The sequence below is a fragment of the Mauremys reevesii genome, linkage group 4 (assembly GCF_016161935.1).
Source record: "Mauremys reevesii isolate NIE-2019 linkage group 4, ASM1616193v1, whole genome shotgun sequence".
NCBI classification, from domain to species: Eukaryota; Metazoa; Chordata; order Testudines; family Geoemydidae; genus Mauremys; species Mauremys reevesii.
This window is the reverse complement of record NC_052626.1, coordinates 42,940,362-43,444,932: the sequence shown is the minus strand read 5'-3', so window position 1 is coordinate 43,444,932 and position 504,571 is coordinate 42,940,362. Positions and strand designations below refer to the sequence as shown.

The following is a 504,571-nucleotide window of genomic DNA, read 5'->3' as shown; positions in this document are numbered from 1 at the left end:
AATTAATAATTTAAATTCCCAGGCTTGCCTGTTGAAGGTGTGGTGTGGATTTCCATGAGTCCTATAACGGCATATCACAATGTGGTATACTTCATCCACTGCATCGTATGCCCTAAGTGTCTCATTTCACCTACGTAATACTATGCATCAAACTCGCACTGAAAAATAAGACAAACACCTATGGGTGAACACTTTTCACAAAGCATTCACTTCATATCTGACCTCTCAGTCCTCACCCTCAAAAGAAACTGGTACATCATCTTCAAAAGACAAGCCTGAGAACTTAAATTCATAACTCTACAAAACACTAAAAAACATTGACTTAACAGATACTATGGCTTTATGGCCATCACAACAATTTATAAAATATCTGGCTGCCTACTATATAAATGCAGTAAGCTCACATTGCTGCACTGTTCATAGCCAGCCTTACTAAAATTGTCCAGTCTATTCAGACCCAGACATTTATGTATGATATGGTCAGAAAAATTAAATTTCCCAAAAGCAAGATGCTTGCAAACCAAACTAAAACAGCCATGTATGTCAGTAGCAGTAAGTTGTTTTGTAGTCCTTTCAGTAACTTCTCTAAAAGCTGAAGTCCCTTCCTCCCTGCAAAACATATTCTGGACCTTGTAGCTGTGAGATGACTATTCATGATTGCTTTTCCCTATCTTTAAAAAAAAAAAAAAAAATTTACTTTAGACAGTATTGAAAATAGCATCTTAAACTGACTATTTCTATAATGGTTGCTGGGTCTCCAGAAGTAGAGTGCATGGCGTCATTACACAACTGCTCTCAGCAGGCATAGGAAGAGTCCAATTTCCTGTCTGGAGATGAGGATTAGAGACAGGGAAAGGTCCAGTTCTCTTTCCAGTCTCAACAGCTGTTTGGATAATTTGGCAATGAAACTCAAAGACATTATCTTTTTAGTACTGATCACCATACTAATATATAGTTTGTGTTTTCCAGGTGATCAGACTAGATTATTATGATGGTCTATTCTGGCCTTAAAATTATGACTAGAAAAATCTTCCTTTAGGGAAATCTGAGGTACATGACATTCATGATCAGTCTGTGAAAGACTGCTGCCAAGATATACAAACAATCTGACAAATGTTTTATTTAAACAAAAAATGGTATTTACATGGTGTGGGCATTCATAGATTTTAAAGTTAGAAGAGAGCATTGTGATCAGCTAGTCTGATCTGCATAACATAGGCCATAAGACTTCCCTGAAGTAATTCCTGTTTGAAAGAGAGCATATCTTCTAAAGGGAAAAAAATCCAATTTTGATTTAAAAATTTTATGTGAAGAATCTACCATGACCCTCTGTAAACTGTACCAATAGAGAATTACTCTGTTCAAAAGTTGTGCCTTATTGGGTCTGGTAAATCAAAGCAAGGCTTGGCAGACAGGAAAGTTGAAAACAAGTCTCTTGGACCTGACCTCTCTAAACTTTGCCAAGTTTTAATTCAGCAATTAGAGGAATGAAGTTGAGTCTTTCTTCATTGCCATGTCAGATGTATAGGCTCAGGGGTACATTTTCTATTTCCATCAAAGTAGATCTAGCTGCTACTTGCTTACATTCCTGTTCTCTAAAAAGTAAACAATGCTTACCATGCGGTTTACTCCATACATAGTGTCATCGTGTTGGATATTTCACCAGGGCAATAATGCTGTGACTAAGGCCATGTCTACACTAGGGAGCTTACCGCAGCACTTCTGTGCCAATGCAACTCTGCCACTGTAAGATGTCTCATGTAGCCGCTCTATGCCAACAGGAGAAAGCTCTCCTGTCAACATAATTGAACTACTTCCAATGACCCGTGGTAGCTATGTTGGTAGGAGAGCTACTGGCCATAGTGCTGTGCAGACTACCACTTATGCTGGCAAAACTTACATCACCCAGGGGGGTGTTTTTTCACATCCCTGAGCAATAACAGTTTTGCTGACATAATTGCTAGTGTAGACATGGCCTAAGATTAATAGACTAGGTGACAAGAAGGGTTGTTTTTTCTGTATTTTAACATAAAGTGAAGCCCCACAACCACCTCAATATACAATTTTCCACTGGCCCTTCATATTGATGAGCACCCGTTAATCAAATAACAGGAAATATAAACTTAAGTAAACTTTTTTTAAATCTGGGGTCTAACGCCCTTTGTCTTCTAATCTGATGTTCCACAGTAGCTGAGTCCTGGTGCTAAAACCAAAAGTCTGCAGGAAGATTGTTCATGAATGATGTATAGAGCTGCATAGATGAAATGTAGCAAATGTGCACTAATGCCACATCACTCAGAAAAAATCCCTGTTATTTACATAGGCTCATCCTTGCCATTAACTCTTAAAACTGCTTATCTTTAAAGGAGATTGGAAGTAAATGTTTACAAAATAAAAACCATTGAACTGTAGAAAACCGTGCAGAGCAAAATTCCATTCTCAGACTAACAGATTTTCAACTGGCCATCAAGTGATTTCTACACATGTACAAGAGGAAAAAGGATGGTGTTGGGTTTAAGGCATTGGGTTAGAATTCAGGGATCTGGGCTCAATGCTTGGTTCTACCACAACTGTAATATGTGACTGTGGGCAAATTACTTAGGGCATGTTTACACTGCAGCGTAAGCCTGGGCTCATACGCAGGCTTGAGTCCAAACCTCCCTTCTGTCTACACACATATTTCTCAGGCTCAGAGCTAGGCTCCTAGTACCCTGCAGGGGTGGAGGGTTCAAACTTGAATCTAGCCAGGACCCAGGGTTAGAGCCCTATTGTTTTGCAGTGTAGACGCAGTCCCCCAGACTTGGATCCTGGGAGTCCACCGAAAGTATTCCACAATCCCATGGGTCAACTTCCTTTGTCCTCTCTATCCCAAGAATCACCAGTTGACTCAAGGGACACAGAACCAATCTTGGTGGAGTGCAGCAGTTCGGTGAGTCAGTGTTTAACCTTTCCATTGTCTTCTGACCACCAAGCTGCAAGCACGCTATCGCAAAGCTTTCTGTGTTTCCAATGGAGACTGAGCAGAAGAAGTCCTTCGCAGAGCATGCTGCTTCATGGTCACGGGAGCACAGCCAGATTTTGGTAAGCTCTCTGGTGCAAGCCAGCAAAACAGTGGGCTTTAGTAAGAGTACCAGGAATGATCATGCATGCCAACAAATAATGAAGAAACTGGCAGTGTTGCAAATTTACCGGACTAGTGACCAGTGCAGGGACCAGATTACATTTCTCAAGAATGAGTACCAGAAAACCAGGGACCAGAGCCACATTTTGGGCAACTTGTTGACTTCATGCCTGTTTTATGAAGAGTTTGACTGGGTGCTGAATACTACGCCAAACACAGAGCTAGCTGTGGTACATGATGATCCCTGGTCAATCAGGATGGTGACCAGCTGTCCCCAGAGTCTGGTATGGGAACTGATTGGAGCCAGAAGGTGCCAAGTGAAGACAGTGCAGGGGCTCTATTTCTGAAACCGGTCCCAGAGGAGGCTTCACTGTAGGAGCTGCAGAAGCACATTCTGGGGCCTTTCTTGGAGGAGCCTTTTGATGCCCCCCCCTTGAGGAACAGCCCACTACAGAGCCTGCAAGAGACCCAGAAAGGACAGAAACTGCCCCAGAGCCTGGTAAGTTTCTGGCTCCATTTTAATGTTTATTAACATAGGCGTGGAAGAGATTTCCATTCTATGAACCAATGCAAAAGTTATTAAAAGCCCCCATCTAGTTGTGTGTAGCCACTAATGGTGAGTTGTATGCCAGCAGCTTAGCTCCCTCCCTCTTTCCTCCCCAATACATGCAGGGGTGGCTCTAGCAATTTCGCCGCCCCAAGCAGGGTGGCATGCCGCGGGGGGCGCTCTGCCGGTCGCCAGTCCCGCGGCTCCGGTGGACCTCCTGCAGACGTGCCTGCGGAGGGTCCGCTGGTCCCGTGGCTTCGGTGGCGCATCCACAGGCACGCCTGTGGGAGGTCCACCGGAGCCGCCTGCCACCCTCCCGGCGACAGACAGAGCGCCCCCCGCAGCATGCCGCCCCAAGCACGCGCTTGGTGCGCTGGGATCTGGAGCCGGCGTGAATACATGGAGTTCAAAATGGCAACCTAGAAATGCAAACAGTAAAAACTCTTAGAAAGTGAATTTTTACTAGAAAGGCGCAGATTTTTGCTCGTGCATTCCTGTTTCTTACAAATAATAACTTTGCATCGCCATGCCTGTAAGTACACTGCTATGTAACCGCTCAATAGTGTAATGAACCTCCTGGAAACAGTGAACTGTGGCGGAGAGGGGAAAATGTGTTCCATTTACAAATCTAGTACATTTCAGTTAAATGTCCATATGTGACAAAATAATTTGTCCCAAATTTGACTAGGGTTTGAAATTTTGTCCAAATGAGTGCTATGGGGTGGGGGAGGTTAGGAGAATGGCTGTGATGTGTTTGCATGCAGTCATAATAGTCTAATCCACGTGGAAGCTCATGCAGCATCTTGTTAATTCCCTCATGAATTTTGATCCAATCCCATGTGCTGCTAGCTGCAAACTTTTCCTGAAGCAGGAACTCCAGAGAGGTAGTCACATGTCGGGGAAGGTCGTAATTTCCAGGGCTACCTGGGTAGCTGACCAGTCCACTGCACTCCTAGATGTGTTTGTCAGTCACTGTACATTAGAATACTTTGGTTGCATAAACCGCAGGTTACCCACCGGCAGCTTGGAATAACACCTCCCTTTCCCAATCAGGGACCAAAAGAAGTGTTATGTCCTCCAAAATATGGAAGGCCTGCAATGATAGAAAAAGCTTTTTGTAGCATGGCCACTGACATTCAACAACCATTCTGCACCTGCTGAGAGTGTAATTAAACCATCTTTTGCCAGAGACTCTAAAATGAGGGTATGGATTCATAAGGCAAGACAAAGAGGGTACATGGTGTTTCCCAGAATAATGGTGGGGACAGAAATTCCATGTATGACAATGTCATTTGGTGGGAACAGTGACCTAGCCTGTCCATGAATGTAGATTTCCAATTGGCAAAAAAATCCAGACATCATGAACTTTTCCTGTGCAACTTTTCTCACACTGACATTCATAAATCGACCTCTATGTCTGCGAGCCTGCATAACAATGGAGTAGTAGCCTTTGTGGTTTATGAACTCATGCTCCTTGAGGAGGGCAAATCACAGGGGCCATGGGTCCGATCAATGTCTGTGGTGCAGTTTGGAAACCCCATTCTCTCAAAGCCAGCAATTACTTCAGCAATATTGTTTATGCTCACCACCTTGGGATAAACCACATGCCTGATTGGCTCAGAAACTTCACCACCACTTTATCCATAGTCAACTTTACAACACCAGACTGGTTGGCAACGGATCTGTAGCAGTCTGGGGTATAGCAACCCACTTCTGTACTGGTGAGGCTGTCCTCATGCAAATGTCTTTATGATGGAGGGTTGGGGCAAGTGCTCACAAAGCTCCTGCAATGCAGCTTTCCTCGTGCAAAAGTTCTGAACCCACTGCTGGTCATCTCAGGTCTGCATGATGATGTGGTCCCACCCGTCTGTGCTTGGGCCCTGCTCCAAAAGCACTAGTCCACAAGAGAGCATCAGAGGGTATACCAAGTGTCATGAGGACCATCAGCCAGTTCGAGGCTGCCCTGTCTGCCTTGTCCTCCTGCTCCATCATAAGCTCTGTCAGGTGCCTTTGGTGGGTGAGAAAATGCTGCCGAAATATCCACCAGCATCTCACAGAAGCTCTGCCTCTCTCAACACAGGAGTGAAAACACAAGCAAGAGAAGTTCTTCAAAAGGTGCCTCTTCCATATTGCTGGCTCTGGTAGCTGGGGGTGCATAGACCAAAATGACTGCTCGTCAGGATGTGTTGGTGGGCTGTTCAAACTTCCTGTGACATGTGGGGTGGACAGTCCAGTTTTCCCCACAGGGCACTACAGTCAAAGGGTTAGAATGGACATATTTTGGGAGGTTGCTTGGGAGTCTGGGATATGGTTCTTTTGACTTGGGTCTGCAGTATGGTTACCAGAGCCCTAGGTTCAAGCCTGGGTAAGAAAAGCCTTAACCTAGGGTTAACAATCAATGTAGATGCTCAAGCCCTGGGTTCTCTAACCCAGAGGCAGCTGACTCAAGTGTCACTAACCCTGGGCTTACACTGCAGTGTAGACGTACCATTAATTTCTATTCCCCATCTATAAAATTAGGATAAAACTTCTCTACCTCACAGAATTGTTTAAGGATAAATTAATTAGTGTTACGAGGTGTTCAAAGATTATAGTAATAAGCTGTATAACTACCTAAATACAATACTGGACCACAGGTCTACTATGTGAATCTGAAAGCACAATTTTGCTCAAAATTTACAGAGACTGGAGAGGTTTTTTCCCCCTAATTTTACATTAAACCCTTATTTTCCCATAGGCTTTCTTCAAGCAATGTCACAATTTTATGTCAGGCTTCAGAGGCTTGTGATATGCATTTGCAGCTAAATCATGTAATCTCAGGATTTCAAGATAATTTTTAATTCAGAAATCCTAGAATTTACTATAGCTAATTCCAGAATTTCAGGAAACATGCTGTTGACTATCTTATTTCCATTATGGCTATTAATGGGGAATCAGTAGTCTACAGTTGGCACCCTGCCTGAGAAGGTGCACTTTAAACTGAATGATGAATCATTGTACTATCTGTTTGCTTTATGCATTTTACTGGGATTATCACCTTCTATAACTGTGATTGATGACTCCGTGTACTATGTAAAGCAAAAATAATTGAAGTAAAATGAGTGAAAGTTAATAACCAGCAATTTCTTGTCCATTGTCAGGTTGTATTGGTAGTTTGGCAAATAATTATGCTTAATTAAAATTCTTTTTCTCTAATTTTATTTCTGATCTTATATTTAAATATTAGTTGTTTTATACCTGATAATCTTTAAATTCTTCAACATAAATGCTTAATGCCACTAGCATAACCCAGGAGTTTGAGGAAGAAGAGCTCTGTGTGGCTTGAAAGCTTGTCTCTCTCACCAACAGAAGTTATTCCAATAAGGCCTGGTCTACACTTGGGGGCGGGGGGTTCGAACTAAGGTACGCAAGTTCAGCTACGTGAATAGCGTAGCTGAACTCGAAGTACCTTAGTTCGAAGTACTTACCCGTCCTCACGGCGCGGGATCGAAGTCCGCGGCTCCCCCGTCGACTCCGCCACCGCCGTTCGCGGTGGTGGAGTTCCGGAGTTGACGGGAGCGCGTTCGGAGTTCGATATATCGCATCTAGATGAGACACGATATATCGAACACCGAGAAGTCGATCGCTACCCGCCGACCCGGGCAGGTAGTATGGACATACCCTAAGAGATATTACCTCACCCACCCTATCTCGCTTATATTCTGGGACTGATACAGATACAACAACATTGTCCACCACATAATGGGCAGTTACAAAAAATAACAAAATTCAGTAACTTTTTTGTTTTTCTATATAATGTATTTAATATTATGTGCAGCTAATAGCACTCAAAATGTCAACCTCTGTACAATAAATCTTTATTGTCTAGCATCTTGTTAAAAATAAGCCCTAAGTATATATATTTCTGTATGTCATATGTAAGAAAGATGCACAAATCTTATAAATAAATCTTGAGATTTGTGAGCATGCGTCTCAGGTTTGCATATTGAGCATTCTTATAAATAGGTCAATCAATCTACATTGTCTATGTTTTCATTAATATTCCTGTATCTTTGCATGTACACTAACACAGTCCATGCTTAATTACTGCAAGAATGTGTCTGGTTTTTAACTTGCAAAGTGGAAGTAAAATATATAGCACATTTTATATCTGCTAAAAGTTTTCAACTTTGTCCTTTGGAAGCCTGTTATGATAAACTCCATTAACTATTACCTTTGAGCTCAGTTCAAAGATAACTGAGAATTATGTCTTAATAAAGACTACAGGTCTGGGACTTAAAGTTATAAACAGGAAAAGAGAATAATTAATCTACATTTGATTCATTATTGAAATCATACAGCAAAAAATAATCCATACAGAAGGGGTATCAGGGTGCTTCCAAACAGCCTTTAACAGCTTCAAATCTAAAAAGTGGATAATAGGATCATAAACTGTACAAGAAGAATAGTCTTGCCATGGATGTCTGTGGTCAGGACATTCTTGTTCCACACAGAAGGCTTGAAAATTATGCACCTGGTCTTTTTTTTAAACAATAGTTACTGTAAGATCCCATATATATCACCTAGACTCACAAAAAAAGTCCATGTCTTATCTCTGGAGACTCACTAGATATTTTTGCAGTCTATCAAAGTCCACAGTAAACGCCAAACAGAAAACTTTGGAAAACTGTAGACAGCATAATTTGAATAGCCGTGTTTAGTTAAACCCTTTTAACCCATCCATTAGAAGAGTCACATGCTGACTCTGGAACTGGTTTAGACATGCTTTGGACACAATAGCTCCCTATTGGTATGAAGCATAAATCAACCATTTTCAGATAAAGTTTAACAAATTTTTAAAGTAACATGGTCTAGAGATCTAAGCTTGGATCTCACTATTTGGCTTCTTGAGCTAACTTTAGGCTAAGGTGCTTGATTTTACCATTTTTAAGCATTGCATGTTGTACTTGGGAATAAAACTCCAATTTTCCCAGGCCAGTCATTAGTTTCTACCCTCTGGTCCATGCTAGGACTTAGGCATACCACAGAATAGAGGAAGGGAAAGTGGATAGTTCAAGAGTCTCACTGTTATCCAGATTTAGAGCTCTTTGAGACAGATATTCTGTCTTCTTTTGCACTTGGACCTAGGCATTTTGATCCACAAGACAAATAATAATAATTAAAGTCAGGAATATTATCTTCCTGATTTTTTTTAAATTGAAATGCTTTATATGCCATTCCCCATCTCCTAAATGGCAGAGAGAAACTGTTACAGTAGGGAGCCGAGAGAGTTTAGTGAAGGGGAGGGGATCAGCTGAGAATAAAGCCTCAGTTTTTGAGTTTCCTGTTGTAAACTGATATGTTCTGAGGTCTCTTCCTTTGACCTGTTGTGTTGCCTTTGGGGAGTGAGAACAAAAACGCTGCAGTTTTCTCCTCCTGTCACTAGAGTCTTCATCTGCCTGTTGTAGATCTAGGCCTGGTCTACACTACGAGGTTAGATTGAATTTAGCTGCGTTAGGTCAATTTTATAATGAATGTGTCTACACAATCAACCCGTTCTGCCGACCTAAAGAGCTCTTAAAATCGACTGCTGTACTCCTCCCCGATGAGGGGAGTAGCGCTAAAATTGACCTTCCTGGGTTGAATTTGGGGTAGTATAGATGCAGCACTGTGCAATTTGATGGTATTAGCCTCTGGGAGCTATCCCAGAGTGCTCCAATGTGACCGCTCCGAACAGCACTTTCAACTCCGATGCACTAGCCAGCTACACAAGAAAAGCACTGGGAACTTTTGAATTTCATTTCCTGTTTGGTCAGCGTGGCGAGCTCATCAGAACAGGTGACCATGCTGTCCCAGAATCGCAAATGAGCTCCAGCATGGAGTGAATGGGAGACACTGGATCTGATTGCTGTATGGGGAGAAGAATCTGTGCAGGCAGAACTCCGATCCAGCAGAAGAAATGCTGATATATATGCCAAAATCGCACAGGGCATGGTGGAGAGAGGCTACACCAGGGATGCACAGCAGTGCTGCGTGAAAGTCAAGGCGCTCAGGCAAACCTACCAAAAGACAAAGGAGGCAAATAGTCACTCCGGGTCAGAGCCCCAGACATGCCGCTTCTATGATCAGCTGCATGGCATTCTAGGGGGGAACCCTACCAATACCCCAACACTTTCCATGGACACCTGCAAGGTGGCAGCCTCACGCAACACGGATGAGGATTTTGTGGATAAGGAAGAGGAGGAGGAGAATGCACAGTAGGCAAGTGGAGAATCTATTCTCCCCGGCAGCCAGGACCTTTTCCTTACCCTGGAGCCAATACCCTCCCAGGACCTATTGTTCCCGGACCCTGAAGGCGGAGAAGGCACCTCTGGTGAGTGCACATTTGTAACGATACTATAGGGGTTAAAAGCAATTGTGTTTAATGTTTGATTTGTCCTGAAGACTTGGGATGCATTCGCGGCCAGTACAGCTAATGGAAAAGTCTGTTAACGTATCTGGGGATGGAGCGGGAATCCTCCAGGGACATCTCCATGAAGCTCTCCTGGAGGTACTCAGAAAGCCTTTGCAGAAGGTTTCTGGGGAGGGCTACCTTATTTCGTCCTCCACGGTAGGACACTTTACCACACCAAGCCAGTAGCAAGTGGTCTGGAATCATTGCAGCACAAACCATGGCAGCGAATGGTCCTGGGTTTTGGTAGCATTCATGCAACATTCGGTCTTTATCTTTCTGGGTCAGCCTCAGAAGAGTGATATCATTCATGGTGACCTGGTTGAAATAGGGGAAGTTTTGTAAGGGAACAGTAATCCCCTCTGTTTGGAGATCCCTGACACATTAGACCTCAGGCATGCTGGGCTGTTTGCGCTTGGCTAAAAGGGATCATCCCAGAGAATAGCCACACTGGGAGGGGAGGGGTGTGCTGCACATCCACCCCAAAACCACAGCCCCTCCTTCTAAACGGCAAACACAACCAGCATGTGGACACTGTCAGGCTAGAGAGGAACACTATGGGCTGGGAACAGTATGGAGAGGGGAGGGAGACTGGGGTTACCAAACAAGGTGCAGGTGGAAAGGAAGGATGACACCACAGAAGGGAGACTGGGGCAGACCTTGACATCAGGGAGGTTGAAAAATGTTAGAAGAGAGGCCTTACAAAGATGCTCCAGGACACAGTAGAGGGGAAGCACACCTGCTAACTGCCCTGGCTCCCAGACCCACAACACACTGGGATAGCAGCATCCTAAAAAGATAACAAACAGATTGTGGGGATAGAGGATTTGTTTAGGGGATGCATGAAGAAGGGTCTGAAACCTGTTGGGGGCCTCAATAGTTGCTGAGTGGCAACCATAGAAGGCTTATCAGAACCTGTCCTAAGTCCTGAATCCTTGGAGTTTTCCTGTCACTGGTTTTATGTCTGTTTTTCCAGTGCTGATGATTGTGTTTTGCATACTGTTAGATACTTTTGCCATGTGGTGTCATTGTGATGGAATATGTACCAATGGCCAAGGAAATACAGGAAAGCTATATAAAAAATGTGAGACATAGTTTGTAACCCAGGGTTTGAACCTTTATACCATTATTTCTTGAAAGCATGTTCTGGCTTGCTGGATTTGGGTTGTTAGGCACCAAACAAGGGATTCCCCTTAAAACACAGGACAGAAGGTCACTTTAATATTGATATATCAGTATGTAACATGTGAGCCAGAGAATGTAGGTTTTTAGTCATGTGGGTTTATGTTTTACCCTCTCAGGATATGTCTACACTATATTGTAAACCCAGCTCTGTGGGACTTATACATTTGGAATTAGTGTTTCTAAGACTGCATTTGAGCATCCAAATTGCATTGTAAACTTGGGCTCACAATTGCTGGACCTGGGTCTTGCGGACATGCTAAACTTCTATACTGACAACACAGACCCTCTGACTCAGGTCTATGTCTTGAGCTGCATCCACACTGCAAAATGGCAGGGCTTGGACCTGAATCTCAGTGGGATTCAGGCTAGGACCTGGGTCCTGAGTGCTTGCTGACCTGAGTCAGACTGATTTGTGTGTGGATGGAGGGCAGGCTTGGACTCAAACCTGAGTCAGAGCGTCGGCTTAGTGTGCATTTGTGACAATGTGGGAATTTTCTGTAATATTTGTATGAAGCCTATGAGTGCCTCAGTTTCCCCTACATGATGCATTGTTACCTAGTGTCTCAGCCTTAGTTTCACATATCAGCAGAGTAGCTGAGAAGACAATGGCAAATACAATCACCAAGACATTGACACCTAGTAACCAACGACCCAGAAGGATATGGATTTCCCTGCTTCTCCTCAAGGTCCTGGGAAGTGGAGCAACAATCCCCAGCCCAAGAACAAAGGACTGGAGTGGTGTGAGGTCTGGGATAAGAGTTGGTTGGGGAAAGGAGTCCAGGCTCTCAACTGGAGTCTGACCAAGGACTGGAGGTCAGATTGAGAGACAGAGCTTGAACAATGGGGTTCACTGCAGCTTGACTGGCCTCTGGGCTTATCAGAATGATCTATTCTTTAACCTTCATTTCTCCCTGATAACCTAAGGACTTCCTATGCTGTGTCCCAGTTGACTAATAAACCCTACTGTTTTGACAATGTGGTTTGAGTGTCACTGCAAATGCTTGCCAAGGTGCATTAATCCCTGAAGACTGTACAAGTCTCTGCCAAAAGCTTATCTTGGGCTCAGCTGAGATGTGAAGGAAAAGTCCTAAAGGCCCAGAGGTCCAGTCCAAGGAGGTGGTGAAGCCACATGGCTTACCGTGAAGGCAGAGTGAGATCCCTAGGAGGTCAGGCACTCTGAAAGGGTTCCTCCTAGAGACTGTTCCAAAGCTGGAGGTATAGCACCGATCCTGTGGTGACAGCAGTGTAAACATATCCTCGAGGCCTTGATCCTGTGAGGTGTTGAGCACCACCACTCCCATTAAAGTCAATGGAAGTTGAGAGGCTTAGCCTCCCTTGGGAGGCACTCAGCACCTTGCAGGATCAGGTGCAGCACTTGAGAAGAGCACACTGAAAAAAATGCATTCGCTTTGAGGCCCTGATAATCAATATATTAATGTAAAAATAACCTAACGTACACCAGAACACGCAGAACATTCTGGTGGCTGGGGACAATAAGCCTCTCAACCTTTGAGGATTTTTTTCTGAAAAAAAAAAAAAAAAGTTGGCAGCTATAAAGGCAATTGCGCAAATCAATTTACACAAGAAATTGAGCCAATACATGAGAGACTGAGCTCACAATGTGTTGAAGAGATGTATTTTAAAAATATTCCTTCAACAATCAGGAAAGTAAACCATAATTTTCACTAAAGTATTCTACAAATGTTGAATTTTTGCCCCACAATTTCACATAAGCCACATATAGTACAGTATAACCCACTTGCTTATTAGCTTCTAGGAGGTCTAAAATCTTCAGCCTGGATAGAGTTCATTGCTTAGTATTCAAAATACTAGTCCAACTATCAAAACTTAGTTAATTATTAAGCCTATGTGTTTAATCAGGATACCTGACTCTGCAAATTGTGGAAATCTAATGCTCTTCTGCTTAAGCAGTTCTTCAGCCGGAAGGAAAATGGGATCTTATTTTCAACATTTGGTTAGGTTAAGTACAATAATATTGGAGATTTCTGCTGACTGAATACCAATCCTACTTGCGCAGTTTTGCCAAATTCTAGATTTACGTTTTGCTTTTCTAGTATGGCGAAGTTTTTGGACCACAGAATTTTGCTGTTAGTAATTTCATTTTTAACAAGTCTGCAGAGTACAAAGCTACTGTCAGAGTGGAAAAAGTGTGCCGATCAGGAATGTGAAAGTAAGTTAAACTTTTTTTGTTTTTAATGAGTCTGGTAAATCCATATGCAGTCATTTCAAATCACAATGTAGAAGCCCACAATAAAAATGTGAAAGAAAATTTGGGAAGTGTAAATGCTTTAATGTACTGTTGTCACAGCGTTAGGCTTATGAAAGATACCCTTATATATTTTCAATAAAGGAAAAATATTACTGGAAAACCCTCCTGTGGGATTGTGTTGTGGAAATATGCAAAAGGACAAAGTTCAGTAGAAATGCTTCTTGTTACCAGTACATTAGAAACTTGGAGCTAACACCTTATAGTTTTCCATGAGTTTCCTCAAAATAGTCTATGTTAAGAAGCATCTAATTTATTTTTTTTATTATTCTTCTCTGTATACTGAAATACTTTTAAAAAATTCTAAACTGATATATCTCTAAATGTAAAATGAATATAAAAATGTTTACAGAACACATTCTGGTTTAGCAAAATGTTATTTTTTTCCATTATAAGTTCTTCTTGTGAAAGATACTGCTAATTTTCCCTGTATTTATTTTTCCTGCTATGGTGTGAATTAAGGGCAGAAACTAGTTAAGGAATAGGACAGAAAAGCCCTATATAATTTGGGTGAATTGTCTGCATAAATAGCTGTCCAGGCTTGCTGCAGAATCAGAAATGGCAGTGATACAAGATGGATACTTTGTAGAAAACCCACCTCTCTGATTACCACTGTGAAACCTGCTTGTCAGGTATACTTGGAGACAATTTTTCAGCTGCCTCCTTTGATTTTGCACTTACAAATTTTTGCACTTTCAAAATTGAGAGCCTATCCACCTTGCAAGCTGACATTTGCACACAAGAGTTCCCAATCCTGCAAGTTGCTCTGTGCAGATGGATCCTTGCACCCATTTGGAGACCCATTTACTTCAGAGGGCTCCATGCAGGCTCAGGTGTCTGCTTCTGTGGAGCAGCTTATGGGAGGGATTGGGACTCAAATTGAGTATAGTATTTATAAAGTTAATGAAAAGGAAATTGAAATGAAAGCCAGCCACCTAGACTTTAATTTTCCTGCTTTTGGCAACATGTCTATTCTTTCATGCTTATATTGTTTAAACTTAGCTTTTTTGTCTTTAATATTATGGTAAAAGACATGACTAAAATAGCTGAAAAATAAGTCAATGAAAATGTGCAATATTTAGAAATCAAACAATCAAAATACTTGTTGTGTTTGGATCAGCAGCTCCACATGTATAACTCCTGTTGAAGGCACTGGAAGTTTTGTGTGTGCCAATACTGAAAATGGTCTGAACATCTAGGACTGGAATTTGTTCTCACTGATGTCAATAGGATTTTTGCCATTGACTTAAATGAGAGCAGGATAGGGTCTCCAATGTATATTCCAGTTTTTAGTAGCTTTCTACTTTAGAATTTAAACAGTGATATTATCATAAAACATATTTTATTCATATATAAACAATTTTTAGTGTTTCTTTATATACATCACATCTACTTTTTCAGAGTGATGAATGATTTAAGAAAAGTAGTTATTATAGTTGCTTTTTGCTCCCTTTTTACATATATTCAGCTGCAATGATCAGAGTCCAAGGCACTAAAGACTACGTAGGGCCTGACTGCCGATATCTGAAATTCAAAAGGGGGGAAGAGATAATCGTATACTCCAAACTTTCAAGAAAAAGGGAAGATTTGTGGGCAGGAAGTGTAAGTATTTCAGTCTGCAATAATTTCACTATGAGCAAACCAAGTAAAATAATAATACAGGGGTGGTCAAGCATACAACAATCTTCAGAAATTTGAGAGCCACGCCTGGACAGGCACGCCTTGGAGGTCTGAAGCTCCGAGACTCTCCTCCCTGCTGGAGAAGAAACCAGAGACAACACATGGGGAGGGGGAGGACGCGATGTCATGTGCCCCCCAAAGCTTTTTGCCAGGGTTTGCTGGCCCTGCTTGATCACATGGTGTCACTGGACCCCCCCCTCCCTGCACAGCAGCTGCTGGAGCCAGCAAGTTGGGAGCTGCAACTGTGGGGCAAGGCAACTTCAAACAGCTAGGAGCTGTAGGGAGAGCCGCTGCTTTTGCTGCTGCCTCTCTCCGCACAAAGCTAACACATGGGAGCTGCAGGGAGCGGCTGGTGAGGGTAAGAGGGGAGGCATGCTGGGGAGCGGGGCGTGACTCAAGCTGTTGGGGGGGATGAACCTTTAAATTGTGCTCCCCACTCTCTGCAGGCACCAGTCGTCTTTGGCAGAAGCCTCTAGCCCCACCACCCCGCTGCAGGGCAGAAGCCCTGAACTCCCCACTCAGTCTGGTAGGCAGAAAATGGGGGGGTATAAGAGGCTTCGTGAGCCGCATGTTAACTGTAAAAGAGGCACATGTGGCTCACAAGCCATGGTTTGGCTACCCCTGTAATAATACATTTGCACATCTATAATACCTGTAATCTGGGGATTTTACAACACTTGATGAACATTAGCCAATTAAGGCTCACAGCCTCTTTGTGAGGTAGGTAGTTATGATTTCCATTTTCCCCAGATAGGGAAAGTTAACCACAGATTTGGCCAAGGTCTCACTGGGAGTGATAGAGCTGAGACTGCAATCCTGGTCTTCAGTCTCACAGTAATTATGCTATACTCACTACCATATCATCTGTCTTTTAACTACATGGCTTACTTAGAACAGTTCAGGACTATTGGGTCAAGCATCCACAGACTGATTAGAATGTAGGTAAGGAGTTGTTAAAACTATCTAATCAAAAATCCAATTTTGGTGTCTGATCCTGCAATCTTTGTTAAAACAAAACTCCCAAAGAAGTAATTGGGAATTTTTCTTGAGCACCTTCAATAGAATGGTCAAATGGTTAAGACAGTGGTGGACTTAAGATACAGTGGACATGTTCAAACCCTGTAGGTGCTCAAATACCAGGTGATGGTTACAACAGAAGAACCGGATAGCTCTACAAAAAATAAAGTTAACCAATGCAGTCTATCAGTGAAATTTTATGCATTTTGAAAATTTGAACATGTCATAAAATATAGATTTACCCAGTAGAGTGGAATAATTTCAAAAGCAGCATAGGTGATCATTGATCATTGATAATATACAAATGTAATGCTTTTCTTTCAGTTAGGAGTTTGGTAGCTCAGATTACTAGATAACCCGGTACCTCCTGTTGACGTGGATCATAACAATTTCTCATCTAGTTCCCTAGCACATCCTACACAGAGAAATAATTTAGGGCTGGTAGTAGGTACCTGATATATACATTACATTTGTGAACATAAGATACATGGAGGAGTATGGTTCTCATTTGCTATGAGGGAATGAATTTGGTCTGACTTAAGTCACTGGGAGCTTTGCCACTGATTTCAGTGGGAGTGGGATCAAATCATTAGTGCATATAACAACACATGAATTAAAGCTGTGTCCAGGTTACTGTTTTGATACTGAACCAACACATGTTCACAATAGTAATGTGCAAGTGTATACTGTAAAACATAGCATGGGGTATATAATGTCATACGCGTCAAGAAGTGATGGAGAAAAAATGTATTTGTGAAGGAGAAGGGGTTCCATTGACCAAAATGGGTCTGAATATCAACTTTAGAGGGCTCTTCTAATCTAAGTATTTGTTTGATCATAAGTTCTTAACATGCAAAGATACACACATCATCTGTATATATAACAAAACACTAAATACTCTCCTTCCGTTTTTATTTTTATAGAAAGGGAAGGATTTTGGATATTTCCCAAAGAATGCTGTTCAAATTGAAGATGTTTTTATTACACAAGAAGTAGAAGTGCCAGCTAAGGTAAACTAATATCACCAATCTTCCCTGTATACTGATGAACAGCTGAAATCTGTTCTCCAGGTGATACATGGATAGAAACTAAGGTGTCATTACCAGTCTTCTTTGGGGTAATTCAGTATGTGTTTTTCTTGTTATTTTACCATTTGTCTGTGTATAGTGCCCAGACACAGATCTCTATTAATAAGTTTAGATTCAAATATTATAGCAACTAAGCCAAATAGAGCCATGAGGAATATCCAGATTACCTACATTTCCTCATACAAGGCTATACACACATACTATTGTACATAAGCAAAAAAGTAGATAAAATTGGTATATTATTTTATTACAAAATACTTTAAAACATTCATGCACATAATAAAAAGGTGAATATTATTCTTTTAGGAAACTGATTTCCTTTGTCTTGATGGAGGTGAATACCCTTTGGAAAATAGTGTATTGCATGGGCATAATGAAGAAAGTGAATATCCATTACCTTACACAGAGCCAGAATCAAAGATGCCCGAAGGTGAGCTCCCGAAACAGACAAGTATTTCCTTCCAGCGGGAACATGGAATTGAGTCAGTTCCTGAAAGTGATGAATTAGACAGAAAATTCAAAGACCCTCACACTCAAAAGGAGACAGAGAGCAATAAATTGTTCAGAAAGAACAAAAATGGAAAAGCTGATGCTGTCCCGCAAGAAGCTGAAAGCAGTCACCCATTGAAACCAGTTCCAATACAATCTACATGGACTGTTTCTGGTGTTGTAGGATGGCTTGGACTAGAAAGTAAACAAGTCGAGGAAGTTTTTGAAACAGTTACCGAGTCGCTAGAAGAAAATACATTCAGAAGCAGAAAAATAGCAATAACTGATGAAAGTGACATGAAAGAACTAAATGATGAGGATAAACCAGAGCCTTCTGGCTGGTTTCAGAGTAGACTGACAGATTTACTACGTTTTGGCAGAGAGAATTCAGGCCTTGGTTTACTGTCCAAAGAACATAATCCACAAATCTATGATAGTTCTAGTAATGCTGAACATTCTGAGTTTGAACAAAGAAATTCAGCTGCAGAAACATCAACAGAAGAAAAGCAAAAGAGTGACAGTGAGGTATCCAAATCAAGCTGGTTTAATTTGGGTTTAAGTGATGTTTTAACATTTGGGCATGCTAAGAAAGAGAACACTATAACAAAAGAGGAGCAAAGCAGAGAAATGAAGGTTGCAACAGATAAGAATGAAGAAATTCAGACTTTGAGCCCACAAGAGACTGAATCTCAGATGGACAGAGAACTGAAAAAGGAAAGAGCCGAAGTAATGATAAGTGAAGAACAAAATAACAAGAAAAATAATGTACAAGAAATACTAGATTCCGACAATAGAACACCAACTTCTGGGGAACTGCCAGTAAATGAAGATAATCCTCTCAATTTAAAGAGCACCAAAAATGCAGAAGAGTCATCTTTTACTACAGATGTTGCTGACAAAGACAAACTAATTGAACCTTACAGTTCAGAACAAGACCCAGTATCAGAAACTCAAGTTATGGAAAACACTGAAGTTAAAGAGATAACTCAGGAGTCAGAAAGCATAAATGGCCAGTCAGGTTGGTATGAAAATATATATAGTAACTTCATTACTTTTAATAGGGACACATCAGATCATCAACAGGGGCAGGAATCTTTGGTTGCTCATAGCACACAGGAATCAGTTACATCCCAGCTTCATTCTTTTCCCAGCTCACCTCAGAGCTTAGACTCCACTATTGCTAAAAATTCAGAAGAAGACAAGCATGACACGTTTGAAAAATCTCAATCTCTCCTCTCACTTAGTCATTTTACAAACATACTGGGCTTTCACAGTTTAACAACCAAAGTAAAGGAATCTGTGCAAAGTGCACAGGAGGATTTGAACTTTAGTGAAGAACTCTCCCAATTTGAAAATAATGATGAAATATTACAAGGAAGTAAAGAAACTGCAGTGAAATTACAAGCAAATCAGAGGGTTAGTGAGAATGTGCAAGGGAAGGGAGATGTGGCAATGTCCCAAGAAAGTGTTCTGTTGTCCCCATTAGCAGTGCAAAGTAATGAACAAAGTAGTGAAAAAAATATACAAGATGCCAGATTAGTAAAAGATAACAATATTTCACCCCTTTTATCTGTAGAATCCCAATTAGAACCTAAAATCTCCCCAGGTCAACATTCACAAATATCTAGGTATTCAAACCCTGAGGAACCCATTTCTGATGGTAGTGAAAGACAGGAATTTTCTAATATAAAAGATAACAGTGATGTCCCTATCTCCAAAGACCAGCAGCACGTATCTTTAGATTTAAAGTTAGAAAATACTATAGATTCACCAGTACAACATGAATATATAAGTGAAGATTTTTATTCTAGTGAACAGCATGTGTTATCAAAAGAGGAACCAATTGAACATAAAGAGGACAGAACAGATAAGAATGAAGAAATGAGTAGTTTAAACCTACAGGAAACTGAAACTTACACAGAGAGGAAATCAAAAAGAGAAATAGCTGAAATGATGCAAGATGAAGGACAAAATAATCTGAAAACAAATAAACAAGAATCAGTAGATTCAGAATATGACACACCAAGTTCTGGGGAGTTGCCAGCAAATTTAGATAGTCTTCTGAACTTCAAGAAAATCCCAAATGAAGCTGAGTCACCTCTTACTCAAGGAATATCAGACAAAAACAAACTAACTGAGCTTTACAGTACAGAACAAAATTCAGCAGCAGAATGTCAAGTAATAGAAAATACTGAAGTAAAAGAGATAACAGAGGAATCAGAGAGCAAAAATCACCAGGCAGGTTGGTATGAAAATATCTCTGGCAACATAGATTTTAATATGGACAGATCAGATGATCAAAAGGAGCAGGAATCTATAGTTTCTCAAGACACACAGGAATCAGTTGTAGCCCAGCTTTTATCATCTTCAAGTTTATCTCATGACTTAGACATAGCTGATAATTCTGAGAAAGACAAGCAAAACCAGTTTGAAGAACCACAGTCTGTCTTTTCTGTTAGACATTATAAAAACATACTGAGCTTCCAGTGTTTTGCAACCAAAGATGAGCATTCTCTGCAAAGGCTACCAGAGACTCTGAGCTTTGATGATGAAAATGGCCAGATTACAAATGGCAAAGAAATTGAACTGAAAGGCCAAACAAATCAGAAGAGCAATGAACAAGTACTAGAGAAGAGTAGTGTAGACATTTCCAAAGAAAGTGTTCTATTTTCTCCGTTGACAATGCAAAATATTGAACAAGATAGTGAAAACACAATTAAAGATACTAAACTAGTAAAAGATAGCTCACTTCTTTCATTTACAGAATCCCAGTTAGAACACAGAGTAGACCCTTTATTTACATATCCAAAATGCAAGGAACACAATTCTAAAAGTAATGAAAGAGAGGAATTTTCTAATATAAAAGAGAAAAGTGAAGGTTCTAGTTTAGAAGATGAACAGCAGGTATCTTTAGAATCAAAATTAAATATAAAAGATTTACCAGAACAACATGGATACTTCTGTGAAGATTCTTATTCTAGTCAACAAAATATTAATAAAAAGGGAGGAAGGCAGGGTTGCTTAGCTGAAATTTTTTCAGGGGATAATGGTCATGAATTTGGCATTGATCACATTGCTGACACAAAGAAAGTTCAAATTTCAGAGCAGTTATCTTCTCTGGAATTTGATGAATCACTATCAAAACACCATGTAAAGAATGAAGTACAGGGACAACATATTACTTTGGATTCTGAAGAAGAAAGAGAACTCACCGATGTGGAATATACTAAAAATTCTTCTGACAAAGGTTTGCATGATGTCTCACAAGATTCCATAAAAGATAATTTTTCCAACTCAAATGTTGATGATGTTGTGTTAGACAAAATTGTAGTGAATAGCAAAGACATAAGTTATTTTCCCCAAGACAGAATAAAACAGCTAGAGAATTTTTCACAACATATTTCAAAGTGTGGTGAAGATAACCTAGAACACAGTGAGCAAATGATAAAAAATTATGAGCCAAATAAACCCCAAAATGAAAAGAGAGCAAATATTTTGGCTAACCAAGAAACATCTTCAGTAGATACGTCAGAGGAAATAATACAAAGTGAGAATATAATTCTTGAGCAAGACAGTCACACATTAAATTATTTACTGTATGGTTTGCAAAACAAAGGCAATGAAGTTCTACAATCTTCTGTGCCATTTCCACAAGAGCAAATAGATGAAGACTACAATAAAAGAGAACATATTTCAAATCCATCTGAACAGCATTCTGATAATACTAGAATTAGTGATGATTCATTAACAGTAAATGTTCTTGGGGAACAAGTCCTACAAGAACAGATTATAGCACCTGATGCTAGTGCTGATACTTTTTCTGAAGAGGAGCTGCAATCTCAACAAATTTCCATGACTATACCACACCGTAAGAAAGAGCCAATAGATATAGAACTGGATGATTCATCTTCCCAACATGAGCCTTTGATATCTTCCATATCATCAGATTTAGAAGTACCTGAGCCCAGCAGTTCAAGTCATTATGAAGATACGGAAAGCATAAATACAGAAAATGAATGTGAATACCAGAAAATATCATCATATCCTCATTCAAATGACAATGTAACACCAAAGTTACAGGATATAGCAGAATCACAGAAAATGTCTGAAGAAAGTTTAGTTACAACAAAAACAACTGCAGAATCCAATCATATCCTAATTGCTGAACACGAACATTTATTCCAAGAGCAATCTAGTGTAGTTGAAAACTCTGAAAAAAGAAACCTAGCATTACATTTAGAATATTTTGAGTCTACTGAATTGCAAACCCAGGCACCTCTTAAAAATCACGGTGGCTCTAATCCTAATAAGCCTTTGTCACATAGTCCCCATAATCATGATTCAGCACACAACAACATAGAAAGTGTACCTTCACAAAGTGAGCAGGGCTTGGATACACTCAATTTAAATGCTGTGAAACAGAGAGATCTGAATGGTATAAGACACATTGACAGGGAAGATGCTCTTCCAACTGAAAACATGAATCATATAGAAAAATTAACTACATCTGAAAAAGCAAGAGATAGTAAGGAAAAAAGCAAAAAAGATACTGATGATCAGAAAAAAACAGACTCCCAAAATATAAATGATAAAAATGGTGTCATGACAGAGGAAGTGGTGACTAGTATTTTTACAAAAACTTCACAGTTTCTTGGAAGTTTGTTTAGTAAAAATAATAATGGAGACTTTAGAAGAAATTCTGAACACACAATTCCTGTCCTAGACCCAAATGAAAACAGGGAAGATATTAGGATAAACCAGATAAAGGTAGAATTTAATAACGGGCAAAGGAGAGAGGCTGAGTTAAAGGAAAATGAATCTGAACAAGAGAAAGACACAGTTCAGGCAGCAAAAGCTACAAGGAAAACAAGGAAAGAAATCCAAAGATTAATTGAAGGGGACACAGATATATCCAACCCATTCATTGCATACCAACAGCTTTATTCAAAATTGTCTCAGGAAGTGAAGCAACCTTTAAAGAGTCTATGTGAAAAAAACAAACTCTTGGTGCTAGAACAACAGTTTAAAAAAGTTCAGCATGATATCACTACTCTTACATGTGAAGACAATTTCATGCAGAAGAAACAAGTGACTGCCTCTGTGGAAGAGGAACATAATCTGGACATTGGCTATGAGAAATGTATAAAGGAGAAAATGAATTTTCTTCCAGAGCTACAAGATCTTCTATCAGCCATCAGAACAAAGTGTGAAGCCCAAAATGCAGAATCAGGTACTGGACTACTGCTTTACTAATTAAAGGTGATAAAACAAGAACAATACTTGCTTTGTATGATAAAAATGTAAGACAGGTGTGACACTGTCCACTTTTAGTGGTTTAAAATCAACACTAGTGAATTTAGCTACTAGCTGTTAATAGGTGATTATAGTGTAGCTATTTAACACTTTATTTGAGAAATATATAACTCCCTTATGCCACACTACTTATAGGTTATGGACACCCTGATGTAATATAAAATATATGGACATGGGTAAAATACTTGTAAAAATCAATGGTAAAGCCAGTAGAAAACCACCTAAAATTGTTAAGAGAGAAAGAGTTCACAATTATTCCAGAGATAGTTCCTCTTCCATAGGTTCTCTGGCCTGATCCAAAGCTCATTGAAGTTAATGAGAGGCTTTCCATTTACTTCAGTGGACATTAGACCGGGCTCTCTGTTGTTATACTTCACACCATAGCCTGTTATTTTACTCTGGTGAGTAAACCCATTTATTTCAAAAGTCAGACTTAAGACTACCTTACCATGATTCTTTTTTATAATCAATCCCATTGTAATCAAACTCTTGATGCCACTGCATATTTTGGTTCCAGTATTCATTGATGGCATCATAAAGTACCAAAATGTATCATATTTGTGTGACTAGTGTCACCATCATTTAAATTATCATTCTCACAATGTAAGTAAAATAGGAATGTAGTTGGTAATGTAGTTTTTCTAATGGGAAAAATTTATCCCTGATATAAATCTACTGAAGCCAGTGAAGTTATACCAGAAATGAATTTGGCACAAAGGATTAAGTATTCTAAATCCTCTAAAATTATGCCCACAGTTTAACACCTACAATATTTCTCAGTCAACAGTACATACAAACTGGGTAGTTAAAGATATATAACTACATATATACATACAAATCTAAAGATTTGGGTTGCATAAAAACCTAGGCATAACATGGACGTAGGCATGTGCAGTTTCAGTAGCCAAACTGAGACTTTGAAAATATGTCCCAGTTAGGGTATTTATGAATAAATAAAATTTTTGCATTAACAGACTTAATTTTAATTAATTGTAACCCATTTTCTCTATCACATTGCTAATTCTTCTTAGCTCACTAAATGTAACTAATTGTGACTTTATTGTATCTTTATATAGTAGCTGTACTTCTAGAACTGCCATGAAAAATTAATTAATGCTTATTTCCTTTTTGTGGCTGGAAACATTTTGTTTTCTGAAACCTTCTGCTTGTTTAGTCTAAATCACTGAACTAATTGAAGAAATCAAAACTTAGGATGGCACAGATAACTCCAGTCGATTTTGCTCTGTCATCCTATATATGTATATATGCAGAGTGGTGACATACAATAATTTCACAGCTGCTGCACAAGATTATGAAATTTTCCACAACATTGAGTTCATCTCATATAGTAGCGTTTTTTGTTAATTATATGAGCTCTTGTAATACTCTTCTATATATGCAGCTGCTGTGTGCTTCCATTCATTACTAACAGACAAACGTGTATATTTGTTCTTTGTGCATATAACATTTGCAAGGAAATTTGTTTAGTTTATGGAAAGCTGATCATCTTTAGTCTTGTATGAATTATTTTTTTCCTGGCTATTACAGCTCTCTTACTTGAGTTTTCCTCTCACATATCTGAACATGATTTCATAAAGAGACCTGGCAACTCTGGAAGGGTACTCCAATCAGTACTGATCAAAGAACAAACATATTTTTTTCTAAATAATGAACTATATTCTGGCCTTAATTACATCTGGGCAACACAAATTCTTCTTCGAGTGCTTGCTCATGTCGAATCCATTCTAGATGTGTGCGCGCCCACATGCATGGTTGTTGGAGATTTTTGCCTTAGGGTCGGAAGTGGCACCCCCATGAGTGCCGCCCTCATGCACCGGTATATCAGATGCCACCAACCCTATGCCCTCTCAATTCCTTCTTTACTGCCCATGGTGGTTAGTTGGAGCAGCTTCCCAGTTTTTTGTCTACTGACTTTGGGCCTTAGTTTTGTTTATAGTAGTTAGTGTTAAGTAGTTGTTAAGTGTAGTTAATACACCTCTACCTCAATATAACACTGTCCTGGGGAGCCAAAAAATCTTACCGCGTTATAGGTGAAACCGCGTTATATCGAACTCGATTTGATCCGCCGGAGCGTGTAGCCCTGCCCCCCCCCCCCCCGGAGCACTGCTTTACCGCATTATATCCAAATTCATGTTGTATCGGGTGACGTTATATCAGGGTAGAGGTGTAGTTAGCAGTTAGGGTCCCAACAGGGACTTTGCCCTGGGCGGGGCCTGCCTTGGTCTTCCAGGGTTTAAGCCCTGTGCAGACTGCAACAGGCCTATACCTGTAAGTGACCCCTATAGCAGCTGCCTCAAGTACTTAGAGGAGTCACATGTTAGAGCAGGAGTGGGCAAACTTTTTGGCCTGAGGGCCATATCTGGGTATGGAAATTGTATGGCGGGCCATGAATGCTCACAAAATTAATAATTCAGAGGTATTCAAATAAACTCTATTTAATAAAGATACATTTTAGTGGAAATAAACATAAAACCTCGAGGGTGGGGTCATAGGAGACCAGGAGGGTCTGGGCTATGGTGACTGGCTGATGAGGAATGAGGCGAGTCTCTTGGAGGAGTGGTGCCTCAGGGACTGGTCGATGAAGGAGCTCCTAATTGGACTCAATTAGGGGCGGTATCCTGCAAAGCTGCTGGCCTTGATCATTGGCTAATTTGGGCAGACGCTGGTGCAAGGAGGCTGTCGCTTTGGGGACTGGGTGAGCTGCCATGTAGGGGCGGGGTTCCGATCCCAGAAACAGCGCAGTTAAGTCTGGGTAAGCAGTGCCAATCGTGCCTGTGCAGTGTGGCTCTGCTTGCAGGAAGATGGTGCTCATCAAGGAATTGTGAGTCGGGGGCTAGGGAGCACCACCCTGCTCCCCAGCAGGAGCTTAAGGGCTAGATTAAAATGTCTGATGGTCTGGACATGGCTTGCGGGCCATAGTTTGCCCACCCCTACGTTAGATACGAGTGCCGAATTTGTAAGAACTTCCGACCCTTCATGCAAAAGGAACGGGATATTCAGCTACGGGCTCTCCTCATGGAGTCCACCCTGCATCTGGCCTCCATGCAACCCCGCTAGGACTCGCCAAGTACCTCGGCCTTGGTGCACGGTGCGGCTCCGGCACCGGGATCTGCCCAGCACCATTCCCTGTCACTGGTGCCCAAAAAGAAGACTAAAAAGCATGGCTCCCCGGCACCAAGCAAAAAGGGGCATAGGCCATTGGGCAAAAGACCCACTTCAGGCTGCCCGGCCACTCGGGAGCCGCATGCTCGCACCTCTCCAGGCAGGCCCTTAGCCCTGTGAAAGGTCCACCACTGATTCCCGGGAGCAGCATGGGACCAAAAACCCTGGCAGCACCGATGCCTTCACAGGCTCCCCCAGCACCGAGAGAATACAGGCCTCTGCCCACACCGCCGATGCAGCATGTGCCCAGGAACCAGCAAAGGCTGCCCATGAGGGCAACCCAGCCGCTAAGACCCCTCAGGGGGCAGTGGAGTGCCGCTGATCCCCCAAGACAAAGCAGCACTCTCCACCTCCGCGCTGCAGGTCTCTGGAGTTGCAGCCCAGACACTCTGGGGCTCATCCTTGGTCACTGGTGCCATGTTCACAGTTGCCGCCATCTTGACGCGGATCGCCTAGAGTAAGAAGCCAGTCTCCATTCTACTGACACCACTTGCCCTCCTGCCAATCATCCTGTAGGCTCAGGTCCTGGTCGCCTGGCATCATAGGAGCACTCCCCGTCGCATCTCCGGTCTCCCTGGCACCAGCACCAGTCCCCTCATTACCAGCACTGATCACCTCGCTTTGGGCATTGGTCTTCAATGGCAACAGTCAGAAAGGAGATCCAGGCATCGACGGCCCCATTGTGCTCACTGGAAGGGGATTCCTCCAGCATGGAAGCCCAGTTCAGCCCCACACCTAGACTGCACCAGCATGACTGGGCACCTGAGGCTGTGTTGACATTGACAGTGCCAACTTGGCAGCATGGCCAGTGGCTGGTGCAGTGGCCTTATTGAGGTGCGTGGGGAATGCCGGTTGTGGTGATGCCCCCTTCTCAGTGCTCATCAGTCACTGCCTCAGAGCAACAGCTGGCGGCACTGATGGCACCAGGCTTGATGCAAGAGGCACACTCGGTGGTCGAGGCAGAGGGAACAGCGCCCACCCCTAAGCCTTCCTCCCCTGTGGGGGAAGAGGCTCTGGAACATCCCCTGGTGGTGCAATCATCATCCTCATCCCCGGATGAGTCAGTTGCGGGACCCTTGAGGGCCAGCCCGATGGACGATTTAAAGGAACACCAGGCCCTGTTGCATCGGGTGGCCAAGAGCTTGGGCCTGGAAGTGGAGGAAATGGCTGAGCAGGTGGACACCTTGTTTAATGTCCTGTCAGCCTCTACCCCAACCCGTGTTAGACTACCCATGCATGACGGTGTTCTTAAGATTGCCAAGGGTCTCTGGCAAACTCCTTTCTCCATTCCTCCCATCTCAAAGAGGGACAAAAAGAAGTATTTTGTCCTGGCCAAGGAGTTTGAGTCTGATATACCAGTGTATGAATGTGGCACTCAAGAGGGCGCCACTGCTGACCCTACAGTTACCACTAAGGCAAAAATTTATGACAATTGTGCATGTGGGTGTGTGCACACCTAGAATGGAATGGACATGAGCAACACATCTCGAAGAACAACAGTTACGAAAGGTAGATAACCATTTTTTTTTGCCTGCAGTTACATCCATGCAACCCCATTCTGAGACCAGAATTTGGCCCAATATATTTTAGAATATAGATTTACGGTGATATAATACAAATTATGTAAATAGAACTCTGTCCTGAAAGTGTTCTTGTATTCCTGCCAGGTCACTTATTATATTATCTTGTCACATGGTGACATCAGAAGAGTAACCCTTTAAATCAGTTGTCCATTTGTTTAGGGGTTTGGGTTTGGTTTTTTTGGGTGGGAGGGGGATTCTGTTTTTTGGCAGTTGCCAATGAGAGTCTGACTTTGAAAATGACTTTGAAAATAAGGAGGAATTCAGAAACCAAATTAGTGACATAGTGGGAAATAATCTTACAAAATTTCACATGTAGAAAATATTCTTGATGAGAAGGCTGAAAATAAACATGATTCCACTTCACAATTGTTTGCAGATATATCTGATGAGAGAAAATTATCAGACAAAGCTCCAAAAGAAGATCATCACAGGCATACAGCTTTGTATAAAGAACGTAACAGTGGCCAACATTCAAAAGCAGTAACAATTGCTCCAGCGAACGCTCAGAAGAAAATGTACAATTCAGCGAAAAATGTTCAGTTAGATGCTAAAAAACCTTTATCACAGATCTTTTTCCTGATTCAAAACTACATTCCCAATAATGGTAAGTGTGAAGTTGTTTGATCTGAAAAAAAGATTGCAGTCTTAAAAAAATAAAAATAAAAATGGAGCTATTAACAAGATAACTTGAAATGCAAAACATTTTATTTCCTTATAAATCAACAGAAGAAGACTGGATATATCAGATTCTCCTGCATTTTGATGGTCTTGATGTTGGTGACGTTGTAAAATCTGTATTTTCAGCAATGGCAACTGTTAGCAAAAAGGTAAGATTTTGTTTCTTTAATGTTTTAACACCATCAGAGGGAAATTGAGCCCGATTCTGCTGTTGGTTACATTCTGCAACTCATCTGGAGTTGGAGCTGGAACTGATAGCAAAATTGGGGTAGGTATCTTCAGTGTGGCCTCTGTTTTTATGTTGAGGAAGCATATAAGGAGACCAGAATTTTCAAACTTGGCCACATGGAGACCTGATGCCCAATTGGTGAGGGAAGGGGGCAGGAAATGCTACATTAGCTGCTGTTTTCTTTGGTCCCTTGCTGCTCCCATTGCCTCTGCAGAATCGTCCCTTGTGCATTTAGTACATTCAAATGTGCGTTTATAGAACAGCCAAGAAAACACACTTGTCAAACACATCAGCATCTTTTATCTATTTTTTTAAAGGAAACCCATGGCCTGCTTCTGCTCCCTTTGAAGTAATTGGCAGAATTCCCTTTGATTTAAATGAAAGCTGGGTTGGGCCTGGAATAAAAAAATAAAATAAAATAAAAAGGTACGGCAAACTTTTAGTAGTGATTTTACACATACAGTGCCAGAATCAAGAAATTTAAACTTTTGGTTCCCACAGTAACATAACATGGTCCTCTTGTGAACATATTCAATTTACAAAAGTTAGTACAATATACAAAAGAATATAAAATGTGAGGCACAGTGGGTGTAGGAACTCTTATTTTGTATTTGCTGCAAAATCTACAAATGTAAAATCTCCATCAGCAAGTTGTGTTACCATACATTTTGTTTTCTTCTTTCAATATATAGATTAAGTCAACTGTTTTCAAACTGTGGTAAAAGTACAACTGAAGGTACACTGGCCACAGTTAGATGCTGTACAAGATGATTTAAAAAAATTAGTCTTTATAACCCCTCAGTAAAACGTGCAGTCAGACAGAAAAAACAAGCTGGGAAGAGGCAGCTGCAGTGCAGCTTCCTGACACTGGGGCCACTATGTCCCCATGCAGCTAGACTTGGGAGCTGGCTCAGTCTCCTCCCTGCATGGACACCCTCCTCATCCCCTGTCAGTTGGCGTAGGGGACAGGCAGGGAGGCACCTATCACCCACCAGCAGCAGCAGCAGCAGCTTGTACTGCTTCTCCTCTGGGGAGGGAAGGGGAAAGAGAGGCCAGGGGTGGTTGGGGGGGGGCACAAAGGGGACATTAGTTGGGGGAACATGGAAACCTTGAACAGGGGAGGCATCTTGGAGGGGGACTTGGGGAGCTTGGGAGAGCTGGGGAAAGGGGTGGGACAGGGAGGAGTTTGGAGCGGGGTACCATGGAGTCAAGGGGGCAGCAGGTACAGGGAGAGACATGGAGATGTTGGGTCTGATCTTTGGAGAGGGAGGGAATGAGGAATTGGGGGACAGGTTAAGGGGGGCTGGGGAGTGGTGACAGGTCCACGGCGTCCTTGGAGAGAGAGAGAATGGGGGAACAGTGAGGAAGAGGTGATCTGGGGGCTACAGATACAAGAGGGAATTTGCTTGGGGGTTGGTACAAGGTAGACTTTGTAGAGCTGATGAAGGAGGCCCTGGGAACAGAGGGATCTTGTGGAGCGAGGGAAGGGCACTGATACAGAGAGGAGTGTTGGGGAGGGGAGATGTGAGGAGCCATTACAGGTTGTGCCTTGAGGTGGGGGGACTGGTACTGGAGGGAACAAATACAAGTGAGAGCCCTTGGGGAGATGGAACATGGGAGAAGCAAAGGGGATTGGGGGAAGGGAAGAAAGAAAATATGGGAGAAACTTGCTGTGGTGGAGATAGAGAGAGAAGAGAAGGCGGGAGAGTAGAGGGGAGACTTGGGGGAAGGAAGGTCTGAGAGTAAGGGAAGGCTGTGAGCTTGGTAAGGGAGCTGTAGTGCAAGAATCTAAAGATAGCAGGGAAGGTGGGGCAGAAACTGGGTGGGAAAGGCTTGAAAAGGGAAGGTGAGAAGGGGTAGGCAGAGACATGGGGCAATTGGAGAGGGATATTTGGGAGAAACAAAGCAAAGGGGGTGAAGACAGGGATAACTGAAGGAATGGAAAGGGTATTTGGAGGTTCAGAGGAAGACAGAGGATGTGGGAATTTGACAAGTAAAGGGAGAATATTATGGATTGAAAGATAAATGGGATGGGGTGGGGCAAAGTAAGGAGGACATCATGGATGTAAATTTCTAAGAAACCCCTTGGTGGCAAAGGGGTGTTGAGGAAGGCAGAGACATTGGAACTCTTGAGGCACAAATACGAGAATCATATCTGAAGAGGTCATATGCCAAGAAATTTTGAGGTTCAGATGGGGTATAATCAAGGTCTTAAAGTTTGAGACACACTGGGATTATTTACATGCTTATAATTTATCCCTGTATGTTCTGGCAAATACATGAACCATGAGAGAGAAACATGAATAATTTGTTCTCTTTAGAAATTAAGACTTCAGTGGCTAATTGGGATACATAGAGTATTCACGCTTTACAGGCTACGTTAAAAATCAAATTTTTATTGTTCACTACAAATAAAATGGCTACTTTAAAATTCCCATGTATATCATTAGGTACCAACAGCTACCTTGTATTGCCTTTTTCCTTCCTCTTAGATTTTCACAGTAAAAGATGCAAATTGCATATGTTGCTGCATACAAAGGATGACTGAGTCAAACTTTATAAAAGCTGGGATTTACAAACATAATTATAATGAAAAGAATTCCAATAGAATATAGAAATCAAGTTACAGAAATAATGAAATAAATACAAGTACAATGCCACGTAGCTAGGATATGGCTTATCAATGTTTTCTGCAGCCTCTGTGTTTCAGTGTGTAATACCTACATGTGGTATTACAGGCCCACAATATGGTCAGATTTTTAAAAGGTGTACTTTACCTTTTATAAAAAAATAAGTAATGTATATATTAGACTTCCTCATATAACATTTCTTTTTATTGGAATTTAAAAAAACACATAGTGTCAATTAATTTATATTTACAAAAGAAAGGAGACATGATGTGCCATGAAATGAGAAACTTTGTTGTTAGTCGTTAATCCACCTCTGGCCCCCCCTCCTTTGACTGCAGAAATGTCAAAACAGGATCTCTCCATTTGGAAACATACCAGTGCAGGATGTCTCTCTGACTGGATCAGGAACTTTCCTTAAGAAACTAGGGATCTTGTTATGCTCATAGTTTTTATAGAAATGTTTGCTATGTGATTACAATATTTGATTCACAAATGGAAACATTCAAAACAAAGGAAGGGGTAAGTTTCTGTACAAGTAGTTAAAGTCCAGCTAAGAAGAGATTGGTTCTATATCCACTGAGTACTACATGGTACATGTCAAAATGGAATGATTGTGAGATTGCCATGGAAATACTTCTAAACCTGTACGGTTGTGGGATAATCTCTCCTTTGTTTCTTTAATTACTTTCTATCTTGTTTTTATTCTGAATTGTATCTCTTTAAATGTTTGAAAGGTAAGTGGGCTATATTAGTTTGTGAGGAAAGGATTCTGTTTACATTGTAAGTTATAAATACCAAGCCAACTGTGTTCAGACATTTCCACCTGAAACAGCAGTTTCCAACAACCTCTGGAGTTAAGTGTAGAATTTCTAACATCTGCCTATGAAGGGCTCTTTGCACTAGCTTGAGATTTTAACAGTCCAGAGTCAGCATTTGGTAGAGTTTAGCTACATTAGGGTATGGGTATGATAAGTGTTTGAAGATGTGCAGTAACTCTGTTGGAAAGGAAATATTTTCAGAATGGGGTGTTCAAATTGGGTCCTTCCATTTCTCCTTTACTTTTTTCTTAATCCTCACACCATATTTGCTTAGTTTAATTGTTGTTTCCCCACACACACCCCTGATTTTTTCCCTTTCTTTTTTGCTTCCTGTATATAAAGTTGCACTAGGCATTGGGGAGAATATTCTCCCCAAACTCTCATTGGCTGACACAGGGGTTCATTTCCTGAAGTTCAGCAGGCAAGATGGGTAACAACAGCTTGGATAAAGCAGGGTCTAGGCCTTGTTTTGCTTGTGAGGGAATACATTTGTGTGTGAAATATTTAAACAACCAAATTTTAGGTTAGGCTAGCAGTCTAGTTAACAGCACATTGTGCCTCTAAACTGAGGATTTGAGCTCAAGTTCCTACCTTCTCAGGCTAGGAACACTGTGGGGGGTAAAGTGCCTTTCAGTGCTCTCCAGTGATTTATTTTAGAAGCTAAATATTAGTTTGATAGGCTCTAAAGAGAACTGCATGTAGCCTTTCTAAGTTGGCCACTGAGATGTGGGGTTATTGATATTAGTGGGGAGAAAAAAAGACAGAGGTTAAGACCCGAAAAGCCCAATAAATATATAAATCTAACCCCCTTGGTCCCTGGAAGGAATTTGTTATAGAACAAACTGCAAGTAACTGACACGGGCATCTTGTGAATGACTTAGTGAGTCACGAGGCATGGTGGCAATGGCCCCCCGTGACTTGGAGTGAAGACTTGTTACAGGTTGCTTGTGTTTCCCTGGCCCTGCCCAGTACAATCCTGCTAACATGACTTGTGCTACTCCAGGGCTGCCAGTGTCTTGCCCGGCCCCAAACGGGGGCACACGTTGGCATTTCCTCAGGAGCCTACCCCCAGTGTTCCTAAAATGGAGGATAAAGCGACACCTCTCGTCTGACGTTCGGCGGGACGTGGGGCGGGGTGGCCCCTGGAATCTGCAGGTCCCGACGTGCGGGGTGTCCTTGTGGCCGTGCCCCCCCGCCCCGGTGCGCACAATGGGCGGGGGGGGGGCGCCGGCCGGCCGGCTAATGCGGAGAACGCGGTACCCAGCACGCGGGGCTCAGTGGCAACCTCTGCCCCCCCCCCCGGTGTCACACAGTGGTGCCACCGTCCCCTTCTTTCCCGTGCGTTCTTCTGGTCTAGCCGTGCATCCCCGCTGTCCCCCCGGAATGGTGCCGCCTGGCTCCGCCTGTGCTTTTGGGACAGTGGTGCAGTCCCACTTGCTGAGCTGTGGTCTCGCCCCGCTCCCCTCTCCGGGGCGGTGGTACGGCCCGCTTGGTTGTCAGGCTGGCGCCGGCAGGAAACTGCGTGGACGCTGCTGGGGTTGTTGCGCCTGTTGCCGGCGATGGGCCATGAGCGCCGGTTGCCCCCTCGCCTCTACCTGCTGCCGCCGCCCAGAGCGTGAGCAGCCGCTGCCGCTGTAAGATGGCCGCCGGGGAGAGCCGGCAGGAGGCTCCGGAGGCTGCAGCCGCGGGCCTGTGGCCCGGCTTCCAAGAGACAGCGCAGCGCTTCTGCGGGCTGGCCCTGGAGCGAGCGCGGAGCGTGAGTGCGGGGCGGCGGCGGCAGCAGCGAGCTCCCCGGCCCGGGGGACTGGGGCTCTGCTCCCGTGGGGGTGTCCGGGGCTGCCTGTCTTGTGGGGCTGGGGCCCCGGGGAGTCAGGGGACGGGGCTGCTTTGCGGCCTTGTTCTCCTGGACCCTTCAGTTGTGAAACTTCCCCAGGTTGCGCTAAAAGCCGCCCAGGCAAGTCGGCCTTGGGGTTTTTGCTCTCAACAGGCACTGAGGTGCGGGGTGGGGTGGGTGTGATTTGTGACTCGCTGGAGATCTCTGAGGGTGGGAGGATTTTCGTAACACGAAAGCTGCTGCACTGCGATAAACAACGTTACTATGTGCTTCAGTGACCCACTCACCAGAGCCTGCGTTTACACGGAGCTAATCTGCTGCGAAACTGGTCGTCTGATAGTTTACATTTTGCTAGAAAAGTCAGGTGTCTGGGTTGGGCCCAAGTCGGTAAGATTGCAGGACCCGGGATCATGACAGTGTGTAGGGAGAATCAAGATGAGACGGGCACAATAATGGAATGGAAATATAGTGAGATTTGGTTGAGAGGAGGCATAGGGCTTGTTAAATTCAAAGCATTTTTAATGTCTGTGAAATTAGGAAATATAGTCTCAAATATGGAAGGAAAACATGCTTATATTGTCCTTTTAATAATATCAAAGGAAGCCTAATGATGCTCTTTCCAAGTGCAGACTGAGCACCTTTGCTTGAAAGTCTCAAAGCTTAAGATTTTTCTGCTTAGTGAATATAATATTATACACTAATAGTTGAATATGGAAAGGTGAGCTGCATTAAGCAGGTTGTTTTTTTGTTTTGTTTAGAAAATAATGTGTATATATATATCTATTTACAAATAATGTAGACCTCAGATCATGCAAATCACGATCCTTTACATGGTAAACTACATTGAACCACTACTTTTATTTTATAAAACATACTTATGCTGTGTTTTAGTCAATCAGATAAATTATTTGCATCTCTTTAGCTGTCACTATAAATTGTCCATCAACTATGTGGTAAATGTTTTTTATTTTAGTGCTGACACTTACTTTTACATATAAACTATCTCAAGAAGGACCCTTTCCCTAAACAACAAGTTCAGAATGAAAACTTGAAAAGCTGTGTCTGTTTTAGTTCAACACACCACATGTGTCTTCGGTTATATTATACACTGATTGCTAAATAAACAAAAGATTTTAAAACCAAATAAAAGTCTTCTGACAACATTTGCTACTTCTCAGGGTTTTGAAAAAGTAAATATACAAAGAGTCTTATAGTCTCACAGTTGACTTAGTTTTTCCGACGAAGTGGGCATTCACCCACGAAAGCTCATGCTCCAAAACGTCTGTTAGTCTATAAGGTGCCACAGGATTCTTTACTGCTTTTACAGTTGACTCAGTAAACAATAAGTAATATCTGCATTTGTCAAAAATAACAGGTAATCTGTCCCTTTTTTTAACCACTCAGACTTTGCTGCTTGATTTTTTTTTTTTTTTTTTTTTTAAGGTTGTGGCAGCGTTGCCTGAAGATATGAGACCTGGTCCTGATCTTTATGGTTTCCCATGGGAAATAGTGATTTGTGCTGCAGTTGTTGGAGTTTTTACAGTCTTACTGTTTCTGTGTAGGAGTTATCAATCAGTAAGTATCCAAAATGACGTACAGAGTTATGTAGATGGTTTGCATTTAAAAAAAATGGTTAAAATTGTCATTTAATCAGTTTGAACTTTTTAAGTGAAATAGGTGTGTCACTGTCTGGAGTGGTTCACATCTGTGAATGCCTCACTCTCAGGGCAGACACCCCAAACTGGTGGTCTGTTCTATAATTAGATTTCACTAAACCAGTAACAAATGTGAACTCCTGGATCACTCTACCTCTCTAGCCATTGAGTACAGACAGTCCCCTAGACTCTCCAGTTTGTCTTACCACCCAGACAAACTGAACTTGTGATAAAAGATTATTTAAACCTAAAATCCCCCCACATCAAGTTTCTCCCAGTCCCAAGAGGCCAGTCACTCACCCCAGGTACTCCAGACCTTAAACCAAAGATAACGCTGGCAGCCAATTCTGTAGTAAACTAATTATTGGTTTATTAGGTAAGAAAAAAGCATGAGAGTTATTGAGAGGTTAAAGCAGATAAAATATGAGTAAATCACAGTTTGTCACTCCAAATGGTGTCAGTGTTGTAATAAACTGCCAATTTCCCAAAAGTCCTTCAAGGCTACCCAGAATAACTCTGGGATTCTCCGTCTTGCAATCATAATTTCTTCTTGTTCAGTTATTCTGCCTTGTTAGAATCCAAACAGTCCAGAGATGAAGGATCTTTCCTTGAATCCATCTTTTATATCTCCTTTACTAGCTAGCTGACAGTGTCTGGACCCACGTTGTTGGGTTGTTTTTTTTTTTTATTTTTCTATTTTTTTTTATTTGTTTTTTTCCCCTTTGACAGATAGTGAGGAATGCACTTGGAGTCCTTGACTTGCTTTGAAATTAGCATATTCTATTAAAGTCCTTAAGTCCTTCATTAGCATTTCATAAGATTTCTTTGATAGGTAATTTAGTTACAGGGTCATACATACATGTAAATGTTTGTTGTTACATTATAACAGGAATAGATAAGTGAGAACTATATAAGTAATAACCTATTAATTTCCATGAAGTTTAAATATCTGAATACACACTTACATATTAATAATTGCTTTGATGTACACTAACGTACAAGTGAATTGGCCTGTGGCCCTGATCTGATCTGGTTTGCCAGTGTTACAATAGAGTTTTAAGTCAACTGGTCATACAGTTGATGATATTTTCTTTCAAACTGTAGGAAAATTGGGTAGTTGCTTTCTTGTCAAGGTCCTTAGTGGTTTGCTGTTTGCTCAAAGAATGTTGCTTTTAATGTGAAATGCATATTCACCTTATAAAAGCAAATTAAATTAAAGTGATAAAATTTCCCCTTTTCTACTTTCTCATTTTATGGGACAAATTTTCAAAGCCAGCTTCCAAAATAACATCTGCATGTTTTAGTTTCCCATTTATTCCTTAAGCATTTTGTGGGTATTTTTACTCCCATATGTCATAGAATACTATACTAGGGTTGGAAGGGACCTCAGGAGGTCATCTAGTCCAACTCCCTGCTCAAAGCAGGACCAATCCCCAGATTTTTACCCTAGTTCCCTAAATGGCCACCTCAAGGATTGAATTCACAACCCTGGGTTTAGCAGGCCAATGCTCAAACCACTGAGCTATCCCTCCCCCTTGGTACTTCACTATATTTGGTTATAGCTATACCAGCTAGGATTGTGATCTTGTCATATCTTGCAGGATAAGTAGGAGCAGGCCCAACTTGCATGGGAGACTGCCTAGAAAAGTTCAGGATGCTTCAGGAAGTGTTATTGGTGATTTAGTATGTTGCACTACTGAACCAATGTCTCAACGTGTTGCTGGGGAGCACTGTTCGTTTAGAGGAACATAATATGGAGATTCTTGGCCACACAAACTTATTGAAAATCTAATGACGCTTGTGCAACCTTTGTCCTTTGTGCTGGTTAAATTCCAATCAGAGTAGTAATATCCTAAATTATCCCTACAGTTCAAAATGGATTAAATTTTCTTAACTTGCTGACCTAAACTACAGTGTAGTGTCTGTTTGATTTTAAGTAGCTACAGTACTGTGCATAAGAAGTAGCTGCATTTCAGTGGTAAATGTAGTGATTCCTGTATTTGAAGATGTGGTACAAAGTGTTAATAACTTAACTGAGCACTGTTAATAACTGAGCACTGTTGGCAGAAACTGCTGCCTATAGATTTGGGAAGTCCTCCTACAAAATGGGAAGCCTTCCATTAGGAATACTTGCTCCTCAAAATGGCAAAGATTTTTCATATGGACAGCCCAACATGATCTAGACCCGGTAGAGGCCTTGATATTGAAGCTCCCTGACTATCTGCTGCACCTGAAACATGCTGGACTAGCATTTATCTCTCTCACTTAAGTCCACCTTGCAGCAATATTGGTGTGTCACGCTCTGGTACTGATCTGGATCTGACATTTGACAATATCAAAATTTCCTCAAGGGCCTCCTTCATATTTACTCTCTGGTTAGACTGACTCCCACGTGGGCCCTCAGCATTGTCCTCCTAAAACTCCTAGAGACTCATAAGAACATAGATGTGATCCTATATGGCCAGTCTTATGGTCCATGTAGCCCAGTATCCTGACATCAAACAGTGGCCAGTGGCAGATGCTTCAAAGGGAATGAACAGAACAGGGCAATTATTGAGTGATCCATCCTCTGTGAACCAGTCCTAGCTTCTGGCAGTCAAAGGTTTAGGGACACACAGAGCATGGGGTTTCATCCCTGACCATCTTAGCTAATGATAAACTATCCTCCATGAACTTGGTTAATTTTTTTTTAAACCCAGTTATACTGTTGGCCTTCACTGCATCCCCTGGCAACGAGTTCCAAAGGTTGACTCCTTTAGAACCACTGTCAGATTACTCAGTACATTTCTTTACCATCAAAACTGTCTTTCTGGTTGCCATCACCTCATCATGGGGAGTCACTGAGCTCCAAGCCCTCATGGCCAGACCACCTTACTAGGGTTGCCACCTCTGAGGTATAAAAATACAGGACATCTGAGATGATCCTTAGCCCATCCAAATGGACAGTTGGTAGTGTATACTGAGCACTCTTCCAGATTTCCCAGGACAGCTACCTGAGAAGGGGGAGGGGTCGGGGAGAGGAGAAATGATCCTGGGGAAATCTGGACAGGTGTCAACTCTACACTTTGCACATCCTTCCATATAGACAAGGTGGTACTGAGACCACACCCCAGTTCATCCCTTAGCCAGTCTCACAATTCCACCTGAAGAATCAGTTACCTTGCCATTCTTTTTTCTGAAACCTCCCTCAACACCTGGAGAAAAAGTTACATGCTCTCCCTCCAAACTCAAGGCATACTCGACCAGAGAACTGGCAGCATCTTCTGCCTGTCAAGTCTTTGAGATCTGCAATATGGAGCAACCCACTGACTTTTGTTAAACATGCTGTAGGCATGCCAGCTGGGTCAGATACCAAGTTCAGGAGCAGTACTTCAATCACTGTTTGATACAACTGAAAAGTCTCACTTCTGTTATCTAGGGATCATATTGCTCGTGAGTCACCTACAGTGGGATCCACACTAATGAATACTCAAAAAAGAGAGAACATTACTTATCCTGTAGTAACTCTTGTTCTTCAAGATGAACATAGCATGGATCCCACAACCCACCTGCTTTTCAGATTCCTCAGCTATCACTGCTTTAAATGGCAAGGGAATTGGTGGTGGGTGGAGGAGGGTTGTGGTGGTCCCACCCTTTATGGACTCGTATGGGAGCATGAGGAGGCACAGAACTTGTGCGCAGCCGCAACAGACACTGCTATTCAAACACCTTTAGTTTCATATATGTGAGATGGATGCGCACCTATGGTGGGATCCACACTGACTACAACATCACAAAGAACTACAGTTACTGTAGATTAAGTAAACGTAATATTAAGTAAAGAACGCAGAGAAGATGAGGCTAAAAAGTGAATAGTGTATCCTTGCATGCTGTGTAACATAATAGGACAAATTTCAGTGCTTGTTCTTTTTGTTTCAGGTTAGAAGCAGACTTTATATAGGTAAGTTAACTTTCCTTATTGTTTCTGTGGAGTATGTTTCTAGCTACACTGTTAATTTTTAATTATTTTTATGATAGTGTTTAATAACTTGAATGTTTCAAAATGAAGCTACTGTTCTTCGTAGGAAGGGAAAAACAACTTGCCAGTAAAGTTGCTGAACTACTTGAAGAGAAATGCGAAGTTCTTGAAAAACTTAGTCTCCACAAGAAAGAGGTAACTCTTATTTTTATTCTCCTCTTCCTCCAATGTATGTTTTTAGCATATTGAGCCATTGTTGTTCTTTTGATCAACAGAAGCTTTATTTAAACTTAAATATTAAAAGCTTATATTTATTATGATCTTGCAATTCTTGTTCCCCCCCCCTTGGTTCAAATTCTTTTAAATGTGATACAGATTTTAATGCATTCTGCTCTTAAATCATAGTACAGTATGCAGCATTGGAAATGTACTCCTAGATGTCTTGCTTTTATGCTCTATGTGCTAACCTTCCTAGGGCCAAATTTTTAAAGATACTTCGGCACCTAAAGATGCATGTAGGCCCTTCTGAAAATCCCACGAACACCCATTGGGAATTAATGTCTAGTGTGCCTAAATACTTTTAAAAATCCATCCCTTAATGTTTTAAACTTAATAATAAATTAATTTCATTTTTTAAAACAATTTTTGATCTTACATACATTTTGATATCAAGTATCCCTTTCAGTATGAAGACTTAGAATCATCTCTAAAGGATGCCAGTCTTCTGAAAGAGTCAACAAATACATCACATATTGAGGTAAAAACAGACTAAAAGTGGTTTTTCAGGAAAAACTGAAGGTGTCAGAAGTGTACTTTTTTTTTTTTTAATCTGTGCAATTGTTTTGCTAATCCAGGGTTTCTCAAACCAGCACCAAGTGAGGCAGTGAATTAATTATGGAGTGGATCAGTTATGCGGGCAATTAATTTTGGAGCAAATAATTATGCAGATAACTTTCTCAACCTGCTTCCCATAGGTGACATCCTGTTAAATAGTTATGCAAACCCCTCAAATGACTGATGCAGAATCAAATGTGTACCACAGTATTTTGAAAAAAAAAAATACTTGCAGCATAAATTTTCAAAATTGACTAATAGTTCTAATTAAAAAATGCACATTAATAACTTAAAATAGCATGTGTCTTGCATGTTGCTGTAATCTAGAAATGAATCAATTTTTAGATCTCAAAAATCGAATTTATTTGATAGATTATTCCAAAAAAGCCTGGTCTCCCCATTCTTCTCATGGGGCTATTAAAATATAACTAATAAACTGATAAATTTACTTAAATTCATTCTGTACTTGGACTAAATGCTGTAAGGTTGGGAATAAGATTATTCATATGTACATGATTTAATCCCTACTTTAAACAAGGCTGTATGGAGATCTAACTTCTGAGGCCTTATTGCACCTCTGTAGATTATTAAAGTGTTCCATAAAAATACACTATACACACCTGTATTTAATTACTTTATAACTGTACATTTCTATAGGTTAACTATCAAAATTACTTGTTTTAGGCAACCTGTGAAAAACTGAACAGGTCAAACACTGCACTCAAGGATGAAATAGAGAATTTAGAAAAAGAGCTGGAAGAAGAGAAGTCAAAGCGATCAGAACAGGATGACTTGGTAAGGTTCAGCAAAAACATTTTTTCATCATATTCAAATAACTTAGTTTTAAAAATCTGAACATGTTATGTTTGTGTATAATCAGAGTTATTTCTCTGAAAAGACATCTACTGAAAAGGCAGTTTTTTCATTCCTTTTTAAATTTGTTTTTAAAATCATTCAAGAGATAATCCCAGGTAGTTAAGGTTCAGGAACTAACATGCAAGTATTTAGGAGCTAAAGATACAGCTTTATGTTGAATATCCTAGATAGCAAGGGTAAGAAAAGACTTAACAATTAAGTGATTTTTTTTTTTTTTTACTTTCTTTGCAGTTTATTTAATGCTTCCAAATAAACTTTAGAATGTATGATGTGGAGAAAGTTCTCTGAATTTTAACTTCCTTTTTATTTAGAAAACAAAACGTTCTGTGCTGGACTGGGGGGAATCGTTTTTGCAGAACCTTAAAAAATGCAGTGTTTTTTGACTCATTTATCAACAGCTAATCTTGTTTTTCCCCCTTCTTCGCTTTCCCCTACAATATTGTGCTGTTTACCATTGATGATGCTTATTGTCAGCCAAAGTAACTTGCTTCCATCTTGGGGATATTCAGGAAGTGGGGGACAGTCTTGTTTGGGTAGATAATGCTGAAACCAGCATTTTGTGGTTCCTATCAAGGGAGAAGTACTTCTCAGAATAACTTCTCTAGCTATATCATTAGGGAAGCCCACAGAACTGCTGTTTATTGGGCTTATAAAAGCAACCATAGAGCCCTTATGAATTATGGTCTCTTCCTTGTCTGTGATGTCAGCGATGTTACTTTATGAACTAATTGACAAAGGGATTTGTAAGAGTGCTAAATTCAGTGAACACTTACACTTTTTTTAAAAGCTTTAAAATATAATAGTTGGAAGCCCACTCAGCAGAAATACCCTGCATATGGAAATCTTTTCCTAAAATACTTTTAGGAAAATGGATTAATTAATGGTTCTCCAGTATCTCAGACAGTGCATGTAATATACATATTATAAGCATTGTAAAAAGAAACAGTATGTTACAAGAAAGGTAAAAAGAAGATATTAGTATGTAATCATATGTCACTATTGTACAGTCAAATCTTCCTTAAGGAAAATCTTTGAAAAGAAAACCGGTATTGTCAGGCCTGCAAAGACAATCCTTACAATTTAAAAATAAATATTTTTACAGGAATACATTTTAGTAGCATTTACTGAACATTTTATCTCATAAAATAATTTGGTTGAAACTTTTTAGCCAAACTTCTGGAAGAACTTGTATGAAAATAAATATTATGGCTTTGCAGATGGTGGAAATACAGAGAAGAATGGAGTCTTTAGAAAATGAAGCAAAATCTATCCAGTCACAAGTGGCAGAAGTAAGTCCAATATCTGAGGTTTTTGTTCAAATTAGGAAAATAAATTACTAAAATTGTTTCATCACAAATAAATACTCACAGGAATGACTTGACATGAGTATCAATACTCGTCTTCTAGGGCTCGGTCCTACTTTTTGGTATGTGGTAGCTGATTAATTTTGCAAAAGAGTGTGGCAGTTACCAATAATTGAAAAGGACAATTACTCTTTATTTTGTTAGTACACAATTATAAAACATACACTGCCAAAAAATTTATTGTAAACAGCAACAAGCTTTTGGATCTTCAAACATACTGTTGAAGCAGTTTGCTTTCTTCTATTTCATTTAGGCCAAGACCACATTAAAAGTATTTCACATTAATAAAGAGAGACTTGAAACCTCTGTCCAAGATGCAATACAGGAAAACTGTCATCTTCAGGAAAGCGAGAAACAGGTACGTTCTTCCTAGTTATGTAGTATTGTAGGTATGCATGGCACTTTCCACATAACTGAAGATATAATCCCTGCTCTGAGGAGCCCAACATCAAATTGAACATAACGAAATGATCCAGGAGAGTGTGTGTACATACACTGTTTTCCCCCTTCCAGGAATACTATGTTCTTTTATTTTTATTTATATATAAAAAGTGTGTGTGTGTGTGTGTGTGTGTGTGTGTGTATATATATATATATATATATATATATATATATATATATATATATATATCTATCTATAGATATATATATATATATATATATATATCTATATATATATATATGTCTTATGTTGGAATAACTTATTTTAAATAATTTCCTTGGATCGATCTCTTGCTCAAAAGGCTATATGGAATGTGTATATGAGAGAAAAGAAAGCTTAATAAGTAAGGTGTGAAATACTTGTTCCACCCATAAAGGGCAGCATGGAAAAAAAGCAACACGCTGATATTGAGAGAAGAATACAAAGGGGATGGAAAAAGGTTTTGCTGAGAAAAAAGAGGTTTTGGAAGAAATGAGAATAAAGATTTAGGCAAGTACATAGTTGAGGTACTCCCACAAAAGTGGCCATCAGAAGCTTGAACTTGATACAGATGACAAAGACAGGGTTTAAATAGAAGAATAACTTAGCAGAGTGGCAGGTGAGGAAAATACTGTTACTGTAGTAGCATTTGGGACAGAATGGAGGAGAGCAGTGTAAGAAGTGGGGAGGCCAGATAGGAGGGTACTGGAGTAGTTAGGCAAGAGAGAATCCAGGCAGTGAACAAGGATTTTTAGTTGCTGTAAACCAGAAGAGGAATGGTTCAGCTTTATGGTGGAAAAGAAGAGAATAGAGTTTAGAATGACACACAAGTTGCAGGCCTGGGTGATGGTAAGATGTTGGAATGAGCAACTAGAGCTGGTCAGAAATGTTCCAACAAAACATTTTTTATCCGAAAATGCCAATTAGTCAAAACTGAAATGTTCTGCTGAAATATGTAGACTTTGACAGAAACCAGTTTGCCAGAAACTTACCTGGTTTCCTGCTCAGCTGCCCAGCTCCTTGGCAGCTTGCCTGGAGGGGAGCTTGAGAGCCAGGGCTTCTTGGCAGCCAGCCTGGTTAGCTGCTGGGGAACATGGGCCTCCAGGACTTCCTGGCTTCACCACAGCACACCAGGTGGGCTTCTGCAGAGCTGGTGTTCTCGGATTGCCGGGACCATTTAAAAAAATTCCATCCTGGGTCTTCTGAAATAGAATCTTTTGAGAATTGTTCCACAGAAAACTTTTCATATCGGATTTTCTGTTTTAATTCAGAACAGTATTTTTGGAAATGTGAAATTTTCCAAGGGAGGGAAATTCTAATTCTCACAAAGCTCTGTTATCAACAGTGAGAGTGGAAGTGTGATGGTGATAGAAGATGAGATTCATTTTTTGATATAAGTTGTTGGTAAAGCAGACAAACATGTCGTATGCAAGAGTGAACAGAGTAGTAGTTGATTGGAAGAAGAGAGGATAGTGGATCAGGTAACTTGGTTATAAGGAGAAGAGGAGACCATTGGAAGAAAATTATTCTCATATACTTTATTTGCTTTAAGTCCATTCCTTTGGTCTTTATTTCTAATTGTACCCTTTACAGTACTTGAAAAAATGTACTAAGGTCAGAGAAGCCGTGCCTAATTTAAAAAAGTGAACAGACCAGTGTCTCTTATCTTTGTGACATGTATACCTTGTTGCTGGTTCACTTTTTTGAACCCAAGAGGACTTTGAATGAGGATGTTCTTTTGCTGCTTCTCCTCTGTAAAAAGGGACCTTTAAGCAAGACAATAGTAAATGCTGAAAATCACGTAACTTTATATTTAATCATTTTACACACATCAAAATCTGTTTTTAGCAGAGTTTTTATAAGGTCATAATTGACTCCTTTACAGTAATCATTTTGTAATTCCTTCTAGGTAAAATAAACTTGCATGACACATTCAAGACCAGGACATCTGGTGGTATTAGGGTTTTGTGTTTGAAATTTTTAATGAATAGTGCATGCTGCAACTTCTTTCACTCTTGTATCATATTTGGTATACTCCTTGTTGGGGGGGGGGGGAAAAGACCTTACTAATAGACCAATCAGAAAAGAAAATGAAATTGTCTGCCTTGCTTTTTTTTTTCCTCAATGAAAACATTGTAAGCAAATTTGGTTTTCTTTAGTAGAACATACACGTCCCTTTTTAGTTCTTTTTATTTTATTTTATTTTTTTATTTGTGTCTTTTTTTCTTACCTTTTTTAAAGACAGAATTTCATTTTCACCAACAGGTAACAAAAGTGTGTTTTGTTAATGGAAATCGGCGTACTTTGTTCTTTGGTCCTTTTACACAGATGGGTCATAATCCTCTGGCACATCATCGCCATAACGATAACAGATCTGCTACCCTCTGAATAGATTAATGATATGCCAAAGACAGGATTAAACATCTTAGTTTGAACCAAGACAACTGATTATAAACATTTATTACAATTTTTTTTTCTAATTAGAACGCTAGGAAAGCATACTGCCTTACCTCACTGCAGGATCCTTGTCCTTTCCGTCTGCTGTAATCCTTATGGTGTACAAGAATCTGCTTTGGTTCACTGTTTCTTTGACTTGTGTAGAATGTATTTTTAAAGTTTAGTTGCTTATCAGTGAAGGGGATTTAGTAATAACAGCTGTGTTGGAATAATGAAAACTTTCTCTTTATTTTTCACTTCTCTAGTTTGACTAGCGTATGACTTATTACTTGAAAGGGCACATACTGTGTTAGGTGACTTATCAGTCACTTTATTTTATGATATAAATAGGTATAGCAGAATTAATTTTTTTTTTTAATAATTTTGGTGGACAATATCAATGGTTATTTTAAGCATTTTTTTCTATTTTCACATGGGTGTGATAATTTAAATGGGGGGAATCAGACAATATCTCATGAAAGCAGATGTTAAGATTAAAAAAGTTTAAAAGCTTTAACTGTTAAAATATAAATTGTCAACATCACGTGTCAAGATATACAAAGTAAATAACCTTAAATCAAACTCTCTTCTTAAGCAACTGTTTTCTTTCTTTGGCTTTCTGTAAATTTCTGTTATCTATGGGAATATCTTCTTTGCTTTGTGTGGTGAAATGGACATTTTACTGATTTCTGATTAAAAAAAAATCTAATCCTTCCAAGTTTACACATCACCTCTGTTTTATTATGTCTTTGAATTGCTTATCTTTGGCAAGCTGAAATTTAGACTTGCTAGTATTCTTGCGTCAGGGTTCCCCTGTTTAACTGCTAGCTACATAGAATCGAGTGTTCTTGGTCTGATTAAAATTGATTAGTCACTCCACTCTGTAAACCTGGTATGTTTAAAGATTCCAGCTGGAGGATGAACAATAGGCAAATTAATCTTTTGAAAGATTCTGAGAAATAGTTTCTTGAGGTTTTTATATTAAATAATGCTGTTCTTATAATAACTGAAGCAAATTTGTTCTTATAATATATGCAGGTGTGGTTTAATTAGCTGACATAGTGCAATCATAGTTTGTTAAAATAAATGTAAAGTCTAATTATTCCTTGTTTTTTGTAGGACACTTCTGAAAATGAAATATTCCTGTAAAATTGTTAATGTAGTCCCAAAACCTTCACAACCTGGCTGCCCTTCTAATTAACAAAAGGCTAGTTACAGTATTTTTAGTATTCAGTGTCTGCTTACATAGAGTACTGATGACTTTGATTAGCAGCAACATGTCCCTTAAAATATATTTTCACCATATGGTATTAAGTGGAAAAAATAATTGTTAGGAAAAAATCTGTGGGTTATGTGGTGAATTAAATAGCTACCCTATTTATTTTATTCAATAGAGAACTTCCAAGATATAAATAAAAACATTAATTAATCGTACACTTCCCTCTCACAGCTTCGTTAGGGTGAAAGGGGAACAAGTGCTGTAGCTTAAGGAGAGTGTGTGGGAAATTAATGTCTTTTCTCTTCGACCTGTTCCCAGGAATCTGGATGATTATTAGCCAAAAATTCAATATTTTATTTTAATTGGCTTCTTTACATTCTGTATGTTTTATCTAAAATATTTATTGAAGTATTCAGCTAAACTTGTTTTTAGATATCCTAGTAACTAATTTCACTAGACAGCTAGTGTAGCTGTCTAATAAATTAGAGAACAGTACAGTAATATAAAATGTTTCACTGTTAAGCTCTTCAACATTACACAATCTTTAGTTTTGTTTAGTTCTCATGGACATGTGGTGGTGGTGGGGTTTCAAGACACTCACCCTAGATATGCTGTCTATGAGTACAGTGTACATATGGCTAATTATTGTTGAAATGTGAAAAACACTGGGTGATTACTCTTGATTTTCAACTTGTGATAGATTTTCTTATTGATCTGGTACACCTTTTTTTAGCTTTTACAAGAAGCTGAAGGATGGGGTGAACGATTTAGTGAACTAAATGAACAAACAAAAATGTTTGAATCGTCTAAAGCAGATATGGAGGAAGCTCTGAAAAACAAGGAAAGTCAAGTCAAGGTAAACTGCTGTATTTAACACTGACTGTGTTTATAGGAGATGCTGAATATTAGGATGAGAAGATGCTAAGCTGTCTCAATTTGCTTCTTGCATTAACTTATTTTTTCTTAGCTGCTTAGATTGAGGTTTGAATTCATCTAGTCCATTGGGACACTGTCCAAAGGCTACAGACTCCTAGAATCTAAAATTTGAAATAAATAGGAATACTTGTCTAAAAGATTCTTCACTTTGCAGACACTTTATATGTATAAAAATACAGAACTCTTCAGATATCCCAGTGAGCATCATTAAGAGCCTTTAGTGGTGCCCCACTGTTGTCCTGCTTCTTGCCTGTGTTTTAATGGGTAAGTAGTGGAACATGTAGAATCCTAGATAGCTAGCAGGCTAATTTGATACATTAATGAGAAAGTAATAAAGTACATCAAAAGGTTGAAAATGTGACTTAGTGTGGTAGTCAAAGTTTCACTGCCTATATTTCATTTTGGATTTTAATTTTATTTATTTTTGGTAATATCTAGTCATTGACAGAATGTTTATTGAAGATGAAAGACTGGAGCATAGCAATAGGAGAAGACCACACTGAAGACAACCACTGGGATGTTGATATAACAGAAAATGGTGAGCTTTTAGGTACAATCAGGACAACTTCTTATCTAAGCCCTCCTCCTCCTCCCCCCCCCCCCCCAAAAAAAAAAAAAGAGGATAGGTTAATTGGGAAAAGAAATAACTAGACCTCACACAAAGCTTATAATTAAATTAATTTGTTAAAGGTAGAAGCTGGATTTCTTAACCCTGCATGCTAATATGGTTTGCAAATGTGCTCCTCCAGAATACTAAACGCATCCTGCATTGCCATTTTTTCCTTAATCAGCTCAGTTGATGCTTAGTCATCTGGGAAAGAAGTCAGCCTGTGTGTTAAAGTATCAGAAAAGAGTCAACTTTAATTTTTCCTTTCCACACTGAGAGTGTCACATTGTACTTAGTGTGGTGGAAGCCAAAGCTAATTTTTATGAAAAATATATTCAGTAATTAGGAGTAGTAAGTGTACATTCCAGTCAAAACATATCACAGTGCTGTTTGTGATTTCACTGTTCTTCTTTCTATTTATGCTCTTAATTAGATGATCAGCAAAAACGAACTATAAAGAAATTGATCTATGCTGCTAAGGTATGTAGTAACACTTTATGATGTACTGATTTTAAAAGTTTGGAGGGAAGAGGTCAGAGAAAAAGTGAGGAATAAAGAAAAATGCTATTTAAAGTACATGCCATGTTATGTCTAGTAATGGACATAAATAATTGTATCAATGTAAACAAAGTTTAGGGTATCTGTTTTTTTTTTCTAATTTCTTTTACCATACTTTAAAAATCTTAATTGACACTTTTTTCTTCTTTGCCAGGGTCTAGAATGAATGCAACCTGCCCTGTCCTCCTGAAATAGGGTATTAGCTGATTGCATTTCCAAGCATTAGTCAATTAATGTTACAGCCATAACATAACATTCTTACTTTAGTATTGTATTATCTGAGAAATGCAGTCAAGTGGAATTGAGTCTTTTTCCTCCAGTAATGTTCACACTTAATTCCCCTTTTATTTTATTTTAATATAGTTAAATGCTTGTTTAAAAACCCTGGAAGCAGAAAGAAATCAAGTATATTTAAAACTGGCAGATGAAGATAAAGCTAAAGAAGAACTTAAGGGTAATTACATTATTTTGTTTAAAAAATAACTGATTTTTAAATAAGAGAAGCTATTCATGTCCTTAAATAACCCTGGATTATTCATTCAATTTTTGTGGAAAAAATATAAAGTTTACATTAATAGCTTTATTTAGTTAGCTAAAAATCCATTAAATTTGAATTGAAGTGACTTAACCAGTTCTAAAAATTTTGTCTTAAAAGGTTAAGTGGCTAAAACTACAGCAATAATATAGACTGCTGAGATGCCATTTTTAATTTGTTACCCCACTTCAATTGGAAGTGCAACAGTTGTCACTCAAAATAAATATACTGAAAATCTTTTTTCAATATTGCTATTGAAAATATGTCTAATGGCTTTCATTATAAGATATTTAGATATAAATAATAGGATGTTTAATTGTGAAATATGTTTCTAATCAAGTAGCGATTAGTTCATTATATTTAGTTGGAAAACATTACTTTCTTCTGGAAAGTACATAGTCACTGCTTTTCCTTTGGACAAATTCTACAAAGGCTTCATTCTAAGGAAACATATTTAAAAAATAAAATTAGTGCAGCTTTATTCAACTTGTATCTAATTAGCCAATACCTTTAACCTAAATAACACTATCAGCAGAAAATTGGACTCAGTTTTAAATGCCATATGCCTGGTGGCCTTTTGGATGATTCTATCCTCTAATGCAGCAATTTTTCCCCTATAACTTTTAAGGATCTCCTATGCTGACCCATCAGATAGATGTCCTTCTAGACTGACTGACTAGCCTTTTTCCCCATTCGGGCCTTTGAACCTCAAAGGCTTAAATATATTGAAAGGAAGCACGGTTTGCAACTGAATAAATAAGGAGATTGATATTTAAATTATCTCCTTGCTCCATGTTATTAACTATCATTATGCTTCAGGGTTAACCCCAACTGGGATGAATGGGGCATTTCTACACTTCTGTGAACTATTGTTCATGCTGCTTGTCATCTTGAACACACTTAAACAAATAATAATAATAGAAAATCTGAAAGTTTAGACTATGGATTTCAAAATGGCATCCTCTAGAGAAAAGTACGGGCTTTCTGAGCCATTCCAACCACAGATGGGGAAACAGAGCTTAAGTATGTGTTAAATCTGGAAGAAGTATTCAGAACTCCTGACTCCCTGTCCTGTACCAAGTCAGTAAGCAATACTACTTCTCAAGTGTGCAGTCTGTGGAAATCTATCACAATGCAAAAAACCAAACAGTATTCTATGGACTGTAGGTAGGAAGATGTCTCTCTGTGTTACTTTCCAAACGTCAAACAGGCCTTCATTAATAAAACTGTAAGGTCCTTGACTGGCAATGTTTGTACTTTCTAAGATATTATGATTTTGTTTTAACTTCATAAACTATGTGCATTATTCACCTGTCTCTAAATTTGACAGAACGCATTGAAAACCTCCAAAGTGAGCAAGTCTCCTTACAGTCTGAAAATGCACATTTTGAAAGTGAACTTCAGAAGCTTCAGCAAAAGCTTAAAGTAATGACTGAGCTATATCAAGAAAATGAAATGAAACTACACAGGTACTGATACCATTATGTTTTTACATTAAGCATTTAATGAATGATTAAGGGAAGATTGGGAAATCATTTGACTTTTCAGTTTAAACATATCAACAAATTTGTGACAATTTGTTGAAAGATAATTGTCATATCAACTGTAGTTTATATCAGCCAGATTCCTTATAATTTGGCTGAAAGTACAGTATACATATGAAAACCTGAGCGTTTGTGATAAACTGATATGTAGCTGAATTAACAATTTTTTACATGCTTGTTTTAGATATGAATGTGATTATTACTAATTTTTGAAGTGATGGATGAAATATATTGGGAAAGTCCATCATACTAATCTTGAAATGCTTGGATAAGAAGGGACTGTATACCTCTTGTGTATTTATCGCCGTAACTGTTTTATGGGAACAGTTAAGGGGGGGTATTTTTAAATGTGCTTGTGTGCAAAAGTGTGCTGTACCAATTATAGCCTATTTCAGCCAGTTAGAGCTGAAACTGGCTTTACAGTTTAGAACCTCAGAGTTACAAACTGACCAGTCAACCACACACCTCATTTGGAACTGGAAGTACACAATCGGGCAGCAGCAGAGATGGAAGGGGAAGGCAATTTCAGTATAGTACTGTTAAATTACTAGAAAATAAAGGAAAAGCAGCATTTTTCTTCTGCGTAGTAAAGTTTCAAAGCTGTATTAAATCAATGTTCTGTTGTAAACTTTTGAAAGAACAACCATACGTTTTGTTCAGTTTTATGAACATTTCAGAGTTATGAAAAACCTCCATTCCTGAGGTGGTTGTAACTCTGAGGTTTTCCTGTATTTATTTATAACAGCTGAAGCAACTTTTTGGGCAGGCAAAAATCAGCATACTGAGAAGTACAATACATTTCAAAAGTTGTAATTATGGATAAACTGGCCTTTGATTTAGAAAAGAGGGAATGGTAAAATTTTCAAAGGCACTTAAGTGCCTTTTGAAACTTCAGTAGACCTCATCTATTAACCCTATTAATTGGCTAGGACAGTCATTCAATAGTGAAATAGTTTGCAACTGTCACCATGTTATACTGACGTTTCTCAGAAAAAAATATTAAATATGCATCAGTCATTTTTTTATATAACAAAGGATGTTGTCACAGTATCAGTGGTTGCTGATTTGAACATATGCAATATTACAGCAAAGCAAATAAGTTTAAGTACCGTGGTATTAAGCTATGATTATCCACTGACAGTCTATTTATCTCATGCTATATACACCTGTACTCTGATATAACGCGGTCGTGGGGAACCAAAAATCCCTACCACGTTATAGGTGAAACACCGTTATATCGGGGTAGCGGTGGCAGGACTGCAGTGGTGATTTAAAGGGCCCTGGGCTCCCCGCAGCAGCTGGAGCCCCGGACCCTTTAAAGTGCTGCCGGACCCCCGCTGCTACCATGCTGTATGCAAACCTGTATTCTATCGGGCCGTGTTATAGTGGGGTAGAGGTGTAAAAGGTGAAATTCTCTCTCACATAGTTGGAGTAAATGGGTTTTGTTCTAGATACTTAGAAATAAAAATATTTTAAATAACTAAAGTAAAGAATTAGGAAAGAGACAACAGCAACCCTCCAATCCATAGCCTCTTAAGAAGAACCAGCAAATAAAACTGTTGGTTGTATTCACAACAGCAGTATACGTTGATGTGGACTCAGTGGTGAAAAGAGGACAGACAGATGCATGGAATTAAGAGGCAGGCCGCAACTTTTATTAAACTTTAGCACAGAGGAAGGGAGCTACCTACCCCTCACCCAGGGTTGCCCATACTAAGCAATTAATTGGTTCCAGTGCAGGGGTACAGGACTCCTTACAATATAACTCCTAACTCGGTATAGACTCTCCTCAGGCTACCGCCCAGAATTTAGCTCTGAGCGCTAGCACCTGCCTGCTGCTGCCCCCCCTTGGGGACAGAGCATGCAGAAGGGTGGGGACCTTGGCCTTATCCTGTGAGTTCAAGGCCTATCACCAAATTCCAGGTCGTTTACTTCCTGGGAACAGTTCATTTTATCCTTTTAACTAACTGCAAGTTGCAAATAATTAATAACGCAAGCCAATTACTTCAGTTAGATTCTAAACACATTCCTATTTAATCTGCTGTGATTTTGACGGTGCTGTGAGGAAGATCGAAAAACTCCCTGATCCCTTGCAGGCTGTTCCACGGGGGAAAAAATTACTTCTGATATCCAGACAGGTGGTTGGCTAGACCCACAGCATCTGTCATGCCGCTTCTCATTCCTACTTCAGGGTGGGTAGGATGGGGCTGCTGGAATGGAGCTGAAAGAGGTTCCACATGGTCCCTATTCCAGTTTAAATCCTGGGAGCTGGGGAATGCTGGCTAATTAACATTCCTCCCCCCAGCTGGCCAGTGGATGCCAGAGACTCCCAAGTGGGGAGGAGCTACCTGGTGTTCCTAAGCAAGGGTCTCCTCTCTTGCTGCTGAGACTATCCCCCTTCACCACTGGCTCCATCAAGTTCCCCACCCTGGTTGAGGAAGGTGGGTGGCATTTCTTGCTTTTCTACCCCACTGGACAATTGACTATGCATTAAGGGTGAAGTTCACTGCTTCTAGCAGGGACTGGGGAAACCCCAGTGCACTACAGAGGGGGTGGCTGAAAACAGATACAGAGGGGAATGGAAAACTCAGGGTGTGCACACTAGGAAAAGTGTCTTTTTGTTTAACCATGTGGCAACTAACTCCTGATAAAATCCTAGTGTGGATGAGAACATTTGCAGTTGTCACACATGGTAGCTAGTTAACATAAATGCATGCAGAGAGCGTGGGGTCGCCTTAGTGATGACAAGTCTGTTGGAGGAGAAGAGAGAGGGCTGGGCTCTGCATTGGTTTGAATAGCCCACTATATGAGTGGATTTGGGGAGAGGCTAGGGCATGACTAGTAGGTCCACATTTATGCAGCCTAGTGGCCAAGAACCCATGTGCAGGGGAGAATGATTAATGGTTCCTATTCTAGCCTATGGGCTGGACTAATAGTTACGGATGTTCTGCAGAGCTGCCTTGTGTGCATCGGTATTGAGTGCAGTGATAGTCCTGGTATTATCTTACTGTTCCAGATTGTAATAATTAACTGCTAATGAGCTATGTAAACAAATATAAAAATACTATAGTTACACACCACAACCTCTTTCTGCTACTGTGGGTGAATATCACACTAAATAATCTCTTTGCTGAGAGAATAACTGCGAAATTATTATTTGAGGTACAGTTAACCATACTGTCTGTGTGTTAAAGGAAACTAACAGTAGAAGAGAGAGAACGGTTACAGAAGGAAGAAAAACTCTCTAAAGTAGACGAGAAAATTAATCATGTTGCTGAAGAACTAAACATTTACAGGTATTTACAAATTTTTATTTACTGTTAGCGTTTGCTCTAAAGTTTACAAAATCCACAAGAGAATTAGTAAATTTACTACTTATAATGCATTTTTATGGAATATATTCTGTCCCCCTCCACCTCATTTTGATGCTTTCTATAGTCATGCTAGTTTATACAAATGAATTTGTGTGTGTGTGTGTGATGATAAATACACATGACGCTCAAGTGCCTAGTGGCAGGCTCTCTTCTTCCATCAGTGTGTAGAATCTAAAATTGTGTTACAATTAAAGCAGGGTGGGTAGGACAGTTTGTCTTCGAGGTTACCAAAGAATGGCATGATTCTTGAACCTTTACTCCCCTTGGAAGTTGGTGACTTTTTTTGAGCACAATTTGATGACTGATTCTTTAGAACAGCGGTTTCTCAACCTTTTTCTTTTTGAGTCCTCCCCCCCCCCCCAACATGCTATAAAAACTCCAAGGCCCAGCTGTACCACAATAACTGCATATAAAAGCCAGGGCCAGTGTTAAGGGGTAGCAAAACACAATCTGTCCTTTCGTATTTAGGCAAAATATGAAGTAGTAGGGAAATTTAATTTTAAAGTTTCTAAGAGGATATTGCAAATAGTGGAACATAATTAAAATCTGTGCTTACCTTGGGCCTAATCTTTGGGTGTGGCTGAGCTGTGTTTAACACAGGGGCTGAAGGAGGATGTAGGTGTGGGTGGGGGGGATTTGAAAAAAGATGTCCTTATATCTCCTTTTATGTTCCCTTTTCCTGGGTCACTTTGGTCCCTAATGCAATTTGCAGCAGTCCTCAAGTCTTTAATGACCTTCAAGGGGCAACTCTGGCAGCTGGTAACTGCAGGTATGCAAAAATGCACTGCTAAAGTAGATGCTGCAAAGAGTGGGGCTGACTCTGCTGGCTCTACATCACTGGAGAATTTCCCTTATGCCAGAGCAATCTTCAACTTGCCACTTAGACCACCTTTGCCAGTCTTCAGCAGGGCCTAGGATCTCTCTCTCCTCCCCACTCCCCTCTTTTTATTAATCCTTTTTTAAGTAGGCCTTGGTCATAGGTAACAATAGTGTTGTTTGTGTGTAAACTCCGAGTTATTTATTTGCAGTGTCACTATCTGTGGTGGTATTCATATTTAAAATTGTATTCTGTAACATTTTTATTACAGACAACGAGCAAAAGATCTAGAAGAAGAGCTAGACAGAACCATTCATTCTTATCAGAGTCAGGTATGTACTTTGATTTAACTTGGCATTTTGCCATACTCAGGAATGTAACAGTTGACTTTCAGCTTGAAACTACCACTTTAAAGCTGCTTGCAATATTGCATTTGGCTTTATTTGGGTAATGTTATCAGACATACCTTGATATAAATTACAATTAGCAAAGTGGGTGGTATTTTTGAGTAAGAGTATAACTTCTCAATTTAAACTCTGGGGGCCTGTTCATGTATCAGAAAACATGAAGTCTTAATTTATTTATTTTTTTGTGTGTCAGATGAATAACTTATTTTAAAGGTACAGGAACTCCTCACTTAATGTTGTAACTATGTTCCTGAAAAACGCAACTTTAAGCGAAACAATGTTAAGCGAATCCAATGTCCCCATAAGAATTAATGTAAATGAGGCGGTTAGGTTCCAGGGAAATTTTTACACACACACACACTCACTTTTAAACAAACAATTTAATACTGGTACACCGGGGTGGTGATGATTGTGAAGTTTGGTTGAGGTGGAGGAGTCAGTGGGTGGGATATTTCCCAGGGAATGCCTTACTGCTAAATGAACTAGCAATTAACTGAGCCCTCAAGGGTTAACTCTCACAACACTCTACAAGGCAGCAGGAAAGGAGGGAGGGCAGACAGAGACACACACCTTGTGTGTGAGAGAGAAAATGCACACTTCCCCTTTAAGTAGCTGACCCCAGGTTAAGTACACTGCCGTGTTAATTAAATCAGCTTGCTGAGACCTGAGAGGGCAGCTACTACCTAGAAGCTCCCTCGTCAGTAGTGTGTCCCCCCTGCTCTGTGGAAGATGGGGGTAAGTGGGGTGCAGGAGCAGGGGGGAGGGGGAGACACCCTGACATTAGCCCCTTTCCCCCCCTCCCCCTTCCTCCAGACAGCAAGCAGGAGTCTCTGGGAGCAGCTCCAAGGCAGAGGGCAGGAGCAGCACATGGCAATGCTGGGAGGGACAGCTGCTGCACAGGGAATTTAGGGGAGTGGGGAGCTGATAGGGGTGCTGCTGGTCCACCTTGGTTCCAACCACCCACCAGCTAGCTGCAACTGGCTGCTCTTCCTGCAAGCAGTGGACAAAACAGGCAGCTGCCAAACGACTTAGAAGGGAGCATTTCACAGCTTCAAATGACCATGTTCCCTAATTGATCAGCAACTTAACATTGAAACAGTGTTAACCCGGAGTTCCTGTACTTTATGCATATCTCTCTTTAATAGATTACTTCACATGAGAAAAAAGCTCACGATAACTGGGTAAGTTCCAAATATTAAAATTTCTCAGGTCTGTCATTGAAGAGCACTGTAATTTTTCTGTCTGCTGAACAGACTGCATTATACCTTGACTTTAGTGGGGTGTTTACAGACAAAAAACTTAAAGACTTGTCTGTCATTCAGAAACCTACTAACAAAAATATTTAATGAATAGTTTTATCAGATAAAATAGCTGTAGTAATTAAACCAAGTCTGTAACATTCTGGCAGAATTAAAGAAAATCACTTGCTATATATATTTAAATCCACTGGAACAAGATGATGATTAATAATTGTTTGATGTTTTGTAAATAAACTTTTTGGCCTTGTTTCAATGGCATTTTAATAAATTCCCTGGCTGCACTGTTCTGCCTTTATCTAATAGTACAAGACATTTTGTCCTGTGATAACATTCTGTTCCACTGCTTTTTTTGGTAAGAATATATTGCAAAATCCATTTATCTCTTCTCTTAAACTAGAAAATGAAAAACTCTCACTACTAATAAATACTTCAATCTTGCAAAGGGGTCTACATAGGAGAGAATCCTATTAATGTTTTAATGGGACTCCATGCTAGGGGACTCCCCATACTGCCCTAGCCAGGGTACTTTTTTGCAGGTTTTCAAATAGATCTTATTTAGGTCTTAAAACTTGCTTATAATTTTGAATGGTGTGGGTTTGGTTTTTTCCCTCTGTGTTTCCCCATGGCCAATTTTAATGTGTGCCTCAAAGAATCTATAAGTCAGGATAGGTAAGGTTAGATTCTGCCATCAGATATTCACAAGCAGCTTCCATTGAAGTAAGAGTTGTGTGCATGTAACTGTGGGAATAGTTTGGCCCTTAAGTAAGTGTGTTTTATTCAAGAAGAGAACAAAAGACCGTATTTCATCCCCTCTTCCCTTCACTGTTAGATACAAACTTTGATTTTTTTTTCATTTGCCTGCTCTTTATTTGAAATTCATCCACTATCACTTTTGAAACAAAGAATCTTTTCAGGATTTTTTCATTAATTGTTGTTGTACCGTTCTTATGAAGACATTAAAAAAAATTAATATCTAACATTATTTGATCTTGTTTTAACTTGAGATCTTACTTAAGTTTACACATTTGCTGTCAAGATTACAATCAGTTTATAATGCTTGTTTTGGATTCTATAAGGTCAATACTATTAGTAACTTTACTTCTTGGCTTCCTTTGATTTTCACTATTTTCAAATGCAGCAAAAATCTGATGTGGGGTGTAGCCTCTTAAAATTCCAAATAAGACTGATTCTGATCATGTGATGTTTTAACTATTGACTTCAGTGGAACTGCTAATAATTTACACTGATTGTGAAAAATATCTAGGATTTTCAACCTCCTCTAAGTCAGAATTTCCTAGTGTGTGTTTTCGATGTGGATGGTTATTAAAAATATTATGCTGGTTTTTGTTGCTGAAATCCAATATATGTACCTTTTGCACTTTCCTAAAAAGTACATGTGATAATTTCCCGTACAGTTTATAGACCTGTTTTGTGTTACAAGCAACAGGCCTACAAATTATCAGTTAGAAATACTTACTGGAAATACAGGACATGTACTAGTTATGAAATATTTAATTGAATAGGTTTTTCCCCCCCCCTAAAGCTGACAGCCCGGGCAGCGGAAAGACATCTCAATGATCTGAGAAAAGAAAATGCACACAACAGACAAAAGTAAGTGTACTGGATAGATTCTGAACAATATAATTTAGCTGTAATTTTGCTCTTTTCTGAAAGAGCTGGTGGAAAAGCATAAAACCAGAACTGACACAGCTACAAATGGGTGTGGGTAAATTATTTTTCAGATTGTGCATGACTTAATGTGTCATGGTCATTCATGTATTTTCAGTATAAAACCCTTAACTAATGAGTCCACAGGTTTGTAGGGCAAAGGGCTGCATTCCTGTTTTTCTTCTGTGTGTTAGTAATGTTCTTTGATAATGGAAAACCTTGGATGGATGGTGGAAACATTTCTGAGTGACTGATACTTGTAGAAATGGAGAACTGTTGAGAGTCTAGACTGAGCAGGAGTGATTTCTTAGCCACCCTACAGTACAAATTGCGCCAGCAACAATCAGGTTACACAACGTTAGTAGCATGGTACATCTTCAGTCTCCTCTCCATACTTGAAATGGTAGAAGGAACATTAGTCCATCTTGGCATAGATACTGATGGAGAGAATGTTATTCTGTTTCGGTAATGAAAGAAGGGGACAAATGAAATGTAACCAGGGTTATAGTATGTGAATGTAAGATCTGGTTAAAAATATTGAAATTAAATATCCATTTTGAGAAAGATAGCACCAGGAATTTGTTAAATGATCTCCTATATTAACCAGGAACATTGATTACTGAATGTTTGTACTCTTAAAATTGAGTACTGTTTACTTATTTAATAGACCATTTAAAAATACTTGAAAGGAGGTTTACAGTAACTGAGGATCATGTGATATTGGGGCTTGTAACATTTGTTCCATTTTTAATGTGTGAATTAAAATTTTTACCTATCAGTATAAAGGTGGATGAGTATTTTGAGGAATACTTAAATTGATAACTTGTTCTATGTTTGACAATTATTCTTTGTAATTTATTTCACTAGCTAATGTAATATCTTTGATACCACCTAGGAAATGGAATTCTAGATTAATTTTGTATTTCAATAGAAATGTTGGTGGAGAATGATGGATTTCCAGGAAACTGGTATGATAGTTTTTTATAAAGTTAGAAACTTTTTTTTTTTGTTCTTCCCATATTTACAGATTAACTGAAATGGAATTTAGATTTGACCTTTTAGAAAAAGATCCTCATGCTCTTGATGTCCCAGTTAGACCATTTGGCAGAGGTACAGTGGAGTTTTTTAAACTTTTTTTTGATTGTAAAATACTACAGGTGTGGTGGTGGTGATGTTTTGGCTTCCCCCCACTCCAAAACAGCATTTTCATAACTGTTGTAAGCACAGCAAGCATTTGTGCATGCAAATATCACCTTTAAAAAAAAAAAATGCTGACCCTGCATGAATAAATTATTCTAGATCACTTAAACATTTTTCTACTGGGTATTTAGTCTAAAATAAGAATTTTGAAATGCCTTTGAAATTAGACTGAAAACATGACACATGGTGGTTTCATTCTAGAACACATAACAAAACCACCAGATTCATTTCACTTGTGACCCAAGTTTTGAAGTTAAATTGTGAAAAGTAAACTACTTATGTAGTTTTTAACACTGAATTTTAATATTTTGTTTTAACTGTTCCAGAGCATTCCCCATATGGACCCTCACCCATGGGCCGGCCTTCATCTGAAACAAGAGCTTTTCTTTCCCCGCCAACCTTATTGGAGGGCCCTTTAAGACTTTCACCTATGCTTCCAGGTGGAGGAAGAGGTACAATTCTTAAATTTCAAATCATCTCTATTTTGAATTTCATTCTCCTCTAGTAATCTCTCACCTTTTTCTCTTGATGGTGACCAGCAAAAGTATTTAAAAACAGCCAATTCAGTATAAAATGAAATCCCCAGATAAACATGAAAATAATTTTTCTACTCATTTTTAAAGCAGGCCATTATGTAATACTGGACCACTAAACTATGGTTTTATTCATTGTGGCATCACTTTCTACAGAAGTGTAGGGAAACAGGCAAATTTGGTCTCTCTTGGACAGACAGGGATGCTGCCTAAGCCTTTCCTCCTTTACAAAGGTAAAATTCCTGCTCAATCTCATTCCACGATCAGCAACAAGAGTTGGTCAGTGACATCATTAGTTTCCTGAAGAGATTGCTGCTGCTCCCAGCTCAAAGAATAGTGGTCTGAAGATGACCAAGGGAGGGGAGTGCAACCAAACAGTGTTTGACAATCCTAATGGGGCTGGCAAGAAATATGTTTCTCTGGGAAGTGAGGTAGGGCTTGAAGGAAGGAGTACTTTCCTCTTCTCCCCCCACCCCACCCCCCAAAAATAAAATAAAAATAAAATCTGTGGCAGCCTTTGTTCAGGAGAACACCACTGTCCCACAGATGTAAGAGAGAGGAGGAGAATTTGTGACTCCCTTCACCTCTATCTCCCACAGATTCTGTGGTACTCTTTGTGAACATAAGAGAACTGGAGGAATGGGGATAAGATGAAGTGTTGCCAGGGAGCTTAGCAGTTTGTTACAATGCAGTGGGAGTGGAAGTCTCTGGCTCATTCTTTGCAGAAGCTGCTTCTCCAATTACTATTATTGTTGTCTGCCCCCTAATGACCTATTCAGACCCAACTTGCTTGGAGATGAGATCCTTCCACTTGTGAAGAGGAGGAGGAGCAGCAGATCAGCGTAGGACCCTAAATAATCAAAATTAAATTAAAAATAGCATTTTAAAATTAAAAATTGAGGCCAGTTGCACTTCAAGGTTAACAATTTAAGTTCTTAGAACTTTGAAAATGCAGACTGAAGATGGAAAGTTTGGACTTAGCTATGCCACATTTAAAAAATGGTCTCTCTTAATTAATAATTTATTATCTAAATAATAGGAGAAACTGGAATTTTGTATACACCTTTACATTACAAATACCTTCAAATTTGAAGAGGAAACAGTACAGTAGTTATTAACAGTTGAATGGTGTCAAGGTGTTACCCCCACTCTGAACTTTTTATGGTACAGATGTGGGGACCTGCATGAGGTAACCCCTAAGCTTATTTATCAGTTTAGATCTGGTAGCTGCCGCAACCAAATAGTTTAAACAAACATTTATGGGAGAGTCATTTGGAAACTGTCTCTTCCCCAAAAAAATATTTCCCCAGTTTTTATCCCCCTTTTCCTGGCAGGATTGAGACCGATTCACCTCCCACCAATTCCTGGTGAGCCCAGATCCAAAAAACCCTTGGATCTTAAAACAAGGAAAAATCATTCAGGTTCTAAAAAGAAGACTTTTAATTAAAGAAAAAGGGTGAAAGGAATACCTCTGTGAGATTAGCCTGCAAGCTACTCTTACAGATAAGATTCAAAACACAGAGGATGTCCCTCTGGGCAAAACCTTAGTTATGCAAAGAAACCCAATTTGATTCTCCCTCTATGCAAAAAGAAGTCACAAAAGAAAATAAACATAATCTAATACATTCCTTCTCTAAACACTTACTACTTTTAAGAAATGTTAGATGGCTGATTCCTGGATACTTCACTCCGGCACAAACTTTTCTGAACAGACCAAAGACTGATTTCCCTCCTCCCTCTTTGAAAACATCTTGTCCCCCCATTGGTTCCTCTGTTCAGGTGTCAGCTAGGCTATGTGAACTTCTTAACCCTTTACAGGTAAAAGAGGAATTAACCCTTAAACTGTCTGTTTATGACAAATGGTCTCCAGGATGATTTGGTTCTCTGTGGGGGGCAGGAGGAAGGAATGAAAGTTTCAACTTGTTCACTTTAAAGTGCAATTCTGCTGTGAAAAGAGACCATGTACGCATAGTCCTGCCTATTTATTTTAGTGACAGAAATAAGTATCTACCATTCATTTCATGCTGCAGAGCGAGCAAGATATTTTTAAAAAATTGGTAACTAAGTTCTGTTTTGTATAATCTTTTTGTAATTTTGTGTAAGACATAAAATAGTTTGATTTTCAGATTCCAGGCTGTTTGAGGTGCTGACAGTTAAGAAAAGTAATTGAAACTCAAAATGACATCATGGAGTTTCATATCTGTCATTTTTTTCAGAGCAAATCATGCTTCTTTTTTTTTTAAAGGGGAAACTGACAACTTAAGAGTATTTTATAAAAGAATAAAGTAGTTTCACCTACTACATAGCTCCTGAGTTTTCCTTCCCATTTTTAGTGGTCTTACCACACTTTCCCTATTTCTTCTGAACTGTGAAACCAACTTTAAATACTCTCTCATTTGATTCTCTTCTCTTCCTACTTTTGAAAGTGTTGCTCACTAGAATGGTAGGTTAAAAAATTTAGTAAGTTCTTTTTTCTTTTAATTTGACCATGTCCCTTTAAACTGCAGGGGACTGACTGAAGAACTTTTAACAAGAAGGTACCAGCTTCACTAATTGGAATGATGGGAGGATTTATAATATACTTTTTAAAAAAGAAGAGGAATCTGAATATATATTCTAGATTAATCTTTTAAGGAATTAAGCTTTTATTTCTTCTTTAAGCAAACCTTTTAAACACTTTCAGTAAACATGACAACTAAGCTGATGCAGCAATTATGGTGACTCAGGATAATTTACCAGGTAAATTGTCCTGCTTTAGCTATGCTTCTACCACATATTTAAAGCACTGGCACTCTTGAGTTTTTTTTCTTACTGTTGACAGACAGTGAAGATGCTGCAAAACATTATTACAATGTTTGAATAAACTGATAGCTTATTTCTTTAATAAGGATCAAGAGGAGCAGGGAACCCTGCCATGTATGAAGCGGCTAATGAAAGAGGAGAATTGAGCTCTGGTAGGTTATCTGATCCCCACAGAGCACCTTCAGACACTGGGTCCCTATCTCCTCCATGGGATAGAGATCATAGGATAATGCTCCCATCATCAGGTAAATATCCTGGGCCATCAGATATTTGTAAAAATGTAATTATAAGAATATTGGAAACTGATGTGTGTTCAGATACTAGCTACATTTTAAAAAGAAATTTTATAGTCATTGCTTTCTACCTAACTTTGACATGTAACCCTACTTTCTGTGCACAAGGGAGAATATGCTGCAACACGTGAAGGGTATAATAGGAGGTTCATTTCCCCTTGTGCACTGGTGAGTCCCAGGAGGAGTTTAGATTTCTCCTGGAGCTCCTCTCCGGAGATGCATGGCTCTGTGGTGCACCAAGCATAGGACTGTATATATAATGTATAACTGAGCATTTGAGGGTTAAATTAAATGCAAATATTTTATTAGAGGCTTGTTCTAGGCATTAGAAATTCAAGCCTGGAAGATTCTGTGATCACTCGAGAAATGCTGAGATCTCTCGAGCTAAGAGAGAGCAGAAGCTGACCCATGGAGGGTATGTCTGCACTAGGAAATGGTGTTTTTTACAAAGAGATAGTTTAACACTTTGTAAAATCCTGTATCTTTGTGAAAACACAGCTTTTTTCCTAGTGTAGATATACAGACGGTTTAAAACATATGTGCTAAGTCACTGAAGTTAAACAGGTTTTACTTTTTAATTAAAGGAAGGCTCTGTTAGAGGTTGATTTCACCCTTGCCCCTTCAGTTAAATTATTAATGCTCGATCTCCCATGTGTTCGTCAGCAAAACCAGGGACAACCAAACTTGACATTCCTGATACATCTAAGTTACAATGTAAGCATGGGAGAACTGAGGGGGACACAACCTTTCAGGCCATCTATATACATCATAAAACAGTAAAGGGCACAAGCTCAATTTAAAAAGAGATCCAGTTTCAGGTCACCTTTTAGAACATGAGATGAATATGCCTTGAATGTAGGTATTCCAGATTCAATGAAGTAGGACAGCCTCTATAGCATGGCCTGCTACAGTACAGGTTAATGTAGTCTTAAAAAAAATCAAACTTCATTTATATTGAACATATGGAAATTATTCCAGACTTAGGCCCTGATCCAGCATGTAGGTCACCTGCGGCATCGGTCATGTTGGGTTCAATTTGCATAGTAGGATTTTTCTGGTATTGTATTCGTAAGCAGCAGTTGAGATCTTATTTTAAATTTGTGGTAGAATTTGATGTTTTATTTACCAGAAGTGCAAGTAGTAAGGATGCCCTGCTGGAGACTTATCTTAATTTCCTAGTGTATAATATAGGACATTTGTCTTAACATCTAAAATTAGATATTTTATTTTTTGTGAGATTTTAAGAAATCCAAAGAGAAATGGGTAGACCTATAACTTAATTAACAAAAAACCTGAGAGACTCTGCTAAATAGACTGCCTCTTGTGATTAATTGAATGGTAGGTCAGCCATATAATGATCCGACTCTTCCCCCTCGAAGACAAGAAAGATTTTATTCTAATCCTCCAAACTCAGGAAGACTTTCTGGACCAGCAGAACTACAAAGTTATAACATGCAGTCTTTTGATAAAGCAGGTAGGAATTGCTTTAATTTGCTGCCATTATGTGACTGATGAAAGATCTTTTGATTATATAATTATGTAATAAGGTACGGTAGTAGATGAACTTTTTAGTTACCACGGCCCAAACCTGTAACATGACATTCTTCTGTTCAGAAACGTATTTCAGCATTTGCTAGCCCAGATACTACTTTCCTGATTATCAGCATAGCAATCTATTCCACAGGATGGATTGTGCTCACTGAATGGTAGCTATTCAATATTTTCTTTGTAACCTCCTTATTCAGTGTGTGGTCCTGTGCCTATTCACAGCATTCAAACTCTGCACTGAATGCAACATTAATCATTTCCTCATGGGCTTTCCTGTGGGACTCATCACTGTAGCATCAAAGTGCTTCACAAATGTTACCACAACACCCTTGTGCGCTAAGATGTTGTTATCCCCTCTGGAAAATGGGGAACTGAGGCACAGAGAGATTAAGGCTAAAACTATCAAGTGTCCACTAACTTTGGGTGCCCAAATTGAGACCTATAGGGCCTGATTTTTTTTCAGAGTACTTATTATTTTTATAGCCCCATTTTATGTTCAAAGCACAGGACCCACTGACTCAGTTACAGCTGTGAGTGCTCCGCACTCCTGCAAATCAGGACTTGGATGTTTCAGGTTGAACATCCAGAAAATGAGGAACACACAGGGTATGCTTACACTGCATCTCGGGATGAGCCTCTCAGCCCAGGTCCAGACTAGTGCAAACCCCATTACCACAAGCATTCTAAAAATAATTGTACAGACCTTGCTTTGGGGTAGTGACTTGAGCTGGAGCTTGGGCTGTCAACCCCGCCCTAGCTCCTAGGTTTGACAGCTAGAGCGCCATCCTGCTGGTGCTCAGTAAAGATTCCCTTGGGTGTTTTAATGTAGTACTGTTTCAAATGGTGCTGTGTTGAAGTACGCTATGTCTACACAGAGCAGTTAATGCACTCTAGAAATCACACCTCAGTAGAGTGTACCCCACTGAGTAGATGATCCACAAAAGGACCTTGATAAGGACCTTGATAATCTATTTGTTGGTTGAGAAAAACTTCTCTGTGCTATGGAAGAAGCAAACCAAATATAAAGTGCAAATAGAGGTCCAGCGTTACTTGCCTGGTGGCATAAGTAGCTGTCCTAGCTCACTATTTCTTTTCATTTCAGTGCTTTTTGCTCATATAAAAGGAGATGCTAAAGCAGGATTGTTCAAAAATCAATTCCCCAGTGTGTGGTTTTCATTTTGTATTGTCACTGTTTTTTATTTTAGGGAGAGCCACACTCAGTCTTTCAGATTCCTTTCTGGCATCCACTCCTCTCCAACTCTTTTCATTTTGTTTTTGGGAACGTTTTAATTCTTATGAAAGGTGCCAGATTAATACACTGGAGATTAAATTTATTTTTGTTTACAAAACAGATCTAACACAAATAGCAACAAGGCATTGTGGGGAAACTTTCATTATGATTCTTTCTCAACCCTGATCCAGGTTTGATATATGGGGTGAGAGAATATTGCAGACTCCTTGGAGACTTTGCTAAGATTGCTGCCATGTGTCTGTTGTGATGGTGGCCATCTTTGTAGGCCTTCAGACTGAAGGATAGACCACAGAAATTTAGTTGGACCAAAAGTAGCAAACCTTAGTGGTGTGGTATATACTAAGATGTATGTTCCCAGGCAAGGAAGATCATTCATGTTATAACTGAGAAATATAATATCGAGGACAAAAAAGTTTATTTGGCCAGCACCTTAGAAAAACTGCAGCTAGGTTGTGGTGCTAACATGGGATGTTTATCCTCATCCTAAATGGATATGATAATGTCCAGGCCCAGATACATGATCCTTAATTGCCTCTTAGCACATATCCAACTGATAAGCAAGATGTCATATCTGACAGTATCCATCACCCCCCCTTTTTTTGTGGGGGGCAAATTGTTATTTTGCAGTAAGTTATCTTGTTTGGGGAAGAAGTGGTGGGAAAACATATCAATGCTACTTTACTTCGTTACTTTTCAACACAGATGGGCAAGCATCTCCAGAAAATAGTTTGAGGACAGAGCCAAGTGGAAATGGAACTAAAGACCATCCCAATTTTAGTGTAAGTAATGATGAACAAAACTTAGAAAATTGTGCAAGGATTTTTTAACCTAGTTTGTTCTAACATTAAGGTAAGGGTTTTGTTTTGTTTTTGTATATACTAGATCAGTTATGTTCCAGTTTGTTCCTCTTTTATCACTTTAAAAAGACACAAATCTGTGTATAGCTTGTGATTGCACCCACAATGTACTAGGCATGTATCCAAGCACATATATAAGACAACATAGTCCCTGTCCCTAATTAATTGACCATCTGAAAAACTAAAAAGACAAAAGAATGTGGGGAAGGGGATGCAACATATAGTGATCAGGGTGATGGCTTGTGCACACTCGTTTCCCCACCTTTTTTTTCCTTTGACGGTTCCCAGCTGCATTCTTTGAGATTAACTAGCAGGAGATCTGGCAGAGCCAGCAATAGAACCCAGGCTTCCTAGCTCAGTCCTCCATCTCCCTTCTTGAAAATGCAGGCCTCAGGGAACAGGAGAGCTCTCTTTCAGAAAGCTAATTTACCAGTTTCTGATTTTTTGCTACAGAATTTCCTAAATGTGTCTGATCACTCACTTGCCTCTGAAAGTGAAGCAATTGGATCAGGGTTTGCCCCCCCACCTCTCCCTCCAGTGAGAGCTCCTCTGCTGCCAGTGGATCCTAGAGGAGCTTTTATTAGAAGAGGACCTCCTTTCCCACCTCCTCCTCCTATTGGCATGTATGGACCTCGTGAATATTTTCCGAGGGATTTTGCTGGTCTACCACATCCTTCAGTGGCAAGTATGTAATTTCTCTTTGCATTTGTTTTCTTAATTAGTTTAAATGCCCTAAAACTACCATCCTCAGGGTGTATATGTAAATGATATTCCTGAGTTTACTCTTTTGGTGTTGGTACAGTCTTTCTTCTGCACACCCTCTTTTCCTCTCCTCCAAATCAAGCTAATGTGATGGGCATGACAAAGTAGCTAATTTTTCATAAAGTTACAGTTAAATCTTAAGTTTTATCCCAAATCTATCCATCCCGTTGCTCTTGTATAATGTACTACAGAACAGATGTACAAATAGTGATTTTATAGTTAAGGAAACTAGGCCAGATTCTCTAACCCCTCCCTGTTTCCCAGCAGGTGTAGAGCTGGCATAACCAGTTCCTATGCCAGCACCCCCTCAGCATAGACAGGATGTTTGGTGGGAGGAGTGGGGGGCACTGGCAGAGTGCACTGCACTCTAACTAACTGTTGAGGCTCATAGCCTGCTGTGGTAGGTTAGAGCAGTCCCCAGGAGCTCTAATTGATGCTAGGGATAGAGAAGATTGGCCAACAATTTCTTTAGAACTAAATTTTACTGTACCCAAGTATGCACTTTGACACTTAGTTGGTATTGTACAGTTGTCAGGAGATGTCTACAATGTATCTAGGAGTGAGTCTTCCAGCTCAGGTCCACTTACTTAGCATACTAAAAATAGCTGTGTAGTCATTCTGACTCAAGCTCTCAAGCCCACCCCCAGGCTTGAGCACCCAAGCACTAATGTCCAGGCACTGTCTACACAGCTATTTTTAGTGCACTAGCCAGAGCTCTGCTATGCAGATACAGGTTGGGAGACTCCCTCCTATGTGCAATGTAAACAGTATTAGTCTCTATAGCAGGGGTGGCCAACCTGAGCCTGAGAAGGAGCCAGAATTTACCAATGTACATTGCCAAAGAGCCACAGTAATACGTCAGCAGCCCCCACCACTTCCTGCCCACCGGCAGTCCCACTGGTCAGCGCCTCCCCCTGCATTCCAGATCAGCTGTTTTGTGGTGTGCAGGAAGCTCTGGGGAAGGAGGGGGAGGAACGATGGCATAGCAGGCTCAGGGGAAGGGGCAGGAAGGGGTGGAGGGTGGGGGAAGGGCCTGTGGCAGAGCCAGGGGTTGAGCAGTGAGCACCCTCCAGCACACTGGAAAGTTGGCGCCTGTAGCTCCACCCCTGGAGCCTATACAAGGAGCCACATATGGCTCTGCACCCACAGGTTGGCCACCCCTGCACTATAGCTCTTCACTTTTTAAAAATATCTTCTGCCCTTTGCTGTCTAATGGCTTGTTATCAATGTGAACTAAATCACACGCTAGCTTTAGTTTTGAACTGGAAGCTATGTAAATGAAAAGTTAAATCTTCCACAACTGGATCACTTTTATTTTAGTTAAAGGAAGTAAACTGAGATCCTGTCAAGTTCTAGCTTTCTACAATACATGTGACACAAGTGCTTAGAATCTGCCAAATTAAGTACAGACCAAGAACAGTAGAGAAGATCTGAAGAGATATGGGTGCTTAGTAATTCAGTAAGTGTAGTAGGAAAATGCCTCACCACAACAGGAAGGCTGAGTGCTGGTATAATGCTACGGTTTCTGTTCCTCTATTTCCACTGCTCAGAAGATTCTGTAATGGGCAAACCACTAACTGCCCCCCAGACAGGTATAAAGACAAGCCCTGATTTCAATCTCAGAGAACTGGAAGGTCATCAAGTCCAGCCTCCTGCCTTCACTAGCAGGACCAAGTACTGATTTTGCCCCAGATCCCTAAGTGGCCCCCTCAAGGATTGAACTCACAACCTTGGGTTTAGCAGGCCAGTGCTCAAACCACTGAGCTGTCCCTTTGCCTCTATTAAGACTCAACCTATTTCATTGGCCTACCTAGGAAGTAGAATTGAGTATTGCTTGCTCTAACTAATTCTACTTCATAGAATCATTCTGATGTGGTAGCCTCTTTGGTGACAGATCTGTGGCAGGAGAGAAGCATTGTGTTGGAATTTTGACAAGTTCTAGAATCTGAAGGCTGGTCTACACTACACAGTAAGGTTGACATAAGTCGTCTTATGTCTGCCCAATTAAGTCAGTGTCTATACTACAGCCTTCCTCCACTGACAAAACTTCACCTCAACAAAAGGCATAGGGCTTACGTTACAGTAGTTAAGGTGATGCAGTGCCTGGGTAGACAGCCAACAGGCAACGTAAATTTCACAGAAGAAAGCTGGGTATCTAGAGCCCAGCTGTCCCCTGCTCTGGTGGCTTCCCTCCCTCTAAGCCATGAAATTGACAGGCCAGCCTGGCTCCTGGCAGGGAGGAGGAAGGGGGTGAAAAGCTGGACCCTGTTCTCCTAGGGTGAGAGGCCCCAGGAAGCAGGGGAGGGAACCCCACCACGAGCCTATGGAGCAGCCAGGCTCCCAGCAGGGAGCTGAGAGACCAGCCTCTCAGCTTCCCAGACTGCCAGTCTTAGGTTGGTGGAAGCACTCCTGGTGAGGGGACACACCACCAACCCCAGGTTGGTGGAAGCACTCCGGGTGAGGGGACACACCACCAACCCCAGGAGGACACACTGCCGTGGCTGTAAGCAGGGGTTTGGAATACAGCGTGGAGCAGCAGAACTGCAGGTTTTTGCCTGGAGCTGGAGCACAGCTCCAAAGCCCTGGCTGCAAGTCATAATATAGGTTGGCTTACATTTCTAGTGTAGACATTCTCATAGCACATGTGTGTACTGAGAGTAAGTGGAACAGAGTTTGACCAATGCCTCTGAACTGGCAAAATCAAATTGGGAAGCATCAGACTTCATGTTTGAGGTCACTTAAGATGTGCTAAGAGGAGGATGGAGATCAATTTCCCTCAAACAAGTAACTGTTAAGCTTCCATGCTCAAGCCACCATCTCACTCAAATGATCCCATATTCCCCAAGTAGGCTCTGCAAAAGGCAACAAAACCTCATGATCAAATGTATTGGTGCAATTTAAAATATGTGCCCAGGGACAGTTGTTAGACACATTTTATAAATTCATATACTAGCTCTGTAGGAGGGACAAGATAGTGCCAGAGCTGAGTACAGCACAATTTTTATAGTGAGATGAGTTTGATCTTCACTTTTGTCAAAACCAGTTAGGGATATTTTTAAAAGGCTTTAAGGGACTATTTACTGAGGTTATTTTTTTTTCATTTTCTGACAACAAAAGTTTAACTATCCTCCTCAAACTTTTAAAAAGGGCTGCTGTGGGGCTTTACAAACAAAATGCTTTAATATACTGTAAAGCCTCTGCTAACAGCCATCACAGTTGTTCATACTCCATAGGTAGACTTGGATTGTATCCACTGTCTGTCTCCTTCAGGAACACAGGCCTTTACAAATTGAGCAAAAGGAGAACCTTGCAGAATGCCATACCTCAAGTACATATGACTATTTGAGATGGCAGTGGCATACACATTAGCCCTCATTACATTGCAGTATCCTGTAATTGGATACCATTGAGAGGTGTAATAACATGGTTTGGTGCATCTTCCACCTCTCTTCCTATCCTAGACTGTAGCACTGGGAATTTCTTAACACCTAGTATAAGTCTTGGGTTTTCTGGCATCATGTCCTTTTGGTTGTTTACAGACACAGGCCACTGTTAAGTTGTAAATTATTAAACTGCTAGAAGATTGATTGGCACAGTGAGAAAAGAGCACCTAGTCTGTATTTTTTTTATAATGAAGTTTTAAAAATGTAACTAGCTAAATACTTTATAAAATCTTTAAACAGTGAGAAATCCATTTCCACTGAGGCCTTTTTCTCAATATCCACCACAAAGAGCTGGATCTTTTCCACCTCCTCCGCCTTCACTTGAAAATAGGAGTGAGCCTCCTGGGTTAATTCATCAATCAAATACTCCAGCTACAGGACATCCAGAGCCACAGCAAGACACCTGATGCTGTTGTCTGACATCTTGGGAATTAACCTGATGTACTGTTTCTATACCTGTGAGATCTTCAGTTAAGTAACTTTTGTTACTTAAGGGATTCTATATAAATACTTTGCTCAAATTGAAGCTTAATAGAATAATTCTCAAGATAGTGTTTTGTAAATAAGGATAAATTAAATGGTTTTCATTGTACAGTAGTCATTGTAAATTAAGTATTTTTAATTTGAGTCACCTGTTCTGAAGGTGTACTAAACTAGAGTAACATTAAGAACTGTCCAGCTATTGTCTCAGCTGCATAGGAAAACTCTGCATGCAAAGAGTGGTGCTTGCTGTAGGAATAAGACAAAATGTGAAAATAACATGTTTGAATAAATAAAATGCAGTCACTAAACTTGTGTGGTGGTAATGTTAAACTGTTCAATTTCTGTGTAAACTATTTGACACTCTCTCTTCTCCAATCAACTCTTAACATGTGAACCTACTGCACTGCTTGTAGTCTCTAAAGTTTAACAAATTGCCCAAAGCCATTCAGCTCAAATGATTTTAGTTTATAATACTATACTAGACAAGTATAAATTTCACTTAAATGCAATTATATTATTTAGCTTACCCATTGAGAGAAGAAATAAATAGACTGAAAGGGAAGAGGGACTTAAGCCATTCTCCATGCTTGACACTGAGTGGAGGAAAGGCAAGTGATATGTCAGTGACCTATTACAAACATGTTTGTTAAAAGCAAGACCTGGTGCACCAAGGCAAGCTGAACTTACCATGATTGCTTTGCTTGTTTTGAAAAAATGTGGGAGTTTTACTTATGAAATCAGTACACTCTAGTGTAAATTCCATTTACACTTAGTTTGAGAAATAAAGCTGTAGGGAGAGGGGGGTGGAACCCATGAGGCTAATTAGGCACCTAACTTGTTTTTAGGTACTATTGTGATCCACAAAAATCCCACTCAGCTGCTGCCTAATGCTGTAGGAAGCTATGCTCATTCAGTGCTTAAGTTTCTTCTCCCCCTCCCCTGGCATGCACACTGCAGCTTCACTCTAGGCACCTGGGTGTCTGTCTCCTGCCTGAGCATGCACACTACTGACTCAGGTAAGCAGCCAGCTACCTTAGTTCTACTTACTGCTGCCAAGAGGGACTCACAAATTAGAGAGATAGGTGTTCAGCTACCCAAGTCATAACTCCACCAGAGAGGTCCTTTGGGGCCATCTGCCTGTCCCAAGTCAGGGTAAAGGAGGAGGGTTGGGCGTGGGGCTAGCAACTCCACCCTGTAAAAATCAGCTTGCTACAGAAACGCCAACAATAGAGTTAACAGACTTTTAGCCTGGAAAAAGAAGGGTCTTCAACTCGAAGATGCATGACGCTGGGTGGTGAAAGCCGCGAGGAAGCCACTAAGCCAATCACCCTTCTTGCAGCCAGGAGGATTACCATCGGCACATGGAACGTGAGGACCATGTACGAGTCAGGAAAGACGGCGCAGGTTGCAGCAGAGATGAGGAGCAACAACCTGACCCTACTAGGCATTAGCGAGACAAGATGGACGCAAGCTGGACAGAGACGACTGTTGACAGGAGAGCTGTTGCTGTATTCAGGACATGAAGAGAGCGACGCACACCACACACAGGGAGTAGGCTTCATGTTATCCAAGCAGGCACAGAGAGCACTGATTGGTTGGGAGGCACATGGTCCCAGGATCATCACAGCATCCTTCAGAACTAAAATGAAGAGGATTAAGATGAATGTTGTTCAGTGCTACGCGCCAACCAATGACAGTGAAGAGGAGGACAAAGACTACTTTTACAACAGACTCCAGAAAATATTAGAGACTCTCCCAGACAAAGACATTACCATCCTTATGGGAGACTTTAATGCCAAAATTGGACCTGATAACACAGGATACGAACAAGTCATGGGGACCCACGCTCTGGGAGAGATGAGTGAGAATGGAGAGAGATTTGTGGATCTGTGTGCACTTAACAACCTGGTCATAGGAGGCAGCATCTTTCCTCACAAGCGGATCCACAAGAGTACCTGGGTATCGCCAGCAGGCATGACAGAAAACCAGATCGACCATGTCTGCATTAGCAAGAAGTTCAGAAGATCCTTGCAGGACGTTAGAGTTAGAAGAGGAGCAGACGTGGCGTCCGACCATCACTTAGTGGTGGCCAGATTGAAGCTGAAGCTGAAGAAGAACTGGATAGACGCGTCAGACAGAAGAGCGAAGTACAAAGTCAACCTTCTGAAGGACCATAAGACCAAGGAAGATTTTGGATTGACGCTGAAGAATAAGTTTTCAGTACTACAGGATCAGTCTGAAGAAGAGGAAGACAGTGTACTCAACAGATGGCAGAAAGTGAGAGACACACTTAGGTCAGCATGCCAGGAAGTGCTTGGAATTAAGAAATACCAGCAGAAAGAGTGGATCACAGCAGAGTCCTTGACAAAGATAGAAGACAGAAAGAAGAAGAAGGCAGCAGTCAACAACAGCAGGACTAGAGCAGCAAAGGCCAAAGCTCAAAAAGAGTATGCTGAAGCCCACAGAGCAGTGAAGAGGAATATTAGGAAGGATAAGAGAGATTATGTGGATGGACTGGCAGCAGAAGCAGAGCAGGCAGCATACAGCGGTAACATGAAACAGCTGTACGATACTACCAAGCGACTGTCTGGAAAGTTCAGCAAGCCAGAACGTCCCGTTAAAGACAAGCAGGGAAAGTCTATAACAGGAATAGAACTACAGATGAACAGATGGGCGGAGCACTTTGAGGAACTCCTGAACAGACCAGCACCACCAAATCCACCAGACATCGACCCAGCCAATGAGGACCTCCCAATCAATTGCGATAAACCAACCAGAGACGAGATCAGAAAAGCCATCACCATGATGAAGAACAGGAAGGCGGCTGGACCTGACGATATCCCAGCAGAGGCCCTGAAAGCAGACCTGGATGCTTCAGTGGAAATGCTGTACCCCCTCTTTGAGAAAATATGGGAAGAAGTGATTCCGGCCGACTGGAAAGAGGGATATCTCATCAAAATCCCCAAGAAAGGAGACCTCAGCAACTGTGCCAACTATAGAGGAATCACACTCCTGTCGGTGCCAGGGAAGGTCTTCAACAGAGTCCTCTTAGAGAGAATGAAGGATGCCGTCGATCCACAGCTACGAGATGAACAGGCAGGTTTCCGGCAGAACAGATCATGCACGGACCAGATAGCAACGCTCCGCATCATAGTCGAGCAGTCTATGGAGTGGAACTCCTCGTTGTACATCAACTTTGTTGACTATGAGAAAGCATTCGATAGCGTGGATCGAGAGACCCTCTGGAAGCTCCTTCGGCACTATGGCATCCCAGCAAAGGTGGTCAACCTGATCAAGAATTCATACGACGGCATACACTGTAGAGTGATCCATGGAGGGCAGCTCACAAACAGCTTCCAGGTGCGAACCGAGTCAGACAAGGATGCTTGTTGTCACCACTTCTCTTTCTTCGTCATCGATTGGATTATGAAGACATCCACTTACAAGCGTAGGAATGGAATCCAATGGTCATTGTGGACCCAGCTTGATGACCTGGACTTTGCCGACGACCTTGCACTCCTTTCGCACAGTAAACAGCAGATGCAAGAGAAGACCAACGTAGTGGCAGCCACGTCATCACAGGTTGGCCTCAACATCCACAAGGACAAGACCAAGATCCTTAGGATCAATTCCATCAGCAACGACCCAGTCACACTGAATGGAAGCCCCCTGGAAGAAGTGCAGTCCTTCACCTACCTAGGTAGCATCATCGACCATCAGGGTGGCACAGACGCAGACATCAAAGTAAGGATTGGTAAGGCAAGAGCAGCCTTCTTACAGCTCAAGAACATCTGGAGCTCCAGAGAGCTGTCTTTGGCAATAAAGATTCGACTGTTCAACTCCAACGTGAAATCAGTCTTACTGTATGGAGCTGAAACCTGGAGGACAACCAAAACAACCACCAGGAAGATCCAGACCTTCATTAATAGCTGCCTCAGAAGGATTCTCCAGATTCGCTGGCCAGACACCATCAGTAACATCCACCTCTTGGAGAGGACCCGTCAACTCCCAGCAGAGGAAGAAATTAGAAGGAGAAGGTGGGGCTGGATAGGACATACACTACGCAAGCAGCCAACCAACATCACCAGACAGGCACTGCAGTGGAACCCCCAAGTCAAGCGGAAAAGAGGCCGCCCAAGAAATACCTGGCGACGCGACCTTCAGGTTGATAGCAAAAAAATGGGCTATACCTGGAACCAGCTAGAGCGAATGGCCCAGGATAGAAGACTATGGAGATCTGTGGTTGGCGGCCCATACCCCGGTTGGGGTGACGGGCATGAATGAATGAATGAATACCCAAGTCATGCAGGGCTGGTGGGGGGAAGAAAGGGGCAGAGGACTACCTACCATACAATCTTTACCTTACCTGATAGGGTTAGCACACATACCTCTCATAGGTATCTCCCATTGGTTCACATGCTGATTTTGTGGATCACAGTGTTGTTCCTGTGATTTTCTAGGTGCCATGGTATTCACTGTTGCAACAGCACTTCATGGTTTACACCCAAAATACTTTTGTAGTGACAGCTTAAGTGTACTACAGAACTGTCAGTAGTGAAGGCAGGTTCATGGGGAGGCTGGGATACATGCATTAGCAGAAACATGAACTAGTTAATACTGAAATTTTAAATTGTCATTTCCCCCACTGCAGTAAGTGTGGCAATTCTTCCCTCTCATGCCTATGGTTTCAGGCTCAGGAAGACAGGCTCAGTTCATGTTTCCACTGTTTTTTGCATTCAAAGGCTGGAATTGTTTTTAAATTAAAATATTAGGACAGCTTTGCATCGCTGGGTGGATTCAACTCTTAATACAGAAGGCCTAGGTTACAAACAAACTGATTGTATTGGGATGATAAATTCTGAGCAATCTTCCTCCATTTAATTTACCAGAAAGCCAGACAGCTCTGGCTGGATGCTTCATGAAACAACCATGTGCGAAAAATAGATTCACTAGCGCTGTATGTATTCTAGGGCAGTGGGCCAGTTTGAAAAGAGCAACTCCTCTAGACCTTGTAAAGATGATGTCAAATATGCTGGCTCCTGTGGATCTCCAGGGGCAAAGGAGACAGCAGCAATAGTAAGGAAAAAGTGATCAAGGATCATCTAATCAGAATGGACAAAGTGGGCCTAGGACCCCTTGAACATGGACTGAGATAAATTAAAAAAATTTGGTGGAGTTAGACACTAGTAAATGGCAAGAGGTTTCTTTAAAACATTGCTACTATACAAAAAAAGCACAGGCTGACACAATAAAAATAAAAAAGTGGGTAGGGTAATTGTCTGAATCAAGTGCTAGCTGGGGCAGGATCACTTGAAATTAATTCCGTATGTTACTAGGAAGCCTCTGAAGTCTTAAATGTGCCCACCCTTTGTGGAACCTCTACTCATGTTTACAGAGGCCTATGGCCTGGGAAAGTGGTCCTGGCTGTTGACAGTTGATAAATGAGTAATGCAGCTCACTGATGCACATAGTGGCCCTCTCTTAAGACTAGCTCTCACGTTCTATGCTGTACTGATCACTACTGTAGGATAAACTGCCATTCTTGAACCAATCCTAACATTCCACAGTCACCATGAGCTACTCCTTTTTTGCATATGTTTAAATTAGAAGACTGGACCTTAGGCTGTTCATCTATTCAATCACCTCTGTGAGGTGGAAGATGTATTTCGTAGGAAGTCAGTGCTGTACCATGTAATTACATCATATGCAGTTGCTGCCACTATGATTAGGACTAATAATCCCTTTGGCTAGTAGTTTGTCACAGTGGGTATTTAGGAAACTCTGTATTTGAATCAAACAATATCATCATGGGAATCACTCTTGGAGCTAAAGGTTGCCCCATCTTACATGCTTTTGAAGTGTCCCAAAGTCTTCCATGGTTTAGATTGAGGAAGATGCATAGTTAGTATAGCAACACCCATTTTTTTCATGTCCTCTGTGTATGTATATATATCTTCCTACTGTATTTTCCACTGAATGCATTCAATTAAGTGGGTTTTAGCCCACGAAAGCTTATGCTCAAATTTGTTAGTCTCTAAGGTGCCCCAAGTACTCCTCATTCTCTTGGACAATGCAAACCTCGCTTCTAGAGCAGGGTATGGGAAACTTAGTTAGCCCAAGGCAATTTGTTAACTCAGCCTCTGGTATACTTTAAACTTTAGAAATGTATAAGCTCACACAGATGCAGTTATCCCCTTCTTGCTCACCTTTGGTTAGTTAAGCAACAACAAATAATCAGCCAAGTGTCTATTTAAAAATGGAGTAGACCATTGTCCTTTAAAAACCTTTAACTGAAAAAATCTTCAACCTTAACATACATATAAAAATTAGTGAGTAACACTGAAGCCTGATATAGAGCTGTTACCACAACCCCTCCTTAAAAAAAACCCAAACAACCCAAACACACCCATCCAAAGACCAAAAGAGCACTTAGAAAAGTCTTCTCTAATTACCAAGATCTCCCATTATTCCTTCCCACCCTCTCCACCCAGAACTTGATACTGGCTGCAAACCCTTTACAACTCAACTCTGCTACTTCCCCCAAAAGCCACATTCTTTTATATTCTGCCTTCCACCCCAAGCATCCAATCCTGACTTCAATGCATTTAAGTTGCTAAACACTATTAATCTGGAAGTTACCACAGGGAGGGTTTATGCAGTAATCATTCAGAAAATCAGTTTCTTGCAGTATACATTAGAAAAGGGACATGCCATTTTGGAATTTTTCTCGCAGTGTACATTAGAAAAGGGACATGCCATTTTGGAATTTTTTAAACTGTTTTGTTAATTCTGAGAATGTCTGGTGTCCTACAGAAGTGTCTTTTGGGCATACTCAAGAATACCTCCACCAAAACTTCACAGGCCCCCATTTTGTCTATCCTTTATTACCTGATCAGTTTCAGAGTTCTAGCTGTGGTTACTGGCTATCACTATGGTAGAACCTCAGAATTATGAGCACCCAGTTACTACAAAGAATTCTTTCCTGGGTGCTGGCTGGTGAGTCTTGCGCCCACATGCTCAGGGTTTAACTGATCACCATATTTGGGGTCAGGAAGTTTTTTGCCTTCCTCTGCAGCATGGGGCATGGGTCACTTGAAGGATTCTCTGCAGCTTGAGGTCTTCAAACCACCATTTGAGGACTTCAGTAACTCAGACATAGGTTAGGGGTTTGTTACAGGAGCAGGTAGGTGAGATTCTGCGGCCTGCACTGTGCAGGAGGTCAGACTAGATGATCATAATGGTCCCTTCTGACCTTAAAGTCTATGAGTCTAACTGAACTTGACCAGTCAACCGTACACCTCATTTGGAACTGGAAGTACACAATCAGGCAGCAGCAGCAACAAAAAAAGGCAAATACAGTACAGTGTTGTGTTAAACTAATAAAAAAAGGAAATTGTTTCTGTGCTTGTTTCATTTAAATTGAGACTGTTAAAAAGCAGCATTTTTCCTCTGCACAGTCAAGTTTCAAAGCTGCATTAAGTCAATGTTCAGTTGTAAACTTTTGAAAGAACCATATGAATAACTCCATTCCTGAAGGGTTCATAACTCAGATTCTACTGTACTATAAAACCGAAGGCAGGGGGTGGGGGTGTGGAGAAAGAGGCACACTATACCAAAGCCAGTGAATCTGATTTTATACCCATTGTTAAATACAAAGCCACGTATTTTGCCTTTTACTCTGATTCAGTTATAAGAGTAGGTGCACATTTTTACACTGAAAGATTTTTTTTGAAGTTGACATTGTCCCTTTATGTAATGGCAACTTTTACACACCTGCTCTAGCCCATAAATGTAAATGCCTCTTTTCACACAAAAGCATTTACTGTACTGCCTCTGAAAAGGCAGTAGAGGCTATAGCTTCTGCTAACCTAATTGGTCCTAGCTTGCTAGATCGAGTCTGCTTTGGACTATTCCATAAAGATGAACAAAGGGGAAAAATTAAAAATATATTTTTCCACTTAAGATATTTTTCCCAAAGTTTTGCTTGCACAACACCAGCAACTTTTTAGAAACAAATTTAAAATCACCTCAGATTTGTATAAGGGAAGACCATACACATTAATGCCACATGGCTAATTTTAGATATTCCTGAGAAGTGAGAATTGTCCATATCCAAATTATCTGGACATTTCTGTTACAGCAAACTTGGTATCAATATCTGCTAACTAGTGACCACCACACTTTGCACCGTAGAAGAATGCAAAATCATTTTAACTCTGTTGGAGAACTTTAGAGCCCAATCTAACCCCACTGAGCTGAAGTTCCTAAAGCTTTGAGACCTAAACAGAGCACAGATGTTGGGTAAACCTCACTCCTTTGCAAAATTCTTAGTGGGACTTTCTGCCATCATGAAACAATCATCTTACAATACCATTCCTAGCAACCTCTGTGACTGTAGAAATATATTATTTTCTACAAGGGAGGTAGAGGGGGAGGGAAGTCATGATTTTTTAAAAATCAGATAACATTTCCAAGTTCTAGTTCTTCACTTTCTTCCCATTTGATTGGAAGAAAGTGGGAAAGGATAACTTTGCACTTGTTTAGTTTCCTCATTATTTAAAATTTGTTTCTACTGAACAGATTTTCTGAGAAGTGACTTAAAACACTCACCTATGCCAAGGCAGACAAGTCCAGAGCTCCATTAATAGCCTTACTATGAGAATACAAAACAAAACTGATGAGCAAAGAGCCTGTGGTACATTTGCAACCACCACCACATTTCAATACAATGAACTGCCATGAGTTAAGAAAGATGAAATGTTTACACTAACCTATTTGCTCCTCCGTCAGGGTTTGAAGTCAATCCTCCCTAGGTGCTTTTGAAAATCCTACCCTTAACAACTCAGTAGCACAACTTTAGGCTCCTGTATACACCTGCCAATTTTTTCTTGGAAAGAGTTCTAACTTACTGTACTGGATGTCTGTCTAAACTTTTCATGGTTAACAATGAAGCAATTTTATTTTGCAGGGACAGCTTTTATGATACTAAAAAGTTTAATACACAATTGCAGTATCAGTTCAGACTAATCATGTTTCCCTTAGGGTGCAACATTCCACACACGTTCAGAGTTTAAATAAAGATGGTTACTGATCAAATATAAAGGAAGATTTGTAAAATTCAAATACAATTGTGTAAGTAGATGTACATTTTGATAATGGATTTCAACTGTACATATGATTATTTTAAGTTTAAATATTCTAGCTATTTATGTACAAACCTTTAACAAACAGAATTGGTAGGTAAGGTCCCCTGAGAAGAAAATCTAAGGGAAAAAGGAATTCAGGAGAGCTAGCAGTTCTTAAGGAGACAATATTAAAAGGCAAAACTGAACTATTCTCATGCAAAGGAAAGATAGGAAGAATAGTAAGAGGCCAACATGGCTCCACCAGGAGCTCTTTAATAACCTGAAAATCAAAAAGGAAACATTCAAAAATGGAAACATGGTCAAACTGATATGGAGTACAAAAAGAACAGCACAAATACGTAGGGACAAAATCAGAAAGGCTAAGGCACAAAGTGAGTTACATTGGGAAAGGGACATAAAAGGCAATGAGACGACGTTCTTTAAATATATGAAGAGCAAGAGAAAGATGAAGGAAAGTGCAGGTCCTCTATGTAGGTGGGAAGGAGAGCTAATAACTGATGACATCAAGAAAGCTTAGGTGCTTAATTCCTATTTTGCTTTAGTCTTCACTAAAAAGGTTGTTAATGCCCCGATGACAAGATACTCAACACAATTACTATTGACAACCAGGGGGAAAGAATACAAGCCAAAATAGGGGAAGAACAGGTTAAAGACTATTTAGATAAATTAGATGTATTTAAATCAGCAGGGCAAGATAAAATTCATCTTAGGGTACCTAAGGAACTAGCAATCTCTGAGCCATTAGCAATTATGTTTGAGAACTCCTAGAGGACAGGAGATCCAAGGAGACTGGAGAAGGGCAAACATATTACCCATCTTTAAAAATGGGAACAGATCTACAGACCAGTCAGCCTAACTTCAGTATCTGAAAAAATACTGGAGCAAATTATTAAGCAATTTGTAAGCACCTGGAGGATAGCAGGGTTATAAGGAATAGTTAGCATGGATTTGTCAAGAACTAATCATGCCAAACCAACTTAATTTCCTTTTTTAATAGAATTATTGACCTAGTGGATAGGGTTGGGGGAAGCAGTAGATGTAATATACCTTGATTTTAGTAAGGCCTTTGACATAGATGTGCATTACAGTCTCAAACAAATGAGGGAAATGTGGTCTAGACGAATTTACTATAAGGTGGGTAATACCTGACTGAAAGACTGTACTCAAAGAGTAGTTATCCATGGTTTGCTGTCAAATTCGGAGGGCATATCTAGTGGGGTCCCACAAGGGTCAATCCTGGGTCCAGTATTATTCAATACATGTATTAACTTGGATGATGGGGTGGACAGTGTGCTTATAAAATTTGCAGATGACATGAAGCTGAGAGGGGTTGCAGGCACTTTGGAGGACAGGTTTAAAATTCAAAATGACTGGCAAATTGGAGAATTGGTCTGAATTCAGCAAGATGAAATTCAATAAAGACAAGTGCAAAGTACTTCACTGAGGAAGGAAAAATCAAATGCACAACAACAAAATGGGGAATAAACTGGCTAGCTGGTAGTACTGCTGAAAAGGACCTGGTGGTTATAACAGACCACAAACTGAATGAGAGTCACCAATGTGCTGCAGCTGAAAAAAAGGCTAATATGATTCTGGGATGTATTAGCAGGAGTGTTATATCATCCTGCTCCACTCAGAACTGGTGAGGCCCCAGCTGGAGTAGTGTCCCCAATTTTGGGCACCACAATTTAAGAAGGATGTGGATAAATTGGAAAGAGTCCAAAGGAGAGTGAGAAAAAAAGTATAGAAAACCTGCTCTTTGAGGAAAGGTTGGGGAAAAAAAACCCCACAAAACTGGGCATGTTTAGTCTTGAGAACTGATGGGCAACCTGATAGTCTTCCAATATGTTAAGAATTGTTAAAAAGAGGATGGTCATCAATTGTTTTCCATGTCTACAGAAGATAGGACAAGTAGTAACTGGCTTAATTTGCAGCAAGGGAGATTTAGGTTCTATATTAGGGAAAACTTTCTAACTATAAGGGTAGTTAAGTTCTGGAATAGACTTCCAAGGGGGGGGGGGCTTGGAGTTCCCATCACTGGAAGCTTTAAAAAACAAGTTGGACAAACACCTGTTGGGGATGGTTAGTTGGTCCTGCCACAGCACAAGAGGCTGGACTTGACTTCAAGGTCTCTTCCAGTCCTACATCTCTATGATTCTAATAGCTAAGAGAAAGAACATGCATTCCTTTGCATTAGTCAAGAAAATGAACCATTTGTTCTGCTGTTCTAGGTCATTCTTACCCTTAAGTCTGGGAAATTAGTTGAAAGCAAACAAAAGGAATGGTTTAGAAAGAGGAACAATATTTGCCACTGGTTTTAAGAATGAACAAATTTGATGCAGAATAGCACCTCTCTCTAGGGCTTACAATCTAGTCACACAAAACACTGGATATTAACATAGTTGGGGATTTTTGTTTGTTTTAAGCAAAGGAAGACTTATCCTCTTCATTAAGTTCTACTTGATCTTAGCTTCCTCCTGGACATCTGGAGACTTTAACCTTAAATTTTAGTTGTATAATGGTAGCACCTCTTCTACTGCAAGCTGCTTTATAGGCAGTACTGGGCTTACACCCTGAGTCCTGGATCTGAACCCACAATCCTAGTGCTCAAAGGCAACAGAGTCATAATGACACTTGTGCATTTCTGCCTTTCGTCTGATGTTACTGTAATAAGAAACAGGCTATAGTTCTGTTTCCCCTCTCACCACTACTACCCACACCCTAAAGCTACTTTCCTTTTCTAAAGAGGATGGATTAAATGATTGTTTTGTAGACTTAATAAAAGAAATTAAGGAGACCCTGTAACACATCTTAGTAAGCAGCATGGTTTATATGATTAGTAGTAGTTTGTTATCCTAAAAGTTCATCTTCAATAATCAGGATTAAACTAATATTTGGCACACAAGCACACTGTAAACAGCCACTTGACAGTTCTCATGGCACAGCTAATCACTGCTATGGTGTGGCAGTTCTTTATACCAGTTTACCAAACATCTGCAATTTTCATCCACAATATGTAATAGATAAAATGTCAAACTGAAGCATTGTAGGTATTCATAATCTATTTAATAGTGGGACACTGACATAAATACTACAGTTTTCTAGAGCACATTAGATTTTGAGTTAAGCAGTTGCAACTGGTGCAGGAATTTCTCAGTCAGTCAGTCTTCTATATTCTACAATCTACGATTTACTGTATCAGACTAATAAGCCATATCAAATGTGCAAGATTCGGTCTGTGCTAGCTGGTCTAATTTTTAAGTACTTTATCAACATTTTTGCAAAATATCAGCCAACTAAGAATAATTTACTTTAGACTAAGCTTTGCTGCACTTCAACACAATGGGAACTAACAATTATACACAATTTATGAATGATTGCTGCAGCTTAATGCTAAAAATCCTCATGCTGATACAATAAAATATTTTACAATGATCAGTTTTGAATGCTTTATTCATTGATTAAAAGAATATACATTTAACATAAACCATACAACATCAGTCATCAGTTCAAACATTCAGCTGGTTTCCTTACATTTTCTGTCAGGAGTTTTTTTAATCTGATCACATTTATAAGATAAAATCTCACCACATCTGGCATATACACACACACTGTGCCAGTGGATTCACTCTACTGATGTACATATAAAATCCGCATGGTATGTGCTCACTGGAGACAAAACAGCGCACACCTGTCAAAAGGTCATTTTAATATAAGATGGTAAAACCATTTGTAAAACACATATAAACTTTTTCCATAAATAGAATCATATCTGGACATCTGTTGCATAAATTGTGTTTTCCAAAGCTTACAATATAGCAGCCAGGTCTCAGCACTGCTGGGCACCCACGTTGGCCACTTACTTTAATTATTGCAGACTGTCCTTTAACATTAAATGCACAACATTCGTACCACTTAAAACTGGGGTCAGGTGGAAGTCTCACAGAGACCACGTCTGTACCGCGGTTGCCCTGAAACAGTTAAATCGGCTTTTAAAGCCTCTCAGATATAACAAGATTTTAAAACATACTTCATGGAATGTTCTTCATGCATCATAGCAGCTCATACCTGTGATAGAACAAGCTTTGTATTTATTTCCTTTCCTTCCTTTACATTCACTATTCACAGTGAAACAGGTGCATGTTTGTTTAAGAGTTCTGAGGTTGCTGACTGAGCCACAGCACAGCTGTGTACCACAGGTCGAAATTCGACCTTATATATTACAATCTAGCAGTATCTGGCAGACCAACAGTTGGCCTGCCCCTGCCAGCATGTGGGCACTTCTTCATTTTTAATCTATTCTTTGGCAGCTGACACAGGCGCTGACAGAGAAAGTCCAGTGACTTGGTTGCTAGGGATTTCACGACTAATGTTTGTTTGCAAGAATGTACATTTAAATTTATATCTTCATTGTTATGGTTTTACCCCATCGGAATGTGTAAACTTATATTTCCTTTTAAATCTGGGCCCAAAGCTAACTCGTATGGAGAAACTGACAGATCATGAGAATAAGAAGCTATGACGAATTTACAAAGGAACAGAAATCCTACAATTTATAGTCTTAAAAGCTCGCAAATTCAGGTGAGTAACTGAAAAAACTACACAGTGCTACAGACGACTGCTTAATAAATGAGAAAAAATTTAGAGAGTAGTAGTAATTCATGCTTCAGAAACTGCATGTGAAATTAAAGTGAAAGTTTACAGTGAACTGGCATTGGGTAGTTTTCTCTTCTATTTTTTAAAGCCTAATAAGTAGCATACTACCAGATTATATGACAATGATTGCATACAAATCCACTGGGCTATGGATAGTTAAAAATTGGCTCCTGAGCACTAAATTCCGACATAATAGTAAAATAATAGAAGATGCAGTTACTCAGTAAAACATATAGTTAGCCGGCAACCTCAGACAACCTTCGGCTGTATCTCTATAAGATTTGGTAGACAAGTCCATTAACCGTGAAAGCCCTAAACGTTGCCACTTTCAGCTTCTAAACCAATACCCGACTACGTTCTTTGATCAAGAAGTAGAATACACATATATAATTCTATATATCTAATACTGATTAAACACAGCACAAAAGGGGTTAATTCACACTACTGAAAAACATAATAGGATCCTACTTGCATATGTAACCACAGGAATTGTAAATAAAAAAAGAGCTAAATGCCTTCACTGAAGCTTTGCATCTCTCTATAAAAATGACGAGTTGGCTCGGTGAAGACACTGAGTAATTCTATGTCCATGACTGCATGCCAAGGTCGACCCAATCCAAGGGATACCTGCTCAATAAGGTTATGTACTGGATCCACATCCTGATCAGCCAGTTCACCTTGGTCGAAATCAATGCTTTCTTCTGTGACTTCAAGCACTTTCAAGTCAGAGCCACGAAGACGAGCGATTGCAATGAGGTTATGGGCCCACACTGTGTAACCTGGGAGAGTGGGGGAAAAAAAGCTGTCACTTCATTGCAGAACTGCTTTATTAAAGTGTTTAAAACCTGAGAACCCTGACTAGAATGCCTTTTCCCCAACTGATTTTGCTCCTTTTCCATTTCGCAACCTTTTTTCTGCATTTCTTAAAAGTTACAAGCCACAAGGCTCAAATTTATTCTTATCAAGAGAGGAAAAAAATGTCAAAACATTGTAAGTAGTTCTCCCTCCCGTCGAACTTTGTTGGATCTGCCCCCTCCCCTTACAAAGAATAAATAAATCTACTATTCCTACATATTTTTATTTAGACTCTGGGACAAACCAAATATTTTAGACCTAAGCTACTTGACAGTTTATAGGTGTCGTGCAAGGAAGAGTGCATGATTAATCATCTTAAGTGAAAGTATAGGTGTAAGAACTGCATTAAAACTGTGTTTGTAGTACAGAGGAATTCTGAAGAGGTTTAATTTTGCTGTGTTACAGTTAGACCTATTTTCTATGACCAGATTCCATTTTCGCAGTCATTGTGATCTTTCCTCACAGATCGTGGCACTTTTCATGAAAACCAAGTCCCTTTAATGCTGAAAACTTTTTCACTCAATTGCAGAATTATCTTAGCTGAAATTAAATATGACAATTATAAAATTGTCTTTGCTACCTACTCGAAGTTCATATTGTATTTCCCCCAGAAAGTGAAGAAAAAGGCAAATTATATTCTCAATTACTTACGAACTTGCTTTCTGTAGGTTGGCTGAGAAAACATGCTGGGTTCCTCCTACCTCACTGATACCACTACAATCCAGGATTTTCTTCCTCTTTAGGGTGCCCTCCCCTTTGCTTCTCCAGTTTATTCCTTCTAGTATGAAGTAGCTATAAGCTTACTCTTCTTCCCACCTGAGATGCAAATTCTCTTGTCGAAGTCTGGACTTAGAAAGCCCAGTAAAGCAGATGAAACTACAGTCTCATCCAAGCCACAGAAAGTTATTTGGTAAATACAAACAAGGTTTGACTCTCTCGGGAATGGTCTTCAACAATGTAGATAGTGGATTCTGTATAGCAGGCAACCTATGAGAAAACATCTCAGTGGGGAAGGGGAGAAGACAGTGGAGGCTGAATTAAATGAGCGAGTATGATGAAGAAAGGGGAATGAGAATCTTTCATCTATTGCCCCTGAAGCTTCCCACAGACACACTGCTCAAAGCACTCTGCAGTCCAGGGCATCTGCAGATGCTGATATGATCAGTGGTAATGCCTAATTAAAGAGAAAGGAACTCTAAGATGCAACTTTGTAATGTTCACTCATTGACGCTTCCCTTGTCTAGTGCAGTGGGCTGGAAGTCTCAATGTACAAGGAACATCAGGAGGCCCAGAAGGCTGTAGGATACCAAACCCAATCAAGAACTCCACTTTTGGATACTACTTTTCAAAATAATCTTTGCCAGTCCACTATATAATTCAGAATTAATAGGTCCTTACTGAGAGAAAGAACAAGAACACTCACAAGAACGAAGGGGGCAGCCAAACAAGGATTATTCAGGTACATGATTTGGAGGAATGCTATTCCTTGGATTAGCCTTCTGAATACTAAGGCGGCTATCATGACCCCTATAGCTTTTCATGTTAACTTCTGGAAGCAATGCCTATGCTTCTGGTAAGATTTTAGAAGCCAGAAAGGACCCTAATCTAACCAAACACTTCACAGCGGGGGGTGGAGAGGGGGAGGCGGCTTTGTAGAGATCCCTTACATCCTGAAATCTTGAAGCACCTCTTCCCCAAAGTCTAAGACTGCCTCAGGGAGTGCCTTTGCCCCACGGGGAAGATTCTCCCCCCTTTCATGCAAGCTAGGTGGGCTGCTTTTCAGCCCCCGAGATTGCCTCGGTACTTCCTCACTCTGATTGCTTCAGAAAGATTCACTCTAAGGTAGGCAGCAGATGTTTCTCTGTGAAAGCAGAAAAAATTCTTAAGAGGCACTAGTGAGGTAGATTTCTTTTAGCCTTACCTGATCAAGTGACAAACAGTAGCCAGACAGATGCAGATCAAGTAAATCCTAGTTACTGACTAGTCACCATTCTCTGAGCTGTCACAGCTAAGCTACAGAATAGTTCATTCTGGCTTGAAGGCCATTTACAGCCTTTTTTTGGGGGAAGGATATCAGATAGAAGGGGATTAAATTGTTAGTGGGTGGCACTAAAACCCAGTGTTTGGTTTTTGTTTTAAAAAAGAACAAACTGCTGTGTTGAGCTTAAAAGGGTTTATTTTATCATGACATGTTCCTGAGAGGGTTTTTGTTTTGTAATTGTTATATATAAGTACTTAGACAAATTGCAAGAGGAGAGGACAGGTATAAATAGATTTCATTAACTTCTTTTGAGAGTACAGGGAATGGACGCAAGAGAAGATTCTCTTCCCCTGCCTCTCCTCTAGCTGCTACGACATTAGATGTAGTTATCAACAAGTCAGACTCCCTTTAAAAAAAAAGAAAGCACTTCTAAAGTTAACATTGAGACTTTTTTTTACTGCTAATCGGGACCTAACAGGATAGAACTTGTGATTTCTGAATTGTAAGAAAGTTTAGAAGCTGTCCTGTTTATAAGAACAATAAAAACAATGCTTCCTTAAAAAGCAGTAGAAATTATGGAGAACAGAGCATCCAATATGAATATTTTAGCCTTTTCTGAAAAACCGAAAATTGATTCTTAAGATAAACTGCTGCATTTGGAACCTCTTACAGCAAAAATGTAGTGTTCACTTCCAAGTTCTTAAATATTTTAAGTTAACACAGAACTTAGATGTTATTTTTATTCCAGCTGACAAAATAACTTCCAGGCAGTCTGGTAGCATAAAGAAAAAGAGCATATTTTCCCAATTTAGGCAAGTTACAAGAAGCACAACTGGAAGTATTGCATCTCGAGATCTGATTTTACCTATTTGGGCATCTGTCTTTTCTCCCACTTAATAGACAATAAGAAGTTACACTAAGTTACTATCTTTTAAACAGTCTAAAAAGATCTGACAATTATGTAATTTCCAATTCTCTGCTTACTAAAAACTATTAAAATTTTGCTTTTCTATGCTTTACCTGAATGTTTGCTGGATAGACATGTGACATTATATATTCTGATGCTGGATTTGTTAGCTTGTAAATTTACACAGCTATTTGTTTATATTTTATATTAGATATGTCTTGGAGGATGTCTGAATTCCCCTCCCCCCCCCCCGTATTGTGAGCAAAGTTTTTGGGATAAGAACTGCATCAAATCAATAACAATTTGGTTAAATTTTAAAATTTGGGTGGCTAAAGCAAGGCACCTAAAATCAGTCAGTCAGTCACTTAGGGCACAGCTATACTAGAGAGTTTACAGCGGCGCAGCTGCACTGCTGTAAACTCTAAACCAAAGGAAGAGAGCTCTCCCATTGGCTTAACTACTCAAGCCCCTGCAAGCAGCAGTAGCTATGTTGGCAGGAGAAGCTCACCCACCCACACAGCGCTACACCGGCGCTTATGTTGGTGTAACTTAAGTCGCTCCTGGGGGTGATTTATTCACACCCCTCAGCGACCTAAGTTACGATGATATAAGCTGTGGAGTAGACATAGCCTCAGACATGCTGGCTGCATAAAGTGAGAACTGACATTTGACTCTAGGAAACTTATAGTGATTATAAAAAAAAAAATCATAGAATTTAATCTTCCCTATCTGATTTCCAATGGAAAAGAATTAAAGTTTGTCATCTGAAGACTCTTTCTTGCAAGTATCTGACTCTCCCCACTTTGGGGCCAACAGTGGCGTTTGAACCCATGCCCTTTGGTGCTAAAAACATGGCCCTCTGCCACTTGAGCTAAAGGATTAAACACCCCCATCCTGCAAGATGTTTGAAGAAGGAGCAGGGGTCCTCGCACATAGAGCGGATCACGGGATTATCTATAAGCACTAGCAGATTCAAACCTCTTGTAGCTGGTCCACATAAGATATGAAGAGCCACACTAGTGTTACATTAGTATTTCATTTCCCTATATTTGTTAAATGAATATTACCTACTTTTGTCTGCTGTAGGTCACTAGTTGAAGACAGATAATACATAAGAGTAAGTTCCTCTCTCTCTGAGCTTAAGTTCAGAATGGATTAGAGGTTTACAGTAATAAAATAGTTAGTACAGACAATTTATGACTAGTGTATGGTGGCATTTGGCCAGGCACTCACCTAAAACTATTTCAGGGGATGTGAAATGCAGTTTATGCTACTCTCCCTCCTGCAAGTAGATCAAACTGAGAGAATATATTCCAAACTTTGTCAGCCTGTTAGCTGCTGCTAGATCCTCACTAGATTGGTAATACACATCTACTCTCACCCTAGCTTCATTGTGGGCCATATATATTTACAACCAGGAAGTAAGATCACCTAACCCTCACTGCAAAATGAACTAATGCTAAGCAGCAAACATTTCCAATTCTCATATCCACAAGCATAGATACTCTCTGGATAATACATAGTTTAATGTAATAAAGATCCTCCACACACTCAAAATAAGCTTTCCAGAGCACAGAATATTATATACCACCGTTTTTTTGGACCCTTACAAGAAAAATTCTCACTCATCCTCATTTACACAAGCAACCTAGTAAACTCCAAGTGAGAGCAGAGTTGCATAGAAAAATTTGTTTACAGTCAGTAACTTACTAGTTAGGTGATTTGTTATGGAATAACTAACTACAGTATGTGGAATGACTTTACACTTTCAAGTTTGATGGTATGAGAATGTGTTTTTTCAGTATCTTTATAAAACAGCTTCTACAACTAACATCTCCTGCAGGATTTTTTAGGGCAGTAACATGTTATTAATACAAAGTGTATGATTGTGATTTTTAGAAAAAAGACTGAAGCATAAAAAAATTCAAAGTCACTTACTATGTTTGGGCATAGAATTACCTACCATGAACTGCTAGGAGAGAGAGCCTTGTGCACCTCCACGCTAACAAAACCAGTGGATCTTCATTACGGTTGTCACTAAGATCTGGGAAACCAGACATATCTATCACATCATTCATTAATATAAAATGAGTGAGAAACTTGTCATACTGCCTGGATATGAGGTCAACAACAGCCCCTGAAACACAAGTGATGTAGCTGTCAAAGTGAATCCTCTCTAGTGGGATACTGGGCTTAAGAATTCTTAGCATGTCATCACTCTTGATATCAAAAGCCATAATATAGACCCGAAGATTAGTGCTGTTGCGTGTCAGTGCCTTCCAATTCTCATCTTCTGGCATGTTTTCCAAGGACTTGTGCATTATGGAAATTTTGTGGACCAGAAGAGAGAGTCGATGCAAAGGCACATGGTTGCTATCAGCCAGGACTCTTGCCATTTCAGCTGTAAAATCACAGAAATCCAAGGCGAGTGAGCGCAGATTCACAAAGCGCTCCAATTCAACTGCAGTGATAAGAGTGGTATTACCAGGGATGTGGTTGTCCAGCAAACTCAGGTGTTCCATGGTGTTGGCAATGGGGTTTGATAAAGATGACAATGATGTGGGAGTGACTATTTGCAGCATAAACCCACAAGACAGCCACTTCAATTGCCTGCTATTGCCCAATATTTCTTCAAATAGCTGTTGTATTCTGCAAGAAAAACAAAAGCAACAATGACCCCATTAAATATGACTTAATGTGGTAATACAACTGCATAGCATTCTATATTATTTATTCAAGAAAGACTCTTCTCTTTCAGTTAAGGTGCAATTCTGTAGCTGTGCTACGTGAAGAACTCCTTGAGTAGTCAGTGAAAGTTCTGTATGTATGGCACCTGCAAAATCAGGCTCTAAACTACTTTAACTCCTACCAAACTCAAATGATGCTGCAATTGTGATTTATCTTGGGAAGGGAATACATGTATTGATTGCTCTTGTGAAAAATGTTGCCCTTTGAAGAGAAGTATCCCATATGTCTCAGCGCCAAACTTTTTTAAAACAAAAGTTTAAGGGAATCCATTCAGCCATTTTGGGGTTATACAGATATGAGTAACTACTACTTTAAAAAGCCTCTGATGCTTCATGCTCTGATACCTCTAATGCAGTCCTTGCTCCACTCAGCCCAACAGCAAGCTTACTATGTACAGTATATAGCCCTAAAAACGCATTAATGCTTTTTGCCAGATTTGGAGAAATTTGGTTTTGAAATATTTGAAACTGGTTAGCTGACCACATTCATTACACCTCTCTCAAGTGCATACAATAGTGTGGTTCTTAAAATATTTTCATGTGCGCATACTGGATCATTCCTACAATGACCAGCAATTATAAGAGTTTAAGTTGGGATGAGCATGATTTGGGCCTGGCAATATTTTAAAATTAGATAACCAAGTATCAGATTTATGTGCCTTTTTGGAGAAAAAAAGTGGCCCACACTCACCACACAGGAGGGGTATCCTGCATCTATCCTGACCACCTGTCCCATCCCTGTAACATTTTATGAACAGATCTTTAAGTTATATATTCAGTTCACATACCATACCTAAGAGAGGAAGGAATTTGATTTGAATGTACAATTGTGAATCACACAACTTCAGCAGTGTAGCTAAATGCTCTGGACTGGCTCTAAATAAATTCTTTGATCACGTCCCCCACAGCTGCTAAAACCCAGCTGGATTTTTCTCTTCCTCACCATTGACAAATGCTCTTCTGAGCACATAGTCACAGTATGTGTTCTAATATACTTGCATGCATATACACCTTCATGTGCAATCTATAGTACTTGTCACTTAAGAAGGAAAAATATAGTATTTGCAACAGGGGAGTTGGGTCAGGTTAAATATATTCCTGTTTAAAGGCATCAAGGAATGCAATGCAAAGATCTGTAACACAAAATTAAAAAGATAACCATGCCAAAAATCAAGCGGTTCTGAGCTAAATTGCTACATAGTATACACTGTGTATACAAAACACACACACACAGGCAGTAAAGAACATTATGTAAAGGGCATCTAATCTCATAAGAAAATTAAAAATGAAAAAAATTGCCTATGTGCATGTATATCTTTACTAAGGTGCTATGATGAGCTTACCATTCTTGCACATTTTATCTTGCAATATTGTATATAGTCATTCAAAACACATCTAATATTTTAAATTAATTTTATGTCTTCCTTCTGCAATATTTATGAACAGTAAATTTGAAATGCATGCATGTTCAATGTGATATTACTGCATATGCCTAAAAGTTTTCTTGTACAGTTCTCTCAATTTGATGCCTAATAATTTAAGTTGTGCTTCTCTAATGACTAGATGCATGTTTAATCTTAAAACAACGTAGTTTAAAATAGTATTTGAGCATTTTGCTTTTGATTACTGTAAACTGTATTGGATTAACCACAATTGCACAGTTGTAGCTTCTAATACTGTTCTGTACTAGAAGTAAGCTTCCAATCAAAGCAGGGATGCTGAACATTTAGAAACTCAAGTGAACAGCAGTTTTCAGTGGTAATAGTACACAAATCCCTGAATTTAAACCTAATTAGATTCTGGTGGCAAAACTAGCCATCCCTATGTCCACCAAAAAACTATACAGCCACTTCATCTAAATTTTTCTAGCTATCTAATGCTGAGCCAACCCTTCTAGTCCCACCCACCCCATTTTAACCCAACTACATCTCAAATATTTAAGCAACTCAACTGAAGGTATTGAGCCATATTATTAGCTCAATAACCATATATTGAGCTAATAAAAATGAGGCCCAATAAGGAGCACAATGAAGTTATCATCCAACTACACTGCCATTCATTTTAACAATGCACTTCCAGTAAGTCCTTTAACTGAATATGGCACCTTTAATCTTGGCGAGCACAAATTTAACAGTTCAAGCTATGGTCTACAAGTTTAACCACATAGGTACCAATTTCTATTAAATTTCCTCATCTTATTTTCAGACTGGATGTTTTAATTTCAATTGTCTACACTTTTCTGATGAATAAGCCCTACTTCTAATTTAATACGTAGTCCAGAACAATAGTAACTAAATGTTTCTGAAAGTTGTTCAATAATCTACACAAGATAGTGAGTTGGCGGTCTCAGTCCAGTTTTCTATGGCTACCAGTCCATTGAAAAGCCACCCACAATTAGCACTACGGGGCATTCTTGTTGACAGTGTCAGAAGAAAAGCCAAACACTGAATAGACAGAGACTGAACTAGTATTTTCACCTTGCTGAAAGTGGTCTTGAGTCAGGATTGAGGCACGTTGGTAGGACTATGCAGGATGCAAGCACACTACTGCTGTCCATACTGTTTCTGTTCATTGGATAATGCAGTGTCAATCCAGCATCATTCATAAGCACTAAATTCACTTATTTAAAATGGCTCAATTGGTATTTTTAGAACAATTAAGATTAATTAACAACTGTTAGATGACGAAGTAACATCTCAGGCATAAGAGTTTTAAAATAGTTACATTTAATTCAATGGTGGAACATATTTTCTGTAACTGCACAATGTACTGCATTTACATGATGTATTGAACTTCCCCATAGCAATGGTTAAATAAAATGAATTTGTAAAGAGAAAAGTAGTATAAAGTTATATTTAAAACAGTGAACTGCAAATAGAGCATAAAAAAACCTATGCACTATAAAACTGTGCTACATGCAACAAATCATCATAGTAGGAAGAGCACTACACATATTATTAAAAAACAACCACCACCACAGTAAAAGCTTTTACTTGGATATCTATAAAATTGTGCCTTGGCACCACAATCCAGTATGAATGTTACATAATATCTCCCATTGATCTCAATTTCTGCATTACATAAGCACAACAGGGTGACAGACACAGTAGGAGATGCATGTCTGAATTTCCACCATGTTGTAAATTAAAGTCAGGACCTACGCATTAGAGAGTTCAATGTTCATGTACACAGGGGTCCGCAACCTTTCAGAAGTGGTGTGCTGAGTTTTCATTTATTCACTCTGATTTAAGGTTTTGCATGCCAGTCATACATTTTAACATTTTTAGAGGGTCTCTTTTCATAAGTCTGTAATATATAACTAATCTATTGTTGTAAGTAAAGTAAAACATTTTAAAAACCTTATTAAGAAGCTTCATTTAAAATTAAATTAAAATGCAGAGCCCCCCGGACCGGTGGCCAGGACCTGGGCGGTGTGAGTGCCACTGAAAATCAGCTCGCGTGCTGCCTTTGGCACGCGTGCCATAGGTTGCCTACCTCTGTACTAATCCATCTGTAGATATCTATGATAGTTCCAGAGCTACTTCAGCTGTAGGCACACGGATGAGGAAAGGGTACCCATTCCCTTCCTAGAATATTGGGATAAGCAGATTTCCCCCCTACCCTCCCCCCCCCCCCGGCAATGTAGATTAAAACTATGGCACTCAGGGCTTGTCTACATTGGCAAGTTTTACAGTTATACCAGCATAACCCACTGTGTGGACATTAGTTCCAGAATAAGAATGGCTTTTTCAATTTAGCTTACACACTTCCAAAAGGGCATAAGCAGACTTGGGAGGATTAGAATTTCTGTGGACTGACATTGATTTTAGTATACACACAAAAACTGACAAAAATATATTTCCATCGATCATAAAAATGTACAGATAGGCAAAGAAAGAAAAATGCTACTTGAGAACACAGGGGTTTATTTAAGCATATTTACTTTGTAGATTTTGACATCAATGTTGACAATTTGTATTTTAACGGTTATCGAGTTTTAATTTTTTGAATCTCAATATCTACTGTCATTAAACAATTATTGTCTGAACCCCATCCCCCATAATTTCCCGCAATTGTGAAAATTTAAATAGATTAAGATAAAAACAGCTTAAAAAAAGTAAACCTTGATGTTATCTGGCAACATTGTAAAATAAAAACATAAATGAGTTCTGTCAAGCCTAGATATAAGCTTAAAAAACAATCAAACAAAAAGCCACTCTGATTCTGCAAAAAGAGTGTCCACATTGGAGAGGGGGAGGGGAAGAAGAGGGTTACACTGACATAATTAGTAGTTTAAGTTCACACCTCAGCTTATACCAATCTAGCTTTCCTATATGGACATGCCCTTAGGAATTATTCTGCAAATAAGTAGTTCTCATTTTAAACAGGCATGGAGTCTTATGATAAATCCTTAATTGGAGTTCACTCACGACCTTATTCAAAGTCACTTGTTCCCTAAAATTCATTTTTCTTGTATGTGTGTGTTTAATTTGTCAGGTGACTTCAATTCCTAGTGCAGTTTTCCACTCAGCCTCAGAACAGCAACAGTATATACAGTGCCAATGAAACCCTGCTCCTCTCTCCCTGGCCCCAATACCACTGCATTCTGTTTTAGAGTCATCACTTGGCAAGAGTGAAAGTATTAGGTCTTCATGCACTGTCTGCAGAGACTACCAAAAATGTGACAACTGAAGGTGGTTTGTGACACGTAGACACTAGGAGCTTAACCAAAATCAACTCTTCTCATATACATCACCCAAAGACCATCAGATAACACAAAAACGGAAACCAGATGAAATCTCACTACCAAGCTGGAGCTTTTTCAACCTAATATCCTGCAGTCTCATTATCAGTTCTTTGAACCAGCATGATATTTTTGCTAGTGTGTACAGAAGAACTTACTGCTTAATCTTTTTGCCATCTGGGTCCACCTTGCCGAGGTATGTATTCGATATACTTCCATGTTGCTGCAGAATGCTTATATCCCCAAAAAGACTTAACTTCTGGAGGTTCCTATAAAAATAGGTTTTGTTAGTTTGCACATGAAGGTAGGGCAACAGTGGGGAAATGTTAAGGACAATTCTTGAACACACGTAGCCAGGGCACACTTATGCACAGGAGGTATCGTCCAGGCTGGAAAGAGTTGCACTGTCTATAAGTTTGGGACAACACACAACTTCCAAATAAACTAAAAGCTTAGATGGAGCTTTTCAGGGGGAGCATCTTAAAACGCCAAAATCAAGAGCAGAAGCAAGAAGTCTGATCAGTTTTGAGTCACCCTACTGTAAGTCTGAATATGCACCTAGTTGTCTAGCAGAAGGTTATCAGCAATACTCCTTGTGACATCAAAGTGCATGTTATCCATTTTTGTCCTTATAAATTTATTTAAAATCCCATCAACAACGCTGTATACATATCTGCTTTTCATTATACGAAAGCTGCACTTAATGCTGAACACCTAGAACTATAAGGCTATGTCTAAACTACAGCAGCACCGACAGTGCCGCAGCATTGTAGTATAGACATTTACTTCAGCAATGGAAGGAGGTTGTCTGTCACCGTAGTTAATCCACCCCTCTGAGGCAATAGGTAGGTCAAAGGAAGAATTCTGGAGCTGAACTGCATCTCTTGGATATGAATCCACCTCCCACACTCCTTCCCCCCGACACAACATAGCTAGGTCCACCTAGGTTTTAGGCATAGACCAGGCCAAAGATAGTCATGAAGAAAGTCTGAAGAAAATCAGCATTTAATTTACATTGTATCAGACAGCAGATTGTTTTTATAACATGCTTCATCCAGTGGCCCATCATTCACAATATGCTTTTTTAAAGAGACATCCAAGATTATGATGTCTAACTATATTTAGGGCTATCAATAAATCAAAGTTAACTCAATTAACGCAAAACAAACTAGATTTAAAAAGGTCACAATTACACAGTTTTAATCCAACAGCTGAACAATAGAATACCAATGTAAATTTATTATATGGTAGAACCTCAAGAGTTACGAACACCTCAGGAATGGAGGTTGTTCATAACTAAGGCTATGATTTAATCATGGGTATTTTTAGTGAAAGTCATGGACAGATCAGAGGCAAGAAACAAAAAGTCACGGCCCGTGAGCTATCCATGACTTATACCATAAACCCTACTTACGGTAGGGCGGGGAGGGGAAGGGAGCTCCGGGCTCCAGAGAAGCGGACGATGCGGCTGGCGCCGGGGCCATTCCTGCAGCAGCTGGCTGAGGGGCTGTCCAGGTGGCTGCTGTGGCTGTCCCCAGGGTCTCCTGAGCAACTCATTGCAGGGTCAGCTGCTTGGGCGGCTCTGGGGTCAGCCACACTGACCACTGCAGAAGTCACAGAAAGTCACTAATCATAACTCTGAAGTGTTTGTAACTTTGAACAGCACGTCATGTTTGTTCTTTCAAAAGTTCACAACTGAACATTGACTTAATACAGCTTTGAAACTTTACTAGACAGAAGAAAAATGCTGTTTTTAAACTATCTTAATTTAAATGAAAGAAGCACAGAAACAGTTTCCTTACTTTACTAAAAAAGGGAAAGTTTTAAAAGTTTAACAGTTTATGATCTGTACTGTATTTGCTTTTCTGGGGGGAGGAAGGTCTCTGTTGCTGCTTTATTGCATACTTCCAGTTCCAAAGGAGGTATGTTTGTAACACTGAGGTTCTACTGTAAATATTTTTGGATTTTTTTTTTTTTACATTTTCAAATATATTGACTTAATTACAACACAATACAAAATGTGTACAATGCTCACTTTATAATATTTTTTATTACAAATATTTGCACTGTTGTGGCCTGCATTGCAAGGTATTTACATGCCAGTATGTTAAACATTCATATGCCTCTTCATGATTTGACCACCATACAAGAGGAAATGCTTCCATGCTGATGATGCTCTTTAAAAAAAATAAATGCATTAATTAAATTTGTGACTGATCTCCAGAGGGGAAAATTGTATGCCTCCTGCTCCATGGTTTTGCCTGCTTTCTGCCACAGATTTCATGTTATAGCAGTCTCGGATGATGACCCAGCATATATTGTTAGATTTAAGAACATTTTCACTGCAGATTTGACAAAACGCAAAGAAGGTACCAATATGAGATTTCTGAAAATAGGTGTGGAACATGATGTCAAAAGTCTTTAAAGAGCAACACTCCGATGCAGGAACTACAGAATCCAAAACACCAAAAAAGAAAATCAACCTTCTTTTGGTGCCATCTGACTCAGATGATGAAAATGAAGGTCCTTCAGTCCACACTGCTTTGGATCATTATCAAGCAGAACCCACCTGTTCTCACTTTCAGTTGTAAATAAGAAGCAGGCAGAATTATCTATAAAGTAAACTTGTTTGTCTTGGCGATTGGCTGAACAAGAAGTAGGACTAAGTGGACTTGTAGGCTCTAAAGCTTTACATTGTTTTGTTTCTGAGAGCAGTTATGTAAAAAGTAATTCTACATTTGTAAGTCACACTTTCATGATAGAGATTGCACTAATACTTGTATGAGGAGAATTGAAAAAAAATACTATTTCTTTCATCTTTTTACCATGCAAATATTTGTAATAAAAATATAAAGTAAGCACTGTACACTTTGTATTCTGTGTAACTGAAATCAATGCATTTCAAAATGTAGAAACATCCAAAAATATTTATAATAAATTTAAATTGGTATTCTATTATTTAACAGTGCGATTAAAACTGAATAATCACAACTTTTTTTAATCTTGCAATTGCGATATTTAAAAAAAACAGCCCTAAAAATATACTCAAATATATAAATTCATTCATCCTATGCATGTGTGAGCACATTGATCAGTTTCCACCTTCCCCTATACAGACAATTTTTCCCATTTGTGTGCCCCCTGCCTTCTAACAATCAGTGAGGGAAATACATTAAAAAACCATTATGGTAAAACCACAAAAGAAGGTATAGGAGGCTCCAATGCAGGTGTGCCACCTGACATACTTTTAACTTTTGAAAAATGACATGCCTGTTAACAGGATTCCTTTAAATATTTACATATTCTATAGGTATAATTTATTCCTAGGACACTAAAAACATGTTATTTTGGTAGTGTAACCTTCCAGGAATCCTAGTGAAAAGCTGGAGGATTGCAAGAGTTCGAACAATCTGTTTATTTTGGTCACTATAATTTAATCTATAGTTTACATAGAAGAATGTATGAAATTAACTCTTATTCCAGCTGTTTTACAGGTAACATGTTTCTATTTCATCACCACAGCAATTCCTAGAGGCAGCACGATCAGTGCCAGTGTAGACACGAAGAACCATGAGGCTTTAGTACTGCGCTGGTGCATCATCTCCCACATGTATTCTGATATATGTATAAAAATTAGAACAATTGCATTGGTCTAATGTGTGGCGTGAGGAAGAAAGGGTTGACTGCAGAAAAACAAATAATATGGCCATGAACAATCCTAGACAAAGGCACATTCTTAGACCCTTTTTTCAATCATTTAATGCTCCTACTGACACCACCAGAAATGTGATGAGGAACAGCACAATTCCCTTATGCATGCTTCAACAAAAAGTCACCACATTTCCAGGACTTAAAACTTTAAAGGTGCTACATCCAAAAATCTGTTCCCAAGTTTACTATGTGAATATCAGCAACACTAAAGCCCATGCTGCAGCGCCAGGGAACCTTCCCTGGGCTCTTCACTGCACTTTACTAGATGACTAAATCTTCATAAGATATTTCACTTGCAGTGGAAACAAGGATACGTAGAGGGGATGTCTCACTCTCCTAATTTTTAGATCCAATCTATCACCCTTTATAATCACTGTGCACTAGCACTACTAGAAATCTCTTGTTTAGTTTGCGATCTGTCATCACTTCCTACTCTGATTTCCTAACAGCTGTCTCCTATAGTTGTATCTGCTGTCTATTTCCTCTCCTAAGTGAGAGACTTACTAGCAAGGCCTCAAATACTTCGAAGCATTTAGGTGTAGCTTGCTGTAACAATGTTCCTGTATACAGCTTTGGAAGTTTTAATTAAAATATAAAAATAAGTATGATCAGTAGAGTAGCCCAAGTTATTTGATATTCTATTTTACACTGACTATTCTCATTTTCAATATAAAAATCTGAAGCATACTGAAGATGCCTAACTACCTCAAATAAAACTGTTGGGTGAGGGGAAAAAAAAAAAATCAAGATTTTGGCAGCAGAGAAGGGGGATAGTTGGGGCTTTTTGCCCCTAGGAAGTGGAGAGTCAGTTTAGTATGATGAAGGAAGTAGGATGGCTGGATGTTTCTGCTAAAATGATTGGCAGCATCATATGTAATGCTGAGAATGAAACTGTCATCTTTAGATTTCAGAACAAGTCATTGAGATGAATGAGGCAGTTCCTGAGTCTGCAGATGCTCTGAAAGATGGGAAGACATTACATTATTACATATAAGGGCTAGAAACTATCTTTTTAAAAGCTTTGATCTGGAAAACAGTGCTGTACAAGGGATTAATTATGCAGCCACAGAACTGCAGGGCACATAGGGCCTGTTTAAGAGTCAGTATCATCTCACTTCTTATAGCCCACTGTTTTGTTTCAAGATTACATTAGTAGTAACAAATGGCTACAACACTTCGTGCTAGACACTGTACAAAAACTAGAAAGTCTCTGCCTCAAAGAGTTTACTATTTAAGTAAATAATGACAACTATAGTGCAATTTAGTTCTGTTCTTTTTGCATTTGCTAGCCACATGATCATTATCACCACCTGTAAGTTTGAGCAATACTGAACTCATATCCCCTATAGATCATTAATGAAAATGAAAAGAACAATACTGATCCCTATGGTGTACCATTTGTTTTTTCTGATCCCTGCTTCAGTTTTGCTATTATGATTTATTGAGACAGGAAAAGAACAATTACTACTGAATAATGTTATTAAAGCAGCAACCAGAGGTCCCAGTTAGGATCAGTGGTGCTGTTCTATGTATTACAAACACATACAGAGACAGTCCCTGTCCCAAAGCATTTACCATTTATGATTTCTCATCCATGAGATTCTACTTTTAAACTCTTATATTTCTCCAGCTACTTTATAATTTTATCCTAACATGCCACTGCATTCTCTAATTTAGTAATTGTACTAGATTAGATTTGCTTGCTGTGTCCTATTTTTAATAAACTCGTATTTTTTTGCCTATTACACATTTTTCAACCAAATTTCACATAGGCCTTGTTTACACATAGCAGGATTACAGAATGGTAAAGTTGCTCATTAATGGTCTATGGTAGCAATTCCACCATTGCTTGCTAAATGAAGTTGCCTGTACCAGACCAGTAGTGGGGGAGTTGCTGAAGAGTCTCAGTAAAGATGTGGTCATTCTGACCTCCTTAATATGCTGAATATTTGGCTTATTTAATAATCCTGGAGCCTTATTTAATTTAATTCCTGAAATTCTTTAAGACATTTTGCTGACATATTGGAGTTTTACTAAAATCTAGATTCTTGCTCTCCACACCGATACAGATCAGGCAGGTCACTGGATGTGCTAGGTGGTCACAGGGGAGAGAAACAAGCAACAGACATGAACCCCTTCCTACTTTTTCTCAGAAGGGCTCTGACAGGGTAAGATTACACTTATGGATTTCAACACGGCAGAGTGAAAAAAGCAAATATTTCTCCCTCCACGTCCCCCCCCCCCCCCAAGAATCTTCCTGAAAAACAACCATCTTAATAAGAGCATAGATCTTCTGATGACTCATGGGAAGTTTCCCCATACCTGCTACTTACTTAGAATCGTTGTTTTAAGAGATGATCTGTTCCTGTTGCTCATTCCCCCATTAGAAGTCATAATCCTCTGTGACCCTCACAATTTGTTGCGATAGATATTGTTACAAAACAGGATTTTGACTTCTGGTCAAAAATAATCAGCAGGAGTAGAACTGTTATCAGAACACCAAGATCCTTTTTAATGCCCAAGTACTCAGTAATAAAGAATGAAGAAACATTTCTTCTAAATACAGTACAAGTTTTGTATTAGGAGATTGTCATTCATAATATTAAATTTGCAGTAATTCTGGATCTGTATGCCTGTAATATCAAACATAAGATTTATAAGATGGCCCTCTGGAATGTAAGTGATTTCCAGCAGCAAGACTGTCAATATATTTTATGTCATTTGTTAGCAACTGTTAGTAATAGCAATTCATTAAATCCTTCCAGTCTGTGAGAATTAGCAAAGTTCTACATAGAATTTTTTCCAAAGGTTCCCATAATCATCTGCTTTAACATCAGATTTGTTGAAGTCTTCAGCTTTGTTTTGTACAGTGTATGGATAATTTAGCTAGTGGAAGAAGTGTACATCATCATCCAGTACCTAACAGAGCATCAAAATTCTTCACTATTTTTAGTTTTACAGGCTGACATTTGTCTTGCCTCAGGTCCTTTGGTATATATCCTCAAAGAACCACACAGTCATCTAAAAGATTTTTTTGCACTTGAAAGTTTTTTGAAAGTTATATTGAACAGTACAGTAATGCAAAGAGTAAGTTTGATTTATAAGACCACAATAAGGCATGATAGTTTACTTACCAAAGTTGAGGTAGTTAGCACTGTATTTTACAAAAACCACTTACCCCACAATGGTAAGAAATCAGAGCTGCAGATTCTCTGGTTTCATTGCCAGAATGACATCCAAGAGGCATGAAAGAACCATCTGATTCTCAATCTTCACTCATTCCCTTTGGTGCCTTTGATATGACTGACACAGAAACTAGAACCTCTGCAACTTATTAGATGTACTTGTGGTATAGCAATGAGTACAACTGTTTGGAAAGCAGCTCACTTGGGTTCAGTTACCCCACCAATGGAGAAATGTGGCTTTTGCCTGAAGGTATACTGGACGGAATGCACCCAATCTCATCTGATCTCAGAAGCTGGTACTTGGATGGAAGACCAAATGGGCAGGACCAAGCATACATAGATCATCCTTGACTGGTGTCTGTCCAACCTGATCTTAAAAGTCTCCAATGACAGGAATACCATAACCTCCTTTGGAAGCCTATTCTAGTACTTCGAAAGTTTTTCCTTAATATCTAACAAATCTCCTTGCTGCAGATTAAGCTGATTACTTCTTGTCCTACCTTCAGTAGACATGGAAAACAACTGATCGCCATTCTCTTTATTACAGCACTTAACATATTTGAGGGCCTTTATCAGTTTTCTTTTCTCAAGACTAAACACACCCAGTTTTTTTTTTTAAACCTTTCCTCATACATCAGGTTTTCTAAACCTTTTAACTTTTTGTTGCTCTCCTCTTGACTCTCTCCCATCTGTCCACATATTTCTTAAAGTATAGCACCAAAAACTGGACACAGTACTCAAGCTGAGGTCTCACCAGTGTCAAATAGAGCAGAACAGTTAACTCTTATTAATACACTCTGGAATTATATTAGCTTTTTTTGCAACTACATCACACTGTTGACTCACACTCAATTTGTGAGACACTATAACCTGCAGATGCATTTCCAGCAGTACTACCAAATAGACAGTTATTCTCCATTTTGTAGCTGTGCATTTGATTTCTCTCCTTCCTAACTGCAATACTTAGCACTTGTATTTAATAAATTCATCTTGCTGATTTCAGACCAATTCTCCAATTAGTCAGGGTTGTTTTGAATTCTAATCCTGTCCTCCAAAGTGCTAGCAACTCCTCTCAGCTTGCTGTTATCTTCAAATTTTATAAGCATACTCTCTCTTTCATTATCCAAATAATTAATATATTAACTATTGCTGGACAAAGGACAGACCCCTGAGAGACTCTACTAGATACATCCCCCCGGTATGACAGTAAGCCATTGGTAAGTATTCCGAGTCCAGTTTTTCAACCAGTCTGCACCCACCTTATAGTAATTTCATTTGGACCACATTTCCCTAGCTTGTTTATGAGAATGTCACCTGGTGCTATGTCAAAAGACTTACTAAAAATCAAGATACATCATATCTACAGCTTTCCCCATCCACTAGGCCAGTAACCCTGTCAAAGAATGATGTTAGACTGGTTTGGCATGATCATGGGTAAAAGCTAGTGATTTTCTATAGTAAAGTACGAGAAGCAGAGTTCATTTCCTTAGCAACTCACAACAAGAACTTGTTTGAGATTAGCGGTCTGCAGCAAATACAGATACTCTTAGGTATTTGGGGTTCTCAATTTGAATTTTTAGTGTCCAAATCACTTAAGACAACACTTTTGTGCACACAATTTGAGAACTCAAGCATTTTAGCATGAAACTCAAACATGGTCATGGGGATGGAATAAAGGAGGAACATGTATTATGCTCTGGGTATTTATGGTGGGAAGTATCTATGCGTTAGTGAAACTATAGTATAACTGGCTCTACCAGAATAAGCACAATGTTTTTCATCTCCAAATATTTACATTCATTTAAGACCCAAGTAGCTTAAAATATGCAATTTGTCTAACAGTAAAATTTGCACGTCCATACACCATGAATTACAATTTACTGCAGCACCTCTTATTTGTGATAGGACATTTCAGATGGAATTCTGTTCTAGTTGAATGTTACCAAAGGAAAACTTGCCAATGCTGTGACATAGTTATGACCTGAATCTGAAGTTAGTCATTCGCTATACCACTTCTACTGCATGTTTTTATATGCTGTGATTTGTTTGTGTATCTTGTATTTTGAATAGTGCATGACACTGCACGCTTCAGAGGCTGAACTAAATTGCTGGAGTTAAATGTGAAAAGGATTCACAGGAGATTCTCCACAACAGGATACCTGATTCCAACTTAGCAACAAGACAATGATTATTTTGTCAAGGGACCCTGAAGTGCCAAGGCATTTCTCCACCACAACTCATTTTAATTAAAAAGGAGCTACATAAAATAGGGGGGTTATTTTAGCTATACCAACATGTAGCACAGAGAAGCAAACATTTTACTGAAGAAATGTCTAAAGCATCCACCAATTTGAAAAGGATGCATGTAAAAAGTAGCTTGGCAAAGTAGTAGGGCAGATTTAGAATAGCAAAAGCTCCCTCCTAATATAAAAGCACTTGTTATAAAGTGTTTGGGGAATAGGGAATAGCTGCAGAGAGGCAGTGAATTTCAGTAATGATACACTGTAGTATGAGAGTACTTTTCACTGGGAGACAGTACACTAGAAATCCACTCACATTTACATTGTTGCCAAGTCAGTCACACTCTGTGTTTAAAAATTAGTCAACAAAATGTTAGTATTGTAGTGATGCAGAAATAAAGACTGTCTGGCCTTTTAAAAGAACTCCTGCACTATGGATTATAAATAGGGCCCTACCAAATTCAGAGCCATGAAAAACACGTCACGGACCGTGAAATCTGGCATTTTACCCTTTACTATACAGATTTCATAGGGGAGACCAGTGTTTCTCAAATTGGGGGTCCTGATGCAAAAGGGAGTTGCAGGGGATCACAAGGTTATTTTGGAGGGGTGGGGGGGAAGCAGGAGGGTTCACGGTATTACCACACTTATTTCGGTGCTGCCTTCAGAGCTGGCTGGCCAGAGAGCAGCGGCTGTTGGCCAGGCACCCAGCTCTGAAGGCAATGCCTCACCAGCAGCAGCGTAGAAATAAGGGTGGTAATACCATACCATGCCATCCTTACTTCTGCACTGCTGCTGGCAGTGGCTCTGCACTTCAGAGCTGGGCTCCTGGCCAGCAGCTGCCACTCTCCAATTGTTCAGCTCTGAAGGCAACACTGCTGCCACCAGCAGTGCAAAAGTAAGAGTAGCAGTACCACAACCTTCCCTACAATAACCTTGCGATGCCTCGCCTCCCTTCCCCCCCCCCGCCGCCCTCAACCCCCTCTCCTTTTTGGGTGACGACCCTTACAATTACAACATCACGAAACTTCAGATTTAAATATCTGAAATCATTAAATTTATTATTTTTAAAATCCTATGACAGTGAAATTGACCAAAATGGACTGTGAATTTGGTAGGGCCCTAATTATAAATACTGACCTTACAAAAAACATCAAGTTCAGACAGTAGTGTCTGCTGTACTCTCACACCTCAGTGTGACAGATCAATATTGATACAGATGTTTTCACTTATTGGCTGATGTATTTTCAAGTTGGCCAACAAGAAAGAACTAGTGAATAGTAACAAAGCTTGACAACAAAGAGTTATAGCAGCAGACACAGATGATTAAGACAGACAGCCATAAACTATTGACAAGTGGAAGAATAGAGTAAAACATGTCCTAAAATATAAAGGCTAGGGTCCTCAGTTCAGAGCTGGAGCAGAACTGAGGTTTTCAGAAAGTAAGCTTTGCCAGTGAGGTGGCTGAGTGTTATAACATAGGAAGTGTCTCAGAGCTAACTACAGCAAAGTAGAGGAATTGAAAGGAAGATGAAAAATATGTACTCATCTAAAACCAAGGAGGGATTATATTCATTGTTCTCTAGCTACAACTCAGGAAAAAAAAGCATGAAAAAACCCAAACAAAAAAGATTTCTCCCCAAAGCCATAGAAGCCCTAACATGTTTTGATTTTGTACATCATTGTATTCACTTTTCTGATAAGCTGATTTACCGTTTGTGGAAGACTAAGATACCCAAGTTAACATTTACAGCTTTTTTATTGTGTAATGGTGGGGATCCCTTTCCGGCCATACCCTTGCCTAATATTGATGGGGAACCCTGAAGCACCTTAATGGGCCTTTGCTTTTCTGTCTTAGTTGTTTATATGGCTACCATTATCCTAGCAAGGTAAGGAAGTACTATTATCACCATTTTACAACGAGAACTGAGCAACAAGTAGATTAAGAATCCAACACTGTTCAGGAAGACTGTGGCAAAGCACAGAATTGAACCAAGGCCTCCCAAATTCCAAGCTAGCATATTAACCATTGACCATCCTCCTCTTTATCATCTCCTCCCAAGATCAAAGACAATTAAAGGTCATTCATCTTTAATAGTTTCTCTCTGACTAAATACAAGATTCCTTCTATTAGAGATTAAATTGTTTCAGAAATTACTATCAGGCAACCGAGCTATTATGATAGTTAATATATTTTTCAATACCAAGATCACATCACAGCTCAGTGGTGGGAGGAACAGCTTAAATTACAAAAAGTGTAACGCGTACATTAGTGTTTTCACCACAACTTATCTGTTGGGTCTGTTCATGCATGAATAAAATATGAAGACACATCTGAAGAATTTTGAAAGAATGGAGTCTAGATATGCACCAGAATTCAAACTTATAGCTCTGATCCTCCCTACATTTGATTTCAATTTCTTTTTTCTTGACAAAAATAATTCTTGTACAGCTCCAATTGTCCTTGTGTCTATCACAGTCCAGTGTAAATTGTCAGCTAATTGATTCTGTACCTTGTGTTATATTTATATTTCACAGCTAACATAATACAATGCAAAATATGTTTAAGTTACTTTACATATTGTAACCCTAACACTGTTTGATAAAGAACTCCAAAGACATTAATTTAACAAGTTATTACTATATGTTTTACATACTGTTTATGAAATACTCCAGAGTTTGCACTACAAGAAGTGATGGAAATTACATTTCATAGATACCAAATAAAGCTTTGTTTGAAACAGTTTCTTACATGCTGAATTGGTACATCTCCTCAAAGCACACTTCCTAGGAATATGGAACGTGATGTGTGCATCGGCTATCAGTTTGCAGGTACTTCACAATTTATCTTCATGAAGCATCAGCACATACAGTACGTGACCTACTCCTCATTGCGGCCTCCATTATGCCCTTTATTTTAAAATATGCACAGGTGAAATTTAATTGGTTTCCAGGATTTGCTTGAATACACTTTCGGGTAAGCAGTTTTACTAAACTTTTTTCCCCAACCTTCCTTTTCTCTTTACAGAGCCAGAGGTTTCTACAAACACATCGCAGGAAGGAGCCCGTGGCCGGGTGGGTGGGCTGGAGAAAGGGGCCCGCCCGGAGGGGTCCCCAAGAAAGGAGCCGGGTAGGAGGGAATCCCCCCAGCGGAGGGTCAGGGGGCCGGGCCGGAGATCCCCCCCAGGGAATGGGTCTGGGTCCAGGCGCGCTGGAAGGAGCTGGGCCTGAGAGGTCTCCCCCCACCCCCGGCTGGCTAACGCCAGGGAGCGGGCCAGGCTGGGCCGGAGAGCCCCGCAGTACCTGTTATTGCGGACGCTGCTCAGCACGCACAGCACCAACTCCAGGTAGGTCCTCAGCAGGTCCAGCCAGCGGGGGCAGAGCGGCGTCTCCCCCTCGGCCGCGGCCGCCGCCCCCTCGCAGACCCCGCCGCCGCCGCCGGGGTAGTTGTCGGCGGCGAACTGGACGCGCAACTCCCGCACGAACCAGCCGCACTTGCGCATGAGGAAGTCGAGGCGCGGGCGCTCGGCGGGGGAGACGCGGAGGCTGAGGCGCAGCCGGGGCCACAGGGCCGGGTAGAAGAGACACTCCCGCCAGTGCGAGCAGGCGGCCGAGGCCCGCAGCCGGTCCGGGCCCGCCAGGAACGAGAAGATGTGAACCACCAGCTCGCTGGGCAGGGAGCCGGCGCCCACCGCCTCCCCGCACACCGCCATGCCTGGCGCCGGCCCGAGCCCCGCCGCCGCTGCTGCAGCCCCAGGCCGCGGCCTCGCCTCCGCCTCCTGCGACAAAAACAACAACATCAATGACTAGGCGGAGGGGGCGGGGGCCGGCCGAGACTCGACTGCTGCCGGGGCAAACCACCGCACCCGGCCGCGGGGGAGGATGGTGCTTACCACCGAGCTCGAGGGGGTGGGGAAGAATGGATCCTACCAATTAACTCGAAGAGGGGGTTGGCACCTCGTCTAGACCGAGCTCTGCGGATTGCGGATGCTACCACTGACCTAGGAATGGGGAGGAATAAACCTACCACCTCTCTCAGAAGGGGAAATGGAACCTACCTCTAGACTGAGCTGAGGGGGAAGATGGAACATACCACCAAGCCCACCTGTGGGGAGGGGGACAGGCTAACTCCCTCCAGAATCAGGTCTTGAAGGGGAGAGATCATCAGACTTGCGCAGTCCAGTGTGGACCTGCACGCCAGACAGAACAACCAGGGCTGATGGCATCACAGCAGGCATTGCAGTGACATTCCCAGATCTGGCTCGCTCAATCCTGCAAATCCATGAATCTCTGGGGTAGCCCCACAAGCAATGCCAGGTAGGGTTAAGGTGTGAACCCCTTTGCACATCAAAGGAGAGCATGGTGTGCTTGGGTGTCTTTTGTTCATCTGGGAGACATGGTGGAAGAGCATGCAATAGTGGAAGAGCATGATTTTGAATGTAGTGAGTGATTGAAGGAAGGTGGGTGGAATGTCATCAGGTCTAGCAGAGGGAGAAAGGGGATTATAAAGTCATAGAGTTCAGGGAGGTGAGTTGGTAAAGAACCTACCCTCACACCCATATTGGATGGATGTGAACTACAATAGAACTCATAAAGGAGAATGGAATCTGTCTTCTGCATGAGGAACCTTACCTCTGCTAGACTTTGCAGACTTACCATTCTTTTAACATAGCTTTTTATATAATTTACATATTTATATTGACCAATCACACTCAAAACTGAGTGTATCAAGTACTACTAGCTCCTCACTGATCCCAGAAACAGAACTTAAAATGTATCTCCTAACCATCTTTTTAATTCACACAATTGTCAATGGCATACCAGGAAGGGAGAAGGAACTGTCAGTAGTTGGCTGTTTGTCCTGAAATGTAGGTTGTGGAGGAGATGTGGCTGAGTCTCTTATTTTATCTGGATTGTAGGGGGACCCACCAAAGGGACAGATTTTCCTGTAGAAGAAAGATGTCTGATATGGGACTCCCAATATGAATAATTAATGTCTCATTGGGTATTGGAGGTATTCCATGTATTCACAGGAAAGACTTGGAGCCCCATAAACTCTTCCTACTGCTCTTCCTGCTGCTCACAATGCAGATTCTCCTACCAGATGAATCCTCCGTTCCCTAGCCAGTGAAGTGGTAGGTGGATAGACAGCTCTGGAGCAGGATAAGAATGGATTCTCCCTCTGCTTTTACCAGAAGGGAAACTGTGCTCCCACACACTCCCGCTTATTTTAATATCTGCTCAACAACTCTAGATTGCTGGGTTGATGTTAAGCCACTGATCTTTGTAAAGTTACTAATTAATTGACCAAAATGTCAGTCTTGGTGTAATAGTATCAAAGCAGAAAGCTTGTTGGCTCCTTTAGACTGCTGGGCTGATGTGAAGGCAAAGGTGTGTATGAGGTTCCTGAGTGGGATGCTGGTTACTACTGTGTTGGCATGATGTCAAAGGGTAGGCTATTGCATGGCCACTTACTCAGCAACTCTAGTTTTCTAAGATGATAAGTCTCAGGCTATTTAACTGAACACCTCCAGCTTGCTGGTCTGATGTAAAGGGGCAGGTCTCTGGGAGATAAGGTCACTGGCTCAAAAGCTACTGTTTGATGGGCTAATACCAAGGCTAGGACCAATGTGATATGACAGGGCAGCATTTCTAGCTTTCTCCATGTTTGTCGAGGCACATTCTTTGGTGAGCTAACTGTCCCAGTCCCTCTAGCTGTCTAGTATATCAAGGCAGATACAAAACAAACCACTCAACCCTGAGCCTCTGGCCAGGGGCGGCTCTACAAAGTAGGCTGCCCCAAGCAGCGCGGAGCGCTGCGCCGCCCTTCCCCAGTCCCGCGGCTCCCTCTTCCCGCGGCTCCGGCATCCTGGGGAGGGCGTCATTTGGCTCCGGTTGAGCTCCCGCCGGCATGCCTGCGGCAGGTCCACCGGAGCCCGGGACGAGCGGACCTGCCGATGTAATTCCTGGGGTCGCTAAACCGGAGCCGCGGGAAGACGGGACCCGCCGCAGTCATGCCTGCGGCAGGTCCGCTCGTCCCGGGCTCCGGTGGACCTGCCGCAGGCATACCGGCGGGAGCTCAACCGGAGCCAAATGACGCCCTCCCCAGGATGCCGCCCCAAGCGGGCGCTTGGCCCGCTGGTGCCTAGAGCCGCCCCTGCCTCTGGCCCTCCAGGTTACAGAGAAAAACTGGAAGATGGGAGCGCTAAAGAACAATGTAAATAAAAGAACCCATCTTGTATTATTTGTTAACAGCTCATGATTTTGAGGGCTGGGACTCATGATTGTTGTACACTGGAGCTGGCTGGGACACTGTCTGACAGGCTGGTGAAAGAGTGCCGGGGGAGGTTTGGCAGCAGAGCTCCCGCAGAGTAGGCTGGGTGCAGAGAGCCCATTTCCCAGGCCATGCGGAGCAGAAGGGATCTCGGCTGGGCTGCCCGAACCAGGCTGAGAAGGTGGCCACAGAACCCAGGCTGGCCCCAGGTAGGGTTGCCAGGTGTCCATTTTTCAACCAGAATGCCCAGTCGAACAGGGACTCTGGCAGCTCCCATCAGCACTGCTGACTGGGCTGTTAAAAATCTGGTCGGCAGCACAGCGGAGCTAAGGCAGACTCCCTGACAGTCCTGGCTTTGCACGGCTCCCAGAAGCGGCCAGCATATTCAGCTCCTAGGCACAGGGGCAGCCACGGGGGCACCACACACTGCTCCCACCCTGAGCGCCGGCTCTGTAGTTTCCCGGCTAATGGGAGCTGTGGGGGCAAAGCCCGTGGGCACGGGCAGTGTGCAGAGCCCCCTATAGCCCCTCTGGCTCCAATGCCAGCCACTTCTGGGAGTGCCACCTGGAGCCCAAACCCCCTACCCCAGCCCTGAGCCCTCTCCCAGAACTTGCCCCCAAACTTCCTCCCAGAGCCCACACTCCCTCCCAAACTCCAACCCCAGCCCGGAGCCCCCTCCTGCACCTCAAACCCCTCATCCCTGGCTTCACCCCAAAGCCTGCACCCCCAGCCAGAGTCCTCACCCCCTTTTGCACCCCAATCTGCTGCCCCCCCCCAGCCCAGTGAAAATGAGCGAGCCACAGAGGAATGGAAGGAGCAGGAGCAGGGCTTGGGGTGTTCGGTTTTCTGCAATCAGAAAACTGGCAACCCTAGAGCGGAGGGTCAGGGAGAGCACGGCGGGAGCAGGGTTAACGGCCCCACAGACAGCGGCATTCTTGGTATGGGCAGCGCCACAGCCTGGTGCGTTCCGGGTCGCGGGGGCGCTGTGATCCCCCTGTAGGACAGGGGCTGGCGCAGCGCCAGAGCTCTAGAGCCCCATCCTCGGCTCCCCTTCTCCCGCCCGGCCGGAAACCGGAACCGGATGTGGTGCCCCCGGGTCATGGAATTGAGGCCTTAGCCAGCCTGGAAAATCGCCCAGACCATAGAGCTGCGGAACGCTTCAGCATTTCCGGCTTGGGCCCGCGTCACATCCGTGCGGTTCTGAGATGCCGGTAAGAATTGCGGGGGGGTGTCCCGAATTAGAGGGGGGGTGTCAGTCCCGGGGCTCAATCCCTTCCCCGGGGCTCTGCTGTTCCCCTGACCCCGGGGGCTCGCGCGGGGCGGTGCTGGTCCCTCCCCTTTCTCGGGGGCTGGAGCCCTGCCCCGCGGGGCCGAAGCTGTGGGGGGAGGGGGGCTCAGAGGGGAACACACCCGGCAGGCAACCGCGCTGAGGGGGAGCCTGCCCCGATGGGGGCGGGGTGGGAGCGCGTGTGTGCCGCGCCCCTCCCCCCCATTCCCGCCCACACAGCTGTGCCTTTGGGTCGTGGGGCCTCCCTCGGTTCCGTCCGGCTCGGTCCCCGGCCTGGCCTCGGGCTCTCCCGGCCTGTCGCTGCCCAGCAGGCTGTCTTCACGGCGTTGGCTCATTTCGCCCGCCAGCTGCTCTGGGCTGTGCGGCTGGCTGTGGTGCTGGTGTGTGTAACACTGATGCCAGGAAGGGTCATAATGAAATCTCAGACAGCTTTGGAAGGGCTGCAGAGCGGCACTAGGGACCCGGGCTTCTTCGCTCCTGTAACTTAACCAGGGCAACTTGGTTGGTACCTGCATCCCTTAGGTAGTAGCTTATTTCACTGGGTGTGATTGCCACTGACCAATGAATGACCCAGCCAAGTCTGCAGTTTGAAAGGCAAAGGGGATCTTAGAACATGAACAAAGTACCAGGAGTCCCCGTGAAACTTTAATTCCTGTTTTTATTTATTATGATTATTTACTTATTAAGTTCAGAGTGGGCTTGTCACTGTACAGTTAGTACAAGACATGGCATCTGCCTAGAGCATCTTACATCTGGACGGACAATCCATGGGGAGTCCTACAGGAGGGCTCTATCATAATTTCTGTACTGATCCAACCTGGAATGAGAACTTGTGTTTTTTCAGACCATTATGTTTTTTAGGACTTGCAGGAAGCTGTAATATTGATGGAGCAGGAGAACTGGAGATAATATTTCCTTGCTGATTCCTATCACTAGTATCAGCACTTTACAGAAATGGGAACAAAAATGTATCTAGCTTCCTTCCTAATCTGTAGAAAAAATAGCATGGTTAATTTATAGGTGCAGTGTGTATGAAAACTGAGGTGGAATTAAATCAAAACATCTGTGAACATCAGGGACTTTTTGACAATCAGAAAACAGATGACTTTTTGCGAACAGGTGGGCAGAGTTTCTTGATTATGGATCCTTGGCTATGGAATTTCAATCCACCAACAATCTGAATAAGCCCAGATGTTCTCAACAGCCCCTGAAGAATGGCCCGGCAATGCTTCTCTGTATATGAGCAACAGAAAGTACTGCTTTTTAAATTCTGTGTAGTCTTAAATTAGATAATAAAAGGAAGGCATAGAGACTAGTTTTTTAAAATAAAATTAGGCTTTAGACTCTTTTGTTAGCATTCCGATACCATTGTGATAGTACTATAAACACCAAGATGGGTAAAAGATAGAACTGCGAGAGACCATCCATATTGCCAGGGATTTTGTACTCCTTAACAATACTATACTTTTTTTTTTACTTTGATTCATTAGTGATAGGTCTCAGCTGTTTACACTTCCATTCTCTTATTTGTTTTAGGTTAAATTGAATATCTGCCTAGCACAACTTCTTGCAGGAAGACTGCACTGCTTTAAGGCTAGGAGACTATGAGAATAATCAGACGGGACTGTTCACTCTGAATTCTAAACTTGTGCCTTGCCCAGAACAGCTGCGGGAATCGGAAACTTGAATCAATGTTATCGGATGAGTTAGAATCCAAACCAGAGGTAAGTGGGTCAGAACTGAGTTTGTTCCTGACTTGGTTTCTGTTTCATGGTCCAACTCTTAAGTTCAGCAGAAGATTTAGTTTGCCATTTAGATAGTAATTCCTCAAAACTACCTAAACATAGCAGATAATGATAGCACCCCATATATTTAAGATTGCAGAATATTTTCTCTTGTAATCCGACATTATTTTTAGTGGTTTATAATGTACAATACTGACTTTTTGGATATATATATATATTTTTAATTTGAGCAAAGTCTCATTAGCTATTTTTTAATAAAATAACGGTGGGCGAGAAAATATATTCCCTACCCCTTTTTATAAAAAAAAATCTTTGTACCACCTTCTTTTCCTCCTACCAGAGTGACGCTACTAGATTCTGGGGGTTTGGGTTATTCCTGAAGTTCCCAAATCTTTGTTCACAGTCAGCTGGCTGTTCATGGTGCTTGTGGCTGCCCTTTCATTCCAGCTGCAAAATTGCATTAAAAGAAACTAAAAAGGCGTTACATATCTTCTTAATGTGACTTTTCCATGCGATCAATCGCTGTCATTGTGTCAGGGATATTATGTGATTGTAAATGGGAAGGGAGGTGTCCCTGAGACTATTTCTCTATTGAGACGTGACAACTTTACAAAAATGTTTGCCTATCCTTGGATTGTTTTGTGGTGGAGGTGGAAGGGGGTCAATTTAATAATGTTTGGGAGAAAGGATTTAAATAAAAAAGCCATTGTGTTGTTTAAGATCATCTCTTTGAGAACGTTTGTAATAAGAGAGATTTGTTATTCTTACCCTTTGCCTGCTGCTTTTATCCTATTGGTTTTGCATACTGGTTTGATATCATTATGCTGGGGAAAACTAAGAGACTCCCTGTTCTAGGAGAGACTTTCTGCTGTTGCTTTTGGTCATGTTTAATGGCCTAACGTTAGTATATGTGGACGGATGGATTGAGCCAAAGCCACCTTGTTGTAGGAGGAAATCCTTTTTTTTTTTTCTTTTTTTTTTTAAGTATCTCTATATAATAAGCCAGGCCACATTTCATTATGTTAATATATATATTTCATAGCAAGGCAGTTTGCAGTAGGGACTGTGGAGATCATTTAATATTTCATATTTAATCTTTAAACAACCACCCCAATAACTCTGAATGACTAAGCTATCTAGCAATGTAAGTCTGTTAACCACACCCCGTAGTTGCATTTTGTCTTAATCTAAAAAGTAAAATCTCAGGAGAGGGAATATTTTAATATGTGTTTATAGAGCACTTGGCAAAATGGTCCCCAATTTTGACTGAGGCTTCTGGATGTTACTTGTATTATAACTAATAAGAATTGGTGATCTATTAAAATTGGGTTATGGATTCTGGCTCAGTTCATCTTGCATATGGCCACCTGAATGCTACACCAACTTAAATTATCTTCATAATATTGTAGGGAGGTAGGGGAACTGAGCACAGATAAATTAGGGCCTGAAATTTCAAGGGTCCACTAATTTTGGGTATAATATAATGCTCAACTTAAGATGCCTAGGACCTAATTTTTCAGAGGTTTAAAACACTGGCAGCTCCCATTGATTTCATTTGGATTTGTGAGTGCCCATCACTTCTGAAAGTCAAGCCCAGAGTGTGTAATTTTGGGTACACAGGAAATGAGGCACACACAATAGTGACTACTGTCACAGTTTCAGGGTAACTGCACCTGTATTTTCCCTTGTCCCCACTCCAGGAGCGGCCAGACTGGTCTTCATCCATCACCTGCCTCTGGATAGGGATTCCCTCTGACCAACGATTTTAAGGCTGCACACCTACCTTCCTGCCCTTACACTGTGATATCCCCAACAAGCCAGTCTGCCTAAAGGCCAGAACCTTGCTTTGCTTTCTCTCTGAGGGCTATGAATATATGTATTGCCAGCAGTTACAAGTTACCACACAGCTCTTTTAAGCAATTTTATTCTTAAGATAAAAGCATTACAAAGAAAACGTAATAAAAACGATAAGCAGATTTAAACACGCTAACCATATCAGGAGTCATCCATCAGTCTCCTGGGGCTCAAATAGGCCAAAGACATTCCAACCCTTCCGCATGGGTTGGGGCCCCATTGGACAGAAGGTCCTGTCCATTTGCTGGATCCAAAAGAATTCCACAAGTCAGATCAAGCTCATTCTTTTATATAAAAAACCCTTTCTTTGCTTCATAATGTCTGGAAAACCCACCCTGAACCAGTGTATACAAACCGTCTAGGGCAGGGGTGGGCAAACTACGGCCTGTGGGCCGGATCCGGCCCCTCAGTGCTTTGGATCCGGCCCATGGGATTGCCTCCTGTGGTGCTGCGGGCCCCGTGCCGCTCTCAGAAGCGGCCGGCACCACTTCCCTGCAACCCCTGGGCTGCGGGGCAGAGGGCTCTGTGCATTGCCCTTGCCTCCAGGCACTGCCCTCCGTAGCTCCCATTGGCCGGGAACAGGGAACCGCGGCCAATGGGAGCTTTGTGGGAGGTACCTGGAGACACAGCAAGGGCAGTGCACGCGGAGCCCTCCGCCCCCGCTCCCGCAGGGGCCGCAGCACTTCCTGGAGCGGCGCGGCGTGGAGCAGGGAAGGCATGCAGGGAGCCTGCCCTGGCCCCAGTGTGCACCACTGCCACCCCAGAGCTGCTTTAGGTAAGTGGTGCTGGGCTGGAGCCCGATCCCCTCCTACACCCTGCCCCCAACTCCCTGCCCTAAGTCTCCTGTCTGCACCGCACACCCCTCCTGCACCCCAACTCCCTGCCCTGAGCCCCCTCGTACACTCTGCACACCGCACCCTCCCTCCTACACCCCAACCCCCTGCCCTGGCCCTGCATACAATTTCCCCACCCAGATGTGGCCCTTGGCCCAAAAAGTTGCCCACCCCTGGCCTAGGAGGTGGAACTTCTCTAGAGTTGTTTAGTCTCAGTTACTCGCCTTAATTACCCTTCACTGTTTTTAGGTCCTGTAGGAGCTATGGTAATGTTCCCTCATGGAGCAAAACACAATCATACATAAACTATTTATAAGCTTGCTACAGTATGTTCCCCAAAGATATTGCATGGGGTTGCTATATCTGTCACAATTACCTCCTTTAATTCGTCTATATAGTGACATACTCATCATATCATAGTAAGTCTGAGTTAGAGGCAGTGATGGAACCCAGCTCTATTGGTCCCAGACCAGTCCCCTTATCATGCAACCATTATCTGTCTGCAGCCCTCTGTCTCATTCATTAGCTGCAGAAGTTGGAAAATGTGTAATGAGGGAGAACTCCTACAGATAGTCAGCTTTAGTTACTGAGCCGTATGTGAACATATAATTAAAGGCTATATCACAATAAGGGTAAAGTTCTCATAAGTTTTCTTATGGAATTTTATCTTTTTAAGTTAAAAAGACAGAAATTCCATCATATATATTTATTTACTAGACAGCAGTAGAATGCGGGGTCTGGATTCCTGGATTCTAGTCCTGGCTCTGTGGTCTAAGGGACAGAGCACGGAACTGAAGGATAAGACTCCTGAGTGGTATATTTTTAATGATTCTCATTCATATGTGGGTTTCAAAGTATTTTGTGAATGCAAGCAGGAGTAGCTCCATTTTACAGACCCCTAGGGCCAAACACATAGATTTGGTATATTATTTTTGAGGCAGAGTGTCTTAATTGGATGAGATCTGAGTTCTCTTTGTAGATCTGCCAGAAATGACCTTGTGCACCCTCTCTGGTCCCCAGGAATTTATCCTCATGTTTTCTTCTGTGTAAGGTTTTGAGGCCTCGCTTGATAATAAGGGTTGGGTAGTGCTCACAATTATTGTGAGTCATTGGAAAAGGTCGGCCTAGAATTCATGATCTCCTGGCTCCTAGCCCACTATTTCTTCTGTAGGTCAAAGGGTGTTTTGATTTGTGAGCGGAGTGTGACAATGGTGGGACGATCAATTTTTTTCTGTCTGTGTCCTGGAAGTAAAACTCTGCTTTCGCTTTGGAATGACAGAGGCTTAGAGGGGCCCAGGAGCATGCCTAGTGTAGTGTGGCAAGAGTTTGAATTTTGAGATTTTGTGGTGAAGAGAGAATGAGTAAACAATGTACGAATTCTACAGCTCAGAATTTGGCCAAATCTGGGCAGACTTTCAGAGGGACAATGCACTTCTCTGACTTCGATTAGTTTCTTGTCAAATTTTTGGTTCCTGCTCCAAACCATTGATACGCTAGGGTTATCCAATAATATTTTTTATATTGACAGAGCTCCCTACTGTTTTACTCCCTACATTCTTGAAAAGGGCTGATCCATTTTCAATTTAAAACAAAATTGTTGTTAAATCAACTTGAGCCAGAGATTAAACATGAAAAATTTTGGATTGAAAGGTTAGAGCTTGACAGTGATAAGGGACAGAAAAGGAGGGTTATAATGGCAAGTAATATGCAGCCTTAATAATAGACAGCACTGCTACCTATAGTGAGCTAGGCTATCTTATTGAATTTCTATAGAAAAATCAAGATTATCAATCTCATGAAATAATTGGGGATGTCATCCATAAATGCTAATATTTTCAATTATGGGCTCAATCCAGCTCCCATTGAAGTAAGTGGGAAGACTTCCATTGACTTCAAGGAATGTTGGATTGGGCTCTGTGTGTATTACAAGGTAGAGGAAGCCTAACTAAATGTCTTTTGTTATCTCATTGGAACCTTGTGCTATAAACGGGTTTGCTCACTGCTGAATCCTATTTTCAAGATCCTCTCTTTTTCAGCTGCTGGTTCAGTTTGTTCAGAACACATCTATTCCACTGGGGCGGGGGCTGGTGGAATCAGAACCTAAAGGCATCACCTGTCTCTCCCTCCTTCCTGTTACTGAGACCTCAGAATGCAACAGACTGATGTTGCCAGGTAAAATCTATGGTACAGGTTTGTGTGGGAGTGCTATTTATATAGCTGTCTCTACTGTGCCACTACAGCATGTTCTCCCTACTTCTTGCTGAAAAGGGATCTTGGTGGTGGAGGGATAGGTTCAGAAGAGATATTAGGACTTTTTCATTAATGATGGAGCTTTGCTGCTTAGAGGTCTGTGATCTCATTCTCTCCACTAGATGATTCTCCAAGTCACACTAACTCCTCCAAAGATGTTCCTTCATCTGCTGTCTTGAGAAGCCTTCAGGTAAATGTAGGCCCTGACGGCGAGGAGACAAGGGCGCAAACGGTACAGAAACCACCTGAGCTCCTGTCAAGTCCAGAACCTTCCAGTTTATTGCAAGACCTCCAGCCCAGTGACAGCACTTCCTTTATTCTCCTCAACCTAACAAGAGCAGGTAATTCCCCTTCTTGTTGTCATCTGGCTGGATCTGTTTCAGACAGTAGAATGCAGGAGATACAAATGCATCTTTCTCCCAGCTGCTTATGATGGAGAAATATGAAATTTTCTGGGTGTTGATGGATATTATTCAGGAGCATGTAACCATCAGCAGCTTCCCACAATACAGAGGTCTGTGGAGACTTAGTGCAGATATTATATCTGTACCATGGATATTAGACTCTGAGAAGCAAGCGAGTCCCCTCTCATTGACTATCTTTCTGTCTCATGGAACTCTTCCAGGCCTGGGCTGTCCAGCAGAGCACCTTGTGTTCGTTCAGGATGAAGCAGAGGATTCTGGGAATGACTTTCTCTCCCATGACAGCACAGACAGCAGTACTCCATGGTTTCTACGAGTGCAGGAATTGGCCCATGACAGTTTGATTGCTGCCACTCGAGCACAGCTCGCAAAGAACGCCAAAGCAAGCAATAATGGTAGGCGATGTGCTCTTACTATCTTAAAGATTCTGTGAAAGGCAACTGGCTGTAGCTTTAGTTGTTTATCCTATCTGACTGCAGGATAGTTTCTAAATAGGCAAAATCATTATAGAGCAGGAGTTGGCAACCTTTCAGAAGTGGTGTGCCGAGTCTTCATTTATTCACTCTAATTTAAGGTTTCACATGCCGGCAATACATTTTAACATTTTTAGAAGGTCTCTTTCTATAAGCCTATAATATATAACTAAACTATTGTTGTATGTAAAGTAAATAAGGTTTTTAAAATGTTTAAGAAGCTTCATTTAAAATTTAAAATGCAGAGCTCCCCGGAGCGGTGACCAGGACCCAGGCAGTGTGAGTGCCACTGAAAACCAGCTCACGTGCGGCCTTTGGCACGCGTGCCATAGGTTGCCTACCCCTGTTATAGAGGCATTGTTAGCATCTCTATAGTTAAGGCTGTATTGAGGTTTTCGGTTAAAGCAAGGTTTCGGTATCTCTTAGGGCTGAAAACGTACAGATTTAATTTTCTAAGAAAATATGTTCAGTAGTTTGAGTTCAAAGGAGTTCTTCAACTGTAATATCTACCCTCCGAAGGTATCTTCCCAAAATCTTCTGTGGTGAAGACTGATGCAAGACAATCATTTAATTTCTTTGCAACGTCCTTACCTCCTTAATTGCTTCCTTTGTTCCCTGGTAATCCAGTTGACCCACCAATTCTCTTGCAGGCTTCCTGCTTCTGATATGCTTAAAGAATCTTTTGTTGTTTCTTTTTGTCTACAGCTGTTTGCTCTTCAAATTACCTTTTTAATCCTCATAATGTCCATTTTTCATATTGCCTGCTTTATTTTATGTGCCTTTCTAGTGGCTTAACTAGGTTTGATATTCAGTTTTCTGAGGGATACCTGTTTGAACTATTAATTATATTGTGATCACTTAACAGCTCAACTACAATTATATCTTGAAATAATTAAGTCAATTAAGTCCTCTTCTGGGCTCTAGAATTAGCTGTTCCAAGACGTCATCATTTAAGGTGTTGAGAAATTGCTTATCCTGACTGAATCCAGAGGTGACATTTGACTATTTAATATTTGGATCGTTGAAGTAACCTAATATTACTATGTAGTTGATATTTATGGCCTCTGATCTCTCAGCATTACACATTCCCTAACATTATTCTGATCTGGAGGCAGCGGATATGATGTGGTACTTTGCTGGGAATAGTTTATAGACCTGGAAGATAGGTAGATATGTATGTGTTCCCTGCAATGGGCTGGGTAGCAATATCTAGTTTGTAGGACTAGGTAAATACATGATAACCAGGAACACATCTGGTTTATAGGCTTAGATTATACTAGGGGTTATCTTGTCTCTTTCTTACAGTAATTCATCTCCTCTGTGGACTTTGACAGTGTGTTCTGTTCTAGGTGAAAGTGTTCATCTTTGCTCAGGAGATGGGCAGCCAAAAGATTCCAGCCCCATCCCTCACCTGTCCCGCGTAGAGAAGAAGTTGAAGTGTACAGTTGAGGGCTGTGATCGGACATTTGTGTGGCCAGCCCACTTCAAATATCATTTAAAAACTCACAGGTGAGTAGAACAGAGATCTCTGCTATTGTGCCCTTGCAGAAATTTCTGGTCTTTATACAAAACATCCGTTAATTCCCATTGTGTAAAATCTTTCTTCAAAGCTGAATGGCAACAGGAAACTCAAAATTGAGTAAAATCCAGATTTAGCTGCTGAATGGTCTCACTAACAAAGGCTATGGTCAGCGCACTTCCTGCACACTCTCAGCCTGGCTGGGAGGGAATACAGTGTAGAAAAATTTTTATTCTGAAAATTCCCTTTGTCCTTCATGAAATCCACTGTGTCTTAGGGAAAGTTGACATCTTTACAAAAAAGCTCCTAGTTCATAGAAAACACTGTTATTAATGTGAACTTGAAAATAAAAAGTGCTGCTGAATAGGCTGGAACTGGCCCAAGTATTTCTGGAAAAATATTGAATTTTTTTTTGGTAGAAGGGAACACACAAAGAAAGTGGATTTAAATACATACTGCAGCCCAATCTCAAAGTCAGGAAAACAGGATTGTTGGATTTTAAGCCTCCTCACCATGGCACTGTTTCTCTTATATTCACGTCTATCCCAAGAAAGAAAAGACTCAGGAATTCATATTAATGTAATAAAATAGAGAAATTGAAAGGAGTGGTAACTGTTGAGCCTATCTCTAAATTTGGCTCTCCCCTCAGAAACTAGAACAGTGTGAATGTATGTGTTAGATTAATCTATATGCCACATAAATTGAAAAAAGTAAGCCAGATTTAGGCTCTTCCTTCTGGTCGTTAATAATATTTTAAAGTGGAGCTATCCTTTAATCTAAAATATCCTGTGTGATGGACAATGTTAACTCAGCTTTCCCATCTCATGTACAGTAAGGGTGTTGCTATATGGGGGAATGTTATCACATCTCTGCATTATGTTGCCTTGCACAAGGTCATCTGTCCCGAATAAAGTTGAGGTTGCAAAAAACCTGTGATATAAGCCAAAGAGGCTTGGATTTATTTTCTGTTTTCTTTTTCCAATAGATTTTACAACTTTTGGCCATGTGGTAGAAGCTCCTTGATGAGTAATCTAGTTAAATACAGATTTAAGCCACTTACCTGGTTAGGTCACTTAATTTCCTTGTACCGCCATTCATTTCAGTTGAAAAGTGAGTAAAAGGTAGAAACCGTATTTAAAAAAAAGATGTGGCAGCAGAATTGAATGTCCCTGAGGAAAATATATTGTTTCGCAACCCGTTGCTGTAGTTCTTTTGTTGCCTCTCAGGAATGATCGTTCCTTCACCTGCCCAGCAGAAGGCTGTGGGAAAAGCTTCTATGTCCTGCAAAGGCTGAAGGTGCACATGCGAACTCACAATGGTGAGAAACCATTTGTCTGCACTGAGGTGGGCTGTGGGAAGCAGTTCACAACGGCTGGGAATCTGAAGAACCACCTGCGGATTCACACTGGTGCGTTTAAATCCCAGATCTTCTTTATTCAGGAAACAGTCCCCAAGAAATGGTCCAGGGAGGGCAGTGTCCATATGTACCTTCACTGGTGTCCTTATCTTCCAACTTACAATTATTTATCAATGTGATTAACCAGCTGTTTACCCGTGCAGTACCCTACATAATTCCTCTCTCTTCTTGGAGTTTACACTCTTCAGATGCTGTATACTTTTATCATGTTCCTCTTTTAGTTGTCACTTAGCCAAACTATGTAAATTTCTGTTTTCCCTCCTAAATCAGTCCCAGGACCTTTTTTACATTCTCAGAAGATTGGCTTTTAAGGGTTTTTGGAGAAGTCATTCTAAATTCTTATGAGTGAAGAGGCAAAGTAGATTGAGATACTTGTCCAAAGTGAATCCTGACCTAGCTGCATGTCCTTGCTGCTGGGAATGTAGATATACAGTCCTAACTGGACTAGTGCCTGATTCAAGCGGTGGCATATATTTGCTTTGATATAAATTAAATGAGATCTAAAAATGAACTAGTTGATAGAATCTATATTAATTTGAATTTAGCTCCCTCATTATCTGTGCTACTTGTAAAATTAAAAGATAAATGTTGAGAAATGTTTACTGAGGCAATGTTTAGAGAGAGGAAAGGATCAAAAACCATAGCTGAAAGGTCCGTCCAAGAAACACCTGGCGACGTGACCTTCAGGCTGATTGCACAAAAGTGGGCTATACCTGGAACCAGCTAGAGCAAATGGCCCAGGATAAAGGACTCTGGAGATCTGTGGTTGGCGGCCCATACCCCAACTGGGGTGACAGGCATGAGTGAGTGAAAGGTCTAATAGGAAGAAGCAATGATAATGCTTAGTACAGCATTCTGATGATGTAAAGTGCTCCACAAATGCTAATGCTAACCAAGGTGTACTGCTACATGGTTGGCCTTCAGCATCCAGCTGGACCTGAATTCTATGACAGTTAAATTTAAAATAAAAAATGAAGGTTTCTGATCAATATAAAAATGAATAATTCAATCGTACCGTAGCCCCTGTTTGTTGTAATATACATTAAACTTACGTTTAAGTGTCCACACGTTTTCAGTTCTTAATATGCTGCAGATTTTTACATTGACAATACAGAGCTGCATCATAGAAATTGGGGGACTAGCTGAAGATCTTGACAGCTAAGTAGTGGGAATTTGGGGCTTTATATTCCTAGAAAGGTGTGGAGAGGCAGTGTATAATTGAGATAATGTGTTTATCTGGATGTGTCTGCTAAAATGTTTAATAGTCCCCAACATTGACATTTAAACTAAAATGTTTAGGTTTCAGTGTTAACAATCGACTGAAATGTATGGGGTAGTCTGTGTGTCTGAGAATATTGTTTGAGATTGGAGACTCAGGAAGACAACACTGCATCAGTTCTTATTTAGTTAATGTTTTAAAATTATTTTCACAACTGCAAAGGCTGAAAACAACTTTATTAAAATGAAAGCTTAGATTTTTTTTGAGTAGTTCCACAAACACTTCTGCAGCACAGAACATACATGCTCCACTCTCATGTTTTGTTTTATATCACACCAGTGTGCTATGTGCTTTGTAGATGTCTGTGAAGACAAGATCCTTGCTTTGAAGAGTTTACAGTCTGTCTAGAGAATGTACAGTTGAAGGATGGGAGCTGGGATGTAATGGAAAGTGATATACCTGAATAGTGAAGTTTTGCATATGTAGTGATAGTGTGTTTGTGGTTGTCTTTGGATTCAGTTTTCTACTTTGTTAATCTTTCTCTGCAGGGAGGGCTAAGCTTTGTTGGCCCTGGTGTCGCGTATACTGTGGTTTCAGAACCCAGCAGAAAGTAGCGTATCTAAACTAAAAAATGTCTCAGACCAGTTGTTCCCAAAGACGAGTGGCCAGCAATAAGTGGCAAATATTTGCTTTGGTATAAATTAAATGAGACTTAAGGAAGTTGGGGGAACCATCCTCATGTACCAAACATGAAGACAGTTCCAAGTTGTGGTTGTGTTCAAACAAACCCACCATCTATTTCTATAGATGAAGTTATATGCTGAGCCCCTGATTGGGTGTCATCAGTAATAATTTTTCTTCCCAGTATTTCTATCTTGAGCAAGATTGCAAAAGTTACATAAGTGCCTGATGAGAATCTTATGCACACTCTCACTACCACAGCACCAGTCAGAACATGTTACCTGAATCCCTTTCATTCAGATATATCAAATACTCCAATAGCTATGAAGCCAAGCAATACATTGCATGGGAGAAGTTAGACAGAGGAAGTCACATTAAATACATGAGCACTCTTTTCACTGGTTTACAAAATTACTGGATGAAGGGTATGTGGTAGATATAATATACATGGATTTTTCTATATTATCTGACACAATGTCTCATTAGTCTTGTGTGGAGTATTTCAAATTGCCTTGGCAGTGACTGACGCATAGCATGAAATCTGACAGTAAGAACATAAGAGAGGCCGTACCGGGTCAGACCAAAGGTCCATCTAGCCCAGTATCTGTCTACCGACAGTGGCCAATGCCAGGTGCCCCTGAGGGAGTGAACTTAACAGGCAATGATCAAGTGATCTCTCTCCTGCCATCCATCTCCATCCTCTGACGAACAGAGGCTAGGGACACCATTCTTACCCATCCTGGCTAATAGCCATTTATGGACTTAGCCACCATGAATTTATCCAGTCCCCTTTTAAACATTGTTATAGTCCTAGCCTTCACAACCTCCTCAGGTAAGGAGTTCCACAAGTTGACTGTGCGCTGCGTGAAGAAGAACTTCCTTTTATTTGTTTTAAACCTGCTGCCTATTAATTTCATTTGGTGACCCCTAGTTCTTGTATTATGGGAATAAGTAAATAACTTTTCCTTATCCACTTTCTCAACATCACTCATGATTTTATATACCTCTATCATGTCCCCCCTTAGTCTTCTTTTCCAAACGGAAGAGTCCTAGCCTCTTTAATCTTTCCTCATATGGGACCCTCTCTAAACCCCTAATCATTTTAGTTGCTCTTTTCTGAACCTTTTCTAGTGCTAGAATATCTTTTTTGAGGTGAGGAGACCACATCTGTACATAGTATTCGAGATGTGGGCGTACCATGGATTTATATAAGGGCAATAATATATTCTCAGTCTTATTCTCTATCCCCTTTATAATGATTCCTAACATCCTGTTTGCTTTTTTGACCGCCTCTGCACACTGCGTGGACATCTTCAGAGAACTATCCACGATAACTCCAAGATCTTTTTCCTGATTCGTTGTAGCTAAATTAGCCCCCATCATGTTGTATGTATAGTTGGGGTTATTTTTTCCAATGTGCATTACTTTACATTTATCCACATTAAATTTCATTTGCCATTTTGTTGCCCAATCACTTAGTTTTGTGAGATCTTTTTGAAGTTCTTCACAATCTGCTTTGGTCTTAACTATCTTGAGTAGTTTAGTATCATCTGAAAACTTTGCCACCTCACTGTTTACCCCTTTCTCCAGATCATTTATGAATAAATTGAATAGGATTGGTCCTAGGACTGACCCTTGGGGAACACCACTAGTTACCCCTCTCCATTCTGAGAATTTACCATTAATTCCTACCCTTTGTTCCCTCTCCTTTAACCAGTTCTCAATCCATGAAAGGACCTTTCCTTTTATCCCATGACAGCTTAATTTACGTAAGAGCCTTTGGTGAGGGACCTTGTCAAAGGCTTTCTGGAAATCTAAGTACACTATGTCCACCGGATCCCCCTTGTCCACATGTTTGTTGACCCCTTCAAAGAACTCTAATAGATTAGTAAGACACGATTTCCCTTTACAGAAACCATGTTGACTATTGCTCAAGAGTTTGTTTTTCTGTGTGTCTGACAATTTTATTCTTTACTATTGTTTCATCTAATTTGCCCGGTACCGACGTTAGACTTACCGGTCTGTAATTGCCGGGATCACCCCTAGAGCCCTTTTTAAATATTGGCGTTACATTAGCTAACTTCCAGTCATTGGGTACCGAAGCCGATTTAAAGGACAGGTTACAAACCTTAGTTAATAGTTCCGCAACTTCACATTTGAGTTCTTTCAGAACTCTTGGGTGAATGCCATCTGGTCCCGGTGACTTGTTAATGTTGAGTTTATCAATTAATTCCAAAACCTCCTCTAGTGATACTTCAATCTGTGACAGTTCCTCAGATTTGTCACCTACAAAAGCCAGCTCAGGTTTGAGAATCTCCCTAACATCCTCAGCCTCAGTAGGGCTATGATTAAGGGGTAATAATAAGCAGCACTGTACTGAGTTGTGAGCAGCTCTCTAATGGATGCTGCAGGTATCTATTTGCCTTAATTTTATTTAACATCCTCATTAGTGACCTTGAAGAGGGTTAAGAACAGGTTAATGAAATTCATAGATGATTATAAATTGGAAGATGAGAACACCGATGAGGTTGGAGAAATGCAAAGGGATCTATAAAGATTAGACATATGAGAAGGAAATAACAATGAGATTCAGCCTAGGAATATGAAAACAAATACATCTGGGGAATAATAAGCCCAAACACAGATATTCTGTGGGAGGCAGAAAACTAGGAAGCAGTAATAGCTGAAAGAGATCTAAGAGATGATAGTAATCAGAAAATTCAGATATGGATTTGAAATATTGTATGGCAACAAATCAAGCCCATGTGATTTTAGAGCTGCATAGAGATGAGCATGACATCTCAGAGCAGCCAGGGTTGTAGTCAGTTTCTACGTAGTTCTTATGGAACCACACCTGAAATATTGTGTTACATTCTGGGCACCTAAATACTGGAAAGATGTTTTTAGAAACGGATGGACAAGCTGAACCCTGATTGGCTTCTTTTTGTGAGTCATGGTCTGGAAATGCTATGGAAGAGTCACATTCAGCCTAGAGGAGGAGGAGTTTCAGCATAGACTCTTCACAGCCAATGAAGAGGTTGCATGAAACAAATTCATAAGGAGTCTGTCTTCTTGGTGAACTTTGGTAGCTGTAACGTAAGGCCAAGGGGGAGGAATGAATGTAAAACAGGGATGTTACCAGAGATTGGAAGATAAAATGAAGTAAAGGTCTTAATGCCTAAGAACCTGTGTTTCATCCAATACAGGAGAAAAGCCCTTCCTATGTGAGGCACAAGGATGTGGTCGTTCCTTTGCTGAATACTCCAGCCTTCGGAAACACCTGGTTGTCCACTCAGGTAGGGTAGATGAGGCCTATATGCTAAATGTCTGTGTTTTAGTATTTTGGTCTAGTTTTTCAGTAGAAAATCCCCTATTTTCAGTGGAACTGTTCTTCATGTTTTTTTGGTTTTTTTAGTACTTCGTGGACAGCATGTCCTCTACCTGGTACCTGCCCTGTCCTGGATCTTTTGATCTCCACCATCTGCCAGTCTCTGTCTTTATAGGATCATAGAACCGTAGGCCTGGAAGGAACTTTGAGAGGTCATATAATTCAGTCCTGTGTACTAAGGCAGGACCAAGTATACTTAGACCATCCCTGATAGGTGTTTGTCTAAACCTGTTTTTAAAAACCTCAATGACAGGGATTCCACAACCTTCCTTAGAAACCTATTCCTGTGCTTAACTACCCTTATGATCAGAAAGTATTTCTAATATCTAAATTAAATCTCCCTTGCAGCAGATTAAGCTGATTACTTCTTGCCCTTTAAGTGGATGTGGAGAACAGTTGATCACAGTCTTCTTTATAACAGTCCCGAACGTATTTGAAGACTATCAGGTCCTCTGTTTTCTTTTCTCTAGATTAAACCTATCCAGTTCTTTTTAACCTCTCATAGGCCAGGTTTTCTAAACCTTTTATCTTTTTGTTGCTCTCCTATTTGTCCACATCTTTCTCAGAGTGTGGTGTCTAAAACTGGACGCAGTACTCTAGCTGAGGCCTCATCAGTAGGACAATAGCGTCCCATATTTCACATATGACATTCCCGTTAACATACCCCAGAATATTAGCCTCTTTTGCAGCTGCATAACATTGTTGGCTCATATGGACTTTGTGATCCACTATAACCCCCAGATTCTTTTCACCAGTACTATCACCTAGCCAATTATTCCCCATTTTGTAGTTGTGCATTTGATTTTTTTCCTTCCTAGTATTTTGTCTTTATTGAATGTTATCTTGTTGATTTCAGACATAAGAACATAAAAATGGCCATACTGGGTCAGACCAGTGATCTATCTAGCCCAGTATCCCGTCTTCTGACAGTGGCCAGTGCCTCTGTCCAGTTCTCCAGTTTGTCAGGGTTGTTTTGAATTTTAATCCCCTCCTCCAAAGTGCTTGCAACCGCTCCCAGCTTGGTGTCATCTGCAGATTTTATAAGCATACTCTGCACTCCATTATCCAAGTCATTAATGAAAATATTGAATAGTACCGGACCCAGGACAGACCCCAGTAGGCCCCACTAAATACGTCCTCCCAGTAAGACAGTGAACCATTGATAATTCCTCTTTGAGTACAGTGTTTCAACCAGTTTGCACCTACCTTATACTCATTTCATCTGGATGACATTTCCCTACTATGTTGATGAGAGTGTCATGTGGGACTGCGTCAAAAGCCTTTCTAAAATCAAGATTACTCCTGGGGGAATTCTGTGCCACTGCGAAATGCAGAATTTTGTAGAAATTAACATTGTACACACAGAATTTCCTTTCTGCCACAGAAATGAGCTGCAGTGTTGCTGGCTGCCACTAGGGGCTGCTGTACCTGGCAGAGCCCAGCTTACACATAGAAGACTCAGCGGGGTGGAGGGGAGGGAGTTAGAGAGGTTCCTGGCAGCTGCAGTTCCCAGCATGCCCTGAGGGAAGGAGTGGGTGGGACACAGGAAACTCCACACAAGCCTGGGACTGAGCAACAGGCTGTTTCTCTCTCTCTCTCTCTCTCTCTGGATCCCTGAGTTCTAGGGCGGGGGCAGGTGTCTGGGCTTGGGAGGGCATGGCTGGGCTCGGGGGTGGAGAAGAGTATGCTGGTATTTGGGCAGGGTGGGCTAGGCAGCTAGGGGTTCTGGGTTCGAGTGTATTGGGGCGGGGGAGGGGAGAAAGGCCTGCTGATGGGCTCTGGGAGGGGAAGGGGTTATGGGTATCTGGCCCCTGGACTCTGGGCTGGGAAGGGGGCAGAGAAACAGGAACTCAGTTGTCATAGGGGTTTCTTAGACTCTCTACTCCTGGGGAAATTTTTGTGTTTGCCTATATCGTTACTGACATACTTGCTGACAGGTATTTTGAAATAAATTACCAAAATAATTGAAACCAGTGTGATTATGTAGTGGTGTTTTGACAAATTTTGCAGAATTTTAAAATAATGTGTGCAGAATTTTTAATTATTTGCTGCAGAATTTTTAATTTTTTGGCGCAGAATGCCCCCAGGAGTGTAAAGATTGACTAGTTCTCCTTCCTCTCCATCTGCTGGGCCAGTAACCCTGTCAAAGAAGGAAATTAGTTTGGTTTGGCATGATTTGTTCCTGATAAACCCACATTGGCTGCTACTTATCACCCTGTTATTCTCTAGGTGTTTGCAAACTGATTGTTTAATAATTTGTTCCAGTATCTTTCCAGGTATTGAAGTTAGACTGACTGGTCTATAATTCTCTGGGTCCTCTTTGTTCCCCTTTTTAAAGATAAGTACTATATGTTTACCCTTCTCCAGTCCTCTGGGACCTCGTCTGTCCTCCGTGAGTTCTTGAAGATAATCACTAATGGTTCTGCGATTGCTTCAGCTAGTTCCTTAAGTACCCTAAGGTGAATTTCATCTGGCCTTGCTGACTTGCATACATCTAACTTTTGACTCCTTGCTCCCATTTATTGATTGGGTCTTTACTCACAAATTCAGAAGTATCAACTTGGTCGTTTTTTTTCAGGAGTGAAGCCCCATCAGTGCCATATCTGTGGGAAGACATTTTCCCAGAGTGGTAGCCGGAATGTTCATATGAGAAAGCACCACTCCAGAATTGGAGCTGCTGGAAGCAGAGACCGAGAGCAACCGGGTAAGGAATGTGCAGGAGAGAGAGGCATTCTCTCTGGGATGGGTGTGTGAGGAGGGTGCTCTGACACATGGGTGAGCAAGTGGGTATATAGGGGAGGAGGAGGAGGAGGTGGTGAGAGAGTGTTCTTACAGGAAGTAATAGGAGAGGTCAGGCCGGTGGGGGCAGGCAGGTTGTCCCTCCCTAAGGAGGTTAGGGTAGGATGGAGAAGGGAATTCTTGTCTGGATGGGAGGAAGCCTTTCTTGGGAAAGGAATAGGTGAGAAAGGTTGAGGGTAAAGGATATGAGGGCATCTGTGTGTGACAGCCATGGTGCAGGTGGGTCCTTGCTTTGAAAAATCTTGAATCTGATCTCTTTTTGAAGTGAAGTTTATGCCCTTCATACATACCTTTCCTCTGTTTAAGGGGGCAGAACCTATTCTTCCGATATAAGTAATTCACCTAACATATCCAGCTCTGCCTGTTTGTATTGCAGGTGTTCTAAGGGCTTAACATTTTAAAACTCTGGGAGTTCCCACCTGGTGGTGTGTTGGAAGCACAGACCCAAGAGTGGGAATTCATAGAAGTGGGGTATCTTTGGAAAATAGACATTTTCGCTGGGTCTGTGTGAGACAGAGAAGTCCCTTCCTCTGAGGGTGGTGGGCAGGAAGGGCAGTCTAGATAGTTCACAGCATGTTGTTTTTGTAACAGAGTCACTGCTGGGCAGCAGTTTGCTGGAGGAAGCAGCTGTGCATAGTAAGAATCTGATCTCCATGAACTCTCAGCCTCGTCTTGGCGTGGAGTCTCTGCACCTGCCAGATACTGAGTCTATTATTGGAGTAGAGGAGGGTGAGACCAGATGCTCTTTTTTCCACCCCCTTATATGTGGTGACTGAAGTAGGATCATTCTTCCAGTCTCACTGTGATGTAGAGGGATGATTGAGTGTTGCTTTTACTGTGCACGTAGTGGGATGAATAGATGGAGAATGAATTATAAAGCTGGAGATGGAAAAGAGATGAATTCTTTAGCCCATGTCCTAGGAAGACATTGCAATACTGTTCCTGAAGCGCCTTCTCCTAAAACCTAAGATGTTTTAAATGTTTCAAGCAACAGGCCTTCCATCCTTTACTTTGAGAGACTAAGCTAATACATCTCACTATTAGGGCTGACTCTTAATAGCCTTAATAAATGTACTACTTAATATAATTAAATTATACCCGCTGTGTTCTCTTCATCCTCCTAACTTAGTCATTTTGTTGAAGACCGCAATCAAGTTTGTTTGGTGTGTCAAGTTCTTTAAATGGTTCTGGTATCGTTTGGATGTTCAGACTTTTTCTGAGCTAAAATATTCCCCATCTGGATTAGCTCTAGTATAAGAGTGCATAGCATATATATATATTGGCTCTTACGTGAAGAGCTCGGAGTGCTTTGATGCACTTAAATTAATAATCCCCAATTAAATATGTCTAAATGTGTGGTGCCACTGTATGTAAATGTGTTGTGATTCACAGAGGTTCTTGCTGAAGCAACACCAGGAGCCCTCCAATCAGCACCTGATGTGGTTTTGCCACAGTCTCATCACCTGGTCACCATGTCAACAGGAAGACACTCCTATGGGGTGCCTACTTTACTACAGTAAATCTACAGGTCAGTTGAACAGGCCTTTATTCCTTCTTGAAAGTTTAAAATAAAATAAAATCTATTCTGCTAAATTTCAGAATAAAAATTAAAAGTCTGTATTTTCACATTGCTGTTTCTAAGATATTTGTAAACCAAAAGAGAGCGACCTTCCCGGCCTTAGAACACAGCTTGTTTTGTTAGGATCATCAGAGATGGTTTTTAAGTTACTTATTTTATTGTTTTTACTGTCAAGCATAAATTGAATTCATGGTTACAATGCCAAGATGTGGGTAAATTCATAGTACACTATATAATATTTATAACTCAGCTCTCTATTTTAGCAGTACCATTTTCTCCCTTCTCTACCCTCCACAACTTCCCTTTGTAAGGAGTAGTTTAAACTAAAAGGAGAATCTGTTTGGAAATCTCTTTAAATGGCATCAACTGTTCTTCTTAGAACTGAATCAAAGTTCTTTAAATTGTTTAACAGTCCAGTCCTGTTTGTCTTTAGGACAAGCCAAAACATACACAAAGGCAGAGAGAATAAAAATAGCAAAAGAGGGGGTGTCTGACTTGCAGTTCATTTGCTGGAAGGTCACTAGCACAGTACAGGACCCAACTGCCAAGGTCCTGGGATTTCCAAAATGTTACCAAGACAGGCTGCTCAGGAATTGCATTTAGCTTCCCAACCAGATCTCGCCAAAATACTGCAACGTTAAATCTATTCTGGTTGGTTAAACTGAACTATTACTATATAGAAGGCAACAAGAGAAAGATATAAAATAGATGGGAGGAAACTTACATGCCAGAGATAGCTGGAACCTTAGCAGTTGCTCAGGACATAGCCATGGGGATAATGATGTCATCTGGGTGAAGTATCTTTCGAATTCAGTCAAATTATCCTGTGTTATTAAATGTTCCCCAGAACTGCCTAAAAGGAGTAGCAATCTTCTCCAATCAAAACAAGCTTTTGATAGTTCACATAGAGACACTTCCATCCCTTTTAAGAATTTTTTTTTTTATGGGAGGTTGCTGTAAAAACTCTGAAAACGGACAGAGACTCTTATCAGCAGTTTCATTCAGTTCAAGCAAGCTCACTTTGTGCCACTTTTTGTACTCCAATCTGGGCTTTCTTTCAGTTGCAATTTTACTTAATAGGTTTATAGATTAAGTTGGATCCTCCTGCCATTCTTCCTCCTCCCTCTCTTCCTTCCAGACACTTAAAAATTTTAATTCAGAGTAGGGTTCAACATCAGTTTCCAGATGGGTGCCCAAGAAAATGAGTTTTCTGAGAACTGGTGGCAGATGCTGGTGACCTGGTCCTGGGAGCGCAGGGATGCTTTCTTTGACTGCATGTTGTGGCAAGCTTTTTAGAACAGGTTGGGTGTTTGTGGGTAGCAGGACAGTTGTGAGTGATTTGGAACAATGTAGTAAACACGTTCTATGTGCAGTTTATAGAGGATGTATGGGTTTTATGTGCAGTATACAGATAATGTTCTGTATGCAGATAAATGTTAATCTGAACTGTGTGTGTTGACTTTACAGTTACAAAAGGAAGAAGAAACCAATGATCTAGTGAGAGAAGACACAGGATGTAAAGTTAAAGAACAGACTTCTGTGTGCAGATCTCTTAAAGGAGAGATGCAGGACCTGAATCCAGAGTACATGCTGTGCAGGCAGCTTACTTTTCATGACTTGCTGCAACAAAAACTAAACTGTAGTCCAGAATGGGATGTGAGATGTAGAACATGAGAGTTCCTGGTTACTGAAGCCGATTCCTGAAGCTAAATTCAGGAGCCACTAATCATGTTGGACTGACAAGTGGGACTTTCTAAACCTGCCATCGAGAGGGATGTGCACTTCCACCATTGCAACATCAAACCACTTTCACCTGAAGCTTGTTCATGAGCTCCAGCATGTACAAGGCATTAGTATTGCTTAAGCAACTAATAGGGGCTTTTCTTAGAGGAGAATATTTAGGGTGTTGTGGATTCTAAACCAGAGCATTGCAGTCCCATTCTTCTTCTGAGTTTTGAAGGTTTATTTCCAGGGTGACCCTAACTAGAATCTGCTCTTCCTTGAGGAGCAGGAGCTTCTCCACCACTCTTCCTTGCTTTATGAAAATATGTTCCCGAGAGTTCCACCTTGCCCTACAGTCTGAGGCCAGACCCAAGTTAGAGGATTACCTCAGAGCCTGCTCTGCTGCTTGCTTTGCCCCATATTTCTTCATTTCTAAAATGCTTATTAGTATGTTTAGTTTTTTATTTAAAAATCAGAGGTAGAAGATTAAGTGTTTACTGTATTGTAAATAAACAGCCTGTTTTGCTCTCTGGCTTCTGATTTGGTTTCTCAAAGTTTTATTTAAATTCTGTAAATGTAATAATTTGTAACTTTCTCCCAAATTGTGGCATAGACAGTATGTACAGGGGGTCACTGTTGAAAACATGCTAGGTAGCAGCCGGGGTGAGCACAAAGGTAGCAGTGCTCTAATCATGTGCCATCAATCCAACTAACTGTGGATCTTTCTGCTACAATGGTCTGTGGTGAAAGTTAGCTGTGTGGACATTTAAATGATTGTTGTTAGACTTCTGAATTAGCATCCCATTGAGATAAAGGCAGCAGTTTACATCTTTAGGGTGATATGTAGCTATGGGGTGGCAGGAAGCAGCACATCTACAAGCCTGAAACCTCTCTGCATAGAATACCCCTGCCTAATGGAACAACAGCAGCTCTTTTGCAGGTAGGGACTTTTGCTATAGTGAAGGGACCATATGGGATTCTCAGAGATCCTGTTCCATTCTCTCTGACTGCAGACTCAGCAGTTGCATTGGTTCCACATTTAGAAGGCACTTCAGCAAGAAAGGCTAGAAAACTTATTTTGTTTTAAATGAAAGCTTAGATTCTGTTGAGACTCAGCCAAGGAGAAGGACTGCTACCCTGCAGCCCCGGTGTGTGTCAACTCAAAGTTGGGGCAGTGCCTTAGCTAATGGAAAGGAAAGTGCCAACTCCTGCACCTACCTTATTTTTTTCCAAGTTAAATGGCATGAAGGGAGAACAGAGCAAGGACAGGGTAGCACAAAGAGACATCTTGCAAAAAATTAAGATATTTTAAAATCTTTTAATCTCAAAGCTCTTTGACAAAGAATATTTTCAGAAAATGTGCAAATTGTCAATGAGACTTACCCCTACAAACACAGACCCCTACTGTTATCTGAAAGAAGATCTCTATTAGCTGTCAGTTATAGAAATATCATTTAAGATGCAGGCAGTGGAGTGGACATACTCATATAGTGCCTGGTCCACTGAAATCTATGTAGAAAAAACCTCACAGTAATGTTAATGGGGGCAGGCTTGGTCCCCTAACAGCCACTGCTATCACTAGGAGTAGAACTGGTCCCAAAACCATCTACAACAAAAGAAGCAAACTAGGGAAATGTGGGCTAGATGAAATTACTGTAAGGTGGGTGCAAAACTGGTTGAAAGACTGTATGCAGTAGTAATTAATGGCTGACTGTAAACTAGGGGGGGGTTTGTAGGGGGGTCTGGTAAAATTCAAAGTTTTCATAAATGACTTGCATCACAGAGTAGAGAATATGCTTATAAAAATCTGCAAATTACACCAAGTTGGGAGGAGTGCAAACACTGTGGACAATTGGAATTCAAAACAACTGTGACAAATTGGACTGTCTGAAATCAAGAATAACATTCAGTAAAGACAAGTGAAGAGTACTAAAGGGTGCATCTAACTTTTTCTTCCTACAAAAGGGGAATAACTGCTAGGTGGTAGTACTGCTGAAAAGGATTGGGGCAGGGGAGGGTAGAGTAGATCATACAGTGAATGAGCCAACAATGTGATGCAGTTACAAGAAAGGGCTAATATCAGTCTGGGTTTGCAACAACTGCAACATTGTATGTAAGAAGTGGGCGGTAACTGTCCTGCTCTATTTGACAGTTCTGGGTGACATGCTTTAAGAAAGATGTGGACAAACTGGAAAATCCCAGGAAGAGCAACAAAAATAAAAGGTTTAGAAAACCTGACTTGAGGAAAGATTTAAAAAAAAAAGTCTTTTTTCCAAAACTAAATACTTGATACTAGTGTTAAAATATGGGGGGGGGGGGGGGGAGAACCTGACAATGTTTAAAATGTTAAAGGGTTGTGATGAAGAGGATGGTGATCAATTGTTCATGTTCTGGGAAAGTAGGACAAGTAATCAGCAAGGGAAATTTGTTAAATATGGGGAAACTCTCTCAAGAATAGTTAAGCACTAGAATAGGCCTTCAAGGTAGGTGGTGGAATCCCTGCCCTTGGAGGTTTTTAAAAACAGGTTAGAAAATGTCAGGAATGGTCTTGCTGGCCCTGTCTCAGCACAAGGAGTTGGATTAGAAGAGCTCTCAAGTTCCCTTCCAACCCTACATTTCTATGAACTTTGCTTAATTGCCGCATATAGGCAAGACCTGACTTTAGGGGGTTTTAAGCTGATTTTGAGCTAGGAGAGAACAACATTGGACAGGAGTTCAAACTTCAGATTAGGATAGCTTTTTAATTACATGGAGCTCAGAATGTGATGAATTTCCTCAAACCTTGCACTGACCCCTTTCATAGTAAATCATACCACTTTCAGGCCAAACCCATGATCTGACCCAAAGTTACAAGGGGCTAAAGTAGAGCTTTATAATGGAAAGTGGTTGCAATTTATGGCAAAACTGTGGCTCCAGAACAATAGGAGAGGAGCAGAGCTGCTGTCTTGAGCTGGTGCAGAGGTGAGATGCTAGAGAAGAGCTTCTTTTCAAGTCTTCTCCCTAGGAGAACTCAAGTCCATAAACCTATTATTCTGTACAAATCTTAAAATCCACTTCAACATACATATTCAACCTGAAACAGAAATCAACATGGACAGCTTCAGAGCAGAATTTTAAGATATAATAGATTTGCCCTTTCCATTCAGAATCTTTTGATTACAAAGGAAGTGAATGTAAAGTGTATATATCAGCCTTCAGGTCTACCTCCTTTTCAGCAATAGTGCCCCAACCCACCACCCTCCTCTCTCCCTGCTTCAAGCAGTCTCACTGTTGGTTCTAAACCTGAAAACCAAACTAAGGGACAGGGAAATGAATCAGTTGGGGAACATTTCTGAGGGATTGGAGAGGGGCAAGGAGTGTTCTAGGCAAGAGTCAATCCTCACCTTCTCACTCCTGTGTGTAGTCTGTCATCAAAACCACAGCAACTTTCTCCTAAGTCAGTCACTTGGAAATACAGTAGAATCTGAGTTACAAACTGCCCAATCACAAACCTTATTTGGAACTGGAAGTACACAATCAGACAGCAGCAGAGCCCGAGGGGGGAGGAGAAGGCAAATACAGTAGAGTGCTGTGTTAAAAGCAAACTACTAAAAAAAAAAAAAAAGCATTTTTCTTTTTGCATAGTAAAGTTTCAAAGCTGTATTACATCAATATTCAGTTGTAAACTTTGGAAGAACCATGTTTTGTTCAGTTACGAACATTTCAGAGTTACAAATAACCTCCCTTCCTGATGTGTTCATAACTCTGAGGTTCTACTGTTGAAACTCTAGAACAGTGGTTCCCAAACTATGGGTTGTGACCCCAAGTGGGATTGTGCCATCAGCAGATGGGACTGCAGTCGTGCCATCAGTGGATGCATTTACAGTGATTGTGAGTGTGTGGAGGATGCCATTTGCTCCAGGTGACCTTGCATGTACAGTGTGTGAGATCATGCTGTGTGGCAGACACCATGCTGCTCTACAAAATGGCATCTTCCAAGCTGTCAGGTCACAGAAAGCAATAAGTCTGAAAATGGGGTCATGCAGGTAAAAAGTTTGGAACTGCTGCTCTCATCTCAAGCATCTTGGACTAAAGGAAATTGAAAGTAGGTCCTTTGAGTCTTGTGCAGGGTTCTCATGTTGTCATTCTTTGTTCCCTGCTCTTCCTAAAGATTCTTCTTCCTGTACAGTGCCAATGTCTGTGTCCCTCTGAGACTCCTGAGCTCTGTAGAAACAGTCAGAACCTTTTGTTAAGTACTGGAAATAATCTGAGCTACTTTATTCTATGCATGAAAAGCAGAAGTCTGGTCATAAGCACAAAAAGCAATAGGGGAGCCTTATTACTTGATATAGGCATAACAGAGTTATCCTCTTCACCTTTGATGGCACAGATTAGAATTCTTTGGGAACAAGGAGGAAGAATGTTTCTGTTTAGCCAAAGACAGGAGAGTTGGTTCTATATCCTTACTGCTTTGATTACCTGTGAGTTTCAGACTCTTCCTCCTTTGTTAGGACAGTAGCATCTCTCCCTTTGTTCCTTACAAATTCCTCATTCAGCCCCACCTGACAAAGGGTGTCTCGGTAGTGTCGCTCTGCCTCTTGCCGGGCATCATGCTATGGAATTGAAACAGAAAAATGAACCAACTAGAACTGGGTCCTGCCCCAAAATGGACACCCTAAAAAGAGGGTTTCAGTTCATAGCAGCTACACAGGGGCTGTGATAATAGAGAGAGCTCTGTTCAGAGTCACAACTGTGAGCCACCTTGAAGGCATGCAGGACTCACCCCTGTGGCACCTCCTGCTGGTCATCAGGAATTAGCTCTTCTCCCACTGTCAAAGTGCCCTCTGCAGGCCAGTGTCCTGCTGCCACTTGGCTTCCCCTCCCCCCATGCCCCTTTATCTAGGGTGCTTCCCCCTGGCAGTACACCCACAGTCTCAGGGTCTCCCCTCCCCAGGGAACCCCCACCCTCTATCCCCACCTTGCCTTAGTCATAGGCTACTGCCAGTCACCAACTAGCATTCACACCCTGGGGCTGCAATGTAAGCCACTCATCATAGGCAAGGTTGGGTCTGGACCTGCTGCCTCTCTCTGCAACCCAGTGCCTTGGACAAGGCCCTGCACCCTGAGGAGTTGTCAGCCTGGAGCTTCCCCAGCCCTGCCTCACTCTAGGCACCCTGAGCATCCCAGCAGCCAGGCCTCTACTCACTGCCTTGAGAGAGCATCTGTGTGCTTCTGGCCCACTGCCCTCTTATAAGGGTCAGCTGGGCCCTTAATAAGCCAGCTTTGGCCTGATTGGGGCATGGTCCCCCAGCTGAGGCTGCTTTCCCCAATCAGCCTAGGCTTGCTGCTTTCCTAGCAGCAGCCCTCTCACAGTCTCAGACCTCTCCCAGGGCTGATTTCCCTTCAAGGCAGGAGCGGGTGACCACCCCGGTACACATCTCCTTCCACACTCCTGTTCCTTGCTCCTCACACTCCCTGTGGACAGCACTCCCATCCTAGTAGGCCAACAGATGAACCCCAGTCCTGATTCAGCTACACTCTTCTGAGGGAGAGGTTGGGAAACAGGTAATTTCAATCCCAAGGGAGTAAATTGAAACTGGTGTAGGAATTAGATCCACTTTGGAGTCCCACCCAGCCTACTTGCAAGCAGCCAAAAGTCATCCCCCCTCACTAGTCCAACACCCTTCACTGACTCCAACTAAATTCTGCAAATTTGCCTATTCCAAGATATCATCCATCCAGAAATTTGACAGCTCTTCTAAAGGTTAAACCAAACTATCGGTGTGGATGGCCTCCTTCTCTTTATGTGAGTGAATGCCACACCAACCTTTGCTAATTCTTTCTAACTGACAAATAGGAGATTGACCTCAATGGCATTACTGCATAAAGATGCCAATGTCTTTCTCTTTCCACCCAGATCAATTGCTCAGCTGAACAGTTTTATTATGAGCTGGAAAGACAGCTCTTTTAAGAGGCTTAGTTTAGTGTGCAGCTGTCTTGTCCCTACTTCTAATCAGACTACTCCACAGCTCAGAGCTGATGTGTAGAATTTGAAAGAGGAAACCCAGGAGGAAGTTTTTTACATGGTACAAGGTTTGCAGCCACAGTAAAAGTTTGGTTTTTAAGCTGCTTATTTTTAGTGTAGTATCAGATATGTAGAGGATATTGTACAGTGATGAGATGTACTGAATAAATAGTCCCTGCCCAACAAGCTTGCAGTTGATTGGAGGGACTACATTGTTTGTTTCTTTCTAGGACCTGTCTGCCACTTTCCAAACAAAAGTACAGAACAAACACCAAATTGAGTATGGTCTTCAAATGGTTGTAGATCGTAGATTTTTACATTGTAATCTATGTTATTCAGGGCAGGGACAGTGAGTTCATATAGTGCCTGGCAGAATGAAGCCCTAAGCCTGATTAGGGCCTTGGGGTGTTACTGCATTATAAATTAATAAGTAGCTGTAAAGCTTCACAGAACAGCTGAGCACAGTGGAGTGGGTTTTTTCCTGAGGGAGGGAGGGAGTTTCCCAAACATTAAATGGGAACATGTCTGTTCCTTTCTGAATTTAGTCCAGAAAACACAGCTTTTGCACTTTCTTATTCCTGACTGAATTCCACCCAGCTTCCTTACTCATCTCTACAGTTAGCTGACAAAATATCTTGTGCTCCATACTGGTACTGGAGCTTTGAGTGGTTACCTTCATGACCTGTTCAAAGAGGTATGGTCGGTTCTTGATTCGTATCTGCATTTCTTCCAGTTCTTTTTTGTACTCCTTTGTTCTTCTGCGGTCATTCTGCCTGAAATGGAAAAGTTCCCTGACTAATCGTGGTGCCCTCTGACTGACTTCTTGGTTTCTGATCATTGGAATGACCTTCTAAACCCTCATCTCAAATACCTCCAGGACATCATGCTCTTAATTGCTTTGCTTCTGCTTCACATACCGTGTGCATCAGACAAAATGCACTTATAGTGCTGTAGGGTTCACAGTACTAGGTAAGCTTTCACTTGAAGATGAGCAGTGAAACAGTTAATACAAGCACAAATATTAAGGTTGCAGTGGTGGAGGCACTCACAGAAAATGTGATCCTTGTGTCTTTTTCTATCTGTTTGGAAAGAGCGGTGTTGAAATGCAAAAAAAATAAAATTAAAAAAAAAAAAAGACAGTGAAATGGGCATGACTGCCACAGGAAGGTAGATTTTGGGTTGCAGGTGCCCAGGGTCAATCCCCTTCCAAAGCAATTATCTTTTGTTGTTAAAAACAAGCTACTGCTGCAAAGAGCTATCTATCAGTGTGGCCTGGGATACTGACCAGTTCTGTTTCAGCTTCTCCTTGTGCGTCTCCTCCAGGCTTTTATGGGGATCCATTGCTTTTGCTCGGCTGCTCATAGATTTATGCATAGCCTGACATTTCTTTCTCTGTATCTCCATCCAATGAATTCCTTCATTCTCCCTGCTCTTTTTGTCTTCCTGGCAGTATCTATACAGAGAAAAGTGGGTAATGGGGCAGCAAGTTCATTTCAGAGTGCAGGAGTATTGGCTGGGAAGCTCACTCTGCTAATGCTGAAATGTGACAAGCTGTCTAAAAGGATGATTAATGTGTTACTGCCATGTAATGCCAAAAACACTTGCAGGGGAGCATGGCAAGAGAAGGGAACACGCAAGGGAAGGGTATTAGCAAGGGGGAAATACATGGAGGAAGATGAGAGGGAGGACAATAGGCACTTGGATACTAAAGTAATGAGACTATCTAAGAAATGAGAGTCAGACATGCAGAGGGAAAAAACATATCTTACAGAAGTCAGCACCTCTTATCATTCAATGGGGGAGAAGCTGCTTCCAGAAAAACCAATCCAGGCATTGGTGGGAGTGGCAGGTGAGATGGGGAAGAGCTAAACAATTTAAAATGTTATCTTCTCTTCTTTATTATTAGTGGGGCATGGTCCTGTAACCAAGTACTTTTTTCCCTACTCACCTAATAGCAGATTCCCTCTTTCTTGTTGCATCTGTAATGTGCACTGGAAGGGTGTTGGAAGAGAGAGAGGAGAGACCAGTCAGAGAATGACTTCTTTGCATGGGAGCCTTGGAAGGCTGCTGAAAAGCCAGACAGAAATTAAATCTAGTTTAGTATAATTGTGAAATGTGCAGAATCTCCTGTTGTTCTTTAGGTAGCTACTGAAGAGACTCAAACATGTTTGCAGCAGTCTGTGAGGACAGACCTCCAATTCATGCCTACCAGTTAGGTTGGTGGGACTCCTTAACATGACACTGAAGAGAGAGATTGAAAAGATAATCTTGTCCATTTCTTCCCAGTGCAGCATTACCACTTTCTAGAGCAGAGGTGGGCAAACTATGGCCCGCGGGCCACATCTGGCCTGTAGGACCGTCCTGCCCAGCCCCCGAGCTCCTGGCCTGGGAGACTAGCCCCCGACCCCTCCCCTGCTATCCCCCCTCCCCTGCAGCCTCAGCTCGCTTGCTCCACCGCCGGCGCAATGCTCTGGGTGGCCTGACCCGGTGCTCTGTGCTGTGTGGTGGCATGGCTGGCTCCAGCTAGGGTGTGTGGCTGTAGCGCCGCCAGCCACCGGTGCTCTAGGCAGCGTGGTGAGGGGGCAGGGAGCAGGGGGAGTTGGATAGAGGACAGGGGAGTTCAGGGTGGTGGTCAGGGGGTGGGGGTGTGGATAGGGGTCAGGGTGGTCGGGGGGAACAGGGGGTTGAATGGGGCCAGTCAGGAATGAGAGGAGGGGTTGGATGGGGTGGCAGGGGTTCCGGGGTGGTCAGGGAGCAGGGGTGTGTGGATGGGGCAGGGGTTCCAGAGAGGCCATCAGGGAACAGGGGGGGTTGGATGGGGCAGGAGTCCTGGGGGGGCAGACAGGAGGTAGGGGCCAGGCCACAACCCCCTCCCCTAACTGGCCTTCCATACAATTTACAAACCCAATGCAGCCCTCAGGCCAAAAAGTTTGCCTGCCCGTTCTAGAGTTTTGTTCAGTCTAATTTTAAAGACCATCTTTCACCACTTCCCTTGGAAGACTATTCCACAGCCTAATGCATGTCATTGTCCACAAGCTTGTGCAGATATTCTGCATGAATTTTCCCTTTCTTCTTGATTACTAAGAATGCATAATGTTTACAAAGAAGTGAGTTTCTAATCAATGGCACAGATTGTTCAATATAGATAACAAAATCAGGTTGTTGAAACACACAAGGCAAATTATAATATATTTAAAAAAAAATCACATTGTATGACTTCTTCCTAGCACAGTATAAAGAACTGAACAATGGAAAGGCTATTATTCTCATCATTCTGGAATGCACTGTTGGGTTACCATGCCCCGGATACTCCTGGAGGCAGCCCACTGGATCAGTGTTTTGGTGCCCAGCTGCTCATATTACACCATGAACCCAGTTTTCTCCCTCTGTCTGGCAGAAGCGGCTCACCGTACTCTGTCTTGTTTTGGGGAAGGTCTTGGACTTTGGTCTTGAACGGAGTCTGTTCCCCTCAGCTTTCCTCCAGCAGGCAGAAGTCAGATTGATCTCAGTGGGGGACCTGTCTAGGAGTAGGCAGAAATGGCTGTGCCTTGGCTGCCTTTGCCTCACTCCTCAATGCCCTGCCTCTGGCTGACCAGGGATCTAGGGAGGGGCCGTCTTAGACAAGAGCAGACAGATCTCCCTGTCAGGTAGGTCAGCTTCAGTGAAAATACATAGGATTATAAATCAAAAGACAGAGATACCAGCAATCTGACACCTGGAGCAGTGTGAAGGGTGTAATGCATCAGAAACACATCATCCCCTCACCTTCATTTTCTGCTCATTAGCCTGTCTCTGCCTGTAGTGGAGATTGGAGGTTCTCAGTTTAAACGGTTGATTACGAGTTGGCTCTTTGACTTCTCGTATCCTTATTGCTTCTCTCTGAAACGCCCAGTAAAGTGTTTCAAAATCAGGCACCGCTGGGTTAATTCTTGGTTTAAAGCTGAAGTCGTCTTGCAGGAAGCTGAGTTTTTCTTGTTTGGTTTTGGTGGCGATTCGGGACTGTGGGTCTCTTTGTCTGTTGCTAGGGTCAATAGGAGCGGAGGAGTTTTCCAACAAATCCTTGGCTCTCATCTGAATGCGAATTTTCCTGTAGAGTTCAGCTTCTGGGAAACAAAACCATATCAATGAGAATAAAGACTGGAAGAGAGTGTTGAGAACTGCCAACACAGAAAAGGGAGAGGTTGGGAGCACAGTGAGGTCTTGCTCCTACAAATGTTTCATCATAATGGGAGAGAATGGGAGCGGCTAACACAGGTAGAGTGTTCAATATTTGTTTGCTTAGTGCATTTTTCCACCCAAAATGCAAGATTGGTCCTTTATGACTTTTTCCTAACCCCTCACAAGCACCTCACTGATTTTTCCTCTCTTGCGATGGCATAAATTAGTGAGCACACCATCCCTCCAGAGGTGCAGTTTCTGGACAGGTTGTCTGTCCACCGCCACCACCATAAGGGTGCTGGTGAAGATAGCTGCACCCTTCTGTTCTGTAGGAATGTGGTGGTAAGGGGCTCTGTGATGATCTGTTGTAGTCTTCCTTTAACTAATGTCCCTGGGGCTGATCACATGATCCAGACATTGTAACTCGAGTATTCTTTTACCAGGTGATTTTTTTTTTCAATGAAGGATCCAGTGATCTTAGTCCATATTAGAAAAGATTCTGGGTAACAATACATACAGTGGGGAGCAGAGCTCTGCATCCCTGAAGTCCTCATTTCATGTCATTTCTGGGCCTTATTTTCCGTGGGAGGTGGGGAATATATGTTGTAGAGATAATATGCAAATTTGACTTCTTTCATCTGTGCCATTTTCGTGGACACTATGTATGCAAATATTTTTTCCACTTTTAGAAAGGATGGTGGATAGTGCTGTTGGCACAATATGATTTTTATAGGGCTTGTGTAGAAATATACATAGTCTACAAGGTTATAATGACTTAAGTGTGACATTCTATTGAAAATGTTCATTTTTTTCCACTGATTCTTATGTAACTTATGAAACCTGCATTTGTGCATATCCAACTGGTCAGTTGCCTAATTACAATGGTACAAGGTACCCACACTGGCTGCTGGGACATCAACCATAACATAGAATAGCAAAACAATGATCCACCCAATCTGGTAGCACTCTCAGATCACACCAGTTGTCTAACCAATCAAGTATCTTATATGTCTTCCCTATCCAGTCAGTCAAATAGTCCATTTAGAATAGAACATTACAAGCTGGTGAAATTTTTTAATAAACACACTCAATTGGGGAGAAAACCAGAGGCAACAGTAAAGGAATATAGATTACAGCAATTAGCAAATTAGACATTTGCAAAAAAATGTGATGGCTTTAAAATGGCCAATGCAAACACATCATGTCACAGAGCATGGAGGTGATGAGAGGCTGTACATGGCTCTGGTGAGGTCTGCCTGTAATAGTGGTTTGAATTCTTGGCACCATAGTGCCAGAAAAATATTGACGAAGTTGAGGGGCTGAGAAAAGCAATAAAAATGATTAGGGGATTGATTTCTCAAGAGCTAAGTATGTGTCACTTGCCTAAACAACAACCACACTGTAACAAGTCTACAAAAATCTCAAGGAAGGAAAATTTATTTAGGGGTCTTCAGGTAGGTACATTTAGGCTGAATATGAGGAAAAGTTCCCTGACAGAGCTGTACTTAGCTAAGGAATTCTTGCCTGAAGGAACTGCTGGACGTCTCATTGCTTGGGACATTTAAAAGTGGACTATATAGAGCCCTGGAAACAAGACTCTGGGGAACAATCTTGTATAGACTTTCATAACTTAATAGATGTCCCCCATCTTGAACTTTTAAGATTCATTGTTTCGTTTAATCTTCCACTGCCAACTCTGTCACAGACCAGCTTAGTCCATGTAGCTCAGAATCAACAGTCTGACCCCTGTGGTACTGGAAAATATTGTAAATCTATCTAATCCACCAGGGGCCAATATTAGATGTTTCAGAAGAAGGTGTAAATTTCCCTGAGCTGTGGGGAAGGAGAAGCTGTGGCTTGGCTGAGCACCTTATAAAGGACGCCAAGCCTTATTATCAGTATATGTGGAGCAGCAGTGGCACCTGATGGGAGAGAAATGATTGTCCAAATTATAATCTCCCATCTGCTTTCTTGGAAGATCTGTCCCAGTGCTGGTTCCCCCTCCCATCCAGAGGAAAAACTGAATTACCCCCCATCAGGTTCCTCTCCTGTTCTGGCATACCATGGTGGGATGTGTGAGAGGAGGGGGTGGTTGGGAGCGCAAGGGATGTGCTCCTACAGTAGTCCCATACTGTGTATTCATGTTTACTTGCACACACTCATGATTGGACAGCTATGCGCTTACTTGGAGACATAGATATTTTTCAAAGACCAATGTTCCCATGCTCTTTCCTGGGCCATGTTCCATCACACAGGTTGATGCAATGTCATGTCACTATGTGACAATATCACTAGAATTGGTGACTCCCCCTCCTATTTTGATCTACTTTAACCATTACTCCCTCATTACAGAGACAAGATGAGTGAGGTAATATCTTATATTGGACCAAGTTTTGTTGGTGAGAGAGACAAACATTTGAGTTACACAGAGCTCTTTGGCCTGGGAAAGGTACTCTGACTGTCACAGCTAAATACAAGGTTGAACAGATAGTTTACTTATGCAGTTCAACCTTGTATTTAGCTATGACACTGAGTACCTTTCCCAGAACCAAGGAAGAGCTCTGTGTAACTCAAAAGTTTGTCTCACCAACAGAAGTTGGTCCAATAAAAGACATTACCTCACTCACCTTGTTTCTCCAATATCCTGGGACAAACACTGCTACAACAACACTGCTTTACTCCTTCATGTAATTCATGTAACTATGCAATACTACACTGTGGAGAAAATGTCTTCTCAGTTCACATGCTGCAGATGCTGGGAAGTTCTCACTGCCTGCTTCAAGGTGTGAGAGCCCTGCCTCCCTGCTTTCTTTACTCTGATAAAATAAATGTTTGTACATGGTGAATGGACAGGCTAACCAACGACCCTCTTTCAATCCCTACACGTGGAACAACTACTTCTTTCTTATGGCTCTGAGCAATCTTGACTCTTCTCCTGGAGAGATGTCCCTATCAGGAAGTGCCTAACAGGACAAGGAGCAGAACATGTTATTTCCCAGCCTGCATTGTCATGGCAGTCAGATAGCGAGAGAGATGACTGATGAAGTGAGGCAGACAAGGAATCCCTTCTACAGGAAGACGACTAAGCACTTTACCTTTGAGTTTATCCCCAAGAACTGGGTTATAGATGAATTTAGGGACTGTCTTGTTGCCTTTTGGTTTGGAGTTCTCAACTGGAGCCAGTGCTGCCAAGATCTTCTGTCTGATGGCCTCTTTCTTCTTGTCCTCCTTCTCCAGGAAGCTGAAGGGTCGCTGAGTGGAAAGGAGCAACTCTTTTCTCTTCTGTGTTGCCACCTCCCTGCGAATCTCATTCTGCTCCATTATTTCCTGGTAGAGTGGCAAGTAAACATGGGCAGGCACCGGCTGTGCGCGGAACTGCTTCTGGCACTCTGCCTCCTCCTGACTTTGTCTTTTGTCCCTTTGTTTTTCCAGCTCAAGGGAAGCACGTGATTTCATCAACTGGGGCTTTTTATGAGCCTCACGCAGAGTCATCTTGAAGGGCTGGGGGATGGTGATAGTAGAGACCCAGGCAGATGCAGCATTATTTGGCCTCAGGTGGGACTGAGGAAGTGAGAGAGGATTTTGCTGATCCCAAGGACTGTCCAAGTTTAGGTCAGTTAAAGAACTGGACTGGCTTATGATACTGGATCTGTGGGTAGGACAAAGACATTATTAAAGAGGCAGTAACAAATAAAGTAATAAGAAATCTCAAAGGGACATGCAATAGAGAGCTACCTTCTGGCTGGGTAGAAATGACACTTATATACATTTGTAAAGTCCTTTGAGAACGTCTGATCAAAAGTGCTATATAAATGCAATATACTAGAGAGTTGCATACTTTGTTGCTTATGTAGGCCAAGCAGCACGCACAACTAGGCTCCTCACCCCTTGATGTCTAGAGCGTTCCCTGAAATTTTGGAATTGATCCAACATGGTCTTCCAAAGTTATCATGTTACATACAGACAAACAGAAATGCCATTGAGTGGAGGGTTAGGTCTCACTTGCTTGGCCAATATCGGAATTCAACTGGAGGCATTTCCAGGAAGATCATGAACAGAAGGAAAATAACAGGTGTCCAATGTGTCCTACCTTGAAGTCTCATAGGGCTTGCCCTGCAGAGTCAATCTCCCGTTGTCTTGGAAGAAGTCTTCCAGTTCCTCCTTGAAGGGTTTCTGGTCATTCTCCAATTTTACCTGGTAGAGCAAGCCCAGTTCTAATAGATACTGTCTGTTTTTCATCTTGAGTGCCTGCAGTGTGTCATAATACCCCTCAGCTGAGCTTGAGGCAGCTACCATTTCCTTGCCTGGCTGGAGAAAATCCAACAGCTCATCTGTCCTGGTCTGAGTGACACCACCACCAACTCTCTCTGTTTCTGGCTCAGAATCTGGGGAAGGTTGAGGTGGAAACACCTAGAGAGATCAGAGCTGGATGTTCAATAAAGCCATTAATAACTGCCTTACACTAATGTCTTGAGCTCTGAGAGGCAACTCCTACACAAAGCCTTCTGCCTGTTCTGATGCCAAACTCCACCTTAGCCAGCTGCATTCCCACTAGTGCAGGAAGGCAGAAAATATAACATAAAAGAGCTGACAAGGATAAGTGCAGAGTCCTACACTTAGGAAGGAAGAATCCCATGCACCGCTACAGGCTGGGGACCGACTGGCTAAGCAGTTGTTCTGCAGAAAAGGACCTGGGGATTACAGTGGACGAGAAGCTGGATATGAGTCAGCAGTGTGCCCTCATTGCCAAGAAAGCCAACGGCATATTGGGCTATATTAGTAGGAGCATTGCCAGCAGATCGAGGGAAGTGATTATTTCCCTCTATTTGACAGTGGTGAGGCCACACCTGGAGTACTGCATCCAGTTTTGGTCCTCCCACTACAGAAGGGATGTGGACAAATTGGGGAGAGTCCAGCGGAGGGCAACAAAAATTATTAGGAGGCTGGGGCACATGATTTACGAGGAGAGGCTGAGGGAACTGAGATTATTTAGTCTGCAGAAGAGAAGAGTGAGGGGGATTTGATAGCAGCCTTCAACTACCTGAAGGGGGGTTCCATAGAGGATGGAGCTAGGGAACTGGGGTAAAAATCTGTCTGGGGATTGGTCCTGCTTTGAGCAGGGGGTTGGACTAGATGACCTCCTTAGGTCCCTTCCAACCCTGATAGTCTATGATTCTATGATTCTCAGTGGTGGCAGATGACAAAACAAGCAATGGTCTCAAGTTGCAGTGGGGGAGGTCTGGGTTGGATATTAGGAATCACTATTTCACGAGGAGGGTGGTGAAGCACTGGAATGAGTTACCTAGGGAGGTGGTAGAATTTCCATCCTTAGAGGTTTTTAAAGTCCGGCTTGACAAAGCCCTGGCTGGAATGATTTAGTTGGTGTTGGTCCTGCTTTGAGCAGGGGATTGGGTTAGATGACCTCCTGAGGTCTCTTCCAACCCTAATATTTTATGACCTAAATCCTACAAAAAGCAGAATACCCAGTGCCTCTCTAGCACTCCCTGTCATGCAAGGGTCTTGCTGTTGGGGCTTTTTCAGTTTACACACTATAATCTATGCAACTCAGTCCTTTATGCTCTCCTCACCCCCCCTTCAGTTGTGTCCTCCAGCACTTTTTGGACATAGCTGTGAATCTGGCCTATGGTACCCAATCCTGTTGCAACTGATATGAATAGCAAAAAAAAATAAATCTCATTTTAGTGATGGGAGCAGGATTGAGCCTCTAACTCTCACTGGAATCAATGGCAGCAGGAATCAGCCCCAAACTATCCACAACAAAATTCATTAACAACTTTGCTTAATTGCAATCTGTTTTTTCCCAAATAGTTCCAGGTTAGGAGTTTTAAGGAGATGTAACTATTTGGGAAATTTGGAGAGTTATGAACAAGTATTTCTGAGATAGTGGGAGACAAAGAAACAAAGGTCAGGGTAACTTTTAAATGACCTGTAACACAAACATCCCTCTTTTCCCTCTGGGGTGAATCTGGCAGTTGTCAGGCCATGTACATTTTCCATGCTATATTTTTAGGGAAGTTACAACAATGGAAGCTGGCTGTAACCTTACCGAGGCAGAGGCAGACAAAGGGTTAGGGTGCTGATGTGCAAGGTCTCTGGCTAGTAAAGAGGAAGGGGGGCCAGTAGAGGACAAAGGGCTTTCCCGGGGTGCAGGCACTGGGACTTAGGCGACCCGACTTTTTCAACTCCCTGCTTCGCCGTGGCCTCCCTGGGCGACCTCGGGGAAGTCACGTGGCCTCCCTTGGCCCCAGTCTCTCCCGTGCAATAGGGGGAAGAGCCCCGCAATGGCCAGACCAGGGGAGGTGCTCCGTTGCCATGGTAACGGGGCCGCGGCGTTGAGGTGACACACGGGCTGTCAATCCCGCACGCGCCCTGAAACCGTTACTCAGAGCGGGCAAAGAAAACGCCGGTGGTTCACATGGTAACAGCCCCCTGGTGCCTGGCCCCCTCCCTTCTCTCACCTGTCGGGTCCGCGCCTCGGGCCCACACCCAAGTGGCCCCATTTTGGCTCCGCTTAGGGCTCGACACTGTCGTCTCTGGCCCTCACGGGCTGTGCCTAGCCCCGCCCTCCGGCGGGCCCTACCAGTTCATTGGTCAGGGGATGCCAGTAGGCTAGTCCAATTAGCGCTGTGGCCAGGCCTCTAAGCCCGCCCTCTGTGTCGTCGTTGCTCCAATAGCCAATAATCGCCGTTCCTTCTGCCCGTCGATCGGGCGGACCTTTCCAGGAGGAGTCGCCCTGAATGCACCTCGGCTGTTGGCACACGCGTTGTCATGGCGCTTGTTTTGTCACTTCCGTTTGGGGCGGTTGTTATGGTGCTGGGTCCGTCACTTCCGCAGTGATGGCGGTGTGGGTGTCCGCGGGTGGTTGTGGTCTCTTGTCGCCGATTAGGGGACGGCTCCGGGCCGGGCGGGCCGCGGTCTTGGCGTGGAGGGTCCCGTTGCGGGCCGCAGGCACCGGGCCGGTGTATGATGTGGTGGTGTCGGGCGGGGGGATGGTCGGGAGCGCTATGGCCGCGGCGCTGGGTAAGGCCTTGTCGCGCTCACCTGGGCTGGGGGCGGGCGGGTCCATCCTCTTTGCTGCGAGGTTAGAGCGTGTCCGGATGAGTGGCCCTGCCGGGCCCCGGTTCTGACTGGCCGTGAACGTGAGCAGAGAAACCTCAGAGCCCGGCGGTGGTGGGTGCCCCTCCCGCGGGAGGAGTTGGGGCAGAGGGAGGACAGTGGCCTAGATTCCTGGGGTCGATGGTGGATTGTGGTACCCGGGTTGAGACTCGTTCACACTCTGCTAATAGTGTTGAAACGGTACAACGGTTATCCCTGGATAAAGGTGCTTGTAGGGGTGTAACTTGTGTAAAGGGAGAAGGGAAGTAACCTATATGGGGAATATAAGTGTATCCACCATAAGGGTTTTGCTGATCTACTGATGGAGGGTGGTGGGGGGGGGGAAATCACACCCCCAACTCTATACTGTGTGTAAACCAGGCCTAAAATGGAGTTGTCCCTGATTTAGTTAGGGCAGTCATTACGCTTCCTATGGAAAAAGCTTTGATTGAGAAGTGGCAGTTTATTGTGGGTAATGAAAGGATAATCTCTGTTTTAAACTATACAGCAGTACTCTACACATCTGCACTTAGTTCTTTTTCATTCATTAAAAAAAAAGTCCAATATTTTAAGCTAATTCATTTCCTTAATTTTTGCTCTTAAGTGAGTGAGTACATTCCAGCTGGTAGCTGACTGTTTTCATTGGTCCTGTTTCTCTTACTTTTTGTGGGGAGGAGATAATTGTGCTAGTTTTAATATCTGGAAGTAGGGCAAGTTGGGGTTCTGATTTGTACAAGTTGTGAATCATCCCACCTACCTGCTGCTAAAATGTCTTTTATTTAAAAAAAAAAAAATCCTTAACGTGTAGGTAAGATTGTAGGTGCTTAATGGTGTCATGTTCTCCCTCTGCCCATCCAGAATATGAAAGTGTAATTTCCAAAACGTGAATGCCAGAAAATGTAGAGTCGAGCTTCCTTTTACCCTCATATCCACTGCAAGAATACTAAAGATATAGTAAGAAACAGAACACACACTTTAGGAAGTGCCACCCCAACTCTGCATTTTCTAAGCAAACTCAGCTTTCATAAGGATGCCTAGAGCAGTTCAGAATATCAGTACTTTACCCATTCCTAAGCCTTTTTGTTTTGTCTTCTCAACCAAACAACAGACATGACTTCCTGAAACACAGGTTAATTGGGGTATATAAATAAGAGTCTATCAGAAATTAAGTATGCACACAGTGGAAATGTTAGTACTTATTAATGGATCACCTGTGCTACATAAATTCCCAAGCCAAGGTCTAATAACGTCTAATTTTAAGTTTTTAGATCTCTTTGGTACTATACACATGATCTCATCAAGGGAGTTCAGTAGTCTATTTCATGTGTTGTACTGCCATTTGTTTTTTCCCTATTGTAATGCTTTCAAGCCCAGCTAATTCCTCAGCATTGAAAATCTTCATTTTGATGGTGCTGTGTCTTGGGATCCCTTGATTAACTGATCATATATTTTCCCCACAAACTGCCCAGTCCCCTGCCCATAGTACCAATTTACAAGCTAATCTGTCTTCCCTGTAGTGATGTCATGCAATAGCTATATGATTAAGAGTTTTTAGTGTTTGTGGCCCCACGTTAAATCGATTTTTAAAGATGTATTAGATTATTTTCACTTTTTCTTTTCTCCTTGCAACATCACAACAGAGTATCAGGGCAGAGTTAAAGTTGTTTAGATGCCTTAACTATGCATATCTTACCATAACAGATGGATGTCTTTTAAATGCAATTGTAACTTTGAATTTCCTGGGTTTATAGTGGATATTTGGAGCTAATTGCAGTACCTCTATAACATATTTTTATCCTTAACTTACTAATACATACTTGCAATCTTAACTTGATTTTAATAGTGTGGTTTTTTGGGGTGGGGGTGGGGGGAAATCATTGAGAACTATTCTTGATAAGTGTCCACTCTCCTTCATACGACTGAGTCATTACAGCCACTAGAACTGTTGCATGCAAATTAGCTGTAGAGGAAGAGTAGTGATTGGGCGAGTTATTTTTAATGTCAGTGACCCCATTTATGGATTTCATGAGCCTAATTGTAGCCTATATAACCATAACAATTAGATATAGTAATAATTAATATCTTAGCTTAATTACCACCTTATTTTTTCAAGTATAGCCTGTGCAAAAGATTTCAACTATGTGAATAGTTTGAAGTGTCTGGGTTATTTCATCATAAAGATCATTTGGGACAAAGAAAAGACTTTCACAGATGCTAAATTTCTTAAAGAATTTGGTTCTTTAATTTTAAATCAGAAATTAACAGATTTACTTGTAAACTTTCAGAAAATTTGATCTGTACTCAACAAACAAACAAAGTGCTGCAAGTCTGGGGAGGATACGCTGTAGTTTTTCATACAAAACAGTCTGAATCCTTGCTTTAATTGCAAAATGGCTCTTAAACCTTACCTATGGAGTTACGAACAGTGCCTCCGTTTTATTAAATCTGTACTTACCTAGAAATCTGCATTGTATATGCTTTTCCCTGTAGGGAATTTTATTTAAGTGTCTCATTGCAAGGTGCATGGGAGTTCTTGATTATATAAATAAATAAATGAATTTTTATTAAAAGTGTCTTAATAAATGTTTGCCTGTTTCAGGACATGATGTCCACTTCCGTGAGAAGAAAATCCTGTTACTGGAAGCTGGCCCTAGGAAAGTGTCTGGCCGTTTGCCTGAGAGTTACAGTAACAGGGTCAGTTCCATCTCCCCTGGTTCAGCCACCCTTCTGAGCAGTGAGTACAGCTCTTCTTGTTCGTTCTGTATAACACTTTAATCTGAAACTGGAACTGGTTTTATTTTTGTGAGGCCTTTGAAAATTCTTCAGATTGGGACTGTCCTTCTTAAACTGACTTGGCTGATTCCTACTCTCCATTTCTTACTGCCGGGCATTCTGAATTGAGGTGTCTAAATCAGGCTTTTCTAGGTTAGGGGCATGACTTCTTGTTCTGGAATCCTTGTTCATTTTGTATAGATTTTTGTGTGATTTCAGTGCTAGTGAAAGGTCTTCAAGTGACAGCCCTAGAGTATTCTTTTTACAGAACAGATACAGCCTGGATTGTGTGAAGGAATCTTCTTACATTGTTCCCTAGTCTATGTATCGCACCCCTGCCATGGAGAAATTGGTTCTGCAGCATAATTCAGTCTCCTGGGCCCATTCAGTCTTTGACTTCTCTGCTGATGCAAGATGGACAGTTAGTGTTGGTGGTGGTGGTGGATTTTGAGATGTGAAGGCTTCTCCCCACTCCGGGTAACCAGACTGAGGTTTGCAGCCACAAAAAACTAATTTCACAGCCTGGTTCTGAAATAGTCTTGTATCTGCTTTCTGATACACAGCACAGAGTTGGTTCCTCCAAACCTTTTATTCCCTTTCTTCTTGCTTTTCACAGCATGAATATTTAGGTAGGTGGGAAGATTTTGAGCTGGTTTATGCTTTCTAATCCTGCTATCTTGAAGCCATACTACTTATTTGTAAACTAAGGGTATGTCTACACTGGAAACTTCGAAGTGCTGCTGCAGGAATGCTCCCGCGGCAGCGCTCTGACGTATGAGTGCGGTTGGGCGCGAGTTCTGAGGGAGAGCTCTCCCAGCATTCCTGGTAATCTGCCTCCACGAGGGGATTAGCTCCGAGTGCTGGGAGCATGGCTCCCAGTGCTCAGAGCTTGTCTACACTAGCGCTTTAAAGCACTCAGACTTGCTGCGCTGAGGGGGGTGATTTTTCACACCCCTGAGCTAGCAAGTTAGAACGCTATAAAATGTAAGTGTAGATAAGCCCTAGGTAGGGTTAGATCTGGTTAGGACTTGGATGTGTGAACAACCCAGGTGCTCCAGAAAGTGTATTGGTAATTTTATCTGAGTTGTTGCTGAACTAATGCCCCAGCCTGGAGCAGGGGCTCAGTGCTGCTGGAGTTACCATTATGAGACACAAAACTGAGATTCTGACCATTTATCCTATGGCACTCAGGCCAAGAGCAGGGATATCTCTGGGTCCTGTCCAAATTCCAACTCCAGTAATTCTGCTCTCTCTTGCCCTCTTTTCTACCACCTCTGACAATTTCATGGTGCCTTTCATCACAAAGGATCCCAAATAAGTCTGGTTAAAATATTGTAAGTATTTTCCATAAACATTTTTGAGTGAAACAAAAACTTTTTTGCAATTTTTTTATGGACATTTTTTTTTCCCAATTCCAAAAAAACCAAACCAAACAAAAAACTTTGACGGTTCCTCTTTCTTCCACTAGGAAAGGGAGGGACTAAAAATAACAAAAACCAAAAACGTATTGTATTAAAATGAAGCAACATTTTTCAGTTTGTTTTGATCAAAAATTTTGAACTGTAAGACAATTTTCCAGAAAGCCATTTTTTCTTCACACACACACCCCTCCTCCCCCATATTGACAGAAAAAAATTCAACCAGCTCTAATCCCAAAACATTTAACAAACAGAAATGTCTTCACCCATCCCTGAAATAGCCATCTTTGAAATAGAAGGATGGACCTAGTCAGCATTTGCAGAGCAACAGGATTGGGCCAAAAGAAATCTGACGAGGTTCAACAAGGACAAGTGCAGAGTCCTGCACTTAGGACGGAAGAATCCCATGCACTGCTACAGACTAGGGACCGAATGGCTAGGCAGTAGTTCTGCAGAAAAGGACCTAGGGGTTACAGTGGATGAGAAGCTGGATATGAGTCAACAGTGTGCCCTTGTTGCCAAGAAGGCTAACGGCATTTTGGGCTGTATAAGTAGGGGCATTGCCAGCAGATCGAGGGACGTGATCATTTCCCTCTATTCGGCATTGGTGAGGCCTCATCTGGAGTACTGTGTCCAGTTTTGTGCACACACTACAAGAAGGATGTGGAAAAATTGGAGAGAGTCCAGTGGAGGGCAACAAAAATGATTAGGGGAGCACATGAGTTATGAGGAGAGGCTGAGGGAACTGGGATTGTTTAGTCTGCAGAAGAGAAGAATGAGGGGGGATTTGATAGCTGCTTTCAGCTACCTGAAAGGGAGTTCCAAAAAGGATGGATCTAGACTGTTCTCAGTGGTACTAGATGACAGAACAAGGAGTAATGATCTTAAGTTGCAGTGGGGGAGGTTTAGGTTGGATATTAGGAAAAACGTTTTCACTAGGGGCAGGGCTTTGGAGCTGTGCTCCAGCTCCAGGCAAAAACCTGCAGCTCCACTGCTCTGGAGCTGCTCTGTGCTCCAGCTCCGGGCTCTGCTCCAAAGCCCTGACTAGGAGGGTGGTGAAGCACTGGAATGGGTTACCTAGGGAGGTGGTGGAATCTCCTTCCTTAGAGGTTTTTAAGGTCAGGCTTGACAAAGCCCTGGTTGGGATGATTTAGTTGGGGTTAGTCCTGCTTTGAGCTGGGGGTTGGACTAGATGATGACCTGAGGTCTCTTCCAACCCGATATTCTATGAACAGTATACAATGGTTTAGGTTTAGAACTAAGAGAAGAATATGGTATGCAATCGAAACAAAAATCCCTTCTTCTGCATACAGCACTGTTCACTTTTTGACTTCACAATAGTTGGTTGAAGAATTTCTGACTCTTGCTGTCCTTCATTTCTGGGGTCTGTAGCAGATAATCTCTGCAAAGCTTCCATTATTTGTCATTTCTCATATCTAGGCTTGGGAAGCTGGTCAGTTGACCCGTTAAATAATGTTTGTTTACCTCCTATTATTTTACCAGGGTCAAATATTCCAGCAAGATTTCTCTGATGAAGGTGGTGGCCTACCTTCTTGATTGCATCATGGTCCCAGTCTTTCATTTTTTAGAAATTAGTTTCGTTATGTTTTGCATTTTTCTGAGTTAAAAATCACTAAGTTAAGTAATTTTGATTGTTGTAATTAGGTATAAGCTATCTAAGGCTAAGCCTATTGGAAATTCTTTTTGTTACTGTTCTAATAAATTAGTGTTTTAAAATATTTGACCTTTTTGTCACTGATCAATTGACCAGTCAAATATTGTCAGTTATTTTTGGACTGGTCAAGTGCCCAACCCATCTCATATCTTTACCCAAAGGATTTCACCATTGCCTCCTTAGTTATCAGATGGCATATTACAACTTTTGGGAACATGTGAGATTCAGTGGTATCCCAACCATTGATCTTCCTCCCATCTCTGATTCAGAGAATCATCCCATCAACTCGTAATCATTTAATTTCTAATTCATTTTTTGTTTGTTTATAGAGACAGTTAAGATGTTAATGCTCCTGTGCTTAATTTCATAGTATCTGTAATTTCACTTTCTGTAGCAGAACCCTCTCTCATGTCCTATTTGAACAGGGAATTTTTGAATGAAGTGAAAATTCTCTTCCCCACCCACTCCTGAATCTTTCCCCGGAATGTTTGTGTCCACTCTCACTTGGGGGATTCTCCTTGATGTTTTTCACTGTCCTTGTTACTTCATCATTCTCTGCACTGAATGTAGAACTTCTCAGCCCTCTGCTTCTATTCTCTAGAATGGCTTCTGAATTTTATTTCCTCCTTTCTATAGATGAACTATCCCCTTTCCTCTCCAGATCATTTATACATTAAACACAAGTCATGCATTGAAACTAGTTAGGTTCAACATACAGGCTGATGAAGGTGGAATAACTCAAAGTTTGGGCTGGTGTGAAGTGGCCCCTAGAGTATGGACAAAATGACCTTGTCCATCTCTCATGTAATGCTTATATTATCAATCATTTGCTGAACAATGTTAATATACTCAGCGCTATGACATAAGAGGATGACTGCACCAAGGAGCTTAAGATTCGAAGTACAATGTGCAGATGTGCACTACCCTAGACGACCAGAGTTTGAGAAATCCAGTTTGAGTGGCATGAAAGGTTATTTTTTTTTCTGCTTCTTTTTGTTGGTGGCCATTGCACAGAATCACCATGTTCTGTGGAAGTATTTGGCTGAAGGGAGGCTGGCTGATGCTTGGGGTTGGGGACGGAAGCATGGAGGAAGGGACAGAAAGGAGAGTTTGAAAATGGTACGGAGGGATAAATTAGGAGAGAGGCTTTGGAAAAGCACAGGCAACCAGGGGAAATGGGGACTGAGATATAAACCATGGGAGAGTCATGCAGAGTTTTGAAACAATGTGTGGAAGGCAAGAGAAAAGCAAACAGGTGTTCATATGATCAGGGTTGGGTGGGAAAGCTAGATTACATCAGGAGTTGCAGATACTGAAGTGAGAGATGATCAAGGCCTGGACAAGGATTTTAGGAAAAGAAAATGACATTTTATAGTACTTGTGAAGGAAAAACTGACAGGACTTGATGCTGGCTTGGGTGGGTGGCAGAAAGAAGAGTCTAATGCAGGAGTGTGCAAACTTTTTGGCCCGAGGGCCACATCTGGAATAGAAACTGTATGGCAGGCCATGAATGCTCACAAAATTGGGATTGGGGTGCGGGAGAGGGTGCAGGCTCTGTTTGGGCATGTGGGCTCCGGGGTGGGGCCAGAAATGAGTTCAGGGTACGGGAGGGGGCTCTGGGCTGGGGCAGGATAGTGGGGTGCAGGTGCGGGCTCCGGGGCTGGGGATGAGGAGTTTACGGTGCAGGAGGGTGCTCTGGGCTGGGATTGAGGGGTTTGGAGTGCGGGAGGGAGATCAGGGCTGGGGCAGAGGGTTGGGGCATGGGGAGAGGCTCAGGAGTACTGGCTTTGGGCGGCATTTACCTCGAGCAGCTCCTGGAAGCAGCGGCATGTCCCTTCTCCAGCTCCTCACAGAGACGCAGCCAGGCGGCTCTGTGTGCTGCCCTGTCTGCAGGTGCTGCCCCTGCAGCTCCCATTGGCTGTGGTTCCCGGCCAATGGGAGCTGCAGGGGCAGCGCTTGTGGTGGGGGCAGCTTGCAGAATGGAGCCCCCTCGCTGCCATTACGTGTAGGAGCCAGAGGGGGGCTCTGCTGCTGCTTCCAGGAGCCGCGTGGAGTGACCCCCAACCCTGCGCCGCAACTGGAGTGCTGGAGCGGGGCAAGCCCCAGACCCCACTCCCCAGTGGAGCTCAAGGGCCGGTTTAAAACATCTGGCAGGCCGGATCCAGCCCGTGGGCCGTAGTTTGCCCACTCTTTATCTTAATGTGACACTGAAGTTGCAAACCTGATTAATGGGAAGGATGGTATAGTCTTCAGGGATAGAGGAGGAGAAGGGGAATTTGTGGGCTGCTGAGATAATCTGATGTGTGGCTACAGGCAGATCTGAACCCAGCATCCTCATGATGAAAAAAGTGTTTTAATCAATTGTGTCCTTGAGCCTTTCCCTCCCTCCTGTGCCCCCAACTCAGAGCCTAAGTATATGTAGTGAGAGTTGACTGTATGCTACACTGAATTCCTGAAGTCAGGCCTTCACTGACCCCAGGCAGGTGGATCTTTCCTTCTGTTTTGCATCAGTATCAAGAGTGGTGTGAGAGCCTTATAAAAACATAGACAGACCCAGCTCTGTATGTGCGTGGAGAAAGCAGTCTATGGCTAGGCTGGAAGAGTGTTATTCATTAGGGGATTGAGGGGAGAAAGAGAGGAACGTGAATCTGAGTCTCATTTTGGTCTCACTGTGACTCTTCATGTTGTGGGTCCTTCTCTCTCTTTTAGGTTTTGGTGCCTGGGATCATGTCTGCAGCCTGCAATTCAAACCCTTCCGGCGGATGCAGGTGCCTGACTCACTGCCATGAATGCAGTCTGTCTGTTTCTGCTACTGTAACTAGAATTCTTAGAAATATTTACCCCTAATAGCCCAACATTTGTTTCCTCCCTGGAGAGAAACAGGGCACACTGACTAAGCCTGTTGTATTCTAGGTGTGTCAGTCTTCCTAGGATCAGAGGGGTAGCCATGTTAGGCTATGGCTAAACTTGCACTTCAAAGCACTGCCACGGCAGCGCTTTGAAGCGCTAAGTGTAGTCAAAGCTCTCTCCCAGCGCTGTCCGTACTCCACCTCCCTGTGGGGAATAACATACAGCGCTGGGAGCGTGCTCCCAGCGCTGGGGCTTTGACCACACTGGCGTTTTGCAGCGCCGCAATTTGCAGCGCTGGAGAGGGTGTGTTTTCACACCCTGCTGCAGCGCTGCAAATTTGCAAGTGTAGCCATGGCCTTAGTCTGTATCCACAAAAACAACGAGCAGTCTGGTGGTACCTTAAAGAATAACAGATTTATTTGGGCATAAGCTTTTGTGGGTAAAAACCCCATTTCTCAGATGCATGGAGTGAAAATTGGAGATACAGACAAAAATATACTGGCACATGAAGAGAAGGGAGTTACCTTACAAGTGGAAAACCAGTGTTGACAAGGCCAATTCAGTCAGGGTGGATGTGGTCCACTCCCAGTAATTGATGAGAAGGTGTCAATACCAAGAGAGGGAAAATTGCTTTTGTAGTGAGCCAGTCACTCCCAGTCCCTATTCAAGCTCAAATTAATGTCTGATATCAGACATCAGGAATGGTAACATACAAAAGCCAATAGGAGAACACTTTAATCTCCCTGAACATTCAGTAACAGATTTAAAAGTTGCCATCCTTCAACAAAAACTTCAAAACCAGACTTCAAAGAGAAACTGCAGAGCTACAATTCATTTGCAGACTTAACACCATTAATTTGGGCTTGAATAGCGACTGGGAGTGAGAGTCTTCCTAAAAAAAAAACAGGAGTACTTGTGGCACCTTAGAGACTAACAAATTTATTTCAGCATGAGCTTTCGTGAGCTAAAGCTCACTTTCTCACCTTTCTTCATCCTCCCTCAGTCTCCTGACATTAGCAGCTGGAGGGATGATTCCTGATGGAAATTCTAGAGATTGCCCATCACCTTTCCCTGTTAAGGGAAAGTTGTGAGCAGGTCCTGATGGAACTGCACAATTCATGCTGAGTCTATGCAGTGTGATAATATTTTCTCTTTCTCTTCCCCCTAATAGGTATGGGATGCCTGTTCAGAAGCCATGATAATCTTTGATAAAGACAATTTAGAAGACATGGGTTATGTAGTGGAGAACGATGTCATTATGTCTGCTTTAACCAAACAGTTAGATGCAGTGTCAGGTAGGCGATGATTGCTTTCATTTGTTATTCATAGTGTGGGAGCGATCAGTGAGTTGCATTCAGCAGGGAGCTCTGGAACAGGAAGAGAGAGGGAGGAAATCAATTCAGCATTCCTTCAACTCAGAGGTTTATGGAGAAGAGTCAGTCCCTCTGGGTTAGGAAGAGATACTTGTTCTCGGTGGAACTGTACCTATGCCTTCTATCCTTAGTCCTTTTCTAGACTTCACACATGCACTCACTGTGGAATCTTATGTTTTGTTGTGAAATGTCTTTAACTTCCCGCCTGCTCAGATATTTGAGAGGTGATCAGACTCTGCAGTGATGGGGGGCAATATAAGTGCCTAGACAGATTGCTTCCTTGTGCCTTCAGGGTGGGTGTCAATGGGGTCAGCTCCGAGAGTCATTGTGTTGCCTAGCTGTGCCTTGCCTTTTGCTCTCTTTGTAACTTTCCTTCTCTTGTGTCTGCATCACGCTGTGACCCTGCTATGTTGTGTTCCATCAGATCGGGTGGAGGTTCTCTACAGGAGCAGAGCAGTTGGGTATACCTGGCCCCTTCCCTGTCATCTCTCTGACACAAGCCCTTGGATCAAAATTGACTTAGCTGATGGACGCAGACTAGAGACCAAACTGCTGGTAACTAAACTTCCATTTTCTGTTGATCAGGCACCGTCTCTTGCCAAGTTCTTTCCAATGGATTTAGTTCTGATTTCATGTGTGGTGCTGCTCCATTAGTGGGGAGGGTTTGAGTGAGGAGAGCTGCTGACTGTGTCAGAGATACTAAGGGATAACGTTGGTAGCCTTCTTTGTGGCTAGCTGAAGAGGACTGCTGAATTAGGTGTATCTCCAATTTTTTTTTATTTTTTACCTCTATCTCCTAGAACTGGAAGGGACCTCGAAAGGTCATTGAGTCCAGCCCCCTGCCTTCACTAGCAGTGACTAAGTACTGATTTTTGCCCCAGATCCCTAGGTGGCCCCCCTCAAGGATTGAACTCACAACCCTGGGTTTAGCAGGCCAATGCTCAAACCACTGAGCTGTCCCTCCCTCTGTAGGGCTGAAGAGGCTGCCTCTTGTTGCAGTTTCTCATTTATTTAAAAGAAACCACATACCCAAGTGCAATGGGGAGGCCTTTGCTACTCTACTCACTGCAGATAACAAGGGCTGGAATACTGATTTTTTTTCTAAAGCCGTTGACGAGGTTTCCTGGTATCTCATCCCTTTACAGATTGGTGCAGATGGTCAGAACTCCATGGTCCGGAAAGCAGCTGGAATTCAGAACATCCACTATCAATATGATCAGTCAGCTGTGGTTGCTACTCTGTACTTGTCTGAGGTGAGAGCCTGCAAGTTCCTGAGCTGCAGTGTCTGTGCAGGTTAAGTAGGTGATGCAAGATCAGCAATTCTCATCAGTCCTCATGTTTCTTCTTGTTATAGGCCACAGACAACAATGTAGCATGGCAGAGATTCCTCCCTTCAGGGCCAATTGCTCTTCTCCCGGTAAGAGACAGTGACTTTTGACTCACCCATCTTTAACTCTTTGGTCCGTTTATTTCTAATCACCTTTCTTCTACCTTTCAGTGCCTAGTTACATTGCCTCTATCTTGCCTCAAGACTTTTCCTTCTTTCTATAACACTTGTCTGTAGTTGTTTTTCCCCCTCTAATTCTTATTTATTTTCCTATTTCCCACCTGTTGGCTTTTTTGGGGGGTTGGAGCCCCTTGCACATGTTGGTTCTGGGATAGGTGGAATGAAGGCCCTGGTCCAAATTAGCATGTGGGTGGTGCCTGGGCCCTTTCCTGGATTGGCATGTTGGGGAGCCTTGCACAGATTATTTTTCTGTCTCTTGATACTGACTCTTATGGTTCTCTTGGGTCAGCTCTCTGACACTGCGAGCTCTTTGGTTTGGTCTACATCTCATGAACATGCATCACAGCTTCTTAGTATGGATGAGGAAAGCTTTGTGGACACCATCAATTCTGCCTTTGTGAGTATCATCATTTCATGAGGATGCAGAGCTGACTTTGCTGTGATAAGGGATAAGATAGACTTCTTAAGTAAATTAAAGAATGGTGGCCATTTTGGCCCCTGTTTACTCCATCCTATTATACAAAAAATACTCAGTGAAATTAAGATGGCAACTTTAAAATGAGTAAAGGGTAATATTTATTAATAGAACATAAAGTTAACCTGTGAAACTTGCTGCTGCAGGATACTATTGAAACAAACTTTTTAATAAGGTTCAAAAAACATCAGATGCCTGTCTAAATAAGAATAGCTTCTGAAATGACACTAGCTAGAGTAAAATAAAGAATGTCAATCCTCCTCCTTCAGTGTAATTACCAGGATTTCAGGGTGGGAAGAAATGTCCCTCTCCTGGGATACCATTGCAGGTAAGTGCATTATGGAAGACTTACGTCTTCCTGTGATGAATCTGGAATTGACTACTGTTGTTCTGACATGTATGGACCTAACATAATTAATGTATTATGGAAGTTGCAGTAAGTTGACTTGGAAGAAAAGTATGCTAGTGTATGATGAAAAACATCACATGGGTAGGCCTGATCTGGTCCTCATTTTTAAACGCTGAACAAGTTGAACCTGGTTAGTTCTTGAATTGGAAGCCTCTGAAGAGAAAGATATATATGTTCCTTGTGTCGTGGACAGCAGCTCCTCTTCAGTCTCCTACAGAATCTCACCCTGTAATTCTAGACACACTTCCTTCCCTACCATTTTTTCTGCATATATTTATATAAAAATAAGCTGAACAAAATTTGTATGCAAAACCTGTGAGTGCATTTTTGCAGTGCAGTTGTGCTTTGAGATGGCACTTTCTTTGATTATCCGAACTCATGCACTTCCAAGGCTCCAACAACTCTTTAGTCAATGCAGGAATTCCTCGGATGCCCAGCAAGCCTATTACTTTTCACTTCCAGTTTATTTTCCACAAAGTCTAACTTGTCCTTTAATAAAGAATTCTTCATTTTAGTCTTGTGTTCATTCACCCTATGCTCTGACTTGTGACACTTCTATCATTCAGATCTGGTTAATTTTCATTAAGGTAGCTTTTGGCTTTGAATCTCTTTTTTATTTGTTGATTATTAGTACATATCTTATCTTGCTCAAATAGAATGGTATAGGCTCTTCTGCCTGCTATAATCAGTACTTGTGAACTTGCATGGATACTAACCAGGCTGTATAACTAGTAGATAAAGTGTCTGATTTAAATGCACGGGCAGTAACTTGAAAGCCTATTACGATTTTACTTTTACTAGATTTCTATTCACTTTTCCATTAGTGCAGTTAAAGTGTTAAGAATTTCAGCTTGTAAGTCAATCAAAAAAGTCTCACTAACACATTAAAAAAACCCCTGTGAAATGGGATATCTTTACATGGGAACTCTGTTAAAACACCTCTCAGAGAGAGGGTCACCCTTTGTGACTGAAGTTAGATTAACACTGGAGATAGTGATGGAGAGTGAATTACTTTTCAAAACGATAGGAGGGGCAGGCTCTCCTTGTCTATAATGAAGATGGTTTTGTTTGCTGAGTGGTTAGAACTGTGTATTTGGTGACTTTGTTCATTTATGCATCAGTCTGATATTTATTAGGCCATGTTGCTTTTGGGTGTTAGTAACGGCAGAATGTGCTCTTTGGGGCAGGGAATCATGTCATCCCTTGTGCTTGTTCAGTGCCTAATATGTTGTGTGCACTACACAAAACAAAGTGTTTGCAATTTTGTTGGGACACCCAGAAGCCTTGGGGTTTGGGGCACCATATAAATCAGTCTTTATTGTTATTCAGTGGAGCAACCTACACCACTCGGACTTTATTGATACTGCTGGATCCGTGTTCCGATCTGCTATTTCTCTCCTGATGCCATCAGGCACTGCAGCCCGCCAGCTGCCCCCAAGCATCGCCAGAGTGGAGCCAAAGAGCCGAGCTGTTTTTCCCCTTGGAATGGGGCATGCCACAGAATATGTCCGGCACCGGATGGCGCTTATTGGGTAAGTTGCTTATTGAGGGCTGCAGGTGCCATGCTTGTTTTTATGGGAAAACAGGCCATTTCTGGTTCCATAAAGTGTGTGTTGTTTGGGGAATGAAGTGAAGCGCACCTGGCACAGCAGGGGTGTGGATTACTCAGGGAGGGTGGTAGTTGTGGTGCCAGACATGTTCCTCTCCCCAGTTAACAGGTGGAGCAAGTGGATTACATCTGGAGCCATGGAGTGGAGAGGTTCTTCAAGGAAAAAGGCAGGCAGAGTATGTGTAGCACAGTGTGGGGAGGTCAGATACTTGTTAGATAAGGTGTGTGTGTGTATATATATAGTGGACATGGAGTGCTATAAGGAGGGACTTATTAGAGAGAGGAGCTGAAGTGTGTGCTACTCCAGCAGTTCTCAACCAGAGGTCCCAGGCCTCCTGGGGAGCCATGAGCAGGTTTCAGGGGGTTCACCAAAACAAACCAGAGAGCAGGGCCAGCATTAGACTCATTGAGGCCCAGGGCAGAAAGCTGAATCCTGAGCCCCACTGCCCGGGGCTGAAGCAGAAGCCTGAGCAACTTAGCTTTGAAGGGCCCCCTGTGGTGTGGGGTGCTGGGCAGTTGCTCTGCTTGCTACCCCATGATGCCAGCCCTGGCTTTTAATCTACTGAAAAACAGTTGTGGCACAGGTGGGCCATGGCATTTTTTATAGCATGTTGGCAGGGGCCTCAGAAAAAGGTTGAGAATCTCTGTGCTACACTCAGAGGGCAGAGACTTAGTGGGTAAGGAAAACATGGACTGTCTCTGCTCTCCTCTGGTTAGGATATGAGATGCTCTCTGCTCTGCCCTTAGGGATGCAGCACACAGAGTCCATCCACTAGCAGGACAAGGTGTAAATATGGGCTTTGGAGATATTGCATGTTTGACACATCACCTCAGCACAGCGGCCTTCAATGGGAAGGATCTGGGTAAGGAATAATCTATGGTAATAATATGAATATCCCCTTCTCCAAGTCTCCCAGCATATCTGAACTTCTTTCTTTTACATAGTGAGCTCTTCAGGGTAAGGATTGACACAGTTTGTTTCCTGTACACCTCTGGGCACATTGATGTCTCATAAAGTGAATAATGTATCAGCATATTTATAAACTGGGATGAGCTGGAGTGTCCAAACTTCATCTGCGGACCAGTCAGAGAGTGATGCTTCTGGATGCATTTCCCTTCCCAAAACCCATGCTGTGTTGCCTAGTTTACAGAATGTTCCATTCTGCTGGCCACTGGTGTAAGGAGATGTGGGAATAAGAGCTTCTGGAGGGAACAAGGGACTCTTGGATCTTGCTACTTGCTGAATAACACCTTTTTAAAAATGAATCTAGAGCGGGGGAGGGCAAATTATGGGCCACGGGCTGGATCCGGCCCATCCAGGCTTTCATTCCGACCCGTGGGATTGCCAGCCCTGTGGCGAAGCGGGGCTAAGGCAGGCTCCCAGCCTGCCCTGGCCCCACGCCGCTCCCGGAAGTGTCTGGCACCACTCCCTGGGCTGCCCTTGCGTGCAGGCACTGCCCCCCCCCCCCAGCTCCTATTGGCTGGAAATGGGGAACCGCAGCCAACGGGAGCTTCGGGGGTGGTACCCATGGGGCCCAGGAGCCACTGCTGGGAGCGGTGCGGAGCCAGGGCAGGCAGGGAGCCTGCCTTAGCCCTGCTGTGTGCTGCTGCCACCCCAGAGCCGCTCAAGGTAAGCGACACAGAGCTGGAGCCCGCATCCCAAATCCCTTCTGCACCCTACCCCCATGCCCTGAACCCCCTGCCATACCTTCTGCACCCTGCCCCTTTGCCCTGAGCCCCCTTCCACACTCTGCACCCCAGTCTCTTGCCTTAATCCCCTTCCTGCACACTGCACCCCCTCCCACACTCCCACCTGCACCCCTACCCCAGCCCTACATTCATGGCCCTGCATGCAATTTCCCCACCCAGATGTGGCCCTCAGGCCAAAAAGTTTTGCTCATCCCTGGTTTAGAGGGTGCAGAGGTAGTTGGTGGGTGTGTTTTGGGTGCCTGTGGAGCTCATTATGTCAGTGGCATGAGCAGTTGGGACTGCAATTTATTTCTCTCCTCTCTTTTCCAGGCTCCATAAAGCACCTCTTACAGTTTGAGACAGAACGTCAGAGGCATAACCTCTCTTTAATGGCTGCCATTGACTTGTTAAAGAGACTCTACTCCACAAGTGTCGCTCCCTTTGTGCTATTGAGGACATGGGGATTACAAACAACAAATGCCTTGTCTCCAGTCAAAGTAAGAGGCACCGTTAGGACACTACAAACTAACTTGTGGTGATACAGTGAGCTGTCACTAGCAGATTCAGCAGGAATGACAAGCTGTGTTCATATGGCATGTGAATGAGGCAATCCAAAGATATATTTGGGTATCTGGCTTGAGTGGTCTTCACTTCTGTGCCATTTGTTAATGATTCTACCTTGGCTACAGTATGGGTCTCTTCCTGTAGCCCAGATAGGGCTACCTGAAGAGACGTGGCAGTAACTGTGTGTTATCCCTAAAGACTCATTATTTAATTTTTTTTCCTGAGGCCCAGATGCCAGTGTGACCCACTTCCACATAGCCAGATGACTTGACCTAGTTGCAGTGCTTTTATGGTGAGCCATCTCTTAGGCAAACCACCTATTATCAGCACAGCTCCCTCTAATCCAGCAACCGTCACTTTGAGTTTCTCAGTTTTTGATTTGATTCACCCTGACTGTATGTAACTCCTTGAGATATGTTGCAGATGGTCAGAAGCTGACTATTCTGAACAGCACTCACTTAGGAATGAACGGTCTCCTAAGACTCAGTGGCTGCCAGTGGAGAGTAATGTGCAGTGTTCTGCACTAATGCTTTGACTACCTTGAAAATGCTTTTATCTGACCAGAAAGGAGATTGGGGCTTTTCATTTGTTTTTCTCTTTCTAGCAACAAGTAGAGTGGGTCAGCCCTTGGTGCTGGGCTGTTTAGGAAGCACAGTAGAGGGCTCCACTTGTCTTCCCTGTGTCTGCTGGAAAATTAGGCCATGTTGAATCCCTCTGCCTTCCTTTCCTTAGGCAGGAAGAGAGATGGTATCCAGTAGGGTAGAGGGAAGGAAGATGCAGCAGCTTTCTCTGCTTTGTTTCTAAATATTTGTGTCTCACTGGTTCACGAGTGACTCATTTTTTTTCCTCCTTTTCCTCTCTAGGAGCAGATTATGTCCTTTGCCAGTAAGTAAGTTCTCCATGTGTCTAGAGCTGCAGTTCACCCAGTGACTGCTGGGAACCTGAGATCTTTAACCCTGTGAGGACTATATCATGTCTGGTTTGGAAACATGTATTTAAATAGTGTCTTTGAAGAATAACAATAAAAACAGGTGGTTTTTTTTTAGTTTTGTGTTTTTTTTTTTTAACAACATATGCTCATCTTTGCTGAAGTTCTGTTTGTTCTGCTCTCATTTGAGGACCAACTCCTGTCCTGTGGCACTAGTAGTTTCAGCCACTGAATCATCTTTGCTATGTGCTTTCATATAGAAGTGGTCCTTTTAGCCTAAGGTTGAAGAGGCAGTAAATGTACTGTTTTCCCTATACCTTGCTGCACTGTGGTGCTCTCCCTCTAGGTTGTCAGCCTCCAGCTTCTGGAGCAAGATCTGGTGCCAGAGGTGAGTGTGGTTTGCAGCAGGGAAGCTAATTCAGGGTAAGATAGGCTCAGGCTCAGGCTCTGTAAGCCTGAGCCTATCTCCTCTTCCCCAAACAACCCCCTCTTGGGAGGGCTGAGGGGTATCTAATGGAGGGCCCTTCTCAGGAAATTGGCTAGTCTTGAGAGTTGTGCATGCCATCCCAGTTTTTTGGTACTGAGGAGTAACACTGAGATCTAGAAAGGAGGAAAACTTCATCACCAAGGTTTGAATCCAAGAACATTTTGTTAAAAATAGCTTTTTAATTACTAAAATAGGCATTTGAGTAGCCTTGTCTTAATGTTCCAAACACCAGGCTCCTGCATTAGACATTTAATTACTTCATGCTGTAATACAACATCAGCACTGGATTTATATTTTATAGCAGTGCTATCATGTACATTTAACTAATATCAGGAATTAACATTACAAAGGGGACGTAAATGTGAGCTTGTGACTGAAAGCAAACTCTCTCAGGCTATGCCTGCACTGCAAGCGAGTGATGTGACTCCCCTGCTTGCATAAGCATACACGTACTAGCTGTCATTGAGCTAGCGGGAGTATAAATAGCAATGTAGCCTCGATAGCATGGGTAGCGACAACGGAGGCCCAGCTGAGCTATGCCAAGAACATACCCACTGGTTTTAGGTGTGTTTGTACTCTGCCCGTCTCTGCTATTTATACACTTGCTGGCTCAACGGGAACCAGCACGAGTATGTATACACGAGCAGGGGCATCATACCCCTAGCTCACAATATAGACATAGCCCTAAGCTCTACAGTCAGTTCTGTTAGAATCAGTGTCCTTTATCCAGGCACTTTCTCTCTCCAGCAATGATGCAGATTGGGACCCTTCTGTTACAAGGTACTTTGTACTTATTAATAAATAATCTCGTTGCACTAGGGTAAGTATGCAGACTTGAAGAAGCAGGTGAAGTCCCCAACTCACCTCTGGGATAATTCAGATGAAAATTTAGGATTCCATCCTGCAGATCTTGTGCAAGTTGAGAATTTTGTGCAAGGACTGCACAATTGGGCCCTTGATCAGCAACAGCAGTAATGCTTCAGTTTACAAATTGTACACTGAAAGATCAAGGCCTGGAGCATTCCAGACTTAATGCAGCTTTGATACAGAGAAAGCAGGTGCTCCTAACAGAGTCTGTAGTGCCTGAGCTTGATACTAAAAACACAGAAATCTTATTCTGAACTGTACTTGTGCTATTCTCTAGGCTACTTCCCTCCCCCAAACACAATCAGTCCTTTTCCCTAAGTTCTCCCAAGGCCTTGAACATATGGAGAGGGTGGTAGGTCTTCTGTTGGCCTTGTCTCACTCCCACCCCTGGCCTTCCAGCTCTACATGCAGTTTGGTCTCATTCCTGCTCCCATGGTCAGATCTAGAACTAGCAGCAGCGGCTCAGATTAATGGGTGGCTAAAACAGCTAGTTCTCAGCTGTCATCTAGCCATGCTGTTGGTCACTTCATCCAATCTTGTAGTCAGTGAAAATTCCAAGATAGAAAAAAAGTTTGCTGAAAGCAAGACTTATAGGTAGTAGATGACTGCAACTTCCCTAGTAATGTGTGCATAGCCAGAGGTCACTGCCATGACCTCTGGCAAATAATACAAAACAGTCATTTCTGCATGAGGATGTGGTGGTGAAGGCTTCTTACATTCCCTGTACAACAGGCCAGTTTTGAGGTATTTTACACTTGAGGGACTGGCCTGTTTTACTGGGAAGTTGCAGGGGAATCTCTCAGGTTATTATGGGAGCTTTGCCTCACCTCAGGTGGAAGAGAAGGGGCAGGCAGTTTAGCATGAGAGGGAAAAGACTGCCCCCAGCAGGCTGTGCTGAAGAAGCAAGCTGGCAGTGAGCATCTGCAGGGATGGGCCATCTCATGAGAGCACTTTTTGCTTCCAAATGTAAACCTCGCTTTTGCTTCCACATAGCCATTCAGGCTACGAGAGATTAAAATTGCCACTTTTGAAACACACCATTGGACAACCAAGTGCTGTCATTCCAGAGTGGCTGGGTTGAGGGAGGAGAGGAAATACTGAAGCTACAACCTCTGCCTTGAGTGCCCTGTTTCTACAGACCAACTGTATAAGATATTAAAAAAGACACATTCTCTACCCCAGTGCAGTGACTTGCCAGGAGTCTTGTACTAAGAGTATGGCTGTATAAAACAGAGGTTGTAGGGGCCAGCCATGCTCCCCTCCCCCTCAGAAGCTTAGGTTTGTGTGTTATGGGCCCAACCCTGCAACATTATTATAGTTCCTGCTCTCATTGACTTGGGAGGCGGGGGGGAAAGAAGGATCTGTCTGATTCTAATTTGAACAGGAACCAAGTTACCTCCACTTCCATTTTCCTCTCCCTTTCACCTCAAGTAAGTGAGAAACCATCTGTTCTTGTCTCACCATAGCTCCTTAACCAGCATCCTCTGACCAGATAATTGATTTTTGGTTCTATGCTGGTTCTACCTTACTCAATACTGCTTAGCATGAGACTGGTCAGAGGGGGAGAACAGAGAGGGAGAGGCCCAGGCTTCCAGACCAAGACAGCCACCCTAACCCCTTCTTGCCTTCTGCTAAAACCCTCATCCCTGCCCAAGAACACTTGCTTTGGAACTGGCCAATCCTAAAAGGGTAAAAGCCCTCAGTATTGAGCAGTCTAAGGGCTAACACACTGAGGTTTACAACATGTTGGGGATTTCACTCTGCGTTGACTGCATGTGTTGATATCATGTTTGAATATTTATATTTTTTAAAATTCTCAGGGCCAAACTTCAGTTCTACATGTAAAAATGATCAAGCATCATCCGCCAAAGGTCTGCAGTTTGCCAGGGCATGACAAGCACTCTGAACTGCTGGTGACATGGGGCATCTATGAATCCATTCACTGAACCTGTGTCTGGGCTGCTTATAAGCACAATCAGCTTCTTTGGCTTTCAGGAGGCAGATTTTGGATCTTACGGCAATTAAGTTATTTAGAAACCACAGTGTGGCTGCTCTCATTGCAGCTGGGAACTGCCTAGTCCTTGGGGAACTGATTCCATGGCTTTGATCCATGTTTTGCTGAAGGACTGACTCCTGCTGAGCTATGCAGTTGGAAATCTGAACTTGCCCTCTCTTCCTTCTGGAAAGGCCAATGTTCTGTAGGGGGTGCTGGCTCAGTGGGAGAGCCCCAGAGACTGCAGCAGGTGAAAGGTGGCACCCAAGGCCCAGCTTGTCTCTATGTTGTTCACTTTCTTTGTTAACTATGAAGAAACAAAAAGAAATCAGTCAGTTGCAGCATTTCTCCCAGACTTATACAGCTGCCACCATAGACAAAGAACATGATTACTTGTGGCACCTTAGAGACTAACAAACTTAGCAGCCCTCAAAAGCTTATGCTCCAATAAATTTGTTAGTCTCTAAGGTGCCACAAGTACTCCTGTTCTTTTTGCAGATACAGACTAACATGGTTGCTACTCTGAAACCTGTCATAGACAAAGAGCAAGTTGATGAGTAGATGCATAGAATGGCAGCAACCTCAAAGAGCTTCACTCAGTACTCTGCAAAGGAAAACACAATGGATATTGCCTGGAGGCAGTAACCTGAACTGCTAGTGTCCAAGAATATTGGTTATGGAATCAGATGGCTTTTAAAAAACACAAATACAGTCTCTCTCCTTTGAGTCCAGTTGCAACGTGGCATGGGGACTGCTTGGGCAGCATAGATTCCTGCTTTCTATTAGGTGTTGTACTCATCTGTAGCCCACTGTACAATCCAGACCAGTATCCTTTTCAGTTCTTTAACTTTGTCTCTCTCTGCACTTCCCAATACCACTCCTCACTATCCTGCATTCTCCATGGTAGCCCCTACTGGGCCCTGGCCTGATAATCATACTGAAGACAAGAAATTAAGAAACAAGTGATTTGGGGGAAAAGAGTAAATACACTGAGGAAGCAAAGTGAACAGTCTCATCCTGCTCTCCACTGTAGGAAATCCTCCCCAACCTCAGACTACCTCCCCACAGACCTGCCTAAAATCCTCCCATAGCAACAAGTTGCTAAATGTTCTCCACCTGGGATCTAGCCAGCTACATGAGGGGAAGAGCTAAGCAGAGATTGGCACTGTGAAGAATAAAGCCCACAGAACTTCCCTCCACAGTTAGAACTTGGACCACAGAGAAAAAAAATGGGATAAATACAGGAATTCTTATATTTTCTTAATTCCTGTTTCATAATTGGTAAGAACAATAGTGACCCCTGATCTGGACTTTTCTAAGGAGCTGGATTAACCTTCAGAGCGCTTAGGTTCAAGTGATTATACACACGGAAACCGCACATCATGAGGAGGGCTGGGGTCACATGTCCTAGATGGAGGAACCAAGTGCTTCACGGGGGAGGGAAAAGGTTGGGTAGGAGTTAGCAGCTGGTGAGAATGTAAACCTGCTGCTGCCAAATTTCTCTTCCGCTTCTGCTACTGTCCATGTCCAACACTATCTCACCCCAAACCTTCAATTTCCTTCCATATCAAATCCAATCTTGTTTCAGTCAAGGCTCTGTGCACATCTCATCTCCTGCTTCTCTTTCACATCCATTCAGTGTGCACATCTACTTCCCTTCTCACCCTCTGAATCCTTTTTCCACAAATACCTCTGTGCCTTCTCCCATGCTGTTCCCTCTTCTTAGAACAGCTTCCTTGATCCTGTTCCCCATGCACCCTCCCCTCCTCCTCTTTCACATCCCTCTACAGCCACCTTTTCTTACATTTCTTCCACCTGAACCCTCCCTCCTACACCAACCTAAATAAAAACCGTGTCCACTATGAAACAAGCAGCCTCATCACTTTATTTAGAGGTAAATTTTATTCTTACTCACTGTCACCCCTCTCTCCAGCACGACCTTTCCTCTCATCTGTACTGGAAAGGTTTGGGGGGCAGTAATTATTCTTTGCACAGTGCCACACGCACCTACAGCCCTATGTACAAATGTCAGATAGCAGCATCCAGGGTGCGGCTGAGAACTGGAAGGTAGGGAGTTGGGAAGAGTTTGAATGCACACGTGGGCAGGAGAGACGGAAGTAACTGTTCAAAAATAAGAAAGTCAGCTTGGCCTGCACATCCAGTTTAGATGGTGGAAGGAAGGTCAGGAGGGGCTCTGCAAATGGGCATTTGCTCTGGGAGTTTGTTAGGTGGTAGAAGAAGGCTGGGAAACTGCAAGGTGTATTGTGCTACTTAGGAGGGAAGAGCAGCTGCCAAGTGTCTCGGTGCAAATGCCTAAGGACATGTAAAAGGCAGGCACAGCTACAGGAACTTTAAGAGTCCAGAGCAGAGAAAAGCCAAGAGCCTTTGGCTCATATGTACATCAGATACATTCTCTTCGCTATGGGACTAGCAGCACCCGAGTTAATTCAAAGTGGGAGAATTTCTCTAGTCTAATTTTATTTTCACCACTGATGCTGTCGAGTCCTCAGAGCTTCCATGTTGGGGTTGCACACACAGCAGAGGAAAGTTTTTGTTCATATCTATTTACACTGAATATAAAACCAGGAAATTGGTTCTAATTTTAGGTTTTGAAAACTTCTTGTATTATTTTAAACAAAATCTAAATTTTGTGTCAAGTTTGAGTTGAGAAGATCACCAGGAGATGACAAACTTCTGGAAGTTTCTATTGTTTAATTCTAGGTCACCATAACCAACAGGCCAGTGGCTATATTCAATCCCTTGCCAAAGCAGTGAATCTGTGAAATGCAGTCTGTCTCATCCCACCAGTGTGTATGTAGAAGGAAGAGGTGAGACTCCATGAGCCAGAATGTTAATGCATCTTCTTCACTCAAGATACAGGAAAGCCAGCACTAGGTCCTTGCAATGCTTCTCTCACCTGTAAGAGTGTGTTATCCCCAAATCCAAAGCCTTCTTTTAGTAAGGCAGTGATGTAACTGAGATCCATACAGAGGAAAGGGCTGGCGGAGGTGTACCTGTCCATGTTATCACACACTAGAGGGAAGAGAGAGAGAGAGAGAGAGAGAGAAAGAGCTCAGAAGGGTATTCATTAGTAGAACACTTAACTAAACAGCACATATGATCAGAGCTCATGGCACAGGTGCTGAGCACAAGCCCTTTGCTTCCAAGTACAGGGAATCATAGTCTGCACAGCTGTTCTTTAAAGAACACATTTTAAAGACCATTTTCAAAAGCACCTAAGTCACTCAGGAGCTTAAGTGTAATTGAAAATAAAAGGACCTAGGCTCCTAATTCACTTGGGGGGTTGAAAATTTTACCCCAAACTGTGTAATTTAGCCTCTTGGACACAAATGTGATTTGGGAAGGATTATGGATAATTAATAGATGGATTAAAGTGGCAATCAGAGCCCATTTTAGTTAAAAATTCTGTGTGTGGGCACAGAAACACCTTATTCTTACGGAACAGCATACATCGGGGTGATCAGCCAGCAGGTCTTAGATCTCACTCTTTGGGCTAATGTGCTATCAGGAACACCATATTCAATGATGGATAGAGCAATGAACAATGTGACAACTCAAAATGCACTGTCATTAGCTTTGTAAACACCAAGTTCAAGTCTGAGGATGGTGATTCATAAACAGATGAAAACACATGAATCAGGCCCTTCAAATATTTTTTCATAATAGGATGTGAAAACTAGATGATCGACTCATGGGAGGGTGAAAAGAAGAAGTGGCTTCCAGGTAAATTTTAACAGAATTCAAAGAGAGTCCAGGTTGCTTGAGATATAATGAGTTCAAAAGAGATGGGATGCTGGACTAACAAGGGTCATCACTCTGCTAAGTTCAGACATGAAGTCCAGGAGTCCTTATTGATTTTAGTACAGTAGATCCACTTCCTACCACGATGATCCTTATGAATGAAACATACTTCCTGAACTGTAAGGCCAGTATGCTTTCCATCTTCAAATTCCTCTATTACAAGAAATGAGTAAACTAATAAAGGGTACATGACAGGGCAGCAAGGGATAGATGGAAGGAGCAATTGGGCATAGCTGATTTGTATTTATTTTTAAAATCAGTCCCATGTTCTGTACTGTGTATAATTATTGCACATATTGCCATTGTCTCCCTTTCCCATCCCTCTCATGTTTCACAATATTTACCTTCTTTAGCTTTTCTTTCAAAATCCCTCACTTCTAGAACGCCTCCCTTTTCATAATCTGAAAAGACAGACATGAGAAAGTACCATCACAGGTCTAAGACATTTTTTTTTTTTTTTTAAACAAAAGCTTAGATTCAGGAGCAAACTCTGAGGCAAAGGATAGATTCTGCAGCACAGAATACACAGAGCTGCAGAGGGTAGAACACAAGAAAGTGAAAGTCGTTATCTACTGAATGCTGTATGCAGTCCAGTTGTAGACGTGTCAGTCTCAGGATATTAGAGAGACAAGGTGCGTGAGGCAACATCTTTTAGTGGACCAACTTCTGTTGGAGACTGAGAGAAGCTTTCGAGCTACACAGAGCTGCTCTTCAGGTCTTGGAAAGGTACTCCAAGACAAACTGTGTTGGGGGACTCAGCTCCATGTTTGTTCCCTGGGTGTGTTTCTTCCTATCTTCCATCAAAGCCACTTGCCATCTTCCCCACAGCCTGTTCTTTCCACCCCTAACGCCAAGTAACCTCATTGCTTCAGTTTCCCTCTCCTAGTTAATGAACATGCACATCATCACACAAGAGCTCTCTATCACAGGCTGATTTACCTATCAGGTCGGTGTCAACAGCTCGATCATAATAATAGGAGAAGGCATAGAAGGAGCGTCTGCGAATCTCATCTGGCTGGTGCAATTTCCCTTGTACAACCTTCACCACTTCTGAATAGCAAGGCTCAAATCCTGTTTCCCCTGCCAGGACAAACACACACAAAAATGAACCCACAGAGACAGATCAGGAGATAGAGGAACCACTGACAATTTGATGGGAAAGCAAAATAGAAAGCAGAGTCCAAAGGAGAAATAAGAAAGGGAGAGAAATTCAGCAAAGGGTGAGAGGGAAGGAGAGTGTGTGAAGAGAAGTTTAGACATCCAAACGCAAGAGAAAGTTCTCTTCCATAATATCTCAGCAACCCTCCTCCTTAGTACACTAAATATATACTTAGAGTTTCAGAAAGCCTTTGACAAGGTCCCTCACCAAAGGCTCTGAAGTAAAATAAGCTGTATTGGGATAAGAGGGAAGGTCCTCTCATGGATCAGGAAATGGGTAAACGATAGGAAACAGGGTAGGAATAAACAGTCAGTTTTCAGAAGAGAGAGAGAAATAGTGGTGTCCCCCAGGGGTCTGTACTGTGACCAGTACTATTCAATATATTCATAAAAAATCTGGGAAAAGGGATAAACAGTGAGGTGCAAAATTTGCAGACAATACAAAATTACTCAAGAAAGTTAAGTCCAAAGCAGACTGCGAAGAGTTACAAAGGGGTCTCACAAAACTGTGCGACTGGGCAACAATATGGCAGAAGAAATTCAATGTTGATAAATGCAAAGTAATGCACACTGGAAAACATAATCCCAACTATACCATACGAAATGAAGTCTAAATTAGCTGTTACCACTCAAGAGAGAGAGCGTGGAGTCATTGTGGATACTTCTCTGAAAACATCTGCTCAATGTGCAGCGGCATTAAAAAAGGGATAGATAACAAGACAGAAAATATCATAATGCTTCTATATAAATCCATGATCGCCCACATCTTGAATACCGCGTGCAGATCTGGTTGCCCCATCTCAAAAAAGATATACTGGAATTGGAAAAGGTATAGAGAAGGGCAGCAAAAATGATTAAGGGCATGGAACAGCTTCCATATGAGGAGAAATTAAAAAGACTGGGCCTGTTCTTCTTAGAAAAGAGATGACTAAGGGGGGGGGGCGATATGATGGAGGTCTACAAAATCTTGACAGCTGTGGAGAAAATGAATAGGAAAGTGTTATTTATTCCTTCACATAACACATGAACTAGGGGTCACCAAATGAAATTAACAGGCATCAGGTTTAAAACAAACAAAAAGAAGTATTTCTTCACACAATGCTTGGTCAACCTGTGGAACTCTTTGCTAGGGAATGTGAGGCCAAAACTATAACAGGTTTCAAAAAAGAACTAGATAAGTTCATGGAGGATAGGTCCATCAATGGCTATTAGCCAGGATGGGAAGGGATGCAACACCATGCTCTGGGTGATCTTAGCTGTTTGCCAGAAGCTGGGAATGAGCAACGGGATGGATGGATCACTTGATGATTGCCTGTTCTGTTCATTCTCTCTGAAGCCCCTGGCACTGGCCACTATTGGAAGACAGGACACTGAGCTATATGGACCATTGGTCTGGCCCAGTATGACGATTCTTATGTTCTTTCTCTACTCCAGCATCATGCTTGGACTCAGCCAGGACCCAGGTCCAACTGTGTCACCTGGTACTATTTACATCATATGAGTTTTTGCAGAACTGCATATGAATCCTTCAGAGACTAGGCTGCACAGTGCACATACAGGGCTCTCTCAGTGCAGGCAGAGCTCTCATTGTGATCCACTATAATCCTTAGATCCTTTTTCTGCAGGACCACTGCCTAACCAGGTATTCCCCATTTTGTAACTGTGCATTTGATTTTTCCTTCCTAAGTTTGTACTTTGCACTTGTCCTTGTTGAATTTCATCTTGTTGATTTCAGACCAATTCTCCAATTTATCAAGGTCCTTTTGAATTATAATCCTGTCCTCCAAAGTGCTTGCAACCCCTCCCAGTTTGGTGTCATCCTCAAATTTTATAAGCAGACTCTCCAAGTCACTAATGAAAATACTGAATAGTATCCAACCCAGAACAGAACCATGCAGGACCCCATTAGATACAACCTCCCAGTTTGATGATCCATCAATAATGATTCTGACAACAGATTTTCAAGCAGTCATGCACCCACTCTATAGTACTTTCATCTAGACCACATTCCCCTAGTTTGCTTATGATCATCTCACGTATGATGGTGTAAAAAGCTTTACTAAAATAAATCACATCTGCTATGTCCCCCTTATGCATTGGGCCAGTTACCCTGTCAAAGAAGAATATTAGTTGATTTAGCACAATTGGTTCTTGACAAATCCATGTTGGCTATTACTTATCACTCTATTATCCCCTAGGTGCTTATAAATTATGTAATCATTTCTTCCTAGTATCTTTCCAGGTATTGATGTTAGGGTGACAGGTCTATAATTCCCCAGGTCCTTTTTGTTCCCTTTTCAAAGATAGGTACGATATTTGCCCTTCTCCAGCCTTGCGACCTCACCCTTCCCATGAGCTCTCAAAATTAATCACTAATTTTACCTCAGTGGGATGAGTAGATCCAAAACTGCCTACCAGAGAGCTACAGAATTTTGCAGTGAGAAATGGCAATTTCTACAGGGCCAGCTGCCCTGAGCCTGATCACTTCAGATTTTTCCTGTGCTGTATCAATTTCCATGTCAAGGGACTTGTGATTGGCTCTGTGACCATATCCCTGAGCACTGACCAACATCCTCATAAAGAACAGGATCACAGAAAGGGTGTTGACCAAAAACACTCTTTCTAGGGTCTGAGGCTTATCCCACAAAAGGAAGGTACCCAAATTACCTTCTGCTAGAAACAAAATCTCCTTAATATACCTTCTCTGTTGCCACCATATTGATATCTCATTCCCCCAAAGTGCCACTCTGCCTCCAGTCGCTTCGGTAAACAAGAACTTCGGAACATTTGTCCATCCACCACTGCAAGGAAGCCAGAGGAAAGTCAGAAAGGGCTGCAACCTCCCAAAGCCCCCTCCCGCCCCCAACCAGAGGAAGGAGAGAAAAACCCAAGGTGCCTTATAGTTTGTCCATGGGGAAATTAAGATTTGGTTAAAAAGTTAAATGCTGCATAAACTGATTCTGAATTGGGGAATAGTCTGAACTCTGGAATACGCTCCCTCCTTGGTCCTGCAAGCTGCAGCAGAGCTTGGCTTCTCACCTGTTAGTGGGAAATAAATATTATTCTCACTTTCTGGGCAGATCACTGCCAGGGAAATGGAGAAAAGTGTAAGATACAGGATGGGAGACACGGGAAAGGGGCAGCTGGCACAAGATTAACTTCACTCACCTCTAAGTATCTAACATGGCTATTTTAACTGACTGTACCTTTCATTTCCAGGGCTCCAAGTGTTGCTAGTCTGGCAGCTTTCAGTCCAAAGCCCAAATAGCTGAAAAAAAACCCAAAACAAAATATTGCAGTTTTGCCCTGGCTCATCTGACATGCCTCACACACAGCCAGCTCTAGCTCTTTGGCATGCACAAACCAGATTCCCTTTCTGTGCCTCCTACCCTACCCCCACTACATCTTAGATGGAATTCTTCTCCTGGCAGAGGGAAACTAAGTGCCAACGGACTAATGCAAAAACAAGGTGTTACAAAGCACACACATGGGGTGCAAATCTAAAACTAGGCAGGAAGTGGGTAGAGAAGAATAGGAAGCTTTTGGGCGACTCAAAAAATCTGGTGTGAATTTCTGAGATTTAAAATAAAAAGCATCAGAAAGAAGACAGGGACTTGCTGCACCAGAAGAACGGAGTAAAAAGGAGCATAAACGCATGTGCATCTCTACAAACAAATACAGTGAGAACGGGAAATAAGCAAGATGACCCAAAAGTTATACACAGTGATGGAGATGATGATCTAACAGAAACTGGGCAAGATTATCTATGATGCCCGCAAGATATGATGTGATGAGCAAGAGGGCAGTGGAGAAATCCTTTGGGTAAAGATACAAGGAATGTAAAACAATAGGAAAAATGACCACAGGCAACTGATACAGGCCAGAGAGAAAAAGAGACTCCAGGACCAGTTCTTGGGGCATCTGACACCACAGAACACCACAGAACTCATTACATCTGCTAAGACGACTAACCAAGTTTCTAATTGTGATAATGGTCTCTTGTGCACTAGGACTCGACTGAAATCACTAACTATTCACACTTGGCTGAGTTTTAAATTAACTGTAAATTACTCCGGAAAACTGATTGGGCATCACCTTTGACAGCTCAATAAACACCCCTGCTCAATGGCAACAGTGGGCAAAAAAAAGCAAACAAACTGCTTGGATACCCAAGGTGTAGGTTAGAAAATCATTCTTAAAATAATCAAATGTTGTTATATCATTCAGTGGTACGCCCTGACCTGGGCTCAGTTCGATTCACCTTATCTCAGAAAGGAAATAATTTCAGAAGTGGGTGACATAAGTGCTAGGAAGCCTGGGCACTCTTCTATGCAAAGGCAAGATCGAGAAGACTGGGCTATCTAACTTTGAGAGGAGCGGAATAAGAGAGGGACATGATACTGTGTAGCGAGGGGCCATGGACCCCAGCTGCGACTGTAAGGGGCTGGTGGGAAGGAAGCACCATTCACCTCTGGGTGATCAAAAGACATCACTTTTACACAATGAGCTTCTCAGTGACTAATAAGCCAAGCCTTTCTGGAACTGGTGGCTTGGGATGCGAGAGGTCCTGTATCCCATTTCCAGTCCTTTGACCAGGTTGTGTCTTGATAGCTGAATTACATTGTCCCCCTTTCCAAAGTGGCCCAAAGTGTTTGATTTAACCTCTCCATGTACCAGAGCTTCTCCTCCCTCAAAATGATTACCCGTAAAACTTGTTCGAGGTACAAACTGTGATTTCCCCTTTCACTGATATTCATGTTGGTTCTGCATCCTTCCAGGCTCAATTAATGTTACGGTTTTCAAGCAGGTAATCTAGTTGGAAGATCAGGGCTCAACAACTCACTATGGGACAACATGGTACATCCTAGGCTGGATCTCAGGCTGCGAGAGGACTGGTTTTCTAGTGGAAGTGGCAGCTTCTTGCTCCTCACCTGTGCGTGTAGAGCTTGTAAGTGCTATTGAACATTTCAAATGAGGTGACAAAATCCACAGGGGTTTGCTCCAAGGTTTCCTAAAAATTAAGTAAAGTTTATCTTTCAGTCCCTATTACTCGATCAAAAACCCCAAAAATAAAAAAAAACCCCACAAAACCTAGTGATAATATCATTGCTAATTTTCACATAGGCATCGAGATAATTTACTGTACTCATCCAATGTGGCTACATGGAGTTATCCATCCTCCATGACAAATAACTCATACTTTTGGTATTGTGGTAGCACCCATAATGCTTCACCTGTCCAGCCCTCAAAATTAGTAAAGCCGATGCAGCCTTAATTCTGCCCCTTGTGTGTGCACATTATTATTTGTAAGAGTCATTAATTACACAAACAAAATCTAAATTAAAAGAACATTATCAAGGTTGCAAAGTCAAGCACTCAAAAACTGAATGAGGCATGGGTTCTCTTGAAAAAATAATGTGATCATAAAATCAAATTAAAGATGCACAAGGGGTCTAAATTCTGGCATTTTTTTTAGCACTTAACTTTGCAACCTTAATAATCTTTTTTCAATGTTGTTTTTGTGTGTGTAATTTCTTTGCTCTTAAAAAAGCCAACGGGGGGGGGGGGGAACAAAACCCCCAAACCAGAAATTGCATCATGTACCATCATACTGACACTTCCATGAGTCATCAGCAGGCTTGGAACCTGCAGATTCACCACACAGACCCTCTGCCATTTCAGCTAATAGCATAAATAATGGCAATAGTAAGTTGTCGTCCTTGGTCCCTAGAGGAGGATGAGACACACACTTTGACAGTGAGTTTCATAGGTATTTGCTGACCGTACAGAAATGGTCAAACTCAGGGATCTTGGGTTCCATTGCAGGCTTTGAAGGAGACTGTGCTCTATAGACACAGACTCTTCTGCACATTCTCCCCAAGTGTGATCCCACCTCCCCCAACCTGTCCCTGTCTCAGTGCTTTCTCTTCACTCCTTGAGCAAAGGGGACAGATTATTAGGGAAGATTCTCTTCCAGCCTGTTAATACTGGACTATAAGGGCTACACTAACACCACTCAGAATTCCTTCTAACATACAAGAAACATCCCTGGGAACCTTTTCCTTTTGTAACATACGAAGTCTAACCCATGTTAGCGAGGCCTTTCCAGCCTGGGCCTAGACAACACAAGCTGCTTTTCTTTGGTTTATAACCATTTTTCTTTTCTCTTTAAACAGGATCTTTTGTTTACAAGCACAGTCATTTGAATTTCATTGTCAGTATTAAAGGGAACGAAAGCAGACTGACCTTCACAGATGGCATGCAGGTGCCTGTGCTGAAAAAGTGAGTCCTCAGAGCATGTGGGTGCCTGGGCACCATTACCCATGGTTATGGCAACTCTAGCACACATGCTTGTGTCTACTCCTCACCTCAGACCGTGGCAGGAACGTGATCTGGGTTGAGGCTCCTCCCAGGTCCAGTGTCCCAACTGTCGTCTGGTTCTGTCCGTACAACTGCCCTGCAGACAATATCATGCTCAGAATAGCCACTCTTAACACAGAGACTGCCCGTAAGTCTTTACAGCCATCAATGCATCACAGACTCATATGGGGGCTGATTTGGCCTGAGGGGTCCATAGCCAGATGAAGATTAGCTTCACATTATGTGAAGCTAGTCTCCGTAACATGCTGGGGTGGTGTCAGGCAGAAACACAGGGACTGAAAGGATGACCCCCTTCCCCCAACTCATTATCATGGGGCTGGCAGACCCAGGGCAGGGACGAGAGAACTTCCCTCCTGATTTCAACTTCAGTTCCATGGAGAGGAAGGGGGGGAAAATCCCTACACAGCCAAAAATTGTATGTGGGTAAAATCCTCTCCCCCATCTCTAGCAGACTCTAGGAGAGCATAAATTCCCCCCAATCTGTAGCTGATTCTTGGCAAGGTATAGAAGGTAAATACTTCCAGCTCTTGCAAATTCTGAGAACTGATCTGGCCACTACCATTTTCCCTCAGCCAGGGCAGAGGCTCTTTCTTCTAGTTTCTCCTGTTTTCTTCCCCCATTCTGCTGCCACAGTGGAGAGGAGAGGGAGAGTAAGCCAAGCAAGGCGAAGGGGCACAGACAGGGTAGCCAACTCCAAACTCCTTCCCTTCTATGGGAGGGACCCAGTTCAGGCCTAACAGTGAGTCAAACAGTTAATTACCTGTCAGAAAGTTCACAGTGATCCAGGCTAAAACTCCTGCAAGGAGAAAAAAAGGAGGAACTGAAACTGCTTCTGCCTCCTGTGCCCTCACATAGCCTCATACAATCTGTGCTTTTCAGACAAACAAAGACAAGTTCCCTGCCCCAAACATCTCACAATCTAACTTACACTTATAACAAAATGACATGACATGTAAAATCAAAAGGAGTGGGAAGAGGGCTTTTTGGCATCTGTGCATCTAGAGCAGAGCCAAGACTTGGGCTCTGTATCACATCGATACACAAATGGTCACTGAGATAAGGTAGCATGTGTAAATTTGCCTTCAGTGTTAGCTGACTTTTGAGCATTTAAATTCCTCACCTTAAAACTGCATACACATTCGTTGTATTTAAATTTTTTTTGTATATACAGTTAGATGTGAAAAGCTTAGTGAGACCCAGTAAAATATGAACAACAATTCCTCTCCTGGTCTAGCCACTGAGCTTGGTATTGGCATTGGGTAGCACCGGAGTGTACATCAGCTGTGGGATTCCAGCTGAAACAGATGCAGTTTGAGGAAGGAACTTAGAAAATAAAAACCTATGAAGGCCATAGTAGGCTCTACTAGGAACCACTAGTCCTTCTCCCTGCGCATGCAGTACTGTTCCCTACAGCACATTCTCAAGGGCTACATCCCATTATCCCTAATAATACACTATGAATTGCACTAATAATTTACATCCTTCCTTCAAATACTTAGACTGATCATGCTCGTGGTCTCTTACACCAGCACTAGCTCTTTCAATCTTTCCTCATAAACATTTCCCTTATTTTTTCTGCTCTTTTCAGAACTCCCCAAATTATTACTATATTAGTGATAATCAGTGCTAGGCAAAATTTTTAAACTTTTTTTTTTGGAGGGGGGGCACAATAAATAAATAAATATATAAATAAATGCAGATTCGGGTTGACAAACATTTCTCAATTTCATGTTGAATTTGCTGCATTGTTTTGGTCAAAATAAATATTTTAAAACTTCTGAAAAAAATCAAAATGTTTCAACATTTTTTAAACAAAACCTTTTGTTTGTTCAATTTTAATTGATTTGGTTTTGAAATGTCCTTCAATTTTATATGAAAAGGCTCAAAATGGAAATGAAATGTTTCAATCATTTTGTTTGACCTAAAGTGATTTTTTTCCCCCGACTTTTTGATATGTGTACATTTTGAAAAATTTTCATTTTAAGGTTGGCCAAAACATTTTTTTTAAAACTTTCTGGAAGTGCCAGCAAACCAAAAAAATCAGTTATTCACACAGCTCAAGTAGAAATGAGGTGCTCAGTACTGAATGTAATTTTCCAGATGGGTCTCAAAGATTTTTCACCTCCTTATTCTGTGATGTGAGACTTCTGTGTACCTACTCCAATTTTATAATGGCCTTTTTTTACAGCTATATCATGTCACAAACGTATGTATAATTTGCTACGCACTCTAACCCCATAGTCTATTTCAGCCATTCCTGGGTCTCTGGGTTTTGCGACAACTCTGTGTTTTGGACTGTTTCTATGATACTCTATTAGCTGCATTTTTTCAAGATGAATGTTATTATATTATTCGCCAAAGGTTTTGAATATCTCTCAGGTTAAGTAGTGCTGTTTTTATATCCTCATTAGTGGTTTGCAGTGCTTCCAAAATTAGCGTCATCTGCAAATTTCACTAACGAGTCTTACCCCATCTTCTAGATCATTCATGAAGATATTTAATAAAATAGGTACTAACACAAGTATCTGCAACTCCTCCTAGACACTTCCCTACAGCTTGATACTGCACTGCTTATCATAGTATAGCCTTTCAAAAGTAACCTGTGGAAGATTACTGCATCACATCTACTCACACCTGCACCAGAGAACAGCTCAATTGTTGATTTTAAACTCTTTGTGCAGGGACCTATTTCTGTTCATCTAATGCCAAACAGAAAGATTCTGGTAGGATTCTCTACATTCTGGATCATATAGTATCATCTACATAACTCCAGAACCTTTTTGCTTTCCTGCATTTGTAGCTCAATAGCTGCCCAAGTACTCAAAATCCTCATGAATACAAAAGGATCCTGTGTTTTCAAGTAGCTTGAGAGTTGGGCTAGAAATGTTTTGTTCTTTCCTTCAGTCCTGGAGGTCATTTCTCTTTCCTTTGGTTGCCATAGTCATTTCTCTTTCCCTTTTGCCTTCACCCACTTCCTCCTTCCCAAGACCCACCTTCAGAAGATCCATCCATGATGCTAACACTGTTATTTGGAACCAGAAAGGGTGACTTCTCAAAGACCTCTCTCACCTGAGGAAAGGAGAGATGGTTAGATTCTCTGGGCCTGGGGCCTTGCTCTCCACTGGGGGTGCTGGACAAAGCTTCCCCTTTCTCCCCAGACCAGTAGGAAGTAAGGCATGAGTGTGTGGTGTTAGGCAAAGTTTTCTCCTCCTCAGGGCACTAGGAAGGAAAGAAGGATGTATACTAGGCCTCTCTCCACCCACCCTTTACGCCTCTATCCAGGCAGCGGGGGTGTCAGGCCGCAGCAGGAGGGTTTTAAGGTCTGAGGAGTTCTCATACACTCTTATGGAATTACAGCTGTTTTTCACAGTTGGGACTAAGTTATGATAGAGAGCATGGAGAAGTGAGCTATGAAAGGTACCGTAAGAAGGCCCATACTATTGCACAGAGATCTTTCAGGTTACCTCTGAGAGCAGAGCCTGGGCTTTGGGCTCTGGCAGCAGCCTCAGTCCAGCTGTAGCTTTCAGCACCACTGGGGTCTCCTTCCAATGACTACATGGCACAGCTTCTTTGGCCATTTTCAACAATCCTTTCACAGTTTCTGCACCCTAAAAATAAACAGAAGCTGTTTCTTTCACACTATTCCCTTCAACGGGCAATCAGAAAAACAATAATCACTTTAGAGCCCCCTCCTTCACCCTAGAACACGAGGCAAAGTACATATTCCACAACAGAGGGTGACACACACAAAGGGCCAGCAGGGCAAGTAGGTACCACAGTGATAGGGACTTAGGGAAGAGAGAGATCAGGAGGGCACATGCATCCTTCAGCATGGGAAGAAGAGACACGTTTACAGAGCTCTTTTTATGACAGAAAATGCAGTTTCTTTGCTCATGAAATTCTAGGCTTTATATTTGGTGGGGGTGGGGGGGGGAAGTCTGATATCTGACAAACCTGGAAGTCATGCTATATAAATCAGGTAGTTTCTCTGGTACTATTACTGACTGAAAAGGCAAGGGGGAGGGAGCAAAGAGAGTCTCTGTAGATTTCAATACAGTGATATTGTCATGTTCTGGGGTGCAATCCACACTAGTGAGAGGTTGTGTCGCTGTCTGCCCTGTAACCCTGGGGGAGGGGATTCCAAGGGATGCTCTTGATCCGGGCGGGGGGCAGCCCGGGGTGCCGCTGCTGCTCCCGGACCACTGCTCCTGGACCAGCTGCCTGGGGCTGCCAGAGTAGCAGCTGATGTGGCTGGCCCCGGTGCTGCCCCAGCTGCTTGGGCGGAGCTAGGGTCAGCTACACCAGCTGTTGCAGAAGTCATGGAGGTCCTGGAAAGTCACATAATCCGTGACCTCTGTGAAAGATTTGCAGCCCTGCTGATGACATCAAGAAGGCTGAAGCATTTAATGCCCACTTTGCTTCAGCGTTGATTTAAAAAAAAGATAGAAAGAAAAAAAAAAAAGGATACATTTTGAGCGGATACTTAACACAATTAATATTAACAAGAAGATGGAAGGAACAGAAGCCAAAATAGGGAAAGTACAGATTAAAGAATATTTAGATAAATTAGATGCATTAAAATCAGCAGAGCCTGATGAAATTCACCTCAGGTACTTAAAGAATTAGCGGAATGAATCTTGGAACCACCAGTGATTATCTTTGAGAACTCATAGAGGATGGGTAAGGTCCCAGAAGACTGGAGAAAGGCAAACATAGTACCTATCTTTAAAAGATCCAGAGAATTACAGAAGTCAGCCTAACTTCGATAGCCGGAAAGATACTGGAACAAATTACTAAGCAATCAATTTGTAAGCACCTAAAGCATAATAGGGTTATAAGTAATTGTCAACAACAAATCAAAGTTCCTACTTTGGCAGGGTTACTGGCCTAGAAGATAGGAAGGAAGCTGCAGATGTGATATATTTTGATTTTAGTAAGGCTTTTGACACATTCCCATGTGACATTCTCATAAACAAACTTGGGAAACAAGGTCTAGATTAACTATTATAAGAGGGAGCACAACTGGTTGAAAGATGATATTCAAACAGTAGTTATCAATGGTTCACTGACAATCTGTAGGAATGTATCTAGTGGGGTCCAGCATGAGTCTGTCTTTAGTCTGGTACTATTCAATATTTTCATTAATGACTTGGATGATGGAGTGGACAGTGTGCTTATAAAATGTGTGGATGACACTAAACTAGGATGAGTTGCAAGCACTTTCCAGGACAGGGTAGGAATTCAAAATGACCTTGACAAATAAGAGATTTCAGACCCATGCAACATGATGAAATTCAATAAAGGTAAGTGCAAGATACTACACTTAAAGAGAAATCAAGTGTACAACTACAAAATGGAGAATAAATGGCCAGGCAGGAATACTGCTGAAGAGGATCTGGGGAGTATAGTGAATCACAAATTGAGTATGAGTCAACATTGTGATCCAGTTGCAAAAAAAGGCCAATATCATTCTGGGGTGCATTAGCTGGAATGTGATATGTAAGACACAGGAGATAATTTTCCCACTCTACTTGGCACTGGTGAGGCCTCAGCTAGAGTTCTGTGCCCAGTTCTGAGTGGCACACTTTAAGAAAGATGGGGACAAATTGGAGAGTCCAGAGGTAATCTACAAAAATTATAAAAAAGACAGCAAACCTGGCCTATAAAGAAAGGTTAAAAAAACTAGATATGTTTAGTCTTGAGAAAAGATGACTGAGGGGGGACCTGATAACAGTCTTTAATATGTTAGGAGCTGCTATAAAGAGGATAGCGATCAATTGTTCTCCATATCCACTGAAGGTAGCACAAGAAGTAATCCTGCAGCAAGGGAGATTTAGGTTAGGTATTAGGAAAAATTTTCTAACTATATGGACAGCTAGGCACTGGAACAAGCTTCCAAGGGAGGTTGTGAAATCCCTGTTGTAGTAGGAAGAGAGTCTGAGACATAAGCCCTTGTATCAAAGGCCTGGTATGAGGCAGGACCTGCTTACAGAATTTGGCAAGAATGGGGCTGGTATTGCAGAAAAACACATTCCTAAGAAGTGCTAGTCACAGAGTGCTCATGCAAACACATCCCGATATCAAGTGGTACCAGAACATCCGATATCAAGGATGGTACAAAAACATTCCCCAAGGATAACAGGAATACACTGACGCCTCCTAAAAGATAAGGTCAAGATAATAGTACGTAATAAAAATGTTTTAATTGAACCAACACGTACAAGATGATGGGTGATAACTACCAACGTTAGGGAGCAGTAACTAACTATGTCAAAGGGGCAGTACTAACTTGTTTGTACCGGGGTATAAAGATGTATCTTAGGAGTATTTTTGGCCAGCCTAGGGAGCAGTGAAAAGTCCCGCCATTGACTGAGCTGCATCCAGTGTCATAAGCATACATGTTTTAGTATCCTTGTAAAGTCTGCCAGGTGCTATTACTGTGGTTCGTCGACAGTAAACCAGGCCGGGTGTCTTTGCTAAAAGCTGAGTCTGTAAATTTATTGAGCAGTTTAATGAAGGTCTGTTATCTCTGCAGAGCTGGGACAGCATACTGAATAAACACACACAGTTGCCCAAAAACAGTTTTTAAGAACAGGTTGAACAAACACTTGTCAGGGAGGGTCTAGATTTACTTGGTCCTGCCTCGGCACAAGGTCCCTCCCAGACCTACATTTTTATAATTCTATGATAAATCCAAAAAGCCATTCACTCTTTTTGGATTTAAAGCTTCCTAATCACATGGTCTCTCTTGAAGATGAGTTCCTGTAACATTGAATTTAGCAGCATACACTGATAAATTTGCTGTCACCACCGCACCCATTACACTGGCCCCACGGTCTAAGGCCACTTATGCATGGGGGACAGAGAAGCAAGTCTGACATTCCTCTATCACCCCCCCTTATTCTGTGCCACAAATTATTGGCAATGTGTAATTTTTGGAAATGCTGGTGGCCTACTCCAGGACTGACTATGATTCTCCTACTGCCCTACCCTGTTGATAGGTTAATTGCTGCCATCTCACTGAGGCAGCTGTGATTCATTAAATATCACCTGAATCTAAAGAAAGGTGGAATTAGCCCTCTGGAGGGGAGACAGATTAGGGAAGGGAGCAATAGGAGCAGTCATGCCTAGGGTTATTTGTTATTGATCCTTTATGATAATAAAACCAAAACATCAGGAGGAGGTGATTTGTTTTTATTCTTTACAGCAAGTGTATAGTCTGTTTGGAACTGGGTGTGGAGTTCACAAGTTTACAACCTCTCCTTGTCATAGTCTCCTCCTCCTCAAAGCTGAATGGAGGGACACAGGTGCCCACACATTCATTTGAGAGGGCTGACAACTGATCTATGTGTATTGATCTCTGGGATAAAGCCATTTTCAAATCAACAAAGAAGTACACAGGTAAATCAAGTACCTGTAATTCTGTCATCTTAACATTAAGGAGTGGGTGCTTGGCAGGGTACAATAGAATATGGGTCCGGCAGGCAGGATACAGAGATCAAAATTACTTTCCTCTTATAGTTGACACTTGACAACTGGCCTTGAAAAAGTGGGAGGTACCAGAAAATTGGTACTAGATTTGGGTTTTTTTTCAGTCTTCAAAATAATAATAATTTGTCCACCTTTAGCACCTTCCTTTACAAACAATGAATTAAAACCCCACAACAATCCTGTGAGATAGGTAAACATTCTACTGATTTCAGAGATAAGGAAACAGGCACAGACAGAGGAGATTACTTTACCAAGGCCACACAATGAATCTGTGGAATAGAACTGTGATCTCTTGACTCCCAAGTCCTGTGCTTTAGCTTCAAGACCACCTGAGAAACTACTGTCTCACTGTTACTGGAAACTTTAACATATACATTTCTTAACTTCATGTTTAATTTTGAAACTTTAATGAAACATTAATCTAGGACAGTGGCTCCCAAACCTTTTTAGCGTAGCTCAACTTTGACCACCTCCCCACACCTTGTGTTCACCTTGCCTTTGCCTTTTTTCCTTGTCCACTTTCACTCTCTCTCTCCCCTGCTGTTTCTAGGTCTGTTCTCTAATCTATGAATTCTTTCCATCTTTCTTCTGCACTCCCTGTTCTTCATTCGCCAGTAGAATGCATTGCTGTTCAACGTGGAGATGAAGTGTTACCAGTGGCTCAGGCCACCTATATTTTTAGATGAGCTGGATGACTAACATGGGAGCAGAGAAAAGGGTCAATGGGGTAGCTGCCTGTGTATTAGGAACTACTTCTGCATGGCTGACTCTCTTAGGGGCTGCAGAAGCAGGGCCTGAACCCAATGGGATCTGATTCTCAGGCTTAAGTCAGGTCGCCTCTGATCTCTTCCTCTTGCCCATAGAGTCTGCAGGACAGTGACTGCTGTGTGCCCACTTCTGCCAGCCACCACCACCGCTTTGCTGCACTCTGTGCTATGGAGCGAGTAAGCCAAAGGGTTGCAGCACCTCTCAGGCTTTAAAATTAGGCCTGAGCAGACCTCTAACTGAGGCACTAAGGAGATGAGCAACTATTTGTTCTTGTCGCAGACCTGGTCAGGCTCCCTGGCTAGTGGCTCACCAGACTGCTGTGGGGGGGGATCCAGTTATTGGACCCCAGGTGTTTCAAGCCTCTGGAGTGTAAACAGCACTCAGGCAACTTAGGCAGACTCTTCGGGTGCAAACCCTGCATCTAGCACCCTGTCCTGAGAGCAGAGACCCCTGCAGTAGAGACCTGCTCAGGCATGTTTTTAAAGCCTGACCCAAACCCGACTACACCACAGCTGACCTGAACCAAGCCTGAGAGTGTTGAGTTGTTTACAGACTCAACCGAACTATGACACTTTGCCCTAAACCTATGTCAGCACCACTACTGCCTTGCCTTTGGGGGTTGACCCTGATGAGGGCTTCGCACTCCTCATGCCCTGTGCTCATGATCCATCTCCAACTCCCTCCTGCCCATGGGGTGAGCACGGTAATGGCTGCATGCCCCACTCATGCCAGCTGCCATCGCCTTGCTGCGCTGTGTGCACTGTGGAATAAGAGCACCGTGACTCTTTAGCACACTAACTCCATGGCACACACAGAATGCAGCAAGGTGGCAGCAACTGCCAGGAGCAGAGTAAGCAGCTGCCGCCAATCCCAAGGGCAGGAGGAAGTGATCAGAGATGACTTGGGAGGGTCAGATTGTTTTCAGACCTGACCCGACCCTGACACATAGTTGGATCCCGTTGGATTTGAGTTGGGCTGCAAAGCTCGACTATGCAGTCAAACTGCCTAGCCTCTTGAATCAACGCTGACACCTCTAGACGTCCCTGTAGCTTAAACACACCATTTCGTAGATTTCCAACCAAAGGTGTGAGCCTTCTGGTTTCTCTCATCCAGGGGCCACATGACCGGTGTAACACATAATGCACACAGACAGTGCATACAGAATTCCAATACCATTGCTCTGTACTTAACAGATAAGACACAGCCAGATTCCCCAAATTATCACATTTCTCCCCCCCCATATCACAAATCTAGTTGCTCACCAGATTGCTGTGAGGGGATATACTGAAACCCTCCTCCCCCATGTGCTTTCCTGGGTCTCAGTAGACTGCAACACTGTTTCCTCCCTCGACCTCTCTAGCACATTTCCTGGGCATCAACTCTGTCTATTATCCCTTCACAGAAATGGAGCCCCACAGCCCACTTGCTGTAGGCCCCTCAGGATCAATGCTGACTCCAAAGATAACTCAGTATTTAAAACACATCTTGTTCCAGAACTCCATCCAAAGGTGTGAGCCAAAGGTTTACCTCTTCCAGAGGCCACAAGGTAGCAGTTGTATCTAACAAATCCAGACTTTGCACTTGAACTTGAACACAACATTGCTCTTTACTTAAGGCATGAGAAACATCCAGAGAGTACAGCATATATAGATAACAACAAACATCCTGAATGCAATGCCTCTCCCTCTAGCTCATCATTCCCCTAGCAGTCCTTGGGGAAACATCTGTGTTCAAGTAGCCAGGGTTTCCCTCACCTCATCAGGCTACTGCAGCAGCTCCTCTCAGCTTGAACTGGTGAAAATGGCTCAAGGCCCCAAAGAGATCAGCTCTTGCCCCTTTATAACCTTCCAATCTCTCTGTCAGGTGACTCGTGGATCTGCCTCCTCAGCTGACTTTATTGCCAAGTCATCCCTCCCCTGACAAACCAGTTCTTCCGGTTGGAAGCCAGTCCACTATCTAGGGTTTTTGTATTTCAATAGAGGAACGTCCCAATTTATTGTCAGTCATGCATCACAACACCTTGGAATTTCAGTCCGTCATGTCAGTAACAGGAGAACAGAGAAGGTAAAGAACCCCACTTCCAAAACGCAGTTTGCAGTTTGACAGAGATACATATAAAGAGCCCCCAATATCAAACAGAATTCATAAGTTGTACATACAGATTCTCCAATTCTCACAGTACCTGAAGCAATTACTTAGCTAAAGGTATAATAGAACATTGTACTGTGCATTTCTGAAAATGAATTTTATATCGCTTAGAACAAGATCGGCAACCTTTGGCACACTGCCTGCCAGGATAAGCCCCCTGGCAGGCCGGGCCGGTTTGTTTACCTGCCGCATCCGCAGTTCGGCTGATCGCAGCTCCCACTGGCCGCAGTTCGCTGCTCCAGGCCAATGGGGGCTGCGGGAAGCGGTGGCCAGCACATCCCTCGGCCCGCACCACTTCCCGCAGCCCCCATTGGGCTGCAGCAGTGAACCGCGGCCAGTGGGAGCTGCGATCGGCTGAATCTGTGGATGCGACAGGTAAACAAACTGGCCCAACCAGCCACGGGGTTTACCCTGGCAGGCTGTGTGCCAAAGGTTGCCAATCCCTGGCTTACAGCTTCAGTATTGATTCTCCCCCACCAAAACTTATTAAAAAAAATTATTTCTCACTGAAGTCTTGTTGCATACAAAGGTTTACATTTATAGTTCATTTGTCTGAGAGAGTTTTCCTTGCACAAAATAGCAACTTTTTTACAGTTGGAAAGAGGTTTTTTCTTTCTTTCTTGGTCCACTATATAACTCAAGCAGGATTTGTTTTCCCTCAAAATTCCCAAGGAAAAAAAAATTCACCTTTGTACTGAGACATTACAGCCCAAAAGGAAAAATTTAGAAAGTTACTAGTAAATGAAAATGGAGCATTTACTTAACTATCATGTTTGGAGTAGTTACAGAGAAGAGAGTGAATATGGATATTGGTAGTAAATAAATCATGTTTTAAATTACTATGGAATAGGAACTCTGCTAAGAAAGCATACAAGTTCCACCTCTAACAATAGTAGTTATTCTTTGCTCTAAATCAGAGGATCTGAAAGAACTTTAGAAATAGTGAAACAAACCTCACATTTTCCATGTGAAGTAGGCAAGTGTAATTATTACCATTTGAGAGGGATGAAAATTAAGGCACAGCGGTGAAGTGACTTTGGTCAAAAAGAGGCATTCAGTGACAGATGTGTGAACAGGTCCCTTAAATCTGGACTCCCAGTTCCCTGTGCAAACCATTAGATATAGTCAATCATGTTAAGTAAATTACAGGTGGCATTAAGATGAGAAGACCTATTCACAGGCAACATGGGAGATTCCAGAAGTCTTACCTTTTCAGGCTGATCAACATAAGCAGAAAGACCTGGCTTCACTGACTCAAAGATTTCCCCTTCCAGCTCTGGAGGCTGCTCTGCACAAATGAAACAAAGAAGAACATGAGAAAGCCTACACCACCTGCTCTGCTGCTCTTTAGCTTCAAATTTAGGACCAGATTATTTCACATGAAATCACCCATGGTGACCATCCCCTATATCTCCCTGCAGATATCCACCACCCCTTTCCAATACAAACACTGATCCTCCTTTGCCAAGGAAAGATTTAACAAAATGTGCCCATTGTGCTCCAAATTCATTAACCACCTGTTAAAAACACATCAAGTTACAATACAAGGAAACATATCAAGTTTCCTAAGGATAATGCACGAAAACGCCATCCAAGCCTCAGTGAGACTTATTCCCCCTATACAATTGCCCAGATTAAAGCATTTGGAAACAGATTTTTTTTCTATGCCCAGAAATTCAAACAGCCTTTGTTAGATTAACAGGGAAGAGAGTTGCACAGTGAAGCCCCACCACGTATTGAGAACAACCACCACCCAGAGTTTGGATCTAGGGGCGGATAGTAGAACTGCCCCAGCTGTCCCAAACTCTGGGATGGTGCATGAGGAGAAAAGCATCTCTAAGGCAGCCAAGACCTAAGCCAATCTGATCAGGGTGTGGAATCCCGCAGGTTGCATCTCTGAGAAATGCCCTTATTTGTTGGAATTCTGCCATTCAGCCTTACCTGGGTTTTTCTGCACAAAGGTGTAAATGTGAATTCGGGTCCCGGTGCTTCCTGCATCAAACATTATGCCATAAAAGGTGTTGGTACGGGCATTTGCAAGGCACACACTAGGTGGAAAGAGACCCTGAAACCACATATCCGGGCTAGGATGGGAAACAATGCAGTAGATAGAGGAAAGGGCCAACATTAGAAAGATGGCGAGCCAGGAGGCTGCCATCCTGCAAGGAAACCTTGGGGCAGCTGGAGTATGGATCAGCGTTCACAGAGTTGCAGGAGCTCCTGGAGAGTGAAACAAGAACAGAGGTTACCAACAGCTTTCTCCTTCATACCTCTGTTTTAAGGAATCTGCCCAGCACAGAAGCTACCCACCCTTAAAAAAGGAAGGTGTCCATCCCTGACTGCCCCTCCCAAAGGACAGATGCCCTCGGCTATCCCCACCCTAGATACAGGGGCTCTCCCTCTAAGTTCTGCAACTGCACCTGACTAGTTTGCTCTTTCAGAATAAAGGCTTCTCTCTGCTGCAGACATCTGCATTGAGCATTTAAAAACTGAGTCCCAGAATACCTAATCTTGACTTTGTACACAGAACCTTCTCTCTCACCTGGGCTTCCGGATCAGATTTACACTCCTGGGACTTTCCTGACAGCTCAAGCCTCAGCTGAATTCACACCTTATGTAAGTGGAGCTCAGGGCTGGATCTCTCCGTCCTGACATCCACATATGGGATGCTGGCCTGGCACAGAACACAAATGTCATTCAGTACCACAAACAAAGAGAATTTCATCTCAGGCTGATGGCAGCTGCTTGGAGAGATCAGTGTATGGGGAGGGTAAAAAGCATAGACTGCAAGCAGCACTGTGGTCACCAAGAGGGATCTGCACTGTAGGAAGGGAGACTAAATGGTGACACGCACCTGGCCCCAGTTTCTCAGCCCCCTCTCAGTGTTCAAACGTCTCTGATGGCATTTTGCCTACAAGTCAGTTGTTTATCCTCCCCTCTTGGTACAAAGTTCTCTGCCAAACAAGGACAAACTATTTTTACACTTTGACCAGGTATCTCCCTCTCTTTCACAGAATGAAAACTGCTCACATGGCCTACAATATGCCAACATTATTTACCGTCTCCCAAGTGCATGTCCTAGTATTAGGTATCAACATTCAGCAGCTTTCCCCTCCTATTGCCCTCCACTCTGTGATTAAAGCCTCCCTGCACGCTTGTCTTGCAAGGAGATGCTAACAAAGGAAACACAGGTACGGAAACTGCACAGTCACTAAGCAAGTGCTTAATTGAAGAAAACAAAGGATATTATAATTGTCTTTATTATTTGTATTGAGCAACACCAAGAGAACCCAGTCAGGGCCACATTGCGAACACGTATAACAAAAGTACCCTAGCACAGCATTTCTCAAATGTGGCCACATGCAGCCACCAGGGGCTTTTCTTGTGGCCACAGCCTCCTGGGCTATGATGGGGGCAGGGAGCAGTGGCCCCTCTCGCAGGGCCACCAGTGGGGGTTGGGCCCTGCCCACCTCCAGAGACAAATGCTGGAGGTGCAGGCAGCTGGTGAATTCCCCACTTTCCGGGGGTGGAGGGTGGGGCAGGCTTCGGCAGGAGGGCTTCATCCATATGGTAGCAGGCTCTGGTCCCAGGCTCATCATCCATGCCATCATCCCTGGGTCCTGCGGCCTCCCTGCCCACCTCCCCATCCAGGGCTTAATTTCTCCCAAAGCTTGCTGGAGCTGAGTAGGTCTGCTGTGAAAAGTGAGATTAACAAACATACAAATATCACTTTTCACAGCAGCAGACTTACTATCTAGCAAGTATTTTAAAAAGCAACAAAAAAAGCAAAACAAACAACAAACAACAACAAAAAGACAAGAACATGCAAAGCACCTTATTTCTGTTTCGGTCCAGTAAAGAATAGAGACCACTGTACATTATTTTTATTACTGAGTCTGAAATAAACCTACATAAATTACAATGATTTGGACATGTATATGTGCATATTTATTTGTTTTTCCTAAAACGTTAATTATTTTAGGAAAAATTGTCAGCATGGCAACCAGCAAGAGTTGGTGGCTCCACTCTGACGCCACCAAAAAACAATGTGCGAGAACCCCTGCCTAGCATATAAAACACATCAACACAAATCATCCACTTCAAGTTCCTCCCTCACACCCTCCTCCTGGACCTGTTTGTCCACCCCACACCTCACTTGTGCGCATGTCCATCTACTCTGCTTGAGAGTCTTGCCTGCTCCTCGTCCCTGCACTTGTCATCCTGTGGATCCTTGCCTGTTTCTGGCCCCCGTGTCTGTTTCTCCCGTAAGGATCCTTACCTGACTCCTGCCTCTGTCAAGAGAGAATACGAGGATCTGCTCTATGCCCAGGGTGTAATATGATATAAAGTCACATTAGGAAAGCCTGCTCTTTGATTGGTCGGTAGCTGTGGTGCTATCCTAGCACAATACAGCTCAGGATTATTTTATTTATTGAAAGGAATTACAAATAAAACCATGCACCTGCCTCAGGTCATAGCTCTGACGCAGCCACACTGTGGAGGCTTTGGATTACATCACAGACACATGTGACACCTATATCCTTGTATAATCCCTAGAAATAATCCACTAATTTCCTTCATTAACACTATTTGGCTATTGTCATTTTTTTCTGGTAGATGAGCCTTTCCCTTCTCTTCTATCTGCTCCTTTCTAAACCTCTTCCTTGAGCATCTCCCCACTCATCTACTCTCTCCTTACCGTCCCAGTTGTCCATGCCTCTCCATGCTCTCCTCCCCCACACCCCAAATTAAATCTGTCAACTCTTTTTCCCTCCGCCTCACTGAAGTGTTGCCAGGCCAGAGCCACTTTGAGCCTCTCTGCTAAGTGGTGTGGAATGCTCCCAGCCCAGTAGCACTTCAGTGGAGGGGAGTTGGACAGTCTTAAAAAGGATAAGGAGAGAGTAAGAGGACAGAGGTGGTGGAAGAGATGGGGAAAGCAAGACAGAAAGTGGGAACGGAGAAGGGTGGTAGCAGATGGGGAAGGGTTAAGTGGAGGTTGTAGGAGCAAGAGAATTAAAGGAAGGAGCAGAGGGAGAAGTCTGGGGCAGAGTTGTAAATCTCCTTTCCTGGAGAAACCTAGGGAGAGATTAGATACTACGAAACAGGAATGTATTTTCCTGGTTTTTTAAATTCAAATCACTTTTAAACTTGCATGGACTTCTATTGGTGTAACCTCTCCCCCAGCTCATTCTATGAATAGTTTATTCAAATATTCCATAGGAATATGAACATAGGGCCATTTGATAATCTTGCAGACTTTTCAGGGTGTGAATGTCTGCTTCGATGCTAATGACTAGCCCAAGGGATGGCTATTTCCCAACACAAAGCATACTTAACTTTGGCCCATTGCTTCATTAGAATTTTGGTTTGCAGTCGGGGCTCTCCAGGTGTTTAGGTCAGCTCATGGTCTAAGCAAATGGTCTCCTCTATGTTGACAAAAGCACTAATCTTGGGATTAATTATTTGTATTGCAACTTGGTTGGGCCCCATTGCACTTTGCATTGTACAGACAGAGTAAAAGACAATCTCAGCTCCAAAGAGTTTACATTATTTGTTTAAGACAAGGTGCAACAAGTGGGAGAGAAAGCAGACAGGATAAACAGTAATACTGACATGTTTTGCACAGACTGAACGTTCAAATTTAGTAGGTATAATAAGCAGATGAGCAGAAGCAGTGGTGAACTGTAGCCGGTTCGCGCAAACCGGTTGTTAAATTTAGAAGCCCATTTAGAACCGGTTGTTCCTGGAGGAACAACTAGTTCCAAAAGTATCAGAGGGGTAGCCGTGTTAGTCTGGTTCTGTAGAAGCAGCAAAGAATCCTGTGGCACCTTATAGACTAACAGACGTTTTGCAGCATGAGCTTTCGTGGGTGAATACCCACTTCTTCGGATGCAAGTAGTGGAAATTTCCAGGGACAGGTTTATATATGCAAGCAAGAAGCAAGCTAGAGATAACGAGGTTAGTTCAATCAGGGAGGATGAGGCCCTGTTCTAGCAGTTGAGTGAAAACCAAGAGAGGAGAAACTGGTTCTGTAGTTGGCAAGCCATTCACAGTCTTTGTTTAATCCTGAGCTGATGGTGTCAAATTTGCAGATGAACTGGAGCTCAGCAGTTTCTCTTTGAAGTCTGGTCCTTTTTTGCTGGAAAGTTTTTTTGCTGCAGGATGGCCACCTTAAGATCTGCTATTGTGTGGCCAGGGAGGTTGAAGTGTTCTCCTACAGGTTTTTGTATATTGCCATTCCTAATATCTGATTTGTGTCCATTTATCCTTTTCCTTAGAGACTGTCCAGTTTGGCCGATGTACATAGCAGAGGGGCATTGCTGGCATATAATGGCATATATAACATTGGTGGACGCGCAGGTGAATGAACCGGTGATGGTGTGGCTGATCTGGTTAGGTCCTGTGATGGTGTCGCTGGTGTAGATATGCGGGCATAGTTGGCATCGAGGTTTGTTGCACGGATTGGTTCCTGAGCTAGAGTTACTATGGTGCGGTGTGCAGTTACTGGTGAGAATATGCTTCAGGTTGGCAGGTTGTCTGTGGGCGAGGACTGGCCTGCCACCCAAGGCCTGTGAAAGTGTGGGATCATTGTCCAGGATGGGTTGTAGATCCCTGATGATGCGCTGGAGGGGTTTTAGCTGGGGACTGTATGTGATGGCCAGTGGAGTCCTGTTGGTTTCTTTCTTGGGTTTGTCTTACAAGGTCGCGGCCGGACCCTGGGGCAGGGCAGGGCGGCGCGGCGGGGCTCCTGGCCCCCAGAGTCCAGCTGCGACCTCGCCGGGCAGGGCAGCGCGGCGCGGCTCCTGCCCCGGCCCCCGGGTCCTGCCGCGAGCTCGGCCGGGCGGCGCGGCTCCTGCCCCGGCCCCGGGGTCTGGCCGGGCGGCGCGGCTCCGGTTCCTGCCCCGGGTCCGGCTGGGCGGCGCGTTCGGTTCCTGCCCGGGTCCGCCCGGGTCCGCCGGGCGGCGCGGCTCGGTTCCTGCCCCGGGTCCGGCCCGGGTCTGGCTGGCGGCGGCTGCGGTTCCGGCCCCGGGGTCCAGCCCCGGGGTCCGGCCCCGGGGTCCGGCCGGGCGGCGCGGCTGCGGTTCCGGACCCGGGGTCCGGCCGGGCGGCGCGGCTGCGGTTCCTGCCCCGGGGTCCAGCCCCGGGGTCCGGCCGGGCAGAACAGTTGCGGTTCCGGTCCCAGGGTCCAGCCGGGCGGCGCAGTTGCGGTTCCGGCCCCGGCCCCCGGGGTCCGGCCCCGACGTCGGCTGGGCGGCTCCAGCCCCAGCCCAGCTGGGCCCCCATCTCCAGGCAGCAGGGTAAGGGAGCAGGGAGCGGGTGTTGGAAGAGGGCAGGGGAGTTGCGGGCGGTGGATTAGTGTCGGGGCAGTCAGAGGGCAGGGAACAGGGGGATTGAACGGGGGAAGGGTCCCGGGGGCAGGGGCAGCTCTAAGAATCCCGCCGCCCCAAGCAGGGTGGCGCGCCGTGGGGCGCGCTTTGGCGGTGCCGGTTCTGCGGCTCCGGGGGACCTCTGGCAGACGTGCCTGCGGAGGTTCCGCTGGTCCCGGGGCTCCAGTGGAGTTTCCACAGGCACGTCTGCGGGAGGTCCACCCGAGCCACGGGACCAGCGAACCCTCCGCAGGCATGACTGCGGAAGGTCTGCCGGAGCCGGCTGCCGCCCTGCCGGCAAAATGCCGCCCCAAGCGCGTGCTTGGCGCGCTGGGGTCTGGAGCCAGCCCTGCCCGGGGGGCAGTCAGGAAGGAGCAGGGGTTGGATAGTGCGGTGGGGGACAGTTAGAGGTAGGGATTCCAGGGACAGTCAGGGGACAGAGAAGGGGTGGTTGGATGGGGTAGGGGTCCCTGGGTGCCATCAGGAATGAGAGAAGGGGTTGGATGGGGTGGCAAGGGGCAGACAGGGGACAGGGAAGGGGGGTGGATAGGGCACGGGTCCCGGGGGGGGGCTGTCAAGAAACATGGGGGGGTTGGATGGGGCAGGAGTCCCCCGGGGGGGGCATGACCCCCCTCCTGGGGTGAGGAGGAGGGAACCGGTTGTTAGTATTTTGGCAGCTCATCACTGAGCAGAAGTAATCTCAGCTTGCTACCTGCCTACCCCTTATCAGATAGCAGTAATAATTATTTGTAGTATGAAACACAAAGTATGTTAGCCACGCACCTGAGGCTGCGAGTCCTGAGGCAAGACTTAGGCAACTGCTCCTTCCTGACAGGCAGCTTTACAACAGCTGGGAAGCTGTGACAGCGAAGAATGAGCCTGCACTCACCTCTTCTTCACCTTTACCTTCAGCTAACATGACTCGACTATTTATCACACAAGCTATTCGACCAGGGAGGCACATGAAATTGCACACTAGCTGTTCTTTATGAGTTTGGGTTTATCATTGATCTAGTGCTAACAAGCATGCATAGGTCTTTAGTTAAGCCAGACAAGTACAAGGTTCAGGTTTCAGACAGCTTAAATATTCAACTGAGATCAATACATTAGTAAAACATTTAACAAAACTGACAGAAAGTTCATTTCAACAGCATTAGCTCTGCCAAAACTGAGCCTGTCATTATACAAGCTGGAAACAACCACAACCAGCCACAAACCCCTGCAGTAAGATTGGCATAGGGCAGATTTATATATTAAAATGAAAGAAAATTTAAAGTACAACCAAGGTGAAAGCACTGAGGAAAATGAGTTCAGCTGTATACTTAGATGCTGAAGAGCCAGAACAGTGGAGGGAGGAACAAGGTTGCCCCAGAGTCAAGATGGAACAGGAAGTCCCAGGGCAACAGAGCTTGCAAAGCAGAACTTTATTTCAGCTTTGTCACATGGAAACCTCAGCAGTATCTGTTGGGTGAGAGGGGAGAGATGGTATTGTCTGTGGGGTTGTAGGGGAACTTGGGCCCTCCCTGCTTGAGCAGGTTAAAACCGAGGGCCCTGTGACTGGCAGGTCGGATACGCAGCCTGGGGAATGACACTACCAAGCCTGCTCCATAGGTCACTTCCTACCACAGCCTCTGCTCCTCCAAAGCCACCACAAGCTGTATTTATGGACTCCCAAGAGGCGTTCTGCCTCATAGTGATGCAGAGGCTCTTTTCCTTCAATCGCAGCCTGTTGTTCCTGGTCTCCATGGGGGCCTCTGGTGACTCGGCAACGGGGGTTGCTTCTGACAACGTGGAGCTCCTGAGTCTTCCCCGCAGGGGCCAACAGCGTAGGACTGCTCCCTTCCTCCTTCTGCCTAGACTGAGCTGGGCTGCGCAGCTGTGGCTGGGTGGGGCCCTCTGGGCCCAGAACTGCTCTTTAACTCTTGATTCCCCAATGTGGGGCTTATACACCCCATCACAGTATCCCAGGGTAAGGAAGTCTCATTCATATCTCCATGTATTCCATGCAGAGGAGCATGTGGGATCCCAGACTGTTGTGATGAGAGCTCTAACATTCTAAGGACATTGGGGAGTGGCCCTCCATCCTAAGTCCAAGGTCCAAATTCGATAGTGGGGAGGAGAGAAGGGATAATAAGTGCTACAGAAACATCTCAGATAAAGCAGAAACACCCCCTCCCACACACACACACCAAAAATAAATAAATTAGGAAACAAAAGGCAGAAGCTGATTCACTTTGTACGCTTATTTCTCCAACATGAGAAGCCATCAGTGGTGCTGAAACTAGGGGTGTTGGGGGTGCTGCCACACCCCTTGGCTTGAAGTAGTACAGTAGAACCTCAGAGTTACAAACATCAGAGTTACGAACTGATTGGTCAACCACACCCCCCATTTGGAACCGGAAATACGCAATCAGGCAGCAGCGGAGGCAAAAAAAATAAAATAAAAAATAAAGCAAGCAAATACAGTATAGTACAGTGTTAAATGTAAACTACTAAAAAAAGGGAAAGTTTAAAAAAAAAGATTTGACAAGGTAAGAAAACTGTTTCTGTGATTGTTTCATTTAAATTAAGATGATTAAAAGCAGCATTTTTCTTCTGTATTAAGTCAATGTTCTTTCGAAAGTTTACAAAAGAACTATAACATTTTGTTCAGTTATGAACATTTCAGAGTTACGAACAACCTCCATTTCAGAGGTGTTTGTAACTCTGAGGTTCTACCGTAATAACAAACACCAAATACATAGTTTCCATCAGCAGTACCCACACTATAAGAATTGTTTCAGCACTCCTAGAAGCCCCACATTGTCCAAAATGAAATGCTTGCAGTTCTGTAAGCAAAATCAAGTTCTCAGAGTCCTAACTCTTATTCCTAGAGATTTCATGTATATGACTTTAGATAGAAATACACTTTTACCCATGTATTTACTTTTTCAGCACATAACTCATGATGAAGTTTAAACCAGAATCATGAAAATGTAGGAAAGAAGTGCTCTCTGGATGCTGAGCTGGTCACACAGAAGTGCAGGTCTTTTTAAAATTATTGATTCTGAATTCAACAGTTCCTTCTTCTGTGATTTTACTGCCAGAATTTTGCAGCATTCGGATGGAATAAAGTGACAACTTTCTTTGCAAATGTAGATTTAGGGTACAATTCTGGATCTTTAATTTTAAATGCTAGAAGAAAAGGAACAAACTCACAATTATGTTCTAGCAGCCATGTTTCAGCCTCTTCTTCCTGTACCAGGGCTCAATTTTATTTATTTATTTTGTCCTATTGGGATTTCAATTAATTAGATCAAGATTGCAACAGCAGCCTCATCTGCCTACAATCTATTGATTTCTGTCCCAACAGAATCTTCATTTGTTTTTATAAATTTAATGCCTCCTTACAGAGTTCCTTGTTGTGTAAAATGCATGCTTTGTTTTGCTCAGTCTTCCTTGTACTGAGTACAAATATCAGCATATCTATGGTAATTGGATGAAAATATAGACAGAATCTTCCTAAGTGTTCCACGAGTGCCACTGGGAAGCTGCAACATCAATCCTCCTTTTTCAATCAACCAACCATTATGGTGACAATGGCTGCAGACTTTTTGGACTTCCATAATGTGCCTTAGTGCTCAGCATTATTTCTTTCTCACCAAGTGGTAAACAAAGTGTTGAACAACCATGCGTCAAAAATTTAGGATGAAAGGATGAGTTCTTAGTACAATCATATTTACTGTGAGAACAAATGACAAAAATGTCGTTGCCATCCAATAGAATACTGTGAAAAATAAGTCATCTTCAGCAACTTGAATACAATATTCTGTGGGTTTTTTTCAGATGTAGAATCAATAGCATTAAGCAGGAACATTTTTCCCTGTATGGTTGTTTGTTACTTTTATTATATCATTTTCATGTCTGATCAATCACCTTCCATAATATCTGTTCATTCTTTTAGCCCTTCCTTTACATTTCCTCTCCCCCTGCACTTGTAATATCTAATAGAAGACCTGTCTGTTCCAGAATATTCAATGAGACGTGCTTCAATCACTTCTTTAAATTGTTCATATTATGTTACACTCTTTAAATTGTTCATTTTCCGCTACATTAAAGGTGATGGTAACATACAAGAAGGCTTGAAACTGAGACTCAGTTGTTTTTACGGCACAATCACCAACTGATGTTTGCCATTTTTAGGATGTCAAAGAAAAACCGACTGCCTCTCAAAGGAGTTGATATTAAAGTACTGCTGGAATGCACAGAATAGGGACACATTGCTACTACAATACTATTAATAAATTGCAGCTACATTTCAAATGATGATGGCACCAAAAGTATCTCAATTGCAGGCAGGGCCGGCTCCAGGCACCAGCTTAGCAAGCAGGTGCTTGGGGCGGCCACTCTGGAGAGGGGCGGCATGTCCAGGTATTCGGCGGCAATTTGGCGGAGGGTCCCTTGCTCCTGCTCGGAGCGAAGGACCTCCCACTGATTGCCGCAGATCGTGATTGCGGCTTTTTTTTTTTTTTCCCTCTTTTGCTGCTTGGGGCAGCAAAACCCCTGGAGCCGGCCCTGATTGCAGGCTCAGCAACCTCAATATTCTACTCTCCTGCTGACTCCTATAGACAAAGTTTCATTCAATGATGTATTTAGTCTTGAAAAAAACCATTTTCTCACATGAGCAAGAATTCTTTGTATATTGTTATTTACAACTTTTTTAATAACATTTACTTTTTACCTTATAAGAATTTAATCATTTCAGTAAAATCAATAACTTGCTTTCTACCACTTCAACTTTAGGTATGTTGATAAGAAATTCATATACTGATATTTGGTAATGAATAGACACTTGTCATCTGTCTGCAATATTGACCACATCTAGTCAGAATGACAAACATCTAGTGAATTCAACACTGTAATCTAAAGACTGAAAAAAAATCAGATGAACTAGCCAGCTCTACTTTTGTTTGACAGAACCTAGAAAGTTCTAGATTCTGGCAAACTAAGCCTCCTCAGACAGTTTAGAGCTCCACTTACTCCCATTTTTAATAACCAATAGCAGTTTTTTCCACCCACACTCTTCTATCTTTATTATTTGTATTACCATAGTGTCTAGGAGCCCTAATCTTGGATCAGGACCCCATTGTCCTAGGCACTGTACAAACACAGCATACAAAGACCGCTGTCAAGTGTTTTATAGGCATAATGGCAAAGGAGGTTTTAAGGACGGATTTGAAGGAGAACAATTAAATATATTTGCAGAGGTTTATGGGGAGTTTCTCCCAAGCATGGGGCAACATGGAAGAAAGTATGACGGTGCTTGTTTGAATATTTAACAAATGGGTGATGGAGGCTGGCATCATGGGAGTTGACCTTTTGATACAGAACAAGAAATGACAGGTAAGATGGGGATAGGCCAAGAAAAGCCTTGAAATTAAGACAAGTAGCTTTTGCTTGATGTGACAGAGAAGGAGGGAACAGTGGAGGGATGCAAAGAAAGGGGTAGCATGGTCAAAGTGACGTGCTAGAAGAACCATCTTTGCAGCAACATTCTGAATGGATATGAATGGAGTAAGAATGCATTTGTCAAGGCTAGAGAAAAGGATGGTGCATAAGGCCCCACTTAACTGGCGATATTGCAGAAATTGCTGATTCTGCAATATTAGGCTTCCACCGCAATTTGACAGCGGGAGCCCCGCTGTGCATAGCACTGACAGTGGGAGCCCCAGCTGCCCTGGGGCTCAGAGCGGGAGCCCCCGCTGTCAGCCCCAGGTCTCGGATCTCAGCCCCGGACAACGGGAGCCCCCGCTCTCAGCCCCGTGCCCTGGCTTTCAGCCCCAGGCAGCTGACAGTGGGAGCCCCCGCTCTCAGTCCCGGACGGCCGACAGTGGGAGCCCCCGCTCTCAGCCCCTGGCAGACAGCAGAAAATCACGGAAAAGTAATAATGAACTTTATTACTGCAAATAATAAGGTCCATTATTTTAGCCATGCTGAGCTTGAGCTAACAGACATCCATGAGAAGAGATCAGAGAGACAGGCTAATATTTTAGTTTGAACAGAGGGATACAGGTCTGGAGTAGAGAGGCAGATCTGTGAGCCACCTGCATAGAGATGGTAGTTGAATCTCTGTTTGCAGATGAGATTATCCAGAGATAAGGTGCAGAGGAAGAAGAGAAGGGACCAAGGACAGTGCTGTGCAACTGTCACAGAAAGGTGACGGGTGGATGAGGAGGATGCTCTGAAGGAAACACTGAAGGAGTGATTAGAGAGGTGGGAGAACCAGGAGAGGACAGAGTCCCAGAAACCAAGGGAGGACAAGACTTAAAGAAGGGCAGCATGGTCAACTGTATCAAAGGTGGCTGACAAATCAATGAGGATGGAGTACTGGTTCTGAGATCTGAATAAGAAGAGGTTATTAGAGATTTTGATGAGAACAGTTTCAGTTGAATGATAGAGGAAGCCAGAATGGAGAGAAGTGGACGGTTTGCAGAGAGAGTCAAAGAGCTAAAAGGCAGCTCAGATTCTACGCACGAAATTTAGTTAAGTTGGAGAAGTAGGGTTGTTAACTGGGAAGATGGCAGAATTGAAAGAAGACAGAAGGAATTTCTAATGGAAGAAGTCAGTCTGGTCATGGGATTTCTACCAGAGATGCTCTGCAGCGTGAGAGCTGGATCAGAGGAAACAGACTTAGGGGGTGAGCCAGGGTCGGGGGTTGGCAGGGCAGACCTCGCAATGGGACAGAGGGGTGGAGAGTAGATGATAGCAACATGAAGAGGGACAGGAGAGTCAGATGCAGTGTTATTCAAAGGAAGAGAAAGAGTGAGAAGAGGGAAGATATAGGGGTTGGAAATAGCAATCAGAAAGAAGCCCAACATATTCTGATCCTGGGAAATCAGTGTAAGAAAAGGAGAGTCCTCGGTTAAATGGGGCAGCTGCAGAAGCAGTGTCAAAGGGATCCAGGTCTCTGTGAGAACCAGGAGCTGGACAGTGCAAGATACGAAGAGGTTATGGATGCTAAGGTCATTTTAGAAGTGGAGTGGGCATTCCACCCATTCCTCTTTCCCTTGGCCAGGGGTAGGCAACCTATGGCACATGTGCCAAAGGCGGCACATGAGCTGATTTTCAGTGGCACTCACACTGCCCGGGTCCTGGCCACCGGTCCGGAGGACTCTGCATTTTAATTTAATATGAAACGTCTTAAACATTTTAAAAACCTTATTTACTTTACATCCAACAATAGTTTAGTTATATATTATAGACTTATATAAGGAGACCTTCTAAAAATGTTAAAATGTATTACTGGCACACGAAACTTTAAATTAGAGTGAATAACTGAAGACTCGGCACACCACTTCTGAAAGGTTGCCGATCCCTGCCCTAGGCTATTCTATAACTCGCCGTTTCCTAATAGACCTAAGAAGAACACTGACATGCTCATAATTTCTCTTTTAACTTTTTCAAATAGTTAGCTTTCATTCACAGATTGACCTTAGAGCAAAACATTTCCAGTGTCAAAAAGCTTTCAAACATGCATTATGTTCCTGTAAATATTTCAAAACAATAAAGAAATTGGGGGAAAAAAACACTATTTTTTCCACAACCTTGGATGATACCAGAGGCAAATATGGGCACAGAGAGTATGGGGATTGGTGGGGAAGAGCAAGAAGCAGCAGGGGGATAGGTAACTGTGTGGAGGGCTGAGGTGGATGAAGGTATGAAGATGGGTTTTTGGGGGGAGGGAAGATAACAGTGATCTGTGTAGGCAACAAGGAATTTATGGTGATAGGGGGGGGAACAGATCTTTGCGGGCAGGGCAAGAATCTGGGCAAATGAGGGGATCTGTGTGTTGGGAGCAAGAGTAAGTATATGGAGAGCACAAGATTTCCATAGTGGTGCAGGGACAGAGGACGAGTATGGGGAGCAGAAGTTTTAAAAGAAGGAAGCAGATGCGACTCCATCGGGTAGACAGGGGGTATGAGAGGAGGGGGTATGGGGAAAAACCAAGCGAGCTGTGGAGGTCAAGGATGGAGCGGATGGGGGGCGGGGCAGGAGAAGATCTGACAGAAGGAGGCAATGGGTACCGGGCGAGCAGAGGGTGTCTGGATGGCGCAGGGTGTGGGTGCAGTGGAAGGGTGAGGGAAGCGAGCACTGGCGGGATCTATGGGGAGCGAGGGTCTCGGGAAGGGGGGAGAGCCGGGCTGGGTCTCTGCGGAGGGCGAGGGGAGCCGGGGTCTCTGTGTGGGAACCAGGCTGGATCGGGGTCCGCGCAGGGTGTCACTCTCCCCGCGCGCTCCCGGGGTCTGCACTCACCGCCTCGCCGGTGCGCTCGGGACCCCACATCCCGCCGGTGCCGCGTGTCACATCAGCGCACTTGACATCACGGTCGCATACTTATCTCGTCACTAGTCCCCGCCTTCTAGTCTCCATAGCAACAGGTCGCCGCGAGCTCCTGTCACAAAGATTCCGTAGAGACGGATCCGTGCTGGGAATCGACGCCCGCAACTTCCCGCCGGGGCCAAGATGCGGAAGGGGAAAGGCGCGAAGCGGGGGAGGTAACTGGCGAGCGAGGGAAGTGGAGAGATGAGGGGGCAGGTAACCAGGGTAACGGGAGAAGGGAGAGGGGAGGTGAGAGGGGGAGGGGTGGGGGAGTAGGGAGATGATGGGGCAGGTAACCAGGCAATGCGGGAGGGGAGGGCAGAGGGAGTCCTTGGCCGTGGGGTCCCAGCGGGGTGGGAGTTCCAGGGGCCTCGTACCCACGTGCCTCAGCTTTTCCTCACAGGGCAAAGAAGGGGGCCAAGGCTGAGTCGAAGGTGGATAAGGAGTCTGAGGCTGAGCGGGCCAAGGCCAATGCAGCGCTATGGGAAGCCCGGCTAGAGGTGACCGAGATCTCCCGGTCCGAGTATCGTGAGGCTGCCCGTGTGCTGGCCAGGAACAACGAGGAGCTGACATGGCAGCAGCACCGTCTGGAGAAGGACACAGTCGAGGTGATCAGCTTTCTCAAGAAGCAGGATGTGGAGAAAGAAGAGCAGGTATGTGCAGAGAACCAAGAAACCTGTCCACCACTCCCTGCACCCCTCTGAGCATCCACACCAAAGGTGGCGGGGTCGCAACCTGCAGGCCCATGGATGTCTTGACAGCAGGTTTAGAGGGAGATGCAGACTGTCCACAATGTCACCAGCAAATGTGAGGTGACCATAGGACCTGCTGCTCATGGTGCACATGCAGCATAAGAGCCTTTTGAAGTAGCTGATAGAACAAATCAAAAATAGCTCACAGGTAGTATCATCTTCTATATACCACAGATATTCTGCACATGCTCCAGGCAGCTCTGATGAGCATTGTGGGAAAGGTGCAACAATCTGCCAGTTGCACTATGCTTTCGGTGGATGCTGTAGGCAGACAGGATGAGCTGAGCACATCCAAAACAGGATGCTTGGCATGGATGATGTGCATCTTTGCTGTTTTCATTGGAACATTTTCACTGGAGGAAGCTGCAGTTTTCTAGTTTGGAAATATGGACAAGTTTCCTAGTGAAAGTGTAACTGGATCCAGAATTGCCCAAATATTAAAGCAGTTGTACAGTGTTAATGAGTTATCTTCCCTGCATTAGACCACCTTTGGCAGGACCAGCAATAGTCAGCCTCTTCTGACACCTGCAGGCCGTATTTTAAATATGTGAAGTCAAAGCTAGATGCACATTTGCTCCTGAGGCCAGGAGTGTTTTTACAACATCTGTGTAACTTTGTTCTGAGTTTCTCCAATATCAGCCACAGTGATTGGGTTTTTTCTGCTTCCCTGTTGACATTTATAAGGGTTTCTTCAGTAAAAGAGAGTGGGCAGGTCTAAGAGCCTCAACTCCAAACATACAGTACAAGAAGTGGGGGACCAATTCTGGGGTCCCATTGTGGCCCCATATGCTGCTCTAGTGGCATAATGAGGGCTGCAGTGGCCTATGAGGAATTCTGCCAACACAGAATCAGTGTAGGGTCAGCGTACACAGCCTCCCCTCCAGTCCCCACTTAAATCCTATAAATGAGAGGCCTTTTCTGTGTTGCTGTAGCTTTCTTGATGTGATCCCATAAAGAGGCTTGAGGAGGGTTAAACAAATGGGGCAGAGTTTTCCCTATGATGATGGCTCCTCTATTTTCATCTTGTGCAGATTGCAAAACTGAAGCAACAGCTGGCAGATTTGAAGCAGCAGGCCCAAGAAGAGAATGAGAAAGTGGTGAGTGAACTTTTCTCTTTTCCCTCAGAACGAAGCCTTCACAGCAGGCTGAGCAGTAGTTTTGGTTATAGTAAGATGAGCAAGTTAGAAAGAGTTGAGATGTAGTAAAGGTTTTGAGGTAAACCCCTGGCATGAGGAAAAAACCTGCAAAAGAGAAGTGGGGTGGGACTATACAAGGCCTTTCTAGCTGTGAGTGTGGTTTGCTATCTCAGATACCAGTAATAATACCTATAGATAAGGTGCGGGCAGAGATACAACAGAAACATGTCTAATTTGCAGACTACAGAAGTCTGCTATTCCCCACCCTTAAGCAATAAATTGCATGAAGTAGGCTCTTCAAGGACCTCTTGCCCATCCATCCCTAAAAATAACAAGGACCAGAACAGACTGGGAATTGACATATTATTAAAAGATAGAAATATTATGTTTAGAGCTTTCTAGACCTCCTCTTTTGCTGGTTGTTTGATTCTATCCAACTTGTTGCCTTTCCTTCTAGTGATAAGTCTAATTAATTTAGTGACTTTTTAAAATTCTGCACATCAAAGTTATTAATTTGCATTGGCTGTCCATTTCCTGCAGTGATATTGTTGAATGGTTGTGACTTGTTCCCTTCTTGATTAGAATTTCTGATTTGCAGGCAGAACATTATTCTGCGCAGTTGAAGGATCTGGAGGAGAAATTCAGCAAAAAAGCCAGAGAAATTGGCTTAATTCAGTTGGAACTGAAAACAATAAAAGAATTTCGCAAGAAGAAAGCACATATGGAGAAGGAACTGGAAGATGTAAGTTTGTGATAAGTGTTAATTTTGGATGTTTTAATGGCCTGAAAGCAATACTAACACAATCTAATTTAAAACTGTTAATTCGACATGGTAACCTGTACTGGTACTAACTACATGCTCTACAGGACTTTGTCTGCAATGATTTATATGAGAAGTCATACTGCCACCTTTATGGCATGGTGACTGACTGATATGGAAAGAATATCAGATGCACCTGGCTGATTTATTAGACTGTTTACTAAAACCAGGGCTGTGAGTGTAGAAAGCACTATATTGGTCAGACTTATATATTCCTGAACTAGCATATAGTTTGGGGGAGACCATTTAAAGTCAGCATTATTTGACCTAAAAAGAATCAGTATGTTTTTTGAACTTGGCTGGTTAGTACAGGAATAATTTCCAACTTCAGCCAGGTGGTGGCTTCTTCAATTGCTTCTGCTTCCAGCACAAAAAATGGACAGATTGCTACTAAAAGGTCTATTCTAGCCTTAATACTGAGGACAAATACAACAAACGTTCAATCTGCAAATGTCTTGAGAAAAATATAGGGCCAAATCCAAGCCCTGTAATAAAGTATCTAGTACTTGTAGTGATTGTTATCCATAGATCTCAAAGCTGTTTACAGAGGTGAGTTTGGATTGCTAACATTTGACTTATACCCTTCTGCACTAGGCCAGGATTGCAGGGCCTGGGATCGAGTCAATTTATATACCAGAGGGGCTTATGGCTCCTTTAAGAATATGTACAGAAGACCTAGTATTTGGGCTATAAGTACCATAGGGTTTATAAATGATATAACATGATTTCTCAATACTCAGTTCAATAGGCAGATGGAATGCAGTGACTGCCTTATCTCTTGACACAAGTAAGTCACTTAGATTGTAAACTATTTAGGGCAGAGACTATCATTTGCTATGTGTCTGTATAGTGCCTCGCATAATGGAGCCCTGATCCATGATTTGGTGCCACAATACAAATAATAAATAATTTTTTAGGCGTAAGGTATGAAATACACCTTTCTGCAGAATTTTCTCAAAGAAATTGGGGTACCGGGTTTTGGATAGCACAGATGACTGAATGAGTAGAAAGAATGTAACTAGCTGTGTGAGACTGGGGAGAGTTTTACAAGGGCCTATGCCGTGTTCTGTATATTTATTAACAGACTAGTGGAAAGTATGCTAATGACGCTTGACAATGATTTAAAAACAAGGGAGCTGGTAAATTATGAAAGAGAAGGAAAGTGTAACATGACTAAAGAGAGGTAGAGAAGAGTCAGAGATTATGCAAGGAGCTGATGAAGGCCTGATAAGTACAAGACAAAAACTGGGAGATGCCTCTCCAGACAGTTTCATCTACACTTTTATCTAAAAGGCTGAAATACAGCACCATTGTTAGAGTGATTTTTTTTTTTAAATCATAGATAAAAGAGAATATGAGAATCTCAAACAGGGAACATCAGGAGACTCTTGGAAGGCTGGAGAACAGGTTCATTGAAGAAAAGGTACAGTGCCTTACGAAGGATTTAGGAATCTCATATTAGAACAATGTGACTTTCCCTATTGACCCAGGTTTGAGTTGCTTTGGTTATTTGATGAACATTTTACAATTTTGTGTGTGTGTGTGTGTGTGTAAAAAACAAATACAAGAAGATGATGTGGCAATTGGGTGCAGCTTTCCAGGGAAAGTCACAGGAGCATCAAGATCCCTGACGGGCCATATAATTGCTCCGTCCCCACTCCCAAAGGGAAGTTGTTTCAGTGTCCCCAAGGGGGGCATATCACTGCTCACTCCCTCTCTTCCTCTAGGATACAGGGTTGTATCAGTGGCCAGTTTAATCCCATGTATGTGATTTTAGAAAAATGCTTTGAGTCTAATTTTATCTTTAGTACCACATAGTCTCAGTCTGTATTTAAACAGCCTTTTCTCCCCTTCAGCAACTACTAGAAAGAGAGGCTGAGAAGAAGATAGTAATGCTGGCAGAGAGAGCCCACCATGAGGCCATTGTGTAAGCCATTTGCGTTATCTGTTCCCCAGTTACAATGAGGAGTCAGAAAGCCACTGTAACTCTTGGTCTTACAAATAACTGCCAGGCAGCCAACACTACTATACACATTTTCTCTTTGTGGGAAAATGGGTAAGGGCCTTTGGCTGCATCTATATTACTTTCACACTTTAAATGCAGGCACCATCACCATCCGGACACCTCTACCATCAGACTAATTTCGGCTCCAGTCCAGATACTGAGGCAATGATGTCTCAGTGACACTTCCATGATCCCCCATCTTCTGGTCCAGCCCTGGTGCTGGAAGCAAAGCTGTCTCAGTGACAGTCCTATAAACAAATTCTCTCTCTCTGAAATTAGGGTATTGATTTTAATATAGGAAGACCCAAAAGGCTGCGATGTCACCTCTTGTGTTTTTGTTTCACCTTCTCCAGGCAGTTAGACAGCACTGGGAGAGCAGTGTTTAAGGAGAACGTTCGTCTTCAGGAGGCTCTTGCTTATCACCTGAAGGAGACAGAGGAGCTAAAAAAAATCAAGAAGCAGCTAGAAGAGGACAAAGCTTTTCTTCTGCAGGAGAAGGTTCCTGCTCTGATTTCTAATTCTATTTCATTCTTCCCTAGGAAGGGGCCCTTGAAATCCAAATTTTGGATACAGATGCAAGTTCATTGGGAGTAGCGCCTTTCCAAGTCAGACTCATCCACAATTTACTGGATTTTGGAGCTATCTTAAGAGACATGAGGCTCTTATTCTGTTCTTTTAATTGTGGAGGAGAAAATAGAAAACATTTCCTATAGTGCCCCTCTAAGAGGAGTTCAGTGTGTGCAATGGGGAGTGCGCAGATCAGACACTCTTCAGCTTGCTTCTCTTGCAGGCAGAGCCCTGACCCAGATTACTACTCGCACTCCAGCATGGAAGTGCTGGAGTATCTATCAGTCTGATGTAACCCATGTGCTATTATTGTTGAACGAGTTCTGAGGTTCAAGGTGACCAAGATAAGAGTCCAAATCATTTTCTCTTGTCCTTTAGGAAACCAATGAGAGTTTGGTTCAGGAAAAGGTCCGGCAAGTCACTCTGCAAAAAGCACAGATCCAAGCACTGCAGCACAAGGTGGAGAGACTGGAGATGGCACTAGGTCATATGACCCAAGAATTTGAAACAGAAATTCAGAAGACACGGCATCACGCTTTAGTTCAAAACCAGGCAGGCATGGTAGAGATCAACAAGCTGCAGCAGCTGCTGGAGATGAAGGATCGGGAGATGAATCGAGTGAAGAAACTGGCCAAGAACATCCTGGATGAGAGGAGTGAGGTAGAGAGTTTCTTCTTAGAAGCTCTGGACCAGGTGAAGCGTGAGATTGTGTCCAGCAGGAAGTGCTACAAGCAGGTGGCCCAAGCTGCCTATCAGAAGAAAATGATGGAGGCATTTGCAGGGAAGGAAGAGTACCCCAAAATCAGAACGTTTAACAGCAATGCTCACAGCACAAATAGTGTGTACAAGGACCTGCAGGAGGCAGAGAAATGGTACATGTAATTAAACAGCAGAGGATTTAGTGTCTATCTCCTTGGCTCATAGGAATGAAACCTAAGTCTTAAAAATCCCTGTGTAGTAACAATACCCAAATTAGTAATCTCTGTGGAGGCTGCTGTGATGGGAGGGGAGGAAAGAAGTTCAGCATTGGAGGGGAGACTGCAGACCCAACTGTTCAGGGTAGGGAGCAGGGCCGCTCAGAGGATTCAGGGGGCCTGGGGCAAAGCAATTTCAGGGGCCCCTTCCATAAAAAAGTTGCAAAACTATAGAATACTATATACTCATTGGGGGCCCCAGCAGGGCCTGGGGCAAATTGCCCCATTTCCCACGCCCCCCCCCCCCCCCGGGCGGCCCTGGTAGGGAGCTTCAGGACTGACTGCTGCTGCAGACCTGGCAGAACACAACAGAAGGGACAACATTAACACTGAAACCTAAAAATGACAATTAAATGCCAACACTTATTTATTTCTTTGCTGATCATTTTAATGTATTTTTCTTGCAACCTTTGTCTCCCTTGCCTCCCTGTAGGCCAAAAGCCTCAGTTGCACACCTCCCTTGAGATCTTCTCAAAGCAGTTCTTCATTGTCAATACAAAAATCTATGGCATAATGAAAACTGAAAAAGGGGCAACTGTATAAAATAAATGTAATATAATATCAAAATCAATAACATGAGCTACTGTACTGACTGTTTTATACCTTTTTAAATTTAATTCAATAAAAGCCTCCGGTTTTGAAATTTATCTGAAGAGGCCACAAAATTTCCAGAATGTCCATCAGACTGCAGCAGAATCTAGGTACTTTGCCATAGAATTTAGGTCCAATTTTGTGCAGACTACATGAGGCCTTTCTTAGAGGTAAAAGCTCTATATTTTATTCTTGATTAAAACCTGTGGAATTTAAAGAGGTGGGGAAGATTGATCAAGGTGTATAGTCCATCTCCTGCCAATGCAGGATTATTTTCTGCTTATATATCATTGACCAGCTGAGTGAAACTTAGGAAATTCAGAGCTATGATTGAAAATCCTTTCTGTGTCCACTGTTCAGAAAAAGGGAAATTTTATGCTGGATGGTAAGAGTTTTGTTTGGTCTTATTCTCCTACTATATCGATCTGCTCTCTGATGTTTTTCAGGACAAATATCCAGCAAGGGAAGGTGGATATTGGCCAGTTGACATGGGAGCAGAAGGAATGTGTTCTGAGGTTACTCTTTGCAAGAATGAATGGCCGGGAGCGATGGTAATTCTCTGTTTCTATGGTAGTAGATGGACACAGGGCTCTTCCTGTTGTGGAATCCAGGATGATTGCTTGGATTCCCCCATTCTGGAGCTAATGCTGAACCTGTCCTGAGCAGTAATTGTGCAGGCTGAGGGAAAGATATTCCAGCTCAATTTGGAGAAGGGAATTTTAGCTAATTTTAGTCTGACTCTAGGTTGAGCTACTAGGTCTTCATGGGTAGTTTAGGATACCTCTGAAGAGGAAGAAAAGTAGCTGTAGTAGTGAAGAGGACAGTGGGGTGTCCTAGAGTCTAGACCAATGAAATGGGATTAATTTTATTCACAGTGCTTAAGTGATTCCTGCTTATCTTTAGCAAGTGAACATAAAGAGATAATTTATCCAGTTAATGACAGAAGAGTCACATAAACAGAATGAAATCTGTGCTTTGTCTGTGGCAAAGATAAAGAATCTGTCCAATCATAAAAAAAGTTAAAAATGTGTTGAAATTTTCACAAACTGGCCATTAAAACTGTACTAGCTCATGTTGCTATTTGCATGCAGAATTTGTGAAAGTAGCTTTAGAAGTCTCTTTGAAAACTTGATTTACAAACTGGAAACTGAAAGATTAAGCAACATAAATCATGCTTGCATGTATTAAAGAATACATAGGAGATCTCAAATACTAATCTAAAATGCTATATGTGCAATGTGGGAGTGTAAAGGTTGAGGTGGGAATAGTAACTCTTACACTTTGAGTGTGTTTGTTTGAAATTCTGAGCCTTAGTGTTACATTAATGGAAGTTTTTACCATTTTGTTTCATTTTTACAGTAGAGATTAAAAACATATCTAACTATATTAAAATATATAAAAACATTCCTCTGTGTGCATGGTAACTAAAAAGTGACACTGATCATTGTCCAAGCTGAGAGGGAAACTCATGACAAAAAAAGCTCCAACAAACAGCATTAGTGGGAATACAGTTGGATGCTATATTAGAAATGTGTTCACTTTTAATAATCTTACATATAGCAGTTTTGTAGGGTCATGTCCAAATTAATGTATTTCATTTAGGGAAAACACTATGTTCTACTCACTTTTCATGCTTTGCTCACAAACTGGAATTGGAAGACCAAAATCTGTCATTTAAACTTCATTTTCTGTTTTCAACTAAGATAAGCTTAATAGTAGATATATCATCTGCTAGGGGAGTCTGTCTGTTCCCTGTGAATCAGAAGGGGAATGGACTTGATAAGCTAATCACTGAGTCATGGTCACTGAAGTTAGAAATTGAATTAATGTCCAGAGTGGCTAAATTGGGGGGATAATCTAGGCTCTATAAATAAAGAGTTGGAACAGCCATCCTCCGTTAGAACTGAGTGGCAGAGCAGAAACTTGCTGTACTTTATCCCTGAACTCTGCATTTCTCTCTCTCTATTACTCCTTACTGTAGCAGGAAAACTTTAGCAGCAAAACACAAGTTCCATTGTCTAGATTAAAATATACCTAGCACCAGACTAGCACTTCTGGCTGCTATTCATTTTCCCTTATATAGTGAGGAAGAGAGATAGGTATGGCGTAGAGAGAAGCCTCTTAGTACATGTTACACTTAATCCATATTTCTCCTGCCTTTGTTTCCTCCTCACAGGAAAGGCAAACATGTTTTGGTCCCTTTAGCTCCAGCTGCTGTTACTCCTAGTTCTGAAGAAACAAAAAAAACTAGGTAAGATATTATATTTTTATAGCAGTCTGTCTAGGTACTCTGCAGCCTCCATTAACACAACACCCAAGCACCTCCAACATATTTAAAAACAGAAATATAATCATCTTTCCCAGCATGAAAGAAATACTTTGCTTAGTCTGAAGGTTTTTGTTTGCTTGTTTGTGCTGATATGTCTGCATGTGAACACATGTTTGAGGGAAAATTTAAGTTGAAAAGATTAATTTTGCTTTGAGTTCTGAATGTGTAGTCTCTAGTCATTCCTATCTCTTCTGTTTGTGAGTTCCAGACTCTTGGTCCAGCAGCTCCATTCTGTCTTCTGCACTCAGAAGCTTCCCCTTTACTAGTCAACAGCTTCATTAGTCTTGGACAACATAGTTATTGTGAGAGGTCATGTTTGCACAGGAAGAGGCAATTACTCAGATAGCACAGAGAGCTTTGAGTATCAGTAGAAAGGCCTTGAGTTAGATTCTCCATTCAGGAGAGAGCTATTAAAGAGAGTGGAATCCCAAGATTAAGTGTTCATTGACCTGTGCTGCTAAACAGATGGATTTCTGTGATCTGTACCAGTTAATGCTTTTTTTAGAGTGTGTGAACTTGTTCCTACATATAACGAATAGCAGCTAGCAAGGCTGGAGGTTACAGATGCCTAGTCTGTGTGTGATGGGATTGGATTTAATCTTCTGCCTGGTTTGAACGACACTTTAGTCCAATTCTGCCTGCTATATTGGTGAAAGCACCTCATGGCAGGTGTCTTATTTAAATATAGACACCCTATCTCTCTAATGTTCTAGGCACACAAAGGCCATCCTTCCTCTCTCTTCCTCAGTTCAGCTATCACTGCCTGGATAGCAGAAATAGAAATCAGTCCTATTTATGACTGGAGCCTGGTTTTTCGTAGGTGCAGGCTCTGATACAACCACACACCTAGTTGAATTGTTATTCTCCAAGGCATGGGGTATATTACATTATCATATGGCATAAGCGTGGGTATATGGTGCATTGTCACTACATGCTGCAAGTGTGCCAGATGTTGTGGAGATAGTTCCAGGGGACAGTGTGTGCTTACAATCTAATATTGGCATACACACAATGACCAGATAAAATTCACAAATAGGAGCACTGACTTATTTCCTTTAGGGCAAGACCCCTAGCACTTTGCAAGGAGACTGGGTGGTTCTTTGGCATAAAGAGGGGCGTGAGTTCCAAATGTGAGGATTGGCATGGGAGAGGGCACAAAAAAGAGAGTAGGAGTCAGCAAATGAGCCAGTTAAGCAGGTGACTTGGCAGGAGTATAGGCAGCAACACTTCTCCTTCCCCAGCCAGTTGTTTCATCAGCCTGCTGAATGTTGTCATTTAGCCATGACTGTACACTCCTCTGGGGCAGAGACTATCTCTTTACTAGGTTTGTGAAACCCCCAGCACATTGGGGCCCCAAGCAGGGGGGCCTTTAAACACAACTATAATTCAAATAATAAAAAGAATAGGGATGAAAGCAGGAGTACAGGTGGAGGATTGGAGGAGAATCTTACACAGGATGTGGAAGATTAAAAAAAAATAGTGAAAAGAGCTCAGTGCATTTATTGTTTATATTGCAATAGCACCTAGATGCTTCATTCAGAAATGAGGCTTGTTGGGCTGGGCACTGTACAAACAGATTGTTTTTTCTATGAGTAGCTTGAGTTTAAAATGGAGGTTAAGGAAAGACTCAAAGTCAGGGCAACAGTGATCAGATAAGGCAAATACATGATCCAATGCTAGGCTCAACTTGATCTGACAAAATTAAATTTTTTTTTTTAAACTTCTATTTTTCCTCTGTGATTTTGTTTAAAACCTTCACCTATTTCCTTTTTAATTTAAAAATTGTCTACTTTTAAAAATATTTAAACCCATTCCCTTGAATGCAAGTGAGGATTTTAGAGATGGCATTTGGTGTAGAGCAGCAGACTGGAAAAAGTGAGATGGGCAGTTGTAGTACAGTAAAATCTCAAGAGTTGCAGACACCTCAGGAATGGAGGTTGTTCGTAATTCTGAAATGTTCATGACTCTGAACAAGATGGTATGGGATGCTCTTCAGGGTGGACTGCTTGGAGTGGGGGCTCACAGCTGTGCCTGTGAATCTCAGTCTTCACTTCCTAGCTGTAAGTGGCTGCCTAGCGAGTTGTGACAGGCAGCTGGTTCTAGCCCCCTGGCTGCAAGGGTGATGAGTGAGGCACCCTGGGGCACTTCTGCATCAGTGGGTGCGCAGTGCCGGCTGTGGCCCTTTAAAACTGAGCTGCTCCTCTAGAGCGCAGCACACAGGCAGGAGCTCGGGCACCATCTCAAGTAGCTCACATTCCAGAAACAGCTAAGTTAACTTCTTTCCTGGGTTGGACTGAGCTTTCAAGATTGCGGAGGAAGGACAGCACCCCTGGCTTACAGGATAGTGGGGAGCTGCTCCTATTCTGCCTGTGAACCTCAGCATCTTCACCTCCTGCCTGTAAGTGGCTGCCCTCCTTGTGGCAAGTAAGGGGTGGTGGTGGGGACAGGCAGCCAGATGTGCTTACCTTTAAGATGCGATACAGCCAGAATACAGTATTTGCTGGGTTTGGGAGGGGGTTGCTGGGGGGGGGGCGGAAATAGGGGGGTTGTTTCTGCTGGTGCCTGATTTCTTACTTCTAGTTCCACATGGTGTCTAGTCAGTTTGAAACTCTGGTGTTCATATCTTTGAGTTTCTACTGTATTCAAGGCAAGAGGTAACCTTGATGTTAACAAGGATGTTCTTGGCATGGGAAAGGATGGATTTTTAGAGTTTGTAAAGGAAGGAGCTGACAGGATTTGGTAAGAGCCTGAAGGAGATGGGAGAAGAGAGGAGCCTGATTGATAAGGGAAGAAAATGGAGATTTGAAAGCATAAGCTTACATCTTATTAGAGGTTACTGTTTAGCCCCTTCCCTCCCCACCATGTCTGGGTGAACAGCAGCATGTTATTATTGATCCATCTGCAATGCTTTACCTTTGCAGCATTGAAAACATTGCTCCCAGCCTGACCTTCATCACGCAGCAGGTCCCAGTATCAGATCCCTCTTCTCATGGAGCAATCCTTCCAGATATTGAGATGGTAACGTCACAAACAGCAGAGTAAGGGGGCTGTAGACTCTGACTGAACAAGACGTAAGGTAATGATGGTTATTGCCTCATCTGCACCTTTTCTTCTGGGACGCTTGTGTAAGTGGAATGATGCTACAGCTGTGAAATCATTAATGTCCCCATTTTATTGTGGTGTTGGTTTGGCTTTCATTTGAAACCAGCCTGAAAGGGGACTGTAAATTAATTTTATAAACACCTGTTTAAGGTTTTTTTCCTCAAAAATAAAAAAATATTTTTTCTTCCCCTGGCTCAAGTTCTGTAGGTGGGTAGGGTTTCCCCAGCTGCCCAATGGAATCTGGGCTGGAGGCTGGGATGGCACTGCATTCTGATGACAATCTCTTTCTGCTCTAGAGTAAAAGTGTTTTTTATAAAGGATAAAGAGCATTTGGAATGAAGTGATATGTACGTGGAACCAGCAAAAGTCTTCCTGGCAGAAGTGAGCTCTGTGTAAAAGGAGGTGGCAACTTGGATCCAAGCAGATTTAGTAATAGGATCAATGGTGCTGCTGACCCCAAGAGGCAAATTAACACTATATCCAGACAAGGTCTTATTAAAAAAAAACAACCCCCCCCCCCAAGGTCATTAATTGAAGAAATGCATTAGCAATTTTTATTCATAATCAAATTGCAGAAATATGAGCATTTCCCCTCTAGGCTATAACGGAACCTGAGAGAAAATACACAAAAATTAGTGGCACCATAGCAGCTATATTAAAGTCAGGCAGCTGTCAGTTACAAAAGGCATCTTTACCAGAAGGCAGGATACAAAGTGTTCACATTCAGTTTGTTCAATTAGACCAATGAATCATGATTAGAATCTGTTAAATAGCATGATTTTCCTCAGATGCAAGAAGCAACTTTCTGCCAGTCCCTGCCACTGACAGCAGAGTCCAAGTGAAGCCAACATAATGTCCCCTTAATCTTACCCCATCCCAGGACCTTTCCTTAACTACTCCATGGCTGCATCATGAGTCACCAGCTCAAACCCAATCCTCCCCACCCACCCAGGGAATAGAACCCCAGATCTCCAGCTGCAAAGACCTTTATCATATAGGCTAACAGAACCTCACCTGTCACTAGTATTAGGGCCTGCAGTCACTAAAAGATGCACACACACTTGAGCAGGTGTGACGGTGAATCAAGTAGTGGGCAGTAGCAGCATAGACATATGACAATCAGGAAGAGAAACCAAAAGATTCAGATTGGTTGCCTTTGGAGAAAGGAAATGCCTCCTTCCTGCCAATTCCACCCCATCTCACAGGGCTTGAATAACACCAGCCAGGAGTAGACATACATATGGTGGTGCTTTCTGCTTCCATGGTCACAGAGCACATAGGCACACTGCTGCTATCATAGTAAGCATCACCCTGCAAGTGGTTTCAGCTAACAGTCAGAGCTGAGAACTAACAGGAGTTGGCAGGATACATACATGATGGGGATCAAAGTTTCCAACCAGAGCGAGGTAGGGTAAGATTCACTCTACACTCAGGAATCTCCTTGATACTCAGTCAAGCACCCCAGTAGACCTCCTTGTGAAACTCTTAAAGCAGCCAGTTCCCAAACATCAGGCCCTTCAAAACTGTTCAGTGGGTATGGGGTTAAACTCTCCAGAACTTCAGAGACACTCTCAAACTTGCTACCTGCCCATAATGGAAAAGCCACTTCTCTGCAACAGGGAGAGTTTCTCAGAGTGAGGTGGAATCAGAATATTGGACCAGAGAGGGATGTTAAGAAAGCTGCAGCACCGAATCAGTGGGACTAAAGACAGATATAGTGGAAAATGGAGCCTGTGCAAGTTCAGTTTGAAGGGTTGGGGGGAGGGGAGAATTTGTGCCCAGGCTTGTCATCTGACCTGTCACTGAAGGAGAGTGTTTCTTCTGGGGAGAAACTGAACTCAATTAGCTGAAAAATTGCTGAGAGCAACAGAAAACTTAGATTGTGCGTTACATGAGGAGCCTCCCTGATTTGTTTGGAAATAGAGATCTTAGGGAGAACAGGGCTTTCTATTCCCAGGGAAATAGAAGCAGTCAGTATACAGCTGGAAGAAGTCTGTAGCACAGAAGGTGAAGGGCACCACGGATGGTACCCCTGTAAAAGCTGGTTAGTTTCCCATGGTTGGCATAACTACAGCAGGCTTGGTAACTGTGGCATCTTCCTCTTTCCACTGAGAGATGATAGTCTTCAGCTGTGTATAGAACTGCACCCCCTGAAGGAAATGAGAGAAACAAGGGTTGTACATTTGGCCTTGGTACTCCTGCAAGCCTCCCACTATATCTTCAGAGTACAAAGATCTCCAACATGGGAGCTACCAGTAGCTTCTCTGCCCTTCCCAACATCCTGAGGTCTCTGCCCCAGCAATAAAGCACATTGCTCAATTCTCCCTCCATTCACAAGTCTCCACCATGTTAATACAATCTGGTGGTCTCTTCCCTCACCTCCACCTGGCTTCCTGCACTAGGTTCACAGAGCAGCAAAAACACAGTATGTTTCCTAATTTGATGAGTTACCTGTTTGCCATAGAAATTGGTGTCTCCTCTGAAAGAAGCACGTGAGCCAGTGAAGGAGAACATGGGCAGAGGCACTGGTATTGGAACATTTACACCCACCTAAATCAGAGTAAAGCCACCATATTAATAGAAGAAACAAGTACCAGATTGTAACAACAACAGAACAGCCTCATATTTCTCTTCCCCTGAAAGATACTAGATCCAGTTTCCTTAAATATGAGATAATAGTACGTTACCTAATCAAACATTATGACACCTTAAGACAGAAATCAGAAGCCAGGACTAGATGGGTGTCTCATGTAGATGGCAAGCACTGATGGGAATAATTCTACTCTATACATTATCCTATGGATGCATACCTGCCCCACGTCCACCAAGTGGGAGTATTTCCTAGCGATGGCGCCATTGGTGGTGAAGATTGCAGTTCCATTTCCATAGGGATTTCTGTTCACTATCTCAATTGCTTCATCAAGAGTGTCTGCTTCCAGAACCACTAGAACTGGCCCAAAGATTTCCTCCTTGTAGCAGGTCATGCTTGGCTGCCAAAGCAGAAACAGCAGAAAACAAAACTCATGTCAAGGAAATGCCATAGACACCCCCAAAGTAGAGACCACCCCACACACAAATCAAACCCTCAGAGCATTCCCATCACTCACCATCCTTCACCTCACTAGACATCACCCTGCATAGAATCACAGAATCGTAGGACTGGAAAGGACCTCAAGAGGTCATCTAGTTCAGTCCCTTGCACTCATGACAGGACTAAGTATTATCTAGGCCATCCCTATTCCTTGAAACAACCTTTTATGTACTTGAAAACTTATGTCCCCTCTTTGTCCTCACTTCTCCAAACTAAACAAACCCATTTTTTTCAATTTACCCTCATAGGTCATGTTTTCTAGACCTTCAATAATTTTTGTTGCTCTTCTCTGGACATTCTCCAATTTGTCCACATCCTTCTGAAATGCGGCACCCAGAACTGGACGCAATACTCCAGTTGAGGCCTAATCAGCGTGGAGTAGCGTGGAAGAATTACTTTTCATGTCTTACAACATTCCTGTTAATACATCCCAGAATTACGGTCACATATTTTTTTGAAATTGTTCCCTCATATTTAACTTGTGATCCACTATGACCCGCCCCAATCCCTTTCTGCAGTACTCCTTCCTAGGGCAGTCATTTCCCATTTTGCATGTGTGCAACTGATTGTTTCTTCCTAAGTGGAGTATTTTGCATTTGTCCTTACTGAATTTGCATGCCCCACTGTCCCTCATGACCTGGTAGCTACCAACCCCAATGCCAAGCCCTGCCATCTGTCACGCCCAACTACCACATCCACTGCCTGCTCTCAGTCAAGTGACAAATCTACTCTTCCGTCTGAGGGCTGATCAAGGGCCCTAGATTCAGCCAGGACTGGTTTATGGGTGGGTTTGATTTAAGTCACTAGTCAGGAAGACTCAATTTAATCATGGTTTTCTGCATAAAAGTGTATTCTTGTTGGTTGTTATAACCTTAATACATATTCTTCACAACTCAGAGATTAGATGTAGGTTTCATTTTTAGAAGGTACACACTATACATTTTTAAACAGTGATTTATTTTGCCAACTTTTCAGATTACTTTTACAGCTATATCAGAAAATGAATGATTGTTTGGTTATTTCATTTAGCAAAGGTAATTGAAGCAGATATTTATGAAGTCACTGGGAGGTGAACTAGCTCCAATTCAACAGGTTAATCATTAATATTTGGAGGATTTTCTTGCCATGCTGTATTAGGAGGAGAACATCACCAGATAGACATTTAAATTGTTGTATTTAACTAAAACAACAACGTTAAGTATTCTGGATTTTTTTCTTCAACAGCAAACATAATATTTTAATAAAACAAGCATATGTCCCTCACTTCTCACATTTATCTCCAGACTTCTTGTCCTGATCTATTCCGCACCCAACAATCTTCTATTCATTGAACTTTTTGAAACTTTGCACTTTGAGAAAGGTAAGGGATTGACTCTGTACACAAATTTGCAGAGGGACAATAGAGCTGAAGTCTGTTATTTCTCACCTCTATATATTAAAATTTATTTATTTAAAAACATTTTTGCTGTTAACAAGCATGTTACCTCTGGAGACACAAATCCAGTTTGAAAACTGCAAAACTACCATTAGAGATGCTTATCTTCTAGACTGAGCATTGGGTAGACAGAAAGATTAACCTAAATAATCTATACAGAAGCCCATGGAACGCCAGAAAATTGGGTCCTTAATCCATGAACTATTGGAACTCATTTACAAAACTTTTCTTAAACATTACATGAATATATTGTCTCATACTATAAAATTAGAATGTATAATCCCTATTCCATGATGAGATATTTTTGAGCTATAATGTATCTATCTTTAGATAGGCTTTTTCCTCAAAAAGCATTTTATCAAAAAAAATCCGATTTAAATTAAAAAATCCACTTTTTTTAATAATTGATTTTTATCCACTCTGATTGGTTTGCTTCTGTTTCCATAACTCCTAGCTTTCCATCCTCCCAGCCTGGGTGACCACATCACTACAACTTGGCATATAACCTGCCAGTCAACCCAATTGCACCCTACCCACCATCCTTCTCCCTTGCACTCTCACATTGCCTACAACTCTCCCACTGTTGTAGGCAAATTCCAAACCACCAATTTCTTACATAGGAGCTGCAGGTTTGGCAATTAATTACCTGTATCACCCCATCCATGCTCTTCTACCTCCCAATTTCCCAGCTTCATCTGCACCCATCTCTCAGTCCAATCACAGACCACTTCACTTATCACTCTCCAATCCAGGTTTCAGGATATACTGAGGTTGGAACCTTAACCATCCTACCCTGCCCAATTAATACATGCAACATCCCTAAGTGCTCAAATGCACACACTGAACCAGCAATTTGCCAGCTAGCCTACCTATCAAGGCTGATAAGCCCACTGGGCCATTGCCAGCTGTGTTGGGCAGACCACAAGTGCCACTCTTTCCACCAAACCTATGAAATACTTCATTCCTTTGCATCCAGTAACCAGCCCGTTCACTAGCTCACCTGGACTTTAGCAAGGATGGTTGGTCCAACAAAGTTGCCTTTCTCATAACCCTTCACTTTGATGTCTCGTCCATCCAGGAGGAGGGCAGCTCCTTCCTTCACTCCACTCTCAATCAGGTGGCAGACCCGCTCCTTAGCTTGGGGGGTGATCAAGGGCCCCAGATCTGCTCCTGGTTGGTCTCCTTTGAAGTACAGAAGCAGGGAAAGGTTTGAATTGTGATGGTTTCATATTCAAAGAGAACAACCAACAACTACCTTCCCAGCAAAGATACAAGAATCCTAAAATTAAGTAGGAGAGGAACTCAAACACACAGAGCCAAGAGACCCTGAACTCCAAACCCATAGGGGATCCCCTAACCAACAGAAAAGCCCCATGCTTCCAAATCAGAGAGACAGAAGTCCCCACACCCAAAACACACAGAGCTGACTTGCTGTGGTGAGTTCTGAAAAGTTTGAAAGTTTTGCAAAAGCCTTTCTGAACCATAGAAGGGGAAAGGTAACAAGAGGTCATCTTGTCCTGTATATGCTACATATGAAAGCTGCTAAAAACAAGCATAAAATGGAGTCAAAAGGGAACTGAGTTTGTTTAGTCTGCAGTATTGCCAATCTCAAGAGATTAAAAATCATGAGTCAGATCCTGAAAAATCATGAAATTGGCCTCGACTTTTTAACTTCCCTGGGGAGGGAGGGGGGAGAGAGAGAGAATATTTAATTATTTTTTTAAAATCAATCTTTAATCCACATATGCCTCCAACTGGCTGCTCAAATGGAGACTCAGTGTATGCTGGAGGTCCACAAACATATTTAAGGAGAATTAGAATGGAGAAGATGCAAAATGATTAAGTCTTTATTTTAGTTAAGCTAGTCCTAAATAGCAATAGCCTCATTTCAATATAACTGTAATACTTCCGTTAATGATGTCTCATTAATAGGATGGTCCTCTCAAAAGTCTCTCTTCAAAAAATAGGAGATGGGGTGGAGGAAAGGCATCAATGCTGGCAGAAAAGAGGGGGACTACTTACGTTTTTGTTCAGACATGACAATGTAACTCAATAGAGAGCTCTATAGTGTGATAAAGTTAAAAATAAAATATAATGGAAAAACCCAATTCACATATAGTTAGAAATACATTGTACAAGGCCTATAAATGGAGCTGGAAAATGAACATCCAAGAAATGCAAAGCAATCTATGTATCAAGTTTTTCAATAAAGATGTATGTGAATGGCAAAGATCTTTCCATCAACTACCTTTGTTTGTTTCTTTTTTGTTTACATCAACTAAAAAATCCAACAGCGGATTGACTTATCCCCACCCCCGAAAGATATATGCTTTCATCCAAAGGGCTTTACTGAACACAAATTGACAGAAAGGGAAACATTCCTAGAATAAAAGTCTGTTAATGTTATAAGTGGGGTTGCTACATTAAAGGCAGGGCTGAGTCTTTTTACACAAAACCCCAAACCCACAGTTATAAACTGCCTGATGTTGTGAAAGTAAAACTAGAGTTCTAGCAACACAGTCAAGCCCTCCTTCACAACAGATCCCCCCAGCACCCCAACCATGTGGTGCTGAATCTAGACCTCTTGTCACACACCCACAGACCCTCCAAGCAGGCAGTCTTCCAGCCCCCATCTCCATGCACCAAACCCATGGAGCCAAGACCTCACTGTCACACACTGCAATGTACCAGATATAAAAAAAAAACACAAGCCAGGTGCTTAACCTGAAGCTACCAAACAGATCTGTACCTGCATTAACTCGCAGGTTCTTGGCTCTCTCCACCAGCTCTGGCAGCCATTTCTTTGCCTCTCCCACTAATACGGCTGTAGACAGGGCCATGCAGCGTTGGCCAGCTGCTCCAAAAGCAGCTCCAACAAGCTGATTCAAGGTGTTCTCCTTATTGGCATCAGGCATCACCACACCATGGTTCTTGGCTCCCTAAAATAGGAGACATATAGAATCTCAAACTGCTAAGTACACCTGGCCCACTTTCTTTCCAGCTCTGCAGTGACAACTTCATATCGTAAATGTTCCCGAGCTGCTCACATCCCGGTAGAAAGGGAAGCTTAATCTCTCTCAGCACATCCAACTGCCTAAATTCAAGTCAGTCCCAGACACTGAATGGAAAAGGTCTTAAGCATGTATACAAGGGAGTAGCAGCCTGTAGGTTGAAACCTCTGATACATTGAGGGGCATTACCATGTTGGACTGGACTCTCTTGCCGTTCCGGGATCCTCTTTCATAGATGTACTCTCCAGCCTGATTGGACCCCACGAAGCTGATTGCCTTGATATCCGGATGGTCACAAATAAAATTCACAGCTTCAAAAAGGAAACAGCTCATTATATGCTGGGACTCTAACATTCCTCTCCAGAGTGTTCAAGGCTGGAAGGGACCATTTTGATCAAAATGGTCCCTTCCGGCCTTCCACCCCCATCCCCACAATGCTCATCCCTCTACTACCCACAGCCCAAGCACCCAGATTCCTGCCCCCCTATGTACTACCATTACAGGGGTTCCACTGCTGCCCATCCCCTTCCTCTGCTCACTGTCCAGCACTTGAACCACCGCCCCTCTGTTCTCCGACCTGGCTCCCCAATCCTCATCACTCTGTCCCCATAGTACCCACATCCCAGCTCCTCCACTCACCCTGGCCTTTGCCCTTCTGGCACTTGAACCCCAGCCACTTTCTCCCACTCCAGTCCCTACTACACACTGGAGTTCACAGAACTCCTTATCCTTTATATCTTGATGTTCTTCCAGCTCCAGAACCCTTCTTACTTTGTAACCACCCAAAATCTGTCAAACTGGGTGCTTCAAGTTAGGCTCCTAAATCTGAATTTAGGCGCCGAGGGTGATTTTTTCAGATGTGCCTAAGTGACTTCGGCATACAAGTACCCTAAGTCAACGGTACTTGTGTTCCTAAGTCACTTGGACACTTTGAAAAGACCATCCTAGGAATCTAAATGTACATCCAGATTTAAATGCTGTCCACCCTCTTTCTTTAAAAGTTTCTCTATCGTCCTGCATCATCAGCCTTGCACTTCCTTGGATCACCCTGATCCCACTTTCCCAAACACCATGCTGGTTCATAACAGTGGAAACCCTAACATCTCTATGCCTACTCTCAAAGGACACATGCCCCAACACACCCTCACACTCTGTAGCCAACTCAGCAGACTAGCCTGAGTTTACCTTCATGTTGCCCATGGATGATGTTCAGAGTCCCATCAGGGGCACCAGCGTCCTGTAACAGCTTAGCAAGGAACATGAGTGCTCCTGGCACACGCTCCGATGGCTTCATCAAGAAGGTGTTACCACAAACCATGGCCATGGGGAACATCCAGAGAGGAATCATGGCTGGGAAATTGAATGGTGCAATCCCTGCACACACTCCCAGAGGCAGGCGAAAGGTGTAAGTGTCCATGTCCTTAGTGATGGAGGGCAGGGTCTCTCCCAGCATGAGGGATGTCACACTACAGGCGTGCTCAACCACCTCTGCAGCAGAAAGGGTGATATGCCAAAGAGTGAGCTGCTACCACTCATCCTCAAAACTGCCTTCTTTACAATGCAATTCTCTCTTCCTGCATCTTTCCCCACAACTTACAGCTCCCATGCACCATGAACACTCCCTGCATGGCCAAGCACAGTAGCTTGGCTGGCTGTACAAGGATTCTTATAGGCTCTGAAGGGTGCTACTTTCTTGTGTTCTATAGCCCCTGTTGCTCATTGGACTTTTACCCTGCCCATAGCTTCTGAAAGCCCCTTATAGCGGGAGGAGCCACTAGCTTACGGAGGCCTCGGAATACGTCTCCCTCAGCATCAGCCAGGGTCTTTCCTTGCTCCAAAGTGATGAGTTTGGCAACTTCTTTCTGGAAAGAGAGAGAGAGAGAGAGAGAGAGAGAGAGAGAGAGAGAAAAAAAAAGAGTCAACCAGCACAAGTGGGAGGTAGAAGCAGGATAGACTGTTCCACAAATAGCCAAATACCACAACGAATGGACCAGCAAAGAGGGGCTTGGAAAGGAAACACTACCCAATTTGCTACTTCTTAATATGAGTCACTGTATGTGTGAGAAGCCAACAACCTACAGAAAGGGACTGTTTTAATTAGGACAACTGGAATTGTAGGGCCAGTCTGAATCACAGCCAAGCAATCTGGGGATTTAGAACGGCAAAGCCCTAGTGAGAACAACTCTTGCAGATATTTCTCCCTTTTGCCTTCACTGACTCCATTAAACCTCAAGACAACTTGAAACAGAACTTGGTGTAAAGATAAAATGCAAACAACAATCTGCCCTTCCCTGCATCTGCAGGCAATATTGCCCTCTTTGTCCCCATGGGCCTGAAGAGCACCACACCATCCCTTCCCTGGCACGAGGAATGCCACCCCCATTCTGCTCACAAACCCAGGCAGCACTGCCCGCCATGAGCCCAGGAAACAGTACTCAAGCCTGCCCACCCTGGGCTACTGGCATGCACTCAGCGACAGCCATTGAGGACAGTGATAAGTGTCTCACCAGGTTGTCCTTGATGAGCTGCTGGTAACGCAGCAAGATTTGCTGGCGGCTCAGAACAGATGTCTCTGACCAGTTCCGTAAAGCTTTTTTGCATGAAGTCACAGCTGCCTCCATCTCGCTCTGCGTGGCCTTCGGGACACGACCAACCACCTCATTTGTGGCCTGATGGAACAACCAATTACATCAAAACTCATCCTCTTCATGCCATCTCCCTCAGCCATTCAATGCCCCTTTCACATCCCTGATCTGATATCCTTCTAAAATGGAACCATACTTACATGATTCCTCTGATGTCAGGGAGAAACTCCTCCCCTCACATACTTTGAGGACACAGCTTCAACTAGAGTTGAGTGCTCAGCACCTCTGAAAATCAAGCTGTAGGTGTCTCAAGACGGACATCGAGAAAACAAATAGTTAGCGGCCACCTCTGAACATTTTGGTTTAAGGGACCTGCCTAACAGTGACTGTAGCAAAGTCAGAGATGGAACCCATTTTTCCTGGGTTCAGTATAGTCAGTGCTTTAGCTACAAGATTCTTTTTGCTTCCTGTATCTCTCAGCCTCTTCACTACACATCTGCTGTGCATAAGACGGGATCCTAAGGATAGCAGTCTCTCTCTGTATAACAGACTTTTCCATGCCTCATCTGCTGTTCCTCTTGTGCTCTAAATGAGGCATAGGTCCTTTGGAAAAAATCAGTAAGTGATTACGAAGTTAAGTACTATATCATAATTAGTATGGATGACCATAAATCCAGCATTTCCTATCTTTTGAGAGCTTGTTTTAGCAACCGTAACATTCTTTTAATGTAGGTTTTTTAAAAATTGTTTTGACATAACAGAGATAATCAGTTACATCATTCAGAGAGACATCTGCAAAATAAAGATAAGTAATCGTTCAGAGCAAGAGGAGAAGAAATAAAACAAGAAAGCGAGTAGCCTTGCAAAGGATGAATCTCCTCATTAGATACGAGTTTAGTTGGCTGAGCCAACTTTGCTGAATGAGTGTCATTGTTTTGATCACTATGAAGAACAATATGTAAAAATAACTATAATGTCAAAATGGGGCTCCACACAGAAAAGTCTGAGAACCCACTGTCTAGACACCTGATGCAAGGGTCAGGCAGGATCCCCCTCGATGCAGTCTCAATTGAATCTGCCCCCCAGAAGCAGACACAGAAATTAATTTAACAAAATCTGAGTTCTGAGACCAGACTCATAAAGCAACTGCATCCAACATGGTACTTGATGCCAAATTCACTGGAATTTCACAGCTTAAACATGGCAGCTCCATCAAAAGTGGGGAAAATAACCTCAGATTCCAGCCAGGGTTCTCTCCTCCCCCTTGGAAGGGAGGTGGGGTCTACACCAATCTCTGCCAGGAGTTTACCTTCAGGCTTACATCAAATCACTAAGTCCAGTCCTACGCTTCTATGATTCTATGACAGAAACCATTTACTAACTTGATGTACTAGTCACAGAGCCCCTTCAGTGTGCAAAGAGTGGAAAAAGAGGCCTAAGTCTCCTCTTGGAGATCTACCATATAGGGGAGAGAAGGCAGCGTTCATCATTTCTACTGGGTCTGGCATTAACCTTGAGAAGGCAGTTGACCCCTAAGAAGGCAACTGCAAGACAGTCACATTCCCTGCATCTCCCCAAGTGACTTCAGTGAGGTGGAACCCCTTCCTGACCACAGCAAGGGCCCACACAGCAGCAGAGGTCATTTCACTTACTGGGTTGTGGATATCGATCCATTCGGTAGTTTTGGATTCAACAAACTTCCCATCAATGAACAATTTGGTTGCTGGCTGCAGAAGACAAAGCACAGGTTAGTGGGTGGTGTTTCTGCCTTCCTTTTTTGCTTAGATACCTTACAGAAGAGGCTGCTAGCACCACCTATTTTTAATGTTGCCTGACACTTCCCATTTAAAAGACCCTGTGTTCAGTTGCTTATAACTTTGGCAGACTCGAATAGTTCAAGCTGAAATCTTCTATACGAGGTGTCTCTCTCCAGGGTGAATTTTTTGAGGAAAATTTCAGCCAAAATGGTTTAGTCATTTCTGGGAGCAAGGCTAAGAGAAAATATGTTGTTTTGCAAGTTAACAAATTCTGGCAACATTTTCTTTAAAAAGCTCTAACACCCAAAAGTTTTGGAGCAAAGACTTGAAATTTGGCAGAGAGATGGCCTTTGTGTTAGGGACATAAGATGGCCATACTGGGTCAGACCAAAGGTCCATCTAGCCCAGTATCCTGTCTTCCGACAGTAGCCAATGTCAGGTGCCCCAGAGGGAATGAATAGGACAGGTAATCAGTAACTGTCCATCCCGTCACAGTTCCTGGCAAAACATAGGCTAGGGACACCATCCCTGTCCATCCTGGACAATAGCCATTGCTGGACCTATCCAGCTCTTTTTTTAACCCTGTTATAGACTTGGCCTTCACTACATCCTCTGGCAAGGAGTTCCATGGATTGACTGTGTGTTGTGTGAAAAAATACTTCCTTTTGTTTGTTATAAACCTGCTGCCTATTAATTTCATTTGGTGACTCTTAGTTCTTCTGTTATGAGGACTAAATAACACTTCCATATTTACTTTCTCCACACCAGTCATGATTTTATAGATGCCTTTTGCTGTCACCATACAAATCCACCCACTTGGGGGGGGAATCGCAATTTGCACATGCTCAGTAGGGACTTCAATTATAACAGCTATAATCTTCAAAGATTCCCTCCTCGTTGAACGTACTCCATCCTCTCACTGCTCTTATGAGTGACCAGGCTGCACATGTGACATCCCCACAAAGCATGTGCCCTCCAGCGCAGGGGTAAATCTGGATTTTCTCTGTAATAACTAGGGCTGTCAATTAATCACAGTTAATACATGCAATTAATGCAAAACAAACTAGATTAAAAAATGGTTGCGATTAATTGTAGTTTTAATTGCACTGTTAAACAATAATAGAATACAAATTTAAATTCATTATCAATATTTTTAGATGTTATTCTACGTTTTAAAATATACTGATTTCAATTACAACATAGAATACAAAGTGCACAGTACTCACTTTATATTATTATTTTTGATTACGAATATTGCACTGTAAAAAGATAAACAAAAGAGCCTGCAATGGAACCCAAGCCTTTGGAGTTTCACCAGTCCTCAGTGGTCAGCAAATATCTGTGAAACTCATTGGCAAAGCATGTCTCTCCGTCAACTGCTGGGCCACTAGAGGATGACAACTTACTATTATCATCAGTTACTCCATTAAGTGAAGTAACTGAGGTCTTTGTGGCGGATCTCAAGGTTCCAACCCAGCTAATGGCCCATGGCGTGACAATATGATGCCACATAATGGATTTTCTGGGTTTTTTTCCCCCAATTTGCTTTTTTAAGAGCTGGGAAATTGCACACACAAAAATTACATTAAAAGAAGATTATTTAAGTTACAAAGTCAAACAATCAAAAGTTGGGAAATGCCAGAATTAAGGCTGCCTGTGCAACTTTAATTCAGCCCCTTGTGTGTCTGCATTATGGTACAGTCTTCAGTTACATCACCACCATATTTTTCCCCACAGGACCCTTACCTTGTTTAGTGGACAGGATGGGCCTATTCTGGTGATGAATCAGGGTTGGGTATTAAAGGGGACTCTTGTCTGTAGGGCCCCTGCCTTATTTGTTGCAGAAGTTGGAAGATTTGTACTGAATGAGGCAGGGGACTGCAGGAAGAGTAGGACTGGCTCATGGTTAAGATGGCTGAATGCTGACCATCCTTGTCTCTGCCACAGAGTTCTCATGTGAATCACTTAAACCAAACTTTTCACATGTAGTCACTAGTTGTACGTTCCTCATATTCTGGGTGCCTTACCTAAGACCTTAGCATCTGATCTGCATAAGTGCCAAGCACTGAGCTGCAAATGAAGTCAAGGGGAGCTATGCTTTGAACACATAATGCTCTATATAATGCTAACTACTCTGAAAAATCAGCTTTTAGGTGTCTGAAATTGGGCATAAAAAATTAGTGAATATTTTTGACCCTAGTCTCTCTTTGTCTTATAGTTTTTCCATCTGTAAACTGGGGATGATAATACCACCACCACCACCTCACTTTAACTCACTTCACAGGGGTGTTATGAAGATAAACTCATTACTGTTTGTACGACATTCAGATACTCTGGTGAGAGCACCACAGAAAAGTCCATTTTGAGGACAGTAATAATTCTATCTTCAGAGCAGGGTTTGAATAGTGTGCAGTAAATAAACGGAGCCACAATGAATAATGACAAGAAAACAAAATATTGAATAGAGCATCATTCTTCTATGCACTGAATGCAGCAGGGGCCCTGTGGAAAAAATATGTATGATCATGTAGTTAAAGACCATCAGAATCAATATGCACAAGGGAGACGAATTAAGGTTGCATGTGCCATCTTAATCCTGGTGTGACGGTCTCTATCTTATTTTTCACCCCTTGTACACTATTATAATAATCTTTGTACAAGCATGCCTTGTAAGATATCACTTGAAAGCTCATAGTTTGATTATCATTATTTTCCCCGTAAACTGTGTGGCAATACTGTATGTAAAGTTGTAAGATTTCACCGTGTGGTGTTACTAAAACATGTTCCAAGTCTGGGGAGTGGCCAAACTAGTTCCTCAGAGACAAAAGGCAAGCTGCTGCCTCAGCCAGGGGGTAAACAAGGTGAAATGGGCCTAGCAGGAAATTTTCTGCTCTACATTTTTGCCAAAAAAAACAACCAAACCAGCATGGGATTCCCATCCAGGTAGACTCTCTGTCTCCTAGAACTCAGCAGGAAATGCTTCTTGGTGGGGGAAGGGGAAAGCTATAGAAAGGAGGGACAGATGCTACAAATCATTCCTCCCTTTCTTTCTGCTTATGGCATTCACGACACCTGAAGAACAAAGGAAACAACACTGGACTGGGGGAGGGATCCTGGCTGAAAGTTCAGCCAGTAGAACTGCTGGATCATGTGGTGAGACTTTGCCCTGAATTTACCCTAGTTCAGGGGTTCTCAAACTTCTATGCACCACGACTCCCTTCTGACAACAAAAATTACTACATGACCAGGATGGTGGACCAAAGTCTGAACCTGCCCAAGCCCCGCCACCCTGAGCTGAAACCGTTGGGATTGGCCTTCAACCCTAGACCCCAGCAAGTCTAACGCCAGCCATGGAGAACCGTTAACCTAGTTGAAAAATTAGACATTAGTTGCCTTTTACTTTTATTTTTCTTGTAACCAATTCTGATTTATATGGCTCATACTTGTGTGTGCTTAAAATCTCTCTTTTTTTTATTACTTTATCTAATCCAGTGTGTTTGAATTAAAGTGTTTGGGAAACTCCATTTGGGACAGCAAGTGTGCTTATTATTTTTATTAGTTAAATGACAAACTTTATATAAGCTTGTATTGTCCAGGAAAGGGGTGGGCAGTACAAGACATACATTTCTGGGGGAAAATCTGGGAATGGGAGTGTGCTGGGGTCACTCTGCATTAAAGCTGGTGTGAGTCTGGCAAGCAGCCCTCTCACAATATAGCTTGGAGTGACTTATGTGCTGCAGGCTGTGTGAGAGCAGACGAGTGGTGGCGGCTACAGCAGTGAAAAGGCACCCAAGGTTAAAGGGCAGGGGGACACAACTACTCATTAGTCTGGATCTTACCCTGGATGTGTCACTCCTGGCATTTGCTAACTTTTGATTGCTTGACTTTACAATCTTAATAATGTTCTGTTAATGTAGTTTTCCTGTGTGTAATAAATATCTAAGTTAGATTAATAAGAAGGCAGATTTCTCTCTCTCAATGACTAGAAAGGCTCCTTAGGACTTTTCTCCCTCACTTCACTAAAAGCCGCAAAACATGAATGTGTTAGGGAAAAACAGCTAGAAGTCAAATGGAGGAGAAGTGACAGAAGGGACCAGGGCTTAAATTCAGCTGGAGCTGCCTAGAACAGAGCTCCAGTAAATATTTTCAAACCTGTGGGAGCCTTGGCACCCCCTCCCTGTGGGGCTGAAGCCCCTGAGACCTCCCCCCTGCCCCACAACTGAAGCCCAAAACCTCAAATGGGGGGGGGGGGAGAGAAGAGGGCCAGGAAAGTGTCTGAAAATTTAAGCCCTGGAAGTGACCTTTAAGGAGAGATGTGAAGGAAGTGTTTCATTGCATGAGGAAAAGAGCCCAACAATTCACCTGCCCCAGTAGCTATTACAGACTTCTTAGAGCTTTAGCCAGCCTTATCTAGAGTTCTGACTTGAAACTATTTCATGCCCTGCTAGCTGGGCTGATCCATTTAATGTTAAATGTATTTGCTGAATTTCTTCCTGTGTAAACCCACCCCTTTGGCAATGCAACCACAAAAACTTGCTTTAGTTTCATAACACCAGATTAGATAGGCACTGGACACCCTGAGTTATGCAAGTGAAAGTACCGGGATGCAGCTCCTGCCATGCAAATATGTGGAGGCTTAACAAAATAGCTGCCATCTGCATCTCCTCCTTCCCTTCCCTGCATCCAGGACCCCCCGAGCCTCCAATTCCTTCCCTTTGGTAAAGCTTATCATCAGGAAGAAGAATGAACTCACCACTGAGAAAGAAGAGAAAAAGGATGAAGAATACCAGGTGTGACTCACTTTTGCAGGGATCTACATGAAAGAAAGGCAGAGACACAGAGACCAATGCTGTTAAAAACACAAGAGGCAAATCCTGGGGTCTCTGCAGAGGTTAGACCCATCCAGTCCCTGCCTGCCTTGTGGTATCTGAGCCCCAAGGTCCATTAGTCAATTGTATCCTGATGGAACAATGCAGGTGACAGTCACCAATGGCTGCAAGTTAATATGCCATGGGAGGGGTCACCATCATTCCCTGTACGTAGGCCAGAGAACTGAACAAGTGCTAATGGAATCAATGGCAAGGAACCTGATTAAACACCAACTGTTCAGTGGTTCAAGTTAGCCCCGTTAGGTCGACGTATTCGACGCATTTGCACAATTGCCCTCATTCACACGAGTGCAGTTCTAAACCGTTTCCACTGCGCAGCTTAGGTCTCTCCTTGGGGCAGCAGGACGGGGAACAATCAGAACCGCTTCCGTCCGTCCCTGTCCACCGTGGTACCAAAGCGGTGAGGCCGACCCCGTGCAGGGCCCTGTGGGGAGCCCGCCCAGCCCAGCGCTCACACCCCCGTCACCTTGCTGCCCGAGTCTGAGAGCTGTCCCGCCGCCACCCCTCGCTGTGTGCCCCGGAGAAACCCCTCCCTCGCGGGGCGAGTGCAAGGCTTGCTCGCCCCCCAGCAGGAGCGGTGACCCCGGGTCTCTCACTCAGTGGAGCCGCGCTGGCAGCCAGGCTGACCCCCGAGAGCCCGTCGGGAACACTCGTGCGGCGGCCGCACGGCCCCTAGCCCGGGGACTGCCCGGCACAGGCGAGGCCGGAGGGACCAGCCCCGAGCCCCCAGCCGCAGCAGCTCAGCCCGGGCCCACCCGTCGGAGCCACGACAGGGCTCCCGCACCAAGGCACGGGGAAGGGGCTGCTCGATACGCTCGGGCCCCGCTGGGCTGCGGGCGCCCGGCCTCACCCTGCACAGGAGCCGCTGCCCAACCTGGGCCCCGCGACCTGCCAGCGCCGCCATCCTGCCCGCTGGGAGTCCCTGAGCCCCGGGGAGACCGCAAGACCCTCACAGAGCAGGGCCCGCCCCCGCACTGCCATTGGTCGCTTAGACAACACCCTCGCCTTCGCACGGCACGGGGCCGCTCGTCCCGGCCAATGGGGATCCGAACTCGTTTGGCCCCGCCCCACGGGAACCGCCCACCGTCCCAGGGCGAGGATTGGCTACGTGAACTGAAACGCCCCCTGCATGGGACGCCTGCTTGGGTGGAAATTCGGGTCCGGACCCGCCTCCTAGGGAGTGGAACGCAGGCGACGCGTGTCGGGGCGGCTCTAGAGGGAGTCACGTGTACGGGTTCCCGCGGGCGGCAGTTGCCCGTCACGTGACTTGGGCAAGATGGCGGCTCCCACGGAAGGTAAGAACTTGAAGTCCCGGGACCGGCGCCGGTTCCGCCTATCGCACCCCGCCTGCCCTGCGCGCGGAGCTCAGCCGCGGCGCCTCCTGGGCCGCATCTCGAGCTTTATCTGTCGCTGCCCCCACTTCCTCTCGCCTGCGCTTCGGCACCGTGGGGGCCCCTGGCAGGGCCAGTCCCCGGGACCCCCATCTCGCCGCGGGGCCGCCCCGGGCAATGGAGCCTGACACGGGAACGTCCCCGGCCAGGTACCACTAGCGTTCTGCGCGGGGCGCCACGGTCGAGCCGTGCCAGGGCACCCTCACGCCACGGCCCGCGGGCAGCACGGCCGGGGCGCCGCCGAGGCTGCGTGTGACATGCCCGGTTGCGAGGCGAGAGCGGTGTGCGCCGTGTCTGATTGATTGTCTCCTTCCAGGGACCGATCTGGAAGCCTCCCTGTTGAGCTTTGAGAAGCTGGACCGAGCATCTCCAGACTTGTGGCCGGAGCAGCGTAAGTCGTGCCTGATTCTCCCCCAGGGCTTGGTGATGTGGGTGGATCCCTCGTGAGGGAGGTAGCAGGAGAAAGCCTCTAGTGTCCCAGTGAGAAGAGGAAAGGCCCCTGGATCATCAGTGTACTGCAGTCCCCCACTTGGGAAGGGGCCTGTGTGCATCACAGAGTTATGGTCTGGTTGTGCAGGGAGTGGCACCCTCTAGGCTTCATCTGGCCTTGTGGATGTATCGTTGGTTTAATGGAAAAGGTGTCCAGCTTGAGCCTCAGTAGATCCAGGATGTCCTCGTGGCAGCTTTCTAATGGGGCTACTTCTCAGGTTGTGTTCTCTTCACCGATGAATTTAAACTACAATGATCTGTGTTCCATGGTGAGGTGGTTGATATCTAAGTAGTGAGGGCTGATAGGAACACTTCTCAGGACCTCTGTGTAAACTACTAGTCAATAAACTCCATCTGCCTGCTCTTGACACTCCCATGGCAAATCAACAGGAGTATTCTCCCAAGGAGTGTTCTGAATTCTTGTAATTACTGTAGTACTTGCTGCAATTTCTTGCATGAATTAAAGTGACTAACATTTCACATTTAACGTAGTGAGATGGCATTTCTTATGGCAGGGTGTGCCTGGGGTTTTTACCTAGCTACACTGCAGCTGGGAAGTGTAATTCCTAGTTTGATTGGCACATGTGCAGTAGCTCTGTTCAATGTAGCATACAAACATATATCAGCATGGCCACGGCAACTCAGGCTAGTTGTCAATCTATCTGCTTAGGACCTCAGACAGGATTGTATTCAGGCAAGTTGCCTATGACCTCTGTGGCCGCGCTGTAATTTTTAGCATGCTAACGCAAGTGTTTATGCCTATCCAAACTGGGAATTATGCTTCACAGCTGCAAGGTAAACGTATCCTTAGATGATGGTTAGTTGTGGCTTCTTTGGAAACAGGAAGGCAATGACATTTCGGTTGTGAATAATACTTTCTCTCTCCTTCTATCCAGTACCAGGTGTTGCTGAATTTGCTGCTTCCTTCAAAAGTGTAAGTGATTTCCTCTAATTGAAACCTGTTTACATTTCCCCCCACTTCTTTCTCCAACTTTGCTATCTTTTGGAAATTCCTATACCCTATACAGATGTTTTGTCCATGAGGTTTCTTAAATCTAGTTTGCTAATGTGTGTGTTTCTATTAAGACCTCTCCTAGATCAGTGGTTTTCAAACTGCGGAATGTAATGTAAGACACAATGTAATGTCATGGAATGTAAGACACTGGGTCGTGGCGACTCTGGTCAGCACTGCTGACCGGGCTGTTAAAAGTCCCATTGGCAGTGCTGCCCAGCTAAGGCAGGCTAGTTCCTATCTGTCCTGACACTGTGCTGCGCCCCGGAAGTGGCCAGCAGCAAGTCCAGCTCCTAGGAGGGGGATGGGGCTCCACATGCTGCTCCTGCCCCAAGAGCTGGGATGGGGTGGGGTGTGCATGTGGTCGAGAGCTGCACAGAGCTGCTTGCGCACCTCCGCCTAGGAGCTGGACCTGCTGCTGGCAGCTTCCAGGGCGCAGTGCAGTCTGTTGTGCCAGGACAGGCAGGAAGCCTGCCTTTTCACCCCCGCTGCGCCGCTGATCAGAAGCCGCCCGAGGTAAGCCCATGCCCCAACCCCCTTCCCCAGCCCTAAGCCCCCCCAAACCTGGAGCCCCTCCCTGCACCTCAAACCCCTCATCCCCGGCCCCATCCCAGAGCCTGCACCCCAACCCCCTGCCCCTCCCACACCTTGAACCCCTCATCCCCAGCTCTGTTGGGTTGCGGGCATCAACAATTTTCTTCAACTGGGTCAGCAGAAAAAAAGTTTGAAAACCGCTGTCCTAGAGAACACACTCTTTTGTGCACGTGTTACTTGTCACAGTCTGTATTTTCTTGCTAGGGTAACTTTTTCCTCTATAAGAGTTACATTTATTGTAAATTCTGAATCTTCTGCTTCATACTGTATATGAAACTTGGAAATGAAAGCTTTAGATCTGAACTTGGTTATTATCAGAAGTATTACTGTCTATATTGCCCTTTGGGAGATAAGGGGGCATTGCATCAAACTTCAGCAGCAGTGGAAAAAAATGCTGGAAAAACAGGACTCAGATACAGAAACACAGCATCTGATGAGGATAGCTCTTTACAGAGTGTCTGGGGTTTAATCCTTAGTCCATTTAATATTACTGTCTGGGTGTCATTATTGCTGGAGATGGTAGCTTTACATCTCCTACAGCAATGCACAAAAATACTTGATTGAGCATGCGTTTTGTTTGTCTTCTGACAGCCTATCACCAATTCTCCTCCCAAATGGATGGCTGAACTAGAAAATGATGATATTGATATGTTAAAGGGTAAGTATGAGCTATCAGATAGCAAGCGATGTGGAGACTAAGTAAGTGGAAACTTGAGATCTCAAAGGGAAAGAACCTAAGGTAGTGCCTATTGTGCTGCTTATGCATATAAAAGGGGTGTTAGAAATGTCTGTATTTTCTTAGAAATATCAAGGAACATCACTTTTTTTTTTTCTTTTTTTCTTTTCTGGTTGTCTGTGACCTAAATTTATGTTGGTAGCCCTCTCAGCTCTTAATTGCTAAATCCTCCAGAGTTTTCTTCCCAGATGTTTTAAACAAACAAGTATTTTTTAAAATATCTATTTTATCCTTGTTCTATAGTGTGAGAAGAACTTGTTTCTCTTGTCAGGTTTTATTTTCTTGTTGTTTGTGTAACTGGAAGGCTATGAACTATCATGATGACGAGATTAATTTTTAATGTAAAACACCCACAGGAGAAAATACATTCTTACCCCGCTTAAAAAAAAGAAAAAGCACAAGCCAATATCTCTTTCTATGCCAGTTACTCACAGAGTGACAAGAAATCTTGATTTCTGGGGAAGTTCAACTGTTTTTTTCCCCCCCCCTCTCCCTTGGCTAAAAATCCTACTAATTCTAATAGGCTAATGAAAGTGGGGCTATTGAAGGGCTTTAGCTCAGATGAATTTTTCTCAGATACAGTCACTGAGTTTCTTTTATTTGGGAGCTATTTGTGGATGGACAGATCTAGAAAACATCAGCAGCTTTGGAAGTGTTCAACAGAGCTCCCCGTGAGTGCATGTACAGTAGAAATAGCTCTTTGAACACAGCTCTACTGCACTGTTTCCAATTTTAGACCTTGGAGATCTCTTCTTCAGGCTGAAGAAACATTTGACTGTACTCCGACACAAACTACAGTGCAAAAGGAGCTGTTTTTGAAAATGGCTCAATTCAACTATGCTCAACTTGGGTTCTGTTGCACAGCTTCTAATGGAATTAGGCTAAAGAGCAGTCACAAACTGTTTGATCAAGTCCCTTGGGTACTTCTAACACAATTTGTCCCTGTAGGTGCTGCTACTTCTATGCAAAATGTGAGTTTTGTAAAGGTACCTTCTATGTAGGAGTCTTGCTCCTGCGTGTTGGCTCTTTAGTACAAGGCTAGCAGAACTTTCCTAGCTCTTTGCGGTTTCTTTTACATTTGAGGAAAAGAGTAGCTGAGTGCACAATGAGCTAGTCGCCATCTGCCAGTCTCTGCAGAGAAAATGCTGCATTCTGAGGGTACATCTATACTACCCGCCGGATTGGCGGGTAGTAATCAGTCTATCGGGGATCGATTTATCGCATCTTGTCTAGACACGATAAATCGATCAGCAAATCAATGCCTGTACTCCACCTCGGCAGGAAGAGTAAGCAGCGTCGACAGGGGAGCCGCGGCAGTCAACTCACCACCATGAGGACGGCCAGGTAAGTCATAGAATATCAGGGTTGGAAGGGACCTCAGGAGGTCATCTAGTCCAACCCCCTGCTCAGAGCAGGACCAATCCCCAGACAGACTCTTGCCCCAGATCCCTGAATGGCCCCCTCAAGGATTGAACTCACAACCCTGGGTTTAGCAGGCCAATGCTCAAACCACTGAGATACTTTGACTGCTGAAGTTGCATATCTTAGATCGATCCTCCCCCCCCAGTGTAGACCAGCCCTGTTTCTGCTAAAATGATCAGCGGCGATTTAATTTATGTGACCATTCAAATGGTCAACTTAAATTTCAAAGTTAATTGCCCTCAATGACTGTTCGCACCTGTCAGAACTACTGTTTCAGACAGTCTGCAGGTGGGTATATCTTTACTAGGGGGAAAGGATGTTGTTAATGTACCTTCAGAATATAAGAATGGCCATGCTGGGTCAGACCAGTGGTCCATCTAGCCCAGTATCCTGTCTTCTGACAGTAGCCTACGCCAGGTGCTTCAGAGAGAATAAACAGAACATGCAGTTTTCAAGTGCATCCCCTGTCCTCCACTCCCAGCTTCTGGCAGTCAGAGGCTAGGGACACCCAGAGCATGACGTTGCATCCCTGACCATCTTGGCTAATAAGTATTGATGGATGTATCCTACATGAACTTACATAATTCTTTTTCGAATCTCGTTATAGTTTGGGCTCTGTACATCCCCAGGCAAAGAGTTCTACAGGTTGATTGTGCATTGTGTGAATAAGTACCTCCTTTTGTTTGTTTTAAACCTGCTGCCTATTAATTTCACTGGGTGACTCCTGGTTCTTGTGTTATATGAAGAAGTAAATAACACTTCCTTATTTACTTCCTCCATACCATTCATGATTTTATAGACCTCTATCATATCCCACCTTAGTCATCTCTTTTCTATGCTGAAAAGTCCCAGTCTTCTTAATCTCTCCTCATATGGAAGCTGTTCCATATTCGTAATCATTTTTGTTGTCCTTCTCTGTATCTTTTCCAATTAAAATGTATCTTTTTTTTTTTTTGAGATGGGGCAACCAGAACTGCACATTGTATTCAAGGTGTGGGGGTACTGTGGATTTATACAGAGGCATTATATTTTCTGTCTTCTTATCTATCCCTCTCCTACTGGTTCCTAATATTCTGTTAGCTTTTTTGACTGCTGCTGCACAGTGAGTGGATGTTTTCAGAGAACTATCCATACCTTTTTACACCCACCAAATCAATTAGCCTTGACTCATGTTTTCAATGTTCGGTTCACAACCATATTACTAGAAATATCTCTTAAATGAAATCTTAAATTCTGGAACAATCATTTGATGACTGATATAGTTACATGATGGATAACCCAAAGCAAATAATGGTTATGAATAAGTTAATCGAATGTTTTCACATAATAAACTTAAAATACAGCCTGTATCTTAAAGTTTACAATGTACAAGGCAGTTACTAATTTTGTTTTATTTTTTCAAACCTCTGAGCTAATGTTTCATTTTTTAAATTTTCTTTTCCTGGAGGACTTCAAGATGTCAGAGGGGTAATTTTTTAATCCGTAAACTAACAGACTGACTTGTGAGAGCTCAATTAATTTGATCTAAAAGTAAATGATTCTGCAGAAAATAGTTGTATGATTATGTAACAGATCTAATCTCTCCTTTTAAGTACAATGCTGACTGTGCTATGGAACCGCTATGATTTTACTACTGTCTCCAAAAGTACAAAATCTACAGGACTTTGATTCCTATTGAAAACATTGGTTGTCGAGTTAAACGTTTTTGTTAATTTGTGTCTGTTTCCTTCTCAAGCTTCAAACTTGTTTACTCCCAAAATAATAAAATATATGATGGCAAAACAATAGCAAAGCAAAAAGGTGAATAATTCTTCCGGTATGGCTCTGGTTCAGTCACATATGAGATACTGAGTTCACCTCCATATGCCATACAGGTATTAACGTTGTAGGGAGCTCAGGCAAGAGCAACAAAACAGTCAGGTATGCAGCGAAATGAATTTGTCCAAAGAGCGAAAGTATTCATAATTAATAAGTGGTGGTACAGTTAAGGTGTGTGTCTAAGATGAGAAGAGAGCAGAATATCTACAGACATTTCCCTGGTGTTTACATCCTTCATGGAGAACTTAGTATGGTATAACAAGGAGTAATGGGATGAAATGAAGAGAAACAAACATCCAAGAAATGTGGGAATTTCCTGACAGTGAGACACATCAGGATATAGAAACACCACCTCAGTGGAAGTGTTGCCTCAGTGCATGCGATAGTCAAACTTAGAGTAGACAAAATGCACTTTAAAATAAACAGTAGGGAAAAAGTGTGCACTAGAAGAAGGGTGGGTTACAGGAGTAAGTCTCTTCCCTCTGTCTGTAGCGGGTAGGCAGCCTATGGCACGCATGCCAAAGGCGGCACACGAGCTGATTTTTCAGTGGCACTCTCACTGCCTGGGTCCTGGCCACCGGTCCAGGGAGCTCTGCATTTTAATTTAATTTTAAATGAAGCTTCTTAAACATTTTTAAAACCTTATTTACTTCACATACAACAATGGTTTAGTTATATGTTATAGACTTTTAAAGAAAGAGATCTCCTAAAACTGTTAAAATGTATTACTGGCATGCAAAACCTTAAATTAGAGTGAATAAATGAAGACTCGGCACACCACTTCTGAAAGGTTGCCGACCCCTGGTCTATAGTTTTGTAATCCATTCAGATTTAGCCACCCACACTGGGAATTCCAAATAAGGAATCTATGGGCCTGCACTATTTCCCTGTTATCCAGATGTGAGGAGGACTACTGAACATAATCTGTCTCCAAGGGGCAGAGCGAGCACATCAACAATATGACCTGAAGGCTCTTTGCTAAATAGCTAATATGGCTTAGTTGCCACTAGAGGGCAACAGACAGTGTTAAAAATCACATTTATTTTGTTTTGTTTTTTTAGAGCTGGGGAGCCTTACCACAGCAAACCTAATGGAGAAGGTTCGAGGCCTGCAGAACCTGGCTTATCAGCTAGGACTGGATGAATGTAAGTACTATAGACATTCATTAATGGCTTCATAGTTAATTTCCTCTTTTCAGACATTTAACTTGCTCTATCCAGATCTGCAGTTCTCTTTAGCTAGAAAAGTATATATATTTTTAGGATTTGCAAATGTTTGGGAAAGCAGCAGCAGTGCATTAGGAAACCGTTCTCTGGTAAGAGGCGTACTTTATTTTAATGTCATTACGCAGTTGTCTAAAACATGTCTGTTATAGACACATGTGAGTTAATGTTGCAGGAACCTCAAGTTTAAAATTTCTCAACCTTTGTGGATTTCAGCTTCCATCCTGATGTTGCATTAAAGCTTATTCCTGTAGTAAATGTATTACTGTGTTGTGTGCCTACACACTCTTCCACAGCTGCCTCTGCTGCAAAATAATGAGAAGGGAGACTGCTTGTCCACCCTTATGTTTTACATTTGCAGGGGCAACCAGTCATAGAGGAGATGCAGTAGAACCTCAGTTACAAACACCTCAGGAATGGCGGTTGTTCATAACTGAAATGTTCATAACTCTGAACAGAATGTTATGGTAGTGATGGGTTTGGTCACAGAGACCCCCTTGGGACTGTCACCTGAGTGCTGAGATTATTGCTGAGCCCGTTTTCCCTGCCAGCTTGGGACTCCAGAACCCTGCCTTGTTGAGCCAGACACGCTAGCCTGCTGCAACACAGATCCACGTCTGGTCCACACCCCCAAAGCTGCAGACTTTTTAACCAAAAACTACTCAGCAGGTCGCTTATCTCCAGCACGCAGACACCCAGTTCTCAATGGGATCCAAACACAAAATAAATCCATTTTACTCTGTATAAAGCTTATACAGGGTAAGCTCATAAATTGACTGCCCTCTATCAGGGCCGGCTTCAGGCCCCATCATGCCAAGAGCGTGCTTGGGGCGGCATGCTGCGGGGAGCGCTCCGCCGGTCGCCAGGAGGGCGGCAGGTGGCTCCGGTGGACCTCCCGCAGGCATGCCTGCGGAGGGTCCGCTGGTCCTGCGGCTCCGGTCGACCTCCCGCAGGCATGCCTGCGGATGCTCCACCAGAGCCGCGGGACCAGCGGACCCTCCGCAGGCACGTCTGCAGGAGGTCCACCGGAGCTGCAGGACCGGCGACTGGCAGAGCGCCCCCGGCGGCGTGCCGCCATGCTTGGGGCGGCGAAATTGCTAGAGCCGCCCCTGCCCTCTATAATACTGATAGAGAGAGATGCACAGCTGTTTACTCCCTCAGGTATTAATCACTTACTCTGGGTTCATTAATAAACAAGTGATTTTAGTAAGTATAAAAAGTAGGATTTAAGTGGCTTCAAGTAATAACAGATAAAACAAAGTAAGTCACCAAACAAAATAAAGCAAAAACATGCAAGTCTAAGCCTAATACATTAAGAAACTGTTTACAGGTAAAATCTCACACTCCGAGATGTTCTAATAAGCTTCTTTCACAGACTAGACTCCTTCCGAGTCTGGGCCCAATCCTTTCCCCTGGTACAGAGCGTGTTAGTTCCAGCAAACATCTTGGGTGTATAGCAGGGGCTTCCTCATGACTGGCAGCCCCCTTTGTTCTGTTTCCTCCCCCACTCCCCCTTATAGCTTTGGCACAGGGCAGGAATCTTTTGTCTCTCTGGGTCCCCACCCCTCCTTCTAAATGGAAAAGTACTATATTTAAAATGGATTCCAGTATCAGGTGACATGATCACATGTCCTGAGAGATCCCAACCTCCATTCTTCCTGGGCTGGCCCATGTGTACACAGGAAGATTTGTAAGTAAACCGAGCCATTTACAACTAATTGTCCTAGTCAATGGGAGCCATCAAGATGCTAAACCACCATTAATGGGCCACACTTTGCATAATTACAATAGGACCTGAGTTATATTTCATATTTTTACCTTCAGATACAAGAATGATACATGCATACAAATAGGAGGAATATATTCAGTAGGGTATAACCTTTGTTTTGGTATCTTACAAGAGACATTTTGCATGAAGTATATTCCAGTTACATCATATTCATACTCATAAGCATATTTCCATTAAGCATATGGAGTGCAATGTCACAATGGTTTTCTTTCAAAAGTTTACGACTCAACATTGACTTAATACCGCTTGGAAACTTTTTACTATGCAAAAGAAAAATGGTTCTTTCCCTTTTATTTTTTAGTAATTTATGTTTAACACAGTACTGAACTGTTTGGTTTTTTCCCCTCTCTGCTACTCCCTGATTGTGTATTTCCAGTTCCAAATGAGGTGTGTGGTTGACTGGTCAGTTCATACCTCTGCTGTTTGTAACTCTGAGTTTCTACTGTAAATGCAAGCCATATTTCTTTAGAGTGAGTGTTATCCAGTGGCTAGAGCAGGGGATTAGGAGTTGGAACTCCTTGGTTCTGTTTCTGATTCTGCCACTGATTCTTTGTGATACCTTGGAGAAAAGTCATTTCAGCTCAACCTTAGTTTTCCCACTTGGAAGAAGATATTTCTCAAGATACTTACCTCCCCACACACTTCGTTCATATTCCTGGGTTAGTACTTCCTGCGTGAGACTAAGAGTTCTTTGTGGCATTTTGGCAACTGAAATTGCTTCATAGGAGAGTAAGAATGATGCCTTGGACTGTTCACTGACTTCTCTCTACCCCTCCCCCCTGTCCTTTAAGTGAGGGCTTGTCTACACTTAAAACCCTGCAGCTGCATTGCTGTAGCACTTCAGTGTAAATACTACCTATACCGATGGATAGGCAGTATCCACTTTCTTAATATATTAGCAGGATAAGGGATAATTACCCATACAATTCATGCTAATACCCACTTATAACTCCTGTGTCTGTCAACCATTTGGTCAGTCTGTCCTTGTATCACACTCCAGAATTTTACTTTGGATTGAAATTAGTGTAAGTAGTAACTGTAGTTTCCTGTTTCACACTTTTTCCCCTTTCTAAAAATGGAAAAGGGGGTGTAACATGAGACTGAATGTACCATCCAGGCTGTCTCATCCTCAAAGTCCTTCCAATATTAAGTGATTGCTATAGAGTAAATTGTACTTGGTTGTTCAGCCACACTCCTCCAAGGTCTCTCCTTCTTTGGCTTTCATTGGTCTTGTTTTTCCCCCATAACATGTGACCAACTAACTTACTCTTAACAGGGCAACATGTTGAAATTCAACGGACAATATGTTAGAAGGAATGCTTTAAATTTGTCATACGTGCTAATGATGTCTGAATTAGTCATAACTGTCCAGGAAACAGACCTGGATATCATGGAAACTGCTCAATGACGTTAGCTTTGCAATGGGCACTAGTGACCCAAAAAACTAAAAACTTAAAGGAATAGACCAGGCCTGTACAACATGAGGCCCGCGGAGCCTCACTGTGCAGCCTGCGATTGCCCCCTCCCGAGACCCCTGCCCCTTGGGACTCCAGCCCCTATCTAAGCCTCCCTTCTCCTTGTCCCCAACTGCCCCCTCCTGAGATCTCCCCCCCCCCCCCCCAAATTCCCCTCAGGACCTCACCCCCCTACCTGTCCCCTGATGAACCCCTGAGACTCCCATGCCTATCCAATTGCTGCCTGTCCCCTGACTGCCCCCCTGAACCTCTGCCCCATCCAACCCCCCCCTGCTCCCTGTCCCTTGACTGCCCCCCAGAACCCCTACCCCTTCTCCAACCCCAGCCCCCTTACCGTGCCACTCAGACCAGCGTGTCTGGCTCCATGCAGCTCCAGACACGTTGCTGCCATGCTCCCCCGCGGAGCCCACAGCCCCCTCTCCTGCCCCGCCCCCCCAGCACCTGCCTTCTAGATTTGAACACCTCAAAATTCAGGGGTGCTCAAGCTCAGTTTGGGCAGCTGTTACTTCATTTCTCCCAAATTAAATATACTGATCCACTGTAACTTGCTGTAGAAAAAGTAGGATAAAATTGAGCAAGAAATGCTTATTAGGACTGGAATTGCTATTTTTAACAGCTGTTGCCTTTTTGTTTGTTTAAAAGGAAGACAGTGATATTGCATTGGCAAATTCCCCATAGAAAGAAAGAGTGGAACAAAAGAATAATAAAGGCACCTCAACTTTTCCTCATTTATGGAGGACAGTCTTATAATATGCCTCCAGATATCCTCAATCACACAAGCTGAAAATTGTTCCACTTTACTGCAGCTCTGTAACCATATGGGAACCAATCCTGTCTGTGTTTTGTGCACATCCAAAATTCCTGCTGAATGACCCACCCTGGGAGCGAGTTACCAGTGACCCAGGGCTGGGGTGGCAGGAGGTGTGTGTGTGTGGGGGGGGCACTGGTGGGGGGGAGCCCAGGGCTGGGGCAGCAGCGGGGTGGGGGGAGGGCAGTGGTGGGGAGGAAAGGGGGAAGCCCAGTGCTGGGGCAGCAGGGGGTGTGTGGGGGGGAGAGCCCAGGGCTGGGACGGGGGGCAGCCAATTTTTGTTTTTGCTTGGGGCAGCAAAAAAACCTAGAGCCGGCCCTGCCGGGTTCCCCCAGCTGCCGGAGCCCCGGGCCCTTTAATTTGCCCTTGAGGGCTACCAGCCACCTCTTCAGCTGGGAGCCCCTGGTTGATTTAAAATCAAAACCTCCCCACCCCCAACCTTCCTTTTTGGCCCACAGCTGTTTTGGTGGGGTGGCGCTGGGGAAGGAGGGTTTGTTTCTGCAGGGCTGGGCGACCCTTTGGGCGGGGTGTTTCTGCGGGGCCAGGAGGTTTCGGCCCTCAGCTGTTTTCTTTGGAGGAATGTGGCCCTCGCCGCTTTATGAGTTGTGCAGGCCTGGAATAGAGAATAATGAGAAACTAGTCTAATACCATGACACAAACTGTTGTACATCCTTAGCTTGAATATTGTTTGTTGTGGGTCACCTGATCTGCAAAAACAAGCTAAAGTACACCTCTACCCCGATATAACGTGACCTGATATAACACAAATTCGGATATAACGCAGTAAAGCAGCACTCCCGGTGGGGTGGGGCTGTGCACTCCTGCAGATCAAAGCAAGTTAGATATAAGGTCGTTTCACCTATAACACAGTAAGGTGTGTTTTTGTCTCCAGAGGAGCGTAATATCAGGGTAGAGCTGTAGTAGCAACTGAAGAAGAGACTCAATAAATACTACTGGAGGTATTAGTGTGGATGGGAGGTCCTTGCAAAGAAATATGAAACTTAAGGTTGGAAAGAAAAGAGGAACTTATCGAACATCCATGTATTTTGTCACAACCTCTACAGTTGATGTTACAAAGCAGTTTTCATTATAACCTCCTGTTCTCATGTAATCACGTTAGCATTTTATAGCTGAATTTTCTCTTCCAATGGGTGATTTTTTTTTTTTTTAAACACTTCGGCAACTTCCATTGGCTGAAAGAATTGGGGAAGATGAGAGAAATGTTCCTGTCTTCAAAAAATCATGATCTTTAACATATGTCAGAACTTCCAGATTAGGAACCACTAATGTAGATCATTCAGCTGGACTCTCCTATTGGGATCAGCTGCATCTATCCCCATGTGATCAACCTGTAGTTTAACTTCATTGGGCAGTTTTTGGGGGTGAGGGGTGACAGCACAATTCACTTCACCAGTATATCTTCTGGATGTATGTCCAGGGCCTTCTCCTTTACCAGCATTGATGTTAGGTGTTATCTGTGGTACAGACTTGCAATTTATTGAAAAATGATTTGAGGCATAATTGAAAATTGTTTCACTGTGAATGGTGGTTTGACCGTTGCAAACTGTTCACAGTATGGATAACATCATCGTTTCTAGATTAGCAGTTCCCAGCATGACTGAAAGGTGAATTTGCTGCATTGTTGTTTCTCCCTCTTTCTTTATCACCAGTGTTTTAGGTATAAAGCCAGGGCTCAGACTAGGGCGAGCTGCGCTTCGCTTAACTTAAAGTGAAGCTTTTAACAAAGGGTACAATACTCTCCTTGAATTATTTTCCATTAAATCCTTAAACTGGAGTGATCAAATGGAGTGACTAAAGTTTGTTAAATGCAGCCATCCTATACTTGCAAAAGCTGTTTATTTGGGGAAAAAGAAGAAAGCAGTCTCTGTATATTTTAATAGAAACTCCCCCTTTCCAATGCTATAGTGGAGTGTTCTGTGTGTCTGTATACTCTAAGTACCATGGAGCATTTTCTGTGTCTAGCTCAGAGATGGGCCATTGAAAACCTTTAGTGAGCTGTACTTTTTTAGGAGCTACATGTTTTTAGGCAAATGCCCCTAGATGGATTGTAGGTAGTGTGGATCGAACCTGGGCGATCTGGAGCTTAATTCATCAGCCTCCACTATCTCAGTTAAAAGACCCAGATATCTTAGCCAAGACTGCAACAGAGTCATGGATCCCTATTCGGCCTAATCACCATGAGAGGGGGACAGAGTGCCACACCGGGTAGACATAGTTTACAATTGCATAACTCAGATTTTTTTATTATAATACAGCATGTTCACATACAGTTAACTGTGTAAAAAGCGAAGTGTTTATAAAAGCCCCTTGCAGCACAGCCTTTAAATGGGCATTGAGGGAAACAGTTTAAACATACATCTTTCACAAACCTTTTTTTAGTATGCAGAAGACTAGAGGATTAATAAATGAAAATATCAACAATAAAAACATCTTAATGTGTTTTCACTGCCATTCACGGTCTTTGCTTCAGCTCTGCTTCCCTGTGGCAGAGCTCGGGATTAGGAGAAAGAGCCCATGAGTCAGGTTGCAATACCCCTGAGGTTTGGCTTGGTTGCCCTTCTGTTATGCCAGTTGGGAAGGAATTACTGCCCCTCTATTGGCAGAGATGGAGTGAAGTGGCATTGTATGAGGCACCAGCAGCTTTACTCAGGCCTTGGCTACACTTGCAAGTTAGAGTGCCTGGGGCTGATTTAATGTGCTCTAACTCCTGAGGTATCCACACTGGCAAGGCACGTAGAGCACCTGGACTCTGTAGCTGGAGTGCTCCTGGTAATCCACCTCCACAAGAAGGATAAAGCTTGCTGCGCCCTGGCTGAAACAGCCCGGTGTCAGTGTGGATGACGTGTTGCATCACTGCACTGTGATTCACCTCTGGAAATGTCCCATAATCCCCTGAAGTCAAGAGGCCACTCTTGTCATTGTTTTGAACTTGGCTACAGGCATGCAAATATCCCCTTTCAAAGCTCTGTTTTTGACAGCCGGCATGCTTATCTGCTGTGGGACAAAGCAAACCATTACTGTGGAATGCTCCTGCTGCAGAGGCAGGCGATTTGTGTGTGTGAGAGAGGCAGGGGTGGGGGCTGATATCGGGGTTTCCCCCTTCCCTCTGCCGCTGTCTGAACTTACAAGACAGCATGTTGACACTCTGCTGCCCAAAATACAGTCTCTCCCCCCACATACACGCAACACACTCCCTGTCACATTCCACCCACTTCCGCCCCCCACCCCGATTTCAAAAGTACGATGCAGCCACTTGCACACTGGGATAGCTACCAGAATGCATTGCTTTCTGTCACATTGCAAGAGCTGCTAATGTGGCCACGCCACTGCGCTTGCAGCTGGCAGTGTGAACACACATCATTGCTTTCCCTGTTGTGGTCTCCGAGGGCTGATTTAACTCCTGGCATTCTATATCTGCAAGTGTAGCCATGCCCTCAGAGACTGCACCCCTCAGCCAGCCAGATCACTTTAATTTTTTTTTCTGGAACTGAGAGTCCCATCTGAGGGCAAACTAAATAAAATGATCTAAAGTGTTGGATGGGTTGGAGGACTGGATGGAGCTCAGAGGCTGACAGCCCACCTCTGTTGTAAGTGCTATTGTAATACAAATAATTAAAATAAATTAGTACTGTGCTCCGAACAGTTTGGAAGAGGTGAATTACATCTTTTTGCTCAACTGGCTTATAAAATCCAAGGATGGAACTGATCTTTTGGGGGAAAAAAAACCCCAACATAACCTGTACTTTATCTCGTGGGTTTCTAGGATTGATGTCCTTTTCCCTCATGTATACTTTCATTCTTCCTTCCTAGGGCTTATGTTTTATAGCACAGTCAACAATACTGCTAAAGATCTTTACAGATCCAAAATATTCTGTAGTAGTAAGTTGAGAAGCTTCATGTAGCATTTACCCTCCTTCCTATTTTTTTTCAAATTATCTTTGCGGTCCAGCCCAGTGCTTCTATGAATTACCTGGCAGGGCCAGTAATAAACATTACTAAATGGTGTGGCAGGAATCACCAGCTGGTACTGTTGCACAGAGTCTTAAAAAGTTCTTTTTCTTAGTTTGCCAGCAAATTTTTAGTCTCCGAAGGAATGCTCTGGTGGTGGTTTCTGATTCAGATTGTTTGGGAAAGCTGTGAGTTTCTATTTGTTAATGTAACTAGCGTCAGTTCTCGATGCAGATTTGCTCCCTGGGAGCCAGACACTGGTTTTTGGGTGGAGATTCATGAAAGGAGGGGATTGCCTGGGTCCCATTTGACCATCTCTCTTCCATGACTGGTATATGTATGTGTAAATAAAACAAGTTGCACTAAGAATGTTCGGGGGGAGGGATAGCTCAGTGGTTTGAGCATTGGCCTGCTAAACCCAGGGTTGTGAGTTCAATCCTTAAAGAGGCCACTTAGGGATCTGGGGCAAAAAAATTGGTCCTGCTAGTGAAGGCAGGGGGCTGGACTCGATGACCTTTCAAGGTCCCTTCCAGTTCTAGGAGATTGGTATATCTCCAATTATTACCTTTGTGTTCCATGTTGCTGATTTCTCCCCATATTAGGAATCCAAACAATACCTTCTCCTACTGCTGAAATGTAGCCACTCTTGACTTTCTGCACAATGCCTAATTAACTTGTGGAATTCTCTGCCATATGCTATTATTGAAGCCAAGACTTAGCAAGACTCAAAAGATTAATGTCTGTATGGTTAATGTGGAAAATATGTAGGTGTTACCTAGGATCTTTTAAAAAACGGCCCAAGAAAGTGCTACCTAGAATTAGGAACAAAATCTTTTGTCTGGGGTAGGTTCTTCCTTATATCTTTGTTAATATATCTTACATCTTTTTCTGAAGCCTCTTGTTGGAGACATGATACTGACCTAGTTGGATCATTGATTAAACTGGACACAGGTGGTCTTAGGAAATGCCACTGCTATCTAATACCCATATTTCATTACTAACAATAGGGAAAGACAAAGTGAAGAATCCTATATCTTTAAAGTACAAGGGCATTTGGGGAAGCAGAATGTTACCTAACCTGCAAGGAGGCTGGGACATCACAGTTAACACGTGCAAAAAGGGTCTTAGGTTCTCAAATCTTTAGGGGTCGGACACATCCCCAGGGGATGCTCTGACTTCCAGGGTTTCACTTGGGGGTGCTGTCAGTTTCGGGGAAGATAGGGTAGGGGATAGACAGAGGGGACTCTTGCCTGTCTGCACTGAATCTCGTATTCCCTCCAAAGAGCCTCTCCCTCTAGCTGTCCCTTTTAGTGAAAACTGCTTGCTGCCAGCCCCCACTCCTTTTCCTCTCTGCAGGAAGCTGCAAGGGAGGGTAGTACATTTCTCTGGCCAAAGCTGTAGTCTTGGAATCTGTCCTGAAGAGCAGGCTGTCTCCTACTTGCTTGGGGAAATGAGACTACTTAATTGCTGTACTGGGAGCTATAGGAGAGGATTTATTCTTGTAGAGGGGAAGAAGCTAGTGTAAAGGGGCAGGATCACACGTTGGGAGCAGGGAGAGTGGTAAGTGCCAGGATGAGTACATTTGTTGTCAATTCTTCAGTGCTAGTTTATTGAAGAGAAGGACGCCCATTCTTAATGTGTCAAGCTTTAAAGATTGAGCTAGCAACTATTGAATTTGTCTTTACTGAAAGGTGGCCCCTCCAGCCGCATATCACTCCTAGCATTGTGTTGGGACATTGGGATGAATACTCAACCAGAAAGAAGAGCGGCCCCCACTGAGTCATTCCTACTACTGTATGCTGCAGAGTGCCCTCTAGCACTGCATTGGGGTCTACAGATTCACTGTGTCACTTTGAGTCACCATACTCTACACTGCACTTAGACTTCCAGGGAGGTCTTTCTGTTTACTTTGGGTATTCGTGGAGATCCACCTGCCATGGTGTCTGTGTTGTCTCCCACCCAAGTGCAGACCCAGATCTAATGAGGAGAGACCAGGGTGAATTGGAAGATTCGTAGTAATTCACCCATTTTCCTAGAAAATTAGTTGTGTAGTCTTGCATCTGCCTTTGCTTGCTGGAAGCCCATAAAGTACCATGCTGTGACTTGCACCCTGCTAAGAACACCAAAAATTAAAAAATACAATGTACTTAGCCCTGTGGCTCCAGAACACAACAGAGCAGACCTCTCCTCAGGTGCTGCTGGAATGAGAGTTGGTACATCTACTCTTGTTGGCAGAAGTACTGGGTTCAGCCTATCACCGTGTTGATCATAAAATATCCCCTACCATATTAGCTACCAGACAAACCTGGGCAAGTTTAGCTAGAAAATTTAAATTCATTTCCTTCTCACATATTTATGCTGTACTTTGGAGCAACTCCTTGTTGTAGTGACAATAAACTGTTAATGGGGAGAGATTGGATGGATAAGGGGAAATTTGGGTGTCTCAGATGATCTCAGAGGAGTAGTTTCTGTCATTCCAAGCACTTCAACAATACAACCTACCTGGTTCAGCTGCATGGCGCTACCTGCAGCTTAAGCATTTCTTGAAGGACATATTGGGCCTATTGTACTGGGAGCCTCAGAGAATCCATATTCTAGTGGAGTGTGCTCCATAGGTTCACCTGACCAGCTACATCCTGTTACGACTTCCTGGCCCAAAAGACCCTCCCTAATTTAGATTGCCTGCACGAGGCCTGGAATAAAGATTTGTGTATGTCCTTGAGCCCTAGACGATGGGGAAGTTCCCTGCAAAACAATAAAAATGCTACAATTGATCTACTGAATCAGCCTTCATTGTAGAAGATTATATTTCGTTCACCTTGGCCCCTACATAAGTTACAATGCCTGGGCCTTTGCTAAAACAGACAGCTGCTGGATTTCCGGGTCTCCCAGAGCCACACTGGCTCACATGTTTTGGGGCTGTCTCAGGATACAGTCCTTTTGGCTAAGAGTAGACGAGGATTCATATGAATGGATACCTTTTAAAAATTACTTCCCAGAACTGCTTTTGGGATGTATCCCATCATCTTGGGAACACTTCAGCTCATGGAGAGCTTGGTTCTATAGAGCAGGGCTCGTAGCCAAATGATTTGTATTGCTTAGATGGAAGAGCAGACAGCCTTCAGGTATGGAAGCTTAGCACAGCTAGTTGGCTGACCTGGCAGCTAAAGAGCAGATAAGGGCCTCAAGAAGAGGAACCTCAAAGAAATTTGAAAAGATTTGGTCTGACCTCTTAGAACTCTTTGATTAATTCTTAGCAGATGGAAACGGAGATGTCCCACTCCTTGACCCATCCTCCCCTTTTCCCCCTCCCTTCCCATTCCTTTTTTAAGAGCATGTGGTTTGGGTGGAATTAGTGAATCTGTAGTGAGTAGAGTTGAGAGGTGCAATATGCTGGAAGCACTGACTGGTGCAGTCACTCTCCCCCCCTCCGCCTGCCCAAAGGAGACCCTGGTGGCCTCAGCATCTCTGGGCCAATGTGATTATGCACGTATCTTCACCCTCCTATTTAGACTGTACTATGTCATAACCTTTGCCGGGGGGTTGTTCATGGAGGCACTTAGTATCTACAGAATAGAAAGACTACTGTTAGAGCATGCTGTTTATTCATAGTCACTGTTGCATAGTGGGTTGATCTACAGCAGTGCAGTGGGAGGCTAGGGTGAAGAAAGGGTCATCTCTGAGTTTCTACATAGTACCATCACTCTCAACAAGAGTCTTCTCCTTTGCCGCTCCTGTTTTCTGCCTCCCTACATCTGTCTGCCTCACGGAGGAGTCACTCGTCATCTCATTTCAGCCTTTCCTGAAACCTCTTTCTCCCTTACTCTGTTTATTATTTAACACTGAGTTTACAGTACTTTTTGTGCAGAAAAGATTGTATTGTATGTTATAATGATTGAAGCTGGTGTGGTATTTTAAGACAACAGAATGACCCTCTTTGTACATTTGATTTCTGTAATATGCAGTTAGTTTGACAGGGATTTAATTAGCAAAGATAAGAGGATAAACTCTTTCTGCCCAAAATGTGGATCTGATCTTGGATGGCTCACCTACGGCTTAAAATATGGCTGATCTGAAACCACATGCAGCAATCCCGGAATTATTATCCTGTCAATTAAAGTGATTCTGCCGTTGTCACATTTTCTCTTAGAGATATGAACTTTAATGTGTTCAGTTGGTTGCCTGGGAAGAGTGTTGGGTTAATAAAGCTTGCTTTCACTTTGGTGTGTGCAACCATTCTTTATATCGCCTTTGGATGGTTGAAAAGAGGTGAAAGGAACCATAGGTCATCTATCATCTGCTTGTATGGCTGCCATCACCATAATGACTGAGAACCATGGTGTCTGTTTGAAACAAGAAACCTTGGCCTTCATTCTGATTCTGAATCTCTCTCTCCATTTCCCTCCCACGATACTAGAGATCTGCTGTCTTATTTTAATGCACAGTGGTATGGTGAGAGGGGCTCTTGGACAAGGAAATCACCTTTTCATTTACTGCTCGTCACAGTTAGGATGGTTTACAGACAGGATTGCTTCTTGGATAGTTCCCACTGGAAGACTGAGATGACAGAGTGCCAGCTTGAAATTGGCATTCACACGTGATCTGTGAATTGGCTAATTTTGACATGTAGTTAGTTAAAAAATTATTACAGCCAGAGGAGTCATGACCTCAACTTTTCATCATCTCCATTGGATTGTGTGCCAGTTTGGAAGTGAAGAAGGTATGGGAAGTTTTAATTGTACCTGTGTGATTTATCCTCAGTCAGCTCTTTAATTTCTTCTGGCTGTCTGAGGTTTCCGACATGCTGTAAATTTCTCCAACTTTTTCATTATCTGCAATTTCTTTATGACTCATGAATCGGAGTGGAGAGAGAGTGTGGATTTACAGCGGAGATAAACATGTCCATAAAGTCTGTATCTGTGTCAGTAATTGTACTGCTGTCAGTGACTGTCCTGTTTTACAGGCCTCTCTTGGGAAAGAAACACTTTGCTACCAGTGGCAGAGAAGTGTTCGCTTTGATTTGCATTAACTTGCCAGGAGATTAGGTTGCAATGGTGGGGATGGAAATTGAGCCTGGACCTTGGGTTGCTATTTAAAAAAAAAAAAAAAGTTTTTTTTTTTTGGTTTAGGTCTTTTTGTTTGTTTTGAGCAGGTGGTTGAGTTGCCCAGTAAGTGCCGAAAACAGAGAGAACACACACTGTTCCTGAATGCAAAAATGGGGGAGAGGATGGATACAGTTTGCTAATGTTATCAAATATGATACTGCACATGTGCATACATTCTTTGTTCTTACCACAAAGGAAATACAGTAACCAGGTAACCACTGTATCCTCCAAAAATACTGTACATAATATTGCATGGATGCTTTGGGAGTATTCTTCCTCTGCCTCATGAAGAGTGGAATAAATATTTCTCAAAGCATCAAGAAAACTCTGGACACCCTCCCCCCCGCCCCCTACTCCTTTGCGGAGAATGCTGTTGTGAGTCTCAGTGTAGAGTATTAATACTGCATCCTAAACCAGCCATTGATGGCTCTTTGCTGACTGTGGGAGGAGATGTGCACGCTCTCGGTGTCTGAAAAAAGGAAAAAATCTTTAAAACACTTGTAAATGTGTCAAACATCCAAACTTCTGTCATTTCTCTTTCTTGCTATTTTCTATTTGATGCCTGTTGTCATCACTTGTATAGGCAGAACCTCTTTTTGTTAGTTTTTGTAGTTTGGGGATATTTTTCTGGCCCTGTTACATCAAGATTTCCCCTCCCCCCGACCCCAACAACAAAATGAAAACTGGCTCTTTTTCTGACATTGCTGTATTCTTAGGGTTCAAAGTAACTTCAAAAATGCAGTAGTAAATGCAGCCTGCAGGCCAGATCCAGGCTACTTGGTTTATTTATTGTATTGCCACAACACATTCAGATTCTGCAGAAAGCAAGCTTTCATTTTTTAAAAATAAGGACTTATGGTTATGTAAATAACCTCTAAACGTGCACTGATGTAGGACTATCTTAGATAGCCTGAAACAACAGCTCAGACTGGAGAGATGTTAAATTCTTCTGTTCATTTTAAATGATTGTTGATTCTGAAGCCTAATCCTGACACTACAGAAGGCAGCTTTTCAAATAAATCAGACACTTTTGCCCATGTGATTCCAGGAGCTGAGTGTGCCAATTGTGTGCACAAATCAGATGATGGCATGCACAGTTGCCTAATAGGTGGAGGAGATAACAGTGGTTTTAAAAGTACCTTGCATAATTTTTATCACTGAATGATGCTTAGTTAGTAACTTTATTAACTAAAAGCTTAGTTACAAGTGGCATACTCTACTCCTGATCTTTGTGCAAATATCCTACATTTCCCCAGTTTTTGTAGCTGCTGTCTGAGACAGCTGATTTTTCAGACCAGTTCAGGAATCTATAAAGGCCACAGTTAAAAGGTACCTGAGCCAGGAACAACTGTCTTACCTTGTCTAAGCACTCTATTTTGGACTAAGTATGACAGAAACCTTGCATTACAATTGCCCCAGCCTTACAGTCAGTTGAGAAAAAGAGCATGTCCCACAATCCCTGCTGGAGCTTGGTGGTGGAGGTGGGAGTGTCTAGAGCAGAGGTCTGTGGCAGGAGGCCCTGCAAGTGTGAGAGTGGGCTGTGTCCCACAAGATGGTCCGAGTTGCCATATACATGTCATGGGAAGGAGAACGTGATCTCAGGCACCATGTTCTGACATTCTATCTTCAAAGGGCCCTCCTGTCACTTGGCCTACTCCACTCACATATTAACGTCAGAAAAGGAAGGGGGTGTGGGGAAAAGCTCAGCCAGCTGTTAACTGGTGCTTTGTTAATGAATGAATGTCAAAAACTGAGAGACTGCTCTGACAAGGGCTTTTGGGCCCTTGTGGCTGGTCCATACCCCCAGTGTCCTTAGTTTCCTCCAGCTTCTCTCCCCTGCCCCGGCATTAACCAACGCTTTACCTGTGTTGATCACAGCAGGGTTACCTGTATATTGATTTCCCTAAATTATATTTTCCTTCAGGTCTTGGCTCTTGCCAGGAGGGAGGAGAGTTTCTTCTCTCACAATATGGCTAGCTGGACCTGCTTGCAGGAGGGCATTGTGTCCTATTGGATAGGGCGTTAGACTGGGACTCAGGAGACATGAGGTTCAATTCCTGGCTCTGTTGCTGGTTTGCTGGATAACCTTGGGCAAGTCACTTGCCCTCCCTGTGACTCCATTCCCCATCTGTAAAATGAGGATTGACCTCTTTGTATAGTACTTTGGGATCACTGTACAAGAACTAGGTATCATCATCAGTAAAGATTCTATCCCGTGTACTGGTCATTAGTGTCTCCTCTCTGCTCCTGATGCCTGCCGCCGTGAAGGAGTAATTTGAGTCTGCTCTGGGGTACCTCTGCATCTAGAAGACACAGTGAAATGGGGATTTAGTGATGGAATGGGTCTGATCATCGATTTGTGAGACATTGAAGAAGTCATTAAATGCTTTTACCAAGGATTGGAGATAAGGCTTCTTCACAGACCTCATGGCCCAAGAGAGTAAATTTATGCTCATGGGGTGGAATTGGCTTTGGTAGGAAACAAATATTCGTCTTTCAGTTTTACAGAGATTTAAATAGCTGTTCAGTGACACATTTGACTGGATATCTTTTAATTGGGAGACGGTGGTGTTGCTCTCTATGCTCTGACAATCCTGCCTGCAGTCCAGCCTCCCTCTCTGCTTTCTTTCTTTCCCTGGTGAGGGGACTGAACTGATCTTGGGGGCAGGTATCGGAGCATCATCTTTCCACTTTTTCTACAATGGATCTTGTGATGCACACCCAATGCTGTATGGAAAGACTTAGTGGTTTGCCTCTAGCAGAACCTGCCTCTGTTTACTGGTGAGATCTTGCAGGAGCAATAACACACATGTTGCCTCACCTTGCATCCAAAGACAGCCCTGCAGGCCCTGTTTCCATAATGTTGCTGGAGCAAGTCTCTGTGACAGTATCTCTAACTGGCTCATTAACTCCTGAGCATTAGAACAAGATAAAAATGCCCTAAAGCCTCTTATCTGATGACTGGTGTAACCTGCTCAAAGCTCGAGTGCCATTAGTTTAAGTTTGCAGTGCAAGTGCCTCTCTTTGAGAGTAACGAGCACTGATTAAACCTGAAGTGTCCCCTGAGAGCTCTACAGCTGTCAAGAGGGTGGTGGCTGCCCCCTCCCCAAAAGGGAAATCGGGGCCAGAAGTCCCACTGGGGCAGGCACTCTGTGAACCACCACGTGGCTGCCCCAGCTGTTCCATTTTGCCTAATGAATTGTTTTACAAGGAGAGGCTGGGTATTGTCATCACAAGCTGTCTTCCCTGGGGACAGAAGCCAGCCTGATAATGACTAATGTTAGTGATAGTAATTGAAGTGTGATGGCTCTCCAGGGGCTGGCATAGTGCTTAGAGAGCTGTCAGGCACTTGTGGCTGGTGCAGTCCCATGAATGCCTCAGAAACGTTTTTTAATTGCTTGACTTCCATAACTACAGTTTCTGTGTTTTCCCCACATGGAAATACTCATTTGCAAAAATCTTTAACGGGGTTACCCTGTGAGCCTTTTGACATTCTGCTCTGATGTGGTTGTGGTGGGGTCTGTGCCATGTATTTCTGCCCCTGACTAGCACTTATATGCATCCTTGCTTCCTGTCTATGTGTGCTCTGTCTGTCTAAGTTTATTGATTTTTACCTGTATGTATGTTTAGAGCCCTGCATCTGTGGACCGTGTTTGTGGATCGGATGCGGATACAAATTTTGTATTCTCGCAGGGCTCTATGTATGTTTCCTTTCCTACCCTGGCCTTGTGTTTACATAATGCTGATGTAATGTGCCTGTGGATTATACTTGACATTACTAAAATATTTCAACTGGATTCGTAAACTTGAGGGGATCTCTGAGCCCTGTAGGGCAGTGTCAGCTGGTCAGCAGTGCAGTCGTTTGCATTTTGTTGGGTGTTTAAACCTGAATGTAGTGTTAAATGAAAAGCCTTTGTGTCTCAGGCCTGGTCTACACTAGGCGTTTAAACCGGTTTTAGGAGCGTAAAACCGATTTAACGCCACACCCGTCCACACTGAGAGGCCCTTTATATCTATATAAAGGGCTCTTTAAACCGGTTTCTGTACTCCTCCCTAACGAGAGGAGTAGCGCTAGTATCGGAATTACCATATCGGATTAGGGTTAGTGTGTCCGCAGATCGACGGTATTGGCCTCCGGGTGGTATCCCACAGTGCACCACTGACCGCTCTGGACAGCAATCTGAACTCGGATGCAGTGGCCAGGTAGACAGGAAAAGCCCCGCGAACTTTTGAATATTTCCTGTTTGCCCAGCGTGGAGCTCCGATCAGCACGTGTGGCGATGCAGTTAAAAATCAAAATAAAGAAAGCTCCAGCATGGACCATGCGGATGTGATTGCTGTAAGGGCAGGCAAATCTGTTCTATCAGCGCTCCGTTACAGAAGACGAAATTCAAAATCATTTTTAAAAAATCTCCAGACAGACGCCATAGCAGGGACTCAGCGCACTGCTGCGTGACGAGCGTAACGGAAAGCCAAAGGATCAAATGGACGCTCATGGACTGGAGGACTCAAGCTATCCCACAGTTCCTGCAGTCTCTGAAAAGCATTTGCATTCTTGGCTGAGCTCCAAATGCTTCTAGGGTCAAACACAGTGTCCGCGGTGGGTCAGGGCATAGCTCGACAATTTACGCACCCCCCCACCCACCCCCAGAATTGAAAGGGAAAACAATCCTCTCTTGACTCTTTTACATGTCACCCTATCTTTACTGAATGCTGCAGATAGACGCGATGCTGCAGCACTCAACACCAACATCCTTGCTCCCCCCCCGCCATGGGTGGCTGATGGTGCAATATGGCTGATATCCATCGTCATCATCAGCCTATTGGCACATGGGGCAGTGCAAAAGGACTGGTAACCATGCCGACTAGCATCCGTGAGGTCAATCAAGGGCGCCTGGCCCTAATTTTTCCTGGTAGATGGTGCAGTATGGCTGGTAACCGTCCTCATCATAGCAACAGGGGGCTGAGCTCCATCAGCCCCCACCCTTCATGTGTAAAGAAAAGATTCAATTGCCCCTGGACTAGCAGCAGGATGCTGGGCTCCTCTCCTCCACACTGCTTAATGTCCTGTCTGGACTATCATAGCAGCTGGAGGCTGCCTTCCACTCATTTCTCACGAACAAGTCACTGTGTCTTATTCCTGCATTCTTTATTACTTCATCACACAAGTGGGGGGACAATGCTACGGTAGCCCAGGAAGGCTGGGGGAAGAACGGAATCAACAGGTGGGGTTGTTGCAGGAGCACCCCCTGTGAATAGCATACAGCTCATAATTTCTGCGGGATCTGTGCTCTCTGGTTCTATGATACAGTGGTTCTCTAGTACACTTGCCCATATTCTAGGCAGGACTGATTCTATTTTTAGATACCAAAAAGGAGGAATTGACTCAGGGAGTCATTCCCAATTTTGGCTTTTGCGCCCCTGGCTGATCTCAGCCAGGGGCACTTATGACAGCAGCAAATGGTGCAGTGCAAAAGGACTGGTAACCATGATCATCTTATTACCAATTTATGGTATGGTAGATGGTACAGTATGGCTGGTAACCATCTCTGCTGTCATGCAAAAGCAAAAGCATGCTGCTGTGTAGCGCTGCTGAATTGCCTCTGTGAGCGGCATCTAGTACACATATGGTGACAGTCACAAAAGGCAAAACAGGCTCCATGATTGCCATGTTATGGCATCTGCCAGGGCAATCCAGGGAAAAAAGGCACGAAATGCTTGTCTGCCGTTGCTTTCCCAGAGGAAGGAGTGACTGACGACATTTACCCAGAACCACCCGCGACAATGATTTTTGCCCCATCAGGCACTGGGATCTCAACCCGGAAATTCCAAGGGGTGGGGGAGGCTGCGGGAACTATGGGATAGCTACGGAATAGCTACCCACAGTGCAACGCTCCAGAAATCGACGCTAGCCTTGGACCGTGGACGCACACCACCGATTTAATGTGTTTAGTGTGGCCGCGCGCACTCGATTTTATACAATCTGTTTTGCCAAACCGGTTTATGTAAATTCAGAATAATTCCGTAGTGTAGACGTACCCTCAGCTAGACTGGCGCTGGGAAACAACAACTTCCCATGGACTTGGGCCAAAGTGCTGACTGGATCCTACTTGTAGTATTGAGTGAAGGTTTTCTGCTAATTGTCTAATTTAGTGTGTACACAGCCATGGATTTGGGAAACAAATTATGAGTAGTTGGAATGGGTAATCATGGTCTTTAAGTAACAGCTTGGGTCCCAAGGTGGCTTCTCTTCGTTGCTTACTAGTGCCCTGCTGGGAATGGCAGGTGAAGCCAGGCAGGTTACAGGAATGTTTCATGCCAAATATAGGACAAACCAAAATTGTACAAATACAGGAAGCAATTGTTGTTAGGAATACAGGAATTGCCATGCTGGATCAGACCAGCATTTTATCTAGTCCAGTCTCTGGTCTCTGACAGTGGATAGTACCACGTGTTTTAGTAGTTTAAAGAAGCCCATGGTGCACAATTTTGGAATAACCTACACCTAGGGGAAGTTTATTTCCAACCTTATCTGTTATTGTTTGGCTTATGCTGGGAAGTGTCATGGTTGATATAACCGTATGTTTTTTCATTCTCTCTGACGTAGTGGTCAGGGGTGGCTCCAGGCACCAGCATAGCAAGCACTTGCCTGGGGCGGCATTTCTGCGGGAGGTCTGGCGGTCATGCGGCTTCGGCGGCAATTCAGCGGTGGGTACACCGGAGGCGCGGGACCGGCAGATCACCCGCAGAAACGCCGCCGAATCCGCATGACCAGCGGACCGCCTGCAGGTGTGCTACCGAAGGCCGCCTGAATGCCATGCTGGGGGTGGCAAAAACATAGAGACGCCCCTGGTAGTGGTGGATGTTGTTGTTATCTGTGTATAATCCTTCTTTGAAACCAGCTAAGCTCTTTGTCTCAGTATCACGTGGCTGTGAGTTCTGCAGATATGTTTTATATAGTTAACACAAGTGTTTTAAGTTTGAGTTCATTGATTGTCCCCATGGTCTTTTATTATGAGAGAGGGTGGGGAGCATCCAATCGGACTTCTTTGCACCATTCATTAGTTTACATACCTCTCTTCATCTTCTCTCTAAACTAAATACTCCTAGTCTTCTTAGGGTAGTTCTACACTTAAGAAGTTGCCGTGGTACAGTGACACCAGTGCTGCTGCCCCACTGCAGCATGTTAGTGAAGATGCTACTGTGCCGATGGGAGAGCCCCTGGTTATCTTGAAACACATTTTTGTACCAGGTTCATTCACTGATTGCCATTGCCTTATTCCATTTTTGCTTGTTCTATTTCTTGTTACAATTTGAAGAACTATTAATTTCTGCAGAATTTAAGCTATAATTAAAAATAAGTCTAGTCATTGTTGTGAAGAACCATCCACATGTGAACTGAGTATGACTGCTGTAATATTATCTTCCTGAAACTACAGATGGACAGCTCCAGTGCCTTTGCAACTCAGTTCATAGGCTTGCTGAGCCTCTGCAGAGTGAAATTAATATCTAGTGAGTTTCAGCACTGCTATTCAGAGCCCTGTGGGTAGAAGTGATACTGTAGAGAATCCATTTAATCTTGCAGCTACTTGAGGAAGCTATGAGCAGCTGTAGAGAGATACTAGTGCTATTCACAGAAGAGGAGGACCAAAAAAGGAGGCTGGGAGAGGGATAGTGAAGGGGACTCCCTCCTCCCCCACCCCTTTTCAGCAGGCAGAAGGCATTGGAGTGGGGATAAAAAACAAAGTACCTTCTCTATTCTGGTTGTTAGGGGGGACTGGAGCTTCAACTTTGTCAGACATCCACTAATCAAGCAAGATCTAGGGGTCCTGGTAAAAATCCCAGCCGATTGAAGGAGGATTGTTCAGCAGGGCATTGGCTCCTGAACCTCACTAGTGACCTCACTTTCATCAGTCATATCTGCTTCTGGCTAGCAGGTTTAGCTCTCCAGCTAAAAGGTGTTGGAACTTTTTCAAGCCCATACTATGAGAATGAGGTGGGAGTATTACTGCTGGCGTGCCTTGTAGAATTTGAACTCCTTGAGACCTTTCAAGTGCATAGGCAATTCCAATGTTCCTTTGTCTATTTTGTATGTAGATGGACAGAGCAGGTTAGAGGCTTCCTCATTTTAAAGAGTGAACTGGGCAGATTTTTGAGTAGAGCTACTTGCAAGAGATGAAGTGAGAATTGTGTATGCTAAGAATACATCCAATCAGCTCTTTCAGAGAATAGCACAAATCAAGACGAGCATTTAGACATAGGTGAAGCACGAGGTTGGATGGGGTGGGCAGCAGGAATTATATTCTAGGTTTTATAAATTTGCTGTGAGGCAATGTTCATTGCCATGTTTTCTCTGTAATGCAGAGGTATTACTCTGCCTCATCACAGCTTTTATGTTCTGCTCTCTCTGTCCTGGAACCTTTAACAAAGAGGAACATGACATGAGTAGAACAGGAAAAGCGCTTCAGCTGGAAATTGCTGATTCCACCCAACCCTCTTTCTCTTAGTGTAGATGGAACAATTAATACTTTCTCTCTTTCCTCTGGCTTTTGTTCTCTTTGAGGGTTGCTGTTCACTTTTTTTCTTCAAGAATTTGGGCCTTTCACCAGGGCTCACTAAGGTGGAAAGGGAAACCAGCAGGGTGCCATGTTCAGGCAGGGGAAGAGAATGAAATTAATTTCCAGTGTTCAGGCTTGACTCATGCTTATAATCTCTTTCTCATGGTTCTTATAAACTCTTCCCCCACCCCCCACCCCTTTGAAATCAATGGAAATACTCCTGTTGACTTCAAGGAGAGTTGAAATAGTCCCATACTGATACCCTGATTCAACGACAGGCTTTTTCTTTATGGTTTTAAATGCTATTGAATATTCTTCTGTTTTGAGTGTGGGGATTCCTTTGGCCTCCACCTCTCCAGTGAAAATCACCCCTTGAAGACGCTTGATTTTTTTAAAAGAGCTAGCTTCTGCCTGATGGAAGAGCTTTAAAAAGGCATTCTGGAAAATGTATTTTTAAATTGAAAGCCAAAATGATCCATAGGAAATAGTCACTGGGACTTTATGAGAGGGTACTCTGGGAATTGCGTCCCACTAAAGGGGAAGGATTTTCTAGGGTTCACTGAGTCATGGTCTGACTGCTGAAGGGAGTGCTTAGCACCATAGTCAGAAGATTGCATGTGCTGCATTTTCTCATCATATTCGTTGTCAGTTGCCCCCCTTCTTTCAGTGGAACACTGACTGTTATACTATTTTGGTAATAAAACCCTACTTTGTTTCCATATAAAATAATGTTTTGAAGGCTGTCTCTTTTGTGAATTTTTTAATCTCCAAGAGATTGACACTCCGTGGACATCCAACAACCTCAAGCCTTAATAACAAGGCTGACAAATTAGCATGCAGGAAGCTAATCTCAAATAACTTGCAGTGTTTTAACGTGTGCCTCAAACACATGGAAAGACAGACTTACGGCTGACGTCCAGCTGTTCCATCATTGTGTTTGATTTTTTTTTTCCCGATGTCCCGGAACAGTGGGTGAGTTGACATACCCTTATTTTGCAGAAATTTTCAACCATGGTGTGGAGACGATAAAGTTGCATTTACTCCTTTTCATGGATATAAGACTGACTGCGTAGTTATTTGAATTTTGTTTTCGTTCAGTGAATTTCCTCTTATTCATCTTACATCTTTGGGATCCTATACCTACTCAGTAGTAACATGAAAGAAGGAAAGAAAACCTGCTCGACACCTGACATAATCCTTCTGTTGGGTAAACAGAGATTTTGGTTTACAGATTAATCTTGAGAAAGTGTTGTTACTGAATGGATTGTTACATCTTAGTCTAGAGAATGGTGGTGATTTTAAGAGATCTGCTATTGATTAAACAAATTTCTGCATTGTATTTTACTGAAAGACAACACAGCTTTTGGAAACAAAAAGCCCAACAAAACATATTCAAACAAATAATTATCTTAGGGGCCTTCATTGTTCTATGCAGTCATCGTTTTGCATTTATAGGAACAACTACACATGTAGCACTTTGTACATGGATGATTACTACACATCTAGCACTTCATCAAACATTTATTTTAAGCTACAATGGTGGTAGTTATTTTGGTGCCATTACAATCTGTCATGGAAAGCTTGACTTGTCAGATCATTGGTGACCTGCAACAAATACAGTATATTGTCTCAACCCTTCTGTGTGTTTGTGGACAAAGTTAGTGAACATGCCCAATAGCAGATTATTAAACCTCTAAGGCTCTACAAGTGATTTGACAAACACTGAGTTTATTAAACCTCATATTGAACTGTGAGTTATTAAAATGTGCTTGCATCTACATCGCCTTAGGTTTTGATCTCAGATCTCCTCATCTAAGCAGGATCAAGCTTGGTCAGTAATTGGATGGGAATCCTCTAAGGAAAACTCAGGTGTTGCAGGAAGAAATGTTGGTAATTCAGTAGATAGTGCTTTTCTCTCTGAGTCAGTACTGAACTATTACCCCATCACGGCTCTAGGGGGCTCTGTAATGTTGGAAATGTTGTGTTTTGGATGAGATGTATGACAAAGGTCATGATGACTTGGGGTCATTAATCCCATACATTTTTTGTAAGGGTGGGATATTAACCTCAGTTATCATGGGCAAAATACCAGCATAGGTAATTACAGTCTAATTTTCCCCAGCAGCATCAATTAAAACAAAAGCTAAGAGGGATCTTATCTCTACTATGTTGTGTAGTGCTGATGTATGTTTAAATAGCTGCCACATTCTCCCACAGGGGTAACTAAGTAGTGGGGGAAATGATTCCTGTGTATGTACTGTATGAAACTGAGTAAAAGGCACGAGAAAAAGTCTAGTGTAGGTGTGCTGAATGTGTATACAAGAGACCCATGAAATAACTATTCTATCACTTATTGAAACCGTGTACATTAGTGTACAGTGACACACAAAATATACAGCAGAGTAATAGACATTCCCCATTAAGTTGTGTGAAACTGTGCATTTCAGAAAGGGAAGAATGATACCTATAGTAGACTGTGCCCTATACTTATAAACCTGGCGTTCTGAATTGTACAGAAAGCTTACCCTATATTCTGCATCGAGGTCTGTTGATTATGTGATACTACAGTGGGAGAGACTGGAAATTCTGTAGCAGATTCATGTAAATTAAAAGGCAATTTTAAATGACTTCAGTACAAAAATGAATAAAGCAATAAAGACAGTAGTGGAATGTTTTCCGTTGTGTTACTAAATTTGATTCTCCTATGTCTGTGTTTTCAGTATACGCTGTCATACAAGATCAATGCATAACTCCCTCATAGAAGCTGCCAGGGAGGAAGCTGAAGATTTTGGCAGCTAGGTGGGGACACTTGGGGCTTTTGACAGACGGACAGGCAAAGGAGGCAGTTTGGGATTGTGGGTTGAGTACTTCACCTATATGATAAAAGAATCAGCAATGTTATAGTTGACCATGTTGACATTGAAACCTAAATAAAACAATTTAAGGAATAAACACTTTATTGGTATAAATGGAGCAATCCACAGCTCTCAGAGTAATTATTTCTGACTGACTGGAGACTCAAGAAGACAACGGAGCATTGCTTACCCTGGGAGACATGAACAGAGAGTGTATCTTCACAATCATAAGGACTAGAAAACAACTTTTCTTAAAAGGAAAAGCTTAGACTCTTGAGCAAAATTCAGCAGCAAGGGGTGGATTCTGTTGCAGATGCCGGTGCAGATTCTACAGAGTTGTGAAATGCATGTGGCCCTGCGTAGATATTCTCTGGATAAGCAGAAGTTTGTGTGTTGATAATGAGAAAACTATGCTGAATTAGGCCTTGATTCAGCAAAGCACTTTAAACATGTGCTTAAGTGCCACTTAAGTCACGTTTAAGTGCTTTGCTGAATCAAGTCGTGTAACTTGCTCAGGACTGGTTTCTGTCATGTTCTGTAAAGGGTATATAAATACTGTAGCCTGAAATCAATATTGTGAATTCACTGCTGAAGGAAGTCATTGCAATGTACCGTGGCAAGATTTAGGAAGGGGTCGGATAGCTTTATACCAATTGATGACATTTGTAGGTCTGAAAGCTGTGATGGGTTGAGGGCACTGTTTGTCCAAAGTCACAATCTGATTACTTTCATTGGGCTTGTTTGATCATATCACAGCTGTGCATCAATTTCCAATGGTGCCTAATTGGGACCGCCTCACTGAAACACACAGTGGAGAAATTATATTTAGATCTGTTTTTCCTATTTTTTCTTATCTTTTTTCTAGAAACTACTTTCACAGTGGAAAGATACTTTGTATAGTCCGCCAACCCCCCAATTTTTTTAAAGTTTTAGTTTAATTGAAATGTAAATTAATGAATGCATATTACGAAGAATTAAGCTGCTGGTTCATTTCTGAGACAGTTGACAGCACTTGGTTCCTGCCAAAACATCTGACGCATGTATCAGTAGTTTACTCATGCTTACCCTTTCACGGTGTACTGCTGTAACAATGAGGAAACTCAAATCTAAAGCTGCAGGGTATGAGCCAGTTGCCACAAGGGTCAGGAAGAAATTTATCCTGTGTGCAGCATTGTGCATTTAGCCAGGTGCACTTTGTGTGACTTTTTTTTCCTTACTCTGAGGCATCAGTTATTGATCCCTGCTAGATGGGCCAGGTAGCTGATCCAGTATGTCAAAGTCTGTGACTTACGCCAGCTGCTTTTGTTTTCCTATAGCCTGTGCTGTAGGTCTGGTCTAAACAGAGTTGCACTGGTTTAACTAAAGTTGTGATTTTAAACTAATTTAGTAAATAGCACAAACTCTCACATGGAAACTCTTAAAGAGATTTAAATCTGGTTTATAGTTTGTTGTGCATCTGTAAACTTAACCAGTTTAAAACTGGTTTAACTAAATCAGATTTTTATTTGATTTTTAGATAAATCAGTGTAACTTCTGTGTATAGACAAGACCTTAGTGTAGTATCCTCAGTCTCCGTTATTTAAGCAGTGAGTGCGTTAGTTATGAGTACTTTCTTGGTCAGTTAAAGACTAGATCAGAGCATTAAAGTCAGAGGACAAAAATGGTGATTTGTCTAATAACAGTGACTCAGAAATGGCTATTAGAAGGACACTCTCAAATTATTTAAGCAAACTTTCTTATCTGTTTCCAAATAACATCTTAATTTATTAGTGACCCTGTCAATTTAAAATCTAGACAATTATTTAAAAAATGAAATAAAAGAACTCTTGGGCACTACACCTGCCTCTGGACATCTTGACAGTTTTTGTGGTCGAGCAGCCCCATTTTCCTATTTTCCAGAAAAGGTTTTTCTCTTTCCAGTTGCTTTGTTAAAAACTCACAAAAACAACAAAGGAAATGGTAAAATGACTACACACAAACGGGGAGTGGGGGGAAGAGAGAAGAATATTTTTCCCTAATCTCTCTTAATCATAGTGATCTCAGATGTTACAAGTAGTCGGTGTTTTAAAAAAAAAATCAAATGTGTTTTTTAAGATGTCACTTGAAAATAGAAAGAGTTTAAATTTTTTTATTTAGTTTTCACTATTTATGGCCCTGATTCTTCAGAGACCTATATGCAAGCTTCACTTTACACATGTGAATAGTCCCACTGACTCAACTGGGACCACTCGTGCATAAATGTAAGCACATGCATAGGTCTTTGCAGGATCAGGGCCTATGTTTGCTTACCTTTTGCATTTTGCTCACTTTGAAGTAGAAGAGTAGAGGTATTTGTTGTTGTTTTTAGTCAGTTTCACTTTCTGATTATTCTGAAGTAGCATAGCGCTGCCAAGTACAGTGGGGTGTTTGCCTTAAAATTCCAGTGGCAACAGTTAAATAGTGAAAACAATTCTATTGGTCTTAATTTTTCCAAAAGCTGAATTTTACAAAATCAGTATTTTGGTCTGAATGGGACCTGACGGTCCCTTTAAAGTTATTCTAACCTGTTATGTTAAAATTTCTTGGGAAGTATTTTTGTTTTCCCTTACTCTATGATTTCACTGAGGTTCTTAACCTTACTCAGTTTAAGAACCACTTTTCAATCAATCCACATTCAGTGTACTTGAGATTGCAGTTTTAATAGTTGTAATGGGTAATAATACCCCCTTTGTGACAAACAATCTAATGAATTCTGGTGTAGCAGGTTCTGTGGGCCTAAATCCACTGACCATGCTAAGGGTCACTGCAGTGCATTTCCCAGGATGAAGCAGCATGCTTCCCAGTAGCTAGTCTGCCTGCTGCTTTCCTGTTAGAATTCAGCATGCCAAGCCCACAGCACCCCTGTCTCTCCTGAATGGAATTCAAAAAGACACTTACATTTCCATAAATAAATTAGGAATTCAGTGGCTTCTTCCGGCTAATCAGAGCAGGCTGATAAACCTTGCTAGCTGTTTAATAAATGAATTGTGACTGATTACCTATTAATATGGACGCCTCAGGAATTCACCCTGGGGGAAGCAGAGCAGTGAAATAGAGAGGGGCACGGCCCCCTGGGAAATCAGGGCTTCATGTTTGCAGCTTAAATATCTCTGTGAAGTATCAATAAGGAGGTAATTGAATTTTGAACACAAACATGAGCGCCGGATGGATGAAGGCGAGGGGGGCTCTGATCATCTCTTCTATGCCCCTTCATACTCCCCTCCCCTTTCCCTTAGAGACCACTCTAGTGAAGATAGATGCTAAATCCATTAAATAAAGATTAGACTCTGTCGTGGTAGAAAATGGCAGCTTAGCTAGATCCCTGGGCAAATTGGGACCTTTAGCAATACAGAAAATTAAAATATACATTTTTAACAAGTATGATATCGACACTGTAATAATGAGTGTGTGGCTTGTGGGGTTTGCTCACCTTTCAGAGCTGCTTTTGTTTGGCTAGATCACTTCCTCTTGTTTTCAATACCAGCCTGTTTTGTTTCTCTGAAGCAGAGAAGACTGTAGCTTTTTTCACATTCTGTCCTAGTGTTTTCTAGGACCCTGTGGTTTGCTTGTAATTAGAGTTTCATGAGGGAGAGCAGTACTCTGGTATTTGAATAGAGAAATACTCCCTTCAGTTCCAGGATGTCCAATCATAGGTACTTGAAGGGTAGTTGGAGACTGTGGAGAAGACAAGAGAAGGGATTAGAGGCTGAAATAAATGTAGATGCTGTTTTACATGGACCTTGTTTCTTAAACGTAATGCTTTTGGTTTCTTGTTTCCTTTGTTATAGGCCAAGTGAATTTTTAGTATGGAGAAAGGGGAAAATTTAGCATTGGGACTTGTATCATAAAATGTTAATGTTTTTTGTGTGTGATGCAATGAGTGTATGAAATAAAGCTGAATTGGACCGTAAGTGGGTTAAGTGCCCTCCTTCCTGCATATACACATACTCTACCAGATAGACTCAGAATTATGCACCAGGCCTTATTCACATGTGAATGTGTCACAGTCTCCATTGCAGCAAGGTCCTCAGATGCTCATAATAGGTCTTCAGCTTCCATGCATCTGTAGGGCAGAACCACAACTGGAAGGAAGAGACTATCCTATTAAAAAGCTTGTCAGTCTAGTTTTGCCTCTCTAGGTGAATGGAGATGCTCCTGCATCAGAGCCAGACAAAACAACTACGTTTTTTCTCTTTCAAATGGGGATAGCTCAATGGTTTGAGCATTGGCCTGCTAAACCCAGGGTTGTGAGTTCAATTCCTGAGGGGGGCATTTAGGGATCTGGGGCAAAAAAATGGGGATTGGTCCTGCTTTGAGCAGGGGGTTGGACTAGATGACCTCCTGAGGTCCCTTCCAACCCTGATATTCTATGATTTTGCTGATCATTTTTGACCTGTCCGGCTTCAGAGATCTGAGGCCTAACGAGTATTCCCAGTGGGAAAGTCCTTGCTCCTCTGGACATCTTATCCCAGAAGGATTTTTTCTTTGTTTTCTTTCTTTTCCTGTGTCTGCAGCTGTGCTTACATCTTCCTGGCAGCCCTTCCATGGAGTGCAGGCAGTGAAGAGAAGGCAAAGAAGGGTAGGGCAAGGACTTGTTCCTTGTGCTAGTCCCCTGTAATTTAGTATTAGGCAGAGTGCTTTGCATATTCTGTCAGTCCAGCATCTTCACAGCACCACTTCCATGCCTGCAACCCCATCTCTAACTCCAGCAACCCAGTATGCGTAAACTTTGCAACAAGCTCCATCTGTTGGAGAGTACCCAGTTTCTTCCTCTCCCTCCTGAGGGCAGAACAGAAGTTGGCCACCGACAGGGCAGTTGGGAAAAAAAACCCATGAAAGTGCTTGGACCTGCTTCAAAGCCCATGGATGCAGCAAAGGGTCTAGAAGTCACTACTTCCAATCCCTTGGCCTCTAGGGGTCAGAGTGTAGCTATGGGGCACTGGAGACATGAAGCAAGTGAGATTCTATTCCCTTTGCATCTGCTTCCTTCCCTCCCCAACTGACAATTGGACACTCCAGTCCTGGATCCCAGTGGTTTACTCAGTTGTCTCCTGGCCTGGGGATTCCCCAGATTGGGTCAACAGTGATTTCTTCATTCAGTAAAAAATTTTTAGGTGGCAAATTATTCCCTCTGAGCTGGCTCAGCCTTAAGCATTGCCCTTAGATAGCACCCAGCTGGTTATATCCCTGTGGGATTTCTCTTCATGGGCTAGAGGTTGTCTTGTTGAGGACATTACCCCCGTGAGCATATAGATTTAGGATGTTTACAGAGCAGCAGTTACCCCAGGAAGTGGGCAGTATCTCCCTCTTAGACTCTCAACCATAACTCTTACCCAAAAGGAATGTCACTGAGGTTATTTCCTTAAAGAAATTACCAGAAAAGAAAGTTTTCTCTACCTCCTCCTCCTCAATTGCACTTCTGCCACACTTCTGAGAAGGGAAAGAACAAGAAAAGCAAGGGAAAAAACCAACCTCAAAATGGTGCAGAAGTATGAATCAAACTCTGTCTCATGGAAGAAGGGCCAGGATGAAGCAAACTTTTATGTGTCTTTCTAGCCCCCGGGAGTTCCAGATGCAACAGATGGAAATCTTGAAGACAGCTTAGGCTTCCATCTTGACGGGGTATTTCCTGACTTTTGTCAACCTAAAGGAGGCTCATTTGTGTGTTCCAATTTGGCCACTTCAGATTTCTCCAATTCTAGTATGGATCTTGTAATTTCCTCTATTCATTCACAGAATCAGAGAAATGTAGGGATGGAAGGGACTTCAAGAGGTCATCTAATTAAATCCTCTGCACTGAGGCAGGACCAAATCTATCTAGACCATCCTTGACAGGTGTTTCTCTAACCTGTTCTTAAAAACCTCCAATAACATGAATTCCACTACCTCCCTTGGAAGCCTGTTCCAGTGCTTAACTATGCTTCTAGTTAGAAAGTTTTTCCTAACATTTAACCTAAATCTCTCCTGCAGCAGATTAAGGCCATTGCTACTTGTTTTATTTCAGTGGACATGGAGAACATGTGATCACCCTCCTCTTTGTAACACCCCTTAACTTATTTGAAAACTGTTATCTGGTCCCTCCCCAAGTTTTCTTTTTTCAGGACTAAACATACCCAATTTTATTAATGTTTCCTCATAGGTCTGGTTTTTTAAACCTTTTATCATTTTTGTTGCTCTCCTCTGGACTCTCTCCAATTTGTCCACATCTGTGCTAAAGTATGGCTCCCAGATTTGGACACAATATTCTAGCTCAGTGGTTTTCAAACTTTGTTTTTCCGGTGACCCAGTTGAAGAAAATTGTTGATGCCCACTCCCCGTGTCCCTGCCGCGCGGCCCCGGCCTCTCGCGGGGCTGGTGACGGCCCTGTGGTGCTGCCCCCTGGCCCTCCTCCCCCCCGGCCCTATAATTGGGTCTCCCCTCCCCCTCCCACTCCCTCACGCTATCCGAACCGCCTTGCCTCAGTAGGTCTCTCAGTCAGTCAGGTGTCAGTCCCCCCACACCCTGGCCCTGGGGCAGCACCACACATCAGCATCACAGGCAAAGGGGTTTGGGGGTTTGAACCCCCTGCCCCTACCCTGCTCCCCTTCTGCAACCCCTCAATGCCTTGGCACTTGCCAGCATGGCTGGGAGCTTTCCTGCCTGGGAGCCCCCCAGCTCCTCAGCCTGTTCCCCAGCCCTGCTTCCTCAGGGTACCTAGTCTCAGCCTCTAAGCTCCAGGGCCCTCTCTCATCTCTCTCTGAGCTCTCTGGGCTCTCTCTGGCTCTGCCTTCCCTGTTCCTGTTCCTCAGTTTGGGCGTGGCCCTGGCTGCACTTTCCCCATCAGCCCAGCCTCCAGCTGCAGCTCTCAAGCCCTGCCAGGCTGCTTTTCCAAGCCCTCAGGGCCGGAGCAGGGTCCACCCTGCTACAATGCCCATCACCCAACGGAGCTGGAGATGAGGGTTTTGGGGTGTGGGAGGGGGGCTCAGGGCTGGGGCAGAGGGTTGGAGTGTGAGGGTGCGGGAGTGGGGCCAGGAATTGAGGAGTTCATGGTGTGGGAGGAGGCTCTGGGCTTGGGCAGGGGGTTGGGGTACAAGAGGGGGGTCAGGGCTCTGGACTGGGAGTGCAGGCTCGGGTGGGGCTGGGAATGAGGTGTTTGGGGTGCAGGAGGGGGCTCCAGGTTTGGGGGGGCTCAGGGCTGGGGCAAGAGGTTGGGGTGTGGGAGGGGGTCAGGGCTCTGGGCTGTGGGTGCAGGCGCTGGGATGGGGCTGGAGATGAGCGGTTTGGGGAGCAGGATGGGGCTCCAGGTTTTAGGGGGGGCCTCGGGGCAGGGGATTGGGGCATGAGTTTCCTGCAGGCGGCTCCCAGTCAGCAGCTCAGCAGGTGTGCTAAGCAGGCTTCCTGCCTGTCCTGGCGCCACAGACTGTGCTGCACCCCGGAAGCAGTCAGCAGCAGTTCCAGCTCCATGTGGCTTTCACCCCAGGCACCGCCCTCCCCCCAGCTCCCATTTGCCAGTTCCAGGCCCATGGGACTGCAGAGCCAGTGCTCGGGGCAGGAGCAGTGTGCTGAGCCCCCTCCGCCCCCCCCCCGCCTAGGAGCCGGACCTGCTGCTGGCCGCTTCCAGGGTGCAGCGCGGTGTCAGAGCAGGTCATTAAAGAGCTCCTAATGCAGCGGTATTGGCTTCTTACTATTCTTCCTGTCTTTCCTAAGCATCAGAATAGTTTGTTGTTATGCCTTTTAATCTGGTCTCTTTGAGAAACTGCCAACTCTTCTGAACTCTTTTTTTCTTAGATTTTCTTCCTATAGGACCTTACCTACCAGTTCTGAGTTTGTTAAACCAGCTTTTTTTGAAGTCCTTATTCTGCTGCTTTTACTCCTTCCTTTCATTAGAATTATGAAATCTATCATGCCATGATCACTTTCACTCAAATTACCTTCCACCTTCAAATTCACAACCAATTTCTTCAAGTTAGTCAGAATGAAGTCTAAAATGGCTGCCTCCCTGGTTACTTCCTCTCCCTTCTAAAACAAGGAGTTATCCCCAGAACATTCCAAAAACTTATTGGACATCTTTTGTTTTGCTGTATTACTTTTCCAACAGAGATGTGTTGGTAGTTCTTCCTGTTTATTCCCCATACTCCTTGTGTTTATATATAGACATGTAAGATTTCCCCACTGTTTTCTCTTTTTTTGCTCCTATGGCCTATTGTACTTTTCCATTTCCTCCCAACGCCTAGCCTTCTGTTAAGGTCACCTTTATTTATACCTGCATGTGGGCTTTTGTCACTTGCCCCCTTTGAGCCAGGTTAAAGCCCTCTGCACTAGGTTGGCAGGTCAGTGTCCAAAAATGCTCTTCCCCTTCTTGGTCAGGTGGACCCCTTCTCTTCCCAACAGTCATCCTTCCTGGAACAGCACCCCATGATCAAGGAAGCCAAAGCCCTCCCATTGCTATCATCTGTGCAGCCATGCATTCATCTTCAGGACGTGTCCCTCTGTCTGGGCCTTTACCAAAACCAGGAGGATGGTTGAGACCACTACCTGCACCCCCAACTCCTTCACCCCTGCTCCCAGAGCTCTGTAGTCACTGCTGGTCTGCTCAGGGTTATACGTGGCAGCATCATTAGTGCCCATGTGGATGAGCAGCATAGAGTAGTGCATAAGCAAGAGAAATGGATGAGCCTTGACAACTTTTCTGTGACTTCACAGATGCAGGCTCCGGGCAGGCAGTGTACCTCACAGGACATCAGATCAGCAAATGGATGTCTCTGTCCCCCTAAGAAAGGAGTCCCTGACCACCCCCACCCTACATTGTCTTTTCTTAGGTTCAGTGGCTGTGATCCTCCCAGTCTTGGGAGCATGTGGCTCCTGTTCCTTGGCAACTGGGGTCTGTTCCTCCCTTCCTACTGCCAATACAGCTTATTGGTTGTTGACCTTGATGGACGGGGAACTTGGGTGTGGGGCAGAGCACTTTCTGCTGCCCACAGCGGCCAACAGCCAGTCTCCTCCCTGCAGAGCAGCCAATTCTGCTTCTTCCTCTGGTGCCGCTATATTCTTCTCTAGTTGGCTAGCACCCTCCATGCCAGACTTCTTTATATGTATCCTGTCAATGAAGTCCTCATGCTCTCAGACGCTACTTAAATGATCCAGCTCCTCCTGAAACTCGTACCTGCTTTCTGATAGACTCCACCAACAGACACCTCTCACAAGGGGTGATTCACCAACTTTTGTTGGCTGGTACATGCAGACTGGATTTCCAGCAAGTCAAGGCCAGGACCTGGGTAGAACCCCTCAAGGTCAGGGTGCCCCTTTGGCCAGGGCCCCTGGAGGTGCAGGCAGAGAAAGAGCTCCCTTCTTATGACCCTTTGACCGCACTCCTGTCCCTGTTCTTTTATTAGTTGTCCCCCGCAATTAGTGGGTTTCTGAGGCCCTGTGGAACCTCCCCTTAGGCTGGGGGGGGGGATCCGTTAGCATGGGGCGGGCTTTGCCCGCCCCGTTTCCCGGAAACCCAATAGATACTAGAAGTGGTTTCTTCCCATTGTGGGTTCTACCTGCCTTTTGGTCTTGTGTTGGATCTAATGATATTTACCAAGTTTCTTGTAGACTTTTGCAGTCCTTGGATAGGAAGAGGTCCCCATTTACCTTTTCCTAGTCTAGACTAGTGCTAATTGGAAATGTATCAAGGGAGATGTCCAGTATTGTCATGTGTTGATAAATTGGGATGAGAGCCAACTACAACAAGCTCAGTATATTCTCCTTTTAGGAACTGTGACACAATCCATTACAGAGTATACAAGAGAGACAATCCAGGCTTCAAGAAGTAGCTCTGTTAGCCATCATCCTTCCCTCCTCATTGTTGCAAGCCCTAACGGATGTTTTCGGTGAAATGCTGTGATGGTCCTTTCCTAGTTATTGGTTGGTAGAGTAGCATCACCTAGTGGTTGGGGCTTAGGCCCATGACTTGTAGTTGGGTTGTTGGTACAGGAGCCCGGGCTCTCCCGCTCCATGAGGCTCTGACCCAGGACTATCAGTGCTCTGACAGCCAGGCATTGCTTAAGGCTGCCCTCCGTGGGCCATTTCCTATCACCCGCCCCGTGATTGTCCCAAAGTTGCCATCTTAGTCTAGGAGGCATGAAGGATGTCCACTGACCATAAGGCATCTTCTGGTGGCTGAGTGTAGCTGGGGTAGCTCTCCTCCTTTCTCAGGTGGCAACTGCCTCCTTCTGCAGTATGGCCCACCCTCCTGGGCCATGTCAGTCCTAAGGCTTTCCCCTGCGAGGGGCAGTCCAAACAAAATAAAGGGGAATTAACAAAACTCAGTCCATATGAAAGGAAGAGGGGAGTGCTTCCCTCTCAGGCTCTCTGTAGCAGACTCTTCCTTCCCTCAGGGAGGGACCTTTGGGCAGTTGTTGTGGGGAGAGATGCTGCCTTTCCCTCAGCACTCCTCTGCTAGAGCTATGGGTAGCAAGTCTGCTCTCTTCCCTGATCTGCCACCAAATGAGCTGCTCCCCTGCCATTTTTATTCCTCCTCCAGTTGGAGCATTTCCTACAGGTATGGCAGGGCGGGGCTGGCTGAGCCCAGAGCAGTTCCTTAACCCCTGGTTGCCCAGTGTGGGGGTTTGTATACCCTGTCACAGATGGTCTCTCATCAACATCCTTCAGTTGTCAAAGCATCATGAGACCCCCTCCAGATCTTCCTTCTATTACTCCCATTATCCACTGGGTCTCACTCCTCAGCAGTAGAAATTCTGCTGATAGTTGTCCAGTCATTTTGGTGGACAAGACCTTGCAGATTTACCAGTGGCCATCCAATAGTGGGACTTGCTCAGCTAGTCGTGACTTCTGACACCAGGCTATAGGAGCTTATTCAGAGAACAGGACTTAAAGAAAACTCAGCAACAATTGGCTAGTATTAGGAGCAATCCACTGCACCCTTCAAGCTGTATTACCTTCTCTCTCTTACAGAGGGATTCTGTGCATGACTGGCAATACCTGAACCATGGCCTATGTTAGCAAGCAGAGACAGTCCAAATCGTCTTCCTTGTAGAAGGAAGCACTTTTCTGATTCTTGGGCAGAAAGGAATATATGATTTCTATGCACCTGGCACATAAGAAGAAAATTAACTCTCTAGAAGACTGGCTGAGCTAGTTTCTGATCAATAAGAATAAGATTTTGTCACGGAGGTCACAGATTCCATGACTTTCAGAGACCTCTGTGACATTTTCTTCAGCTTCAGCCCAGGGTGGCGTGAACCTCATGGCTCTGGAGCCTCCAGGGGTGCTGGAGGCTCCAGAGCTATCATTCCTACTCCCTCAGCCCCACCTGTTATTTTTAGTAAAAATCACAGACAGGCCACAGGCTTCCATGAATTTTTGTGTATTGCCCGTGATCTGTCTCTGAGGCCTGGTCTACACTAGGGGGCCGTTCGCAGTGGTGGAATTCCGGAGTCGACGGGAGCGCGTTCGGAGTTCGATATAGATGAGACGCGATATATCAAACTCCGAGAAGTCGATTGCTACCTGCTGATCCGGGTGGGTAGTATGGACGTACCCTGAGTTTTACTAAAAATAACTGAGACAAAGTCTTTAATCTTACTGGTAGACCAGGCAGAGCAGGCTCTATATCCAGGGGTCTTTCTTCATTTGACCAAGTCCCTAAGGATGTCATCGCGGATTTATTTTATAGATTCAACAGAATATGCTCAGGTTCTTCTCCAGCAGGAGAGACCTGGAGACAGTAGACATAGATGCTCTCTCCCAGATGTGACCCAATATCCTCTTACATGTTTTTTTTCCTCCAAAATTTCTAATTTCCAGGCTATTTTGGAAGATCAAGAGGGACAGATAATTCTAATCATCCTTTAGTAGCCAAGGTTGTCAAATCTCTTCAGTATAGCAACCAATATCCCTTCCCTCTGAGAGAGTCATTTCTCCCACAGACTGATCTACCTGCTGGATCCAAGGAAACTAAAATTAGTGGCTTGGCTTTTGAGACATGTTTGAAAAAGGAGTACTCTATCAGTGTGATCAAACCTTTGCTGGTCTCTAGTCTGCCAGCATGGCATATTCCCGAGTATGCCCAAGGTTTCCTCCACTCATGTAAGTTGAAAGGAGTTTCTCTATCTCTTGCATCCATTGGCTATCCTATAATTCCCACATGATGGTGTAAATGTGGGTTTGTCAACATGTACTGTTCAATTTTAAGTTCATAAGAACGGCCATACTGGGTCAGACCAAAGGTCCATCTAGTCCAGTACCCTTTCTTCTGAAGTAGCTGCTGCATCCAGAATCCTTCAGTCAGCAGGCAAGAAGAGGATTTCCAGACATCAAAAGATGCTTATAGTTGCAACATTTACAAGCCTGCCAAAAGTACACAGGGCTCAAGTGTGGGATCTCAAGCTGGATCTGAATGCTCTCGCAGAACCTCTCTTTGAGCATTGAAGAGAAGAATCTCTCTTTTAGAAAAAACAAGTTGATGACTTCTAGCAGTCATGTCATCAAGAAGGATTTCTGTCCTGGGATCCCAGTCAGTGCAATCCAGTTGCTGCACCTCTTGGGCCAATTAAGTGGTCCTCAGGATAGATCCTGTCTCATGCCTACAATCAACTCACTTTCATTGAGAGCACTTTCTCCTCTCTCTGCCCAAGTCCTTTAGAATGGAAATGACATTTTCTGGATATTTATAGTGTCCTCAACATATATATCCAGCACACAAAGTTCTTTTGGAAATCCTCAGACCTGACCTGTTCTTTACTAGCCATCATATAGAGGCAAGACAGTCTCTAAGGGTTCCATTTCCAGGAGGATTCAATGGACAATCTTAGAAGCATACTGAGAAGGTCACTCCATCAGTCTGGTAGAGTTCACTGTTTGAGTGATGACAACATCATGAAGGGAAAGGTACATTTACTTATGAGGAAATGCGTAAAGCAGCAACATGGTCTTTTGTGTACGTTTACTGGATTCTACAAATGAGAATGCCATGCTTCAGTGAATGTGGCTTTCGGATCTGACCCACCTGGGAATATATAGTTGTAACTTGCGGAAAACATTAGAATGCTGTTTTGTTGTTTTCAGCAAGAAACAACCTTTTCATTGGCTCTGTAGTAACAAATGTTTGTCCCAGACTCCTGTGGTATTACCTTATCTGACTTGTTCTCTGATTATCACTCTTAACTGTAGACGTCATCTATAACTAACTTGTGGGCTCTTCAGGCTGATGGTCCTTCCCTCTTCTTGTGTCTGGTTCTGCCCACTACTTGCGTGCTGCAGGCAGTAGATCATTGCGATGATCTGTGGACCTTCCTACTCAAAGAATTTTTATTAGATAACATGGATATATTTTCCCATTCTCATGGCCTTGCCAGTAAACCTGTGTACACAGAACTACATGCTGACTCCAATGTGATAGTGCTTCCAGGACGGACCATAGCCAACACTGGGTTTCACACCAAGACATCAATGCTCTTCCTGTCAAATTTAACTGAAGGTACTTCTCCAGGGTGCTGGATTCCATGCACCTGCACCATGTGCTATTAATCAGAGAAGTAAAGTTTGTGATTACTAAAACGAATTCAAAGCTAGCAGGTAATGCTGGAGAGTTGCATCGAATTTTATTGTAGCTGAGTAAGAACCACCACCTTCCCCCTTACTCCTCTTCAGGGATTAAATTGACTCTGCTTGTTTGCTTTTCTGGCCACAGTGGTGGTGCTGGGGAGTAGCTGCTTAATAAGTAGTTGAACGCATACCTTTGGTCTCCACATCAGGACGTAATATGGAGAAGAGATTTGTTGCTGTTGGGAGGTAATAAGAAACGCAGCTCCCACTAACCATAACTGAAATTGTCCATTTTATCCAGCAGATGGCATTGAAAATGCACCCCACTACTCTTTCTTCTTACAGTTAAGCAGTGCCTTAACTCTTGCAGGCCACATTTTTCCTGTTTCTTTGGTGCATGGTTGCAGATCACTTCTTAATGCAGACAGGGATTTTAGAGAGTCCCCGCCTAGTGTGGAAGGTAAAAGCTGGCACCTGCATGGATTAATGAGCAAGGAATGTAACACTGGCTTACTGTGTCTGACTGGCAAAATCTCTGCTTTCTGGATTTCATAACATTTCTTTAAATGCTATAAATCCTAGATATACCCAGCACTTGGACAGCCCTGTTAGCAAGCGTCTGTTTCCTGGCATTACATTGTCTGTCTGTCTACCCGTCTAAGGTATTTCTAAGTTGCTGATCATCTTGGTATTTATGTGCCATGTGGGCAAATAAGCAGGGATTTGGATGCTGATCTTTCACTAAGTTTGGCAATGAAGAGAGCATAATTTAAACTCTCTTCCTTGTGAGTGGTGACACAGTGGTCACCAGCTCAGACCTTGTGTTATACTCCCAGAAATGGCTGCAGCTTTCTCCAGGCAGTAGCAACTGGTGCATTTGCAGATCCAGTGCATGTGGGTCATATGTGGAAGGGGGATGTTAGGTTGTTTAGGATGAATGCCACTTCCTCTAATTAAAGTATAAGGACAGTGATCTATGTCAAATGATAACCAGTCATGGCAACAAAGCTATGAAAATAAAGGATTCTTATACTTCCCCATTCAGGGAATCCCCAGTTCTGCTGCATTTTCTTCTCCTCTTTATGAAATCTCCTCTAATTACCTTCAAGTACATTGCTGAATATACAGGAGTAATATAAACAATGAGCTAATGAAATCACTGAACATAAATAAAAGCTGAAGTATCTTATTGTTCCCAAGCAGCTTGATTCAGGTAAGCTGTGGAAAGTGTCCTTAAACTCCCTTCTAAACCCTCACTCCTGCCATGTAGCCTGCAATAAATGAGTTAAATTTAAATTTAAAAGTATTCTGTATCCCTCCACTGGCTCCCTCTTCTCTTATCGCATCAAACATAAGCTACTTGTCTTCATTTTGAGGCCTTTCACGTCCTATCCCCCACCCTCCCTGTCATCTCTCTTCACTATCAAGAGATTGACTCCTTCCTCCAGTTGACCCATGATGCCATCCTCCATCACCCACCTGCTAAATTTTCAAATAGGCACCTTCATGCTTTCTCCTATGCTGCCTCTTGTGTTGGGACTTGCTCCCTGTGAACATCCCCAAAGCTATCTCATTATCCTCCTTCAAATCTCTCCTTTGTGTGATGCCTACAAAAAACGTAACAGTCATTAGGCCGCTGGTGTGCTGATATTACTGCCTACCGTGCTGACCAGTATTGTCTCATTGTTCCGTTGTACTCCCTTGTCAGTCTGTCTGCATCCATCTGTTGTAAGCTCTTTGGGTTAGGGACTGTCTTTTTCTGTGTTTGTACAGTGCTTATTGTAGTTTGGCCCTGGTCCAACATGAGGGGGCCTAGGCTCTATGGTACTGCAGGTAACATGTCGGTAGGTGTGCCGGGATAGCTAGCACACAATATTTAGTTGAAGGCTTTTCTCTAGTAGTAAGATCATAAGTATTTTTCTTGTTTTTCTATTTGGATTTTGTCCAGCCATTAGTCTCCCTCTGCCATGGCAGATGGGGCAAGAGATCAGGATTTGGGACTCCTTGTCCTGACAAATGATCTCTGGTGAATGGTCTTCATGGCGGATGCCTTGGGGACTCAGGTTCCTTTGACTGGCCTTCCTGCAATAGCTGTGCTGATACTGAGGGTGCCAGAAGGCTCTTCATACTCTTTGCCTAAGTCCTTGGAATGACTGGGGAAAGATCCCAATCATTTGTGTGTCTCTGAGCCCAATATTAAAAAATAATAATACTTAGCTATTTCATGGTGCTTTTCTTCTGTCAATCTCAAACCGCTTTACAGAGCTTCTGCTGTATATATCCTCAATGGGGAAACTCAGGCATGGAGAAGGGAAGTTACTTACCTAAGGTTACATGGCAGGTCATTGGTGCCCAGTCCACTAGACCACACTACCTCCATAGCCATAGAAGTTGTTGCATCCATCAAAATAAGTCTTCAGATTCTTTCCCTCTAGTAGAGCGGTCAGATTCTCCAAAAGTTCGTAGTGCTGTTTGTATTCTCCTACTCCCAAGAATTGGGTGTGACGGTGGATAGTTTAGGGCTTGTCCACATGGTGGGGTAATGTGCAGTATGGAGTGTGATTTCTTAAGAGCACTAATGTGTTGTGCACTAATTGGTCCATGTAGACCCTGCTGGTGTGCACTAGAGTTCCCTAATGCGCTTTATCGTAGTACTATTTCAAATAGCAATATGGTAAAGCATACTAGGGACCTTTTAGTGTGCGCCATCGTGGTCTACACAGACCATTTAGTGTGCTTGAGAAATCACACCCCCATACTGTGCACTGCTGCACCATGTAGATAAGCCCTTAGTTCACACAGAATATAAAGGAACATCTGAATATGCCCTGCTCTCAGATGGGTCCTTTCAGAGAACTCTTGACACAAGCAAAGAACCCAGGTGGGAAGCTGATTGATGAAGGAAGTTAGGCTTCCTGCTCTTAGAAGGAATATAGGTCAAAACACCCAGGAGCAGCAATACCCAAAGAGTAGCAACACTTTGGCTGAGATTGAATTGGATGCTCCCACTTGAAACCCTGATTTCAGTTTTGGTTTTGAGACCATTATATACTTTGGGGACTGAAATATTACATGGTTGATGATAGCACGGAGGGGATTTATTATTTTCATTCAAATACATCCAGGCTATGACCAAATGCTGCCATTTCTTCCTACCCAGCATATTGAAAAGTGGAACCTTTCTTTCTGTCCCAGCAGTTAAAACACCTGTTCATATCTTCAGTTTCCCATCCTGGTTATTGCACTTTCTCCACAGCCTTTCTGATACCTATGTTGCCACCTCCTGTCCCAATCACAACAGTTTAGGTGACATTTCGCACCCATCAATACAACCATGTAATTCCTCTTTTGAATACCTTAACTGGCTCTTTGCTCACCTTACTCAGTGTAAATGTCTCATCCTTGCCTTTGAGGTCCCATAAAACTCTGTCTCCATGGAAGGTGCTCACGACTAAGTGATGGGTATGGTACTAAAACCTGAACAGAACAGAATCTAAAGAGAGCTTGTCTCTTTATCATGCCTCCTTTTACTTCACTACTATTGCTAATCTTGACCCCATCATAGCATGTCAGACCCTTACCCTCTCCTCATTCATATCTTTTCAAAAGACTCACTACTTCTGCAAATCCCACAAACACCCGCATGGAGTGTCCTTCTAATGCCAACAGGATAGATAAAGAGAGGAGGGAAAAGGAACCTAAGGCCTGGTCTACACCTACAACTTAGGTTTACCTAGCTGCATTGCTCAGGGTTGTGAATTTTTCTGAGTGACGTACTCTAGCTGACCTAAGCCCCAGTGTAGATACCACTAATCGACTGAAGAATTCTTCCTTTGACCTAGCTACTGACTCTCGTGGAGGTCACTACATTGACAGAAAACCTCATCTCTTCACTCTAGCAAATGTCTACGTTCCAGTGCTACAGCGGCACAATTGTAGCATCTGTACTGTAGTTGTACCTTAAGTTAGTTCTCTCTTCTGGTCCTCCTGTTTTTTGTTTTATGGATTATTAGGTCTTTGGGGCAGGAACTCTTTAATGTTTTGTCTCTCGTACAGCTCCAAGAACACTGTTGGGCCCCTTACCAGCAAGTAGTAAATAATATCTTCTGCTGTCATTATTTAGAGTTATGTATGAAAATGTTTTTTACAAAAAAATTTATAGTGCATTGATAATCAAACAAAGCTATTAATTAAACTTCAAATTGACATGGACTTTCTTCCTCAGGGAAGACTCGTTTTGATAAGTTTGGCAACATCAGATTTTGAAATAACTGCAATGATATGAGCTGAGTCGGGGAGAACATGTCTAGAAAGGGGTGCCACAAGGATGTGTGTAAAGGGTAATCTTATTAAATAAGCTGGACTAGTAGCAACATCTCTATTAACATTACCTAATATTATGCTTATGGGTTTTTGTGATTTTTTTTTTTTTTTTTTTTTTTAGTAAGAAGTTGAAATTTGGCATGAAGAGTGTCCTCAAATCAGACTCCTCTTGAAAAATGTGTCCAGATTTGGCAGTTGTTAGCCACAAAAAATCAGCATTTGTGCAAACAGAGTTTTTACAATTGGTAAATGCTCTGGCAGTGTTCCATCTCCTGCTGCACTGCCCGGCTTTCAATGTACCCCTAAGCCGTGGTGAGCCTGCTGGAGTGTTTCAGAATACCCACATGACTCTGTAGTTCCCTGCAGGACACAGGGAGAAGGATGACTCTTCCTCCACTCTACATAAATACCCTCTGGCCTGAAGTAGGCACCAGGCTGGGAGACAGGAAACCGTGATCGGAGTCCCACTCTTCCTCAGATTGGCCTTAATTCTCAGCACTTTGCAACCATTTTTATTGGCCTCACAACCATTCACCAGAAGGAAAGCAAGTATGATTCTCCCCATTTTACAGATAGGATTACTCAGGTTGCACAAGGTCACTTCTGGAAGAGTCTTTAGCATGTAGTAATTTATCAAGATAGTCTTTAAAAGTGCATTTTTCATTCCTAGATGGTCTGTTGCTTATAAATCAGGAGACTTCTGTATGAGGAGAGATTGAAAAGATGGGGATTGGTTAGTTTTGAGAGGGGACATGATACAGGTATATAAAATAAAGACCAGTGCAGAGAAGATCAATTGAGAGTACCTACAGACTCTTTCTCAGCCCTAAAAAGAAGGGAGATTCAGTGAAACTGAAAGGCAATCAGGCTAAAACTGATAAAAGCAATTTTTTTTTTTTACATTGTGCATTGTTAACCTGTAGTATTTACTGCCTCAGTATCATGGAGGCCAAGAATTTAGCAGGATTCAAAAAAGGTTCAGACACTATCATGGATAATAACATCCATAGTTATATTAGAATTACGTATTTTTAGGAGGGATATAAAACCTCATGCTGCGGGGTGTCAACTAACCATTCCTGAGGGATGAGAGCATCTTTCTCTATGGGAAGGTTTTTTCATAATTGTTCACTATGGAGTTTCTTGCATCTTTCTCTGAAGCTTCTGATACTAGCTACTGACAGAGACAGGATACCAGACTAGCTGGATCACTGATCTGATCCGGTCTATCAGTTCCTATGTTCCATCGTGTTCTTGCTACTGCAAGCATGGCAAATTCTCATTTAATATGAAATCACATTTCTGTAACGTAGAGTATAACTCTTTTCTAGGGATTGCCTTAGATTCTGTTGATAGGATTTTGTACACAAAATTTTACTTTGTGATATAGGATGTAAATTCAGCTCAGGTTTTTGAGTAACATCTCCAGGGAGCACACTATTATTAAACCTTTTCCAGGGTGTTCCCAGTGGCAGCTCTATAGAGCAGGTGGCTCGTATGGCACACGCACATAGGGAGTCAGGAGCCTGTGTCTTATCAGAGCATATAATCTAAAAATCGCTCAGCCTGTTTTTCTCTCCTGGGGAGAGGACAACTACACTAGACTCTTATGCTAAAAACTAATTATTAACCTGCAGTGAACGTTATTCAACACAAATCCCAGCAGAAAAGAGCTGGGTGACGGATGTTTCCGGGTAGCAGGCCAAGCTGTCATTTGGCTTTTCAACAGATAGTCTCTGTGTTGCCTCAGATATTTCTATGCTTAGCTTCTGGTTTACCTGAATAAATTGAGTGTTCTTAAAGCACAAAAGAAATGTGTACAGTTTCCATAGACTCATGAGGATGTGAAAGGACCTGTAGGGGGACCGTGAGTTCCTTCTTCTCCCTCTAGTGGTGCACCTGGTGCAGGGACTCTTGTGGGGAGTGGCTAAGCTTTAAAAGTGGAAAAATAGAGAACTGTTGGAGGTGAACTGAGGAAGTGTCGATGAGGGTGTGGGATGGGGATGAAGAAGGTTGGGGTGAGGGGTTAGGAAGTAGCATTGAGCAGGGCAGCCCAGGTGTAGCACCCAGGGTGGAGTTTGGAGTAGCAGGAGGGGGAGTCTGAAGTTAATTTAAAAAGAGAATTCTGATCTTAAATTCGTGCAAAATTTCTTGCTATTTTCATTCTATTTATTCCTTTTTCCTTTATTAACCCACTCTTTCCTCCTATTATTTTTCACATCTTTCTCTACATTGTCCCTTTCTCATTCGAGTCTCTCAGACCCGTAGGTCTGTCTGGAGCTACTCCTATGCGACACTTTTCTTCTTCCCCTCCAAGTGGTGGGTGCAATGGATTGGGCGACATGAGCCAACTGAGACAAGGGCCAGAGGAGGCAGCTATATCTGTCCTCCATAGTGGGCAGGTGTAATGGACAGTAGCTTGAGCAGCAGACCTATGGAACAGGTGAGACATGAGGGAAGAGACTGTAAGGGAGCAGGAGAGACCGAAAAGAAGCAAAGCCAGCAGGGAGTTACCCCGGTCTGGGTGTCTGGCAGATCAAAGGGCTGGAGCTCTACCAGGGTTCGGAAGTGGGGTGGGAGGGGCAGTTAGCAATTATGGTCAATTTCCAGGGTTCAGGAAGCTAGAGGTGTGGGGTCTGGAAAGGGAGGTGTCAACTTCTTAGCTGAGAGCTACAAAGAGGCAGGCTCTCAGCAGAGGCTCCACCCCCTAGCATTCCCCAGCCAATTAGGTGTTACCTCTCTGCTGATAACCTGCCACTCAGTAGCTCTGAGCCATTATGGGGAGACTTTCCTTTGCAGTCCCCACCTCCAGTTTCTCCAAGCCTGGAAATTGACCATCTTTTGTAAACCTGACCTGGAGTCTGGGACCAGCCGTGGAAACTGGGAAGTGTCCTGTAGATCTTAAGACACTGCTTGGTTCTAGTCAGTGATGAGCTGCCAAAATCATAACAACCGGGGCCCTCCTCACCCCAGGAGGGATCATGCCCCCGGACTCCTGCCCCAACCAACCCCCGCGTTCCTTGATGCCCCCACCCCAGGGACCCCTGCCCCATCCACCCCCCTTCCCTGTACCCTGAGTACCCTCTGCCGCCCCATCCAACCCCTCCTCTCATTCCTGATGGCCCCCCAGGACCCCTGCCCCATCCAACCACCCCTTCTCTCTGTCCCCTGACTGCCCCTGGAACCCTTGCCCCTGACTGCCTCCCACCGCCCCATCCAACCCCTGATCCTTTCTGACTGCCCCACCAGGACCCTTGCCCCTATTCAATCCCCCTGTTCCCTGTCCTTTGACCCCCCCACCCCCAAACTCCCCGACCCTCTCTCCAACACCCCCTCCCTGCCTCCTTACCGTGCTGCCTGGACGTGGCTGGCGGCTACAGTCCGGCCGCTGCTGGAGCCAGGAGCCCGGGGACGCGGGGCCGGGACAGGAGTCGCACGGCCGGAGCCGGAGGATGCGGAGGGAGCCTGGCGGCCGGAGTCAGGTGGCTGGCCGGGTGGAGCCAGGGAGGGCCGCGGCCAGAGCTGGAGCCGGGCAGCCGGGGCCGCTGCCACGCCCAGACCCGCGCTGCCGGAGCCCGGCCCTGTGGCAAAACAGCAGGGACGGCTGGAGCCACTGGGCCAGGCCGGGCCGGAGCTGGGGGGGCCATGTCCAGAGCCGGGCATCCGGGTAGGTGGGGGCACGGCGGGGCCGGGGGATGCGGCCGGAGCCGGGCGGCCAGGGCCGGGGGGGAGGGGGGTGCCGGGGCCGGTGGCCGGGGGGGGGCGGGGACGGGCAGGGACTCGGGATGGGTGTGGGGCGCAGCCGGGGAACGGACGGGGCCGGGGTGCCGGGCGGGCAGGGACTCGGGATGGGGGTCGCGGCCGAACGCTGGGCCGGGCAGGCTCGCGGCGGGACGCAGGGCGGGGTGCGCGACCGGTGGCCGGGAGGGTCGGGATGCGGGGCCGGGCTGGGGTGCCTGGGCCGGGTGGCCGGGCAGAGTCGGGGACGCGGGGCCAGGCAGGGTCGCGGCCGGGAACGTGGGGCCGGGGCCGGGGGGGAACGCGGGGTCGCAGCCGGGGATGGGCCGCGGCTGGAGACCGGCTGGGGCACATGGCCCTTCCCCCCACCCCCCACCCCCCCAGTTTCCTACCTCAGCGTCGTCTTCCTGGGCCGGGGAAGCCTGCTTGCTTCTCAGCCCTCCCAGGCTTCCTGCGCGAACAGCTGATTTGCGGGAAGCAGCGGGGGAGGAGAAGCAAGGAGGAGCATTCATGGCAGGAGGTGGAGGCAGAGCTGAGGTGAGCTGGGGCCGGGCAGTAGGAAGCGCTTGTTAAATTTAAATGCCCTTTTAGAACCAGCAGCAAAGAATCCTGTGGCACCTTATAGACTAACAGAAGGTGCCACAGGATTCTTTGCTGCTTCTACAGAACCAGACTAACACGGCTACCCCTCTGATACTTTTAGAACCAGTTTGTCCCGCGGGAAACAACCGGTTCGCGCGAACCGGCTGCAGCTCACCACTGGTTCTAGTACTCATTCCTGTTGTATTCTCTCTTCCTCCTTATATTTCTCAATTCTGTACTCCTGGCTTTTCTTCAGTTAGTGTCAGCATTTCTCCTTTCCCCTCATTCTCTTTCAGCATACTGTCTTTGGCTTCTCTCTTCTCTGCTATATCCCTGGGCCACATTCATCCATTCTCACAGTTCAGCTATTGTCTCTACTTTGAGCAGGGCTCAAATTGGACTGAGTCAGTAACTCAGCACTTTTTTATGGCTGACATATTGTTCTGCAGAATCTCTCCTCCCGCCCACCCCCCCGGGTAAAAGCTAAGTTGCTAGCCCTTGGGAGAAAACTTTGTAAATGTGAAGTCAATATAGACAGATGCAGTGTTGTCTGCCTGAATCTCCAGAGACCCTGAAACAGCACCTCAGAGAAGTGTGACAACGGGGCACGTTCACTTTTACCAAAGCATGGTAACTTGCATTAGCTCTGCAATGACCTACACTCAAGTTACTTCTCTTAAGATAGCCATAGAGAGAGGGTATTCACACAGTGAAATAACACAGCTGCTGTGTTCACACTGATGGCACTATGACTTCTGGGAACATGTCCCAGGGTTCTTTGCAACTGAAGTAAGCTGAGCTACTCTCACTGAATTGTGAGAGAACTGTCTGTCCTTTTTGGCCAGATGGTGAAATTCTGGGAAGGTATTGGGCAATTATCATCACTGGAGTGACACTTAGGCCTGGGCTACACTAGCGGGGGGGTTCAAACTAAGATACACAACTTCAGCTACGCTATTTGTGTAGCTGAAGTCGAAGTTTCTTAGTTCAACTTACCTGGCCATCCTCATGGCGGCGAGTCGACCTCCACAGCTCCCCCGTCAACTCCACTTACTCCTCCTGCCGAGGTGGAGTACAGGCGTCGGTTCAGGGATCGATTTATTGCGTCTAGCCGAGACACGATAAATCGATCCCCAATACATTGAACACTACCCGCTGATCCGGCGGGTAGTATAGACTTACCCTTAGCCTTTGTCCATGCTGCAGGAGTAGTTGTGTTAGCAGCTGATGAATTGTGCTAACTCATGCTGTAGCCTATACCCCGTTATGGGTCAGCTAACTCCAGTTAAAAGCACCACCGCACTTGAGTTAAGGGGACTTGGACAGGACTTGAATTAATATACTAGCGAAGACAAGTTCGAAGAAAAGAGAGGGAGGCCCATAGATCTGTGCAGTCTACTGTGAGTAGAGTCTGAGTTTGGTGTCATAAACTAATGGTGATTGGCAGACACCAGTCCTCTTTCCGTCCCTCATCCCTGCCCCCTCGCAATTTGACCTGTAAAGTCAGAAGGCCAGAGTGGAGAAGCAGAACCCAAAGCGTATCTGAGCCTCCCTCCTCTCCCCACCCAGCGAATCCGCCGCACAGGGACCAGTGGGGCATCAGCAACCCCAAACTAGCTAATCTACCTTTCATCCCACCATCCAGACAGGGCCGGCTTTATGAACGCCGGGGCCTGATTCGAATACCCGGCGGCAGTCCGGGGCTTCGGCGGCCCTTTGGCAGCGAGGGGTCCACTCCGGGTCTTCTGCGGCACCAAAGGACCCAATGCCGCCGAAGCCCCGGAGCGGACACACACACACCCTCGCTGCCAGGTGAGTATAAAAAAAAAAAAATTAAAAAGACGCCTAAGGCGCGGGGCCCTCTTAGGCGCAGGTGCGGGGCCCAATCCGGGGAATCGGGGGAATCGGCTTAAAGTTGGCCCTGCATCCAGAGCAGTGGGGATATGGTCTGCTCTTGTAATGGGTGTGGGCCACGTGCTTTCTCCCCTGCCTCTAATTGTTGCTGTTCATCCCTCTGCCAGAGGCTGTCTGCAGACTCAGGCTGACATCATTGCATCGATTACACTCACATCATGTTTTTAAGATTTCCTTTTATGGAAGAGGTGATTTTGATGTCATCATATGTGTCTGGGAGCCAGGGCCCTAGGCATGTATCCGTTGTGGGTATGCCTTGATTTGGCTTACTCATGAGTATACCTGAACCCATTTAGGGAAAACCACACACACATGCGCGCACACACGCACTCACTCTTCAAGTCCTGATTTTTGACTCCTCCTAATCTACCTTTTCCTCTGTTCATTTGTATCCTTGACTGTATCTCCAACAGGGTTCAGATGTTATGGGAGCCATGTGAGTTCCCTAAATAGATGTGTCTGTTCCCAGGTGTCTAGCACCAACTTGGATTCAGTGTGGCAAAATGGTTTATCTTTCCTCCTCAAACCTCCTTCGGAATTGTAACATTTCTTCAGTCCAGGGAGCTAATGGCACATGCGCAGAAAGGATCATGGAGGACAGGGAGAGTGAGGCTGGCAACTGAGGGACCGTGAGGAAGAGGGGTGGGAAGAAGGTAGAGCTAACAGCCAGTCAGCAAAGAGGAAAGAAATCCATAGTTCATAGTAAAGAAGGAAGACTCTTCCAACATCAGTGGTGTCCAGCTGGTTGTAAAGCTGCTGTTCTTCCTCCTCCAGCTGAGGTGGTGGTCTGCAGCTCGGGTCCTTGTGCTCCTGCCCTATTACAGTTCCATAGTTCCTGACTCTTGCTAGGAGGAAATCCCTGGCCCTCGCCCTGGGATACTGGATATGAATCAGGTGCTGGTACTTTTGCATGTAGAATACTGCTTGGAAAACACTAATTAGGGCACAGTTCAAATTGCAGTAGCCCAGTTAGGATTTTTTGTACTGTATCAGTGTTTTACTGATTGGGAAAGGGACTTTCTGTTTCTTTCCGGTTTAAAGCAAATAGTACAGTTCACTGATAAGGATCAACTCTTCTTTTCCCGAACAGGTCTTTAATCTTTGCTAATTCATTATGGCGTCTGGGATTACGTTTATCTTCTCCACTGAAAATTGTTGTTCCAACAAGGGTTCTTGAGGATTAGACTGTATGTTAAGGAAAAATCTAACATCTGGATATTTTTTTTAAATGGACTAAGAGGTCATTAATTTATATATGTATATATTTCTTATTTATTTCTATATTATTATTATTTTAAAATAACACTTTGCATGTATATACAGTCTGCCTTCTGAGGACCTCATAACACTTTACAGACATTAACCTCACATTGCACCTGTAATGTAGGAAATATTATAGAACTGTTAAATTTCAAGTTACAGTTCTAGAAAGTAGGTGAACACGTAACTTTAGGGAAATAAATTTAGAATATTGGAGCGTTCCCTTCCTTCACCCAGGCCCCTCTTCTCACAGTCCTTGTCAACGGAATTTAAATTAAACAATTCAAACCCATCTCACAACTCATCATTCGTTAGTAAATATAAATGTCAAGCTATTACACATCCTACTCAAAAGGAGTCATCTCAGCCATTCAGAGGGCAAGGATGCTGTATCGTTCCTGACCCATAACCATAAAGAGTTTTTTCCTTTAATGCATTTCCCTGCACTCTGATTGTGGGTGTCCTGACTTGCATAACCATACAGTTTGTATCCCTATATTTGTATCCCTATAATGTCTGACAGCTATTATTAGCCAGAGTCTAGAGATTTACATAATCACTACACAATATTTTTCAGTTACTGTACTGTGAATATGTAATACTCTCTACCCTGACAACTCTAATCCCTTTGCTCTCACTGGCTCCTGTGCTCAGAATTATCCAAGGCCTGGCTAGCCTCAGTTGGACTTTGAAGAGCTGTTACTTTGAGAGAGCCGTTCCTCACCACCAGCCAGTAGACACCTACTACCACACCCTACCTCACACAAGCTAGGGGCCCTCTCCAACATTACACATCAGCTAGGGTAGAACCCCTCTACCGTCTCCCATGTGCACACACCAGCTTCTTCCAGGGGATGCTTGCTCACCTCAAAAACCAAAAAGGATCCTTTTCCCTGCAACTACGCACTCTCTCAGCCCACTACCAGTGGGGACCCACTCGCCACTTAACCATCCCACAGCCAGAGGCCTCAGTACAATCTGTTTGCTCTCACTTCTTCCACCAAAGGTTGTTAGGTAGGGAAACCACCACTTAGAGGAGCTTCCATGAGGTGCTGGGGTGGGGGAAGCATGATAGGTCAATTATTACTGGGCCCAGCGGTTGAGGGTGGATGCATTGGTGGACTGGGGTGTGTGTGGAAAGATTGATAGGTTTTGTGGGGGACTGTGGAACAGATGGATATTTTGCACAAGAGGGGTGGGAGTGAAGAAGGTACTTTCCTCAGGGAATGTTTTGTCACAGACTGAGGTGGAAAAACATTGAGAGATACCCTTGTTAAAATGTTGGAAGCACATCACTGCCCTAGAGATCAGGGGTGAGGCACATCTGTTGGAGAAAGCCTGTCCATCCTGTAACTAGTCTGAAGATAACTCGAGGCGCTTAGGCCCACTGAAATCAGTCTAGCACAGGGGTCAGCAACCTTTCAGAAGTGGTGTGCCGAGTCTTCATTTATTCACTCTAATGTAAGGTTTCGTGTGCCAGTAATACATGTTAACATTTTTAGAAGGTCTCTTTCTCTAAGTCTAGAATATATAACTAAACGATTGTTGTATGTAAAGTAAATAAGGTTTTAAAAATGTTTAAGAAGATTAATTTAAAATTAAATTAAAAAGCAGGGCCCCCCAGACTGGTGGCCAGGACCCAGGCAGTGTGAGTGCCACTGGAAATCAGCTCGCGTGCCACCTTCGGCACACATGCCATAGGTTGCCTACCCCTGGTCTAGCACTTCTCACGAGCACTTAGGGGGAAAAAATCCTCACCTTTCATGCTGAAATGGGTTTAATACTAGTTTAATATCAGATGTATGTATTGAATTTCTGTTTCTTCATTTTTAAAAACGATTTGAACATCATTTTTCTGTATTTAATTAGCTTCATGATTCAGATCCTTGTCTCAGGTCTTGATTTTGGAGGGGGGGGTATGTGAAATTTCTCTGTGTATTTGACCTTGGCTTTACTCCAGAATAAATGTTTTAAGATGTTGATTGTGTATTTTGTGTCTTCAGTCAGAGACTAGGGGCAGACATACCCAGCACTGAGAGAAGTGAACTGTATAAACCACAATTAGAATTGTAGAGCACAGGTGTTTGAAGATCTTATACAGTTGCCAAGCTATTTGTTTCTCAAATGAATGGGGCTTGGGGAGTGTATTTTGGAGAATAAACAGAGCAGAAGGGCTTTCTTTTGGCTGGAAAAAAAAATTTTTTTTAATCCTAGTTTAAAGTCTTCCGGACTAGATACATTTGATACCTGTATGGAACCACAATAATGAACAATTTTAAGTCATTTTCTAGTCTGGCTGGCCACTGAATTGACATCCTGTTTCAATGACGAATTACCATTTAAGAATAACTGTCTCTACCAGAGAAGCTTTCCTTTGAATGCAGAGCTGGATTTTACAGTTTAAAAACTGAATGCCAGGCTTTGGAACAAGACCACCTGTAATGATATTAAAACATCATCATTGTTAGTGTCAGGATTAAGGGTAAGTGCTACTGTGGATGTATGAGGATTTCTGTAGGGAGATAGACATCTTAAATCTGCTAGTCATATACAAAGTGTTACTGGTATGAAAAAAATAGTGGTGTGAATAACACTAGCTCACAGCACAAGACACTTGATGATATATCTAGAGCCTCAGTGTTCACTGTATTTTGCAATTTAATGCACAGGATTTATATTTTTTCAGTTCTGCGTTTCTGTATGCTCCACTGTGTCAGATCTGTATTCTTGGGACGTAAGGTTCCATTAAAAAATAAATAATAATCATAGGCCCCCCGCTCTTCCCCCCCCATACACTCATTTTCTATAATATGGTAATGATATCACCGTAGCAGTAATTACGGGTCATCTTCATTTCTTTCATCTCTGCTGGTTCTGATGGCTTCATTCCTTTGACGAAGAAGATTTGGCTCTGGGTGCTGTGATTATTTTGTTAAGCATTATTCGAATAGACAGGAGTGAGAGAAATTAATCAATCCAAATGCAATTAGCATCATGTTTAACCCAGTGATGGACGTCTCAAGGTGAAACAGCCAGGGGAGTTTCAGACATTATTATTCAATCCAGTGGCTCTTATCTAAATTATAATCAAGAGAGGTTTTTATTGGCTTCACGGAGAGGAGATGTAACTCTTTCCCTGCTCAGAGGGTCAAGGGGATCAGGCCTTCACCCTCATAGGATGCTGACTGCTGCCAGCTCCTGAAGTGGAGGTGCTGTAGGAGTTTCATCTTACTATTTAGGTCACTTGAAACAAAATAGCTATACGCTCCTCATGTTCTTGACATGGAACTAGATCTTAGTGGCTCTCTGGGCCTGGGCTGGGACGTCACTGCCCCTTACTGCGGGTTTATACCTGGTCTGGCATTGTCTGTCTGTACGTGAGCCAACACTGCCCAAATTGTTATACGTTTGAAGTTCCTTGAGCATTCATCTCTGCAGCTTGATGTGAGTCTGGAATCTAGAAATGTTGTGCTCTTATATAGGCAGGGTAGGGAGGGGAGCCAGTGGGGAAATGGAAAGAATGTAAACACTTGGCAATCAGTCCACAGAGAGAAATTATTTGTACAAGTTCCTTTGTGAGGAAATCACAAGGAGATTGTAAGGGAGGCTAAATGTGTTGAGTTAAATTATTATATGTGGTATTTGGTCACCTCCAGTAATTGCCCACCATCAGCTGAAGCTCTCCCATAACCAAGTAGGAGCAGTCACGTGCACCCAACCTGACCCAGGGAGTCAAGTCTGCAGCATCTCATGACCCCTTGTTTTAAAAACAAGTTATAGGTGCAACAGTACCTGTATGGACAGGCTTGATTTATCACTCTCAGATCATTTATCAGTCACAATGTAGTGCTCACATGGGCAGAACCAGAAGGAAGGATGTCACAGTGGGGTTTCATGTTTTAAGAAAAGACTGAGAGTCCTGACTCATAGCCTCTTATTCTGATTCTCTTCTGACTTTCTGCTTAGTATGTGTCTGTAAGTCACTTCCCTTCTCTGAGGCTCAGTTACTCCCTCTGTAAAATGAGTTGGCCTCCCAGGGAAGCTTGATAAATTGTTTGCAGAGTGCTCCAAGATCCAAGAATAAAAGGTGCTATAGGAGTAGAAAATATTGCTCCATACAGGTGCTACTTCTGGCAGCTGCTCAATCCTTGGTCACCTTCCCTCAAAAGCAATTAATGACTGGTTAGATACTCAGTGTCCAGAGATGGTTTCTTAAGCACAAGTTGAACATAAGCATATTTCAGATAATCTTGTCCTCTGTCCTCTGCAAAGGAGATGGGGATGGCATCTGCTAACCACTGTTATTCAGAGATAATTCCTCCAGTTATTTACTGGTCTGGGTCTGCTTCATGGGTCCACACACATCAGGACACTGAGGTTTTTGTCTGGCAGCCATATCAGAGAGAAATTGGGTCAGCACGGCAGTCAGAGTTCTTTTCATGAAGTGTGAAGGATGGGCTGGAGCAGGCCAAATTCCTAACGTCTACCAGGTGTTGATGATGGAATCTGGTCATTCTTCTTATAAGTATGTCTGGTAGAAGAGGAGCTAAGACCACCTGGGAGGTAAGAGGGTACAGGACTTTCCTCTTGCATTATCAGAGTTTTTGAAGCAGGGTGACTGACCTCTCTTGCCCTGCTAACTGTGTCCCATAGACCTTGGGTGATACAAGCCATTCTGTTGTCTTTTTAGGGTTAGTGTAGTAATTTTAATCTTCACATAGTTTGCTGTTTTAGTTTGTGTTTTTGTAAATAGGCTGCATCTGGGTTTTCTGTCTGTATCTACTGGGGCTGATTATCATACAAATGCCTCTGTACTCCTTAGTACTGCCCCTGTAGTGTCCCCCCAGCTGTGCTAATAATGGAGCCCAGCCAAAAGATTAAGCTTTGCCATTGACTTTCACAAGCTAAAGATATGTCTACGCTACAAAATTAGGTCGATTTTATAGAAGTCGATCTTTAGAAAGCAATTTTATACAGTCGATTGTGTATGTCCCCACTAAGCGCATTAAGTTGGCGGAGTGCGTCCTTAATACCATGGCTAGCATCGACTCATGGAGCAGTACATTGTGGGTAGCTATCCCACAGTTCCCACAGTCTCTGCCGCCCATTGGAATTCTGGGTTAAGCTCCCAATGCCTGATGGGGCAAAAACATTGTCGCGGGTGATTTTGGGTACATGTCATCAATCTCCCCTCCCTCCCTCTGTGAAAGCAATGGCAGACAATCATTTCGCGCCTTTTTTACTGGGTTACCCGTGCAGATGCCATAGCACGGCAATCATGGAGCCCGCTCAGCTCACCGCTGCTGTTGTGAGCATAGTAAACACCTTGCGCATTATCCTGCAGCATGTGCAGAACCTGGTTAGGAGTTAGGATGGTTGAGAGGAGGACATGGACACAGACGTTCCTGAAAGCACAGGATGTAGCAATTGGGACATTATGGCGGCAGTGGGGCAAGTTGATTCAGTGGAACGCCGATTCTGGGCCTGGCAAACAAGCACAGACTAGTGGGACCGCATAGTGTTTCAGGTATGGGATGATTCCCAGTGTCTGTGAAACTTTCACATGCATAAGGCCACTTTCCTGAAACTTTGTGAGTTGCTTTCCCCCGCCGTGAAGTGCAGGAATACCAAGATGAGAGCTGCCCTGACAGTTGAGAAGCGAGTGGCGATAGCCCTGTGGAAGCTTGCAATGCCTGACTGCTACCGGTCAGTCTGGAATCAATTTGGAGTGGGCAAATCTACTGTGGGGGCTGCTGTGATCCAAGTAGCCACGGGAATCACTAACACTAACCTTCTGCTAGCAAGGATAGTGACTCTGGGAAATGTGCAGCATAGAGGATGGCTTTGCTGCAGTGGGGTTCCCTAACTGTGGTGGGGCAATAGACAGAACACATATCCCTATCTTGGCACCGGACCACCTTGCCAACCAGTACGTAAACCACAAGGGGTACTTCTCAATGGTGCTGCAAGCACTGGTAGATCACAAGGGATGTTTCACCAACATCAACCTGGGATGGCCGGGAAAGGTGCATGATGCTCACATCTTTAGGAGCTCTGGGCTGTTTGAACAGCTTCAAGAAGGGACTTACTTCCCAGACCATAAAATTACTGTTGGGGATGTTGAAATGCCAATAGTTATCCTTGGAGACCCAGCCTACCCCTTGCTTCAATGGCTCATGAAGCCATACAGAGGCAGCCTGGACAGTAGTAAGGAGCAGTTTGACTATAGGCTGAGCAAGTGCAGAATGGTGGTAGACTGTGCCTTTGGATGTTTAAAAGCTCGCTGGCGCAGTTTGCTGACTAGGTTAGACCTCAACGCAACCAGTATTCCCATTGTTATTGCTGCTTGCTGTGTGCTCCATAATATCTGTGAGAGTAAGGGGGAGACGTTTATGACGGGGTGGGAGGTTGAGGCAAGCCACCTTGCAGATGATTTTGAGCAGCCCTACACCAGGGCAATTAGAGGAGCACAGCTAGGTGCACTGTGTATCAGAGAAGCTCTGAAAACCAGTTTCATGACTGGCCAGACTACGGTGTGACAGTTGTGTGTGTTTCTCCTGGATGCTAACCCCCGCCCTCTTTGTTGATTTTAATTCCCTGTAAGCCAACCACCCTCCCCCCTTCGATCACAGCTGGCAAAGGAATTAAAGTCACTATTGTTTTGAAACCATGCATTCTTTATTAATTTAAAAAAAAAAAGTGAGATAACTGACAACATAGACCGGGTGGGGTGGGGGAGGAGGAAAGGACAAGGCCACATTGCGTATTGTAGCCACACTACAAATCAAAACTGTTTGAATGACAGCCTTCTGTTGCTCGGGCCATCCTCTGGAGTGGAGTGGCTGGGTGCCCAGAGCGCTCCCCCTCCTCCTCCCCGCGTTCTTGGCTGTCTGGGTGAGGAGGATATGGAACTTGGGGAGGAGGGCAGGTAGTTATACAATGGATGCAGCGGTGGTCTACGCTCTTGTTGCCTTTCTTGCAGCTCCACCAAATGACTGAGCATATCCGTTTGCTTCCCCCTTTAGCCACAGCATCGCCTCCTGCCTCTTCTCATCGTGCTCACTGTATGCTTTCCTGACCTCTGTCACTGTATGCCTCCATGCATTCAGCTGTGCTCTATCAGTGCGGGAGGACTGCATAACCTCGAAAACATGTCATCACGAGTGCGGGTTTTTTTGCTTTCTAATCTGCGATAACCTCTGGGATGGAGATGATAGAGGGAGCATAGAAACATGTGCACCTGCAGTGAGATAAAAAGGGAGAGTAGAATTTAAGATATATTTCTGAGAACAAAAGGGAGACTCTTTCACAGTGAATCAAGCAATTCACAGCAGACAGCACATGTGCTTTAGGTATAAGGTCGCATTTTGCCTTTTATATTGAGCGCCTGCCGGTATGGTGACACGTCACATATGGCTGGGCAACAGAATTTGGTTTCCAGGCAGCCATGGTAAGCCAAAGGGTATGCGGGGTTAGCTTCTTCCGCCTTCATAACATGTGGGAATGGTTTCAAACTGCAGCGCCCTCCTTTCCCATAGCAAGCAATGCCAGTTGGGTTTGGCATTTAAAAGGAGGGTCTGCAGTTTAGAGGTGGATATGCAGCACACCCCTCCCCCCACCCCACCATGTGGCTATTCTCTGGGATGATCCCTTCACCCCTCCCCCCACAGCGTGGCTATGCTCAGGGATGATCCCTTTTAGCCAAGCACAAACAGCCCAGCATGAACAGGGTCCTTTTACTGTTCCCTTACAAAAATTCCCCTATTTCAGCCAGGTGACCATGAATGATATCACTCTCCTGAGGCTAACACAGAAAGATATAGTCTGAAAGTTGCTTGAATGCAACCAAAACCCAGGACCATTCACTGCCATGCTTTGTGCTGCAATGATTTCAGACTACCATGGAGGACGAAATAAGGCAGCCCTCCCCAGAAACCTTCTGCAAAGGCTTTCAGAGTACCTCCAGGAGAGCTTCATGGAAATGTCCCTGGAGGATTCCCACTCCATCCCAGACACGTTAACAGACTTTTCCAGTAGCTGTACTGGCCACGAATGCATCCCAAGTCTTCAGGGCAAATCAAATATTAAACACAATTGCTTTTAAACCCTGTAGTGTAGTGACAAATGTGCACTCACCAGAGGTGCCTTCTCCGCCTTCAAGGTCTGGGAACCCACCTTGGGAGGGTATTGGCTCCAGGGTGATGAAAAGGTCCTGGCTGCCTGCTGCACATTCTCCACTTGCCTGCTGCACATTCTCCTCCTCCTCTTCCTCATCCACAAAATCCTCCTCCCTGTTGCATGAGATTCCCCCCTAGAATGCCACACAGCTGATCATAGAAGCGGCATGTATGGGGCTCTGACCTGGAGCGACCATTTGCCTCCTTTGTCTTTTGGTAGGCTTGCCTGAGCTCCTTGATTTTCACGTGGCACTGCTGTGTCCCTGTTGTAGCCTCTCTCCACCATGCCCTGTGTGATTTTGGCGCATATATTAGCATTTCTTCTTTTTGATCAGAGTTCGGCCTGCACAGATTCTTCTCCCCATACAGCAATCAGATCTAGTGTCTCCTGTTCGGTTCATGCTGGAGCTCGTTTGCGATTCTGGGACTGCATGGTCACCTGTGCTGCTGAGTTCGCCACTCTGACCAAACAGGAAACGAAATTCAAAATTTCCTGGGGCTTTTCCTGTGTACCTGGCTAGTGCATCAGAGTTGAAAGTGCTGTCCAGAGCGGTCACATTGGAACACTCTGGGATAGTTCCTGGAGGCCAATACCGTCTAATTGCATCTGCAGTACCCCAAATTCGACCTATCAAGGTCGATTTTAGTGCTACTCCCTTCACCAGGGAGGAGTACAGCAGTTGATTTTAAGAGCCCTTTAGGTCGACGGAACAGGGTTGGTTGTGTAGAAGCATTGCATATAAAATCGACCTAATAGTGTAGACCAGGGCTAAGGCAAGTAAGAATCTTACCCATTGCTCATGAGTGAGCTCTCCCAGGGCCCTCCATATGTTATACCAAGAATGTGTTTGTGTCTTCCTGCCCTAATGCTGTCTGCTCAGTCCAAGAGAAGTCATCCCTATTACAATGGACCTTCTTGGCTAATAAGATAAAAACCACCTCCTGCTGCTCGTCTCTCTCTCTCTCTCTCTCTCCAAGGTAGGCTTCTCCCAGCCTTGGACAGTTCCTCTGGCCATTCTTCGTATTTATAGTCAAGGGAAAGTACTTTGGTTTTGCCATCCCTGTAGTAATGTAGTAGTTCTACAGTCAAGTACCAGGTCTTTTATTAGTTTCCCGGTGTTGGCTGGTAATCTGATCAAAGCACAATAATTTAACTGGAAATGGGGAATACTGAATACTGTGGGGGAAGATGATATGAAATGAATTAGATCAGGGCAACATGTATGAGAAACCAACCAGCAATGGGATGAGGAAGGAGGGATAATAAAATATTTAAATATGTGGCAGAATTAGAATATATGATTGTGTGATGTGATCTAAAGAAAAACTATTCTAGAAATAATTCAGAAATATTTTTAAAAAACTTAATTTGGGCTTTTTAAAATCTGTAAGGCCAGATTCTTTAATTACCAGAAGTCCAACTGTACAGGACTCAAAGGAAGAGGAAAACTACAACAGTTAAATGTTTTAAACCTTTAAAATTTGTCTAAAATAGCCTTTTTTTTACAACAACAACAAAAAAAGAAATAAAAGGCAAATATTCAAAGTCCGATATCTCAGGATCTTTCAGATCTAAAACCAATTTCTGTGTTCCTCATTGGGAAGGTGAGAAAATCTCCCCTTTCATAGGGGAGAAAGTCAGTTTCCAAACCTGAAAAGTAGCAAAATATTTGAATTTAGCTCTGTTACTGGTCCAGGGCTGAGCCTGTCCTATATTTTAGTCCAGTGTAATTTTGAGAAGTGAGTTTGTGGGAGAAAGAAGGAAATGTTTCTTTGTCAGGTTGATTGCATTTTTAAATGTCTGCAGTTTGAAGCTGCTCATAGGCTTGGAATGCTAGAATAAGTCCCAGAAGAGATGGATTAGTGAGCAGAGGGCAGGTGTAATGGCCAAAGGTTCGTAATATATGCAGTTTGTCACATTATTCTGTTGCAAAGATATCCCCACATGCATTGTTTATGTGTAATCGTGTGTGTGTATATTTGTGTATAGGTATAATAGAGTGGCGTGTGTGTGTATGTATATCACTTTGGGATCCTTCTGGGTGAAAGTTGCTTATATAAGTGTAAGTTTTCATTACTGGTTTTACCGCAGTAATCCTCCATTATTTCCTGGCTATCCAGGCCTTATGACACAGTTCGTATTGTGTTGTCATATGCATGAGAAGGCTGTTTATGAGATGTTGGGAACCAATGAGAATGGACCCCCATCTCCAGCAGAGTGTTCTTTTCTAATTAAATTGTCACTAGAAGGAACATCCGGAGCAGCAGTTTTCATTTTGGATTGGAGGCAAAACATTATGAGTTTTTGTCATTTGATTAAAAAGTTACTTAACCTTTAAATTGCTACAGATGTAAAGATGGCTCTGAGTTTCCAATGTAATCGCCTCAAAGTTAAAATCAGGAAAATCTTTGTGTAATGAAACCCATATGTCATAGTGAAAGGATGCAAAGTGCTGGCAGAGTGGGCTGCTCTAGCAGGAGATTCTGCACCCAATCTTGTTAGCCAGGGCTGCTTTTGGTAATCCCTCATCTCCTCACTTGTAAGAAATCAATCTGTACCACTGAATCTTTTCAGCCAGCAGCCACAAAATTTACTGCAGGAGGCAGTTTGGGGACAGTTGTAGTAGAACAGGAGCACAAGGCAACAAGGCTAAATGCAGGATTGAGGGATTGAAGTTCTAAAGAAGAGATTATATTAAACCTAACTCCACCCTCTGAGCAAGTGAAAATCACAGCTTCCCTTTTCCGCCCTGATCTCTCCTGTCCAATACATGCTCTGAGATCCACCTCTTCCAAGGCAGAAAATGTAATTCCTGGGTCAGGGGTCCCCATTATTTACAGCAGTCTGATGCCAGTGCTTTATGCAGTCTGAGGAAATGGAGGATCTGTTTAAGTGCTCGACTTTTATTGTAACCCAGGCTGATAACATCTTTAAAAGGTGTTTTTCTGTGGTCTTCAATACTCACCCCCACCTAACTGCGGAGATTAATTTGTAACCAGGCTATTGCGATCGTATCCATTGTTGATTTTCTATTGTAGTGATAGATGCACAGCATAGGAAGGGTTGTAAATTGTGACTTGACATGGAGATTCATGTTTCTATTTTATGCTGCACAGACTCTGTGGTGTCTGTTTGCTGGTACAATGAAACCTGCACTAAGACCCCATCTCCATTAGACAAGTGCCTGGTTTAAGCAACCATTTTAAACTATCCCAAAGGCTTCCAGTACATTTTTTGTCCAGCCTTTTAATTAAAAGATCCACCACCTCTGTCTACTAGGCAACTGGCTTCTGCTGTTCCCTTGGGCAGTTGCTTAAGATAGGTTTTACGGTCTTTCCCTTTGACTGCAATCACTTTTAGAACATAGAGGTGGTTTCTTCATTCTCCAGCTTCTACAGCAACCCAAACAACTCCAAGATGCCCACCTGGAAATGCTATTCCCATCATAAAGAATTTAACAGGAGCTGGGTAGATGGAGCACTTTTAATATTGGAGACTTTTTTATGGAACACTCATGTTCAGGAAAGACTCCAAAGCAGATTAAAAAAAGAAGGAATAGCCAAGATGTTTGAACGCAGAACCCCGTAATCTGGATCTGTCCTGTGTTTACCAGCAATACACTGACCTGTGATTCTTGGGAAGATCAGAGAGTCATGCAGAGTAGGGAAAACAAGATTATAAATATTTGTGTAAACTTGCCTTTACCGTTTGGCTTGGATTTGTTTGCATTATGGGGATGTATTTCATTGCAATCTCTATACATATACAAACATGTGGGACCCTTCTCTTAGTTTGGTGTCATACCTTTAAAAATAGAGCCCTGACACAGCCCGTGTGTGGAGAAGAGAAATACAGAATAGCAGAAGGCTGCCTCCTGCTCCTAATGGGATTTTGTAGCAGCATGTGCGAGTTTGTTTCAGAAGTCAGAAATGAACAGATGTTGGTATAAATTACCTCTGTGTCTGATGTCTTGCAAATTAAAAGCGCGGTTGGCATCACTAAACAATTTCACCAGGTTGGGCGGGGGGAAGAACGGGCGGTGATTATTGTAGCAGGTCGGTAAGAATCTTAAGCTACAGCAGAGTAGGATAGCAAGGATAAAGGAATGAAGAATAAAATGAGAGGTCTGTGAATTAATCAGAAATGTTAACATCTCCGATGACAAGTGAACAGGAGGGCACGTGCTCTGGAGCAACCCCCAACCCACAGTAATTTCACTCAGAGCACAGAAGGAGTCTATGCTCACTGCTTGATTTATAGGGTGCAACCCTCTTTGGGGGAACGGAATTGTCATACATGCGTATATCTCCTATATGGGTCTGATTTTTAGGAAATCTTGCCACTCTATCAGCTGAGAATGCTGTAGCTGGATTTTGTGCTTTCTCCACAATAGCATTTTACAACACTGCACAGTTAGATAGTGTGAAGCATGGCAGTGTCAGGGAGCTGCTTGCATTGAAGAGTCTGTTTCAAACTGAAACCTCTAGAAAACTCACATTTTTATTAATCACATTCTTGGTTTGTTTATAACAATATAGTTCTGAACCAAAAAATCCAAACCACCCTCTGCCCTTCACCAGCTCCTTCCATCCGGGAGTCTCAGAGCACTTTATTGGTATTAACACCTTGGGAGGCAAACAGATATTTTTATTATTACACCCATTTTGCAGGTGGGGAAATTGAGGAACAAACGGAGTAAATGGTTTCCTGGGCTCACAAAATGAATCAAGGGCAGGGCTGGGAATAGATCCCAGATTTCCTGAATCCCAGTCCAGTTCTTTAGACAAAGGACTGTTCTTCAGTATAATGGGAGGACCCTGTGTATTCTGCAATTCCTCAGCCATGGAACCTGCCATAGAGTTCATCCTTTTTCTTGGAATTGTGCTCGAGAATCCATGTTTACATTTTAAAAAAGAAATTTCTAGCCATCATGATTGAAAACATGAACCAGTGTCACTGATGCAGTAATGTATGCCTGAGTCTGCAGGCAGCCTGAAACAAAAGCTCTAATAGCTGAGATGTGTCCCATTCATTTCAACAGGGTGTTGACTCTGAAACCTAATCATGCCAATTTATGCCAGCATTAGCTATTTCACTGTTGACTGTTTTAGCAGAAACAGCCAGATACTGGATACAGCTTCTTCAGGTAGGCAAGTAGAGATTAGTAGTTTAGGGAATTGAGGATGGCATCTGAGGTCTCAATGGTAGGGCATGAGTTCTAATCAGCCAGGTGAGTAGTGACCAAATGTCTTTGCCTGATGATGGGTGTTTAGTAGCTTATGTGAAATTAGTTCAGTTCCTACAGGCGTTATTTGTCATTTTTGCTGTTCTTCTCAGTAGAGAGGTCAAGAACTATGAATGGGCCCTATAAAAACTAAAATCACATCTCATCCCTTGAGGGCGTTCTCTCTAGGTTTAGTGTAGGAAACTTGCACTGCTCCTGTACCTGTTCTGTGAATGAAGGACTCCATGTTCCCTGGGCTGTCAGTCAGGAACCTTTCACCAGCACAAAGCTTAATAAAGCCTTTATTTAAAAGAGCTGAAAAGGTGAGGAAACCCATCTCTCCAGGGCTCCGTCACTAATCTTGCTGTCTATATTTTGTATTGTGATTGTGGGACACAGATTGTATTAGGGTGGCTCTGCCAGAGCCTATGGGCTCACAAGTCAGAAATGTTTTGTGCAGGAAAGTGGCTGTATAAACTCTTCTGTAATACAGCAACCAGAGATTGATGGTGCCAAAAGTGAGAGAGAGACATATAAACCTTGCCTTGCTGTATTTAATATCTAGGAACTGACAATGCAAAGAGAGAAGACCAAAGCTCTATAAACTCTACTTTATTACACCATCCATAGATGAACTGCATTGAGGGAATATAAACCCCATTATATTGCAGCATCCAGGGAGTAACACTGCCAAGGGAGAGAGAAAATGCTGTCTAATTTCTGTTTAAGATCATAAGTATCCAGGGACCAGTAATCCTGAAATGGAGAGAGACAGAGCTCCATAATCTCTGATGGATTTTAGCATCCAGGAACAATTGCCCTGGGACAGAGCGATGGAGCTCTGGATTACACCTTTCAAAGATTGATAGTGCAAAGACAGAGAGAGATCTTGCATGACCATGAGGCTATCCACAATAGGAATAGAAAGTGTGGATTGTATGTAATGAGACAGGCCATGGGAATTATTGCTGAGCTTTGAAGTTTCCAATGTGTGGCCTATGTTTCCAGGCTGTCAGGAATTCAAGGTGCAGTTCAGATTTATCTTTTCATTTAAAAAAAATCTTAGCTATGTGTTAGCACCAGTGCACAGTTCTGAATGAATTTCTGTCCTCTGATTAAATATTATAAATGATCCTGCTCTAACTGTTTGTTTGACATTAATCTTTTTTTCCCTTGTGATTTCAGCTAGAGAAATGACTCGAGGGAAGTTCCTGAACATCCTGGAGAAACCCAAGAAGTAGCTGCTGTTACTGGAATTCAGGCAAAAATATCCCTGTCTGGATCATCTCACCCCTCACTGCAGATCCAGCTGAACACTGTGATTTCCTAAAGAGAAGGATAAAGCTCTTGGCTCTAGAGCTACAGAAGCAAACCTCTCTACTGCTTCCACAGCTCTTCTCCTTACTGACGAGCAGCATTCCAGACACTGCTCACAATGATTGCCAGTAGTTCCATCAGCACTGAGAATTCATCCAACCTTTTCGGCACCTGATTGCCAGGAAAACTCAACCCTAGCATGCTGTGGCAAAGTTATGCAGCAGTCTTTCTATAAACCATTCAAAGCAGTACATCCCCAGTGGACTCACTCCGTTGCTCTCAGTGGCGGCATCTATTAAACCAGGGCCTTTGTGATGCTGGCCAGTACCTCTGGGTGATGCATTGACTCTTCCATGTGTCTCTCTTGCCTTAGGAACAGTGATTCCATGTGTGTAATTTCCATGCTGAAAGCACCATTGCAGTGCTGGTTATAAGCAGGGTTCTGGATGAAGACTGACAGTTCTAGGATTGGTTAGTCCTGGATCTGCACACTCGTACCCTGCTTACAAGGCAGGTGGAACTTGTTCTGTGTATTAAATTCATATTACTCACACCCTTCAGAGGAGGATGTCCTGCAGTCAAGCGAAGTCCTTCAATCCTGTCTGTACTATTCTGCTCTTCATTCCATAAATACTTGCATCAGGTGCTATGTGCACAGGGAGCTCCATCTCGATGCTAAACATTTGTGTGTTCTCTTGTTAAACCTAGACCAATGAACCACAGGCAGTGAATGAGAAAAGGTGGCTATTACTGTGTCATGAAAGAAAATATCCCTGTGGGAACTTCTGCCAGGACACAAACAGATCTATCAGCCCACTTTGCAAATCCAGCTCAGTGAGAGTCCGGCTGAGGTACTGGAGGAAGATACAGGGTTGAAGGGCAATAATGTTTTCAATTATAGAGAGCTTCAAGGTGGAGCGACTGTCTTGTTCACACCCCCTTGGGGATAATCTTCATAAACAGCATCTGCATGCTTACACTTGAAAATAGAATTCTGATGTTTTCCCACATTATTAGAAAACAGCAATTTCAGAACTTGCTTCACCCGCAAACGTAGAATGTGCACCCCATTAAGGGGAGAATTGTACGGTAAACTAGTATCCTCCTGTACAGATTGGGTCTCATTCATCTGGTACTGGAGTACTTTTTAGTGCCTTGAGGCCCATCTGGTACTGGAGTACCTTTTAGTGCCTTTCCTCTTTTAACATGCTGCTGTGTATCAGTCCTGTGTTTTCAGATTTTATTTTTCTCTATAAGGTTGACACAGCTCTTATTTCACTCTGTTTTCTTTTGCCCAGTAAAATTACATATTCTAGAGTTAACAAACTGGCCGTTCCTCGGGGCTAAAAAATAGTACTAAAGTGTTGGTCCAAGAGCAGTTTTCTCTCTTTGTTTAAACAGTTTCATACACATTTTAGCATGTGTGCCCTTTAAATTTAGTCATTCCCCAATTTGCAGTTGGCTGTGAGGTGTGAATTGAATCGGGGCTGTACTTGTACAACATCATATTAATGGACTGTCCTTGAAGCATTCTATTCTTCTGTCTTGGGGCGGACTCTGATTTTAGGCTCTGTGTGCATTAGTGAGGAGCAGATCTCTGCTTGGGAGCAGACTTTTGATTTTTTACTAAAAATTTTAAAGTCTTTCTATCTTCAGTCTGTGGGTGCCTCCATTTTGTCAACCGGAACTAGGCTAAATTGGGAAAGCTCCTCTTCACTAAGCTTGCACAATTAAGACCATGTTCTGCAAAGATTTACTCAAGTGCTTAACTTTGAGCATGTGAGCAGTCTGATTGAACTCAGTGGGGCCGTACTCGTATGCTTGTCTTTGGAGAATTGAGGCTTAACAAAGCAGCTGCATCTTTTGAAAGGACGGGTAATAGGATAGTAGGAGATGCAGAGAAGCTGAGAGTGGGGAGTCAGAGACAGGGAAGGGACTTGCTTAGTTGCTGGTCAGAATGGACATAGATGTAGCTTTGAAAGTATTAATATAACTTATATGTTTGTTGGACAATATTAACATTTGTATGTCTAGTTTGGATGTGTTCTGTATATATAGAATGTGTGGCCCAAAAGTGACTGTTGTGAATTTTGGTCCTTTGTTGCATGTTATGGAGGTCTGCCACTCCAATGCATGAGGTGTTTGGGAAGCTGAGAAGTATAGAGATAGACCCCGGAAGTTTGCCATGAATCTGCATGCCTATTTTATGATCTGGCTGGTAAAATATCTCAAACTTCAAATAGTTGGTACCATAGCATGTAAAAAATCCTTTCTTCTACCCTCACCCTGTGCAGCAGTGCTTATCTTCTAGCTACGGGCAGCATGTGTTAAATGCCTTAGATTCAAGATATTTATTGGTTGTGTACTTGTCGTGTATAGAGATAATCAGTGATTTTTTTTTATTGGTAGTATTTACATGTATTTTTGTGTGTTAGAAAGAAGATTGTAATCTGTCTGTCTGTTGCTCTGTGTTCTTATAATAAACAAGTGCAAAGCTTACAGAATGGTATGAGTTTCCTTGAAACGGCCCTGTGAAATGTGGAAGCTGTGACCAACCACCTAGGAAATGTTCCTTAGCAACAGATTCTCCACCATTAAAGTTTAATAGTAAGGCACTTTTCTGGATCCCACTGTATCAGTTTGTGACCAGCAGGCGTTACCTCCTCATTGGTAAATAAGTGGGAACAGCCAAAAAGAACTAAGAATTTTTAGCAGCCTTCACAAGCTCCGTTTCTTTCTGCTGTGATGTTCTTCCCAATTATGGGACAGTTACAGAGCAGCAGCAAATGTTCGCAACTGTGTGTGTGAGAGATTTTTATTTTATAATTAAAAATATCAAAAACAGTGAAGAAAAGGAAGAATAAAGGCAGAATTAGGAGGGAAAGGAAAATCAAAACTTGATTGCATTATCCCAGGGTTGTCATTACTTGATAGAGCATTGTCATGTGTCTTACCTTCCCCAGTACATTCAAATGTTAGTCTAAAATCCACAGAAATAAAGCTAATAAGTCTTCACATATGTACTGTGTCTTTTAAATGTCAATGTTTTATTAATCCCATTCTATTAGTCTTCTAGCCCTAGAATCATTCAACTTTCAACACGGAACCATCAGGTGCTGTGCTATTTGTGCAGCTGAAAGAAATACTTGTTCCGGAGAATCCATGGACTTCTATGAATTAGGTAAAAGAATAGAAAGAGCCAGAGTTAATGAGAGAGAGGAATTATGTGCCACTTCAAAGCTTATAATTTTGGAACAGTTCCACAACATACATGTATATAGCTCCTAGATTCCATCTCTCATTGCCAGTATTTTCCTTTATTACTACTTCATTCATGAGGGTCAGGGACTGTATGTTTATACCTGATTAATTAGATTAAAAAATTTCCTAATCTGTATCAATGTCTTAACCACCTCTTCTCAAAATGGGAGTATAATTTTAATGTAGGTATCTGCTCCAAGAAGGAGTTCTGTAGCTGTCATATGTTAGGCCTGTGCCATAAATAAGTTAGTTTGGTCAAAATGTCTCAATATTGGATCCCTTATTGGTTCTTCATCTGTCTGGAAAGGACAGCATTTCAGCAGAAGTTCAGTGGACATCCTCAGCAAATGGTACGGTGCCCAACACAGTTGGTCCCTCAGAAACTCAGTGGTCATAATCTTCTCAAGATGGGGCTATTAACAAATTGCCACAAATGGAGGGGGAAGTCTTCAATTTTGATCTAGAAGCAAGAGGCCCTCACTTCAGTGAACGATGCATTCCTTCACTCGTGGGAGGAGCTCCTCATAAACATTTGCAAAGCCACCCCACTATCCTACTTAAGACTCTCCTTTGGAATGGTGCCTACAAAAACTTAAGTTAGGCAACTGGTTTTGAAGAAAACACTGCCTGTCATGCTGACCAGCATTGTCTCACTGTTCCCTTGTGCATCTCTTGTCTCTGTCTGTCTGTATCCACATTGTCTCTTGTCTTCTACATCAACTGTAAGCTCTTGGGGGGTAGTATTCGAAAAATGCCTAGCACAATGGAGTTCTGATCCATGACTGGGACGCCTAGGTGCTACAACAGTACAAATAACTAGTATAATACATTGGATTCAGGCATTCCTGTCTTTCGCCTGCCGCCTCTTATTCTGAGTATCATTACTAAAATTAGACAGGACAAGGTTCAGGCAATGATAGTTTTGACTTGGATTAATCAGTTTTTATTCTCAGACCTCCTCTCCAAGAAGCTATCATAGGTTCATGATTAATCCGTCCATTTGGGATTCTGGCAGTATGAATACTGGGCTGTTAATAATCTTTCTGAATTTAAGTATTCCCTAGAGTTTTAAGAGAGCTTCTTGGAGAGAAGGGAGCATTCAACAGCAAGAATCTATACACGGGAATGGAGAAGATTCTTGCTTGTATTTTTCTAGTTCTATTACAATCTATGGTGTATTCAGAATGACCAGTTTGGGGCTATTTCAGACCGTCTGGGTTATCCTTGAGTTCTGTTAAGATCTGATTGACTGCCATCTCTGCTTACTATCTTCTAGATTTTTGAAGGGATTGATCCATATCTTTCCATCCATTTGAGATTCACCACCTTCTAGGGACTTGAAATTCGTACTTATGAAGCCAATGAGATTCTGGGAGAATACTCTTCACGCTATTGATTCTTGAAGATTTCATTCCTCTCCTATGTTGGCTTCCAAGTTCAATACTCTTCCAATATCATTAATAAATGCTACACAAACCCACATACTTTTTGAGGATTGTTACTGCTATTTAATCTGTCAAGAATTGGGATCCATGTTGATCATACTCAAAGGAGAAAGAGAGGTTACTTACCAGTACCTCTACTTCATGTAGATTGTCTGTTCCAATTCACATTTAACTACCTCTATCCTCTTCTTCTTTGCTAAGGATTCTGAAAAAGTGAAAGGAAGTGACAGAGGCTTGGAATTACTCTCATGAACATCCTTGGGGCTAAATATTAAGTGCCATAAGGGGCCAGTCATGTAGCTCCCATGGTTATTGCTTCCTAGAGAGTTCTGACTGGATGCTGTAGGATACGTAAGTATTCCAAGAATGACTGTCTACTTGAGTAAACTTTTTCGCTATTATTGGCCAATGGAGATCAATTACTCCTTGTTGTCCGGTTGGCAGAGAACTAGTGTGGAGTTCATTGTGCCCTTTGCAGCGTAGGCATGACCAAAGTTACCCACTTCCTGGAGTAACTGAAACAATAACAGTATAAATCTCAGCCCAGACTTCCTTCTTGAACGTGGATGTTCTTAGAGTTTCCCTCCACAATCTCCTCTGAACCCAAAGAGACGCATACACACCCCTTATATCATGATTGAGCTAATTGGATCTACTTGCCAGCATGATAGAACAGTAAGTATCCTGAATCTGAAATAGGGTGTTAGTGCTTGTACCTAGGGTAATTCAGCAGAAGAGTCCAGCTTTCCTTTAGAGGGTTAGAGTCTACCACCCTATCACAAAGTCCTACTGCCCATTGGCAGATGGACCCAAAACAAATCAAGGGCAAAGGTTTGTAGTAGAAACCTCTTTCTCAAGCACTTCCTGGATATTTGAGAAGCATTGTCCTTTGTCCATACAACACTTACTGACCTCTTCCTAAGCATGTGTGTAGGCTAAATTGTTGAAATGAGAAAACCCTTATAAATAGTTTGCGCCTTATAAATAGTTAATGAGAAGCTTGGGCTTTCCTTTGCTGTCCTAGAAATTTCTGTCCCTCTTCTGATGAACCGGTTAGTTACAAAGCTGGTTTAATAGCCACCAATCAGTTTTACTTCTTTCCCTTGGAGCTGGAACCATGAACCTTCACAATAACTTGTAGTGCACTCACTGAGTGAATGTACTACTATGGAAATCCTAGTCTTGAACATTTGTGGGCAGCCAAAAACTGCCATTTTCTGAATTTTATCCTTTTTAAAAAAATCCTGAAGAAATGTAAAATAGAAAAAGCTGGGTTTGATCCTGCAAACCCCTTTTTCACCTGAGTAGTCTCACTAATGCTTGAGGTTGTAGGGAGGACTTTGAATAATCTGTGATTTTTAGGAAATGTCACACACCAAACTTTCCATACTAGCCCCTATTTTACATTTTCTAGGCTCTCTCTGCAATGAAGAGAGTCAAAGACTAGAGGTGAAATCCTGGCCTCATTGACTTTAATGGCAAAACTTCCATTGAATTCAGAAGGGCCAGAATTTCACCCTACATTTTAAAAATGAAAGCTGAGATTAGCCTTGATATTTTAGATCTCAAAAAAACAAGGTGAGGGAAGGCATATGGCTGAGGTTTTCATGGACCCTAATGGCCTGGTCTGGGGCTTCGGGATCCTTTGAGATAAAAGGCACTTTAGAGATGTAAGGGTATTCTCACCTGTAGGTCACTGTGTGGGAGCCCACGCATGCATATACCTCAGTAACTTTTGTATTTCTTATAAATAAGGCTATGTTTATGTCACGGAGGTCATGGATCCATGACTTCCAGAGACCTCCGTGACATTCTCTGCTTCAGCCCCAGGGTCTGCGGGACGGGAGCTGGCAGCTAGTGGGGCCCTGGCAGGATTCCAGCGATGGGGGCCTCCTGCAAGGTTCCAGAGACAGGTGACAGACTCCTGAGGGGGCCCTCCTCATGGTTCCAGCGACAGGCGACAGCCTCATGTGGGGGAGGGAGAAGGAGACGCCTCAGGCGAGTGGCTGGGGGGGTCCTATTTTTCTCTTTGGGAAATATGGTCACCCTGCAGCTTCCAGCTGCCACAGGTAGAGGGGGAACTCCACAGCTCCCAGCCACCAGGAGGCCGGGGGAAACCATGGAGCTGCAGCAGCAGAATTCTCAGACAGGTCACGGCGTCCATGAATTTTTGTTTATTGCCCCTGACCTGTCCGTGGCTTTTACTAAAAATAACCATGACAAAATCTTAGCCTTACTTATAAACAAGTCTAATGCTAAAATGAACACAAATGAGGAAATTCAGAATCTAAGATTCCCATCGCAATATGAACCCAACCACTGCTTTCAATATATTAAAAAAAACACAACCTTTTAATAACATAACCCCACACTCTATATTCTTTGTCATGTGTGCAATATGACAAAGTTACATATATCTATTTGCCACTGGAATTCTTAGCAGGAAAGCTCTTTGCTTCATTATCCACCGAAACTACTGATTTTTAGACTTGACTTTGTTCATCACAACCCTCTGTGCAGAACAGCTGACCCCAGGCAGCTGAGTCTCACACAGAATGGGTGTCTCCTTGTTAAGTTTGTGTTGTTGACCTCCAACTTTCATGTTGACTCCTAGAACACAGATCACTAACCAGTGAAGTCTCATATATTCTCTGCCTGTCCCAGACAGCTTGGCAAGGGAAAAGAAGAGAGAGTCTGAAACACCTTATTAATCACCGATCAAGGAAGTGGGCAATATGAATGACCTCAGACCCTTTTTATTGACAAGATCTCTGCAGAGGAAGTACTTGACTGTGGATAGTGAATCAGGATCACTGTGGTAATTATGCAGTTATGTGTTAATGTGGGTTAATGTAATCTTAGTATTCTCCAATCTCCCCACCGCCAAACACACACATAGCACTATCTAATTGTCCAGGTGCATTATTGGGGTCTTACACCTTATTCTGAAGCATCAGGTATTTGCTACTTCTGAGGGCAGGGTTATTCTTGCTATTAATATTTATTTATATTGTAATGGACCCCAAGGTGTGGTAGGTGCTATGCAAACATTTAGAAGGTGGCACAGGAGGCAGCAAATAGAGCTAAAAACAGGCGAGTTTGTAAGAGGAATTTGGGGAAGGGATGTGTGGTGATATTTGGTAGGGTCTGGGAGCAAGCAGACTGTAGTTGCTGGATATAGAATCATAGAATCATAGAATTCAAGATCAGAAGGGACCATTATGATCATCTAGTCTGACCTCCTGCAAGATGCAGGCCACATAAGCCGATCCACCCACTCCTTAAGCAAGCGACCCCTGCCCCATGCTTCGGAGGAAGGCAAAAAACCTCCAGGGCCACTGCCAATCTACCCTGGAGGAAAATTCCTTCCCGACCCCAAATATGGCGGTCAGCTGAACCCCGAGCATGCGGGCCAGACTCTCCAGCCATACCCTCTGGAAAAAGGCTAACAATAACCTATCACTGACCCATTGTACTAATTACCAGTGTGGCACTTAATTGACCTATTGACTAAGCCCGTTATCCTATCATACCATCTCCTCCATAAACTTATCTAGCTTAATCTTAAAGTCATGGAGGTCCTTTGCCCCCACTGTTTCCTTCGGAAGGCTGTTCCAGAATTGCACTCCTCTGATGGTTAGAAACCTTCGTCTAATTTCAAGCCTAAATTTCCTGACTGACAATTTATATCCGTTTGTCCTCGTGTCCACATTAGCACTGAGCTGAAATAATTCCTCTCCTTCCCTGGTATTTATCCCTCTGATATATTTAAAGAGTGCAATCATATCTCCTCTTATCCTTCTTTTGGTTAAGGAAAACAAACCGAGCTCCTCAAGTCTCCTTTCATACGACAGGCTTTCCATTCCTCGGATCATTCTAGTGGCCCTTCTTTGTACCCGTTCCAGTTTGAATTCATCCTTCTTAAACATGGGAGACCAAAACTGAACACAATACTCCAAATGAGGTCTTACCAACGCCTTATATAACGGGACTAGCACCTCCTTATCTCTACTAGAAATACCTCGCCTAATGCATCCCAAGACTGCATTAGCTTTTTTAACGGCCACATCACATTGCCTACTCATAGTCATCCTACGATCAACTAGGACTCCTAGGTCCTTCTCCTCCTCTGTTACTTCCAACTGGTGCGTCCCCAGCTTATAACTAAAGTTCTTGTTAGTCATTCCTAAATGCATAACCTTACACTTCTCACTATTGAATTTCATCCTGTTACTAATACTCCAGTTTACAAGGTCATCCAAATTTCCCTGGAGGATATCCCGATCCTTTTCCGAATTTGCAATACCTCCCAGCTTGGTGTCATCCGCAAACTTTATCAGCCCACTCCTACTCTTGGTTCCCAGGTCAGCGATAAATAGATTGAATAAAATTGGACCCAAAACCGAACCTTGAGGAACTCCACTGGTAACCCCCCTCCAACCCGACAGTTCCCCCTTCAATACGACCCTCTGCAGTCTCCCCTTTAACCAGCTCCTTATCCACCTCTGGATTTTCATTTCGATCCCCATCTTTTCCAATTTAACCAGTAATTCCTCATGCGGTACAGTATCAAACGCCTTACTGAAATCAAGATATATTAGATCCACCGCATTTCCCTTGTCTAAAAAATCTGTTACTTTCTCAAAGAAGGAGATCAGGTTGGTTTGGCACGATCTACCTTTCGTAAAACCATGCTGTAATTTGTCCCAGTTGCCATCGGCCTCATGCTCCGTAACCACTCTCTCCTTTAAAATTTTTTCCATGACTTTGCATACTACAGATGTTAAACTAACAGGCCTGTAGTTACCCGGGTCACTTTTTTTCCCCTTCTTGAATATAGGAACTATATTAGCTAATCTCCAGTCAAACGGTACAACCCCCGAGTTTAGAGATTTATTAAAAATCATCGCTAACGGGCTTGCAATTTCACTCGCCAATTCCCTTAATATTCTAGGATGAAGATTATCCGGGCCCCCCGATTTACTTCCATTTAGCTGTTCAAGTTTGGCTTCTACCTCAGATACCGTAATGTCTACCCCCATATCTTCATTCCCATCAGTCCCTCTATCACTATTCCTTAGCCCTTCATTAGTCTCATTAAAGACCGAGGCAAAATATTCATTCAGATATTGTGCCATGCCAAGATTATCCCTAATCTCCACTCCGTTTAAAGTTTTAAGCGGTCCCACTTCTTCCTTCTTGGTTTTCTTCCTATTTATATGGCTAAAAAACCTTTTGCTATTGGTTTTAATCCCCTTCGCTAGGTCCATCTCCACCCGGCTCTTTGCCTTTCTCACTGCTTCCCTACACCCTCTGACCTCAATAAGGTAGGTTTCTTTGCTGATCCCTCCCATTTTCCAGTCCTTGTACGCTTTCTGTTTTTTCTTAATCACCCCTCTGAGACGCTTGCTCATCCAGCTCGGTCTAAAACTGCTACCTACGAGCCATTTTCCCTTTCTCGGGATACATGCCTCTGACAACTCCTGCAACTTCAACCTGAAGTAACCCCAGGCGTCATCTGCCTTTAGATCCCTAAATATGTTAGTCCAATCCACTTCCCTAACTAGTCGCCTTAATTTAGTAAAATTAGCCCTTTTGAAATCATATACCTTAGTCTCAGATGCAATTTTGATTATCCTCCCATTTATTTTGAAACGAATTAGCTCATGATCACTCGAGCCAAGGTTGTCCCCTACAACTATTTCCTCAACAAGGTCCTCGTTACTCACCAAAATCAGATCTAAAATGGCATCCCCCCTCGTCGGTTCAGCAACTACTTGATGAAGGAATTCATCAGCTATCACGTCTAGGAAAAGCTGAGCCCTATTATTATTACTAGCATTTGTTTCCCAATCTATATCCGGGAAGTTAGTCTCCCATGATCAAACAGTTCCTATTAGTATTTACCTCCTTAAAAACATTAAAGAGCTCTCTATCCATATCCAGGCTAGATCCCGGCGGTCTATAGCACACCCCAATCACTATCCCAGGGGAGGCTCTAGTAGTTTTCTTCCCCAATGTGACCATTGCCCAAACAGACTCCGTATTATCCATTGCATTGCTAGTTATTTCGTTACATTTCACCTCATTATTGATATACAATGCTACTCCCCCACCTTTACCTTTGCATCAGTCTTTCCTAAACAGCACATACCCTTCCATACCTGTACTCCAGTCATGGCTACCGTTCCACCATGTTTCGGTTATTCCTACGATATCCGGTTTCAATTCCCGGACCAGGAGCTCCAGTTCCTCCATTTTGTTACCTAAGCTTCTTGCATTGGTGAACAAACATCCTAATTTTTGCTGTTTGGCTCCTCTCACCCTTTTCACCCAACTTGGTAGGGACACAGTACTACCAGTATGACCTGTCGATCTAGTATCCGTCCCCCCCTCCTTCCTTACACCTAACCGTCCCCCTCTGGCTATATCTGTTGTTATCCTGTTGTTCTCACTCCCAATGTATAAGTTTGGCGTGGAGAGCACCTGGACCTCTCCCAACCGTCTCCCCCCAGTGTCTAGTTTAAAGCTCTTTTAATCAGATGAGCCAGCCTCCCTCCTAGAAGTCTACTTCCTTCCCTACTTAGGTGGAGCCCATCCCATGAGAACAGTTGTCTGTCCCCAAAAGCCTCCCAGTGCCCATACATCCCAAAGCCCTCCTTGTAACACCACTCCCTCAGCCAACTATTAATCGTCACGATCCTGTCACCCCTTTGGCGCCCTTCCCTAGGGACAGGTAGGATCCCACTGAAGATCACCTGAGCCTCAATTTCCTTGAGCGTCTTACCCAACCTGGCATAGTCTCCCTTGATCCTCTCTAGCGAGAATCTAGCCGTGTCATTCGTTCCTACATGAAGGATGATCAAAGGGTTCTTACCTGCTCCTCTTAGGATCCTTTTCAACCTCAGGTCCACATCCCGTATTTTAGCGCCCGGTAGACAGCACGCCCTTCTGTTCTCCGGATCAGCCCTGGTCACAGGCCTGTCCAACCTTCTCAGTATGGAATCCCCAATCATGTAGACCTGCCTTTGCCTGGGGACAGTGCGGTCCTCTAACCTATCCTCCATCCCCCCTGGTTGCAAGCTCCTTCCATTCCTATCATTCCTTGTGGTTCCCGTTAAGCCATCCTGTATCCTCCCTTGGCCCACACTTGGTGCTGCCTCCATAGACTCCTCCCCTCTTTCTATCGGACTAGCCGCTCTTCTCTTTTTCCTTGGCCTCCCACCGTCAGCTACCACCTGCTTTACCCCTTCCTCATTCTCCAGACCTTCAAACCTGTTCCTTAGCTCTATTTCTCCCTCACTGACTCTCCTTTTTCTCGGCCTGCTTCTCACGGTCACATGCTTCCACCGCCCATCTTCCTCATCCGGCGGTCTCCCCTCACTGGCCTTAGCCCCTGCTTCCCCCTGTACCCCTGGGCATTCCCCTTCGGTCACTGCTTGCCATTGCTCCATCAGCTGCTCAAACCCCCTTCTATGCTCTACCTGGGTTTCTACCTGCAGCTCTAGGCCTTGGATCTTTTCCTCCAGCAGCTCTATTAGGCGGCACTTCATGCATACATAATACTGTTCTGGGTCCCCCGCTAGAACCATGTACATACCGCAGGTGCTGCATGCTCTCATCCTCGGTGTATCCTCCGCTGCTTGGCTCATGGCTGCTGCTGTCTCAGCCTCGCTCGGCGTTCCTACCTGGGGAACTCGGGGGACACGGAGCCGCCCCCTTCCGCCTCCCCCTGTAAACTCCCACTCAAACTCCCCTGGGGTCTCTGGGCTGGAACCCAGAGTAGTACTTGGGCCTGGGTTCCCCTGCCAGCCACTGGGAAAGTGGCATAGGACCTCACCTTGGACCAAAAGGCTGTCTGGAACAGCATGCAGACAGCAGATCTAGTGGGACTTTGATACCCTGGAAGGGGAGGGCTGTACAGTGACCTGGCCAGAGGACTGAGTCATGAAGAGGGAGCACAGCGAGTCTTGCAGAGCAAAGGTAGGTGGTAGGGGGGAGGGCATGGTGTGAGCAACTACTAGAAGGGGAGTATCAGACCTGAAGGAGCTAATCCCCAGATGTGGGCACAAGGCGACGCCCCAGCAGAGAGTGAAGGTCATTACAGATAGCCAACAGATTTCTTCACCAAATAGTCATCAAACCACCAAAAGGTGATGCCATTTTAGATTTAGTATTGGTAAGTAGTGGGGACTTCATAGAAGAACTGTTGTAGAGGACAACCTTGGTTTGATGATGAGTTAATTCCGTTTAAATTAAATGGAAGGATAAACAAAAATAGTCTACAACTAGAGTCCTTGATTTCAAAAGAGAAACTTAAAAAAATTAAGGGAATTAGGGAAGTGGAATGGACTGAATCAAGGATCTTATTGTGGAGAAGACTTGTAATTAGTTTCTTCAACTTTGACTTAAAGTATCTGAAGCTTGCACCTCAAGAATATAAGAACGGCCATACTGGGTCAGAGCAAAGGTCCATCTAGTCCAGTATCCTGTCTTCCAACAGTGTCTAATGCCACGTGCCCCAGAGGGAATGAACAGAACAGGTAATCATCAAGTGATCCATCCCCTATTGCCTATTCACAGCTTCTGGCAACAGGAAAAGATTTATAGGGAAGGATTGCAGACCAAACTGAATGAACAAGCATCTCAGACAGGTTGGTAAGAGAAAGAAGAAGCCTACAAGGAATGGAAGAAGGGATGGAAGCAAAGAAAGCTACCTCTTGGAGATCAGAAAGTCAAACGGAATTGAACCTAGCAAAGAAAATTAAAATAGTAAAAGGTTCTGTAGCCATACAAGGAGAAAGAAAACAAGGAAAAAACTGGAGCCACTAAATACTGAGGATGGGGTGGAAATTAAAGATAATCTAGGTGTGGCCCAATACCTAAATGAATACTTTGCTTCAGTTTTTATTATGGGTAATGAGGAGCATGGGGGCAGTGGCAGAGTGGCTAATATGAACAAGGATATGGAAGTAAAAATTACCACATCTGAGGTGAAAGCCAAACTCAAACAGCTTAATGGGACCAAATTGGGGGGCCTGCTAATCTCCATCCAAGAATATTAAAGGAACTGGCATGTGAAACTGTAATATAAATAACAAGGATTTTAATGAATACGTAAACTATGGGGTTATACCCTTTGACTGGAGGATTGCAAATACAGTATCTATATTTAAGAAGGGCGGGGAGAGTGATCTGGGAAACTACAGGCCTGTTAGTTTTACCTCAATTTTATGTAAAGTCTTAGAACAAATTTTGAAAGAGAGAGTAGTTAAGGCTATGGAAGTAAATAGTAATTGGGATAAAATACAAGATGGTTTCACAAAAGGTCAGTCGTGCCAGACTAACTAACCTCCCTTTGAGAAGATAACTGATTTTCTAGACAAAGGAAATGAAGTAGATATAATCTACCTGGAGTTCAGTAAAGCATCACATAGATTTCCACATGGGAAATTATTAGTTAAATTGGAGAAGATGGGAATTAATATGAGGATCAAAAGGCCGGTAAGGAAGTGGTTAAAGGGGAGATTACAACAGGTCATGCTGAAAGGTGAACTGTCAGACTGGAGGGAGGTTACTAGTGGAGTTCCTCAAATAAGATTCGTCCCAAGACCAATCCTTAACATTTTCATTCATGACCTTGATACAAAAAGAGGGTGTGCACTAATAAAATTTGCAGATGACACAAAGTTTGGAGGTATTGCCAATACAGAGGAGGACCGGAATATCATACAAGATTGGATGACCTCGAAAGCTGGAGTAATAGAAATGGGATGAAATTTAATAGTGCAAAGTGAAACATCATGCACTTAAGGATTAATAACAAGAATTTTTTCTATAAGCTGTGGAAGTATCAGTTGGAAGTAGCAGAGGAGAAGAAAGGCCTAGGTATATTGGTTGATCAGAGGATGACTATGAGCTGCCAATGTGATGTGACCATGAAAAAGGCTAATGCAATCCTAGGCTGCATCAGGCAAGGTATTGTCATTAGAGACAGGGAAGTGTTATTGCCATTATACAAGGCACTGGTGAGACCTCATCTAGAATACTCTGTGCACCCTTGGTCTCCTTTGTTTCAGAAAGATTAATTCAAACTGGAACAGGTACAGAAAAGGGATAATAGAATGATAATAGGAATGGAGAACCTGCCTTACTAGAGGAGACTTAAGGAGTTTTGCTTGTTTATCCTAACAAAGGCTAAGGGGGGATATGATTGCTCTCTATAAATAGATCAGAGGGTTAAACACCATGGAGGGAGAGGAGTTAAGTTAAAGGCCAATGTTGGCACAAGAACAAATGGATATAAACCGGCCATCAACATGTTTAGGCTTGAAATATTAGGCAAAGGTTTCTAACCATTAGAGGAGTAAAGCTCTGAAGCAGCCATCCAAGAGGAGTAATGGGGACACAAAACCTAACTTGTTTTAAGACTGATCTTGATAAGTTTATAGAGAGGATGGTATTAAGAGATTATCTACAATGACTTTTATGTACCATCCATGACTGCTATTAGCAAATATCTCCAACAGCTAGAGATAGGACACTAGATGGAGAGGACTCTTGAGTTACTACAGAGAATCCTTTCCCAGGTGTCTGGTTGGTGGGTCTTGCCCACATGTTTAGGGTCTAACTGATGGCCATATTTTGGGTCGGGAAGGAATTTCCCCCCAGGTCAGATTGGTAGAGACCCTGTGGGGTTTTCACCTTCCCCTGCAGCATGGGACAAGAGTCACTTGCTGGCTTGACCTAGACTAATAGTGGATTCTCTGTCATTTGAAGTCTTTAAACCATGATTTGAGGACTTCAATTACTCAGCCAGAGGTTATGGATCTATTACAGGAGAGGGTGGGTGAGAGTCTGTGGCATGCGATGTGCAGGAGGTCAGACTAGAGATGATCATGATGGTCCATTCTGGCCTTAAAGTCTATCAGTCTATGAGAGAGTCCCTGCTCCAAAGAGCTCACAGTCTAAACAAAGTGAGGAGCAGAGCGATACAAGATACCAGTGAAGTGAACAGGGTCAGGATGGATATTTGGTTTGTTAGGTCCATTGTGTTTCTATTTGTTTTCCCCTCCCTATATAAACTATCTCCAGCTGCCCCTCTAACTAGCCATTACTAATTTTTATTTATTTATAATTATATATAAACTAATTGCAATCGCCATTCTAGCTAATCATCTGCTCCTGCCAATTTACCACCGCTTTCCACCCTGCCTCCCTACTCCCCAAATTCCCTCCCCCTACCGTAAAATGAGTGGATTAAACCAGTGGTCTGATCAGGTACAACTTGGCTTGATTTTTCAGAAGTGCTGAGTACCCTACAAGTCACATTGAAGTCAATGGGAGCTGCAGGTGCTGAGCATCTTTAATAGAGCTGATTGAAATATTTTTGATGCAACGGTTTCTGTTGAAAAATACCATTTGTGAAAAATTGAAATATTTTGTGGAGACACGTCAGTTTTGATGACAGTTTTGTCAGGAAGGTTTCTCAGGTCAAAACCAGAGAGAGAGGGAGGCTCTGTTCTGCTTGATTTGGAGCAGGGACCTGAATCTCTGTCTCCCACACCTCTCCCCCCACCCCCTTATGACAGGGTCTTGTTTTTGTTTGGCATTGTACAGAAAACAAATTTTGAAATGTTTCACAAAAATGATTTTTTGTTTTCTGGCCAGCCTTAATCGTTAAAAACCAGGCCATAAGTCCCTATGTAAATTCACTGGAAATGACAGGGTCTTGTTTAGGAATTACCTTTCTACATGCTTCTTCTGAGTTTGAATATTGATGTCAGACCATGGTTCTCTGTCTCACTGGAGAAATGCAGCTGCTTGGCTCTATTGGCAGACCCTGTTTCAACCATTGTCCTGCATTTCCTTTTAGGTGCAGTATGATCAGACAGAGGGAAAGCCCCAAAGGGGAAACTTTGTGGTTATTTAAGCCAAAATCTATTCAGCTTCCTCGTTTTGTCAGAATTCACTGTTGCCCCCTCCTCACCTCCAAAACCAAGGTAACGCAAAACAGTCTCTGCTCTTGATGAGCTAAAAGCAACTGCTTGTTTTCAGATCCTTGTGTTCTGAGGAGATTATTGCACAAATACATGAGGGAGCAGACAGCAGGAGAGAGGGGCGAGAAGGGAGAAGGCAAGCTGATGATTGGGATAGGGCAAGATGGAAGGTAGATTGATGGCTGAGCAGTGGAGAAGGAGGAGGGCAGGCTGGGGACAGTCTTTTTCCCCAGCAACACTTAGTTGATGCCAGTCATTCTGGCCTCTTCCCTTCGGTCCCTGTTCTTCAGTAGACTGGCCCCGAATGCTGGGCTGCTTTCTGACTGCTCATCCACTTCCCCTTTCTAGTGTAACTGCCAGAGAGGCAGCTCCTGTTGCTGTTTGTGGCACAAGGAGTGCTGGCTGTCGTTTGTTAGGAGAATTCCCCCAAGTCAGACCTGGGGTAAGAGCCATGTGAAGCGGAAGACAATTAGGGGCTTATTAGTGTCCTGGGGAGACGTGTAACTTGTGTTGCTGGGACTTACCAAAACAGCGAGAGTCTTACCGGCAAGCTCCAGCCGAGAAAAGACTGAGGGATTGTCTCACCTAATTATGGGGAATGGGCCTCTTTGTGTTTGTGATTCGGTACGGTTGTCCGATCGCTTATCTCTGGCTGCTGGCTCAGGCCTAGCTGGAAGTGTGCTAATTAGAAGAGAAATGGACGTAGTGATCCTGTCAGCTCTCGTTACCGGCGTGGACAAAGCCGAATATTATTCTGAGGCAGTGTTTTGTGAGTGTCCCTCTTCCAGATCTCATTAGGGGAAAGGCTGGTGGATAGGGAGGGGATCCTACCACATGGGCTGGCTAATGGAGCACAGTCACCGTTACTGTGCTAATTAACGGGCTCAAGCAAATGCTTCTCCAACCAGCAGTCCCAGTATCTGCACCTGGTGCATCCAAAATCCCAACCGCCTCCCTGGATGAGCAAAGAAAGCACTGTGTGTGTGACAGAAAGGGGTCTAACTTATTGGACAAACCTATCAGACTGTCAAAGGGGCAGGGGAATGGTTAAAACAGTCAGCTTAGAGACCGTACCGACAGAGTACTGCAGAGCTAGCTGGCTGCACTCCAGTGACCCCACAGTAAATGAAGCATGTCTGCTTACACCCAACACACCCTACAGAGGTGTGAAATGGACATGTGAGTGGAGAGAATCTCGGGAATAAACACGAAGGATGTAAAGCTGGGATCAAGACATCCTAACCCCCAGCAGGTGAACAGCCATCAGTATCCTCATGGAGACCTATGCAGCAAGGACTGTGACACCTGGGAAAACTCACAGCAGGTAACATGGAGGTGACTGGGACAATCCCAGACAGAGCAGGCATCAGGCTATTTGAGGTCTGAGATGAGGAGGGAGACAAAAGTACATTTGAGCAGGCTCCCCTTGCCCAAGGGAAATAGTTCCATCTGTGAGACTTCTAGGTGAAGGAAGCTGAGACCAATAACCACCCACAAATTCACTTAGTCAAGACAGGTAGAGAGGGTGCCGCAGGAGGAGCCATAGGAAGCATTGAAAGGATGTTCAGCTACTGTGTGTCATTTGCTTAAAAGCACTAGTTACAATTAAAAATTGAGAGAATGGAGAGGTAGAAGATAGGCATATATCTACTCTATGGAATCCCACAAGCTCAGTGCATCCGCATTCTGTTGTCTAACTGGCATAGAGATGGAGGTGGTACTACAGACTGCAGTTACGTGGGTAAGCATGAAACCAGAAAGACCTGTATAGCTGTGGAGGCCTGCCCAAGAGAATGGAGGAGTTTGTCGTGTCTCAGGTGAATGAGGAGGGGGTTGCATCAGCAACAGAAAAGGACAGTGGGTGTTGAGAGGGAAAGTGGTGGTGAAAATTTTAATTTACTGTTGGAATAATTTTTATCAGTGCAGTTCTTAACTTTATAAAGCAGCATGAGTAACCACTACAAGGAATTGCTGGTTGATGTTGGTTCCCCACCTCCCTATTCTTTTGAAACAATAAAACCTGTATGTGGATGTGATGGTTTTTTAAACTATGGATCTATCCAACTGCCAAATTAATTCAGTGTCATCACCATAGCAGACTAGAGGGGATGATATGTCTTGTCTGTCTGTCCTAGAATTTTAAAAGTTGATTTCTCTGTTTCAGCTGTGTTTTGCACCTGTTTCAACCATTTTTGTTCTGATGGAGGCTCCAGGGCCTTGCATTTTCTGGTTAGAATGTATCTGGCTTGGGGAAGTAATTTTTCCTTCTATTTATTATTGCAGAGGATGGTGGGAATATGCTCCACTGTTCCAAGCACTGTCACCTCCCTAACAGGCCTGCAAAGTCATGTGGTCTATAGTCTGCCATTTCTCTAGGGCAGGAGTGGGCAAACTTCTTGGGCCGAGGGCCACATCTGGGTGGGGAAATAGTATGCAGGACTGGGGCAGGGGGTTGGGGTGCAGGAGGAAGTGCGGGATGTGGGAGGGGGGGTGCGGTGTGCAGGAAGGGACTCAGGGCAAGGGATTGGGGCAGAGGAGGGGTGCAGGGTATATGAGGGGGCTCAGGGAAGGGGGTTGGGGTGCAGGAGGGGTGCGGAGTGCAAGAGGGGTCTCAGGGCGGGGTGAAGACTGGGAGGGGTCTCAGGGCAGGGGTTGGGGTGCGGGGTGCAGCAGGGGCTCAGGGCAGGGGGTTGGGGTATGGAGGGTGCATCAGGGAGCTCAGGACGGGGTTGGGGTGCAAGAGGGGTGCAGACTGCAGGAGGGGGCTCAGGCAGGGGGTTGGGGTGCGGCAGGGGGCTCAGGACAGGCAGTTGGGGTGCAGGAGGGGTGTGAGATGCAGGTAGGGGGCTTAGGACAGAGAGTTGTGGGGCGGGGTGCAGGCAGGATTCAGGCTCCAGCCCGGCACCGCTTACCTAAAGCGGCTCCAGGGTGGCAGTGGTGCTCACCAGGGCAAGGGCAGGCTCCCTAAATGCCTTCCCTGGCCCCATGCCATGCCGCTCCAGGAAGCGCTGCGACCCCTGGGGGAGGGGGAGCAGAGGGCTCTGTGTGCACTGCCCTTGCCGCACCTCCAGGTACCTCCCTCGAAGCTCCCATTGGCCGCAGTTCCCCATTCCCGGCCAATGGGAGCTGTGCGGGGGAGGGGGGCCTGGAGGCAAGGGCAACGCACACAGAGCCCTCTGTCCCCCCACCCGGGGGCCGCTACTGAGAGCAGCGCGGGGCCCATGGCGTCATGGGCGGCAATCCTGTGGGCCGGATCCAAAGCCCTGAGGGGCCAGATCTGGCCTGCGGGCTGTAGTTTGCCCACCCCTGATATAGTCCAGAGGTTTGGGCAGGAAAGGCTGGAGCAGGATAGAGGCAAAATGGAGGTTTTTCCAGGGCCTTTTATATTCTTCTGCCATGTGGAGGGAAACCCATTGTTTTAAACAAAAACCTCAGCACAGCTAGTGGAAAATTACAGGTGACAAGACAGTGTTTGGAATCACATGGGCAAGTCACATGTCCATGCATGAAGGTTTGGACACAATAGAAGCTATTACCTATACCCCAAACAGCATGTTTGCAGGACAGTCCATTCAGTGTAGATGGGTGTCTCCCATGGTCCATTGTCAGTCAAGTGTTTCTTGATGAGCCACTTAATTTGAATAGTCCTGTTATTCATAACGTCAGATACAAAAATGATACATGCATACAGATAGCATAATCATAACCAGCAAATCATAACTTCATAGACAATCTTGCATGCCACATTTTGTACAAGATTTGTTGCATATATAACAGTGGTTGCAACTATATAGTCATATTTTAATCAGATAACATCACATCCTGTTAGATCAGCTTTCAGATTAACTGAGAAAGGAGGGGAAGTGCATCATGTTTGAGATTCAGATGCTGTCCGAGCCCACTTTCTAAACTGTGGTTGAGGCTTCTGATACAGCTGTCAGCTCTGTGGTTATTCTATGCTGATCCTCCTAGTTGATGAACTCCAGTTTGCCATGGGAGGCTCTGACCAAAGTAGAGGACTTCCTGTGTGTGAGTCCCAATTTGTTAATGAAAGGACATAGGATATCTTGAAGAATGTAAAAGTCTCTTGGGCAACACTCAGGTCTCGGTCTCTGCATGCCTTTAGTTAGAACAGGGGTTCTCAAACTGGGGGTTGGGACCCCTCAGGGGGTCACGAGGTTATTACATGGGGGCGGGGTCGTAAGCTGTCAACCTCCACTCCAAACCCCACTTTGCCTCCAGCATTTATGATGGTGTTAAATATATAAAAAGTGTTTTTAATTTATAAGGGGGGGTCGCACTCAGAGGCTTGCTACGTGAAAGGGGTCACCAGTAAAAAAGTTTGAGACCCACTGAGTTAGAAGCACATCCACTTCCTTTGGGATCCAAAGCTCTTCCCAACTTCCAGGGGACCAGGAGTCTAGCCAAAGCCTCTCTTCTTTCAGGCAGAAGTCCAAACATTCCTGCCAACTGTCTGTCCATGCTTCATTGGGAGCTCATCTGCTGCAGATAGTTTGATGGGACACTCAAGAATTTCCATCTAGTGTCTTGTCTCAGAGCCATGGTGAGATTCTCCACCCAGATTGAAGTCTCTCAGACTTGATTGTTCAGGATACTAGATCAAGAGGGTCCTGCTGAGAACAAAAAGACACTACTGGAGAGAGAGAAACCTTCAACCAGGGAAACTTGCCTAGTGAACATGCAATGCTATTATATAGGGCTGTCTGCACCCCTTTACACAGCATTGCTTCCTAAGTTTGACCCCCTAGATCGGATGAGTCGTATAGCCAAGTTAATATGAAGTCACTTTTAACTAACACTGCTCAAGCCCACATCCTTCAGGGTCAGTACTGCTTGTTAACTTCCCAAGAGAGAGGATCCTTATGGGCAATTCTTGAAGGAGGAAAAATGGTTATTTTGACTTTCTGAGATGATTGCCAATACAGATCAGCACAACCCACCTGGTTTCCCAGCTTCTTCAAAGTCTTAGGTTAAGGATTCCTAAATCAATGACAGGAACGAAAAGCTGTTGGGATCGCAGTTGGGACCCACTTTCATGCCCAGAAAAACCAGAAATGGAGTGAGTAGCTCTAGCACACAACACTTGCTAGAAGTTTCCAGGGGTGTTGAGCCATGTAGGCAATCCTCCCAAAGGAATACGGTTGCTACGTATAACTGTTTTTCTCAGTCTCTCTCAAATTCCTCATGTGATGAGGTGTGATAGTACTTGCTGTCGGAGCCATAAAAAGTCACAGTGCTCTACAACAGCGGTCCCCAACCTTTTTGGCACCAGGGACCGGTTTCATAGAAAAAAAAATTTCCGCGGACCTGTGGGATGGTTTTGGGACGATTCAAGCGCATTACATTTATTTTTGTACTTTTATTTCTATTATTATTGTAATATATAATGAAATAATTATACAACTGACCATAATGCAGAATTAGTGGGAGCCCTGCCCCCTATCTGACTCCCCCCACTTCCTGCCCCCCTGACTGCCCGCCCCCCTCAGAATCCCCAACCCATCCTGCTCCCTCACCATACCCCAGAGACCCCCGCCACCCTGGGACCCCCACCCCTGCTCCCTGTCCCCTGACTGCCCCAACCCCTATCCCCACTGAGTCCTGACAGACCCCGCCCGAACACCCACAATCCAACCCCCCCCAGTCCCTGCCCCCTGACCGCCCCCCCAACCTCCGCCCCCTCTCTGTGCCCTGACTGTCCCCAGGACTCCCTGCCCCTTAGCCAACCCCCCTGGTCCCAGCCTCTTACCCCCGGCTCCCTCCTCACCCGGAGCCTCAGCGCCTCGCCTGACAGCTGCAGCGTGTCTCCGCCGGGGCCTGAGGTCCGTCCCGCTCAGAGCCGCATGGTGAGGGGGCGGGGCTGGGAGCTCCACACCGAGCGGAGGCAGCTGAGCTCAGCCCGGAGCTCGCAGCCCCGCCCCCTCACCACGCGGCTCTGAGCGGGGCGGGGCTCAGGGGCCCCGCCGGAGACATGCCGCTTGATGTGCTAGGGGTCGGTTCGTGGCCCAGTTCCTAACAGGCCGCGGACCGGTATCGGTCCGCGGCCTGGGGGTTGGGGACCCCTGCTCTACAACACAATAAGTTGCAAAACTTCAGATTTCCAAATACAGAAAAGAAAAGGGTGATCAGATATCTTACATTTTGCTTTCAAACCCTCTCTTGCAAAGAAAGATTCTCCCTGGCAAACAGGCCCCTTATAGAGACCAGTAAACCTCCAGAATATTTTAAAGGCAGAATGTAATTTCTTCATATTGTGTGGGGTGCCTAGTGCAAAAGGGTCTGATGGTTTCATACATTTCTCATTTAGATTTTTTTGTATTAATCTATTAGTTACTAGTGGAGCAGCTTAGGTAAGGGGTGGCTGTTTAGTTTTAAGGCAGGAGAGCTTTTGGAAGGAGATCCTTTTGATATTTTTATTATTTATTATGTATTTGTGTTACAGGCTCCATTGTGCTAGGCTTTGCGTAAACACATGGTAAGATGTCCTGAAGAACTTATGATCACAGAATCATAGAAGGGCTGGAAGGGACTTCAAGAAATCATCCACTCCATCACCCTGTGCTGAGGCAGGATTAAGGATACCTAGACCATCCCTGACATACATTTGCCTAAACTGTTCTTAAAAACCTCCAGTGATCTAAATAGACAAGGTAGAAAAAGGGAGGAGGGAAAACCGAGTCACAGGGAGGTGAAGTGACTTGTCAAAGGTTACCCAGCAGGCCAGTGGCAGAGCAGGAATAGAACCAGGTCTCTGAGTCCCATTTCAGAGCCCTTATCACCGTGCTGACTCATTCTCAGCTTGAATATCTGTGGCTTTTTATACAGATATAAGCATCTAGAGACTGATAGGTATACGAGATTTAAATAAAAATAAATCACAGCGTAATACCTGATGTTTTAATCTTTTTTTTTAAATGCCCATAAGAACTACCGGTATTTAGAGAATTAAATTTTTAAAATTCACCTTAATGCATTGTTAAAAGCTGGGAGTTTAAATACAAAAATCAGCAAACTAAAAATGAAGGTTTCCCAAAGCCGCATTGCACAAACTATAGCCATGCTTATTAAGAGCTAGGTATTCTTATTTATTATTAAGGTGCTTCTAACAGCAGTCATTTCAACTACTCTCAATGTGTGGGAAGCTTATGGCCTCATACTCCCTGCTTTGCACCTTGTGCAGTCATTTACACCTGTGCAAAGTGGGCATAAAGTACAGCACTACCTTTCTGACTTGGTAGCATTTCACACTCGCTCTGCACAGGTGCGAGCGGTGACACAAGGCAGGGGAATTCATCTCCTGGACATTCTGAAATGTTTTAACTATACACCTCTACCCCGATATAATGCTGTCCTCGGGAGCCAAAAAATCTTACCGCATTATATCGAACTTGCTTTGACCCACCGGAGCACACAGCCCCACCCCTCCAGAGCACTGCTTTACCATGTTATATCCGAATTTGTGTTATATCGGGTCGTGTTATAGTGGGGTAGAAGTGTAGCGTGTTTAAAATCTTGACCCCACTGCTGCAATGATGATAGCGGGCCAAATCCTGTGAACCTTCACAGAAAATATTATTGCATTAACAATCTCAACACCCCAAAGAGTTAAGTACCATGCAGCCCTAGTGTGAGTGTTTCTCCCATTCACTGCAGTAGGAGTTCCAGCTGCTTTTGCAAGGGCTGAATTGGATCCAGTTAAATATTTACTTACCTCAATTCATGTTTATTAGCTCAGCGTAGGTATAAGTATTAGTATTATTAATTAGCGAGAGTCTTAGGGTGGGACAGGACTATGGCAAAAGAATGAGACACAGGTGGGAATAAGGGAAGCAGGAAAAAGGGGACTGAGGAAACTGATAATGAAACAATGTAATTTGGAAGAAAGCAAGGGATGGACAAGAAGGTGGGGAAAATGTGCAGGAAAGAATGGGAGGAAAAGAGATGCTGGGTTTCAAAGAAAGAGAAAGGGATAGAGTGAGGTGGACAAAAGGAAAAAATAGGGATAAAAATGAAAGAAGGGACTAAACAAGAAAAGATTTGCACAAATCTTAAGTTAATGCATTTAATTTGTTTTTATTATATTTTGCTTCCCAGGCAGACCTCATAAAGATGAGATTAGCCTTGCTATATTTAAAGCCCACCAAATCAGTTCATTCTCCATGAGGGTTACCTACCGTATTTATTTGGGTGGGGGGAGGTTGGGAGGGAGGAAAGTTTCCCCACTCTTTCAATTTATTGCAGGTAGCAGTGGTGGGAGCCCTAGAATAGACAGGGCTCCAGGCAGCTTCCAGTGTTCCAGTCACTGTCTCATCTAATTTGCTCAGAGCAGGGCTGCATGCCAAGGTGATGAAAACTCTACCAGCAGCCAGCACCTTGTCTATACTGTTGCTGCTGAAAGTGAAGCTGAAATAGCATTAGCACTAGTGGAAATTTTTAGATAGATAAAAACATAGTGTCATCAAGGCCAGTGAAAGTTTCTCAGCTCTGGAGCTTGCTTCCCCCTGTCAGCCCCCAAACTTTTTGACCTTTAGAGCACCTTGCATGGCCTATCTACTCACATAGAGCCTGGTTTTCAGAGGTGCTCAGCCTTTGTCGCTCCCACTGACTTCAATTTGGGTGCCCAGCACTTCTGAAAATGAGGCCTGTGTATCACAGTGCTAAGCTATTATTATTATTAAACTAAGTGAAGAATAAAACACGCTATCAAATCAGAATCAAATCAACAAATCCACTTTGTGTTAATATTGGATTAGAGTTAAATCATCAAATTAGTCGCAAAAACAATCAACTCTTATATAAATTCTAAGGAGTCTAAGAAAGTGGCTGTCCGTTTGGTGACAATGTAGAGAATTTGACCAAAGTCAATCAATCTGTAATTTTAATTATTAAGTATTTTAAAACTAAAACCAAATTATCAGGGGTAGCAGGTTTGTATATTTTTTGGTGGTCCAAGTCCTGCCCCCCTCTCCCCACCTGCCTTGTAAGCCAATATATATTTTTAAAAATAATTAAAAAATGGACTGGAAACAGTAAGCGTTTAACAGTTTCCCTATATTGCACAATGTGGGAGGGTGTGGGGGGATGAGGGCTCTGGCTGGGGGTGAGGGCTCTGGGGTGGGGCTGGGGATGAGGAGTTTGGGATGTGGGAGGGGGCTCAGGGCTAGGCCAGAGGGGGTGAGGGCTCTGGTGTGGGACTGGAGATGAGGGGTTCACGGTGCAGGAAGGGGCCAGGGCTGAGGCAGAGGGTTGAGGTGTGAGGCGGGGGGTAAGGGCTCTGGCTGGGGGTGTGGGCACGAGTGTGTGGCAAGACTGGGGATAAGGAGTTAGGGGTGCAGTCAGGCTGCACTGGGGCTGGGGCCAGAGAGGAGGACTCCACAGTCCCCCCAGCTTTCTCCTCCCGCAGCAGCACACTCACCTGACACCATAATTGCACATTCTCCTAGGGGCTGGGCCTCTCTCAGGTCCAGGAAGACCCTCAGCTCCCCTGCCATCACATGTGCGCCTCCTCCCTCCATAGGCAGCAGCTGTGCCGCTGCCTCAGCCTGCTGCTGGCGCTGCTCCCTTTTGTAGCCGGCAGTGGCCAGCAAGGGAGCGCAGCAAGGAGCTACAGGGGACATCTGCCCACTGCTCAGGGCGCAGGCAGGGACACTCCAGGGGAGGCACGCAGGGGCAGCAGGCAGGGCTGGGGGAGGCGCACAGGGTGGCAGATGGAGCCAGGGAAGACACCCGGCCCCGAACATTGGTGGAGCCAGGCCCTGAATTTGCTGGAGCACGGGCCCATATATCTCGCCGCCCCTGCAAATTATTATTGAATGTCTGAACCTCAATTATAAAGCTCCCTTCAAAGAGACCTTGGAGATCCCTTCAAAGAGTCCTAATTCTTATGTGGTAGCTAACCCTTTCCTCCCCTTCGCCACAGATATACTATAATACAGACCATAACAGAATAGTCCCAGTAAGCAGAAGTTTAACAATTTTATTTATCCAAAATTACAGATGACAATCTCAAGTCCCTGAGGATTTTTACATGCAGAACACATTTTAATGAATACCTTTATGAGACAATCTTTAGGGCTGTTTAAACCTGGGGAACTTTTCTTTTTAGCACCTTCCCCATGGGCTTTATGGGCACTCATGCACATAGCTATGCTTTCACTTCCACACCCTAAAAATAAAGAAAATAAAAAGGCTGGGATGTCTCCCGGCCAATCAAAACAAAAAAAGAAACATCAGAAACAGGAAAAATAGGATGCTTAATGATTGGCGGGGGGGGGGGGGTAAGGAAGGGGAGGCAAGGGTAGAGTCTTCAGTTCTTGCAGGATTCTCAACTCTGACAGTAGGAGCTGGAACTTCAGTTAAGGAGCCAAGTAGTGACATTCCGCTGGTACAGCATTTCTCACTAGCGGCCATTCTTTGGATGCCGGGCAGGGCCGGCTCCAGGCACCAGCTAAGGAAGCAGGTGCTTGGGGCGGCCAATACAAAGGGGCGGCACTCCGTCCGCTATTGGGGTGGCACGTCCAGGTCTTTGGGAATTCGGTGGCATGTCCCTCAGTCCCTCTCTTCCTCCTTGAGCTGCCGCCGAAGAGGAAGAGAGGGAGTGAAGGACCTGCCGCAGAACTGCCGCCGAAAAATGGAGTGGCACGAATGCGTGGGGCGGCAGAAAACCTGGAGCTGGCCCTGGCGCCGGGAGACACTGGTCAAAGGCCAGAATGGACTGTTTGTTGATGTCATGACTTCCTCTCTCCAAGGTGATCAATCTTGTTGATTCTGGAATGTCAGTTTTTCTTCAGATGGCTTAATGACCCAAAAGGCAAGGCTTCTTGGCCTTAGATTTGATCTTTCTGGTTTGACTTTTCCTTGCTCTGTCTTGCATCACCTCTCTCCAAGGCCATTACCTTCCTATTAATTTAATTGCCTTCCTATTTTTTGAACTGAGCTATAGTTCAGACAGCTTATCTTCTGAAATCCGAATCTTGATAGAGAAAAGTTACTTTAAAGTTCATCAAGATGAAACCCATTTACAATTTTATATAAGGTCTGTTTCCCTATATAAGCAATTCTCCTAATGAACGGGACTACTCACACACACAAAGTTAACGTGTCAATATTTGCAGGACTGGGGCCTTGGGATCCATATTCTGATTGGCTGCGAGTTGTAGAAATCTGACCCACGAGGTCTCATACATCCCAAGCTTAAAATAAGGATTGTTTTGTTGCAAGGTATTTGGGAGAGATGTCAGTCATCTAAGCAGCAATGGGAAAACATCTTTTCCACCAATTAAAACACTGGTTTAAGCCTGATGAACCACTTCCATCCACCTCCTTTCAGGTACCTGGGGAAAGCCTTAGAGAACTCATTGTGACATAACAATACATTTAGTGTTGGCCTGAAAGTTTTTGCACCCTTTTAGTCAATATTTTCCATCTTTGTCTTAGTATATTTTTCTGGTCTGAAATTATTATGAAGACCTATTAAGCCCTGATATATAACATTTAATTTCTCACTGGGTTTAGGGTGCTGGTTTGTTTCTTTTAGGCTATGGGAAAACAGATGTTTGTGTATGTATTGCATATTGTTAAGGAAAGAGAAGGGGAGCCACCAGTACCAGAAAGTGGTCATTTTGGATAGAGGAGCAAAACCACATGGCCCAAGAGCCTTCACATTAGAAAGTTAAAGGAGGCTGGTGATGAAAACACACCATCACAACAGCTTCTGGGATTCCTTTGGGTCTTATAGCTGTGCAGGTTGCCTGCATGTTATACGCTGCTGGATGAGAACATGTAGGGCAGCTCTTGGAGATCCTCACTTGGGTCCTGATCCAAAGCCGCTGAAGTCAATGGAAGGTTTTTCATTGACCTCAATGAGCTTTGGTTCCAACCTTTATAGAGGTGGTGACAGGCCTCTTCCTCCCTCCGACACACACATACACACGAGTGGTAGTAGTGGCCTTGATTTTAAAACCACATCAACTTCCTGGCTCCACACTTGTACTGAAATGCATATGCCCTGTATGTCTGAAAAGCTGACCTCCACATCTGTAATCAGTGGAAATCGCTTATTTTTGGTGGCTACTGCCTTAGGAGCTAGATATATCCAAATTCACATTGGAAACTTGCTGACAGTTAATTTGCAAATTAGGGCAATCAATTAAGATCACATTTTAATATCCTAATTTACATATTTGGCAATTTGAGTGAGATATAGAGGACACATTCTAGTGTGTAAAGGTTTTGTTGGCATGAGTTTATGTTGGCTACACTACTCATGAGTGGTGAAGCATCCCACATTCATACCTATACAACCTTTATCCTGGACCAGACCAGCATGGATTCTGTGCATGCAGCACCTTCTGCAGAAAAGCTATCTTAGAAATGTTTGAGCAAGTTTATAAAGTGTTGTTTGGTGCTATGTTTCGTATCCCTCCAATAAAGCCAGGGTCCTTAATTACTGTCTCTCCAGACATACAAGAGAGAGCCTGATAGTGGAGCCAAAGAGGCAAGGATAATCAGTATCTAAATGCAAGAAGCACTAGGAACCTCCACCTGTTATTCTCCCTCACAACAAGGATGAGGCAAGAGAAAGAAGAAATCTAAGCACTTCAAAAGGCTCAGGCCTCAGAAACCAAACATCGCAACACTCATCCCCCTCAGACAGGTCCCCTTTGCCTGCTGCTTCATCCCAGATCAGGAGAAGAGCTGTCCCTAATGGTGAGTGGGATAGATGGAGTGTTTCTTTCTGAGTTATGTATTTGAAACTATGGTTCACTGGGTCATTTCAGCACTCAGCTTGCATGCACTGGTGAGGAGGTGAAGCCTGTAGCAAGGCTCTCTTCAAAGTATTAAAAAATGCAGCTAAACGCAGCCACTGAGGGTGGGATAAAAGGTAAAAATAGCAGCCCAACAAGAGATAGGGCTTGAACTGACAGTGCTGCAAAGGTTACAAATCTCCAAAGGCTAGAACAGCTTGCCTCACGATTCCCAAACTGACCAGGGCAGTCCCAGTCCATGCCAAAGATCCCATCATTCCCTAAGGAACTCACTGACCTCGAGAGAAGTAGCTGTTACACAGCACTGAGGCTGGCTCAATAGCCCTACAGGCCTCTTTAGCTTCTATGTGTTTTTCCAGAGTGAAAGTAGTATAATTGACAGTAGAAAGTGGAACTGAAAATCAGCAACGTTCTTATTCAGGTGCCACTGGCCACAAATTGTTTTGTGGTCACATCTATGGAATCCATCAGTCATTTAGCCATAGCAACATCTGCAAACATAGTCACAGGGTGGAATCTAAGGCTATACATATGATTCAGGAGGCAGCCAGGCTAAACAACTACTCAGATCTGCCAAATTCAACAGAGACCAATGTGAGGCAGATATGGAGTGAAATTTAAAAAAAGCTTAAAAAAAAAGTCTCTCATCAATCTGTACTCCTCCTGCGATTGTCTGAGATGTGCCTTTTGCCAATACCAACAGAATAAACTATCCCAAAGATGAAAGCCATGGGGAAGGTATCCCAGAGGAAGAAAACCATGTCAGCAATCCAACATCTCAGGGTAATTCTCTTCCACGCAAAATCCATGACTGCCTGGAAAAACAAGCCTTATGTGATTGACTGATTCTCCAATTTCAGCCTGGAATAACAGATCCTACATCAGGCAGATCAGTAGGCATGAAGAGCATCTGCACCCTTGGAACTATTGAGGCAACCACAAGGAAGATGTATGTGGCCCCTTGAAATCTAGGAGCCTTCTGGAAAGCTCCAGTCTATGAAAAGTCCAGATCATCTCCTGGATGTGGCAGGGCTGTTCTCCAAGGACAAAAGGCTTGACAGATGTACCACATCTTCTTTGTAATTCCCAAGAGTCAGGGAATCCAAAGGCTGTTAGATCTGAAATTGCTGAAAATCAAAGCAAATCAAATTCAAGAGTTTTGGGAAAGCCAGGCCTGATTAAGAACATAAGAATGGCCATACTGGGTCAGACCAAAGATCCTCTAGCCCAGTATCCTGTCTTCCGACAGCGTCCAATGCCAGGTGCCGCAGAGGGAATGAACAGAACAGATAATTATCAAGTGATGCATCCCCTGTCTCCCATTCCCAGGTTCTGGCAAACAAAGGATAGGAACGCCAGCCCTGTCCATACTGGCTAATAGCCATTGATGGACCTATCTTCCATGGACTTATCTAAGGTTTGTTTTTGTTTTTTTTTAATCCTGTTGTAGTCTTGGCCTTCACAATATCCTCTGGGAAAGGATTCTGCCAGGGGAATTCATGACCATCTATAAGTCTGATCACGATTTATATATACACACCTTTGCATTATTCATATAGGAGGTACCTACACGTCTGCTACAATGGAACATGCTGCTAAAACAACACACTATCATTCAGGCTCTTCTCTTTTCCCTGAGAGTCTTCATTAAAGTGTTAATGACTCTTGTGGCACATCTCATAAGCAGAGGCTGACATGTCTTTTCCAATTTAGACAACATCCTCATCAAGGCCAAGACCCAGGAAGGAACTGGTGATGGCTACAGAGTTCATAAAATTCCTGATCTCGCTCAGATTTTTAGTCAATTACCAATAATTTCTCAGACCAGGATGAAGTCATGTCAGTGGAAATGTCTCATTATGCTGCCACAGTACTGATGCCTAACAAACGCCACCTTTCCTAGTGAGTGCTCCCTGTACTGTGCTGTGTCATAGCTGAATTGTGACATGACAATCCTGGCAGGGGTGTTTGATCACCTACTCAAGGACAGTATGGGGTGCCAGGTACACAGAATGGATCAAATGGGATTCATGGTTGTGTGAAGCCCTCCAATATTCGATCAAATCCATTCAGATAGACGAAGCAATTGTAGATTTATCAATCTTCCCTTCATATATAGAGAGCCCTTAACTGGGTTGAGTGGGAGTTCTGTTTTTGGAGATAAGGGTTTCAGTCAAATTGTTTTAATCATATGAAATGGTGCAAATGTTTTCTGCTAAAGAACTTGGGGAGGGCCAGTCCTCTTGAGGCATTCCTTCCTGGGAGAGGCACAGCGCCACCCAACAAGGCACTCAGATGCTATGGTGATGGGGGCCCATATAGCACGCAGCTAATAGGATGCCCTGTGTATTACTGACCCATTTGTATAGAGCATTCAAGCTCATCCCAATGTTCAAGGCACCCAATGCAAAGTGGCTTTGAAAATCCTTCTATTCTGACACACTTTTTAAACATCTTCCCTGGTTACCGCTCTCTCTCTCTGATATTTAGGCTAATAAGGATGGCAATCTGTATTGTTTCCCATGTAGAGTTTCATTAAACCCTTTTCCCTCATCCTTCAGATAGTTCAACAAGAAAAATGAAGCACTCAGGATTCCAGGTGACCCCCAAATTTGAGGGTCTCTTTGTAACTAATCTCCCTTCTATAATTTCTCATTGTACAGTGGAGACATGTCTGTGAGTAAGGCTTATGGTGACTGGAACAGGCTGGCAATCTTTGCCTGGAACATCTTCCACCCTGTTAGCTGGTGTTGATCCTGATGTGAAAGTGTTAAATGGGTTTTGCTGACTCACTGAGGCAGCTGGCTTGTTAGCCAGACTTGCAACTAAGGCAGGTTGAGCCTACAATAATGAGCATTGCTGTGTGGCATCCAAGTTATTTCTGCCATGTAGTAAGAGAAAGGCCTAAGAAGACACTAGAGTGGGACTCACGAGATCTACAGCCATACCTGGCTCTTCCACAGATTTCCTATATGACCTTGGGCAAGTCACTTAATCTATTTTATGCCTCAGTGCCCCATCTGTAAAATGGAGTAATATTTCCTGCCGCACAGGGAAGTTGTGCAGATAAATTCATTAATGTGTGTGAAGCTCCAATACTTTGGTCATTGGGGCCATGACAGTATCTAAAAGATAAAGAGGAGAGGTACAAGGGACTTACACTTGCTATTGCTCAGTGTGGCATGCTACATCTAGTACTTAACCTTTTATATAGCCTTTGCTCACACTTGCTCTGAAAGGCATGTAGTAGTCAAGGTGAGAAATGAGCAAGGCTTCCATCACCCAGTGTTTTAGTAATGGATCTAGAGAGAAAATGACAGGCTATATCCTTTTGGACTATTCCAAACAATTACCCTCCTTGGTGCTAAGTGATAAGGAAAATATTCCAATGCCATAATAAAAATTACTGGGATGTTCTCTCAGATATAGTTTTCAGCTATGGAAATTGAGGAAGGCCCTGAGAAGGGTAGCAACATTTATTAGAGGCATGGGGATGGTTTGGCTTCCTTACAAAAAGAGACACTACAAAGTCTGGGAATATTTAGGGTGAAAAGGAGAAAAGTCAAATGAAAGAAGGGTGTAAGACAATGCCTGCTGTACAGAAAGCCAATCAGGTTCAAGTTTGCGCCGGTATAAAAAATTAAAACAAGAGGGTGTACAAAATTAAAAAGCAACACATTTAAGACGTCCCATAATTTCTATCCAATAAGGAGCTACTAAGAAGCAACTGATCAGATAAAAAGTCTGTGTTCAGGCAATAATCCAGCAAAAACTCAGACTCTGTGATATAAATAAATGACTCTGTATAATGAATAAAAATGTAGTAGGGTGGTATCCTTTTAAAATAAGTATTTTTGCAAATGTTTTCCGTACAGTTTCCTCTAGTTCCTCAGTAGGACAGTATCAGAGGCAGATTAAGGTTTCCTGGTGCCCTGGGCCAGAGTAAGTGGGGGGCCCCTCCCCACCCTGTCCGCCTGCAGTCCGCCCCCATTCTGCCCCTTCCGCCTGCGCCCTTGACCGCAGCCCCACCCCTTTCTGCCCCTTCCTTGGGGCCAACTCCTGTTCCACCCAGGGTCTCCCCCATTCTGCCCCTCCACTGCAGCCCTGCAACTCCTTTTGCTCTTTTCTGCCTCCCCTGCGACCCCAAGACCAGAGAACCCCTGTCCCCATCCACGGCCCTGGTGCTGCAGCGAGGAGTGAGAGTTCCTCCAGCCCCAGGGCCACAGCAGGGGTCAGGGTCCTGGGGTTTTTCCCCCACCCCTCATGCTTCTGCAGGGGACCAGGGTCGGGGCACTAGAGGGCTTCTCCTGCCCCGCCTGCCCGGCGCTTCTGCCAGAGAGCAGGGTCAGGCACGGGGGCTTCCCCTGTTGCCCTGCGGCTTCTGCCAGGGATGGGTGTGGGGCACTGGGGCTTCCCCTGCCTGGGGAATTCTGCTGGGGACAAGGTTAGGGGCCACTGGGGGGGGGCAGCTTCCCCCATCCGACGTTTCTGCTAGGGATGGGGCTAGGGGCCACTGGGGGGAGGCCGTTTCCCCCGTCCCACCCGCCCAGTGGCTGGGGTTCCGGGCTTCTGCCACCTGGCAGTGGATTTTTTCCAGCACTCCCCAGTTGGCTGGGGCCCCTGGGCCCAGGCCCCATCGGCCCAGTGACTAATTCACCACTGGGTGGTATTGAACAATAACCGGCCTTGTGGAAATGTTATGCCTTCTCTTGTAACACCCAACACTGTCCACAGTTGAAGCTAAAATATCAGTCTTTGGGGCCTGTTCCAGAAGGATACTGGATTATATGGCCCATAGATCTAATTTAGTATGGGTCTGGGATACTAGACAAGATGCACTAATGATCATTTCTTGTTTGGCAGTTCTTATGCTCTTCTGTTGCTCTGTAATTGTTTGTACTTTCTTTTTAACCCATAGGAAACTCGCTAATTCTGTTGCAATTGGTGCCTGGAAACTGGCTAATTTCTTAGGTCTTGGAGATGGTCACGGGGGTGGAATAAGTGGAAATGAGAGCTTCTAGCCATTGGAGGCCAGTCATATAATTGTAAAGGGAATCCTGACCAGTTTACATGATTCTGAGAGACCCTTCCTCATCCCAATCTACCCTCCTGATATGACCTACCCTGTAAAGTGTGTTTATAATCTAATAGTACCCTAGACCATCAGCATTCCCAGAGCCTCATACACAGGAGCCGGGCTCTCAAGAACTCACACCCCACACAGGTAAGTAATTCCTCTGTCCCACAAGCCACTGTTCCCCTCTGCCACTAGTGTGGTATACCCAGAGTTCTCCCACTGACTTCCAGTCTATCCCTGATTGAATCCAGAAATTCCTCTACTTCAGCTTTGCCAGCTGGGACCATCTGTCCTGAACCTCAGCTCTGTTCTGTGTCTGTGACCAAAATGCAACGGGCATTGTATTTATAGGCTTTTATAACATAGTTTATCGCTGTAGTATCTAAAAAGTGCTGTTTTAGCCCCTCTGTGTGTCAGTACTAGCTCAGGAGCTCTGCCCTCCTTTTCCTACCCCTGCATTAAGCTGCTGTTTCTCCACAGGCTGTTCTCCTATCCCCCTTCCTGCGATCCAGGTAAATTCCAACGGTCCTTCTGTGCTGGGAATAGAGGGTGTCTGGGAGGTTGGGGGAGGTTGCACATCACCTGACCCCCCTTCAGCCAATTCACTGAGACAAGACGTCAAGTTAATGAGCCCTCAGGCCTGTAATTAGCTGTCAATTACCACAAATTAATCAACTCCTCGCCTAATTAAGCATTATCGGCAGGTGGGCAAAAAACGGGCCATTGTGTGGGAGCCATGAGAAAAGCATGGCTGGCAAACTTGGTTAGTATCAGCGGTGCATTCCCTGCCTCACTGCACTACAGACACCAGGACAGCCAGGCACTTCTTAAAGGCACACAGTCCTCTTTTTTCACAACAGCTTCTATCCCTGTGTTCTGGACAAGGCGTGAGAGGGTTGTAGAGAGATGGTGCATCATCGGCTCCATATTTCTCTTTGGGCTTTCCTGAAGACTTGTGTTTATGGCAAGTTTGAACAGAGGAGGCGTCCCCAAGAAGCATACAGAGAGAGGGGTCCTCCAGGAATATGACAACCAGAGTCTGTCTCTGCAGAGGAATCTCTATTTGTCTGCACTCCTGGGCCAATGTGCCATATCCCATGCAGTGAAATGCCTGCAAGCTGCATGGAAACTTTAAAGAAACCACCATAATAGACTATATGTATACTCCAAATTAAAAACAAACAAACAAAAAAAAAACAGTAAGAGGACCAACATAAAATGCCACTATGGCTAAACAGCGGAGTAAAAGAGTCAGTTAGAGACACACAGACTTCCTTTAAAAATTGGAAGTTAAACCCTAGTGGGGAAACTAGAAAGGAGCATAAACTCTGGCAAGTCAAGTGGAAAAATATAATTAGGCAGGCCAAAAAAGAATTTGAAGCACAACTAGCAAAAGACACAAAAACTAACAGCAATATTTTTTTAAGTACGTCAGCAGCAGGAACCCTGCCAAACTATCGGTGGAGCCACTGGATGATGGAGGTGCTAAAGAAGCACTCAAGGAAGACAAGATGTTTTGGAGAAGGTAAATGAATTATTTGCATTGGTCTTCACTGTGGAGGATGTGAGTGAAATTCCCACATCCGAGCCATTCTTCTTAGGTGACAAATATGAGGAACTGTCAATATGAGGAGGTGTCAATAGAGGAGGTTTTGGAACTAAATTAACCAGTAATAAGTCACCAGAACCAGATGGTATTGATCTGAGAGTTCTGAAGAAACTCAAATATGAAATTGCAAAACCACTAACTGAGATATGTAATCTATTGCTTAAATCAGCCTCTGTACCAGATAACTGCAGGATAGCTAATGTGATGCCAATTTTTTAAAAAGGCTAAAGAGGCAATCCTGGCAATTACAGGCCAGTGAGCCTAACTTCAGAACCAGGAAAATTAGTTGAAACTATAGTACAGAACAGAATTATCAGACACATAGAAGAATATGATATGTTGAGGAAGAGTCAACATGGCCTTTGTAAGGGAAAATTGTGCCTCACCAATCTATTACAATTCTTTGAGGTGATCAACAAACATGTGGACCAGGGTGATCCGGTGGATATAGTGTACTTGGACTTTCAGCAAGCCTTTGACAAGGTCCCTCATCAAAGGCTCTTAAGCAAAGTAAGCAGTCATGGAATAAGAGGGAAGGTCCTCTTATGGATCACGAACTAGTTAAAAGTTAGAAAACAATGGGTAGAAATAAATGGTCAGTTTTCACAATGGAGATAGGTAAATAGCAGGTGTCCCCAAGGATCTGTACTGGTCCTGTTCAACATATTCATAAATGATCTGGAAAAAGCGGTGAACAGTGAGATGGCACAGTTTGCAGATGATACAAAATTACTCAAGATCATTAAGTCCAGAGCAGACCTTGAAGAATTACAAAGGGATCTCACAAAACTGGGCAGGCAAATGGCAGATGAAATTCAATGTTGTTAAATGCAAAGTAATGCACATTGGAAAACATAATCCCAACTATAATACAAAATGATGTGGTCTAACTTAGCTGTTACCACTCAAAAGAGAGAGCTTGGAGTCATTGTGGGTAGTTCTCTGAAAACATCAGCTCAATGTGCACCAGCAGTCAGAAAAGCTAACAGAATGTTAGGAACCATTAGGAATTGGATAGGTAATAAGACATCAAATATCATACTGCTATTATATAAATCCATGGTGTACACACACCTTGAATACTGTGTGCAGTTCAGGTCTTCCCATGTCAAAAAAGATACATTAGAATTGGAAAAAATACAGAGAAGGGTAACAAAAATTACTAGGTTTATGGAACAGCTTCCATATGAGGAGAGATTAAAAAGACTGGGACTGTACAGCTTGGAAAAGAGATGATTGAGGAGGGATATGGTAGAGATCTATAAAATCATGACTGATGTGGAGAAAGTGAATAAGAAGTGTTATTTACCCCTTCACATCATACATGAATGAGAGGTCACCAAATGAAATTACTAGTCAGCGGGTTTAAAACAAACATAAGGAAGTACTTCTTCACAGAACACACAGTCAACCTGTGGAACTCATAGTCACAGGATGTGAAGGCCAAAAGTATAACTGGGTTCAAAAAAGAATTAGATAAGTTCCTGGAGGATAGGTTCATCAATGGCTATTAGCCAAGATGATCAGGGACACAACCTCATGCTCTAGGTGTCCCTGAACCTTTGATGACTGGAAGCTGTGACTGGACAAGAGGGGATGGATCAGTTGATAAACTGCCCTGTTCTGTTCATCCCTTTGAAGCACCTGGCAGTGGCCACTGTCAGAAGACTGGATACTGGGCTAGATGGACCATTGGTCTGACCCAGTATAGCCATTCTTATGTTCTTATTGCCCCCATTTCATGTTTACAGTCCTGGAGGGCTTAGAAAAAGAGATTTTAGACAAAATCAGACAGTGGTTTTTCATTATAGGGGAATTTTAAGAGTATGATGTAGTATAATGGGAGTGGGGAGGGGCACAGACGATTGTGGAAGGAGAATGCTGTTTCTTTATACACTGGAGAGTGAAGCCCATCCATAACTAAATTATTTTGATCATGAATTTCTCAATTCTCTGTTTCCAGTGGCAGCTGAATGGGCAGAGCCATCTCCGTTGACAGCAGGGGAGAGAAAGGGGACTTGACCCCCAGAGATGTACTGTTTTCTTTTTTGTGAATATTGCTGCTCCTGGGGTCGGGGCACAGGACCGTTGCCTTAGCTTGGTTGCTTTTCTTCCTTTCCCTGAAATGATTTAGCCTCTCTTATTCATCCGTGCTCGTGAGCCTGCTCTGTTGCAATATCAAAGGGAGTCCATCTCCTACAGCCACCTTATCTCCTGACCCCGGCTGACCCCTGCTTTGTTCTTACTACCTTTTTCATTCCTACAGGGCACCAGAACTACTACGCACATCTTCTGTGCCTAATCCTGTGGGGGCAGCTCCTACACTCCGGCAGGCTTTGCAGGCAGCCACACTAGCATCATGGACTGACACAAATGTAAAACCTGCTGGGGGCATAGAAGTAGCCCAGATCCCAGCCTGTCAGCAGGATGAAGTTGGAGGTAAGAGTTATGTCAGAGTGGGGCACTAGGGAGAGGGATCTGACTGGGGCAGGAGAAGGGAAAAAGCCCTATCACAGAGCTGGCTAACAGTAGGCCACAGGCCAACTCCAACTCATGATCTTGTTTAATGTGGCCCCCCAGTGAAAGGAGTGGTGAGTGGTTGTTTTTATTTTCCCTCCAAACACATGCATTTGCTTTCCATGTGCTTTAATGCTAAGAGTGCAGGTGCACGGAAAACATGTAGAGCCAGGACACAGTAATGCATGGGGAGAACAGGGAACTCAAAGGGGATGGACTCAGGAAAAGAAGAGGAAGAACAAGATGAAGGAGAGAAAAGAAAAAACTCCCAGTATGGTAGAAGATATTACAGAAACAACCCAACTGAAACCTAGTAGGGATGTGGTGTGTAAGTATATATAGGGGGATTCAAATAAAAGAATACAAATAAAGCAATATACATATATGTATTATTTTGAACTAAGACAGTAGGGTTTGTTTTTTTGGTGTGGGGGGGAGACAATCCCTTATGATTTCTTCTTTCTCCTTCCAGCTGCTGCTTTCTGTTTTCATCTCTTTCTCTCTGTCCAGGTAATTAGGTAGCGAGTGCATAGCACACTTTTTGCCTCTTAGGCCAGACCTGCCTGATCATGTGTAATAGACTTAGATTGAAAATATAGTTTCAGTCTATATAAACCATTGATAATAAACTGAAATGCATCTCACCAGTTTTCATTTAAAATAAACAAAAAGTCCTACGGATTTCTGGTTGTGTGGGGGGAGAAAAGCTCCCTGCAGGCACTGGGACAGGGCCAGCTTCCCTGCCAACTTTCAGATGTCACCAGTCTGCACAGCATAATTGTTCTGTTCTGTACCAAATCACAGCTGAGAAGTTTCTGTTTTCCCTTCCAAGGGTTGGTTCTACTCAGTGTGTATTAAATTCCAAAGTTTACACGCCACGTACCAGCTTCATTTTAAAAACACTCGGGTGCGTTTCTGAGCAGCAAACAAGAATGACTGAAGTGCAATGCACTTTAGACCAAATATATTGTACAACATTAAAATGAAAGGTTTTGATTATGTCTAAAACATCCATTTTTATGTAGCCAGATTATCACCCAGCGCGCTGGATTTACACTGCATTAGCGATCATCAAGATTAGAGCAGAATCCCCAGATAACAGACTAGAACACAAGACGTCAATTTATGACATAATAGCAATAGTAATAATAATAATAACAATAATCATATTTAGTGAAGAAGCTTGTGGTACTGGGACAAGTCAGAGCTCTCTGTTCTGAAGAGGGAAGCTGCCTGGATAGGGGAGGCTTGAGTAGGGAAAGTACCTCTCTTACCTCAGAAGGGGATTGCAAGAAGGAAAACCAAATCTAAACCCAGCATAAAAGTCATAACAAACTGCCCCCATTGGCTTCGAGCAGCATCTGTATAGTTCCCAAAAGCTGCCTGGATAGGGGGAGGGATAGCTCAGTGGTTTGAGCATTGGCCTGCTAAACCCAGGGTTGTGAGTTCAATCCTTGAGGAGGCCACTTAGGAATCTGGGGCAAAAAACTGGTCCTGCTAGTGAAGGCAGGGGGCTGGACTAAATGACCTTTCAAGGTCCCTTCCAGTTCTAGGAGATTGGTGTATATCCCTTTATTACCACTCTGTCCCCCCCAAAGGAAAAGGTTGATGTTAAACTTGGCCTCTCTGTCCCGGTGGACATTTTACTGCCATGCGCCACAATCTCTGACAGGAGTGGCCTGGAGGGAGCCCCAATTCTGGCCCCACGTGTTTTGTGGTTTTGGGTGGCAGGAGAGGGACAGGTGAGGGGATATTCCTCTGCCACCTCCAGGGAAAGGAACTGGCTCCTGGCAGCAGTCCCAGCCACTCGGCATATTAAAGGCCCTGCCGCCCCACTCCTTGCACGGTGGCACAAGCACCAGCCTGGTCTCTGAGGCCATTCTTTGCCTGCCTGCCACCCTCTCGCTGCAGTGCTTCTTGGTTCTACCTAGTGCCCCTGCAGCAGTGGCTTTCAGGCAGCCCTCTCCTGCACCAAATGCTCCTTCCCATCCCAAGCTTGGCCCTTATAGAGGGAGGCAGTGTGTGTGTGTGTTTGGAGGTGAGGGGTGGGGATAACATTTACCACAGAGAGTGTCTGTCAGTAGCTCCCTGACTGCTGCTCTTATCTGCTATGCATGTCACCAGAGTAGCATGCCACCCCCTGCCTCACATAGGAACTGAGGGACAGGCTGGAAATGACAAAATAGGCTCTAAAATTAAATTTAAAACTTCACAAGGTTTAGAAGTCAGCCTCTGACTGGGGTTTACTCCCAAGGCCCTAATGAAACATAGGAGTTTAGCCACCCTTTAAAAATTAAGTCATCCAAGTGCTGCAGCTAGCCCTGGGAGACCTCAATCCAAGAAGAAAACACGTGAGAGTGTTTTCCTAGACCTAACAGGCTGTTTTTCCACGGTCTTCCTTCCTCCCTGCCACCCCGAATGGGTGGATGACCACAGGAGCTATCGGTAGCATCTATCCCCATAGTTCAGCATCTAAACTTCGATATACATTAGAAGCCCTTCCTTAGTGCAGGAGGTTCTGTGACGGAAAATGCACAATCCAGCATCTGTCTTTTTCCTAAAACGTATATAAAAAATTCTACTGTAAACCAGAAATGTCCCCGCTTCCCTTCACACATTTCCCCACCCGCAGCGCCACTGGGCACCACCTGTCATCAAGAGCAGGTTGCTCATACTCTTTCCCCCCACTTCCTATGGTGCCGTTCACGGCGGTCTCTGTATGTAGACAATCAAATGTAGATTTCACTTTAACGTTTAGGAAAACATCCTGTAAAGCAATAACCCAACTGCCTACCCCCACCTCCATTGACATACGAGCCACCCAGAGTCAATGAGGCTGACCAGGCTTTTTTTTCAGTGGGGAGGGGAACAGGAACTCTCCTGGATCCCCTACGTTGTCTCCTATGTACGATTCCACACCTTCAGGCTCTGCATCCTGGGGATTCTTCCTCTGGCTTGAGGACTGAACCCAGCTACCTTTGGAGTCCATCACCGCTACCCCAGGAACCAGCCAGAAGGGGGCTCTGCTTAGTGACTGAGTTCCTTGAACAGCAGTAGGCCCACACTGGGGCTAGCATGCGGATTTCTTCTTTACTTTATTTTTTATTTATTGAGATAGTCTGGCTGCAAATTGAGGTCCTTGGCTCATCCTTATAACTGGAACACTAATGATTTAAATCACAGTTGTGTACGCATTTCTATTATAAACCCCCTTTTAGTTACCCATAAGTCTTTGACTTTTGGGGGTGAAATTCTTCAGCAGAGGGTAGATGGGGGGATCAGGGAGCCAGATTACCTGTTCTGCTCCAGTGCCGATCCTAGCATAGATCAGAGGACCCTGGTGGCTGTTCTAACCTGTGCCAGCTAGCAAAGAATCACCCCCCGCTTGGAGATGGCCAGACCATGGTGTAGGCTGGCCATGTCCCTCCTGCCCCAACATCCCCATGCACCTGCTGGGGGAGATGGTTTCCTCTCCCTGTGTGCCACCTAAATTGACACAAAAGAAGCAGAGCGGGGCAATGAGCTTGCACTCATAGCTTCGTTCAAAAAAATAATCTCAGCTATTTTATTTATTTATTGACTGAGCAGGAATTTTAAAACAAGGCTGAATGATTTTTAATGATGATTTCCTAACATCCTGAAGGCAAAGAGTCTGCACTGCATGTTCATGTGTGTGGGATTGTGGATGATGCTGAGAAACATGAGCCATGCCTCAGTCAGCATGAAATCGGCAGGAGCCCTGTCTCATTCTGTGCAATACTCTCAAGTTCAGGCAGACGCTTTGTCATTTTTGTGCTATCTCACTACATTGTCTAGGCAAATAATGAAGGTTCTATTAGCACAATTCCATGCAGAGTAAAGCCCCCAAATGTCAGAAAATGTCAAGTAAGTTTTTAACAGGAACTCTGCCCCATTGTGCATGTTCATTATGATGCAATCGGTAATTACATGATCATATACAGGATGCTAGGGCCAGGAGTGCTGCGATCCCTGCCTCAGTCTAGCCTAAAGACTTTTACAATGACAACTATGTAAATTAATTGAGATCAGTGTACTCATTGGGGCCCAAATTGTGGGCAGTTATCCACTGGCCTACATGGGGGGTGGTATGGAGTTGCTACCCGCTATATTGAGCCAAGATGAGGGAGCATTCCTCAAGAGAGACCATCCCTCTCTTTGCAGTCAGATGTTGTAGGGAGAAGGGGGAGGACTGCACAGGTTACAACATCCTAGAGGCCTGGCCAACACCATGGGCTGGGGCAGAGCATGTATGTGTGTTCGGGGGAAGACTCCACCTCCTCCCTGTCCTCTTTGAGGGATATGCACCCTCATAGCTGCATTGATGGAACAATCTTGTGCATTCCTCCAAGTGAGTGACCCTTGTATGAGGCCAGTCACAGTCAGGTCCTCTGAATTGATACTGAGGTAACTGAGAGGAGAATTTGCCCTTCAGTGCACAGGCAGAGCATGGATAGCAAGGGTGACTGTGACTTCATTGTGACGTGGACACCGTAAGATTTATGATGCCCTGGCTGATTGGCTTTTCAGTGCTCATTGACTGGCTTTCCAGTGCCTGAGTTCGGTAAATGACGTGACAGGTAACTTACATGCCGTCATTCAATAACCGTCACTGTTTTTTCAAATGGAATGTCTAGAATTTATCATCATTTTGCCAGTCTTGAAATAGGAGCAGCAGGTGCTGTGATAAATGAAAGAACAGGGTTGTCTTGTTTTACTGGCGTTTCTGTCAGAGCCTCTGTCCCATCCGACAAAAGGCTCTAGGGTAACTTCCTACATTGTTCAGATTCTCTGCAAGCAGCAGATATTCACACCATCTCATAAACTAACAAGGCATGAGGGGCATGGGGGTGTGTATGGTGAAGTGGGGGATCTATTTTTTCCTATATCACCGATAGTGGAAGAACATCACTCACTCAGCTGTTTCCATGTGGCTATCAATAGATCTTGGAGTTAATATCCAAACCTAAAGGATCATGAGACATCACAGCAACACAAAACCACTGAGTTTGCTACCACATTATCATCAGGGGTGAAGAAGATATTAACAGCAATTGTCCAGGGCCTGGTAAGAGAACATTGGATAGCCTTGCTGATGTGACTCTGTGTATTCTTTAAAGACACCTGGCCAAATTTATCCCCGGTGTAACTTCATTGAAATCAACCCAAGTTAGATCAGGGATTTAACATGGCGCACCCTATTCCTTGCAGAAGACACAAGGTAAACACACTGCTTTCTGAAAGCATTTGAAAAGGTTCCCAGTAAAAGATTATTGACTAAGCTAAAGAGGCCATGACATAGGAGGTAAGAGGCAAGATCTGAAATTAGGGTGGGTGAATTGTAATTTCCCTAGCTGGAAAAAGGTCTCTTGAAGGAAGAGTCCCCAGTAGCTCACCTGATCTATCTGTCTAGATACCCCCATCACCGCAGTATCTGAGCCCCTTCTCAAGAAGTTTATTGCATCCGTCAACAATGTGGATCAAAATATCAAAGTTTACTGATGATACCAAATAGGGAGAGCAAGAAGATAAAAAGGTACGGTGCCCTAGAGTTTGGAGAGATTTACATCTCAGTGCTCAGAGCCAGCAGGGGCGCTGGAACAATTTGTATATTGCGGGTGCTGAGAGCCATTGAACCAAACTGTAAACCCTGTATATGACGGTAACCACTTCAAGCCAGAGGGTGCTGCTGCTCTCCTAGCTCCAGTACCTATGGGAGCCAGTAAATGGAAAATGCATTTTAATGTGGATAAAGCCTGGTGACAATGATCCAAAATAGACAGCGTATGTGAAATGAAAACTCTCATACTGTGCTGCCCAGAGGAGTGGTAGGGAGCTCCTTCTACCACCCGCCCAGCGTATGGCCACAGCAGAAAAGACTGGACTCTGGGGAAGAGTGCAGATCCCAACGAGTGAGGTAGACACCATGGGTAGACACCATCTCAGTCAAATAGCAGTGACCATATGGAACAAGTTGCCACATAAGGCCATTGAAGCAAATATGTTAATTAGTTCAGTAGACAGCCAGACATTTTATTTGTGGGGGTGGGGGAGAGGGAGGAAGGGACAACAATATGTCTAGGGAAAGACCCAGAGGTGTGGGTGAGAGAAACCTAAAGGTACAGACAGTCTTGCTGGGCCATAGCTTCTTGTGTCCTGTATTCCCTCTTGTGATGTCTGAACCTTAAGACCCCCCCACAAGGAAGAGGGTACCAAGGTGTCATGCCCCCTCTTTGTTTTTAATTACTTCCCAATTTAATCTTGATTTGCATGTCGATCTCCTAGATCTGGGCCAGGGACTCTACAAAGCCCTCGTCAGCAACTCCCCCAATAATAAACAGGAAAAGGCTTAAGGAGCAAATCACTTGCATGTTAATGAGACTGTTTGCTGGAGTCAAGAGAGAAAACAGCAAACAAACAAATGGACTGAATTCCAGCGGCAGCTGTTTGCTCCTTAATCTCGGCTCGTCAGAGCTGCCCTTTGATGGGACACAATCTACACAAACGATTGTGCTAAATCTTCTAATCTACGTCCTCATTATTACATCCCTTCTTACGCATGTAAATCAGGGACAAACTCATTTTAATATGTAGATAGATTATTGAAGGGAAGGGGAGGGGATTGGAGGGGAAGGGGAGCTGTTAATGGTGTCTGTGTGTATGTGTGCTAGGGGGGCAGTAACGAAGAGACTGGGAATTCGGGGCCGGGGGGGTCTGTCTGTGGACAGACACCAAAGGAAACAAGTAGGGTCTGTTGTTGGACTACAAAGGAGAATATAAGGAAACAAAGCCTAATAGGGTGGAGGGCATTGATAGTGGGACTTTTAAGATGGAGAACAGTCAGAAGTGTGAGGAGGCTTTAGAGAGTAGATACAATTCTATTCAATGAGACTTCATTGGCCTGACAAGCTGTACAAATGCTGCCAGAACAGAAATAGAGCCAGACCCTCAGGTCTCTGTCAGAGGCAAGGACAGGTCCACCCACAGTAGGGCTCCACACTAACCCTTCTCCCGGTTGATTGGGGTACAGCATCTGGGCCAGAGTGCTGCAGAAAAGCAAAGAGAGAGCGTGCATGATGTGCAGGCGTTAATGGAGGATAATGTATGACTGTGCAGAATTAGGGAGCTGTTCATGTAACGTCCCTGCTTATTGCCCAGTTCTAACCACCTGAAGCAATCCCATTTGGAGCCTGAGGCATGGACGTTAATGACCCAATTTAAATTGTGTGAAGTTTGTACATATACCTGGTGATAGGCATCTTACACACTTATCTATTCATTCAGATTTATTAACTGCTTCTGTCTCGTTAGACAATTAAATACCAACTTTTTTCACACTACAAAGCCAAATAAGAGGAATATGGAGGAATACAGCAATGTAAATAGTCCAGTCAAAGAACAGAGGCCCAGCTTGCTTTTCCAAAGTATATCATTAGAGCTATCATCACAATTTTGAGTAAAATTTAAATAGGTGCTTAACCAGGAGCATTACCATGGTCCATAAGAAAAATCCAGATCTTCCATATCTCCCCAGCCCAGACATCATCTCTCAGCATGGCTCTTCCCTCAGCCTGCAATCCACTCCCTACCCAATTAACCCTCTCCTTGCGCAAGAATAGCCTGGGAGAACAGCTGAGTCTTGCAGCATTCAGCTTCTCTTCCATATCCCAATCTCCATTAGACACTGAGTAAGCATCCCCACCTTCTGAGTCATAAGAGATGGAAATATAGAGAAAACAGGGTGCCATCAACATACCGAACACACTGCAACCCACATTTCCTCACTAGTCCCTCAAATATATATATTTGCTGAACAAGAGGAGTGATGAGATGGAGCCATGTGGAACCCCACATGAGAGTGCCCGTGAGACAAATGAGTAATTGCCCCATACCATTCTTTGGGAACTCTCTCAAAGAAAGAAGCAGAGACATTCAGGAGTAACCCCATCCACCTTGCTACAGTCTGCAGATGCATCACCACCATCTTGTGATTAATGGTACTGAATGCAGCTAATAGATCTAAAAGACTAAGCCTGGATACCTGCTCTTCCTTCATGGCTAGGAGGAGATCATCAACCAGCACTATCTGTACCATTTCCTTACTATACACAAGTCTAAACCAAACCAACTGTCATCCAAAAAACCTGAAGAATCAAGCCGTTGAGGGAGTTGTTTTGCTGTCACCTTCCTGGGAGGTTGGAGGTGTAGCAATAGTTGGAAAGAGCTCCCATGTCAAGCATGGATACTGAGCAAGGATCTGGCAATTAATTGTGTGCAATTATAATTAATAATACAGTGGCCTACACATTGACACCTGAAGGAAAGATGAGGGAGAGAAATATTAGGAGTAACTCCTGGTAGGAAACCATCCCACTCTCTGAATGCAGGACTGCTGGCAGACTCCAAAAAGACAGACGTTCCATGTACTGTATTCTAATGAGCTAGGAGTGACTGAGTCACCCCAGTAGAAGCTTCTAATGAAGGTCAAACTGGAGTCAACCACAGAAAGAAAATCAAGTAAGAGGTCAGCCTGGGCTTAACCAATGTCTCCCCAGACCCTAAGCCATCTGAGGGCTAGTCTACACTTACCTGCCGGGTCGACGCGGTGAGTTCGACTTCTCGGAGTTCGAACTATCGCGTCTAATCTGGATGTGATAGTTCGAACTCCCCGCGCGCTCCGGTCGACTCCGGTACTCCACCACTGCAAACGGCGGTGGCGGAGTCGACCTTGGAGCCGCGGACTTCGATCCCGCGGCGTCTGGACGGGTAAGTAGTTCGAACTAGGGTACTTCGAGTTCAGCTACGCTATTCACGTAGCTGAACTTGCGTACCCTAGTTCGACCCCTGCCCTTAGTGTAGACCTACCCTCAGTGCCGCCTCACACCAGCTACTTGAGGCAAACAATCTTGACAATGAGGTCCTGCTATTCTGTTGCCCAGCACTTGGTTGTGCTATTTCATGTGACAGAAGGTTCAGTGGAATAAAGCTATTAACTAACGGCTGGGCTTCATGCCTGCGTGGTACAGGTGCCCCTTCTGTGAGCTCAGATCTGATGGAAATGAGCACAAGATAAATGCCTGCCTAGACAGATGACAGCTCTTCGTAGACTCTTTCTGCTATCTGACAGTGTGTTTGTCACAGTTATATGTCTAACTAAATGTCTAATTTTAGTGTTTGACTTGCAAGTACCTGGAAATGGTATTTGGCCATTTATAAGCAGGTGGAATTGTTATCAGCCATCCTATCTTGCATATTGAACTGGACCTTTTATTATAATAGGGTGCTACTAATAAGCACAATCCCATTGACATGTAATGGAGACTGCAATTTATAAAGGAAGAACTTGAAATTTGTTGCCAATCTAACCTGGGGGAAAAATCCTTCCCAATCCCAAATACGGCAATCAGTTGAACCCTGAGCATGTGGGCAAGACCCACCAGCCAGACACCTGGGAAAGAATTCTCTGCACTAACTCAGAGTCCTCCCCAGCTAGTTCCCCCTCTCCAGCCATTGGGGATTTTTGCTACTAGCAGTCACAAATGGGTCACATGCTCATCATACCACCCCTCCATAAACGTATCAAGCTCAGTCTTGAAGCCAGTTACGTTTTTTGCCCCCAATACTTCCCTTGGGAGGCTGTTCCAGAATTTCACTCCTCTGATGGTTAGAAACCTTTGTCTAATTTCAAGCTTAAAATTGTTGTTAGCCAGTTTAAATCCATTTGTTCTTGTGTCAGTGTAGTGAGGCAGAGGGGCCTCCTGCTGGACTAGAGAACGAGATACCACCACCATCCCCCGGTGGGTGCAGGGGCGGCTCCAGGCCCCAGCACTCCAAGCGCGTGCTTGGGGCGGCATGCCGCGGGGGGCGCTCTGCCGGTCGCCGGGAGGGCAGCAGGCAGGGTGCCTTCGGCGGCATGCCTGCGGGAGGTCCACCGGAGCCGCGGGACCGGCGACCGGCAAAGCGCCCCCCCGCGGCATGCCGGAGTGCTTGGGGTGGTGAAATGTCTACAGCCGCCCCTGGGTGGGCGGAGCAAACCTGCCCCGTCCTCCTCACCGGAAGTACTGGAGTAGGACAGGAAGTTCAAAAGGAGGCCCCTATAGCTCAACTGGAACTGAAACAGGTGGTCTCTTCTAGGGAGCAGAGCCGTCTGTGGGATCCTGGGCGAGCAGTGGAGCAGACAAGCGCCCTACTGATCGAAGAGGCGGAGGGCTCCAAGGAGTTACCGGAAAGGATGCTGCCCAACTGCAATGTGTCAAGATGGAGCTCTGTGCCAACAGAGCAACGCAGGCAGAGCTGGGTAGGAAGTAGTCCAGGGGAACCAGACTTTGGTCCAATTGTGCTGCTGGGGAGCGTGTGCTTATTTCCACACTGACCCATTAACAGGGCCCTGAGTTGGGACCCTGTGGAGTAGGGTGGGCCTGGGTTTCCCTACCCTGCTGCTGCCATCCCCACATCTGGGGTTGGCTGCACACTTTCCCTAGGCCACAAGGCCTGTAACTATTGATTGCTGTCTGCTCCAGCCAGGAGCCGAAGGGCTAAAAACTGCTTGTTGCTCTGCCCGCCCAGATGGCCAGAGCCCCAGACTGTTGATTGCTGTCTGCCCCAGCCAGAAGACTGCAGGCTATATACAGCTTGTTGCTCTGCCCTGGCCAGCAGGGCCAGTGAACCTGACTATTGTTGCCTGCAGTAGTGAGGCAGAGGTGCCTCCCTCCTCACTCAAGCGCAAAGGGTCACTACAGTCAGCATTGGCACTTAATTTAAAATAACTCATCTCCCTCCCTGGCATTTATTCCTCTGATGTATTTATAGAGAGTAATCATATCTCTCCTCAGCCTTTGTTTGGTTAGGCTAAACAAGCCAAGCTCCTCTCACAGGGTAGGTTTTCCATTCTTCTGATCATCCAGGTAGCCCTTTTCTTCACCCTGTTCCAGTGTGAATTCATCTTTCTTAAACATGGGAGACCAGAATTGCCCACAATATTCCAGATGAGATCTCACCAGTGCCTTGTACAATGGTACTAACACTTCCCCGTCTCTACTGGAAATACCTCGCCTGATGCATCCTAGGATTGCATTAGCCTTTTTCACAGCTGCATCACACTGGCGGATCACAGTCTTCCTGTGATCAACCAATATATGCAGGTCTTTTTCCTTCTCTTTCACTTCTAACTGATACATACCCAGCTTATAGAAAAAATTCTTCTTAGTCCCTAAGTATATGATTTTACACGGTTAAATTTCATCCCATTTCTCTTATTCCAGCTTTCAAAGTCCTCCAGATCTTCTTGTATGACATTTCAGTCCTCCTCCGTATTGGCAATACCTCTCAACTTTGTGTCATCCACAAATTTTGTTAGCGCAAGTCCACTTGTTGTACCAAAGTCATGAATTAAAATGTTAAATGAGATTGGTCCCAAGACCGATCCCTGAGGAACCCCACTAGTAACCTTCCTCCAGCCTGACAGTTCAATTTTCAGCATGACCCATTGTGGTCTCCCCTTTAACCAGTTCTTTGTCCACCTTTCAATTCTCATACAATTCCCTATCTTCTCCAATTTAACTAATAATTTCTTATGTGCAATTGTACCAAATGCCTTACTGAAATCCAGGTAGATTAGATCTACTGCATTTCCTTTGTCTAGAAAATTAGTTATCTTCTCAAAGAAAGAGATCATGTTGCTCTGTCATGACCTACCTTTTATAAAACCAGGTATTTTTTATCCCAATTACCATTCACCTCTATGTCCTTAAATATTTTCTATTTCAAAAGACCTTTCATACATTCTCTACTTTTATCCCCAACTACTTTCTTTCCTCCGTCCAATGCTTCCCCTGCTTCATGTGCCCCTGGCATCTCCCAGGAGCACAGAATCTTCCAGGCAGCTCAAACTTCTATTCAGAAGAAGGATCCTGGAGTGTGAGGACTTGTGGCCAGGTAGACCCTTGTCCTATTGTCAACGCTTTGGGTAGGCTCACAGTGTATGAGATTTGCAGCTGCTTGTACTCTAACGTGTGTGTGTGGGAGGGTACATGTGCCAATGTGTGGTCTTCTGGCTAAGGTGAGGTAGCCAACATATTATTTCCTGCAGACCTTGGCCATGGGGATTACACCCACACAGTGCTTTCCAGGAGGTCCCATACTCTGACTGTTACTATGAAGCTTCAAAAAGACTCAACAAAAGTTGTTTGGCAAATACCTGAATTTAGGGCAAATTGGAATTAAATTGTGGTCCAATCCTAGTCTTGAAAGAGTTTGAAAAATCCAGATCGTAGAATCTGTGGTGTTGCAAGGGACGGCGAGGGATTCCTGTTTGCCAAAGCAAAATGAAGGACTAGGGAGAAAGCAGGTCCACTTATAAGTGAAAGGAATTACATTAAGGAGGGCTTAAAAGGGGCAGCAATACCAAGCTGATTTTTAAAATCTGTTTTTAGCAAGAAACATGTTGAGAAAAGAAGCTTGGGCAGTTATTAAGGAAGGAACAGAGGTGAAAATAAGCCGGTACAGTCTGGTAGAGCCAGTATGCCGTGCTGGACCGGACCGGCTTCCCCAGGCTGGCAATTTAAAGGGCTCGGGAATCCCTGCAGTGGCTGGAGCCCCCGGGCCCTTTAAAGCACCGCCCGAGCCCCACTGCCGGAGCCCCAGGGTAGCGGCGGCAGGGCTCCAGCGGTGATTTAAAGGGCCTGGGGCTCTTGCTGCTTCAGGGAGCCCTGGGCCCTTTAAATCTCCCAGAGCCCCAGGGCTCCCAGCCACCTCTGCAGCTGGTAGCTCCGGGAGTGATTCAAAGGGCCTGGGTATTTAAAGGCCCCGCCTCTTCCGGTTGAGGCCACGCCCCCTGCTTAGGAGTCTGGTGAACCAGTAAGTCCTTTAAGTTACTTTCACCCCTGGGAAGGAAGAACCTATACAAATAACTGTTGCTAAAGAGTAAGTGTGGGAATGCTTTGGCAATGTGAAGATGTTCAAAGTGGCTGGTTCAGCTGACACACATTCTAGGGTGCGAAGGGAATTAACTATCAAACTCACTGACCCACTGTCATTTTGCTTTGGAAAAGTCATGGGCATTGGTGGCAGTGTGGAGCAATCTTAACCCCAGAGGAACTCTGAGAGGTATAATACCTCATGTAGGCATATTGCTTCGCAGAGCAATCGACACCTATTTGGAGGGGTGGGAAGGATCTGCTGCACTGCCTCTTAGAAAGAGGTCCATGTGTTTGCCCTTCCAGCCATGGAGGAGATAAAGCCTTAATGCCACCTCCACTTTGCCTCTGTTGGAGAGACTCCAGAGGACTCCAGCAGGTAGCACTCACTCTAATCAGAAAAGTGCAGGAATAACAACTGTGCTGTCCCCTGCATGGGCGGTGAAAGGGGGAGAAGTCTACCACTTGCACACCAGCCAGTCCCTTAGTGTGGTACTCACTCAGGACTGTAACTAGGAGGAATGGGATGAAATTAAGAAAGGGAAAATTCAGGGTAAATACCAGGAAATGTCCCTGCCAGTGATCTGTACCATGTGTGGAACCTTTTCCCAAGGGACAGAGTAAGAGCCACATCACTTGGGACTTTTCAAACTAGCCTGGACAAAATACCAAAAAGCACACACTAGCGAACAACTCTGCATTGGCTGTGGGAGTTGGGCTGGTTGAGCTAAAGGCCTATCTACATTAGGAAATGGAATCCTGTCTGACAACAATTTGTCAAGAGTCAGTCTCCCTGTATCCACTTCAGTTTCACACTTCCTGTCACAGTGTTCTCTAGACACAGGTAGCCCACACCATCACAAAGTTATCACAGTGCCTGCAAGAGATCAGGAGTTAGCTGAAGAGCAGCCGTTTCAAACTAAACCCAGGCAAAACCGATACTGCTTGGGAGGAGTAAGTGCTTCAACAAACTAGCCAGGATATTGATTTCCTTTCTTATTGAAAGTGCCTATTACTTTGTTGGTCAAGTAGTGCAATGCCTCATAATCTTGTTTCATTCATTGATCAGCCTGGATGTTCAGGCATGACAGTGCTGAGAAATGCTTCAGATGCTCCCAGAGTGCTAAGAGACCTCACCCCTTTCTCCCAGACCATGACCTGGCCGTTGCAATCTATGCATGTCTCAGATCTAGACTGGATTACTCTAATTTGCTGTATCTGAGGTTAAACATAGAAGCCTTTCAGAGACTGCACCCAGCATCCCTCTGCTGACTCCCACTTCGCTTCTTTTGCTAAGTGAAAGCCTTAGTCCTGGTTTTCAAAGGCATCAATGAGTCAGGCCTAGCTATATTAGTGACCACATCCATGACCACATCCATGGCCTACCAAGATAGCCATACCCCTCTGGAACAATGCATCTGATAACACCCAGGATATAACCATGTGAGACCTGGAGATAAACCAGAGATAAATATCCAGAGGGTTTGTCTGGTGAAAGAGTTTCCAGAGGAGGTCAGACTAATCCGAAGCCAGGGCACTTCTAGAACACACTGCAAGACTTTTTTGATGAAGCTTCTCTACCGTAGCTGAAAGGGGGTTTATTTTATAAAATATAACTTTAAAATAAAAAGATGCAGGAACCCCCTACTTGGGAGTCTCCAGGGAACTTGGAATGGGATACAGGAAAAGAGAAAAAATTGATTTGGGCTGTCTGAGACCTGGAAAACAGAAAAGAGTCATTAGCTGCCTCCTGGATGTCTGGACAGGAGAACAAAGCATATGCAGAAGAGTGCAAGAGAACATCCCAGTTACTGTTATCCTTCAAGGATGGAAGGAGACATCAGCACTGAATAGTTCCTGTGATGACAGCCTGTTTGGAGTGGTGGCCTCCACACAGGAGAAGGTCAAACCTCCTAGGTTCAAAACATCCAATCTAGTTTTATACATCCCACACAATAGGGTCTCCCTCTCATGCCACTTTCCTTGGAGAAACTTCCACAGCCTGGTATAGCTCATCATCAAGAACTGTTGCCTGCTATTTACCCCAAATCCTACTGTTCTTTATTTCATTCAGTTAATCCTACTTACACTTCCAAGACCATCCTAAATCCTTATCCTTCAGATAGTCGAAGACTTACCATTTCCTCCCTGCTTATTTATCACTTAAGCAAACCAGGCAGATTTAATTCATCCCTCCAGCCCGCTGATCATTTTCATTGCACTTCTCTAAACTCTTTCCAATTTTTCAGCATTTTGCTGATAATGAGGCACCCAGAACTGAACACAAGGTTCCATGTGCAGTCATGCCACAGCCAGACAGAGAGACACTATTAACTAGCTGCTCCAGGGGGTCATATCTCTGTATATGTAGCTCAGAATTGCATTATAGTCACATCACATAGCAAACTCATGTCCATTTTTCTGTTCATTATTACTCCTACGTTACTTTCAGACATTTAGTGGCAAAGAGTCCTGTGGCACCTTATAGACTAACAGACCTATTGGAGCATGAGCTTTCGTGGGTGAATACCCACTTCGTTGGATGCATGTAGTGGAAATTTCCAGAGGCAGGTATAAATATGCAAGCAAGAATCAGGCTAGAGATAACGAGGTTAGTTCAATCAGGGAGGATGAGGCCCTCTTCTAGCAGTTGAGGTGTGAACACCAAGGGAGGAGAAACTGCTTTTGTAGTTGGCAAGCCATTCACAGTCTTTGTTTAATCCTGAGCTGATGGTGTCAATTTTGCAGATGAACTGAAGCTCAGCAGTTTTTCTTTGAAGTCTGGTCCTGAAGTTTTTTTGTTGCAGGATGGCTACCTTTAAATCTGCTATTGTGTGTCCAGGGAGATTGAAGTGTTCTTCTACAGGTTTTTGTATTTTGCCATTCCTAATATCTGATTTGTGTCCATTTATCCTTTTCCTTAGAGACTGTCCAGTTTGGCCGATGTACATAGCAGAGGGGCATTGCTGGCATATGATGGCGTATATTACATTGGTGGACGTGCAGGTGAATGAACCGGTGATGGTGTGGCTGATCTGGTTAGGTCCTGTGATGGTGTTGCTGGTGTAAATATGTGGGCAGAATTGGCATCGAGATTTGTTGCATGGATTGGTTCCTGAGTTAGAGTTACTATGGTGCGGTGTGTAGTTACTGGTGAGAATATGCTTTAGGTTGGCGGGTTGTCTGTGGGCGAGGACTGGCCTGCCACCCAAGGCCTGTGAAAGTGAGGGATCGTTGTCTAGGATGGGTTGTAGATCCCTGATGATGCATTGGAGCGGTTTTAGCTGGGGACTGTATGTGATGGCCAGTGGAGTTCTGTTGGTTTCTTTCTTGGGCTGGTCTTGCAGTACGATACTCACATGAGGAAATAAGGAAACAGATCAACAGAGCCAGACGTGTACCCACAAGTCTCCTACTGCAAGACAAGCCCTTCTACACCACTCATGAAGATATTAAACAAGACCTGTCCAAATACAAATTTCTTGGGCATTCCACTAGACACCTTGCCCAGCTTGATACATTCACACTCATAACTCATTATTTACAGTCCTTCAGCCAATTTTCAATTATTTCTATTGATATTTTTTTTAAATGACAGTAATTTTCTCAATAGCAAGTGAAATATGTTGATAATAAAAGTTATGCAAATACAATATGAAAGGGGAAATATTTTAAAAACAGAAACAGAACCAACACAATGAAACATACAAATGTTCCCCCTTTTTAGGAAAATTGATGTATCTATCATAGGTCTCTATATGACTATCTCTGTCGTATCTAAGTGCAGCACAAAAAAATCAAGGACACAGAGCCCAGAACAACAGGATTCATCCCTCTCCACCCTGCCACCCTCACAATCCTGTGGCGGAGAGTGTGAATTTGTGCATGTCCATTTCACATGCTGCTTCTGTTGTCAAGCAACTCCATCTTCTTTCTTAATTTCTGTTGAAGGTGCATGCTTGGTGATTTGAGAGTTGAAAAATCCCACTCCTCTCCTGTCCAAGCTAGTTTAAAGGCACCTAATAGAGTGTATCTGTTACGAAACCAGGAGATTGGTACTCCATCTGTTTAAGTGGAGACCACCTAATCCAACTAGTCCCTTCATGTTACAGAAGACTGCAGGGCCATGTGAATCCTAAACTCTCTGCTTTAGGCTATTAGTACATCCACTGGCTGTTTCCAGCATCAATCAATCTTCTGTCTTCACTTGTGCTCAGCAGTGGAAGGATCTCAGAGAAAATCACCTCCCCTAAGCCCATCTACTGTTCTCTCCCCAGGTCACTGAAGTCATGCCGCTCCCATCTCATGTCCCTTTGCTCAGGTCATTTTGTTCCCACATGGATGACAATAAATTGAAATGTCCCCAAATTTCCCCCTTTACCCTTTTCGTTACACCGTTTGTCTTGGTCATCTCCTGTGTTTATCTGTCACCTTTGATCTCAGAGCACTTTACAAATGGTGTAACTAGGCATCAGTTTGCCTCCTTTTGAAATGCCCCCCCCCCCGACAGTACAAATTAGCTGTTATGAAATAAGTACAGCAGCTCTAGGTGATAGTTTAGGGCAGGCAGTAAAGAAGACAACTGTGTCCATCTGAGTCGATTTTAAAGAAGAAGAAAGTTATTACTTGAGTTGAAATTTGGCCAGGATGCTGGGGATAATGCTCAATCTCTCACAAAGTTGGCAGGCTGCAAGCTTGCTGAGGGGGTGACATATCCAAGCCGGACTCCACTATGATATATTCTATCCAGGCCTCTGTCCCTAGCACATTGCTCAGTCACAGAATTTGAGGTGGTGTCCATGTTCTTTCTGTCAAACTTCATCTCCTACTGGGATGGGTAAATATAACTAACTTGCCTCAGCAACACCCTCCCTCTCCAGTTGTCATGAGGCATCTCCTCCTGCCCGACATTTTCTTCCAAAAGAAGGCATTGCTAGGCTGACTTTTCTGCACCATGCACAAGGCAACCTCAACCAGCAGTCTTAGCACTATCCAGTAGAATGTATTGGTTATTTGCCTCCTTTAAACCAATAATACTCAGTGAATCTAAAAATCTTAACAACACAACCCCCTTGGGATGTACATAGGTTAGTAATATTGTTCTCAAGTTACATATGGGGAAACTGAAGCACAAGAAGTACTTGTATTTTGAGTCAGTGTCACAGCTAGGTGCGCTGAGCAATGTTCTAGGGACAGAAGCTATCAGAGCGTAGCCCAGGAGTTCCTGGTTCCCTGTCCATGTGCAGCCCATTACATGGCCCTGCTCTCCAAACCCATAAATCTCAGTGCCCAGCTGGTGGGAGGTTGGAGAGTTCAGAGCCTGCGCTCCAGGCCCGGTTCTGCAGAGTAAGACAGTCTGCACAGGGTTTGTGTTCGGGGCCTGCTGCCACCCCTTTGTGCCTTCATCAACTCCTCTACATTGCCTAAGAAGGTAGCATGCAGACTGTCCCTGGGTTCTACTGTGAGTGCAGTTCCTCTGGGGCAGCCACATCCAGGTTGTTGATGAGTGTGTGATGGTTAGTAGTATTTTGATTGTGGGAGCACCCAACATGTGGTCAGCATTCCCCAGACACAGCGAGACAGTCCCTGCCTCAAAGAGTAGCATAGAGGCTACAGTAAAATGATGCTCACTATTGCCTAGTCTCCTGAGCCAAGAGGTCAGGTCTAGTCCAGGCAGCCACTTGACTGGAGCCTCCCAGCATGTATGTATGTCACCATCAATGCTCAAACCTCAGAGCCTGAGTGCTCACTGGGAGCGGCTGCAGCTTTCGGAGATTCTTCATTAGGTCATTGGCCTCAGAAGTTAGACTCTCCCCTCCCCCACCTCTGTACACAACTGTTCCTCATTTACATAAATTATCTCTATTCAATTATCTGTCCAGATGTCCGAATTGTGCCACCAATGATCTGTGAATGAATTAAAAATGGAATATAATTTAATAATAACTGATTAGAAGGAGATTAGTTGTTATATAAAAAGGAAAAACCAAGAGATAGCTAGTTGCCCTTAATCCGAGCCAATCCACAGTAATTATAGAAAATAGCCTCTCTCTCTCCCCCTCCCCATCTCTTTCTCTCTCCTTCCCTCCCTCCCTCTCACCCCTCCATGTTCTCTCATTCTTCTTTTCCCTTTTATCTCTGTCCTTTCTTTCCTCTCTCTTTTCCTTTGTTTCTTTTTTGTTTTCTTTGTCTCTATCCCTCCTGTATCTTCTTTCCACTTTCTCTCCCTGATTATACAGACCTACATCAACAGATTTAAAGCCCCTTCAGCTGAGGATACACCATGTAACTGTGGATATTCTGGCAGGTTCCAGCCAACAAGAGCTTTCAGCTGCTCTGATGTCTCTCTTTCAAGCCCTTTTGACAATGTCTCTTCATCCCTTTCAATTTTCTGTTAAATAACTTTGGAATTTCACCCCTCTTTCTTTGCTTTCAAGCCAAACTCTTTTAGTATTTCCCTGTCTGATTCCTTTGGAATAATTTAAAGCAATGTCTACATAGTATTGAATTTAGGACAATATAAATTATATAAGGCCTGGGTGTCCTCTCACTTGCACCAGTGGGAATCTGGAAGAGCTCCATGGAAGTCACTGGAGTTACAATGCTGTTGGACTGGTGTAAATGGAGACTTATCCCATAGTGTTCTCAGAATACTGTCACTGGTTTAGTTCCCTCTGTTGTTTCTGCCTCTCCCAATCAGACAGCCGCAGTGTTCTAGAGATGCTGTGAAAGAAAGGGCATAGCGTCTATGGGTTCCTCAGCCCCCACTACTATATCTTCCCCATTCTAACAGAGCAAGTTTTGTCACAGCTCTGACTATCTGTGCCAGCTGGGCCACTGGGTATCGGCCTCCATCAGATGTGATTTGCATTGGTGCTAGGCTGTGCAATCAGGATTCTGTTAAGTCTGCTTTTTACTTCTGTAACTGTAACTTATAACAAGGAAAAGATCATTGGCAGAAAATGTGGGCAATTAGTATTAGGGTGGAGTAGATTTTGTTTCCCTCCTGTTCACTTCAAGTATTTTGATTTTGAAGCTACTCGTTAAAAGTTCTCTTTTGCATACATGAGAAAATGTCATGTTTTCCCCAGTCCCTACTTCCAAATGGAAAGGTGCCCAGGTATAATGAGGTGTATGGATACTGCTGTACAGAAACACTTGCATAGTTTAAAAAAGAAAAGTTGAAAATGATATATTAAGTGTACCTATTTACCCAACATCATGGAACCTGACATTTCAAACTCTCCTTGTCCTCACTCTGACATTGAGACCTCTCCCTGCCACCTGGCTGGTGCACAGAATGCTTTCACCTCCTGCAAACATTGCACCCCAGAAAATTGCATGCACCGATTGATTCCCGTTCCCCGCTCCTCACTCTAGGCTGACAAGCAAAATGAAATCCATAGTCTACATTCCCTCTCAGCTGATCGAGTCCATGTGCAGCTTTTCAGTTCCTCAAGGACAGTTACAGAACTTAGACGCTCAGCTGAACCAGTCCATCCAGCGCTTCTAAGACCAGTTATGGTCCGTGCTTCACTTTCAAGCTCTACATGCACTAAGGCCTTCAGGTACACCACTGATGTCAATGGGAATAGCAGCAGGTCCTGTAGCAGCTGACAGAGTGTGTAGATCCAGGACCTTGGACTTACTTTTGGATGGGAAGGTCTATGGTATCTGAATGGGAGCATGGGGATGGGTGCAAGGCCAGGCACTGTTCAGCTCATGCAGTTTTGGGTACATATGTGATTATGCATTGGAAGTATTTTACATAAAGTTATGTATCCACATAAGTTTACTTTATATATCTAATCTAGACATTTATACTGTATGGATTACCAGGGTATCTAAGCATCTTATTAACATAATTCAGCACATATAGTTTTATACACATAATACTTCAGTTAATCATATAAAGGGTTATCCATAGAATATTTAAAGAGAAAGGGTAGTTAGCTGAATGATGACCAGTCCTCTCTCCTTTTTCAGCTATTACTGACTTCTCCAGCTCAAATAAAGTGTGTGGTGCTGGTTCCACAATTCCTACCAAGGATGGGCTCTGATGATTTCCCAAGTTTCATCCCTACTCCTGTGCAGCTTGGAAGCACAACCTGGACTGGATCTTCCAGTGTAGACAAGAGAGTTATTTTTGGGTGGGTGGAGAACTTGGATTCTTCAAAACATACAGTTTTGTGTGCTGGTGTCCAGAGTTTTCAGGAGTCAATGTTGACCTTGTGAGTCCCATAGGAGCCTCATGTATGCTCTTAATGTACTTTGGTTGGTTTTAAAGAAATATTAAAAAGGACATTCCCAGACAAAAAGCTTTTGGTTAAAGTCATAGCTGCGCCAGTGACCAACAAACATTTGAGAAAAAAATAAATGCCAAGAATATTAGTTAAAAAAAGAAAAAACATCGAACCATTTTAAAAGCATGGAAATTATCTTAATTTATCGTGTACATAAAGTTTTGACTATCCTACATTCCTACATGTTTTAACAAAAATGTAAATGTGAAAATTAACATTGATGTTCCAGTAACAACCTTGAGTCAGGACCAATTTTCTTTTCTCTTTCCCCCTTGATTGTGTAATAAAGACTTCGATCCTGTAAACACCTGTGCATCTTTATTTATATGAGTAATATCACATAAATGTTTGCAGAATCAGGGCCATAGTTGTTCAGTGTTTTGTCTAATAACTATGGAATGGGATGTCAATTGTAAAAGGACCATGAATAATCTGGTTGAAAATATAATTTAGGAAGATATATCTTCATTACATGTCATTATGTACAAAGCAATGTTCTTTGTATTATCTACACATTGTTGCCAACACTCATGATTTTCATGAGTCTCATATTTGTCAAAAAGAACAGGAGTACTTGTGGCACCTTAGAGACTAACAAATTTATTTGAGCATAAGCTTTCCTGGGCTACAGCCCCTTTCATCGGATGCATAGACTGGAACATACAGCAAGAAGATATTTATACATACAGAGAACATGAAAAGGTGGAAGTAGCCATACCAATTGTAAGAGGCCAATCAGTTGGTATGGCTACTTCCACCTTTTCATGTTCTCTGTATGTATAAATACCAGTCTATGCATCCAATGTAGTGTGGTGTAGCCCACGAAAGCTTATGCTCAAATAAATTTGTTAGTCTCTAAGGTGCTACAAGTACTCCTGTTCTTTTTGTGGATACAGACTAACAATGCTGCTACTCTGAAACCATCGTATTTGTCGTTTTCTTTAAGACTCAGCTCCTGGAGTCAAGTGATTACATGAGACTCTAAACTCTCATTTTAAAAGAGTATGTTTCTGTCCTCATGGTTGCAGAGAAAAGCTTGAAAATGTGACCTGAATGCACCCTAAAGGCTCAGAAACCAAAAGGTAATTACAAAGATCTCTCTCTCTGAACACATATCATGATTTTGGGCAACCTGACTCATGATTTTTTTGAACGCTTGGGGTTTGCAATATTGCTGTCTGAAAAATTTGATAATTAAAATGTTAGTATTCTGTAGCTAGAAGATAGACTTTGAACGGTCTTATTTACATAGGGATAGGTTGTGATACACATGGGAATCCATTGGTTTATTATTAACTGTGAGTAAGGTAGTGCAATGTGGCCCATCGATTGATGCAAGACAAGTTATAGTTCACTGAAGCTGTTTTAATGCTGTATATGTTGAAACAAATGGTTTGATTTAAAAACAAAAAAAACAAAAAAAACCTATCGCTAACACCTAAATGGAAGTAATATGTTTCTTGGTATCTATCTTGGAGATTTAGGGTTAAAGTTGTTATTAGATTATCTGTATAATGTTAATTTACCCATGTTTAGATTAATTTTAGTGAATGTATGAACTATAAGTATATTCAAACCTTTATGTACATTACAATAAACTGTAAAAAATGAGGAAACAAGAGGGCATCTGCAGCTTCTTGGTATTCATTTTTCTAATGTCTGTTAATTTCAGTCTGAACCTTAACTTTAACATTTTTTTGTCTAAGAATATGCGGTAGTCAGTGCTTTGAGCTATACTTAACTTTATCTTTGTCATTGTGAAATTTGTTAAGAGTCATGAAGAGGAAGGATAATCCTGTGGTTACAGCAGAGAACTGAGAGACCAGGAGCTTCTTGATCTAGTCCTAATTCTGCCACAGATTAATGTTATGGCCTTGGCTAAGTCACTTGACAAGATCTATTTTCCATAAAACCATGATAGGTGTTAATTATGGTACCATCTTTTAATTCTTTGCTGATTCACTCCCATATCTTCCTTTCCATGATTTTGTACAGGCCTGATATCAGGCGAACTAGCCTATGGTTTCTCAGGTCATTCCATTTAGCCTTTTAAAATATTAGCACAAGATTAGTTTTTCCCCAGTTCTCTGGAACGTCTCCAGTATTGCAAGATTTTTAAAAAAAATCAACATGAGTGGTTAAGAGAGCTCCTCAGCCAATTCCTTTAAAATTTTTGGGTGCAAGTTATCCTGTCCTGAAGATTTAAACATGTTTAATTTTAATAGTTACTGTTTAACATCTTTCCTAGATAATAATGGAATAGAAAGTATTTCATTGTCACTATAAGATGTGAAAATGTCATCAAGCTTCTTACCAAATAGAGAATTGCAATATTTATTGAAAATTTCTGCCCTTTCTGCATAACTGTTGACAATTTTGCAATACCTAGTTAGTAAATCCCTATACCATTTCTAGGATTTCTTTTGTTCCTGGTATATTTTAAAATTTCCTCCTTATCCTTAACCCTACTGGCCACAGATTTTTAATACCTTTAGCTTCCCTTATCCATTGTCTTCATTTCATAACTGCTAATTTATAGTCATTGCTTTCAACTTCTCCTTTCTTTATATATTGGGATTTTAAAATTTTATTTGTATTGCCACTTTCACTTCCCTCCTTAACAGGTAAGATTGTGATTTTTTTAAAATTATATATTGTGTATCTAGTAAAATATCCTCAAATAATTCTCAGTCACTGGTCACTTTGTTTAATTTTTTTCCTCTCAATTTTGTTGATGATTGTTTTCAGCCTTGGGAAATCATTGCTTTTAAAGCTCCTTGTGTATTAATGGTCAAAACTATATGCTGTTTTCACATAACCAATATACAGTAATTAGATCAGGTACATAGTGATCACATGCCCCTAGGCAACCACTAATTTATAGTCAATGATCAGTTGTGTAAGGGGAGTGGCCCTTGCTGTGGGCTCCATTTGGGGGTCCCTGGTTTGAGGGTTGCCTTTGTTTGGAGTGCCCTCTGTTGGGGGAACCCTGGCTGGCACCCTTGATGGGGGACACTTCCTTTATGGAGACGCCCTGGCTTGGCGTGGGCATGTGCTGTGGGCACCCTGGGGGGAGTCCTCAGGCTGCAGGTGCCCGGGTTTGGGGAGGCGCCCCGTTCTGAGGAGGGTGTCCCCTGGCCGTGGGCTCCCTGCTTGGCAGGCACAGGAGCTGCAGGCTGTAATTAGCAGCATTAGAGGAAGGAAAGTTGCCTGCTCTGATCTCTGTCCTGAGGCCACAAGGTCCCCGGCTCTCCTCCTTCCCTTTCCTCATTGCTCCATTACACGCCCGGCCACAGCCGGCCTCCATCCCCAGCCTGGGGCGGCGCCTGTTTGTATTTACCAGCAAATGATTAATTGTTGCGCTGCATTTGCTGTTAATGCTGCTAATCCGGGCGGCTCCAGGCCCGGCTGCTGGGGGGCGGAACCCGGGGCTACGACGCGGCGGTAATTACTCCCCAGACAAATCTGTGCAGACAGAGGAGCAGGGAAATCTCGGCCCATATTGCCGCGCGGCAGCCCCCACCCGCGGGATAATTTGAGACTCAAATCCCAGCAAAGACCTGCTACAAATTGCTGCAAATTAAGCTGATTTTGCCCCGAATGAGGGATTTTCTGCTGCAGATCAGCCCTTCCCGGGAGCTGATGAGGTGGGGATTAGAGAAGGGACCGAAATCAAAGGGACAGGATGGTGCGGCTGGCTGGGAGGGGGGAGGCGAGGGGCGGGAGGCGGCCTAGCAGTGAAAGTCCCGGAGCATTAACACTTATTGATTTCTACTTTGCTGACATTTTATTCTATTACCAGGTTCTGATTAGCCTAAAATAGGAGCTGGAGGCAGGCAGACCAGGAGTGCGGGGCTCAGATAGGGAATCGGCCCGGGCCAGGGCCCCTACAAGCGAGCTTTACCTTCAGCCCTCCCCTCCTGGCACCAGTTGATACCAGTTTTGAGGGGCTGCCCAGTGGTCACTTGGAGCTGAAGACTTGACAGCGGAGCTCTGTTTGTAGCGATGAAGGTACCACTGGGCAGGGATGCAGCTGCTGTTCCAAAGAGAGCAGGAAGCTGCTTTCTAAAACCCTAAAACTGCAGAATACCCAAAGCACTAGCAGAATGGGTGATGGGAGGAGCTAATTTACTTCTCTCTCCTCTGTCTGTCCATCCCTCCGTCCGTCCCTCACTCTTCCTTGTAAAGCTCTTCACTTCCAGCTGTTCTTACAAGAATAGCAATGTATGTTGCAGGTATTTAAAATTGCACCATTAAGGATTTTATGTTGTGGATGTTAAAATTAAAAAGATATATGTGCAAATAGTCACTATGAATTTAATCAACTTGATTTAATACTAATAGGAAACAGCAAATGGAATTTATGACTCAAAAAAAAAGGAAGCGACTATTTAAAAAAATACAAGTACTTTGTGCAAAACAGAAAAAAAAATCCCAATCTAAAGAATTTATTAGAGTCTAATCCCCCCCACAACAACCGAAACCGGGGCTGCCTACCCAATAATCCCGCCTGCCATTAAAATATTAAAGATAAATCTAATCGTCTCTTTATCCAAAATAAGCGACTTTTATGTGGAGAGAAAATGTCTAACCCTTGGGGAAGAGAATTACTCCTAATGCAGCAAATGGAATTCAGTTGGGAGGGCAAAACTGGGTTTAAAAGCAAATGAGATGGTAATAGAGATAAAGCCCAGTATAACAAATTAAAAACACTCATTTACACGAATTAAAATCCTTCCTAAAGGAGGATAAATGTTCCAAGTGGGAGGCCACTGGACAGCCTTGTTCCTTCTTGGCCCACAGGAAAGCACGCAGCCCCTCTAGACCAGAGAGAGGTCTAAGAGGTGGTGATGGGAGGGTGCAGGAAAGACTTTCTCCTGTCCCCATCTTTCCCGGGCTGGTCTAACCTGTGCCCTACAACTGCCCTCATGCAGCAAGCCAGAAACTAGTGCCCCCAGGCACCAGAAATCCACACCCCAAAATTATCATCGCCCTCTCTGCCCAGATCTTTGGAGCCCTCAGCCTTACACACCATCCCCAACCTCACACTTAAGGATTCCTAACCCCACACAGGGTCCCCAGCACCACAGCCTGGCACTTAACACTCCACACTGGAGACATCTAGCCTGTGGCATTTGAGTTTGTGTTAAGAAGAAAATGTGTTCCCTGAGCCATGCTCCTTTTAAACAGAAGTGTTTGAGGAGCCCTGTCACGGTGGGGACTCCACGCCTCCCACTGTCACCCAGTGCTTGCCCAGTAGGATGACCAGATAGCAAGTGTGAAAAATTGGGACAGGTGGCTGGGGGTAAAGGCGCCTATATAAGAAAAAAACCCAAATATGGAGACTGTCCCTATAAAATCAGGAGCAGCCCCAGCGAATCTCTGGTGTGAGCAACAGTGCTCTGAGCAGAGGCTGTCCCTTCCCTGCCACAGCTGCTCAGCAGCACGCCTATCTGCTAGCTGCTGCATCACAGGGAAGGGAGGAGAGAGTTGCCAGGGATGTGCCATTGCCTGCTTCCCTGCCAGGCTGGGGGGACCTCAGGGAGAACAGGTTAGGAGCTTGATCATCTCTGCCTGAACCTGGAGGGCATGTAGCAAAGGATGGTCCCTTCTCCCACACAGCCACCCAGGGGAGCCCAAGCCAGGGGAGAAAGAGAAGTTGAATTTGAGAACCAACAATGAGTTACAGTTCTCTTATTCCCTGTGCCAGCCCAGCTGTAGCTTCATCAAGCTGCCAGTGGGCCCCTGCACACCATACACCAGGTGCAGTAGCTGGAGCTCAGCATACTTCAGTCTTTCTCCCTCTCTGGCTCATGCATCCAGGGCTGCAGGGAGGGAGGCATAGGAGATGGTTATGCTGGCTTTAGCTCCGCTGGAGAATCCCCAGCCATGGACTTCAGAGGTTTCTGCTCCCATTGTGCCTCCTGAGCACCACAGTGGGAGTGGAACAGGGCAGAGAATCTGCCCCCAAGTCCTGATTGTGGCTCATCAACCTTTATGAAACGAGGTTGAGAAGATAGGATACCCCAGCCCCAATACAGGACTCCCAATGCCACACTCCAGTGCCTCCAGTCCAACTGCATATACTAGAAAACCCATCCCATGCATGATCTATCGTGCTGCACTCTGAACTCTACAGTCCCACACAATCTTGACCCTATGTGCTCAAACCCCCCCCCCAACCCTACACACTGGATGGATTTCCCAGCCCTCCCACAATCCTCGACCATACGCACTGGGAGCCCCAGTGCAACGTACTATCTTCAACCTATCCCTTCCACTCCCATGTTGCCTAGAATCCCATGTTTTATTAACAAACCTCCCTCTGCTCATGGTCATGGTGACCCTGTCCAAGACACTCCACCAAGTCCTCAGCTCTTCCTCTCTCCCCATATACCAAAGTGTCAGCTCTCAGAGCGGAGCGACGCTGTTATCAAATCTTCATGAACTGGAAGCTCAGACTTTTATTATTTCACATAAAGTGGAATTGAATGTTGTGAAGGGAAAAAAATTCTCATTGGTTGGCCTGATCTCTGCTGTGAGCAAAAATGTCCATCCTCAAGCAACATCTGCAGGCATGAGGGGAAGAAAAGTATTGGTTTGCGGAGTTCTGCATTCCCAAACCAGCTCCAGCCTCTCATCCTAGTCCCTTTCACCTCCCCAGCCCGCACCCTGTTGGATTTCAGTTCCACTGGAAGATGATTGGTCTCTCCAAAGGCTGGGATGATGGGACAGCTTCTCCAGTGTAGTGTGGTTGCTTTGTGCTACTACAACATTGTCTTAGCCCAGAGAGGAGCCCCCTAGAACATGGTGGTCTAGTGCCAGTGTAGAGGCTGTTATCCACTCCTGCTCTCCCACTCATAGAATCATAGATGATTAGGGTTGGAAGAGACCTCAGGAGGTCATTTAGTCCAATCCCCTGCTCAAAGCAGGACCAACACCAACTAAATCATCCCAGCCAGGGCTTTGTCAAGCCAGGTCTTAAAAACCTCTAACGATGGAGATTCCACCACCTCCCTACCCTAGGTAACCCATTCTAGTGCTTCACCACCCTCCTAGTGAAATACTGTTTCCTAATATCCAACCTAGACCTCCCCCATTGCAACTTGAGACCATTGCTTCTTGTTCTGTCATCTGCAACCACTGAGAACAGCCTAGCTCCATTCTCTTTGGAACCCCCCTTTAGGTAGTTGAAGGCTGCTATCAAATCCCCCCTCATGCTTCTCTTCTGCAGACTAAATAACCCTAGTCAACCCACTGTCAACATAGCAGGGAAAAGGAGCCATGACTGGAGGAAAGGTGGGGTAACCAGAACATCCCTGTTCCATGCAAATTGTTAGCTGCATTTTAGTTCCTTGGTGCTGTTTGTAGCCAGTGTAATTTAGAGTAGACCTCAGGCTTCTTGAACATGGCAAAGGGGGAATGACCCTGTGAAGAAGCTGCACCAGAATTGGAGTGGGGACAATAGGGACAACCACCTCTGACCTGCGCTCTGTGGAGATCAGCCACACCTCTGGATCTAGCCCAATAAAGGCTCCCTGTGAAAGTGTGTAAATTCCTAGGGCTGGCAGCTCCCTGTCACAGAAAAGATCCAGAAAATGGCAATGAAAATCCTGAGAACAGCTGAATGTTTGGGTGAAGGCAGGGGGAGGGGCATTTATACAATGAGAGAGAGGAGATAGGATGCTCAGACTACATCGTCAAGTGCACTGGGAGAGGCATTGGTGGCTTTCTTCTTCCCCACATCCAACTCTGAGGACAGCCTCAGACTGGTTACAGCCAGATGCCGACAGCCTCAAGGAGCCATTTCAGCAGCTGGAGATCACTGAGGTGTATGGCCAGTCACACTGGCCATATCCCATTTCACCTAATCTTTCATGCCATTACACAACCAAAAGATCTCGCTATGCTGAGGGTTAAGCCTGCTTCAGGGGCATGCGCAGGAATAAAAATGTGAGCGCTTTAGAACGGGCATGTTCTGTGCCCTCGCTGCGGTTCTGGAGCTGGAGGAGCGTGCTCTCCTCCCATGGCCCCCAGGGCCAGAGGCGCTCACTCGCTCCCCGTGGCCCCAGGACCAGAGGAGCTGTCAGCTCCTGCCGTGGCCTTGGGGCCAGAGGAATTCTGTGCCCCCACCTATTATTGGGGGGAACCATGTCCCTTCTTGCTGCTCCTTGTGCACACTCCTGCCCTGCATTGTACCAGGGCTGCAGCACAAAGAATGTACAGATCCAAGAACTGAACCCAATAAATGCAGATGCTGTTGCCTTGCAGCCCCAGTGTCTGAGGCCTGGTCTACACTAGGACTTTAATTCGAATTTATCAGCACCCGGCAGGTGGAGTAACGCTGCACTTGCTAGCTCGAATTAGGCTTGGTGTGGATGCTAATCGAACTTAGCAGCTCCGGGAGCTATCCCACAGTGCACCACTCTGTTGACGCTGGACAGCAGTCCGAGCCTGGTTGCACATCGGGCGAAGCCCGCAGCACCTGCAACGATGCAGAGCTCTCCAGCAGAGGAGTCCGCAATCCCAGAATAGAAAGAGGTCCCCAGCATGGAGTGACCGGGAAGTCCAGGATCTGATCGCTGTGTGGGGCGAGGAGTCTGTGCTCGGAGCTGCGCTCCAACAAGCAGGTTTCTAAAGCCATGAAAGACAAAGGATACAGCCGGGAAAGTGAAGGACCTAAGACAAGGGTATCAAGCCCAGCCCCAGACATGCCCTTCTACGAGGCACTGCATGCCATTCTAGGTGGGTCTGCCACCAGTGCCCCCACCAGTGTGGTGACCGAGAGCGGAAATAAGTACCGGGACAGTTCCAAGATGAGTGACAGCCAGGATCTCTTCATCACCCTCACAGAGATCAACCAGGACTCGGAATCAGGGAAGGATCAGGCGGTAAGTGCAACACACGTATAAACATTTATTTTTATAACATTGTTATAGAAAAATAGAAACAGTATTTACAAAATTCTAAATATTAAACTATAATATATATTAAATTATATGAAGAGAAGGTCCACACAAATGGACTTTAAAAATTCTAAATATTTACAATTTAAAACATTCTAAATATTAAACTATAATATATATTAAACTATATAAAGAGAAGGTCCACACAAATGGGGATAGAAAAATAGTCCTCTATCGACATTTCTACGAAGGTGTCATTCAGTTCCTCGCAAAGCCTCCGCATGAGGTAAGCAGACTCTTCCACGCCAGGACATCCGAATATAGAGTGGAACCATCGCCTCTACTAGCATTGCTGCATATGGTCCTGGTCTGTGCAGTGCCGTAACATCTGCGGTCTTTCTGATCTCGTTCTGCAAATACTGCATCTAAGTAGGGCAATTAGTGTAGTGTTACTATTGTTAATGGTTTACAATTAGGTTGCATAACAATGACCAGAGGCCACAGAGAACAAGCATGCATTGATATCCTTTCTGCTTTGCACATTGCCTTTAGCAGGAGAGCACAGCTAACCAGTAACTGATAAGCAGTATGTACTGTAAGGCTTACCAGGACTTTGTGCAAGAGGGATGCAGCTATCTTTCAGTGCAATGGCGATTCAAATCTCGGACTAGTTCTGAGATCTCCTGAGACTTCCCTCTTTGGTCTTGTTAACTGAAACTGACTAGACTGTGTTTACTGTTGGCAAACATGTATGTGTTCAAGAAATCACCTACTTTTTCACATCACACAGCTAAAGAAAAGACAAGGGACGACATGTTCCAGGAACTGATGGCCAGCTCCAGAGCACAGAGACAGGGAGGAGGAGCCTGTGTCAGCAGCATCGCACACACCTGGAACGGGAGGATAGGGGCGGCAGGAAGACCAGCAGGCTCAAAACGCTGCTTGGTCTAATGTGTAGATGTTCTGCAAGACCGCAGTCAGGAGCCCTGCAGTGCATCTGCAACCGCCTCCAACGCCAAGAAGTCCTGTCCCCTCACCCAAAGTGACAAGACGGAGGGGCCGTGAGAACTGTCCAGCACACACGATAATGTGCGCAGCACACCGATAATGTTAGAGACAACTGTCGCGCTGTAAATTTGTACAAGCTCTTTCTTTACAGCATCAACCAGTCCCAACTCCAAGTTCAAACCCCACTGTGTATTACATTATTAAAAGCGGTTTGGTGTTACTGACTGTTGTTTCTGGTGTCAGAAGACTTTCTGTTGGTCTGTTGGGGGGGGGGGGAATTTTAATGTCACTGCTTAGCCAACAGTGCCATGGGACAGACGTGGCTGCAGTGGCAACTGCAGGGAACACACCTACTGCAGGCACTAGGCACAAGGGACCGACTGTGTGGTGTGTGCCCCGTCCTTTTTCTTGATGTATGCTGTGCAGGGTCCTGTGCCCTGACATCCCCGAATGTAAAGGCAGGCTTCCCTTCACATGCATTTGGACCGTAGTCACGATCCTCCCGGTGCCGAGACCTCATCCAGGGGCAGATACTCACCCTTCCCCCAACGCCCAAACCCACAGCCATCATGGTAACCCCTATCCATTCCTGCAAACCCTTTACCAGCACAGAATGCTTCCATGTTTCAACGAATAAACAGAAATGCAAAGTCAACGAAAGATTTATTATTAATTACTAAAACATGTCCTTAGTTTTAAAACGTCCTTGGGAAGTGGGGAAAACTTGGTTTATGATCAGGCTCTCTTAAAATCAAGAGGACAGTCACAGGTTACCCTGCTCTGCGAGAAACTCGCTTTCAAAGCCTCCTGATGCATATCGCTTCCCGCTGGGATATTCTCTCGCACGGGTGGTGTGGCTGATCGTAAACAGCAGCCAGGCGATTTGCCTCAACCACAGAGATTGTGGAGCACACAGCAAGCAGCAATAAACTACGGGATATTCTTTCGCTGATGTCCGCTCCACCACCATTCTGCACTTGCTCAGCCGGTAGTTGAAGAGTTCCTTTTCAGTGTCCAAGGCGCCTGTATAGGGCTTCATGAGCCAGGGCATTAGCGAGGATCACTGTAGGCATCTGCACATCCCCAACCGTTATTTTGTGGTCCGGGAAGAAAGTGCCTGCCTGCTAAACAGACCAGAGTTCCTGAATTGATGTTGGTAAACGTCCCTATGGTCCACCACAGCTTGCAGCACCATTGAAACGGTTAATGTACTCGCTGGCCTGGTGGGCTGGTGCCAGGATAGGGATGTGAGTCCGCCATCTATGATGGCCTGGACATTTCCGACAGTCACTACCTTTGAGAGCAGTTGCTCAACGATTGCGTGGGCTACTTGAATGACAGCAATCCCCACGTAGATTTGCCCCGCCAAAGTGGGTTCGCTACTGACCGGTAGCTGTCTGGCGTGGCAAGTTTCCAGAGGGCTATGGCCACTCGCTTCTGCACAGTCAGGGCGCTCGCATCCTTGTGTCCTGGCACTTCAGGGCAGGGGACAGCAAGTCACACAGACGCATCCTGAAGTTTCGCAGCCACTCTGTGTCATCCCAGACCTGCAGCACTATGCGGTCCCACCAGTCTGTGCTTGTTTCCCCAGAATCGCCCACACCATGAACTTGACCCATTGCCACCATGATCTCCACTGCCCGTTTCTCAGCATCTGACTGTGGAAGAGGTGGCGACGATGCGAGAGAGGAGTGACAACGGCCATAAGTGCAGCGATGATCGCAGCGGGCTCCATGCTCGCAGTGCTGTGGCGTCCGCGCTGTAACCGACCAGAGAAGGGCGCGAACAGATTTCCCGCCGGCGCTTTCTAAATTTTTTCTTTGAACATTTAGCCTCTGGAAGTAAAGATGGCAGCCTCCAGAAAAAAAATGTTCAGTTCTTCAAAATGCCACACACCTGCCCTATTTTGATCCTTGAGTCTCACCTTCAACAGAGGGCATCTGTCTTCTGAATGGTGATGTGCTAAGTAATCTTGGGGTCCTTTTTGGACTCATGGCTGCTCATTGATTGCCCAGATAGCAGCAGGAGTCAGAAATGCTTACTTTCCCTTTTGGCTTCCCAGGAGCATGTGCCCTAGCCTATTGAATGAAGATTGCACCACAGCGGTCTGTTTTTATCTAAGTATGTCACAATAGATGCTAACATTGTTTAGGTTTGTGAGGGAAAGACTGTGAGGAACTCCCGTCAGGCCTGACAAAGCTAGGTGCATGGGCAGCGCCATTGCAGATTGAATTCAGTGTTGGCAAATACACGGCAGAGCATATTGGAATGAATATTTTGAAAGTACTTATATTGTATGCTAGGTTCTATATTAACTTTAGCCATTCCTTGTGGACAGCTCAATGAAAGCCTCTGCTCAATGTGGAAAGAGAGTAAAAAAAGCAAACAGTTTGGATGTATAAAGAATTGCATAGAAAAGACTGAAAATGTTCTAATAGTGTATGAATCAATGGGACACTCTCATGCAGAATACTGTGGTCTCGTCATCCTATCTGAAAACAGTCCAGAGATGGGAAACAGGAAGGATTAGACTGAGGCTTGGACAGACTTCCCCATGAGGAGAGGTTGGGACTGTTTAGAGAAGAGGTTCATAGATGCCAACACCAGAAGGGACCATCTAGTCTGACCTCCTGTATAACACAGGCCATAGAACTTCTCCCCAAAATTCCTAGAGCAGATCTTTTAGAAAAACATCCACTCTTGATTTAAATATTGCCAGTGATGGAGAATCCACCACAACCTTTAGTAAATTGTTCCAATGCTTAATTACCCTTGCTGTTAAAAATGTATGCTTTATTTCCATTCCGAATGTGTCAAGCCATTGAATGGTGTTGTATCTTTCTCTGCTACACTGAATAACCCATTATCAAATATTTGTTCCCAATGTAGGTATTTATCAACTGTAATCAAGTCACCTCTTAACCTTCTTTTTGTTAAGCTTAATCTATTGAGCTCCCAATGTCTATCACTATAAGGCATGTTTTCTAATCTTTAATCATTCTTGTGGTTCTTAGAATCATAGAATCTCAGGGTTGGAAGGGACCTCAGGAGGTCATCTAGTCCAACCCCCTGCTCAAAGCAGGACCAATTCCCAACTAAATCATCCGAGCCAGGGCTTTGTCAAGCCTGACTTTAAAAACCTCTAAGGAAGGAGATTCCACCACCTCCCTAGGTAACCCATTCCAGTGCTTCACCACTCTCTGAGTGAAAAAGTTTTTCCTAATATCCAACCTAAACCTCCCCCACTGCAACTTGAGACCATTACTCCTTGTTCTGTCATCAGGTACCACTGAGAACAGTCTAGATCCATCCTCTTTGGAACCCCCTTTCAGGTAGTTGAAAGCAGCTATCAAATCCCCCCTCATTCTTCTCTTCTGCAGACTAAACAATCCCAGTTCCCTCAGCCCTTCTTCATAAGTCTTGTGCTCCAGCCCCCTAATCATTTTTGTTGCCCTCCGCTGGACTATTTCAAATTTTTCCACATCCTTCTTGTAGTGTGAGGCCCAAAACTGGACACAGTACTCCAGATGAGGCCTCACCAATGTCGAATAGAGAGGAATGATCACACCCCTCGATCTGCTGGCAATGCCCCTACTTATACAGCCCAAAATGCCGTTAGCCTTCTTGGCAACAAGGGCACACAGTTGACTCATATCCAGCTTCTCATCCACTGTAACCCCTAGGTCTTTTTTTGCAGAACTTCCTAGCCATTCGGTCCCTAGTCTGTAACAGTGAATGGGATTCTTCCATCCCAAGTGCAGGACTCTGCACTTGTCCTTGTTGAACCTCATCAGGTTTCTTCTGGCCCAGTCTTCTAATTTGTCTAGGTCCTTCTGTATCCTATCTCTACCCTCCAGCGTATCTACCACTCCTCCAAGTTTAGTGTCATCTGCAGACTTGCTGAGAGTGCAGTCCATGCCATCCTCCAGATCATTAATGAAGATATTGAACAAAACCAGCCCCAGGACCGACCCTTGGGGCACTCCACTTGAAACCGGCTGCCAACTAGACATGGAGCCGTTGATCACTACCCGTTGAGCCCGATGATCTAGCCAGCTTTCTATCCACCTTATAGTCCAATCATCCAGCCCATACTTCTTTAACTTGCTGGCAAGAATACTGTGGGAGACCGTATCAAAAGCTTTGCTAAAGTCAAGGAATAACACATCCACTGCTTTCCCCTCATCCACAGACCCAATTATCTCCTCATAGAAGGCAATTAGGTTAGTCAGGCATGACTTGCCCTTGGTGAATCCATGCTGACTGTTCCTGATCACTTTCCTCTCCTCTAAGTGCTTCATAATTGATTCCTTGAGGACCCGGAAGAAAGCCTCGTCCACCTCATCCCTCTGGTCTGGTGGTCTATAGCAGACTCCCACCATGACATCACCCTTCTCTGAACCCTCTCCAATTTATCAGCATCTTGAATTTATCTGGAATGGTGGACACCAGAACTGGACACAATATTCCAGTTGTACCAGTGACAAATACAGAGGTAAAATAACCTTTTTACTCCGAGTCGATATTTCCCTGTTTATGCATCCAAGGATTGCATTAGCCCTTTTGGCCACAGAGTTGCACAGGGAGCTCATGTTTAGCTGATTACAACCCCCCAGATCTTTTTCAGAGTCACTGATTCCTAAGATAGAGTCCCCATCCTGTAAGTATGGCCTACATTCTTTGTTCTTGGATGTACTCATTTACATTTAGCTGTATTAAAATGCATGTTGTTTGCTTGCACGCAGCTTACCAAGCAATCCAGATCACTCTCTAGTAGTGACTTGTCCTCTTCATAATTTACCACTCCCCCAATTTTTGTGTCATCTGCAAACATTTTCAATGTTGATTTTATGTTTTGTTCCAGGTCACTGATAAAATAATGATGAGCCAGGAATCCGTCCCTGGGGGACCCCTGGCTACACACCCGCTTGATGATGAATCCCCATTCACATTTTGAGACCTATCAGGTAGCCAGTTTTTAATCTATTTAACATCTGCCATGTTAATTTTATATTGATCTAGTTTTTTAATGAATAAGGGGGAACATGGGAGAGGTACACAAATAACAGAGGTGTTGCAGGATGTCCCAGAATATACCATGGCTTGGCACTGCAGCCTTTGTTCTCGGCTCCGCAATCCACTCATACACACCCAGGAGTTTTAGAATAATGTTCTCTCCCTTGGGTTGCAATTTAGTAAATCCTCATGAATAAATAATGTTCCCCTGGCCCTACCAGGATCAAACCCTCCCTCCCTTTCTTTCTTCCTTCTGGCTTCTTGCATTTACCCTCATTTCAAGGCTTCAGACCTTGGCTCCCCACTTCCTTCCGAGCAGGGGAGCTCTGCCAGTCCCACTTTAGCCTCTGAGTCTCTCTGGGAAGACTTTCCTCTAGGTCTCTTCCTATCCCTTGTATCAAACTCCTTCCTCCCATAGAAGGGTCTCATTCTTAGGACCGTTGCTCTAGTCTGTCAGACTTCCCCACAACCCAGCATTATGCATACTCTGTGGAAGGAGAATCTGCCTATAAACTCCTCCTAACAGACCTAAGAGCACCGTTTTTAAAATCCTCAGCAGGTAGTCACATGACTCAGGCAGCTGAACTCATGCCCAGCTGGATCTGGTAATACTTCTACTAAATTACCTATTCTTAAATAAGGTCATGCCTTAGAACAGGGTTGATTGGCCCTAGTCCCCTCCTGCCTTTAAATGAGACAGACCCCCCTGTTACAGAACAGTATAGGGAGGTCATTTGACTTTTCCTATTCACCCTGTCTCAAAATGCAAGAAAAGAGGGACAGCCAATTAAATTAAAAGACAACAAATTTAAAACATCGAATGAAGTATTTTTTACACAATGTATAATTAACCAGTGGAACTCATTGCCACAAGATGCCACTGATGCCAAAACATAAGCAGGATTAAAAAAAGAATCAGATATTTATATGGATAATGAGATCTTCAACAGTTACATTAGACAGCATAAATCCTTGTAAAGACTTATGCTCACATGCTTTACGATATAAGGCACTCACTAAGGGCCTGTCTACAGTGGGGAAATTTTCTAAATGATTTTTTAAATGATTCAATTGAAATGATTTTTACATACTTTTTTTTGTAGTGTAGACCTGGCTGTAGGTGGTTTAAAGTGTCCTGGTTTGTTTTCATTCAATTAGTTTCCAGACTACTTGAAAATGGTTTAATAAAAATGGGCAGCCCTAGACCAACTAAAACTGTGTCTATGCTAGGGTTCTAATTAGTTTTAAAATCAGATTTAAATTAACTGGTTTCAAAACAAATTAGAAAATGTCCCGAGGACAAACAGACAGGTAAAGACACTTTCCATATTGGCAGCATATTCTGTTACAGAGTATCTTGCACCTTCCTCTGACTCTTCTGGGGTACGGGCCTCTGTTGGAGACAAGATACTGGAGTAGATGGAGCACTGCTCTGAAGTAGGGCAGCAACTCCTTAACTCATAGCAGTTAAATTGCTTTTATCTGTTCTATAGGCAACAGGGAACAGCTAATATGAAAATGTGTATATGGGAACCAGAAATGACCAGTGTCCAGTTCTTACCACTCAGCAGCCATGGACAGAAAAGATGCTTTATCTGGTGTCTAGTTCCTACTCCCAAGCACAGGAGATTCTTTGCCTGGTATCAGTCCCCAAGCCATAAAGAGCCCTGCTCGTAGGATATGTTTCAGCTGTTGCCGAGTCCCTGCCACAGAGGAAACCCAGGCAAAGGAAGTATTTTACGAACAGCTGCTCACTGCCTCGGTTGAAGATGCTCCACCCAAAGAATATGGATATGTTCTACCACCGATGATGAGGAAAAAGAAGAGCATGGATATTTCTGTGTCTGTAACAAGTACCAGGCACATGGGAAAAATGAGACATACACATTTTGGTGAATGGTGAAGACGCAGAGCGAAATTCTGGCTCCTCTGAAGTCAGTGACAAAACTCCCATTGACTTCAGTGGAGCCAGGATTTGACACTCTGGTTTAATGGATGTAAGTGGAAAATGATGGGATCATTCTCAATAGATAAAATAACGAGTACTGCTCAGTACCTCCCTAGCTCCTTACTAAACACTGTACTGGCATTAAATAATATTTAAAACCCCACCAGTGGGGCAGGCAAGTATTACAATGGACTAACAACTACTAATGGGAAACATTCTGAAATGCATGTAAAAATGTTATATTCCATCACCCTCCTTGTATCTTGTGTATCCTACTGAATAGTTATAAAAATCAATAAAATGCTATTTAAAGAAAAAATACATCCAATGGGACATCTCAGTTATCCTAAGACTAGCAAGAAATCTCATAAGTACGTATTTGAAAAATATTACATATAAAGGACAACACGAGAGCCATAGATTCAAAGATTTTAAGACCAGAAGTGACCATTTAGACCGACCACCTGCATAGCATAGGCCACACGGCCTTATCCAATAATTTCTGCACTAAGCCCATATCTTGTATGTGAGCTATGGCATATCTTTTAAAAAGAAATCCAGTCTTGATTTAAAAACTTTGGGTGATGGAGAATCACCCCATCTCTAAGTAAGTTGTTCCAATGACTAATTACAATCACACTTAAAAATTCACACCTTTTCTAGTCTGAATCTGTCAAGCTTCAGTTTCTAACCACTGGATCTCAGATAACAGTATACTGTATTTCTTGATACAGCAGGTAAATTTTTATTCTTGACATAATAGCCCCATTATATCCTACATCCATAAGTAATGATAACCCATCACTGAATGATAATGATCACACCAATGGTTTTATTTTGTCTCATGTCTTTCATACAAGAAGGATCTCAAATGCATCACAGAATTAAATGAGGGAAGAGTTAAAATAAAAGTGCAGCATGAGAGAGATGAAGAGTTTTAGGCAAAGTGGAAAATCTTTTTTTTCACATGATATTTGAAAAGAGATGGATAGTAGATGAGGTGGAAAGATACAGGGAGGCCATTTCTTTGGAAGGAGCAGCAAAGGACAAGGCTCTCACGCCAAGCGAGTTGAGATTGTGTGAAGTGAGAGGAGACCAGTGGTATCAGAGCAGATGGACGAGTGGAAGTGGAGGGGAGCAGAGGGAGATAGGGTCTGTGAGGCTGGCTGGAGCAAATCCACAGGAGGTTTTGTAAACAAAGAGCAGGGCAATTTTGAACCAGATGCTGAAATAAATGAGATTGAGCGGGAATTGCATGAGGGAGGGGTGATCTAGTCATGCTTCTTTGCAAGTGTGAGGAAGTGGTAGCAGCTCTGTGTGCACATTGGACAGCTGGGACTTTGGGTATCCATAGTTAAGAAAGCAGCTTTAGTGAGAGGAGGAGAAGGCAGAGAGGGAGTCAAGGCATTAGAGCACATGGCCAGTACTGTGGATGGGATAAGGTGGGTTTGCTGTAGGGTGACCAGACAACAAGTGTGAAAAATCGGGATGGGGGTGGGGGGTAATAGAAGCCTATATAAGAAAAAAGACCCAAAAATCAGGACTGTCCCTATAAAATCGGGATATCTGGCCACCCTAGTTTGCTGATAGAGCCTGTGGGAGAAGAAGGCAAGTTCAGAGTTGGGGACAATGCTCAAATTACAGACAGATGGGGCAAATCATAGGAATGTAGGGCTAGGACAGACTTCAAGAGGTCATCTAGTCCTGCCCCCTATGTTGAGGCAGGACCAAATAAACATAGATGCTTCCTGACGGGTGTTTGTCTAACATGTTCTTACAATCCTCCAATTACAGGGATTCCATAATCTCACTTGGAAGCCTATTCCAGTGCTTAACTATCCTTATAGTTAGAAAGTGTTTCCTAATATTTAACCTAAATCTCCCTTGCTGCAGATTAAGCTGATTATTACTTCTTCTGTCTTCAGTGGACATGGAGAACAATTGATCACTGTCCCCTTTATACCAACCGTTAGCATATTTGAAGACTATTTTCAGGTCCCCTTTCAGTCTTCTTTTCTCAAAACTAAACATGTCCAGTTTTTTTAACCTTTCCTCGTAAGTCAGGTTACTAAATTCTTTATCATTTTTTGTTGTCCTCTGGACTGTCTCCAACTTGTCCACATCTTTCTTGAAGTATGGTGACCAGAACTGGACACCATGGCACTCCAGCTGAGGCCTCCCCGGTGCCGAGTAGGGTGGAACAATTAATTCTTGTGTCTTACATTCAATGCTCCTGTTAATACAGCCTAGAATAATATTTGCCTTTTTCATAACTACATCACATTATTGGCTCATATTCAATTTGTGATCCCCTATAATCACCAAATCCTTTTCTGCAGTACACTGCCTAGCCAGTTATCCCTCATTTTGTAGTTGTGTGTTTGATTTTTTAATTCCTAAGTGTAGTAATTTGCACTTGTTTTTATTTGATTTCATCTGGTTGATTTCAGACCAATTCTCCAATATATCAAGGTCCTTTTGAATTCTAATCATGTCTTCCAAAGTGCTTGCACCCTCTCAGCTTGGTGTCATCTGAAAATTTTATCAGCACGCTCTCTATTTCATTATCCAAGTCATTAATTAAAACATTTAATAAAACCAGACCCAAGGCAGACAGACCCCATGTGGAACCCCACTTGATACAGGCCTCCTAGTTTGACAGTGAACCATTGATAGCTACTCTCTGAGTACAGTTTTCCAACCTGTTGTGCACTCACTTTATAGTAGTTTCATTTAGACCACATTTTCCTAGTTTACTTATGAGAATGTCATGTGGGATTGTGTCAAAAGTGCTACTAGAAATCAAGCTATAATCACATCTACTGCTTCCCCTTGATTCAGCTAGGCCAGTAATCTTGTCAAAGAAGGAAATTAGGTTGGTTTGGCATGATTTGTTCTAGATAAATCCATGTTGGCTGTTACTAGACGTCCCAATTGTATCAGGACTGTCCCGATATTTGCTTGTTTGTCCCGCGTCCTGACCGATGTTTGGTCGGGACACTGGACAAACAAGCAATGTTGCCCTCTGCTCTCGCTCACAGACGGAGCCCGGAGGGGCTCTCGCCCCTCCCCACCATGACTCCGCCTCCTCCTTCCCCCATTGGATCCCTCCCCAAATCCCCCCTGGCCCCGCCTCTTCCCCAACCACGTGGCATTCCTCCTCCCTCCCAGGCTTGCACATGGGCCATGGCCGGGGCTGGGAGCACAGTGTGGAGGCTGCTCCAGCCCTGCAGCCCCTGGGGCAGTGCAGTGGGGCTGAGGGCAGCGTGGAGCGGGCAGGGCCCGGGGGGGCAGAGACACGCATGGGAAGGACAGGCTCCTGCCGGGAGGGGCCAGCCCGGCTGCCTGGTTCACTCCCTGCCTGCGTGGGTCCCCGAGCTCCCCGCAGCCAGAGAGGGGCTGCCCAGGACTACGGGGGCGAGTGTCCCAGGTGGGGTGGAGCGGAGCAGCCTCTGCTGTGGGGCTGGTGCGACGGAGCCCGGGAGCGGCTGGGCTGGGAGCTGCAGGAGGCGCCCAGAGCATGGCTCAGCTGCACAACGAGGGGATGGGGAGAGCTGGGGGTGTATGGGGGGTTGGAGCTGAGAGTTGGGTGGAGACGGGGCTGTGCCACTGCCGCCTGGTGGCGGGGGGGGGGAGGGCGGGGAGGCGCTCCATTTTTTTTTGTTCCGCCCCCCTCCCCCTCAGCGTCCCGATATTTCATTTTTGTCATCTGCTCACCCTAGCTGTTACTTATCACCGTATTGTTCTCTAGGTGCTTGCAAACTGATTACTTAATATTTGTTCCAATATATTTCCAGATATCAAAGTTAGACTGGTTTATAATTTCCCAGGTCCTCTTTGATCCCCCCACTTTTTAAATACGGGTACTATGTGTGCCTATCTCCAGTCCTCAGGGACCTCACACATAATCTGTGATTTCTCAAAAATAATAGCTAACAGTTCAGAGATTGCTTCAGATAGTTCCTTAAGTACCCTAGGATGAATTTAATCAGGTCCTGCATACTTGAATAAAGCTAACTTATCTAAATATTCTCGTGATGGGGCGGCTGCCCCTCACTGGCAGAAAAGGAGTTAAAAGCAGCCCTGGGAGACAGCCAATCAGAGAAGGGAGCTGCCAATCAGGGCCACCCAGGACCATATAAAAAGGGAGCTGCAGGGCAGAGGAAGGTAGTTCTTGGCTGTGAGCCCAGGGAGGAAGGACTGTGTTGTTGGAGGGCTAAGAACCATCAGCACCCTGGACAGAGCAGTGCTGCCAGCAGAACCAAAGGAGTGAGAGACAGCTCCTGGCTGGCTGCTGGGATTTGCAGGCTGAGGCCTTGAGGCAAGGGTAAAGAGAATGCTGGGGCCATGAGGAAGTGGCCAGACAATTTGCTGCAGTAGTCACTAAGGGAAGTGGCTGAACAGCAGACTGCAGGTCCCCTAGAAGGGGAGAGCATAGTGTGTGGCACAGCTGGAGGGCTGTGTCACTGAAAAGGACACTGTGGTCCTTGGAGATATTTGGGACAAAAGGGCAGGAGTGATGGTGATGAGGCACCACCAGAGGAGGGTGCACTGGCAAACTGAGCTAATTCCCAAGACAGCCATTGGGAGGTGCCATAGTGGGGAGTGAACCCTGTTACAATTCTTTAACCTGTTCTTTCCCTATTCTGCCTTGTGTTCCTTCCCCTTGGTTGTTAATATTAATTGTGTAAAGCATCTGGTCACAATTAACTTTTTATAGCAAGAGTGAAACAAAATATGCATGAAACATCTCAGCCTTCTTGGTGGTGGTCATAAATAGCTCACCTTCCCTGCTAAGTAGTGGAGCTACTCTTCCCTTTGTCTTTCTCTTGCTTCAAATATATTTATAGAACATCTTCTTATTGCCTTTTATGTGCCTTTCTAGGTGTAACTCATTTTGTGCCTTAACCTTTCTGATTTTGTCCCTACATGCTTGCGCTAATTTTTGATACTCCTCCTTAGCAATTTGTCCATGTTTCTACTTTTTTATAGGACTCCTTTTTGATTTTCAGGTCACTAAAGAGCTCCTGACATAGTTGTATTGTCCTCTTACTATTATTCCTACCTCTTCTTCACATCAGGATAGTTTGTTGTACTGTAATTGTCTTTTGAGAAACTGCCAGTCCTCCTGAATGCCTTTTCCTCTTAATTTTCTTCCCACTGGACTTTACCTAAACTCTTCTCTGAGTTTGTTAAAGTTGGCTTGTTTGAAGTCCACTGTCCTTATTCTGCTATTCTCACTCTTTCTTTTCTTAGTATCATGAAGGCCATCATTTCACAATCACTTTCACCCCAGTTGCTTTCCACCTTCAGATTTGCAACCAATTCCTCACTCTTAGTCAGAATCAAGCATAAAATAGCTGCCTCCCTGGTTGCTCTCCCCTTCCCCCTTTGAAATAAGAAGTGGTCACCAGGACATTCCAAGAATTTATTGGACATTTTGTGTTTTGTCATGTTACTTTTCCAACAGATATCTGGATAGTTAAAGTCCCTCATTGCTACCAGGTTTTGTATCTTGGATATTTTTGTTGCCTGTTGTGGAAATGCCTCCTCCTCCTCCTCCTCATTCTGAAATGGAAGATCTGAGTCTGGGAAACTTAAGGAGATGGAACTAGGCCTGAGGAGGTGCCTCTCCCTAAGAGAAACACTTGTGTCCTTGAGACATTCAGCTGCAGGAAGTTGAGAAGAAGCCAAAAGTCCATTTAGTCAAGACAGGGTACAAGGGTGAATCACAGAAGGTGTCAAACTATGTATAGCCACTGTCCTCAGCACAGAAATGATGGCTCAATAAAAGCCAGAGAGAAGCTGATGGAGGTGCATAGAAATTTGAAGACAATCAAGAACTGAGCCTTGTGGAACTCCACAGAAAAGATGATCTTAGCACAATATAGGTGTCACCACTAGGGATGTACAAAGAGTATAACTAGGAAGACCACTCTAGCTCCCTCCTATGGAGGCAGGGCCAGGAGACTGGGAAGTTCCCAAAGTATCTAAGGAGAAATGGAAAGGGAAGAAGAGGGGGAAAGATGGCATTATATGCCAATAGTAATTACAAAGCCAATGAAATGCAACTTGATGAAAGGATGTGACGAAGTATTTGGGGAAAGGCAATCCAAAGGAAAAAGCAAAGCACCTCAGTGGCTATTTGCAAGAATTCCAGTGCCCACCCAATTTCTATATTGACACCCCCACTCTCTTACTCTGTTCCCAGCAATTCCTCATCCATTGAGGTTGGAGGGTGAGAATGAAAAATCTCTGGCCCAACTTTCAAGCAGCTTGAAACTACCAGATATTATTCTCATGTAGCAATTTAGCTACCAAGACATCTATTTACCATCCACCTCCATATCCCAGGGATTTTGTTGCTGGGCTAGAGGAGCTCCTTTGTTGTTGTTTTTACAATGACTCCACTTGTGTTAGCAATGGGATTTGAACCCAAGACCTTCGGTACTCACAGCATAGACATCTATTACTTGGGCAAACCAAGTAAATTTGTTAACATAGCAACTGTGGGAGACAAGCCACTTGAGGGGAATAAAGACCCACTCTCAGCCAGTGTGGGCTAAATTTGGAATCCTCAAAATTATACTAAAAATGCCAAGTCAATAATTACTTGTTTGTTTGCCAGAGTTTTTGGACATTGTGGCATCTGTGGGCTTTACCCATGCTATGAGTGGATCTCTTCTGAGGTTTGGGTCTGGAGAGGTATGTAATGGGGACTAATGGTCCTTTGAGGCCCTCTTGGGGCAGCACCAAAACCTTGATTCACCCTTTCCCCTCTGGCATCCCTGGCAAGAGGCTTGGCTGAGCCAACTCATGGCTTGGCATTTTGAGAATTAATTTCCAGTCATATTTCAGAGGAAGCTCAGGGAAGCCCACCCAGCTAGGAGCTAATTAAGTGCAGCTGAGCCTATTTAGGTTGAACACCTTAGAGGAAAGGTGGAACCTCAGAAGGAAGAAAGCCTGAGGGGGATTGTGATTGCTATAAGCTAGTGATGGACAAACAGAAATGTTCCTTAATGGTTTGTTCTTTTTGTTATATATGTTTGAAGGACTGGATAGACAGAATGACACTAGAGACCTTTATCCATCTGGATTAACCTAGACCCCTGCAGTGACGCCTCCTCCAGAAAGGGGGATTCTGTGTTCTAACCTGAACCACAATGAATTGTCTGTCTCCCTCTTTGTTGTTCTGCCCTTGGCCCTACAACAGGTGTCTGGTAAGTATATGGAGTTCATGGCCAATGACTGGCTGGTGCAGTGGGAGGTCAAAGCAACCCTAATACACCTCTACCTCAATATAACACAACCCAATATAACACGAATTCGGATATAACGCGGTAAAGCAGTTCTCTGGGGGGGGGGCAGGGCTGCATGCTCCGGTGGATCAAAGCAAGTTCAATATAATGCGGTTTCACCTATAACGTGATGAGATTTTTTTTTGGCTCCCGAGGACAGCGTTATATATCGAGGTAGAGGTGTACAATCTAGTGTTGCAACCAGAAAAGGGGGTGGGGGTGGTGTGTACGCTCTAGAGGCTTCTGTATCTGACACAATTCCAGGAGAGCCTGAGAATAAGCTAACATCAGGATGGGATCTTGAAAGCTTAGTGGAGACCTCTGGTAACTGGCTGTCCTCAGTCACTGAATTCTTTCCTGTTAAAGATAGCCATGGGATGACCCAGCAAGACTAACAGTTGAATCCAGGGAAATGAAATGACCGGGAAGGAGCCTGGCATGCTCAGAAAACCCAGTTGGGTCTGGCTTATCAGAGGGTTAGAGCATAGGCAAACCTCTGACTTGTTATAGATGTAGCAAAGAATTGGCCAGTGGAAGTGTTCAGAGTGGTGAAGTCTTGTGCCCATGTTGTCTTCCTCCTACCCCATTATTTATTACATTTTAATTTTTATTGCCACTTGAGGTCAAAATGGCTTTCCATGTCTTTGTCCTGCATGCCTCTTTCTACAACCTCTCAGAAAATAGCATATTTGTTAGGAACTGACAATGGATCTGTGAGCTGAGAAGTTACCCTGTTGGCACAGTCAGCTGCTAAAATAAGGAAAATGCAAGTGGCACTGGGATCATATATGGATAATGGTGGATGACTCTTAATTTGTATTTGTAATTAACATTTTATCATTTGGATTTAGTTTTAAATTGTATTGGAATACTTTGTTGCACATTGGCCCAAGGCTAAATTGCTATTAATTAAATTTGGACACTCTTCCCTGAAGGCTCACTGTTTCAGTGATGTGAACAACTTCTGTCTTCGCTGAAATTAGTTGCATTACGGTCAGTTGTGGGTTGTTCCAGAAGAGGGACTGAAGATTGCATGACCCAAACCTTGCCAATGTTGGGTTCAGAAAGATGTCTGCACACACTGAATCTGGGCAGCACCACTTAACAGCCATTGCCTGCAGGGCTTCTCTAGATCCTTTACCTGCAGTTAAAAGATATTCTCCCTTGGTAGAGCCCTTATGGAAGGTGCAAAGTTCTCCACCCACACCAGCATCTCTTATCCACAGGAGTATGGATTCAAATACATCTTGTCCGGGGGGGAGAAACTCACCCCTAGCTATGCAGAGGGTCCTAAGGATGCCTAGATCCCACTCCATTTCCATGGGATTTGTCTATCATCAGTGCCCTTTTTTTTTTTTTAAAGGACAGCAGAAACATGCCAAAGGCTTGACCTCTGCTAAGAAGCCAGGAGTTGACACTCTGGATCTACCCAACTATCTACCCTGTGTCAGGGAAGGTTGTGGCTGAGTTACTGAAATGTGCATCTTCTAGTGACTTTCTGTGATGGGCTCAGTAGGTTGCAGCCAGTGCAGGAAACAGCTAAAGACCCTCTTGCACACAAACATTGTAGGTGCTTCAAGGCCTGTTAAAATATAAAGCTTTAAATGACATAGGACTAGTCTAGATGAAAGGCTGTCAAGCTGATTTATATTCCCATCTTCTCAGTTCAGATGTTTGGGGTTGAAGCTGCTGGCAATCCTGTGGCATAGTCCCAAGAAGGCAGAGTAGAACATCATCCCTTGGGGCTCATGACTCTGGACTGTTGTCCCCTGGATATATGCCCGGGTAGAGCTGTGGCCTCCTGGGTGAGACACAGGAAGATTTAGCTTCTCTGTTTGTTCTATCTCATGTGGTTGGGGTGAGGGCCGGGAGGGATGAGGCATATTGTAATTCTTCTGTTCTTGTGTCTGGGATGTGGAGGGAGAGCCTTAACTTTTGGCTTATGTGGGTTCTTGCTTGTTGAGAATTGCATTCAGTTCTATTTTCCTAGACATACATAAGTCTTTGTGCTTGGGGGAGGGGGGCAGGAGGGGAGGTATCCTATAAATGCAATGCAATCACTGAAGATGTTCCTCCATTGAGGACCACTCTAAAGCCTAGTAATCAGAATTCCTCCATGTGCAAGAGAAGCTATTCTTCCCATTTCAGCCTGAAGTCGACAGCCATTTTCCTATTCTCAAATGCTGTGAATAATAAGATGAAGAATGTGGGGAGGAGGTAAGGGAGATGGGCAAATGTGTACTACTCTTCAGGAAGAAAAGAATGATCTTGTAGTTAAACCTTGGAGTAAATATCTGAGACGTCAGAGGTATTTAAAGAGAGGCTGGGATCTACTGAGGGTAGGAAGAGAAGGGACACTGTCCACGTAGTAGTGTTGAGCTGTCATGCCTGTGTAGGTGAGGAGAAAGGATAATGCCTCTGGGGGGGGGGGAGGAGGGAGGGAAGAGGAGCATACTCCCCACCAGCAGTTATACACAGCTACAACAGGTGTAGCACATGATCCTCTCAGTGCTGTTGTGAAGCTGTGGTGGGGGGTGGGAGGGAGGACTGGGCATGGCCACACATATTCACTTCAGGGCACTAAGGCCTGCTGGTAATGCCAGCAAACCCCACCACCCTGTGCACTCTGAGGGTTGGCTTTGTACAACCAATTAGTTGCCCTGCTGGGAGTTCCCTTGGTGTAGAGGACTCTACAGCTCTATGCTGTCCACTCCTGGTCCCTCTACCTAGCAAGCTGGTGTGGCCAGAGTGGTGTACTCTCTGGTGATTCTTGGCCAGCAGACTGATCCCTAGGTGACTATGACTGTCAATGTAACATTAAGGTTCTGCCTCAGAGCTTCACGACGGAGGGGTGCCAAGATATGCCAGGGACCAAGTCAGCTCCAAGATTGGGGAACAGCAGTGTGGCTTAGGGTATGTCTACACTACGGGATTACTCCAATTTTACAGAATTCAATTTTTTGGAAACAGATTGTTTAAAGTCGAGTGCACGTGGCCACACTAAGCACATTAATTCGGTGGTGTGCGTCCATGTACCGAGGCTAGCATTGACTTCTGGAGTGTTGCACTGTGGGTAAATATCCCATAGATCCCACAGTCTCCCCCGCCCATTGGAATTCTGGGTTGAGATCCCAACGCCTGATGGGTCAAAAAACATTGTTGCAGGTGGTTCCGGGTACATGTTGTCAGGCCCCCCCCTCTCCCTCCCACCGTGAAAGCAACAGCAGACAACTGTTCTGCACCTTTTTTCTTGGGTTACGTGTGCAGATGCCATACCACGGCAAGCATGGAGCCCGCTCAGCTCAATGCAGCAGTCATGAACATTGTAAACATCTCATGCATTATCCTGCAGTTTATGCTGAACCAGAACTGCAAAACCAGGTGAGAAGGAGGCGGCAGCTCAGCTAGGAGAGTGATGAGGACATGGACACAGAATTATCTCAAACCGCGGGCCCTGGTGCTTTGGCGATCATGGTGTTAATGGGGCAGGTTCATGCCATGGAACGCTGATTCTGGGCCCGAGAAACAATCACAGACTGGTGGGACCACATAGTGTTGCAGGTGTGGGACGATTCCCAGTGGTTGCAAAACTTTTGTATGCATAGGGCCACTTTCATGGAACTTTGTGACTTGCTTTCACCTGCCCTGAAGCACCAGAATACCAAGATGAGAGCAGCCCTCACAGTTGAGAAGCGAGTGGTGATAGCCCTGTGGAAGCTTGCAACGCCAGACAGCTACCGGTCAGTCGGGAATCAATTTGGAATGGGCAAATCTACTGTGGGGGCTGCTGTGATGCAAGTAGCCAAAGCAATCACTGAGCTGCTGCTACCAAAGGTTGTGACTCTGGGACATGTGCAGGTCATAGTGGATGGCTTTGCTGCAATGGGATTCCCTAACTGTGGTTGGGTGATAGATGGAACCCATATCCCTATCTTGGCACCGGAGCACCAGGGCAGCCAGTACATAAACCAAAAGGGGTACTTTTCAATGATGCTGCAAGCACTGGTGGATCACAAGGGATGTTTCACCAACATCAATGTAGGATGGCTGGGAAGGGTTCATGATGCTTGCGTCTTCAGGAACACTACTCTGTTTAAATGGCTGCAGCAAGGGATTTACTTCCCAGACCAAAAAATAACCATTAGGGATGTTGAAATGCCTATAGTTATCCTTAGGGACCCAGCTTTCCCCTTAATGCTATGGCTCATGAAGCCATACACAGGCAGCCTGGACAGCTGTTCAACTATAGGCTGAGCAAGTGCAGAATGGTGGTAGAATGTGCATTTGGATGTTTAGAGGGTTGCTGGTGCACTTTACTGACTTGCTCAGACTTCAGCCAAACCAATAGTCCCATTGCTATTGCTGCTTGCTGTGTGCTCCACAATCTCTGTGAAAGTAAGGGGGCAGACATTTATGGTGGGGTGGGAGGTTGAAGCAAATTGCCTGGCCGCTGATTACATGCAGCCAGCCACGAAGGCGGTTAGAAGAGCACACCAGGAAGTGCTGCACATCAGAGAAGCTTTGAAAACCAGTTTCATGACTGGCCAGGCTACAGTGTGAGAGTTCTGTTTGTTTCTCCTTGATGAAAACATGCCCCCTTGATTGACTCATTCCCTGTAAGCCACCCACCCTCCCCACTTCTATCACCACTTGCTTTCAAAGGAAATAAAGTCACTATTGTTTAAAAAACATGTATTCTTTATTAATTGATTATAAAAATAGGGAGATAACTGACACAAGGTAGCCCAGGTGGGGTGTGTGAGAAGGGAAGGAAAAGGCCACTTCAAAACTTGTTGAATGACAGCCTTTTGCTTGGGCTGTCCACTGGGGTGGAGTGGCAGGGTGCACAGAGCCTCCCCCCAGTGTTCTTGGGCATCTGGGTGAGGAGGCTATGGAACTTGGGGAGGGCGGTTATACGGGGGCTGCAGTGGCACTCTGTGATCCTGCTGCCATTCCTGAAGCTCCACCAGACGCCAGAGCATGTCCATTTGATCCCGCAGTAGCTCCAGTGTTGCATCCTGCCTCCTCCTGATCTTCCTGCCACCACCTCTCATCTTGAGCATCCCTCATGTTCGTTGGCCACTTTCCTGTACTGTGATACTGTGTCCTTCCACTCATTCGAATGAGCTCTTTCACCACAGGTTGACTGTGTGATCTCAGAACATTTAATTTCGTGTGCGTTTTTTTCCGCTGCCTTATCTGAGATAGCCTTCAGGACAGAAGAGGGAGGCTTGAAAAATTTGCATCTGTGGGAGGGGAAAAAGGGGAGAGAAGTATTTTAAAAGATATAATTTACAGAACAATGAATATACTCTTTCATGGTGAAAAACACTATTCACATTACATAGCACATATGATTTCGGTACAAGGTCACATTTTGCATCTTAATATTGAGTGCCTGAGGCTTTGGTGATAGAGATCACAGACGCAGGGCCGGGCAAAAGAATTTGGCTTGCATGTGGCCATGGTAAGCCATTGTCTTTCGGCTTCTGCAACCTTCAAAAAGCAGTGCCCTTCTTTCCCATACCAAGCAGAGCCCGTTGACTGCATGGTTACCTGTGCTGATGAGCTCTGCATGGTCACCTGTGCTGATCAGCTCTCCATGCTGGGCAAACAGGAAATGAAATTCAAAAGTTCCCAGGGCTTTTCCTGTCTACCTGGCCAGTGCATCCGAGTTCAGATTGCTGTCCAGAGTGGTCACAATGGTGCACTGTGGGATAGCTCTCGGTGGCTAATACTATCGAATTGCATCCACACTAACCCTAATTCGAACCAGCAATGTCGATTTCAGCGCTACTCCCCTCGTCGGGAAGGAATACAGAAATCGATTTTAAGAGCCCTTTATGTCGAAGTAAATGGCTTCATTGTGTGGACGGGTGCACGGTTAATTCGATTTAGCACTGCTAAATTCAACCTAAACTTGTAGTGTAGACCAGGCCTTAGAAACACTTTCCTTCCCCATGTGCCACTCAGAAGCCCCCAGGAGCTGACCCTGAGAGTTCAGGCTGTCACATTATGACTGCCCTTTCCGTGGGAGTGTTGGGTAGGGACAGGGGCTTTCTGCATGGTCTCTCCTTCTCCCTTCTTTCCACCAGTACATTGATGGCTGGGCCAGCAGGTCTTAGCCCTAAACACTGACGTATAATGGAACTTTGAGTACTAGGCAGCATGCTGAGGGGAAGGAGGGAAAGCACTATAAAGAGCTAGTGCTGGCAGGTAATTGACCTCACTTTTCTTATCTAAGTACAACAAAACAGACTAGCCTTTGCCTCAAGGATGGAAACAGTTGCCCCCTACTGCATGAGGAATCCTGCTGCTTTTCATAAGTCATAGCAATTTGAAGCTGTAGGACCAGATTCTGAGTGGTGCCTCCTAGGGGGTGGGGTAAAGATGGCTTTAAGCTACCTCTGTGTCTACTGGATTCTGGTGCCCTGGCTGGCCCAAGTAAGAGCGGCCCCCAGGGGCTGCTTTAATTTAGGCAAGTATTAAACAAGCTATAGGCTGCTATGCTGGCTTGCAATAGCCAATGTTGGCCACATTCCTTGCCATGCCTTTGGCTGGCTCTTACTCTGGGAGCTTCAGGGAGACTGTCTCCACTTGCTGTTTTTACACTCTCATGCCACTGGGGCAGTGTAAAAGAGGTGGACAGTATGGGGCCCAATTCTCAACGTCTCATTCTCCAAATACAGCTCCCTCTTGCAGATGTTTGGACTTCCTTTCTGCCTCCCACAAACCTACTTTCACTTCTCCCCGTCTCTCAAGTGCTGTTCCTGTTTAGTAAAAGTCATGGGTAGAGTGGTTTTTTTTTCTCTTTCTCTTAAACCTTCAAGCTGGGATGCAATTAACTCAATCAGGTGTGATCAAATTTTATCTTGACATGTGTCTTCCTTCGGTTCTCTAGAACGTTGTATTGAAAAGCAGAATGGCCTATGTGATGACTGGGACTCACTAAAACATTTGTACCGTGACCCATAGTCTGTGGGGAAGAGTGCAAAGGAACCTAGCAGGCTACTCTAGCCTGTCCCTTCTAGTTCAGTGAAATTGGAATCCCATCAAGCTCCCTTGGAAGGACTCCTGGTGGGGGGGGGGGAGCAGAACAGGGCACCATATCTCAGAGATGAAACTTTCCACCCAATAACGGCCAAGGCAGTCTTCTAATGTGGCTGGAAAACACCCCACATCCGATGGGTGGTACTGCAACTGTTGACACTTGAGGGGTGTAATAATATTTGATGGGCATAAACTTCAAGAAGCAGGGGATCGTCAGGGTGACAAACACGTTATACCTAAGAGGCATTGGATGAAATGTAGGCTTGACAACAGGCGATCTCTTCTGAAATTAAAGTCTTTGACCAAGGCTCCTCTGAAGCCCAAGCACCAAGGAGGTCCTTTGCCTGCTGCCCAGGCTCTGTTCCCGAGGAGCCCCAGGCTTAGAGGTTGTGTGGGTCGTCCTCTGTCTGCGCTTCTTACCTGCCTCTTTAGGTCTAGGTGGGGAGGTGCAATCTTACAAACTATTCATTGCTACCTCCTATGCTCTCAGCTGTACCTTAGGTCAAGGGACACACAACTCATTTCAGTCTCGACCTTACCTCTGCCCCATACAAGTTGGATAGCCCCCTCGCCTTTGTTGTTTACCTCAGAAATAATCATGTAACTAAGAAGGCTAATTCCGCAGCATCTTCAGCTTCCCGCATCAATACCACTTTGTGTCTCTCCTTTCGGGGGGGTGACACAGAGCCCGCCCGCTTGGGCCTTGGCAGGCTCAGAGGTATGTGCTCAGGCATTTCAACTTCCAGTTGCTCCGATGCCTTCTTACAGCAATCCCAACCCACCACAACAATCCTTCCTGCCCCTATCCTTTCCCCCCGTGCCCCAGCCGGCAGCCTCCCCACAGCACACCTTCACTGTGGGCTTCCCCTCCCCTCGGGCTGTGTGGGGCTGCCCCCACACTGCTCCTCGGTCCGCTTCTGCCCTCTGATCATTCCCCCCGCCCCAAGGCTAGCAGCGGCGGTGGGGCTGTACGTCCCCCCGACCCGGCTCGCTATTAGCAAGCGGCCTGATTCATGTGTTTTTGTTCGCTTATTTAAAACACCAGTTCCGAAGCCTGCACCTGGCAAATGCCCACAGCCGGCTGGCCCTGGCCTTGCCTGCCCCCTCCCGCTGTTGCCTTCTGCGCCCACCTGTCAGGCCTTGTTCCCGCTCAGACCCCACGTCCTGCGGGCCAGCGGCTGGCTGGGGTCGCTGGGCACCGCGCCGACATCAGTAATAAGACCTGGCCCAGCTGATCTGCAGGGCCCCTCTCCCGGCTCCCCCCAGCCACTGCCCCGACCTCCCCGCTCTGCCCTGCCAGGCTCCCTCCGTCCCAGGCGGCCCCCAGGTCCTCGCTGCCTCCACAAGGTTCCCCCATCTCCCGGGCTCCCCCCGGCCCTCGTGTCCCAGGCCACCTCCCCCGGCCCTCCGCTGCCTGCGCTGGAGCCTGCCGGCTTTTTGGAATTCCTAATCGCGGCTGGCCCCTGTGATTGGCTGCTCGGCTCTGACCCCACTTGGGCTCCAGGCTGGGCGGATAAAAGGGGCCTGAGCCGGGGGCTCCCGAGCATTCCCGGGAGCGGGCACTAGGGACCGGCCGGCCGCAGCATGACGGGCAAAGCGGGAGACGCGCTCACCCACAGCCTGCCCAGCAAACCCAAACCCGACAGCGCGGCCAGTGCGCCTGGGGCCGGGGCCGCGGCTGGGGCCAAGCCCAGCTCCGGGCCCACCCCGCCCAGGTGCACCGGCTTCGGCATCCAGGAGATCCTGGGCTTGAACAAGGAGCCGCCCTCTCACCCCCGGGCTGCCCTGGACTCCCTGCCCGCCGGGCACCTGCTGGCGGCCCGCTCTGTGCTCAGCCCCGCCGGGGTAGGTGGCGTGAGCATGGGGCTCCTGGGGGCGGGCAGCATCCCCAGCTTCTACACCCAGCCCACCTTCCTGGAGGTGCTGTCCGACCCCCAGAGCGTCCACCTGCAGCCCCTGGCCCGGGCCCCCGGACAGCTGGACACCAGCCAGACGGCCAGCTCAGGTAGGCTCAGGCTGCTGCCCCGGGGCGCCCCCCATAGCCGGTCCGCTCCCCCCAGGTCTCTGCCCCCCGATCGGAGGAATTGGAGCCAGGGCGGCAGGGAAGCCCGGGCTGCCCCCCCCCCCGGGGGGGCTTTATTAAAATTCGTTCCGGCGCCAGGTGGATGGACTGGCGATGGGAAACCCCCGGCCGGTGGGTGGGTACCACATGGGGGGTTCGGGGGATGGGGGGCGCCGTCCCCGGGGCTTCCTGGAGCCGAAGGGGAGCGGACCCCCGGGGCGCCGGAGCCCCTAACTCGTTTGCGGGGAATTAGGTGCCTCGCCGTCCGTTTGCTAGACGGCAGGATCCGCCCGGCCCCCTTCTCCGGAGCCCCGGACCCGGCGGGGCGCGCTTCACCCGCAGCTGCCCGGGGGAAAGTTAGTAAATATCGTAATAATTCCGACCGCCCCCCCCCCCGCCACACACCCATTCCCGGCGGGGTCGCCCGCCCGCCTTTAACGCCCAGCCCGCAGCGGGAATACCTACCTACCGCCGGGGGCCGGGCCGAGGGGGGCCGGAGCGGGCCGATCCCACCCGGCCGCCCCTCGGGCGAGCCCCAGACGGTCCCTGCCCCATGGCAGAACCGATTGTATCGAAATGCGGGTCCCGGCGCCCTGCACCAGCCGCTCCGGGGTAGGTGGGGGGAAACCCCGAGCTGCCGGAACGGCCCCCGGCCCGAGGGAACGAACAACCACCCGGGGCGGCGAATACAGGGGAAGGAGCCGCCGGGCGGCTCCGGGATGCGCCCCGAGCCACGCGGGGAATCGGCCGGCGCCTCCCGGGTGAGCCGGGCGGATTATCCCCCCCAGAGCCCGATGTCCCCCCGCGGCGGGGTCCCGGGGGAGCGGGCGCAGCGCGGGGATTTCCCGCCCTCTTGGGGCTTTTATTTTAAAGCCGCCTGGAATTAAATCCCAACGAAACTGGGTGAAATCGGGGCACAGGCGCGCAAAGAACCGGCCCTTCGGAGCCCCAGGGGCCGAGCCCCGAGCCCTCCCCCGCCGCGCCCCGGGACAGGCGCTCCGGGAGGGCTCTGCCTCGCCCGGCCGGCCCGGGGGCTGCAGCTGCGGGATCGCAACGAAATCCTCGGCGAACCAACGAAAAATAAAGCGAAACCCCAGGGAGAGGCAAAGCAAGGGCCGCGCCAGCCCCTGGCACCCCGCGCCGGGCAGGGAGCCCCTGGCCCGGCCCGGGGAGGGGGCGCCAGCAGCCTGGGGGGCCTCTGCGCAGCTGGGAGAGGCGAATCCCCGAACCCGTCCTCAGCCTCTGCCGCGTTTCTCTTCCCAGACTCTGAGGATGTTTCCTCCAGCGACAGGAAAATGTCCAAATCCTCCTTAAACCAGAGCAAGAAGCGGAAGAAGAGACGGCACAGGTAGGAGAGAAGCCCGCTGCCCCCCTCCCTGGCTCCCCAGCGGGCGAGACCCCCGCAGGGCTACCCTGGAGCCCCCCGCACCTTGTGGGCTCGCCTGCCTGCCCCCAGCAGCAGAACCTGCCCCAACCTTGGCTGGTACCTTTAGGCCTCTCGGTGCCGTATTTATTATTTCTATCCCCGAGGCCCTGTCGTGCTGGGCACTGCACAGAGGCACGGGATGGCGCAGCTCCTGACCCCCAAAGATTTTCCAGCCTCGGGCCCCGGTGGTGCAGTTGGGTCTGTGCATGCAGCACCTCGCGCTCACTGGATCCAGCTGCTGCAGGGGGGCTTGCGTTGAGACAAAATGCACTAATTCGGTGTAACAGGCGATTGCAGGGGCTAGGGCTGAAGGATGAAGACAATAGCGGTAGGACTGTCTGGTTGCATGGATTTGCTGTGCCATTGATGGGTTTCAAATAAAAGGACGTTTTATTAAAAATATAAATAAACATGAATGCATGAGATCGGCAATCCCGAGTAGCCAGCCAAGGCCGCAAACTGGGTCCAAACCCTGCCTTCCACCTCTATTCCACTCCTCTCTCCCTTCTCTATATAGATGCACGCACCCTTCACATAAGAGCTAATTCAGCCCATAGGAACAGGGGCTCAGGTCTGAACTCCCCCATAAAGGCGACAGGAGGGAGGAATCTATCTGAAGGGAGCCTTCTGCTTTTTGCTCCCCAGTCAAAGGAAGCAGGATTTGGGGTTTGATTATGAATCGCACGAAAATTACCCACAGATGGCATTTGCCTCCGGTTAAGATCCATCATATATTTGCTCCTAGACAGGCACTCTGTTGAAAGAGTTGCAGGGAACTGGGGAGACATAATTGCACATGTGGTGGTTGTGCCCAAGAATTAAATGGTTTGGGGAGGAAATTAATAAAGATAACCATCTTGTGACAAAATGCCGGCTTCCTAGAGATCCCCTAACCTGTTCTCTTCACCAGAGCATTAAGTATCTGCATTTTAAACAGAACGACAAACTCATTTTTTTAATTGTTGGCAGTGAGACTTTGTATTGCACATTATTGGAAATAGGTGACCCTTCCACCTATACAATTATGATATAGTAAAATATGGACTGTCCTGATAGGAAAGCTTTCCCACCAAGTCCATAAACAAGAGAAGTGCCAAAAAGAGAGGATAAGTATTAAGAAATTTGGTCATCTTTACTAGTGGATTGGGAGGAGGAGAAGGGCTCCCCAACCAGCAAGGTTCTTTGAATAGTAATCTGACCCTGAATCCGTAATATACAATTTAGTATGTTAAAATTTTATTGTAACTTTTTCGTAATAAAAAGCTTGTTTATTTATTTTTAAAAGTTACCCTCGGGGATTTATTCCCTATGGCTCTGGATCCTGGAACCTTGAAACCAGGCTACTACTTTACTCAAAAGGTGCCTACAGTTTTTAGGTATGCGGGTCCCAGAGGCACCAATAGTTTTAAAATATTTCCTAAAGTGACAAGCCATTTATCCTAGGGCCCCTAGAAATGGGAGTAGTCAGGTTATTAAAACTGGACTCTGCAATGCAGTAGAGCAATTTTAGCATCATTTATTAGGCAAACAGCAGTTTCTATCAATCACTTATTCATTATTAATAAAGTATTGAAGATATTCAACAAGAGGTAGAACAAGCTGCTAAGGTAGATGAGGGAAGATGGTTTGTTGGTTAAGGCACTTGCGTCACAGCTTAGAGATCTAGCTTCAGTTCCCAGCTCTGCCACAGACTATGGGATATTTTGCCTCCCTATGCCTCTATTACCCATCTGTAAAATGCAGCTAAAAATCACTGAGCCACATAAACATTAGACACTACAGTGTTTGCTAGAAGTACCTAGCTTGATTCTGGGATTGCCATGGCCAGGGATAGTCAGGACAAAAGGAGGTGGGACAGCCATCTATCAGGGATGGTTTAGGGATAATTAAATCAATCCTGCCACAATTCAGGATCAGTGGATTAAAAGATACCCTAGTGAAAGCCTAGCCGGGATGCTGTGCAGGAAGAGACTAAATATCCCAGGATGGGCTAGATTCCCTGCTAGAGGTTCCACCCCAATCCAGGGGGATTGACTAGTGACCTATGTGACGTACTTTCAAGTCAAGCAATTCTATGGTTACCCCCAGAATAAATATGGACTCATTTCCTTTGTGAACTAGATTGGGTTTGAAGATGGGTGAGATCTCAATTAGGATTGGAGTAAGGATCACAATTGGATCAGGATACTGGAAACAGGATTTGCATTTGTTTATAGTTTTCAATTTTGCAGAGTAACAAACTTTTCTTTAGTGATTTTTTTTTAATAAGAAAAGCTTAAAACTGCCAAATCTGTCTGCTGTATCTGGGCTAAGTGACAACTGAAGGAGGGATTATGTATTGTGGTAAAAAGGACTTGGACTAATCAGATGTTTAAAAAGGGAAAATATAGGATGAATTTCAGGATATATATTCAGCCAGTGAGCTGCACTGGGCTGTGGCATCATCTCCTGATGATGGTAGAAGCCCCAAACACTTGAGGCATTTAAAAACTAGAGAATGTACAGTAACAAATCATCCTGTACTGGGTCCAGAAGAGAGAAACTGGATGAGTTAATAGGTCTTTTTTCATCTTAGTGTCCATGATTCTACAAGAGCAGGAACAGAATCCTTCTAAACACAGAGCAGATTTAGGAGTGAATTTAAATAAAGATCTGATTGCAGACTCAGTCCCCTGCATTCACAAGCCCCTCTTGTTAATAATGTTATTGATCTGGTGGAATCCTTAGGTTTTGAATGTTGGAAGGTAATTTTGAGACTGTGTTTCTGTTTGTGCTATTGGGAAGGCATAGGATCTTTTGAAATTCTCTAATTTATTTCAGTGAATTTTTTTTTTAAATTCTCTTTCAGGCACTGTATCTCCTGTCCTATGGTTTGATTGTTTACTTTAAATGCAAGTCAGTTTTAAAAAAAACAAACAAACATGAGAATGCTAACTGCTGTGTAGGCTAACCACACTTAGAAAATTGGAGTTTCAAAGGGCTTGGACAGCCCGAGGTTCAGGGAGGATTTCTGGCAGCAGGGACGTGAAGAAGCTCTTGGTACCTTACTTCCCCGTTGCTGGAATCTCTTTGCATTCTCCTGGAGTTGTGCTCTCATCTGTCGCAGCTTCCAGCTGCTGATTTTTTTCAATCCACCCATCCCAAGCTGAGAACTGAGCATACGGATGCAGGTTGGGACAATTGACCATTCAGGGCAGTCAGGAAGGATTTCCAATGGTGGGTAATGGGGTAATGCAAATCAGAGGAAGGCAGGGATCCACTAGTGGGAGATAGGTTTTTCTGGGTTCCTGTGTAGAAGTCGAGCAAGGGAACTGGCCCTGGGTTCGTGGTTGGAGATTGCGTGCATGTGGGGAGGAACTGGCTGGTGAAAGTAGTGAGGGCTGTGACAAAACTTTGGGGACTTGCTGAGGGTTAGGGATCTGAAGGGATTGGTTTGTCTGTAAGCAGGCAGAGACTTGGGAGAGGTGAGATGCTGAGAACAATGTCATTCCTTGTCCGTGCCTCAGTCCAATCTTCTGGAGTGTTTGTGTGGCAAACATAAAGGGGATCGTAGTGCCCATAAATCAAGAAGTGGGCCCCTCTTTGAGGGGAAAAGAGACACTTCAATATCTTTTGGAAGGAAATAATGTCTGAGATCTAAACTAGAGATTATGGTCATCTCAGCGATCCTGTTGGGGGAGAGAAACTGGAGGAGAGGCGGTCTAGAGGAGGAAGTAGCTAAAAAGGAAGGTGACTTGTTACTTTATAAGAACACAATGTCCTGGCACTTTCTGAGCTTTCTCTCAGCCAAGGGCCTGACCTTCTGTCCATAGAAAAACAGTAAAACACAATCTACATACGTTATCCAGTTTCTGAGATTTTCCTTTCCCTGTTTCTCCATCTTTGTGACTGTTCAGCTTTCTCTGTATTCTGATTAATGAATTTTACTCCCCTCAGGACAATCTTCACATCCTACCAACTGGAGGAGCTGGAAAAGGCCTTCAATGAGGCCCACTATCCTGATGTGTATGCCAGAGAGATGCTGGCCATGAAAACAGAACTGCCCGAAGACAGGATACAGGTAATCATTCCTCTCTGGGTTCTTAGAGCACCCCTCTCATCCCTCCCTTCCCAAGCAGCGTTTGCTTGCTCTCTCCTTCAGGAGAGGACACGGCAGCTTCCAGCACAGAAATGGTCATATCACACTGAATAAAACTCCATCCCTCAGAACCGAAACCTCTAGGCAGTCATATTTTCTGTGCTTCTTTGCAAGCATCTGTTAGGTGTATGTGTGAGGCGTGTCTTTGTGGGTGTGGTGTTTTGTGTGTGCAATTGCATTGTGTGCTGCTGTTAGTGTGTGTACTGTACTGTCCTGTTTTGTGTGTGTATTTGTTTTGTTAACTTCCCTAGCACCTGCCACAAGGTACCCAGGATAATGGATATATTTTACAATAGGCAGAATAGAAAAAATAACCCCAAAATGAGGAGCTGCTGTACTGAAAGAGTCCAAAATGGTCAAAATGATCTGGATAGCCGTGCCTTGCCGCTCCCAAGGGTCTGTGTGGACATGATTAAAGAGGAAACTCCACAGAGACCTGGTCCCTGAACTGAGAAATCCCTGATCCCAACCTACTACAAATTGAAGCACTGACCTGGAGAACAGCCAGTCTCTGTTCCCTTGGAGGCGCATAGGAGGGCTAGATCTCATTGTCTGAGGGTGCATCAGATTGCCTAGTGTAGCCCTGGATAAGATTGTCTTATGAACTCAAGTATGGATGAGTTTCTAAATAAGGCATGTGTATGCGCCTTTTGTGTCCTCTGTGTCGAACTCTCCAAACAGGCACTTGTGGCTCCCTAGGAAAACCTTTTGGGGCTGATTTTCCATTGCACCCCTGTTAGATGTGGATTCCCTGGATGGCACTGAACTGCCAGAACAGCTCTCTGTGTGTCAATGCCCTAGCACAGCCTTTAGCATAAGGTGTGTCAGGGTGGGGAAGGAAGGGGTGTGGTTGGAGAATGCTGTTCTCCGGCTATTCTGGGCTGGCAGACAGCCCATAGGGGTGCATTGAGGCCAGAACAGAAGCTAGAGAATACTTATGACTGCTGCAACTAATGTCAGAGGCAGTGTAGACAACCCTGACAACCTGAGAATGTAGGGATCACAAAGGTAGCTTAAAGCCACCTCTGCTTTCCCTTCTCCCCCAACTCCCGCTCCTGGTTCCTGCACAAAGCGCAGGAACAAAGCGGCAAAGTATGGAGCCCTTTGACTTCCCTGCGTGTGCTGATATGAAGCTTCTGGGCTTGCAGGGTTGAAGCTTGGCCTTGTTCCCCTGCATACCTGTGGCAGCTACTTCTCTAGCTGATGCAGCTCGGCTTCTCTGTGAAGGGCTTGGCCTGGGTTCCTCTTCGTGCCACACTAAACTGCACGTTTTCTTACTGTCCCCCTCATTCTGTCAACCGCTCCCTTGACTCAAATCTGCTCTTTCAGTCTGTGCCTCTTTCAGCACTCAGGGGACCAACACATCATTACGTAGCTATTTCTTCAGCACTGGTAGACTGCCCATTCCATGGGTTCACAAGAACCTTAGAGAACTCAAGGATATAGTGCCGATGCTGTACATTACTGAGGTATAAACTGGGGGGCGGGGGGATGGAGGGGGGGAGTGGCAGGGGAGAGGGAGGAATGGAGAGAGTTTCCCAAACCAAACAGCTTCACTTTTTTTCTTTGTAACAAATCTTCCCCCACCAAAGGCTTGTGCTAATCAAACGTACCATGTTGATAAAATCAAGTCCCAATCCTTCTATTGTGCTGGCATGATTCCTGGTGACCTCACTGCTGTTATCCTAAGCACTGATTTCCAGCAGGCCTGAGACCTAATTAATTGGCTCCTTACCTGAAATAGGAATGGCTAGAATAAGGTCTCTTGTTCCTTGTATTCCACGTTGGGATTTCACTGATGGATAGGTCCTGATGCTTCTAGCAAGAAAGAATTGGATGGAGAGCCAGTTGGATACCTCTGGCTTTCTGGGATGTCGTCTCTGTGAATCAGGGTGTAAGAGGCCTGTGGGGAGGTAAACGTTGCTTGCATTCATCATCTGGAGCTAGATTAGAAAGACTATTCTTTGATTTCCCACAGGCGGGCCTTCACCCTTTGTCTGTCTGGGAATGAACCTTAGCTATGGACAAAACCAGACTATTGAAATGTAGAGACACCACTTACCGATCACGTCAGGCTGATAGGCTGGGATTGACCAATATTTTCATGTGCTGCAGGTCAAGGTTGCATGTGTAATGTCAATATCTGGGTCATTTTTCTGATGATGTGAGCCAATGTTTTCATCTGTCTTATTTAGTAGCTGAATAGCGCTTGACAATTCTTTCGTCTTTCACTGAATTGCTATTTATATTTTACTCTGTCACTATCCAGTGAGAAACTGTTTGGCAACTTCTGTGCCACAACTTGTCATTGTTGTGGTCTGCCTACTCAACTGGAACTGGACTAAACCCATCTAGTAGGAGCTATAGACTCTGTAACAGGGGTGTAATACGCATCAGCACCAGTATCCCAGGGGGACGTGATCGTTAGGGAAACTGGGATGGTATGGGAAACGGTAGTTTTTCATGGCATTATTGTATGGGGAATCTGAGCATCTCGTGCCAGGACAGAGATCACCGAATCCCATAAGAGACTCCTAAGAGATACTGAAGGAAAAGGGCAGGCTGTCTCCAAGGGGCTAGTACAGGATTGCTCCTTATTGTATATTTTCTAGTGTTTCCCTGGCTGCTCTTTCGTGTTATAAGCCTCCCCACATATCAGGAAGATGATGCTAATGCTTGAAAGTGCTCCTTGATATTTAGCCTCAATACCCCCTTTTTAAATGTTATCCAGTTACTCTCCTTTGTACCAGCCCTGAATAATCTCTCTCTCTCACCAGCCTTGGGATTTACACCCTCTAAATAGTGATACACTGTCCTCTCCCCACCAGCCTCTACTCTCCAACCTTTAGTCATTGCTTATCCAAGCTATAATAACTTTTTTTAATCATTCCTCATAAATCAGTCTGTCCAACCCCTTCATCAGTTGGTTGCTCTTCTCTGAACTCTCTCCAATTTGTCAGCCTTTCTGGTAACGGGATCAAGAGCCTACTGGAATATACCAAATGAGTTTACACCAGTGCTGTATAGTGAGGGACAGCTACCTTCTGCACATCTCTCCCCAAACTACTGTTAGCCTGGTTTTGATTCCACATCACACTGCAGACTCCTGTCTGTCTAGTGGCTGTCTGCTATCGCTCCAAAGTCTCCTTTGGACATTCCTGCTTCCCAGGTTTCCCTCTTCCACTCAGTATTTTTGGTTTCAAATTATTTTTCCACTTAACATATTAGCTATATTTTTTCCTAAACTGAATCTCTCCGTATTCCCTGCCCATGTTTCTAATCTTTCCAGGGCCCTCTATATTTCTCTGTCCTCATGGGATTTGCAGCTCCTCCCAATTTAGTACCATCTGTGAATTTCATTAACATGCTGTTCACTCCCTCTTCTAGATCATTAATAAAGAAGTTACATAAGACTGACTCCTAATGCCAACCCCTGCACATTCCCACTGGACCCATCTTGCATATTTTCATGTATTACTACCCTTTGTTTTCATGAATGGGTTTAGTTTTTGGAGGTCACAAGCAAAGCCCAATATTAAAATACATACAAAAATAAATGGAAAAACAGAAATAGAGTGGTGTACAAGAACTATTCACGCAAGCAGTACCTGTAGCAAAGCACCATGTGTTCTTAACAGGTATCAAATACTTCTAGTTTCTGGTTTTGATACATTATACTGCACTCAGTAAAAAAATATTCCCAGGTGCCCAGGTAATGAGATAATATGGATATTAATTCTTTAGGGCAGCAAGTTTCCTCATTGTAAGGATGTCCCATGCTTTGCTGAAGCAGATGCTCATAGAAGGAACATGAGGATTTCCTCACTGGGCAGCATTAGAAAGTCTCCTCTATCAAAAGGAAACCAAGGGAGGAACTCGTTTCTCTAGCAGGTTCTGTCTCATATCTCCTAGTAACTTGCATTGTGACCATTTCACAAAATATCAGGATTCATGTGTAATCCCATCACACATGTTTGAAAGTGCCTATAGCAGAACTGAAGTGACATTGGCCTCAATTTATTTTGATAAATCTGTATGGGGTGAGGCAGGCTGCTACTGGGTATGCACATGTTTAGTACATAGTGGGTGTGTCTACACTGCAGCTGGAAGCAAGATTCCCAGCATAGGCAGGTAGATTTGCACTAGCACAGCTTCAGGTAGTGCACTGAATGTAGCAGTGTGGACATTCCAGCTCAGGTTCTTGAGCTCACTTGATCTCCTAGGCTTCAGAGCCCAAGCTCCAGTCTGAGCCAGAATGTCCACACTGCTATTTTTAGCACACTAGCTTGCGCCCCACTAGTGCAAGTCTGTCTACCCAGGCTGGGAGACTCCACTCCCAGCTACGGTAACATAAGAGATGAGTTAAGAGTCTGTCCTCTTCCATAAAATATAGTCACTCTGTCATCAGGAATCTAATATCCAAATCTACCTATATACTTCTTAAGAGGGCAGATCCTGGTCTCTTAAATGTATTGTGTGGATTTTAGATGCATTTAAATTCTGGTTACCTAAAATGTTATATTTTCCAAGCCTGGTAAGCCTCTTGTATTCAAAGTGGTATTGCCCTGTAAAAGTCCAAGTATGGAATTATTGAAATAATGATATATTGGTGTAATTATACTGTTGCTTACTGATCAAAGGAATATATCTGACCAGTCATATCAAGAAATTGGGTACATCTAGTAAGAACATGCTGGTCTTTTTTTTGGATGGAGAGTAGGATAATCTTCTAGGGGAAATGATCAATTATTACAGAGGGGAGAAGGGAATGGAAAGTATTTAAGAATTCTGGCAACTCTAGTCTGTATAACCTTTGTATGGTGAGTAAACAATGTAATTATATTAAAGCAGATAAAAAAAATCTTTAATTCTGTATAAAAAAAAAATCCATCGGTGGTTTGGAGTCTCACAACTTAACTGTCTAGCAGCACTATTGGATTCATTATGAGAATAGTGCTGATACTGCCCAGGCCCTTCCAAACAGCACTGGATCCCTATGGAACCACAAATCCTAGATACCCCATTTGAATACATCTCTTCTCTTACACAGTCTAATTTTTATCTGCCACCTGTCAAAATACATTTTAATATCACCCTGCAGTTGTTAAAGAAGTTTAACTGAGATTGGGTCTGGAAGAATTGGGGGAAAGTAATTAATTGCAGGGGGATGAAGAGGGAAGTTCATACTAATAGTGTTTATTCAGGAAAATAGAGGTTAAGTATATTCTAGTTATGCAAGATTGTTTTCTAAAGTGCGGGGCTAAAGGAGGATAATTCAACTTGAAAAGGTCTAAAGAGTCTCTGGCTACACGAACTCCAATACCTAATTCTAATGTTCCAATGTCTAACTGAGTTGGAGCCCATGAGAATGGGCCACGGGGGATCTCTTAGGAGGTGAAACACAGAACCTGGGGGGTGATCGTTATCCCTGATTTCCCCCCCCCCCCCCCGGAAATACAGTTACTGGAATGAATCCTTTTGAGCTAGAGGAGCCATAATAAAAGAAAATGACAAGTGGCAGCACATTTAATTTATTGAAGGCCAAGTTTTTGGACTCATAACCATTATTAAAGAGTATGGCTGTTGATATGGTAATTGTACCAGACCTCAAAGTAAGGAATTTTGGCCCCAATCCTATCACTCAAGGCTAGAAATGAGGACTGACCACTCAATGCAATCAATGGCCTTTCTGGAATCTAGGGATGGAATTGCTGTAGAAATATGCAATTCATTCTGCTACCTTAAGGAATATTAATATTATGAGATCATCTCTTGCCTGTGTAAGTACCATGTGATTGGTAAAGACCAGACCAGGATGAAATTCTTCCTGCTTGCTAAAACTTGGGATGATTTTATGCCCTTATCGAAGGTAAAATAGGCCAACCTAAGGCACAAACGCAGGTTATGGTTGAATACATAGTTGGAGGTAAACTGCCAGGGCATACGGAACAGTTTCCGGTATTAGTTAATTTGGAACCAGCATTTTTGTTAAAGAACTGTATAAAATAAAATAGTCTCATCAGGGTTGGGGGCTTTGCCATGAGGTACTTTTGAAATAGCCTATTCTATCTCCTCAACAGATATATCATCTTCCAATAACTCATGGGGCATGTCTGGGCAGTGAAATCTCAGATAGATGTTTGTTAACTTTCTCTCTGCTTTCAGAAGTGTAGGAAGTGTACAAGTGAGTTAAAAGTAAGCAGGCATATGGATTAGTAACAATATTATTTTGAGTATTTCTCAAGGCACTTGGTGTTTATCAGCACTTGCGTTTTAATTGGTATGTGAGGAGTTCTCTGCTTTAGCACTTCTTGCGTAAAATGCTTGTTTAGTTCTAAATTCATATTCACTTTTTTCAGCTGAGTTGTTTAGCCCTTGCTGTAATGGGGTGTTTTCATTCCCCTTTGCTTATGGTCCTTCAGACAGTTTTCAGTGCACATGCTCATGCTTGTATCCAAACTAATTATTATTCTAGCACTGCCAGAAATGTGCTAGTTGCTGTATGGGTACATAGGAAGATGTGAACCCTGCCCCAAAAAGTTTGAGTTAAAAACAGCTGAATTGTGAGGAGATGTGATATAGTAGGCAAGAGAAAAATGGAGTGTCTGGAATACCTCTTCTTAGTGCCATATATTTTTCACTTTTATTATGTAAACTATCCCTGATTATCCCTATATCTAGCCATTAATAGCTGGTTAGTTTCTTGTAGACATTGCAGTGGAAGTGAGACTTGGGAAGGAATTAAATGAGAAGGTGGACTCTCTCGAGTGGCATTCCATGTGCAAGGGGTTGTGCTAACGAAAGCATGGGCATGTCCAGCTAAAACAAATCAAAATTTTGTGACTTTTGGTTCTCAAGGGCTTCATTAAACTGCAGATGCATTCAATCCACTGACTTCCTTCAGCCACAAATTAGTGTTCAGAACTCATTTTTTTTAGTGTGTTTTTTACATATCACGTTGCTTCTTGTTGTTTGTGGCTCTACCTACTAGATGTTAAGGGCCAACTCAAAGTAAGAGGCAATACACCCACACCAAGGAGCAGGGAATGAACTGTGAGTCAGGATTCAGAGTAGCAGCCATGTTAGTCTGTATCAGCAAAAAGAATGAGGAGTACTTGTGGCAGCTTAGAGACTAACAAATTTATTTGGGCATAAGCTTTCGTGGGCTAAAACCCACTTCATTGGATGCATGGAGTGGAAAATACAGTAGGAAGATATATATACACAAAGAACATGGAAAAAATGGGTGTTGCCATACCAGTCCTAACGAGACTAATCAATTAAAGTGGGCTATTATCAGCAGGAGAAAAAACTTTTGTAGTGATAATCAGGATGGCCCATTTCCAACCGTTCACAAGAAGATGTGAGTAACAGTAGGGGAAAAATTAGCATGGGGAAATAGTTTTTACTTTGTGTAATGACCCTCCACTCCCAGTCTTTATTCAAGCCTAATTTAATGGTGTCCAGTTTGCAAATTAATTCCAATTCTGCAGTTTCTTCTTGGAGTCTGTTTTTTGAAGTTTTTTTTTGTTGTAGAATTGCGACTTTTAGGTCTGTAATTGAGTGACCAGGGAGGTTGAAGTGTTCTCCGACTGGTTTTTTAATGTTATAATTCTTGACGTCTGATTTGTGTCCATTTATTCTTTTGCATAGCAACTGTCCGGTTTGGCCAATGTACATGGCAGAGGGGCATTGCTGGCACATTGCTGACATGAGTCAGGAGTGACTGTTCCTCCCCCGTCTTTCCTTGTGCTGAAGGAATAAGTTACTGAGCCCCTTGTTGAGGAGTGGCTTACTCTCACCCACTTTCCTGCAACAGGGAACATTGGGTGCCTAGCTCTTGCTTTCCCTACCACAGCCAGGACCATGGTCCAGGCAAGAGTGTAAGGGAGGTCTCTGCATGGGTGAGTACAGCTGTCAGAGTCTAGACATGAGTTACTCTCCTCAATATTTGTTCCGTTATCTTCCTAGAGATAGAAGTTAAGGTAAAACTTTCAAATCGCTTCAATCTTGTTTTCAACAATGACTGAAAATGGGACCAAGGTGCTCTTGAAAATTTTACTCTAAATGTCTGTGCTTGTAACTGTCATGCTCACTCCTTCCTCTGGCTGAGGAATTCACTTCTCTCTAATCCTCTGATACTTCCCCAACTTTTCATGACCTGAGTTGGGGAAAATAAATTATAGATGGCCCAGTATCTTCAATAGTTAATTCTCATCATGCCCTAGGGTGCATGTCAAAGGGACCAGCTGACTGGTATGTGTGCAGATTTCCCCTTAGTTTCTTTATTTTTATAAATTTTTCTTCCCTGATTTTGTTGAGTACAGACTTTTAAAAAATGCAGGTCAATATCACAGCCATTTTAGAGTCATGGTTAACTTCACACACACCCCTCTTCATATTTTAATGGATGATTGTTTTCTATAGCGTTTCTCTTTTTCCTGATAGAGCTCTAAAAGCTGTCTGATTCTTCTTTGCCAGAATTAATCCATCCTGCCTTTTGGCTGCCCTCTATCTTTCCGCTGTGATTGGGTGGTGTTGCAGCAGGTCCTAGGGCCTATATATAGATATAAAAAGCATATTGTCACTCTTGTCCTGCATCCTAACCATTGGGCGCATCAAAACCAGGAGAGAAGTCCTGGTGCAGATGCAAATTACTCTTGTCCTTCCCTGACTTAAAGCCTGTCTGAGCCACTGCGTGGGAGAAATCGGAGACTGAGGTGAAGAAGAAACTGCTGCAGTTATGCTCTACAGCAGTGTTGGTGTCTGAGGCCTGCTGCAGGCCACCTTGGCTGGAGGCGGTGCGAACAAACAGGCATCTCCTGACTCTAATCTGAGCAGTGCTAATGCCGGGAGGGCCTGGCAAATTCTTGCAAACAGATCAAGTGAAGCTGGAAGCATTAGTTTAGAGCCTGCCATCTGACTTTGGGTATGAGGTGGTGTCTGCTCCCCTGCCATGCAGCCAGCCTGAGAAGGACTCTGTGTCGGTCCCCAGCTGGGGTGTGATGCTGTGCAGTCTGAACATAGGCATAGTGGAACCTGCTGGCTGCTAGCTAATAAAGCTTGAAGCTTTATTAAATATTAATAAATAATACCACCACCTTGATTTGCATGTTTCTTCAAAGCCCTAGCAGGGGAGGTGTAAGTGCAGCATAACTGGTTTTGTTGCCTCCCTCTTCATGCTGGTGTGTGGCGCATCAAACACAAACTCCCAGGTGAAGTTTTGTGATAAGGAGCATGATGTTGTGGGGGAAAGTGTCTTTCCTGTGACCCAGAAGTGACTCTCTGCTCTCTGGCTATTGGGGCCCCTGGTGGATGCAACTTGGGAGGGGAGTGTCAGGCCCCCAGGGCAGGTGCCAGCACTTTGCTGGGATAGACCATTGTCTTCAGCCAAGCCTGAGCCACGGTGCTACACAACTGATCTGACCTATCCATGCTACTGAACTGAGCCCCGTCACCATGTCAACTGCTGGAGCATGGACATCTTGACAGTCCTGGGCCCTCTCATCTACCAGAGAACAAAAGGCTCCATTCACTGTCAGCACCATGACACGGGGTCTATTTCCTGATCCCAAAAGGTCCAATCTGACACTATTCCTGGGGTAAGGATGTGCCCAGAATTGAGGCCTTGATTCAGCAAAGGACTTGCTTAAATGCTTTGCTGACTCAGGGCCTGAATGCAACGTTCCCGAAGGGCTCATACCTGAGCTGTGTAGAGGCCCGATGCTCCCCTCTTTGTTCCTTTGGGTGAGGTCATGGCTTACGCTGCCCAGCAGTGCATTAGCTTCTTTCCTTGCCATATCACGGGGCAAGCTCCTGTCTAAACTGCACCTGCTGCACTATACCTAGCCCACCGTGGCCCTTCAGACTTTCTACACTGTTCTCACACCTCAGATTCCTCCCTCTCAGTGAGTACCTGAGTTTGGGATTACTTTTAGCCAGCTAGGTTAGCTCTGTTTATGCCAAGCTGAATCAAATATTGCTGTTTCCTGCCTGTATTTTTAATCTCTATTGGTGTGTGGCTCCTCCCACTTCACTAGCAGCTGAGAATGTTCTCAAAATACACCTGAATTGGCCCCACTCTTTGTTACTGGCATGTTCCTGTTGATTTATTTATATTACAGCAGCATCAAGCAGCCCCAGTTGCGGTATCGCCATGCCGGTGCTGTACACGCACAGGGCGAGAACCAGTCTCTGCCTGGAAAATCTTACAGTCTACACAGCCAAGACACACAAATGGATCACAGTCTGGAAATGCCAAAGTTAAGCTTTTACATGCAGGCCTGGATCTGCCTCCTTGTGTGTGTATATGCGCTTATGGTGGGCCCGATTCTCCTTTTATGCTGGGGTAACACCGGTGCTTTCAGTGAAGCTGCTTCTCATTTACAGCAGTGCAGACAGTTCTTAATTACACAGCCACGTACTATTTCTCAAACACAATAAAAATTACAATTGTTCTTCACCCTTAAGATACTGTGTGTAGCATCCTGCAGTCCTGCGCATTGAGCTGTGAAAGCCAGCTGGAGTCTAGGAGAGGCACATACCTAGAAACCACATGTGCTCATTGCACTACAGGTTAAGTGCCAATGACTGTAGCTGGCATCTGAGCAGTTGTGCAAGCCTGAGAAGATAAAGGGCTCATGGCACCTTCTCTTCATTCTTGTGCCCCCACCAGTGGCTGGCTATGATGTGCTTGTATTGGACAGGCTCTGCTTCCAATTAGTGTTCCTCTGGGCTCTAGCTACCTGATGAGGCAGTGGGATGAGATGGGGCAGTGGCCAGGGGCAGGAACTGAGCCTATGGGAGCATCTGCTGCATTTTCACTGAGGTTGGCGTCACTGTCCCTCTAGTATGTGTCTGCCTGCAAAAGGTAGACTCTAGCCCTGAGTATACAACTCAGAATGCTAACGACATTGGCCAGTGCACACTAGCCACCTAAGCTAACAGCAAAGCTAACGTAGCCATGAACTGCCTCAGCCCCTGAATTTCACCAGAGTTGCTGTACTGCTGCAGGGTTGTCAATTGTTGAGTTTGTGGCTTCTGCTTAAATGAGTAAGAGACAGACCTCAGTGAGAAGCGAACCTAAAGGACTATGACAATAAAAATACACTGGGTCGTGTTGGCCATGAAATCAACACAAGTATAATAGAAAAAGCCGGTGGCCCCGTATCTGAGAAATGGGAAGTGATCATGTAACTAAAGAAGACATCATCATATCACATATACACAAGGGAGAAAACCAGGGCATTTCCAAAGCAGTATGTCCTGCCACCTTCACGGTCTCAACTGAGACAGGCAAAGTACTATCCTTAGCAAACCAGTGGTGATAAGAAGGGAGTATAAGAGAGCCTCCTGCAAGACAGACATGCGAGTCTACTGGTGATTCTATAGTGAGGACCTATCATGAGATACGGGCATCAGATAAGATAAAATAAAATCTGCTGCCTCCTCTCTGCCAAAGCTAATTCTTTATCCAGATGATGGATGTGATGGCGGGGATTTCCCACTGATTACAGTCCTTGTGGCGACAAATGACAGCAGCAAAGGAAGACTTGATATGACCAACACTCATTTTGGAGTCCTGGGAAGAGTACTTAAGTCAGGAGTGATACTGACCCTCTCAGCAGAGATCCTTCTAGTGCCAAGTGCAAGAGAAGGAAAGAGAAGACTGGTACTGGAGAGAAACTGATGTGGGATCTGCCAGTGTAGAGAAGGGCTTGCAAGTTAGAGCTTTGGAATGCCCTCTATGAGGAAGAACAGGAGGCAGGTGTCACTCAAGCAGAATAGGGTCTGATCTCCTAGACACAAGGGGCCTGAGTAGGGGAGGGTGGAGTGGTTCCACCCCACTGGGAACTCAGAGAAGCATGATGCTGCGCAGAGTTCTTCAGTGTGTAGGCAAAAGGCACACGTTGCTCCGCCCCTTAAGAGCATGTTGTCAGTGCTGCTTTCTTGGCCAGGGCAGAATGCTTGGTTCTGTCTCCTCCTCAACAGTTCAACAATGTTGTGAGCATGATGGAAACGCATGGGAATCATCCCACTAACTGGAATGTACATAGGGGCACAACCTACTTGGAAGAGCGAGAGGGAAGAGGAGGTGGAGGACTAACGAAGTATGTCAGAGCCGTTTTCAGTGCTAGGGAGCTACAACTGGACAATGAAGAATGGTTGAGACATTTTGGGGGAATGACAAACAAAGCAGAAAGATCTCTCAGAACAGGAAAAAGACGAGGAGGACAATTTCCTGGCGCAGTTCTCGGTGTTCTCTTCTCAGCTCAGCTCCTGGGGAATTTTGATTATCCATGTGCGCTGGGTCACAAACAAAGCCAAGCAAGCCTCATCAACAGGGTTCCCAAGTTATACAGAAAACTCCGCCTTTCTGTTCCAGAAAGAAGACAACAGGCAATGGAGTTTTGGGAAGAAGAAGGATAAAGAAGAGACAGCAAGGACAAGGGTGCACTGCACTGGAGAGGACATTCGCTAACACGGGTAGTGGATCATACCATTAGCCATGTTGTGTTCTAGCCAAAGTAGAAAACATGGGTGTGGAGACCTGTGCTACAAAGCAACTGAAAGGAGTAAGAGTGAGGAGGGAGCTGAAGGCTGGGAGTGAGAGTGCTTCGTGCACAGAAAGAGGAAGGGCATGGAGCAAAAATTTCAGGAGTCATGAATGGGGCGAAGAAGGCCAAGGCTGCATTAAAAGAGGAGTGGGCAGAGTGTGAGGTGCAAGGGAGGGGTAGGAAGAGACCGGAGCTGAGATGTGGGCTGCGGCGTAGCTGTGAAGTGCCCAAATAGTGAGGCTAAATAGCAGTACTTGCCTTTTCTCTCTGGTGGCTTCCTGTCTTCTTGGGCACTGGTCAGAGAACTGTCCATATCTGGCCTGGTCTCAGACTCTTCATCTCCTTCAAGGGCAGGCTCCTGTCATTAGGGATGATGTTGGGAGGCTCCATAGCCCTTTGCCCTCTGCATTTGTGCTGACCCAGCCAGGCTGGGCTACACTAGCTGTGAGGAGAGGCAGAAGCAAACCAAGCCAACAGGGATGATTGTAAATTTTTAGAACTTTATATGGGAAACCCTCAAATTGTACTGGGAGCATAAATAACATAGAACATTACCAAAGACCCCCTATTTATAGTAATGATCAATAGGTTACCAACTCCTTAACCTTTGTGAGCTTCTACATGCTGGTCAGTTAGTACCAAACGCATTGTTATTAACAAGAACAAGAGAGATTACAATATACGGTGTCACTTCAGAGGAGAATCAGCTCTTCTCCTTGGCTGTAAGTCCCGCTTCACTCTGGTTGTCCAGTTCTTTGTTCCTTCATCTTGAAGTGCTCCTTAGATTTGATGTTTGTGTGCCTGTACCTCTTTGCACCAAGTTTAAGCACAAGTGGGCTTTCCTCACCTAGTGGGCCATCACTTTTCCATTAGCCACCTTTAAACTGTATTCCTTCAATAGACGTTCAAACAGTCACACTCTCCGTTCATGTATTTTAGATCCTTCCAGGATCTGTTTGCATCTAACACAGCTTTTTGATCAATTCCTTTTCCCACCAATTATATTTCCGTTCGGTTTATTCCCTTGATACTCGCTCTCTGGATTTTATTTCCCTCTACTTCCCTTCGCTAATAGTGTCTGCTCACATACCCAGGTCTATTTTTTTTCTGCTTCTGCTAACCTCCTTCTTATTCCCCAGTTCCCTACTTTTATTCTTTCTTTTATCACCTCCTACCCCAGCTCCAATTCCTCTGCAGGCTCAGCAGCTAGATCCTTCTCCTTCCCGCCTTCTTCTCTAACATCTTTTTCCAACTGCCCCCTTCAGGTGGTTTCCGAGCCTCTGCCCCAGCTCGAGCTGCCCTCTCTTTGGCTGTCTTTCTGCCCAGCACAGCATTCTGTGCTGCTGCATCACAGCTGGGGCAGGTGCTAGTGCCAGGGAGAGGGTTTCTACATGTATTACTCTTGGTTGTCACATTCTTCCACCTGCTCTTCTGCTCTGACTATGGCCATCTCGCCTGTTGTGTCAGCTGGTGATGTTCTGGTGATACTTTCCTTTGTGTTTCATCTGACCTGGTGCATTGGACTGCTGAGGGTCTCTTCCCTGCCCCATATATGCAGAGGCCTGGAGTAAGAGCTGTCGTGAGCATAGTGGTAAAATGATTTCTTACTGCATGAAACAAGGACTTGCCAGCACTACTTGCTATGTAAATGACCAAAGGAGATTACTAACAAACATGAAGAAAGGGAGCAGAATAAATAATCATAAATTGGGTATTATTATTTATAGTGCCATAACACCTGGGGACTTGCGTCAGTAGCAGGACCCTGTTGGGTAAGGCAAGGAGTGTCAAATGTATTGACTGCAGGCTGGATCTGGCCCGTCTGCTGTATTGTTGTGGCCTGTGTGACATATTCAGATTGTGCAGAATGTCATGACCCTCTAATTCCTGAGCTAAAAGACTAAGCTCCGTTAGCTAAGGCTGTAAAAGCTGCCTCAACCTCTAGCTGTGGCCCACTAGAGGGAGACAAAGCACCACACTGATCAGGCTGTTGGTTACATTTTGTAAAAAAGTAAGTTTCTAGCCCTCATGGTCACAAAGAAAAGCTTCCATAGGTGAACGGAGAGTGAATGGATGCACTGCTGTCTTCCTAAGTCTGCAGCCAGCCTGAAACAATGGCTCAGAGAGGCATTCACTGTTCAGACTCCTATTAATTTCATTGAAGTGTCAACCAAAAGGACATGTTAATGTCGACATGAATTGTGTTACTGCTCCTTTCAGCAAATGGAATGGGGTCAGTATTTGGAGAGGAGCCCAGCGGATTGGGAATGGGTACAAGGAAGAAAATGCAGAGGGAAGATCTGAGGAGACACAAAAACCAGAAGGAAGGAGAGAAACAGGCAAAGAAGGAGGGAGAAGGAAGAGAAACAAAGGGCAGAAATAACTGTGGCCTACAGGAGAGATGCATTTTTCTGCCAAGTGTTACTGAGTGTGACACCAAAGTAGTTAATAAAGAACAGGAACCCAGCTTCTACCCTTGATCTATGTCAAATCTCCCATTGACAGCAGCAGGTGTTCTGCTGTGGATGGAGATGGGTGTGGAGTCCTAGAATTCTGCTCCAGTCCCCTACCTACAGTGGGAACGCAGCCCTCCTCCCTGAATGAGTTTGGTGCCCTGGTGGTAGGGGCTCCACAGCCACAGTGCCTGCCTGGAAAAGCTTACAGCCCAAGTCATTCTCTTAATACGCACATTAAATGTAGCTCGAGAGTCTCAAGGATCCTGCATGGAAACCTCAGTAGTGTTAGGAAGTCCTTGAGAACTGGACCCAGGTTGAGGCACTTCTGGGAAATTCTGTCGGTCTGTTGTAGGTACTGATGGCTCCCATTACCATAACACCTGAGCACCTCACAATTGTTAACAGGTTTAGCCTCCCAAGACCCCTCCGTGGGAGGGAAGTGCTGTTATCCCCATTTTACAGGTAAGAGTGTGAGGCACAGCCAGGCTAAGGGACTTGCTCCGGGCTGCACAGGAAAGCTATGATAGAGCAGGGAACTGAACCTGGCTCTCTGGCTAGCACCCTAACCCTGGGATCAACTCGCCTGCTAATTGCTGGTGCGCTAACTGGAGGTTTCATAGACTGTGTGATATTCACCCCTTTGTAGTGTATGGTGCAGTGATGAGCTTGGTGGAGTGTCACAGGAGAGAGCCCTCAGTGTTGTGGAATAGTGCCCATCATTAGTCGCAGGGATCTATTCAAGAGGAAGGAGTGAAGCCAGCTGAACATGATGCCTGCTACCCCCTTCTCGACTCCCATAGGTGGGTTAGTAGCATCACATGATGGAAGTGATGAAAGATGCTACCAGATCTAGCAATGTTAGCATGTCCATAAACCTTAATATTACATAGCTTGTCCACAGTCCATCAGTGACAGCAGCAGTGTTTCCATGCCACGTGCCAGTCTGAAATCAGCCTGGAAGGGTCCAAGGTGTTATCGGAGAAGAGGGACTAGTCTTGCAGCAACCTTGTCAGGGAGGTAACCTTGGAGGGAGAGATTTCAGACAGGTCTGTAGTTGGTAAGATCACTAGCAGCAAGTGACAGCTTCTCAAATGAAGGCCAGACAATTGCACATAGATTTACCCTCCCCCTCAAGAGGTGTGGATGTGAGTCCAGAGGCAGAGGTAGTTACAAATTGCTGAGCGTGGAAGGAAAGGCCTTTGTCCTCCAGCGTGGTGGGATCCATCTTCCTGGTGTCAGTGCAAAGCTCCTTTGTGCGGTGCTTAGGCAAGCAGCAGGGACAATGCTAGTCATGACTTCTATGATCAGCCATGCAGGCCGTGTGCCACCTTTACTGTGCTCGTTTAACTTCATAGCCCTTTTACACCCTCCATAGAAAGTGATGTCACCATAAATAGTGCCAATAATCTTGACATTACATTTGAATAAACAGCAATAAACAGCTTCCTGGTTTATAAACATGCTGCAGCCTCCTTGAGCAGCCTGGAAGTTTCCAAGCCAGGCCAGGTCTTCCACTCCTGGGCACGTAGGAGGAGGGCCCAGTACCTATCTGAGAGCAGTATCTGAGCCAAGTCTACGCTTGCACCCCTGGCTGGCAATCAAGACTCGCTAGGGAGTTATCAAGATCCAGTCAAGACTTGCACTGTTGTTATAATTAATTGATTTATTGAGCATCAACAATGTGCTTGGTGATGTGCAAAGAGAGGGAGAGACAGTCTCTGCCCCAAGGGGTTTGTTTGCAGCTTAAATTGGACCCAGACAATGTAGTGGGACACATCTGATGCACAGGCAGAGGGATCAATATTGCTGCAGTGGCATTTTCATTTCAGCGGATTATCACTGAAAACACTGGGGGGAAGACGTGTTTTCAGAAGGGTTTTGAATCAGGAGAGGGAAGCTAACTAATTGGTGCCCAAGCTGAGGGAAGCATAAGGCGGCGGATCATGGAAGAAAAGGCAGAATCAAGAGTGGAAGAAGGATGTCAGGAGAAGGATACAAAGGAAGGTGTATTGTCCTCAGGAGGAAGGGGAGGAGGAGTGAGGGATGAGATGCTGACAGGGGCGGGATTGTTCAAGGCTTTGAAGGTGGGGACAAGAAGCTCCAATGTGCTACTCAAGGCAAGAGGAAGCCTCCTCTCGAGGAAAAGTGAAGAGGTAGGGGAGTGGCATGTTCACAGCTGCAGAAGGGGAAGATGATTTTAGGAGCAGTGTTTCACAGACTGGAGGGGAGGTGGATGGAGAGGAGGTGGTTGGAAGAGAGCGCCAGCATGTTGATATAGGGTTTAGTGGTTGGAACTGAGAGACAGGGAGGGGTTTTAGAGATGACATAAAGGAGAAAGTGCCAGGACTTGTCAAGAGCTGGATATGGGGAGAGAAGGGAGGATCAGGAATTAGAGGTTGACAGTCTGGATGACTGACTAACATTGGTGTTCTCAATGTGCTAGATAATGTGAAGCAAGGTGAGAGCTTGGGAAGAGGTATGAGAAATTCAGCTTTTGCCTTGTTTAGTTTGAGATGGTTGCAGGACATTTCAGAGACGTGCCAGTCAGAGATGCTAGATTAGACAGGGAGATGATAGGGATTGAAGTAGATCAGGGAATCATCAGCATAAAGATGACAGATGAGATTATGGGAGCAGATAAAATCACCCAAGAAAGAAGGCCAAGGGAAAAAAAACACCCAGCAAAGCTCACTAGCTCCTTGGCTATGCTCTCCTGGCCATCAGGTGAGGTTTATTATTCCCTGCTATTTTCTCAGTCGGAGACCCCTCCTTTTTATGAGTTGTTATTCTGTGGGATAACACAAGGGATCAGGTCTGGTCCCTGAGAAAGCAGCAGGATGTTTGAGACACAGGTAATATCAGACCTGAAGAAATTTGTGGTAAAATGGCTGCACGTTGGTTTATTTGCAGGACAAGGGGAAATTGACTATGAATCAGTGGTGGGAAGAACTAGAGAAGAGCTTCTTAATGCCAGGTATTCATTGCCTCAATCTCAGACTCTCAAACAGCGATGTACACTTGCATCCTAGTGACTATGCAAAATATGTGTTGAGAGAGAGATTTTGTTGGTTTGTCTGTCTGTCTATAGGTGTACATATTTGCCTGTGGCCATCTAGTGGACATTTCAGGATGCACTTGTTTGTTAGAATAGCATTCCATGCTCAATAAAGTTTACTGAAATATATCAAAGGTGCTGGGCAATATTTGATGTTTGTAAGCCGCTCTATCACAGAAACAGTAAGTAAATTAATCAGCTTCAAGCCTGAAGATCCAGGGAAGAACAATGCCTGCATATGTAGTATTGAAACTTTAATTAAAAAGGCAAAAAATGTTCTATCCATCTCGCACGGATTGGAGGGGAGATATGCTTGCATATTGTCCCCATTCCCCCCAAAAAACCATGTTTGTACTATCCTGTGTTCTGTTTGAGCACATGGACAGCATTAGAAACTAGACATTTTTTAAATTTCTGTTTGCTAATTCTGATTCCCAACCACAAAACTAAGATGAAGGAAATCTCTCTGTAGCAGGCATTGCTTCAGGAGTTCATAGAGTAAACAAACTAATATGATTAATGCAAATGACTAGAGTACATTCTGTCTCATCTCCCTTTGCAAAATGAAAGAATCTGATACAATTTACTCATAATATCATCATCAATAATAATAAGAATTAGTCACATCAATTGTGGTTAATAGAAGCAGGAAACAGACAAGAATATCTTTGTCAAGCCCTTACACTGTAAAATTGCTTCAGTGTAGCATAGCTGAGATGTTGCTGTTCTGGGGCAGTGGTCACCCTATTGCCAGGTGAAATAGTTTCTGAACAGTCACATTTTCCAAGATTTCACAGTGCCGCCAGATTTGGTGATAAGGCATCACAGGCATAGGCAGGTGTGTGTGTGTGTGTGTGTGTGTGTGTGATGTTCCAAGAGGTGATATTGTGGTTCACAGATTGTGATATCTATGAGATATGTGGTATCAGTTTGATGCATGCAGCTTATTCTGTTCTAGGATGCATCGGCTTCTTGTGTCCTATGCTCCAGCAGAGGAAAGGGATCAGCAGTGGGTTCAGAGAACCCATGCTGTTCTGCTATCTAAAGCAAATTACAGTGAGCCAGATGATGTTCACATCTCTCTTTGTTGAGGATGCCATGTGACCTCTCAGTATTTGCTTATTACATAATGATGGCAAGTTTCCAAATGTAATAATCCTAGTGCTCCAGGCACAGCAACTAGATAACTCTCTCACACACCTGAGGAGCAGGGTAGTTGACCTCTAAAAAAACACAGGCCTCTGCTACTTGTCATAAAGATGAGCTCCCTTAGTTGGTAGCAGTAGCAGATCCCTTATCTGCTCTGTGGCTCTAGCCACCAGAGGGAACATGTCTGTCTGTCTATCTATAATACTTATATTATAGATAGAATCTGTAGAATTCACTGTAGAATCTGAGCGTCTTACAATCTTTAATATATTTATCCTCACAACACCACTGGGAGGTAGGAAAGTGCTATTATTCCCATTATACAAATGGGGAACTGAGGCACAGAGAGACTGCAGGTATGTTTACACTTCGCTCTGGAGGTGTAAATTCCAGCTTGAGAAGACATACCCACACAGGCTGTGATTGAACTGGTGTGATAAAAATAGAACCACAAGTAGTGGGAGTGGTTAGCCACCTGAGTACACACGAAGTGTCTTGGACAGGTACAAACTCAGGACAGTTAGCCCCTCCCGCTTCTCACATAGCCATGGCTACAATTCTATTTTTAGCACACTAGCTCAATCAGAGCTAATGTGGGTATGTCTCCTTCAGTTGGAATTTAAACCTCAAGCTCGAAGTGCAGATGTACCCCATGTGACTTGCCCAAGGTCACTCAGGAAGTCTGTGCATGCACACACGCAGCATACTACGCAGTGACCATCTTCTTGTCTTACCGGTACTGTATAGAAAGTGATCTAGCCAATGTGCTGTACTTATGCTTGTGTTGCTGCCTGTTAACCCAGCTAGTGTCCGGCTGGGATTCACAGCTCCAGGTATCAGCTATTTACCTGCAAAGGGCAGCCTTACATGACAGTGTTGGTTTGTCAACAGCGGGGCAGACGATTTTAGACTAAACACTGAGGCTGAGCTGTCTTCACCTGACTTCAGAATCTAACATGTCCTGTTGTGCCAAGCTGTTGTCCTGCAGAAAAGAGTGAATTTGTGTCATTTCCACCAGATCTGTGGAAATGGGCTCAGAGTGCAAGGGGGTGGTTGGACTCCTGAGGCAACTTGAGCCTGTCACACAGGTGTAGGTTCTGAAGGTAGTAGACAATGAGATGACCATTCTGTCTCATATGACATGGACCCCTTCCCCATCCGATTAATGAAAGAATGGATGTCAAGCTAATGGAGACCAATTATGCCTTGCTTGGGGAGGGACAGCTCCCACTGGCCCCTAAGTGTCAAGACCTTACTCAATAAATTTGTATTGGGTGACAAAGATCTTGCCAACTACTGCCCTGTCTCTACCTTCCCCTCCTTAGGAAAAGGGTATTGAGAAGCTTGTGGTGGGTCAGCTTCAACACCCACATTTCTCTAGTACCTTGGTTCCCAGTGGGGCAATATCAAAGGCACCAGGTGCTGTTTGGTATTTCAGATGCTCCAGAGGAGTACCAGCAGCAACAGCATCAAGCAGTGGCTATTGCAGAAGGTGTTCTGGTATGTGGCTGTGGTGAGACAGTGGAAAAAGCAGTAACTGACCACAGCAACATACTACAGAGAGCCAGGAGACAAAAGGAGTTTCCTGCATTTGCCATCTGCTCACTGCTGAGAGGATGTGTCCAGATCCAGAGAAGATGTATGCAATTCTGGCTATGCCTAAGCTAGCCAGTGTGCAGGCAGTACGAGGTTTAATGCCTTTTTGCCCACCTGTACGGTGTGTATAAGCCACTCCATCAACTGTCAGACAAGGACACTGCCTGGGAGTGGCAGTCGCAACATAACAAGCCTCTGAGCAAGTGAAAGCAATTGTCATGCAGCAATCAGCACTTAGACACTAAGATGTCAACGAGGATGTAGCAATTCAGAGTGATTGAAGTGAGCCAGAACTAGGTTCAACCCTGCCACAGGAAAGACAGCCTGAAGGTCAAAGTCTCTCTTGTCTAGGAAGCTGCCAGAGGCACCGATTAAAAAGCAGTGCCAGGCTACAGCGCTTGCATCCAGGGGATTTGATCTGCATGGCGAGCTGTGATCACTGCTGATTCAGACCCTAAGCCTCAGGGTAACATCTTTCCCTGCAATTTGCCCCTGAATCCTCTAGAAGTACAGAGATAGGGGTCTAGAGGCATGTGCTGCCTTATTCAAGCACCTTCATTGGCTTCCTCTTGCTTTCCAAGCTTTTCATCTTTACTTTCAAACCCCTTCATGACTCCACCCGTTTACATCTGTGCTCTCATCTCTCCCTCCTCTTCCCACTTGCTGTCTGTGCTCCATCCAAGAGTCTCTCCTTGCCTTAACCATTGTATCCTCCCAGTTTCGTCTTTGCACCTTCTCCCCTGCTTCTCCAAATACTTGGTACTCCTCTCTCTCCTCAAATGCTGAACAACCTCCCTTTTCTCATCCAGATCCTAAAAGGTAAAAACAACAACAAAATCGCTCCTGTTTACTATATTGTCTTGAGCAGTTTTGATGATGGGGTTCTTGGGGCAGGCTCCATATTTTCTGTTGTCTCTACAGGGCTGAGCAGAAAGAATGTGCTCAAATGAAATAAAAAGGGATCTGAAGTATACATTGCAAACTTCTCTCAGGAATAGCAGTGTCTCAAGATACTTTGCATTGGTCCAAGAGGGAACCATCAAATTGAGACTCTTGCAAAAAATCAAAGACATCCTTCAGCAAACAGAAACAAAATCTTGAGAAATTAACTCTCTGCGTTTTGAATATGCCCATCAGGCAAGTATCTGTAAAATGTAAAAAACATCAGGTCTTTCAGAGAGGACTCTACTCTTCTTTTCCCTGTGGTGTATGCCTCTGTACCTCAGATCACTACCTAGCTGAAGATGGAAAATGAGATGAAATACTACAAGCACTGAAATCCATGCTGCAAGCTGGAAGGTCAGATATAAAAGACAGGGATCCTGACAGCACTAGGGAATACACGGTGTATTGGGAGGAAATCAGGATGCAAAATAGTGTTTCCTACAAAGGACCCAGAATAGTTCTAGCCAAAGTTATGAGAATGGGAGTGTTGTCAAGAATTCATGCTGGTCACCAAGGCACAGAGAAGATGTCTTGGCAAAGATGGAGATGTTACTTTGGCCAGGCAGGAACTCGGACAGCAGGTGCTGTGAGAGACAGTGCAATGTGTAATGTTTTGTAAAACAACATGAAGGAGCCACTTATGCCACATGATGTTCCCTCAGACCTTGGAGCAAAGCTAGTATGGACAAATAGCATAAGTGTTTCAGAGCAGTTAACTATCACTTTGACTTCAGGGAGCTTGAACCTCCCAGAGACACAGCCTCTGCTATGACTGTGGAGTGTTGCAGTGAGCAGGTTAGTCACCTGTGCGTTTCTAATGTTGTGGCCATTGCTAATGGCTCACACTTCACAAAGCCATTACTTGGGAAGTTTGGGAGTGCAAATATGTAAGCTCCTTGCCCTATCCCAGTCAGTATAATGGGAAGACCAAGCTAAGGACAAGCTTTTATTAGGTGAAAGCAAAGTGTATGGTATATACATGCAAAGCCCGCCATGAGGGGAGGCACCAAGAGCAGACCTATGCAAAAGCTAATGTCTTGATTTAACCTGGATACTACTCCCAGTGGCCAACAAATTACTGCTGATGCAGCTTATGGAAAAAGCTGGAGAACAAAAATATCAGCACCATCCCAAAGCAAATTCTACTCTGATCAAGGAGCCATAGAAGAACCGAAGCTGCAAGGAGATCAGAGAGTAAAGGTGAAGCCATTTTCTCCAGGGAAAGGGAAAGTGGAGACAAGACGCCTGCCTACAATAAGTGGCTCCACATTCATACATTGTGGTGGCAGCTAAAGAGAGATACTTGCATAACAGCCAATTCCACAGACTTACCAAAAGTGAGGTATCAATGAAGCAGAGAAAATAGAAATGGTTCACACTGTCTTAAAGAAAGGGCTTCCCTTGGCCCTGAGTCAACTGAGAAACTGAGCAAAGGAAAATGTAGGCTGGAGGTCATGAAACAGTTCCCAAGAACGAGATCTGTTCGGCTGTGGAATCATCTCCCAAGAGAAGTCCCAAGGCTTGGGCTTTTTACATCTAGACAAAGCGAATAAACTGTAGGGAAAAAGTCTACCCTGTCTGACAATGGTGGACTGGATGTGATCTGCTAAGGCTCACAGCCATAGTAATTTCCACAGTGTTAGAGAATTGGTAGGTAACATCCCATGGGAAGAAAATCTAAGGGATAATGGCGTTCAGGAGAGCTGGCAGTTTCTGAAGGAGATAATATTAAAGGTGCAACTGCAGACTATCCCGATGCAAAGGAAAGATAGGAAGGATAGCAAAAGGACAATATGGATCCAGAAGGAGCTTGTTAATGACTTGAAAAACAAAAAGGAATCCTACAACAAGGGTAGCCTATGGATGAATTGCTAAGGAGTACAAAAGAATAGCACAAGCATGTAGGGACAAAATCAGAAAGGCTAAAGCACAAAATGAGTTATACCTAGCAAGGGAAATAAAAGGCAATAAGAAGAGGTTCTTTAAATACATTAGAATTGGCAGATGAAATTCAGTGTTGATAAATGCAAAGTAATGCACGCTGAAAACATAATCCCAACTATACATACAAAATGATGGGGTCTAAATTAGCTGTGATCACTTGAGAGAGAGAGAGATTTTGGAGTCATCATGAATAGTTTCTCTGAAAATATCAGCTCAATGTGCAGTGGCAGTCAAAAAAGCTATCAGAATATTAGGAACCATTAGGAAAGGGATAGATAAGAAAACAGAAAATATCATAATGACACTATATAAATCGAGGATTGCCCACATCTTGATTACTGCATGCAGATGTGGTCGCTCCATCTCAAAAAAAAAAAAAAAAAAAAAAAGGAATTGGAAAAGGTTCAGAAAAAGACAACAACAATGATTAGGGGCATGGAACAGCTTCCATATTAGGAGAGATTAATCAGCTTGGAAAAGAGACGACTAAGAGGAGATATGATAGAAGTCTATAAAATCATGACTAGTGTGGAGAAACTAAATAAGGAAGTGTTATTTACTCCTTCTCATAACACAAGAACTTGCAGTCACCCAATGAAATTAGTAAGCAACAGGAAATACAAAAACAAACAAAAGGAAATACGTCTTCACACAATGCATGGTCAACCTATGGAACTCATTGCCAAAAGTATAACAGGGTTGAAAAAAGAATTAGATAAGTTCATGGAAGATTGATCCATCAATGGCTATGATGGTCAGGGATGTAACCCCAAACACAGGGTGTCTTTAAACATCAAACTGCCAGAAGCTGGGACTGGAAAGCAGGGGATGGATCACTTGATAAATTGCCCTCTTCTGCTGGTGCTTGGGGCGGCATTCTGCAAGGGGCGGCAATCCCTGTTGTTTTGCCCCCAAGCAGCGCGCCGAATTGCTACCCCGGGCAGCGGCAATTCGACAGCAGCTTCTGTTTTTAGCTGTCCGGGGTGGCTTCAGCTAAACATAGAAGCTGCCGCCGAATTGCTGCCGTCGCGGAAACGCACCTGCCACCCTAAGGGCACACGGACTGCCCCCGCAGCCCGCGGCGGCAATTCGGCGTGCTGCTTGGGGCGGTGAAAACTGTAGAGCCGGCCCTGCTTCTGTTAATTCTCTCTGAAGCATCTGGCACTTGCCACTGTCAGAAGACAGGATACATAGACCATTGGTCTGACCAAGTATGGCCATTCTTATGTAGGAGGAAGAGAAGGAGGAAGGAAAATGAAGGTCCTCTACTTAGCCGGGAAGAAGAGCTAATAACTAATGAGATCAAGAAGGCTGAGGTGTTTAATGCTTATTTTACTCCAGTCTTCACTAAAAAGGTGACCAAAATGATGAGCAGATATTCAACACAATTAACATTAATAACAAGGGGGAAGGCATGAAAGCCAAAACAGGGAAATAACAGGTTAAAGACTATTTAGATAAGTTAGATGTATTCACATTGGCAGGGCCTGATGAAATTCATCCTGGGATAATTAAGGACCTAGCTGAAGCAATCTCAGAACCATTAGCAATTATCTTTGAGAAATCCTGGAGGACAGGTGAGGTCCAAGAGGACTGAACAAGGGCAGACATAGTACCTATCTTAAAAAGAGGAACAAAGAGGACCCAGAGAATAATAGACCAGTCAGCCTAACTTTGATACCTGGAAAGATACTGGAACAAATTATTAAACAATCAATTTGTGAGCACCTATGTGATAATAGGGTTATAAGGAATAACTAGCATGTATTTGTTAAGAACAAATCATGCCAAACCAATATAATTTATTTCTTTGACAAGGTTACTGGCCTAGTGGAATGGAGGGAAGCAGTAGATATGATATAGCTTGATTTAGTAAAGCTTTTTGACAGTTCCACATGACATTTTCATAAGCAAACTACAGAAATGTGGTCTAGATGAAATTACTGATGTAGGTGCACAACTGGTTGAAAGACCGTACTCAAAGAGTAGTTATCAATGGTTCACTATCAAATTAGAAGGGGATATCTACTGTGGGGGTCCCACAAGGGTCTGTCCTGCGTGTGGTACTATTCAATATTTACATTAATGACTTGGATAATGGAGTGGAGAGTGTGCTTATAAAATTTGTGGATGACACCAAGCTGGGAGGGGTTGCAAGCACTTTGGAGGACAGGATTAGAATTCAAAATAGTCTTGACAAATTAGAGAATTGGTCTGAAATAAACAAGATGAAATTCAGTAAAGACAAGTGTACTATATTTAGCAAGGGAAAATCAAATGAACAAATACAAATTGGGAAATAACTGGCTAGGTGATAATACACCTCTACCTCGCTATAACGCTGTCCTCGGGAGCCAAAAAATCTTACGCGTTATAGGTTATATCGAACTTGATTTGATCTGCTGGAGCGCGCAACCCCGCCCCCCTGGAGCACTGCTTTACTGTGTTATAGCCAAATTCGTGTTATATTGGGGTAGAGGTGTACTTCAAAAAAGGATCATGGGGCATTATAGTGGATCACAAACTGAATATGAATCAACAATATGATGCAGTTGTGAAAAAGTGTAATATCATTCTGGGGTGCATTAACAGGCCTTTTGTATGTAAGGCATGGGAGGTAATTGTCCTACTCTAATCAGCACTGGTGAGGCCTCAGCGGAAGTGCTGTGCCCTATTCTGGGTGCCACGCTTTAGGAAAGATGTGAACAAATTGGAGAGTGTCCAGAGGAGAGCAACAAAAATGATAACATATTTAGAAAACCTGACCTAAGAGGAAAGGTTAAAAAAAACTGGGCATGTTGAGTCCTGAGAAAAGAAGTCTGAGAGAGGAACTGATATCAGTCTGCAAATATGCTAAGGGCTGTTATAAAGAGGACAGTGATCAGTTTTTCTCCTTTTCCACTGAAGATGCGACAAGAAGCAATGGACTTAATCTGCAGCAAGGGAGATTTAGGTTAGATATTAGGAAAGTCTTTCTAACAATAAGGATAGTTAAGTTCTGGAATAGGCTTCTGCGAGAGGCTGTGGAACCCTTATCACTGGAGGTTTTTAAGAACAGGTTGGACAAACACCTGTCAGGGATGGGCTATGTTTACTTGATCCTGCCTGAGTGTAGGGGAATGGACTTGATGACCTCTTGAGGTCCCTTCCAGCCCTACATTTCTGTGATTCTGTGTGTTGAAGTCTAAGGCATTAATTGTGGCAGCAATGCTGAGCTTGAGTCTGATCTCATTAACCCCCATTTTAAACTCCATTGGTCTCACTGGAGTTCATGCCTGATTTATGAGTGTAAATGAGAGCAGAATCTGGCTCCTTGGGTCAATACTAGAGCTGATAAAACCTCAGAATTTCCATTCTACAAGATACTCTGACATTCTTTTCATCCCAACTCAAAACAAAAAATTGAAGTTTCCAGTTAAAAAAAAGAATCTCAGAAAAATGTCAGAAAACCTCATCAAAGTGCTTTGTTTCAAATTTAGCATTTTGACTTTTAATATCATTTATGATATAACATGACTTTTATATTTATAAATTGTAATATATAATAGTCCAAACAAAGCCAAAATGAGGTGCTTTAATCTTATTGCTCTTAAGCACTTTGATAATTTTTCATCAAAAATTTTGACCGAATTGACAGTTCTCATGAAACATGTTGATCTCACTGACATAGCATTAGCGGATGGAAAATCGTTTGCCACCTGGCAGTCTGTTGCTGTTGTTTCTACATTTGCTTCCTTGCCTCTGCTGTGAAAAAGAAAGCAAGTATGTTGAGTTTCAATGCATGGAGCCACCTAGTGGACATTAGTTACATGAACGAGCTGGGGAAAGGAGTGGCATGAGAGAGGGGTGAGAGTAATGGTGTGCATTTGACACAGATGAGAGTAATTTGACACAGGTGAGAGTAATGGTGTGCATTTGACACAGATGTGACACAGATGTGACCTGAGTGAGAGAAGTTCACAAGACTGTGTGTCCCAGGGGAGGAGCAGCAGGACGCGTGGGGGAGGGAAATGAAGTACTGAGGGGAAAAAGAGAGTGAAGGGTGATAAAAACCAGGGGTTGGGGAAGAAAAGAAGCGGGTATGTACAAGAAAGAGAGAAGGGTGGGGAAGAGTTAAATTGTTACACATTTTCAAGACAGGTCCCTCCCCCTGGCAAAAAATCCCCCAGCAGAGCAGCACAATGGTGCAGCACCCCCTGGAAGCTGGCACCCCTGCTTCCCCACCCCAGGGTATAGAAGTAACTGCTGGTGCCCTATTCTGTACCCAACAGCACCTCCTTCTGAGAAAAGCCTGGAAGTGGAGTAGTTGGGAGCTTCCCCACCGGGGTGCACCCGCCTTTTTCTCCGCACAGAGCTCCCTGCTGGGAGAGGCTGGCACCACACTTTCGCCATAACCTGGGTTGCTCCCCACAGCCATTGTAGGATCTGCCCAGACTTATCCATTTCAAATCGGCAAGCGCGCTGACTTTCCACTGTGCCAGGGAAACAAACCCATCAGCTGCATCCCCACAGCCCCCACCTACAATCCAGCCCTCCCCATCTAAGTGCTCCCTCGCTGCCGGAGGGGAGGGTCCAGAGTTCATTCCAGAATTTCTCTCCCCAGCCCAGCCCTTGGAGAACCCACTTCCCAGCATTGGGCCCCCAGCTGGAGCGGTGATCACTGCTCCCCTCTGGCTCACGGCAGTGGAGGCATCAGAGGGTTAAGTTGTCAGCTCTGTAATGTTAAACAGGTGTCAAAGGCGCCTCCATATATCTGCAGATTGAAATCAAATTCTTTGCAGTATAAAAAGATAAATTACCCAGGCGATTCCCGCCTCATCCCACTCATCAGGCCAGCGCCAGACGGCAAGCAATTTTTTTTTTTAATGTGCTAACGACCTAATCAAGCAATCAAGTTGGAGAAGATTGCGGAGTGACCCCGAGCATCCATCTGCCAGCGAGACCCCACCATTCATTTCCACTCTGCCATGTACTTCCCTGGAAAGAAAAAAAAATTCCTAAACAAATTAACACCCAATTTTCCGTGAGTCTAATTAGTTAAATGAGGAGGTGGTTGGGGTGTCCTCAGGGAAGGAGGGGCTGCCTCACAGAGAGGCGAATGGTAACTCCATGGCATTAATTAGCGCGGGTCAATGGCGCGGTTCCCTGGGGACCAGCTGCTTTAATTTCCCGTGATATTTCAGTGCCTGAGGCCCATCGATTCAAACTGAAATTAACTTATTTTTCAATCAGGCCCGGGCTGCCCCTGGGGCTGACTCTTCCTTTGCCGCCTTCTGAATAGACCTCAAGCAATTTTTCATCTAAAGCTGATGCCTCTCCACTGCGGGAAGGGAGGGAATGAGGGGAGGGTGGGGGGAGAGCGAGACAAGAGGAATGGAAATCGGAGCGAGAACACTAATAGATTTCTGTGACTTCCCCCGCCCCCCCTTGGTGCCACCCGAGTCTCTGCTCACTGCCCCCTGGGTCACAGCCAGGAGATTATTCTGCCAATTTTCTGAGAAGATGAGGGGCTTTTCAAATGGGGAATTCAGGGCAAGCTGTGGCGATTGCCTTCCACCCCACACACACCCTCAGCGCACACCACCCTGGGCCAGCCCTCCCCACAGACACCGCTGCACACAGCCTCTCTCTGCGGCTCAGCCACTCAGTAAATAATGAAAGAGAAAATCCCAGGCACCCGAGCCAAAAGCCACTAGCGAGAGACACTGCAATGAGAAATTAATTACATCCTGCAGCAAGGGATGGGACTTGCAGTGAAGCTTGGCTCCTGCAAGGGTGGGGAAAAGACACAGTCTACTGGAGGGGCACGGGAGGGGAGCTACAGCTGCTCCAGTAGAGGCAATGTATTTCCCCCCCTCCCCCCCTCCGGGGTAGACATGGTGGCCCCTGCGGGAGATGTGCACAGCCATTCAGGGGAGAGGCGGAGCTGCTCCTGAGACATCTCCATGGCCCATAGAAGGGCGCTCCCCATCCTCTCCCATGAGATAGAGGGATATTGGCAGAGCTGTGTGTAGAGAGTCCCACCATTGACGTAGCATGGGGACCTGAGGGACATCAGCAGAGCAGCAGGTGGAAACTTGCCCATTTCTGGCCTGCACTGTGTCCTATCCATTCAGCAGGATTCAGGTCAGGCCTGTGCTTTTGTCAGGAATGAAGGTGACTAAGGTCTCTCGCAACATTTGTACTAAGTCTCTCTTGTTTTGGCTTGTGATTCCTGAGGGGGACATATGCCCTCACACAGATATCCACAAGCACGTGTTCCTGCGCGCACACAGAATCCCAGGCTAACTTAGGGGGCAGCGACGATTCACCGGGCCTCAGTAAACTGCTCTGCTCTTTGCAGGTTTGGTTCCAGAATCGGCGGGCCAAGTGGCGGAAGCGGGAGAAGTGCTGGGGCAGGAGCAGCGTAATGGCAGAATATGGGCTGTATGGAGCAATGGTACGTCACTCAATTCCGCTGCCAGAGTCTATCCTCAAATCCGCCAAGGATGGCATCATGGAGTCCTGCGCCCCTTGGCTCCTGGGTAAGAGACCAGCACCCTCCCTGGGCACAGCCAGTATTCCAGGGAGTGACATGTTGAACTAGGGAAACTTAGAGTAACATTGGAAGTGTTGAGTAAGGGAGGAAATTATCCTGCACTCACACTTTCCCCATACCCCCGAGCACAAGGACACTGCCTTTTATATTAGGGACTGACCCCTGGGGCATGGGGTCAGGCTGCCAGCCCTGGGTCCAGACTTGAGGGGCAAGTATCAGCCCCTTGGCCCAGGGGTGGGGTAAGCTATCAGTCCTCGGGTCGACTCATGGAGTGGGGACTATCAGCCCTGAGCCCAGACTCCTGTGGCATGGGGTGGGGGTACCATCCCATTGATCCAGGTTCCTGTGGCATGGGCGTCAACATCCACTGTACTAAAAAGCCATAGCAGGCTGGGTTCCCTGCTACACAGCAAGAAGTTGTCTGGGTTTGACTCCTGCAGCCCTTGAGGGGTCCCCTGTGTGATCCTTTCCTGGGGGGGGAAGGCAACTTTTTTGTGCTTGTGATGAACCAAGTGACCTCTTGAGTCCTCTTTTTGGGAGGAAGGGAGGGACTGGTATCCTCCCACAGCTCTCTGCAGCTGAAGGCAGTGTAATTTCTGCCTGCCTTCTTCTGCTGTGTGGATATGGAAGTAGCAGATTCCCTTTCACATTCCTGCTCTTTGCTTCCTGTTTTCTGATCTCTCAGGCTCATTCTGCCAAAAGGTTTCATTTCTGGCCACTGCCCTGTCCTTCTGTCTGTGTGAATTCGGGAGCGAGAGAGGTGGAGGGGTAGGCTGTGCAAGAGGGAGGAGAACAGGCAAAGGGACACCTCTCCTCAGCCTTGTGGGTGAGAGAATAGCCAGATTCCCCTCCTGCTACCTGGCTCCAGTAACAGGGTGTTGTACAAGGGCATCCCCCCCCTACCCCCAGTTATCTTGTCATTGCTAGTTGGGTACCGTCACTGTTCGCTAGTGCCAGGGAGCCCATTCTGTTTGGTCCCTCATGCCCCGGTCCTGCAGCCATACCCCTAACCTCTGGGGCAGGAAATCCCTGGCTCTTCATGATGTTTAGACTGTGCTTCCTGAAGTGGCATCATATTCGGCACATTTGTCCACATCTCAGGACTGGCCCTTGAGGAGCACAGGGATCTGTCCCCTCCTATCGCCCTCCTCTCCCTTAGGTGTGGCCTATCTCAGTTCTGGCCAAGTTCCATGCCTGTTGCTACAGCCCAGGTTCCTGCCTTATGTTTGGCCTGTTCAGAGCACAGAGTTGACACAAGCTCCCCCCTCTCTGGTCTGTCCTGGGCTCCCCATCAGTGCTGGCCTGTCTCTAGAAGAGAACTGGCCTGAGTTCTCCCTCATGCAGGGCCCAATGCAATGGGCTCTCTGTGTGACTGCTGTTTGAAGCAAGGGTTTCTGCTTTTCCTTAATTCTGGCCTCTCTTTATCTTTGCTGTTTTCAGTTCAAGATGGCTTTCCCATGCCCAGGCGCTTTTCTAAACCCGAATACCAACAATTCTTTTTAGGGATGCACAAAAAGTCTCTGGAGGCAGCAGCTGAGGTGGGAAGGAAGCCGGAGGTGGAACGCCAGGCCCTGCCCAAGCTCGACAAGAGCAACAAGGAAGAGAGGGGCCCGGATCCCAAAACCACCATTTCCCAGGAGGAACTGAGAGAGAACAGCATTGCTGCCCTCAGGGCCAAAGCTCAGGAGCATAGCACCAAAGTCCTGGGGACCGTCCCTGGGGACCCCCCCACCCCAGCCAGGAAGCCAGAGAAAGAGGAGGAGGCAGCGGCAGAGGATGAGAGACAAATGGAGAAATCAAACTCATCACAAGAGGAGGAGAAGCAGATCTAGAGGGAAAGAGATGATGGAAACCAGCTCCCAAAAGACTGTCTCCTCTGGGGGGCTGCAGGCTCCTCTCAGACTGACAGGGCCCCTCCGACAGCCCCTGCACAGGGAGTGAGGCCCCACATGGTCTCTGTGCATTTCAGGAAGTCACAGGCTCAGGCCAAGTTCTGACTGTCAGGTGTGTCCAGAGACTTCCCCTCAGGAGCATTCCTGCCCCTCCACTCTCCCTGCCCTTGGGACTATTCCTGCCACACTGCCCCCTCCTTTCTGAGGGATCAGGAATTATCACCATCTTCTTCTGAGAGGAGGCTGGGGCTAACTGAGGCTCTGGGTCCCTGTGTATCAGCCTGAGAACCAGCTTTGGGTCTCTCCTGTCCTGGTCCAACATACCCAGCCTCAGAGCGAGTCTCTGTCCCACCCGTTCCCATGTCAGAGTGACTCTCTTCCCCTGGTCCAGTCTCCCCCACCCCAACCCTGAGAGCGAGTTTATCCTCTGCTGCATTCCCACCTGCCCAGAGCAGCACGAACTCCATCTCCCTCAGAATGTGCTCCTCCCCAGTGTGTTTATGGCACCTGGCCATCGGAACCCAAGGACCTGATGTGGGTGGGGCTGCCCCGCTGCCCTCACAGGGACCATTTTACTCTTTGTCCGACTTAAAGCACTGTGGGACAAATCCATGGAAGTGTTTGCGTAAAACAGTGAGTCTATTTAAATGGTGGTTTGTATATTCCATGTGTGTCTTTCCTGACTGAGTGGTGGGGTGTCCCAGGGGCACTCTGAGACAGGGAGGGTGGTGTGCTGGGCAGCTGATTTTGGTCTCAGTTTTCCGGTAAGAAGCCAAGGGGATGGGGAAGAGCAGGCTTAACTTCCAGGAGCTGATCCCTACAACCTCAGGTACCCAAGACCCACCCCTTCCCTTTGGGGGTATCCCAAGTCCTACACCTATCTTCCCCCTGTAGACATGCCGAAGACTCATAACCCACTCAGGTACCAGGTTCCTGCCCTCAGCCACCCTGAACACATACTACACCTGACATCATGCCTAACAGGTATCCAGGATCTCATGGGTACCCAAGTGTTGCTCCCAGCTTCACCCCTTACAGGTAACTGAGATCCGGCTCCTCCCCTCATTGATACCTGGCACTCGGCTCCACCCTCTCCAGGCTCCACCCCGATGCTGCACCCTGCTACATAAGACTGGCCGTACTGGGTCAGACCAAAGGTCCATCCAACCCAGTATCTTGTCTGTCGACAGTGGCCAATGCCAGGTGCCCCAGAGGGAGTGAACCTAGCAGGTAATGATCAAGTGATCTCTCTCCTGCAGTCCATGCACTATATCATTTTAGCTGTAATCTAGGCTGCCTCAAACTGCTCCCTAGAAATGTTTGGTCAGCACATTCCGCTCCCCAGCATAAACTGCTGAGGTTTAATCATATGGATTAACAACAGAGTCCTCGCTGCAAGCATGCCCTGGTTCCAGCCCGTTTCCACAAGGCTCATTCTCAGAGACGTGGCTACAGCCCCCAGAACAGCAGGGCATCCCAAGAGAGCGAGAGGCCTGCAGGCTTTGCTGAATCTCTGTGTGGAGTGGGTCAAATATTCACTGAATAAACGGTTCTATGTCTAACAACAACTTTTGCCAAATTAGGTATTTATTGAGTTATACTCCACCAACTCTGTCTCTGAGTTTCAAAGGGAGCTCCAGATGCATCCATGGATATGCAGGCATGCTCATAAATGCTCTGAGGTGTACATATGCCTCACACACAGACCCCAACATGAATACACACAGGCCCTGTCACTAACAACCAACAAAGCCCACTAGCCAGACATCATAGCTCCAAGATAACATTACCTGCCTATCCTGGTGAGGAGCCACCCTCCATGAAGACTCTAGGACAGTGACTTACACCTGCCCTTGCTGTCCTGCTTTCAGCTGTGAGCTGCTTTTCCCCAGAGCTACTGTTTTTATTCTGTCAAAGGTTGATCCGTCCCTTCCATGCAGCCTCTGTTTGTCTTTGTCCCCAATTTGTTTGACGTGTTAGACTATAGCCCATGGTGTGTAAATACTGTACATACAGTGAGAAAAGAATTTGGTATTGGGGTGTTTGAGGTATGGAACTGTAACAACTTCTAGTCATTCAGAACCTGTGAGTTATGTGCCATTTTCTGTAAAGATATAAACAAGAATAAAACTAAACTAAAGATAGCAACAAGCGTGGAGGAATCATCATCTTTTGGAGTAAGGGGGCCTGGATGGACGGCAGAGAGAGAGAGAGAGAGAGAGTGTGTGCGTGTACAAATAAGGGAGGAATAAATGTTGCCCCCCCATCTGTGTGAAAGTTGTTTCCACGGGCTCTTAGGACAACCAACAGAATAAAATAAAAACATGGAACAGCCCAAAGAATTTGCTTTGTGCCAATGGAACCTAAAAATGTTCAACTTCTGTTCACAACCCACTATTTCCAATAGGGTGCCAAATGTGGCCCAATGAATTCTCAGTTCTGAAATGCGTAGAGAGGTAGCTGCCCCGCCGCCCCCCCAAGAGACTAGCACATTTCAAGCAGCACCAAATAAGAGTGACATGGCATTGGCTATGGTCACCCCTGCAGCATATTGCAGCGAGAGAGGCGCTCAGGGGCCACATTTACAATTTGCTCCCCAAATGCCACAGACCAGCTTACACTCAAAGGCCAAAATGTAAGGCAGTTATTTCCTGGGCATCATGTAGGACGTATGGAAGCTTGGGGGCCTCCTGGGAAGGGGGCTAGTGGTGTATGTTCTAAGGCTCCATATTTCAAGATTTACTTAGCGCTGCTTCCAATACCCTGAGTGTACACACATGCCCCACACACAGGATGTCACGTCTCACACCTCATATGCATCCCACTTCAGCCACTTCGGTCTCACAAGCATTTACACCTTGCATACAAACATGGTCACACCTCACAGACACAGATTGCACACACCCACACATTTTGCACACACCTGTACTTACACACTCATACTTACCCAGGCACAGTTCTGCTTTGCAAACCCATGCACCTCACATACACCCTGCAGACATGAACACACTTTATGTACCAACACAATGCCATGTTTACACTTTGTGCACATCCAGGACTCGCATGCACGTCACACTTGTCCACACTTCACTTAAGCATGCACAGCACACTTGGTACACATGCCATTCAATTTAATAGGATTGTATTGATATCGCAAGCTATAGGAGCATTGCCAAAGTAGCAAACATAACAGGTATCGTGTAGCGATAGCAACAGTCTGGTTTAGATGGGGCTTCACAACTGCATAAGGAACCACCAGTCCTGTTCTGCATCATTTTCAATAAAAAGGTATGGTAACTGGCCACTACAATATATCCATAGAGTCAAGGCAGCGTTCTTCCTCCCTGGGAAAACCACTGGCCATATCTTAATTATCCTTCATTGCTCATGCACCAATGGAAAAAATACACACTGTGGGAGATGTGCCTCTTTTATAAAAGAGGTTGGTGACACTTTTGACTCACTCTGGCATCCAGGACTGAACCGTCCATTGCTACAAAACTTTCGATTGCTATTGGGGTTGTGGAGCAGGGGGACATATGACACCATTAAATCCATTTACCAAGTTAGGTGTAGGGTAAAAGACAACCGCATGCAAACAGAGGCCTTCAACTGAGAAAGGCGAGAGAGCGAGAGCACGTGCAGAGGGATCTGTCTCACATGTTGGCATCACAGGCCAAGCTTGTCAGGCCAACAAAGTATTACTGAACTAAAATGGAAATTGCAAGTTTGGGCTTTTGCGTCAGCCAACTCTTTTCAGCCACACACTTCAGTGACCTATGAGTCCTACTGGCGCAATCACTTGCTCCAGCTGTTCCAGGGTACTACTCAGAGATAAAGCCACCAGTGGGGCTAGAGAACAGACACCGCACCTCAGGAGGAAGTGATGCAAAGGTGTCTTTAAACTCCCCAAGTCTGGACACCAAGCCAGTCCCTCAGTGCAACCGAGAGTAGCCTGAAACGTGCTCTGAATTTCACCAGGCTGTAGGAAAGCCCTGGCCATGAGGAGAAGGGGGACTGAAAGCTTTATTACCTAATATATGTCACTGGAACTAACTAATTTAAAAAAAAAATTCCCACAGTAGCTGATACCTAACCACAGTGAAATGTGCCAAACTTCCGCAGACTCTTACCAAATACAGAATCAGTGCCCACAAGCAAGAGGGAGAAGCTCTGTGACTGGAGATACAAATGAAGAGAGGAACAGCTAGGCAGAGAAGAGCTTGAAATAGAGACATTTTTATTCCTGTGTCCAAACTCTAAGGGTGTGAGAGACAGGCTTCCTCAAACTATCAGAAAGACTTAAACACTTTCCATTAAATGGCAATAAAGAAAAACTGGGTAAAACTGTATATCCAATGCACTGGCCCTGGCCCTGTCTTGGTGTGAAAAGAAAGTGATGCAGAGAAGGCACCAGGCATCTACATCAGGAACGGACAAAAATGACAGTGAATTCATGGGAGACCAGTCACAGAATCATAGTCGTGTAGGACTGGAAGGGACCTCAATAGGTCATCTACTCCAGTCCCCTGCACTCACGGCAGGATTAATAATTAGACCATCCCTGACAGGTGTTTGTCTAACCTGCTCTTAAAAAGCTCTTAAAGACAGATTCCATAACCTCCCTAGGAAATTTATTCCAGTGCTTAATGACCCTGACAGGAAGTTTTTTCTAATGACCAACCTAAACCACCCTTGCTGCAATTTAAGCCCATTGCTTTCTGTTCTAGCCTCAGAGGTTAACGAGAACAATTTTTCATCCTCCTCCTGGTAACAACCTTCAAAACTGTTATCATGTCATCCACACACCCCCACACCCCCAATCAGTCTGCTTTTCTCCAGACTAAACAAACACAGTTTTAAAAATCTTTCCTCTTAGTCTTAAATCATGTTTTTTAGACTGTTAATCATTTTTGTTGCTCTTCTCTGGACTTTCTCCAATATCTCCACATCTTTCCTGAAATGTGGCACCCAGAACTGGACGCAATATTCCAGCCGAGGCCTTATCAGCAAAGTACTTGCTGTGTTGTCTCTGTTTCTCATAGCAAGTGCTGGGTTCTGTCTCTGACACTCTGGAAAGCTTGTATGACGCCTTATGCCAATAATTATCATCAAATTACACCTCACCCACAATGCACATAGCCCACTCCCCAACAAACCTCCTGTGTCTAATCTCCAGGCACTTATAGCTGTAATTCACTGGTGAGGGTATATCCCACATCCCCAACCCACAGACAATGTGAGCCTAATACAGGCACCAGTTTAGCATTTCTGCTCTGGCGGTCCCTGGTATGAGCCAAGATGGTGGCTAGCATTCATCCCCCTCCCTGCTCACCTGTGTATCCTTCCTGGGTGTCTCATCTCCGAAAGCGGGAAAGAAGGGCTGTGAGTCATTCATCAGCCTAGGGCCCCTCTGCGGGGGTGGGTAACTCCTGCCCAGTAAGGGAGGCTGATGGTGCCAGGGAGCTGTAATGTGGTCTGGCACCAGTGTGGTTTTCACAGTAAAGTCTGACCTAGCCCAGCTGTAGTGGGGGAAGGTAGGCATCTTCTCCAGGCCTCACTGTGCAAGGAAAGCGGGGGGTGACACAGGGAGCCAGCTCAGGCCCCTCCAGACCTACCCCCCTTAGAATTAACCCTCAACCCTGCAAGGAAAAGCCGTGAGGAAGCATCACCAACTCTCCTCGCCAGTACCCAACTGGGCCTTGCTGGAGCCAGTGACAGATGATGAGGGAAAAGCACCCCTCACACAACCCACCAGGGGGAAAGCCCCTTCTGATTGGTTGCCTTCCCCACTTCCTCATCTTATAGGGAAGAGCAGCCAATCAGGGCTGCTGCAGGAGGCAGCCAAAGCTCTCACCCCTCCCCTCAGGCACCAAGGGATTCCTTGGGTAGGGGAGGGAGACACCGTTCTCATGAGAAGTGAGGGGAGAGCCCCTGCAGCTGCCCCCCCCAGCCTGGGAGAGGAGGATGAAAAACCCCAGGTGCTACAGGTGGGATTGGGGGGGGAGGGAAGGGGACAAATGCTGTGGGGCTGGAGAACAGGCAGATACAGGGACTGTGGAGAGTAGAATTGATGTGGGGCTAGAGGGGCAGAATTAACTGCTGGTCAGGGGACAGGCAGATGTGGAGTTGGGGGGCACTGAATTGTTCATTTAGGGGAGAAGCTGGAAGCTCTACGCTATCCAGCAGCTTGCAATAGCTCTTGCAGAAAGAGGCCAAATCACTTTAGCTGTTTGGGAGCACTGGCAACACTAAATTTGTCCCATCCCCCCCCCACACACACACACTGGGGATGGGCAGAGGGAGTGAGAGGAGTTAAAAAAATCAAAGATGGCCAAAAAACCGCAATATAATTTAAAAAAAAAACTCATGATTTTTGGGTCAATCTAGTGATTTTGGGGGAATCAGTCATGATTCTTTGAATGTTTAGGGTTGGCAATACTGCCTGATGGGGGCTGGTTAGGAGGGTATTTCTTCTGATGGGAGGGACACTGCAGAGGGGGACAGATGTAGTGGAAGCACAAGGGAGCAGGGCAGAGAGGGGACTCAGGCAGAAAACTAGAGGAAGGTTTGCCTGCTCTGGATCCTTACACCTCCAAGTGGTGAAGATGGGGCTCGGTGTTGCCTAGGTTTAAGAAAGTGCCAATGTGACTATGAGGTAGGACTGTATCTGAGTGGCTCATGTCTAGTGTGGACACACTGACCCATTTGTGCACAATTGATTGACGAGCAGACAGTGTAATTCTCACTTGTAGACAAGGCCTCATCCTGCTGCATAAGGAACAATCCTGGTGTTTTGCTTTTGTCACAGGGTCATTGGTATGTTGTATACACACAAGGAGCTGAACAATGACAATCAGTCCTTTGAGGGACTTATACAGTGGGGTTACAGCCCTAACATGTAACTCTGCCAATGGTTCTGATGCTAGGCGAGACACTCCCCTCTCCCCCACCCCTGCTCCTTTTCTCTATGGAGGCAGCCCCTCACTGTGGACAGACTTTCTTCCTCACTGGTACCTGATCAGCGCTCCAGGAAAGTCAGAGTCCCACTGATCAGGGAAACAAGAGCCACAAGGAATCCCACTAATGAAGACTGAAGAATTAGAGACTCATTAACCTTCTGGGCTTCACCATTGATTCCTTCAGCATATCTGGCCTGGCACCAAGACTGGCCTGGACTTTGAGTTGCCAATTTTGGTTGGACATATTCCTGGAGGTTTCATCACAGGACATAATCGTTAATTAAAGATTAATCTGTAATTCCTCGAGACTCCAGGACAATCCTGGAGGGATGGCAACCCTACCTGGGCTTGTCACAGCCCCTTACTGCAGGGGGATGGGTATCCCCAACATGTTCCTCCCTCCTCATTCTTGTCCCTTGCAAAGCAATTGGTTAGATTCTATAAAAAAAAACCAAAACCTTTGCATTAAAAATAGTTGTCTATTTAGGCCCTGAGGAAAAGAAAAACAGAAAGAAGACGGAAGCTTTCATGTTCAGAGATAAAATCATTCCTGCCATGGGCAGGAGACATAAATTAGATGCAATGGCATGTAGAGATTCACTCCAGTGCCACAGGGGGAGAGTACCCAGACAGACCAATACCCCTGAGTCTACCTGAGGAAGATGGCCTGGCTTGATCCCATAACCCCAGTCCACCATAGGACATGGCCTGGCCCAATGACTTGTCCCATGGGTTAGGGGGATGGGATTGGGCTGGAAGATGGCACAGCTCAATACGCCTATAGAGGTAGGTGCTGAACCCACCATGGCACAACTCACAGGGGGAGCCAGCCTGGCTTGACACCTCTCTGTCCTGCAATGAGTTGGGGCCTGGTCTGACACAGCCTGCTCATGTGGGAGAGGACAGGCCTCGCTTAGACAGGTGCTCCCCTCGTCCCTCACGGAGGAGAAGGCCCCACCCAATATCCCTGGTCCCATGGAGGGAGCTCAACCTGGCCTGACACCCACAGTTACATGAGGGGCACATTATGTGACACAGAGCCCACACAGCCTAATGGCCCCTACACCACCCAATGCTGCAAGGTGGAGGTGGCCTGGTTCAATGACCCCCCGCCCCTCCCAGTCCTGTGGGAAAACAAAGCCCAGCCCAGCACATAACTTTCCTGTGTATGGAGATGGTCCAGCCAGCTGCTCTCACAGGAAGGAGAAGGCCTAGCCTGACCTACTGGTCCCACAGGTGGAAGACAGTGCAGACTGATGCCCCCCTCTCCCTTCCCCCCATCCTGTTAGAGGAGATGGCCTGATCTAAAGACCAGAAGGCCCACATGGGGGCTTTACCTGGTGCAAGCCCCCTACTCCCAGTCTGACATATCCAGGATCCACAGGGGGAGATGGTCTGGCCCTACTCCACCCAGGCCTCCACTCCACTCCAGAATATGGAGATATTCTAGCTCACTACTCCCCAGTCTCCTTGGGCTGACATCTCCAAGGGAAAGATGGACCTACTCACTGGCATATATGCCTATAGCAGTAGTTGGCCTGGCATGACACTCAATTCCTGCAGGGGGAGATGACCTGGCCTGACACATCCCACTCCCATGGGGCTAGATGGTGAGCCTGCTGCTTGATGTATACTAGTCCTGTGCATCGAGACCTAACAGCAGTGCTGCCAATTGTCACAACTTCATCACCCGTAACATGAGTAACGTGAGTTTGGCCTCCTGCTGGAGCAAGTCTCAGAGAAACTCCAGCCTTCACGCCAATTTCAGACCACCCATCAGAAACTCCCCTCTGATTGGCTGCCTTCCCCACTTCCTTACCTCCTGGGAAAGAACAGCCTATCAGAGCTGAATGGGGGCTGGGGTACAGGCAGATATGGGGACAAAATTAATGTGGGGGCTGGTGGAACCAAACTGATATGGAGGTAGAGGGCAGATGCATAATTATTTGCTGGGCTGGGCACATGTAGGGCTTTTGAGGGGACAACAGCTTTAATTAGCCTGTTCGGATTTGGGGAGAAGCTGGAAGCTCCACACCCTCAAGCAGCCACTGAGAGCTCATGCACTGGGCAGGGGTGTGTGTGTGAAAAATCACTTTATAAATTTGTATCAGAAGGGTAGCCGTGTTAGTCTGGATCTGTAAAAGCAGCAAAGAGTCCTGTGGCACCTTATAGACTAACAGACGTTTTGGAGCATGAGCTTTCATGGGTGAATACCCACTTCGTCGGATGCATCCGACGAAGTGGGTATTCACCCACGAAAGCTCATGCTCCAAAACGTCTGTTAGTCTATAAGGTGCCACAGGACTCTTTGCTGCTTTTATAAATTTGGGAGATCTGGAAACACTGATGATCCCAAGTGCGTCTGTGGGTGCGCGCGCGCACACACACGCGGAGTGGGCAAGGAGAGTTCAAAAACTGAAAATGACAAAAAATATAATCTTTTCTTTTTTTAAAACTCATGATTTCTTGGGGTCAAACACATGATTTTTGAACTTTTGGGGTTGGCACCAGTGTAGGTGTCCTAATGCCCAAGACTTGTGGCCATTTTGAAAGGGAAAATCATCAGCATAGGAAAACACTAGGGGGCAAGCCAGACATGTCCCCGTCAATACCTTTTGCCCCAGGGTCTTAGTTTGTGTTCCATGTGCTTTAACTCTGCCAATCCTGGAGCCAGTCCGGTGGGAAATACTCACATGCTGTGACCAGAAAAAGCCACTGGAGGTCACTCTTTTTCCAGTCAAGAATTACTGAGGCTGCAGCTGCCCCTTGCCTTCCTTCCCGGAACCACTCCCAGTCTTTCTCCCTGCATTGCCCCAGCACAAGCCCATGGAGATTATTATGTTCCCTCAAACCCGATCCCCTCAAGTGTGCTGGGTGCATCACAGACAATAAACCAGAGCCCTGCCCCAGTGCAAGGAGGGAACAGAAGCTACATAAGGGAACACTCATGCTCCTTGCTAAGCTTGCATTAGGGTGACCAGATGTCCCGATTTTATAGGGACAGTCCCAATATTTGGGGCTTTTTCTTATATAGGTGCCAATTACCCCCCCTCCCCAGTCCCGATTTTTCACCTTTGCTATCTGGTCACCCTAGCTTGCATCCTGCTTCTCCGGCTCCCTGTCCCTGCCCCTTTAGACACAGTCACTTAGCAAGGCCTTTCTACACCTGCCCCTTAGATACAGTCACTCAGCCCACCCATTCTGTGCCTATCTCTTTAAGATACAATTGCTCAGCCCAGCCTCTCTGCTTCCCTCCACCTGCCCATTTAATTACACATTCACTTTCCCCCCTGACTACCTTCTTACTCCAGCTCACATGTTTCTCCAGCCTAAGGGCAGTTTTTAACTCTTGTGTTTGTAATTCCTGCCTGGTGCCTCAGACTCTCCTAGTTCAGGCAGCCTGCATAAAGCTGCCCTCTTCCTGCAGCTCTGTTCTTACAGACTCTGACCATTAGCCTCTTCCTCAGCTCTTCCTCCCAAATCCATTTTCCTAGCACAAAAATTTAGTATTGCTGATATCAGAGGGGCTTCTGGGGCAGTGAAGCTGCAGCCCTGTTGTGTTCATGCTGCTGGGTTCTCTGCCCCCTGGGAGCCTGGATGCACCTGGAAGGAGATAGTTGGCAGGGCTTCAGCCCCTCATGGTGCTAGCAGAGACTATTTAGGGATTTAGGGCATCAGGAAAGGTCCCTTCACTGTTGTGGGGACTATGGACTGTTGCCAATGCATTTGGTGCTGTACACACAGTCATTCCTTTGCAATCACTGGGATTCCACTGTCCTCCCAACACCCAGATTCACACCTGACTGCCATAGCTGCCTCCTCTCTTCCCTTTCATAGATTTAAGGTCAGAAGAAACAATTAAACCATCTAGTCTACCCTCCTGCCAGAGAATTTCACTCACATCCAGGGCCTTGGCTGTCAGCACATCCTTTGCAACATCTCTGAGTTCCACCATGAACACTCAAAGCTGCTCCATGTCTTGGCCTTCTCTCTCATCTGACTCCTACCACCACCTCCTCGCTAGCCTCCCTATATCTCATCTCACTGCCCCTCTGCTGTCACTTGGATACACAGACTCCCTTTCAAATTTTCTTGTGGGGCATTTTTGCTCTAGCACCATCTTGGGCTCATTTCCGCCTATTCCCCATCTTTCAGGCACGCTTCCATCCTCTTCTCCCAATCCCTGAAACCGCTTCCCTGGTCTTGAACCAAATGACCAGGCTCTACTCATTGAAACCTTTGTCTTTCTATAAATCCTAGAAGCTATGTCACCCCCAGCAGTGAGAATGCCAAAAACCTGAACAAAACCATCTCAGATACAACCAGCTTTTTTCTCTCATTCTGCATCAGAATCTGTGACTTCGAGGGTAGGGACCCCTCTTTTCTTTATTGGGCTATTCTCCACACCCTTCATGTCTGTTATCCTTTCACTGTAGGCTAGATTTTGGTCCCACTATGGCCCATTGATGCTGTCCACTGATGCAAAGGGATTGGAAACCCCTGTCTGGGGGCGTTCCCCTAGCATAAGAGCAGCACAGGGTCCTACCCTGCTCTCAGCAGGGGTGTGTTGGGGTGCAGCTAGTGGCTAGAAGGGGGAGTGGCCGGAGGGGGGTTGAGCTCTGGCTATTCTGGGCTATGGGACAATATCTGGGCAGATATAACGCTTCTGTTAAGTTAGGAGCTGCAGTAACTTACTCCAGAAGTTATGCTTGAAGGCACTTTTGCCTAACCCTTGCCTTTGCCGTTGCATCTCCAGGGAGGTGCAGATCAGAATCTGGCAGTGTCTCTTCAGTCCAACTTTAGATGGGAAGCCCCTTGGGACAAGGATCTCATTTTTACAGTCACCAGTAAAACTGTGCACTCTGTGACGGGGCATAAATAGCAATGACGATAAAGAGGAAGGCACAGTCCCTGCCCCAGAGTGTATATAAACAGGCCAGATCCCCTTGGGTGACCAGCTGCAGGTGAGATCTCAGTCAGCAAAGAGTTTTCATAGACTCATAGTAGATCCATAGTTCTGTGGTGGACTGTGGCTGAAAGACTTTGGAAGAGTATTTTTAGGAGGATTCTGACTGAGGAGAGTGAGGCCATTTGGAACATAAAGGAAGGGAAATAATTCCAGGTACAGTGGGCAGCATGAATGGGGGAGGCACAAAGTGAGATTGGGAAAAGAATTCAGGCAGGGCAAATAGGCAGGAACCTTGGGTGGGGCCAGAACAACCTAGCAGGCAAACTGCTCCATTCAACCTCTAAGCAAGGGCAGGTTAGTAATAGGACAAAGGGAGAGTGTAAAGTGACACAGGCCAGCCTGGATCGCTCCAGCTGCTGAGAATACAATCACCAGCCAGTTCTGGCTTCAGTGCAAGAGCAGTCATCAGAATTCAGATTAGCATGAAGGTTATTCCAGTCAAACATTCCTACAGCCCACCCCCTTTCCTCCCTTAAAAGGGATTGAATTTCCTTTGCATGTATCCATCTGGAATAGGCGAGAGAGTGTGTCAGGAAGAGACGGGGCACCTTGTGAGCTCTCTGCTGAGTGCAGATTTATAATCTGATGAACAGAGAGAGACACAGCTAACACCCCACTCCTTCCCACTCAAGGTCACAGCTCCAGGGCAAAGTGAAAGCACTTAGCCTGGGTTTTGTATCGAAAGAAGAAGAGCACAGTTCTGAAGACCATTTCCTGCTTGTTGCGGAGTTGGGGAGCTCTCTTGCAACCCTGGATCATGGCCTGGCTGCTTCCCAGGGCTTGCTGCCTAAAAGTCTTCTATCAGCCCTCTAGAGGACCCTTTTCTTCTGGAATAGCTAGAGCTTGGAGCGGTGGGCCCCTGACTGCATATATGCCGGAAGCTGTAGCATTCGCTGGATCAAGGGACCACCCAGGGCTGTACACGGTGTCAGTGGAGCAGGTAGATGAATTCTGGGGAGCTCTAGGGAGAAACCGACTCATGTGGATTAATCCTTTTCACTCTGTCAAAGACTGTAATCTACAGCAGGGCTGGGTGTCCTGGTTCCTGGGAGGACAACTGAATGTAGCAGGTAAGCAGGAAGCCAGACCCCCCGCCCCAACTCCCGTTTGCTGGCCTCTTGGGGAACCCATCTGGTCCCGGCATCTTCAGGATGGATCCTTTTCAGTCTCATGAATCTGTTCCTGGGAATGCACACACCGTTAACTCCTTCCATTAGCCAGTGGCTATTGGGGAAGTTCTATGGCAGCAAGAATTAACTTTCTGTTTTTAGACACATTCTTGGAAGTGCACTGATCTGTCTTTCCCCTGCATGTGGAAATCCTAAACTGAGAGGAATAGTCTGAAGAACAGACACCAAAGAGGGATGAGGGCAAGGGAAGAAAGCGTGTCAGAGAGCGAGGATGTGAATGTGAGACAGCACCTGCCTCTGACCCCCACTTTCCCTGGCGTGTTTGTTCCCAGTCTTATTCTCCTCACACCCCAGTCTGGGAGTTCTCAACGGTGCCACTCAATCCAACACTTTCACTTGTAGGAAAACTAGGGAGATAGAGATAAGCAGCACATTCTGGTAAAAGGATTCAAACGAGGGATGGTCTCTCAGATCCAGGCACAAGCTCAGCCAGAGGATTCCTGCCAGGAATGTTCCAATCGGCTGTGTGTGGTAGATGTGTAGGAATGTGATTGGTTGTAGGGGAGCGAGTGTGTCTCTTTAGCATGTGTGAATACAGCTGGACCACCATGTGCTGTGAGCCTAACTGTTCTCACAAGCTAAGTGTCATTGGGCCTGGTCAGTACCCTTTTGTGGGAGTCCTCAAAGGTGCACCCATGTGCTACTGGGGTCATCAAGTAGAAGTTAGTGCTCTTCCCTTATCAACGAGTGCCTCTTCACTGTGCTAGATAGCAGCACTGCCAACCCCAACTACTCAAAAATCATGAATCAGCCCCCCCCAAAATCATGAGATTTCAAAAATAATAAGTTTTGGTTCTTTTTTTATTTGCCTTCTGGTTTTTGAGCCTTTAGGGGTCACATTTTCAAGCTTTTATCTGAAACCATGAGGAGAGAAATTTATTTTTTTTAATGAAAGCTGAAAGTCTCACATAATCACAACTCCAGGAGCTGGAGCTCTACAACAAACCACATATGTAATGAGACTCCCAATAAAACTACAAGTGTTGGCAACACTGGTGCTGTCAGAGGAGCCCACTTTGGGATAAGTTTTAAAACCAAGGTCTTGACCGCTTAAACATTCCAAGGAACTCTAAGTACCCCCAGAGTTCTGGCCCTATTCCATCTCAGGTGATTGCATTCTGCTTCCCTACATTCCCGCTGCAGCGCTCCTCACTTCCTGTCCTAAACTGCCTTCTGGAGTGCTGCTGTCACTGTTTTATAGCTGCCCCATTCCACTAAACAGGCAGCTGCATTTCAGCGGGAGGTGAAGTGTGTTCTCTGTGGATTGCTTACCTGCCACACAGGGTTGCTGAGAAATGACTGAGTTAATATTCATGAGGCACTCAGAGAGCTGCCAAGAAGAAGTGCAGAGGGCTGTTATGGTTATTCAAGGTGTTTGGGGAAAGTTTCTGGTTAGGAATATGCAGATTGCAAGTAAGGATGAGGAGGATGGTCATGGGTGTGGTGGGGAGAAAGGTGTGGGAGTGGGATTGGGGTGGTGCTTCTGACCTGATGGCTGGTGCTAGCAATGATGTGGTTTAATGGGTTGAATAACAGTCAAACTTACAATGCAGCCACCCTGATTGGTATTCAGAAAACTGAGTCACTAGCACTGGCAGGGACGTCCTTAGGATTTATGGTGCCCTAGGTAGGATTATTCAACTGGTGCCCCTGTGCCTGTCTTGCTCTTAGCAACACAAACATAAGCTTACACTGTTGGAAAACTTGCCACATGCATGTTATTAAAACCAGTTTAACTTAATTAAGCACACTGTAGTGCTGATGGACTTGCACTAAAGAAGTAGCACTATAGAAAAAATTCTGATTTGACAGAATGATGCAAATAATATAATTTTTTTAATTTGTCAACATTTTTTTGGAAATTTATATGAAGAGGTATTGAAACAAAGTTTAGTTGTTAATTAAAAGCAATCTTTCTGGCTTTTTTGGCTGCAAAATCAGTAATAATGTCATCGTATGACAAAGACAAACTGATGTCTTGTTTGATTGCAAGAATAGCAAGACCAGTCAAGCATTCCTGACTCCTTGTAGAGCGGAGATAGTTTTTAATGAGCTTTCGTTTTGAGAAACTCCATGCTACTGTTACAGGAATTGTCAGTAGAATACGAGTGGCAATGTACACATTAGGATATATGTCAACAAGTTTGCTGGTATGAGTAAACTGTACAATGTCCATTATCGATTTTGCATGTGGCAACATTGATGACAGGGTATGCAATTCTTCATACAGTTCAAGTCCATTTAAATCAAAACGATCGCAAGGCTTCAGGAGGCTCTCTAGGTCAGGGGTCCCCAACACGGTGCCTGTGGGTGCCATGGCGCCTGCAGGGGCCTCTCAGTGCACCTGCGTACTGGCTGGCGGATGACGCCTCTGGATGACGCTGCTTGCCGCCGATAAGCAGCGTCATCCAGAGGCGTCGCCGCTGAAATGTCGCCGAATTTCGGCGGATGCTCGTCCACTGCCACGGTCCTTTGTCTGGCACCCGCCAGATGAAAAAGGTTGGGGACCACTGCTCTAGGTTCTTGCACTTTGTCATTAGTTGCTCTTGTTTTCCTATTTAGTTGAATTTAGTCCTGTTCAGCCTGCTACCAGCTGAGTGAATGGAACCGCAGGCCGACAGCGGGTTGAGTGGCTCAGCCAGGGTATCAGCCTGTTCAGCCCGCTGCCAGCCTGGGGTTCCTTGGGGGTCCCCAGGCCAGCAGTGGGTGCTGAGTGGTGCTGGCGGCCGGGACCCCGGGGTGGCAATGGGGCAGCAGCCGGAACCCCAGAGCAGCGGCGGGCTGAGCCGCTCAGCCCGCCACTGCGTGCCATTGAAAATCAGCTTGCGTGCCACCTTTGGCACGTGTGCCGTAGGTTGCCGACCCCTGCTCTATACATTAGTAAGGAGATGAGCATATTACAGTTGTTGGAGGGCTCTATTTAGCAGTAACAAGGCTATAGGAAAGTCAGTCAACATTTTTTGTTTCTCTGATGAAAACTGGCCCACTCCCGTCCCCATACCAAACTTGTCACAAATAATTGTCAACAACTTAATTTTCTGTTTTTGGCTAAGATATTGATTTTAAAAATAAAGTATTGAAATTTAATTCAGGATTGTTAGCAAACTCTTTTGGCAAACAAAGTTGTTAAATGACCATCTAAATGGCAACTCAGTACTGCTTTCATGCTTGGCTCACCCCCCAGTCTGCTGGTCCAACAGCTGCAGTAGAGGAGGAGATAGGTGGAAAACCCCAAAATCCACCTCTTGGGGTGCAGAGTGGCAACAGCAGCAGCAAACCCTCATCTCCGATCACACGCCAATGGGCACCACCGCCAGCCCAACGGACCATGGTGAAGTTAGCACAGCATCTGATCTCAGGGATGGGGGCACCCATGGAGCCCCAGCAGCTCATCCTGCCCTGTGCAGCTCTCCCCGGATGAGATGGATCACTGCCAGCCCGGGGGAGAGATGTGCTCCCCAGCTAGGGTGACCAGATCCAGATGTCCTCATTTTATAGGGCCAGTCCCAATATTTGGGGCTTTGCCTTGTATAGATACCAATTACTCCCACCTAGGGTGACCAGATAGCAAATGTGAAAAATCGAGATGGGGGTGGGGGGGAATAGGAACCTATATAAGAAAAAGACCCAAAAATCAGGACTGTCCCTATAAAATTGGGACATCTGGTCACCCTACAGGTGAGTTCCTTTCCCCACCCCTTCCCAGAGACCCCAGCAGCCCATCCCCTCCCTCAGACTGTGCTGCATTCAGCTCTCTCTAGGACCCAGCAGCCCTGCTCTTATATGCTCCACTGCTTCCCATCTGTCCGGGCTCACAGCAGAGCAGTGCCCCCAGACCTAGTGGTGCCCTAGGCGACTGCCTGTTCTGCCTATGGCTAAGGACGGCCCTGAGCACTGGCTTTACTAGGATTGAAAATAGCTGAGCCTGTAATGACAGTCAATCTTTTTCAGTGAATTGTCTGGATCGACATGTCCACACAGCCCCAAACAAAGTGGCCCTGATCTGGGAGAAAGATGAGCCTGGGAAAGAAGTCCGGGTTACATACAGGTCAGTACTTACCTCTGTACTTATCCCATCCAGGGGCCCTGAGCTGGAGGAATGGAGCACAGAGGGCTGGTATGGTTACTTGTCTGATTAAGGAACCAGAGTCTTTCATCTCCAGCTCTGCGGGGCTCCCAGAAGGGAAGGGAAGCTAGCCCCATCTGTTCCCAGTTCAGAGAGACTTCTGGGATGGGAGAGCTTCTAACTACAAGCTGGTTTCTTTGGACAGAGAACTGCTTGAGTTGACCAGCCGTCTGGGAAACACCTTGAAACGACAGGGAGTGAAAAGAGGTGACCGAGTCACCATCTACATGCCCCCATGCCCTCTGGCTGTGGCAAGCATGCTAGCCTGTGCCCGGATAGGAGCCATACACACTGTGGTATTTGCCGGATTCAGCTCCGAGGCTCTAGCTGACAGGATCCGGGATGGTAAGCCCCTTCTTCAAACTGATAGGTGCTCTGTGCACAAATTGTCCCTTCATCCTGTCCCCTTGGAGAACAATATCAGACCATCAGCTTCAGTGACCAGTGGTGCTGAGGGCGTGGTGGTTGTGCCCAAAGCTTCCTGGCAAACTCCTCCTGTCCTGGCATTCTTACTCTTCCAGCCATGGAGGAGAGAGTGGCCTAAGGGAGTGGAGGAAACGTGTGGGCCCAGGATCACATGCTCAGGGCACCCAAGAACATCGCCACAACTCCCCACAAGCTGTAGCTACAGACAAGCCCTGCCCTGAGAATGGTTTGGAAAATAAAAACTGCAGCCAGGAAGTCAACTGAGGGAGATGAAGCCGTTTTCACAGGGATCACTCATTCCCATGGGAGGCCTGGAAGGAAGAGGCTTAAGATGCAGCAGGGGAAGTTCAGGTTCGATATTCAGAGATACTCTCTAACCCTAAGCAGAGCTCCGGAGTGGCACAGGCTGCCAAGGGACAGTGCTGGAATCCTCATCAGCGGAGCTCTTTAAGGAGAAACATCCCCTGCCCTATCAGGGATGATTAAGGAATCCTGCCATGATGATGCACGGCAGGGAGGAGAGGACTAAATATCCCAGTAGAGGGCCTGCCCTGATGGAAGGCTATTCACTAGGTCTCACTAGAAGCCTCTTCCAGCCCAGTGGATGCTGTGCCCGGCTTCATCAAATTCAGCATTTTAAAAATAAGCCCCTAGAGCAGCAGGGTCTGTCAGGCCAGCCCCTCTTGGCGTGAGAGCTTGAGTTCTCTGCCTCATCAGAGGGAGCAAGGGCCTGGAGTGCTGCCTCTCATCAGGTTGTATGTGATTTAATGGGACACATTAATGGGAAAGAAAGAGTTTAAAACTGCTGCTCTTATTTTGAAGAGAGGCCATGAAAACTGGAGATGGGAGCGGGAAAGAGAGAGGAAAGGCATGCGGGACAGGGCAGGGTTAGATATGTGTGTGGAGCTGGAGCGGGGTGGGGGGCTAGACATCATGGTAATAATGATGGAGGGCGAGAAGGCAGAGGGGCAGCTGGGCTGAGCTAAAGGGCTGATCATGCTGCTGTTTGTTTTCTTCTCTTTTGCCCTCTTCAGCGCAGTCAGAGACAGTGATCACTGTGAACCAGGGGCTAAGGGGAGGCAAGGTTATTGAGCTGAAGCAGACAGTGGACCAGGCCGTGCGTGTGTGCCCGCTGGTGAAGCGAGTTCTGGTTTCCATGAGGACTGAGCAGAAGGTTCCCATGTCAGAACTGGATGTGCCACTGGAGGAGGTGAGATGCCAGATGGAGCCACCACCAACTTTCCCCCAGGGTAGGGCATCTGCTCTAGTGAATCAGGAGAAGTGGTGGGGGTGGGTTTCCAGCCCAGCCCAAAGGACCGTTTGCACTTGGATGCACTGGGGCCATTGTTCTGGGGTAACAGTGTCAGGGTCCAAAGCTTATTGCCCAGGCCAGGAACCTTCCCAACTACAGTTTCCCTGCTCTCCAGAATGAGTGAATGAGTTAAAGTGGGGAGCTCCTGGAGATGCAATATTCTCTGTGTACCATCAGGGGCTGGCAGTACTAACCAGACCCTGCAATAATGTGGGCAAGACCTTGAAAACTATCTGCCCATGTGCCTCAGACCTGGCCTATAGCACTCCCTGCTATGCCAGCCCTGGGCTCCCCAGACATCTTTGTCCATGCACCTCATTCCTGGCCTGCAGTACCCCTGCTGTTCCAGTCTGGGTGGGGCCCACAGCCACATTTACTGAGTGCAGTCAGTGCTATACAAGGCATCGACCGTGACACAGGCTGCCTCTCTTGGTGTTTACGCTCCTAGTTAGGCCCAATGCCTCCAATGCTGGCCAGACCTCAGGGGAGCGGCACTTACTCTTTCTGAAGAAGTATGTTGTCGTTAGCTCCTGAGTTCAGAACAACTGCCTCCTCCATGTTTTGTACAGAGTGGAGCTCACTGTCTGTGCTCAGCAAATAACCTAATTAACCTGAGAAGGCTTCTCAGGCCTGGTCTACACTGGGGGGAGGGGTCGAACTAAGGTACGCAAGTTCAGCTACGCGAATAGCGTAGCTGAACTCTAAGTACCTTAGTTTGAACTACTCACCCATCCAGACGCCGCGGGATCGAAGTCCACGGCTCCCCCGTCGACTCCGCCACCGCCGTTTGCAGTGGTGGAGTTCCGGAGTCGACGGGAGCGCGTTCGGAGTTCGATATATCGCGTCTAGACGAGACGCGATATATCGAACTCCAAGAAGTCGAACGCTACCCGCCGACCCAGACGGGTAGTGTAGACGTAGCCTCAGAAGAATTCTGTTATGGTCAGAAAAGTCACAGTGAACTAATGGCCTCCCTGGCTGGGTTCAGCATTAGAGCTGCTGACTCCGTGATTACACCCTTTTACTCCTGCTGGCTCCACAGAGCCTACACAGCCCTGGGAGAGGGAGCTGGAGTCTATTCTGGACAGTGCAGCAGCAGAATTTTTAAGTGCGCCCCAACTGCAAATCGTTATTACTGGTGATGATGCCTGAGCCAGCAAGAGCCAGCTTGACCCTCAGAACCCAGGGGGAGTTTGTGGTACCAGCATGTGGAAGAGAAACCCTCAGTTTACTTCAACACAGCACACTCGATCTGGCAACAGTGAAAAACAATGAACACTGGCCCCACTGGTGCCATTTTGATAGTCACTTTTCAGCGTAGTTCTGCATTTTAAGGAGCCAGCTGAATGAAGAGGGGGTGAGCGTTTGGGAGTGGGAGGGAATTCAAAGCTTAAGGGCAGCATAGAAGAAGATGCAAAGACTAGGAGGCTAAGGAAATAGAGAACCATAGGAGGAAATGAGAGTGAAGATGTTGTTGGGGCAGCATTCTGTAGGACCTTGGGAGGGAGGAGAAGAAACTTAAACCAGATGTGGAAGGTGAAAGAAAGACTCTGAAGAGAGGTGGGCGGCATGGCCACAGTGGCAGCACCCATTCTGATATGTACTGGAGAGGATCAGGCAGGGAAGCCAGAGAGGCAGAGGCTGCGGCAACGAAGATGAGAATTGACCCATTGGACAAGATGTTAGCCATAGGGAAGGAGAGGAAGGGATGGACTTGATAAATGTAGACAGGAAGAAGCAACAGGATTCAAGAGCCTGAATGTGGGGAGAGGGGTTAGGATCTGGTTTGCTAGAGTGCTGTCCCGGCCTCCACAATGCTATACCCCTGCCAGGCAGCGTTGGCCCATCAACAGGCAGCAGAAGAATAGGCCACAGTGGGGTTCATTTCTCTGACGTATACAATGCTTTCCATTCAGCTCTTCTGAGCTTAGTAAATGACTAATGAAATGTGAAGTCAGAGCAAGTGTGGAGAGCGTGGAGGGAAATCTGGGGGCTGTGAGGAGATCCTGGAGCTGAGTGAGAACCTCTCTGCTTTGTGTCATAGGAAATGATGAAAGAGGACGTATGCTGTGAGCCTGCTGTCATGGAGAGTGAAGACTTGCTGTTCCTTCTCTACACATCAGGCAGTACTGGCAAACCCAAGGGGCTGGTCCACTCCCAGGCAGGATACTTGCTCTATGCTGCCATCACACACAAGGTAACGAGGCCTAGACACGGACACCAGGGATGTCGGGTCAAGGCATACAGGCAGCAGAACTACCAAGCTATGATGACAAGACCACGTCTCTACTACTTGAGCTAAAGCACAATCTGGGAGCTGCTAATGTTATTAGGGATCCAGTTGCTGGAGGGAAAGACGGTTACTAGGAGTACAGCAGGACTGAGTCCAGGCAACAGGGGGCACCAGTGCATGTTCTAGAGCAGGTCAATTATTCCTTACTTATAGTAGCGCCCAGAGGCCCCAGGTAGACCTGGGTGCCCTGTTGTGCTGGGCACTGCTCCAGCACTCGGGAAGAGATGGTCTATGCCCCAAAGAGCTGCCAAGATGACAAGTGAGGTAGAAAGTGGGGGAGGAGCAGCAAACACCAGCAAGACACAGGTTTTATATTTACAGTCATTTATTTCTAAACATTTGGTTTTTTCCTTCTTCTGTCCTCACCACGCCCTGAGCCAATCAGTTCAGGGAGGACGTTCCACCCGCAGAGAAAAGCATTGCTCAGACACCCAGCCAGTTTATTCCAGGGGATTCCAGAGAGAGAAATGGCTGGTATCTTACAGAAATAACCCAGCCTTTTCCTTCTCTGCATAAGTTCTGTTGCAGTTATGCCAGCAGTTTGCTTACAGGCCTGCAGTGAGGAATACAGGACAGAGAGAGAGAGAGAGATCTCCAAGAACCTCCTCCCCTGCATTCTGAGATTCAACTACACCCAAGCATACATGAGAGTAAAAGCTCTGCTCCTGAAGAGAGCCCCTAGAGCAGTGCTTCTCAAGCTAACTGATGCGGGGGACCGGCAATTTTTTTTCCAATGTGCCAGGGACCGGTGCCATATTATTATCCTATTCGATGCTCTTATGAGGAAACTCATTGCAGACCGGCACTTTGAGAAGCACTGCCCTAGCGCACTAAAGAGAAGTAGCTTTGGGAAGAGGAAGCCCCTAAAGCAGACAGCAATATCCCAGATTTTATTCCAGTCATTAGGGTGCCTGTAGGCAAGCCCTCTGAAGGTACACCTACATTTGAGGGGAAAAAAACCTCATGGCAGCAAGCCTCAGACCCAGGCTCGTGCCACGCCACTAAAACTAGCTGTGTAGACATTCCCGCTTAGGCTGGAGCTCAGGCTCTGACACTCACCCTCTTCCCCGGGCTTCAGAGCCCGAGCATGAATGTCTACACAGCTATTTCTAGTGCTGTAGCATGAGCACCGTGCACCCGTTGACCTAGGCACTGAGACTCACTACCGCAGGGTTGTTGTGGTTTTTTTGCTGTGTAGATATGAGAGAGAGCTGGAGACAGAGCTGCTGGGAACTCCCGTGCTGAGCCACACTCGTGTTCCTGAGACAGCGCAGTACTGGGCTGCAGAACAGTCCCCCAAGGGAAGTGGGGAAAAGCCCATTGCTTGAAACAGTTCACCAAGCAAACTGCTTCCAAGTGTAACAGTTCACCAAGCAAACTGCTTCCAAGTGTAACCCACACATCTCCTGGGTGTGGTGTTCTGTCCCATCTGGTGGCACCAAGACCACTTAGAGAGAGAGTGATTTATGAGTCTGCTCTACAGCCTTAGCTAATGGCCATATGTCTTTTAGCTTATGCAGTAGACACTCATGCACTAAGTTCCAGAGCTCCCAGGTTCAATCCTGCCTGCAGACCACCAGAGCCTGTTGGTGTTACACGAGAACCACCCTTCTGGCTTCTCATGAGACAAGTCCCTTTTTAAACAGCTCAGTGTGGGCTCCTTAGCCATGGGCAAGCTCCCCCTAAACCTGATCCAGGGACCTTCATACCTCCACCCAGGCCCTGGTGCATCTAGTGTTCATGTGAGGCCAGATCTGGTGACTTAGGTCTGAAATGCCCTGTGTGCCTGGGAGTGGGACATGTGGAAATCAGGGAGCCAGTGATTTGACACAGAACAAAGCAACGTGCTCAACCCTCACTAGACCCCTGGCTTGGCACGGTTGTCCTGCTGGCCACTGCACTCTGTGTAGCTATTGCTTGGCAATACTGGGGCAGCTCATGAGACCAGAAAGCTGAAAGCCGGGAATGTTGTCCCAGGACAGGAATGTGGTAAGCAGGCAGCACTGTCCAATTCCAACACACGGCCACTTTAGCTCCAGCTGCTCTGGAAAACATGACCAGAGCTGGAATGAATTCCTGCTTGTTTTCCCCAGCTGGGTTCAGCAAGCTGCTGCTGCTGCTGCTGCATGAATACTCTGTTACTTTAAACAGTGACTATCACAGAGGAGAGCGAGTTTCCATTACAAACACACCAGAGCCTTCCTCACCCCTGGAAACCTCATCTGTCACCGTCCTGTCAGGGGGCCCACTTTGCGGGGAGCTGCTCGAGCATTGCCACAGCAAACCTAATGGCAGCTACAGCATGTTAGTAAGGGACGAGAGGCTTTTAAAGTATTGTTGGAAATGGCGGATCTCAGAGCAACGGCCAAGAAACAAAGGGCTCCAAGAGACATTATACTATATTGGGAAACTTGCTTGGTGTTAAACAGACGGGAAATGGAGTGAGGGGAGCCAGGCCCAAGTAAAATAGATGTTTCACTCTCAGGGCCAGCCCTGCTATCCAGTTACTCTAGGACATTCTGTCCCTCCCCCTACTCCAGCATGGCATCCAATGAAATAGGAGGGTGTGGAAAATAGCACTGTCTGAACTCCCGGTCCCCGTGACTGTGCAGAGCCAGGCTTACCTTGCAGAGTGGGACAGAGAGGTGTCCCCCTGCTAGCCCTGCAGAGCTAACATCACAAGAAGAGAGGGGCAGGAATCTATTCTGGCTTGCGGAGCAGCAGTGCAACTATTTGTCTTTATTAGACAATGTTGTGAGGTGGAAGGAGCCCAGTTCTGCTCACGGGGGAGTTTGAGGGCTGGCAATTGGAAAGAGACTTTTTTTTTTTAACTGTCAAACTGAGCAAACTGGATCTGGAGTCAGCAAGCAAGAAGAGCATGAAAGCCCATAGTGGCCTTTTTAGAGCGTGACCATTCAAAGTGTAGAACTGCTCTTGTGGGGGGGCAGGGGAGACTTCACAAACTGATTACACTTGGTAGCCAATCATTTCCTTGTCTCCATTTTAGATTAGCTGCTTTTCACTTTCATCAAGAGTCTTCTTGATCTTCTGAGAGGGGGGAACATAGGCACCAGCTCTACCCTCCCTAGACCAATTAGTATTTTAATACACCATTGTCACATCCCCTCTGACTCATCTCCTCTTTGAACTAAATAGTCTTGCCTCTTAGGGAAGTCTTTTAGGCCTCTGCTCATTTCTATTTCTACTGTACCTGTCTGTGGAGTGATGAGCAACGCTGAACACTACTCCAGCTATGAACTTACTGTTGATTTGTCTAATGGCAGTATCCCATTAGTTCAATTCATTATACAGCCTAACAATTAGTTTGCACAGGAGCAGCTCTTTTCCATGAGTGGGCCCAGTCAATTTAAAATCCAGCAATGTGAAGGAGTGGTCCAAATGGTTCATTCCAACAAGCATGCCCTTGCACTTGCCAACAGTGAATTTCATCCGACATTGGCTTGTCTGAATTTGCATCAGGACCCTGGCTCCTTTCCTCAGCACAGGCCTAAAGCTGCTTTAGTTATTTATTTCTTTTTCAGCAGGACCCTAACTAGGACTATGGTGCCATTGTGCTGGGTACTGCACAAATGCAAAATAGGCCAGTCCCTGCTTAAGGGCTAAACAGGGACAAGCTGTGACAGATGGGTGTAGCAGAGAGGGTGGGAAGCAGTGACTCACAACAATTTGGGCAACGTGGTGGATAATCAGCTGAACAGGAGTTTCCAGAGTGACACTATGGCCAAAAGAGCTAATGGCATCCTGGAATAAACAAGGGGGTCTCAAGTAGGAGTAGAGAGGTTATTTTACCTCTGTATTTGGCACTGGTGCAACTGCTGCTGGAATAGTGTGTCCAGTTCTGAGGTCCACAATTCAAGAAGGATGTTGATACATTGGAGAAGGTTCAGAGAAAAGCCACGAGAATGATTAAAGAATTAGAAAACATGCCTTGTAGTGATAGACTCAAGGAGTTTAATCTATTTAGATTGAAGAGAAGGTTAAGGTGTGAGTTGATGACAGTCTGTAAGTACTCACACAGGGAACAAATATTTGATAATGGGCTCTTCAGTTTAGCAGAGAAAAGTATAATGTGATCCGATGACTAGAAGTTGAAGCTAGACAAATTCAGAGTGGAAATAAGGTGTACATTTTTAACAGTAATTAAGCATTGGAACAATTTGCCAAGCCTGTGTTGGATTCCCCAGCAAAGGCAATGTTTAAGTCAAGATGGGATGTTTTTTCTAAAAGACCTGCTCTAGGAATTATTTGGGGGAAGTTCTATAGCCTGTGTTACACAGGAGGGCAGGCAAGCTGATCATAATGGCTCTTTCTGGCCTTGGCATCTATGAAGGGGAAGACGAGGCTGGCAGAGAAAGGACAGTTTAGTTACAGATCTCTCCCACACAAGAGCTGCTCTGGAGGAGGGGCCCTGTCTCCAGGCTACAGCTTTTGCTCTCTTCTTTTTTTGCACAGTATGTGTTTGATTACCACGATGGGGACGTCTTTGGCTGTGTGGCAGACATCGGTTGGATCACAGGGCACAGTTACGTGGTGTACGGCCCTCTGTGCAACGGAGGTACCACCGTCCTTTTTGAGAGCACGCCAGTGTACCCCAATCCTGGTGAGTAATAAGGAGGTTCAAAAGAGCCCCAGGCGCAGGGAAGGGCAGCAGGAAGAAGTTGTGGGGCTCAGGAAAGGAGCCTTCTTCAAAAACGCTAAGCAGCTATTCTGCCAGAGCTGTAAGAAGCTATTATAAATGCATGAATGTAACCCTGCTCTGAAATCTCTGGCAAGCAGGGAAGTGATCCTTGCCGCTCCATGCAGGAGAGAGAGAGGCCTGAAATTAATTCCCATCTCAGCCCACGTTCCAAAAACTCCTGCCATCATAGCATGAATTGAGTCCCTGTGTGGAGCTGAAGAACACATTGAATTCCTCTCACACCCAAGGGGAGGTGGTAGGGAACCATCTTATTCACGGGTGGAGCAGTAAGGAGAAGAGCAAATCCCTCCTTCTCTGGAGTAGTCTCTTATGTATTACATGTGTGGGAAGTCACCTCCATGTGGCAGGGTCTTGAGGGGGATGCTAGCTGTGCCCTTCCCTGCCACAGAGAGAGCTGTGGAGATGGTTATCAGGAAGGGCTCTCAAGGAAGGAAAGAGCTACTCCTCCTCCTGGGTTTACCATGAGCTAAGTTGGCCTGGCTGAGAGGGCCATGGCACTGGTACAGCAGGGGTATGAAAGCAAGGAGAGTATTGGGATCAGGCTGGATGAGCCAATCCTAGAGGTAACTGGCCCAGTTTCCCATTCCAGGGCGTTACTGGGAAACAGTGGAGAGGTTACGAATTAATCAGTTCTATGGAGCACCCACAGCAATTCGCTTGCTGCTGAGATATGGGGACGAGTGGGTAAAGAGATACGACAGATCTTCCCTCAAGATCCTTGGATCAGGTTGGTACCGGGTGATGGTTCAGGGCTGACCAGACTACCACTCTCAGACTCAGTTCGGTAGTGGGTATGTGTTGGGTCAGTACTTGGCAGTAAGAGAGAATACACCACCACAGAGAAGGCCTATTCGTTGGCCCGGGTCCATGATCTTGATAAAGCCAGTATGTCAGAGGAAAAGGGAAGGAGAGAAATTTTTCTGAATTGTCCCTTAAACACAATTCATCTCCATTTCCCCTTGCAGTGGGAGAACCCATCAACACAGAAGCGTGGGAGTGGTACTTCAATGTGGTTGGCGATGCACGGTGCCCAGTAGTTGACACATGGTGGCAAACTGGTAAGAAGCAAAGAAGACCCCTCGCCTCCCATTACAGGCACCTACAGAGTTCCCCAGGTGTAATACCCATCTGGGATTGTTCAGCTGGGGGCAATTATTATTTAGACATCACCATAGCTGTGCATGGCACATTACAGCCAAGTGCCCAGCTAAGGGAGCCTCTTGGCCCCACCACAGAACAGGCAGATAAATAAATGATAGGATTTAAAATTAGCCTGGAGAATAGATGGTAGGGACCAATCCAGCGCTGGACTAGATGAGCAAGACTTTCCATCTCCAATTAACAATCTTTTCCAGCCACCTCCAGACAGCAGAGAGCCTTGCCTACAGCAACCCCTGCATAGGCAAAGAAGCAGCTGGATCCCCTCACCACCACACAGCCATTAACCATGCAAGGCTTAGGTGGAAAGTGGATTTCTTAAGAGTATTCCGTGGCTTTCGCTTTGACATAATTTCATGGGTGTCACCATTACATTTACCTCAGAAACAGGAGGCATCTGTATCTCTCCCCGTCCATCCAGCCCCGGAGATGAGATTCTTCCAGGCATGGCCATGAGACCATTCTTTGGGATCAGCCCTGCCCTCCTGGATGACAAGGTAACTTACAACCATCAGTCCAGAGGTTCTCTTAGCCAACATTCCCATACTGTCCCCTCCAGCAGGCAGAGGCTGGAAGCAGAGGACTTGTAAGATGGACCCTGTCTCCCCTCCCCGCCCACCCCAGGTCATGTCCCACTCCCTACAGATCCTCCTATTTTGAGCAACTGCAGCAAGGGAGCTGGTAGCAACCCCTTGCCATCTCAGCCTGTGTTCCTGCACTGTTCTCTATAGTGCCCTGTCCTGGGGGAGCTCGGACACGTCTCAGAAATTCTACAAAGGTATTTTCTGGAACAGCAGGTTCCAGCTTCTCAGTAACTGAATGGATGCCATGCTAGACTTACAGCCATAGCTGTAGCTATATGCCAGTGCCCAGGGAGCCTGGATCACACTAGGGGAAGCAGATCTGGACAAGGGCACAGAACAGGCTGGGCCTGGGTGAGAACTGCCTTCTGTCAGAACCACGTGTTAAGCAGCAGAGCGGGCTGCACATCACCTCCCTGTGGGTGGTGTGAACTAGATCCTCCCACACTGCTCTCCATGTCTCTCCTGGTCAGAAGGTTGTGGTGGGGTGTGGCAGGTAAAACGAGACCCAGGACCAAGCATGGAGGTTGCCCTCAGCCCCAGTCCTGACAAAGTGTATTATTTTCCAGGGAAACATCCTAACACAGAACAACGTCTCTGGAGCCCTCTGCATCTCTCAGGCCTGGCCAGGAATGGCACGGACCATTTACAATGACCACAAGAGATTTCTGGAAACCTACTTGATGCCTTACCCAGGTACGATTTTCAGGGAAGGACAGAGGAAGATGCACAGCTGATCACATGAAGAAGGGGTTTTATGGCAAATGCACTAGACTGGCACATGGGAGATCTGGGTTAAATTCCTGGCTCCAACAGGCTCACTGAAACGCTTTGGATAAGTCTGTGCCTCAGTTCCCCATCTGTAAAATGGAGACGGCTCTTCCTTTCTTCCATTCTTTGTCTGTCTCATCTATTTTGAACATAAGCTCTTTGGCACAGGGACAACTCCTTACTATGTATATATAGCACCTACCACAAAGGGGTCCTGATCTCAGTGGGGACCACCAATTGCATCTGTAATATAAATAATAATGTCAGCTCCTGTAGCAATGAGAGAAGGGAAGAGAAGTGTCCAGACCATGGAGGGCTGCACTGTGGCATGTGTCCCAGGCTTATGGGAATGGGGCTGGTCCAGCAAGGAGCATGCACCACAGAATTAAGGGTGGTAACGGGGAAGGCCCCTGAGCTGTAGAGAAGCCATGAGGTTGACTGGGGGTAGGAAAGTCCCTTTGCTGTGAGTTTGGGGGGGGCATAGTATACAGGGGGGTGGTGTTGATGTGGGATGGGGTGTACCTAAGCCATAGAGGTCATGGGACAAGGGAAGAGCTGAGAGAGACTCTCACGGTTCTGATCATCACAGGATTTTTCTTCACGGGAGATGGAGCCTATCGTTCCAGCCAAGGATATTACCAGCTGACAGGACGTCTGGATGATGTCATCAACGTTAGCGGGCACAGGCTAGGCACTGCAGAGCTGGAAGATATTGTGGTAAGAGGCTTGGGCAGAAGGAAGTGGTAAACACCTGACCCCTAGCTTATAAGCAAGTACGAAGAGCTGAGGTGGGGAGAGCCTCTTCAGGGAGCGGAGTAGGGACACAGGGGCTTCTGAGTAAAGAAACCATGAAACGCTGAGTGAACATAGCACCTTGCTGTCATGCCTGAGTTTTCTGCTCCAGCAGGAGGCCTTGTAGGGAATGGGGCAGGAGTTCTACCTGGAGCAGGTAGGGTGGAAGGGGAAGTTCTCTCATCTCTACCACTCCCACTCTGATTTCCAACCAACTCTAGAGCTGCCCAGCTGTGACAGTGATCACAATATGCAGCCATGATTTCTGAAGTCTGACTAGGACTCTTCCCATCACAAGTTCTATCAAGCTAGCTACAGCTCTGAGTATGTTGCAGCTGCCCTGCTGCTTTACTGGGCAACCCCTTGCCCCTGCAAACACTTCAGACCTTCTTACCTTTCTGTCAAAGGGCCCAGCACATGGCTGCACTATGCTAAGTTCCACTTTCCTCGGCAGTATCAGACTAGATGGCAAAGTATTTAGCTCCAATATCACAACTAAGCTGTTCTAACAGCACAGGCCCCAGCTCTATCCTTGCACTCAGGGAAGGGATACAGGTTTATTTGGAGCTCAGGCTATAGCTAGATGAATCAGAAAAGATTCAGAGCATCATGCAAATTTAGGGGATAATCTAAACCAGGGGTAGGCAACCTATGGCACACGTGCCAAAGGCAGCACGCAAGCTGATTTTCAGTGGCACTCTCACTGCCTGGGTCCTGGCCACCGGTCCGGGGGAGTCTGCATTTTAATTTAATTTTAAATGAAACAAACATTTTAAAAACCTTATTTACTTTACATACAATAGTTTAGTTATATTATAGACTTATAGAAAGAGACCTTCTAAAAAGGTTAACATGTATTACTGGCACCTTAAATTAGAGTGAATAAATGAAGACGTGGCAGACCACTTCTGAAAGGTTGCCGACCCCTGATCTAAACCTTGGAGGCCCCCATTGTTATGAGATTGGAGTCTCTCCGTGCTCTTTGGAGCAGACATGTCCCTGGGTTTGTAAGCAGGGACTACCCAGTGAGATCTTGTGAACAGGTTACTAGGTCCTGCTGCAGCAGGGTTGGGAGGAGCAGAATGGGTAGTTGCCACTCACAGAGGTAAGCCCAGAGCTGGAAGAGGAAGCAGGGGTGTCAGGCTTCTTCCCTACACACTACTGTGGGAGGTAAGTAGGAAGAGGGCATGGAGGCCACCTTGGGAGCTCCCCATCTCTCTCTGCCTTACAGCTGGCTGCACCATGCTAGCGTGTGGCAGGACAGGCTCCAGGGCTGCAGCCAGCCTGCCAGGACTGCTGAAGTGAAATGCAGACCTGTTTTGTTCCAGAATCAGCACAGAGCGGTGGCAGAGTCAGCAGTGATCGGTTTCCCTCATGAGATCAAAGGAGAAGGTGAGGGGCTCTGATTCCTGCTACTGCAATCTCTGTAATGGGCTTCACAGCTGCTAGGGCTAGTGGTGAGAGGAAGAGCCATTCATAGGGTGACTGCATACCTGACTTGTATGGGGGAGTGGGGACACAGGGACCACACTCAGCATCTGTCTGGTATTTCTAATACACTCACCCCTGCGGTACACACAGTAAGCTTTGTGGGGCACCACAGAAAGTGGGGTGGGAGTCACCGCAAGAGCCACATGGCTTTGGGCTGGAAGGGGGCAAGTCTCAGGTAGCTTTACACGTAGGGGTTTGCAGCTTCAGGCAACACAGGACTCCCTCCAGCGTATCTTCAGGAGGGAGGTCCCACAACCTCATTGGAGGAGAGGAACTGTAGCCCTGTAGAGGAAGAGTCTCAGCCAGCTGCAGAGTGCTTAGCCCTGCACTGGACATTTCCCAGAACCAGGGCTTGATGCATGGATGAGTAACTCCATCTCTTCCCAGGAGCGTATGTGTTCATTGTGCTGAAGAAGGGGACTGATGTCTCTCAGGAGAGGCTGAGCAATGAACTCAAGGAGTTGGTCTCAAAGAAGATTGCTAAATACGCAAGCCCTGAATATGTTCAGGTAACAGCCCGCAGGCCTGTTCCTGCCCACACTGCACCCTGTACGCCCTCAACCCTGCCTCAGCGGCATGGCGGAAGCCCCTTCCCTGCCGCTCCCAGCCCCAGATGATACAGGTTAGGGCTGCAGCCCTTACTCTGCTCCTTTCTGCCGCAGGTCACAAAGCGTCTACCCAAGACCCGTTCAGGTAAGATTATGCGCCGTGTCCTGAAGAAGATTGTAGAGGACAAGGCAGATGAGCTTGGGGATCTGACCACCTTAGATGACCACGAGGCCGTGGAGGAGATCATCGAGGGGCACAAGCGCCTCCTGCAGGAGGAGCAGGGCCAGTAACCTGCTCCCCTTTTCTTCACCCCCTCCCGCCCCCATCTAATTTGGGACCTAGCCTAGAAAAAGCCAAATCAACAGGCACCAGTAATTCAGTTGAGATCACAACTTTATTTTTCACACCAGCACTGAAGACCTTGGACCTCCAAAGCAGACCGCTCCTCTGAGAAGTGACCGTGTCTGGGGGCAGTAAGTGCGAGGGTGAGGCAGGCAGAGGGGGTGAGGAAGGGAGCCCTGCTTCCTCCCTGGGAAGTGGAAGGCCCTAGTGAGAAGCCACCATACCCCTCCCTGCATCTGGATAATTAGTGAGGAGGCAGAGGGTGGAGGTTGGCTGATCCCAGATTGGAGGCCTCTCTTCAGGATGGCTCCCAGCTCCAGCATGTCCATGTAGAACACTAAGCGCCCACACTTTTCCTGCGGCTGCTCCAAACCCACTGCCACAGCACTGTGTCTGTGTGGGAGAGCGGGGTCCATGTAGGACAGGGTCAGCTTTAGGGAAAATGGCACCCTTGCTGAATCTATATTTTGGCACCCTTTGAGTTTGAGAACTATAGCATGGGGCACAGGGATCAGGTGCCTGCCAGGCTGCACAGGGAGAAGTTTGAGCCCAGGGTCTCCCATCATACACCCTTGACCACCTAGCAGGAGGGGAGAGGGTGCACAGCTACTGCCTGTGCCCACAGGAAGGGGGGGACTCAGGGGCTGCCCACTGGCTCTGTAGAGGTGAGCCCGGCTGGCCAGGGGCTCCAGCCCAGCCTCCACTCACCTGTGCTGTGGTAGCCAGGCCCACCAGCTTGTGGCACTCAGACGCCACGTCCTCCCCCACCCCAATGCCCTAGGCAGTTGCCCACTTAGCCCACCCGTAAGGCCAGCCCTAGTGCAGGATGACAGGAGGCGGCGGCTGCTGTCTGGCACCAGCTCAGGCTGCCACACATACCCCATGCTAACAGGCCCTGGATTTTAATGCAAAATGCTTCTAGTGAGGTTCAGCCTGGGGTAAAATGACACAAACTCCATGGATTAATCCACCATGTGCTGAGCACGGCCCTGAACAGAATGAGGAGACATGAGCCCTGTCCATCCCTGCAGATCCCAGCCTCAGGTTCAGATGACAGTGGTCCCTGTGGAGACCTTGGTCCTTTCTGAGCCAGCACCACACTGCCGTCAAGTGCAGGCACCACTGGCCCTGCCTTTGCACAGCACCAGATGATGCCTTCTCCTGGCACCCAGGAGTTCTCCCCCTCCATCCAAAGTTATCCTCCCTCTCAAAAGTAGGGAGAAAATGGGGCTCCTTCTGCTCCCCCCTACCACGATAGGTAGGAAGAGGGGATCGGATGCCAGGGGAATGTTTTGAGGAGAAGCCCCTTTTGGGAGGGATGGAAACCTCCACTCTCAGCAGCACCCAACAACAAAAACAGTTTCGACGACAGGCAGAAAGGAAAGACTCAGTCCTGGTTCCTTCAGTAAAATCCAGAAACCATCACCCTCCTCCCTGAATACTTATTGGCTCCTGGTGGCTCTGCAGTTCCACATCTACTAATCAGGTGTTTCTGCAGCTCCTGGGTAATTAACCAGTCTCAAGCCACGGTACTTTTTTCAGCATCCCTCACTGGCTGGGAGCCGCCTCGCTCTCTCGGTTCTTGTTAGTTCCCATCTTCCTCTTCCAGAGAGTTTCAAAATCCAAGTGTGAAACTGCAATTCAGCAACACACAACTGAGTGCCTTGGCTTCAAAGGGGGATCCACTTCTTCCCCAGGAGCGGGCCCATGTACACCCCACCATCCCTGCCCAATCCCACGCCATCCACCCACTGACAACATATGCCTCTGCCATTCATCCCCCGGCCCTTCCCTGCCCTGTTCAATCCCAAATGCAGCCCAGGAGCTAGCAGGCCCCCCGTGCTGATGGAAATAGGTCTGCCGCTCTCAGTCTCACCTTTTCCAGGCTGGTGCGATGTCCCACACTGACTAGCGTCATCCCCAGCTGAGCACAAGTGCGGTATAGCTCATTCTCCACCTCCTCTGTCAGAGCACTGGTGGCTTCATCCAACACTGGGAGCAAAGCAGAAAGCCCCATCAACATGGCATCATCCAAGGACTGCAACCAGTCAGGCTAGCCAGCCAGCCCAGCCAATCCCTGCTCTCTAGCCTGCTTTTCCTTATAGGTGTGGATTCTGGACTGAGCAGCTGTTGAGACCCTTGCTCACATGCTGCATGGAGCTGTCAAGGCTGAAACCTCCATGAAGGGACTCTTAGGCAAAGTACAAAAGGTACCAGAGAAGCAGGGCAGGGACCTTTGTTCACCGCTGGTCCGAGCTCCCAAAGCTACTGTCTGCTGAAGGGGAAACCTGGTCTTCCCAACAGGACTCCTACTCCAGCCAAAAGCTCACATCGTGTATCCACTCCAGCACAGTCAGATGCCAGTGAGTATCACCGGGGTTTGTCTTTCCCTAAGAAACCTTCAAACACCTTATAATCTGGGGAAGTCTCCCCTATGAGAAAGCTCTAGGGCTGGAGACATTGGGGAAGGTAGAACCCCAGCCCCATTCACTCCACAAGCTGGACCTCAATTCTGTGGCAATATTTCTGAATTCAGCTACACGCAGGTGGGCAGACTGGAAATTCTGCAGCCATTTCACTGAAATTAAAAATGAAGGGGTTTAATGAATACTACATTCTTGGAGTCTCTGGGGTATTTTACAGACTCCACAATTTTCAGTTTTCAATATGCCAAAGATTTCTGTACAGGTGGCCAGGGTTGTGAGGAAACAAGCTGCAGGTGTTGGTGGCAGGGGATCGTGCTGGAAGCATTTCCACTCTTGATTCACTTTAGCAGAAACATCCAGCTCAACAATCAACAAGGCTGCCAGGTACATTTGGATCTTTAGGTTTCAGAATCAACATCCCAAGGTGATGAATGGGACAGATCATAGAAATGCAGGGCTCAAGTTGTCAATTAGTCCAGCTCCCTGCACTGAAGCAGGACCAAGTCAACCTAGATCACCCAGACAGGTGTTTGTCTAATCTCTTTTTAAAAACCTCCAGTGATGGGGATTCCACAACGTCCCTTGGTAACTTGTTCCAGTGCTTAATGAGCCTTATAGTTAGTTTTTCCTGATATCAACATAAATTTCCCTTGCTACAGGTTAAGCCCATTACTTCTTGTCCTACCTTCAATGGACATGGAGAAAACTGATCACTACCCTCTCAATAACAACCCTTAACATATTTGAAGATTTATCAGGTTCCCCACTTCACTCTTTTTTCCTCAAGACTAAACATGCCCAGTTTTTTTTAACCTTTCCTCATAAGTCAGGTTGTCTAAACTGTTTATCATTTTTGGTGCTGTCCTCTGGACTCTCTCCAATTTGTCCACATTTTTCTTCAAGCGTTGTGCCGAGAACTGGTCACAATACTCCAGCTGAGGCCATGCCAGTGCAGAGTAGAGTAGAAAAAAATACCTCCCAGGGCTTAGATATGATACTCCTGTTAATACACCCAGAATGGAATTTGCCTTTTCTCAAATGCATCACATTGTTGGTTCATATTCAATTTATGATTTACTATAGGCCCCAGATCCTTTGCTGCTGCTGAGCCATTTATTCTCCATTTTGTAGCTGTGCACTTGATTTTTCCCTCCTAAGCACAATACTCCCTCCCAGAGCTACTGTTTCAGGCTTCCTGCTGATACACAGACAACACCGCACTGGTTCTGAGCATGTCATGTTTTCAAATTTATCTTCACAACCATTAGAGCGAGAAACAAACAAAAGTTTAGATTCCAGAGCACAATTCCACACCAAAGGCTAGGTTGTGTGGCACTGCTGAACACCAGGGCCCCGTTATAACAACCACCAGCTGAGGAAGAGGAGCCTCCATGAGCTCAACCTTTGAAAAGTAACTTCTGATGTTTTTCTATGAAATGTTGCACTAAGTGGGGTTACAAGCTTCCCCGATGGAGCTTTCAGGTAGCCTTGCTGAATACGCACCCCCACATAGGAAATTCCCTGGTAAACAAGCTGGATAAAAAACAACTGAGCTAAGGATGAGATCATTTTTCCCACTTGGTGTCTCTTCCCCCTCCCCCACTTAATACCACTCAAACCCTACACCCGACCTCCCCTTGGAATATACATCACAGATACACTCCCCCTGCCAGAACGCTACATGCTCATTACCAACAGTTACTGTAAACAATTCATGCACAAGCCTCTCCCTGGAGCGGAGATGATCTAGTGGCGAGCCCAGTCACAACCTTCTCCCCAACAACTATCTCACTGTGGGCCAGAGAACCTGATGGAGGCAAAAAAGCTCAATACTGTAACTCAGCTCTACCTGTACTTTGTCCACGGTACACGAATGAACAAAACATTCACTCACAAGTTACCTCCTATACTACACACAGACATACAAATCTGCACTGAAAGTACATTGACTTTGCAATCTTAGTAAGCACTCAAAAGCCAGGAAATGCCAGGATTAAGGTTGCCAGTGTAACCAGCACTAGAGGATGTTGTGAAACGCTTTACCAGTGGATTTCACAGATCTTTGCTGACACCAGAACAATGGTGAGACTCCGGAGTCTTGGGTTCCACTGCAGGTTCTGGAAGGAACATGCTCTAGAGGGCACAGCCTCTTCTGCCTGTCCCCCATTGACCCCTTCTGCCTTGTCCCCTTCAACCTGTCCCATTCCTGCCTCTTACCCACCCTGGGCTCCTCATCCCACTGAGAGCACAGGAGAGACAGGCTCCCTGCTCTCAGTTCTACTGCCCAGTTCTCACACAGCCTACAGCAGCAATTGTAGGGAAAGTCTGACTCAGCCCTGGGCTACAGCATATCCAATGCAGATCGACTCTTCTGCCAAGCTAGCTCTAAAGCTCTAGCAAGTCTTTAATAAGCAGGTGCAAGTTGCAATTTTTTGAAAGGCTTATAACTTGACTAAATTTGGGCAGATTTTCCTGGAGGATGGCAAAAGGCACATCCCTGACACAAAGGCCATCTCCCTGCCAAACTTTAAGGCCTTGCTCCAAAGTGTGGCCCTGGAGGCCCAAGGCAGCTGGACCGTGGAATCCCATTCCCTAGAAGTGCCTGGAAAGCATGCCAGAGACTGTGGCTGGAGCCTACCCAGACTGAGGAGAGCTCACAAGTACACAGATCCAGCACATGGGTCCAGACACAGCAGCCTTGTGGGCATCCAAGCCTGTGACACTGAGCAGACACCCAGCATAGAAGATTTCAGCCTGAATGGTTTAATGTTTGGCAAAAGTTATAAACAACTGAAAACAGGGTCTTGTAATGGCAAGTATCAGGCAATCTTAATAATAGATGATGCTTTCAGCCCCTTTAAGAGGGGGAGCTCGCACGCTACATCCTGTGGAGAAGCCCCAGGGAAAGTGTGTGTTTTCAGTCCATCCTTCATGAGACACTGTCCCATGGCAATTCATACTCTCCTTTTGTCACTTGGCCCACTAGCAACCTGGTGCCTCTTCCTGTTCTGCCCTTGAGCCAGGAACATGCTCAATGGCCCTGTGCACCATACAGCCTCGCTCGCCTTCAAACGCCTCTTCCTCACACACTTCTTCCCACTAGCCTTCCCGTCTTCTGCAGTCCCCCTCCACCGGCACCCATCACAGATTTTAATATGTTAAGATTTGTGGGAAAGAATTAGAGACGCCAACACAGGAGAGCATCTCTTGTGCTCTGTCTCAGTGGGAGCCCTGGTTCTCCCTCACCTTTGTTCAGCCTCTTTTGCACAGTTTAGTCTAACAGACAAAAGCTCCCTAGGGCAGATATTTGCCACTTTTTTGGTCCAGCAGGCACCCTGAACTACGGGACTGTATAAATATGTTCACTGGGACAGATGCACACTTCCTGTGTGTACCCTCCAGCTGCTAGATGAAGTCATGACTGATGGCAAAGAGATCTGGATGGTTCCTGGCAAAGGAAAGGGGGGTTTCTAAACAGTCTCTCTGACGGTTTACCCCTCCAGCTGCACATTGACCCGCTCTTCTCCAGCCTGCTGTCACTCACCTGCATATCTGGGCTGGAGGTAGAAGAGCCTTGCAAATGAGAGTCTCTGCATCTCCCCTGGGGACAGGATGTCATACCTGCAGCAGAGACAAGAATCAGAATGAGGGGCAATTAGCACCAACTTGCTGATGAATCGAACCCTCTGGCAATCAGTAACACCAGAGAACCATGTGAGCCACCTTCACTGTCTGCATCACAGAGCAGTGGGCTCAGATCAGTCTCCCACAGAGGCATTCAGCCCCCACGTTCACACGGAGCCAGCTCCTTTCAAAGCTTGGCACCCAGAGCTGTCAGATTTAGAGTTTAGGCGTGGCTCTGCAACTCCAGGGATCTCAGATTGCCTTGGGAGCAGATGCGCCTATGTGGGACTATCAGACTCAGATGCTGGGGGCAGGAACGGACTCTCAATGCTAAAATACCATCTTTGTTCCCAAATACCATTCCCTTACCCCAGTGTGGCTGGATGCAGAGGATATTCCCCTCGGAAGTCAGGTCAGCTCTGTGTGACTGCTCCGCACTCACTTCCACTAACCAGGAGATCTACAAACCCAGCCTCAGACACTGCACCAGCCTTACCAGTTCCAATCCACCTGCTGGTCCAGACCCCCTGTGCGCACCAACAAATCAGACTGCAAATGACACAGGAGAGAGACGAATGAAAATGTGAGCACGTCCCCAGCTCTGACCAACAGCCTCTCATGGCAGATACAGCCCTGAATAGAATCTCTCCCTTAGTCCCCAGTGCTGTCCTCAATCACCCCTTTCCATCCTTCTCACAAACATGCCTCCTCCTGATTTCACCTTCCCATGACAACCCTTCTCTCAACCCAGTGTCACTCCTGCCCTTGATACGTTCCCACCTCCTCGCCGGTGTTGCACCTTCCATGGCAATACTCCTCCTCTGCTGAGCTTAGTGGGAGGGTTCTGTCCAGGTTATAGAGAACATCCTGCACATGACACCCAGCACTGTGCTGCCCTGCCGGGAGACGTAGGACAGCACAGTGCCTCCAGTGATAGCACAGGCCCATTATGCTGTGGTCAGCTCCCTTAGCAACTCACCAGCCCAGCCAGCTCCAGGAATTGCAGGATCCTCTCATCATCTGCAGACCCTAGAACACAAAAAGCATCATCAACATGTTCAGGACAATGGCACCGCTAAGGCAACACCTTCGTGGGATCACCAAGGATGGGCCAACAGGGGCCCAAATCTCCCACTGCTTCCCATGAGAGTTTCTGGTTGCTTGTTTATTTTTTAATAAAGTCATTTAAAGTTTAACTTTTGTCCGTCTGAACCACCGAAGAGCTGCAGATTTCACACTCCACCCTTCGGTCCAAGGCTAATCCTCAAGTGGCTCCTATAGGCCCACCACATGCAGGGGAGGTTAAACACCAATATCCAGGAGCAGCACCATGAACAGAACAGACTTGCCACTCTAGGCAGCAGGTTTCAGAGCTGTATCTAGATCCTGGGTCAGTGGAAAACAAGGGAGGAGAAACAGCCTTAACGCAGGACCAAGGGTTCAGTAGTTCTGACTGTGCCCAACTGCCACAGAAACGTGCCTTAACAAGACTGCCTAAAAGCTCTAACCCTCATATTGCAAGCCAGGAAATCCCTGGGGTCAGAATACAGGCACCAGCAAATAGGGAGTTCTGGGAGGGGAACAAGAAGTTCCAACAAATGAAGGGACAATATCAGAGCTAAAACGAGCCAGCCAGTTGGAATCGAAAATGGACACGTGAGCTGATGTGGAAGCTGAGCAGAAGGGCCATGTACCTACCAAGTGCCTCTCTGAAGTGAAGTTAGCCTTTGCCACCTTGACATTAGGCAACTACAATGCACTCTACATGTGGCTACGCCTCCAGCCTATCTGGAAGCAGAATGTAGTTACCAGCTTATTGGGCATTACTTTACTCAGACAACATTACACTGGAGCTCTGCAGTCTGCACTGGCTTCCAATCAGACTCCAGTCTGGTTATAACTGATAGACTCCTACAAGGCTTGACTCCTGGCTACATCGGTCACAGGGGTGTGCTTGGAGGAGGGGGGAAGAGATACCACCCACAGCAGAGCCTGACTCTGGAACACACTTCCTATGGGTCTGACAGAACCAGGATTCATTTGCCTTCAGGACATAATGCAAAAGCCAGCTATTTTCTCAGGTTCTCTGTGAGGGGGTAGGTTTATTTAGAATAGGCTCCCTAGCCAGGCTCTATACTCTGTGAAGCAGACATAAAACACAATAAAAGTTACAAGAAATGACTGTCCAGCCCACCATGGTACAGCATAAATACCCACCATCCAACAGGAGGATAACACAACAAATCCAGGATCAGGAACGTCCAGTCATGGGTTGTGTGACAAAGAGCTGTTACATTGGACAAGTAGCCCTGTGGTCTGGGTAAACTTTGGATGGGCAGTTTGCGGAGCGCTTTTTTGTAAGCTTTGTTTTTGCATATTTGAGTGTTTTTTTAACACACGCACCCACACAAACCTAGATCTACTGGGAAAGGTGCTTTCAGAAATCTAACGAAATATCTATTATTTACCATGACAACAAGTCATAATTTGGTTCTGAAGGGGGCTGGTGATTAAATATGTTGGGTAACATTACAAAGAACAAAGGAGTGTCATAGGCAACTACTACAGCACTGAGAGAGAGAAAATCCATAGCACCCCGAGTACTTGAATCCACTGATCCTGTTCTCATGGGGAAGTCCCACCCCTAAGATACCCTTCATGGACTTAATTCTTACTGATTGGAAGGTGCAGACTCAGTGTGACTAATTCAGAATCTGGGGGAATTGAGAAGTGTAGAAAGGGTGATTTGAGTACTTCCACTCCACACACTTGTATGGAGATCAGCAGGGAACCCTAGAAGATTCCATACATAAGTAGCAATGAACAATGATGCCGAGCACAAGAGACAAGCAACGGCCAATGTGGCTTCACAAAGGGCTGTTCACAAGAGTGAATCCTCCTCCCGGAAGTCTATGGAGAGCACAGATATGAACTACAGACACAGATAAGGTTTTCAAGGAAACGCTAAGGGCAGCAAAGGCAGAATGAGTTAGTGCTGCTAATGTACGGACTGGCAGGGAGGTGGCTGGGCTGGAAAAAAATGTGTCAGTGGGGAATATAGGACAGGTGCAGCCAGTGACCATTTAGTAGCTCCTTCAATTAATTTCCACTCACCTGAAACTGGATAAATCTTCTTCAGAGGATAAATCACCTGGTTGAACAAACCAAACAGACCCATGTCAGAGGAAGCTGGACATGGAGTTCATCACAGCCACACGCTGTGCCCAGAACTCAGACACGAGGAGATGAGCTGTCACCAGTCCTCTCTCCTATGAGCCTTTATGCAGCCCACAATTTCCTAGCACTGGGGTTGCTTGTCCTGTCTCATCCGCTCTGAGTGCAACTAGGGACTGGGACTGTCACGCTTTGTGCAGCCGGCCTGTGGGACCCCTGCACCAAACTGACTCACCTGCTCTCGCAGGGTTCCATCTGTGAAGAAAGGTCTCTGTGGCAGGAACACCACCCCATGGGGGCCAAAGCAGGTCAGCATGTGGATGTTCCCTGCATAGATCCAAGAGACAGAGTCACACCAATTCACAAGCTCACCTTCTAGCCCTTTCCCGGTGCACAGGCCTGCATTACTGAGATGCAAGCACTAGGTAATGATCACACTTCCACGTACAAAGGTCAGGTGCTCAGCAGAGTGCACTGATGAGAAGTTCACACCACAGCATACGGGAAAGGGGACAGCTTGAACGCACCAGTGAGTGTGAGTGCTGTCACAAGTGCCAGCGGCCCCAACTTCCCACAAGTGGCACAACTTCCACCCACCAGCCTCCCTGGGGCAGCACCAGCTCCTGCCCTCCATTTAGTGGGATGAGGTTTTGGAGGAGTCACCATCCTTACCCCGTGTGCTCTCCCAGAGGCCACCAAGGACCCTCAGGAGTGATGTCTTCCCTGTGCCAGTGTTCCCCACAATCAGCAGATTATTCCCTTGGGAAATCCGTAGGTCCAGGTCCTTGATGAGCAGCTTGTCCGAGGATGGAGCCGAGAGAGAGACTCGCTCCAGGAGGAAGGCTGTATCCCCCAGCACAGTCTGCTCTCCAGGACCACTGGAGCCCAGAAACCAAGGCAGAGAGAGAAGAAAAGAGCCAAGGGTAAGTGACTGAGCCTTGAGGTGGTGAGGAGCAGATGCCTTTCAAATGACTTATGCCTCCCCTAATGTCATATTTAGGGCCTAGATATCATGGCGACTGGTGCCTACTGACAAACTCAACAGATTCCAGCCTTCGGAGCTAGAAAGCACCAGTTACTGGGGTACCACGGTGTCATTTATACCAGCTACGTCATGAGGAGCTGCACTCTGAGCTCAGCTAGCAACAATCCTGATGCATGAGGTGAATCCATCCGTCTCCTCAGCAACCTGCTCAAGCCCAGGAACCCAGCAGGAAGGAATCCGGGAGCACAGGGGCGGCAGAAATGGCAGGAATAGAAGTCACTTTGCTGGCCGGAGGCATCTGACAGTTAGAGGCCAAGGCCAGGATTTTCAGACTTTGGGGCTTGCAGTCCTCATCCGTGAAAGGCAGGCCATTTTGATTCAGGCCTGCTTTAGACTTCTAGGTTTGGAAAGGCTGACCCAGGCCCATGAACATGCTGTCAGGTCCCCACCCCTCCAAGTACTGGTACTAATCCCACAAATGGAAGGAACACATTCAAAAGCGTAGAAACACCCCCAAATGCAGGGGCTGTCCATGTCCGACAGGATGTGATGACCTGGGACGGTAGCAAGAAGGAAAATGCTGAAGGAGAGCCCCATAGTGAGGAACTGCAGGAAGCCTGAAATTGGCCAAAGCCCTGGAGAACACATTATCAGGAACAATCCAACTGGCTGCTGGGGTCGGAGCAGACTAGATAGAGCTTCTCTCTCTCTAGAGACTTATTTACTATTTTCACTATGGTCGTGCCCTGAAATCCTAGTTGGGATCAGGACCCCACTGTACTGGGTGCTACATGTCCATGCACGCACATGAAGACATGCTCCCTGCCCCAAACAGCTTATAAACTAATTTGAACTATGATGCAACAGGTGAGCGTGACAGTTGGAGGGGAGAGGAGGCAGCCAGTAACAGATCACATGACTATGAATACATTGGCAGACTCAACTTGCTGGCCTCAAAGGGCTTTTTCACAAACACCCGGCTACCAACACCTGCCTCTTATTGAGCTGGTTGATTTCCAAGGCTACAGATTCTTTGATTTTCCAGTGATATGAACATACTTCCCTGCCTCAGGGAGATTTTAGGGACATGCCCAATGGTTGTTTAATCTGTGCCTATTCCTCAGGCACACCGGATGCAGACCTATGCCCCTCCTTATAGCACCCCTGGGGGAATTCAAGGGAGAAGGACCTGAGGCTGCAGTGTTTGGAGGAAACCCTATTTTACCATCCCAGAGGCACATCCAGAATGCCTGATGAACATGAGAGTTTTTCCCACAGCCTGGAAACCCAGCTGCAAACAGTAAGTTACCATCCCAAGCTCAGGCTGGCTGCAGATACTCACTTGTCAAAGTCCCAGTTGGTTTTGGCTTCTGATTCACAATCACGGTGTTTCCTGGAGAGAGACAGCAGCGTCTCCTGCAGCTCCCCAATTCTGTAAGACAGAGTGGGTAGCAAGAGGGACATACATGACTCCGCAGCCCTCTCCCCATATTCCAGCTCCTGTCCTCACTGGGCTTCTTAACAGATTGTATTTAATGCAATGTGCTCAGTGCTGTACAGGACATAGAGCAAGTCCTACCCTACAGAGCTGCCAGGCTGAACCACTGACATGACGTCCACTCCTGGGGGAATGGAAGGAGATTAAAAAGAGTTCTCTGTTTTCTAATTACCCAGAGTTCCTAAGCAGTGGGCATCATGGGGAGCTTTAGGAGGGATGCTGGGAAGGAGATGCAGCCAGTTCAGTGCCTTCCATTGCAAGCTACTCACTGGACTAGAAAGTACATGGACACTAGCGGGCTGCGACTAAGACATTTTAAAGGAAGAGCTACCCTTCCATTCAGCATCTCGCCTCCTCAGTGGCCTCTGCTGGCAAGGGGATTCCAGTCATAGGCAATCAGCACCCAGCCTCTGGAGAGAAGCGCTCCCTGCCAACCTCGGTTCCAAATGGGCCCACGGCAGTGACCTTTGAGTGCAAGTTCTCTGGGGCAAGGGCAGTCTTGCACTAGATGTATGGACGGACCATGCCTAGCACCATCTAGGTTTGGGTCTGTGGATGCTATCTTCATACTAAGGGCAGGTCCATACTCACCGCACAGGTCGACGCGGTGAGTTCGACTTCTCGGAGTTCGAACTATCGCGTCTGATCTAGACGTGATAGTTCGAACTCCGGAAGCGCCGCGGTCGACTCCGGTACTCTACCACTGCAAACGGCGGTGGTGGAGTTGACGGGGGAGCCGCGGAGTTCGACCCCGCCGTGTCTGGACGGGTGAGTAGTTCGAATTAGGGTACTTCGAATTCAGCTACGCTATTCCCGTAGCTGAATTTGCGTACCCTAATTCGAACCCCCTTTTTAGTGTGGACCAGGCCTAAGAATGACACCTCCTACAAGCTAACCCCACATTAGCAATCACCCCTTTCCAAGGAGCCCTGCCTAGGGTACAAGCTTCCCCACGTCTGCCAGAGCCGCAGACTGGGATATTCCCAGAAGCCTTGCACTGGGGCACCAAGAAGGTTCCCTCTCCTGGAGACAGGATTAAGGGAGGGCAACTCTCACCTGTGTGTGTAGCCAGCCACGTCAGACAAGGTGGCGGAGAGATCGATGAGCTGGCTGAAGCAGCTGATGAGGTAAATGGAGACAAAGGCATTCTGCCGGAAAAATCACATGAGAAGAGTTAGCACAGAGACGGGGCTGCAGCACCCAGAGCTGAGGCGGCTGTGCCTGCCCTCACAGCCAGCAAGCTAGTGGCAATGGGATACCATGCTCTCAGCTAGGGGCAGCCATCACAGTTGGGCATGGGCAGCCACTCAGACTCTAGGAGAGTGGTGACCCAAAGAGGGACAAACGACAGAGAAAGCAGCACCGGACAAGAGACTTAACAGGGCTCACCTGCACCAGCCTGTAGACTGACCCAGGGGAGATCCCTCTCAGTGTCTGCCAGGAGCTGCCCTTTCTCACTCCCTGCAGCCATTGAGCAAACTGCCTCCCATAAGGCCATCCCTGAAGGGAACATGATCAGCCCATTGCAAACCCAAAAACTGGGTGAGACCAAAAACTGGGCCTGGTGGTAGGACTCGGCAAGGAGAGGGCACCAGGACTCATTCCCCACAGGAATCCCCACTGGCCTGAACACTCCCTAGAGCCCTGGACGCGTGCCTCACACTGATGCCGTAGGAATCCCAGCCAGTAGGGAGCTCCTCTCAGTACTCCAAGGGTTAAAGCCTCTAACAGCTTTAAGCGAAAGAGGAACAATCAGAAGAACCACCAGGAATTCTGAACAAACAGGCTGCAGCTGGTCGGTTAGCACTTCCACAAGTCCTGCCAAGCTGCACTGCGACTCCCGTCAGCACTGGGGTCAATGTCCTCTCCCTGGTGTCACGCTGACCACTTCCCCCCCCACCCTGCACTGGAAGTGGTCTGCTACTCTCAGATGCATGTCTCTGCTACACAGCCTGGAATGCTAAGCTGGCTGCTTTTAGATCTGCATTACCAGTCTCAGACTGTTCCTGTTCAGCTGGGAACCAGTCAGATTTGGAGGCCCCTCCCTCGGGGCCTAGTGAGGCAACAAAAGCAGGAGAGAGATCAGCCTACTAGACAGAGCAGTTCCATGCAGACAGGGGCTTTTGGAGCCAAGAATCTGGTTTCAGTCAGCAGAAGCAGTGGGCTTGGCAGTGCTACATGGGCCCAGCCCTGCTCTGATGCCTCATTTAAAACAAGAGGGCCTGATCCTGCAAATGCCTGTGTGTGATTAGTTTTCCATATGTGAGTGCAGCGAGTCAATCACACACCTAAGATTTTGCAGGCACAGGGCCTACGTTTCTAGCCCTTATGTTAGCAAAGAATGTTCTGAATGTGACCCAGTGAAGTCAGCCTTCCCTACCGAGGGGCTGTAACCCCCTCAACCTCCAGCACCACGTCTCGCAGTGCACTCCTCGCTCTGCTCTCAATACCAGATACTCCTTCCACTGGAGCCCAGCCCTGCACAGCACATCGCTCTCTATGGACTTAACACCAGACCCCCAGGATTGGGTCAGCCCGTGTGCTACGTCACATCCCCTGGCCTAGTGTCCTGCAGGGTGCAAGGGGAAGAAACGCAGCACGTGGAAAATGTTCCTCTGGGAGATGGTGCTGAACTCACCTTGCTGACCAGAGCGCTCAGCTGTGCTGGATCCAGGTCCCCATAAACACCACTAAAGATGGGAATGGCAATCACCACGTAACTCAGAATGCTGCCCAGATAGTCAAAGGTGTTGATCCCAACTGGATATAAACACATTGGCAGGAGTTAATGGGCAGGGAGCACCCTCTGTCCCAGGCAAACCCAAGTCCAATTTCTGAGGCCAAACAGAACTGGTCTCGCCCTCGCCCCCCCCCCCCATTCACCACCTCACACTGCACCTCGGGTGCCAAGACAAAAGACTGCACAAGACCCACATCGCAGGGATGAAACCTGTTGGCATGAACCTCTCCCAGCCAGGGCACCAAAGTGGAGAAAAAGCCATCCAGATACCACCACCCACACAGCTAGAATACCTTAGACAGGGCAAAATCCACCCAGCCTACTTGTTTCCAAACGCCAGAGCCCCCGCTGCCTCTTAGAAATGTGGGGAAGCAAAGTGGCCAGCCAAGCCAGGACGCAGCAAGGAATATCCGGGGGATCTGGCTGGGGCAGGAAGCCTACATCACTGACCTTCCTAAGGAACACAGGAAAGGCAGAAACGCTCAAGTGTTCAGAATTCCCACATACACCACTCCACTGTTTGCAAAGCTTATAATAATAATATAATAATAAAGCTTGAGATTCTACCCTGAAGGCAAGGCACTCACTTGCCCTTGATCCTAAGTACTAAGGGACTGGCTCAGGCAGGGCTGGAATCAGGATCAGAGTCAAGATTTCTGGGCAGCACCAGGGCAAGAGGCACATGCTTTACACAGACATGGTCTCAGAGCAGCTTCCATTCATTCCCACCAACCCTTCTCCCTTCCAAGAGCCCAGTTTCCAGGACACTCTTAGTGTGGATGACTGAAATCCCAAGTGCTGCTGCCACCTGTTCCCCTCAGAGTCTGGATTCCAGCAGAACCGTTTTCTTGATTTGGTCCTCTGGCTTTGCCAGTGTCCCCCGCAAGGCATCAGTGTGACACCCAATGTCATTCTCTCCTGGATTCTCCTCTAGGAAGGCAATGTCCCCGCAACAAACCCTGAGGTGCCAGTACAATAGGCATGGCCTCCTGAAGCCAGGAGCAGTGGAGGAGTAGCCAGCACTCCTATATGTCCCTGGGGACGCACTCCCCAGGCCTGATGATTACCCTGATGAAGCTGCCACATGCCCCTGCAAATCAAGGAAATTCTTCACTTACTATAGAGCCACAGTTCTTTGCCCATCAGCTCCCTCTGTGTCTGCAGGAGGCTCTGCAACCGGCGGTCAGTTCTCATGTGCTCTACCTGCCCAGCTCTGCAAAACAAGACAGTAGCATGCCACGGATCTACCAAAGCCACTACATATTGGGTGCACTGCATTGACGAAAGCATTGCAGGACTATTGTAGCTATCTGGAGCATGCTCATCACTGTAGTATCTGGGCAATGTTATTGTGGTGGCCAGGCACTAAATACCCAGGTGCCTGGTGAATGTGCCTCTGAGGAGTTCCGCGGCTGAGGCAGGTGGCCCTGAGAAAGAAATACCAAGGTGCTCTGGCAGATTCTATTAGACATGGAGGCCAAAAAAGAGGCAAGTGATGACCGCAAGGCCCAATACCGGACTAGGGTGCCCGTGGGGCTACTTTATGCACCTGAACAAACAGCCTTCTGGAATGGATGGACAAAACACTGCAGTGTTCCTCGAGCCAGAAAGGGAAGCAGTGAGGTGAGCTGAGAAGGTGACGTCTAGCCACCAAGATGCCCAGGCCTTACCTTGGCCACTGCTCTATAACTGTTACCATGCTGGAGCAGCAACGGACTGATTACTGATCTCTTGTGGGTCACTTTGGCTCAGGTCTTCAACATCCTGAGAAGCCAAACCATGAAGTACTTTACACAGCTAATCCAGGTGAATCTGTCTATTGCATTCATGTCCCTGGAGCTGTCTGACTAAGACTGGATTTCAAGCCTGGAAGGGGGCTCCTCTCCCACCCCAGCTTTAGTAGGTGCCGATATAGTCGCAGTCATTGCTGACTCTTAGATCCACACCCCTCTGACTGCACACTCAGAGCCTAGCTCCTTGCACCAGAGAGGTCCATTTACACACCAACCACCTGGGCTGAGGCCTGGAACAGCTACTTCCACTCATTCATAATGTTTACAGCGCCCTCAGGTGGTGAAAAGCAGAAAAATAAAATGTTTAGTACTCAAACACAGGCTGTATCCACGCTGAATTTCTACCAACTCTAGCCCCAGCGGAGCAGCACAGGGGGCTAACCCCGGTGGAGCTGCCAGTGTAGGTCTAGTGCAGGTGCTTTTACCACCATATTGTCCAACTTGGCTCACAGCACATCTAGATGATACAGCAGTGAAGATACTTGTCCCTAGCTCTCATTATTGTTAGCACCACATGGGCAGAGCACTGGGCTAGACTGATGGAGGGAGAACCGTTACAGGTGCTCAACCAGATCAGGCCAGGGAGCCACATACACAGAGGAGACAGGGAGGGCTGGAGAATGGGGCAGCCCCTGTTGTCCCCCAGTGGCAAGATCCCACAGTGATAAGGCTAGAAGGTGAGGGGAACATTGACCTTCATAGCCCACAGCCAGGCACTCCACTCCAGACCTTATCAAGCTGGGAGCCCACAGGCATCAGGGTTCTAGCCAGCTGGATGCAACACCTTTAGTAATGATCTGGTTCAGGCAGGTAAAGAGCATATTGGTGACATTCACAAGAGGTACAATGCTGGGAGGCACTGCAAACACCATGCAGCACTGGGCAGGTCCCACCAGGGAGGGCATGCTCAGTTCTGGGCACCTCAGTAGCAGCAAACATTGACAGAGTGGATGCAGTTCGGAGAAGAGCAACAAGGTGACCAGAGGGCCTGAGCTAGGAGGAGAGAGAAAGAACTAAAGTCTGTCTAACTGGACTGACAACAAAGGGGAAACAGGAGAGAGTAGCGGGATCAAATTAGGAAAAGAGAACATCAGAACAGATCTCAGGAGAGGATCTTAACAGGATAGGATGAGGCCCTTGAACAGTCTCCCAGAGCAGTAGAAGAGGCCCCAGTCTGATGCACCAGAAAATGGTCTGTAGGCCATAGAATAATCCTAAACTGGACCCTGAAGAAGGGGGAGAGGGGAAAGGGTTGTTCCTCTCCAACTCCTAGGATTTTAATGCACCTGGGTTATTTATTGACCACTGATGGCAGGTGCTGTACAAAATCCAAAGGAAGGCACTGTGCCACAATTACAGGTCTAGGAAACTCTCCTACAGGCACTTTTTCTTAAAGGAACCGTAGGACCCAGCAGAGGCCCTGTACTTGGATCATAGCAGAGCAGCAAGTTAGAGACTTGGTACCAGACACAGGAGGCAAGGACAAGGGTCCTTAAACAAACAGGACGGGACAAGGTAGTGCAAGCAATAGGATAGGTCCCTTCCCTTACTGTTCTGGAATGTTTGAACTGAGCAGGTACTCTAGGAGCTGGAAGGATCGATGAGAAGAAACAGGTTAGTCCATCATTTACCTGTAGAAAGCAGCTGGCTCTGCATTTACACGAATCTGCATGTGCTTGAACCTGCACAACGCAAACCAAAACACGAGACACGATCACCCCACGGATTACACAATGAACACCCCTGCAACAGAAAAATCCATCCCTGCTCCTGCCATCATGCTGAGTGACCTGACAGATTCTTAGCCCAGGAATGGTCCTGAACATAGGGCCAGAGGCCTTGAGCAAGGTTCAGAAGAGCACTACATTGCCCTATACATAGGTACCATCAGAGCAGGTCAGTTAGTGGTCTAGTTTGGTCTCCTCCCTTCTGCACCAATCACACTGGACCACTGGCATCCCACTCACTGGGACAGTCCAGTATCCCATAGTTTGTTTACTAGCCCAGTATCTCTGATACACTGGATCAGATCAATGAGCCCATCTAATCCGGGATCCCCATGCTGCACCGTATCACACCAATAGGCACATTTGCTCTGTTGTCCACACCTCTGACAATGACGGATGCTGGATGCTTCAGAGGAAGCTGTCAAACCCTTACAATGCACCTGGTCATTGACCAATACCTTTCCAGTTTATGCCCTGAAGCATAAGGAGAGATGTAGAAGACCTAAGGTGTGTGTGGGGATTTCAGGCACATCATGAAGGTAAGTGCATGTGCGTGGTGGGAGGAAGAGGAATGCCTCAAGTCTCAGCCACCATTCTTGGTGAACGTGGATCAAGATCCAACTTAACAGAAGCTCCATGCTCCCTCTACTCCACAGCACCTCACTGCAATTAGCAGCAGCAGCAAGGGATCAGTGGAAAACACTGATGGCTGGACCAACGGAGACCCAGGGGCGCTGTCTCACCAGGTCACACTCTAGTGGCAGGGATGGGTGGGGCGTAGCACGTTGATCCCAGATGGGTCTCTCTGAGGCTGGGTTCAGTGGGCTCAGAGGAGCTGAGCAGGCTGACTTGCTTAGTCAGAGGAGGGGGGAGGAGATTAGCCACATATGGGTCAAACACTGAGTGGACTGGACTGGGGGCTGAGCAGGCTGGCATTAAGCAGAGCAATTCCAGAAAGGAAGGGTCAGTGAAAGCAAGACTCCAACCACTCACCTGAAATCCCCCTCCAGCTTCTCCTGATGCACCAGTTTTGACACAATGGGACTCATCAGCACCTTGTTAACAACTGTCCCAATGACAAAATACCCAAAGATACTTACTGGGCCCAGCCAGCCGGTGCTAAAGGGGAAGATGGAGAGGTTAGCTAGCAAACCCAGGAACGGCCACACACTAGACTGGGAGGGTAGTCTCAGCAACACCCACCCCACTATTACACATGAACCCCAGTACACTGGGACTAGGAACTCTACCCACCCTGCACATAGTCAGAGTCATCCCCACTAAATCAGTGCCAGGAATCCCACACCGTGTGCTAGTGCCAGGATTCAAATTCCCAGCCACTAAGTTCTGAGAACCGTAGCACTCCCGGGAACGGTATGAAAGCAGCTCTGAGAGGTGCAGTACTCCAATGGGAAGGTGCAGAGATCCTACCTGTGAAAGCACTGATAGGTGTAGTAGCCCAGTGTAAAAGGAGAGATGATGAGTTTACTGGCCATGGAGCTTAGCTGTCTGCAGAACCTCTCCACATCCTGACTGATTCGCTGGTCTCTGCTCGACATAAAACAACACTGACTGTTAAAGCCAAGTATGAAAGCGAGAACAAATCAGAACAAGAGATAATAAAGCCATGTCAGGACGCACCTAGTTCCTTCCCCCACCACTACCACCCCACACCCTGGGGAGAGCTGTTCCATTGTCTATTCTCAGGGCTTTGTCCAATCCAGTTTTTGAGGAAGCAAGTAATGGGGCTTCCACCACTTCCCTTGCAAAACCGTTCCACAACCTGACAGGACTTATTAAGATGCCATTAATAACACCCAGGCACAATGTTCCTTCTCCCTCCTTGGTGCTCACAACCCTGCCTCTACTTAGCCATCTCTTGGAGCCCCATGTGCACTACAAAACCACCAGGTCACTTCCAGACCTCTTAGCCTGATTACACACCTCATTTAACAACACAGTTAGGGGCCTATCCACGGTGCCAAAGGCTGACCCTGCTGTAATCAGCTGCTTGACTGGATTATGTTTCGGGGGTAGGCTGGCCCCTTATGCAAGCTACACATATTTTTCAAAACTTTCTCCATAAATCAATCCCTCACTTTCACTGCTCTCCTTTTAACGCCTTCCAATTTGTCAATATCTGCCTGGGAAGGAGGTGCCCTGAACCAACACATTACAGGAGGCACAGCTTCCCCAGGGCCAGGGGGAGGGAGACTCTCCCTTCCTTAACTCTGTGACATGTTCCCTCTGCAACCCCAAAACACCAGCACCAGCTTTTTGTTTTTATGCTGCCCCATCATACACTGATCTTGCTGCTGCTATCCTCCCTCCTCACAAGCGTTTGTGACCATCTCTCATCCAGTTACATTTTAACTAGACTGGAATCCGGTGGCAGGAATGTTGTTTTTCCTTTGTCTGTTAAGCAACATTTATGACTCCATATAAGTAATATTAATTCAGATACCCTGCTAGAACCCTGAGCTGTTTGGATGTGTTACCCTGACGGTGCCCATCTACTTATTCCCTGCAGCGCAGAGGGGAGCGAGAGAGAAAGAAAGAAAGAAAGAAAGGTAGTCCCCAGTTGGATTACATTGTGTGAGCTAACAAGACACCACCTCACCATTACTGCTTAGCCTCTAACCTCCTGGCGCAGGGGAAGATCCCTGAGGAAAACCCGTCAGACACATTTACGTCCTGGAGTATTTTCAATTATGAGCCATAACAGAACACATTTGTTTGGGGGCGGGGAATGAAAAGTATTCCATAGCAATACAATAAAATCATTCCGCTGCAGAATTTAGGACTTACAAATTGGCATACAATTGCCATACAATTTGGTCCCATGTTGCTGAGGAACCAAAGGGGCCCTGATTATATAGTGCACATCCCAAGGTTAAAAGCAAACATTTGACTAAGATAAGTCTGGTGAGGGGCCTCTCTGTTCCTTCCCTGGAACGGCTGGGTGTGCATGAGTTTTTGGTTTTGATCCATGCTCTGCACTGGCTGCCTATCACACTAATGAGGCATCCAGGTGTCTTGACCTTAGGCACTACTTTCTAAACCTGTTTCTGCACGTTTGGTCTCTAGTGTAAAGTTTTGTCAGCAACAAACATTTCTTGAGGTTGGCGGCAGCTCCAGTCATGGCTTGAGAATCATAGTTCAGTGCCACTCCTGTATCTCCATCCCACACAGATGTGGTGCTAAATCACTTTTATTACAGAATGACCATGATCCTCTTAGTTGAGAGGACTAAATTACCTGAAGTCATCTCCATTAACAAGAGTTATGGTCCCCATTAAGCAATCATTTCCTGTAACTATCTCTGGGCTCAGCTCAATTCCCTGGGAGGTGTCACCAGTAAGAGAAGTGAATTGTACCACTAGTTATCCAAGTCTGAAGTACCCATTCCTCAGCCTGTAGGTAGGGCTGTGTATAATGTCATTATGCAGCCATCTAACGTGCTACAGAACTGGTTTGTTTTTTTTATTGTGCCACAAATATTTAATTCAGAATCTGAACAAAAAAAAATGCATACAGCCCCTCTTCTCTCTGTGATACAAGTGCAACTAACATGGTGACTACACAAATCTATAGGCAGCCTGAAACAATAGCTCTGGGAGGGGTGGCAGCTAAATGGGGGGACCTCTCAAAAGCCTAAGGATGTCGATTCAAATGGCAACATTAACTATTTAGCTGCTCATCATTTTATCAGGATCATCCAGCTAATATATCCCTCCTCTCCTTGCTTGTTGATGCAGTGGCAAATATTGCAGTGGGGTGTAATGGAGAAGCCAGTTGTCAAAGTTTGCTGGGATGAACTATGAGGAATTCAACTCTCCACCCACTACTCCCAAGTTCAAAGTCACCTCTGACCCTGCCCAAAAGGGGGTGGGAAAGAGAAGATATATCCCCCCTTCTCGAGTTCTAAAGGCCTCTACTGCAAGAAACAAAGCCAACTCCCAAGCCTTTCCTGGGTGTCAAAAGCCCCAGCTGACCCCTGCCGGGCTGCCAAACCTTTTAGAAAAACACATGATTCCAATTAAAAATTTCTGGGTCGTTTAAAATCAAAACAAAGATGCCTGTCCCAACTGGACTGAGGAGAGAGGGGAAGAGGGCGGAAGGGAACCAGCTGTATGGTTCCAAAGTCCCTGCCACAGGATAACACCTTGCGCAGCACATGGGGTCTCGTTTATAACCCACACCACTGTGCAAATAACTAGTCTCATTATTTTAAGTCTCAAGTGGGCAGATTTTCCTTGCTCCATATTTGAGCCCTGTCAAAGAGGAAGGATTTACCCTGGGCAAAGCACCAGCCCAAAGGATGATCTCACATCCCTACCACGGAGAGGAGGGTCTTTGAGAGGGAAGCAAGGCCCTGAGGGAGGGAGCTGGCTGGCTGTGGGGGCAGAAGGGGGCTGCATGAAGCAGGTAAGACTTGGCAGCACAGAAGAAGATCCACCAACAGAAACAGCACTTTCTGCCAACTTACAGGCAGTGAGATCTTTTGGCAATGAAGAGAGTTCTCTATGGGGGAAAAAAATATATATATATTGGAGATATACCTATCTCCTAGAACTGGAAGGAACCTCGAAAGGTCATCGAGTCCAGCCCCCTGCCTTCACTAGCAGGACCAAGTACTGATTTTTGCCCCAGATCCCTAAGTGGCCCCCTCAAGGATTGAACTCACAACCCTAGGTTTAGCAGGCCAATGCTCAAACCACTGAGCTATCCCTCCCCCCAATCAGGACTGCCTTCCACCAGGCACAGAGACAGGAGCCCAGGCCACCCAGCACTAGAGAAAAACCCACAGAGCAGAATCATACACACAGAGAGCTCAAAATGGCCCCCTACCAAGGGCAGCCAGATACACAGACATGGTAGCCAAAGAGCGAGGAGCAGTTCAGGAGACGCCAAGCAAGAAGCTGAAAGAAGTTGCGAACAGCCTACGGATTATCGATGTCCTCGCGCAGCACATTCAGGGTGTAATACACCTGGCCCTGGAAATAGTAGCCGTGAAGGTATTCGGTGAGAGTCTTCCTCCAGCTCACATACATCAGGTTACAGATAAACTGGTCCAAGCTTTTCAGCTGGGATGAGGCAAAGAGAGACAGAAAGAGGGGCAGGGAGAGCAATCATTTAACGATACAAATCCAAAATGAATCAGCAATAAAAAACTAAATGGCCCACTCCACATTCAGCTGTCTGCACAGGGCAGAAGGGAGTCCCAGTCCCTCCCTTTGGGCACTAAGCTGCAAGAGCAATGCTGCAAGCTGTACTCCTGGGGGAATTCTGTGCCAAAATATTAAAAATTCTGCACACAATTTTAAAATTCTGCAAAAAATTCTGCATATTTTGTCAAAACAACACACTATAATCACACCAGTTTCAATTATTTTTGGTTATTTATTTCAAAATACCTCTCAGCAAGTATGTCTGTAACAATACCAGACAACAAAAAAGATTCAGAAAATGTTTTTTGACAAATAGATTCCTTACTAGGCATATTAATACAGAACTCTAAGTAATAATTCATTTAAACTACAATATAGAACTGTATTTCCCACACTCCTCAGAAGCAGTGCAAAGGCTTGGGGGAGTCAGGGGTAATGGAGGAGCTGAGGGAGAGGGAAGTAAATTGTTGGGAAGGAGCCTGGGAGTGAACTTGGAGGGCTGTTGGGTATGGGTGGGAAAAGTGTGGAACAGGTGTTTTTTGAGGGGTGGGGAGGGATTGTTAGCGAGCTTCCTCCATGCAGATCCTGGCTGACCCTTAGCCTCTCCCATTCAGTCAGGCACATCTGCCCATCCCCATGTATTCTGGCACCCCCATGTGTCCCTCCACCCCCACTCAGACACCCACTCCCATATGGCCTGCACTCCTCCCCCTGTCCCTATATGGCTCTATACCCCCTTCCCCATGTGTCTCTGTGCCCCCACTCAGCTCCTATGTAGCTCTGCACACACCCCCCATCACCATGTGGCCCTACACCTCCCTCCCCCCTGGCCCTGTGTCTCCACTCCCATTCAGCCCCTGCCCCAGTCTGTTCTCCCATACTAGCCCTTATGAGACCCTGTCTGACTCCCCCAGCACCCCATGCTGTCTGTCTCCCCATAGACCCTATCTCCTGACCCAGCCTGACAGGCGCTGTGAAGAAGGCGGGCTCTTTTTCTTCCCTAGCTGGACAGGAGCTGCTGCTGTGTTCTATTGCCACAATGCCCTCAGGTGAGCAAAAGGCAGAACTGTAGCAACATTTCGGCAGAAGCTTTTTCTGCATAAAAAGTTTAAAATATGCATGGCTCATTAATTATGCACACACACAGTATTGCAGAATTCGCCCAGAAGTAAAGCTGACAAGGGATCCCTGGTCTGAACAAGAGATCCCAGGCTTGAGAATACATGCTGCAACCTAGGGAGGACTCTCCTTTTTTATAGGGTCCCTCTCTGTTCCTCCCCACCCTAAGAGGGCAGACGGGGGCAGGAGAGAGGGGGGAGAGAAGGTGGTTACTGTCTTACCATAGGATCCCTCTTTGCTCTCTCTAGCCCTCTGTGAGCACATGCCTCTCTTACCGTGGAATTGAGTACGATGAGTATCGCAGCAATCGTAGTCAGGGTTTTGAACCCAGAGAAGTCCTTGCTCCCCAGGACCCCGTAGTACTGGCTGGGGATCAATCCCACCTGGTAAATGACCAACTGCTCTGGGAGGCAACAAGAAACACAGAGGGAAAATTAAGGGCTGAGGAGGCACAGTGGAGGAGGAGGGGCAAGAAGCATACCCCAATGAAAGGCCTGGAATTGCACCCCTCCCCTCTGTCCCCCAGCCCAGCCATTCACTAGCTCACCTAACAGGGCAATGCTCAGCAGGGTCAGGAACATGAGCACATTCTGGGAGGACCATCTGGGAAACAAGATGGCCTGGATCTTCCCGAAGCGTCGCAGAAACTGCAGGTCCAGCTGGGGCTGGGGCCTGCTGAGAGAGAGAAAGAACAGGAGAGTGAGGTTAGCAAGCAGGCACTGGACTCCTGAAGGTGCGCTATGTAATCTGCCTTTTACAGAGAAGTAGCCATCTCTGCTCCACCCCACCCCAGAGCCTGCTTCCCTGGAGCCAGACTCTATCAACCCTTCCTCTACCTCAATGGAGGAGCCTCACATCCCTAGTGACAGCTGCAGGAGAGGCCAGGGACTAGCCTCGGAGCACCAGGAGTGTAGTGATCCTCAAAATAAAGGACTCTACATGCCAAGAGAACAAACTGCAGAGCTGCCCCATAGAACATACACCTGCTTGGTCCGAGGCCAACCAGGGGTCAAGTGTGTTCATAAGAATTCATTAGTCAGGGATTCCACAGCAGAGCTTTTGTGCTGGAGGGTCCCAAAGGAAAGTAGCCAAGATGACTCCTCATGTTGGAGAATATGAATCCTTTCCTGTCCCTTCTACAGGCTGGGATAGGCTTAACCCCTCATCATGCTTCATGCGGCATGGTGGGATTGATCCCACCCCACTGAGTGTGAATCAGAGAAGCTGTTGCTCCAGCATTCTAGATCTACCTCCAGCGCATGCCAAAGAAGTGTGGCTATTTTACATTCTGGCAAGTTGCATCTAACTTGTCCTGCCATTGAAATACCTGAACTGGGAAAATGAGATGATTCCATCTACGGAAGGGGTAAAGTCCAATTATCCACAATCCCTTGGAAAACTGGCCCACCTGACTCTTGAGTTGGATCCTACAGTCTAACCAAAGTGCTGAGGTGAAAGCCACCTTCCTGTTCTGTTGCTCCAACAATTCCCTCCTCTCTCAGCTCTTCCCCTAGCAGCCACCATTTGCTATCCAATGGATCCCTCTCACCACCCCTGCTCTGCCAGCTCCCCTTCCCTAGCTGCCACATCGCCCTGGGCTGGCCCCTGGGATCCTGGACACAACACAACTCCCCTCCTCTTCCTCCCTCCCTGCTTCCAGCTATGCCCCCCATGTGCTACCACTAGCTAATGTGCCCCCTACCTCATACCCCCACCAATCAATGGGGGGGCACGCAATGGCTGGCAGGCGGTATGGGGTATGTGGGGGGGCCTCCAGCCAACGTGCCCCCTACATCCCCCCTCCAGCCAATGTGCCCCCACCGCATACCCACCAAAGCACCCCCATACCCCCTCCGGCCAAAGCGCCCCCCACATCCTCCATACCCCCTCCGGCCACAGCGCCCCCCACATCCTCCACACCCCCTCCGGCCAAAGCGCCCCCCACATCCCCCGCACCCTCCAGCCAACGTGCCCCCATACCCCCCGCACATTCCACCAACCAACACGCCCCCGCCCAATACACCCCGATCCCCCGGCTGCCCTCGCTCCCACTCACCGGCCGCCGGCGCTCCCCGCCGCCGCGCTCCCGACAGCCATGAGCCCGGGGCAACCCGAGCCGGGCCCCGCCGCCCGGGCCAGAGTCCGAGCGAGACCGTCGCCTCGCCAGCGTTCTGCCCCGCCCCGAGCACTACGTGATGAATATTCATTACTTCTTCTGAATATTCATGTTATGCCCTTCTCAGCCCGCCCACCAATGGAACTATAGAGTCTCTACACCGCGAGGCAGACAGGCGCCGCTGGGACAATAGAATTCGACCGCTGAGATAGAGCAGTTCCGGGAAAGGGAGGAGCGGACGCGGTCAACATGGCGGCAGGCAAGGCAAATCCTATACCATAGACATCTCGCCGGAACGGCTAGAAGGGCCACAAGTCCTCTGCTGCTGCTCCTGTTACACTCCCACCCAGCGGATAAGAAGATACCGCAGCCACACACAGTCCGGAATCACCACCACCGCTCCCTACAGCACAGCGCCCCCTAGCGCCACTGTTTGCAACACTGGGGAGAGCAGTGCTAGCGGGCACAGCGCCCCCTATCGAGTCAGCACATGGCTCCTTGTAGCACCTGGACTTTCTTTGGGTCTCCCCTCTTTTTTCCATTCCTTCTTCTTTTCAGATATACATTTCCCCTGACATATATCAGGCTAATGCTCGGATGCATTATTCAAGGAAGTCTGGACATGATAAAGGAGATCTTTTTGAGTTATGGTAGAAATGTGCAGCTCTTCTAATAATATTCACAAAAATTTGCAACATCAAATTTTCTTCATTCAGATCCCTTAAAACACATCCTGCTGCCAAGCCTAATGCTGTGAATAGTACAGCCAGAGAATATAACCCTCCTATGGTCAATTCCACGTGAACCACATTGTGTGTTTGCACTGTGAGCCCCTTGTACAAAGATGAGCATGCAGTGATGCCACTTAAAGAACAATACAGCAGTAGGAATATAGGGCAAGTTTACACTGATTGTCATCTTTTTATCTCGTACATTTTTCACAGCTGAGTCATTCTCTGACAATCTACAGCAGTTACATATCTTTCCCAGAGAAATCAAAGAAACCTCCATCTAGCGCACAAAGCTAAGGTTGAGAATTTCTCCCCTCTACAAACAATTCAAGTTACCATGACATTATATCTGGGAATTTAAATGTTCCCAGTCAGGAACTTTCCAGTAATAATTCCAACCCCAACCCACAAACTCCTCTACCCTGATGTTCTAGCACCAGCTCCTTACAAATAGGAAGTGGTTTGACCAAACCCTATCTCCTCAAACAAAGCCCAACCAAACTCTCTGTCTGAGCCAGGACAGGTACCATCAATGTTATGGCTTGCCGACGCAATCTCAGTCTGCTGCTGGTACAACTCTTCTCGGGAACTTCCCTGGCTGCACCAGTCTGGAGTCCACAAAGTCATGTTAAGCCCAACACAGGGATGCTAGTGATTCTCAAACTTGTATTGGTGACCCCTTTCACACAGCAAGCCTCTGACTGTAAGCCCCCTTATAAATGAAAAACACTTTTTTATATTCAACACCATTATAAATGTTAGAAACAAATTGGGGTTTGGGGTAGAGGCTGACAGCTCACAGCCCCCTAAGGGGTCATGACCCCCAGTTTGAGAACCTCTGACATATACATTCTGGGCTGTTGCTGTCAGCAAAGCTTTCTGGTGTCTCCAGTTAAAAAAAAGGGGACCACCACTTGTTTTTGGGGAGCAAGGAGCCACTGAAAGACCTGACCCTCCCCATGAAGATCCCCACTGATTGAGAGAAGGCCCCTGGAAGTGGCAAGCATTCCTCTCGAGTGTGTTACTGCCAGAGGGGCTGAGAAAGGAAGGAGGACAGCAGGGTTGCTGACTCGTGGGTTGGGAATAGAGGGGGGCCTCAGAAGTTTCAGAGAAGCATCCCATGTAACCAGAACCTTTTGTGATGTTGCTCTTTTCAAACAGGTTTCTCTTTCCAGGATCACACAACACGGGGCAAACAGCATGTTGGCCAGCAAAGAAGATATTAGACTAATACAGAGTAGCTAGGTGGTGGTGAACCGCATAATCCCATGTGTGTTCCATGATCCTGCAATGAAACCCCCTGTTTTAAAGGATAAACACAAGAGGTCAGAGTGGAGGTTGGTGAAAGAGCAGAAAGGGGAGGCAGAGTGAGACTGATGCAAAATGGGGAGAGTCTATGGTAGAAAGGTAAAGTAGGGGGCAGAATAGGGTCTGTGTTGGAACCTAAGTTACCACTGAGTTTCCTGGCCTTTCAGCGATCTCATCTTTAATGCTGGAGTCAGTTAAAATAATTGTTTTTGAAATTGTCATCTTAACTCTGGGTTAGGAAACCTTTTTGCTTGAGGAAAATCTGATTGTAAAGGGATTTGAGCCCCTTTGGGCTTGAGGCCCTCATTTCCTCACAGTCCCCCCTTACACTTGGCCCTCTCTTTGTATCCCTTCTCCCACTGCATCTTTGGGCCTTTCCTCGTACACACACAACCCCTGTGCCCACAGCAGGCTC

General features: G+C 44.8%; 12 protein-coding genes and 1 long non-coding RNA gene across 47 annotated transcripts; 8 read left to right on the top strand and 5 right to left on the bottom strand.

The window, feature by feature from the left end:
• The first annotated feature begins 28,667 nt into the window (after positions 1–28,667).
• Positions 28,668–72,065, top strand: MIA2 (MIA SH3 domain ER export factor 2). Of its 3 annotated transcripts, none has more exons than XM_039535217.1 (24): positions 28,672–28,750; positions 35,556–35,687; positions 39,686–39,707; positions 39,832–39,920; positions 40,411–40,482; positions 41,244–41,354; positions 42,653–42,724; positions 43,053–43,157; positions 47,609–47,731; positions 48,250–48,349; positions 48,852–48,898; positions 49,340–49,430; positions 50,842–50,980; positions 54,250–54,351; positions 55,518–55,578; positions 56,799–56,834; positions 58,456–58,523; positions 59,608–59,690; positions 60,107–60,232; positions 63,202–63,360; positions 64,751–64,882; positions 66,911–66,987; positions 67,519–67,750; positions 71,511–72,065. In XM_039535217.1, the coding sequence occupies exons 1-24, from the start codon at positions 28,730–28,732 to the stop codon at positions 71,675–71,677; spliced, it is 2,367 nt and encodes a 788-aa protein (XP_039391151.1). In that variant the 5' UTR covers positions 28,672–28,729; the 3' UTR covers positions 71,678–72,065. The 3 variants fall into 3 exon arrangements, with proteins under 3 accessions (XP_039391152.1, XP_039391151.1, XP_039391153.1); XM_039535219.1 differs by lacking the exon at positions 28,672–28,750 and adding an exon at positions 33,734–34,034 and having other exon boundaries at positions 48,250–48,361; XM_039535218.1 differs by lacking the exon at positions 40,411–40,482 and having other exon boundaries at positions 28,668–28,750; positions 48,250–48,361.
• A 12,256-nt stretch (positions 72,066–84,321) lies between these two features.
• FBXO33 (F-box protein 33) lies at positions 84,322–109,777 on the bottom strand. 3 transcript variants are annotated; one of them, XM_039533797.1, is made up of 6 exons: positions 109,229–109,366; positions 108,678–108,835; positions 96,948–97,058; positions 94,523–94,609; positions 91,262–91,947; positions 84,322–86,334 (listed from the first exon to the last, which is right to left on the bottom strand). In XM_039533797.1, exons 2-6 carry the CDS (start codon positions 108,692–108,694, stop codon positions 86,063–86,065), a joined length of 1,173 nt encoding a protein of 390 aa, XP_039389731.1. In that variant the 5' UTR covers positions 108,695–108,835; positions 109,229–109,366; the 3' UTR covers positions 84,322–86,062. The 3 variants fall into 3 exon arrangements, with proteins under 3 accessions (XP_039389731.1, XP_039389729.1, XP_039389730.1); XM_039533795.1 differs by lacking the exon at positions 108,678–108,835 and having other exon boundaries at positions 109,229–109,777; XM_039533796.1 differs by lacking the exons at positions 94,523–94,609; positions 108,678–108,835 and having other exon boundaries at positions 109,229–109,773.
• Positions 109,778–109,921: 144 nt separating this feature from the next.
• ZNF410 (zinc finger protein 410) lies at positions 109,922–135,916 on the top strand. 3 transcript variants are annotated; one of them, XM_039533807.1, is made up of 12 exons: positions 109,922–110,242; positions 115,024–115,211; positions 119,956–120,091; positions 120,292–120,510; positions 120,795–120,986; positions 122,399–122,573; positions 123,810–123,991; positions 129,107–129,196; positions 131,867–131,992; positions 132,679–132,816; positions 133,480–133,615; positions 135,134–135,916. In XM_039533807.1, the coding sequence occupies exons 2-11, from the start codon at positions 115,179–115,181 to the stop codon at positions 133,605–133,607; spliced, it is 1,419 nt and encodes a 472-aa protein (XP_039389741.1). In that variant the 5' UTR covers positions 109,922–110,242; positions 115,024–115,178; the 3' UTR covers positions 133,608–133,615; positions 135,134–135,916. The 3 variants fall into 3 exon arrangements, with proteins under 3 accessions (XP_039389741.1, XP_039389742.1, XP_039389740.1); XM_039533808.1 differs by lacking the exon at positions 109,922–110,242 and adding an exon at positions 113,262–113,410 and having other exon boundaries at positions 122,414–122,573; XM_039533806.1 differs by lacking the exon at positions 109,922–110,242 and adding an exon at positions 113,262–113,410.
• A 3,138-nt stretch (positions 135,917–139,054) lies between these two features.
• On the bottom strand, positions 139,055–152,327 carry FAM161B (FAM161 centrosomal protein B). Of its 3 annotated transcripts, none has more exons than XM_039533794.1 (9): positions 152,030–152,327; positions 149,641–149,975; positions 148,646–149,199; positions 145,158–145,495; positions 143,341–143,459; positions 142,678–142,845; positions 142,066–142,165; positions 139,847–139,980; positions 139,055–139,591 (listed from the first exon to the last, which is right to left on the bottom strand). In XM_039533794.1, the coding sequence occupies exons 2-9, from the start codon at positions 149,844–149,846 to the stop codon at positions 139,510–139,512; spliced, it is 1,701 nt and encodes a 566-aa protein (XP_039389728.1). In that variant the 5' UTR covers positions 149,847–149,975; positions 152,030–152,327; the 3' UTR covers positions 139,055–139,509. The 3 variants fall into 3 exon arrangements, with proteins under 3 accessions (XP_039389728.1, XP_039389726.1, XP_039389727.1); XM_039533792.1 differs by having other exon boundaries at positions 149,641–149,960; XM_039533793.1 differs by lacking the exon at positions 152,030–152,327 and adding an exon at positions 151,618–151,929 and having other exon boundaries at positions 149,641–149,960.
• COQ6 (coenzyme Q6, monooxygenase) lies at positions 152,256–170,052 on the top strand. Of its 4 annotated transcripts, none has more exons than XM_039533804.1 (12): positions 152,256–152,388; positions 155,266–155,400; positions 161,241–161,299; positions 162,553–162,676; positions 163,179–163,309; positions 163,900–164,007; positions 164,109–164,171; positions 164,551–164,658; positions 166,475–166,677; positions 167,502–167,617; positions 168,774–168,940; positions 169,871–170,052. In XM_039533804.1, the coding sequence occupies exons 1-12, from the start codon at positions 152,340–152,342 to the stop codon at positions 169,898–169,900; spliced, it is 1,293 nt and encodes a 430-aa protein (XP_039389738.1). In that variant the 5' UTR covers positions 152,256–152,339; the 3' UTR covers positions 169,901–170,052. The 4 variants fall into 4 exon arrangements, with proteins under 4 accessions (XP_039389738.1, XP_039389737.1, XP_039389739.1 ...); XM_039533803.1 differs by having other exon boundaries at positions 152,294–152,381; XM_039533801.1 differs by lacking the exon at positions 152,256–152,388 and adding an exon at positions 152,408–152,591.
• Positions 170,053–173,067: 3,015 nt separating this feature from the next.
• On the bottom strand, positions 173,068–210,799 carry ENTPD5 (ectonucleoside triphosphate diphosphohydrolase 5 (inactive)). 5 transcript variants are annotated; one of them, XM_039533809.1, is made up of 15 exons: positions 210,710–210,799; positions 197,593–197,724; positions 196,992–197,270; positions 196,259–196,338; positions 188,108–188,251; positions 187,637–187,712; positions 185,404–185,439; positions 184,631–184,719; positions 183,194–183,273; positions 181,469–181,530; positions 180,962–181,063; positions 178,044–178,184; positions 177,449–177,505; positions 176,200–176,315; positions 173,068–173,589 (listed from the first exon to the last, which is right to left on the bottom strand). In XM_039533809.1, the coding sequence occupies exons 3-15, from the start codon at positions 197,206–197,208 to the stop codon at positions 173,503–173,505; spliced, it is 1,287 nt and encodes a 428-aa protein (XP_039389743.1). In that variant the 5' UTR covers positions 197,209–197,270; positions 197,593–197,724; positions 210,710–210,799; the 3' UTR covers positions 173,068–173,502. The 5 variants fall into 5 exon arrangements, with proteins under 5 accessions (XP_039389743.1, XP_039389744.1, XP_039389748.1 ...); XM_039533810.1 differs by lacking the exon at positions 210,710–210,799 and adding an exon at positions 203,201–203,615; XM_039533814.1 differs by lacking the exon at positions 178,044–178,184.
• An 8-nt stretch (positions 210,800–210,807) lies between these two features.
• On the top strand, positions 210,808–223,237 carry BBOF1 (basal body orientation factor 1). 2 transcript variants are annotated; one of them, XM_039533800.1, is made up of 11 exons: positions 210,810–210,951; positions 211,179–211,428; positions 212,559–212,624; positions 213,262–213,405; positions 214,826–214,906; positions 215,340–215,410; positions 215,842–215,986; positions 216,434–216,927; positions 218,067–218,171; positions 219,797–219,871; positions 222,871–223,237. In XM_039533800.1, exons 1-11 carry the CDS (start codon positions 210,920–210,922, stop codon positions 222,989–222,991), a joined length of 1,584 nt encoding a protein of 527 aa, XP_039389734.1. In that variant the 5' UTR covers positions 210,810–210,919; the 3' UTR covers positions 222,992–223,237. The 2 variants fall into 2 exon arrangements, 1 of the variants encoding a protein (XP_039389734.1); XR_005597464.1 differs by lacking the exons at positions 219,797–219,871; positions 222,871–223,237 and adding an exon at positions 217,658–217,730 and having other exon boundaries at positions 210,808–210,951; positions 218,067–218,094.
• Positions 223,238–223,683: 446 nt separating this feature from the next.
• On the bottom strand, positions 223,684–240,826 carry ALDH6A1 (aldehyde dehydrogenase 6 family member A1). Of its 2 annotated transcripts, none has more exons than XM_039533798.1 (12): positions 240,670–240,826; positions 239,684–239,743; positions 234,826–234,900; positions 233,096–233,257; positions 232,372–232,450; positions 231,774–232,076; positions 230,778–230,899; positions 230,327–230,516; positions 228,578–228,759; positions 225,862–226,041; positions 225,503–225,601; positions 223,684–225,201 (listed from the first exon to the last, which is right to left on the bottom strand). In XM_039533798.1, the coding sequence occupies exons 1-12, from the start codon at positions 240,721–240,723 to the stop codon at positions 225,097–225,099; spliced, it is 1,611 nt and encodes a 536-aa protein (XP_039389732.1). In that variant the 5' UTR covers positions 240,724–240,826; the 3' UTR covers positions 223,684–225,096. The 2 variants fall into 2 exon arrangements, with proteins under 2 accessions (XP_039389732.1, XP_039389733.1); XM_039533799.1 differs by having other exon boundaries at positions 240,694–240,810.
• Positions 240,827–240,876: 50 nt separating this feature from the next.
• On the top strand, positions 240,877–315,646 carry LIN52 (lin-52 DREAM MuvB core complex component). 2 transcript variants are annotated; one of them, XM_039533816.1, is made up of 6 exons: positions 240,877–241,114; positions 241,527–241,601; positions 242,596–242,633; positions 243,897–243,963; positions 248,343–248,426; positions 272,929–273,132. In XM_039533816.1, exons 1-6 carry the CDS (start codon positions 241,096–241,098, stop codon positions 272,967–272,969), a joined length of 324 nt encoding a protein of 107 aa, XP_039389750.1. In that variant the 5' UTR covers positions 240,877–241,095; the 3' UTR covers positions 272,970–273,132. The 2 variants fall into 2 exon arrangements, with proteins under 2 accessions (XP_039389750.1, XP_039389749.1); XM_039533815.1 differs by lacking the exon at positions 272,929–273,132 and adding an exon at positions 313,016–315,646 and having other exon boundaries at positions 240,893–241,114.
• A 26,693-nt stretch (positions 315,647–342,339) lies between these two features.
• On the top strand, positions 342,340–390,223 carry LOC120403036. Of its 2 annotated transcripts, XR_005597434.1 has the most exons (6): positions 342,340–342,581; positions 351,593–351,765; positions 374,107–374,160; positions 376,881–377,089; positions 387,857–387,959; positions 389,502–390,223. It is a non-coding gene; the product is annotated as an uncharacterized LOC120403036 (long non-coding RNA). The 2 variants fall into 2 exon arrangements; XR_005597433.1 differs by lacking the exons at positions 342,340–342,581; positions 351,593–351,765; positions 374,107–374,160 and adding an exon at positions 376,464–376,725.
• Positions 390,224–405,862: 15,639 nt separating this feature from the next.
• On the top strand, positions 405,863–445,211 carry VSX2 (visual system homeobox 2). 2 transcript variants are annotated; one of them, XM_039533495.1, is made up of 5 exons: positions 405,863–406,309; positions 407,630–407,714; positions 411,729–411,852; positions 441,976–442,156; positions 443,611–445,211. In XM_039533495.1, exons 1-5 carry the CDS (start codon positions 405,889–405,891, stop codon positions 444,000–444,002), a joined length of 1,203 nt encoding a protein of 400 aa, XP_039389429.1. In that variant the 5' UTR covers positions 405,863–405,888; the 3' UTR covers positions 444,003–445,211. The 2 variants fall into 2 exon arrangements, with proteins under 2 accessions (XP_039389429.1, XP_039389430.1); XM_039533496.1 differs by having other exon boundaries at positions 443,674–445,207.
• An 11,306-nt stretch (positions 445,212–456,517) lies between these two features.
• LOC120403270 (acetyl-coenzyme A synthetase 2-like, mitochondrial) lies at positions 456,518–476,428 on the top strand. Of its 5 annotated transcripts, none has more exons than XM_039534131.1 (14): positions 456,518–457,063; positions 461,135–461,231; positions 461,455–461,654; positions 462,770–462,945; positions 465,092–465,244; positions 469,814–469,961; positions 470,650–470,787; positions 471,026–471,116; positions 471,577–471,715; positions 472,369–472,495; positions 473,160–473,287; positions 474,691–474,754; positions 475,241–475,362; positions 475,516–476,428. In XM_039534131.1, the coding sequence occupies exons 1-14, from the start codon at positions 456,751–456,753 to the stop codon at positions 475,690–475,692; spliced, it is 2,073 nt and encodes a 690-aa protein (XP_039390065.1). In that variant the 5' UTR covers positions 456,518–456,750; the 3' UTR covers positions 475,693–476,428. The 5 variants fall into 5 exon arrangements, with proteins under 5 accessions (XP_039390065.1, XP_039390060.1, XP_039390061.1 ...); XM_039534126.1 differs by having other exon boundaries at positions 471,026–471,118; positions 471,603–471,715; XM_039534127.1 differs by lacking the exon at positions 470,650–470,787 and having other exon boundaries at positions 471,026–471,118; positions 471,603–471,715.
• ABCD4 (ATP binding cassette subfamily D member 4) lies at positions 476,420–502,378 on the bottom strand. Of its 11 annotated transcripts, none has more exons than XM_039534135.1 (19): positions 502,058–502,375; positions 500,549–500,676; positions 500,277–500,404; positions 498,659–498,798; positions 495,143–495,259; positions 494,705–494,830; positions 493,616–493,666; positions 491,310–491,404; positions 490,090–490,211; positions 488,508–488,599; positions 487,296–487,385; positions 485,641–485,846; positions 485,204–485,295; positions 484,909–484,945; positions 482,774–482,823; positions 482,291–482,343; positions 481,715–481,791; positions 477,621–477,736; positions 476,420–477,378 (listed from the first exon to the last, which is right to left on the bottom strand). In XM_039534135.1, exons 1-19 carry the CDS (start codon positions 502,096–502,098, stop codon positions 477,283–477,285), a joined length of 1,857 nt encoding a protein of 618 aa, XP_039390069.1. In that variant the 5' UTR covers positions 502,099–502,375; the 3' UTR covers positions 476,420–477,282. The 11 variants fall into 11 exon arrangements, 10 of the variants coding, with proteins under 10 accessions (XP_039390069.1, XP_039390066.1, XP_039390067.1 ...); XM_039534132.1 differs by having other exon boundaries at positions 500,223–500,404; positions 502,058–502,370; XM_039534133.1 differs by having other exon boundaries at positions 500,223–500,404; positions 500,549–500,673; positions 502,058–502,370.
• Positions 502,379–504,571: the final 2,193 nt, after the last annotated feature.

Bases quoted from the DNA above. Each gene is read 5' to 3' on its own strand.
- MIA2 (XM_039535219.1), top strand. From the start codon at position 33,918: ATGGCCGCCGGGGAGAGCCGGCAGGAGGCTCCGGAGGCTGCAGCCGCG. The intron at 41,355-42,652 runs GTAAGGTTCAGC...ATGGCTTTGCAG, and splicing joins GATCAGAACAGGATGACTTG to ATGGTGGAAATACAGAGAAG. The intron at 56,835-58,455 runs GTAAGTTCCAAA...CCCCCCCTAAAG, and splicing joins AAAAAGCTCACGATAACTGG to CTGACAGCCCGGGCAGCGGA.
- FBXO33 (XM_039533795.1), bottom strand. From the start codon at position 109,725: ATGTTGTTGTTTTTGTCGCAGGAGGCGGAGGCGAGGCCGCGGCCTGGG. The intron at 97,059-109,228 runs GTACTGCGGGGC...CTATTTTTATAG, and splicing joins AGCAGCGTCCGCAATAACAG to GAACCTCCAGAAGTTAAGTC. The intron at 86,335-91,261 runs GTAGGTAATTCT...CCACTCTCCCAG, and splicing joins CTCTCTCCTAGCAGTTCATG to GTTACACAGTGTGGGCCCAT.
- ZNF410 (XM_039533807.1), top strand. From the start codon at position 115,179: ATGTTATCGGATGAGTTAGAATCCAAACCAGAG. The intron at 129,197-131,866 runs GTAGGGTAGATG...GTTTTTTTTCAG, and splicing joins ACACCTGGTTGTCCACTCAG to GAGTGAAGCCCCATCAGTGC. The intron at 131,993-132,678 runs GTAAGGAATGTG...TTTTTGTAACAG, and splicing joins CAGAGACCGAGAGCAACCGG to AGTCACTGCTGGGCAGCAGT.
- FAM161B (XM_039533792.1), bottom strand. From the start codon at position 152,071: ATGGGGCCACTTGGGTGTGGGCCCGAGGCGCGGACCCGACAG. The intron at 139,981-142,065 runs GTAACCACTCAA...TCAATTCCATAG, and splicing joins TCTTTGAACAGGTCATGAAG to CATGATGCCCGGCAAGAGGC. The intron at 139,592-139,846 runs GTAATCAAAGCA...CTGTTTCTACAG, and splicing joins GAAGAGTCTGAAACTCACAG to AGCTCAGGAGTCTCAGAGGG.
- COQ6 (XM_039533801.1), top strand. From the start codon at position 152,408: ATGGCGGTGTGGGTGTCCGCGGGTGGTTGTGGTCTCTTGTCGCCGATT. The intron at 164,008-164,108 runs GTGAGAGCCTGC...TTCTTGTTATAG, and splicing joins CTACTCTGTACTTGTCTGAG to GCCACAGACAACAATGTAGC. The intron at 167,618-168,773 runs GTAAGGAATAAT...TCTCTTTTCCAG, and splicing joins CTTCAATGGGAAGGATCTGG to GCTCCATAAAGCACCTCTTA.
- ENTPD5 (XM_039533809.1), bottom strand. From the start codon at position 197,208: ATGGCAGCCTCCTGGCTCGCCATCTTTCTAATGTTGGCCCTTTCCTCT. The intron at 176,316-177,448 runs GTAAATATTGTG...TCTTCCCTCTAG, and splicing joins TGAAAGAAAAGCTAAAGAAG to TGTGTGATAACATGGACAGG. The intron at 173,590-176,199 runs GTGAGAGAAGCA...GTTTCTTCATAG, and splicing joins GGGATAACACACTCTTACAG to TTAACAAAGAAAGTGAACAA.
- BBOF1 (XM_039533800.1), top strand. From the start codon at position 210,920: ATGCGGAAGGGGAAAGGCGCGAAGCGGGGGAG. The intron at 213,406-214,825 runs GTAAGTTTGTGA...TTTAAATCATAG, and splicing joins TGGAGAAGGAACTGGAAGAT to ATAAAAGAGAATATGAGAAT. The intron at 216,928-218,066 runs GTACATGTAATT...GATGTTTTTCAG, and splicing joins CTGCAGGAGGCAGAGAAATG to GACAAATATCCAGCAAGGGA.
- ALDH6A1 (XM_039533798.1), bottom strand. From the start codon at position 240,723: ATGGCGGCGCTGGCAGGTCGCGGGGCCCAGGTTGGGCAGCGGCTCCTG. The intron at 234,901-239,683 runs GTGAGTTCATTC...TGTCTTCTGCAG, and splicing joins TTTTCTCTTCTTTCTCAGTG to CCAGCAACCAAATTGTTCAT. The intron at 225,602-225,861 runs GTATGCATCCAT...ACTCTGATTTAG, and splicing joins ACTTGGTGGACGTGGGGCAG to GTGGGTGTAAATGTTCCAAT.
- LIN52 (XM_039533815.1), top strand. The intron at 241,602-242,595 runs GTAAGTCGTGCC...CCTTCTATCCAG, and splicing joins AGACTTGTGGCCGGAGCAGC to TACCAGGTGTTGCTGAATTT. The intron at 242,634-243,896 runs GTAAGTGATTTC...GTCTTCTGACAG, and splicing joins TTGCTGCTTCCTTCAAAAGT to CCTATCACCAATTCTCCTCC.
- VSX2 (XM_039533495.1), top strand. From the start codon at position 405,889: ATGACGGGCAAAGCGGGAGACGCGCTCACCCACAGCCTGCCCAGCAAA. The intron at 406,310-407,629 runs GTAGGCTCAGGC...TTCTCTTCCCAG, and splicing joins CAGCCAGACGGCCAGCTCAG to ACTCTGAGGATGTTTCCTCC. The intron at 411,853-441,975 runs GTAATCATTCCT...TGCTCTTTGCAG, and splicing joins TGCCCGAAGACAGGATACAG to GTTTGGTTCCAGAATCGGCG.
- LOC120403270 (XM_039534131.1), top strand. From the start codon at position 456,751: ATGGCCTGGCTGCTTCCCAGGGCTTGCTGCCTAAAAGTCTTCTATCAG. The intron at 462,946-465,091 runs GTGAGATGCCAG...TTTGTGTCATAG, and splicing joins TGGATGTGCCACTGGAGGAG to GAAATGATGAAAGAGGACGT. The intron at 469,962-470,649 runs GTGAGTAATAAG...TTCCCATTCCAG, and splicing joins GCCAGTGTACCCCAATCCTG to GGCGTTACTGGGAAACAGTG.
- ABCD4 (XM_039534132.1), bottom strand. From the start codon at position 502,098: ATGGCTGTCGGGAGCGCGGCGGCGGGGAGCGCCGGCGGCCG. The intron at 491,405-493,615 runs GTAAATGATGGA...CTTGTTTTGCAG, and splicing joins GAGCCAGCTGCTTTCTACAG to AGCTGGGCAGGTAGAGCACA. The intron at 485,847-487,295 runs GTGAGTATCTGC...TCTGGGCTCCAG, and splicing joins ACCAACTGGGACTTTGACAA to TGGTCCTGGAGAGCAGACTG.